Source organism: Dermochelys coriacea, chromosome 1, assembly GCF_009764565.3.
Source record: "Dermochelys coriacea isolate rDerCor1 chromosome 1, rDerCor1.pri.v4, whole genome shotgun sequence".
NCBI classification, from domain to species: Eukaryota; Metazoa; Chordata; order Testudines; family Dermochelyidae; genus Dermochelys; species Dermochelys coriacea.
In genome coordinates this window covers 117,705,252-118,224,710 of record NC_050068.2, presented here as the reverse complement: position 1 = coordinate 118,224,710, position 519,459 = coordinate 117,705,252, and the positions used below count along the sequence as shown (strand labels likewise).

The window sequence follows — 519,459 nt, the reverse complement described above, 5'->3', positions numbered from 1 at the left end:
GTTGGTCCAATATAAGGTATTACGTCTCTTACCTTAGCTCTTTAAAGGAAACAGTTATTCTAATATTCATATCTGACAAAGTTCAACCCAGCTGCAGGAGATACTACTTCCCACTTAGTAGAGATAGTGTATTTGATGATTCTTAAATCTTTGCACTCACAAAACAGAGGCCCAGTGCAGTTTTATGTTAGGAAAGAATCATTGATCTTTTACAATAAACCGCTCTCTTGGTCAATGGGACCAGACTGCTCAGTGGTGTAATCCTGCTACAAAATAGGCCTAGAGTGCGAAGGAAGTTTGGAGTCTAACCAAGTGTTAAAGGGTAGTGTGGACTTACCACAGGACTGGCAGCAAGAAATTGCTGTGCTCCAAGTCCGGGTCTGACAAGGACTCTGATCTCCTTTAACTTATGCACACATATATTCAATAAACAGGAGCGCCTATTCCTGGCTCAAGGTGGTCCTTTCCAGTTCTTAAATATACATCAGTAAACAGTGCCAAGCTCAGCAGGGGCTCACTGGGAAGGGAAGAGGCAAAGGATCCACTGTTACAGAATACCCTCAGTCTTTACTCCCTATGAAGGGAAGGTAGGAGGACCTGGAGCAGGCTCTCTTCCTCCTCTCTTAATGCCACAAAGTGCTAGTTTCTGCACTACTCCACATGTATTTTATGTCATCATTATTGATGATTTACTCTAACTCCCATCATTTCAACACTATCAGCCGGGGGTAACTACTCCATGCACTTCTGTGGAAATCTCTGCTTAACTGACCAGATACAAAGGCACTTCCAGCAGGTGAACAGATTTTAACTAGGACATTCAGCAGGATGAAAGGCAAAAGACAACCATAGGAGCAACTTTTAACTCTAAAGTCTGTTTGCTTATATAGGTATAATGTGTCATTAATACATACCTGCCAGATATATATATTTATTAAGTGAATTAATGATTTATAAAAAGTAGCTTTTATTTGCAGCACTGGTAACTGAAGTCACCTATCCCCAGTATAGGTATAGCCTATGCAGTGCATGCTTTTCCATACTGCTTCTGCCAGGGTGTCTTGCCCTATTCTGGATGGACCATATGTCTGATTCTCCATTACCCATGCCCCAGTGTAGAATGGGTGTAAAACTATCAAATCAGAATAGTACCATTTTACACTCATTTTGCACTGAAGTAAATGACTACACAAAATTCAGGGCAATGAGAATAAGACCCAACTCCACCAAGCCCTTACGCATGTGAGTAATCCAATGGCTGTCAATGAGACTACTCGCATGCATGAGTGTTTGCAGGACTAGGGCTTAGGAGCATTGCAGAAGTAGAAATACCTTAAATAGCTTGAGATGTGATGTAACTGTTACTACTAGTGAATTTAAGGGATTTTGGAATGTGCTAATTTTATCTCCCTGGTATTTCACTGGAAGTTGGGCTCGGGAGGAGGGGTAGTTGTTTGGGGTTTTTTCACCCACAAAACTTTTTTGTTTTTCAACGAATTAATAAATTTACCACTGGGCTATGGGATAGTCTGAGGTCGGTCTCTCCTGGTGAAGATGTTTCGCTTTGTATAACTGATTGAAGAGTCATTGAAGCAGGGGAACTGGATTCTGGGTCTGCCACTTGGGCGCTCAAGCCACCAGCTGACAGAGTCATTCTCGTGGTCCGTTTCTGGCACAATGACTATTTAAGCATTTATCCAAAACAGAACAGCTTCAACAGGAGAAATTGAGAGAACCCCACCTCAGAATAGTTTAGAAACCAGTGCTTAGAGCACCCTCCTGAGAGGATTTGAATAGGGATCTCCCACCTCTCTCCCCATCTTGCAGAGGAGGGGATTACTTCCAGGCTAAAAGTTGAGGGAGGTGGCTCCTCCCTTGACCCGATGTTGTAAGGGGCCTGATCTGCGACGTATACTGGATCAAGCTCCGACAAGTGAGATAGATATTGTCTGGCCTATCTTCCGCTGGTTGGAGGATCCAACTAGGGCGTAGGCATGAAATAACGGTCCAAATACTTGGTGCATGTGCCCAGAGGCAGAGACTTAGGTGCCATGGGGACTTTTAGGGTGGAAGGTTAGGCACTGAGGGATTTTAGATGCCTACAGGATTAGACTTCAGCCAAGCAATTGTTTTGAGAATCTCAATGGCGCCTACATTTTGTTGGTTTTAGGCACCTAATGTGGAGAGTTAAGTGCCTAGGTCCTTTTTGCCAATCTGGGTCTCGGTTCACTCAACCTAGTCCAGACTGAACCTTGCTGGAACTTCAGCTGGGGGAAGGGTAGAGGGGGAAAGAACTGCGGCAGGCAGGGAGTGGCGGATGTCAGCAGCAAGTAGTGGCCGATGAAAAGGGAAGATAATATAAGAAGGTATTAGTACTGTTGTTCCTTTTTGACCCGTGCAGCTAGGTAAAGTTCAGGGCCCGCATTCCGTTCCAGCTGGAAGGAGTTGTTGACAAGGCTGGCTGGTATTTTTTTTTTTTAAATAAATACAGGGAATTTACAAAATCCTGATCACCAAATGCAGGAGGAACCAAAAATGGGGGATATCCTCTTTGGTTATAGCCTAGGCCCCTAAGCTTCTTCAGCCAGAACCAGACCCAAAAGCTCTCTAAGATTTCTCCTACAATCTTACTGTGCTCACAGAATCCTGCTTGGATTTCTTCAGGCTGCCTTGTCTTTCTCAGGTTCTAAGTTCTGCCTTCACTCAGATAAACACCCTTCCCAAAAACAATAATCAGCAAAAGCCCCCCTGCCCACACACTCCAGAACTCCTGAGTGGGGTTACAAAACTTTTGTCTTAGGTGGGAGCTTGGTGATTAATTTATCCTTACAGGTATGTTAATTGAAGGGAGCATCCGTACCCTTCACTCTCAATGAGGTTTTAAGTCAGCCCCTAACAAGGTTTCACCCAGTTCATAACAAGTCTGAGAGAGACCGATAGGAGTTGCCATTGGAGCAAAGGGGTCTTGCAGCACTAAGATCTTGGGAGAGAGTCCACTCCAGTTTTTGCACTCTGCCCTCCTGTTTATCTTTACCCTCCCTGCCCTTGCCCAATTTTTCAACCACGCTGATACTTCCTCCCTTTTTAAAAAAATCCAGAAATCCCTCCTAGCTGAAGAAAACAGTCAGTGACGTATGTTGAAGCGAAGACAGCAGTCCGTGTGTACAAGCTGTACTTGTCTTGGCTGCAACAGCTGACACTGGCTATTTTCTTCAGCAAAGCATTTACTGCCAGGCTCTCCTCTTAGCCTGAATATTAAATTAGCTAAATTAGGTTGAAATAGGGAATGACCTAAAGCAAGCCTTAAGGGGAAGAGAGGGGACTTTACCTGATTTCATAATGTCTGTCAAACAACAATCGGGGACTAGGCCAATTTTAGCAATTTAGTGATAAAAACCCTAGTTATCCTATTGGAAAAGGAAAACAAACAAGCCCAGCTACACAAAGGCACTTAGGTGAGCAAGTCTCTGTTTGGGCTCCACTGTGATGCCCAGAAGTCCCAGTGGACCTTATGTAGGCACCTAACACTCAATGTCAGTTTTCAGGGTTAAAGTTCTCATGGTGCCCAAATTGCAGCCTCTGGGCAAGCAAGCTGCTACCCCACTGTCTGCATCTGGATGCCTGTCTCCCATGTAAGCCTCAGCATGATCCACCAACCAGAGGAAGATAGGCATTTGTCCACCTAACTTATCTTATGCATCCCTGTCATTAGCATCTCCCATTGGCCAGCTTAGGTGGCTCCCTGCCTGGTATGTTGGCTTTTGTGGATGGCATTCTAAGGAGCCCATTTCTCCCCATTCATTGTAAAGGGATCCTAGGCACCTAAGTCAGACTTTGTGGATCCTGTTGTTGTTCCAGTGACTTTTCCGGGCACTTAAAGATTAGGCATTGCAACGCTCATTGTCGCAATGCCTAAGTCCTTTTGTGGATCTGGGGCTTGAGCCCTTATCAGTGGGCTTAGCTTCAAGACCCAGAAGCTCAGCATTACTTTCTTCCTACCCCCGTGACAGCCTGTGCCCAGGTGGGGCGAGGGGGGGAGAATCCCTACTCCTTCACAGAGAGGTACAATAAGGTGCCAAGGGGCTACAGCTCTTGAAAGATGTCTGCTGGCTCTGCCTCCCCACTCATTAGATGCCATTCACCCTGCAGTCCTGTGGAGCGGGGAGCAGCACAGGGAAGTGAGGATTGTGAATAGGGAGGGATGGGGTGGGAGGAACAGCGAGTGTGTGGCCGGGGCAGGTCATAAAGAAGCAGGAGTGAGCTGAGGGTAGGTTAGAATAAAACAAGATCAAAACTGCAGGGCCAGAGAAGAGACTGGAGATGCTGAAGGAGAGAGAATAAATCCTTCTTATTTCGTTTTCTTCACCAATAATCTCTCCACGCCTTTCTTCCCATTTCACAGGTCACAGGGCAGGGCAACTGCACTTGTAGTTCCCCTCAGTGGTCCAGCCAGAGTACCCAGTCTCAGGCTTCCATCTCCCCAGCTGTTGCCTCTCTTGAGTGGAGCTCTGCACATCTCACTCTCTCTCTCTCTCTCTCTGTTCTGATCAAGGTATTTCCAGGCTGCACAGTTCTCTGCCTTCACAGTATATTTCCCATCACAAACACGTTGCCCAAGCACACCTGCTTCTTCCTTTTTAGAGACTAACAAATGTAATTGCTACCCAAACCGCACTTCTTATGCAAGCCTCCTTTATTCTAATGGTAAAGAGCAATACAGAGAATGCATTAAAAGCAATAAAAGAACCTACATGCAGGCTAATACATGTACTATGGTCACCCCAATCCTAACACCCGCCATAAGGGGATTCCCTGGTGGTCACAAGTTCATGACTTGCATAGTAGCAGCCGTGTTAGTCTGTATTCGCAAAAAGAAAAGGAGTACTTGTGGCACCTTAGAGACTAACAAATCTATTTGAGCATAAGCTTTCGTGAGCTACAGCTCACTTCATCGGATGCATTTGGTGGCCCCACTGTATTTTCCACCAAATGCATCCGATGAAGTGAGCTGTAGCTCACGAAAGCTTATGCTCAAATAAATTTGTTAGTCTCTAAGGTGCCTTAAGTTCATTACTGCTCCAGTTCAGAATAAGCACCCAGGCTTACGAGGCCTCAGTAGGCCCAGTTCTTCTATAGTTTGGGGCCCTCTGTTGATCAGAGGTACCATCCATTTGCTGGATCAGGAAAAATGTCCTGAATTAGTTTAAAACCAGGTTATTTCTTAAAAAAAAAACAACCAAAACACCTTTCTGTGTCTCTTCTCATTCCAAGTCTAACTGTATTTTTGTTTTATTATATCGATCTTTTCAAACTCAGCTACTGCCTCTGAAAATTTGACATTAGTTGAATGTATGTATTTTACAAAGAGACATCCATAAAAGGCAAAAAGCATGAAACCTGTTCAGTAACAATACAATTTCCTGGTTCTGTATTGCAAACTCACTTAGTCACTCCTGAAAACTAAATTGACAAATGCCCCTTTGGCTGCACAGCAGTTGAAATTCAGGGACTCACAGGATAGTTTCCGTTTAGATGAGAAATTGGTGACATGGAGTCACAGTAAACCTTGCTGTAATCTGTTAGTTCACAGAAATGTACTCAAACTCCCATTTCCCTGAACAGCAGTTGGTACAACCAGCAAACAGGCAGCCTCCTTGGCCAAAGACTCCAAATGAGCCACTCCAGCCCTGTACCCAGGGAGCAGCTGTCTGGCAGCCTCTGCTTCTGTATAGAGTTGCAGTGAAACTGCTTCTTCCCATTCCAACAGCATAGAACCAATACCTAGGCCTGGCTTTCAGACTCTCCTGGAAACTCTGTAGCTCCATATTCCTTAGGATGGCTGGCCAGGCCTCAATACCCTTCAGCATCTCAATACCCCATTGGCTACTCTCTGCATCCACCCTTCCAGTAAAGAGTCTCATATCCTTAATGGTGGCCCATCAAAGTGAGATTACGTATGCATAGGCTCTTGTTTTCCAAAAAATCATCGATATCTGAAATGCTCTTCCAAATTTGCCTTTAGAGGACTAAAAAACAAACCCAGACAAAAAATTACTTGGGCACTAAAGATATGCATTCAAATGTACTACTGCATTTCATGTTCACATATACAAATTGTCTGCCAGATTTGAAGTTAGGAAGTCATTTCCACCCCCACCCTCTCCCAATGCCCATTAACAGGTACGTCCAGATTTCCCCCCCCCCCTTCCTCTTGAGTATCATCCTGTAGGATCAGAAAAGTTCATATCCCATTATCAATTTCCTGTGATTGCAAGGCATGGGAATTGATCCTTCTCTCCTTCTTCCTATGTTTGTGTTTCATTGTCATTATCTACACTTATCAAAGCCCACCGTGATACAAATAAACACATCGGGCTTGACTGCTGCTCCCACATGAACTGATGTATATCAGGAGACTCTTCATTTAAGTTAATGCAATCACTGTAGTGTAAAAGCAGTGTGTGTTCAAAATCAAACCCCAAGATTAGGTCTTCTTCTGACCTCCTTTAGTAAATTGAGCACTAGCTTGATCTAGTTCCAATTCTTTCATACTAAAGCATTTTTTAAATATTTACCCAAGGTTTTGGATTATGGGATATTGTGATGTGGGTCTCTCCTACCTGATGAAGTCATTACACTTTAAATAGTAACTGGGCCAGAGACAGAGTGAGACTCACTCTAAAGTCCAGTGATTAGGGAGCTCATTTGAGAGGTAGGAAACCCTTGTTCAGATTCCTTCTCTTTTATCAGGCACAGCAGGGAACTGAACTGGGGTCTCCCCCATCCCAAGCGAGTACCCTACCACTGGGCTAAAGGTTATAAGGAATGCTGTGTCCTCTTCCTCTTGACCCTCCTGTTCTGTGTGGAGTAAAGTAGGCACCTATGCCATTCTCCTAAGGAGAGGGGTTCCCAGCTGTGGATTGCAAGCAGAGCCAGATACCTTCTGACACCTCATACTTAGGCATTGAACTCTATGAAAGAAGCTTAGGACACACCCATCTCACTACCTTCTCCCATGGGCTAGTTTAGGCAACACCCCATCATCTCATGTGCTGGATTTTGCGGATCACATTCTTAGGCACCTTTCTCTCCCCAGGTATCAAGCCTAGGTGCCAAACCCAGGCTTTCTGGATCCCATTGCCTTTGTAGTGATTTCCTCTGAACCCAAAAGTTAAGCATCACAATGCTGAGCATTGCAACACTTAAGTCCCTTGATGAATTCAGGCCTAACTGAATAACTAATAATTGTATTCATCTTGTTAAAGTATTTCTCTGCAATAGATTTTATTTATAGAACTTTGTTAGTCCCTATTTTCAACTCTTTTATTAATTTTACTGTAATAAAATCAGATTGGTCTTTTAAAGTGAGTATCATCATCATAATAAAACACTTTGCAAGAGAAAATGAAGCATTTTACTCTCAGTGAAGGGAGCTTAGATGTTCTCGTTGTTTAAGGACTAGGAACAAACTTCAGAGGCCTTTTCCATTCACAGATGTTTTAACTTTGATCTTTAAAGATTCAGACTCTGCTTGGAGCAGTTCAGACAACCGGTTTTCAGTACCTGGGAGCTAATGAGGTAAATAGAGGTAATTAAAATATTATGAAGGATCCTGTCTGTAGAGCAGAGGTAGGCAAACTATGGCCCGTGGGCCACATATGACCCATGGGACCATCCTGCCCGACCACTGAGCTCGCGGCCGGGGAGGCTAGCCCTCAGCCCCTCCCGCACAGCGATGCCCATGCTCTGGCCCACTGCTCCTCCTGGGCAGCGCAGGAGGCATGGCTGGCTCCTGCGGGGCTGCAAGCTCTTGCTGCTCTGAGCAGCATGGTAAGGGGGCGGGGAGTGGGGTCGTTGGATAAGGGGCAGGGTCTCCTGGGGGGCAGTCAGGGGACAGGAAGCAGAGCATGGTTGGATGGGGCAGAGGTTTTTTGGGGGGGCAGTCAGGGGATGGGGAGCAGGGGGGGTTATATAGGCGTGGGAGTCCTGGGGGGGCCTGTCAGGGGGTTGGGGTGTGGATAGGGGTCGGGGCAGTCAGGGGATAGGGAACAAGGGGTTTGGATAGGGTGTGGGAGTCCTGGGGGGGCATGTCAGGGGACAAGGTGCCGGGAGGGGTTCAATGGGTTGGGAATTCTGAGGGGGGCAGTCGGGGGATGGGAAGTGGGAAGGGGCGGATAGGGGGTTGGGGCCAGGCTGTCTGGGGAGGCACAGCCTTCCCTACCCAGCCCTCCATACAGTTTCGCAACCCTGATGTGGCCCTCCGGCCAAAAAGTTTGCCCACCCCTGCTGTAGAGTTTAGAATATGCCAGATATAGAATAAACTACAGCTGCCCACAAGATGGCACTGTTCTCCACGGAAAGGTACCATCACTACTTCTTTGAGCATAATACTGCAGTCATAGTGCTTATTCCAATGGAATATCAGTGGTATTACTGATACTGATAGATACTGTGTCAGGTAATATGTGTTTATAGATTGGGCCATTTGAGAGTACCTACACTCATGCTAGTAGGCAAGGATTGATGTAGGGAGTGCTAAAATATACCCCCCTGCACATAGATGAAAATATAGTGAAGGAGTACTTGTGGCACCTTAGAGACTAACAAATTTATTTGAGCATAAGCTTTCATGAGCTATAGCTCACTTCATCGGATGCATTCAGTGGAAAATACACTGTAACGAGAGTGATCACTTAAGGTGAGCTATTACCAGCAGGAGAGTGGGGGAGGGGAGGAACATGGGGAAATAGTTTTACTTTGTGTAATGACCCATCCAGTCTCTATTCAACCCTAAGTTAATTGTATCCAGTTTTCAAATTAATTCCAATTCAGCAGTCTCTCGTTGGATGGAGTCTGTTTTTGAAGTTGTTTTGTTGAAGAATTGCAACTTTTAGGTCTGTAATCGAGTGACCAAAGAGATTGAAGTGTTCTCCGACTGGTTTTTGAATGTTATTTTTGAATTGTTGACGTCTGATTTGTGTCCATTTATTCTTTTATGTATAGACTGTCCAGTTTGACCAATGTACATGGCAGAGGGGCATTGCTGGCACATGATGGTATATATGACATTGGTAGATGTGCAGGTGAAAGGGCCTCTGATAGTGTGGCTGATGTAATTAGGCCCTATGACGGTGTCCCCTAAATAGATATGTGGACACAGTTGACAACGGGCTTTGTTGCAAGGATAGGTTCCTGAGTTAGTGGTTCTGTTGTGTGCTGTGTGGTTGCTGGTGAGTATTTGCTTCAGGTTGGGGGGCTGTCTGTAAGCAAGGACTGGCCTGTCTCCCAAGATCTGTGAGAGTGATGGGTCGTCCTTCAGGATAGGTTGTAGATCCTTGATGATGCGTTGGAGAGCTTTTAGTTGGGGGCTGAAGGTGATGGCTAGTGGCATTTTGTTATTTTCTTTGTTGGGCCTATCCTGTAGTAGGTGACTTCTGGGTACTCTTCTGGCTCTGTCAGCCTGTTTCTTCACTTCAGCAGGTGGGTATTGTAGTTGTAAGAATGCATGATAGAGATCTTGTAGGTGTTTGTCTCTGTCTGAGGGGTTGGAGCAAATGCGTTTGTATCGTAGAACTTGGCTGTAGACAGTGGATCGTGTGGTGTGGTCTGGATGAAAGATGGAGGCATGTAGGTAGGAATAGCGGTCAGTAGGTTTCTGATATAGGGTGGTGTTTATGTGACCATCACTTATTAGCACCATAATGTCCAGGAAGTGGATCTCTTGTGTGGACTGGTCCAGGCTGAGGTTGATGGTGGGATGGAAATTGTTGAAATCATGGTGGAATTCCTCGAGGGCTTCTTTTCCATGTGTCCAGATGATGAAGATATCATCAATATAGCGCAAGTAGAGTAGTGGCATTAGGGGACGAGAGCTGAGGAAGCGTTGTTCTAAGTCAGCCATAAAAAAACCCTATTTCTCCATGTTTATTCCTTCCCCCACCCCCATTGTTCCTCAGACGTTCTTGTCAACTGCTGGAAATGGCCCACCTTGATTATCACTACAAAAGGTTCCCCCCACCTCCCCCGCACTCCTGCTGGTAATAGCTCACCTTAAGTGATCACTCTCGTTACAGTGTGTATGATAACACCCATTGTTTCATGTTCTCTGTGTGTGTATATAAATCTCCCCACTGTATTTTCCACTGAATGCAGCCGATGAAGTGAGCTGTAGCTTATGCTCAAATAAATTTGTTAGTCTCTAAGGTGCCACAAGTACTCCTGTTCTTTTTGCAAATACAGACTAACACGGCTGCTACTCTGAAACATATCCCATAGTGTTCATGTTTCAAGGTTTTTAACAGTTTTAGTTGTACCAAATATTAGCACATGATATTTTTATATTTAGCACTATCCTGGTCTTTCCTGCATTCTGATTTAACTGATAAAAGATAAGTATATGCCTGTCATGTATATCTGCTTTCTGTGCATCATAATTTCTTTTCAAGCTGCTCCAAATGATGGAAAAACATTGGGCATGTTGATGTTTATTGCAAAAAAAAAAAATTAAGCTGCCTAACCAAACGAAAGTCTGGACACTTTTACAGTACACCCATGGATATTGAAAACCATGTCTTTTGGCATTAATATTTTAATGAGGAACAGATAAATCACCAGTAAGTCAAGAATAACTGTCTATATGCATTTCTAATGCATGCATCACCATAGTATCTAGACACCAGTACATAAATAGATTTCACATCCAGTTCAGTCTTCAAAAGGGATCTAGGTTCATTTTCTGCAAAGCTTTAGCACAGGCTGAACTTTATGCACTAGTAGTCCCATTTGACTGTCAGTGGGTGAAGTAAGCATATGCCTAAGTCTTTTCAGGTTCTAGGCTATAAATCTGGCCATGTCGTTATAGCTACTGTCCACGGTCAGATCACTTTCAAGACTTAATTTCCAAGGAGAATTTCCCTGGGCCGTTTGCCGCATTCTGTTTTCTACTAAAGACAGGCCTACACAAAGGGCCCTGCAACATGACCTATAAGTGGCAAGACTCAGGCTCATCCTGATTTTAGGAGGTAGTTATCACCATTGGTTAGGAGCAATGGTATGATAAACCTAGTCCAAGAAAGACTATCCGAAGTAAGAAGCCTCTGGCCCCTTTCTGGGTTAGTGTGTGTCCATCCTGTTAATAAAAACAAGTAAATAAAAAGACAGGCATTGCTGTGCCTAAAAGTATAAAAAGCACTTCTCAAAATAAAATAAAATAAAATAAAAATGTACCAAAATAATCCCCACAAATGGTCAAACATAAGTATGACTTGATCAAATCAGAATTCCACAATATTTTGTAGTAGAAAATGCTTGGTTTCCTAATTTGCCCCTTCTCTCCCTCTCCTGCTTTCCACTTCCTCCTGGTTCCTCAAGATTCACAGAAGATACAGAGGGGTTGTTACTTCCCACACACATCCTGAATTTGCTGCTCTGGTATGTCTTTTGTTCAGTATTAAGGGACAAGTGGATTTTGCAACCTAAGCTGTGAAAACCATATTGGGCCTTCAACATGCTGCAGAAGACCATACATCTGATGAATGGAAGACCATATGAAACAAATTGGCAAAAATCTTAACTGTGTCCCTAACATTCTTTTAATAATACTAATAAATAAAATAATAATTCTTAGAACTGTTCACAGAGATTTCATCTTCAAAGTGCTATACAAACAAGTAATCAGTCTTCACAACTACGCAGGTGAAATAAGAAAGCAGCATCACCAGTAATGATGGAGCTGTGGAGTTTGGATATGAATTCATTTTACAGAGAGGCCTAAATCATACAATTTAAATGGATCTGAACTTCCCCCAAATGTAGGCAGGCTTGGATCAGGAGTTCCATTTCAGGCACAATTGTTACTATTGTCCTTATTTTATAGGGGGAAACTGAGGCAGCTAGGTTAAATTACGTGCCCCAAGGCTACAGGAGGAGTCAGTATTAGAATTAGATTGGATTAGGATTTAGGAATCTCTCGTTTCCCCCTCTTGTATTCAGAACACTTTTTAAAAAAGCTAACCTTTCTCCTGAGAAAAAGAAATCCCTAACAATGTTTTATATATAATATTTTCCAGGCTGATGACACATGCAGACAGTAATGAATATTGAACACAGAGACTAAGTTATATTGAGCACAAAAATATAAACTAAGACTAGAAGTTCACTGTATCCAGAACATGCTATTCTGAAAAAATGTTGTGTGGTGTCAATGCAGTGTTAGTGCTTCTCTTTGTATCATCTCTTTCAGCCTAATTTGTGATGGATTCGATTTTTCTTTTTTTTTACCATGGCAACCTCACTATGGTGATTTCAAGGCTAGAAAGCTTTGCATTTATCTTGACCAGCGTGAAGAAGTAGGAACTTTATTAACTGAGGTAGGTGGATAGGTAGCATATGGAATATACTACACTTGAGACAGCATTTCCCTTCCCAGGGCACGTGGGTCATTCATATTACCTTCACTAGCTGCAAGTTTTCCTTTGGAAATACTAAACGGCTAACTGCTCTCCCTGTCCTTGGGGAGGGAAAATCCAGACAGATGGCTTCAAAGAAACCTTGCCTCTCTAGGGCAAGATGTCCTCCTGGAACAATAATTAACGTTGGTGGAATTGTTGAAGTGAAGCTTGGAAAGAATTCAGTATCACCAGAGGGCATTAACGCAGAAGCTTGGCAGAGGACAGAGAAAGATAGAGAGGGGAAAAGAAGAAGAAAAAAACCCAGACATCATAAAACTGTGATCCTATTAAAATAACATTGAAGTATTCTATTACTGCTCTTTGCCCTCATCTCTCCCTACCTTACAGAGATTTGAGTTCAAATGCGAGAACTGTTAGTCAGACAAAACCCAACAACAATGTGCATCCAGGATGAAATTTACACATAGCACTCAGAGCCAGCACAAAGCCCTTGTTTTATGCAAAACTGCACTAGGGCTTTTTCGGATGTCTGTCAGCAGAGTGGCTGCATGCGGGCTGTGGCACCCCCCCTACTTGCTGCGGAAAGCGTCAATGCCCCGGAACAACATAATCTGGTGTGTAAGGCCTGTGACAAAGCTCTGTCCTTGCCTCCGTGGGTCCCGTGTTTCCTGGCGGATTTTGCTAGCCTCAGAGGCTCACTGTGACCCTCTATGTAACCCTTCTTTCTCTAGAGACAAGGATCACAGTCTACTGAGCCATTTTCATCATAAGCCAGTGAGGGAGGTGAGGAGAAGTTATCCTTCCTTGCACAGTCTCTGTTGTCTCCCACTCTCAGTGATTAAACAGGGGGCAAAGGTGGGGGGGGGAGCCCGGGCCCACCCTCTACTCCGGGCTCCAGCCAAGGGACCCTAATAGTATCAGCTATGGTAGCTGACCTTTTAGAAACATGACATGTACAATTCCCTGGGCTACTTCCCCCACAGCAGCTCTCACTTCCTCAAGCTTCATTTCACCCTTACCTCAGGGCCTCCTTCCTTGTGCCTGATATGGTGTGTACTACTCAGCCTCTCCAACCGCACAACTTCTTCCACAGCTCCTGACATGCACACCCATCTGACTAACTGGGAGGCTTTTAACTAGTTTCAGCCAGCCCCTGATTGGCTTCAGGTGTCACAATCAACATAGCCTTCTCCCTGCCTTCTGGAAAGTTCTTAATTGGCTCCAGGTGTCTTAATTGACCTGGAGCAGGTTCCATTTCACTTAACCTGGTACCAGGGATTTGTTTAGCCTGGAGCTAATATATCTATCTCCCACTACTTTTCTATAGCCATCTGGCCTTGCCCCGTCACAGGCCACAATGGAGGCAGGCTTGGGGATGGGCCACCAAACAATGTCAATTGGCCCTGGACCCTATGCACCAGACACAGAGGGGCTGCAGCCCTTATTCCAGCCCACAGTCTGGAACAGGTTTCAGAGGGGTAGCCGTGTTAGTCTGTATCAGCAAAAAAACAAACAAACAAGGAGTACTTGTGACACCTTAGAGACTAACACATTTATTTGGGTATAAGCTTTCGTGGGCTAAAATCCACAGCCCACGAAAGCTTATGCGCAAATACATTTGTTAGTCTCTAAGGTGCCACAAGTACTCCTTGTTTTTTTTAGTATGGAACAGTGACTGCAGTACAGCTGCAGAGTGGCCCCACGTGTTGGTCCAGCATTAGATGGATGGATTCCACCTTCCCAACCACCTGCGCAGAGTCTGAGTGCTCATGTTTTATGTGAGTGGAGTAGATTTCTTAGCTGCTTCCAAGCCCTGTCCAGGTAGATACACACTTTCCATCTCTGATGGTTACTAGTAAAAGCCAACACATACTTAGGTACCTTTGTCCGAGTCATCTGCACAGCTATATTCTACTTCAGAGGCTCATGCATACAATCATCAGTGACATGCATGAGAGTCACACCTATGCACTGACGGAGGGCTCTGTCAAAAACATCCTTTTTGAAAAATAACTACAACTATGGTATACCACATTGGCATGGATTAGCACTCATGTCACCCACTCCCCGTCAGTACCCGGCCGGGGAAGCTAATGATCCAACTAGTGGACCAAATTCAGTGATGAATCCTGGTCACGTGCCACCTGAGGCACATTCCACACGCACTAAGAAGAAGATTAAACATCTGTGTCCCAGAACTACACAGAACCTTCTTACATACTTGGAAACAGTAAGAATCAATGCTAAAGGTTGTTCTCTGTCCAAGGTCGCTAGGAAATTGAAATAATTTTACCCAATTATCAATTAAGTAATCTTACTTTTTAAGCAAAAGATAGGATATTCCACAGAACCTGTTCTGACCATACATTCCAGGAAATATCAATTGATGGAAGAGTATCTGATGTCCATGCACAACATTAGGCATGCATTCCTTTCTTAGGCACATTTCTTAAAAATGTAAACACTTTGTATTTTATAGGTTTTATACTCTCCATATTCTTTAATAAGAAAAACTTCCAGGTACAGGATCAAAGGAATATTACAATACTTTTCAAAGGAGAACAGATTCTCTCTCATCTTTGGAGAACACTAAAAGTAGTGGAAGAACAGTACAAACACCATCTTAGACTTTTGAACAAATATTCAAAGAAACGTTAAGGTGTCCATTATGAACTTTTAGAGAAAAAGAATTCACTGCGGGAAATAAAAAGTCATTGTCAATAATAGCTGCTGAAAAGTTTGAAATATACCTTTTATTAATGCCCATTCTCACCAGTTTCATTAATCACCCAATATCTTTGTCAAACATCGTAGGATGCACTAGGCATTTTTGCTTTCAAATATTTTGAGGTGGCATAAAAATGAAAAATAAAACGTATAGAATATATGCTCATAAGCTTTCAGTATTGGGGATCAATTGGGGCTCAGAGCCACTGGCCCATGAGGGGATATTTGGAGCAACTCCCCCCAACTCCCACCCTAGCACAGGGAGGGGCATGACCTATATTCTCTCTGTGCCTCAGAGGGTCATAGGAGGGAGTAAGATCTGGCACTGAGGGCAATGCAGAGACTGCAATGACTACTGGCCTCTGCACCAGGGGCACATAGTGGCAAGCATGTTACACTTACACATACATTCAGTGGCAAGCTACCAACTTGCCCTTTATATCAGTTGTATTACTCTGCCAAAGCATGCCAACCGAGATAAAGAATTTACAAATTGCACAGGAATCAGTGAAATAATAGACATTAATAAAACAACTAAGAGCCATTGATAGACCAATCCTCCATGAACTTATCTAATTCTTTTTTCAACCCAGTTATACTTGTGGCCTTCACAACATCCCCGGCAATGCTACATGTTCACTACACATTGTATGAAGTACTACTTCCTTATATTTGTTTTAAACCTGCTGCCTTGTAATTTCATTGGGTGACTCCTGGTTCTTGTATTATGTGAAGGGGTAAATAACACTTCCCTTTTCACATTCTCCACACCAGCCACAATTTTATAGACCTTTCTCATAACACTGCTTTATTATCTCTTTTCCAAGTTGAACAGTCCTAGTCTTTTTAATCTCTCCTCATGTGGAAGCTGTTCCATACCCCTCATCCTTTTTGTTGCCCTTCTTGTACCTTTTCCATTTCTTATATTTTTGAGATAAGGCAACTAGAACTACATGCAGTAATCAAGGGGTGGGAGTACCATGGATTTATATAGTGGAATTATAATATACTGGTTTATCCATCCCTTTTCTAATGATTCCTAATATTGTTAGCTTTTTTAACTGCTGCTCCACACTGAGCAGACATTTTCAGAGAACTATCCACGATGACTCCAAGATCTTTCTTAAGTGCTAACAGCCAATTTAGACCCCATCATTCTGTATGTATAGTTGGGATTATGTTTTCCAGTGTGCACTACTTTGCATTTATCAACACTGTCTTTTTGTTGCCCAGTCATCCTGTTTAGTAAGATCCCTTTGTAACTCTTCACAGTCAGCTTTGGACTTAACTATCTTTTGTATCATCTGCAAATTTTGCTACCTCACTGTTTACCCCTTATCCAGATCATGTATGAATATGTTTCCAGTACAAATCCTTGGGGGACCCTGCTATTTACCTCTTTCCACTGTGAAAACAGAGACCATTTATTCCTACCCTTTGTTTCCTATTTTTAACCAGTTACTGATTCATAAGAGGACCTTCCCTCTTATCACATGTCTGCTTAAGAGCCTTTAGTGAGGGACTTTGTCAAAGGCTTTCTGAAAGTCCAAGCACACTATATCCACTGGATCACCCTTGTCCACATTTGTTGACCCCCCCCCCCTTCAAAGAATTCTAATAGATTGGTGAGGCATGATTTCCCTTTACAAAAGCAGCGTTAACTCTCCCCTGACATATCGTGTTCATCTATGTGTCTGATAATTCTGTTCCTTCCTATAGTTTCAACCACTTTTCCTGGTATTGACATTAGGCTTACTGGCCTGTAATTGTCAGGATCACCTCTGGATCCTTTTTTAAAAATCAGCATTAGCTGTCCTCCAGTCATCTGAATAAGTGGTTCCATAGGGTGGAAGGGAAAGCTACACAAGTTACTGCAGTAGCTGATGCTGCTTTCCCTCATGCATTTGGGGAAGAAGGAAGAGGAAGAATCTTCTAGAAAATTGCTGCCTCACCCCTACCCCCAGTATGCCATAGGCAATAGTTCTTACTTATGCACTAAGAGAAACTTTGGGAGTTGTGGATTAGGGTTCCACTCACTTATCAGCCTTCCCAGAGAGGGGAATATGGAGAAGGGTGTTGGAATTGTCTTTAGTTAGCTCAGTGGACTGCCAGGTTCTTAACCAATTTTTCATCCACCACTTAGAGTAAAAATCACACTCATTCCACAGTTGATGCAAGTGCCATTAGGAAAACTAAATGTTTTCTAATAATCAATCAGTTTCATTCGTTTGGATCTATTAGGTCATATCTCCTCCTTTCCCACAAGAATATATAAAAGAATAAGCATTTTGCAGTTTCTGTTGCCCAGCCCCAGACTGGAGACCAAAATTAAGCGCTTGAACGTACAACCTATAATGAAAATTAATATTAGGGAGGCTGAGGTTGTACAGCATTCCCCTGAGGAAATGCCCTTTGAATTCTTCACAAAGCAAAGATGAACTTGTATTTTCTGATGTTTTCTCCTGCCAGAGCACCATGAACACTTCCATAGTATACCAATAATATTTGCACATTACTTGAGCTAAAGCTATTTCTCACTGCATCCAGTTAAGCCAACCTAAACCCTGTTATAGGCCCGGCTAGGTTGACAGAAAAACCCCTTCTGTTGCTGTAGCAAGTGCCTACACTAGTGGTGTAGCTGCAGCTGTGCCACTGTCGCTCTTGTGGTATAGACATACCATTAGAGATTATGTCTAAACTCAAACTGCAACAGAAGCACAGCTGCAGTGATGCAGCTATACTGCTATAGCACTTCAGTGTGGACACTTACTACAGTCAGAGCAGGAGTTCTTCCATTGCTATAGGTAACCTACTTCCCTGAGAAGTGGTAGCTCGGTCAACAGAAGCACTGTCTACACCAGAGGTTAGGTTGGCTTAACTATGTCTCTCTCACGGCTGTGGATTTCTCACACCCCTGAAAGATGTAGCTATGCCGATGTAACTTTTCAGTGTTGATCAGGTCTCTACTCAACAGCAAGAAGTCAATTTCACAGTTCAATTGTCACAAAGTTGCAAAGTGTGATTCATGAGAGTACGGTCCCTGTTTAACACTTGCAAAGCCTGGACCCCTCTTGTAACTTGCTCTTGCGGTTTAGTGTTTATTTTTATGCATAGTCTTGTGACTTTAAGTATTGTAACTACTACCCCTCAACACACACCAGGATTACTAATGAATAGGAAAAAATTCCACTCTTAGCTAAGCACAGTCACCTCCCATTGAGTTCAGAGGGAACTGTTCAGTGACATGAGGACAGGGACAGAATGTGGCCTACAGCCTAATTGCTCTGAAGCTTGTTGTTGCCTGAAGCATAGTACTTATACACCATATATAAGGCTATATGGTAGGCCAGGTTTATAGTACAGGCGATCCCACCCCCCCCCTTCCCACTTGCTAAAAGCTCTCCTTCCCCATTGCCACCACACAGCAGCCCCAGGACTGCTTGGGGTGGGGGAAGGAGCCCATGTCACAACAAAGACAAGGAAGTGTCCTTGTGGTATCCCCATGCCTTACTGGTAGCCCTGCCCAAGGAACTCCGTCCCCCAATCAGGAGAGAAGACTGCTTCTCCCGGTATCCTTCAGATACTCCCTTTACCAGCTGCAGCCAACCTTATAAAAAGGCTACCTGGTGATAGGCTGCCCAACCAGATGGCCACTCAGGGGACATTTGTTCCTGGCCAGTGGCCAGGCTAATCTCAAAATGTGGAAAGAGGGACTGCCTTGACCAACCACTGCCATGGGATGGGGTTAGCCGGATGAGCCCCTCTGGCTGCTTTCAAAACACAGCTGGAGCTTTATGCATAAACTGCCCAAGGAAATATGCACTCTGTATGCTGGCCTTGGTTTTATTACTAGCAGAGTATGCTTGGGAGAAAAAAAGGTGTGTGTTACAATGCTCTCCTTAAAGCTATGAGACATTCCACTGCCAGCAAGGAGCATGACAAATCCCTCACTTAATGTCATTAACGTGTGACAGATTGCAAAAAAAGCATTTCTTATAAATCATTACTCATACTATCGTCAAATCAGCAGATAGGTCTGTTTGCTAACTGTCTCCACCAGGGCATTGAGGCTACATCTTTACTATGGACACAACATAGTAAAACAATTATAAAACAATTCAGCCATTTACAAAACTGTCCACACAATTTCTAATCACAATCTGGATTAGGTTTTATCAAAAGATTGATTTTGAAAAACGAAGTTTTCCCCTCTAACATTTTAAAAGGACCATGTTACTCTCTCTCTCTATCTCTCTCTCTTTCAATCTGTTTATCTCTCTATATTATATTAATCTTGCCTCTGCCAAATTCCAATCCATAAATCTAAGCAGAACAGAATTCTGAATAGCTCTAATGTAACTGATTTGCGCCCTGATTCTGCAACTCTTCTATGTGAATATTGAGGTCCCATTGTCATTTTAGTATCACTGTTGTTTAACATCTATATTGCAGTAGCATCTAAAGGCTAGGTTGGGCACCATTACCCTAAATCTCTTTGAGGGGTTAGACTTAGGTCACACCCCTCTCTTTGGCATTTCTTATTGGCTATCTTAGGTGGCTCCCCATTCAGCTTGCTGGCTTTTATGGATCCCATTCTTAGGCACCTAACTCTCACTATACATTGTATAGAGAGACTGGGTGCCTCACCTGAGACTATGAACTACATTAGGTGGCAGGGCACACACAGGTACAACACAGAACCTAAGTCCCCTTTGTGGATCTAGCCTTAAGCTCTCAGGCTAAGTAAAGTATTTCAAGGAACAATTACCAAACTCAACAATCAATATGAAGCACAGTATACAGAATTAGGTTTATAGCATTAAATTTCTCGGTGAAATCAATAGCCAAAAAGAAAAAAAGTAGCTACTAAATAATAGAAAGTATTCATTAGGAATTAGTAACTACTGTCCAAAAGCAAAATTATGAAACTCTCTATATACAATTTGTTTTTTTCCACACTGCCTAATTTATGACCAGCTCTTTCTCAAGTTCTTAGTACACTTCATGCTAAGTATGTTCCTTATTTCTTAAAATAACTCAATTCCTCCCTTTTACAATGAACTTACTCATGCTCTTTGAACTTCAAGGTAGAAAAATCAAAGGCAGTCAATATGTCTCTCAAGAATTCTTGACCTACTTTGTAGTGATTAGTTCTCATCTCCACCAGAAATGCAGAGAATTATGTCAGAAAGATTTACACAATAAGCTGTCAAGAATCTCTCTTCTTTTAACTTTATGCCATTCCATATGCACAAACTTCAGATACAATTGTAGGATGAATCTCTTTGCCAATGGATAATGTGAAAGATACCTGTGTGGGCTAAAGAGTCTGCTTGAGTAGGTTATCAAATGTAATTTAGAAAAGTATCTCTAAAATTCTGTGATGTAGGCAGTGGAGTGAGAACTGTTGCAGAATGAATCCCATCAGCAAAGAAAGGGACAATTTTAAACCTTTGGGATCAAACCAGATGTTTCTTCCCACATGGGGAAAAAATTCCAATAATTGAAGTTATTTTATAAAATAAATGGTAACATTACCCCTTTTTGACCTGAGGAGCTAGTCAAAGTTTTGGGACCTGGGGATGTTCAGTTGGGCAGTAGAAGTCGATAAAGTCTGGTATTTCCTTTGATGCAGCTTTGTTTATTTACAAAGAATGTACAGAGTTCTGTGTCTCTTAACGCAGAAGGAATCAGTTAGCAGGAACAGCTTCTTTTGCTCACAGCATCAAGAGCACCCTTTTCAGCCTGCTCCCCAGACCCAAAAATCTTCCCTCAGGTTTCTTCCAGGGTCATCCACTGTGCTCTCCCTCCCACACCCCTTTTTCAGTTTTTCTGTTCTGCCTTCCCTTCCCCACACCCAACTTAAAACAATACTCAGCCAAAAGCTCCTGAGAGGGTTCACACCTGGGTTTTGTCTTAGCTGGAGTTGTGGGGGGGATGGGGGGGTTAACTCAACCCATAACAAGATTTCACCCTGCTCTTAACAATACTTAAACGTAATAATACAGTATAGCACTTTTCAGACGTAAAGTGCTGATAAACACTAATTAATTCAGGGTCTGATTCCTACAACCACTACTCTCACAAGTAATCTCATTGAGGCCAAATTCTGAAGTTCTTACCAAGGCCCTGCTCCTCCAATCAAATCCACCTGTGTAGACCTCAGCAGCCATGCAGAGCCCAATTGAAGTCACAGAGGTTCTACTCAAGAACAGGGGTCTGCCTATGTGGATCCAATTGCAATATCAGGGCCTAAGAGCTTAACCAGACAAAACACTCATGTAAGGAATTAGACCAAAGACATCTTTAGTCCAGGCTAGATTGTGTTGCGATGTACAAATACCACTGTAGAGCTCGGGAAAATGGAAAGATTTCCCTGTGGAGTTTCCTCTGAACTCTTCTGTGAGCAGAGAAGGAACGTTTAATCTCGCACCCTAAGAGTATGTCTACACTACGAAATTAGGTCAAATTTATAGAAGTCAGTTTTGTAGAAAGCATTTTTATACAGTCGAGTGTGTGTGTCCCCACACAAATGCTCTAAGTGCATATAGTCGGCGGACTTTGTCCACAGTACCGAGGCAACAGTCGACTTCCGGAGCTTTGCACTGTGGGTAGCTATCCCACAGTTCCCGCAGTCTCCACCGCCCATTTGAATTCTGGGTAGAAATCCCAGAGCCTGATGGGGCTAAAACATTGTCGCGGGTGGTTCTGGGTAGTTATCGTCAGGCCCCTGTTCCCGCCCTCCCTCTGTAAAAGCAAGGGCAGACAATCGTTTTGCACCTTTTTTCTTGAGTTACCTGTGCAGACGCCATACCACGGCAAGCATGGAGCCCGCTCAGCTAATCGTCACCGTATGTCTCCTGGGTGCTGGCAGACATGCTACTGCATTGCTACACAGCAGCAGTTTATTGCCTTTTGGCAGCAGACAGTGCAGTATGACTGGTAGCCATCGTCGATGTAGTCCTGGGTGCTCTTTTAACTGGGCGCCTGGGCAAACGTGGGAGTGACTCAGCCAGGTCATTTCCCTTGTTTTGTCTCATGGTGATTGAATCCTACCGGCAGTGCACTGTCTTTTAATCTGCAGCCAGCAGAAGACGATGGCCAGTAGTCGACGATGGCCAGTAGTCATATTGCACCGTCTTCTGCCGAGCACCCAGGAGGTGATGATGGCTAGTGGTTGTACTGCACAGTCTGCTGCCAGCATGATGTATAAAGATAGATGAGGTGGCTCAAAACAAGAAATAGACCATATTTGTTTTGTATTCATTTTCTCCTCCCTCCCTCCCTCCCTCTATGAGATCAACGGCCTGCTAAACCCAGTTTTGAGTTCTATCCTTGAGGTTTTGAGTTCTATCCTTGAAGCAGCCATTCAGTTTCTCGCAAAGCCACCCCCTTTGTTGATTTTAATTCCCTGTAAGCCAACCCTGTAAGCCCTGTCGTCAGGGCAACAGCAGACAATCGTTCCGCGCCTTTTTTCTGTGCAGATGCCATACCACGGCAAGCATGGAGCCCGCTCAGATCACTTTGGCAATTAGGAGCACATTAAACACTACACGCATTATCCAGCAGTATATGCAGCACCAGAACCTGGCAAAGCGAAACCGGGAGAGTAGGCGACATCAGCGCAGTGACAAGAGTGATGAGTACATGGACACAGACTTCTCTCAAAGCATGGGCCCTGCCAATGTGGGCATCATGGTGCTAATGGAGCAGGTTCATGCAGTGGAATGCCAATTCTGGGCTCAGGAAACAAGCACAGACTGGTGGGACCGCATACCGTTGCAGGTCTGGGATGATTCCCAGTGGCTGCGAAACTTTCGCATGCATAAGGGCACTTTCATGGAACTTTGTGACTTGCTTTCCCCTGCCCTGAGGCGCAAGAATAGCAAGATGAGGCAGCCCTCACAGTTGAGAAGCGAGTGGCAATAGCCTTGTGGAAGCTTGCAATGCCAGACAGCTACCGGTCAGTCGGGAATCAATTTGGAGTCGGCAAATCTACTGTGGGGGCTGCTGTGATGCAAGTAGCCAACGCAATCAAAGATCTGCTGATATCAAGGGTAGTGACCCTGGGAAATGAGCAGGTCATAGTGGATGGCTTTGCTGCAATGGGATTCCCTAACTGTGGTGGGGCCATAGACGGAACCCATATCCCTATCTTGGCACCGGAGCACCAAGCCAGCGAGTACATAAACCGCAAGGGGTAATTTCAACAGTGCTGCAAGCACGGGTGGATCACGAGGGACGTTCCACCAACATCAACGTGGGATGGCCGGGAAAGGTACATGATGCTCGCATCTTCAGGAACTCTGGTCTGTTTCAAAAGCAGCAGGAAGGGACTTTCTTCCCAGACCAGACAATAACAGTTGGGGATGTTGAAATGCCTATAGTTATCCTTGGGGTACCCAGCCTACCCCTTAATGCCATGGCTCATGAAGCCATACATAGGCAGCCTGGAGAGTAGTCAGGAGCTGTTCAGCTACAGGCTGAGCAAGTGCAGAATGGTGGTAGAATGTGCATTTGGATGTTTAAAAGCACGCTGGCACAGTTTACTGACTCGGTTAGACCTCAGCGAAACCAATATTCCCACTGTTATTACTGCTTGCTGTGCCCTCCACAATATTTGTGAGAGTAAGGGGGAGACGTTTATGGTGGGGTGGGAGGTTGAGGCAAATCGCCTGGCTGCTGGTTACGCACAGCCAGACACCAGGGCAGTTAGAAGAGCACAGGAGGGTGTGGTGCGCATCAGAGAAGCTTTGAAAACCAGTTTCACGACTGGCCAGGCTACAGTGTGAAAGTTCTGTTTGTTTCTCCTTGATGAAACCCCCCGCCCCTTGGTTCACTCTACTTCCCTGTAAGCTAACCACCCTCCCCACCTCCCTTTGATCACCGCTTGCAGAGGCAATAAAGTCATTGTTGCTTCACATTCATGCATTCTTTATTAATTCATCACACAAATAGGGGGATAATTGCCAAGGTAGACCTTGGAGGGGTGGTAGAGGAGGGAAGGACAAGGCCACACAGCACTTTAAAAGTTTAAAACTTATTGAATGCCAGCCTTCTGTTACTTGGACAATCCTTTGGGGTGGAGTGGCTGGGTGGCCGGAGGCCCCCCCCATCACGTTCTTGGGCATCTGGGTGAGGAGGCTATGGAACTTGGGGAGGAGGGCGGTTGGTTACATAGGGGCTGTAGCAGCAGTCTGTGCTCCTGCTGCCTTTTCTGCAGCTCAACCATACGCTGGAGCATATTAGTTTGATCCTCCAGCAGCCTCAGCATTGCATCCTGCCTCCTCTCATCACGCTGCTGCCACCTTTCAGCTTCAGCCCGCTCTTCAGCCCACCACCTCTCCTCCCGGTCATTTTGTGCTTTCCTGCACTCTGACATTGTCTGCCTCCATGCATTCGTCTGTGCTCTGTCAGTGTGAGAGGACAGCATGAGCTCAGAGAACATTTCATCGCGAGTGCATTTTTTTCGCGTTCTAATGTTCACTAGCCTCTGGGAAGGAGAAGATCCTGTGATCCTTGAAACACATTCAGCTGGTGGAGGAAAAAAAAATGGACAGTTGTATTATAAAGACACATTTTATAGAACAATGGGTACACTCTTTCACAGTAAACCTTGCTGTTAACATTACATACATAGCACATGTGCTTTCGTTACAAGGTCGCATTTTGCCCCTCCCCCCCCCCGTGTGGCTAACAGTAGGGAACATTTCTGTTCAGCCATAGACAAACAGCCCAGCAGGAACGGGCACCTCTGAATGTCCCCTTACAAAAAGCACCCTATTTCAACCAGGTGACCATGAATGATATCACTCTCCTGAGGATAACACAGAGAGATAAAGAACGGATGTTGTTTGAACACCAGCAAACATACACTGCAATGCTTTGTTCAACAATGATTTCCGAGTATGTGCGACTGGCCTGGAGTGGTAAAGTGTTATACTATGGTGGATGGAATAAGGCTGCCCTCCCCAGAAACCTTTTGAAAGGCTTTGGGAGTATATCCAGGAGAGCCACGAATGCCAGGGCAAATTAATCATTAAACATGCTGGCTTTTAAACCTTTTATAGTATTTTAAAAGGTACACTCACCAGAGGTCCCTTCTCTGCCTGGCGGGTCTGGGAGGCAGCCTTGGGTGGGTTCGGGGGGTACTGGCTCCACGTCCAGGGTGAGAAACAGTTCCTGGCTGTCAGGAAAACCGGTTTCTCTGCTTTTTGCTGTGAGCTATCTACAGCCTACTCCTCCTCGTCTTCCTCGTCCCCAAAACCTGCTTCTGTGTTGCCTCCATCTTCATTGAAGGAGTCAAACAACACAGCTGGGGTAGTGGTGGCTGAACCCCCTAAAATGGCATGCAGCTCATCATAGAAGCGGCATATTTGGGGGTCTGACCCGGAGCGGCTGTTCGCCTCTCTGGTTTTTTGGTAGACTTGCCTCAGCTCCTTAAGTTTCACGTGGCACTGCTTTGGGTCCCTGTTATGGCCTCTGTCCTTCATGCCCTGGGAGATTTTCACAAATGTTTTGGCATTTCGAAAACTGGAATGGAGTTCTGATAGCACGGATTCCTCTCCCCATACAGCGATCAGATCCCGTACCTCCTGTTCGGTCCATGCTGGAGCTCTTTTGCAATTCTGGGACTCCATCATGGTCACCTCTGCTGATGAGCTCTGCATGGTCACCAGCAGCTTGCCACACTGGCCAAACAGAAAATTGAAATTCAAAAGTTCGCGGGCCTTTTCCTGTCTACCTGGTCAGTGCATCTGAGTTGAGAGTGCTGTCCAGAGCGGTCACAATGGAGCACTCTGGGATAGCTCCTGGAGGCCAATACCATCTAATTGCGTCCACAGTACCCGAAATTCGACCCAGCAAAACCTATTTCAGCGCTAATCCCCTTGTCGGGGGTGGAGTAAGGAAATCGATTTTAAGAGCCCTTTAAGTCGAAAAAAAGGGCTTCATCATGTGGACGGGTGCAGGGTTACATCGATTTAACACTGCTAAATTCGACCTCAATGCCTAGTGTAGACCAGGGCTAAGAAAGATACTGAGGCTGCAGTTCACAAATCCCACTGATCACAGAGACACTCACAGGGGATCAGGACTATCCAGGTGAGAGGCTGTGTGTCTCTACAATACTCTGCAGCTGTGCCCCAGCTATCCAGCAGCATGTCTCCAAATGCACCTCTCGTGATTTGGCCAATATACAGATACCACTTTGTGAAAACGCAGCCATTTCTGGAGTGGAGGCAACTTGCAATAATGCGGCAAAATTCTGGCCAGTGATAGCCGGGTGACTCCTTAATCTTATTAAAACTACCATGGAATTCATAAAGCCCACCCAACAGCAAACAAGACCTGAGATCTTAAGGTCTCATTCAAAATAACGTACATATAGTAAAGCTCATAATGATCAACATACACCATCACCTAGGAATTCCTTGTTATCTGGAAATCGCAGAGAATGACTAAGGAAAAAAGGCTGTTTAATAAATTTCCCCAAGTAATAGATTCACTGCATCTGTTCTTGTTACCAGTGTGAAGTGGAAAGAACAATCAGAATTTTTCTGCTCTCAGTGGCCAGAAACAATAAAGCCCAGCTCTTCAAAGGTATTTAGGCATACATGTATTTAACTTCCATTAGAGAAAACTCGGTAAATCTTCTCATTTTCCTGACCTCTGTGGGGGTATTTATACACAGTCCAGGCTGGATTGTGCTGCTAACAATTTCTCCCCAGGATCTGGACCTAAGATACAAATCCTAGTCTTTGCTCAAATAAAATGTCCATGGCACTCAAGATTTAGGGTGGGTAGGAAGATCCAATATATTCTTACAAGGGTAGCAATGAAAATGTATTGATTTTTGCAATCAAACACTTCACAGATACAAAGTTTCATTTTGTCTGGTTCATTTAATTAATATCTCATTATGCCAGTTGTAATAAAATATGTCATTCTCCCCAAAAGTCTGCACAAACCCTGCATGTACAAACTGGACTCTTTTTGTTAAACTAAAGTTGGATTCTGGGCGAACTAGCTTTATGGGGACAAAACGAAGCCAAGCCTACATCATTAGTATAATTTTTTCAGTATTTTTACATTGAGCACTATCAGGAAAATGTCTCGAGTTCAAGGGCAGCAGAATATATAAAAGAAAGCTTGGCCGTAAGGGGAAAATCTGATTTAAAGGGTTTAGGATCCTTCAATGACAAGCAATTTAAAACTTCAGCAGTAGCTTCATTGTTAGATGAATAAGCAGTACAGAATGTTACATTGCTCTCAAGTTAATCCCTTAAAGGAGCAGTGACCTCCATTTGGCACTGACGTATTTAATTGTTCCGCATTTCCTGTACTGCATAACAATTTGCTAGTAGAGTCAGTCTCAGAGCAGTCCATTTTCTTGTTAACACTATCATATGTGCTTGCATCATGATACAACATACATCACACCAAATAAAAGACAGCACTCCGAGAAAGCAAAATAAGACATTTGTCCAGTGAAAAAGGGGATGCTTTGGGGAAAATGAAAAAGTGTTTATTCTTCAGCTTTCAAGGGGTTAACGCAGCAGCGTAGCAAGAAAAAGTGACCTAGGAATGAGTAGTTAAGAAAATAGTAATAAATTTCCAGGCACAAACTGTACTAATCTGCAGTTAAGGCTTCACATATTTATCAATAAACCAGAGGGGGAAATAAACTAAGTGGTGCTGCAGTTTAAAAAAAAATGGATGATGACATTTCTGGTCTGAAAGCCAGAAGAATCAGAGTTGAGATTACAATTCACTGAAAAGCCACACTGGAAAGTCTGGACGTACAAAGTTAAGTTAGGACGGTGGAGGGAAAAAAAGTGGAGAAAAATTGTGCAAAATATAATTGCTTCTTCAATTTCAGACATATTTGCACCCCAGAATTTCACATATCCACAAAATGTCATAAAAATGGTAATTTCACCATGGAAAAAATCTGAAAGTTAGAGTGAGTGCTATGTGGCAAGTTCAGCTGTTGCAACATGCAGCCTCTTACACAATTAAAACTAAAGATAACATTAACACTCCATATGATCTACTGGCTACCTATTTAATTCCAAATCCAATTTTAAGCCCTTGTCTTCATTTTCAAATCTCTTAGGGTCTGATTCTAAGTGCCAGTTAATTTCAGTTACGCAGGATCAAACCCTTAATGGGCTGGGACTTTGCTAGCTAAATGGCAAGAACTCATGAATATTGTTGCCCCTTTCCAACCTGAGGAGCTAGTCAAAGTTCAAAGCCCTGAGGATGTTCCATTTGGGAGTAGAAACTGATGATGGAGTCTGCTATTTTCTTTGATGCAATCTTGGTTATTTACAGAGAATGCACAAAGTCCTGCTCCTGCAAATGCAAGAGGAACTAAAAGTAAATGAAACAGTTTCTTAGCTTACAGTCCCAAGCCTCTTTTGTCAGCCCAGGCCCCAAAGCTCTCCTTCTAGCTTTTTCCAGGGTCACACTGTGGTGACAGGCCTCTGCTTGGATTTCTCCAGGCTGCATCTGTCACGCTCTGGATCTGTGTTTTGTCTACACACAGCCCCTTACCAACACCATAGACAGCAAGAGCCCCTCCATCCATAAAATCCAAAACTCCTGATCAGGTTCACATAACCCTTTTGTCTTAGGTGGATGTTTGTGATTAATTCATCCTTACGGTTATGCTAATAGTATGGTATGTTCATACCCATCATTCTCAATGAGGTTTTAACTCAACCCATATCAAGGTTTCACCCATCATAACATACATTTATCTGTAATCATGTAAGGAGTGCCATCCAAGTTAATGGGACTACTGATGTACTTAAAAATTAAGCACATATTATGTTTGCAGGAACATGGTGTTAGACACCCCCTCCCTCTCAGCAACCCAGCCAAATTAGCTACTCTGAACAGACAAAGCCCTGGATGAAACTGTTGCGGGGGAAAGGCATTTTAAGCATTTGGACCAGGGCTGGGTAACACCTAATAGCTATTCAAGTAAACCCTGTTAGTGCAGATGCAGGGTGTACAGAAATAAGCTATATACCCACAAAAGCCACTTTTATGCCACTATAAATGTGTATAGAAATGCCATTAAAAATTACACCCCTAACTGACATAACTGTATCCGCAAAAAGTCTATTGTAGACCTGGCCTTAATGTTTGATCCAAAGCTCATTGAAGTCAATGGAAAGACACCTGTTGACTCAACTTGCCTTTTGATCAGGCTCTATATCTCATTTTAAGGTATATATAAACTCAGATAATAATGCCTACCCCATGTGTTTGTAAAGTTCTCTAAGATCTTTAGGAGGTGCTAAACTACAGAGTTATAATTATTATTTCAACCCCCTGAAAACAGGAACACTGGGCAAAGTTCTGTTCTCATTTACACAGCAGTAAATCCCAAGTTAGTCCATTTAACTCAATGGAGCTACTCTAGATTTAACAATGGTAGTTTTGAAATCAGAATTTGGCCTACTGTCAAATCTTTAATTAAAGGAGTGCAAACATCTCCTCTGAAGAAATAATAGAGAAATGTGATAGAGAAATCCCATTTACAGTCTTCTTCAGGGAACATGTCTTGTCAACATGACATTCTAAGAGAATTAAATATGAATTCACAGACGCCCATAAACACACACAAGTACAACAAACTGTACACACTCCTCCTGTAACCATCCTGAGCACACCTGTTAAAATAAAATTGTGTTTTATACATTCATAACTGCATGCTAAGCCTACAATATCTTAAATCTGTCTTCCCTCTTACGCACATCTAACAACAGTAACCAGGTAACAGAAAACTAATTTACATTCCAGATGGATTATCTGCAGTGATGTACTCCATTAGATGAGCAAAAGGTGGCTTACTTTTCACAATCCATGTTGACACACTGGAAATGAAAGTGACAAAAATTATAGATAAGCTCTTAGGTTGAACAAAAACAGCTAAGAAGAGACATGGAAGAAAGACAGAGACCCAATGGTTCAATCCTGCAAGACCTCGAGCACTCCTGTGAGGTGGTAAGTGCCCTCATGTCCAATTGAAATCAGTGGGAAGAGGGCATTTGGTACTTGATAACCAAGACTCAAACTGGGCCAGTTCACAATGGCATAGCAATTCCATATCTTTCCTTGGGAACTGCTTCTTGTGTCACAGAATCTAAGTTTTCATTAAAAAAAAATTAAGGCCAACATTTTAAAAATATGCCCACTAATTTGCAGTGCCTTCATTTTTGTATACCTAACTTAGTGTCTTTAGGATTTCTAGAGGTACAAAGCAATCACAGTTCTAACTGAAGTCAATGGGACCTGAAAATCCAGGCATTCAAAATTAGAATACTTTTAAAAAGTGTTGGTTTAAAAATCGGTCATTTAAGCATGTGAAGATAGCCTTAAAAATGTGAACCAGAAGTAAACCACCAAAGCCACCTTAACAGACAGCCAAAGACTCAGTGGGTGTTGACTCTACAATTTAAACATCTACGGATCAAACCATGAAAAAAGAGTGACTATCATATTATCCACTACATGCATCCGACGAAGTGGGTATTCACCCATGAAAGCTCATGCTCCAATATGTCTGTTAGTCTATAAGGTGCCACAGGTCTCTTTGCCACTTTTACAGATCCAGACTAACACTCTACCCCTCTGATGCTATCATATTATAAAGTTCTATACCATCTACTTTAAGTGGCATCTCATTTTGGCTACATGAGTGAATGGAATTAGGATGGACGCAGAAGATGTCTTGAAGATAAAGCTTAGGAGAATACCACCACTTTCCCCCCACAGTCTGAACCCTGATGCTAAAAACTGCTTTTCATCATTTTGACTAATATATCAAATATCTCTGTCCTGCAGTGAAACCTGCTAATTTATAAGAATCTAGACCAACGGTCACAAACACCCTACAGTTTGAGAAACCTGTTACTTAGCTCAACTTCCAAATCATAAAGTTGTAGGATTGGAAGGGACCTCGAGAGGTCATCTAGTCCAGTCCCCTGCACTCATGGCAGGACTAAGTATTATCTAGACCATCCCTGACAGGTGTTTGTCTAACCTGCTCTTAAAAATCTCAAACGATGGAGATTCCATAACCTCCCTAAACAATTTATTCCAGTGCTTAAACCACCCTGATAGTTAGGAATAGTTTCCTAATGTCCAGCCTAAACTACCCTTGCTGCTTCTTGTCGTATCCTCAGAGGTTAAGGAGAATAATTTTTCTTCCTCCTCCTTGTAACAACCTTTTAAGTACTTGAAAACTGTTCTGGTAGCACACAAGAGTTGTCAGTCACTGTCCACTCACCTATTTATTTAGATTTATAATAAATATGTTTAAAGTACTTATTTCAGTCTCTAGGGCACATTTGCCATAAGTTAAATATACAATTACATGGGTGGGAGGTGAGGAGAAAACCATCAGCAGCTTCTTCTTCTTACTCCAAATACAGACTATGGTTTTCAGCCGGAATACCCGGTTGAAAAGGGACCCTCCCCAGCCCAGTAAAAATGAGCAAGTGAGTGAGGGTGGGGGACAAAGGGATGGAGGATGGAGTGAGTGGGGTGGGGCAACGGTGTTCGGTTTTGTGCAATTAGAAATTTGGCAACCCTAAGACTACCTAACCAGAGTATAAAACCTCTCTCACACAAATACCTGCCCTTTTTATGCCCCTCTATCTTCCAATGCTTGGGTAAGCAGATAGGTTTTCTAGCATGCCCTGAAAATTAACAGCTTGAGCTCACAATCTACAAAATGAACTCACTGATTTCATGTTTCAGAGTAGCAACCGTGTCAGTCTGTATTCGCAAAAAGGAAAGGAGTACTTGTGGCACCTTAGAGACTAACAAATTTATTTGAGCATAAGCTTTTATGAGCTACAACTGACTTCATCGGATGCATTCAGTGGGAAGATTTATATACACACACAGAGAACATGAAACAATGGGTTTTATCATACACACTGTAAGGAGAGTGATCACTTAAGATGAGCTATTACCAGCAGGAAGGGGGGGAGGAAGAAAACCTTTTGTGGTGATAATCAAGGTGGGCCATTTCCAGCAGTTGACAAGAACATCTGAGGAACAGTGGGGAGTGGGGGTGGGGGAAATAACATGGGGAAATAGTTTTACTTTGTGTAATGACCCATCCACTCCCAGTCTCTATTCAAGCCTAAGTTAATTGTATCCAGTTTGCAAATTAATTCCAATTCAGCAATCTCTCGTTGCAGTCTGTTTTTGAAGTTTTTTTGTTGAAGAATAGCCACTCTCAGTTCTGTAATCGAGTGGCCAGAGAGATTGAAGTATTTTTGACTGGTTTTTGAATGATATAATTCTTGACGTCTGATTTGTGTCCATTTATTCTTTTACGTAGAGACTGTCCAGTTTGACCAATGTACATGGCAGAGGGGCATTGCTGGCACATGATGGCATATATCACATTGGTAGATGCGCAGGTGAACAAGCCTCTGTTAGTGTGGCTGATGTGATTATGCCCTATGATGGTGTCCCCTGAATAGATATGTGGACAGAGTTGGCAACGGGCTTTGTTGCAAGGATAGATTCCTAGGTTAGTGGTTCTGTTGTGTAGTGTGTGGTTGCTGGTGAGTATTTGCTTCAGGTTCCACTGATTTCAGTGGAAGATGTATCCACGCCCTGCATGACTAAATTCAGCCCCTTATGCTGTATTATCACTAAGAAATCAAACATGGCATTTTTATAGCATGTGTGTAGAAGGGAGGAGGGATGACCTACTAGTTAGAGCACTAGATTGAGAGTCAGGAGATCAGCATTCAGTCCTTGGCTCTTCCTGTATAACCTTGGACAAATCACTTAATCCTGGTTCCCAATTTGCAAATAATACTTCCCTGCCTCACAGGTGTTGTGAGGATGAATTTACTAATGTTTGTGAGGTGCTCATGTACTATGTTGATGAGGGGCCTAAATAAGTGCAGAGATAGCACAGCAATATGTTGAAATTATTTTGGTTTAATACAATAAGCAAAGGGGCAGTAAGACACATTAGTCAGACAGACAATCACATGACAACCCATAACGTTCCTTGTCCTCTCTTGTCCTGTCATTGCACACCAGCTGAAATGAATAGGCAAAAACGACCTCATTTCAGCTTCGGACACAGGCTGTCAGTCACTTCTGACAACAGGCATTCGGTGTTCATTTTCTGCAGCGTTTTAACCAGTCAATCTTTATCTAGTAATTCAAACATGCAGATCCCTCTGCTGAAGACAAATCTGTATTTACACACACTGCACCGGATCTTTAAATGTATCATTGTTCTGAGTTACTGGCTTGCACTGCTTTTACGGAGGTGATGCGATTCAAAGTCAGTTAATGATATCGCCAGGGAAAGTTAATTCTCCAATCAGTTCCCATTTCTATTCAAATATAAATGTTATCTGAGACTATGACATTTACAATTCATCGAAAATTATTATTTCTTTTATGTGCAGTTGTTGAGCTGCCAAGGAGCTTTTTTATTTCTAGCAATTTCAGCTTCTCTGTCAAGCAGATGATTTAAGACAGGCAGAAGATGCCTTTCCTCACTGATCCATGATGTTCGCCTCTTCCCTCACTCTCAGTCTGCAACTGGAAGAGAAGCAGCACAGCTTAGAATATGGGGAAATGTACACAACTCATTTTTCATTTTAATCTGAAGGAGGGAAAAGGAAACCTAATAAAACACACACAGGGCCATAAAAAAAAAAGACAAATCTATCATGATGGATAACACTCACACAATTAAATAAAAATACACTTGCAGCACCAACCACCAGATCACATTTCATTTTTATTTGCAGTGTCATTACACTAATGTTTCTGTCACAGAATCTAAACATAACACATCTGTGGAGGAGATGAAGTCTCAAATTTCAGGGATACCAAGTTATGCCAGGCAGATACAGGAAAGTAGGTCAATGGGTCATTAATGCAAACATGAACTGAAAGAAACTCCTTTACCTGCTGCAGAAAAAAAGCTTCTACACATTCTAGCATTACATATAGTCTGTGCATATCATTTCCCTTAAATATGCATCAACATTCAGTAATGTGAGCTAATAAGTTAAAATCAAAGAGGATAAGAACATAAGAATGGCCATACTGGGTCAGACCAAAGGTCCATCCAGCCCAGTATCCTGTCTGCTGACAGTGGCCAATGCCAGGTGCCCCAGAGGGAGTGAACCTAACAGGTAATGATCAAGTGATCTCTCTCCTGCCATCCATCTCCACCCTCTGACAAAAAAAAGGCTAAGGATACCATTCCTTACCCATCTTGGCTAATAGCCATGATGTTAGAGACTGAAGTGTTCAGGATGTTAGAGACTGAAATATTTTTGCTCATAGAGTACAAGGAACTGACAGATCAGATCAGATTTCATATACGGTATTTTCTCACACTAAAAAGACAATATAAAGTAGAAGTGAAATTGTACTGTAACTACACACACTGTAGATCCATGGTGAGCTGTACAATTTATTTATATTATTGATGCAGCATCATAAGGCATTTCATCCTAACAATATATTTCACCTTTCAATTTAATCCTTAATATTTTACACAACTCATATGCTCAAGAATGAGACAGGATTCATTCAATATTAAAAATTCTCATCTCACATTCTTGTGAATGGAGAGCATAGGTACATCATGACTTTCATCTTACACATAAGAGAGGGATAGAACATGGAGGGATGCTAATCTATTAAGCTTGGTCTACATCTGAAAGTTATATTGTAGAGATAAAAATCCTAAAGCCATCTTGGATCATCTAAAGGACAAATAGGCATCCATTTTGTAAGCCCTTCTTGTCCCCTCCTCACTCTGAGTTTGACGCCTTTTTATGTTTAGGCGGGAAAAGTTAGTTACCGTCAATCAGCTAATCTGCCTAGCAACCCAATGTCTATATAAGGCAGTGCTCAGATTAGATCGGGGCTGCCCAGTTGAGTGACAGAGTCTTGTTGCTGTCTGTTTAAGACAAAGTAAGTGATTGAGGGTAGGCCATTCACCCCACCAGGGTCATCTTAGCAGGGGATATACTTACCTACATGCACCTATTTCATCTCCTGTAGTGATCACTTGCTCCATGCACGACGACGCAGGCGAAGGGAGGGATTCAATTACCTGAATACTCTCATCTTACCTGATAAGACGCTTATGTGTTCCTGCCCTGAGGTCCTATCCCCATCTGAGGGATCCGGCTGCCCTGCCATGCTGCATCCAACTTGAAGAAGAGAAGACATCATCAGATCAAGCTGTTAGAGATGGTAGAGTCATTGCCATTTTAATTCCTGTATACAAATCGCTATTGATACAGCCTGCCTTGTTTCATTATTTATTGCCTTGCCACCCCATTAATAAAACTTATACCTTTATCCTGTCTGAGTCATATCTGGGAACATAAACGCCTGGTGATAGATATGGGAAGGGAGGCGAACCTGAAACCGAGACTCCTGACCATTGTTAATTCTAGCTCCTGTTTTGGTCAACAATATCAGCACACCCCTTACCGACGTAGCTCTGCCAACATACCTCCCAGTGTAGTGTGCTTCCATTGATGTAGGGAGGTGATATTCCTGCACCAACAGGAAAAACCCCTTCTGTCGATGTATGCTGTGTGTACACCAGGCGCAAATTTACCATGAAACAAACCGTGCAGTGGCACGGGGCCCCCCAAGATGCAGGACAAATATCTGACAACCTGCCCCTGAGTCCTGGTCAGTGGCGCAGCAGGGCTCAGCCAGGCTGGCTGCCTGCATGCCTTGGCCGGTGGCCCCACGCCTCTCCCAGAAGCGGCCGGCTCTTGGCACATCTCTGCGTGCCCCTGGCAGGGGGGAGGCAGCTCCGCGCGCTGCCTGTGCCCCACGCAGCACATGGAGACCTGCTGCCTCCTCCCCACAAGGGACGCGCAGAGACGTGCCAGCAGCAGGGCTAAGGCGGCTCCCTGCCCGCTCTGCCTCCCTCCCTCTGCGCTGCTTCACTCCGAGAAGCACCAGCATGTCCCTGCGGCCCTGGATGTGTGCGTGTCCGTCTCCGCGCGTGGCCCCCACCCCAAGAGCCGACTCCGCGGCTCCCATTGGCTGGGAACTGCAGCCAATGGGAGCTGCAGGGGTGGTGCCTGCGGGCAGCAGCGTGTGGAGACCCCCTGCCCCTCCCCCACCGAGGAGCTACTGCCAGAGGGATGTGTGTGCGGGTCGCTTTGGGAGCCGCGCTGCCCGAGGTAAGCCCTGCCCCCTTGCTCCCTCCCACACGCCATCCCCCTGCCCCAGCGCAGAGCCTGCATCCAGCACCCAAACCTCCTCCCAGAGCCCACACCCCTCACCCCCTCCCACACCCCAACCCTCTGCCCCAGTCCAGAGCCAACACCCAATACCCAAACTTCCTCCCAACTTCCACCCCCCGCACTCCCCCTTTCCCCAGTCAAGGTTCCACACTTTATTTTCAATTACTTCCCATTACTTATAATATAGGAGGAGGATGAAGAAAAAAAGAATGAAAAACGGGAGAGAGATCAAAGAGAATGTTCTTTTTCTTGGCTGGGTCCCAGGGGGCGGGGTGGGGTGAAAATGAAGCTGTGCACAGGGCCCCACTAACTCTAAATCCACCACAGTCTATGCAGGCATAGCTAGGCCAGTATTATCTCTGTAGTGTAGATGTACCCTAAGGCCCGGCCTACACCTAAAAATTAGATCGATCTAGACCTTGTCTATACCAAAGTAAGTAAATTCTAGTGTGAATAATCCACATCCCTGAGCGATGTAAGTTATACTGGCCTAAGCGCTGTCTACACCAGCGTCTGTAGCTCCCGCCTCTCGTGGGAGGTGGCGTAATTAAGCTGACGGGAGAGCTCTCATCAATACAGCTGTGCCACTGTAGCACTTCTAGTATAGATGTAGCCCTAGGGTAGGGGTGGCCAACCTGTGGCTCCGGAGCCACATGCCACTCTTCAGAAGTTAATATGCGGCTCCTTGTATAGGCACCAACTCCAGGGCTGGAGCTATAGGCGCCAACTTTCCAATGGCCCGGAGTTGCTCACTGCTCAACCCCTGGCTTGCAGGCCCTGCCCCCACTCCACCCCTTCTCCCCGAGCCTGCCATGCCCTTGCTCTTCCCCCTCTCCCCTAGAGCCTCCACAACATGAACTAGCTGATCAGGAGATGTGGTGGGAGCTGATGGGGGGCTGCTGATGTACTACTGTGGCTCTTTGGCAATGTACATCGGTAAATTCTGGCTCTTTCTCAGGCTGAGGTTGGCCACCCCGCCCTAGCCTGTGAAAAAATTCACTCCCTGAGGTCTGTAGTTAGGTTGACTTAACCCCTTCCAGTGTAGACAGGGCTAGGTCAATGGAAGAATTGTTCCATCAACCTAGCTACCACCTCTTGGAGAAGTGGATTAACCACATTGATGGAAAAAACCTTCCATTGATGTAGGAAGCATCTACATAGCTGCAGGGTGGTAACTGTGCTGCTGTAGTGTAGACATGTCCTAAGGCAATATGCTCCAGAGCTCTCCAGTGTGCTGGGGGGAGTATAAACTGTTCCTGTAAGTGTTGCAGCATTCTCCCCTCTGCTGACTGGTGCATGGAGGGCAGAATCATGGCTCTTTCTTAGGGAGTAACTGGGGAAAAGACCCTGCACCCTAGTGAGTGGAGGACCGCAATTCTTGCCAACGCTTACCCAGGCCACACAAGAATCTCATTATACTCTGCAGCCCACTGACTACACATCCCTGTACGAGTTACGCAGAACCTAACCCTCAGCCAGGACTGAACAACACAGGCCTGCGGATAGTTCATAAAGTGCTGATACATGAAAACTAACAATGGCGAAATTCAGATTCTGTTGTTTGTTTTTCATTGGAAGATGCGTCTCCTTTGTTTCACGCTAACCTACTTTCCTTTTCTTGGTACGGACCCTTCTAATGCTTTCCTACTAGCTGCATCTTTACTTCTATTAGTTTGCTGTGCTTAGATTTTGTTACTGTGAGGCCATTTCAGGCAGAAGTGTTTTTTCACATTCCCTTTTCCCTTTGATTGCACTCCCAGCCTTTCCGTTGCTTAGCCCAGGCAGATTTTCTTGTTTCACACTTTTCTGGTTTGGTATGCAGTTATCCCCTCTCTGCTTGTCTCACAGCCTTGCATTTTCTAAGCACCTTTGTGACTAGAAGACATTTTCATTCAAAAGCTGCCTCCAGGAAATTCAATATTGGCACTACGAATTCTGTTTCATAGATTTGGAAATCTTCAGTGATATGTGAGGTCTATAAAACATGTTAACAAATCTAAAATCTGTTGGGGGAGTTTGGAGAAAATACATTTTGAAATGTCTAGCCATGTCTAAAAAATAATTCTGAGCTAAGATCTCATTTCTTTCTGATTCTATACAGAGCAATTTGTTTCTGAAGCTTTAACATTTTATTTTTGTTGACCATATCATTTTTTTTATTGACTACATGGAAGACCTGGATACTCTGATGCTGCCATAATGGGCTCAGTTATAAGACACTAAACAGACTGACACCATTCACTACTCTGATTTAGCTCAAACTTTTCTGAAATGAGGAACCAGATAACACAACTGAATTGTGTATACAGCAAATGCAGATATCAGCATGAAGAAGAGAGAGGAAATAAAGATATTATATTGTTGTGTGTACTATGGTAGCCCCTAGAGGCCCCATCCAAGATCAAGGCACTATTGTGCCAGTTTCTGCCCCAAAGAGCTTACAATCTAAACAGACAAGGGGTAGGAAGGGTAGCAGAGAGTTGAAGAGACCTACCATCATCAAACAACAGGGCTGTGACAAAGCCAGGGATAGATTGCAGCTCTCCTGGGTTTCAGTCCACTACCCTATCCACTGGACAACACTGTGTAATTTTTTTACTGTCTACCTTAAAAGAATTCGATCAGTAGTTAATGGACAGAGAGCTGAGTGAGTATAACAAGAAAAATGCATTTACACATAAAATAGCACTAAAGTTACTGTGTAAATTCATTTATTATATAAATCAAGCACCACAATTGTATGGCTTACACATACAGTAATAAAAAGTGCTTCCAACACATTATTTTTTATTAAGGAACAGATTATGGCCACACCCCAATTCCCACTGAAATCATGTTTAAATCCCACTGAAGTCAAGAGTATGCTTTAAAATTAAACATTAGTTTAAGCATTTTGCCAGGGCTTATAAACAAATCACCAGTTTAGAAAGATTCATTATTACCCCAGAAATGCTTAATCTAGACATTGTTTATATTATATCTAAAAATAACCTTGTTAACACAAATTAAAATCTGATTAATAATTAGTCAAAGAGAAATTAAAGCTTTGCTTTTACCAGAAAGTCATGAGTCAAAGCAAGAGACATGCCATAACAATTTGTATTGAGGCATTGCTTTTAGAGCTACCATCCATGCTTTAGAGGTCATTCTGACCTACTGATGCAAATTCACCCTTTTGATGTCATGCACAGATAGCCATGGGCTTTAGGTATTTCTGCAGTAGTCAAAATCTAGTTTTTCATTCTGAGAAATCCATTCCTAAGTACCCACCATGCAGTGCCTTATTTTTCCTTTCCAGTTAGGGATTCTTGGGGGTGATCATCAGCTGATGTAAACTGTCAATGACAATTTACACCATCTGAGGATCTGTCCCTTGATTTGGTGTATACTGTTGTCAGGATTTAGATGGTATACATTATACACACAGCATTATCTTTTGAAATAGCATTCTAAAACAATGTGTTTAACATATGAAAGACTGGAAATCTGAAATGAAAGTTTTTACATGCTTGGCATTCATTTGTAAGTCAGCAGTGACAGCTCTCATACTACCGAAAACATTTTTTTCCCCTTCATCTCATGAAAGTTGAAAATAGCTTTGTTCAATACTTGCGCCACTCGCTAAGATGAGGCTTTTCATCCTTGACCTACTTCTGCTTTCTGCACAATATACCTAATGAGTAATAATGACTTCAGAAAGGGCAGCTCTAGAGAAAAAGTTGAAGTAATGCCTTAAGAGGATGTCTATGAAAACATCAAACAGAATATTTTTCAGTGAGCTGAATAGAAGCATCTAGTTGAAACACACACAGGTTTAAGATTCAAACAGCACTAGACTGGTGGGTGAACATTCTTAATATAAAGCAGTAATTACGTTGAATTTGTGGTAGTATCAGGGTAGTATTATTACTAACTAGAGAGTTGCACACTTATGCCAAGCGGTACACCTAAAGAGCAAGAGCAGCATGACAAGCTACTGCGGTTATGTGTAGGCAGCACCAGGGGGAACCAAGAGATACCTCTGCCTGCTCTTATTTGGTGGGGGGGGGGGGGGGGAATGGGGACCAGTCCAGGAGGGGTCCAGGGATGGGACTATGGGAGAGGGCGTTCTGCCCCAACCCAACCCCAGGGTTGCCAATTTTGGTTGGACATATTCCTGGAGGTTTCATCTCATGACACAAACTTTAATTAAACATTTATCTTTAATTTCTGGAGACTCCAGGACAATCCTTGAGGGTTGGCAACCCTACCCAGCCCCTGAATCGGAGCAACTTTGTCCTTTACTCTCAAGTTACCTGCCCCAATCACCTTCCCACTTGACCCCAGAGGCTCACACCTCTCCCCAACCAGAAGTCTCCTTTCCTCCCCCAACCCTGGGCTGAGACTCATTCCCTGCACACATACATACTCCACCAAGCCCTTCTCCTTCCCAAGTCAATATTTGCAGAGGTTGAGCTGATAAACCCAGGGTTTGTTACAAACAGTCCCTGCTCCCCATTCCCCACTCTCCCCCATCCCCGATCCCACCTTTGGAGTAAAGTGGTCATCAAGGGGTTAACTGGGTCCCACAACCTATTATGGGATGCAGCCATGATGAACCCTTCCCTGTCTGTTTCATTAGTGGTAATTTTCCCCCTCCCTCTGTAGTGATACAGTTAGATAAGCAGCAAGTTCCCAGCCTGCAATCTTGTATATAGATTTATTTTGTTGCACTGAATGGTCCCTTTACAACCACTTCGCCCTTCCCACGCCCCCAGAGAGCATCTTCACCAGACACGCTGCAGTGGCGTAGCTGTAATGGTACAGCTGCAGCTCTGTACGGATACCCTGTACCTTAAGTTCCATTTGCACCTACTGCAAATCCCCTCAAAACTGAACTGCCAGAGAAGTGTCAAGGGGCCTGTGTGTACATGAGGATCATGTCTAATGTGTGTAAGATAATGAATTAGTTCTGAACATTTCCGATTTTAAACAAATTCAAGAGATAATCAAGAAAATTAACATTTGAGCCCAATACTAGGTTCTCTCTCGGACTTGTATTTTGTCCTGGGAAAATGTGGACATTGAATGCAAAGATGAATTACTTGTCCCCCAACCAATCACTTTCCCTTCTTCCCAGTTTTCTTTATGGAAAAAAAAGTCAGAAGCTCTTACAAACTGCTACTTCTAGTTTGTCTCTTGTTCAGCCCAATTTCTAGACTGGAGAATGGGAAATTTGATTTCCTATTACAACCTTGCTAAGAAAAAACAAGAACTAAAAGTTGGTTTTGTTTAACATAAATCATGCCAGACGTCCCACGTATTGTATATGACTGTGGTTTGGAAATGCAGTAGTATGCACTGCAGAATATAAATTATGGATGATAGAAGAAGACTTTCAAGTTAATAAACCAAAACTGCATTTTTATTTTAGAAAAGTTAAAATGGAATAAAGAGAATTTTTAATTAAATAAACAGAGTTTAACCTCCTGATGAAGCCATTCTAAAAATTAACAATGCCATACTATCATTCAAGCACCATTAAAATATACTTGCAGAAAAGTGCCCTATTAAAAGTACTTGTCAAACACACAAATTGAAAGAATATTGAAAGGGTCTTGAAGACTCAAGAGATTGGTAAAGAAGGACAGAACCTTTCATATCTTAGTCACCTTTTTAAGTTTAGCCTTTGAAGACAGTAACTGAAAGCCATAACTACCTAGATTCATAGATACTAAGGTCAGAAGGGACCATTCTGATCATCTAGTCTGACCTCCTGCACAACGTAGGCCACAGAATCTCACCCACCCATTCCTTCGAAAAACCTCATGTATGTTTGAGCTACTGAAGTCCTCAAATCGTGGTTTAAAGACTGCAAGGAGAAGAGAATCCTCCCTCAAGTGACCCGTGCCCCATGCTACAGAGAAAGGCGAAAAATCTCCGGGGCCTCTTCCAATCTGCCCTGGAGGAAAATTCCTTCCCGACACCAAATATGGCGATCAGCTAAACCCTGAGCATATGGGCAATTTTCACCAGCCAGATACTACAGAAAATTCTTTCCTGGGTAACTCAGATCCCATCCATCTAATATCCCATCTCAGAGGATTAGGCCTATTTACCCTGAATATTTAAAGATAAATTACTTACCAAAATCCCATTATCCCATCATACCATCTCCTCCATAAACTTATCGAGTAGAATCTTAAAGCCAGATAGATCTTTTGCCCCCACTGCTTCCCTTGGAAGGCTATTCCAAAACTTTACTCCTCTGATGGTTAGAAACCTTCGTCTAATTTCAAGTCTAAACTTCCTGGTGGCCAGTTTATATCCATTTGTTCTTGTGTCCACATTGGTGCTGAGCTTAAATAATTCCTCTCCTCTCTACCTGATATCTGCTTGACAACCTGCTTGAAATGAATTCTTGATCTCAGCGCAAATCCTAGTAGACTGATGCCCCCATCACAGTTGTGCCCTGGGGCCTGACCCTGCAGTTTCTCTGTGTGCATAACTCCAGCTAAAGTAAGTGAGAGTTCTGCATGTGGAGAGCTTGTGGGATCAGGCTTGTTATTATCAGACCAATAGTTGAATGGAGAGTGAGGCAGAGCAGCATAGCAATCAGGAAAGTTTGTACTCTTGTTGCCTGTCCCATATCTGTTCCACAGACCTTGGTGAATTCTTGCCTCTGTTGAAGCCAATGGCAAAACTCCCACTCATTTGAGGGGTGGCCCCAGGATTTCACCCTCTCTATCTGCAATCAGTCAACCCAGCACCTTTTACTGACATTAAATTCAAGTCAACCTACCAACCAACCAAAGTTGCAGAAATGTAGAATTTCACTGAGTCTGCAAACCAGTCCTGACGATTATGAACTTTATGGTCAAATAGTGCTTATTTATTGTTACCTACTTTTTTATTTCATGCTTAGAGACAGACTAGTTTAGTAGTCTGAAGCACAGGGAAAGGGAGGGGAACTCTTACATGTTCAATGGTAATTCCAGCACCGACACAGATTTCCTGTCTGATCTTGGATAAAACAATTAACCCACTGTAAATGCGGAGAGTGGAGGTAGGATGATCAATCAAGGTCTGTAAAAACATTTTGAAGATAGGTGCTAAGCATTGCTATATTATGCTAAATGTTTAGAATGCTAAAAAGAGATAAAAACCATGGAGAAAAAGACAGAATTTTTAAGCACACATTTTAATATTAATTTAAGGGCAAGTAGTGTTGTCAGTGCACAGCTGAATAGTGTGCGGATTTGTTCACAGGAGCATTACCACACCTGTAGACAAGCGCTTAGGAAAAAAATTAGTCAGTGCACAGCTCAGGTAGCTGCATTACAGTCTAGTTATACTTAATCCTTAATGATGCTATGTGCTGAGGAGTGCACCATGCCCTTTCTTACACATGTGCACACTCAGACACAAAAAGAGCCAAATTGTATTGGCTGATTTACACTAACTCCTTGGAAATAATATGTCTGATCTATACCCATTGCTAAGGGCAAATAATGCCACAAGACATTATTTAAGGAGTGCAAAATATGGTTTCATCATTTCACCTAAAATATTCATTTGAAAAAAAAAATGTGCCTGTCTAGCTAGATGCTTACATGAGAACAAATTCCACATTAGATTTAAACATGTCAGCTGGAGAATACTATTCAAGTGAGAATGACTAATATGCAATGTTGCTTGACAAAAGCAAATACAGGAAATAGAATGTATTCCCCAGTAGCCACTGTGCATAGTTACCCACACCCTAATGAGCACTAAGAAGAAAAGGGGCCGTAGAGATTCAGTATACGCACTTGCTCTGACTCACACACCCAATAAGAGAGACATTTGTACAGATGGCTGCCAATAGTTTATAAGCAATTATTATATGGTAACTATAACTTCACTCCATTGAGAAGGAGAAGTTAAAGAAATCCAGAGGTCCCATCCGACTATAGAGACTGTCTAAGTTGTGCAACTATTTCTATACAGAGAACATATCTGTTTTAGCCTTATGTGAACTATCATTACCGATGGAGCATCTACAAAATAGCACCAAACATGGTTCTTGTGTTTCAGAACTATGGAATATAACCCATGAATCACCTCCAGTCCTCTCCTCCCCAGCTCTTCGGAGCAGAATTCAAAACCTCAGTATTTATTGCTGGGGCTGCAAGCATTGCACAGGTCACACTGCTTCTCAAATGCAATGAAAGAAGTGGGGGTAGATAGGTGTCAAGTCAACCTTTGCACGTGTCTTCACTATGATGCAATCTAAAAGACCTTTGGGCAAGGTTATCCTGTGCATTTGTTATCTATTCAGGCTACAGAGATTTGTGTAAATGCTGAATTAGCAGTGTTCAGTTTGATTTGCAATATCATGATTTCTGGCAGCTTGAGCAGTGTGAAAGTTTCATTACAATTTTTTTTCCTGATTCTGAATGTCATTACTAAATAAATAAAGAACAGCCTGGGATTGCTAAAAGGCACCCTTGGGTTCGTGAAATTTACATGCCAAATTCATACTTTCACATAGTTTTGACTAACAAATACCCCAGATCACAGCCACCCTGAGCTTTGAGTGATTGAGGGGGGAATTCAGAATCTGAACCTTAATCTGGGTCCAATTTTTGTAGCTGGCCCTTATCTCTATGGTGGATTGAGCCAAAATTCTGGGTCTGAACACCCCAAAACTTTGGAGCATTCAAAATATGGATCTGCATTTTGTAGTTTGTGGACCCATCTGTAAACTTGAAATGCAACCAAGTAAAATTTGATTGTTGCTCTGAGATTTTTGGATTCAAAGCACAACTCAGATGTGGGGAGGGGAAAAATCTACATGGATCAAAAATCAAAGGAAATGTTCACAAGTGAACTGAAGTCACTGTTCGCACTCAACACAAGTTTTTGCACATTTCTACTTGCAGCCAGTTTGAGAAACAGTGTATCAGTGCAGAACTAACACTGTCAAAACTGACTACATGTACTACAGTGCACAATAAAGTCAGGCACTGCTGTGAGAAAGTTCGCCTCTAGGCTGTGTCTCCAATGAACATTAAGGGAATAAAATCCCTGAACCAAGCATGAAGAGACATACACTAGGGAAAATTGAGACCAGTAATGGTTCTTTGGAGCAGATTGGCTAAGCACTGACTACCCTCTTTGGAATAAAATACAGATACATTATAATTTTTAACTACTACTATGAATTGGATCTGAGACCTTTGCATGTTAATTTTGCCAGCCAAAATTTGCCAGTTTTTAAATGTCAGCAGCCTGCACTAATAAGGGCATAGGTGATAATTTCTTTGAAAGGGAGGACAACCTACCTCTCCCTTCTGTGAACCTAACAGTAGCCCACTTCCTGCATTCCTTTCTGGGTCTGTGCTCCAAAAAAGCTTTTATCTGAGATTAGCTCCTATTGGGTCATTTTCGATGTCATAATTGTTGTACTTCCAATGCAATTTATGATAGTGTTTATTATATTTATAGTGCTATAAGTGTGCATGGCTTTTTACAGAAAGATGGATGCTTAAATATCTTTAAGGATCTGAGCTGCAGTCCCTTCCCCAAGGAGCCCCCAGGCTAAGTAGACACAGGATGCATGGGGGATGTATACAAACACTGAGCAAGTGATGAAAAAGACAGGAGGATGAGTTCTCCGGCAATAAGATAGTATGATTAAGATGGTTTAACACTGATGGTTAAGATATTTATTTATTTTCACTTAAAGTCCAGTTCTACCTTCTTACACACACACAGAAGGTTTATTTGTTTTTAGCAAATAAACACAAGCTTAGTCTTCCTTGCAGGATCAAGTAGAAGAACAGGCTGGTTATGATGACGATATCTCTTATTCACAACAAATATATTCTTTAGTAACAGCAAAGAGATACAGAAAGCTGCTAGCAAAAAAAAAAATATTGCCTTCTGCACAAAAGTTCCCTTTTATTAAGTGTGCCCCACTGTAAGGATCCCTCTTTAGAAAGAAAACAGAAGGACTGAAATTGGAATTCATTCTGGTGAACTGTAAAGAACTGAAACTTTCCAGAATTCAAGTACTGAGGTGGATAGCAGAGAGAGAAGCATACTCTGTAACAAAAATGGAAAAAATTACAATCACTGAGACAAAAAAATAGGTCTTACTTACAAAAATTAAATATTAGACTAATTTTTTTATGTCTCACATTGACTATCACACAGAAAAATAACTTATACTGTACATTTGGAGTGACTACTTATACATGCAGCACTGGTATGAAATATGAGTACATTTCTCTAAATTCCCTCTCACTGGGAATTCCAGAAAAAAATCATTTTTCAGACATAACCTTACACTGCAGAAGTGAGATCAGATCCTATGTACATATTCTTGAGGCCATAATTAATCAGAATTAATTTCATTAGTCTTTTAAAGCCCTCATAATTTCCAAACTTCATTTTGCACATTAATGCTTCTTTATTATATGAATTCTTCTGATGCTGAGTAGAACCCCAATTAAAAAAAAAGTCATCCTATTACCACGTTATCTATCAGAATATCTAGATGATTGAGACAGTTTTACTGGGAAAAGGAAATTGGGGAAGAGATTAAAGAAATAAACTATGTGGGTATCTGTATGCCTTCTTGATTAGGTCCCTGTAATAAAAAAAAAGCAATTTTTTTTGTCTCAATAAGCTTATTTCTCCAATCTAATGCAGATATTGAAATGAACTGATTATGTGACTGTAGGAATTCAGACAACTTAATGCTTTCTTAGGAAACAGAGCTGAGTGTCAAGGGGGTAGTTTGAGGATGGTTTAGGAGACTATTACCCTGAGCTGTTCTACAGCATTCAGGTTTTATGTGGGTCAGAGAGCCAGGATAAAGCAGTAGACTGACATCAGATTTAAAGAATCCTCTAATCATGTGATTCTTCTGTCTACTCTTTCTCTTCACCCTACTTAAGACTGGAGAGGGTAGACCCCATGCAATGTAAAAAACAACTCATAAGACAGATCAGTAATTATTGCTCCCAAATTTCTGCCTAAGACAAAGATGTTTTTATATTATCTCATGAAATCCACTCTTTTTAAATTCCAGTCCTTTGTAGGCCAAAGATCTCTCAGGCCTAGTCCTAAGGGCCTTACTTTCCAATTGATGCTGCAGCCCTTCCTCACAAGGAGTGGCCTGTACCCACTGGGGTAGATGTACATTATGTCACAATTCAGAAAAAACAATTAAGCACACGCTTAAAGTTAAATATGTGCTTATGTGCTTTGATGAGGCAGGGTCTCATGCTGCAGGCCAGGCAGAGCCACACAGCCCCAGGAAGAGTGCCAGGAGGCATTCTACCTCCGAGAAGCAAAATGCGACTCATGTACTACATCCTTTCAGAGGGTATAGATTTTTTCCCCCGGGTGCAGTCAGCTTGTTCAGCTAACCCACATGTGTGGGGAGAAGGCAGAGCCACACTCCCCTTGCCCCCCTGCCCTCTACTTGCTAAGTGGCTCATGTGGGGAGAAATTTCAGGCCTTGTCTATAGCCAAGGCCAGCACCAATCACTGGATGCTAATTGCCATATTGGAGCCAGCAACAATTCAGTAGCAGTTTCCAGGCTCCCTGCAGCACAGCGGCTCTGTTTCTGGGCAGCACTTTTGTGGGCCACACTAATGGAGGGTAGGGTGGCCACCTGTTCAAAAGGCAAAAGTGGGATACATACAGGAGCCTTGCCCGCACTGTGGCCCTGCCTCTACCCCTCCTCTTTCCTGAGAGGCTCCACCCCCTGGCCAGGCCTGAGCTGGGCCATGGTGAGAGCTGCCCAGGGAGCCGGGGCTGCTGTGGGGAGCGCCGCACCCTCCACCTGTCCTGGCAGAGGGCCAGGGGGCTTGAGAGCAGCCCCTGGCCTGTGTCCCTGTCCCACAGGGTGCGCTGCCCCAAGCAGGAGGAGTGTCCAGGGCTACCCACAGCGGCCCAGGCTCCCTGGGTGGCTCTTACTTCTGCCTGTCTCCAGGTTCTGGCCTGGCCAGGGGCAGGACCTCGGGGGGAGAGGAGGAGCAGGGGCTACAGCCTCATGGTAAGGGGCAGCTAAGGCCCACCTCAGCCCCTTTCCCACCAACCTGGTCCAGGAAGAGGCTGGCACCACCTGCGGTGATGCCGCAGGGAATCTGAGACAAATGCTATCCCAGAATCATTCAGCCCAGGACCAGGACTTGACTTCTGCATTTCAGAACTGTCCTGTCCAATTCAGGATGGGTGGTCACCCTAATGGAAGGGAGTTCTTACTCACTTCCTTCCCGCCCTCCACTGTGATGTCTTGTAAAAACAAAGCACAGTCTAGCCCACTGGAATCCCAGGCTTGCAGAACCCAGCCCTCAGTTTTTATTCAGTGTTGTGAACACCTCGGGAATGGAGGTTAATCGTAACTCTGAACAAAATCTTATAGTTGTTCTTTGAAAAGTTTACAACTGAACATTGACGTAATACAGCTTTGAAACTTTACAATGCAGAAGAAATATGCTGCTTTCCTTTGAGTTTTTTTAGTAGTTTACATTTAACACCGTACTGTACTGTATTTGTTTTGTTTTGTTTTTTGTCTCTGCAGCTGCCTGATTGCATACTTCCAGTTCCAAATGAGAATCATAGAATATCAGGCTTGGAAGGGACCTCAGGAGGTCATGTAGTCCAACCCCCTGCTCAAAGCAGGACCAATCCCCAACTAAATCATCCCAGCCAGGGCTTTGTCAAGCCTGATCTTAAAAACCTCAAAGGAAGAAGATTCTACCACCTCCCTAGGTAATGCATTCCAGTGCTTCACCATCCTCCTAGTGAAAAAGTTTTTCCTAATATCCAACCTAAACCTCCCCCACTGCAACTTGAGACCATTACTCCTGGTCACCTCCTCCCCATGCTGTGCTGCCCAGTGCAGTAGTCTGGGAGCTGACCTTCTTTGTGAAGACAGAGGCAAAAAAAGCATTGAATACACTAGCTTTTTCCACATCTCCTGTCACTAGGTTGCCTCCCTCATTCAGTAAAGGGCCCAAACTTTCCTTGACTTTCTTCTTGTTGCTAACATACCTCAAGAAACCCTTCTTGTTATTTTTAGCATCTCTTGCTAGCTGCAACTCTAAGTGTCATTTGGCCTTCCTGATTTCACTCCTGCATTCCTGAGTAATATTTTTATACTCCTCCCTGGTCATTTGTCCAATCTTCCACTTCTTGTAAGCTTCTTTTTTGTGTTTAAGATCAGCAAGGATTTCACTGTTAAGCCAAGCTGGTCGCCTGCCATATTTACTATTCTTTCTATCAGGATGGTTTGCTCCTGTAACCTAATAAGGATTTTTTTAAAATACAGCCAGCTCTCCTGGATTCCTTTCCCCCTCGTGTTATTCTCCCAGGGGATCCTGCCCTGAGGTTTGTGGTTGACCAGTCAGTTCGTAATTCTGGTGTTCATGACTCTGAGATTCTACTGTACCCATTATTGAGGCAAACATCTATTAACTTCAGTGGGAATTTTGCCTGAGGCAGGACTGAGTAAAATCTGGGGAAGTCCTTAAGGATTTGGCCCCTCAGGAATAATAAGATTAAAAGCATCTTTCTAGCTCAGAAAATGTGAGCCATCAGCCAGTTTATATTTTTAACCTCTTAAAATTTTTAAATTCAATTCTTGAGGGTTTCCCCATAAGAGAGAATACCAAGGACAAGGTCAAACAGCATAGCATGAATTATTTCTCCCCCTACCCCCCAGCTTTGTATTATTAAAAGAGCATGAGATGCACTTTAGGGCAGTTTATTAAGTGCATATACCATTGAATATGACAAGTAGGTTAATTGGAATGAAGGAAAATGTGATCCTCTACTATAACTGTCCCTTAAGGGGCCTGAGTTTAATGTTGTTATTATTGTGTTCTGCAACATTCTGAGAATAGCGGTGGAGCATAGGAACTGTTTGCAACAAACAGCGCTGCATAGAGTGATTTGGATTAAGTTTGACTAGAGTTTGCCCCAAGAAATCTTTCCCTGGAAAATCCTGTAGCACTCACAAATACTTCAGAAGAAATAGTACTGTACTGGGTGTCCAGCTCACGGGTAAAGCAAAAGTATCATCAGAGAGCCTTGTGGTTTGCATGTCAAAGTCATGTGTCTCAAGCTTACCTGCCACTGATGCATCCGATGAAGTGAGCTGTAGCTTACAAAAGCTTATGCTCAAATAAATTTGTTAGTCTCTAAGATGCCACAAGAACTCCTTTTCTTTTTACCTGCCACTGTTATTGCAGAGCATGTGTACAGAGAAACTGGAGCTGCGAGCGAGTGTGTGCGTGTGTGTGTGTTTGTGTATATATATGTATTGAGTGAGGAATAGATTTTCCTTTGAAAGAAAGTGTCAGGAAAAATAGTACTTCATGAAAAAACTCATACAGACAGACATCTTCCTTTCCAAATGCAAACAGATGGACATCATACCAAAAGGACTAAAGGTAAAAAATCCATTACAATCTACATATCACACAGACTATGCTGACAGCTTGTGCCACACACTCTCAAGGAAACTGTGAAACCACCTGATCAACATCCTATACAGCAAACAGGGAAAGATTAAAAATGAGCTCTCAAAAATAATAGCTCATCTTAATTAGCCTCTTACAGTTTGTATGGCAACTTCCACCTTCTCTGTATATATATCTTCTTACTATATGTTCCATTCTATGCATCTGATGAAGTGGGCTGTAGCCCATGAAAGCTTATGCTCTAATAAATTTGTTAGTCTCTAAGGTGCCACAAGTACTCCTGTTCTTTTGCAGATACAGACTAACACAGCTGCTACTCTGAAACCTGTAAAAAGGCTGTAATTTTTTAGCTGTTTCTATTTGTGATGTGTCTTAATGTTCTGTTAAATTTAAATTCCAGACCCGAAGAAGAGCTGTGTGTAGCTTGAAAGCTTGCCTCTCTCACCGACAGAAGTTGGTCCAATAAAAAAATATTACCTCACCCACTCAGTCTCTCCAATATTCTGAGACCAACACAGCTACAGCAACACTGCAAACAAATTTAATTCTGCCAGTTCTCTAAGGACGTTTACTGCATGAGAGTTTTGGTTGTGCTGCACTCTAAATTTGAACTTAACTTTATATAGCCCAATCTGGAAAGCTCACCTCTTACTCATATATCTAGGCCTTATGTAAGCGGGGGAATAGTCCCGCTATTGTGGAGATCTTTCCTGGCTTCTGCACTACCCCGGTGAAGTGGGCTAGCGAAAGGATCTGAGTCCTCACTCCCAATTCCTTTACCCAGTGGCCTCCCTGCCCTTGAGGACTCCCCTTCCACTCTCCTGTCTGGCAGAGTCCTCATAACCCCAACAAGGCTGGGCCCAGGATTCCTGGGGGGCTCGACCCCCAACCCTGCTATGGTCACCTAGGACAGGGGCTAGGGTGTCCCCACTCCAGGGTACTCTCTCTGCACTGGGCACTTCTCTGACCCACTGACCATTACATACAAGTTAAAGCAAATGGAAGTTATTTAATCAACAATTAATTTTAAAAAGAATAAGGAAAAATGGGAAAGGTTAAAGGAAACACATCAACCCACTCTGTGGCAGGGAACATCACAAACTGTGTCTCTGGAACGTCAGGGCAGTTCACAGTCTGTTCCTTGTAAGTCCCAGGCCTTTGTCTGAGGCCCTGGTTGTGCTGCAGGGATGCTGTGGGTTGGACACTTGCTCTGGTGGTGGCCTCACGCTCTAAGTGGTAGGACCCTTGTGCCCAGTGTCGCCCCTGCCCTGTCGGGGTTACGATCCAAGCCTGGCCTGCACAGCCTCTTGGCTGAGGTGTCTCCCTGTGTTGGGCCCGCTACCCAGGGTCCCCCTCGCTCTCCCCAGCTGCTCATCACACCCAGCTCCAGACTGCTCCAGCCCCAGCTGCACCACTCTGTCTCTGCACTGCCTCCAGCTCCCTGGGCTGCTTCTTTGGCCCCTCTGGCTCTGGTTGCTACAGCTCTGCTCCCAGGACAGGTTTGCTCTGCAGGCTGCTTCTGTGACTCTACTCCCAGCACTGACCTGCTTCGTGGGCTGCTTTTCTGGCCCCTCTGACTCTGATTGCTGCAGCTCTGCTCCCAGGGCAAGTCTGCTCTCTCTGGGATGTGCCTCTGGCTTTGGGGCTGCAGCTCTGCTCCCAGGACAGGGTCTGCTCTCTCTGGGCTGCTTTTCTGGTACCTCTGGATCTGGCACAGCTCTGCTCCCCAGCTTAGCTTGGGCCCCTGCTTTCTCCTTAGCTCGGCCCCACTCTGTTTGACCCAGGCAAATCCAGCACTCACGGAGAACAGGACCTCCCTGGCCTCCTGACTCCCTGATTAGCCTGCTAACCCTGTCATTCAGGCTGACCTGGAGCATTGGCCTCTCCCCATTGTTCCTGGGGGCTGTCAGTCTCAGGGTCCTGATTCCCCATTGACCCTTCCCCCTTTTTAGTACTGGGAGCTAGCAACTAAAACACCCCACTGAATATTAGTAAGGGGGCAACAGTCCCCTTACACTTACTCACATAAGTTGAGAACCACTGATTTAGACAAGCCCATACTTAAGTCTTTGCCTCAATTATATCTTGTGCCATTACCACCTCTGAGACTCAGAAAAAACAACCACTGACCCCCTCCCACCAACAACAAAAAGGGTCCTGGTGCCAATTACAGCTAATTATTGCTAAACAGTTTTAGAGAACCATTGTACACAAAAAACAATATCACAATATGTATAATTTGATGTTATTTTATAATTCTTCTTATCTTATCCTAACATGGCACCGGAGTCCAGACACCAGGGCAGTGAACTACTTTAAAGTGCCTCACGTGAAAAAATGTCCAACACATTAAATCTTTTAACTGGCAAGGCAGTACCAATCAGGCCAGTTAAAAATTAGCCAGGTGGCAACCCTAGGCACCAGTTAATTATACATTGTGTTAAAAAGTATTTCCTTTATCCATTTAAAATTTGTTGCCAGATTTCCTGCTTCTCATAAGGATTTGAGCCTGCAAGTTGATGAGCACCCTGGTCCTGATCCAGCAATGCACTTTAGTCCAGAAACTCAAAGGAATTTCAGTCAGATCAATGGGAGTTAGGCACATAAATACCTTTGAGCATCTGGGCCTTAAGCAGCTGATTACCTTTAATGATGTAGTCCTATTGACTGCATAAGTAGGCCCACTGACTTTGCTGTGTTAATTTCCCCACTTAGGGGGAGATTTTTAAAGGCAAAAATAGACAGTTTGGCACCCCAGTTTCCTTTGATATCCTATGGGAGCTGCGTGTTTATCTCTCAGGTTAGCCTTTGAAAATCTGCCCCACAGTGTTTGGTTTTGGTACTGCCCCTAGTATACTGAACCTAATAATATTCTGGTTACTGTTATTTACTGGCTCACTATAGTGAGTTCTTGAACTAACTGCTGTGTGTTACTTAGTATTAAGTTGAGAATAACATCTCATTGTGTTTGCTCTAGAACAGTGGTGTGCAAACTGGAGGAGAGGGGTGCAAGAGGTTCTCTGGGGGTGGCACAAAGAAACTGGGATCCAGTGGGTCCCACAGGATCTGCTGCCATAATAGCAGGAGAGGGAGAAATATAGAGTGGCTATTGTTGGGCAGGACAGGAGCGGGATTTAAAAAATAACCCTCCCACACCGCAAACAACATGATCGCCCTGGCCACCAGCCACTGCTCTCTGACCACTCAGAGTTGAAGGCAGCGCCACCACCAGCAACAATGTGGAAGTAAGGGTGGCCTATTGCTGTCTGGGGTGGGGTTCATGTTGTTTGCGGCACAAGAGGACTATTTTTTTAATCCTGTTCTTGTCCCACCCTGCAATAGGCAATCCCACCTGTTTCCACATTGTTTGTTTAATTTTTATCCTGCTCCTTCTATTAAGGCAGCAGGATCCCAATCCTGCTGCAGAGTAGAGCCCTTGAAAAAAAAACAACCCAAAATAAAACAGTTTCATATTACAAGTAATGGGGGGGGTGCAACTGGAAAAGTTTATGCACCACAGCTCTAGAACTAGTTGTTCCAAGAAGCAATCATTTAATTTTCTATTTGAAGTATATTCCTGTCAATTATTCAGATTAGTCAGTAAATTAGAACAAAATTAATTCATTCCTTGATGGCTGAGAAAGTGAGCAGAGAGGAAAGAAATAGGACTATTGTTCTTAGGTGGATTTGAAGGTGGTAACATTGTCAAGATAAGGAAATATTTGGGAACACAAGAGCAGTGTGATATTCCAGCTGGATGGTGTAAGCAACTGTTTTATTAGTGCTCATTTTCAGACAACTGCAGTGAAATCATGTCTCCAGCATAGGAAGGTCAGACAACAATGTTTTGTTAAACCCATCAAATTATATTCACCACTGAATACATGTCGTCAGCATACACTGAATAAACAGAAGGGGCTGATGGTCTAGCAATACAAACAGAACAATGTTGCCACAATAGAAGCAGAAAAAAGTGCACTGATCTTTTTATTTGCTGTGTACTAAGAAGCAGGATTCCCTAGACGAAAGTGATCTTATGTCTTTTTTTCTCTCTTTTATTTGACAAACTGCATTTAGTGGCTTCAGAAGCAAGCCACTATGTCAGCTAGCATCACCTGGCAGCAGAAGAATGTATGAAAGTTCAGTTCAACATTTTTATTGTTTAATAAAATATAAGTCCAACCTTCAGTCTCACCCAAAAGGAAAAAAAACGATTACCCAGTGTGAAGATATGTAAGGACATCTGAATACATGTTGAAACTGGTATAGAGGTCCTACATTCATGGTCACAATATAAGAATTGAAATCAAATTTATAGTGGTTTTGTATATATTTTCTTAAATCAGATATTTATCTACCAGGTTCCAGTAGTTCACCTTATTCCAAGTATTGAAATTGTTAAATAGGCATAGGTTTACCCCATCTTTTGCACAAAGTGTAATGGGAACTTCCTGGAATACAGATGGTATCAGAGTCTCAGCTTCATAGGACATCTCTTCAGAAAGACAGCATCTCCTCCAGCAGTACCATAACTAGAGTTTCCACATCCCACAAAACTTTCTGAGATTTCAGAAAATTTCCCATTCAGAATAGATAATGGCCCAGGGGCTATCACACTCGTTTGGGATGTGGGAAACCCAGGTTTGAGTCCCTATTATGAATCAGGCATAGCAGAGACCAGACCTTGGTCTCCCACATCCCTGGTGAATGCACTTGGCTCTACAATCAGTCTGTTTCTCTTTCAGTTTCTCCAGCTGGAACTGTTCAACGTTGTATAAATAATGACATATGCCTTGGGAGAGACTGAGAGACTAACTCTACAGTCCAGTGGTTAGGTCACTAACCTGGGATTTGGGAGACCAAGATTCAAAACCCTCCTCCAAATTAGGCAGAGCAGGGTATTAAGCTGTCTGGAGAAACTCAAGAGCATGAGTTCAAACCTCAGGGCAGACTGTGAAGAAGGCAGAAACCCCAAATTGATTGTGAGATCTATACTTAGATGTCACCAACCAATTATCAAGTGTAAACTCCTCAAGCACTATAGCAGCCTTAACATGGAGTCACAGAGAGTCCCCTTGGGTGCTCCGATCTATTGCGCTACCCAGGCAAGCCTGCCTTTCTGATTGATGGTCCCCTTACAGCAAAAATCACAACAAAATTCAGATTACATCCAGTCCCAAAGGAGCAGTCACTTACCCCAGGCTAATTGCACTTTAGATCTCACACCAAAGACAATGCTTGTAGTCAATTCTATAATAAACTATCTGAAGATTTATTAGCTAAGGAAAAGAAATGAGAGTTATTTACAAGGTTAAAGCAAGGAAACATACATACACAAATGAGATACAATCTTAAATTCTAAAAGGTGATAGAAGTTTCTATAGTATGCAAGCTCTATATGTCCTTTAGGGCTAACTCAGGCTAAGGAGCTGCAGATCCCTTGCTTATGCCTAGAAATCTCACTTTCCCAAAATCCAAGCAGCATACAGATCCAGTGTCTTCTTGTTAGGGATTTTTATCCCCTTGCCCCCAAAGTTCAAGCTGATGGGATGAGTTCACCAGCATGTCTCCTCTTCTTGGAGTGGGGAAGGAATGTAATTAACGAAGTCTTTGTTCTTTGATATTTCACAATGGCTCATTTGGTTTCAATGGGCTTTCTTGGTAGGCAGGGCCTAACATCTTCCATAGGAATCCAGCATTTTACATTAATTAATTATTCTTTCCTGTTTGATGACACAGTTACAGAGGATTACAATGCAAACACTTAATGTCATTTTATAACATGGGGTACAGATGTTATAGGTGAGATTAATGCATGCAGCAATTTACAAGCATTCCATAATGTCTAAACACTAAACACATTTTTAGAACTCTAATACCTCTTTTAGCAACACTAACACACAGGTGAGCCAGACTGGTTTCTGCTATGTACTTGTCAGTGTTCAGCTAAGGCCTAGGGACCTTGGCATGAGCTGGCATCTGGTTTGCCAGCATCACATAGGGACTTGAACCTGCATCTTCCAGGGTGAGTGCCATAACAAGCAGGCTCTTCTGAAATAGAAGTCACTCTTTCTGTGACCAGAAATTCCATCCTGGTCCTGAGAAACCTTTCCTGACAAAAGCTCTGTCAAAACAGGTACACTGCCACAAAAAGTTTCTAGCATTTTTCATCCAAAAAACATTTCACCAGAAAACTCTCAACCAACTCTAACCATAACCCCCCGTATTATGCCAGGGCATTTGTACAGAACTGGATCCAGAGAAAGAGTATCCGCTATGAAATCTGTAACACAATCTGTAGCGCCCTGCATTTTCCTTTGCTATCTCTTCATCTCTGTCCAGCTTATGAGATAGGATGTGATCACAACCCAGAGTCATTTAGTTTCAGGCTGAGCAGGTGAGTCAGATCCGCAGCCTCTTTACACCACTGCAGCAAGGAGGCTTAAAGCTGCCTTAAGGTAGCTGTTGTGGAGTCCTCTGTCACAGAGAAATGGAATCCTAAGTAGGTTCAGGGCTGGCATAGTGAGCATTCTGGGGTGGGCCCGGGTGGAGATAGGGCATATCAGGGGCAAGTGGAGGTGTGATCCAAGCTGACAGAGAAGATCCTTGAAGTTGCTATCCACCTGTGGAAGCGAGAACACTGTTCTAACGTGCACTGGGAGCAGGTTTGTTCCAATCAGTAGGACTGGAAGGTGCTCCCCTTTGCTCCCAGGTATGCTGAGCATCCAACCACCTTTGCCTACATCACAGTTGTCTTCTGTGTATTGGTCTGGTCTAATATTCAGTATGGCATTACTACATTGGTCAAGGAGCATACGAAAGTCTGTGACCAAGAGAGAACATTCTTATAGATAAACATGCCGCAGAACGAAGTATGCGACAACACAGGCTGCTACTTCTGTGAAACAGAGGCTTTGAATCAGCACATGTGATAGTTGCTGAAGGAAGCACTATTGAGTGGAATGGTTATAAAGAAAGCACAGTTGATAGCTCACTTTCCAGTTGCTATTAGGCTATCTGATAAAGTGAAATGTGGGGCCAACTTATTAACATGAGAGTAGGGACCAGATTTTTAAAGATGACGAGGGCAGTAAGAACTAGAATAGAATAGAATCAGGGGTGCTGGAACAGAGGGGGCCAAGGTGTCATGGCCCTCCAACTTTTGGAAAGTGAATGGATCTAGCCCAACCACTTTTTGCAACGGGCCCAGCCCCCTGCCCCTTCTCTTTCCCCCTGAGGCCCTCCCCCCAGGCCAGACCATCAGTTCGAGTCCAACCAGGGAGCCGCAGACCCTTCACCTGCTGGGAGTGGAGGGCGGAGAGCAGCCCCCAGCTGTGGGGGAAAGAGGAGGGACAGGGCCACCGAGGTGGTGGGGCCTCATGGCCTCCCCACTATTAGAAAGACTCCATTTCCCCTGAATAGAATCCCTGATGAAACTCCAACACAGTGGATTTACACCAGGGACTAATGGTGAACCTAGTCATGCAAGGTGCTGAATGGCCTTATTCCCTTCAGTCCATAGTAGGTATCCAGCACCTTGCAGACAACTATACTTGCTCATGGTATGGTAAAACAGGGAACCCATCCAAAAAGCTTACTCTTGCATTCTTTGGTCTCTATTTTCAAAGTGACTATTGATTTTGGGTGTTCAGATTGAGACTCTTTAAAGAAGCCTGATTTTCAGCTCATGCTGAGTACCCGCCCTCTGTAAATCAAGTCCTGTTACAGTGTCTTAGGTTCAACTCCCCCCAAAGTGAGGCACTAATCACTTTTGAAAATTAGATCCTGAGGATGTGTTCTTTTTCAGCGGCCATATCTAACCTTCTTGGATGGAATGCTGTAGCTCTTGAGTTGCGTTGGTACTTTCTTGTCAAGGGTTGTGGCTTGAAGATGGAACTGACCTTCATGAAGGTGTTCAGTACTTGGTGGTGGCAGGCATTCACATCTTTATCCAGTTTGTTGTTTCTGGTTGATGCAGTGTGAGAATCACTGCTCTGAAGTCTCCGTAAGGTCTTGAGATCACCAAGGATGCCTTATGTGATGCTCATTATTTTATACCAACTGCTAATATGCTAGAACAATGGAAACATGACAGTTATTTATTAATCTCTAGAATGAAGGATTTTATGTCCTAGCATTCTTTTGGCAAAATGCAGTAACAGAGCCACATTTAGCCATATAGCAAACCGTGTTAAAGCACTGTGCTAACTTATTTCTTTCTGTCCAAGTAGAAAGTTGTATGATAACTGCCTTTCTAATGGGACAAACACAGTAATCATTACTTTTATGTAGTGGTTGTAACCCATTGTTTGAAATTCTGGTTGCTGCAGTTCTTTGATCTGTTTTTCCTATAGTTTGTATTGAAGCCATTGTTAGTCGTTCCTATATTTAGAACTTCTATTGATGTCTCAATAAGCAAAAAAAAAATTGATATGAATTTATAACGCTGTATTTATAGTGTGAAAAACTGATATGCCTAATTTTTACTGTGTGGGTGTATGAATTTAGATTAAATTTGGAATTAATATAAGCAGTCCATTTTTTATAATAATTGACAGTTCAAGAAAGAGCATTTATACTCTGATTTTTATACACTGATTTTTGCTTTAATTATAAGGAATGCTTTCTTTTTCTGATTGAAAAGAAGCTAAGTTAGTTTAAGGCAAATGTATACAGATATTTACTTTTCATAAATAACATTTCACTTAACAGGTATAAAGAGGTGGTCAATAGAGAAATTCAAGTCTACAACAAAGAAGGGACAAGGTGAGGGGCAGTCAGATATTACTGAATTATTTTTGTTCATTTTGTTTTAAAGTGTATAACAAGTGTGTATAAATGTTGCATATATCCCTCTCCACCACTCTTCATATGTTACTTTTCTTAGACTGAGAGTTCTTCAGGACAGCATCTTCCTATGTGTTTATGAACCATCAGGGCTCTCATTCTGACTGGAGCCTTTGTACACTAATGTACACATGCTTAATAATAACAATGCCACAATATTTAGTTTAATCATCATACAAATAGGGATTTCCATTATGGCAAAAGTGAAATTGCAGATATGTGAAATATAAACAGGTTGAGAAAAAAAATTCAAAGTTCCTTTCTACAACTGTCTTGTTCTGGTTACTTCTGTCTTTGCAATATTTCTGATGAATAAATAAAGATGAATAACCAATAAAGTACAAGATTCTTTATAGAAAGGAGGTGATGTTGAAGAAAAAAGAAAAAAAAGCAAATGAATGTAAGAAGTGGGAGGCATGAGAAGAAAGGAGTAGAATTGTAGCAGGGAGGAGTGAAATCAAGCCGGATTCTATCCTCATCTACATCACAACCCATTGGCTTCAGTAGGGTTGCACAAGAGTAACGGAGTTTAAATTTGACTCTGAAGGGAGAAGTTGTGTTTTGAAGGAGTTCCCCTATTTCTGAAATGTTGTGGAGACTATCTGCTGCCCCAGCCCAGATTATTAATGAACTAATACAGTATGAAGTGAGCTATAGCTCACGAAAGCTTATGCTCAAATAAATTTGTTAGTCTCTAAGGTGCTACAAGTCCTCCTGTTCTTTAGTACAGTATGATCATTCCTAAACATATTTCACAAAGGGCCAAATTCAGACCTTTTGCAAGCTCCAATAAAGGCAAAGGAATTATTCCTGCTTACACCAGGTCTGAATCTGGTCCATAATGTCCAGGTTACCTGTGCAGTAGAAAGTACTTTTAGTCCATTATTGATATGGAGGCTAGTTTATTCTTCCTTTGCAGGAGAAGGGATGGTGCATGATGCTTTAGTCAGGATTTATTTCAAGAAGGGGAGAGAGATTAGTGTGCCTAACTAGAATGGGGTTATCTTTGTTAAGGCCTGGTAGGCAAAATTTAACTCATAGAATTATGGCAAAAAGTAATGTCTCTGATATAATTTAATGTATTTTTATCCAGGAGGAAAATACCTTGCTGCAGGACCAAATAACGTAATCTTGAGAGGAAGGTGATTTCCAGAAGGCAGCCGAATCTGAATGTTTGGCCATATGAGGCACACGAGAAGCCTTTTTTTTTTTTTCCTGGTCAGAGAATGTACCAGAAGAGGGTATAACAAAACAACAGAGGACAGAGCCACTAAAAGATGCCTGTAAATTCTCCAGATTATCTAACTCACCTGCAGCAAATCCAGAATGGTCTGAGGAGATGCCCTGTTTTGGCATCTGGAAGACTATTCTATTATGAATGAGCTCACAATGCCTGCATTCTTATATGATACAGCTACACCCTCATTTACAAAAGTAGTGTTTTGGGGGCAGTATTTGCAAAACAGACAGAAAACAACATGCCAGGGTTTTGGATTAGGAATTTAGTGCAAATACCCAGTCACATTCAAAACATCTCTGATTGGAGGCACTCATTTTTTGTGGAACTACTGTGAGCCATTGCTAGTGTTGATAATACTTAGATTTTGATTTCAGGAAACAGTCGCATTGGCCAATAGAAGAGATGCCTGTATAAGTGTACAGCCTATGGATACAATAAACAGTTTTTAGAGTACTAATGCACAAACCTAATCCACACAACACTGATTTAAAGTGTGGTTCTACTGTGAAAAGTGACCTAAAATCGCTTCATAGGGTTTCTTCTGTTTCTGTGAGTTCCACATCAAATTTGCTCAATGTACAAGTAAAAATATAGTATTTCTAAGTGGCAGCTCTGCCAACTCAATCTGGGATCTGAAAGTTAAAACTGTATTTCTATGCACCATTGCCTGTACTAGATTGTGCAGGCCAGACTCTGCCCTCTGGTACACCTATCAGACCCATCAGTTGAGATCTCCAAAGCTTACAAAGGGATTTAGCCACAAAATTCCCATTAATTTTAATGGGAGTCATAGAACCATAGAGTTAGGAGGGACCGCAAGGGTCATCTAGTCTTACCCCTGCCAAGATACAGGATTTGTTGTATCTAAACCATGTGGTTAAATCCTCTAGTCACCTTTGAAAGTCTTATCTGTTGCTTTCAAAGGGGGTGTATTCGTGTAAATGGCCTTGTCTACATTCAGGCTTTTGTCAAGTTCTCCTATCATTGCTGTCACACCGGTGCAGCACCACCAGTGCTAGACGGAGGGGGAGAATAGGCAGAGCTCAGACATTTTCACTACCATTTTTTCTAGCCCTGCTCTGAGGTAAAGTGGTAAAAATGACAGTGACTGTTCCACACTTGTGCTCCCACCATGCCTATCGCCAGTGGCGCTACCCCAGCACTGCCTCCAGTGGTGGGAGAATTGCACAAAAACCTGAGTGTTAGACCCGGCCTTGGAAATGAGTAGCCAATCCTTTTAATGATGTGTGAGCCAGAAAAGAATGCAATGCGCTCTCCCTTAGCTATAGTTGCTCTGCGGGTCATTAACTTCAGTGGGACAGCTTATGTGAGCACAAAGCCCAATGCAGGGACCAAGGGGAGGCAGTTTGTGGCCCTTCTCTATCCTGGGGTTGCTGGGTTTGGCGCCTGGTGCAGATCGCAGATGTAAGAATAGTAAGAATGTATATTTGCTACTCATATAAAGGAGATTTAAATCCCCCTTTAGTTTTTATTGGTCATGAATTTTTGCCATTGTGTTACTGCCTGTGCTATGCAGCTTCTATGCAACATGGGGTTCAAAAATCAGCCCATAAAATCCAGAGAGGTGCTGCTATCGAATTGCCTGTCCCCTTTTAATAAGCCACTGAGTCAAAGTCAGACGATCAGATGGTGATGACCAGGTGCTGCTTATCGCCAGAAATGAAAATTGCACATGACAGATTTTTTTAGAAGAACAAATTGTCTGTTGTTTAGAAAAACAGAGGATTTAAAAAAAATGTTCTTCATTTTTTTCTCTAATTTCTGACTTGTGCGGTCTGGCATCACTGTACACCATGTGCCACAAAGTCGCCTCTCACAACACCTGCTAAAGATGGGTTGAAAAAAAATAAACCTGCCTTCATCTGCTTTCTCCAGTTAACAAGAGTGCCTGATTTTAATCTTGCCATAAAAAAACAAAACAAAAAAAAGAGGCTCTAAGCAGACAGTAAACAACAAGTCAGAAAAATACATACAGGTTACCCCTTTTTCTGCCAACTGGGTGTCACAACCATGTCCATAAAAACTTTAGCCCTAGTCACAAATAAATTCAGCACGTCATCTCAAAATATAGAGCATATTGTGAGATACGTACAGTAGATTTAAAAGCCAGAAAATATGGTTGATGCCTCAGAAGAAAAGTTGGCACAATAATAGTCTAAATATCAAGAGACAGAAAAACATCATCTCAAGGAATATTTAATGTTGCAGTAGATTTAAAGAGACATCATCAACCTTCATAGGCCCAGCTTTACCTAATGCCCTTAAAGACTGTTCAAATACAGTACGTTTTTTTGCAAGTGAATAAGATCCTCATCCTGCAAAGTCATATGTGTGTGCTTAATGTCATACATGAGTAGTCCCAATGACTTTAACGAGACTCCTCCTGTGAGTACAGAGCCCAGTGCAGGAACCTAGAGGAGATACACTAGATGGTGCCGCTCCTCTATGCTGTGTCTGCTGGGGGCCCCTTAGGCCCCTGACACATATCAGAGCAGCTGTCGTGGCAACTTGTATCCCAGCTGTCGTGGCTTCTAGAGCCTTTGAGCAGATGGAGAATAGCCTGAGCACATGAAAACCTCATCCATACATTTTCCCACTCCTAGCCTGCTGCCTACCTGGCTCCAGCAGGCCTGCGGAACTAGGAGCTTTGGGGGTGCCTAGACAAAGCCAGTGTTGCTGGGGAGCCTTACAGTGGCTCGGCAGCTACCTCATATTGGCATATCTGTTGTAAACTGGAAGTAGGCTATTGATGAATCCGTACTTCATTTGAGCCATCTCATTGGTTCAATTGCCATTTATTGCAATTAGAGATGATACATCTCCAGAATCTTTCAAGGTTTTGATGAGGCTGCCCACAAAGCCCCAGTGCTACATTCTGCAGCTGTTGGAATTTTGTGTGTGGGTATCAGGTCATGGATATGAGGTGTGATAACTTTATTACAATTCTTTAATTGTAAGCACAAGAAAGATCAGATTCCCAGCTCCCTAGCTAAACAGCAAAGGAAAAGATCTCCCCTGAAGTTGCTTGCATTTCTCTGTTCAATATAGCGATAACTACTTTCCTAAACTCCTCCAAGTGGTAGGCTGAAAGTCCCTCAATTTGTAATCTGTATTCAGCACCTTGTGCAGCTGAATCAGGCTGCAGTCATGGCTACCTATTGAGTCTCCACAGGTTGGTAGCCACAGATCCTAATTTCTAGTGCAGTCGTTACTAATTAAGATATTTCTCCCCTGCTTAGCTTAAGTAATAACAATATGCTCCATCACAAATACCTCTGATGATGAAGGGGTCTATAAAAATATTCTGATTTATTAGAATGAAACAAATCTGGTTAATTAAAACCTACAAATAAAGTATTTTTTCCAAGTTTTCACTTCTTACAGATTTTTAAACTTTTTTAATAACAAATTCTTAAAATAATAAATAGAATAAGATTATTTTTCCTTCCTCCAGATTTCTATCCTTTCTGCATGCATCACTGAATATCCAGCAGTAGGCTAATTAAGTTTGTTTTGTGTCTAATGACATTGCATCTTCTTTCACTGAATAGTTCAAACTGCAGCCTTGTACTTGATCTATTGTAAGATATTTTCATCTGCAGATTAAAAGAAAAACATGTGAACTCTTAAAGACTATAAGAGTTTGAGCTGTTGATGCAAGAACGGGTAGGATTTCTATTATATCTGTTCTTTAATTATGGAACAGCATGAGAGAAGACTCTTAATTCATAATTAGGTTCCTGACTCTGTTACATATTTTAGAGGATGGCATATATAACTGGAAGAAAAAATATATATGTCAGTAGAGTAAAAGCAAGGGAATTGTTCAGAATCCTGTACTCCAAAGTAAAAGATACCAACAATATTTTAGGACTGGTACTCCCCAGCAGCCTCTCTGAACTCTCTTCCAGGTTACATGCACAGAATAAGTCACTGCCTGATAGTTTAACTGGAAAAGAAAAATGTAGACACAGCAATGATTGCATTCAATCATAAAATTCAATCAATACAGTTGAGACTAAATGTTCTGTGCCCTAGCAGAGTGCTATAGTTTTTTCCCCTGTCTTTTTCTCTACAGAAACGATTTTTCATTTCTAAAGGATAACAGTTGTTCCAAGTGATCTAGCATATGTAGTTGAGTCTCTCAGAGTGAAATATGCAGGTCAGAGCAGTATTGTTTTCTTTGATGTACCTTAATGTCAGCTCTTCTTTGGATGGATAAGCCACTTCAGAGTACTTACTTACTGTTCCATGGAACTCTCCTAAAGGAATCTTACAGTTATCCCAAAAGAAGTTCAGATGGGGCTATAATGATATTTGTATTCAAACTGGGGGCTTGGCGAGGCAGCAAAATACAGCACTTGGCCTTTCACTTCGGGACACACAGGTGTAAATTTCAATTGGTTCACAAGTGAAAATGAGTTTGGTTGTCTCAACAAAATCCCCTTGTGCATATCACAAAACCACTACACGTCTTGGCAAATTAGCAGTTTCTGATAACCCAGAACTGGGACTGGAATTAGGTCTAAACCAGGCTAGGACACGGGAACCTTATCCAGCTAAAACAAACTAACTTGGCTTCTGGCCCACAGAGATACCATGTGCTAGTCATGATTCTTAGGGAGTAATATTAGTGCTAATAGAAGGTCTAGTTTGGTATTATCCATTTCTCATCCTCATCCACTATTTTGAAAAAAGGAACTAGTTCTTCTCCATGCCCCCATGTCTCAACAAAAATCAGCCAACACCCAAGCACAACACCCCCTCACACTTCTTCCTCCAAACACTCCAATTCCAACTTTTTCAATACACATTCTTCTCTAGGAAACATCAAAGGTTCTTCCTTAGCTGCGCAGAGCTTTAAAAGACTAATGATTAAAAAAAAAAACAACAAACCCTAAAATCCCAGGCTAAAGTGAAACCATGCCAACAAATCCTAAATAAAGGTTTGCAATTCCAAGCCATCTTCATTTACGTTTGGGAGGGGCAGTAAGTGACAGATGAATAAATCAGGATTTTGAGGCCCCGTCATTACGATCAGGTTAAGAAGTCCTATTATCTCATTTTTGACTAAAAGTTTTGATTCATACATTCTTCCAAAACCCATGGGATCTTGGCTTGTCTGCTGTGTTTATTAGATGTGGCAGAAGACTATACTGACTTTTTAGAAAACACTCATACACCCTTTTTTTTCTTTTTGGTCATGAATCTGTGTTTCTTGCTTCAGTCACACTGCTTGTCTCCCATTCTTACTAACCCCTACTTCCTCTTCCTCTTCATTAGCTGGTTCAGCACCTTCAGTGAGTCACACAGAGCAAGCCGACAAATGAAGTCGAGTTTCATTTCATATATATTACTTAGGAAACCTCCACAATGTCATTCGTTGAGCATAACGCATTCAGGAGACCAGGTTTTAATGGACTTCCATTTTTGTGGGTGTCATCTGGATGCAATTTTCCACTACCATCATTTGTGCCTACAAGTTAAGTCATTTCATATGTCTGTCTCTGACTTCACCCAAAAAAACAGAGATTATTTTAGATGGCTAAGTGACCTAAATTGCCAGCACAAATGATTGTGGATGCAAAATTGTGTCTGTGGTTTACACCCATGAAAAGGAAGCTAGCTCCAGGAAACCTTGACCTTAAATTGTACCATGTTCTAAGATTAATGAGGTAAAAATATATACCCAACACTTATTTTTAAAATAAACAAATGTATTATAGCTTTTCAGTTGGATCCTAGTATCTAGTGTATAGTTGTGTTCATGTATGGTATCAGTGCAAGTCATGGTATGTGGAGCTGTATAGCCCATCTTCTAAGAAAGCCTGGAAGCAAGGACTTTTTAGGCCTAAATGTTTGTGCAATATGGTCCCAGTTCAGCAAGATATTTAAGCATATGCCTAACATCAAGCATGGAGCAGTCCTCATGAAATCAAAGAGACTTATCATGGAGGTTAGGCATGTGCTTAAGAATCTTAGGGAATCAAGACTATATTAGTTGATTTGCTAATAGGTCTGACATTAGCTATCTTGTTAAGTAATTTTAAATAAGTGTGCTTTCCTAAATCAAGCCCTTAGTGCATAAGCCTCAGAGAAACAAAATGGCTGTTCTTGTTATCCTAGAAATAACAATGAATCCTAGTTTCCTGTTTAATAAGAATATGATTTTGGTACTCCTTTAAGGATCAGGTATTAACAAGGCATTATGAGAGTTCTTAAATGATATCCCAATTGCAGTCCTTTTTCCAAAGACTTTGCAAAGATTAGTTTAGCTAAGAAGAAAATTAATTTCAATCTGGGATCGATTACAGTTTCTTCTAGTATGTATGTTTCACTAGTAGGTCAGTTCTGAAAGATGCATAAATTACTGAGTACACTTTCAAAGTCTTGCAGTTCCATTAACAGTTCCCATGTTATTTTTGCCAGGAAAAGATTTCTAGTTGAAGAGTTTATTGCAACTGATATACACTGCATTCAGGGGCTACATTATGATAAAATAGGTCAAGCAGCACAGAACGCAATTATTTTGACTGAACTAGGGTTAACAAGATGCATGTAATAAATGCCTCAGGAGAACAATCACATGGGCTTGCCGCACATGATACCACAGCAGGATACCAATAGCTTCAGGTTCCCGCTAAATGGCATCATGGTGTGCTCTTTCGGGCAAGAAAATAGTTCTACAATTGTTTGAATGTGATCTCCTCAGCTTACATGATATAACCTGACAGTTTAAAGGGTCCCACAAGTACATTTTCACTGAAGCCTACACAATTTATACACACTCAGCTACACTGTTTTTAACATAAAGCAGAGGGAGAGCGAAAAAGTAATTAACGAAAGATGTGATGCCTTCTGAAACTCTTGGCATGACAGACTGCGCAGCTGCCTTCCCACTTATTTCTGGATAAAGACACAAAAAGTCAGGAGACAGAAGTTACCATGAGGGATTAGAGGTGGGCCCAAACCAAAACCCTGGATCCAAACAACCCTGAACTTTATGGGAGGCAAGATGAACTCCCAACTTTGATGTGAATCTCCTTTGTAGTGAAATAAACTACCATGTTTTCTGCCTCAATTTCTTGGATTTTTCAGCAGTTAATCTCATCCTTAGTAAAGTTGAGGGAGTATATACTGTACATCGGATATCAAAACAAGCTTTACATAGGTATGGAAAATAAGACCTTTCTTTCTTTCTTTCTTTCTTTCTTTCTTTCTTTCTTTCTTTCTTTCTTTCTTTCTTTCTTTCTCCAAGAAGCCTATATTTGAGGATGACTGCACTTACATTTTGGCTGCCTTCACCATCCTAGCCTAAGTTCCCTTATCCCTCTGTCCCCAGGCTCTGGCAGTAGGGAGCTGCTGAAGCCTTTCCCTGCTGCCCCCCCTCTACCAGAGCCTTTCACTAACACGTGTAGCTACACACCACAGTGTGGACGCAGCCTGCTTTTCCCTGTGGCATGTAGCTACATGTACACTACATATCAGGCCACTGCCAGTTATGTGTAGTGTAGATGTAGGCCAAGTGCTTTAGTATTAGCAGACATCTGTGCAGCGAGGTTTGCACGGTTTAAGTTTCTGGCATGGAGGAGAAGAAAACAAAATATTTTCATGCTACCAAAAATTAGTCTGCTTCCCGCAAGGAGAATTATATAACAAAATGGAATTTCCTTCTCTTTTTTTGTTGTTTTTTGTTTCCTTCATCATGTTTTGTTTATTTGCGTGGGAAAAAACATGCTGCAAAATACAAGAATTCCAACTCATGCCAAATAGATGCTAGAAGCTTCTTATGGTATAAAAATGTAGTTTGGGGAGGGATTTTTTTTCTAAATGGCAAAAGCTCTATTGTAGGCATAGTTATACTAGCAAAAAAAGTGCTTTTGCCAGTATAATTTATTCTGTTTGGGGAATTGGTGTAAGCTATACCAGAAAACTTTTTTTTAGTGCAGATCAGATCTGAGCCAGGCATAGGGTTAGCAAAATGGGTGTTTACAATGTTACTAACAATCAATACTGGTACCATAATAAGAAAATGAGAACAATTTATATTAGGAGAATATAAAAAGGAAACTGTCAAACTGAGCATCAGAGAAGGACAAGAGACACAGAATGAGAGCTGTAGTAAAGGCCAGGAAGAAGTGGACAAAAGATAGCTGGGAGGATCAAGCTTTTTTGACCTTTCTTTATATCTGACACCCATTATTAATTAATGTAATCTCAAAATACATACATTTAGGCTATAATTCTGTTATATTGAGATTCTGTTGATGCAAGCAAGCCAGTCAAAGGATTTGCTCTTGTGGCTTATGAGGGCAGCAAAATCCTTCTAAAGAAATTAAAGGAAAGGATGAATGAGAGAATTCAGGAAGAGGCAGGGTCTAGTTGTCTAAACCTGTGACTGGGTGCCAGAAGACTCCTAAATTCTATTCTAGCTTTGTGCTAACTTGCTGCAGGGCTTGGGGCAAGTTCCTTTTTTCTTTTGCCTCCTTGGAGTTCTGTTTACCTCTTGTTAAAATGGGGATAATTCTAAATATTTGCATAGTGAGGTTAAATTGGTTTATTGTTTATAAAGCACTTTGAAAATTGAAAGCTCTTTATATGTACTGAGCCATGTCTTATTGCCTACAGTTAGGAAACGTTACTCTATGATATTAAGTGGCATTTAAATAATCCTGGATTGTGATTTGCTAAACCAATCACATTGCAGCACTGTAATTAATTAGTACTATCCCACAGTTTGGACCTTCTTTTCAGGTACCTGACATTGTCATGATCAAACAAAAATGCATGCCAATGCACCACATGCATTAATTTACCTAGTAGCATGACTGAGTACACCCCTGTATTCACTCCCTACACACTATTGTAATAATTTTGTACAAAATATGCCTTGTGAGGTATCATTTGAAAGCCAATGACTCACTGGTCAAAAAAAAGGAAAGGAGTACTTGTGGCACCTTAGAAACTAACAAATTTATTTGAGCATAAGCTTTCGTGAGCTAAAGCTCACTTCATCGGATGCATGTAGTGGCTCCGATGAAGTGAGCTGTAGCTCACGAAAGCTTATGCTCAAATAAATTTGTTAGTCTCCTAAGGTGCCACAAGTACTCCTTTTCTTTCTGTGGATACAGACTAACAAGGCTGCTACTCTGAAACCTGTCACTTCTCAATAACATCATTGAGAAATGTGTGTAGCAAAATTATATTTAAAGATCTGAGTTCCCCCGTATGATGGTGTTTGGGGGAACAGGTCTATCCTAAACAAAGAAATGTATATTTACTTCAATTTACATATAAGTAGTAAACAGGTTTCTTGGAACATCAAGAAGGGGTAAACCAGTTTCTCAAAGACAAAAGACAAGCTGACGCCTCTAGCTAGGTGTCATCACAGTTGATTGGCAATCAATGGTCAAGTGGCCATTCTTTGGCAACAAAGGGGAGCAAGAACAGATCAATCTGCATTTTAGCAAGCAACAGCATAGAACTTCTTTCCCCATAAGACTCCATGTCTCCATCCTCACAGTGGGAAGGAACTTTATCTAGGGGTAATCCTCAGGATTTAATCCTCAGGATGCATTTCAAAGGGTGACTTGACTATAACATTGGGGGGCAAAAAGACCACAGGGATTCTCTTTTTGCTTTAAGAAAAGGAGTACTTGTGGCACCTTAGAGACTAACAAATTTATTAGAGCATAAGCTTTCGTGAGCTACAGCTCACTTGAAAGCTTATGCTCTAATAAATTTGTTAGTCTCTAAGGTGCCACAAGTACTCCTTTTCTTTTTGCGAATACAGACTAACACGGCTGCTACTCTGAAACCTGTCTTTTTGCTTTCTTTCCCTCTCTCTTTTTCACCTAAGAAGACAAAGGAACCAGCCTTTGGACTTTGGGTGGGGTTCTGACCTGAGAATTTGGTCAGCCCCATTGCTGAGAATATGTTGGAAGAATTTTACCGTGAATCAAGTCTAGTTTGCTAAGCATAAAGAAAAGGAGTACTTGAGGCACCTTAGAGACTAACAAATTTATTTGAGCATAAGCTTTCGTGAGCTACAGCTCACTTCATCGGATACATTCAGTGGAAAATACAGTGGGGAGATTTATATACATAGAGAACATGAAACAATGGATGTTATCATACACACTGTAAGGAGAGTGATCACTTAAGATAAGCCATCACCAGCAGCGTGGGGGGGAAAGGAGGAAAACCTTTCATGGTGACAAGCAAGGTAGGCCATTTCTAGCAGTTAACAAGAACATCGGAGGAACAGTGGGGGGTGGAGTGGGGGGGAGAAATAACATGGGGAAATAGGTTTACTTTGTGTAATGACTCATCCATTCCCAGTCTCTATTCAAGCCTAAGTTAATTGTATCCAGTTTGCAAATTAATTCCAATTCAGCAGTCTCTCGTTGGAGTCTGTTTTTGAAGTTTTTTGTTGAAGGATAGCCACCCTCAGGTCTGTAATCGAGTGATCGGAGAGATTGAAGTGTTCTCCGACTGGTTTTTGAATGTTATAATTCTTGACGTCTGATTTGTGTCCATTTATTCTTTTACGTAGAGACTGTCCAGTTTAACCAATGTACATGGCAGAGGGACATTGCTGGCACATGATGGCATATATCACATTGGTAGATGCGCAGGTGAACTAGCCTCTGACAGTGTGGCTGATGTGATTAGGCCCTATGATGGTGTCCCCTGAATAGATATGTGGACAGAGTTGGCAACGGGCTTTGTTGCAAGGATAGGTTCCTGGGTTAGTGGTTCTGTTGTGTGGTGTGTGATTGCTGGTGAGTATTTGTTTCAGGTTGGGGGGCTGTCTGTAAACAAGGACTGGCCTGTCTCCCAAGATCTGTGAGAGTGATGGGTCGTCCTTCAGGATAGGTTGTAGATCCTTGATGATGCGTTGGAGAGCTTTTAGTTGGGGGCTGAAGGTGATGGCTAGTGGCGTTCTGTTATTTTCTTTGTTGGGCCTGTCCTGTAGTAGGTGACTTCTGGGTACTCTTCTGGCTCTGTCAATCTGTTTCGTCACTTCAGCAGGTGGGTATTGTAGTTGTAAGAATGTTATTTCTTCCGCCCACCCCACCCACCACTGTTCCTCAGATGTTCTTGTTAACTGCTGGAAATGGCCTACCTTGCTTGTCACCATGAAAGGTCCCCCCCCCCGCTGCTGGTGATGGCTCATCTTAAGTGATCACTCTCCTTACAGTGTGTATGATAAAACCTATTGTTTCATGTTCTCTGTGTGTGTATATAAATCTCCCCACTGTATTTTCCACCAAATGCATCTGATGAAGTGAGCTGTAGCTCACGAAAGCTTATGCTCAAATAAATTTGTTAGTTTCTAAGGTGCCACAAGTACTGCTTTTCTTTTTGTGAATGCAGACTAACATGGCTGCTACTCTGAAACCTTTGCTAAGCATTTTATCGTTATTTCTCTTATAACCATTTCTGACTTTAATACCTTAAAGCTGTACTCACTTAAATCTCTCTTTTTGTAGTTAAATCAACTTGTTTTATTTTTTAATCAGAACTAATCCAGTGCTCTGTTTAAACTGAACTGTTTGGTAACTCCAATTAAAGTAGCAAACTGTTGTATATTGATCCCTTACAGTAGTGGCTCTCAACCTTTCCAGACTACTATACCCTTTTCAGGAGTCTGATTTGTCTTCCGTACCCCCAGGTTTCAACTCACTTAAAAACTACTTGCTTACAAAATCAGCCATAAAAATGCAAAAGTGGCACAGCACATTATTACTGATAAATTGCTTACTTTCTCATTTTTACCCTATAATTCTAAAATAAATCCATTGGAATATAAATACTGTACTTACATTTGAGTGTATAGTATATAGAGCAGTACAAACAAGCAATTATCTGTATGAAATCTGTTTGTACTGACTTCATTAGTGCTTTTTACGTAGTCTGTTGTAAAACTAGACAACCATCTAGATGAGTTGATGTACCCCCTGGAAGACCTCTGTGTACTCCCAGGGTTGATGTACCCTGGTTGAGAACCACTGCCTTACAGGACCTATAATATCTGAACCATCCAGAGGGGCTGGACAGTGCAGAACATGCATTTTTGGGAAAATTCGAGATTGGAAGTGTGTTGGGGTCACCCCGTAAGGAGTAACACAGGCTGCTGGAAGGCAGAGCATGGTTGGTGTGTGGCTGACAAGTTGCTGGAGTCAGATTTGATGGACTAGGGCCAGGGCTGTAGCTATACACAGACACTCAGGGTGAGACCTGCATGTTGTTTGGCTGTTTGTGAGTGGTTCAGAATGGGATCTACAGCAGCAAAGCAAAGTTGTGAGGCACCCAAGGTTGCAGGGCAGGTGGTGACATAACTCCTCACTGGTCTGGAATGTGACAATGGGAAACATCACAAATGAGGAATTTTGATGTCACTGTTGTTTGGTTCAGAACAGGCGATAGAGTTTGTGAAGCCTGTGGTCACAGTCTCTGCTCCTGATTTGAGGATGCTGGGAACATCAAGGCTAATTAATCTCAGCTTTCATTTAAAAAAATACGCCTCTAGCTCATTTCCTTGAGACAAGAGCCTTGAAAAGAAACTAGATGGGAAAAGATTGCTTGAGATACAAGTTTTTCCCTGCATGTTTTTTTGGATATCATGGGCCATTCATGGTCCTAACTCTCCAGCTAGCCAGGGCTGGTCTTTGGGACACCAAAAACCCAGTCCTCATTTTTTGGGAGAACCAGGGACCAGTTTATGTTGGTGAATAACAGTGCCATCCAGACTCTTGCTTTTTGGACTAGGCCACCACAAGTTCTCTCCCCACCAGCTGCCTGAAACTAAGCTGCCAATAGAGGCCCTGGATATAAAGAAGAGTAGGTCCATAGTGTAAAAGATAACACAGTCTAGCACTGGACAGAAATCAAGGGGGATTCCTGCATTCTAATCCCAGCTCTGACTCTGGATCCCCCTGTGATATTAATCAAATCATCTACTCTTTCGATTTCTGTTCCCCATCTCTAAAGTGTGTGTGTGTGGGGGGTAATTACAGCTGCTCAAATTTTTTCATTGGAAATTTTTCCAGCAAATGAAATTTCAAATCCTGTCAGATAATGAACAATCTCAGTCCCCTTTACCAGCAGGGGGGGTTGAGTCCGCTTGGCAGGAGTGCTCAGCACCTAGCAGGATCAAACCCTTACTCTGCCTCTCCTGCTCTTGGGTCTATCTGCTATTCTGGGAGAATCAGCAGGGCATTCTGCTCCTACTGGACTAGGGCTACAGGTTCTGGCAATTGTGTTTTTCCTCACTCCACTACTCCCCCTGGAGGAGGAAAGCCTAATAGCAGTAACCGCACATTTCTCAGCCTTCAGGATCCTTTTGTTGTGCACTCTCAGTGCTCTGCCTCCCACTCAGGAAGAGATGGGAAGCAGAGAACATATGTTACATATGTGGGAAATGGCCCAAACCAAGAAAAAAAAAGAGTTAAAATAATGGCTCAACATAAAGGCAAGTAACATGTTTTGAAAAGTCTTTATTAAAAATACCCAGCAATATAATGGATCAAAGTATTGAATCCTTTTAACCAAACTCTTTGCTTTTAAACTCCTATTACTGTCAGGAGAAAGATGATAGTTTATATGATGCATAGTGTACCTTTTAATAGATTCCAAAAATAGTGCAGTTACTCAGAACGCTAAAAAACATCCTAATAGGAGAAAATATTTGTGAAGATGAGAATTCTGCCATTCTCGATATACACATTTTTAGCATTATATTCTTCAAGAAGAACATCAAATAGTTTTCTGAGTGACCTAATTTTCCTTTGTCTGAACAAATGTGCCATATGCTTCCTTATTCAGAGTTGCCACCTTAGTCACAAAGTGCTTTCTGGCAGCCACTTGAAATCTCTTCAGTTTTCTGTCAGGGATTATTATACAACCCTCCTCCGGACAGACTGAAAGAGTATGATAAGTAGGCTGACATGATCTCTAAGAGTGGTGGGTATGGTTGTAGTCCTGCATGACCCCACACCTCTTATGCATTCAATCCCTACCAAAATCAGTGGTAGTTTGGAGTGTGCAGGGAATGAAGGATTGAACCCTAAATTCCTATCCTCCTCTCAAACCAACAGAGGCACATGCTTTGCCTTCTGTGAATGTTTCCTTCACTTGCTTAGGCCAAAATAACTTGGATGGAACACTGGTACTTATTAGCACATTTTAAAAAACCCTGGCAAGTTAAGACTTGAAAAAAAAAATCTTGTAGTATAACATAACACTAAGAAAAAGTGACTTACTTCTCTCCCCACCCTGCCACAAGACTCATACTCCTCCTGGTTTAATTTTACACTCCCCTCTCCACCTGCATGCTGTAAATTCTTTCTATCACCTGAACATCTGCTCTCCCCCTTGCTTCCTCATTAGATGAATCTCTGATTCCCATAGTCATCTATCTGCCCTTACCTGGTACTGATTCCTGACCCAACAGATGGGTCAGGAACTAGCAACTGGAGGGGGATCACATGTAAAGGAGGGAGGATTTCTAGCAGCGAAAAGGAGGAGCGGATTGAGATTTGACTAGAAAATTCACTTCTAACACCTTAAAACCATCCGTTTCTGGTTACAATCCACCCAGAAACTGGTCAGTGTTGTAAGGGTTAAATATTCTCCAAGATATAGTGGGAACATCTAGCTCATTCCTGGATTTTATGTAAACTTAATATAATTCCTGCTATTCTGACTTTTTATTTTTATTTTGTATTATATAGATTCAGATTGTTTCCACTTTTCCAGCTGTCCCTGCTGTTGGTGCCTGGAGACCAAGCAGTATTTCTATACCTAAATAAATAGTTGGGGATAAAGGGGTTTGTCCACAGCACATCCCAACTGGTGCTATATTTTTTTCAGTATAAAAAGTGGTTCTGATCAGAAGATAAAGACTGAACTGTGGCCGCTTAAACATTCTGGGTTGTGCCTGCCCAGACATTAGTGCTTGGATTCAAAAAGGTCCTCAAGGCAGCAGTAAATTTTTATTCAGTAAAAATAAATGGAATAAGATGAAAATAAGGACATGCAAAAGAACTGGAAAAGTGTGCTTGCTAGTAGAGTGTAGGCATATCAATACTGATATAAAGAGGGCAACTGGTCACATTAACGGGAGTTGCAGGTATTCAGCAACTACCATCTGTAGCTATGTAGGATAAGATCACGGTAGGTCTAATAAAATGTCATGCTGTAGCACGTAAACTGCTAGGCAGCAGGGATCTGATGGGACTTTTAATTTTATTGCTATGATTAAATATTTATATTCCATAGTGTCCAGATTCATCAGGATTGAGGCCCCAGCTAGTAAGGGTCTGTGCTTCAGATCAATGGGAGCTGGGCTCCTAATTACCTGTGAGGATCTAAGCCTTAGAGACTACGTTCCTGGACTCCCATCCAGGCAGCATTGAGGTAATATTTTCAAAAGTAGCTTAGGAACCAAGTCCCTTAAAAACCAATGGGACTTAGGAGCCTAGGTGCCTACAGGCTTGCCTACACAGAGGGCTGCAGTTTAACTAAGGCCTAGTCTGCACTTAAAATTTAGATTGACTGATCTACATTAGTCAGGAGTATGAAAAATCCATTGCTTCTCTTGACCTAGCTACCGTCATTCTGTCAGTGTAGGCTGCACGGGGTTATGCCAGCATAACGATGGCAACATAGCTATGCCAGTATAGTCACTGTAGAGTAGACATACCCTACAGGTGTAAATGTAAACCGATCTAGTTAAATCAGTGCAGAACGCTGCGTGGACATGTATTTTGTTTAAATATAGCTTCTTTCAGTATATCTATTAGGAACTGGTTTAAGCAAAACCAGAATAAGTCACTCAAACCACAGCCTCATGTCGTGGTTTAAGTAAACTGGTAAAAGTTTGTGTGATGACAAGTCACTTACGAAAATGGGACCTGGTATCCTAAGTCACTCCCGCATGTTTGCAAATGTTACCCTTGATGATAGTAGGTTTTATTTCATTAGCTGCTTCTGAAACATCAGGTGCTATTGACTGATGTCTGCAGAATACCAATTAGGTGGACCAGTAATCTGGTTTGATAAATTCTATTGCACAAACAAAATTCAAGATGCACAGTGTTTTTTCCTCCTTTTGACTTAAGTAAGCACTACCCACAGTCTAGGATCTTTACAGAATTTAAAACAGCCAATATAAAAAATATGTGATAAAGCCCACTATAATATTCATAGCTGAGATTGCTCATTTTCTTCTTCACAGTCTATAGTTTTATCATAATATTCCTTAGCATATTACTTGAGTCAAGTTGTCTTATTCACACTACCAAACAAACATACTCAATTGTGTTAAAACATGGACATGTCAAAGCAAATGTGCCAGCACAGTCAGAACTATAGCCTGGCCAAGTTCTATGTGATTTATCCAAATTACACAGGAAGTCTTTAAAAGAGCCAGTAACAGAACAGCCCATATCTCCTAACTCCCAGTTCTGAGACTTTAACACTGAGCCTTCCCCCAGACTGAAAAAGGGAAAAGCTCCTCTTAAATTTGCTTCCCTCCCACCCCGGATTTGTACAAAGCTGCTTCGGTTTGTTTATATGTTGTCATGTAAGTTTGAAAATAAGGGCCTCACCCTGCAAACGCTTATTACACGGGGTGGTCTTTACTTCCGAGGTAGTCCCAGTAGAGGCACTTGGACCCCTTATCATAGTAAACTCTCTATTCAGCAGTGTTTGCAAGATCTGGCCCAAATTGAATGCTGCTTGGGGCAGGGACCATCCTTTGATATGTTCTGTTAGCACAGATTGGGCGTTGTGTGATTAATAAATTATTGTTACAAGTCAGGTTTTTTACATTTTTTTAATCTTATAGACTGAAGTGTTCTCTCCTAGCAGCCATTATGGCCTTTTAATAGAACATCTGAATACAGAACATACCGGGACAATTTGTTAAAACACATATTGGTTACCAATAGGCAGTCATGAAAGTACATATTTAAGGCTTAGTGTTTTAAGACCCCTGGGCACACAGAGGGTACATGTACACTAATAACTGTACACATGTCCATGTGTGGGCTTGTGCCACAGCCCCCCTATTGCCCACATTTAAATCCCTGAAGCACATGTCTGAAGATGAGCAGTGGGTCAGTAAGTTAGCATGCCTGAGTAGTGGGGGTAAGCTTAGCTCTGGCATTGCCCCTTACCCATGCCAGTTTGAAGTGTGAACAGAGACTAAGGGAGTACCAGGTCGTGAGTTTCAATAGTCCTCCACCCCCATTCCCACAAAGCACTGAACCCTTTTCTTCCTGATCCTTACACAGTCTGGGTCCCTGTCCCGCCGTGTACTGCTAGTAGCGAGCTGCACTGACCACAGCACAACTCTTTACAGCTGACAATGGATCCAGCTCTGAGAGCAGCCACTTGGCCCAGTGAACATACCTGGATGCTGATCAATATGTGGGCAGAGTACACCGTCCTCCACAATTTGGGCTGGGGCAGCAGGAACATTCGCCTGTCCCAGGAAATTTCACAGAGGCTGGAACAGGTGGGCATTCAGCAGACTCCATCCCAGTGCCAGGAAGCATTTGAGGATCCTGTACAGGAAGGTCAGCGACTCCAACAGTCAGTCCAGGACCTGCATGCCCCTTCCATGAGGAGCTTGATTGGGTGCTATCGTGTACTCAGTCAAGCCTCAAGTGGCTCGTGATCCCTTCCTCAACCCCTGACCTTACTGTCCAAGAGGTCACTGATAAGGGCCAGGGCGAGGAGGCAGCAGGGACCATGGAGGACGCCCAGAAGACCTGGAGGACGAGTATGTGATTCTGCACCTGTGCCTGGAGGAACAAGTTGAAGAACACCCCATGAGAGACCTGGGGAGGACCCTGAGCCATGGCAGGAACCAGAACCCTAGGCTGGGACCCCCACAATCCCCACCAATATCCCCTCTTGTTCTGGTGCTAAATTCCCAATCTGAAGATCATGGGCATTTAAAGTACTGACTTTTCCTCCCTGGATAATATGTCTTGCACTGCTGTGTCTCTGTGTTTGAACCACAATGCTGAGATGCCACGGCATTATCACACCCCATCCTCTTATCAAACTTCTTCAACTTTCCCCGCTCCATCCAACATCTGCTCTGCCCACCCCGAAATGGTCCTCAAGCAAGTTCTAAATGCTAATTTTTCAAATACTTTATAAAGGAAAAATCAGTGTGCCCATGTGCCTATGCATTTCTCAGCCAGCAGGCAGACAGCAATGGTCCCAGGGGAGCGTGGCCTGGGATGAGGCATGGGGGCGGGGTCGGGAGGTGTTTTTGGAAAGGTCCTGGTTGGTGAAGGGAACACAGTTGAAGAAAATTTAGTTGGTTGTCTAAGGGAAAAAGTTAGTTACAGCAGTCTTTTTTTTCTCCCTTGGCAGGTTTCAGTGCTTTTCCCACCCCCAGATCTTCTAGTCCCCTTACAAACCAGAGCCATGTGGAACAGTGATGGGGGAAGGGTAGTGAGGGGAGAAAGGGGAAGAGAACAGTACACAGTTGTAGAAAACGTACAGATGGTTGTCTAAGGAGAAGTTAGTTACAGCGGTCTTTTCTCCCTTTGAAGATTAAAAAGTCTGTACAGTCTCTGTCTGTGGTATCTGCCCTTTCCCCACACACAGCCGTGCTGCGGGGGCGGGAAAAGGAGCTGGTCTTGTGGTCAGATAAAAATAGTGCAGTGTCCCTTTCCAGTTCTCTGAGGAGAAGGGTTGTGATGCTGAGCTGAATTTTCCAGAAACCTATTGAAGAAGTGTGTCTCTTCTTTCGTTGGTTACAGGGTTGGATTCATAACTTGCAAAATCAGCTGCAGTAATAAACTGTATGTACAAGTGCAGAAGTTAGCTTTGTGAGAAAATGCACAGCATAGAGTACCTGCCTTTCACAGAACAGGACTGAACTCTTAATAAATACATTCTAAACAGCAAATCCTGATCTCACTGAAGTAAAGACCAAGAAGGCTTCTGTGTGAGCAGAATAGGGTCATAAGAGTGGCAAAAAGGGGAGGAATAAGGCTAGAGAACCTGAACCCCTAAGTTTCAGGGTAGCAGCCATGTTAGTCTGTATCCACAAAAAGAAAAGGAGTACTTGTGGCACCTTAGAGACTAACAAATTTATTTGAGCATAAGCTTTCGTGAGGACATTTAAGTGTAAAACTCAGCTCATCATTAACTATGCAGCCATGACTAGTGCCTACACACTAAGAAATATCTTAGGATCAGAGTACAGTTGACTTTACTTGTATTTTTATTATCAATTCTTTAAAGCTCAGTGTGCAATTTGTAAAATGAATGCTTTTTTTTTCTTCCACAAAATAAAATCATTAAACCAATATTTTCTAAAATGGTCACAAATCTTTACTCTCCCTCCCTGTGTATGCTAGTTTCAGCCCTGACTGAGTTTTGACAACTAAATCTAAAATTACTTTAAAAAGTCATAAAACTTAACTGGTATAGGGGAATTAGCTGGGTGCTGCTCTATTATATCCTGGTGGTTTTCAACATTGCCCCCCACCTGGTATCTAAGCAGAATGGAGATTGACAGTGAGGTTTTAGAAGCTTTTCCCAGTAAGCCTTTTGAGGGCATTTATTTGTCAGAATTCAAATCCCTGGGAAGCAGCTCAGTGCGATTCTTTTTTTATTTATTTATTCTCTGTGTGTGTATAGGAGATATTTTTAGAGAGAAAGCTGTGATTTAGTTTCCTCCTCTTCCCCTACCCCACTCACTTAATCTCACCATTTGTATTTTTGTAGTTGCCCTATAAGCACTGAGTTTCCTTTCACATTTGTCATACCTGTAATTGTGAAATTTAATTGCTTTTGATCTTCTTTTGCTATTTGCCCTGTTCCCTATTTATTCGCACCATCTACTCTCCTTCAGCTACCCCCATGAGCTGCAAATTTTCTGTCATCAACACTCAGCCAATTTAACTGGCTTAAAGTTGCTCTCTCTTTCTCTCCGGGTCAATGAACAGATTAAAACCATTAGAAGTCCAATATTGATCCCTGTTGTATTTATTAATCTTCTTTCACATATGGTCTGTTTTGTATTTAACCCCTGCTTTATTTGCTGCCAGGTGATATCCAGAGCTCCAGCAGTTTTATTTTCCTTTCCAGTTTAACTAATCAAGCCTCCATTACTAACACACATTAAGCTATGACTTATGTAATAAATTTGATTGAAACCTCAAACTGAAACCTCAAAAAGCAAAGAAATCCAGAGATTAAAAGTAGGGTCACTACTCCGTTTCTTCCTTTTCTCGATTGGTATTGCAGGGGTCTGAACTGCATGCTTGATATTGTACATCATGAATCAAACCCTGCTCACTAATGCATCCGATGAAGTGAGCTGTAGCTCACGAAAGCTTATGCTCTAATAAATTTGTTAGTTTCTAAGGTGCCACAAGTACTCCTTTTCTTTTTGCGCTTTATTAAGGTAATTCTATTGAAAATCAGTGGAAGTACTTGCATAAGTAAGGCAATGAGATTCAGCCCTAGATCTGTGCTGCAATGCTATACTTAGATATGTTAAGAACCGAGAGGAAGCTTTAATTTTGCATTATCTTGCTTTTGTCGATTACATTTTACATCTGGGGCTGTGTGTCTAGTGGTGAGAGCACATGCCTGGAAGCAAGGAGTCCTCTGTTCTATGCCTGGCTCAGCCCCCAACTCACTGTGTGTGACTTTAGGCAAATCACTTAAGCTCCCTGTGGGATAATATTAGACATAGCAATATTGTGAAGCTTAATTTTTAGTGTCAAATCATGTGGTTCCTCAGCTCTTATTCAGGAAAAAGTCCCATTTACTTCAGTGGGGGCAGGAGCAGGCCCTCAGTACAGACTACAAGATTTGCAGCCAGCACCCCCCAACTCTGCCAAACTGTTTCATCTAAAAATGTTTGGCAATACAGCAGTGTTTCCTGCATTAGCTCCAAAAGCCTCTTACCATCTTCAAATGCTAAAGTACAGTGTACAGAATCCTGTGTGATGGTTTTCTTTTCACTACTTTTAGCACTGATTCTTCTTTCTTGTGATGCCAACAGATACTTAAATCTGCAACTGACGTTTTTGGCAGTGTTGTTGCAGATCATCTGACTTCATTTTGACCAAAAATTGGATTTTGCTATTTCCTATGCTTTGTTGTTATAATTTAATGTGCTTTAAGGACTAAATTTTCAAAAGTGATTAGTGATTTGGGGTTATCTCCATATTTGGATGCCAACTTGAGAAAGCTTGTAGCTGTCTGATTTTTAGAAAGTGCCAAGCACCTATCCTCTAAAAAAATCAGGCTCCTTTAGAGTGTCTCCAGTTGGGCACTCAAAAATAGAAGCACCCAAATCACTAGTCACTTTTTAATATTTAGGCCCTTGGCTCATGGGCTTGGGTTCTCAAACTTTTTCACTGTGTGGAACACATTTCAGTAGAGAGATGTCTCATGGAACATCTCCCCTCCCATTCACAAGGATGTGGGCTACCTCATCCCCCATTCACAATCACATCACATCTCTCTGACAAGTACAGTAGATGCTTAAATGGAAAAATAATATTAGGAAAGTACTCAATGTGCTTTTTACATTCTTTTAACGCCATTTAAGAGCTGGGAACAAGTAGGTGGAGCTAGAAGCACATTCCCAGCATGGTTCTCTGCAGACCACATTTACGGACCACATTTTGGAAGCCACTCCTTGTGAGCATCCAGGACCTGATCCAAACCCATTGAAATCAATGGAAAAACTGCCACTGACTTAAATGGGCTTTGGATCAGGACCCCATTTTGGAAATTAAAACTAATATTTACCTGATTTGCTGTCCTCATAGTACCTGTCACTGCCTGCTTTGGAGTCAAATCTATTTCCGCTGCATGTTATGTCATGATTCATAACTTCTTAAGTTATAGAATAATGCTTTGTTTCTTCTGGGTAGAGCTGATCAAAACTGTTCTACTTTTGAAATTACAATAAATTTTTTCCTCCCTCCTCTGTCTTTTGACCAACTCTACTTTGGGGACTTTTAAAAAAATCATTAAAAACTTGAATTGAATTGAAAATATTCATCGATTCATTTTTCTACAAGCTACAATACTCTGATTCAGGAAGGCATCCCTATTTAGGATAGCTCTTAAGCCTGCACTTAAGTTCACCCCTAGGTATAGGTGTAAATTGAATGCTGCCCAGAATCAGGACATATGTTAAGAAAGGGAAGTTAAACTCAGATCTCTAATAGGAATAAAGATACAGTGATGTCCTGATACACATACTTATTTACCAGAGACATTTCCTATAAGCAACACATTCCCATTCTACTAATGCAGGTTTACAGGCTACCGTCTGAAAAAATCTGAAATTCCCCGGTGTATGAATAATTGCAGTTTGAAAGATTACAATAAGAAAGCAAGAAAATGCTGCAAAGTTATCAGCACAATGACTAATTTAGGAATTTGTTCCCCTGTCGATGCGCAGGTCTCCTTTTTAGTGTCAATGAAAGCAACAGGGGCATAATGCAAGGGAGAGAACAGACCTATATAGGGTCAAATTCTGCCCTCAAATGCATGCACACAACTTCCATTGACATAAGTGGGACTTGTGAGCATGGATTATGGGCACAGTCCAGCCCTTTTTGTCCCCCCTCCCCTTCCAATTACTGTATTATAGTCTGAATGCATCCGATGAAGTGAGCTGTAGCTCACGAAAGCTTATGCTCAAATAAATGTGTTAGTCTCTAAGGTGCCACAAGTACTCCTTTTCTTTTTGTGAATACAGACTAACACGGGTGCTACTCTGAAATCTGTATTATAATCATAACACACTAATTTCTCATTCCTTAAGCAAAAATATAATACAGCACAGTTTAAATATTAATGCTGCAAAATGTTAAGAACACCTTTGGAAGACAGTATTGAGCAACTTCATGAAGACAGATTTCAGGAATGGTGACACACATCTATATTTTTGGAGTCTGACATCCTTAATCAGCCAAAACTCTAATTTCAGTGGGATTTTGCCAGGAAAGGGAGTGAATGAGGACTATAGGATCTGGCTCAAGATGAGCAGAGCTGGACTTTGGGACATAAAAAGCCCATGACCACAGCTCCCCCATTTTAGAGAATTAGATGCAAATATCATCTTGGGTTTCCTTCCTTTTTAAAGTAAGTCCCTAGCCCTTTTCCTTGGGGAAAATAGCCTTGAATATTTAAAGGGAAGTAACCCAATGTAAACCAATTGCTAAGGTTAAAAGTTTGTCAGTGATTTCTCCCTCGCAGCCATGAGTTATGATGCGCCTTACAGACACCCAGAACTGATGTTTGGGACTCATGAAATCTACAATACACAACTGCTTGTGTAACCCCCAGCTTGGAGTGGTTCTCTATCCCCCTCTAGTAGTGACTAGGCCCCTAGAGAATGATGAGCATGCTGCAGCCCTGGCTAACAGAGATGTGTCTTTTAGCTCATGCAGTAGAGGCTTATGCATTTAGCTCCAGAGGTCCCAGGTTTGATCCCTGCTGCCAACACCCCTGAGAGGGTCAGCATTATGCTTGATTCAAAAGGCCAGGGGTGGCCAACCTGTGGCTCCGGAGCCACATGCGGCTCTTCAGAAATTAATATGCGGCTCCTTGTATGGGCACCGACTCTAGGGCTGGAGCTACAGGCACCAATTTTCCAATGTGCCGGGGGGTACTCACTGCTCAACCCCTGGCTCTGCCAAAGGCCCTGCCCCCACTCCACCCCTTCCCGTCCCCTCCCCTGAGCCTGCTGTGCTCTCGCTCCTCCCCTTCCCCTCCCCCCAGAGCCTCCTGCATGCCACGAAACAGTTGATTGGGAGATGTGGGGAGGGGGAGAGAGAGGGAGGCGCTGATGGGTGGGGCTGCTAGGAGGTGGGAGGTGCTGGGAGCAGGTGGGAGGAAGCTGATGGAGGGCTGCTGACCTATTACTGTGGCTCTTTGGCAATGTACACTGGTAAATTCTGGCTCCTTCTCAGGCTCAGGTTGGCCACCTCTGCTATAAGCCCTCTTCCTTCCCCGTCCCACCGCCCCCACCACCACCAATTGACACCTCCACAGTGTGGGTAGTACTGACTGGGCTGCTGTTGGTAGGGCTGCCACTGGCTTCCATCAGGCTATCAGCTACCTGCAGCTTACTAGAGTCTTAGCTGAGTACTCATGACTAAGGCTAAGATTTAGTCAGCGGTATTTTTAGTAAAAGTCATGGACAGGTCACGGGCAATAAACAAAAAATTCACAGCCTCTGACCTGTCCATGACTTTTAGTATAAATACCCCTGATTAAAACTTATAAGTCCTGGGGCCCCAAGGGGCTGCTGCTCTTGGGTAGCCCCAGGAGCCCATGGCTCACCCCTGCTCTGGTAGTGAGAGCTCACTGCCCACCCCCACCATCCGCTGCACTGAGGCCCCTGGGGACCGCTTCTCCGACGGTCTCTGGGTCAGTCTCTGGGACTGCTGCCCCGACAGCACTGGCCGCTGCTTGGGCAGCCCCAGGGCCAGCTGCAGAAGTCACAGAGATCATGGAAAGTAACGGAATCCATGACTTTTATAACCTCCATGACAGACTTGCAGCCTTAGTCATGATGGCCTCTGACCGCAGAGGGAGAAGAGAGGCACAATGGAATGAGAAGTGGATGAAGCACAGGATTGCAATAGCTCCTATAACGATCATTCTTCTGGCTGTTAGTCCAGCTCTTAAGCTTGTGGGCTAAGCAGGAACATTATACCTGGCCTATTGTGACATTATTGATTTGAATGGGGACCGTATAGAATATTGTTGCAACCAAGGTCCTGTAGCGGCACCAAATCTTGTATAAAAGGGATCAAATAAGGTGTCTAAGATGAGGTTATGGTTTGCTGGTTAGAATTATGCTATCTGTTTGCATGTATCATTTTTGTATTTAAAGATATAAGTGTGGGCTCTATACTGTCTGTATTTCAAACTTATGCTATGCTTCTGCGTGACACCCCAGACAAGTTGGTGTCAGCTCTGCCTAGCCTGCTTGATGGCCCATTAAGGACCATCAGCTATACCACTCACCCACTGAGAGAAGAAAAGGAGTACTTGTGGCACCTTAGAGACTAACAAATTTATTAGAGCATAAGCTTTCGTGAGCTACAGCTCACTTCATCGGATGCACTGAGAAAAGGCAGACATGCCTTGTGACTCAGCAAGGTACGCAGGGACCTGCCTGTGGACACCACTCTGAGGTTTTTCCAGGCCATGTGATGGACAGCTTGTCTTTGGGACAAAGAAAGAGAGACCATATGGCAAGAGAATATAAAAAGCTGCTGCAGCTCCTCCATCTGGTCTTCAGTCCTGCTTCTTACCTCTGGAGGGACTTTGCTACCCTGAAGCTTTGAACCAGGACTGAAAGACCCATCCCAGCTGTGGATGTACTCCAGAGACTTGATTTGAACCTGCAGTTTATTCTATCACTGCTGCAAGCCTGAACCAAGAACTTTGCCATTACTGTATGTAATTGATTCCATTTAACCAAGGGGATACTGTAACGATGCTGGTTCTGGCGGGACCCGAGTGAGAGTGCCAGTTCAGGACAAATTGCTTAAAGCAGGGCAGTTACAGCCCAAGGCTGGGGTTTCTATGCACACCAAGGCAAACCAAACAGAGAAGACTTTGGTTTTATTCCACTGGCTAACCACAAGTCACACAAGCAATTCCCTTAGACACTCCAGTTTCCCAGTATCACCACCAGTGCCACTTGTTATGGGGACAAATGGTTATGAAAACCAATACCCCAGTAAAAGATAAAACGTTCTCTGGATCCCAAAGGACCAAGCCCCAGACCCAGGTCAATATACAAATCAGATATAGATGAGAGCAAGAATTGGTTAAATGGAATCAATTACATAGAGTAATGGCAAAGTTCTTGGTTCAGGCTTGCAGCAGTGACTATGATGTGTCTAGAATTGGGGTATTTGGGGGAGGAGTTAATTAAATAGGAGGTTCCTTGTTACACAGAGGGAGTGGAAAGTCTGTGATAGGCACCCAGCTAGGTCTACAATAAAGAGAAAACATCCTGATTCCCCAGGGGCCTGAGTTATTATCAGCATGAAGCAGCTTGTGCTTGCCACCATGCAGCACTGGAGCCTGTGCAGTAAGCAACTCATTAACATATTTTCAGCCTTTCCCTGTTGGGGTGAGGCCCCCCAGGGTCATGGAGCCCCCATTTTGCTGCAGGTTTGGCATCACTGACTGAACTAGTAGTGCCCCTCCATGCCTTAATTACTTCACACCCCTGCCTGGCCTTACCTCAGTCAGCTCTTGACCTGGGAGCACCTGGTAAGATAAAATAGAATGTAAATTAATAAATAAAATATGTATATTTGTTTGTGAGCTGTTGTAAATAACACAAAATTCTGTGTAAAACTGAATAAACTAAATAAATATGGCGGCACTATGGAAAAACAGAGCGTAAACAGCTGAGGGACAAAGAGGATGGAGAGTGGATAAAAAACTACAGTGTTCCCTGCTTTTACATTTTGTTCCAGGTTCCGTGAATCCTGACTGTGCACTTGGCTTTAGAGCAAGTCATTTAAATGCTCTCCCTGGTCTTGGGGAATTGCTACAGAATGCAAGCTCCATTGGAAGAGTCTGACTGACTGTCAGTAGCAGGATATCCATGCACAGGTTCTGGAACTAGAGGTGCGGGGGGTGCTGCAACACCCCCTGGCTTGAAGTGGATTCCATTATATACAAATTTCAGAGCAGCAGCCGTGTTAGTCTGTATTCGCAAAAAGAAAAGGAGCACTTGTGGCATGTTAGAGACTAACAAATTTATTTGAGCATAAGCTTTCGTGAGCTACAGTTCACTTCATCGGATACATTCAGTGGAAAATACAGTGGGGAGATTTATATACATAGAAAACATGAAACAATGGATGTTATCATACACACTGTAAGGAGAGTAATCATTTAAGATGAGCTATTACCAGCAGGAGAGTGGGGTGGGGGAACCTTTTGTAGTGATAATCAAGGTGGGCCATTTCCAGCAGTTGACAAGAACGTCTGAGGAACAGTGGGGGGAGGGGGAGAAATAAACATGGGGAAATAGTTTTACTTTGTGTTATGACCCATCCACTCCCAGTCTCTATTTAAGCCAAAGTTAATTGTATCCAGTTTGCAAATTAATTCCAATTCAGCAGTCTCTCGTTGCAGTCTGTTTTTGAAGTTTTTTTGTTGAAGAATAGCCACTCTCAGTTCTGTAATCGAGTGACCAAAGAGATTGAAGTGTTCTCCAATTGGTTTTTGAATGTTATAATTCTTGACGTCTGATTTGTGTCCATTTATTCTTTTACGTAGAGACTGTCCAGTTTGACCAATGTACATGGCAGAGGGGCATTGCTGGCACATGATGGCATATATCACATTGGTAGATGTGCAGGTGAACGAGCCTCTGATAGTGTAGCTGATGTGATTAGGCCCTATGATGGCATCCCCTGAATAGATATGGGGACACAGTTGGCAACGGGCTTTGTTGCAAGGATAGGTTCCTGGATTAGTGGTTCTGTGGTGTGGTGTGTGGTTGCTGGTGAGTATTTGCTTCAGGTTGGGGGGTGTCTGTAAGCAAGGACTGGCCTATCTCCCAAGATCTGTGAGAGTGATGGGTTGTCCTTCAAGATAGGCTGTAGATCCTTGATGATGCGTTGGAGAGGTTTTAGTTGGGGGTTGAAGGTGATGGCTAGTGGCTATTTCCCCATGTTTATTTCCCTCCCCTCCCCCCCCCACTGTTCCTCAGACGTTCTTGTCAACTGCTGGAAATGGCCCACCTTGATTATCACTACAAAAGGTTTCCCCTTCTCCCCACTTCCACTCTCCTGCTGGTAATAGCTTATCTTAAGTGATCGCTCTCCTTACAGCGTGTATGGTAACACCCATTGTTTCATGTTCTCTGTGTATATAAATCTCCCCACTGTATTTTCCACTGAATGCATCCGATGAAGTGAGCTGTAGCTCACGAAAGCTTATGCTCAAATACATTTGTTAGTCTCTAAGGTGCCACAAGTCCTCCTGTTCTTTTTATTATATATAAGGTTTGCGGTTTGGTTTGATGGCTCTCACCATCCCACTATACAAATTGTTCCAGCATCCCTGTATCCATGTCAACAAGCACCAGCGCAGGCCCAAGTCTGTCCTCATTTTGGTTCAAATGTTTCATTTCATAACAGCAATGAGATGCTCATGGCAGTGCATGTCTGGAGGGCTACTGCACTTCTGGGCTGGTTATGGAAGGGCCTCTGCCTTCAGCCTTGTGCCTTGGCACTCACCCAAGGCAAATAGTAAACCTCCAGAAATGCAGAGCCAGACATGTCTCATTGCTTGATGCTAAACTACTTGTTATAAAGAAACACATTCCTAATAATAGTTTACCTGACCTGACTCACTGGAGTTTTATCAGCATTAGAAATAATGACTTTCAAATTAAGGGGCTCTATTTGTACATATATGAAAATGGTAGCAAATGACAGGTCAGGGGAAATGTTATCACCCACAGTTAAAGTTACAATTCCACAGTGTTAAGAGACTTATTAAGTTTCTAACTCTGATGCTGAATCTTACTAGTAAGTTAACTTGGGTTTGATGGAACAATGTCAAGACACAGCACTTGAAGTGTCAGATAACTGTTAGTCACCCAGATTAAAAACAAATTACATTGACATTGTGTCATATCTTGGGAGCCCAAAACAGAGATTGATGTTTTCATCTTGGGTACAGGGGGAGGGGAGAGAGGGAGTAAAGTAAGAAATGAAAATTGCCCAGATATAGCAAGTCTTTAAGCTTTGTTTGAAAAGTGACACTACAGCACAGTGCACCAAGCTGAGGCTGAGAGATAACCCAATCCTGCCTATCTTCCTTATACTCGACAGAAGCGTAGACAGAGGGGACATCACAGGCGCTGATTTTTCTTTTGCCTGGTGGGTGCTGCACTCCACTGCTCCGCCCTACCCTCTCTCCACCTCTTCCCACGCCCTCCCCTGAGGGTTCCCCCACAAGTTGCTTGCTCCTCTCCGCCACCCCTCCCCCAGGTGCCTCCTGCCAGCAGCTCACTGATCAGTGGCCAATACTAGGTGCTTCAGAGGGAATGAACAGAACAGGTGATCATCAAGTGATCCATTCCCTGTCGCCCATTCCCAGCTTCTGGCAAACAGAGGCTAGGGACACTTCATAGCATGGTTTTGCATCCCTGCCCACCTGGCTAATAGCCATTGAGGAACCAATTCTCCATGAACTTATCAGCATCTGGGAAGGAAACTTTGAGGACCCAATTCTCAGCTGGTGTAAATTGGTGTAGCTCCATAGATTTCAATACAGCTACATCAATTTACACTATTGAGGATCTGGCCCTGAATTTTTAATTAACTGTCCCAGAATCAAAAATGAAATGGGGATCTATTTCTGCATGGGCTAGTAAGTGGTGTGAAGAGGTCCTGAATTAATGTATTTCTATTACACAGAGGTATAAATATCCTGTATACAAAAAATCTTGAAGTTGTATTATGTATATATAAAAATATATTAAAAATAAATTGATCTTCAATCTGTGCTCTGCATATGTAGTCTTATCTATGTCTGATGTAGATTGTAAACTCCTTGGGGCAAGGATTGCATCTGCTTTGTTTACACAGAACATGGCACATGAACATCTAATAAATAATTATCCAGGATTGAATATATTGTAGGCCCACTGCACATGCAAACTGCACATACAAGGCAGTAGCCCCAGAAACAGCAGTGAGGGATGACTGCCAATAATGTAATCTTCTGTCCATTTTCCCTAAACTTGACCCCTTCTGTCCCATCCCCTCAAACCTGTCCCTCCACCCATCCTGTCTTCTCATCCTAGTCCCATTCTCCACACATAGTCAGACACAGTCTTTACTCCTCAGGCTTCTTATCGTAGTCCCAATCTCATTGTGTGTGTGACACAGATACACCCCTGATTCATTGTCTCAGTCTCTTTGCCTAAACAATCAGAGTTCTCCCTCCATATCATCTTGGTTCCTTATCAAGTCCATCTCCATCCCCCACATACCTGCTTCCCACTCCCCAACTGGCTCCCAAACCATCTCCTTGAACAGTCATTTCCAGTCTCTCCCCCCAACTCTTCATCCAATCTCAGTCTCCTCCGCACTGACTCCCAGTTGTTGTCCCTGCCATCCAGCCCTTTCCCCTCCCTGGCTCCCAGCTCGAATCTGCTAGCTCAGCCAGTCCCTTTCCTAGCCCCTGGCGCCCAGTTCCCCATCTCCAGTCCCAGTCTTCCCACATGCTACTTGCCCTGATCTATTCCCCCCTACCAACTTCTGCATTTGATTCAGTCAGCTTCCTCATCCATGCTGCCTGAGCCCAGAGGGGTGCAGTGGCGGGGTTACTGACAGCAAAGGGGAGACAAGTTCCCTGCCCTAGGTCCATGCACAGCATGGAGCAGCTAAGAATGGCAATTGCAGGGAAAATAAAAATACCTGAGAACATAGTGAGACTGCAAGACTCTGCTCTCTCTCGCACACTAGTTTATCAGGCCTATCAGCTCTCCTGAAACAGAAGACAGGCTGTCACAGATCTGGTTGGGCTCACCCTGTCAGTGGTCCACCAGATTGCCCTGGGGGAATCTGGCCACTGCATCCATGGATGTTTTAACCCTTCTGGGTCTGAACAGAATCCAGGCACTGCTCCTGCATTGGAACACACTCTTGGAGTGCAAATCCTCTATCTAGCCGCCCACTCTACATGCATTTCTCTGCCTCAGATTCCTCCCCACTCCAGAGCAGTGTTCCCTCTAATTTTTCCCACCCATGTGCAGAATGAATTTTGTTATGTGCACCGAAATGGAGGTGATGGCTGACACATCACCTCCATATTGGTGCACATAACAAAATTCATGTGGCGGGGATGGGGCCGAGGAGTTTGGAGTGTGGGCTCAGGGCTGGGGCAGAGGGTTGGTGTGGGGGGGTGAAGGCTCCGGCTGGGGGTGCAGGCTCTGAGGTGGGGCTGGGGGTGAGAGGTTTGGGGTATAGGCTGCCCTGGGGCTACAGGAGGGAGAGGGACTCCCCACAGCTGCATCTGGGCTCTAAAATCCAATGGGGTATGTGCCTTCCCCAAGAATTTGGCAAGCCTGTAATTAACAACACAACTATTGTGTGATCAGACCAGGATCATTAAAGTTAAGTACTCCCCATTGTCCTCATTCTGGTATGCATATGCTGCAGGTCCCATCTGCAATGGTGAATTCCACATTTTCATAGGGTCTTCAGTGATGAAGCAGTTTTCATAGGAACACAGCTACATACTATTAACCAAAATTCGTAAGCTGTACAGACAGATTCCCCCAAATCAACGCACAGGCAAGGGTCACTAATAATAGGTGTTTGACTTTGCCACTCTCTATTACAAGGGGTTTTCAACAGCATGGACAATGACTCATTGAGCAGTTTTAGGAATGAAATTTTTGTATTTTTAAAAATTCCATTTTTATTTCACATGTCCTTTGCTGTGTGGTTTTGAACTACTGTTAACTCTCATAAGGCTCATAAATCTATTAACTGCATCATAGTTAAGGAAACCATCCTAGTCTTAGGGCATGGCTACACTTGCAGATGTAGAGTGCTGGGAGTTAAACCAGCCTTCGGAGACCACAGCAAGCAAAACGCTGCTTGTGTTTTACACTGTCAGATTCAAGTGCACTGGTGTGGCCACATTAGCAGCTCTTGCAACACCACAGAAAGCAGTGGATTGTGGTAGCTATCCCAACATTCAAGTGGCTGCAAGGTGTTTTTTAAATGGGGGGTGTGGAGTGTGACAGGAAGCGTATTGTGTGTATGTGGGGGGAGAGAGAGTGGGTTTTTGGGGGGCTGAGAGTGTGTCAGCATGCTGTCTTGTAAGTTCAGACAGCAGCAGACCCCGCCCCCCCCCGCCTGCCTCTCTCTCATGCACTCACAGCAAGCGGCATTCCACAGTAATGGTTGCTTTGTCCCGGAGCAGATAAGCATTCCGGCTGTCAGAAACGGAGCTTTGAAAGGGGATATCCACATTCCTACAGCTGAGTTCAAAAGAATGACAAGAGTGGCCACATGACTTTAGGGGATTATGGACTATTTCCGGAGACTGATCACAGTGCAGTAATGCAACACCTCGTTCACATTGACACCTGGGCGTTTCAGCCGGGGCACAGCAAGCTCTATGTTTCTTGTGGAGGTGGATTACCAGGAGCACTCCAGCTGCAGAGTCCAGGTGCTCTAAGTGCCTTGCCAGTGTGGATGGGTCGGGAGTTAGGGCATCTGCGGCTGCCTTAATGCACTCTAACATGCAAGTGTAGCCAAGCCCTTACTCTGACTTAATCAGAGTAAGAATAGGCATAAAGTACAGTCCTGCATCCTAACCCCTTGACTTTGGAAAAAGTTTGCAGCTTGATCCAAACTTGAATTTGTGGTTGCCATTAATAATTTGAATCAGAGCCTTAGTTTCACTCTGTCATTTCTGCACTGCAAAAAATCTAACTGTTGAAAGAAACAAAATAGTTAAAGGTTTCAGAGTAGCAGCGTGTTAGTCTGTATCCGCAAAAAGAAAAGGAGTACTTGCGGCACCTTAGAGACTAAACAAATTTATTTGAGCATAAGCTTTCATGAGCTACCGCTCACTTCATCGGATGCATGCAGTGGAAAATACAAAATCCGATGAAGTGAGTGGTAGCTCATGAAAGCTTACACTCACATAAATTTGTTAGTCTCTAAGGTGCCACAAGTACTCCTTTTCTTAAATCAGTTAAAAACGCTGCTTCTAGCTCTTATTCCTAGAGAGTGGTTCTTTGACCTCCATTAGAGAAGGGCCAGAACCAAACCCCAGAGTGAAACACCCACAAACTTTGGGAGGAATTTTGAATCTAAATTTGTCTAAAATTTGTGGTTAAGGTGCAGTTAGGAGGCAGAGGCCCTACCTGATGTCTGGTGATCAAGTAGGGTTAACCATGATATCAAGGTAGACCAATATAGCTGCTTTTACCCGTGTCATGTACTCCTTGTTTACGGTCAGTTGCAGGACGGCTGCTAGCAGGTCAGGCTTCCATACCACACATGGACTGACTACAGAACTTCCTCCCCAGAGAGATACACCTGATGTGATCACTATAAGACCCTTTAAGGCAGCATTTTTCAAAGTTCTGACCCAGTACTGGGTCGCGGCATGTCATGCATTAGGTTGCTCTGGTCAGCACCACCAACTGAGACATTAAAAGTTCTATTGTTGGTGCTGCCCAGCTAAAGCAGGCCAGTGCCTACCTGTTCCGACACCGTGCTACACCCCGGAAGCAGCCAACAGTGGGTGCTGCTTCTAGGTGGGGGGACCACAGGGTTACGTGCGCTTCCCCCACCCCGAGCACCAGCTCCACACTCCCATTGGCCAGTTCCCGGCCAATGGGAGTTGGGGGTGCGGTGCTGGTGGGCGAAAGCCACACAGAGCTGCTTGTGAGCCTCCACCTAGGAGCTGGACCTGCTGCTGACTGCTTCAGGTGCAGTGCAGTCCGCGATGCCAGGACAGGCGGGAAGCCTGCCTCTGCACCCTGGCTGCGCTGATGACCAGAAGCCGCCGGAGGTAAGTTCATGCACCAACCCGTGCCCAATCCCTGCCCCAACCCTGAGCCCCCCCAAACCCAGAACCCCTTCCTGCACCCCAAGCCCCTCATCCCCGGCCCCACCCCAGAACCTGCACCCCCAGCCCAGAGCCCTGACCCCCTCCCGCACGACAACCCCCTGCCCTAGCCCAGAGCCCCAGCCCACACCCTGAACCCTTCATTCCTGGCCTCACCCCACAGCCCTCACCCCTGCACCCCAACCCTCTGCTCCAGCCCTGAGCCCCTCCCACACTGGGTCGCAATCATCAACCATTTTCTTCAACTGGGTCCCCAGGAATAAAGTTTGAAAACTACTGCTTTAAGGCAGTGCCCGGAATGGCTGTTGTGTGCTCAAATAAGGTATGTTACACATAGCACCACCTAGTGGCTAGACACCACAGTTTAACATTGTGTGACAGCTTGGCCATAGTTTTGTGCTGCCTCTGTGCCCTGCCCTCAGTATGCAGCTTGTGCTGGCCCAGCCAGGTATGGCGCTAACAGGATGGATCACTGTTCACATTGCCACTGGACTGCTGACGCCACTTTCTCAAAGATCATGAGGAAAGCCTCCAGGGCATCCTCGGGGCTCATTTTCACAAGCCTCACTTGCATGGCCACAGTTGCTGGGCCTACAGCCCCTGAAGGGGAAACCCTGGAAAGCATCTAAGGTTGCATAAGGGCCATTACCTGTTGAACCAGCCACTACTGCTTTCTCTGCTGTTGTGCCCCTACATCCTGGGCTGACTGTTGTTGCTGAGCTGCCTGGAGCTGCTGCTGCTGAGGTGAGGGTGGTTCTTGGTCATCCACTTCAGAAGACATTCCAGATACACATTGTCACTGTCTTACCACCCCACGTCCTTAGGATTAGGGTGTTCGACTAGTTCTGGGCACGCAAGCCTCCCCCTTCTTCGAGGGTGAGAAGATCATGCTCATATTCGCCACCCAGGTTCATTCCCCAGGACACCACTTGGGCCAGGACCCTATACTCCCCCAGGCCACTGCTGAGCAACCTCCAAACCTTCTACCACCCCAGTCCAGATGTAAGCACTCAGCTCTCCAGCCGAGCCCAGACACCCCACTTCTTTCAGATGATCAGCAAAAAGCCCACCTGTGGCACAATTTCTTTGTGTTTAAGGCCCTCTTCCTTCAGAGAAGCTTCTGTTAAGTTGTGGTTACAACCAATCTCACAGGCTAATGCATCCAATGAAGCTTATGCTCAAATAAATTTGTTAGTCTCTAAGGTGCCACAAGTACTCCTTTTCTTTTTTACAGGCTAATAGGAGGCAAAAATCCCATCAAAGGTAGGTCAGCACTGAGTAGTCCTGAGTAGTCCTGAAGGGAGGGACCATCAGGCAACAGTCATACAAGGAGCACTTGCTTTCAGCCAACCCTCTCTCCAGGACCTGGAGACTGGAGGCCTACTCTCCTTTCTGGCCTACCACCAACTGTGTGTGTTTTCTCTTTCTAAATTCCTCCCTCCAAGTCTGACATCTCTCACAGGTGTGGTGGGCAGGCTGACTGAGCATTGTGGGCTCATTTACACAGTGTGGCCCCAGTGTAGGGTTTGTATATCCCATCACATGGGGGTGTGGTTTATCCCCTAGGTAGAGAAGATTTGGCCCAGTGTAAACATATTTTCTCATGTATCAAAAGAAAAACGAGTTTTCGGGGAGCAAATCCACTCATTGCTTGGCAAATCCACATCACAGAAGCAATTCAGACCATCTAGTAAATAAACATCATTGATCAATCGATGAGCAATCCAATAAGTTTTCCAACATAACAACTGTAGTAGGAAGAGGGCCTGAAGCATAAGCCCTTGTATCAGAGGCCTGGTATGAGGCCTGAGGCCTAGGCTAAGTAGTGGGCAACGCTTTGCTGAAATAAAGCAAAGTCAGGCTGTGAGCTAAAGGGCGCAGGCCCTGCTCACAGAATCTGGCAAGAACAGGGCTACTATTCCAAAACACCACATTCCTCAGAGGTGCGTAGGCACAGAGCACTTACGCCAACACATTCCAGAAGGGTTGGTACCAAAACACCTCGATACCAACACATTCGCAAAGTACCGAGAACACGCTGACCGTCTCCGAAAGATGAGGTCAGGATGACAATGTGATGAATAGAGAGTTTGATCAAACCAACATGTACAAGATAATGGGTAGTAACAACCCATGTCAGGAGGCAGTAACTAACTATGTCAAAGGAGCAATACGTAACTTGTACACCACATAACTAGTCCCGCCACTAATTGAGCTACATCCATTGTCACAGGCATACATGCATTGAGTGTACTTGTATCAGCTATAAGGCACCAATACTCTGCTTCATCAGCAATAAACCTGGCTGGGTGCCTTCGTACCTTAATGGAACTTGTGGTCATTTGGCGGTTTGCTCGAGGTCTGCTGTGCCAGCTGTCTGCACAGAGCTGGGACAACACACAGGGAGAACACACACATGCAGCCAAATATCTGATAACATCAATATAAATGTTAACTGGTATATCATAAATTATAAATATTGACTGTATTAAGTAGTAAATATTGCCTGTGAGATATATCAGAGACCTGAGATGAGATGAAATGCCAGAAAGTCACCGACTGATGGCAATATTTTACAAATTCTATATTATTTTTGTTTATCCTCAGCAATATTTTACCCAGCACAAGAAAACAGTCACAAGTTTTTATTAGACAGCATGATTTTTAAATGTGAGTGTTGTAAATCTTATTTAGAGAGATTTCCAGAATGAGATTTCTATGCTGCTCTGGGGCATTCCTGTTTTTAAAAACATGGGGTATCTAAGCCAGATGATAACTTGGATTTATAATTGGTCACATGGTTCTAGTTCAACCACTCAGAAGCCAGAAGAAATACAACTATGCATTAAATATGTATTTGCCATCTTTAGCCTGCTATTTGGATAAGATTTTAGCAAGTTACTGTAGGACAAATCCTGGAAATGGAGCAAAGCCCAAGTAATAATAGCTCTTATCCAACACTTTTCATTAGCTCTCAGAAAGATTTACAAATGAGGTCAGCAACATTAACCTCATTTTACAGCTGGGGAAACTGAGGCACAGAGCAGTGACATGAAAGGGATTTTCTCTGCCTGAAAACATTATGGGGATGAGGGAAGTATCCTCAGCGCCAACTGGTCAGGGCCACAATCATCACTTAAAATATAAGGGGGAAGCAGGAAACATAACCCAGTGTTCACCTCATGTGGGGTCTTGGTCCAGTGGATCTGCCACTGGCCAGCTAACCACATCCACAGTCAGCTGCAGAAACCCACCATGTAGCTCTCTTCTCTGGCACAAAGAAGATTTGAAGTCTTCCTGCATATTTGACACTTAGCATTTAAAAATGCTTTTGATACTCCCATGTACCCCGGGATATGTCCTTATGATAAGTATATCGGTTAGTACATGGTCCAGCATTACTAACATACCTGACACTTGTATTTGTATATCAGAAGTAACAATAAGAATCATAGAATATAGGGTTAGAAGGGACCACAAAAGAGTCATCTAGTCTAACCCCCTGCCAAGATGCAGGATTTGTTGTTTCTAAACCATCCAAGAGAGATGGCCAACCAGCCTCCTTTTGAAAACCTCCAGTGAAGGAGCTTCCATAACCTCCCTAGGCAGTTTCTTCCATTGTCCTACTCTTACAGTTAGGAAGTTTTTCCTAAAATTGAATCTAAATCTGCTATGCTGTAGTTCGAACCCATTGCCTCTTGTCCTGCCCTCTGTGGCAAGAGAGAATAACTCTTCTCCATCCTTGTTATGGCAATCTTTCAAGTATTTGAAGACAGTTATCATGTCCCCCCTCAATCTCGTCTTTTCTAAACTAAATCCAGTTCCTTCCGCTTTTGCTTGTATGGCTTGCGTTCCATCCCTTTGATCATCTTTATCACTCACCTCTGGATCCTTTCCAGTTTCTTCACATCCTTTCTATACATTACACACAGTACTCCAGCGGAGGTCCAACCAGCACTGAGTAGAGAAGTACTATTACCTCCATTACTTGTATGCTATGCCTCTGTTAATGCAAAACAAAGCAAATGCAATTTTAGGTTGTAACAGCATTGCATTGCTGACTCATGTTGAAATGGTGATGAACCACAAGTCCCAGATCCTTATCAGCAGTGCCACTGCCAAGCTAGTTATCCCTCCTTCAGTATTTGTACATTTGGTTTTTCTTCCCTAAGTGCAGCACCTTACATTTGTCTTTGTTGAATTTCATTTTGTTTTCTCTCCCAGTTCTTCAATTTATCAGGATCCCCTCAAATTTTAGCTCTATTATCCAAAGAGTTAGCACCCCGCACTCCCCACCCAGCTTTGTGTCATCTGCAAATTTGATCAGTATGCTCTCTATTCCTACCTCCAGGTCAGTAATAAAGATGTTGAATAACACCGGACCCAGAACTGATCCCTATGAAATCCCACTTGAAACCTCCCTCCAATCTGAGATCATTCTATTAATAGTTACTCTTTGTTTGCCATTGTTTAACCAATTATGTATCCACCTAATTGTAGTTCCACCAAGCCTGCATTTCTCCAGCTTACCTATCAGAATGTCATGTAGGACTGTGTCAAAAGCCTTGCTGAAGTCCAGGTACACTATGTACACTGAATTCCCATCCCCCTATCCACCAAACCAGTTATCCTGTCAAAGAAGGAAATCAAGCTGGTTGGCATGATTTGTTCTTGGTAAATCCATGCTGGCTGCTAGTGGTTACCCCTTCAGAAGGTCAGGAAGGAAGAACAGGACCCAAGATCACAGACATTTAGGAACCCCTAAATGTCTATATCTATATGGACCATCTAGTGTGTGATTGGACACAGCTATATTAAATAACATTATGAAGGGAGGGATTTCCCGTCCATTTGAGGGTACTAATCCCACCACAAGTAACTGATTCAGTATCTTCTATCTGAGCCCACTTAATTTGAATTGGCAGAGATGTAAGCCCTGCCATCACGCTGGGCATCAATTCCTGTTGTCAGACTTCAAAGGAGACTCCTGAAATCGCTCCTGCCAGATCTATGATCATCTCTGTGTATTTTTATTTCATGGCAGCCATTTGTATCTTCGTTAACATTATTTCTGCTGTCACTTCTGTGCATTCTTGCAAAATTACATGTTCATTGAACACAAAAAACCAAAACCCCTCTATATTTGTGATTCTCCTTTTCAGAAAGATTAAATCACACCATGGATACAAGTGAGTGATTTGCAGTTGCCCACCTTCCATTTTAATACATCAATCCAGAATATTAAAGGTGAGATTTCTCATCTGAAATCATAATGTACAATATGGATTAAATGTTTAAGACTTTTTCTTACAAAAAAACTATCAAGGTTTCAAGTTATGTAGATTCAGATTATTTCCTTAGATCTTTCAGGCCATGAGTGTCAAGAAGCAATTTATTTTAAATTCTATCAGCTTGTCCTTTTTAAGAAAAATAAAACAAGTGGCAAGTTCTGAATTTCTTGATATGAATGATGCAGGGCTCTTTCACATTAATTTACCTGCTCTACACTTTTTTCAATCTGCTCTGTAATTACTAATTACAGAGAGAATTAGGATCCAGAGTTGAATCAAGGTAAAAAGCACTTGGCAGAATTTCTGATAGAGCTACAAATGATGATGGTCTTGATTTCTCAAATATGACTTGCCCCTGTATTGCTAGTTTTTGCTCCTCAAGACTAAATAGATTGAATGCAATTATGAAAAGTAAATCAACATCACTTCATTGTACTCAAGCAGAGGTCAAAGGGGTAACCCGTTTGTGTGTGGGCATGTGCACGTAGAAAGGTACATTTACCGTGCATCTTTTTACTAGCTTGCTGATGGTTCTCTCAGCGCAACTGCAGGACAGGTGCATTTTTATTCCAGTGTTACCCATCACATCTTTATTTATTTTGTTCCACATCTAGCGCAGTTTGAAATGCTCAAGACTGGCTTTGAGCTCTGGGTGGCCTGAGAAGACATTGTGTGATCCATGACAGGCAGCTAGTTTCTAGAGCAGCAGTTAGCTAAGTCACAGATCTCAAGAACCAACCCCATCAATATTTATTAGTCAAAACGGACCACAGGCAATGTTCTTTTACTGCTTTTCCCAGCAGCAGTTCACTCCCCTTTTGGTCCACCTGCCCACTGAGTTGGAGAAGGGAGAGTGTTCAACAGTTGTTTTCACTTCCATTGCTGTAGTGTTGTGTTCTCACTAGAGAATTGATTTTGATGCCAACTGCAATGGCAACAAGAGCTCAATCCTTCAGAAAGTAGCCAACAGACGCCGGGAAAAATTTCCAGAGGCCAGAATGAACCAGAAGCCAATGACCTTTTTCTACCCAATGGGAGAAGGAAAAAGAACTTGAAGAGAAACAGCATGGGAGTTTGAGATGGTCAGCCAGAGCCACACATTCAGGTTCCTAAAGCCCAGATTTAGGCATGACTGTGATCCAATGCACTCCTACTTAGTTGTTCCCTATCCCTGCAGGCACCTAAACTCACCCAACATCTAATTTTTTGCTGTAAAAGTCCCCTAGGCACCTGTGTTTGTGCCTCTGAGCATGCACACTACTCTCTCCAGCAGTTAAAGCACTCACCCAAGATGTAGGAGACCTCCTCCCTTTTCCATTCTATCCCCTCCCACACACCTGGCCAGATGAGATGAGCACAGACAGGTGAGTTCCCTGGGCCATCAGACAATCTGAGGTAGATTTCTCTCACTCTCTGTTGGTGAAGCCATTCCACTTTAATTAAATACTTATTTGGCCACAGGAAGAATGAGAATGACTTTGTAGTCTAATGGTTAGGCATACACCAGAGTGTTGAGAGATCCCTGACCTACTCCCTTCTCCTTATGCAGAAGGGGGAATTGAACCATGGTCTCTCACATTGTAGCTGAGTGCTCCAACTTCTGTGCTAAACAATAACAAGGAAGACTTATACCAGCAGGCAAGCTGTTTCTTACAATAACCCACTTCACCCTCTAAACTGCCTGACTCCAGGAGATGTGTTCCCAGCTGTGGATCACAAGCAGGGACAGGCACCTGTTTCAAAAACATCTCCCTTTGGTTAGCTTGGGCAGCTCCATGCCTAGCATGCTGGCTTTTGTGGATCACATTTTCAGGTGCCTGTCCCTCCCCTTCATTGTATAGGTAGCCTAGGCACCTAACTCAAGCTTTGTGTATTGATTTTCAAGACACCTAAAAGTAAGGTGTTGGAAAGGTCAGTGTTGCAACACCTAACTCCTTTTGTAGATCCAGGCCAGAGAGTCTCCTGAGGAAAAGGCATCTCAGCTAGAGCTCGGTAACCATATACTTGGCCTTGAGGCACAAAGCACATGATCTAGGGCACCTATTATTGCCCTTGGGGCCACTTGAGAGCAGTCATTCTGGGAAATGTAGTTCCTCAGGAAGGACTGACTCCATAGGTCATGTGATCAGGGAATCAGGTGACTGACTGCCTTTTTGGAACTATATAAGGCTGGCTGGAGCTCAGTATCTGGGCTGAGGTTAGATACTGGCTTTGGGGTTTTTTTGGTGGGAGTGTTTTTTTAAATGGCAAAAGAGGCTGTGGTGATATACTGGGAAATCTCCACAGGTAGAAGGATGTGTCTTTTCCCTTCCTAACCTGCTGGAAGCTGTAAAGGTCTCTTAGCTAGGACCAAGTGATGTGAGTTGCTTGTCTCTCTTAGAATCATTGTGTGGTAAGAAAGCCAGCCCTAAACAAAGGGCCTTGGGCTGAACTGTAATCTGGACATTATTTTACTGTCTCTTGCTGATGTTTCTGGCCACTAGTTTACTAGTTCTGAAATAATCCTCTGCAAGTTCCCACAAAGGTTCAGTGGAACTATGGCTGGAGTTTATAGCCATAGGAATGCTGTCTAGAAGACAGTGCAGCCCTGTGCACTAATGAGTGGGTAGAGCTCCTGTGGAGGTGGGGGGGGGCATGCTACTTATACAATCCGTAATATGTGTTTGGAACTCACTGCCATGAGATACTATTGAAGCCAAGTGCCTAGGATGAGTCAGCACTTGTATGGATAATGAGACCATTCACAGTTATATATGATAGGATAAAACTGTATATGGAACATAAACCCTCATGGTTTAGGACAGTGGTTCTCAAACTTGTGTACTGGTGACCTCTTGCTCAGAGCAAGCCTCTGAGTGTGACACCGCCCCCCTTATAAATTAAAAACACTTTTTTATTTATTTAACACCATTATAAATGCTGGAGGCAAAGCAGGGTTTGGGGTGGAAGCTGACAGCTCATGAGCCCCCCATGTAATAACTTTGTGACCTCCTGAGGGGTTCTGACCTCCAGTTTGAGAACTCCTAGTTTAGGGTATGACAACCACTGATGGCCTGGAGTTAAGAAGAAATTTCCTATATGAGCAGATTATTCCATAATTGTTTGTTAGGGGGTTGATTGCACCCTCCTCTGAAGCATCTCGTTTTTACTAAAGATTTACTGCCAGTCTGTTCTAGTATTAAAGTTCCTATATAAGAACAAACAATAACATATAGTTCTCATCTCCTCCCTATTAGAGTAGTAATACTTGAACTTACAAAGTATACATGTACCCATTTTTTATTCCCTTTCTTTCCCATTGCCAGGTTTAGGTGCTCAGGGCACTGCATAAATAATTACCTATAATAACAAATAAAAAATAAAATCATTTATATATATATTTTATATATATAAAACTTACAAAGTATACATGCTAAGAGCCCGCTGAAATATCTGGTATCATTTAAAAGCTGAACCAGTGGGCCACCTGTGATTGAAACAAAACTGCTCTGAAAGTAAGTGTTTCTATGTTTTTTTATTTAGCATTAGTATAGATGAGTTGAGTTAGAAGAGGAAGAGAAAAGCCCAGGGCTCATCACAGCAAAGACCTAAATCATCTTAACCTAGGGTAACCAGATAGAAAGTCTGAAAAATCGGGACGGGGGTGGGAGGTAATAGGTGCCTATATAAGAAAAAGCCCCAAATATCAGAACTGTCCCTATAAAATCGGGACATCTGGTCACCCTATCTTAACCAAGAACATAAGACTGATATAATTAAAGAAGAATATTGCTGCTGTTTAACGTGTATAGAATCTGACTGACCTATTTCCCAATCTAAAGCCCTATCCATTGGACCATGTTGTGTCTTATGCTCTATGAATAAGATGTATTGTAGCAGCTTGTGATCAGATTTAAGATTTTGTTTTTTTACTGATTTCTAATGGAACAGTATTCATTGCATCACATGCTATAACTCTATCATGATTAAGGTATTTATTTGAGCAAGGTTATAATAAAAATATTTCTAAAATGATGAGCTATGAGATGTGACAAAAGCATTTACTTTCAGCAAACCTCTAAGGAAAAAACACAAAGAAACATTTAGGAATTTTTCTCTCTCAAAACTACATGTCCTCAGGTTAGCCCATCTTATAGTCTTTTAACTGTAGCCTTTTAATTGCCTGTTGAGACCATTTGAAACAAATCGGTTTGTTAGCTGAAGATTCAATAACAAGCTTCCTAGAGAGTGTAGTTGTAGCTGCTTCTTTCCTTGTAGAAGCATATATCATCAACTGGAAATGTGTATAGATAAAATTCTCTCTCTATTTTTAAATACAGGTAATTTGCTTATTTTTAGGGCTAGGCTGTGACATAACCCATAACAAGGGGTAGCATGTAGCTGTCCCATGCACGGAGCATCTCTGGGAAAGAATTATGGCTCAGGAAGCCACAATCCCTTCATGGTTCCTCCATTCTGCAATGGTCTAACTGGCCTGTATGAGCAATAAATTTCTAACCTCTCTGTGCTAGCTCAGTTCTGCTGGCAGATGCGCTTTGGGAGCCATTTCTCACCCACTTACTCTGGGGCACTGCTTACTCTTGATTGGACAAACTCTAGGAGGGAGGTAAGGAGGTTCTTAATTCCTCCTCATGCCGCAGTGCAATTGCTATGATCAGGTATGATCTTGACCTAAAGGACTATCGGAAACAATAAGAAAATTCTATACTCTAATACTGTGTTGTGGCAGACTAATTTTTAAGAGGACAGGGCTCAGTTCTGCATGGTGCTGAATGTGTGCTGAGAGCTGTCAGCCTTCTTTGTGCTTCAGTGGGAGTTGAGCCCTCTCAGCAAACAGCATTTCACAGTATCAAGCTCCTAGTAGTGTATTGCATGAAAGATGCTCAGTAAGCAGCAGCTGTCTTACTATGCTCTAATGTGAGGCTAAAGGATTATTACAATGTGATAAAGAAATCTATTTAATTTTTATCAAAAATATTCATATTGAAATCTGAACAACATCCATAGGGATCTATTCATGCAAGATTAACGGAGATTGTATAGACATGCTGAGAGTAAGGGTTCCAGACAGTTGCTTTTTGGCCTCCAGATCTATTCTTGAAATCATTTTAGAGGAAAGGGCTCACAGTTAATGTTGGGTAAAAGTTTAAAGCTAATTGCAGCAAAATGTGAATAAGAATGAATTGCTTTTTCTCTTGCTGCAGCGAATTTTAATGCATCACAGACCGTGAAATCTAGTCTTCTGTGAGCTTTTACCATATACTATACAGATTTCACAGGGGAGACCAATGTCTCTCAAATTGGGGGTCCGGACCCAAAAGGGAGTTGCAGGGGGGGTCACAAGTTTATATTTGGGGGGTCATGGTATTACCACCCTTACTTCTGCACTGCCTTCAGAGCTGGGCGGCAGGAGAGTGGCAGCTGCTGACTGAGGGCCCAGCTCTGCAGGCAGCAGTGCAGAAGTCAGGGTGGCAATACCATGCCTTCAGAGCTGGGCTCCCAGCCAGCAGCCACCACTCTCCAGCTATCTAGTTTTGAGGGCAGTGCTGCTGCCAGCAGCAGCGCAGAAGTAAGGGTAACAGTACCACAACCCTCCTTACAGTAATCTTGCAACCACTCCACAATTCCTTTTCGGGTCAGGGTTCCTACAATAACAACACCATGAAATTTCAGATTTAAATAGCTGAAATCATGAAATTTACAATTTTTAAAATCCTATGGCCATTAAATTGACCAAAATGGACCATGAATTTGGTAGGGCCTTAGTAAGAATATAGCACATATTAAAAGTATCTGCTTCTGGTGCTTCAATCTCTGGACCTGGACACTTAGGATAGGATTCTTGTTCCATGGTTTCAATTTCAGGATTGGATCCTCCTCTCATTGAAGTCAATCTCAAAATTCTCATTGATTTTAGCGGATGTAATACTGGGGCCTTCATGTAACGGCTGGTACATTAAAATGTAAGATCAGAGTCTGGGAAGGTGGCAACCTTCCTCTCAGCATAATTACACAAGCTGGTTTAAAAGACAGGGAAGCATTTTAACAAAATTTTAAAATTTTCCAACCAGCTTTACTAAGTACACAGTGAGCTACAAGTGTTTCCAAACCACTGAGTGAAACAACTGTGGGTCCTACCTGAAAGGAAAGGGGAGAGGATGCCATAGGAGTGTAGTTGGTTTGGGGAACAAAGTGGTACCTGCACAACCTGCCTCAGCCTAAATGGCAAAAGAACCATGAATCCACCTACCCAGAGTTCTAGGCAAACTTTTCACACAGTCCTAAGTTCTATGTGGATGTAAGGCTGAGGAAATGCATATTACAGCCCCAAGCATGGAAATGGACAGTTCCTATGCTCAATTTATAAATCAGTTTAATTGTCTTTAATTTCTAAAAATGCCAACCAATTTTGGGGAGTAGATTGGAGGTGTGTGACGCAAAAGGCCTCCCACCTTCAGTCAGCAGAAAGGGATGGAGTGGTGGGACAACCCCGGCCCCCTGTCACTGCAAGTGTTTGCTTTCTTTTCTGATCATTTCTTTGGGGAAGTTTAAGTTAGGGAGTTATCAATTTCATTCTCATGAGCCCATTTCCTGGGGACGGATCCACCAGGGACAAAAACAGAATGCCCAGAGTGGCACTCCATTGGGATGTGAGGAAAGTATTCTCCCTTCCCAGAGCAAGAAGCAGTTTCTGTTGCTGTATATTTCCTTGGAAGTTCACAAACCTTCCTTATGGCAGCAAACCAGAAAGGCTATTTTTCTGGGTAGAGTCTTAAGAGAAGTACACAACTCATTGACTACAGCAGCATTGATGCTGCTAACTTCATTACAGCAATGTTAAGTCAAAATTCTGTGATGCTAATTCTCTTCCAACTTTTTTTTTTTTGCTCTTTGCTAAAGGAAGTATCTTAATTGTGTAGCTGAACATACAAGTGTGACATACGACTTATCAGAACCTGTTCTTTTTTTATGTACCATAAAACTCCATCTGTCCTCTCATCTGCAATTGGCTACAGCCCCTATACCACACAAACACAGAACAAGAATAAGTTATTTTGAATACCCAGTATATTAGTCAAAACTTGGTGGGTTTTTTGTTTTGTTTTTAAATACTGGCAACCCAAAATTGTTTTTGCATTTGTGGGCATCAAAGAGGATTTTTATGTATGAGTTAGGATAGTGGGCATTAAATAATTTTATTCCAGAATTACTAAGATTATAAAGCCAAATCCTCAGGTGCACTTTATAAACTGGGGGGACACAGGTGGCTTTCCACCATCTTTTTTGGGGGGGGGGGCAGGCGGGGACTGGAATCCTGTTTGTCACCCAACAGATAATTCAGAGAAGCGCAAGGCTTCTCTAACTTATGCCAGAAATAACCTCTACCTGGGGGTCATTCTGCCAGACCAGTTTCTCTGAGGCACAGCACATTACAGCCCTACCTCCTTAGATCTGCGCTGACAGTACCATGAGTAAGTAGCATAGAACCAGCTACAACAGCTTTATACCACCTTGGGATTCCCCTATTCAAGTGTATCTCAAGCTGACAGTTTAAGGCAGTATTTTGTCCCCTTGTGCAACCAGATCATGGATCTGTCCAAAGTTCTGGAGAAACAAAAGATCATGTTGGTTGTATTATTAATTTTCTTGTGTTACATTTGTAGGGATGTAAACTCACTAGTTATCATATAACGTTTTTTACCATGCGTTAGAAGGTGCCCAACTTAGTTAAACAAAAGAGCTCAGTTAATAATGAATAATTTAGTCCTGGTTCAGCAAAGCACATACTCATGCATTTCACTTTAAAGATTGATTTAACTTTGAATAGGGATGGACTTATGCACATATTTCAAGTTAAGTGTGTGCCAAAACGCTTTGCTAAACAGGAAGGGACGTAAGCTTGTTCATAAAGGCTTGGGGCCTTTTTAAGTATGGAAAAGTGCAACTCACTTCTGAAAACCTGACCATTCTCTCATTCTCTTTTTTTTTTTAAGCAAACTTATGATTTATAGATCAGTTTTAGATTCACCTCACTAGAATCTTCGGGAGATAACGATGATGCTAAGAGAGTCCCTGGGATATATACAGTGCTTTCCACTTATTTCATATATTGATTAATTTGTTCCAAACTTCTGGACTAAATAATGTGTATTCAAAACAATTTCATCCTTTATTCTGATCAATTCTCATAGCATGGTCTCTGGATAACTTGATCAATGACTGTAGGGCCCAATTAATTAGACTTTTTTTCCATTGACTGCAAAGGGAACAGGCTCAGAACCATAGTGAGGAAGCACAACATAGACAAAGACCTTCAGAAAGAGTTATAGGATAAAAGAGGACTACAACTGAAGCTGGATTTTTCTTGGAATTATTCATTTCTGTAATGTGCTATGGAAACTGTGATATGTATTCCGTGATCAGATAGAAATCATAAAAATCAATCCCTTATTTAAATTAAAAATGTGATAAGAATGGATTTAACCAAAATGCTGGTCCATTAGGGAGATCTTGTTTAGCCTTATTATCATATGTTCTATGGCAGCGGTTCTCAGTTAGGGTACACGTACCCCTGGGGGTACACAGAGGTTTTCTAGGGGGTACATCTACTCATCTAGATATTTGCCTGGTTTTACAACATGCTACATAAAAAGCACTAGTAAAGTCAGTACAAACTAAAATGTAATGCAGATAAAATGTGAAAATAAGCAATTTTTCAGTAATAGTGTGTAGTGACTCCTGTATTTTTATGTCTCATTTTGTAATCAAGTAATTTTAATTGAGGGGAAACCTGGGGTACACAAGATAAATCACACTCCTGAAAGTGATACAGTAGTCTGGAAAGATTGAGAACCACTGCTCTACACTGTGCTATTCTGTTAGGTATTGTAAAAGCTTTACAAGATATGACAAGAGAATATTAGAATATAAAACTTGAGGGAAAAAAACAATTGAAGTAAATAATTTTTAACATTTTTCGTTTCCAAACCCAAAACATAACATATGAAATGAAAAATAAGAAAGGCTTCTAGTTATAGAGAAGAGGACAGAATTTTACCACAAGAAAAATATGATATATCAGGGAGGTATCCTGGCTCCATTAGTGGGTGCTTTGTCAATGATTTATATGGGATCAGGATTTCACCCCATAGCCTCTAAAATTCTTTTGTATTAATTGGTAAGAAACCCTATCAAAGTTAACTAGAACTGTCAGATCTACACACTGTCCTAAAATATTCAGCATTACAGATATTTTCCAGGTTTTGAGAATTAGTAATTTAATAACTCAAGTAGCTCTCGTTAAAAAAGTCTACTGTCCTGCTCTCCTAGAATGATGTATAGGATTATTGGATAATGAAATATAGGATCCCCCGAAAGAGCTATGTTTGATATTAATGTAAGACTTTTCACTCCCCCTCGCCCTGCCCCATGTACATCTCCCAATGTGTGTGTATTAAGTTTGGGGTTTTTAGCCTCCTAATTCCAACATTAATCACTATTTTTATTCAGGTCTTCTTCATTCTATAGTGTCCAATGGATTTATTTTAGTGATCTTCTTTATTATAGCCCAAAATAAAATAGCAACTTTTCTATCTACACCACATGTCTTGGAAGCAAAAACTATTACCTGGGAAATATTTCCTAATGCAGGAGAACACTAGATTTGAGTGCAATGCATTTTAGTCAGAAACAATTTTTAGCATTCTCACCCTTTTAATATACCATCAGACTCCACTGATTTTTAATGGAGAAGTAAATCCTTACAAGATGGAGCCCAGTAATCCTGTGTGTGAGTAAAGAATAGATGACAGTTGTTGTGTTAGTGGCAGGAATAGATTTGTATAACTAAACTATTAGGATCTCATCCCTCACAGAATGAACATTGAGTGAAATCCTGACTAAATGCCAACTGAATTGGTTAGAGACATGGGTCTGATCTTGCTCTCTCTGAAGGTGATGCCAAAACTCCACAGACTTCAATGGAGGTCATTTCTATATTTATATTTCAGCAACAGGCACTGGGGCGGCAGAGGAAGGAGGAGAAGGAGAAATAGTGCCTACTTCCTATTTGCTGCTGCTTTCACAATCAATAGTGATAGATTTTAAATGTTCTTTTGTTTACTTTCTGCTTTGAGCTTTTACTTTCTAAAAATAAAATAAAAGCTTGAAATCAGTCAAGTTCAAAATTCAGAGTAAGAAAAATGTAATAGGTGCCCTGACCTGTATCCTATTTGATTTATTGAAATGTGTCATTCTGCCACTTGAAGAAATCCAGATTATACATCTAAGTAGTAGTAATAATGTAAACCCCAATCCTGAAAAAAAGTATGGACATGTTCCACTTTATGAAACGACTCACATGTGTAAAATTAAGCATGAGCACAAATGTTTGTAGGATCAGGGCTTTATATAGAACCAGACGTTTAGATGTTGATTTACAAACAAAGGGGCTGAGTCTCCACTGCCTTATGCTTGTATAGTCATTTTCACTTGTGCAAAGTAGGGGTAAAATGCTACTCAAGCAGAACTGAACATTTTACATTCATTGTGAACTCTTTTTGCAGATGTGTAAATCACTGCACCAGGTGCCAGGCAGCAGAAAATCAAGCCCAGAATAAGATACATTTGTAGTATAGAAAAGCGAATAGAAAAAGTAGTAGGGAAAAAAGAGAAATAAGGTTACAGTAAAAAACTAGCAATAATCAAAAACTGGAGGATTTTATTTAAAATATAGTAATAAATATTTCCCATAAGAATGTATTTAAATGAAAAACTTGTTGAACAGAGGCTCTGGGCCAAATTCTCAGCTGGTGTAAATTGTAATTGACCAATTTATTCCAGCTGAGGGTTTGGACATCTATGTGTGTCAAAATCAACATTCATAATAACTTTAGCTTTTGCAAGAAGAAAAAAAGGGTTAGGATAGACATGCTTTTTCCCCCCTTTGGAGATCAAACTCTCTTGAAAGACAGTTCCGTGAGGTGCCCATCTGACCCTTGGGCAGAACCTTGCCAATGAAAAGATTCTTGCCCTTCTCCAAAATGAAAGGAAGGATGGAACATAGAAAAGGAACACTGAATCCCTGAGGAGCTCTCAAAAGGGAGGGAAAGCACCTATACATTTTTATGTAAGCAATCTGCAGCCTCTTTTTCCTGATCTCTCTACCTAGGCGTAGCAAAGCTGCACAGTTGTCCTTTCATTTATATGTGCCTTTATCTGAATTTTGCAATACCTGTTTTGTAAAATTAAACAGGGAAAAGGAAATTTAAGGAGTACTTGTTTCAAATTGCTCCAGCCATCTCTGCCATCTCCAGCCATCTCTGCCAATGCTGTTCAATGCTGCATACTGGATTCCCCAGCTATGGATCAGGCTGCTCTCCAGTGTCTTTGGACTACCACAACAGGGCAAGCTTGCAGCTCAGAACCGGGTTCTGTGTTCCCACTCCCTACTCACTTGTACTGTCCTATCTACTTTCTCCTGCTGCCACCATCAACTGCCACTGTGCTATGTGTGAGAAAAGAGAAATTGTTTATATTTGAGCTGATTCCTGCTATGCTTATGAGCCACCTGTTCTATGTTGAGTCTTTAGGAGCTGTGCATGGGAGTGATTTTACAGAATGTAAGCAAACGGGCTTTTCCTTACAGATGGAACACGAACCCTTCGTGAAACTACTGGTTACTGCTCAGATTGCAAATTTGCTTGGATTTAATGGAACAAGAGGATGTAGTTTACCGAATGTGCTTTGGAATAACTTTTGCAGCATTATTTTCCCTGGGTGCCTTTTTTCTCTCTCCAGTCATTGAACCCCAGAATTGTAGTTCATCCAAACTTCTTTCAGTGGTCAGGATTAGCTCCCCTACTAGACCTGTATTGTGGGAAGTGCTCCTGGTTTGACAAAACCAAAGATGTTTAGAGTTTTGATGGACCATGACACTGGCTCTCCAGCTCCTAGTTCTACACAGAAAAAATATTGCCCTGCTTGATATGAAAAAAGCACAAATGCCGCATCAATTTTGGGCATGTCAAGTGAATCCCAATTTTGCCCTCACAGCTGTGCTCAGTCTCTTCTTGTGTAAATCTTTCATGTAAAAGCAAAAACCAGTAGGAAAGACTGTCAAAACAAGGCAGAGTTTTTGCCTGCAGGAAGATGAGCTATGCTGCTGCAACCTACAGAATGAATACCAAGAGAAATACCAGTTAAATAGGAATACATTGTTTGCAGATAATGTAGCACAGAGTTTTACTAAAGCTTGAGGTTACTGAGAAAAAAGTCACATGTTTTCCTAAATATTATATATTTGAAATGAATAACTTATAACATGGGAGGAGAAAAACCAACAGATTATCACAAACTTTTTTTTACTGTGACTTTTTTGCTTAGTCTTTGGTTTAATGTATCAAACATTACCGCTGTTTTTCTGAATTTGATAGTTTGGAAGTTTAAGCAACTGCTATTTGAGAGAAAAGCAACATCAGAGGAAGAAATATTTGCATCAATAATGAAGAAAAGCGTAAATGCTACTTAGCACTTATATAGCACTTTTCATGTTCAGTGCTATTTACAAACATTGGCCAATTGATAGTAAATTAAACAGTATTATCTCTTCATTCTTTTGTGGCTAAGGCTCTGGCCTGGGAATCAGGAGATTTCCTGTTTGACTTTAAGTAAGTCATTTAGGTCTTGTCTAAACTAGCGAATTTTGGCATACTGGCTCTTTCACGTGGAAGCATACCACCTGTCCACACACACAATTGCTCTCTGTGGTGCACAGGCCCTTATGCCGGACCCAGGACCCTATTTAGCTATCTTCTAATATCTTGCTGCAATCACGTTTCAATCTGCCTTTCCATTTAACATATGAAACACAGACACAAATATTTCTTGATAGCAAACTGCTATGCAACTGTTACAGGAAAGGTGGATGGAATCATTTTTATGTCCATTTTCTCTGCTGCTATCCAGAAAATTCCTAGAAATCAATCTTACAGAGAGAATTTATCTTGGCCCTAATTTTCCCCCGGTCTTTTGGAGTAATGACAGCAGAACTTAGGTAAAGCCAGTGTTCTAGCCAGGCAAATCAAACTGCAAATTTCCTTGTGTTTGGTAACTGTGGAAAAAGTACCCAGAATGCAGTGCAAATGCACTGGCAGACTAGAGTCGTCGGCCTGGATCCTCAGCTTCTGTAAATCAATATAGCTCCACTGACATCAGTGAAGCTATGCAAATTTAGACCAACAGGGGATCTGGCCCATTGCGTGGATGTGGATCATAACTGTATCTTAAAGGGATGGCTACTGTGGATGCAGTGCATTATAGGTGCTTTTCCAGTGCAGACTGTTCAGTTGCCAATGGTCCAATTCACATAGCATACATGCAGCCTTAATCTCTCTGTTCCTAGTTCCTTATCTGTAGAACGGGTGCAACAGTACTTCTCTATCTCACAGGCATGTTGTGAGGTTAAGTTCACTGATCTGTGTGAGGAGCTCAAATGCATAAATATATAGGTAATAATTATTCGTCTAAACAGCTGCTATGTATAACTGTGTTCCCTTATTGACAGGTTTCAGAGGAGCAGCCGTGTTAGTCTGTATTCGCAAAAAGAAAAGGAGTACTTGTGGCACCTTAGAGACTAACAAATTTATTAGAGCATAAGCTTTCATGAGCTACAGAAATGCATCCGATGAAGTGAGCTGTAACTCACGAAAGCTTATGCTCTAATAAATTTGTTAGTCTCTAAGGTGCCACAAGTGTTCCCTTATTGTAAGCATAAATATAAGAATAGACTTAAACAAAACTGATTCTGATTAATCTGGTGAGAGGATGCCTGTCTTGCATGCCTGACATATGCATGCATTGAGGCATGACTCATCCTTTAAACAATGATTCAGATTAGCTTTCCTTGTGGGCTGTATGTCTTTTGTCTGCCTTTGTTTCCAAAGTCTCTGTAATCATCTCACAAGAGCAGTGATGGTTAAAACCACATTAAAATGAGAACTTGAATAGAGCCTGTACAGCAGAGTTCTTGGTAAAGGGCAGGCGAGCATGTCTCTATTGTTCTGCTGAATAATCAAGAAGTCTGGAATAGAGGATAATTTTAAATTGGGAAAATAAAAAAGCGGAGTGACATGGATGAATATAAAAGTGTTACTGCTGGAAGGGCAATATTGCCAAGTGATGTGACCTTATATTTGGTTACTGCATAAGAAGCTACTGAATGTGGAATAGCTAGAGCAGTAACATTGACTTCTCCACCCCACCACCACCCCATTTGCTTTTACTGAGTCAGAGCTGCATGATCTCAATAAGAGACTAAATTTTGGAGTGTGTTTTATTTACACAAATATGAATTTTAATAAAAAGAAAAGGAGTACTTGTGGCACCTTAGAGACTAACAAATTTATTAGAGCATAAGCTTTCGTGAGCTACAGCTCACTTCATCGGATGCATTTGGTGGAAAATACATCCGATGAAGTGAGCTGTAGCTCACGAAAGCTTATGCTCTAATAAATTTGTTAGTCTCTAAGGTGCCACAAGTACTCCTTTTCTTTTTGCGAATACAGACTAACACAGCTGCTACTCTGAAACCTATGAATTTTAATGGCTCAGCTGTGCAGTTTGCACACAACTGTGTTAGGGCATGGCACAGAACTGATTGCATTAGGATGACACAAATTGTTTCTCCGGTGCACTGGTCCCACTCTATGGTCGGTTTCATATGGTTGCTGGAACTTAGCTTTGCCAGCTTTCTAATTGCTGAAAACTGAACACCCTGCCCCTGCCCCTCCTCTTTCCCCAAGCCCCTCCCCCATTCAATCCTCCTCCCTCCCTCTATCACTTGCTCCCCACCCCCCTCGCTCACTCCCACCTCAACTGGGACTCACCGGCTGCCTGCAAAGCCAGGCTGGGAGAAGCTGATGCGGAACCTACCTGATTGGGGCACAGCGGGGGCCAGTCCCTGGAGCAAGGGGCCAGGGCAGAGAGGGATCGGGCCCCATAGCCAGGGCAATCAGGGCATGACAAAGCAGAAGGGGAATGGACAGGACCCCTCTGCCCCCCCAGGCAGCGGCACTTACCTCTTGGAGCCTGGTCCAGAAGCCAGTCACTGCTCTCTGTCAGGCATCAGCAACTGTTCTTCCTGCACCCCAGTGGTGGAGGCCAGTTAATGTGGCCAGACTTTTAGGTTCAGTCAGCGCCAGATTCCCTTTTCAACTGGATATTCTGGACAAAAACCTGACACCTGGTAACCCTACTGGGACTATTGCCTTGACTCCATCCCATCCCATTTTTGGGAGATGTGCTCCCTGGAGGAGCAAAAACTGAACAGTCCCTGCTCACAGAGATTGCTGTTGTGACCTGCCCTTGTGCAAGTGCAGGGAAGGCTTCTTGTATACCCTCCCTTCCCATGCATCTGTAAAAAGGCAGATCCTAACCTAACACTCAGTATTTTGATGTGCATGGCAATGGTCACTTATCACATGTAACCTTCCATATCTTACTGCGCTAGGTGTACAAACAACTGTAAAAAGCTTTCCAGGCTAGCAGGCTACAGGCTGTGTTGAGACTGAATGGGACGTTTAGTCCATCTTATGTAAAATAAAATACTCTCTGCCAAATGTTCAATAATCCTCTATCAGCTGCTAAATGACACTGAATGGAATGGAGCCAGAGGTGAAAGTAAACCTGTCCTGTCCAGTACGGCGTACCAGTAAGAAAGTGGCCGCCAGCACGCAGCTGACCATATGGCAGGGTTGCTGATGGGGGGGGGCAAAAGGGGCAGCTGCCCCAGGGCCCGGCCATTTAAAAGGGGTTCCTGGCCACCACTACCCCAGGGCTCTGGCAACGATTTAAAGGGCCCAGGGCTCCCGGCTGCCGCTGCCACCCAGCGGCCGGAGCCCCAAGTGGCGTGGGCTGGGCAGTGCTGAAGGGCTGGCTGGGGGAGTCTGGCCCCAGCTCTGCCCTTCCGCCGGAGGCCCCGCCCCTTCCAGGGGCCCAGAGCTATACGCCCCCCACCTTGCCCAGCACCCCAGCCACCCTGAGTACCGGTAAGTCCATTAAGTTACTTTCACCTCTGAATGGAATGCCACACTTCATATAATAGAACAATTAACTGACCTATTTTTTTCTGGCCAGATAATTTGGTCCACATTTCAGTCCCTTCTGTCCACCGCAGGGTACTGAAATTTAGTCAGAATAACTAGAGTCTTTGTAAGAAAAGAAAGTGAATAAAAGAACTCTGATTATTTGAGGGAGGTTGCTGTACCCCTTTAAATTGAATGTCAGAGTTTGCAATGGATTAGAGTACATAACTTGTAATGCCGTTTTCTCTTTCTCTACCATCTCTACTGTCTGTATTCAGAACTGGATTTGAAGAAAAGGATATTAACAGCAATGCCAGACTGTTCATATGTTTTATTTCACATGGTAGAGCTCTGAGGAGGAGGGGAGCTCACTAATTTTGGAGGACACTAAAGACAACCAGATTATTTAATCCAACTTTGACATCCAGTAACATTTTTTAAAATATTTAACTTAATGTGTTTTCCTTGTCCTTGTTCCTCCTCCTCATTTTCTTTCTATGTTTCACTCACTTTGCTTGCTTTTACTTTTTATTGTGGTTTATCTTTTCCTTCGTTTTATGTCTCTCATCTGTCTATTTTGTCTTATATTTAATATATTTGTTTGAATTTCAGTCCATTTTTTTCTCTCAGATCTTTCCACTTTCATTCCCCCTTTCTCTTTCTAACTGTGCCTTTCTTCAGCTTCTTGTCCCCCCCATTCATCCATTTTCTTTCCTATTTAATACTTTGCTGTGACCTTCTTTTCTCTCCCTTTTGTTAAATTTCTCCCTTCTCTTAAGCCTCTGTCCCCTCCTTCTGTCCCCTATGTACTGTCCCTTCTTCCTTTAGCTTATTTCAAATGAGGCTAGGAAAAGAAGAGCAAATAGAGCTCTCCCACTGCATTGTGGAACTGATTTCTTCTCAAACTCCCCCTGACTTTAACCGTTTGTGTTTACAGTAAGTTCTCATTTAAAATGGAACAAGGAACTTGAATGAAATCAAATTCCTTCCATTCTGACATGCATAACTTCCCTTCAGCAGCATCAGTTCCATGTCACTCTGCTTCTCCTGCCTCCCCACAGAGTGATACATTTATGGAAAAAAGCTACGTCAATGGCTTCGTCTCTGTCACTGCAGATGGCTTTCCAGACTCTCAGCCTTTTGTCTCTTTGGGCTACGTTAAGCTGGTGCTCCCAGTTCAGCTCAGCAGTCAATGTTTCTTTGTGTGCTTAAACCACAAGCATTTTTGCCATTCATGTCTGGGCTACTTCAGACTTTTTTCCAACTCTTGCTGACCAACCTTGTTACCTCAGGGTTAACCCCGGTGTCAGCACTCAGCACAAGTAACCAGGCTCTGCACTGACGAGTTCCTCGGTGACTTGAGATGGAAAGGAATACCTCCACCCATCTGGACAGAGTGAAGCAGCAGAGTCACTACTCAGCTGCAACTGTAGCCTCTTGGCTAAGAGAAGAATGGCAAGTGGGTCCATGTAGTCACAGATCCAGTGGCCCTCCCAGTCTCCTTGACTTCAGTAGGAGCTGTATATGCTTTTATGAAGGTCAGAAATGTGGCCCTCATTTTTACCTTTACCTTTTTCCTAAAGCCTCACACAATTTGAATATTTTCCATCCTCCCAATTTTGCTGTCTCTAGACAGTCTTTTCTGGGAGTTTAGGCAATCCAAACATGATATTTCAGGAACCACTTATGAGAGAAGGTAAGGATATGAAGGATTAGGCATTCAAATTGTATTATATGTTAACTGAGCATAAAAATACAACTGTAAGGTGACTGAATTGTAAGCTCTGTGGGGCGGGGACTGTCTTCAAATATGTGTACAGTGCCTAGCACAACAACAGTGCCCTGATCCTGAGTGGATTCTCTGGGTGTTCCCATAATACAAATAAACAATAATAATGTTAAGTACACAAGTAATGACTTCTTATCCTGTCACAATGTGAAGAAAATTATTCTTTAAAAGATTAGTTTGGAGGGTGGGGGGGAGGGGAAACTCCAGTATGAAAGAAAACGCAGAAACAGTGCAGAAGAAAAGAAGAAGAAGGCATTGTAAGAAGGCAACGCACAGGCACTGACTTTTGTTTTTGCCGGTGTGTGCTTTTGAAGAGGTGCATGTGTTTCGGGGGTGGCACTTGGCCAGTTTTGGGAGGAGGCTATGTTCAGCATATTTATACACTTCTTTCATATTCTAGTTATTGAATGTGTGTCTATCATTGGTATCTTAACAATTTAATCATTATTAAAATAGTAATGAACTACATAATTACATTATCACAAATTACAGTATCTTCAAATCATTGCACTCACCTACAAGCTGTCTTCACTAATGTCCCAATTTAAAGACATTACGTCTCTCTATAGCTTTCTGGATGAAACTGTCAGCAACACTGTTGCTCGTGGGTGCTCAGTACGGGGTTTACAATGGCACCAATAGTGCTATTGCACTGTGTCCACACATAGAAGGGCCCCAGCACCCACCCCTGCTCATCCCTTCTCCCACAAGGCCCCCCCACCACCACTTGGCCTTTTCACCCCGAGGCCCCATCTGCTGCTCATTCCTCTCTGCCCCGTCCCGGCCATGCGAGCAGTGGGCGGGACCTCGGGGGAAAGATGCTGAGCGGGGGCGGGGTCTCAAGGCAGAGCACAGGCAGGACCTCAGGGGGAAGAGGCCGAGCAGGGGCAGGGCACTGGGGCAGAGCAGGGGTTGAGTGGGGGGCAGCGCCACGGTCCAGGCTCCCAGGCCCACAAAAGATTCATCAGACCCTATGAGTGCTGAGCACCCCCTATTTTTTTTCAGTGGGTGCTTAAGCATAGTCGGCGCCTATGCTACCTTTTACATAGACAGAAAACCTGCAGCCACTGCTCACTCCTTGCTAATGAGAGTGGTCTTGCAATTGACTACTCATGTGAGTTAGGGCAGAAGGACTGATCTCATAGTTACAAGCGAAGGCCAGGTGACTCTCTGACTTGGCGATGCCTGAAGGGCCACTTTCTTTATTATGGCCCTAATGCAAAACTCATTGAAGTCAGTGGAAAGACCCCCATCATCTTCAGTGGACGTTGTTATCAGACCCATTGTGAGCATCACAAGGAAAACATCTTTCAAACAAAACAGGAACTTGCAACAACATTCCCAGGAAACTCATTGTTAACCTGTGGGTGCTGGAATTTCCTTCAACAAAATCCACTAGTATTAATAAATGTGCTGGTGACTTGTCTGCCTAAGGACTAAAGGCATTCCCTGCAGTACTTCAGGAATAACTTTCATACTATTGGAGTAGGCAACACTAGCACAAACACTACCCTGCTATGGAACTACCATTCCCCAACAAATATCAGTTAGGACCGGAATAAGATTATATTTTCCATGGTTATGTCAGCTATACAACTAATTGTCAAACACAGAAATATTCTATTGAAGATGCAATAGAGGGCATCCCATCCCATGTCCCCATCCCAACTTACAAGTGCAGAGAGCACTGGGAACTGGTGCAGTTCTGCTATGCAAATGGATTTGAGAGCTTCATGTCTGGAGTCTTCTCCTGCATGCTACAGAATATAGCTCTGTGTGGGCTCCTTCTGCTGGCAATGGATGGGGATTTTAGGGACAGGAGTGAAGTAGGGAGAAGTGTGCCCAGTGAATCCCCTGCAATTGCAACTGTCATTCTGACCTGCTCATTGAGACCATACTGCTGCAGAAGCCACTGTCGTATTGCCCACAGAGTGTCCCAAGGGGCAAGATTACTATCTATAGTTGCTGACTGCCCTCTGCTCTGGATCTCCCCATTGCAAAGGCTGGTTATTTGAGCAATCTTCTGGGGCAGAATTTGCTCCTTGATCAGCAAATGCTATTTCTTAGAAGAGCAAGTGAGAAGAAAAAACACAAAGTGGAAACAGAAAAAGGAGACACCAAACTCTTCAGGGTCTTTAGATTATAGGGTTAATATTTTTATAAGGGAAATATTCGTGTTATAGGATTAAATAGTTCTACACTGTTCTAGTGACTTTACTAGACTCCAGAGCCCAGGGCAGCAAGTAATGAATTTAGAAGCACATACTATACTGAATTATTAGTATCAACACGTATAGATGCAGCCTTGTACCTGATGAATGACACCTGCTGTGAAAAATGAGTGATTCTATTTTTGGATGGTATTTATCTGATATTTGGAAGGCAGCTTTAGATGTATGTTATTCAAATGTGATTCTTTAGGCAAGGTACTGATCCTCTATAGACGTGAAAGCATGTGACTGTATTATACATGTGCGGTACATTTACAATAGTGCATCTTAGATCCTTAATGGCAATGACAGAGCAGAGCTGGATATAAAATTAGCTAAGAGTGCAGTTTTGGGCATAGTCCCTACAAAAACTGGTGGAGTTTGGCAGGAAAGGAATGCAGGCTTGGATCAATATGAGTAAAGAAAAAAATATAATTTTGTTTCTGGAAATTAAATTTTTTTACAGATTTAAAACGGATGAGATTCTGCTTACCATTCAGAAAATTATGTTGCAAATTTGCCAAGCCACTGACAATTACAACATAACTGTCTTATGGAAAAGTTATTGACTTTTCTTTTGAAAACTACATGCACTTCCCTGCTTCCCCCACAAACTGTGCAATTGTTTCTTTGATCTTTTGATCCACATTCATAAACAAAAACATACACTGCAAGATATTTAGGGCCAAATTCTCAAACACAGCCTCTAAATCTGTACAGGCATATTTTGCACACACACTCATTTGCAGGTGCAAGTGGGAGTTTATGTGGGCAACACAAATAATTTGTGTATCAGACTACTTGATCTGCATGCACAAATACAGACACCTGCTTGCACAATAGTGAAGGCAGATTTGAGGCCAAAGTGAAAATGTGGCCTATTAACTGATGTCTACGCAGGAACTAGATACCCGTGGCTGGCCATTCCAACTGACTTGGGCTCGCGGGGCTCAGGCTGTGGGCTGTTTCATTGCAGTGTAAACTACTGGGCTTGTACTGGAGCCCAAGTTCTGGGACCCTCCCACCCCACAGAGAGAGTCCTGTACTTCTTTCTGTAGGAACACAGAACTGCTTCCCAATAATAGGAGCTACACAGTTTAAAGGGGGAATAAATCCCTATGGTTTTGACTTGCACCAGGATTTTAATTTATAAAGATGGCCCAAGTACTGCTCTCAGGCTGCAGCATAACTACCACTGTGGTCAAAGGGAGTTCTGTGCGTTATCATGGTTAGTTTATGCCCTAAGAAATCAAAACTCCAACACTCTGCTCAGTAGGCACAACAGAGTAATATCATGGCAGCGCCCTGTTATACCTAAGAATTAAAGCTATAGCAGATTAAGGATTTGTCTAGCTCCCTAAATTGTTGCCATTCTTCTTGTAGTACTTACCTGTCCATATCTACTATAGTGCCGCACCTTGCTATAGAACTGCATATAGGAACATTCTGAGAAAGGTTGTTTCAGATGCAAAGGTGCCAGAAAGCAGCTGAATTTCCCCAGTAGGAGGAGCGGCAAGGTCCCTGGTTCTGATGCCATTACCCGGCACCACTTGGATTAGATAGCATCCCAGGAATGGGACAAGTAGCTTTACTCCCGCAATCCTCAGTCAGCACTTTGGGGCACATAGCCTGTGACATAGATCAGAGAAGCCTGGTAGCTGCTGTTCTCTGCATCAGGACTGGCCTAGAACCTGCTCCAAAATTAGAGCCAAACCAGCTTTTTCTCACCCTCTTGCAGTCGGTGGAAACCAGGCACAGCAGAGAATCTAGCACTCTATTTGTTGAGAAGAGCTTCCACTTTGGAGGAATTATATAGCTCGCTGTGGACAAAATGTCTCAGATTCCTTCTTTTTTTCTCTATCTAGAGTTATCCTAGTGAAATCTAGATCCTTACTTCTTATCAGGTGGACCAATATCTCTATAAGTGCCTTCCTCCTGGTCAGTACTGCCATTTCCCATTATTAGAATATTTGGTCGCACTTCTAGCATTTTCCTTTGGTCTTTAGCTTATAGGGATTCACCAAAGTGTCTCTGAGGTGCCCTAGCACTCTGTCAAATTTTATTTAATTCTTTTTTCTCAAAAAGACAGTCAAACTCTCTTTCCCACTTTTTCAGCACCTTATTCTGTACAGAACAAAACATACCTGTATTCTGCTTAACTAGCAAATGATGCCTAAACAAAATAAAACTCTTACTCACTTTTTGTTTCATGTTTTCAGCTTTACTAGCTTTCCAAACTAACCAACTTGCTCTAGGCAAGTATTTTTTGCAATGTTCTGGTGGTACGTTATGATACCTCCTATGTCTCTAAATAGAAAGACGTGTTTGTTCTTCTCTCTTTCCAATGGAGACACATTGCTGGGCATGCACCCATCATTCATAAAGTTCATATTTCCCCAGACGAGCCACATAGACTAAGCGTTCTGCACATTTCACAGTTTTAAACGTATGTATTAAAGGTTGGAGAAACAGAAGTTTTTTCAAGTCAGGGCATGTTATGGAAAACTGTAAGGAGAGCAGGATTTTGGCACTTTAATTTGTTTAAACTGATCCATTTCCAGATCCACCCAAGCTCTGTTATTAAATACCGTACGGTACAGTACATCACAAAACAACAATTCCAATTAAAAAACATGATTTGTTGCTAGGCTGCACTTCTATATATATGCTAACTGCAGACCACTTTGCCCTCCTTAGCCATCATTTCTAACCTTGGGCCAGATTCTCTGGCTGATACAGTACAGGAAGTCTCTGGCATGCAGACACCTTCCTTATTTCATGGAAAGTGGATTAGCCCCTCTTTGGCACTGAACCCCCTACCCAGACCCAGCAAAGTCATCTCTGAAGTATCAAGGTTCAGGAGAATTGAGCTGGGGCCAGGAATGGGAAAGCCAGGGACTGAGCAGGAATTATTTCATTCACTTAGCCATTCAGTCCATTCATCTCCTGTATTGTACTGTGCAGCTATCAGATTGGGGTAGTGATAAACTATTTGCTCAGAAATCCAACAGTTTTGCTGGGTTCATCTTTGTGCAAATCTGATTACAAAAATTAACATGGCTGTAGAGATTTAATGATTGTGGTAGCAATTTTAGGTAGAGACAAACTCCATCTTGCTGTCTCATCAGCTCAGACACCACAGTGATTGGCATGGAATTGACACTTAGATGGTAGTCTCCAGATGCTTTCGGAGATGGCTTCCTGCAGATGCCAGGGCAGGAAATCCTCCCCCGGCCAACCCTGACCACTCTTTCCTTCTTTGCTCATCCTCCCTTCCACTGCTAGTCCAGCTCCACAGAACACTTCTTATCCTCACCCACCCATGGCATCTCCCTTCTGTTGCCACCCCTGAGCACATATAATTCTTGCCTTCTCCCTCACGCAGTGTCTAGGGAATACTGAGACCTGACACCTGGAATCCAGCAAATCTGAAAAAGTGGAATCAGTGCATCCTTGAGATCAGAGGCCACTTTTGAACATATTTGTGTGTCCTTAAATAACACACTAAATAAACCTTACAGAAACATATTTTTCTCTAAGCACAAAACAGTATAGGTAAATCAGATAAAAACCTTACAAAGAATTGCACTGCAGAATAAATATAAACATAAAAATATTTCATATTTTGCAAATGAAATTATATTAAATTTAAGCTTAAATATAGGTCAAATATCTCAGATATTTCTGGATTTCCTCTGAATTGATAAATATGTTCTAATGGGATACTTGCATTCATAGCATGTTCTTGCTACTGAGAACTGTACTCTAATAAATTTATTTTGATATCTATTTAATATAACTTCTAAATTATTTTAAATTCAGACAGCTAGATTAAATAAACTAAACACGATCAGCAAATCTTGCATATAGTTGATCACATGCAGTGGTGCTGGAACGATTTGTATAGTGGGGGTGCTGAGAGCCATTGAACCAAACTGTAAATCCTGTATATGATGGAAACCATTTCAAACCAGGGAATGTGGCTGCACCCCCAGCATCCTTATTCTAGCACCTATGATCACATCTGATCAAAACTTTGCATTTCCAAATCACACACACAAAATTCTCAGTCTCTATTTTATTGTTTTAACACAGTTCTTCATGTCACGGATATTTATTTTTGAATGATATATAATTATGTTCAAAATGAAAAAAAGTCATCTTTTTAGTTGACTAAGTTTTTTAGTGCTGTACTTATCAATAATAATTTAACACACTTGTATACCAACCTCCAATCTTCCTCTATATAATCTGATTTAATTTTAATTTTTCGTTCTGCCTTCCTCTTGACCTTTGAAAATATCCCTCATAACTGTCACTCAAAAATCTATATCAATTAAAAGTATTTAATGTAAAATTCATGAGGCTCTTTAGTTCATTTCTTAAAACTATATTTAAATAATGTCTGAGTAATAAAAAGAGAAAAACAGAATATCCCACTTTCATTTTATAATTGAAAAAGAAATGAATATTTCCTTACCAAAGATGACCATTAAACTAACTATGTCTTTCCCAACTTTTTTAAAAAAAGGATATTGAAATATGCCATCTAGAGTTTTTATTTAATGGCCGTAAGGGAGATACATTCTATTTTCTTATATATTATTAAACCATCATACCAAACATAAAGTCCTGGTATGACTGGATCATGTGTGAATTCCTTAATTTAAGGTAAACAATAGACAGGGAAAGCCTTTCCTCAATTATAATGTTTTACAATATCTGTTTACACACTTATCAAACGTCCCTGTCCCTAAGAAAAACCAAAAAAACCAAACCAAACAAACAAACAAAAAGGAGGATACCAATAGCAATGTATTAGGCTTGAGGCTTTCTGTAAGTGGGTAATAGTTTCATATTGTGGATTTTATATGAGTGTTAAAAAAATTGACAATTATTAGATAGATTTCTGGGACAGAGCGAGTCATGTGTCTCTTCTTCGCCTTACTATTTCAGTAAAACTTTCAATTAATTTATTAAGAATAGATAACTAATCAGAAAGGATTTCTTTAGGGGAAAGTAAATATTAGATATCAGATAATTCCAAGATCCTTTCATACCCTTTAAGAAGAGCTCTCCATAAACTTTCCGGACCTGATTCTTATTGACACCAAAGTCTCTTTACACACTTGCTCCCACTTAAAGCTACCTTTACATTGTCAGAGTGGTGTAAAGGGACCTTAGTAGAGAAATATGTTTTTAGAAGATTATAATTTAGAGATGCTTGCTCATAAACATGGGTGGCGGGTATGGTAGGTAGGGGTAGGCTGTGCCTTCCCAAACAGCCTAGTGGTATCCCACCCATGCTCCGCCCCCAGGCCAGGCCTCCCCTGCATTCCAGCACTATGCCCTGACTGGCCTAGGCTGGCTGGGGCTGGCCGCCCCACTTCCTGCAGGGAATCAGGGCGGCTGGTGCTGGGGCCACGATGCCAGGAGCACCGAAGCTGGTTGCCCCGCCCAGCTGCCCGGCAAACCAGAAGACTCTGTAATTTATCACCTGGGGACTTGACAATTGGTTTATAATCATGTGAGTGCCTGCAGTGCGCACATAACTTAGATAATAAAAATGGTCACTTTCTCAATGAAATAAGATATCTGTCTTTGTAATACAAAAATAAAAACATCCAGCAGTACAGGTGCCAGTTGCTCCCTGAACACTTCTAAAATTAATCAAAGATTCTGTCCTCTTTTGGTATCTTATCCCTGCCAAAAATCCAGTTAACTTCCTAACTTCTAATAGTTCTTTAACAGTTAGTCATCTTATCTGGTTATCTGTCCCAAAGATATGGAGAGAGATAAGTTTTATGTAACTCATTTGCCCTACATTTATCTCTGGTCGGCACTTGTAGTACTATCTAAACCATACGCATACTGTATCTCACTCTTAGCATTGGTTTCTTTTCTGTTCCTATTTATAATTTATAACCGAGGATATAAAGATATAATTTTGTTGAATCTCTTTCTGTATAACCCCTTTGAGAAGCCAGTATCCACTCTTCTCTGAAGCTGGATAGAATTCTCTTGCCTTCTGCATCAAATTTAGGCTCCATGTCCTCACTTTCTAAACATGCATAACTTATCCCCTACCTGCTGCTCCACTCTTGTCTCTTGTCAGGTCCTAAGTTGCCAGTTAGCTCAGCCTAAATCACATGACTAATCAGCCCAATCATGTACTTGTCCCACTTTCATGCAGGTGCTTTTGTCCATGCAGCATCCTATGCCTGGATTCTCCTACCTGGGCCAATCCACTACACTGCCATCCTCTTCTCTTTCAATTCCCTATTTAGAATGTTTTTTATATTACAGAAGTACCTAGAGCCCTAACCAATATTAGGGCCTATTGTGCTAGGCACAAACCCATAATGAAAGACCCTGTTACAAAGAGTTTATCATCTAAACAGACTAAGGGTGGGAGGGAGATGGCACAAAGCGAGAAAGTGACTTTCCAAAGATCATTCATCTAGTTAGTAGCTTGGACTAGAGCTCAGTCCTGTTTCTCAGCCCAATGCTCTCTCGACTAAGCCACACTGTATCCCTATCCAATCGAATACAAACCCTGTCCATGCTTCCCACAGTTGCCTGCACGTGCCCTCTCTCCCCTACTCTCATTCCACATCCCATTCTATACACTTCTTCTTTTATGCCCCCAGGGATTTTTGATCCCCACTTCCCCACATGCCTTGCCACTATACTGCCAGTTCCCTGCCTCCTCATTAGACCTCTCTTCTTGCCTTTTCCAGAGCCTCCTTCATTACATGACTAGAAAACATGGCTCCATGCCACCCTTCTGTGTCTCTCATATTCTTGTAATTTCACTGTGCACTCAGATTTCCATTTGAACTGAATAGCAAACTGCTACTTGGGTTCCATTCTGAACAGTAGCTACCTAGGGGAGACAAACCCACAGAAAGGATCTTTGCTTTCTTTGTCTTTCTAAAAATAAATAATCAAAGAGAGGAAATAGGCAGAGGCCCATCATGCCCCAAGAAAAGCCTGCACTGCCAAGCAAAACTTTCAAGTATTTAAAACAAAGCAGTAGGAGTAGGAAACTTGCAAACCCAAGATTTGAAAATATTAAGCTCAATGTATGTGATATAAAATCAGGGCTGTTTACTTGTTCTTGGAAGTAGTTAACAACCCAGTATAATTTGGCCAACTTTTAAGATCAGAATGTCACTCCTGATACATCGCTTCAGGAAGAGCTGGAATTGTGATTAGTTTAAATCACACTGAAGTTATTACAGTAACTATTTCACTCACACAGAGCAACTTACAATATTGAGGCTAATAAGGCGTAACTTTGGAGAACACTTTTGAAAACACAGGGCCAAAATTTGTCCTTGTCTACAGGAGCTGAATCAAATTTTTCACTGGTGTAACATCAACAGAGTTAAACCTAGTTATGTTAATAATGTCCCACTGATTCAATCAAATCAATAGAAATTGCAGGTACATATCATCTGAGAGTAGAATTTGGTTGACAGTTCAGCTCTGGACCCATACTCTGGTGGTTAGTTTGATACTGGCACATTAGAATGAGAGGTATTTATTGCTTACTGAGAAATTAGAAAATGTCACACTGAGACAACTTAGATCATCATCACCACTTTTCTGTAGATCCATAGAGTGGTTATTGTTTAGCTGTAGCAGAATGGATTAGGGGAAAGTTAGAAGAAGCTAAATAATAAACCGACTGGAGTAGTGGAGTCAAGGAGAATTTATATAACTAAGCAAAAACAGGGTGATTCTGTTATTTAATACATTTTTAAAGTATTAGGAGTATCTGACAAGCCTTCCCAGGCTTAGGAGGTTAATTTTCAATGACCATGTCCTTATTCCCCCAAAACTATTTGGTTGTGGGTTTCAGCTGCTGTTTTTTTTTGTTTTGTTTTGTTTTTTGTAGGGGATGTTTTTGCTCTCCTCTGGCAAAACAAATAAACAAACAAATAAAAAATAAGATATTATAGGAGGGCTCTTTGTGCAGCCCATTGTAGTTAAAGTTGTAAGACACTTTAATTAACCTTATTTTCATGTTAAGAAGATTTTGAAACATTTCCCGTTGCTGGCTGAAATTTTCCATGATTAGGCTTTGTCCTCCAAATGATGATTTTTTTCTGGACAGTTTGAGCATAGTCCACTGAACAATTTTTGAATTACAAGAAAATGAACATTTAATTTTTCTCATGGTCAGAAATTCTAATCAGACTGTTCTTTTGATGGAGCCATAACAACATTTATTGAAGTTTGAAACTTGTATGGGAACAGTCCTAATGCTTTTTCTTTGATTTGGAAGAGCTTTTGACAATTAAAAAAGCTATAAGCAACTGTAAAAATCACTTCTGAATTTATTTAATTGGAATCTGATATACACTTAAGAAGAGCTTCATGACTTAATTCTCTCTTTGTAACATAACTATGACTATTCACCCTACCTGGCCTGATATGGGGGCTCAGACAGAGATAGGGACTGTTACTGTCATGTTGCTATTAGGTCTGTTCATATTTGCAAATGTTTCACTGAAATGAACACAGTAAAATCCCCCCCTCCCACAGTACTCCAGTGACATCAGGGTCAGGATGCAAAAAACTGAAGCATTTGGTTACCTTTCTGCCATTTTAATTGCATTCTGCAACAGTGAAGCTTTTGTTTAAAAAACATGTTGATCTTTTTCTATTGTGAAGTTAGTGCCATCATAAATCATGTGTTGCTGTCCTGTTAACCGAACCTGGCAGATAGCTGTAACTAGGGTAACCAGATGTTCCGATTTTATAGAGACAGTTCAGATATTCAGGGATTTTAATTATATAGGTGCCTACTACCCCCACACCCATTCTGATTTTTCACACTTGCTATCTGGTCAACAACAGTAAGAAAGATCACAACTCACAATTCATGTACCTCACTGAAGCGTGAACCTTAGCTTCAGAAATCTTACTTCCTACACAGACCCTATAAAGATATTTTGGAAAATATTTTACTGTATTTAGCATTTTATTTTATTGAAGAGCATTGTGCAAAATGAATTTCACATTACTCTGTGTTCTTGCCTGCATGCAATATTACTGGCAATTGATTTTCTGATGGTGCAAGAGTTGCCAATGTAAAATCTCTCCAGAAGATTTTAGGGTGAAATTCATTTCTCCCATGGAAAGCTCATGTAATCTGATTTCATGCAGGAGAAATGTATGTGGACAGTGCAAGTAAAATCTACTCCACCCCAAATTTCAGTAAATGAGAGAAGCTCAAGTGGACTTCCCACCCCACAGCCACTACTCCAAACTATGAGCTAGATTAGGTTTGCCACCTTTCTAATTGCTGGTAACTGGCGCCCTGAGACCCCAAACCTGCCCTGCCTCTTCTGTCAAGGCCCCACCCCTTCTTTGCTTCTTCCCTCCACGGCCCCGCCCCTGCTCTGCTTCTTTCCCCAAGGCCTCGCCCCATCGCAAGCTCTTCTCCCTACTCTGCCCCTCGCTCGCTGGATCAGCTCAAGGAGCCTCTCTGCAGGTAGGAGGCAGCCCTGGCTGAGCAGGGGTGGCACGGGTTAATGACCCAGAACCTCCCTCGCCCTGAGGTAACTGGGATTTTGGTTTGGGTGCCATTTAGGGTTGCCAGGTTCCCTTTTCAACCAGACTTTTCATTTGTGGCACCTGGACACAGAAGCCAAAAACTGGACTGTCCGGGTAAAAACTGGATGGGTGGCAACACTAGTAGTGGCCACTACCTCTTCAAAGCATTGCCAACCCTCCAGGATTGTCCTGGAGTCTTCAGGAATTAAAGATTAATCTTTAATTAAAGATTATGTTGTGATGAAACCTCCAGGAATACATCCAACCAAAATTGGCAACCCTACCTCTTCATGGTATTTGCACAGGTTGTCGGGACTACTGCATGTGGGTAAATATTGATCTTGTGGCTTCTTCCCTCTCCCTCCTTTGAAGTGTGTACATTGTAACCTTCCACACTGGCCTATATAGGACTGGCGGGCAGACACTAGGCCAGATTCTCAGCTGAGGTTCTGCCCTCTCTCTGTGCAGCACATAAGGGTTCTACTGACACCAACACTGTGCACATTCTCCATCCCTGACTTCAACACATGCTACAATGCAGGGTTTAAGTGTGCAGAGGCTCTTATGATAGCAGAACTCAGCACTACCCACTAATGAGTGCAAGTCTACAGACTGTTATCTTTGTGAGTCAAAAAATATCTTGTAGTGGGCTGGCTGTAGCAAATATTTAAAGAGCTTATTGTACTTTATAGATGTTAAATTGATAACACTAGTTTTCATGACTGTTGTATTTTATGCATATTCTGCTGATTAGTTCAAGAGTAGCTGAAGACAATGTATGTTTGTGTCAGTGCACACAGCTGTCTTTCTGTCCCTGTGCTTAAAAAGTAACCTCCTTCCATTCATTGGAAACCTCTGGGCCTGAATCTGATTGCAAGTCCACTTGCATAAATAAGAGAGAGTCTGTTCAAGACAATGGAGTTATATCTGTGTAAAATCAGTGTACTGAAATCAAAGTCAGGCCTTGTGTGCTTTAACAGTCTGCCTTCTCCACAAATACATTTGAGGAGCAAATACGTTTCATTGCTGAAATGATATTGCCTACAATATCTGCTGTTGTTGGAACACTATGAGTACTTCTGAAGAATAGCCTAATTATAGTCATCTAAGAATTTTTTTCCATCTGTTTTGCTCATTTACAGATCCCCCCATATTCTCCTTATCTCCTCCCATCCTCCATCGATAGTTGCCTTTTAACACTTTCTCCCCCTCAGACTTCTCCCATCACATATTTCACTGTGAAGTCCATTCTCCTCTCATTGTCTGAGTACAGCTTCCATTAACCATTGAGTTAAAGGATACTCTCGGGTGATTTATATCCCAAACTTTGGTTTTGCAAAAACAACAGAAAAATTAGAAACTTTATATTACTAGAAATCTTTCCACTTGTTTGTGTTTAAACATCCTCCTGCAGCATTTACAGTGAAATCATTATAGCATTTTAAATGAGGATCAGAGTGTGGAGCTGACTAGCAACTGATTAGAAACAAAATTGAAGTTGTCTATTTTCATTGTCCAAACTACAAGTAAACAAACAATAAATGGCAAAAGTAAAATAGATTTTTAAATATCTTTTAATTTTAATAGTCTACGGCTATTAGTTTGATAAGCATGGCAATTTATTTTTAAATGTACAATTTAACTCAACAGTCTCTTTATTGTTAATGGGCTTATGGGAGTTATGTATATGGTTGCACAGAGGTGAATATATTTCAGTAGAACATTCATAATGCCTCATTGACATACCGCTGACTTTTGTAGTTAAAGCTACTTTGAACCAAAATATTAGAATGGGTTGCCAAGAGATGATCAAGACTTGGAGTCTTTAAATCAAGACTGATGTCTTTTTTAAAACATATGCTCTAGCTCAAGATGTTGGGCTAAATCCAAGAATCACTGGGGAAAATTATGTAACTTGTATTATGCAGGAGGTCAGAACAGATTATCATACCATTACTTTCACGTCTTACATTCCATATACTTAATAGATTTTATCAGAAAAAGTAATGTGACTTGAGCATGTATCTTGTAAGTTCCACATTTTAAAACCCCAGAACAAAATTTTCAAACTTGGTTTCCTAGCACCTAAATTCAGGCTTAGGTATCCTATTTTATGTTCATAAAAACTGCCGTAGCTTTGTACTTCAGAAAAGCATGCCATCTGTTTAGAGGCCTGAGTTATGGATTCAGGTGCCTACCTATAAGCACGCAAGTTTGAAAATGTTTATCATTACTTCTATTCTTTATTTAATCTTGAAGATTCACAGTTAACAGTCATGTTTTGTTATGTGGGTTAAATATTTGGAGTAAAAGGATAAGCAAAAGAGCAGGCATGGATGGTTAGCGATGGAGAAGGAGTCACAGGAGGTGAGCTTTAAGGGAGTATTTGAATAAGGAGAACAAAGTTTTTTGGTGCACTGGAGGTAGGTAGTTATTCCAGATATAGGGTGTGATGTGATAACAGGTGCAGGATCGTGAATGGGAAAAGTAGTCAAAGGAGGAGGGAGTAGTTAAGAGAGTGTATGAGAAGTAGGGGTGACATTGTGCCGAGCCTTGAAAGTGAGGATAAGGAGTTTGAATTATGGGCCTAATCCATCTCCCATTGGAGTCAATGGAACAACTAGGTATCAGGCCCCATATGTTGGGGGGACTGGTTCTCTAAAGTCCTCTGAAATATAGAGGTAGAGGATTCCAGGTGAAATCTACTGAGAATCAGGATCCAGGGACATATCTCCAGAGGTTTGTCTTGACTAGGAAAGGCAGTCAGGTTTAGTTCAGATTAGCTAACATGTGCTACCTAAACCTGACGAACTCAACCTTTTTTCTAGGGTAGATGCAGGGTAATACTGCTCAGTTTTACCTGGTTGAATTGTAGCCTGGGCTTCAACCTAAGGGTGTTACTCTGCATCTACCCAAGTTTAGCTAACCCATGCTAGCTACACCCATCCTAAACTCAATTACTGTTCCTAGTCAAGGTAAAACCCCTGGTGTTAATGCATGCCATTTTGTTCAAACTACTTGAGTGAGAAAACATTGCTTATATAGGCCAAGATACACATAGAGTTCCACTGGAAAAAGCCCATAGTTATTTCAGTGACAAACTATGGCCACGTCTACGCTACCACTTTTGTCAGTAAAACTTATGTGGCTCAGGGGTGTGAAAAAACACACCGCTGAGTGACATAAGTTACGCGACAGAAGCGCTGGTGTGCACAGCACTGTTGGCAGGAGAGCTTCTCCTGCTGACATAGCTGCCGCTGCTCGTGGAGGTGGTTTTATTATGTCGACGGGAGAGCTCTCTCCTGCCAGCATAGAGCAGCTACACGAGCGGTCTTACAGCAGAGCAGCTGCATCGGTACACCTGTATCACTGTAAACTCGCTCATGTAGACATGGCCTATAATCCTGTTCCCGACCCACAATTTTGCTCTACGGGAAGTCTGCAAATGCTCAGCCACAAGATGCCAGAGCAGGGGTAGACTTCAAGACTTTTTCACATTAAAACAATTGTTTCACACTTTCTTGAATCTATTCAGCAACTTTTTCAAATCATGCCCTCCTTTCTTCCCTCTTTCCCTGCATAAACCTGCTTAAAAGAAAACCTCCCTTAGCTCCCCTGTCTAGTGCTTGACCTACCTTGCATAAAAGAGAAAAAACAACCTGCCATGGTGAATAAGGTTTGAATGTAAGACTAATTTACTCCCTTCCTTTGAAAACCTGTGGAAGAGGTAAAGTTTTGTTTAAAAATGCACCAGGTTGATGATGCAGAAAACCCAACTCATTGTCCCTTTGCTTGTAGGGATTAGCAGCCAGGCAGAGAGGCAGGGAACTTGGCCTTCTATTTGGACTCAGCCTGAAGATTCATTAGGCATCCTAGCTCCAAGCATTCACGAATACCTCTGCAGTCCTTTCAGACATCCCTCTACTTCTCCCCTGGCAGTATGGGCTCTGCTGCAACTAGTCTTCCCTTTGATGATTGTGCATTACCTCCCCCACTGAGTCAGTGATAAAACACAGATGGGAAGTTAATGTTGATAACTCTGAGCAGCATTTACTTCTACAGAGATTTCTTCCAGAAACATCACAAGTCTGTTGGAGAAGCATACCACCTAGAGCTGCTCCTTGTAGGCCTGACTTGACATGGGTGAGGCCTCATTTCTTGGGAGACAGGATTAGGAAGGTACATGGATCAGCAGGCTGGACACAGAATGTCTGTACTAGCTAAGATAAGGGGGGACACTCAGGGAACCATGGACAAGATAACAATGGATAAGATAAATAAGGAACGTAAAGGTGAGGTAACAAATAAATTGTACATGGACAGAGTGGGGACAGAGCATGTTGTATAAGGATTGGTTCCTACAAGGTAACCAAGCCAGTCCCGAAACGTGTGATGCAATGTGTAGTAAATACAATCTAATGTGTAAATGTATGTCATAACCATTCATCTAAGGGTAGCCTAGCATTCCTCTTTACCTGTAAGGGATTAAGAAGCTCAAATAACCTGGTTGGCACCTGACCAAAAGGACCAATGGGGAAAGAAGATACTTTCAAATCTGGGGGGAGGTTTTGTTTGTGTGTTCTCTTGGGAAGCATAAACCATCCTAAAATGAGTCTCAATATTGCAAAAAGAGTAAGTAAATAAGGCAAGGCACGTTAGGTTATCTTTTGTTTTAGCTTGTGAATTTTCCCTTTGCTAGAGCGAGGTTTATTCCTGTATTTTGTAACTTTGAAACTAAGCCTAGAGGGAGTTCTGCTGTGTTTTTGAATCTTTTTTTACCCTGTAAAGTTATCTTCCATCCTGATTTTACAGAGGTGATTCGTTTATCTTTTTTAAAAATAAAATTCTTCTTTTAAGAACCTAATTGATTTTCAGTGTCCTAAGACCCAGCGGGGTTGATCTGTGTTCACTTTGTAACCAATTGGTTAGGATACTATTCTCAAGTCTCCCCAGGAAAGGGGGTGTAAGGGCTTGGGGGGATATTTTGGGGGAATAGGAACTCCAAGTGGTCCTTTCCCTGATTCTTTGTCTAAATCACTTGGTGGTGGCAGCATACCATCCAAGGACAAAGGATTTGTGCCTTGGGGAAGTTTTTAACCTAAGCTGGTAGAAATAAGCTTAGGGGGGCTTTCATGTGGGTCCCTACATCTGTACCCCAGAGTTCAGAGTCGAGAGGGAACCCTGACAGTATATAAAGGAAGAAGTTTGCTGTGTAAATTTAGATGTGTGGTATGCCCTGTAACCACCCCCAGTGCTTGAGCCTAATCAACTCATGCACAGTTTGATGGTATAGCAATAAAGAAACCTCAGTGATGAGTTCGGAGTTAAACTGAGTTGCTGGGAACTGAGTGGATAAGGTCTCAGAAGCCACCCCAACATACTCCTGAGTAGATAGGGTCTCAGAAGCTAACCCAACACTCCTCACATTCACCCGCCCACCACTCGCTCCAGTTAACAGAAATCACATGTGGTTCCAAACAAGGATTGTTCATGTGAGGGACTGCCTCCTACTTGTTAGGGGAGCATGTTGGGGAGCATGTTGAGTACCAGGCGATGGCTGCCAAGTATTTGTCCTTGTTTGCTGCCCCTTTTGACATGGAGTGTAGAGCAGCAAAGGGTCCAAGGTCTGTCCCATCATTTGCACCATCACAATCTGTAGTATTAATTAAATGAATCCTTACCCATCTTCCTTCACTTGCTCAAAAATTTTGAGGAGATCTTCAAATTCCATTTACTTGTTCTTTCATCTGCTGGTTTTCTATTCTCTTAGTTTGTTTCCCACTTCCAATGATCCTTACTTAACTTTTGCCGTTTTTGTTTTTCCTTTACGGTAACTGGAGATTGTTTTTCCCTCTCTAAAATGTACACACACAAAGACCATTCCAAATGTATGTTTTATATTTAAATTATTATATGAACCATAGAGAAAAATATATTACTAATGCCCTTTAAAGACTGAAATTCAAATGATCAGATTCCACATGCAGCATTATGAGCATTAATAAAGGCAAGGAAGACTGAACTTGGTAAGTTTTTTCGGGGGATGGTATGATAAGTTTGCCTACACTGGCATACGACCCATCTGCGACTGCTGTGAGCAAATGTCTCAGCAAATGTCTGAGTTACTACAGAGAATTCTTTCCCAGGTGTGTGTCTGATGGTTCTTGACCACATGCTCAGGGTCTAATTAATCACCATATTTGGGGTCAAGAAGAATTTTCCCTCAGGTCACACTGAAAGAGACCCTGGGTTTGGTTTTTTCCCCCCCCTTCCTTTGCAGAAATCACTTGCCGGTTTAAACTAGGTAGTAAATAGTGGATTCTCTGGAACTCAAAGTCTTTAAATCAAGATATGAGAACTTCAGTTACTCAGCCGGAGGTTATAGGACAATCACAGGAATGGGTGACTGAGGTTCTGTAGCCTGCACTGTGCAGGAGGTCAGACTGGATCATGATGGTCCCGTCTGGCCTTAAAGGCTATGAAGACTCTTATGGGCCAACTTCTAGTTGGAACAAATGGGATTGCTACTTTGGGTCATGCATCTCTCATGTCTGGAAAGCAATTTTCTGGAGTTCTTATATGTGGTATTAAGTCTAAGCAGGAAAGGTACTTTCCATAATTAAACCATTATAACAATTTATAATTATCTCAATACAAGTTCTAATTAGTTTTTTAATAGTTATTGTTTTCACAATGCAATTTAAAGTATCAGTCAATGAATACATGAAGAGAAATGTTTGCTCTACTTTTGGCAAATCTGCATTTTACTAGCCTCCCCAGTCTTACATATGTAATGTAATGTATGAATTAAATAACAAATGTAAAACACTTTTTTATTTGTGCACTAAAAGTTATCACTGTCTGCAGGATAATGTTAATTAATGTCTGCATTCTTATTTTGTGTATATCCACTTGTGTCTTGCAGATTGCCCTTCCCAACTCAATGGCGCATATTCCACAAGGCATTCTGTTCTACAGATTTTGAAAATATGTGGCCATGTTCTGGAGGGATTTGGGTATTTGTGCAAAAGGACTGGGATACCAAATCATGTGGTATGCAATCATAGGACGTCTCTTTTTTTCATGACCTTACAAGGCCTGCAGACTTTATGTGATACCTTATTGTGCAACACAGGGGAAAATACATCAGAAACAAAAAATGTCTTCTGCTCCACTCCTCATGTGATGCTTTATTCCCTCACACACTTTTAGTTTGTCACAGGATCATTTAACCATTGTTTGGCAATTTCCAAAGGGGGGGAAAATGCTGGGTTACATCCAAAGGAGGGGAGGAGCTTTTTCAAGTTTTGTATTTAATCTGATTATAAATACACCGCTTCACCCTTTTAACATTAGTCATGTCTGTGCTCGAAGGGAGAGTACAAAAGTGCCTGACTAAAGAGTGCAAAATTTTCCATAGTTTGGCAATTCAAACTAACATTTCAAATATATCATACTCAGCATCAGAGAGCGCAGCAAATCAGGAGCAAACCTAAAAATAAACAGCTTCTCCTAGGATCTAACACATTTCCTTATATCTCACTGGCTACTTTTCAGAAGGAGTATTAGACAAAAATAATACAAGTGGGAAATAAAGAGAATGACCTACTTTACAAAAAAGAGCTCTCTGTAAAGGTTTTGCTCTAATTGACAGTGTGGAGTTGCATAACCAAATAAGGAGTTACTGTTTATGCCTGTAATAGCTGAGAACTTTGCTTTAGGTAATGAAGTTCTATGGCCTGATACTGTTCCCACTGAAATCTATAGCAAAGCCCCTATTAACTTAAATGGGGGCAGGGCCCATAGTCCCCATTATGGATCATGCCCTGTTATCCTGAGGTCATGGACAGTCAATTAATCTCATATATTGGGAGATGGCCATCAAGATTTAGACAGGGAGGAGGCAAGGATACAATGTTTTATGCTGCTATGCCTTTCCATGGGATTGGAATATTTCTCCTAGTTGTGGATCAGAGGTTTGTGATGTTACTCTTCAGTTTAAGAATTGTGCCTTTGAAGAATGGGCTGTTAGTGAAAATATGGTATTTAACACTTATGCCATAAGTAGCTTGTTGGGTTTGAGTTGGCTAAACCTGAGGATCTTCACTTCCTATAAGGGGTGAGAAGGATGGTCTTGTAGTTGAGTCTTGGTGCTTCAGCTTCCTCAATTATAAAAGGGGAGGAGTGATATTTACATCTCTCCTTGGTGTTATGAGGTTTAAATCATTAATATTTATAAAGGGGATCATCAGATGAAAGGCTCAGATTATCATTGTTTGTAAAGTGTGCATAGAGCAGAGGGTTGTAGGGTACAGCGATCCTACCCTCTCTAACCTGGGCACTATAGCAGGAGAGAGGCATAGATAGAGAGTTTAAACCCACACTCTGCGTTTTCTGGCCAGGTTAAACTGCGATCGTTCCTTAGGATCAGGAACACCGCAGAATTAGGAAAGATCAACTGCCGCTTATGCTCTGTCGTTCACTGTGCTGTGCATATGTAGACATATAGCCAAGCTGATATTTGCCCTCGGCATTGCGAAGAAACCCTCCCTGTTTTTTCTTCTTCTGTGCTTTCTCTCGCTACAGCGTCTCCTTTTCTTGGATCCTCGCCTGTCTCCTCCCACAGAAAGGGGGTGGGAAGGAGAGAGAAAAAAGGTCACGTATGTTTGGAAAAATATGTAGGTCAGTGGAACATTCCCTGCACTTGTGCAAAGGGGAGGCAGGGGAGGGAGCGCTCCTCTCCTTCTCTCTGCAGCTTTCTCTTCCCCACCCGTTTCCTCCCAAAAGCAAAACCACCCGCTCTTCAAAAGGGGGGAGACGGGAAGCGATGGCCGGGTCCCTTTTCAGCCCAGACCAATTTTACAGCCCAGCTCCGTTTCCTTGCAAGAGAGTCCGATTAGCGAAGCAGCCGCCGCCGCCTCCCCGCTCCCGCTAATTCGGCAACCACGCGCTCGCACTCCCGCAGGAGCGGCACCCCGATGGTCGCCGGGCGCAGGCAGGGCTGCGCCCCGAGGCAGGATTTGCTGGGAGGATGCTCCCTCCTCGCCCCCGGGGCGCCAACTTTAAGGAGAAGTCCCGGGATTGCAGCCTCCCTGCCTCTCCCCTCGGTACGTTTAACTTAATGCCCCAGGACGGGCCCCAGCCAGCAGCCCCCCTGCCCCACTACTTCCTCCTCCTCGGCCCGCAGCAGCCCGGGGCGCCGGCTGGCTGGCGGTCCCGGTAGAGCCCGCGCTGCCGCGTGTCTCGGTGCGGCGCGGCGCGGCGGGGAAGCGGGAGCTCGGCATGCGGCGTCCCCTTGCACCATGAGATACAGCGGGGGCAGGGGCAGCAGCAGCAGCAGCAGCAGCAGCAGGAAGGCGGCGGCGGCCAGAGCCCGGGGCTTGTCGTGTGCGAGGACGAGTTGGCCGGCTCCCGAGCCTGGCCCCCTGCGCGAGTGGAGCAGCCGCCGCAGCGGCGCCGGGAGGCACCAGAAAAGCGGCGGCATCCAGGCCAGCAGCCGGTGTCAGAGCGGCCGCGGCTCCCGCGCTCAGGTCGCCACAGCGGACAGCAGCAGCAGCCGCCGCTGGGCTGAGCCGGCCCGCCTCCCCCAGCACCCCAGGTAAGGCGCAGCTCCACGCGGGGGGGGGGGGGCAGGGACAGCCAGTGAGCCAGGGGAGCTCGTGTGCGTGTGCGTGCGTGTGTGTGCTCTGACACACCCATGGCCGGGGCAGCCCCTCTCGCCCTCTTCGCATTTTCCGCGCCCTCAGGGGCAGGCGGACGCGCGGGCACAGGCGCGTGGGCGCCCGCACAGCTCCACTCCGCCGGGGCGGGGCAGGTTACCCCCGCCCCACCTAAAGGGAACGGGGACTGAGCCCTCCGGGCTCTGCCCCAAGCCAGGGTTTCGCACTGGGTGCGGCGGGGTTTGATAGCCTGTGGCCCCTCCGTCAGAGGCACAAGTGCAGCGCCTCAGGCACGGAGCTTCCCTCCCTGGCTAGCAGCGTGGAGGTGGGGCATTCTGGGTTACTCACCCCTGCCAGGACGCTGTATAGCAGCAAGTGGTTGGCATGGTAATGGGCATCACCTCTGGCAGGAGGAGGTGTCAGCGAGAACTGGGGTTGTCAGCTACTGTCCGTTCAGAAAACACACGCGCACACCCACGCGTTCGTTTTAATTTTTGAGTATTTGGCTTGACCAGGGGCAGTGAGTTGGGAAGGCACTGGTGGTCCCATCGCCTCGAAAATTATCATATGGCTGCAATTTGTCATCTTATTTTGTGGCTGCATTCATACAGGGTTGAACGGTGACCTGGGCATTGAGCCTGCAGTCCTTATTCAAGCAAAGCTCCCATTAAGGTCAGGGAGAGTTTTGCCTGAGGAAGGGTTCCTGGAGTGGGCCACCAGGTTGTCATTTGCCAAGAGCTTCTTGTAATTTAAACCGTATTGTCAGTTTTCTTCTAGTTTTCTTTAAGTTTGCAGATGAGAAAAAAAAATGTTGCTAAATAGACTTCTAACAACATGGAATTTGGTTCCTAAAGAGTTGTGTAATGTTCTTTCCCTGTCAGGGCACTGGAGTGATTCAGCAATTAGTGAGGATGCTAATCCAAAAACTTGATATTCCTTAACTGTGTACGGGATGATATCTTTCTTTCACCCCAGTGATTTAGAAATAATTAGCTGTTATAAATATTATAGCCAGCAGAGGAACTTTAATCTTTTTATGGTACTAATCTCCAGAAAGACTATAAAACCCCTTAGTGTGGGCATGCATAAAATGTGCTTTAAGTGTACAAATTCAACAAGTGTCCACTGTGGCTGAAGTGGAAAATTGTCTCCTTCACTCATGTATGAAATGCTAATTTGTATCCCATAGTGATGTTTGTTTAGTTAGATTAAATAATTAGTGATTGTAGTTTCATGATGTAATCAGCTCATCCATCCATCTGTGTCTGTTTCTGAAACCTATTGGCTGGCTAAGGAAGGGCCCAAACAACCAGAGTGCATTTAGGAGTAATAAGAACAAGGAGTACTTGTGGCACCTTAGAGACTAACAAATTTATTAGGGCATAAACTTTCATGGGCTAAAACCCACTTCATCGGATGCATGCAGTGGAAAATATAGTAGGGAGGTGTGTATATATATACAGAGAACATGAAAAAATGGGTGTTGCCATACCAACTCTAATGAGACTCATCAATTAAGGTGGGCTATTGTCAGCAGGAGAAAAAAAACTTGTAGTGATAATCAGGATGGCCCATTTCAAACCGTTGACAAGAAGGTGTGAGTAACAGTAGAGGAATAATTAACATTGGGAAATAGTTCTTAGTTTGTGTAATAACTCATCCACTCCCAGTCTTTATTCAGGCCTAATTTAATGGTGTCCAGTTTGTTACTCATGTGAGTACCCACGAGTAACCTGCATGTGTGAGGGTTTGGGGCCAATAATATATTTCATGAACTTAACACTAATACTGTTTGTCTGTTCTTGTATTTTAAGATGCAGAGCTATGATTTCGTCTTCTTTTCAGTAAAATTTTCAACAAGTTTTTCTGTAACTTAATTAAAAGCAGTGCAAGGAGTGACCTCTATAGTTAAGGTTGCCCAACACTTCCCATTATAAACCTCTGTTTTTAACTGCTTAACTTTATGAAAAGCAAAATGTTTTGGGCTGAAATTTTCCATGTTGTGCCTGCCTATGGCTGATTTTTTTTTTTAATTTTGAGCTAAAATAGTCCAGTTGCTTCTGAGAATGATATTAGGCAAAAATATATTATTTTGTCCATGTTAAAAAAAAACAAAAATCTTACAACCATTTCTTTGGGAAGCTCTAATGCCTCCATGACTTTCAGCAGGAAATTGAAATTTGGCAGGGATGCCACCCTGGTGGCAGGGATGTACCTTTTGTTGCTTCTGTGAAAATGTATGCAAATTTGGCCAAGTTATAAGCTTTTAAAAAACCTCAGTTTGCACATGCTCGGTGAAGACTTGTTAGAGTTCAGCTGCTAAATTTTCTGAAGACTCTGCGCTGAGCATGCTCCATCTTCTCACAGCTCCACCCTCTGCATGTGCCATCTCCACAGAACAACTGAGCATCCTCCAACCTAAGGCTGCAGGGGCTGACAAGGTGTCTTCCCTGTGGTTGCTCCTCCTCATTTCCAGAGGTTGCAATGGTGCTGAGTACCAGAACTGAGAGGAGGAAGGCTGTCTCTTATGTGCTGTTAGTGCTCCCCTGCTGGCGCCAGGCACTGTGGAAGAGATGGAGGAAACAGCTATGCTCAAATGCAGAGGAGTGATAAGTAGTGGGGAGAGGAGAAAGGGATGCAGGGAGGGAGGATTTGGGCATGCAGGGGTCAGGAGCAGAAGTGTGGGACAGGACAGGAGTTGAGGGGGTCAGAAGATGGGAGGGAGAATGGGAACAAGAGGTGGAGAAGGGCAAGAACTGGGAATGGGGAAAGGCAGAAATGAAAATGGGCTGGGAGTAGCAGAACAGAGGCAAGGTTGGGAGTCGGGGGAGGGGAAGGAACCTGCGTGGATAGAAGCTGGGGAGGACAGGTACAGAAGGATCTGTAATGATTAGAGCACATTTCCCTCCAGAACCTGGAATTGAACCCATTATTCTGGAGTCGTAATATTCATGGAGTCTTTGATAGCCATCTGTTGTGAAAGCTACTGGCAAAGTGTGTGTCTTCATACTCTTCTACTGGCAGGGCTGCATAGAAGATGATAACCTTCTATTGCTACCAGTTACTCTGTTAACTCAAGTGGTAGAGAACTTTGCTGTGGATCTAAAGGTCCCAACCCTGCTGATGACCCATGTGGGGCTCACTATGCTTCATGATGGAATTTTTCTTTTTTTCAATTCCTTAAGTTTTTAAAAATCTTAGGAAATTACATAAAAGTACATTAAAAGAACATTAAACTTGCAAAATCCTATGGCAAAATAGTATGTGGTGATGTAATTAAAGGATATATCACAAGGGGGCTAAATTAAGGTTACGTGGGCAGCCTTAATTGTGGTATTTCCTAACTTTTGAGCGCTTGACTTGGCAATCTTAATATTCTTTTCATGTAGGGTTTTTATATGATGAGTGTAAAGATTTGAAGAGGCTACTGTCAGTTAAATAAATATTTGTTTAAACATATAATTTTCAACCTACATACCAATTACCCATATTATTACTATAATTATTAAAAGTGAAAGAATTTTTAAAATCCAATATATTTGTCACTATGTATTTTCTATGTTTACTTTCTGTATTTCTCTCATCTCATCCTGGACAATGTAGAATTTTAATGAATTTGGCTTTACTTTTGTTTATAGTTAGTTTCACTTTCAGGTTCCTAGTGCTACAATGTTTGAGTTTCAGATTCTGCAGAGGAATATTTATTTGTATAAACATAGCAGTTTCTGTATTTCAATTTTGTTTTCCTATTGGCCCTAGGTTTTATAAAAAATTGTTTATTATAAAATTAGGGTTAGATCCTTCATATACTTATTTTTGTGAATAAGTTCTCTCACACAAGTAGTTCTGGGGAAGTCAATTCAAGCTGACAGTAATCTTTTAACAGATTTGTTATGAGACACCTTAATTAAGTTTTAAAAAATAAATGGTTTATTGTCTGATTTAAACAAAATACAGAGGTATTAGTCTTGCTGGTATCATGTTATTATCTCGTATGTCACAATATTTATTCATAGTATAAGGCTCTGGTCCTGCTCTGTGATTCACTGTGGACTGCTGGGCCTGCCTGGAGCCCAGTTGACTTCATTGGGGGAAAGGAAAGGAAGGAAGGGGACAGAGAGTGACTGCTTGGTTTCTATACACTAGGAATTAATCAAAGATGTCTTAAAAAGTCATACCAAATCTTTTCAAATTTGTGTGAGGTCCCTCTTTGAAATGTAACCTGCTTTTTAGCTGCCAGGTCAGCCAAATCGCTGTGCCAAGCTTCTATCCCCAGAAGCAGTCTGCTCTTCCATCTGAGCAATATGAATCATTGGGCTACAAGCACGGTTCTAGAGAACCAAGCTTTCCTTGAGTTGGAGAGTTTCTGAGATGAAGGGATATATCCCAAATGTAGTTCTGGGAAATAATTTTTGAGAAGTTGTTATTATATAAGTCCCAAAACATGTGAGCCAATGTGGTTCCAGTGATGCACATCTCCTGCAGCAATCTGTTTAGGCAAGGCCCATGCACTGTAGCCTATGTGGCGACCAAGTATATTTTTAAATACTAGACTATTTTTATCATAATGAACAAAATTTACTTTTTTTATCTAAAGACTTTATATTGTTGTCAGCTTCTTGATGGCGAAATAGTAATTTTTTTAAAATTAAAGTCATTCTGGTGGTATTTGTTAGTTTTTAGATGAATTCATTCTGATTTTTTAAATAAACAGTCTCTCACTATTTTTAATCAGTCGCTACCACTACTCTGTTTTCTGGCACAGACACCAAAGTTGGCAGTTTTTCAATCTAGCAAATGCACGCACGCACACACACACACTCACACGATATTATATTGGGTGGATTGATTGAAATCAAAAAGATTTAAATCACCAATTTTAATCATGATTTAAATCAACAAACCTTGATTTAAGTGATCAATTTTAATCATGTATTGTATTTGTGCTTTTTATTTTCCTAAAGAAAGGTTGATTCTCACTGGTTAATTAAAACATGTTGCATTGTAACTAACTATATCCTTTATTCTAAATTTGGTGCTTCTTTTTGCTAACCAGGAGGATATACTATATCTATAAACATTTAATGAAGCAATTATATAGCTTAACTAACATTTATTCAGATTCTTAACTTTTAGATTTTTAGTATGTTAGAAAATAGTGAAATATGCATTTCTTATTTACCAGAATATGAATAATTTTTTACTTGTGATTTGTGTCAAGTCTATGTGAATGGAAATTCAAATTCAATCAAAAATGCACAAAAACACAAAATTAATTTTTTTAAAATCAAACTTAAATGTACTGGATACATAAGAAAAAAAGTTTATTAAAACATATTCTACATTCAAAACTCATTTATTTCACAAAGGAAGTATCTGTAGTTAATGAATTGACCTGATTTGCTTCTGGTCACCATCTCCTTCAAGATTTTAAAAGCTGTAGATCTCATCCCATCACACCTAGTTTTTCTTCATACAGTGGAAGAGGAAAACAAGCTCTCCTGCTTTTTTCAACTCCCACTTGGTTTCTTAACTTTAAATGAACTAGTCATTAAACTGAACTAGCTGAATAAACTGAAATGAAAAAAATATTCTCCCTATTCCTGCAGAAAAGGCTACCACTGTCAAAAGCTAGTTTAGAATGCCAACCAGTTCTGGTTATAGGGGCTTAGTCAGTGACTTAAACCAGTTCAGTGGTTTGATTCTGCAGTATTTAAAACTTGACAGAGGTACTGCTCCATATTTGTTGTTTTTAATTTACATTATTTTAATAGTTTAGACCTTAACATAAATTGTCAATTTCAAATTTAAGTTTAAATAGATTTATTTAAAAAACCCTATATTTAATTTAAATAAAAATATCTGATTGAAAAAAACACAATATTTTAAAATAATTGATTTTTATCCATCCTGATATTATAAAATAAAACAGCAGACTCTCATACTTTTTCATGTTAGAGTGTTGTTGTATAAACAGTTGGGGGAAAACAAAATACAATCCACCCTCACTATAACGAACCTGTCAGGATCCAGGCCTTTTGTTCGTTATAGCCAGGAGTTCATTATAGCAAAAGGACAATCAGAATGAACCATAAACTGCGGGAGTAAGTTAATGAAGTCACGTTGGATAGAGGCGTTAGCTTAATTAACTAATTAATAATAATTAAGGCTACAAGTTGGTCATGCAGGGAGATCTTTGGTGACCTCTGCGACTTCAACCCCTGGCGGAAGAGCTTCCAGCTATCAGCCCCCTGCAGAAGCAGGGCTCTGGGCTCCCAGCTGTCAGCCCAAGAGCCCCTTGGGCTCAACCCTGGATAAAAATTGTCCATAAATATGCAATATGCCCCCCCACTTTTTTTTTACAGTACAGTAATGAAAGGCATTATACCGAGGTGTACTGTATCTAAAAGCACTCCTGAGTTTTGTATTTCTTGTTCATACTGTTTTGTGTTATTTAATAAGCAACATTAACCACAATCCCCAATGGTGATAGCGAAACAGTGTATTGGACACTGATTCTATTGAACAAATAGACATCTCTTTTTCAGAGAGCTGTCAAATTGTTCAGTCTATTGAGCAGACCAACAGTACAGGTTCTTAGCTGCTCTGTAATCAAGTTAAAAATAAAATATACAAAATAAAGTTGGAGTTAGAAAATACTTTTTAGACAAATTTAGCTTCTAATTTGGCAGTCGCTCTTACAGGTCTGTCACTGTTGTGACAGGGTCAGGCCAGATGGCTACAAGAGAGTGATCAAAGGTAGATACATTAGTTCCAGGTTAAGCAGGTCCCTTTTCCCTGGGTAAGATAATAGGGACTATTCCAGAACACTCAGGAATTTTCTAGAACTAATTAAGACAGGCAGGCTAATTAGGACACCTGTAGCCAATTGGGAAGCTGCTAGAATTAATTAAGGCTAATCAGAACACCTGATTTAAAAAGGCTGTCACTCCAGTTAGTGAGCTGTGTGCGTAAGGAGCTGAGAGTGAGAGGACATGCTGCTGGAGGACTGAGGAGTACAAGCGTTAACAGACATCAGGAGGAAGGTCCTGTGGTGAGGACAAAGAAGGTGTTGGGAGGAGGCCATGGGGAAGTAGCCCAGGGAATTGTAGCTGTCGTGCAGCTGTTCCAGAAGGCACTCTAGACAGCTGCAGTCCACAGAGCCCTGGGCTGGAACCAGGGGTAGAGGGCAAGCCCTGGTTCTGCCCAAACCTCCCACCTCCTGACCCAACACAGGAGCTTCCACCAGGGGTGAAGGTCTCTGAGCTGGTCCCCGACCCACATGGTGGATCAGCAGAAACTGCGGAGATTGTTCTTACTCTTTTTTCCCCCATGCTGGCCAGTGATGAGGTTATCTGAGTGAACGGCAGATTGAGCCATGAAAGTGGCCAAACTGAGGGCTGCTGTGAATCTCTGAGGTGAGCAAAATCCGCCAATAAGCACAGGACCCACCAAGGTAGAGGAGGAACTTTGTCACACTATGATTTATTCTATTTTAAGAAAGCATGTACTTCATTATTTAAACTTCATATTTTTATGTTCCTTTCTTTAAAAAAACTGGACCTCCCTGGATAAGTGGAATCACTGGGAGGAAAATTGAAATTTACAGGTCACGTGAAAATAAATTTTTGCAGAAAAAGTTTTTGACACAATCGTATTGGGTTTGATTTAATTTTGATATTTTGCAGTTGATGAACTGTCCACCGTATTTTCTCTTAATTCACACTTTGAGACTCCATGCAACTTTTTACATTGAGGTTACATTTACATTTTCAGAATGAAGCTCTCACTTTGGCTGTCTTAATCAACAAGTGTTGTAGAGCCTCTGAATCAAACTCGACGAAACTTAACATTGCTGGGTTATCTGACTTTAGTCAAATACAACAAATAGCTTGACCGTTCAAGGCTTGCTTGCACAGTCGTTTCATTGACTGAAGTGGGAATACTCTCATGAGTCTGACTTGTGATATTTAACATTATCTCTTGTATTGTACAGAAGAATTGGAATTCATTTTCCAGTTGCAGGAGTTGACAGATATTGCATCTCATTATTCATAAACTTTTGTTTTTGCAAAGCTATCAGTTGGGGGGCAGGATACTGTTTTTGTTCTAACTAGATTAATCTTCTTCACTGGACCTTGTGGAAAAAGTCTGCAGATTCTACTTCTGGCATTTTGTCTATTTCTGGTTTTCTCATCCAAAACAGAAAAAGGGTTTAAATTAGAGTCTTTACATTAGATAAATCCATATGGCATTTGTACTTCTAGTGAAAGTTTCTTCAATTTATGGAAACAGAAAAAGTTTTATTATTTCTGTATGGCGCAAGGGCATTATTTACCCTTTCAGTAACTCCATCCTGTTCATCAGACCAACATCTATATTGCTTCCTCTTCAGTTACAAAGAATTTTTTGTTCTATTTCTCATATTTTAGTGATCTTGTGCTACATTTTCAGGTACACTAATAAGCCTTTTTAAAAAAAAGCCATTTTCTTATTTACATATTGTATTTCCTCAGTGTTTCTGCAATGTAATATGTCCAACTAGATATCCCAATCAAACAACAGTTCTTTTCTAATTGAAACATGCTGGTTGTATTTCCAACAATTTCAGGAAGAGTAATGCAGAGCACAAAGATTAGTCATACAAGTTATTGTTTTAACAATTATGTTGTTTTTACAATAAAGACTAGAAAGTCTCCATTACACCGTATATTGCCACTGAATTTTTTGATTTCCATTGAAGTCAGTGGAAATTTTGCCTGAATACTCAGAACCTCAATCTGATTGGTCTGACTGATAATAATCAGTTTAATCTTACCTGTTTCTCTCAAGCACAAGGGTCAGGTTCTCAGCTGCTGTAAATTGGCATAGCTTAGTTGATTTTAACAACTACAATTACTGAAATGAAAAAACTGCTGAGAATGAGGCCCCTAATATCCACATTTTCCCTTAAAAATATACAGTACAACTTTTTCAACAACCAAGTACCTTGCAGGTATTCAAATTTTCCAGTATTCAACCCTTAGGAAGCAGAATTTCATTTGAGGCCTGATCCTGCAGTCCTTATCAAGGCAAAGCTTCCATTGATGTCAAAGGTTTCAGAGTAGCAGCCGTGTTAGTCTGTATTCGCAAAAAGAAAAGGAGTACTTGTGGCACCTTAGAGACTAACAAATTTATTAGAGCATAAGCTTTCGTGAGCTACAGCTCACTTCATCGGATGCATTTGGTGGAAAATACATCCGATGAAGTGAGCTGTAGCTCACGAAAGCTTATGCTCTAATAATTTGTTAGTCTCTAAGGTGCCACATTGATGTCAAAGGGAGTTCTGTGTGACAAAGGGGTACAGGTTTGGGCTTTTGAACATTTCTGGCCCCAGCTTCTTAGGTAGGAGTTATCTGAGTTAAAAACAATGAACAACAATATGGAGTGCTTACTATATATAGGTTTCAGAGTAGCAGCCGTGTTAGTCTGTATCCGCAAAAAGAACAAGAGTACTTGTGGCACCTTAGAGACTAACAAATTTATTTAAGCATAAGCTTTTGTGGGCTACAGCCCACTTCATCGGAAGCATAGAATGGAACATATAGTAAGAAGATAGATAGATATATATACAGAGAACATGAAAAGGTGGCAGTAGCCATACCAACTGTAAGAGGCTAATTAATTAAGATGAGCTATTATCAGCAGGAGAAAAAAAAAAACTTATAGTGATAATCAAGATGGCCCATTTAGACAGTTGACAAGCTGTGAGGATACTTAACATGGGGAAATAGATTCAATATGTGTAATGACCCAGCCACTCCCAGTGTCTATTCAAACCCAAGTTAATGGTATCTAGTTTGCATATTAATTCAAACTCAGCAGTTCCTCGTTGGAGTCTGTTTTTGAAGCTTTTCTGTTGCAAAATTGCCACCTTTAAGTCTCTTACTGAGTCACCAGAGAGGTTGAATTGTTCTCCTACCAGTTTTTGAATGTTATGATTCCTGATGTCAGATTTGTGTCCATTTATTCTTTTGCGTAGAGACTGTCTGGTTTGGCCAATGTACATGGCAGAGGGGCATTTCTGGCACATGATGGCATATATCACATTGAATTAATATGCAAACTCGATACCATTAACTTGGGTTTGAATAGACAGGAGTGGGAGTGGCTGGGTCATTACACATATTGAATCTATTTCCCCATGTTAAGTATCCTCACAGCTTGTCAACTGTCTAAATGGGCCATCTTGATTATCACTATAAGTTTTTTTTTTTTCTCCTGCTGATAATAGCTCATCTTAATTAATTAGCCTCTTACAGTTGGTATGGCTACTTTCACCTTTTCATGTTCTCTGTGTGTGTGTGTGTGTGTGTGTGTGTGTGTGTGTATATATATATATATATATATATAATCTTCTTACTATATGTTCCATTCTATGCATCCGATTAAGTGGGCTGAAGCCCACGAAAGCTTATGCTCAAATAAATTTGTTAGTCTCTAAGGTGCCACAAGTACTTCAGTTCTTTTTACTATATACAGTGATTTTCATATGAAGACCTCAGCGTAAAGTAAGAATTCAACCTGTTCAAAGCAAGATTATACAGGTTTTCTTTTGAATTTTAGAAAATTACTCAAATAATATCCACACCCATAGTAACAGCTGCATTTCTTTATTCAGTGAAATTGCACAAAAGATAAATTTGGCTGAAAGACTGATTCACTAATACTATACCACAACATTATAGTAGTTTGTGTATTGAAAAAAACAGTTAACACTGTACAACATTTTTTTCTTCACCCTATTAATTCCAGCTAAAATGACAGTCTCACAAAGGCAATGATGAGGGGCCTATCCAACAAAAATGTCTAGGGTTCTTGAGTCACAGAGACCATAGATCATTTTACCTGGCTCCTCAACGACCAATGTATGTAGAGAAAAGATCAGCCTGTTGTGGTGGATCTAAAAACACTCCTGCATGCTGTGGATTTGTGGAGCTGCTTGGAGGGAGGAAGCTCATGTTAATAAACTCCTTCCCTCCTGTATTCTGTTATCTCCTATCTCTCTCAGTCCATGGCCCCTCCAAGTAAGCAACAGGGACTGATCCCAGGTGCCCTACAGGTTGTCTTAAAGGAAAGATGGGTGAGGAACCTCTAATTTCTCAGTAACTGGAGAAGAAGAGAGAGTGTGCCTCCTCTCTTTTTCAGTTCTCTCCTACCTTTGTCTATTCCTATTTTATTTTCTATTATTTGTAAAAAAAAAAAAAAGAAAAAATTGTTTCGCATGGGGAAGGTAGGAATAATCTCTGATCCAGTGGATCCTTTTTTCTACTTTCCAGGCTGACCAATTCAAAGCTGTTATCCTGAGAGAAATCTTTGTCTTTGGGGTGCACACTTCCTTAGGTTAGTCCCCCTAGATGAGAACATTGTGGGAATGTCCTGAGCATGCTCTGTGCATGCCCATCATCATGGCCCTAATTCAGGAACGTAACCCTATTCAGGAAAAAACTTAAGTACATACTTAAAGTTAAGTACATGTGCTTGAAGTTGATTACGTGCTTTCCTGAACAGGGATGGGCTTAAGTACATGGTTATGTGCTATCCTGAATCAAGGCCAGGAAGTATATTTCAATGAGGATGGGCAAATGGAAAAGGAGTGGTCCTAGGCAGCGAAGGTAAGCACTACATGGCTGCTAATAAGTGGGAAGTACCCTTTGAAAGTCAGTATAGTACAGAGGAGCCCAAGTGCTTCTCTGAGCCAGCAAATTGGAAGTTACCCTTTATCTGGATATGGTCCTGAGGATATTAGCTGTCCTGAACTTTTGGCTATTCATTTGCTTTATTATCCATCTTCTCCTTTAATATCTCCATATATAACAAGGATGATATGAGCGTATTATAATTAGAAGTCGTTTATTTTGTTTCTTCAGCTTTATAACTTTCAATATTTTCTTTTCTGCAAGCTGTAAAAGAAAATTGTGTTCCCAATTCCTCATACGTTATATCTGATGTGATTTGTGTGTTAATTTATCAATTTGTTGTTAAACAGCCTGATAAATGTTGATTCTATGTGCTAAGTCTTTGGAGAATTACTTGTATATACATTTGTTTTGGAGGATTTTTGTAAAATATATTATATATATGCAGTGTTGTAGCTGTATCGATCCCATGATATTAGAGAGACAAAGTGGGTGAGGTAATATCTTTGATTGGACAAACTTTTGTTGGTGAGAAAGAGGGAGGGAGATTGGGACTGGGAGTCGGTTGCGATGGGAAGTGTGGGCAGGGGAAAAATAGTATATCATGTAATTAAAGCCTGTATACATATGCACGGGGGGGTGAATTAAGGGTCTGGCATTTCCTAACTTTTGAGTGCTTGACTTTACATTAAAAGAACATTAGGTTGCAGTTTTTTGTGGGAAATTTCCTAGGTTTTTAAGAAAGTAAACTGAAGTCAGAAATTTTATCATGTGGCATCTATTGACACCCACATGGTTCATTAGCATCACTGGAAACTTTAGATCCCACGACACAGATCTAATGAAGTAACTGAGAGCAGTAATAGGTTTTTTTCATCTTCTGCATGGACCAGTACTAGATGGAGATGGGACACTTTGCCAGTGGGTTTCACAGGTATTTCCTGACGGTGGAGAACTCCTCGGTTCCACAGCAGGCTCGGGAGAGGAGTGTGCTGTAGTGGGCACAGACTCTTCTGCTCATTCCCCCCCCCATGTGACCCCTTCTGCACTGTCCCCTCCAGTCTGCCCCCATTCCTGTCCGATCTCTTCCACACCCCTGGCTCCTCACTCCAGTTCCATTCTCCTTAACTACCAGTCCCAATCTCGACTCCTCAGGCATCCCAGTCCTAGTCTCCTTCTCCAGCAAGTCCTAGTCTCACCCCTTCAGACTCCCCATCCCAGTTTCTCTCTCTCCAGCTCCGAATCTGTTTGCCCAGCCATTCCCAGATCCATCCCCACTCCTCAAGGCTCCTTGTCCCAGTCTCCTTGCCCAGCCACTCCCAGTTCCCCCATTCCTAGCTCCTCATCTGATCTCTCTCACTCCCCCACAGCTTCCAGTTGTCCTCCTGCCATATTCCCCATCCCCACTGGCTCCTAGTCCCAATCTCCCTCCCCAGGCTCCTTTTTTAATGTCAATGCCCCCTCCCCCACCACCAGCTCCTTGTCTTAGTCTCTTTGTCCAATCACAGTTCTCCTGCCATACCCCAGCTCCTTGTAAGATCAGTCTTCTCTCATCTCCTTCCCCTCGGCCCCCTGGTGCTCCGCCTCAGTTTGCTTGTTCAGCCAGTGCCAACCCCTCCACCCCAACTCCAAATCCCAATCTTTCCTCCACCCCAACTCCCAGTCTCAGTTTCTCTCATCTCCCCCTACAAGTTTCCAGTCCCAGTTTTTGCGACTCCCAGCTATTGGACCTGCAGAGGTCTATTTGAATCATGAAACTTCATCCTCCATTCTGACTGGGCCCAGCAGGGAAATCATAAGAGCACAGATGAGACAGTCTCCCCGTTCTCAGTTCATGTGCTCGGACCTGGCATGGCCTGCATCAGCCCAGATTTGCAATTGCAGGGGAAGTCCTGCTGAGCCCTGGAATGGAGCATGCTCAGTGCAAAAGGAATCTTCAGGATGATAGCTGCCAAAATCTAAGAAGTCTCTACAGATCATTTCAAAGGCTGAATTTAGTCAGATTTTCATGGGGACAGCAAAAGGCACATTCCTGACACAAAAGTCACCGTTCTATCAAATTTCAAATCCCTGCTCCAAAGCATGGGAGCCCAACAGCTTTTTAAAAAAATGTATTCTACCCTAGCCGCATTTTCAGAAATGTCTGAACCATTTTCACTAGAATTAAAGACCAAAAATCAGCCTGAAGAACACATCTGGCATGTAAAATTTACGCCCAAATGGTTAAAAATTGGTAAAGTTATAAGTAACTGAAAACAGGGGCTTATAATAGGAAGTGTTGGCAACCTTAATAGTCGGCAGCACTATTAGTCCTGCACATAATTACTTTAGAATAATCCACAGTTCCCTAGTTATTGTTTTGTTTTGAGGTCTCTAAGACAACTGTGATACTGTCATCCAAGAAGTGGCAGATCAAAAAGGAAAAGATTGACAGAATAAAAAAGATTTTGCCATCACTGAGTAAACTTGCAGAGTGGCTGGGCAAGGAAACTGGGGAGAAAACTCCAGAATGTTTACTAACTGGATAAAAGTACAGAAAAAATGTATAGCTTAAAATAAGCTCTCTTCTATAAGGTGTACAATATAAGCTTTGGAGGAACATTTTGTTGTCTGTAAACCCTACTGTTGATCTAAGCATGAGAATGAAACCAACAATTAAGCCTATTCAACATTGGAACTTGCTTATTTATTTTCTACTTATTCAGTCAAAAACTGACCATCTCACAGAACTATTTTTTAAGCTAGCTCCTCAGAGGCCTTACAATACCCCTTCTCCCCCCCCCCCACCCCCCGCATGATGCAAAACATTCATCTTTATTCACTAGAGGCAAACACATTTCAGGTATAAGGAAGAGGTGAAAAGATCATTTTGGTACCTACTGAACTGTGAAGGCTGCCTTTTTTCCCTGAATAAAAGGACTACAGAAGCAGTCAAAAGAGGGAGCAATTTTTGCTTTCTTTGTCTGCTGTTGATAAAATGGAGAGACAAGATGGGTGAGGTAATTAATATCTTTTATTAGATCAATTTCTAATCTCAGTGCCATCCTGCCCCACCCATGTCCTTGTCCCATTGTCTGTCCAGCCAGTCCTAGTTCTCCCTGTGCACTCTGGCTCCTCATCAGATCTGTCTCTGATCCTCCTCAGCTCCTTTCCACTACTTCACTGGTTCTCTGTCCCAGCCTTCCTATCTCCTCATCCAATTTCAGTCTCTACTGAGCATTGGTGAACTATGATTTTTTTCCAAAGTCTTTATAACTTGGATGTGGATGGATTTTGACCGGGACAACAAGGGCATATCTCTTACATAAAGACCTCCCACTGCCAAATTTCAGATTCCTTCTCCAAAAAATGGGAGCTTTGGATCTTTTCAAAGAAAATGGCACCAGAATTTTTTTAAATAGACCATGTATTTTTCAGTAGCCTTGCTAGGGAACCAATTAGGTTCAGCTGACTCCAACTACTTGGGACCTTTTTAAACCCTCCCCTGGGTGGTAGGAGGGGGAGAGTGAGGGAGTGAGAGGAGCAGGGAAGTTGCCAGTAGGCTGTTTGCAGCAAGACACCAGACCATCCCAGTAGGGAGGCTGCACTCGCTCTCCAGAAGGGAAGGAAGACAACCACAAGAGACTGACTGAGGAGAGGAGTAGCAGGACCCAGTGCCACCTATAAGGATTCGCCTTGCCCCAAACCTGAGTCTCCAAGGCTAAAAAGGACTGAGCCTACTGAGGTGAACAAGGTATTTTGCCACAATATGCAAAGCTGCCTGTTGAAGTAAGACTATGTATTAATCTAGAAGATACACATAATAAACAAACAGGCACATGCGCAAGTTCTGACGTATATGCGCATCTGAACATACTGATAAATCTCACCCCCACCACATACACATTTCAAACTGTTAGTGGATAATGATGTAAAGATCTGACACACTAAAATGGGAAGAAAATGAAAGTCTGTATAAGAATAAGTTTCGGAACACAAGGAAATATTTGAAAGTTTTAATAAAACAAAAAACAGGAGAAAAGGATGAAGTTGAATGTATGTGCTGAAAATGGCGTGGCCCAATTATTAAATGTAAATATTTATAGGCTATTAGTTCTAAGTCTACAATAGTAAACTGTTTATTCAAATGAAAATTTTTTGGGGGGGATTAGAGATTTTTCTTAAACTCAGAGGTGGCATTGTGTTTTAAGTTCTGTTTTAGTTCTGTAGGAAACCACATTGAATTCCATTCATCATTCAAAGCATTAATCTACTGAATACTTTTTCCCCCTGCCCATCCGCCCACCAAAATAAACCCCAATATTTATCCAGAAAAATTATTAATAGTTTTTTCTACCAATTTTCACCTGTTTTTGTTGTAGTAATAAAGATATTTTCCAATGAAAAATAAAATTAAAAACTGAAAACGAAGGGCCGTAGTTATAAGCAACTGAAAGCAGGGTCTTATAATGGGAAATGTCATGCAACCATAACTTTATAACTTAATTATAGGTGGTGCTAGCTGTTCTGCCCATAATCAGGTGTAATGGTCTAAACAGAATAGAGGGAGAAATTAACATTTTACCCTGCAATAAAAATGACCTCCTTTTTCTTCTATAAAGTGCTCAAGGCTAAAGGTTTTTGCCCTGATCACTCTGTGATGTTATAGTAGAGTGTATTGAGGGGTGAGTCTTCCTGTCTTCTCAAATTTCTGTTCTTTTAACTATAAAATTTAGGATGAGGAAAAATGTAAAAGTCACATTTATTCTTAAAATAGGCTATCAGTGTGTATATACAAAAAAAACACAAAGAACAGAAGTGGAATTATAAGCACATTGTGGGCTAAATCCAGGGTTACACCTGCAGAAGGTCTGGCACAGTTTAGGGGTCCAAAGGTGACTTTAAGCTGAGCTGGTCAGCAGGCACAGTATACAGTAGTCCAAAACTAAGTTATGCTGGTGGCTAACAACCCCCCAGGAAACATTTTGGTAGCAGGGTGCAGGGATGCCTTGGCCACGTCCCTGTTCTCCAGCCACATCACCTATGCTGGTGGCCAAGATGGGGGATGACATAAGACTCACTACAGTGGCTTTATGGCACCTAAGCCAAGGGGAATCCTTCAAGGAACTATGTCCATTGGGTTTAAATCTGCTTTGTGCTGGGCAAGCATGCAAAGCAGATTTAGGGTGAAATCCTGGCTTCTTTGACTTCAGTGTGATCAAGATATCTCCCTCAATGTCCTGGAGTATTTAGGAGTACCACTGGAGTGCTCACAATGACTAACTATAAATTAAGGTTGTGTAACAGTTTCTGTTCTATCTCTGTTTCAACTGCTCATAACTTCCTAAAATTTTCACCTATCAGGCAGACATTTTTCAGGCTTGGTGTCTGTCCCAAGATGATTTAAAAATTAAAAAAATAATAATAAAAATGGTTTCAATGTTTGAAATAAATACTTTCTCCATTATAAAACAATTCTGAGAATGTTGTTTCTGAACATCTGTACAGCTTTAAAAAAAATAGAGTAGAAAGATTAAATTTGGCTTGGAAACTGTAATCTGAGTAAATTCGTGTTGTAGCAATCAGACAAGGTACTAACAAGCTTCAACAGGACTTTATTTTCAAAGTGGAAACCTCTTTACCAAGCTGCTGCTGCACCCTCTGTAGCTTTTTTCCAGCCTCTCAACTCCTCCCCCCTCCTTCCTGTTTCCTGTCCTTTCAGACTCCCAGCAGCCAGTGCTCCCAATTCTAATAACTACAAGCAACATCTAAACACCACAATTTGATGAGTAAATAATTGAGAAACAAAATAAATATTGAATCCCTCTGTCATTTTTACAGTCACTTTTCAGAAAAGAACCACAGTTTAGGAGGCATTTGTTAAATTTAAATTAAATCTGTTTCAGTGTAGGAGTAAAATCAGATTGTCGAGATTTTTTTCTTAGTGATAGCTGAAGTCATGTGTTACTGACTATCATAAATAATACACTGTTTACTTTTTAAAGCCATGCATATTGTAGCTGATTGAATATTAGTTGTACATATTTCAAGTTATTTAAAATGGCTATAAATATATATTTAATATGAATGATTTTCAAAGATCATCCATATGTAACAAAATTTAAGATTGAACAGGCTTTCTAATTAGTTTCTGATCTTCTAATTCCATCTCTTTCAAACAGATCAACAGACATGAAAGAAACTTTTTATGTACACATTTATAAATTATACACTGACAAAATCTAGTGCAGAAGACATTTTATTCTTATGAATTTGTTCTTTGTAACAGGTAAAAACAAACTTTAGGAATCTTGCTATTACAAAATGTTTTCTCTCCTCTTGCATGTGCTGTCTGGCAGTATGTCCCTGAGTTAGCAAATTCAGGCTTACCTTTGAACTCATGCTCATGGCCCTTTTGTTGAAGAAGAAGGGACTTAAATATATGCTTAAAGTTAAGCACATGCTTAATTACTCTGCTGGATTGGAGGCTATGTCATATAATAATCGAATGGTGCCATAGTTCTTATTAATGTATATTTTCCCCCTCCGATCCAATAAACCTGCAAAATATCACCCTTTATGCCCTTTTTACCATATTTTTTAGGAAATTATTTTTCTAGCTACAGAGACATAATTTATGGATCAGACTTTATAGTATACTGCTAACAATGAGATATAATAGAAAAATCAGTATGTAAACTATGTTGTGCTTTAAAGCTTGAAGGACAGAGGCATGAGCTGTAGCTCACGAAAGCTTATGCTCTAATAAATTTGTTAGTCTCTAAGGTGCCACAAGTACTCCCTTTCTAGAGGCATAAGTGTCAACTACAGTGAGTTTGCAGATATTTGCATATGCAAGCATCAGGTAATGTAACTATTCCTGAATAATAAACTTGTCCTTTTTTCCAGCTAAAGAGCATAAAAACCTTTCAGGAGATAGTAGTGTTGACCAACGTTATAGGTGATTCATATAAGCTAAAATCAGTTGCAATTAGTCAGACACTGTGGTGAGAGTTGTGTAGGAACAGAACCCTACATCTTTCTTTGTCATTATGCAAGGCTCCCAAGCTCTAAAAAAGAATAATGATGTAAACAAGAAGGTAAAAACCTTCATTGAGTACATACTTCAGATCCTGTCAGACTGATGCATTAACTCCATGGTTTATGGACTTTAGTCAGCAAAAAAGTGAGCAAGCTCATAATTAAAAGTTTGATTTGTTTTTTTCATTATTAAAAATATGTTTAAAACCACATTAGAGACGTTGGACGTTCAAAACACAGGTAATTTGAAAATGAATTTAAATGATCTATCCATACATTCAGTTAAGAGAAATGTTCTTTCATATAGAGTGTGGAAACCAAAAGCTCTTCCATGAACTTTCAAGGGACCCAGTTAACATTTTCTGAAGTCCAGCCATTATAGCTACAGTAAATACACTGTTGTCATGGTAATGCACTGATCAAAGTCGGAAGGAAAAAAACTGAGTCGTTATGCTTCATAGTGTTAGATGAAAGGATGGCCTGACTAGAAATAAAATAGAATTGATAAGCATTTAGTTCAAGATAATTTTCCATCCTTCCAGAAAGGCATATTTAATTTGAATTTAAAATTAAACTATTTCAAAATAACTATGTGATTTCATATAGTTATTCAAAGTATAGTTAGTACTCAACATTATGCATGTCAACATTATCATGAAAAGGCAACTTTTTCATGCGGAAAGTATTGTATAGCTGAAATCTACTTCTCTCAGTTATTTTGAACAAGATTGACACTTGCCCGTATGCGGCTATGCAGAGGAGTAAGAGGCAGTACATTAAAGCACACTATGGAACTTTTAGTGTGTGGTAGCAGGGTCCGCATGGCAACTTAATGCGTGGCAGGCTAGTGCGCTGTACGTTCACACTCTGGTTTTTCATGCACTAAGTCTCTGTCCAGAGAAGCAGTTAGATACTAGTTAGGTGCTAGGGTAATTAAATATTACCTTAGATATATTCCACATCTTGCTTTTTTTCCCTGAACTACAGTCTGGATGTGGAAAAAAACCCCAAAATAACTATAAGAAAACAAAAGGTAACAAGCAAATTAGAGTATTAAATGAACCAGTATACCCTACAGATACACTCCACTTACAGTCTAAGGGCAAGGAAGAAGTTTTCATTGGTCCTGAAGCAGCATTTAACTTTGTGAAATATCGTGTATCCAAAGGAAAAGGCCATAACTTCAAAGACAAAGGAGACAGTGTCCCTTCAATACTGCTTGTACAAACTTAAATTTGTCCCTGGTATGCATGCATTTAAACACGGCCTTTAATTACATTTATTTGGTACATACTAATTGTCAAATATCATCCAACTTTTTGACAACCTTAGGTATACATAATTTTCTCCTCTATAAACAACAAGGAGTCCGGTGGCACCTTAAAGACTAACAGATTTATTTGGGCATAAGCTTTCATAGGTAAAAACCATTTCTTCAGATGTAACTGAAGACCCACGACAGAAGGACTGAGGAAGTCTGCTTTTGTCACTAATGTTTACAGTCTAGGGGTGCTATTGGAAGCTGTCTGCTTTTGGAAGTCCAGATTGGGGAGCAGTAACCAAGAATGCATTTTTCTGTTTAGACCTCGCTAGGGGGTTATCACCTTTCCTTTCAGAAGAGGATTTAATATGAGTTTAGGTACCTAAATCATCAGTGAGTTGCCTAAAATAAGTATCCAAGTTTTCAGTTTCCTCCATGGTATATTACATGCTTGAAATAGCGTATAAATGCGGTTTATTGAATCCTTAGTCATGTTATAAGAGTAAGGATGAAATGGACCTGTTTACTGTTAGTTTATTACAAACCAAGGCCCTGTTGGTTTCACATGGACAGATTCTTGTGTCTAGGCAGAGCCCTACTGAAGTCAGTTGAAACTACAGTCTTCCATCCACAGTGAGCCCAAGGGCCTGATCCGAAGTCCAGTGAAGTTAATGGAAAGTATCTCACTGATTTCAATGGGCTTTGGATTGAGCCCATAGTAAATAAGATCACGATATTTTTATGTATGCAGTTATTAAAAGAAAAATATTAAAACAGCAGCCAAGGAAAAAACATATGAACTGTAAGGGGCTGGATGGTTAGGAGATTAGCAGTGGGTAAGGTTATTATTTTCATGGGTCTAAGTGAAAATGTTAAATTGATCATTTTCAGGGGAAAAAACAAAATCTCTGCAGAACCCATAATCAAACTTTCTGCTGGTTCATTGCTAATTGTGTTCAAGTATAGAAAAGCCTGAAATGTAGGTGTTGTTGAAGGCTAGTCTACACTAGAATCACTATATTGGCTTTCCCATCAGCATAATTACTCCACTTCTGTTTTTTCATACCCCTGAGCGACATAAGTTACATCTGCATAAATGGTAGTGTAGACCTGCCCTGAGAAATCAGTCTAACTGAGGTAGGGGCTAACGTGCAGGGGACAGGTAGAGATGTGACCTTAGCCTTGGCCAGCTGGCTTATTCTTGGGCTTTCTGAGGCTAAGCATGTAGACCAAATGACTGAGGGCAACAAGGGAAAAGGCAAATAACCTTGGAAGGTAAGGCGAAAGAGGATCTTCCCCTCCTGCCTGAAACTTCTACAATGCCACTGATAAATTATAATGTTCTTGATTCCCCCCCGACTCCCATTTCTGAATAGTTCATTCCCTTGCCTAGAAGCAGGCTCTGGCTACCCTGATTCCCCTAGATGAATCACTACTGTAGATAAGCCAGACTGACTTTAAACCTTGAGTTACTGTGCATGGAGTGTAAAACGTTGAGACAGACAAAAGTATATTCTAAACTAGGAAATGTTCCTGCCAAATTTCAGCAGCTGCTATATAGAATCATACCATTTCATGTGTTAGATGATGTGCTATTTTGCACTGTCCATACATTATTCCAGTTGATCCTCAAACAAAAACTATACTGTACTTGCTACATAGAAACCTAATCACATAATGACTAAGAAACATTGATTCTGCTGCAGCTATTGGCTGGGGAAAAAAGGTAAATGAGAAAGTGGTAAAAAAAAACAAAAACAAACGAGGAGTACTTGTGGCACCTCGTTGGGTTTTTTTGCTGGTACCAACTACCACTCAAACCTGAGAAAGTGATGTTTGGCACAAAAACAGTGCAATGAGCAACAAAAAGTTTTTTAATTTGTTGGAAACATTTGCATTTGCTAATATTCCACTTTGTGCTCTGAGTAACACAATTTTGCATTCCTACCTGGAAACAAACCTTAAATATACGTTCCTAGAGTAGAAGATCCAGAATATTTTTTGTTCAAAAACACAACAAATTTTAATAAAGTATGTTCTGCATAAATTACTCTTTGATTCTTGAGCCCAGATTCTTGGCTACTGCAGAAGAGCAGACAGCACAGGAGCAGGGGGATGGCCTTTTTACTCTCCCATTTCTGAGCCCTGATATATGCCAGGCTTGTCCTGTGAGCTGCCTGTGGCAACCAATACAAAAATTAATATGGCAAATGGGCCTCTGCAGGGACATATGGATGCCTAGCCACACCGTCTTTCCATGCCCACACTGTCTACGCTAGTTGCAGGAGGAATTGTGTGGAGGTGGAGCAATGTAAGACCCACAATTCTGGCTCTATACTATTGAAGGATCCCCTGCACTGGGATGGCTCCTCCTATGGCCAATAAAGCCAACTTTAGGGCCATGCTCTGCAGGCAGTGTAGCATCAGGCAGACACTCTGCACTGCAGGATGTGGACCTGTGACTTTTTCAAAGAAAACCTTCAACAAATTAAACAGTAAGGGCAGGTTCTGTGATTCTTCCTTCAGGTTTGTACTGAAGCATTTCCATCACTCTTTGGCTTGTTTCAGAGTAGCAGCCGTGTTAGTCTGTATTTGCAAAAAGAAAAGGAGTACTTGTGGCACCTTAGAGACTAACAAATTTATTAGAGCATAAGCTTTCGTGAGCTACAGCTCACTTCATATGCATCCGATGAAGTGAGCTGTAGCTCACGAAAGCTTATGCTCTAATAAATTTGTTAGTCTCTAAGGTGCCACAAGTACTCCTTTACTCTTTGGCTTGTGCTAGATATTAAAATATGTTTTTGTTCAATGTATGGCCAAATCCTCCACTGTAGTCAAACCTCAAAGACCACAAGTAGAAGTGGTGTGTGTGTGTGCATGCATGCATGAAAGTGACTTAAAGCTCACCTTTGCACTCCCCAGTCTTCCTGCTGTGTGTGCCAGTCCCCTTTTGCCCTATGTTAGAACAGCCTGAGTGATGCTCTAACTTGCACCAGGCTACAGTGGCCACAGGGAGCTGAAAACACAGTTAAGGACTGGCATAGTGCAGGGGTGACCTGGCCAAGCCCCTCTCCTCTGATCATGCCCCTTTCCCCTTCTATACTGTCAACAAGGAGAGGATATGGGGTAATAGCTTCTACTACACTGGCACTGCACCCCTGGAGGATCATAAGGGTTACTGCCAGAAAGTGCCAGTGGCTCAGTGCAAAGCATTCAAACATACCCTTGAATCATACCCTAAAGTATCTTGCCCCTAAAGTTGTTCTATGATATTTGCTATTTTGCTTCATGAAAAAATGCAGCCTTAACTGTATGTGTGTAGGTATGTGTTTAAGTATCCAAAAAGACTTATGGAGTCTTTTACTTCCATGTAACCAGTTCAAATTAAGCTCAGATTGGTGGTGATCAAAAGACTCCTTCCAATGGATGTTTGGTGGCTTATATAAACTTATCCGGATCGCAGTACTTCATCCACCAAGGGTCCTGGTGGACACATCACAAAAACACTATTACAATTCACACTACTATTGATGGTTCTTGTACTGATTTTGAGAACAGTAAAAATGCAGTTTGTTTAATTTAGATCATTAGTAGAATTCCATTAAGATGATGCTTACTTTCCTGAGCAAATAATTACAATGCTGTTTACTTCCACACTATGTTTTTACAATAGAGCTGAATCAATTGATCTGATTCCAGTGGATATTACAATTATTTGATGAGCTCTTTAAATTAATTCCATTTAGACATTAATGCCGTTTACCCTGATGGAGTTAAATTAGCTATGACTGACTAGCTATGGGGCCAAAAGAAAAAATAAAAACAATTTCAGATTAGATACCTGAAATAGGTTTATATATTAATATATAAAAGCAGCACAATATAGTTATAAAAAGAGCCGTTAGTTATCACCTAAATAGAACCAAACCAATCCCAAAGTTCCTCTGGCTTTTTTTTTTTTTTTTTTTTTTTTTTTTTTTTGGCATTTGGGGATAAGATCAGGAGCCAGTCCATTTCAACACAAGTACTGTCCAGATGGATCAGACATTATATACACTTCATTGCTATGGCCTAGCAGGTCTTGAGCCATCTATGGGAATTCCACTAGGTTTAAAGCAGCCTCACAGCATACCTTCAAAATGATTCTCTCATTGAAATACGTAAGACATAGAGCTCTAGGCACACCTTTACAAAGCACAATTACTACACAGGCTATGCCTCTAGATTTGATGCCAGTTCATGAGATTAGTCAAGTAAAAACAGTGACCCATCTTTAGAAGATCTCTATTGCTTGTTAATCTCTGAAAACTGGAAATCTGTATGGACAATTCTCAAAGGAGAAAAGTGATCACTTATCATAGCAGCTTTGTGCAGGTCAACTCTAGAAGCGCTACATTGGCGCAGCTGCACCGATGCAACTGCGCCACTGCAGCGCATCTGGTGAAGACGCTCTATGTCAACAGGAGAGTGCTCTCCCATTGGCATAATTACACCACCTCCGCAAGAGGAGGTAGCTATGGTTGGCCGGAGAGCCTCATAGCGCCATTGTGGACAATGCTTAGGTTGTTGTAACTTGTGTCACTCTTTTTCGCACCCCTGAGCAATGTAAGTTAAATCGACTTAAGTGGTAGTGTAGACCTGCCCAGTGTTTCTCCAAGATGATTACATGTATGGACTCTCACTCCTTGCCCACCTTCCCCACTTCCTTGAAGTGGCAAGTAAATGATTCCTGAATTAGTGGAAGGAACTAAAGTGTGATTTGGAGCATTTTATACCCTGGAAGACATGCACTAGAGAGAAGAGGCATACCATCCCAATAGTCTCATAGGTGAGGTTTTTCGTACATAAGTGAGGTTTTTCGCAGGAGTGGGTGGGTGAGATTCTGTGGCCTGCGTTGTGCAGGAGGTCAGACTAGATGATCAGAATGGTCCCTTCTGACCTTAGTATCTATGAGTCTCTGCTAGTGAAAAGCTTTTGAGCTTGTGTGCGAGGGGTGCCCTTTTCCTATGAACCTCAGGACCACTAAGATGTCTGACGAATAGCTATACTTTTACTGTAAAAATCTAAAAGCCTATGTGTTATTTCCATAAAGGTACCATGTGTTCCAGTTTTACAGGTGTCCCAGGGATTTCATTCAGGGCATCTGAAATGTCTCAGTTTTGTATTTCATCAACCACAAAATCTTTGTACAAGATGTATTGCCACCCTGGTATCAAATGTTTAGTATGCACCTCCTTCACTTATGTCACATTCCAGTGTGTGTTTCACATCTACCTTTGCTGAGAGTAACGCTTGCGGAATGTGCCAGGCCACAACATTACACTACGAATCTGATGAGTTGAAGACTACGTCTAGTCAGTGCAAAGACCTCTGCTCCGGACTCCTGTAAGTGAATGGGGGGTTGGGGATTGGGAAGAGAGGTGGAATATTTGGTGGTGCTTCTCTCCTCTCTTTGGCCTCCCTAGCCAAAGAGAAGAGAGCATCAAGGGTCAGAGGAGCACAGGGAGAAGAGGTGGAACTCAGACTTTCTTTGTTCTTCTCTAATGCCCTGGGGGAGCCTTTCCAACGCAGATGGAGCAGATCAAAGAAAGGAGCCAGAATGAGTAATTTGAAGCCCTAAAAAAGATTGTCACAACAGTATCCTCGGCATTTATCCTCGGCATTTATTTATTTATTTATTTTATATTTAGCCTTTTATAGTGCTATGCCCCCATCCTTCACCCTCTCCCCAAAAACGCTGAGATCAGAGTAGAGGTTTGTATGTTTTTATGTAACTTTGAGAAAGTGGATGTGTGTTGTGGGCTTTTGTAAGCTAAATGTGAAAGGGAATTTATTATGGATGTGAAGTATCTATGAGAGAGTTTGGGTTTATGATGTTTGGGTGATAAAATATGTGAATTGTGGTTGTTCTGAATGTTAAATGTTCTTGTAATTGGTAATGTCCTTGATTTGTAGTAATTGTTTTGATGGAAAATGTATTTGAGCAAGCTTAGTTCTAATTTAATGATTGTGTGTGTGTGTGAGTGTGTGTGAGAGGTGGGGAAATTTCCCTGTTTCTTTAAAAGGATCAGTAAAATTAAGTCTTTCTCACTCAACAGATGTGTGTATAGTTCTTTGCATTTACTATTATTTAATTTCATCTTATTGGTAGCAGACCAATTCTACAATTCGTCAAGATAATTTTGAATTCTAATCCTGTCCTCCAAAGTGCTTGCAATCCTTCCCAGTTTGGTGTCATCTGCAAATTTTATACGCATACTGTCCATGCAATTATCCAAGTCATTAATGAAAATATTGAATAGTACTGGACCCAGGACAGAACCCTGTAAGACCCCACTAGATACATCCCCCAGTATGACGGCAAACCGTTGATAATTACTCTTTAAGTAGTCTTTCAACAGGTTTTGCACCCGTTGTATATAGTAATTTTATCTAGACCACATTTGTGTAGTTTGCTTATGAGACTGTTGTGTGGGACTGTATATATCACGTCAACAGCTTCTCCCCATCCAGTAGGCCAGTAACCCTATAAAAGAAGGAAATTAGGTTGCTGTGTCATGGTTTGTTCTTGACAAATGCTTATAAATAGATTTAGTAATTTGCTCCAGTTTCTTTCCAGGTATTGAAGTTAGGCTGACTGGGCTATAGTTCTCTTGGTTCTCTTTGTTCCCCGTTTTAAAAGACAAGTACTATGCGTGCCCTCCCCCAGTTCTCTAGGACTTCACCCATCCTCCATGAGTTCTCAAAAATAATATCATTCACTAATAGTTCTGAGGTTGCTTGAGCTAGTTTCTTAAGTTCCCTAGGTGAATTTCATCGAGCCCTGCTGAGTTGAATAGATCTAACTTATCTAAATATTCTTTAACCTATTCTTCCCTATTTTGGGCTTGCATTCCTTCCCCGTTGTTGTTAATATTAACTGTGTTAAATATCTTGTCACATTAACCTTTTTAGTGAAGACTGAAGCAAAATAGGCATCAAACACCTCAGCCTTCTTGATGTCCCTTTATTAGTTCTCCTTCCCTTCTAAGAAAAAGACCTACCCTTTCCTTCATCTTTGAGGTGATGGATCAGTCCTTGGCATAAATTAGAGCAGTCTGGCGGGGGTGCTGGAACAATGTGTATAGTGGGGATGCTGAGAGCCATTGAACCAAACTGTAAATCTTGTGTATAATGGAAACCACTTCAAGTCAGGGGGGTGCTGTCGCACACCCAGCACCCCTACTTCCAGCACCTGTGCAGTCTGGAAGTTGTCTTAATTTACACCAGTGATCAGCTGGGTATAAAAGAGCCCCTAACATGCTGCCTTTTTCCTTGACTACATCCCTCCGCTGCCCTCAGGAGGCTGACATGGGAGACACTGGGCTTTATGAAAAAAGAAAAGGAGTACTTATGGCACCTTAGAGACTAACAAATTTATTAGAGCATAAGCTTTCGTGAGCTACAGCTCACTTCATCGGATGCATTTGGTGGAAAAAAACAGAGGGGAGATTTATATACACACACAGAGAACATGAAACAATGGGTTTATCATACACACTGTAAGGAGAGTGATCACTTAAGATAAGCCATCACCAGCAGCAGGGGGGGGAAAGGAGGAAAACCTTTCATGGTGACAAGCAAGGTAGGCTAATTCCAGCAGTTAACAAGAATATCTGAGGAACAGTGGGGGGTGGGGTGGGGGGAGAAATAACATGGGGAAATAGTTTTACTTTGTGTAATGACTCATCCACTCCCAGTCTCTATTCAAGCCTAAGTTAATTGTATCCAGTTTGCAAATTAATTCCAATTCAGCAGTCTCTCGTTGGAGTCTGTTTTTGAAGCTTTTTTGTTGAAGGATAGCCACTCTTAGGTCTGTAATCGAGTGACCAGAGAGATTGAAGTGTTCTCCAACTGGTTTTTGAATGTTATAATTCTTGACGTCTGATTTGTGTCCATTCATTCTTTTGCGTAGAGACTGTCCAGTTTGGCCAATGTACATGGCAGAGGGGCATTGCTGGCACATGATGGCATATATCACATTGGTAGATGCGCAGGTGAACGAGCCTCTGATAGTGTGGCTGATGTGATTAGGCCCTATGATGGTATCCCCGGAATAGATATGTGGACAGAGTTGGCAATGGGCTTTGTTGCAAGGATAGGTTCCTAGGTTAGTGGTTCTGTTGTGTGGTGTGTGGTTGCTGGTGAGTATTTGCTTCAGATTGGGGGGCTGTCTGTAAGTAAGGACAGGCCTGTCTCCCAAGATCTGTGAGAGTGATGGGTCGTCCTTCAGGATAGGTTGTAGATCCTTGATGATGCGTTGGAGAGGTTTTAGTTGTGGGCTGAAGGTGATGGCTAGTGGCGTTCTGTTATTTTCTTTGTTGGGCCTGTCCTGTAGTAGGTGACTTCTGGGTGCTCTTCTGGCTCTGTCAATCTGTTTCTTCACTTCAGCAGGTGGGTATTGTAGTTGTAGGAATGCATGATAGAGATCTTGTAGGTGTTTGTCTCTGTCTGAGGGGTTGGAGCAAATGCGGTTATATCGTAGAGCTTGGCTGTAGACAATGGATCGAGTGGTATGATCTGGATGAAAGCTAGAGGCATGTAGGTAGGAAAAGCGGTCAGTAGGTTTCCGATATAGGGTGGTGTTTATGTGACCATCGCTTATTAGCACCGTAGTGTCCAGGAAGTGGATCTCTTGTGTGGACTGGTCCAGGCTGAGGTTGATGGTGGGATGGAAATTGTTGAAATCATGGTGGAATTCCTCAAGAGCTTCTTTTCCATGGGTCCAGATGATGAAGATGTCATCAATGTAGCGCAAGTAGAGTAGGGGCATTAGGGGACGAGAGCTGAGGAAGCGTTGTTCTAAGTCAGCCATAAAAATGTTGGCATACTGTGGGGCCATGCGGGTACCCATCGCAGTGCCGCTGATTTGAAGGTATACATTGTCCCCAAATGTGAAATAGTTATGGGTGAGGACACAGTCACAAAGTTCAGCCACCAGGTTAGCCGTGACAGTATCGGGGATACTGTTCCTGACGGCTTGTAGTCCATCTTTGTGTGGAATGGTGGTGTAGAGGGCTTCTACATCCATAGTGGCTAGGATGGTGTTTTTAGGAAGATCACCAATGGACTGTAGTTTCCTCAGGAAGTCAGTGGTGTCTCGAAGATAGCTGGGAGTGCTGGTAACGAAGGGCCTGAGGAGGGAGTCTACATAGCCAGACAATCCTGCTGTCAGGGTGCCAATGCCTGAGATGATGGGGTGTCCAGGATTTCCAGGTTTATGGATCTTGGGTAGCAGATAGAATACCCCAGGTCGGGTTTCTAGGGGTGTGTCTGTACGGATTTGTTCATGTGCTTTTTCAGGGAGTTTCTTGAGCAAATGCTGTAGTTTCTTTTGGTAACTCTCAGTGGGATCAGAGGGTAATGGCTTGTAGAAAGTGGTGTTGGAGAGCTGCCTAGTAGCCTCTTGTTCATACTCCGAACTATTCATGATGACGACAGCACCTCCTTTGTCAGCCTTTTTGATTATGATGTCAGAGTTGTTTCTGAGGCTGTGGATGGCACTGTGTTCTGCATGGCTGAGGTTATGGGGTAAGCGATGCTGCTTTTCCACAATTTCAGCTCGTGCACGTCGGCGGAAGCACTCTATGTAGAAATCCAGGCTGCTGTTTTGACCTTCAGGAGGAGTCCACCCAGAATCCTTCTTTTTGTAGTGTTGGTAGGAAGGTCTCTGTGGGTTAATATGTTGGTCAGACGTGTGTTGGAAATATTCCTTGAGTCTGAGACGTCGAAAATAGGATTCTAGGTCGCCACAGAACTGTATCATGTTCGTGGGGGTGGAGGGGCAAAAGGAGAGGCCCCGAGATAGGACAGATTCTTCTGCTGGGCTAAGAGTATAGTTGGATAGATTAACAATATTGCTGGGTCGGTTATGGGAACCATTGTTGTGGCCCCTTGTGGCATGTAGTAGTTTAGATAGCTTAGTGTCCTTTTTCTTTTGTAGAGAAGCAAAGTGTGTGTTGTAAATGGCTTGTCTAGTTTTTGTAAAGTCCAGCCACGAGGAAGTTTGTGTGGAAGGTTGGTTCTTTATGAGAGTATCCAGTTTTGAGAGCTCATTCTTAATCTTTCCCTGTTTGCTGTAGAGGATGTTGATCAGGTGGTTCCGCAGTTTCTTTGAGAGTGTGTGGCACAAGCTGTCAGCATAGTCTGTGTAGTATGTAGATTGTAATGGATTTTTTACCTTCAGTCCTTTCGGTATGATGTCCATCTGTTTGCATTTGGAGAGGAAGATGATGTCTGTCTGTATCTGTACGAGTTTTTTCATGAAGTTGACAGATTTCCACTCTATACGGCTAAATTCAGTGCCTTGCATAATGACATGTTTCAGAGTAGCAGCCGTGTTAGTCTGTATTCGCAAAAAGAAAAGGAGTACTCGTGGCACCTTAGAGACTAACAAATTTATTAGAGCATAAGCTTTCGTGAGCTACAGCTCACTTCATCGGATGCATTTGGTGGAAAAAACAGAGGGGAGATTTATATACACACACAGAGAACATGAAACAATGCAAAGCCCGTTGCCAACTCTGTCCACATATCTATTCCGGGATCATAGGGCCTAATAACATCAGCCACACTATCAGAGGCTCGTTCACCTGCGCATCTACCAATGTGATATATGCCATCATGTGCCAGCAGTGCCCCTCTGCCATGTACATTGGCCAAACTGGACAGTCTCTACGTAAAAGAATGAATGGACACAAATCAGACGTCAAGAATTATAACGTTCAAAAACCAGTTGGAGAACACTTCAATCTCTCTGGTCACTCGATTACAGACCTAAGAGTGGCTATCCTTCAACAAAAAAGCTTCAAAAACAGACTCCAACGAGAGACTGCTGAATTGGAATTAATTTGCAAACTGGATACATTTATTTAGGCTTGAATAGAGACTGGGAATGGATGAGTCATTACACAAAGTAAACCTATTTCCCCATGTTATTTCTCCCCCCCCACCCCCCACTGTTCCTCAGATATTCTTGTTAACTGCTGGAATTAGCCTACCTTACTTGTCACCATGAAAGGTTTTCCTCCTTTTCCCCCCCCCCTCCTGCTGCTGGTGATGGCTTATCTTAAGTGATCACTCTCCTTACAGTGTGTATGATAAACCCATTGTTTCATGTTCTCTGTGTGTGTATATAAATCTCCCCTCTGTTTTTCCACCAAATGCATCCAATGAAGTGAGCTGTAGCTCACGAAAGCTTATGCTCTAATAAATTTGTTAGTCTCTAAGGTGCCACAAGTACTCCTTTTCTTTTTGCGAATACAGACTAACACGGCTGCTACTCTGAAAACTGGGCTTTATGAAATCCAAGGATTTCCGTGCTCAGGACGATCAGTCTGCTTTGGGACAGCTGTGTGCCAACCAGGTGTTCCAAAGCTACCATGGAGTATGGGAGAAATGGGCTTTTGATGTTCCACTCCCCGTTTCTGTGCTTCAAAGCTTCTTAAAAAACTAACTCTTATGTTTTGTTTTTTATAAATCTGTCGTGTCTTATTTAACATTTTAGCTTCCTTCTTATTCAGCACAAGACTCCTCGCAAGCTCCACTCTGCTGAGATTTTGTGTTTTGATTATCACATTTTCCATTCATTTGTTAGGGAGGTACATAAGGTTGGGTTTAGCAGTGCTTAGATTAGCTGTTGCATAGAGTGGAGTGTTAATGTTGCTTGTGTATATTAAAGTAATGACAATGCTGAGAAAGAGGAAAAGAATCCCACAGGAACAGAACATGAACATTAATTATAGGGAAAAAATATATTATTAACATCAGACGTCTCGCTACAGGAGGTCCCAGTGTGACTATTATGGGAACTTAATTACTACCTCCCTTTACCTTTTCAAGTCAACCCTTCTTCATAATGAGAATAATTTCACCACTGATATCACCAGGGTAGTCAGACATTGCAGAAGAATGATCTTTCCTGCTATTCCAGTCAGAGTGAGTGTGTATAAGTACTTGCAATAGGTGCACCTGGTTCCCTTTGGGGTTCCTTGTGTCTTACTTCATTGTTTACAAAACAGTTATCCTTGGATAGAAGTTGCTTTGCGATAGTAAATGTGAAGTATTGTTAAGGCCACGCAGTCTGGCAGGGGCAGGAATATAGTCCAAGCCCTCAGCCCAGTCAGTGAGCCCCTCATAGTCAATCCACTGCTTACATTATCTGTATTGGGGCATCTGTAGTGATATTAGATTTGCACATTCCGAGCTAAATAATTCTTAAAAATAGCAAATCAGACATTCCAAAAATAATTAAAGGCACCAGTCCTCTTTGGGGTAACTATAATAAATTTGGAGATTCTGACATTTTTAAAGATATTATGTTCCCTTCACCCCCAATTCCCTGCAAAAAATAATTATTATGAAATACAGCACTCCAATTTTATAAGCAGTTGTATCTCATAAAACTTTTTCCAATTGCCTGCAAACTTTAAAAATATCTTTACTGGCTGATAAGTGTACATGTAAAATTTCTGGTGGATTTTTTGATAAATTCTGAAGTGAGGTCAAAACTGAAGTAAGAAAGCTAGTTATTATTGAAACATACATAGTACCCTCTATGGCAGTGGTTCTCAACCTGTGGCCCACAGGCCGCTTGCGGCCCAATCAGCACACAGCTGTGGCCCATTGACATCCTCAGGGCCATACAGGTAGTATATATATGGTGTGGAGCAACCCACAACACACAGAGAGATTCATATGCGGCCCACAGTGGTAAATAGGTTGAGAACCAGTGCTCTATGGAGATATAGAAATGTAATGAATTGGCTGTGGATACATTATTTCTGTTGCTTTCTTGATCACCTTAGAAATCACAAGTGACAGAGTATGAGGGAAAGTAGTGAGTTATGAAAAGTCATCAATTCCAAGAGGAAATTATATATAGGAATCTCATTAATTATTTTACTTGTGCAACAGCATTGATCACAGAACTAAAAATTAGTGGTAGCTTAGGTTCAAATGATCATGACTTGATCATTTGTAATATATAAACAAAATAAAGTCCAAACCAGTTATAAAGTTGGTGCTTTCATAGAATATCAGGGTTGGAAGGGCCCTCAGGAGGTCATCTAGTCCAACTCCCTGCTCAAAGCAGGACCAATCCCCAACTAAATCATCCCAGCCAGGGCTTTCTCAAGCCTGACCTTAAAAACTTCTAAGGAAGGAGATTCCACCACCTCCCTAGGTACGCATTCCAGTGTTTCACCACCCTCCTAGTGAAAAAGTTTTTCCTAATATCCAACCTAAACCTCCCCCACTGCAACTTGAGACTATTACTCCTTGTTCTGACATCTACTACCACTGAGAACAGTCTAGATCCATCCTCTTTGGAACCCCCTTTCAGGTAGTTGAAAGCAGCTATCAAATCCCCCCACATTCTTCTCTTCCATAGACTAAACAATCCCAGTTCCCTCAGCCTCCCCTCATAAGTCATGTGTTCCAGTCCCCTAACCATTTTTTTTGCCCTCCGCTGGATGTTTTCCAATTTTTCCACATCCTTCTTGTAGTGTGGGGCCCAAAACTTGACACAGTACTCCAGATGAGGCCTCACCAATGCCGAATAGAGAGGACCAATCACTTCCTTCGATCTGCTGGCAATGCCCCTACTTATACATCCCAAAATGCCATTGGCCTTCTTGGCAACAACGGCGCACTATTGACTCATATCCAGCTTCTTGTCCACTGTAACCCCTAGGGCCTTTTCTGCAGAACTGCTGCTTAGCCATTCGGTCCCTAGTCTATAGTGGTGCATGGGATTCTTCCGTCCTAAGTGCAGGACTCTGCACTTGTCCTTGTTGAACCTCATCAGATTTCTTTTGGCCCAATCCTCTAATTTGTCTAGGGCCCTCTGTATCCTATCCCTACCCTCCAGCATATCTACCTCTCCTCCCAGTTTAGTGTCATCTGCAAACTTGCTGAGGGTGCAATCCACACCATCCTCCAAATCATTAATGAAGATATTGAACAAAACCAGCCCGAGGACCGACCCTTGGGGCACTCCGCTTGATACCGGCAGTCAACTAGACATGGAGCCATTGATCACTACCCGTTGAGCCTGACAATCTAGCCAACTTTCTGTCCACCTTATAGTCCATTCATCCAGCCCATACTTCTTGAACTTGCTGGCAAGAATACTGTGGGAGACAGTGTCAAAAGCTTTGCTAAAGTCAAGGAACAACACGTCCACTGCTTTCCCCATATCCAAAGAGCCAGTTATTGCAGTTATCATAGAAGGCAATCAGTTTGGTCAGGCATGACTTGCCTTGGTGAATCCAGGCTGACTGTTCCTGATCATTTTCCTCTCCTCTAAGTGCTTCAGAATTGATTCCTTGAGGACCTGCTCCATGATTTTTCCAGGGACTGAGGTTAGGCTGACTGGCCTGTAGTTCCCAGGATCCTCCTCCTTCCCTTTTCTAAAGATGGGCACTACGCCCATCGCCATGAGTTTTCAAAGATAATGGCCAATGGCTCTGCAATCACATCTGCCAACTCCTTTAGCACTCTCGGATACAGCGCATCCGGCCCCATGGACTCGTGCTCATCCAGCTTTTCTAAATAGTCCCGAACCACTTCTTTCTCCACAGAGGGCTGGTCACCTCCTCCCCATGCTGTGCTGCCCAGTGCAGTAGTCTGGGAGCTGACCTTGTTCATGAAGACAGAGGCAAAAAAAGCATTGAGAACATTAGCTTTTTCCACATCCTCTGTCACTAGGTTGCCTCCCTCATTCAGTAAGGGGCACACACTTTCCTTGACTTTCTTCTTGTTGCTAACATACCTGAAGAAACCCTTCTTTAATAGCCTGAGTTTCACAAAGCTGAAAATAATTATGAGCCAAATCAGCTGGGAGGGAGAATTTAATCAGAAAAATATGAATGATAATTGAGACTTTACTGGATGCCTAAAAAGCCACAATTAAGGAAGAAGGTTAAAATATTGGCTGCCTTAGAGGGGAAGTGAAGGCGGCTCTAAAAGGGGGTGACTTGATCAGTCTGTAAGTATCTACATGGAGAACAAATATTTGATAATTTTCTCTTCAGTTTAGCAGGAAAAGCTATAACACAATCCAATGGCTGCAAGTTGAAGCTAGACAAATTCAGACTGATGATAATGTGTACCTTTTTAACAGTGCAGGTTATTAACCATTGGAGCAACTTACTAAGCATTGTGATGAATTCTCTATCACTGACAATTTTTTAAATCAAGATTGGATTTTTTAAAGATATGCTGTAGTTCAAAAGGAATTATTCTGGGGAATTTTTATGGCCTGTAGTATACAGGTGGTCAGACAGATGTTCACAATAGTTCCTTCTATCCTTGGACTCTATGAATTTTTGAATTTTGCTCTCTCTGTCTCTCTTTGTGGTAATCTTCATTGTGAGTTTTGTTTCTGAAATCAGAAACAATTTATCTCACTGTAGCTTTTAATTTTCATTTATAATTTTTTAAAAAATACAACCCTAAATTGGCGAGGTGTTTAATGTCTTTGATTTCATGTTAAAAAAATCTTTGTTTTAAGCTTTGCCTTAATATAAAATATTCACAAAGTGACAAAAAAATTTATCCACATGCCTCTGCATATTGTGGAGAGAAACAACCATCACAGAGCTCCCAGGGGCCTTTCCTTTTCAGAATCTTTTGGAGGGCACACCAGTGCATTCCTGTGTCTCAAGATAGTCCTGGAATAGAGGCCAATGTTGATCATGCTCCCCCATACTTCCCATAAAGATTAGCCATATGCCATATGCCACCACTGTAAGATTGTCTTTTAGTTTTGTACTCACTGGCCTCTCTGTGGTGTCTTTTTCCAGGAGAATAAAATTCTGTGTCTCACTGCAGGGTCCTTATTTGGGGTGAGGGGTCGGAATCACTTTTTCTTTATTCTGAAGGGCAGCAGCCTACTAAGAGAATCTTCAGGTCCAAATGTCTTCTTCCAGAAACATATTGATTATGTCCTCAATTATAGTTAATAGCACGTCCCTAAATTCATGTAGCTAGAAGGGTTCAAACATCTAGCAATATATAATCCCAGTCTCCTGTGCCCTTACACCCTCAGTCCACATCCCCCTACACTTTTCTGGGTAGAGAGAACTAAATCTCCCAAAGCTCAAAGGATATTCATAAATTAATTGGTGAAATCACACCACTAACTCCTTTCATCTGCAGAAAATAGATATCTTTCAGGCATCCAGCCGGATTATGAACCAATATATGATTTAATTAAATAAAAGAGAAGAGAGTTAACAGTAATTGGCCTGCCAACAGGGAAAGTGGTACTGAAAAGCTAACTTACAGTGTAATGACTGCAAAGCATTTGGTTAAAATGATAACACAAAGTGTTTGGTAAATATATATATATATATTATCAGAAACGTTCCCTGTCATAACCATGTTAGTTTAACTCTTTCCTCATGGGAATACAACCAGTAAAAGGTTTTATCTGAGCACTTTGTTGCATCAGTATTTATTCATTGGGAATGGAGTACATTAAAATAAATTAATGTACTTTATTCACTAAGGATGAACTTCAGCCATGGACCTCTGTACCACATAAGCCCTACATTGGTGTTACACAGGGTGGTGAGGACAGTCAGAGGGGCTGCACATTTGTCTCTGCATCCCAATAGCACCCCATGCACTGGCCCTAAATAGGCTGGCATGAGAGGTGATTGGGAGTGGGGTGGGGCTGCAATATCCACTCTTATGTGGATCCAAGGGTCCTATAACCCCACACAGAACTGCAGAAGGGTTGCTTTGCAGTTCTGTGGCATGACCCACAGATTGAGGGTGAGTGGGAGCCATCTCCCCAAGTTCCTGTGTTGTTCCCTGCACAAAGCCAACATATTTGGGCTTTTCACAGAGTGTATGAATGAATTTTGCTCATGGGCAGATTTTCACACCATGAGATTGAGGCCTGGTATACATTACAAAGCTAGGTCAATCTACCTACGTTGCTCTGGGTGTGAAAAATCCACATCGCTGAGTGGTGTAATTAAGCCAACCTAACCCTCAGTGTCAATGGTTGAATTCTTCCATTGACCTGGCTATCACTTCTCGAGGAGGTGGATTACGTACATTGATGGGAGAGCCTCTACCTTTGGCGTAGGTAGTGTTCACACTGAAGTGCTACAGTGGCGCAGCTGTAACTGTGCTGCTGTAGTGTTTCAAGTGTAGACAAGCCATTATCTTTTTGCATCAGGAAAAATATACAGTATCTTGTTCTTATGCAGTTAGGACAACACCCCAAGAGAGGAGAGAATCGTACATTTGCCCAATGTGCCCTCTTAGAGTAATATTAGTGGGATGTATTGCAATTCTATCAGACATCAGTGAACTGCTTTCACCAGTTTATTCTGAGCTGCAATTTACAGAGGAAGAAATAGATAAGCTTACTGTACTGCACTGAGTCGCATTGACCCATGTGATCTTCCACACTATTGGTGGATGACGTGATTGCTCTGGAGCAGGTCAATGCACATTCTCACTTCCAGTTATTTTGGGCCAGTACAAACAGTACAGTACAAACTTACTGTACCATGAAAAATTGCATCACATAACATGGCATCCAGAAGATGATGTATGCTGCCACTGTGATATTTTTATTATGCCTCAGAGAAAACCCATTTTAAAGCACAGCTGCAAAAAGAATTGCCAGTCTTACAGTGAAAAGACACAAAGCAACCAATATATGTAATCTAATACATGGGGACCAACATTTTCCTTTACATAAGTTGGCAGATCTGCAAAAACCCATAAGACAGGGTATCAGCTACAGCTTTCTGAACATGTTACACTTCCAGTGGGAGACAGGTAAATGTGAATTGAATTAGAACCTAATATCAGGTTTTGTAATAATGCCTGTCTGGCAGGTTATGAATTGCTGATGGAGGAATAAGAGAAAATCCTGGCACAAATATGTAATCTTGTGATATCGAGGGACCAACACACATCATTAAAAATGTTATTAACTCACTAGGGAGTTCCTTTGAATTGACTCTAGAGCAAACATTGCACCCAATGTGATACACATAGTTGTAACTGTGTTCCTACAGGGATTTAAATCATTAGGCCAAATTCTGATGCACAGCATGGAACATGGCCAGAGAGTTGTGCAGACTGGCCAAACTCCACACCCAAAGCTTAGGTGGATCCTGAGTAACACACCTGCTTTTGGAAGGTTACATAGCTACTATGTGTCCACTTACCCAAACTCTCTTTGAGAGGTAGAGTGTGTAGGCCTGATTCTAATCAGATCCGTTTTACTGGTGTAACTCGGTTGATCTCAAACTAGTTACTATTGATTTACATTGGTGGGAATGAGAGCAGAGTCAGGCCTTGTGTATACAGTCCACCTGGGGTGCTGCAGGGTGTGTTGGGAGAGATAGTGATTCCATGACATCACAGTTGGAAGCAGTGGAGTGGGCTCCCCTGATAGAATGTCAGGTTGGGAGTGAAGATTGAATGGTTTGTTACCCCAGAGTAGGTCAAAGTTCAGACTGGGCCAAAGATCATCTGGCTTGATAGATTCGGAATATGGAAAAGCAGCTATCCCCTAGGACATGACAGGACCATCAGGTAAAAAGATTTACTCCACAGTGATTGCGGCTGAGAGAAAGAGATCAACCTTCTGTGACTTCACACAAAGCTACAGTTTTAAAAAAAATCTCATTTGGGGACACCAGATCTTGACCCTCCTTTTTCTTCATAGGCTTCAGATGGAAGTCGTTGCCATCTCAAGAATAGCATGGAGAGAGAAAATCTAAGAAGGGTTGCATACAGTAGTGGCCCTAGCCATTTTGCTAACCATGGTGGGAAATATCCCATTTCTCTCTCTCTCTCTCCCCCCACACACTCCCCAAATAGCAGAACAAAAAAAAAAAAACAGCTAAGCAGCAGCACAGCTCTCTGGCCTCCCCTGGAAGTTGGGGCTCACGGTGACCACCCTACTCACCCACTCTTAGAAGTGTCCCTGGTTGATCGGGCAGTGAGACTGTGTTTACATGGAATCTCTGACTTCCCTCTGGCTCAGTGCCCCATCAACATTCTGTGACATTGAGTCAAAGTTAGAGTGCCATCTGCTGAATCATCAGTGCCATTTCCAGCAGTTCTTGGTTTTTTCTTCAAGGTCTCTCAGCCAAGCCATCATCCAGCCTGCCCCTGTATATCTTGTGAGACTGGAAAGCATCCCAACAATTTCATAGCAAGCTAGCTATGAAATTAGGATCTGTATTAGTAATTTAAAGATTTGTTCTTCTTTGGAAAATGGGCCTGGTAGAATCTTTCAGTGTTACAGAAAGAGTACAGTAGAATATTCTACTTTGGACATTTTGCCAGATCTCTGATCCAGAATCTCTAGTTGGGAATCCATATTTGTTTCTAATTAAATAGTAATTCATTCAGATAAAAGCTAATTTCTTGAACTTTGAAAATTATAATCAATGTGTTAATTGAGCACACATACAAAAGCTGCTGTAGAAAGGCATGTGATGCAGTTTTACTCTTAAAACAATGGGGAAAATCCAGAAGGGAGGCTTTGACAAATGTTAGGACTTCGATAATAAAAATTTTGTTTTTAAAAAGTAAAACGTCAATACTAAACATTATGGATAATGGTATATTATGCATACTGCATAAAAGAACTGGCAATAATTTTCAAAACACAGGTTGCTTGCTCTCTGTAATGTTGTGTTTCACAAATTTATGGTCATTCCATTAGTTATCTATCAAATAGAACGGACATCACAAAGTATTCTGCATGATTATGAGAATATGAAGGTTGTGCTCTTGGCATTTCTAATAGTTTTGTGTCACTGAAAAGATCTGGAAAGAATTATACATTCAGTCAGTCCACATAATGTTATGCAATATTTTCTTACTCCTTCCTTAAATATCATCCATGTGAATTTGGCATGTACAAGCTAAAGCAATGATGGGATCGAAAGTTAGGGAGAGAGTTTTTGTTTATCTGGCTGTAAATTAAATGACATGTTGTCACTGATGTGCTGCCCCTTTCCTAGATGGTGAAAAGGCAGGCCTGATCCAAGACTTCTGTAAATTCTGTTGTACCATTAAGAGATGCTGCCCAGTGATGCTATCAGTAGAATCTCCATTTTTCACCTACCCCTACCAATACTGCTACCTTCTTTAGACTATGTGTAGCAGTTTCATGACATATCTTCACTCCTATCTTCTACATATACAGACAAAATACTAGCGTTACATATCTAGGCTGACATTTTCAAACTTGGGTGCCTAAAGTTAGGCATTTAATCCCACATTTAGTCACCTGGATAAGTGGACTGACTTTCAAAGGTGCCGAGCACCACATCTGCAACTGGTTTTAGTGACTCATCACCATTACGAATTCTCTTGGCGTTTTTAATAGCCTCAATGTAATTCAGAATACTTTGTGAGACGCATTTTATTTAATAGATAACTAATATAACTATTGTATATCTATGAAAAAATTAACATTACAGAAGGGAGGTTGCATCAAATCAGTGGAAACCTCTGAAAATTCACTTATGTAGGTGATTGAATATAGATTTCAGTGCTTAATTTTGAAAACCCAAGTTTAAAAATTTTGTCCCAAGCCCAGCCAAAAATATTTGTTTTGATAGACACCAATGAGGAATCCAAAGAAAATACAACCTAGTAAAAATACAGTAACTGTAACAGAAGCCAGACCCCCTTCCCCTAGTCAGGAGGGAAGGGAAGGAGTTTGCATTAAAGATTGACAGGTTTCAGAGTAGCAGCCGTGTTAGAGACTAACAAATTTATTAGAGCATACGCTTTCCTGAGCTACAGCTCACTTCATCAAATGCATAGAATGGAACATACAGTAAGATATATAGATATATATATACACACACATACAGATAAGTTGGAAGGTTTCAGAGTAGCAGCCGTGTTAGTCTGTATCCACAAAAAGAAAAGGAGTACTTGTGGCACCTTAGAGACTAACAAATTAATTTGAGCATAAGCTTTCGTGAGCTACAGCTCACTTAATCAATACATGGTTCAGAGTAGCAGCCGTGTTAGTCTGTATTCGCAAAAAGAAAAGCAGTACTTGTGGCACCTTAGAGACTAACAAATTTATTAGAGCATAAGCTTTCGTGAGCTACAGCTCACTTCATCGAATGAAGTGAGCTGTAGCTCACGAAAGCTTATGCTCTAATAAATTTGTTAGTCTCTTAAGTGCCACAAGTACTGCTTTTCTTTTTTCATCAATACATGAATCCGATGAAGTGAGCTGTAGCTCACGAAAGCTTATGCTCAAATTTGTTAGTCACTAAGGTGCCACAAGTACTCCTTTTCTTTTTGCAGATAAATTGGAAGTTACCATACAAACTGTGAGAGGCTAATTAGTTAAGATGAGCTATTATCAGCAGGAGAAAAAAACTTTTGTAGTGATAATCAAGATGGCCCATTTAGACAGTTGACAAGAAGGTGTGAGGAAACTTAACTTAAGGAAATAGATTCAATATGGGTAATGATCCAACCACTCCCAGTCTCTATTCAAACCCAAGTTAGTAGTATCTAGTTTGCATATTAATTTAACCTCAGCAATTTCTCATTGGAGTCTGTTTTTGAAGCTTTTCTGTTGCAAAATTGCCACCCTTAAATCTTTTACTGAGTGGCCACAGAGGCTGAAGTGTTCTCCTACCAGTTTTTGAATGTTATGATTCCTGATGTCAGATTTGTGTCCATTTATTCTTTTGCATAGAGACTATCCGGTTTGGCCAATGTACCTAGCAGAGGGGCATTGCTGGCACATGAGGGCATATATCACATTGGTAGATGTGTAGGTGAACAAGCCCCTGATGGCGTGGCTAATGTGATTAGGTCCTATGATAGTGTCACTTGAATAAATATGTGGACAGAGTTGGCATCGGGCTTTGTTGCAAGGATAGGTTCCTGGGTTAGTATTTTTGTTGTGTGGTGTGTGGTTGCTGGTGAGTATTTGCTTCAGGTTGGGGGGCTATCTGTAAGCGAGGACTGGTCTGTCTCCCAAGATCTGTGAGAGTGAGGGATCATTTTTCAGGATAGGTTGTAAATCTTTGATGATGCGCTGGAGAGATTTTAGTTGGGGGCTGAAGGTGACAGCTAGTGGTTTTCTGTTATTTTCTTTGTTGGGCCTGTCCTGTAGTAGGTAACTTCTGGGTGCTCTTCTGGTTCTGTCAATCTGTTTTTTCACTTCAGCAGGTGGGTATTGTAGATTTAAAAATGCTTGATAGAGATATTGTAGGTGTTTGCCTCTCACAATTTGTATGGTAACTTCCAACTTATCTGTGTGCGTGTGCGTGTGTATAAACTTACGATATGTTCCATTCTATGCATCTGATGAAGTGAGCTGTAGCTCACGAAAGCTTATGCTCTAATAAATTTGTTAGTCTCTAAGGTGCCACAAGTATTCCTATTCTTTTTATTAAAGATTGATTTACTCATATTTTTTATAGAGTCAGTAAAAATGTTTAACTATAGTTCATGGTAAAAATATTGGTTAAACTGCAATCCTCCATAAATTAGGAGTATATGATTTGTTAGTAATTTAGAGGATTATGCATAGTGCTAGAACAAGATCATTGTATTTACAAAGAAAGCAAGATTGAGGAAGCTGTCTGATATACTGATGTGAGTAATACATCTTTATGACCATATGAGTCTGAATTTAGTAGCTATATTACCATCCCTCATATCGATATTTCCAACTGAAAAGGCTGAAAGAAAAAGAAAAATTCTCTAGCATTGTACACTGCTACTTTTTCTCTATTTAACCGACTATAAATTTACTAAAAAGAAAAGGAGTACTTTTGGTACCTTAGAGACTAACACATTTATTTGACCATAAGCTTTCGTGAGCTACAGCTCACTTCATCGGATGAATGTAGCAGCTGTAGCTCACGAAAGCTTATGCTCAAATAATTTGTTAGTCTCTAAGGTGCCACAAGTACTCCTTTTCTTTTTGTGAATACAGACTAACATGGCTGCTACTCTGAAACCTATAAATTTACTGCAAGCCTTAAAGTTCAGTTTTAAGAACTGTGACTTCTTTCAAGATATTCTCTGTGTTAATGTGGGTTGGATTTAGACCATGGACCATTTGAGGTTGCTGTGATTAAAGAAATAGCTCATATTAGTCAAATATTTTCTGAGTTATAAAGACGTAAGAATAAATATAAAGAATACTGCCATTTTACTAAAACATTGGCTTTTCTGCTATGCCTGTCTTTCATCAAAGCCATGGTAACGGCCCACTGTAACAGTGTGCTTGCCCTTGGGCTGGAGAGCCTGGGGCCAAGACAATCCTGATTACAGAATGGACATCTTATCTTGAGAGGAATCAGGCAATTTTCTATAAAGTGCATAAGGTGGCTGCAGCAAGGGGAAAGCTCAGGAGGCTGTAGTGAGACTGCAGATTGTGAGAGAGACTCCCGCAAGGAAGGCTCTGAGACCTGGGGAATTGCTCTAGCTAGGAAGGGCTGGGAGTAGCCTGCTAAGGGAGGAAGGATTCCTACCATACTAAGGATATTTGGATTGTGCCTGGCTAGACTGTGTTTAGTTTTGAACTTTGCTCCCTAACAAGGGCTGTTGTGACTGGACTGGAAAAATCCAGTGTGATGTTTATTTGGGGATCCAAGACAGGAAATTGAGGTGAGGGGCTGTGTGCTGGGCTGCCACATCCACCCACTTAGATTCCAGTTTCCTAGAGGCCAATGCATCTGTTAGGCTTTCACAGAGTCCCAAAATTTATCAAAGGTTATTTACACCATTCCCAAGGCAACAGACTTCAGCACTTGAGAAATATGAATGGATTATATATGACAATACGAAGTGTTGATTGATTTATCCATTAGATTTGTGTCTAACTTTTAAGAGGTCTATTTTTTCTAGAAGATGTAAATCCTCAGCAGATGTAAATTGGGATAGCAACACTAAAGACAATGGAACTATGCAGATTTACACAACATGAAGATCTGGCCCAATTGCAAGAGTGTTTATTAAACTTCAGTGTAATCTGTCTAAAAGTTTGTTACAGCAAATAAAGGAACAAATAGTATGCTCTGATACAGCATCTGAAATAAGGCGCGGGGGGGACTATTTACACATTCATTTGGCAAATGTGCTGATCTTATTTTTTTGGTGTCCCATGATGCTGAGAGTGAGGTGATTTAGTGTTCTGCATTGGGATGGATGTTCAAAGGATTGAGATTTGGATGCCTAATGCTCTCGAGCCCCTTTGGAAAATCCAAACTCTAATTTCTGGGATTTTAGAGGCTCCCTTCTGCATATTTGTGAGGTAATGTGACACATTTAGTCGAGAGAGGATAAAGTATAGTTAATTCTCTGCACTTTAGGTAGTTTACATTGGCAACATCTGAGAGGTTTAGGAGTTCTGAGTTATACAAATTCACGAGGTCTTGGTGTTCAGATTAAACATTTTTTTTAATTTAAGTATGAAACAATAGGAACCAGCATAAAAGCTCTCTCAGGAATTTATCCTTTGAAGCGTCTAATGGAAGAAGGTTGAGGAAAAAACACCCACATTGAATCATATATTGTTTAAAAAAGAAAATCCAAACAAACCTGTAGTGATGGAGCAAAAGTATAAGTCATTTAAAGTGGAATGCTGTGATGTCAGTAGGCTTGTCACTAGTTTTTGTTACAGTATCTAAGATGCCTTACTTTATATTAACTAATTATATCCTGATTGATCAAGTTACCTTTCCATTTCACTGTGGGCATTGGAGGGTCAGATTCCAGAACTTTACTCACATTGAATCATGTTGTTTTCTATATGAGGTTCCATTAAAATCCATGTACTACTTTTGAAGTAAAGTGCTATTCTTTTTGAGTAAGGATTTCAAAGGATATCAAAATCTGGCACTGTTTTTGTCCATAACTATTTTTGTTCTTGGTAACTGTTAAAAATATGCAGCATTATGCAATAGCTAAATATTGTTCAGGGATATAGGCACATACTTAATATTTCTGTATGAATTTTGAAATTGCTGGCATATAAATGTCAAGTTGGTTTGAAGTACTAGTAACTTCTAGTTTTCATTATGGTGAATGAGGTAAACATAATTTGGAACTGGGGTCAGCTCCCACTGAAGTCAATGAAGCACTCCGATTGATCTGATTTGCAGTAAGTTTGGGACCCTAGTATGTATGGTCTACTTTATTTTGCACAGTACTTGAGACTGGGATGTTTTTCACCTTTGTGAGCTAGCAAGGCAGTATTTGACTAAAGTTTTTGCAGTACTGTTTTTTTTATTTTTATTTTTCCAATATTGTTTCATATCTGGCAGAGGAATAATTGATTAGTATTGTGAGTTGGGTTAAAGTTTTGTTATGGGTTCAGTTTATACCTATGTAGCACTTCCAGCTCTGGTTCAGACACAGAGTATATCCGTCTGTAGGGCACCTTGGCCCTGGCCTGTAGGTCCGTTGGGCAGTCAGTCTCTATGTGGGGGTAGTAAGTCTGCATTCTTCTTCCTGAACACATCCAAGTAGTCACAATATTTGTCAGAGAGGCTGAGGTTCTGGCCTGGAGCTACTCCCATCTAGCTAGCCCCTGCCATCAAGGTTTCATTCCACCCAGCATCAGCTACAAGCAGTCAGAAATGGATGGCGTAAGAGGTGGCCAGCCCTTGTTCCTGGTGAGGCTTCTGGAGGGCAGCCACTGCAGAACGGATGTGATGCTGGTCATCAAAGAGAGTCACAAAGGCTTGTAGAAGGCATCCCATTCAGAGCATGGGGCTGTTCAGCTCCAACAGGGGGAGGCCCAATTGAGCACCTTGCCAGAGAGCAGGCTGAGAGCCCCATCTTAGACTGGCCTGTGGAGTATGTTCGTGGGCAGAGCAGAAAGAGCAGACTGCACTGGTTCAGGAAATCAAAGAACCCACATAGTCCCAGTTTCTAATCCTACAAATTCTTACAATACTAGAGGCCTTCAATTTCAGCTTCCAACTGGAACATCCCCAGAGCCTTGAAATTTGACTAGCTACTCAGGTCAAATAGGAGCAACTGTATTTTTCTATTAGCTAAGAGCAAGGTTTGGACCTTTAGTAACTTCTCTTTATTAAAACACAGCAATTAAGAGAACATTCTAAAAATTAAGTTCAGCGTACACTCTGTGGACCACATCCTGCTCTCAATTGATGCGTGAGAAGAGGACAGGCTAAGGCTTCTTGAAATCTGTATTTCAGATTAGTTGATAGGAAGAGTTTAATATACACTATGAAGTAAGGATGTGCTTGAGTATGAATGATAAACACTGAAAAGAATGGCTATAATTCTGTTTCATTACCCAGTTATTATGGCCTTAAAACTGCTGTGTAGATATTTAATATGTTGCTAAAATGCACTAGTAATACCTAGAAATACAATTGATTTTACTATCACTTCAGATAAAATTTACAGTACAATGAGGAACAGAGAATTATATGGATTCTAGAGCTGATCCAGAACTACTTGATTCATGTGTTTTTTGCTTCAGACTTCAGAGTAGCAGCCGTGTTAGTCTGTATTCGCAAAAAGAAAAGGAGTACTTATGGCACCTTAGAGACTAACAAATTTATTTGAGCATAAGCTTTCGTGAGCTACAGCTCACTTCATCGGATGCATTTGGTGGAAAAAACAGAGGAGAGATTTATATACACACACACAGAGAACATGAAACAATGGGTTTATCATACACACTGTAAGGAGAGTGATCACTTAAGATAAGCCATCACCAACAGCAGGGGGGGGAAGGAGGAAAACCTTTCATGGTGACAAGCAGGTAGGCTAATTCCAGCAGTTAACAAGAATATCAGAGGAACAGTGGGGGGTGGGGTGGGAGGGAGAAATACCATGGGGAAATAGTTTTACTTTGTGTAATGACTCATCCATTCCCAGTCTCTATTCAAGCCTAAGTTAATTGTATCCAGTTTGCAAATTAATTCCAATTCAGCAGTCTCTCGTTGGAGTCTGTTTTTGAAGCTTTTTTGTTGAAGTATAGCCACTCTTAGGTCTGTGATCGAGTGACCAGAGAGATTGAAGTGTTCTCCAACTGGTTTTTGAATGTTATAATTCTTGACGTCTGATTTGTGTCCATTCATTCTTTTACGTAGAGACTGTCCAGTTTGGCCAATGTACATGGCAGAGGGGCATTGCTGGCACATGATGGCATATATCACATTGGTAGATGCGCAGGTGAACGAGCCTCTGATAGTGTGGCTGATGTGATTAGGCCCTATGATGGTATCCCCTGAATAGATATGTGGACAGAGTTGGCAACGGGCTTTGTTGCAAGGATAGGTTCCTGGGTTAGTGGTTCTGTTGTGTGGTGTGTGGTTGCTGGTGAGTATTTGCTTCAGATTGGGGGGCTGTCTGTAAGCAAGGACTGGTCTGTCTCCCAAGATCTGAGAGAGCGATGGCTCGTCCTTCAGGATAGGTTGTAGATCCTTGATGATGCGTTGGAGGGGTTTTAGTTGGGGGCTGAAGGTGATGGCTAGTGGCGTTCTGTTGTTTTCTTTGTTGGGCCTGTCCTGTAGTAGGTGACTTCTGGGTACTCTTCTGGCTCTGTCAATCTGTTTCTTCACTTCAGCAGGTGGGTACTGTAGTTGTAGGAATGCATGATAGACATCTTGTAGGTGTTTGTCTCTGTCTGAGGGGTTGGAGCAAATGCGGTTATATCGTAGCGCTTGGCTGTAGACAATGGATCGAGTGGTATGATCTGGATGAAAGCTAGAGGCATGTAGGTAGGAATAGCGGTCAGTAGGTTTCCGATATAGGGTGGTGTTTATGTGACCATCGCTTATTAGCACCGTAGTGACCAGTCCACACAAGAGATCCACTTCCTGGACACTACGGTGCTAATAAGCGATGGTCACATAAACACCACCCTATATCGGAAACCTACTGACCGCTATTCCTACCTACATGCCTCTAGCTTTCATCCAGATCATACCACTCGATCCATTGTCTACAGCCAAGCGCTACGATATAACCGCATTTGCTCCAACCCCTCAGACAGAGACAAACACCTACAAGATGTCTATCATGCATTCCTACAACTACAGTACCCACCTGCTGAAGTGAAGAAACAGATTGACAGAGCCAGAAGAGTACCCAGAAGTCACCTACTACAGGACAGGCCCAACAAAGAAAACAACAGAACGCCACTAGCCATCACCTTCAGCCCCCAACTAAAACCCCTCCAACGCATCATCAAGGATCTACAACCTATCCTGAAGGACGAGCCATCGCTCTCTCAGATCTTGGGAGACAGACCAGTCCTTGCTTACAGACAGCCCCCCAATCTGAAGCAAATCCTCACCAGCAACCACACACCACACAACAGAACCACTAACCCAGGAACCTATCCTTGCAACAAAGCCCGTTGCCAACTCTGTCCACATATCTATTCAGGGGATACCATCATAGGGCCTAATCACATCAGCCACACTATCAGAGGCTCGTTCACCTGCGCATCTACCAATGTCATATATGCCATCATGTGCCAGCAATGCCCCTCTGCCATGTACATTGGCCAAACTGGACAGTCTCTACGTAAAAGAATGAATGGACACAAATCAGACGTCAAGAATTATAACATTCAAAAACCAGTTGGAGAACACTTCAATCTCTCTGGTCACTCGATCACAGACCTAAGAGTGGCTATACTTCAACAAAAAAGCTTCAAAAACAGACTCCAACGAGAGACTGCTGAATTGGAATTAATTTGCAAACTGGATACAATTAACTTAGGCTTGAATAGAGACTGGGAATGGATGAGTCATTACACAAAGTAAAACTATTTCCCCATGGTATTTCTCCCTCCCACCCCACCCCCCACTGTTCCTCTGATATTCTTGTTAACTGCTGGAATTAGCCTACCTGCTTGTCACCATGAAAGGTTTTCCTCCTTCCCCCCCCTGCTGTTGGTGATGGCTTATCTTAAGTGATCACTCTCCTTACAGTGTGTATGATAAACCCATTGTTTCATGTTCTCTGTGTGTGTGTATATAAATCTCTCCTCTGTTTTTTCCACCAAATGCATCCGATGAAGTGAGCTGTAGCTCACGAAAGCTTATGCTCAAATAAATTTGTTAGTCTCTAAGGTGCCACAAGTACTCCTTTTCTTTTTGCTTCAGACTGTACATTTAAACTAAATGTATAACTAAATCTCTGAAACTTGTTCAGTTGCATGTTCTCCAAGGATCACTCTTTCCCAGAGTTTCAGAATGAACTGGATACAGAAGCAACTTATCTTAAAGGAATAGGAGTGGGGAGCAGAATATTCTGCATGCTTTAAAAGGGGTGTCTCAGATTGGTCTAGCCCTGTACAGCTGGGGAGCTAAAGGAGGTATGGTGGACAGCATTTTCCAAGTGCTTCTCCTGGAGTGGTGTAGCTCCCCTGCACACCTAGACAGAGTTGTGACTAAATGCCACAGTCAAACCCATGGTGGGAAAAAAAACCTGAATGCAAATAAAACAAAGATTGTAATTAATGAGGATTCTGAAAATTGCAGGTGTGTGTTTTTTCTAAGCGGATGCAAGACTGTCATTAACAAATTAACAATTCTCGTTTGCAGTTTCCCTTTCAACTGTTTAACCACCCACCATCTGCACGATGGAGCCTCATATGTACATCACCACCACCATCCCCTTCTCTGTCCTAAGTAATACAAATAAAAACCTTAAACAATGAAACTGTACAATAAAGAGTGTGAACCCTTGGATTTCTGTGGTACATACTGTGCTTTTTTGGAAGCACCTAATCGAGTGTATTCTGCTCTGATGGGCATAGGATGTTATGCTAATAAGTTTCATTTTAGCCCTTAGATTACTATTCCTGTAAATTCTAAATGAAAAGTAATCTGGTTTTCAAATACCGTGTGCAAATGTGCCATCCCAGCTGCATTCTAGAACAGACATTGCAGAGACTGAATTGGTGCAACAGAGGGCAATCTTTATAACTCAGGGTGTCTGTGCTATCAGTTATATAATTGTGAGGAAAAATTAGCCAGCACATCTGCCATCCACAGAGTAGAAAATAGGTGGCCTTATTCATCCTTGTTCTGCACCATATGTTAGTGGTTTATATCCACGCAAAACATATACAAAATAGATGTAAAACATTGCCATTTTGGTTTGGGAGTATTTTGTGTTTACTTTGCAAAGGCGGAAATGATTACACAATACACAGGCAACAAAGAACAGGCCCTAAGAAGAAAATGGGAGGTTAGAAAGAGGAATCTTGCTAACTGTAATACTGAAGACTGAAGGAAAAACACAAATTGAAACGGTTTGTGATGGTAAAATTTTAAATAAGAGGTACTAGCAAGTAAGGTTAAGGAGAGAGACATATATAAATTCAGGCAGGATCTCCTTATAAAAAGAATGATGAAATATGGAACAAACTTTCAGACTCAACATTAGAATAGAACAGTGGTTCCCAAACTTGTTCCACCGCTTGTGCAGGGAAAGCCCCTGTTAGGCCAGGCCGGTTTGTTTACCTGCCGCGTCCACAGGTTTGGCTGATCGCGGCTCCCAGTGGCTGCGGTTCACTGCTCCAGGATAATGGGAGCTGCTGGAAGCGGCAGCCAGTATGTCCCTCGGCCCGCGCCGCTTCCAGCAGCTTCCAGCAGCCTGGAGCAGCTAACTGCGGCCACTGGGAGTTGCAAACCGCGGCCACTGGGAGCCATGATCGGCCGAAGCTGCGGACGTGGCAGGTAAACAAACTGGCCCAGCCCGCCAGGGGCTTTCCCCGCACAAGTGGCGGAACAAGTCTGGGAACCACTGGAATAGAAAGTAGAAATGTAAGTGGTTAATGAGGCAGTTAAGAGGATTTTGGATGGAAAGCTTTGGGGTGTATTCACTAAACAGGTTTTTGGATTTAAACAAATGATATTGAGTAACAGACCATATATGTTTTCTTGCTTTAAAAAAAAAAGGATTCCTAGCCTGTATATTAAAACAGTTGAAAAGATATAGGATTTTAAAAGACTCAAAAGAAAATATTTTTTTTTCAAAAATATTTTTAAATTGTCACTCAGAAATACTCATGGTTACCCAACATAATAATTAGAATAATTGATGTAGCTTATTAATAATTGATGTTGTTAAACAGTAGGGTACAATGTAAACCAGATCTGCAAAATTCTACTCGCCTAGAAAAAATGATTTTTTTTTTAAATCAGTGAGCAATATTTTATAAACTTTCTCACTTTAACCATCATCATGGTAAAGAACAGGTGAGTAGATTTTGTTTTTAGGTTGGTAGGTGTTCACATCTCATTGTAAGGCTGATAATACTCAGTGGTGTATTGTTCCTTTGACGTGTTAAAAATTTCAACAATGGACTTGTCTAATGGAAATTATTTTCTAATTACCAAGGGCTGAATTATGCATTGTTCCAAAACAGGAGGTACAGTTAAAAACAAAACTAGAGAGCCTACCAACCAGGGAGAAGTTGCTATCCCTTGAGGTTACATTTACATTATGTAAGACCATGTAAAATGATTATGGAAGGATTTTCCTGGCTTTGTGCAGACTAGAGTTGTGAGGATTCTGCTTGTATATTCTGCTGAACTGAGTCTTAAGAGTTATTACTACCTTAAATAGAAAAAAATACAGGAATTGTGATATCCACCTTGGCACACTGAAAGTTTGGATTTTGTGTGTCATATTGTGTAAGAAATATATGGTATAAAGACAAATCTTAATTAAGCAACTGCTTAACTAATTACCTGTACCACCTTTCTTAGGGTTCTTTTAATTTTGCTTGCTTATCTAAAGTAAAGGACCGAAGTGTTGAATTTTAGGTTTTATTGAGTTATTAAATGGTCTTAATACCAGCATCTAATAGTATATAGGGTGTAAGAAGTTTAAAATAGTATTGGACCATGATTTGGCTAACACAAATTAGAAAATTGGTTGATATAACCATTCTGGTTTTCAGAATCAAATCACACAATCGCAATAGAAAATAACACTTGTACTTACTATCTTGGGAAGGTGACTTTGTATTGATTTTTTGACTGAGTCCCTCAGAATAGGGCCTCGTTTATGTCAAACTGGTTATTAATTCTGGTGTTGCCAACAAAATGGGGGGAAGAAAATCCAAAAGTAACGCATAAGATGGTTTGTTCAATTACTTACATGCCAGTTCAACAAGATCTTCCCAATGGATATCTAATAGTCAACCCTCTTAACCTACTTCCCCACAAATTATACTAGCCCCAGGATCTGACTTAAAATTCCTCACTATTTAATATAAACCCCCACATTTATAACAGACTATACAGAAATAATGCAATTCAAGAGGCTTGTATTCTTGTTCTGTTTTGTATTTGTTTGCACCTAGAACTTGAAATGCAGTATGAAACTGTTAACAATGGTAGACACAGATGCAGTGTTGTATAGTCTTAGCCCTGGTCTACACTAGGAGTTGAGGTCGAATTTAGCAGCGTTAAATCGATTTAACCCTGCACCCGTCCACACAATGAAGACCTTTTTTTCGACTGAAATCGGCCTTGCCGGGTCGAATTTGGGGTACTATGGATGCAATTAGACGGTATTGACCTCAGGGAGCTATCCCAGAGTGCTCCATTGTGACCGCTCTGGACAGCACTTTCAACTCGGATGCACTGTCCAGGTAGACAGGAAAAGGCCCGTGAACTTTTGAATTTCATTTCCTGTTTGGCCAGTGTGGCAAGCTGCAGGTGATTGCAGAGCTCATCAGCAGAGGTGACCATGCAGAGCTCATCAGCAGAGATGACCATGATGGAGTCCCAGAATCACAAAAGAGCTCCAGCATGGATCAAATGGGAGGTACGGGATCTGATCGCTTTATGGGGAGAGGAATGCGTGCTATCAGAACTCCGTTCCAGTTTTCGAAATGCCAAAATATTCGTGAAAATCTCCCAGGGCATGAAGGACAGAGGCCATAACAGGGACCTGAAGCAATGCTGCATGAAACTTAAGGAGCTGAGGCAAGCCTACCAGAAAACCAGAGAGGCAAACAGCCGCTCCGGGTCAGAGCCCAAAACATGCCGCTTCTATGATGAGCTGCATGCCATTTTAGGGGGTTCAGCCACCACTACCCCAACCGTGTTGTTTGACTCCTTCAATGGAGATGGAGGCAACACGGAAGCAGGTTTTGGGGACGAGGAAGATGATGAAGATGATGATGATGAGGTTGTAGATGGCTCACAGCAAGCTAGCGGAGAAACCAGTTTTCCCGACAGCCAGGAACTGTGTCTCACCTTGGACCTGGAGCCAGTACCTCCCAGACCCGCCAGGCAGAGAAGGGACCTCTGGTGAGTGTACTTTTTTAAATAGTATACATGGTTTAAAAGCAAGCGTGTTTAATGATTAATTTGCCCTGGCATTCACGGCCAGTATAGCTACTGGAAAAGTCTGTTAACATGTCTGGGGATGGAGTGGAAATCTCCATAAAGCTCTCCTGGATGTACTCCCAAAGCCTTTGCAAAAGGTTTCTGGGGAGGGCAGCCTTATTCCGTCCACCATGGTAGGATACTTTACCACGCCAGGCCAGTAGCACATAGTTGGGAATCATTGCAGAACAAAGCATTGCAGTGTATGTTTGCTGGCGTTCAAACAACATCCGTTCTTTATCTCTCTGTGTTATCCTCAGGAGAGTATCATTCATGGTCACCTGGTTGAAATAGGGTGCTTTTCTTAAGGGGACATTCAGAGGTGCCCGTTCCTGCTGGGCTGTTTGCCGGTGGCTGAACAGAAATGTTCCCTGCTGTTAGCCACAGGGAGGGGGGAGGGCCTAGCCATGTGGTGGGAGGAGGCAAAATACGACCTTGTCACGAAAGTACATGTGCTATGTATGTAATGTTAACAGCAAGGTTTACCGTGAAAGAGTGTACCCATTGTTCTATAAAATGTGTCTTTTTAAATACCACTGTCTCTTTTTTTTTTTTTTCTCCACCAGCTGCATGTGTTTCAAGGATCACAGGATCTTCTCCTTCCCAGAGGCTAGTGAAGGTTAGAAGGCGAAAAAAACGCACTTCGATGAAATGTTCTCTGAGCTCATGCTGTCCTCCCATACTGACAGAGCACAGACGAATGTGTGGAGGCAAACAATGTCAGAGTGCAGGAAAGCACAAAATCACTGAGAGGAGAAGTGGTGGGCTGAAGAGAGGGCTGAAGCTGAAAGGTAGCAGCAGCATGATGAGAGGAGGCAGGATTCAATGCTGAGGCTGCTGGAGGATCAAACTAATATGCTCCAGCATATGGTTGAGCTGCAGGAAAGGCAGCAGGAGCACAGACTGCTGCTACAGCCCCTATGTAACCAACCGCCCTCCTCCCCAAGTTCCATAGCCTCCTCACCCAGATGCCCAAGAATGCGGTGGGGAGTCCTCCGGCCACCCAGCCCCTCCACCCCAGAGGATTGCCCAAGCAACAGAAGGCTGGCATTCAATAAGTTTTAAACTTTTAAAGTGCTGTGTGGCCTTGTCCTTCCCTCCTACACCATCCCTCCCGGGCTACCTTGGCAGTTATCCCCCGATTTGTGTGATGAATTAATAAAGAATGCATGAATGTGAAGCAACAATGACTTTATTGCCTCTGCAAGCGGTGATCGAAGGGAGGAGAGGAGGGTGGTTAGATTACAGGGAAGTAGAGTGAACCAAGGGGAGGGGGGTTTCATCAAGGAGAAACAAACAGAACTTTCACACTGTAGCCTGGCCAGTCATGAAACTGGTTTTCAAAGCTTCTCTGATGCGCACCACACCCTCCTGTGCTCTTCTAACTGCCCTGGTGTCTGGCAGCGCATAACCAGCGGCCAGGCAATTTGCCTCAACCTCCCACCCCACCCTAAATGTCTCCCCCTTACTCTTACAGATATTGTGGAGCGCACAGCAAGCAGTAATAACAGTGGGAATATTCACAGGTTTCAGAGTAGCAGCCGTGTTAGTCTGTATTCGCAAAAAGAAAAGGAGTACTTGTGGCACCTTAGAGACTAACAAATTTATTAGAGCATAAGCTTTCGTGAGCTACAGCTCACTTCATCGGATGCATCCGATGAAGTGAGCTGTAGCTCACGAAAGCTTATGCTCTAATAAATTTGTTAGTCTCTAAGGTGCCACAAGTACTCCTTTTCTTTTAGTGGGAATATTGGTTTTGCTGAGATCTAATCGAGTCTGTAAACTGCGCCAGCGTGTTTTTAAATGGCCAAATGCACATTCTACCACCATTCTGAACTTGCTCAGCCTGTAGTTGAACAGCTCCTGACTGCTGTCCAGGCTGCCTGTGTATGGCTTCATGAGCCATGTCGTTAAGAGGTAGGTTGGGTCCCCAAGGATAACTGTAGGCATTTCAACATCCCCAACGGGTTATTTTCTGGTCTGGGAAGAAAGTTCCTTCCTGCAGCTTTTGAAACAGACCAGAGTTCCTGAAGATGTGAGCATCATGTACCTTTCCCGGCCATCCCACATTGATGTTGGTGAAATGTCCCTTGTGATCCACCAGTGCTTGCAGCACTATTGAAAAGTACCCTTTGCGGTTTATGTACTCACTGGCTTGGTGCTCCGGTGCCAAGATAGGGATATGGGTTCCGTCTATGGCCCCACCACAGTTAGGGAATCCCATTGCAGCAAAGCCATCCACTATGACCTGCACATTTCCCAGGGTCACTGCCCTTGATATCAGCAGATCTTTGATTGCGTTGGCTACTTGCATCACAGCAGCCCCCACAGCAGTTTTGCCCACTCCAAATTGATTCCCGACTGACCAGTAGCTGTCTGGCATTGCAAGCTTCCACAGGGCTATTGCCACTCGCTTCTCAACTGTGAGGGTTGCTCTCATCTTGGTATCTTGCGCCTCAGGGCAGGGAAAAACAAGTCACAAAGTTCCATGAAAGTGCTCTTACGCATACGGAAGTTTCACAGCCACTGGGAATCGTCCTAGACCCGCAACACTATGCGGTCCCACCAGTCTGTGCTTGTTTCCCGGGCCCAGAATCAGTGTTCCACTGCATGAACCTCCCCCATTAGTGCCATGATGCCGACATTGCCAGGGCCCATGCTTTGAGAGAAATCTGTGTCCATGTCGTTCTCTCTCTCGTCACCGTGCTGACGTTGCCTACTCACTCGGTTTCGCTTTGCCAGGTTCTGGTGCTGTATATACGGCTGGATAATGTGTGTGGTGTTTTATGTGCTCCTAATTGCCAAAGTGATCTGAGCGGGCTCCATGCTTGCTGTGGTATGGCGTCTGCACAGAAAAAAGGTGCGGAACAATTGAGGGTTTTTTTTGTTTTTTTTTTTTTGCCTTCCTCTGTAGCATGGGGCATGGTTGACTGGAGGGAGGCTTCTCTGCTCCTTGAAGTTTTGAACCATGATTTAAGGACTTCAATAGCTCAGACATGGGTGTGGTTTTTCATAGGAGTAGGTGGGTGACATTCTGTGGCCTGCGCTGTGCAGGAGGTCGGACTAGATGATCAGAATGGTCCCTTCTGACCTTAGTATCTATGAATTGTCTGCCGTTGCTCTGGAGGGAGGGGCGACTGATGACATGGCTTACAGGGCTGACTTACAGGGAATTAAAATCAACGAAGGGGGTGGCTTCACATCAAGGAGAAAGAAAAACAACTGTCACATAGAATGGCCCCCTCAAGGATTGAGCTCAAAACCCTGGGTTTAGCAGGCCAATGCTTAACCCAATGCTCAACCCACTGAGCTATCCTTCCCCTCGGTATTTCAGGCAGGACTGAATCTCCATTAAACTTTTCAAGGTGCCCCTGACAGATCTCACCAAAACGATTGTCGGTGGTTGATTTCATGGAGGGAGGGAGGGGGGAGCAAATGAATACAAAACAAATCTGGTGTATTTCTTGTTTTGATCCACTCCATCTATCTTTTACATCTTTGGCCATCAGCAGACGGTGCAGTAGGACTGCTAGCCATCCTCATCTCCTGCCTGCTCGCAGAAGATGGTGCAATAGGACTGCTGGCAGGACTAAAGAGAATTACCTGGTCGAGTCACTCCTATTTTAGTCCCTGTGCCGTGTCTGCCCAGGTGCTCCTGACCGACCTTACCAAGCGGCCAGGAGCACCTCGGACCTGACGACAATGGCTATGAGGCCTATTGCACTGTCTGCTGCCACAAGGCAATGGGTTGCTGCTGTGTAGCAATGCAGTACTGCATCTGCCAGCACCCAGGACACGTATGGTGAGAGTGAGCTGAGCGGGCTCCATGCTTGTCGTGGTTTGGCATCTGCAGGTAACTCAGGAAAAAAGATGCAAAACGATTGTCTGCCATTGCTTTCACGGAGGGAGGGAGGGCGGGCCTGACGACATGTACCCAGAACCACCCCCGACAATGTTTTTGCCCCATCAGGCATTGGGATCTCAACCCAGAATTCCAATGGGCGGAGGAGACTGCGGGAACTGTGGGATAGCTACCCACAGTGCAACGCTCCGGAAGTCGATGCTAGCTTCGGTACTGTGGAAGCACTCCATCGAGTTAATGCACTTAGAGCACTTAGAGCATTTTATGTGAGGACACACACAATCGACTATATAAAAACGATTTCTAAAAAACCAACTTCTATAAATTCAACCTAATTTCATAGTGTAGACATACCCTTAGTTAACAACAGTAACATGCTCAGTTTCAAAACTACTTTACAACAATCCTGATTGGAATCCATTACAAAATAAGGACACATAAGGAAATAGGCCAGTTTATCCAGTTTCTTATAGGTGGGTTCAATTTGGTTTCTCTTTTTGGGGTGCTAGCATGGCTCAATCAGACAGTGACCTATACTTCCGCCAAAGATTCAGAACATCCACCCAAAATGATAATTGTCCTCTCACCATCCAATCAGGGAATGAGATGTCACCTTTAGAGTTTTTGCTGCCCGCTAGGGCTTGACTTTTCCAGACTCTTTGTGCAACATATCTTGTCACACCGGCTTGTGTATGACAAGTCAGTCCATTGCTGTTGGTATAAGATGGTCAGCAACTTATCTCCTCTGCAAGTCACCTTCCGTGAGCCCCTCTGCATTGCATCCCTTAGCCAATTTTGCTGCTGTTCTTGCTCAAGTTGCAGTTTCTCCATCAACACTTTGCTAGCTGTTGAAATGTCCAGCTTATAGTTCATATAATTTATAAAAAGTTCCTTCATATTCTTTGATGCTCTTTAAACTTGCTTTAACAGTCCATTATACAATGCAAAGTCATGTCAAGAACTGTTGTCCTCCAGCAGGCCAGAACAGGTGTATAAATCGTCTATGTATGGCTTAGCTGAGTCTGTGCATTATTAATCAAGTAGCTATCTTTCTGATTATTCCACTCTTTGATCAAATGCCCTTATAAACACATTATTTGGTTTCAGTTCCTTTTATTTACTGCCTCTTTCAGCCCAAGTGTGTATCACTAACATGATAGCATGAGCATGCTTTATTGCAAATATTAGCCTTACTTCTTCACTCTGTCACTACTAAAAGAAATCAATATGAACGCAACCTGTTTCTTTCCCTAATAGGATTAATAAAGTAAGCCCTGTCATTAAAGTTTACAGTGTATTGCCCAAAGCTGAATCACTTAGTTGACTTTTATACATATAACTTAATTTAATCATCATATTAGATTCCATCTAGTTCCCTATTTTTCACTACTGTATCTGACACATCATATAATACCTTAATATTTAATATCAATTTTTAATTCATTCATTCACAGTCAGGGAGAAAAAGGGAGGTTTATTTGGCTGCACCAACCGAACATTCATGTGAAAGGTTGCAGAGTCTCCATTTCCATAAACAGTCTGAAGAAATCTTGCCATTAAACTTTGTTTTTTCTCTCAGTCCTCTGTGCTGTCTTTCCTAAACAGCATTGATATCTGGACAATTCTTAAATAATAATAACTCATATTTTTGGGCCTTAGTTAGTACAACTCTTTTTTGTTTTTCAAATCACTGCATTCTTGGTAGTATTACAAAATATTATGTCTTAATGCAATTACTAATAAGCATGATATCGGCACAGACCTATGAGTGTTTATATGTCGAGCTCATTAAATAAAGAAACTTATCACTTATCTGTGAGGAAGCTTTTAATTACTTTCCTGAATTTACTCCAGAGATTAATGGGTAGATAAAAGTTGCTTTATTGTTTTCATTTATTTTTATTGAGATGTCTGTATTTGTATTAAGCTCCAACTTTGATCTTTTACTCTTTGCATTAGTAATTGAAAAATATTTGAGTGCAAACAGACTGTAAGATGTAATTTCCATTAATCCATTGTAGTTGTTACTAAAAGCTTTTTTTTTATTTAGTCATTTAGCAGTGATAAATTCCACTGAACACAGTGTTCAGACTTGAACATTCAACAACATACGTCAATGAAGAAAATAACATAAGAATTGCTGTACAGAATCAGAGTTTCAATCCATCTAGTCCAAACTCTTGTCTTTGACACTGGCCAGCACCAGATACTTTAGAGGAAGGCATAAGAAATCCTGCAGCTGGCAGATGTAAAAAAACTCCGAACATGGAACTACACACAGTATGGGTCAGATTTGATGGGCCCCTCTGGGATGTAATGAGGACAGTGCAAGGAGCCTCTTCCACTTGCAGGCTCTGTGCAAGGGTATATCACAATTGTGATCTTTCACAGAGCAGGCTGTGTACGCAAAATCCTGGATTCACAATAGCTTGCAGGATCCCCCTAGGTTTGTGCAGTTCTAAACCACGTGCAAGGTGGACCATTGCCTGAATGCTACAATTCAGCCCTTTGTTTGCACTAGAAAAAGTGTAGCTCAGGTGATGAGCCAATAAGAGGCTTTCTATATTCCCTGCCTCTGTAGAGAGCAGATAAGCAGCTATCAACCTGTTGGAGGAAAAGGTTGAATCTGGGCAGGGGAACAGATGGTTGAATATGAGAGGGAACTTTCACCCTTCCCTTATTAAGCTCCCTGAATAAAACCAGCCTTTTGTGGAAAAACCACAGCATGGCCAGTATATGTACGGAGGACATGCCTTCAAGTTCCTATGTGATGGCATGATCCCTGTGCCCTCTCCATTCCAGCCCCAATACTCTTTCATCTCCTTCTATCACATGTCTATGTGACTTTTACTGTACTGCCCTGTATGACTGGAATGTTTTCCCCAAACCTGTTCACCAAGCCATGTGCCTGGACTAATTTAAATTCTTCCTAAATACTCCCTTCTTTCACCTTGACTACAAGCAATGTAGGTGAAATGAAAGGTAAAAATAACAAAAGATGTTTCAGTGGAACCAATGTGATAGATCCATGTCTTATTGTGCAATCACATCATCTTGTTTTGTTACCCAAGACTTTCCTCTCTCCCAAAACTAGGGCCCTATGAAATCCGTTTTAGTATTGTGGATTTTTGAATGAATAATTTTCTGATTTTTTTTTCCATTTTAAAAAAAATTAACTCTGGACCCAGGTCTGCCACCAGAGGGGAAAGTGGGAGGCACAAAGCTCCTCTGTCCCTGCGGCTGGTGGGAGGGAGGGGGACAGAGCTCCTTCGTCCCCAGGGACGCGGCCGGGGAGGGGGGTGCACAGAGCTCCTCCAGCATTGGGACTGCAGCAGAGAGAGAGAAGGGATCAATGTTATTGTTTTGATTCTGCAATTCTGTTCATTTCATAGGGCCCTACATAATCTTTTCAGCAAGACTTCTATTGCCCCCTACTTTAAACTATGGCTCTGACCCTGCAAAGATTTATACATGTGCTTAACATGCATGGTGAATTGGCTCATTGCAGTCAAATGGGACTACTCACGCCATAAAGTTAAGTACTTGTATAACTCTGTGCAGAATCAGAGTCCTTAAAGCTTTACTGCCTAGCTGAATTATAGGAGAGGGGAGCAAAAGTACCACAGACTGCCTTTCACTGGGTGAGTGTCAAGCTGCCTTCTTGGGTTTAGGGAGCTGCAAATTGCATTTCCTTGCACCCAAGCAGGTGAATCAAACCTAAGAGGTCCAATTCATCGTTAATGTTCTGTCTACTCCATTTGTCATGTTTTGGAAAGACCTGCACTTTCTGACGTACAATAAAGTACATGAAAATCATGAATAAACAATGCATACTTTTTGTTAGGAATGCACCCTTTGTTAAGTATAAAGTTCAGCATTATAATTTTGTTAGTCTCATAATAGAGTGATCAAAATGTTTATTAATGGGACTTGGAAGCAGAGAGTTTGGTTATGTTAGCTACAAAAATATAATAATTAAGATTGCAAAGTACAATGAAGTTCTGTAACAGTTACCCCTTTTCCTCAGGGATTTACTTTGCAAACCTGATTTGAATTTTATATTACATTGAGGAAATCTCTATCATTGTAAAATGGAGACCATGAATGAAGGCTCCATACTGTTACGGTGGTGCTGAGGACAGTGAACCCCAGTGCAGGGGTAGGATGGTTAGTGGTGCTACAGGGAGTTGCTTGGCAGGGGAGACAACTTATTTAGATTGTCAACAAAGAAAACAACAGAACGCCACTAGCCATCACCTTCAGCCCCCAACTAAAACCTCTCCAACGCATCATCAAGGATCTACAACCTATCCTGAAGGACGACCCATCACTCTCACAGATCTTGGGAGACAGACCAGTCCTTGCTTACAGACAGCCCCCCAATCTGAAGCAAATCCTCACCAGCAACCACACACCACACAACAGAACCACTAACCCAGGAACCTATCCTTGCAACAAAGCCCGTTGCCAACTCTGTCCACATATCTATTCAGGGGATACCATCATAGGGCCTAATCACATCAGCCACACTATCAGAGGCTCGTTCACCTGCGCATCTACCAATGTGATATATGCCATCATGTGCCAGCAATGCCCCTCTGCCATGTACATTGGCCAAACTGGACAGTCTCTACGTAAAGAATGAATGGACACAAATCAGACGTCAAGAATTATAACATTCAAAAACCAGTTGGAGAACACTTCAATCTCTCTGGTCACTCGATCACAGACCTAAGAGTGGCTATCCTTCAACAAAAAAGCTTCAAAAACAGACTCCAACGAGAGACTGCTGAATTGGAATTAATTTGCAAACTGGATACAATTAACTTAGGCTTGAATAGAGACTGGGAATGGATGAGTCATTACACAAAGTAAAACTATTTCCCCATGGTATTTCTCCCTCCCACCCCACCCCCCACTGTTCCTCTGATATTCTTGTTAACTGCTGGAATTAGCCTACCTTGTTTGTCACCATGAAAGGTTTCCTTCCCCCCCCCCACCCCCCCCCCCCCCCCCCCGCTGCTGGTGATGGCTTATCTTAAGTGATCACTCTCCTTACAGTGTGTATGATAAACCCATTGTTTCATGTTCTCTGTGTGTGTGTGTGTGTGTGTGTGTGTGTATATAAATCTCTCCTCTGCTTTTTCCACCAAATGCATCCGATGAAGTGAGCTGTAGCTCACGAAAGCTTATGCTCTAATAAATTTGTTAGTCTCTAAGGTGCCACGGGTACTCCTTTTCTTTTTGCGAACTTATTTAGATGTGGTTCCTGGTTTCTCTCTCTCTCTCTCCTTGTTCTAAGAGATTTCTGTGGACCTAGGGTTCCCTCTAATATCCCTCATGGCGGGACAGAGAGGGACCATGCAAGTCCCCAAAATTAAAACAACAATTTGATGTCTTAGCAGGGGAAGTTACTGGGAGTAGAGCGGTGTCCTTTTCCCCCTAATCACCTGAGTTTCCTTTGCCCTGTTAGGCCCCGTACTCGACAGCTGTATAAGAGAACTGTCAACTGGGAAATCACTACTGTGGGCCATGCAATCTACTCAGTCTCCTGGCTGGTAAAAAGTCAGCTCACTGTGGAAATGAAAATAATAATAAACAGAAGAGCACAGGGACTGCAGTTGCAGCTTATGCCTGTGTGAGTGTTCCTTGCTTCAGCGTGGCACAGCCCCCCCCCCACCCATTCCATGTGCACTCGGGCAAGGAAAGCTACAATCTGGCTCTTCATGTGATTGTGAAGTAAAGAAAGAAATCTTGTAGATGACAGATTGAGCCACCCTTCATTTCAATGCTACTGCTTGCTGAGTATGGCACTATTGAGGGTGAGTAAGAAGAACAGATTTGTCCACGGCCTGATTAAAAGAGTCTTCTACTGGACAGTGATGTGTTTCTCAGATACATTACAGCAATGTATTTAAGCAACAATTCTTATTAATTCTTATTTTCAGCAAGTAAGGATGTCTTACAGCTAATACTTTGAAGAAGACATACTGGTATGGAGCCAAACTTCTCCCCATTTTAAATTCACTGGAGTCAACTGAGTTATACTGGGGATGAATTACTGCATCTGTCATGTAAAAACATATACCCAGCATGCTTTACTGTACACTTTCAAACAAATGACTCCATCCTGCTTCACTGGAAGTCTATAGTAAAACTTGCATTGTCTTTATGGGGCTAAATTGTGAAATTGCTGTACCATTCCACAGGAAGCACCAAGAGGTGCCCTTCCTCCTAGAGCTTGCCTGGGTGCAGGAGGAGCTACATCCTTTCATCCAACTTCCATCCCACAGCCCCACCTAGCATGCTAGCCAGTGTGCAGTAGGGCAGTGCTATGGCTCAACCTCCTCCCCTTTTAAGGAAATAGTGAGAGAGAAGTGCCAGTCACATTTATAAATTAAATAATGCAAGGTTTTATTTCAGAGCTAGCTGAAAGTGACACCAGTTTAACTAAAGGTTAGATGTTGCATCAGGTTAGTTAAACCAGTGTAGCTTTGTGTATGGACACTCTTACATCAGTTTAAATTTGGTTTACATTAGTTTAACTTGGCCCAGTTCTATACCAATATAACACAGTTCACACACAGAGTTGCCCTGGTGTAACCAAATCAGAGGTGTCACAGTTATAGGTGCTAGCTGAATTTCTCTCCTCCCTCTCTCTCTCTCTGTGCATCGCCATAGGTGTCAGGGCTTGTGACTATACCTCTCCTGGGGTGGAATTCCACAATTCTCCCACACCTAGACCAGGCCCTGTGTATCAACTTTGCTTACGCCGCAGGATCTGACTGGCTTCTGCATTTATAGTTTGTCCCTCTGGGAGTCTGTGTTATACAGAGATCAGACAACCTTCTTAACACCAAAGTATTGTTTATTTTAGCAGTAGGAACAAAACATTTAGAGAAAAGGGATTTTAAAACAACAGTCTTCACACATGTCTTTCTTACCTAGAGGCTTACTATCCCTTTATAGTAGCATAGGGAGGCCTAACTTCTTCCTATGCCACCATGGGTCCCATGTTTCAGTCTGGTCCTCTGACCACCTGCCCTGAACCACCCCCTCTGGAGAGAGGCAATCCCTTTTTAAACATATACAGTTTGATCTCCTGGTTTCCAGACCTTAGCCCAGCTTGTCAAAATCAGTTTTGTCAGTTGGCTGGAGCCCCAAGGTAGAATCTTCCAAGCTAATAGTTTGGGAATTGTCTTTTAACAACATGTACTTGTTTACTAATGGGTGGTTTATCTTGTGCCATTGTTTCCCTTCCTACTTGTTCTCCTTTCTGTCCCTTATTAAACTACAGCAATATAGTTATACAGTACACATCGCAATAACCAGGTCAACATGCAATATTCGTAAATTATTGCAGAGCAGCTGCAACATCCCACTGTTAGTTAAACTGGTGCACCTTCTATGTGTAGACACACGGCTAATGGAGTCTCTTCTTTGCATTGTTTACTCAGATACATTTACAGAAATTTAAAGATTGTTTTCTATTTAAAAATATACTACCAAAATATCTCTACATGATTCATCTCCCCAGAATTATTAAATGTCACATCATGCTTGGTAAGAGCAGAAATGTCATCATGTTATTGATGCAAAGGCAGTGGATTATTGGTGTTAATATTTGTACTTATTTTCACACTTCAGATAGGACAATAATTTGTTTCTGTATTATACCTGACTTAGGGCTTGGTTTTGCCTCTTCTCTGCAGTTGCATGGTTACACATGGGGAGGGCGTAACATGATTTGTGTAACTCCAGCTGTAACTCCAACTGTAACTGTAATTTGTGTAACTCCTTCCACCTAGGGTCAAATATGTTATTGGAAATAGAGGACAGCAATGATGTAGCTCCCACTTGACGAGGCAGGATGCTGGGGTAACCTGAAAGGGCCATTCTTCATCCACAGCAGTCCTGGGATCTGTACATTTGGAGCCTGAGTTCCTGCAGAGGGTAGGGCTCTATGAATCTTCAAACATAGCTTTGAAGCTATGAGCTTTGAAAGGAGATGAACTTCATGGAGTTGCCTATGTACTTTCCCCCTTCCTGAGGGGTTCTCCTGGTATCAGGAACATGTGACTTCATGTTTGGAAATACATTTACTGGGGCAGATCCTCAGCTGGTATACATTGTCATAGGTCCACTGAAGTTAGATTCTTCCCTGTTGTAAATTTCTCTGAAGTCAGTAGAGTTACACCAAAGATGAATGTGGCCCATAAACTTAAAAACCCCAAAATGATTTGGTCCTTTGCAAGCTATATGTAAATGGTTTACTAGACAAAGGGAGGATGATGAGTTCAGTCTATTTCAGCCCATGGATGTCCTGTTTTGTACTTAGTGCTACTGTAACCTGTTGATTTGAAAGCATATTCTCTTTATGGTAATATTAGCAAACAAACTCTCCTGCTACGTGGTTGCATATGGGGAGGGAATTGTCTGGATAGGATTAAAAGGATCCTGTCAAGTTTATTGCTATACCAGAAAAATAGACCTACCTTGACAGTAATTCCATCTGGAAAGGTTTACTTTGTGGCCTCCTAGGGTGCTGCTGGTGTCAGTGTTTTTCAGCCCCTGCAGACCAAACCAATGAAAAAGCAGGCTATGAGGTTTTTGTCAGACTAACAATTACAGAACCAGTGCACATATATGCTGTTGGTGTGTATGCACTGGCTCAGTGTTTGACGATCACAATGAAATGGTTGCAAAAATAAAGAAACAAACTTTTGGGGGATTTCAGAATTCTGAATATTTTATAGTTGAGACTATTTTCAAGGCAAGCTTTTTTCAGCTATTAATTATTACACTGTTTCTTCACATTTCTATTAACTAATCTAATTGCAAGTCACAGGGATATCTATGCATGATGTCTCAACACCTAAGCCCTAGTCCTGCAAAGATTTACACACATGTTTATCTTAACCCTATGGGACTACTCAGAGTGCGTGAAGTTAAGCATATTTGTAAGGCTTTGTATGATCAGGGCCCTAGATACTGCAGTTTCTAGTACTTTATAAATATCTAAAACAGACAGCTAGATGGGTACATAAAGTTATCAAAAATTATACATCTTTACAATTGTGGTCCTTTCTCAGGAGAATTTGTTTTCTATTATCATAAAGAAATATCATATATATTTTATTCATTTTCTAAAAATGACATGACGAACACATAATGTTTAGACCCAGTCTATATTAAGATGTTTGTCTTGCATTCCTTTCTTAGATGACAAGTATAAAACAGGGGAGGCAGATCAGTGTGGGAGGGTGCTATATTCACTGCAAGATAGCAAAAACTTAGTAAAATAGGCCCTAGGAATTATCTAATGTTTGAACATATCCAGTGTAACTGACATGATTAGGGTGTTCCTGATAATAACGAGATTTGAATATCCAGAATTGAAGTACAAATCAGTATATCTTATTGTCAGACAGCAGGGTTCTAGTATGTTGTGTGAGTAAGCACTTAGTACAGTTGGTTTTTTTTAAACCTGTGGTCCCCAGACTCTGGGGTGCACCCCCCTAGGGAGGTGCAGAGGAATGTCCAGAGGCCATGGCAGAGTCCAGGCCAGCCCCACAGAGGGCAAGGAGGGTGTGCCACCCAGCACTGCTCTGTCCCCAATAATTATTTAATTTTTGTTATAGAAAAGAAAAAAAGTGTTTCCCAATGTGTCCTCAGTCTTTTTGGGACATTTTTGTATTATCCAGAAATCTTTAGTCTAGTTCACCAAGTGTGGGGCTGTGCCCCATAAAGCCCTGATTTCCAATCCCAATTATGTCACTGGTTCACTGCACCAGTGAAAGTGGTTCACTTGGCAAAGTCAGTTAGGGGTAATTTTTTAAAACACATGGAAGAACTCTTGGGGACATGTGGTGGTGTAGTCCCCAGAAAGATCAGCACCCCACCACGCATAGCTGCTCGAGATCCTGTCGACGGAAGAGCCAGCGCCGCCCCTCAGACCGCCCTGCGAACTCCAATCGCCGGAGGAGCCAGAGCCACACCTCATACCACCCTCCGAGCTCCAGCAGCCAGAGGAGCCAGTGCCAAGCCTCAGACCGCCCTGCGAGCTCCAGTCGCCGGAGGAGCCAGCACCATGCCCCAGATCGCCCTACAAACTCCAGACGTTAGTGGAGGAACCAGCCCTGCAGCCACAGCAAAGCACAGGGTCTTTGTCACCAGAGGGTCCAGCATGGCCCCCGAGTCCATTCTGCAGGACACTGCCTATGGGAGATCTCCCGCTCCAGCAGCAACCCCCCAGACAGCAGCCACTCCTAAAAGGACCAGCGGTGTCCCAGCAACCCCCGAGCCAGACCGCATCTCTCCGACCGCTAGCAACGCCAGCATCCCGCCAGAGATCCCGCCCCAGCACCCAACCGATGGGAATCCTAACCCACGAGATAGACAGCAGGCCGACCACGCAGGCTTTGAGCCTGCACCAGACGAGGTTGAGGACCATGAGGGCCAGCAGCCGGTGGTGAGGGCTGCCACTCCGTGGCAGACTGCCTGGACCAAGGAGCTACAAGCGGCAGCTTCCTTTGATGACTTCGACCTCCTCGTAGACAGGCTCACCCAAGAACTGTCTGTAGAAATCGCTCCTAGGAGAAGTTTGAACCAGGAGAACCTGCCCACAGAACACCTACTCCAAACCACAACGCCACTACCAGGGAAGCCAGAAGTAGAGACACCAGCCGCTGCTTCGATCCAGCAGTGGCTTCAAGGATCCAAAAGCTGTACCAGGCAAACCGCTCCAAAGACATGAGGGTGATCCTAGACGGGTCCTCGCCCTGCTGCACGATCCCAACTGAGCGTCTCTACAGCTACCTCAAGAATGTATTCAACCGCATAGCCCAGAATGATGCACAGTACCCAGAGTGCCTCCGCCCCCTACCCCGTGTCGACGAAGCAGGTGTCCTGGAAACTGAGTTTACACCTAAGGAAGTGATGGCCAGACTCCAAAAACAAAAAACACAGCTCCTGGGAAAAACGGCATCCCCTACAGCCTCCTGAAAAAGCGAGATCCTGGCTGCCTGGTCCTCGCCACGCTCTTCAACCAGTGCAAGCGATTCTGCTGGACTCCCAGTTCCTGGAAGAAGGCCACGACGGTAGTGATATACAAGAAGGGCGAGCAGGATGACCCCAGCAACTGGAGGCCCATCTCTGCTCCACGATGTACAAGTTCTATGCCAGCTGCCTGGCGTTGAGGATCACAGATGGTCAGTGAGTGGGGGAGCCATCAGCTCCATCCAGAAAGGCTTCATGTCCTGCGAGGGCTGATATGAACACAACTTTGTCCTCCAAACCACCATCGAAATGGTCAGAAAGCCGTGGAGGCAGTGCACGGTAGCGTGGCTGGACCTGGCTAATGCCTTTGAATCCATGCTCCACCATCACATCTTTGCCATGCTCCAGGAGTTTGGGATGCCAGGGAACTTCCTTCATGTGATCCGAGAGGTGTACGAGGGATGCAGCACCACCATTTGCTCAGTCGAAGGGGAGACCACCGAGATCCCGATCCGGAGCGGAGTTAAGCAGGGCTGTCCCCTCAGCCCCATCATCTTTAATCTCGCCATGGAGCCGTTGCTGCGCGCGATCTCCAATGGCACAGATGGCTTCAACCTCCACGGTGAGAGGATGAGCGACCTGGCTTATGCGGATGACCTGGTCCTGACCGCAGACGACCCAGAGAACCCCCAATGTATGCTAGATGCCACCAGTTGAGCTGCCGATTGGATGGGGCTCCGCTTCAATGCAAAGAAGTGCGCAACTCTCCACATCGACGGCAGCAAAAGGGACTCGGTGCAGGCAACAGGGTTCCAGATCCAGAGAGAGCCCTGCATCCCCCTGGCAGAGGGGCAGGCGTATCGGCACCTCGGCATGCCGACGGGTTTCCATGTCCGGCAGACACCCGAGGACACCATCCAGGAGATCTTGCAGGATGCCGCCAAGATCGACGCCTCCCTGCTAGCACCGTGACAGAAGATAAACGCCCTGAACACCTTCCTGATCCCCCGCATCTCTTTTGTCCTAAGGGGATCCACCGTGGCGAAGGTACCCTTCAACAAGGCAGACAAGATCGTCCGGCAGCTTGTGAAGAAGTGGTTGTTCCTTCCCCAGAGAGCCAGGAACGAGCTGGTTTACATCGCCCACGAGCATGGTGGTGCCAATATCTGCCGCATGGGGCGACCTGTGTGACATCGCGGTGATCACCCACTTCTTCCGCCTGCTGACGTGTCCCGACGCCATGGTAAGGAACATCGCAGCAAACGCCCTCCATGACGCAACAAAGAAGCGGATTGGCAGAGCCCCCTCCAACCAAGACACCGCCACCTTCCTGAGCGGGTCCCTGGATGGCGAATTCGGACGAGACGGGTGCGACATCGCTTCACTGTGGTCCCGCGCTCGCAATGCCACGCGTCGCCTGGGGAAGCGAATTGGCTGCTGCTGGGAGTGGTGCGAGGAGCGTCAGGAGCTGGGAGTACTGGTGCTGAAGGTCAGGTCCGACGACAACACCATCGTCACCCCGAGTGCCAGGGGCATGCTGGAGAGGACCCTGAAGGCAGCCATCCACTCACTGTACATGGAAACCCTGAAGCGTAAACCGGACCAGGGTAAAGCCTTCGAACTGACCAGCAAGTGGGATGCCAGCAACCACTTCCTCACCGGGGACGGCTTCACCCATTTTGCCAACTGTCGGTTCATCCACCGCGCCCGGCTCAACTGCGTCCCGCTCAATGGAGCCACGGGAACCGAGACAAGTGTTGCAGGAAGTGCTGCTACTCCAACGAGACCCTGCCCCACGTTCTGTGCAGCTGCAAGCTCCACACCAGAGCCTGGCAGCTGCGCCACAACGCCATCTAGAACTGCTTGGTGAAAGCTATCGCACTGTGCCTGGGGGAGGTTGCCATGAACTGCGCCATCCCCGATACAGCCAGATGCAACCTGACGTGGTAGTCACCGAAGAGGCCCAGAAAAAGATCATCCTCGTCGACGTCACAGTCTCCTTTGAGAACAGGACCCCGGCCTTCCGCGAAGCCCGAGCTCCTAAGCTGGAAAATACACCCCCCGGCCGACACCCTGAGAGTGAAGGGCTACGAGGTGCAGATGGATGCCCTGATCGTCGGAGCCCTGGGCGCTTGGGACCCCTGCAACGAGCGTGTGCTGTGGACCTGTGGGATTGGTCAACGCTATGCACAGCTCATGCGGTGCCTCATGGTCTCGGACACCATCCGATGGTCCAGGAACATCTACATCGAACACATCACCGGCCACCAACAGTACTAGGAGGTGTGAACCGGTACGACATCGTGCATCAACTATGGGAAAGGGACTGAGAGACTTTTTCCACTGGAACCATAAACTCACTGAACATTAAATCCCACCAAATGAGGGTAAATCCATCCTTATAATCGTATCTACTCATTATACTCCACACCTGAACATAGCCATTATATGAACAACATACCCCCATAGCTCAATGTCTGTACTTAGACCTGTTAAACTTTTACCCCCAATCGGGGAGATTGCAGATTATGTATTCCTTACGCCACCCGTTCCTAAACAGAATTTCGCACCCCTTGTTAATCTGTACCTTATTCCCTGATAACCAGAAACTTCTATGCTTAAACTCTGTACTGTTTTCTTTTTACTTCAACATCATCTTAATAAAAGTATTTGTAATCTGATACATTCTGTCTGAGCAGGGCAAATGCAGACACAATACCTTAATGGGGGATGTTGGCAGAGCCATCCTTTGCAGCTGCACTGACTTCTGCTTGAAGAGGTGCAGCATACACCCTCTTCTTTTGTTGATGGATGCTAACTGACATACCTGGTTGACTACTCATCCTTGGAACTGTGAAGTATTTCCAGACATGCTGGAGCCTCTGCCTCCCCTGCATTCAGGAATGCTAATGGTAACAGTCTACCTAGTTCTTGCATAGTCGTGCAGGTAGGGTGCAGTATCTGTCCAAAATGAGCCAGAATATAGTTTTTAACTGCTCTGTGCCTCAGTTTCCTTTTCTAAAACATGGATGATAATACTAATTTACTGCAGAGGATATCATGTGAGTGTGTTCCTTTGAAAATGTCTGGTTGTATAAATGCAAAGCATTATTTTTCCCAACTGGACATGTTTTCCCCCAAAAAGTGTGCAGTGAGCTGTTATTATTATGTGTTCTGTGACAAGCCCAGTTTCATCATCACTGTAGTCAGCTCAGAATGATAGGTGACTGTGAACAGACCATTACAATCACATCGTCAGTTCATCACAGGGAACAATGTTACTGAAGTGACCTACTTTTCCTGAATACCTACAGAATGTTAATCCTGTTTAGCATTGCAGGAAGGGGACAGGCACACCAAGGAGCATTCTGAGTTGTACAAATGGCAGCCTTCACTGATGAATGTTACTTTAATTTGTTAGATCTTCTGTTTTCTATAGTGTTAGGAGTGATCTGGGCAAAATTTAATTCACATGATATATTTGGTCCATTCACCAAAGGTTGAATAATAATAATAATTAATAAAAGTAAAAATTCATAAACATTTATCTAGTGACCTTCCATCAAAGACCCCAAAGGACTGGGTAAACTTTACAAACTATGGATATGATTCTTCTAATTTCTTCTTCTTCTTCTTCCCAGTGCGTGCGCCATGTGCCTCAGGTGGCATGTGACTAGGATTCATCACCAAATTTGGTCCGCTGGTTGGATCATTAGCTTCCCCAGCTTGGGCCGTGTATTGACGAGGAGTGTGACATGAACGCTTATCTGTTCCCTCCCTCTCACTTGTAACCAGTGTAGGTCTGTTGAGTTTAATGAGGTCTGGACTGGGCTCACGACTGTGAGTGCCAACTTCAGGGCAGGTAATCAACAAGCAGGATAGAGACCCCAAACTGGTGGTATGTTCTATAATTAGATTTCACCAATGCAGTAACAAGTGTGAACTCCTGAAGCAATATAGCCACCTTACCATGGAATCACACAACCCCCTTGGGCATTCTAGTCTATCTTGCCACCCACCCAAGCTGGACCATGTGATAGATGGTCCTTTACACCAAAAATCACAAAATATATTCAAGTAACTTCTAGTCCCAAAGGACGAGTCAGTTACCCCAAGTCATTTGTACTCAGATCTCAAACCAAAGACAAAGCTTGTAGCCAATCCTGTGATAAATTAACTAAAGATTTACCTAAGAAAGTAAATGAGTTATTTACGAGGTTAAAACACGAAACATTCACATGTAAATTAGTTACAGTGTTAGGTTTAAAAAGGTAATAAAAACTTCTATAATAACCAATTCTATGTGTCCTTTAGGGCTGTCAAGGTTACTTCCCCATTCTGAACTCTAGGGTACAGATGTGGGGACCTGCATGAAAGACCCCCTAAGCTTATTCTTACCAGCTTAGGTTAAACGCTGCCACCACCAAAGTGTCTCACAATAATAACAGGGGAAGTGCCTGCTTGGAAATGTCTCCCCCCAAAAATTCCCCCAAGCCCTACACCCCCTTTCCTGGGAAGGCTGATAAAAATCCTCACCAATTTGCATAGGTGAACACAGACCCAAACCCTTGGATCTTAAGAACAATGAAAAGCAATCAGGTTTTTAAAAGAAGAATTTTAATTAAAGAAAAAGTAAAAGAATCACCTCTGTAAAATCAGGATGGTAAATACCTTACAGGGTAATCAGATTCAAAACACAGAGAATCCCTCTAGGCAAAACCTTAAGTTACAAAAAGACACAAAAACAGGAATATACATTCCATTCAGCACAACTTATTTTATCAGCCATTTAAACAAAACAGAATCTAACGCATATCTAACTAGATTGCTTATTAACTCTTTATAGGAGTTCTGACCTGCATTCCTGCTCTGGTCCCAGCAAAAGCAACACACAGACAGAGATACCCTTTGTTCCCGCCTCCCTCCCCCCCCCCCAGCTTTGAAAGTATCTTGTCTCCTCATTGGTAATTTTGGTCAGGTGCCAGCGAGGTTATCCTAGCTTCTTAACCCTTTACAGGTGAAAGGGTTTTTCCTCTGGCCAGGAGGGATTTAAAGGTGTTTACCCTTCCCTTTATATTTATGACAAGGGCTGATGCCAAGCAGTATGGGGATCTCTTGCTTATGTTTAGGAATCTCTGTCCCTCAGAGTCTGGACAGCATAGAGACCACGTTTCTCCTTGTCAGGGATTTTTTATATCCTTCACCCCAGAGAGAGTTAGGAATGCAGTCAACAAGATTTCTGTTCTTTGATGGTATGCAATGCCTCATTTGCCTTCAGTGGGCCATCTTGTGTGCAGAATGAGCAGGTTGCAGAATGAGCAGTTCTACTTTAGTTAATGCTCCTTTTCCTATTTACTGAGTTACACAATTACAGAGGGTTACAGTGCACGCACTCAATAGAACTTCATACCATGGGATACAGATATTATAGGTAGGATTAAAACATGCAGTATCCTACAAGGATTCCATAAACACATTCTTATAACGCTGATATCTGTTTTAACTACACTAACCACAGGTGAGCCAGACTGGTTTCCACCTATGCATTTGTCAGCATTCAATGAGGCCCTGAGCCTTGGCATGAGCTGGTTCCTGATCTGCCAGCATTACAGGGGTTACTCCTGATTACCTGGTGAGAGGAGATTTATGCTGTCTATATATAAGTGCTCAGTTCACTCATCACTGAAATACAAACCATCTCCCGGATGGAATGGAGAAGCAGCTTAACAGTGCAGAGCTAAACCATGCAACAGCTTCTGCAAATAAAAATGATTCTTTTTTCCAACTAACTATTTTAAGTAGGCAGAATGTAAGGAATATAGTCAAAATACATTATGTGCCTTTTCTTCTTTTAGTATAATCCCATAATCTTCAGATGTATTACCTACAAACATCCCCTCATCCCAGGCCAATGGAACATTAATATATGTCATACTCCATACTTTTAATACCCGTATTTGTTTTCTTTAGACATTTTTGTGTTGCTTTAACCCTGAAAACATCTGAAAAGCCATTATAAACTGAAGCATGAAACTCGGTGAAATATCAAATTTAGAAATATTATCACTCCATTTAATTAACTAACCAGAAAGGTACATTTAAAGAAATATATGTCTTTTATGAAAATTTTGAGGAATATCTTCTGTTTTTTGTAATCTTGTTTTGTGTCTGGTTTTAAATATAATCCTTTTTATGTAAGGATCATTCATAAATATTGAAAATGTAAATATTTTTAAACTGCAGAACAAACTATTCTCTGCCAAGAATCATTAGCCTTCATCAAGTCTAGAAAGTACAGTTTTCTTTTTACTGTGTTTGTCCTGTTTGAAAACCCAAAATATTCTCTTTCCTAGTAAAAACAAAATTCATCAAGCTATTGAAAGGAGGATGATTAAGTTAGATATGCTTGGGTAAAATAGCTCTAAAGCAGCACACTTACCATTCCTGTGGATTTTACCTTTGCACTTAAATACAGTAATTCCCATAGCAATTGCTGCATTACATGATACCTGGTAACTTTGTTAATGCTGCTATTCTGCCACAAAAAATCACAGTGCCTTCTCAAAATAAAAAGCACATTAGAATGAAAAGGGATTTTCTTATATTTGTTACTTTTTGGCAGCTGTGCTATAGATAACTCTATGTTTTCAGTTCTTTAATTCAACTTGTAATTTTTCATTAACTTTTCTTTTCCCTTTTGTGTGTATTTTTAGCAATAAACTTTAGCATATTTGTAACAGTTCAGAAGGTTATATTTGGCCAAGATGTAGCAATAGGTTGAATTCCTGATTCAAATTTGATTTGCCCTCAAATCTGGTCATTTATTCTGATTTATTTGTATTCAGACAAATCCAGCCTAATAGTCTATCTGTTGCTTTGATTTACTATAGCATCCAGCATGGCAGGACTATCTAAGTGCCTCATCCAAAAAAAAAGAGTTAAAATCAGTTGCTTAACTTGGTCACTGCCATCTTGTGGCACTGTCATCTCTCCTCTTACTCCTTACTTGTTAACCTTGCTCTAGTAAAACAGCAGGACTTTGAAGTGAAGTTTAATAAATATTAGTAAGTTTTACTTTGCTTTGGCGCAAACTCAGAACTCAGAGGAAAAGAGGACAGCTGCTATCTCAGAGTCAGAATGAAGCTCACTAAGTCTTGGTAAGATTCACTTTGAAGTCCTACTGTGGAGCAGCCAGTGAGACAGGGAACATGCAGATTAGAGCAGGGTTCTCAACCTTTTTCTTTCTGAGAACCCCCAACCATGCTACAAAAAGTCCATGGTCCACCTGTGCCACAACAACTGTTTTTCTGCATATAAAAGCCAGGGCCAGCACTAGGGTGTAGCAATTAGGGCAATTGCCTGGGGTCCCCCACCATAGGGGGCCCCGCAAAGCTTAGTTGCTCAGGCTTCGGCATCAGCCCTGGATTGTGGGGCTTGGGGGCCCCAGGCTTCAGACCCATACAGTGGGGCTTCATCTTTCTGTCCAGGTCCCCAGCAAGTCTAATGCTGGTCCTGCTTGGTAGAGCTCTGAGACCAGCTTGCAGCCCTGCAGTGGGCCCCGTGCCCCTGTTTGAAAACCACTGGATTAGAGGAGCTATCCCTCTTCAAGCAGGAGGCTTGACCACTGTGCCACTGTAGGAATCTAGCAGCATTGTCCCTGATTCCCTCAAATTATTTATTAATTTAATGTTTGTATTGCCATTACCTGCTTCCATCCCTCCACCCAGATAGGCAATTCCCCATCCATTCCTTCCCATATTTCCTCCTTGATAGCCAGCAAAAGAGCAGCTGTTGTTAAAGGCCTGCCCACCGCTCAGATGTGAACATGATTCATCAGAGATACCTATTCCCTATTTCTGCATACATCTCTTATCCACACCTTGACCAGATACAGTATTTGTTTTCCAGGTACAGTACTGGTATCCAGGAGATCTAATTTAGGGCTCGGGTGTACACCTTAAACAATGGGTGACACAGTGATCCATTGTAACATGGACAAGCAGTTTTGGAGAAGAGGGGGACAGCTCCCATACAGCATTAGGTGGTCCTTATCCTGGCTGACCGGCATAATAGACCCTGCATGCAGGAGATGGCAGGGGCTGTGGTTACCTAGTTTCTTTGGGAATTAGATGCTGGAAAGAGGATGAGACAGAGAATAGATAAGCCACGGCTTTAATTTGCCAGCTAGCAGAGTTGGCCAGTCACATGGAGAGACTGTGTTCTACCGTTTCACAGTGTGTTCCAAGTAACTGTTCCCCAGCACAACCTGGGAGTTCCAGTGGACCATTGTGCCTCTCTACCCCTGTCATGATGGGCAAAAGAGTGAGTTTTTCAATCATGTTTGCTCAATCAAGTTAGCTTAATGGGATTGTAAAGCTCCATTATATCTCAGGCTAACACCTATGAAGCTTGGTTAGCTGGCTGTTTTATGGGCTAGTGTGAAAGCTATGACTGATCACTTTTATTTTATTGTCACAGTCACACCTCATAATGTATTATCTCATGGTTTGTCTTCACTACACGGCTAAATCAGCACCACTGTGATTGATGCAGTGGCATTGATTTAGTGGGTCTGGTGAAGATGTGATAAGTCAATGGGAGAGCACTCTCCCGTCAACTTAATTAATCCACCTCAAAGAGAGGCAGAAGAGCATCTCCCGTCGACATAGTGCAGTGTGGATATCGCTGTAAGTCGATATAAGTTATGTCGACTTAAGTTACATAACTAAATCGACTTGCAGCATTAGTGTAGACAAGGCCACAGGCACAAGAACTGTGGTGGGGAGATCTAGCTTAGCAGATGTAGCAAAGCAGTAGCATAACTTGCTAAAACCATGTTTCATATGCACTACAAGGTGATCATGGCCAGATGAGTTTTTTATTTTGAGCTCAGTTTCTACTGGGAACGGAGTATATCAAAATAAACACACGCAACCTTTATTCAGGAGAATCCCTGGAGTGAGCTGGCATTGTGCCTACGTGACGTCTCTCCCAAGCAGCTACCATTGTATGAATGAATGCGGGGTGATAGGGGGATGCTTATTCTGTCTTTCCCTGTCAGAGGACACAGGACTGGTGGTTTGAGCTACTCTTTTGTTTCCAGGATACCACTATTTCCCCAATAAATGCAGTACACACAGAACCATAAAGAACATGATTTAAATATTTCAACAAAAATGTAAATTATCAGTTTCAGCTGTTGTCAGTAAAAATTGATACAAAAATTTATTATTTTTCACCTTGCCTCTTGCTTTGAAAAAAACAAGTCAAAAACGCTGTTTACCAGACATAGAGACATCAGGTACCATGGATCTGTCTGTCAGCCAGCCATAACCCCTGCATGGGACAAGAATAGATGTTGGTAAACACGCCCGGCTAATGGGCAAAGAGGTCTGAAAAGGTGTAGTTAGCCACAAAAAGGGGCAGGGCTAATTCCTACACCAGGGGGCATATCCGCAGCCAGCAAGCAATTGGCACCAGCTGAAAAGAGCACAGTGAGTCAGGCCACTCTGAATCTTGCCCTGTACTGACAAGAATCATTTGGAACTGGGCATACCAGTGGCTATGTCCATTCACCCAGATGTATGTGGAGCAAAGATAGCTTTTATCCTTTAACTTGCTTTATCATGCTTCAGTATTTTACTATTTTGAACAAATCCCTCAGGAATGCGGGACTTTGACAAGGGCCTTGGCCAACATTTTTGGAAGTGGCCATTGACTTGAGACAACTTGGGCCTCATTTTGACAAGTGCTGACCTCTCCCAGCTGTGAGTTGGAGCTACTAAGCAGGAAAAATGATGACTTTCCCATCACAAATCTAATAAAACACCCCCTCTTGTGCACTGACCAGGCTGATGTGAGGAGATCTGATTACTGAATCTCCCATATGCTTTAAGCCTCCAGAATCTGAACAGACTCCATGCACTACCCCTAGTTAGGGATCCTTAGGCCCACTCTTGCAGTGTAGATCTTCAATCTGGCACCCATTCCTGAGGGCTTAAACCCATGGTCCAACCGCCTAGCTCTTGACCCCTCAACCTCCCCTGTGGCTTAAGCACAGCCTCTCCCAAACTACAGCAATGTGGGTGCTTTGGGGTCACATGCTAACCCTTCAAGGACATATGACAGGTGTGCACATAACACAGAGAGACAGACTTTGCACAGGATTCTAAAACGCCAGTGCTCTTTACTTAAGAGTTAAAACACAACATAGTACCCCTCTTGGGGGACTGTTTAGGTTCCCCCATCTCAGACTTGTGCAGCAGCTTCCCTCTTTTTGAGCTGGTGAAAGTGACCAAAGACACCAAATAGATCAACTCCTGCCTTTTATAACCTTTCAGTCCCTCTGTCTAATAATTCCCAGATCAGCCTAGCGAATCGGTTGCCAGGAGACCATCCCCAGACAAATCAGTAAAAAGACAATGGAGAAGACAAAGGGCTGCACATTCAAAATGAAGTTTGCAGCGTGATAATGAGAGAATTATAAATTGTAAGTTGACATATTACCCAAATTTTTATACCACTCCCTGAAAATCAGGTCCAGGTTGTCTCAAGTTAGACATCTAAAAAGTGAGGCACACAAGGGCCATTATGCTATCTGGGGGTTGCTGGAGCTCAAAAGCACTGCAACCACACAGCTTTCCTGGACATGCCCCTGACTTGCTTCCTCCAGTGGAGGCTATGACTGAGAGGTAAATTCACTGGCTCTGTGTTCCCTTGGATTTCCCCATGCTGGGGAATCCACAGCACCCTGTTCTGGCAGCTTTGTGGCGGAAGATCTGTCCCAATATGTACATGTGGTGAGCTGAGGGTTTCTTTTTTTCTCTTCAGGTATGTTCTCATTGTGGACTATCAATTTCAAGGCTGACTGATTTGGTGGCTCACTTCAGTGAGAGACTCCTGATAGTCTTCTCTGCTGATTCAAGCTGCTTACTGTCTTTTGCTTATTATCCACCTGCTGACTCCTGCCATAAGAGTAAAGGCACAAACATGACGGTCATTGCTAAGTACTCTTATGGCAGGAGTCAGCAGATGGGCCTGTTGTTCATAGGGTTGCAAATTCTTAATGTGTGAGCACTGTTCAGTCTTGGAAGAAATACTGCCTTGTTGTTAGTTTTGTCATGCAAGTTCTTTTGGGAGGAGCTGTGGCAAGGAGCAAGTGAATTTGTTCTCTGCCTTAATCACTCTAATGAGAGAGATCTTTGGGACTCAGTTCTGAAAGAGGGCATTCCCTGTGTGCTGTCTGTGACCTCCCTCCCCTCTGTTCAAAGACTGGTTGGAAAAGTATAAAATAAGAGTTGCACTAAGAATATACCCAGACTTCATGTCACTGATTTCTGCTCCAACAGGAAGCTGGCCTGCAGGCCCAGACATCTTCTACAGCCCCTCCGAGGGGTGACACAACTATTTAGCAAAAAATATAATTTTTTCTGCCATATCTATTTTATTGACCATAGTGCTAATTTCATATGCCAAATACACACTCACAAACATTGTTAGCAACACTTAAGATGCTCTGAGATTTGATTGTGTCAACAAATGGATGTGGAATCAAAGTGACAACTGGATAGTGTCTGATACTGGCAGCATCACAGCAGCTCCTGGATGTGACATCAGTCAGTGAGAAGGCCAAATCCTGGACAGAACAGAGGAGTTAGGTCTATTGCCAGTGAGTATGGGCATATGTTTCCCCCACAGTATAATTCCATGTATTCTGTAGATATCGAGTAAAACAGTCGTTTTTTTTCTCTTCATTAATAAAAAAGTACAAAATGGTAACAATTACTGCAGTACTCAGAATCAGAGTTTGTGATCAAGACAATGGAGATGCCTAACCTAGTGATTTGAGCAAAGGCCAAGGGATTTAAGGCAAGGAACTTCTGGGTTCTAGTCCTTGCTTCTGTGTTTTTGGACAAGTCATTTAACCACGTTGCTTCAGTTCCTACCAATGGGCAAATAATTTTAAAAAGTATTGAATTATTTGTTTGAAAATGTCACTCCATTTGTAAAATATATTATTTGAGAATATATTTTTCAGTTCAGTTTATCAGTCTGACTCTGGTGCTCAGGGTATAATTTTTAAAAGTGTTTGTTGATTAATTTTAAAAGGTAATGAATTTTGTCAAATAAATTATTTGCTAAATAATATTCAGCCGGCTGTATGAATTTCCCCATTATGAAATGTGGATAATGATACCAACCTCCCTCATGGGCGTGTTGTGAAGCCTGATTAGCTAATGTCTGAAAGCTTTATGAGCACTACTTACTATTATTTCATAGAATCACAGAATATCAGGGTTGGAAGGGACCTCAGGAGGTCATCTAGTCCAACCCCCTGCTCAAAGGAGGACCAATCCCCAACTAAATCATCCCAGTCAAGGCTTTGTCAAGCCTGAGATTAAAAACCTCTAAGGAAGGAGATTCCACCACCTCCCTAGGTAACCCATTCCAGTGCTTCACCACCCTCCTAGTGAAAAAGTTTTTCCTAATATCCAACCTAAACGTCCCCCACTGTAACTTGAGACCATTACTCCTTGCTCTATCATCTGGTACCATTGAGAACAGTCTAGATCCATCCTCTTTGGAACCCCCTTTCAGGTAGTTGAAAGCAGCTATCAAATCCCCCCTCGCTCTTCTCTTCTGTAGACTTAATAATCCTAGTTCCCTCAGCCTCTCCTCATAAATCATGTGTTCTTTGTCTATATTCTGGATTACAGAACACAGCAATTCCATTGTGCCGGTCATCAATAAAATCCAACACGTGCCCTCTGTATCTCCTCTTTATGCTCCTCTACTACCTAATTAAAATCCCATTAAGCTTCTCACCTATAGTGGCTTTATCGTCAGACCAATGAACAGCAGCTTTTAACCTCCTGCTCATTTGTATTGTTACAAAAAATTAACAGGATAATTTGCACGTATATCTCATATTTCTTAGCTAACAAGTGTCTCATGAGCTAATGGAGGACAACTATCTACTAGCTACTGACAAAATTATCCATAATTCTTCCCAATGATCAGTTTTCAATATTGTTTTTAAACAAATATTCTTGAGACAATAAAATTCCTGTGCAAAATCATATGTTGAAATTGTATTCAGCCTAAATAATGCATATTTGTAACTTGGCCCTCCTTTTTTAACTTTTTGTTGCATCATGCTTCCTAAATTTTGTGGAATTATTTAATGGAAAGAATAGTGATACAGAATGCCACTTTGCAAATCACAGTGTAGGAAGTCTAAAGTTTGAAACTTTGTGCTGTTGATCCTGAAAATCCTTATGGGGGTTGCAGCGGTGCTTAAGGTTTTTGTGCTCTGATACAAGTGGGAGTACATGCCTTAAATGGACACAGGTAATGATAAATGCGAGGCTTTGTTCTCCTCACTGTTTGGTATTATGTCTCAAGCCTCCCTTCAAAGAGCGCTTGACAAAAGAGGGGCAGGCAGTGGCCAGAGAACAAATGTATCCGGCTATGTACACATTACCGCTTACGTTGGTATAAGTTATGTCGCTCAGGGGTGTGAATAAGCCACTCCCTGAGCAACGTAAGTTACACTGACCTAAGCGGTGGTGTGGACAGCGCCATGACAGTGGGACAGTTTCTCCTGCCAACATAGCTACTGCCACTTGCGGGGGCTGGAGTAATTAAGTCAATTTAGAACATCTGCACTCACAGTGCTACAGCAGGGCAGCTGCATCGGAGCAGTTGCACCACTGTAAGCTCTGTAGTGTAGCCATAGCTTGAGGAGACACAGCTGAATCCTCGGCTGTGCTGAGTTTACACGGCTTTTTACCTGTCTTGCCTACATGATTTACCTATTTTACCTACTCTTCTTATGAGCTATGGCTGGCACTTGTATGTATCTGTTGCAGGCTCACAATGGCTCATTCTTGTAGAAGCAATGGACGTACGCCTTATGGCAGATCAAGAATTTAGTCAGTATCTGACCAGTCTGTTCCAAAACGGTTAATACTGACAGGTCTGGTACATGTTCAGTTTTGCACAGGGGTTGCATTTTTTCTGTGTGACAAGTCAAGTTGGTCTAACATAGGACTGACAGCTGCACCGCTTAAAAACCTATTGAACTCTAAAAAATTAAGCTCAAGTCAGATAGTGAGAAGGCAGTTGGGCCCATTCAAACCCTGACCTCTTGGCTGAGAGTTCAACAAGGGTCTCAGATGTTGTCAGTTGCAAGGCAGGTTTTTGCAACGTGTAAAAAAACCTGTACTCTAGGAACTAGACTGTGTCAATAGGACTTAAGCATATGCTTCAGAACTTTGTGGAATTGGGCCCATGATGTATCCTGATATTACCTTTGCCTTTGGGGTTCCTGACAACCTCTTGTAGGAACTTTAAGCTTCCCCCAACTGGAGGAACCGCCCAGGAAGGCAGTATTGGAAATAATACCTGCTTTTCCCCAGGGGTGAATCCTCTTTGGGACAGGCAGCATTGAGTGTGCAGAGAGGTTCCATATTTACCTCCCTGTATCTCCTGGGGTTCATCTAGCTCAATGGCTTTCAACTTGCACTCCACCCCCGCCAGGGGAGTCCACAGACTATGTCTAAGGGATTCGTGAAAGGTTATTGTTACTGTAGAGCAGTGGTTTTCAATTGTGGTCCGCAGACCCCAGAGCTCTGCAGACTATGTCTGAGATTTCCAAAGGGATCTGCACCTCCATTCAAAATATTTTTGGAATCCACAAATGAAAAAAGGTTGAAAACCACTGGTCTAGCCTAGTAACTTGGAGGTGTCCACAGTAGACAGATTAGACTGTAAACTTTTCAGAGGGACTGTCTTTTTAGTATGTATTTTTACTTTGCCTATCACAATGGGGCCTTAATCTCTGATTGGTGCCCTTGGATGCTATTGCAGTACAAAACATTAATAATGAATCATAACATCTACAAATAGATGGTTCTTAAAATTAAGGTCTGAGTTTAAAACCCTGCTGACACATTTATTTGGCTTGGGTACCATCAGTCTGTTATTATGGTAAAGCAGAAGTGTGACTCTGAGATTAACATGAAGGTAGAGCTAATGACATGACAACTGAAAATAACTCTGCATTCTTTCAACAGAAAAAGCTGTTTAGACAATCTCATGGATGAAAATGAGAAAGACAGGGCAAAGAGGTGAGCACTTTTTTTCTCTTATAACACTGTTCATTTTGTTGTGAACCTAAGGTTTTATGTTGCTGCAGAAGCTGTTTTTCCCTCCTAATTAATCAAAAGGGAGAGAAAAATAAAGGCAAATACAACTTGAAAAACTGTTGAATCACAAAGCACTACTATCAGCCATCCTTTAAGAATAAAATCATGTCAATAGTGCTTCCTCTGAAAAATATCAGCAAGCCAAATACAAGGGTTATTTTTTCACATTACTGCATAGGATCAACCGAGGAACCTGCAGAACGCTATTTCTGCCACAGTACAACTGTCTAGTCCACCATGTATATAAAATATCCATGTTATTATATAATCTTTATGACAAACACTTTGTAAAAGAAACACAGATTGCTAATTGAAAATAATGAGGTTTTCTTATTATGTTACTCAGTTTATACATGGTTAATCATCTGATAATGATTTTGGGGAAAAAACAAAACAAAAAACGACTAATACTCTAAATCATCTAATCAACAAAAATGAATAACATTACAAACATTATTTCAGACCTAAACATAATCTCCTTTCATATGTGCTTGTTATGGTTTGGGTTAAATTCCATTGAAGATAGGCTAAATGATGGTGCAGCTAAATGCCCCTTCGGTTAGTAATAATCAAAACAATAGAAGCCACCATCAAACACACAGATCCACTTGGCAAGACTGAGTCCGAAGCTATGCCGTGCAGCGTGAGGGGTTTACCGGGATTGATACAGCAAATGCAGGGGTTAAAGCATTGATTGATGGAGCTATTGTGTGTGTCTGTGTTTTGAGGAAAACCGGAGAAAACACTAGAGAGCAAGGACAGAAAACCAAGGGCACACTCAGAACAAGCACTGGGAATGTGGTCTTAAGAAAACATAAGCAAGAGTTTAGGGAAAGAAAAAACAAAAGCTAAGAGAGACAGCTTTGAGCTGAGGGCTGATTGGAAAAGGTCCTGCTACTGTGAGGAAAGACACTATCTTATGTTGTTTGATTCCTGCTGTGTTCAGGGAAACAGGGTCTTTGTACATTCTTTGTAAATAAACAGTATTGCTTCAAAGAAACATCTGGTTCCATCACCAATTACTGCTCCTAACTGGAACAAGAAGACGCTGAATTTTTAGCTAATTGATTGGGTCTAAAGTGGTAACGTGCTATTACCTACAGTGGTAAAGTCACAGTTCATACATACACAGGAAATTGCTACTAACACTTTGTAGGGGTTGCCTTTTCAGGTAGAAAATCATATGTTGCAGTAAAATTCCATAATAATTGTCTGGCACCAGGAATGTCACAGAATCTGTTGCTAGCATTTTTTTTGGAAGTGTGATCGGTACTGCAACCAGCAGTTTAACTGGTGTAGAGGGAGCCTTAGGTTGCATGTACTTTTTTTCTTTGTTCTTTCTAATGAAAGTATTTCCAGTCCAGGCACAACTAGTTGATCCAGGCTTGTCTCTTTTGATTCTTTTCCTGCTTCTTCCCTCCTGCAGCCTTTTTTCACTAATATAGGTCAGAACGCTCTTCAGCCCTGCTCAACTGTTCTCCTTTACTTCTTTTCTAATTCATGCATGCTCGAGATACAGAAGCCCACTGTTTGATACCAGGAGCAATGTGCTGACCTAACTGCTGCAAACACTTAGGACTGCAAGGGATGTCTTCTGAGGCAAAGAGCCTGTCAAAGTTTTCCCAAAGCCACTGTGCTGACACTCTTCACAAGGGACTTAATGTATGACAGTTGCTAAAACATAGTATTATTAATGCACACTACAAAGAAGCACAATATAAGGATGCGCCTAACCATCTGTAAATACTGTAGACCTCTGTGAATGGAGGAGGAAGATGAAGGGAATGGATGCCTCATTCCACATTACATCATGAAAAAGATGTCTTTGGAGATGATACATCGCAGCTGAAAGTGTCATGAAAAGTGTCAAGAATTATAACATTGCTGGAATGCAGGGTTGTTTTTCATGGAGGGGGAATGAAGCAAAGGGGGAGAATAGAGGGAGGAATTCCAGATTTAACTGTCACTACCAGTTCACACACTTCAGGGCAAATTACTTTTATGATGCATGCAAGGCAACCATTTAAAAAGGGGGGTTAGTGAGCAACATACACACAGAACGGACATAGGAAAACACATATCTTAATAGTGGTAGTTGTCATTACCATCTGCTGACATTTTAATGCCTCTTTTTTTTTTGTAAGGGGCAATTTTTGGTGATGCATAGGGACAAGCCTTTGTTAATATTTACTCAGAATCAAAATTCCATTCAGACAGTGTATCTTTTTCCCATTAGCATATGCCATATGCTTTGAAGGTAACCAGGAGGTACATAACCAGAACTAATGGTATGAATTGTGCAATCAGAATTTGCTTCCTTTAATAGTTTGATATAGTTTATGTTGCTGCCCTGCTCTTCAAAAGCTTTCAACACTGCATTGATCTCTGTGCTGTTGAACGTTTTATGCTGTTGAATGCTTGCACTACAGATATAACCCTTGTTGATACTCCCCTTCACATCCCAGTTAAGAAAGGTGTGCAACAAGGAGACACGGTTTCACCAAAACTCTTCACAGCCTGCCTCGAAGTGATAATGGGGCGAATGAATTGGAAGGGTGGAATCACATCAACAGAGAACAGGTAAACCGTCTCAGATTTGTGGATGAATTTGGGTTGATCGCCGAAATTATATCGAACTACCGAAAATGCTGCAAGAACTCACACAAAAAGCAGCCAAGTCAGACTGAAATTTACCCTTCCAAAACGAAATTTATGTGGTCTGATACCTTACCAAAAGTCCAAATAACAACGAAGGGAGAACAAATAGAAGAAGTTGAGCAATATGTATATTTGGGCCAAGAAATTAACATGCACCAAGATCAGGAAGGTGAACTCTCATGAAGAAAGAAAGCAGGTTGGTGTGCATTCAGTTCTATCAAGGATGTCCTCCAAGGAAAAATCAAAAGGCAACACGTGCCAGCCTCTTCAACTCAACAATCCTGCCAGCAATGTTGTTACGGCAGTGAAACATGGGCGCTGATGAAGACAGAGGAGCAGCAACTGTGTGTCACAAAGAGGGCAACAGAAAGAAGAATTCTGGGAATTCAATATCGAGACCGAGTCCCCAATGAAGTGATCAGACAGCAGGATGTAGTTGTTGAGAGCAGGCATAAAAATACGATGGGCCAGGCATATAACGAGGCTCATTGACAATTGATGGACTGCAGCTGTCGCTGAGTGGTACCAACAGGAACTGAAATGACCACTCAGCCAACCCCCAAAGAGATGGTTAGATTTTATCATGAAAAGACATCGCCGCATATGGAGAATGAAGGCCAGGATACGAGAAGAATGGAAAACGTGCTGTGATTGGCGCAATCTGTAGGAGGGCTGAAAGACCAATCGATCAAGGTGAAGGGTATGAAATTAAGATAAGGAAAACTTCAGCAGAGTATCAGGAATAGTGCCTAATAGTAAAAGAAAAGGAGTACTTGTGGCACCTAGAGACTAACAAATTTATTTGAGCATAAGCTTTCGTGAGCTACAGCTCACTTCATCGGATGCATTTGGTGGAAAATACAGAGGGGGAGATTGATATACACACACAGAGAACATGAAACAATGGGTTTATCATACACACTGTAAGGAGAGTGATCACTTATGATAAGTCATCACCAAGCAGCAGTGGGGGGAAAGGAGGAAAACCTTTCATGGTGACAAGCAAGGTAGGCTATTTCCAGCAGTTAACAAGAATATCTGAGGAACAGTGGGGTGGGTGGAGTGCGGGGGGGAAATAACATGGGGAAATAGTTTTACTTTGTGTAATGACTCATCCCATTCCCAGTCTCTATTCAAGCCTAAATTAATTGTATCCAGTTTGCAAATTAATTCCAGTTCAGCAGTCTCTCGTTGGAGTCTGTTTTTGAGGTTTTTTTGTTGAAGAATAGCCCACTCTCAGGTCTGTAATCGAGTGACCAGAGAGACTGAAGTGTTCTCCAACTGGTTTTTGAATGTTATAATTCTTGACGTCTGATTTGTGTCCATTTATTCTTTTACGTAGAGACTGTCCAGTTTGACCAATGTACATGGCAGAGGGGCATTGCTGGCACATGATGCATATATCACATTGGTAGATGTGCAGGTGAACGAGCCTCTGACAGTGTGGCTGATGTGATTAGGCCCTATGATGGTGTCCCCTGAATAGATATGTGGACAGAGTTGGCAACGGGCTTTGTTGCAAGGATAGGTTCCGGGTTACTGGTTCTGTTGCATGGTGTGTGGTTGCTGGTGAGTATTTGCTTCAGATTGGGGGGCTGTCTGTTAGCAAGGACTGGCTGTCTCCCAAAATCTGTGAGAGTGATGGGTCATCCTTCAGGATAGGTTGTAGATCCTTGATGATCGTTGGAGAGGTTTTAGTTGTGGGCTGAAGGTGATGGCTAGTGGCGTTCTGTTATTTCTGTGTTGGGCCTGTCCTGTAGTAGGTGACTTCTGGGTACTCTCTGGCTCTGGTCAATCTGTTTCTTCACTTCAGCAGGTGGGTATTGTAGTTGTAGGAATGCATGATAGAGATCTTGTAGGTGTTTGTCTCTGTCTGAGGGTTGGAGCAAATGCGGTTATCTCGTAGAGCTTGGCTGTATACCACCAGGTTAGCCGTGACATTATTGGGGGATACTGTTCCTGACGGCTTGTAGTCCATCTTTGTGTGGAATGTTGGTTGTAGAGGGCTTCTACATCATAGAGGCTAGGATGGTGTTTTTAGGAAGATCACCAATGGATTGTAGTTTCCTCAGGAAGTCAGTGGTTGTCCTCGAAGATAGCTGGGAGTGCTGGTAACGTAGGGCCTGAGGAGGGAGTCTACATAGCCAGACAATCCTGCTGTCAGGGTGCCAATGCCTGAATGATGGGGGCGTCCAGGATTTCCAGGTTTATAGATCTTGGGTAGCTGATAGAAAACCCCCAGGTCGGGATTCTAGGGGTTGTGTCTGTGCGGATTTGTCTTGTGCTTTTTCAGGGAGTTTTCTTGAGCAATGCTGTAGTTTCTTTGCTAACTCTCAGTGGGATCAGAGGGTAATGTGCTTGTAGGAAAGTGGTGTTGGAGAGCTGCCTAGTAGCTAGACTTTACAAAAACTAGACAAGCCATTTACAACACACACTTTGCTTCTCTACAAAGAAAAAGGACACTAAGCTATCTAAACTACTACATGCCACAAGGGGCCACAACAGTGGTTCCCATAAGCCACCCAGCAATATTGTTTAATCTATCCAACTATACTCCTTAGCCCAGCAGAAGAATCTGTTCTATCTCGGGGCCTCTCCTTTTGCCCCTCCACCCCCACGAACATGCTACAGTTCTGTGGCGGACCTAGAATCCTATTTTCGATGTCTCCGACTCAAGGAATATTTCCAACACACCTCTGACCACATATTAACCCACAGAGACCTTCCTACCAACACTAGAAAAAGAGGATTCTGGGTGGACTCCTCCTGAAGGTCGAAACAGCAGACTGGACTTCTACATAGAGTGCTTCCGCCGACGTGCACGAGCTGAAATTGTGGAAAAGCAGCATCACTTGCCCCATAACCTCAGCCATGCAGAACACAGTGCCATCCACAGCCTCAGAAACAACTCTGACATCATAATCAAAAAGGCTGACAAAGGAGGTGCTGTCGTCATCATGAATAGGTCGGAGTATGAACAAGAGGCTACTAGGCAGCTCTCCAACACCACTTTCTACAAGCCATTACCCTCTGATCCCACTGAGAGTTACCAAAAGAAACTATAGCATTTGCTCAAGAAACTCCCTGAAAAAGAACAAGAACAAATCCGCACAGACACACTCCTAGAACCCCGACCTGGGTTATTGTATCAGCTACCCAAGCTCAATAAACCTGGAAATCCTGGACGCCCCATCATCTCAGGCATTGGCACCCTGACAGCAGGATTGTCTGGCTATGTAGACTCCCTCCTCAGGCCCTACGTTACCAGCACTCCCAGCTATCTTCGAGACACCACTGACTTCCTGAGGGAAACTACAATCCATTGGTGATCTTTCTAAAAACCCATCCTAGCCACAATGGATGTAGAAGCCCTCTACACCAACATTCCACACAAAGATGGACTACAAGCCGTCAGGAACAGTATCCCCCGATAATGTCACGGCTAACCTGGTGGCTGAAACTTTGTGACTTTGTCCTCACCCATAACTATTTCACATTTGGGGTCAATGTATACCTTCAAATCAGCGGCACTGCGATGGGTACCCGCATGGCCCCACAGTATGCCAACATTTTATGGCTGACTTAGAACAAAGCTTCCTCAGCTCTCGTCCCCTAATGCCCCTACTCTACTTTCGCTACATTGATGACATCTTCATCATCTGGACCCATGGAAAAAGAGGCCCTTGAGGAATTCCAGCATGATTTCAACAATTTCCATCCCATCATCAACCTCAGCCTGGACCAGTCCACACAAGAGATTCACTTCCTGGACACGATGATGCTAATAAGTGATGGTCACATAAACACCACCCTATATCGGAAACCTACTGACCGCTTTTCCTACCTACATGCCTCTAGCTTTCATCAGATCATACCACACGATCCATTGTCCTATAGCCAAGCTCTACGATATAATCGCATTTGCTCCAACCCCTCAGACAGAGACAAACACCTACAAGATCTCTATCATGCATTCCTACAACTACAATACCCACCTGCTGAAGTGAAGAAACAGATTGACAGAGCCAGAAGAGTACCCAGAAGTCACCTACTACAGGACAGACCCAACAAAAAATAACAGAACGCCACTAGCCATCACTTTCAGCCCACTAAAACCTCTCCAACGCATCATCAAGGATCTACAACCTATCCTGAAGGATGACCCATCACTCTCACAGATCTTGGGAGACAGGCCAGTCCTTGCTTACAGACAGCCCCCCAATCTGAAGCAAATACTCATTAGCAACCACACACCACACAACAGAACCACTAACCCAGGAACCTATCCTTGCAACAAAGCCCGTTGCCAACTCTGTCCACATATCTATTCAGGGGACACCATCATAGGGCCTAATCACATCAGCCACACTGTCAGAGGCTCGTTCACCTGCACATCTACCAATGTGATATATGCCATCATGTGCCAGCAATGCCCCTCTGCCATGTACATTGGTCAAACTGGACAGTCTCTATGTAAAAGAATAAATGGACACAAATCAGACGTCAAGAATTATAACATTCAAAAACCAGTTGGAGAACACTTCAGTCTCTCTGGTCACTCGATTACAGACCTGAGAGTGGCTATTCTTCAACAAAAAAACCTCAAAAACAGACTCCAACGAGAGACTGCTGAATTGGAATTAATTTGCAAACTGGATACAATTAATTTAGGCTTGAAAAGAGACTGGGAATGGATGAGTCATTACACAAAGTAAAACTATTTCCCCATGTTATTTCTCCCCCCCACCCCCCCCCCTGTTCCTCAGATATTCTTGTTAACTGCTGGAAATAGCCTACCTTGCTTGTCACCATGAAAGGTTTTCCTCCTTTCCCCCCCCGTTGCTGGTGATGGCTTATCATAAGTGATCACTCTCCTTACAGTTTGTGTGATAAACCCATTGTTTCATGTTCTCTGTGTGTGTATATCAATCTCCCCTCTGTATTTTCCACCAAATGCATCCGATAAAGTGAGCTGTAGCTCACGAAAGCTTATGCTCAAATAAATTTGTTAGTCTCTAAGGTGCCACAAGTACTCCTTTTCTTTTTGCGAATACAGACTAACACGGCTGCTACTCTAAAACCTGCCCTAATAGTGATATTTACTAGACTGTGGAATAAGCTTCCAAGGGAAGTGTTGGAACCTGGATTGTTCAAGACATTTAAAACTGGACTGAACAAAGCACTAGCAAATATAGAATCCTGCACTGGCAAAGGAATAGATTAGATGACCTAATAAGGTTTTCTGTTTTCTTCTTTTAAGGATCCTACTCTGTTCATTGATTTGGATCTTGGTCGAGTTGTTTCCACTGCAAAAGTTTGAGATTTCCTTTGTGAATAAAATGTCAGTTGTTAAAAATAGGTACTTTCTGGTTGCTGTCAAAACATATTTTTCTTTCTAAGCAAGCAACACATACTCTATATGTTTGGGGAGTTTCAGTTTTTGGAGGAATGGGAGTCTTCAAGCTAACATGGGCTGAGAATTGAATTACATGAAAATAAAATGTTGCTGTTCTTTAAATCTTCTTGAATTGTTTGCAAAAAGAAAAGGAGTACTTGTGGCACCTTAGAGACTAACAAATTTATTAGAGCATAAGCTTTCGTGAGCTACAGCTCACTTCATCGGATGCATTTGTTAGTCTCTAAGGTGCCACAAGTACTCCTTTTCTTTTTGCGAATACAGACTAACACGGCTGCTACTCTGAAACCTTGAATTGTTTGGAAATACGATGAAGATGGATTCAAATCTTGTCCCAACAGTCTTCTGCACGTGTAACAGGAGTAGGCTTAAATCAGTTAGACAGCTTCCACCCAATCTTTTGTGTTCAAAGCTGTAAAATAACCAAAGATTGGCTTCTTTCCAGTAAAAAGAAAAGTAGTACTTGTGGCACCTTAGAGACTAACAAATTTATTTGAGCATAAGCTTTCGTGAGCTACAGCTCACTTCATTGGATTCATTCAGTGAAAAATACAGTGGGGAGATTTATATACACAGAGAACATGAAACAATGGGTATTACCATACACATTGTAGGTGATCAGGTAATGTGAGCTATTACCAGCAGGAGAGTGGGGTGGGGGGGAGCCTTTTGTAGTGATGATCAAGGTGGGCCATTTCCAGCAGTTGACAGGAATGTCTGAGACACAAATCAGACATCAAGAATTATAACATTCAAAAACCAGTCAGAGAACACTTCAATCTCTTTGGTCACTTGATTACAGACCTAAAAATGGCAATTCTTCAACAAAAAAAACTTCAAAAACAGACTCCAACGAGAGACTGCTGAATTGGAATTAATTTGCAAACTGGATACAATTAACTTAGGCTTGAATAAAGACTGGGAGTGGATGGGTCATTACACAAAGTAAAACTATTTCCTCTTGTTTATTCCCCCCACTGTTCCTCAGACGTTCTTGTCAACTGCCGGAAATGGCCCACCTTGATTATCACTACAAAAGGTATCCCCTCCCCCGCTCTCCTGGTAATAGCTCACCTTACCTGATCATTCTCGTTACAGTAAAGAGAAAAGGAGGACTTGTGGCACCTTAGAGACTAACAAATGGTGCCGCAAGTCTTCCTTTTCTTTTTTGTGGATACAGACTAACACGGCTGCTACTCTGAAACGTCTCGTTACAGTGTGTATGGTAACACCCATTGTTTCATGTTCTGTGTATATAGATCTACTCATTGTATTTTCCACTGAATGCATCCGATGAAGTGAGCTGTAGCTCACGAAAGCTTATGTCAAATAAATTGTTAGACTCTAAGGTGCCACAAGTCCTGGTTTTCTTTTTGTGGATACAGACTAACACGGCTGCTACTCTGAAACCTTCTTTCCAGTGCATCTCAAAGAGTATTCAGGCCAGAGAGCAAGACAAACAAAAATTACTGCCTCCAGCCCTCCACCCCGTCACTGGTAACATATGGAAGCCTCCATTGTCATATCTCTGCTGAAAATGTTTATTGCCATATTGGTCCTTGGAGGCAGGGCCATCCTTACCTACGCAAAGTAAGCAGCTGCATAGGGCATCAGGAAATTCGGGGCACCAAATTAAACAATTCTACAGGATGCTTATAAACTGCCATAGTTTTTTTACTTTTTTATCTGACCATGAAATAATTTAGGATACCTAAGTGTTTTGATTAGCCCAAAAGTTTGAGCATTATAAATTGTTTTCTGGACCAACAAAATGTGTTGCCATATTATTTACCTTGTCTACTTACAATCTTCCTTTACTGAAAGTACCTCAGCATAGAATGCATAAATTTTGAGTACACCTACACACATATGAAAACCTGTGCTCACAAGACAAGCTTTATAATTTGTCAGAAAACAAGGACATGAAATTCCTCCACATCTTGTCCTGCTGCTGGAGTGATAGGGAGAGGACAGAAGAGCCAACATGTGCCCCCTGAGCGAGCCCAGGAATAAGATAATAAAGTCCCAGAGCAGAGATTGGAATAAAATCCAGCTCTGTTGTTTCCCATCCTAGCACTCTATCCTTTGGAGCATGCTGCTTTTCAAGATGTCCCAGCAAAGAGGTCACAAAGATGACAATGAGAAAGGTCAGTTCTTGGTTGCTTATGTAGCTTTGCCCGGTGCCAGCCATCAGTGTTCACACACTGATACATAGAGAGTTCATTTTCTAAATAACATGTCGCAAGAAGAATATGTAATGATTACTCTTTCTAGGTCCATTCATTATTTTTTTCATACTTACAGGGCTTCACGTAACAAGTCTGAAAAGAAGAGACGTGACCAATTCAATGTTCTCATCAAAGAGCTCAGCTCCATGCTTCCAGGCAACACCCGTAAAATGGACAAAACTACAGTGCTTGAAAAAGTCATTGGCTTCCTGCAGAAACACAATGGTAAAAATTGCTAAACCTGTCCATGCATAGTCAAACTGTACCAAATCCTTGTTACCCCAGTGATGGTCAGAGTGGCTCAGATGATTAAAAATTTCATAGTAAGATTTTTCCAAGTCATAGTTTATGACGAGAAAACTTAAGGGTACCCTGCAACCCAAATCAGCCTCCTCGGCTGCTCCTTGATACAGGATAGTACTTATCCTACTTGCTCTGTAGTATAATGCCTGTTCAGACCTGATGGGCTTGCTCAAGACTGCCTTTCTTGATCACAGTGCTCCTTTTGGCTGTTGGGCTCAAGTGAATGAAGCTGGTCAGTCCTCCGATGTTCTAAGGCAGAGGATGTATGCCTCCCTAGCTGACTGAATATCAGGCAGCCAGTGAAGAAATGCAAAGGGCACAGAGCTCTGAAATGGACCTGTGAGCTAAGCAGGGGAGGGACTTGTGCTCTGAACAAAACAGTGATCAGGAGGAAAAGAGGAAGCTCCCTTCTCCTGACACCAACAGACTTCTGACTGGAGGGGGGAAATATTCTTCTTAGCTTCTCTAAAAGTAGATGTAGGGAGCCAGTCTGTTCTCTCCTGGGGTATTGTGAAAGGGGGCTGTGACTCCTGCACACTGTGAGCCCTGAGTATGAAAAAGAATCAGCTTCTAAGGATAGGGGATAGAGGAGTTATCATATGAGAAGCTTGCCTGTGTGCCTCGGTACAGCCTGGTGTAGAGCTGGTGGGTTTGGAGTGGGGTTGTTTTCCCTGGATAATCCAACCTGCTACTAAGCCAGCATCCATAGTCGTTTCTCTCCCAGGTCTCAGTTTCTACTTCATCATGCCCACCACACCTTTTAACAGATGAAAATCCATCAGGGATTCTTTAAAAAAAAAAATGGAGAAAGTGAAGGTTCAAGGTTGCAAATTTAAATAATTTCTGTACAGAAAATATCTTAAAGAAAGATCACATGGCATACTTTCTGGCTTTAAAATATTGATCATTGTTTCTCTGGCACTTGGATCCATGTGCCATCACACCAAGTAGCCTGAAGGGTGGCGAAAGGAGCTCAGAACTAATGTGTGTGTATAGTGTAACACAGTGGGAAATTCTGACATTAAGGGCCAAATTTTTAAAATTGGTTTAATAAATTGTATTCAAAATATTTGCTTGCATAAATCTGGGGGACTTCTACCCAATGTGCACAAGCAAATACCAGTTTTTCATTTGCATAGGTGCAATTTTAGTTTGGTTTTAAGGCCATTTGCAAATTCGGTATAGAAGAGCATAATAAAGACAGCTGCTCAGTAGTGATGATGGCCAGAAATTGATTTTAAAATATATCTGAAGGGTGAATGTTTATTCTCATAAAAACGTGTCAGCTCTACCATTATATCTCAGTACTGATCTCTAACCCTTGCTGTTCCAATCTTTGGGGCCACTCTGAGCAAAAACTATACATGTGCTGAATTGTACCACTCTTCTGTGATGTGAGTAAACTTTAGAGACAGATCACCTCTTGCTGAAGAAATCCTGAGGTTAGGGTGGAATGCTGCAAATTTTGCCTTGCAGAGTTTTCACCATATTGTTCTACCAGAGGTGTGGGGTTTTCCCCCTGCCTCATACCCCATGAAATGGGCAGATGCTTCAGCCCCCACAAATCATAGATCCTTTGAGATCTTGGAAAATGATCTGGAAGTGTTGACCATTCAGTTGAAGGCTTTGTGCAGGCTCCAAGTTCCTGGTAGGATGGCAGTGGCTCTACAACCATACCCCTTTCAGCAGTTTGATTTGTCTTGCATATCCCAAGTTACACCTCCCTTAAAAACTACTTGCTTACAAAATCCGACATAGAAATACAAAAGTGTCACAGCACACTTTTACTGAAAAATTGCTTATGTTCTCACTTTTATCATATAATTATAAAATAAATCAATTGGAATATATATTGCACTTACATTTGTGTATAGTAAATAGAGCCGTATAAACAAGTCCTTATCTGTCTGAAATTTTAGTTTGTACTGACTTTGCTAGTGCTTTTTATGTAGCCTGTTGTAAAACTAGGCAAATATCTAGATGAGTTGATGTACCCCCTGGAAGACCTCTGCGTACCCCCAGGGGTACATGTATCTCTGGTTTAGAACCACTGCAATGGGGGAGATCTGCACACAGAGGGTTCCCTTATGCATGCACATCAGCATCAAATCAGGAACAAGACTAAGAGCACCAGAATACCTTGTCACTTGTAATCTAAGCTAATTTTGACAGTAGGGCACAGTTGCCAACTTTCACGTGGTAAATAAGCACCCCGACTTTCACAATAAACCATCAAGCTAATCTCATTTCAAAACAAGGCCAAAACAACCCAATCCCTAAGAACCGTAACACTCTATCTGACTAGATCCCCCGGTGTGCAGTCTGGCACTGTGGTGGGCCCTCTGTGCACTCCTGACTCTTTCCCCCACTTGCCCCTGCTTGCCCATTGTCCCTGCCTGCCCCCCTTTGTTCCTGCTTGCCTGGAGCCATTAAAAAAAAAAGAAGTAACAAGCTACAATAAGAGACAAGCCAAGCAAGAAACAAGCTACAAGCCAAAAACTAGCCACGAAGCAACTCAAAACAAGCCCAATTTCTGCATTTTTTTTTTTTTGCCAGTTTGGCATGTTTGCAGCAGGGACTGATTCTCATTTGATAAAGCCTCTTTACACTGCTCAGGCAGTGTATACACAGTTCTGGAACAGTGTAAATGGGCCACATCTCCAGAAGTGACAGTCCTCAGATAAAAACTCTTACATCATGACACCAACATAATTAAGTCACAAATGTCAAAATAATTGAGGAAAGAATTATAGTTAATCTGTTATTGCAGTGATGGTTCTCTTTTAATTAAATATGCCATAGACAAAATGATTTCATGCAAGATCGCACGATTGGGACATCTGAAAGTTTCATTATATCTGTTATTCTTTTACAGCTTCTTTGATCAGTGTATATACCTATTTAAAATGTGACAGTAATGATATATCTTTCTTTTTAGCTGCCCAAGGCAGAGTAAAGGAAGATGTTAATATGTACACTTTAAAAAATCAACTAAAGAACAACCACAGAGGAACTGAATAAGTGTAAATGGAGTAGCTGATAGCACCAATAATTTACTCAAAAAAGGCATTTTACTTTCTTTTACCTGATTGTTCTCTGTTTAGTAAACACCCTGTGATTGTATATAGAAGTTGGACTAAATTGCTATTGGTTTTGTACTCTTTAAGAAAGAAAGATTCTTTTCAGACAAAAATCCTTTAAAAGTTTAAATCAACAGTAGATATGCAACATACTACAAAACAGACAATTCAGTTTAAAAACATTGCTTTATCTCCACTGTATATGACGGTTTTATTTGTTGTATTCAATAGTATTTTCTCTTACATTTGGCTTTCTAAACCAATCATTTAGTTATAACAGAAAAACAGATCAATTTTCAGATTTCCTGCTCAGTAAATAGTCTCTTTCTATTAATCCAAGGAAGCTTGGCAAAATTCAAATAATTCTTCCAGAAATTGATTTTTAAAATATGCCATTTTTTCCATGCTAGTATCTACTGTAAAATATTCTGCATTTTGCAGGGTACATAATAAAGAGCTGATTGGAGCTGATCCTTTTTTTCTCAGCCATCTGCTGAACATTCTGGGCCGGTAAAGCCACTGCATTGTGATATCAAGACAACCCCAGCAATACTGAAAAAGTTAATTTAGTGGAAACAGACTGCTGCAGCTCCACTGATAAAAGCACTAACCTGTGCTTGTGTGGGTGCTTTGATTTACTTCCATGAGACACTTCACGCGGATGCTATTATATGTTTACTGCCTTTTAAATCATTCAGCCATTTTTTTTTGTGGTCAGTCTCTTGAAACAGAGAGAACGTGGCGTTAAGTGCTCTATAAATGTTGATAGATTAGGTTAATCAGAGTAGTGTAGAGAGGCCACATTTACCCTCTACCCAACCAGTGTTAGCGCTCAAGTGTACTTTTATTAGAGCTGGGTGAATACTGGACAGATTATTAGGCAAATATGTATAAAATTTTGAGAAATGAATCAAATAATTTATCTGACAAATACATCCTTACATTACTTAGCCACCGAGGTCCATAATGTACCAATACTAATTGGAAATGTTATTTGAAATAAATTATTCAACAAATGTGATTCAATCAGCTCTCATTTGGGTTCAGTCTTAACTACAGAGCCATGATTTATAATTATCATACACTTGCACTTCTCCAAGTGAAAACTTACAAAGGACAAATGCCCTAGGAGTATTTATTGGACGGTGCTTCCATGTGACAGAACAGAATGCCACCATCAAACCACCAGACAGGTTCACAGTCAGATTTTATTTTAAAGGATAGGAGATTGCATTTCCAACTGGTTTTTTTTTGAGTGGAGCTCTGGTTTGCTCCCCGCATCCTCTGGCCTGCATTGCACTGTGGAGCTGGCTGGAGATGCTGTGAGGAGAGAAGCTCCATCACAAGAGATGCTGTTATAAATTGTACATTCAACCTGTGCACCAAGCAACTGGGGGAGTGATTGTGGTTTCTAAGGCACAGTCCTCCAGCTTCCTCGAGGATGCTTTTTCACTGTCCTTACTCAGCGTTGTGGCTGTAGGCCAAAATCTAGCCCTTGGTCATTCCCATCCTAAGTCTGAAACTCAGTAAACCGCAACTACATATTTGATATATGCTAATCCTCATGCTGATTTTACTTTTATTTTATTCAATATTCACCTAGGTAACACACTGATTGAAAACAATGGTCATTTGACTGCAAACTCCTATTGAAGACAATAGGGTTTGGCTGAATAAAAATTGAGTAAGGACCTCCGGACATGGCCCAATGAGGATATTATCTATATTCTTGTATTGCATGCATGTCCAGTGCTTGAAAATCTCTATTCATTTCAAGTTATACAAAATATTTACATCCCTTAGCAGCATTTGTATATAGTTTTGCAAAATATACTTTTCTTTGGATTTTTAAAAAAAATTGTAATGTTGTTATTTGTTTAGAAGTCTCAGCACAGACAGAGATTTGAAGTTCAACAAGACTGGAAGCCTTCGTTTCTCAGCAATGAAGAATTCACCCAGCTGATGTTGGAGGTAAAAATGCATATAATTTTGCTATGGATGTGCACATTGTTCTAGAGCAACAATACGTCTGTGATCCCAAAAAGAGAAGAACTTTAGATTTTATTGTACTTGACCATAAAGCAGAGCCACCATGAAACAAAAAGACTGGAAACCAATATGGGTTCCATTTCATGCTTGGACACTGCAATAACTGAAGTACTGCAGTCAATAAAAATCCATTTTTAAAAATGCAACAGACACACATTAAATGTAATACATAAAATAAATTCAAATTATGATATACATTTTATTGCTACAAATATAAGATAGGGAAAGGGAAAGCTTGCCATATCTCTCCTTTTTTGTATTATATTATTATTTTTTATTTAACATTTATACTGCATTGGCACCTACAGGTCATCCATGCCAAAACCCTATTGTGCTAGGTATTATACAAACATAGAAAATGACAGCCCCTGTTGACTTGACACCATTAATACTGCCAGTGCAATCATTTCCAAAGTTCCTATCAAAGACATCTTATTATAATAGGGACAAGCACTTTGCACTTATATTCTATAAATCACATTTAAATATACCATAGGATTCTAAAACTAGCAGAGATTTTTAGGGAAATGACTCTGATGTTTGTGTAGGTTTGATATGAAATCCAAATGAGCTGCCAAAATGTAATGTTCTATCTTGTAAATAACTACAACTTGTTAATTGTCTTTTCCTACTAAAAATGTAAAGGTTATTTGTTTTGGAGTGTCATTTAATAACATGTTTTCACTGCTTATTTGTTTTCTCTGCTGTGATTTATGAATATTAGTATGAAGAAAAAAGTGTGAATGGACATGATTCACTGTATGGTGCAGGGAGATGCAAATAGTCAGCAGGAGCAACTTTCCTATGCTGCGAGTGGATAGCTGTAAATTCTCTCGGAGGCTCCACTTTTTGGTCACCATTACCTTTTAGTTTTTCATGATACATTTCTTCTTGTTAAATATTTAACTTCCTTTCTGTTAATGCACATGCTTTGAAGCAAATGGAAATAATTAACTAATAGTTTTGTTTGATACAGCTGTTAGTTTGCATCTATTGTATCTGTCTTTCATTTTTCTATGGCACTCGTGAATGTTGCAAGCGAGTTTTTAAGAGACACTTCATTTGCACTTGCCTGACATAATGTAGATTCTCATTGCACAGGAATTTACACACATAACTGCCTTCACATTGAATTAAAAATATTCCGTTGAGGTGGAAACAAATGAATGGGCAAATGACTTGGGTACTTCTTCAAGTGCTCGTCCCTGTGGGTATTCTCTGTGGGTTGGAATGCATTCCATGTGCCTGAGACCGGAAGATTTTTCAGTAGCAGTGTCCACCAGTCTGTGCCTGCACCCTTCCTCACCTCTTGCTCTAAACTGAGGGTACAAGGGGTGCTGCGGAACGACCACCTCTCCAGTTCCTTTCTACCACTTGTGGTCTGAGAGAGAACCCCTCAGTGTTTGCAGCTTTTTGCTAGTGTTCCCACTCAAACTTTCTTGTATTGTAATTTGGTTTTCTTTTTTCTTAGATACAGTGGGGATGCCACTTGATACCAACCCTGATATCAACACTTCCAGTTAATACCAACATTTTGCCAGGAACTAATCCCATCCCATCCCATCGACTTCAGTGTTAACAGGATTTGGATATTGGCAGTAACATGTCACTTATTGAGAACTTCTTTTAGAAGAAAGGCCCTGACTCAGGCAGGTTTGTGAGGCTGGAGCCAGAGAAGGAAGGGCTGGGACATGCCTTCCTTGGCTGCAGCCCCACAAACCTGCCTGCACTCAGGGCCCACACAGGAGGTAAGGGGATGGGGGCCCCATCTCCGCCCAGTGGGGGAGCCCCTGCTGGAGTAGTGATGCTGCTGGCTGGATTGGGAGCTGTGGGAAAAGGAAGCAGCTGCAGTCCAGATGCCAGGGTTTTCAGCTGAGAGCTCACAGAACTGCATGGTACCTCTCTCTGCTGCTGCCCTGCCCTCAGCTTCCCCTCCTCCTGGAAAGCCCTGGGATCCAGGCTGCAGCCCCCTCTCCCCACAGCTGTTGTGCCTGCAGGCAGATTGGTGGGGCTGCAGCAAGGGAAGGCACGTCATTGCCAATATCTGACACCCCCAGCTAGTGCACTCTAACTCTGAAAATGGTGGAGAAAAAGTACTTTGCCCCAGCCAGCGGAGTGGGACTCTTGTGTTCCCACCCCATCCTGAACTCTGTAGTGGTCCAGGTCAGGGAGGCATTAGCCAGGGTCCATGGGTGCAATTGCACCCTCAGAAATCATACCCAAATTCACTTGCATTTGGCACAGGACCTCTATCTCAGGTTTGGTCTAGCCACCACTTTGTCCAGATGGGCCAAATTTGCATGAGTGGCATTGCAGCCCGGTATCTGGGGGAAAAGCAACAGGTTGCAATGCCTGGAGTGGGAAGCTCGGCCCAGCCCCATGGAACAGAAACTCCCACTATGGGGTGAGTGTAGGGTGGGTTCACTGTCCAGCCAACCTCTCCCTGGGACCCCCCACCCCTCCTAACCGGGACTTCAGGTAAATCTAGAAAGGTCCACTTCAGGCTCCACACAAGTTTTAGAATTTAACAGGGTGAATCTGATCTCGATTTTGGGCAAGGCATACTTAAGTCAGGATATATTCCTCACAATGGGGAATCTCACCAGCTAACTTCGACTCATCCCCTTGACAGCAGTCTGATCCTGCCTGGTCCTTCTAGACCATATGAATTCATCTACGTCAGGGATTCTCAACCAGGAGTCTGGGGCCCCATGGAGGACAGTGAGTAGGTTCAGGGAGTCCGCCAAGCAGAGCCGGTATTAGATTTGCTGGGGCCCAGGGCAGAAATCATAGAATCATAGAATATCAGGGTTGGGAAGGACCTCAGGAGGTCATCTAGTCCAACCCCCTGCTCAAAGCAGGACCAATCCCCAACTAAATCATCCCAGCCAGGGCTTTGTCAAGCCTGACCTTAAAAACCTCTAAGGAAGGATTCCACCACCTCCTTAGGTAACCCATTCCAGTGCTTCACCACCCTCCTAGTGAAAAAGTTTTTCCTAATATCCAACCTAAACGTCCCCCACTGTAACTTGAGACCATTACTCCTTGCTCTATCATCTGGTACCATTGAGAACAGTCTAGATCCATCCTCTTTGGAACCCCCTTTCAGGTAGTTGAAAGCAGCTATCAAATCCCCCCCATTCTTCCCTTCTGCAGACTACAATCCCAGTTCCCTCAGCCTCTCTTCATAAGTCGTGCTCCAGCCCCTAATCCTTTTTGTTGCCCTCCGCTGGACGTTTTCCAATTTTTCCACATCCTTCTTGTAGTGTGGGGCCCAAAACTGGACACAGAACTTCAGATGAGGTCTCACCAATGCTGAATAGAGGGGACTGATCACGTCCCTCGCTCTGCTGGCAATGCTCCTACTTATACAGCCCAAAATGCTGTTAGCCTTCTCGGAAACAAGGGCACACTCTTGACTCATATCCAGTTTCTCATCCACTGTAACCCCTAGGTCCTTTTCTGCAGAACTGCTGCCTAGTCACTCGGTCCCTAGTCTGTAGCGGTGCATGGGATCTTCCTTCCTAAGTGCAGGACTCTGCACTTGTCCTTGTTGAACCTCATCAGATTTCTTTGGCCCAATCCTCTAATTTGTCTAGGGCCCTCTGTATCCTATCCCTACCCTCCAGCATATCTACCTCTCCTCCCAGTTTAGTGTCATCTGCAAACTTGCTGAGGGTGCAATCCACATCATCCTCCAGATCATTAATGAAGATATTGAACAAAACCGACCCCAGGACCAACCCTTGGGGCACTCTGCTTGATACCGGCTGCCAACTAGACATGGAGCCATTGATGGCTACCCTTTGAGTTTGATGATCTAGCCAGCTTTCTATCCACCTTATAGTCCATTCATCCAGCCCATAGTTCTTTAACTTGCTGGCAAGGAGACCGTATCAAAAGCTTTGCTAAAGTCAAGGCATAACTTTCTCCTCATCCACAGAGCCAGTTATCTCATCATTGAAGGCTATTAGGTTAGTCAGGCTTCACTTGCCCTTGGTGAATCAATGCTGACTGTTCCTGATCACTTTCCTCTCCTTGAAGTGCTTCAAAATTGATTCCTTGAGGACCTGGTCCATGAAAGCCAAACCCCCACCACTTGGGGCTGATGTCTGGGGCCCTGAGGCCTATCACCCAGGGCTGAAGCCTAAGCCTGAGCAATTTAGCTTCACGCAGCCTCCTGTGGCATGGGACCCCAGGCTGTTATCCTGCTTGCTACCCCCTAACACTGGCCTGGCTTTTATATGCAGAAAAACAGTTGTTGTGGCACAGTTGGGCCATGGAGTTTGCATAGCATGTTGAAGGGGGCCTGAGAAAGAAAAAGGCTGAGAACCCCTGATCTACATGATACCCTTCTCAAGTCTGTACCTCTGGTGCCTTCAGGCATGTTTTGGATGGTTTACACTCCAAGTAGGAACACCCTTGACAAATGAGTCTTGCTTCCTCAGAATATCCTAATGTCATTCACCTGGTGGGAAATCAAAGACACTGTCTGCATAGGGGTTCTTTATTCCCCTACCACCCAAAAAGACATTATTATGGGTGCCTCCATGCTAGACTGAGAAACTAACCTGGATGACCATCTAGCCCAGGGCTCCTTCATTTTACAATAAACCAAACGGCATAACAATCTTTTCAAGCTTTGGACAGCGCACAAAGCTTGCGAGAGGTTTCTTCCCTTCATCTGTATTACACATGTTGAACTCATGTCAGACAATGTGACTACAATATTTTATAAACAAACAAGGAAGAGTGAAGTCTGCCCCACTCTGCATGGAAGCAATCAAACTCTGGAACTGGTCCATCCAGCATCAGATCCCCATCTCAGCAGTACACCTACTGACAATAATGAACGCCTTGGAAGACAGCCTCTGCAGGCTTTTTCCACAAAGATCACAAGTGGAGGTCCACCCTTTAGACATGCAGTACTTCTTCTGGTAGTGGAGCTCTCTCCATCCTGGGATGTCTTTGTGACCCACACCAAGAAAGTGTCTAGCATAATGCTCCTAAGCTGCCCACAGGCACAACTCCAGAGGGATTCCTTCTTATAGTGATTGGACCCACTAAAGTACATCTTCCCTCCCATTCCCTTATTCCCTGGTGTCCTCAGGAAGATCAAGCAGGATGAGACAACAGTAATCCTGTTAGCACCTTGCTGTCCAAGAAAACTTAGGTTCACCACCATACCACCGGTGGCCTCTCGCCCAGGCATACACTTGCAACCAGAGCACGGGAAGATGCCTTGCACAAGCACAGGCCAACAGACACTGCTACTGAAATATCTTCTAGTCTTAGGCACAAGGAGCGCATGCGCACTCACAATGAATACCCATTGGGACCACACATCTTGAAGAATTCCAGTTAGTACAAGATAAGTAACCTTCCTTTTTTGCAGACTTTTCTTGTATGGTAGTTACCAATAGAAGATAGCACTATGATTCTTCATGAGCCGGTGCTCTGTAGATCTTTGGAGGTCCTGTTGAACTGTTCTCTCTCTCTCGCGCTCCTCTCTCTCTCTCTCTCTCTCCTCACCCAAACAAGTTCTAACTTATTGATGTTTGGACAAGACTCTGTTTAAAAATATTCTTGCCCCCCCTATAAAGCTTGCTTATTGCAAGCAATGGCTCAAAACCCCAAAGTGTCTTTGACTGCAGTGAAATGGCTGCTATCTGATAATGACTGATCTGCACCACTCTTGAGAGCATGAAACAGAAGCTGCTAAAGTGGGACTTGAAACAGTACACAGCAAGATCAAGACCATGGAGATAGGAGGAGAGCGCTATCAACACTGGCAGATGTGAAATTGAAGGCAAAGAGTACGAAAGAGATGATGACTTAGTCTATCTTGGAAGTACAATATCTGCCAAGGGCCATCTCACTAAAGAAAGAAGGCAAGAAACAGTAAAGCGAGAAGTTCATTTTACCTGTTTGTCAATCAGCTGGAAGGAGTAAGAAGATGTATCTTACTCACTCAAAGAGATTGTATAATGCTATTGTCCTTCCAACACGACTTGTCTACACCTCAGAAATGTGGCAGATGTCGTAGCACACAACAGAAAGCTGAATGGATTCCACCACGTGTTTAAGAAGAATCGTGGAATTCATTGGAAAGGACTGTGAAAACAATGTGGAAGTGTGGTGTCCCCTGGTGCAGCAGACTGTGGACTCAATAATTAGGCAGGCACTGCACAGTGGTTTCGCCATGTTGTTATGCGACCCTGTGGCAGAAGCACAAGGTACCTCTTAGATTGGATTCCACCTGGAGGGAAGAGAAAGGCTGGAGGACAAAGAATGACCTATCACAGGAAGATTGAAAAGGATGCTGCCATCATGGAGACATCCTGTGAAGGAATCAAACACCTTACTCTGGACAGACAGTGACGGGGAAAAATGGTTTACCTCATGTGCCAGTAGGGCACAGGAGATTATAAGTCTAAGTTTAAACGCCATGGGAATTAGGTTGTTGACTTAGGAGGGAACAGTATTAATTTCTATCTGTACAATTGTAATTTTTACAGCTGAATAATCTTTGATGAGAGAGACACCGTATTAATGTTAGATGGACTATTTTCAAGTAAATAAAATAAAATTATATATGCATACGTTAATTTGATTTCCCTCACAGAATTATAATGTGAGTTAATTTGTATGATTTGCAATCAGATGTTAAATAAAGACTTAATTCAAAACACCTCACCATAGTAACAGGCATAACCCAGCAACCCCATTGCTTGCAAAAAGCAAGCTATGGCTCAAAAACCCCAAAGTGTCTTTGACTGCAGTGAAATGGCTGCTATCTTGATAATGACCTGATCCTGCACCACTCTTGAGAGCATGAAAACAGAAGCTGCTAAAGTGGGACTTTGAAACAGTACACAGAAGATCAAGACCATGGAGATAGAGAGAGCGCTATCAACACTGGCAGATGTGAAATTGAAGGCAAAGAGTACGAAAGAGATGATGACTTAGTCTATCTTGGAAGTACATATCTGCCAAGGGCCATCTCACTAAAGAAATGAAGGCAAGAAACAGTAAAGCGAGAAGTTCATTTTCCTGTTTGTCACATCAGCTGGAGAGTAAGAGATGTATCTTACTCACTACAAAGAGATTGTATAATGCTATTGTCCTTCCAACACGACTGTCTACACCTCAGAAATGTGGCAGATGTCGTAGCACACAACAGAAAGCTGAATGGATTCCACCACGTTGTTTAAGAAGAATCCTGGGAATTCATTGGAAAGACTGTGAAACAATGTGGAAGTGTGGTGCCCCTGGTGCAGCAGACTGTGGACTCAATAATTAGGCAGGCACTGCCACAGTGGTTTCGCCATGTTGTTATGCGACCCTGTGGCAGAAGCACAAGGTACCTCTTAGATTGGATTCCACCTGGAGGGAAGAGAAAGGCTGGAGGACAAAGAATGACCTATCACAGGAAGATTGAAAAGGATGCTGCCATCATGGAGACATCCTGTGAAGGAATCAAACACCTTACTCTGGACAGACAGTGACGGGGAAAAATGGTTTACCTCATGTGCCAGTAGGGCACAGGAGATTATAAGTCTAAGTTTAAACGCCATGGGAATTAGGTTGTTGACTTAGGAGGGAACAGTATTAATTTCTATCTGTACAATTGTAATTTTTACAGCTGAATAATCTTTGATGAGAGAGACACCGTATTAATGTTAGATGGACTATTTTCAAGTAAATAAAATAAAATTATATATGCATACGTTAATTTGATTTCCCTCACAGAATTATAATGTGAGTTAATTTGTATGATTTGCATCAGATGTTAAATAAAGACTTAATTCAAAACACCTCACCATAGTAACAGGCATAACCCAGCTGCCCTGCCATGCCACTGTTCTCCTTCATGGGTTAATTGCTATAATGCTTTAGAAAATATTTAAATGTATGACAGAAAAATATTATCTGCACCTAAATTTAACAGAACCAAACTAGCTATACGAGCTAGTGAACATAGGTCTTCCACTGAGGTATAAATTATTGACCTGATTGTCAAAGGCTTAGAGCACCTGAAGATCTCTTTGATGTAAGCAGGCATGGGTGCTGAGCACTTCTGGCAACCAAGACACATGTTTATTTATTGAAAAATATTGATTATTTTTTAAAATGTCTTGAATAATATGTGAATTCCTGAGAGGTGCCAGGTTACCCTGAGTTCTCATTGGAGTCAGTGGGACGTAAAGGTACTCAGCATCTCACAGGATCTACTCCTAGACTGTCATGATTTGGAGGTCATGCAATATAACATCATTAAAAGGTAATCCCTAGATTTACAATAAAATCTTGCATTTAACCTCTGACCCTCAATGTCACAGTAATCTGGCTTTTCACAATATACCTGCACAGTGAACAGATCTCTTCAATAGCATATGTATGAGCCCTATTCTAATTAGTTAATGTTTGTAACATTTGTGTTGCTCCAATAATAATCATAGAATCATAGAAGATGAGGGTTGGAAGAGACCTCAGGAGGTCATCTAGTCCAACCCCCTGCTCAAAGCAGGACCAACACCCACTAAAATCATCCCAGCAAGGGCTTTGTCAAACCGGGCCTTAAAAACCTCTAAGGCTGGAGATTCCACCAACCTCCCTAGGTGATCGGCACCAATATCAGAACTTAGATCGATTAATGTATGGATCCAGACCTGCTCCCACTGAAGTCAATGGGAGTTTTGCTATTGGCTCATCGGCTTCAGTGGGAGCAGGACTGGAGCTAAGAATTTAATATTGTACTTGACCAAATACTGTAAGTGCTTCTTATTGTTTGCTTCTCATTGTAGTAGTAGTAGTAGATGAAGCCTTGCTTTAGATACACTTAGAAGGTTTTAACTCAAGATGGAGTAGGCTATTGATTTCAGATATGGCTATGAGCAAAATATTTTTACATGATAAAATATTTTAGGGTGATATTTTCTCCTATGTAGAGCGCTTGTACAAGGCTGGTGCCCCCACTTAAATCACAGGGCTGGAGAATCTGCTGCTGTGTGGGATTTAAGTAATGCGCAAGTGCCATATCGGCTGTCTGCGCAAAGGTGAATTGTGCCACTAATGAATAATCTAATACCATGATCTTTAAAATAAGTCACCTCAGTTAAACCTGAAGCTAAAGATTACTTGATCATTTCTGTTGCTTCTATTTACATGAAAGCATAGTAATATACAATGTTACATTAATACAAACAGATTAATTTTGTGGGTAATTATTATTTGAGATAGCACTGCATCCTTTCATGATGCTTTGATATTTACACAGAGCTAACTTTTTTTTAATAACTTTCAAGGATCCAGTCTTAGCCATCTTGCATTATTATTAATTTAAAACTGATATCTGAAATATTCCTGTAAGCCTTTGTTGTCTCAGCTAGTATATTTTGCTGAACTACAAAGAACACTGTATAAGTGAGATAAGACAGTGAAATCAGAGAATACTGTTGTTCAACTTGAGATAATGTTCCTACAACCTACTAATAATGTGGTGGTGAGGTAAAAGGTTTTGATCAATATACAATGAGAATTACTGATAAAAGCCCATACTACCTGTTAAAGAACTGTCCACTTGTGCATTTCTCTTAGGCATTAGATGGCTTCATTATAGCAGTCACCACAGATGGAACCATCGTATATGTTTCTGACAGTATTACACCTCTACTTGGACATTACCCGTGAGTAATTCTTGCACACTCTTTTGCGATACAAATAATGAGTCAATCCTGTAAACACCAAAACCTGCATGTAGTGTTTATTCTTGTGAGTTGTCCCATTGATTTCTAAGAATATTCACTCTGGGGGCAGGATTGGACTCCCAGTTTATTTCTAGCATTGGTTAAAAGGGGAGGGGGAGATGAAAATGTTGTGACTTTTTCCCATCAAAATTAAAATGTATAATTTTTAAAAATATCCAACCAGTGATCTTGGGGGTTTTTTTTTGAGTATGATTCATACACTTCAGTTCCCTGTTGCTGTGAAGCATTTAAAACTAGTTTCAGAGTAGCAGCCGTGTTAGTCTGTATCGCAAAAAGAAAAGGAGTACTTGTGGCACCTTAGAGACTAACAAATTTATTAGAGCATAAGCTAGCTTGTAGCTCACGAAAGCTTATGCTCTAATAAATTTGTTAGTCTCTAAGGTGCCACAAGTACTCCTTTTCTATTTAAAACTAGGTAAGACAAAGCTCTGAAGGATATTCTGGTGTGGGGAGGGACAATATGACCTAACTTCTTTTCCATCTTTGCTTTCTAGGAAAAATATCAAATGGTTTCTAGTTAAGGCTAAGATTTAGTCACGGGTATTTTTAGTAAAAGTCATGGACAGGTCATGGGCAATAAACAAAAATTCATGAGAAATACCCATGACTAAATCTGCTCCTGGGGCCTGCTGCTCTGGAGGGCCCTGAGGTGCGGCTGCTCTGGGAGGCACCTGTTCCAGTGGTATGGGCTGACTGCCCTTGACGGCCCGCTGCTCTGAGGCCCCTAGCGACTGCTTTCCTAATAGCCTCCAGGGCCGCTGCTCCAGCCGTCCTCGGGACTGTTGCTGCTTGGACAGTCCCCAGGGCTACCCCCAGGATTGATTCTGCTCAGGCCTGTCGCACCGGCTGCTGCAGGTGCGGAAGACAAGAAGGTCATGGAAAGTCATGGAATCTGTGACTGCTGCAACCTGTGTGACAGAATTGCAGCCTTAGTTATAGTTGATGGGGAATACTATGTCCTGCTGGTGATGATGTCCTTCTGAGATGTGCCCTGAGGGTCTGGTTCTACTCCATTGAAATAAAGGGCAAGATTCCTATTGACTTCAGTGGAATAGGATCAGATCCTGAACTGGTTGACTGATGTCACCAGGCTGTTGGGCTGTGAAGGTCTGCTGCTGGTCTGCTGCCTTCCCAAGAAAAGCAGCCTTTTAAGGATTGTTCCCAGGAAGGTGGTAGTGGTGGAGTTGCTCCTCTATGTGGCTGTGTGTTGGGGGGGATTGGTTACTGGGTCTCATGTCCCAGAGACACTCCTATGTTACGCTGTGTCTAACTTGTGGAGCAGGGGAGAAAAGTTGTTTTTTCTGCTCCTGCCGGTGATATGGGACTGGGACAGATGGTATGATAATTAAGGCATTAATCCTCACTTATTTTTAGTAGTTCAGTCTCCATATAAATACATAGCCAGAAGCAACAGGAAGTACTTCTATTCCACATTCTTTTTTTTGCTTAGGAAAATTGTAATTATGTTTTTCGCTCATTTCACCATTCAGCCAAATATGTTAAATATATTCCATCCAACAAAATATATCTAACATATTCCACTAAGCTATAATATGATGTGTAATTATTTTCTTCTTAGGTGAAACAATATAATGAAATAAAGACGGCTGGTGGTGAACATAGGAATATTGCTATGCAACAGTAACAAAGTAGCTCAAGCTAAAACCACCTACTTCATTTTTCTTTCGTCCTCCGCAGTGCAGGACTTCAATAATCTTTCTGTCATTTGTGGGCAGAAAGATTGCCTGTTGCTGTCCTACGGTTTGTTGGGCCCAATGATTTCCACAGAATTTCTTCAGTTTTCAAGGTTTTTCAGATGTTTGTCTCAGTGTTAAGGAATCTTTTTTCATTGCTTTCCCCTCTATTCTTGAATCCTACTGGAAACTAGGGATCCAATTCAGGAAAACATTCTTATTCAGGAAGGGCAATTAAGCATGTGCTTGAGTCCTTCTGAAGTCAATGAGAATTAAACCCTATTTCAATAAGGACGTATTTAGGCAGGTACTTAAATACTTTCCTGAACTGGGATCTAAAACTGTAAACTGGTTATTCTTTCTGCGTCCTACTAGTCTTTAGCATGATAACCTTGTCTGAAATCCAATCCCAAATATGGAAATGGATCATTATTATTTATATTGTGGTAGCTCCTAGGAGCTCTAGGCATGGATTTTGATTTTGATTTAGTTGGGGTTGGACCTGCTTTGAGCTCCCACCCTGCAGGGACCTAAAGCCCAGGCTCCAGCCCGAGCCTGGAAATCTAAACAGCAGTGAAACAGCCCTGCAGCCAGAGCCCTGCAAGCCTGAGTCAGCGGGCATGGGCCTGCTGTGGGTTTTTCTTTGCTGTGTAGATATATGGAGTATGGGCCACACTGTGCAGTTAAGCCAGTGGTCAATTGGTGGCAGTACAGAGCCCCACCAATCCAGACGGGATTGTGCCTGAAGATGCACAATCCCTACCAAAGCTCGCCTATGGACAGAAGGGGAGTTCACGTGCTGCACTGTCCCTTTGGATGGTGTAGCACTCCTCTACTGTTTGCTTGACCAGCTCTAGGTGGGACATAGGCAGGGGCAAAGCCATGGACACACCTCTTCCCTGCCTCCCTTTGCTGGTTTGTGCTCCTGGAGGCAGTAAGAAGCGGCAGTCACTGCACATCCCAAAGCTCAGAAACTGCCATTGTGGCTGTGCTTTGCAGGTGGGAAGGCTCACTGCACCCTCTCTGTCCACAGTCTATCCCTATATGAGCAGCAGCAACTTCCTTTGGAATGGGTTACCTTTAAAGGGTTAATTCTAATGAAGAAAACTCAAGCTTAGTGGAACTTCACAGGTGTCAATGGAGTTACACCAGAGATGGATTTGGCCCAGCGTGTACTACTTTTGTTCAGTATAATATCTGATGATGATTATACAGAGCACAATTTTAAGAAGTGTCTGCCTAACTTGTTTACCCACTTACCTATTTTAGACAAGAACAACTGCCCATGGAAGTCCACAGAAAGTTTCCCACTGACTTCCATGGGCTTTGGATCTGGCACTTTGTGTATTTAAGTGCCTATGGGAGTGAAAAGTTTAGACAACTGCTTATGAAATTTGGGCCTTCTGTTTGGTTTCGCAAATAAAGTTTAGTCCCAATTGCAGAAAATGGCAGTTTGCTGGAGAATGAGACTGTCACTCTTTTTTGTTTTGATCATTTGTACTTTCTTTTCTTTTCTTTGCAGTGTGATGTCATGGATCAGAATTTGTTAAATTTCCTCCCAGAACAGGAACATTCAGAAGTTTATAAAGTATTATCTACTCATATGCTTATGGCAGATTCTGCCTTACCAAATTCCCTAAAGAGTAAGTTTTGTTTTATCATTCCCACTAAACAAAAAGCATGGGAGAGAAAAGATTTCTCTCTTGCAAGGGTAGAGTGTCTATGTGATATATGTCAGTATGGATATTTTGCATCTTTATATATATTTTCATTCATTTTGAAACAAATGTTGTCACCAGGAATGATCCTTCTGTTCAATTTCAAACTAGACTCATTGCATTTATTTACTAAAGCAAGACTGCTTGCAGTTATGTTAATTATAAAATATTGTGTCTTAGGAGAGAGCTAAGGAAAACAGGTTTGGCCATGGAAATTTAGAAAAGTTCAGTGGAAACAAATCACATCTTAACTGATGTTGCAATCTAGTACTGTTATACTCTGTCCATAGATACTCTAGTGATGCACACCCGTGTTTTACATTGCATTTGAAATATGTGTAAATTATTCAGAATTTATTTTATCATTTAATTTATTTTTCATAAATAATCCTTTCACATACTTCATCTAAATTAGTTCTAAGAGTGGGGGAGGCAAAAAATATGGAACACATGACAATAGAATCTATGCAGTTTTTTAAAAATCAACTATATAAAAAACCCTCTGATATTCTAAGGTTAATTTAAAAAGAAATTGACTGTTTTTCCCCCAAACAGAAGACATGAAAAATCTGTGAATTATGGAAAGAAAAACCTAAATAAATAAGGGTTTTAAATTTAGGGCCTGATTCTGCACTCCATTATATCAGGTTTATGGAAGTGTAATTCCTTTAATAAAATTGGCGTAATGGAGCGGAGAGTCAGGCCCTAATTCTGAAAATCAGCCATGAGAAAAAATCTGTTAGGAGTGTTGAACATTCTGGATTTATTTAGGGTTCTTTTCACAGACGCTTCGATCCTGCAATTAGCATGCTGGGGGACTGCGCTCAGTGGGGCTCTGAGTGAGTGTAGGCATACACTACTAGTTGCAGGATTGAAACCAAATTTTCCACTCGTGTTTAGTTTAAATAGCCTATTGATTTGTTTCTCCTTTTTCTAACAATCCAGCTGACAATGATTTAGAGTTTTATTGTCATCTTCTGAGAGGAAGTTTGAACCCGAAGGAATTTCCAACATATGAATACATAAAATTTGTAGGAAATTTTCGGTCTTACAGCAATGGTAAGCCTTAACTTCTGTGTAAACGTTACTAAACATTTTATTTGTGAAAAAATATATGTGGTTACATAGAACAGACAGACTTTAACTGAAAGGGTTATTTCTAACATTATGGGGTGAATTTTAGTTCACATGGAATTTAGCAACTGATTAGTAATAGCCAGATGTATATCGGTAAAGTCAGTAGCAGTGTAAACTCTCCTTGTCAATGCCCTTCACTTCTAGATTTCAGAGTAGCAGCCGTGTTAGTCTGTATTCGCAAAAAGAAAAGGAGTACTTGTGGCACCTTAGAGACTAACAAATTTATTAGAGCATAAGCTTTCGTGAGCTACAGCTCACTTCATCGGATGCATTTGGTGGAAAAAGCAGAGGAGAGATTTATATACACACACACACACAGAGAACATGAAACAATGGGTTTATCATACACACTGTAAGGAGAGTGATCACTTAAGATAAGCCATCACCAGCAGCAGGGGGGGGGAAAGGAGGAAAACCTTTCATGGTGACAGGCAAGGTAGGCTAATTCCAGCAGTTAACAAGAATATCAGAAAAAAGAAAAGGAGTACCCGTGGCACCTTAGAGACTAACAAATTTATTAGAGCATAAGCTTTTGTGAGCTACAGCTCACGTGAGCTGTAGCTCACGAAAGCTTATGCTCTAATAAATTTGTTAGTCTCTAAGGTGCCACGGGTACTCCTTTTCTTTTTGCGAATACAGACTAACACGGCTGCTACTCTGAAACCTGAAGAATATCAGAGGAACAGTGGCGGGTGGGGTGGGAGGGAGAAATACCATGGGGAAATAGTTTACTTTGTGTAATGACTCATCCATTCCCAGTCTCTATTCAAGCCTAAGTTAATTGTATCCAGTTTGCAAATTAATTCCAATTCAGCAGTCTCTCGTTGGAGTCTGTTTTTGAAGCTTTTTTGTTGAAGTATAGCCACTCTTAGGTCTGTGATCGAGTGACCAGAGAGATTGAAGTGTTGCCAACTCTGTCCACATATCTATTCAGGGGATACCATCATAGGGCCTAATCACATCAGCCACACTATCAGAGGCTCGTTCACCTGCGCATCTACCAATGTGATATATGCCATCATGTGCCAGCAATGCCCCTCTGCCATGTACATTGGCCAAACTGGACACTCTCTACGTAAAAGAATGAATGGACACAAATCAGACGTCAAGAATTATAACATTCAAAAACCAGTTGGAGAACACTTCAATCTCTCTGGTCACTCGATCACAGACCTAAGAGTGGCTATACTTCAACAAAAAAGCTTCAAAAACAGACTCCAACGAGAGACTGCTGAATTGGAATTAATTTGCAAACTGGATACAATTAACTTAGGCTTGAATAGAGACTGGGAATGGATGAGTCATTACACAAAGTAAAACTATTTCCCCATGGTATTTCTCCCTCCCACCCCACCCCCCACTGTTCCTCTGAAACCTCTGATATTCTTGTTAACTGCTGGAATTAGCCTACCTTGCCTGTCACCATGAACGGTTTTCCTCCTTTTCCCCCCCCCCTGCTGCTGGTGATGGCTTATCTTAAGTGATCACTCTCCTTACAGTAAAAAGAAAAGGAGTACTTGTGGCACCTTAGAGACTAACAAATTTATTAGAGCATAAGCTTTCGTGAGCTACAGCTCACTTCATCGGATGCATTTGGTGGAAAATACAGAGGGGAGATTGATATACACACACAGAGAACATGAAACAATGGGTTTATCATACAAACTGTAAGGAGAGTGATCACTTATGATAAGCCATCACCAGCAGCAGGGGGGGGAAAGGAGGAAAACCTTTCATGGTGACAAGCAAGGTAGGCTATTTCCAGCAGTTAACAAGAATATCTGAGGAACAGTGGGGGGTGGGGTGGGGGGAAGAAATAACATGGGGAAATAGTTTTACTTTGTGTAATGACTCATCCATTCCCAGTCTCTATTCAAGCCTAAATTAATTGTATCCAGTTTGCAAATTAATTCCAATTCAGCAGTTTCTCATTTGGTGGAAAAAACAGAGGAGTGCATCCGATGAAGTGAGCTGTAGCTCACGAAAGCTTATGCTCTAATAAATTTGTTAGTCTCTAAGGTGCCACAAGTACTCCTTTTCTTTTTGTGAATACAGACTAACACGGCTGCTACTCTGAAATCTCCTTACAGTGTGTATGATAAACCCATTGTTTCATGTTCTGTGTGTGTGTGTGTGTATATAAATCTCTCCTCTGCTTTTTCCACCAAATGCATCCGATGAAGTGAGCTGTAGCTCATGAAAGCTTATGCTCTAATAAATTTGTTAGTCTCTAAGGTGCCACAAGTACTCCTTTTCTTTTCACTTCTAGATTGTGACCCCAGTTATCCTGTTCTGGGCATCTGCTACCTTTGTCCAACGGTGACAGGCTTGGGAACAGTTTGATTACATTGACTAACACTAACAATGGATAAAATTAAGATCCCTAAGCTCACTTTCACTTCTGAAAATTTGATTCCTGGCAGGCTCCGTTGCTGAAAAAAACTACTGAACCTTCCCCTTCACCACCTCTCCAGGGAATTGTTGTTAAGTGTTGTAGCACTTCATGATAAAGCGTATGATATTGTAGGCTCCCAAGAAATCCCAGCCGTATTGTTAGATTTTCTCCTTTTGGGAAATGTGCCACTGCGGCCACTAAAGCATTTAGACCGGATCCACTGAGGTGCCAAGCAAGCTCAACTCCCATTGACTTAGTGGTGGTTGAGGTCACTGAGTACCTCAAAGGAGCAGATCTATGAATCCCAAACTGTTCAGTTTTGCATTCCATCCCCAGTACCCTGTACTTATAGAATAAGACGGGAAGAATTAAATTCAGCAAAAACCTTACAGTTTTAATACAGTATATTAATTAACCTTAATACAGTATATTCAGACTGAGGAGATAAGTTTTCAAGGGATGATGAATAATTTGTATATAATGTGTTTTAACAAATAGGTTGCTATACAGCTATCCAGAAACAGAAAATAAACACTTCTTTATTACTTCTTCTTCCCTTGCCCCGCAGAGTTTGCCTTAGATATTTTGTCTGACTTCCAAAGAGTAGTATTTCAGAAGTTGCTGTTATTGTTCCAAATGGGTTATCCTATGCAAAAAATCCTCCCTATGCTTTCCAAAAGCCACACACCACATTATGAAAAGCTTTCCTGCCCCATTTAACTTTCTGGTCTTGATCCATATGATAAAACAGAAATGCACATACAGCATGGTAAAATGTATTTCTTTCTTATTTTCATGTGATTTGTGGGTTTATTCATATAAAAACATAAAACTGCCTTTCTATTTTTTATGTTTATTCTCTTTATGGTGCTGAATTAAGTGAAATTTAGCAGAATGACATACACACAAACTGAGCTGTGTAGCTGTCTAGAACAGAAGCTTGATTTCAAGTGATGACCCATAAGGATATATTTCTTACTTGGAGATTTTTTGATCAGTTGATCTACAGAGATTTTCAACTTTTCTCCATTCATGATCCTAAAACTGCTCTCTATTTTCCTACCATGACACCATATACCTGCGCACAGACATAACTCTTTAATAAGGGGAAGTTGCTATTGTTCAGAAAAATAACTTCTAAAAATTCTGTCCCTGGAAAATTCTCCCCTAGTTTAGTGTGTTAAAAGGTTCTCTCTAAGGGCTTGGTCTGTTGTCCATTAAAGTCAATGGGGATATCTCCATAGATGTCAATGGGCATTGACTCAGACCCCAAATGCACCAATTTATAGCTTTCATATGTTGGCAGGTATTGTTTTGTGCTTTAATTCATTTTTGTTCTTCCTCTTTCTTTTCCTTCTGACCTAGCTAAAATTTAAATCCAGGCAAGTTCCAGCATTAAAAAATGCCAGAACTTTTCCCTTCACCTTTCATGGCCCCTTTTTCTAAATCTCTCCCTCTGTTCTTCTCCCTTTCATCCTCTCATCTGTCTCAGACCCTTCTGGTTGATAGGTGGGGTTTTGCCTCTTTGTGTCTCCACGTGGTGAGGTTTCATCTCTCGGAATCTTTTTTTTTCTTCCATATGGTAGAGATGTGGGATCGGGAAAATGCCAACCACCTACTTCAAACTATGGGACCAGTGGTGGTTGGGAAGCAGGAGGGCACAGGTTGGAGAAAATAGGAGTGACCCACTGAATGCATCCGATGAAGTGAACTGTAGCTCACGAAAGCTTATGTTCAAATAAATTTGTTAGTCTCTAAGGTGCCACAAGTACTCCTTTCCTACCTCCTCCAGAGTCTCTGGTGACCCATTGATCAGCTGGAGGAGGAGGGGAGGTGATTGGTCTCTTACTTTCCCCTTTAACTGATTTAAAGCTTAGCCTGGGTCCTTAGGAGTCTGTTTTCTTCTGTTTCAGTAGCCCTGCCTTGCCTCCCCTTAACTGTGGGTTTGGAGGTGTGTTTAGAAGATGCTGTGGTTCTGACTGATTGCCTGTTTTAGGGAGTTAGCAAGGAATTTCTTAGTCCCATTGGGACCAAATTGGCAGAGGCCTGATGGGCTTTTTTACCTTCCTCACAACTTCCTGGAGGCACAGTTAGGTTAAATAGGCACAGAATTTAGTAATTAGTTGTAATACTTGGTAGGGTTGTTAGTTCGTCACAGGTTTCTAGGGTGGTTAAAAAGCTAAATGGGCCAGTTCCCAGAAGTAAAAGATTGGGAATTTGCTGACGGGCATTCTGCTCATGGGATAGGGGGTGCTGTGGTATTTGTGGACCAAGGTCCCCCATTTAATACCTTCTATCTCCATTACAGAGGTGTGGGCTTGTGTGTATGCGAAAGGATTCAGATGAGGAAGCTGAGTCATAGGGGTAGGCTGAGGAGAGTCTACCCCAAGTTATGGGTTGTATGATAGGAGCCCTGTAACCTCCACACTGGAATCACTTAAAATGCCTGGTATGTGAGAGTATGGGTGACAGGTGGGTAGCCCCCTACCCCATGCCAAGTTTAATAAAGTTGTGGCTACTTAAAATTCATCCAGTGTCTGTTCTCATTCACTGCCATCTGTGTCAAGGGGAGAACTGCAGCATTTTCTTCTTTATTTTGGTTGGCCTCTGAGTTGTTGGAGGGCCCAGCAACTTCAGTGTTATTGAGTTTTTGATGTGAACGGAAGTGTGCTGGGTTTCCTGCTGTGTTCCAGCAGGAAAAGAGAGAGGGAGAGGGCTCAGTCAGGCAGGAGTGGTGCTCCCAAGGTTCAGGCTCTAGTGCCTGGCAAAACTCTTTTCTGTTCCTTGGCAGGCTACCAAGCTGTTGCTTCCGTGGTACAGAGGCAGCTGTATGTGATTACCAGATGGAAATGGTAGAATTATTAATAATAATACAGAAAAGGCAGAAGCGTTCAATACATATTTCTGTTCTGTGTTTGGGAAGAAAATATGTGATGTAGTATCATATGATGGTGATAACACTCTTTCCGTTCCACTAGTATCTCAGAAGGATGTTAAACAACAGCTGCAACAATGAGACATTTTTAAATAAGCAGGTCCAGATAACTCGCATCCAAGAGTTTTAAAAGAGCTGGCTGATTAGCTCGCTAGACAATTAATGTTGATTTTCAATAAGGCTTGGAGGACTGGGGAAGTTCCAGAAGACTTGAATAAAACTAATGTTATGCCCATATTTAAAAGGGGCAAACAGGATGACCAAGGCCTGTCAGTATGACATTGATCTCAGGCAAAATAATGGAGTGGTTGATACAGGACTCTATTAATAAAAAATTAAAGGAGAATAGAATAATTAATACCAGTCAACATGAGTCAATGACCTGGAAGAAAACATAAAATCATTACTGATAAAGTTTGCAAAGGGTACAAAAATTGGGAGAGTGGTAAATAATGAAGAGGACAGGACACTGATTCAAAGTGATCGGGATTGCTTGGTAAACTGGGTGCAAGCAAATATGTTTAATGGGGCTAAATGTAAATGAGTACATCTAGAAACAAACAATGTAGGCAATACAGGATGGGGGATTCTAGCCTGGGAAGCAGTGACTCCGAAAGGAATTTGGGGATTATGCTAGATAATCAGCTGAACATGAGTTCCCAGTGCAAACGTGATCCTTTGATGCCTGCATAGGAGAATCTCGAGTAGGAGTAGAGAGTTTATTTTACCTCTGTATTTGGCACTGGTGCGACTTCTGCTGGAATACTGTGTCCAGTTCTGGTGACATAATTCAAGAAGGATGTTGATAAATCGTAGAGGGTTCGGAGAAAAGCCACAAGAATGATTAAAGAATTAGAAAACATGCCTTATAGTGATAGACTCAAGGAGCTCAATCTGTTTAGTTTAACAAAGAGAAGATTAGGGGGTGTTTTGAACACAGTTTATAAGTACCTACACAGGGGAACAAATATTTGATAAATTGTCTTGTCAATGTGTCACGCAAAGGTGTAACACGATCCAATGGCTGGAAGGTGAAGCTAGACAAATTCAGACTGGAAATAAGGTGTAAATTTTTAACAATGAGAAATTAACCATTGGAACAATTTCAAGGGTCATTGTGGATTCTTCATCACTGGCAATTTTAAAATCAAGATAGGATGTTTGTCTAAAAGCTCTGCTCTAGGAATTATTTGGGGGGAAGTTCTGTGGCCTGAGTTACACAGGAGGTCGGACTAGATGATCATAATGGTCCCTTCTGTCTTGGAATCTGTGAATCTGTGAAACAGTAGGCAGTGCTGTTTGGTTGGTGTTGTTCTCTCAGACCTGCATGAGCAGGAGTGTAAGGGAAACACAACAGCTTCAGTGACCCACTCAGACTTCTCTATAGCTCACCATGGGGTTGAGACCTGCTGGTCTAATGATTAATTATTCTTTTTTCCATTAAATAAAAACCAGTTTTCCAGCCAATTTCCCTTTTTCTGCGAACCACACGTTGGCACCTCAGCAGGGTGCAACATCAGCACTCCTGGACAAAATGTCCAGGATAGAGGGGTATAAGGAGTGGGAGGGGAGAGACATTCCAAAGACTTGCATTGTGGTACTCTTCCACTAGCCCAAGAATCTGCCTTTGAAAGTTGTTCTTGAAGGAAAAAATAATGAAGCTAGGAATAGAAAAACAATTAGCCAAGTACACTGTGAAGGAAGAAGAAAAAATGAAACTTAATTAGCAAAGATGATTCCTCGTGAATGCATGCAAGAATGTTTTTCCTTATAGCATTTCACAGCAGTGAACAAGTTTTTACGCATGGCGACTTGGTACAGGATGTTCTTCCTTTAGTAAATGTCTCTCATTTTTTTAAGTTGTTTGATGCCATTTCTGACCTAAGTTTTTAGCAACTTGTTTTGGCTCTTTTTGGGAAATATTCACTGAATGTACTCTGACCTCGTGTTTCTACTACATTAATATGAGTTCCCATTCAGCTTATTTCATGCAGGCTGTATCTGATCAGAATATGTAATTGTAAAGTTCTGATTCATGTAATGTCAGACACATTCATGATAGGAACAGTCAGTCTAACAAATCTTTCCCATGTTTCCTTTTCATTTAACCATCACTAAAGTTTGGAAGTTTCACTAGGTCCATATTGCCTCACATACTCTTATGCAAAATTTTTTTTAATAAGTCATTAATTTTCTTTCATGTCACCTTCCCTGTAGAATCTGCTCATTAACCTCAAAGGTACATTTATTATTTTCAGTTATTTATATTACAATAGTGTGTAACACCCCAACTGAGATGAAAGCCCCATTGTGCTAAGCACTGTACAATCACACATCTCCTGATTTCCAGTCCAGTGCCATAGACACTAGCCATGCTGCCTCCCTAGGAGATATGTTTTGTCTTAGAACAGCAAGTAAAGATGGACTTTAGTGATCTAATTCTGAAGGTTGAGAGTTTCGAAGCCAACTAGAGGTTTTACTCACACAACCCTCACAAATTTCAGTGGCATGTCTGGCTAAATCCCCTAGTCAGCTCTGAAAGTCTCAGCCATGAGCTTTTTTTTTTTTCGGTACCTTGGAGATGCTACAGAGACCCTTCCATATAATACAGTACAGACACCTTGTATGCAACAGGCTGATGTTTGACAATTATTTTCACTTTTCAATGAGCCAGATCGTACACCCATGGCTCCACCCATGTAAGGGTCCTCCACTCGTTGAACATCCCTCCTACACGCAGAAGGAAGGCTCAAGACACCTTCCTAGCACCTTGTCCTCACCCCTATGCCCAGACTGAGTGGAGGGGGCTTTGCGAAGTCTGGAGTCCATGCAGCAGGGAAGGGAGGGAGGCAGGACAGGGAGACAATTATGACTCAGTGGAAATTACCCAGAAAAGTTAATATAGCCAAAGGAATATATTCACTGTTCTACAGATTCGCTTACCCCAGGGCCTCAGGGGCTAGCCATAGCCAGGGGGGATCCCTGGCAGCAAAACTGTAATGGAGCTGGGCTGACAGAGAGGAAACGGGGTGCTGGGAGTCAGAACTGTAACACAGAAACACTAGGTTTGGAGGTGGATTCCATGGCTTTGACCACAGAGAGCCAAGCCCTGATCCCTGATGATGTGCTGTGAGGAAATCTCTGTGACAGTGTTTTCACTGCAGAGTTAATTTAGTTACAATGGAGTCACCTCCTCTCAAATTAGCCTGAGCAGCACAGAGTGATTGTGTTGGCAGCTGACAAATTGCGCTAACAAGCTGTTGCCTGTCTCCTCTGACGGGCCAACCACTTAAAGTTAAAAACACTAACATGCTTGAGTTAAGCGTTTGTGTGTGTGGATGAGACTCGAGTTAGGGGCAACACTCGAGTGATAACTCGAGTTACTCTGCAGTGAAGACAAGCATTGTAAGGAAGTGCTTGTGAGTCCATGGTCTCTCCAGATTAGCTCTTTAAATGTTAACAGGCTTCAATGACAAAGGATTTTTATATTTTAGGATTTCCGGGAGCCAGCAGGGGAAGATAGCTGCCTAGGCTTGGAGCTCCTGCTTGTCACCCCTCCCCACTTAAAGTCTGCCCCTAACACTACAGTTTTTTATCTCTGGGTGGTTCATCCTGCTCTTTAACATTATAATAGCAGATGGATGCATTTTTGGACTCCCCCCCTCGCCCCAAACCCTTCCCTTCCCCCCACCCCACCCCATTGCAAAGAAACAGAGGCTCTTTGACAGCCCTGTAAAGAACAGCATAGCATCACCTGAGGATGAGGCCCTGATAGGTCTGGAGCAAGTCTATAAAATACTAAAGCAGATATCTGAAGAGCAGATCCTGCTTAAGAAAATATCAGAAGCTCTCTCTGAAATTAAAGCCATCATTGCACCACACCAGATCAGTTTGCAGGGGCTATCGTCCAGGGTTGGGGAGGCAGAAACTGGAATCTCCACCTCAGAGGACAATATGGGCTCTGTTAGGATCACCACAGAGCAGCAACAAAGTCTGATCCACAAGATACAATGCAGAATGAGTGATCTATGAAAATGCGGTCTAAATGAAATACCATAAGGTGGGTGCACAACTGTTTGAAATATGGTACTCAAAGAGTAGTTATCAATGGTTCACTGTCAAACTGGGAGGGTGTAGGTAGTGGGGTCCACACTAGTCAGTCCTACATCCAATACAGTTCAGTATTTTCATTCATGACTTGGACAATGGAGTGGAGAATGTGCGTATAACATTTGCAGATGAGACCAAGCTGGGAGGACGGGATTAGAATTCAAAATGAGCTTAATAAATTGGAGAATTGGTCTGAATTCAACAGGAAGAACTTCAATAAAGACAAGTGCAAAGTACTTCACTTAGGAAGGAAAAATCAAATGCACAAATACAAAATGGGGAATAAGTGGCTAAGTGGTAGTACTGCGGAAAAGGATCTGGGGGTTCTAGTGGATCACAAATTGCATTCAAGTCAACAATGTGATGAAGTTGCAAAAAACTAACAGTCTGTAATGTATTAGCAGGAATGTTTTATGTAAGACAGAGGAGGTGATTGTCCTGCTCCATGTGGCACTGATAGTACTCCAAGTGAGGCCCTGTGTCCACGTCTGGGTGCCACACTTTAGGAAGGATGTGGGCAAATTGGAGAGAGTCCAGAAGAGAGCAACAAAAATGATAAAGGGTTCCGAAAACCTGACCGCTGAGGGAAGGTTAATAAAACTTGGCCTGTTCAGTTTTAAGGAAAGAATCCTAGGGGTGGACCTGACACCTTCCTTGGATACATTAAGGACTGTTACAAAGAGGACTGTGATCAGCTGTTCTCCGTGTGCACTGAAGGTAGGATGAAAAGTAATTGGCTTACTCTGCAGCAAGGGCGATTTAGGTTAGATTTTAGGAAAAACTTTTTAACTAGAAGGGTAATTAAACTCTGGAACAGGCTTCCAAGCAAGGTTGTGGAATCACCATCATTGGAGGCTTTGTTGTCTTGCTGCCTTATTTACAGTGACCTTAAGAAGAACATAATGGTAATTTGTGCAGTTTAAAATGTGGCTGGTAAATATTGGTTTACATGCCCGGGGCTGAGGGCAATATTTCAATTCTGATGAGCCTTTAAATAGCCAGCCAGTGAAGGGCCATTCACTGGATCTGTTTGGCTATAGGAGGTGTTGAGGGTGTTTCTTCTTGTTTCCCACCCTTCATGTTTTTCCATATATTTCCTCATAGATATCTGTCCTGCAGGTCTTTGACTTCTGAGCACAGTTGCATATATCTTTCAGCCCACAAACCTTACTTAAAAATATACTCAGGGATGTTCACCATTTTCACCTGCTTATCTCAGCCTTTTGCAGAGGTTAGGGGAGGTGCAGGAAATATTCATATATTTATGCATTCAACTTGGGGCAGAGGGGAAGTGTACATTCGGGCTGTTCCTCTCTAATCTCCTGATCTTTCTTTCCACTCTGACTCAGTGTGGTTTTCTCACACCCTTGTCCTCCTACCTTCTCTCAACTTTCTCTTACCCACTTACCACTCTATCCTCTCTTCTCTAGCTAAACTCCTTACGAGTTCCCCTGGCTATGCCTTACCCTGGATTCCTCTCCCTCTCCCTACCCCTGGTTCTCTAGGAGCATAACATGAGATGCTTTTTGAGATGCTTTCCCCCTGTGAGTACCTGTGGCTAACTTACATATGTTTCTTGGAACATAAAAGGAAATGGTAACCCTATAAAAAAGGGAAAAATTGTATCTCACTTTAGAAAGTTGAAAGCTGATCTAACATTCCTCTGGGTAACCCACCTCACTGAGTCAGAGGCTGAAAAGCTTAAAAAAGGCTGGGTTGTTTAGTAATTAATTGGCCAGGTCCAGGAGTGTGTCATTCCTGTTCATTAAAAACTGAATACACAAATCTTGTCCACTTATAAAGACATGGAGGGTAGACTCCTAATTGTTAATGCTCATATCTCCAATGTTACATACACTCAATATGCTGCCAGTAAAGAGGATTCCTCCTTTTACACTCAGTTATTTTCAAGATTAAATTACACCTCCCTAGAACATTTGATTCTAGTGAGTGACTTCAAGGAAGCGTTAGACCTGCTTTTGGATAAATTGAGCTGCTCCCAGCAATCCTAATCCTCTGCTAAGCAGACTATGTTGCCCAGATGCAGGAATTGAGTTTAAAGGCCATATGGAGGCTGTAGCATCCTACAGGTAGACACTACACCTTTTACTCATTTCCCCCCGAGCTACATACTAACCAATCAATTATTTTTTAGTAATAGGTGGTTTGGTGAACTCTGTAATTAACAATGAAATAAAATTGATTACGATCTATGATCATGCACCGGTGGTATTGCAAGCTGTCTCCTCCTGAAAAACAAGGAACTACCAGAAGATGGGGGTAAAACTCCTCTTTACTACTTTACACACAATTTTTAAAAAGTGCGTGGGGAAAGAAAAAACATTTCTTTGAGATGAACAACCACCCTTTGGTCTACTGAGCAACACTTTCAAGGCATACTTAAGGGGTAGGATAATATCCTACTTCTCCCACATAAAGAGCCAAACAAGCTGAGCTGGTGAATTTAATGGAAATGCTCAAGGAGGCAGACCTCAACTATGCTGATTCACTCACTTTGGTTAAACTCCAAGAGGTGACCAATGTCAGATATGAAATGAATAAAATAACCTCAGCACAGGCTGAATTTGCTTTGGTTAGATTGAATCAGATGTACTGGGAATCTGGCAATAAAGCTGGGTAATTATTAGCACCTGGACTTACAGTAAAATCACTAAAAGCTAAAATCAATTAAATTCACTCTAGTGATGGGCCAGAGTGTCACTGGTCATTAAAGTATTAATGAACAATTCTCCAAATTTTACCAGTGCTTGTATTTAGAGGAAGACCACCCCTGTCAACAAGTTCTTTGAGGAAGACACCCCAAATCTGCAACTCCCCCAACTAACAGAACTCTAAATTTGGCATGATTTCTTATTACATTCCTCTGAAATTATGGCTGCTGTAAGCAACATGAAATCAGGTATGGCCCTGGGCCTAGATGGCTTTCCAGCTGAATTTTATGGCCAATTCAGACACCCTGACTCCCAGACTGACCGAATTATATACAGAAGCTTTTGGTAGAGGAACCCTGTCCCTCGCAGTGAATGAAGCCCTATCACAGTCACCCTTAAGTCTGGAAAAGATGCTCAGGAATGTGCTAGCTATCAGCCAATATCCTTAATCAACTCTGACATTAAAATATTGTCTAAAATCGTAGCTGGACAATCAGAAAAAAGCAAAAAGGAACATAATACAGGTGAGTTTCATACAAAAGAGACATGAGTTAGACAACACTGGTCAGCTTATCACTGTGCTGTCCTACTATCAAAACCCCTTGAAACGAATGGCAGTTGTGTCACTGGGTGTGGAAAAAACCTTCAGTAGGAGTAATTTGGAGATACTTGGTCCTCATTCTACACAAATTTGGATTTGGTCCCTCTTTCATTTCCTGGATTAGACTTTTTTAGCCCCAATTTTAGCTCCCATGTCATAACCAATAGCTATATCTCCTTTTCGTTCAATCTCCACCATAATAATAGACATGGCTGTCCCCTGCCCCCCTCCACCTGCCTTTGATTTGGCTTTAGGGATGCTGACAATACAAATGAGGGCACATCAGGGAATACATGATATAAAAACAGGATCCCAGGAGACAAAAATAATCTTATATGCAGATGATATGGTTTTATTCATCACCAACCCCTCAGATCATCCCTAATATATTACAAATTATGGAATTGTTTGGGAAGATTGCAGGGTACAAAATTAATTAGCATAAGTTGGAAGCTCTCCCTGTCTCCCAAAGGGTGCATAATTATGCCCTTTTAGATAATCATTTTTTCCTGGCAGAAGGTGAAAATCAGGTACTTATGAGTCCTCTTTCCTAGGAACATAAAAGAAATAGTGAAAATTAATCTCAAGCCTTTTATCACACAGAAAGCTTTGGATTTACATAGGTGACTAGCCATCCCTCTATCCCTTTTGGGCAGAGGTAATATATTAAAGATGAATGTCCTCCCGAGATGTCTATTTGTTCTCAGCTCCTTGCCAGTTTATATTCCCCCAAATATTTTTTTTCAGAATTAACAACCTTTTTAAGACCATATTGCAAGGTGTAGGCAACACGCCCAGAGTATCTTTTGGAAAAAAAAAATACAGCTACTTATTCAATTTCAAATTCAAGAGCCTTTGGTCTGCCCAACTTTAGGTTTTATTATATATCCTCAGTTTTGAGCTAAATACCACAATTGCTGACCCCTCAGCATGAGTCTGAGAAAAGGGACCTGATGTTGGGGGGGACCCGATAACAGTCTTCAAATATGTTAAGGGCTGTTATAGAACAGATGGTCATCAATTGTTCTCCATGTCCACTGAAGGAAATAATGGGCTTAATAGGCAGCAAGGTTAGATATTAGGTTAGATATTAGGAAAAACTTGCTAACTATATGGATAGTTAAGTGCTAGAATAGGCTTCCCAGGGAGGTTTTGGAATCCCCATCACTGGAGGTTTTTAAGAATAGTTTAGACAAACATCTATCAGGGATGATCTAGGCATACATGGTCCTGCCACAGTGCAGGGAACTGGACTCAGAGCTGTCCCTTGGGTAGTGTAAATCGGGGCGACCGCTCTGGGCCCCACGCTTTTGGGGGCCCTGCAGGCCAGTGCAATTGGCTGGCACAGTTGGTCCTGGAAGAGATCAATCCATCACTTCCGCCCCAGACCCCGCACCCTCCCAGGGATGGCCCTGACTGGACTTGATGACATCCAGTTCTTGAGGTCCCTTTCAGCCCTACATTTCTATGATTCTATGATCCTCCCAGACTCCGCAGCCTGGCTGTGCAGAGGGAACGAACTGTAACCCCACTACCACTACAATGGGTTTTATTGAGTCCTGAACTCAGACATCTACCATTTCCATAAAGAGAAATCAGTTACAATTTTCTCTGCTAGGAAAGCCTGGTATCTGGTTGCTTTTAAATTTAAGTATCATCCCTTAGTACACTCAAAGACTTCGATTTGGAGTAACTCAAAAATTTTAATTGCCCATAGTCCTGTTCTGTGGCTTAACTGGGTTTAAAAAAGGATCGTGAGCATAAACCACATAACTGAAAATTATTCCTTTATGCCCTTTCCTCGCCTTAGGGAGAAATTCCAACTGGGCCCAAAGAAGAAATTGCAATACCTGGAACTTAGACATGCTCTGCAACTCCAATTTGGGTCAGATGCCCTTGCAACACTGGACCCCTTAGTCTTGGGGCTTTCTGAAACTGTTATACTGCCGACCTACGTCAGTGGCCAGAGCGTATTCCTATCCGTCAGGCACAGTGACAATCAGTAGTGACAATGTTAGAAGGAAATAGGAACAAGGACTTTCAATCTCCCTTACCAATATTCAGTGGACTCAGATTTGTTCCAATATACATCACTGCTCCCTTGGAGTTAAGATTAATCCATCAGAAAATTATTTGGAGGATGTACTGCACTCTATATACACTTTTCAGATCCAGAGCAGTCACCTGTGACAAATTCTGGCACTGCAATGCAGCAGCACTAGTTTATACCGCACGTTGCCCTGCAATCCATCTTTTGTGGACAGAGGTAAATTATTTATTTGGGCCAATTTCTTTCTCTCTATCAAGATGGAACTGCAGGCTGACCATGCCATCCTAGGTCTAACCAATCTGTCTTGGAAATGGAAATCCTTAAAAAAAACTTTGGTTGGAGAGCTCTGATTGTAGTTACGTGCCTAATTATACAACAATGAAAGTTCCAAGTACGCCAAACTTGGAACCATTGAAGAATGGTACCTTCATTTGGTGAGCTTGGCAGCAATGGAACAAATAACATTTTTTAGTAGAAATGGATATGATCATTTTTTTGGAAGTATTGGAATAATCATTTAATTAAATTGCCAAATGGATGACCCTATTTTTGTGCACAGTGCTTCCTGGTCCCCTCCCATCTTTCCTGTCATCGCCTCTTCAGTTCCCTTCCCCCCTTTCTATCATTCCTCTCCTGCCCTCTTTTATTAACCTTTCAGGCATTTGCTTGATCATTTTCTCGCTCTCTACGCTCTCTCTTTCTCTTCCATTTCTTATTTTTTTCTGAAAGGGGATAACTCTGTGGATTAGTTTATGATTTTACTTTACATGGAACCCCAAACTGGGGCTGAACAACAACATGACCATTGTTACAAATGTCTTTAACCAGTTAAAGATTGTCTTTGTTATATTACTTTTTGCCCTTAATAATGAAGATGTTTGGCTTTATCTTGTTGTAAAATCCCAATAATTGACTCTCTACTCCAGGTTAGATTTCTCTCTTCTCTTTGCTGTTTCTGTTATGTTTATCATCTGTGTTAAGATAAACAATAAAGAATAAATCACACACACTCAAAATATAAACAGCATAAAGTAGAGGGTTGCAGTTGTATAAGAAACAAATGGTCTGAAACATTCTAAATTAAAATAAAAAGTGTGGGTAGACCAGTTGGATGATGTGTCATTCTCAACTAGACAATGGAGCCTTTTTGTTTCATAAATATATTCCATTCATTTCACATGCAGTGATCTCTGTCCCCAAAGGTATAAATATTTTTATCCATGGATTTTAGGGCTTGTATTTAAAAAAAAAAAGTAACTTCTATTCCTGCTCCTGATTTTTAAACTCCGTCAACAGTAGCTCTGCTCTTTCAATAGCAAAATCCCAAATTTGACAGATAAGTTTACTGTAGCAATTCTTATCCTTTCTGGATTACATTTTCCTCTTGGGAATATAATGCAGTATTATATTTTGTAAATGTAAAATTTAGGACTGTGTTTTGCCTTTTTGTACAAGCATAGAAGTCTCTCTGATTTAAGTTTGTTCATACCAAATAACCTAAAATGCTCCAGTGAAAATACCAGTAGTATTCCTCAGCCCAACCAGGTTTGCTGTCATGTGTTCCCCAATGAGCAGGTGCTTCCCACAAGTTAATAAGCTCGCTTATTTAATTTAATCACACCTGTGTTTAGGAGACTTTGCTTAGGCCCTTTTGGCCTCTTAGGATCCATCCTGCATACATTTAACTATTAGAATTAAGGTTACTGCTAGGAATGGTCCTGTTGACTTCACATGTGACTGCTCATGGTATTGAGAAGTATGCCTGGAAGTAACTTTTTACAGTACCCTTAATATGGGTGTGTATCATGCCATTGATTTTTAAACAGAACTCCCTTCTGAGATTCACAGAGTGCTGCAAAATTCTCAGTGGCATGATAAAGCCCATGTAGAGCAATGCAAATTGCTGCTTATGCAGGTTCCTCCTATTTTCCTGCAGTTCATACTCCTTTTCCATTTCCCTCCACCTCTTTTATTTAAGTCCCACAGAAGCCCTCATATATGCATACAAATGCAGCAGCAGAATTGGAATACAAATTCTTAGGAAGTCCTAAGAGGAACAGCAAATACATACATGCCTTACTTATGGAAGGAGAATATTTCCCTTAATTTTTATGTTAATAAATCCAGACAATTATGCCCTTAAGGCTCAGGTAGAGGATGTTTCATGTCTAGAGATTTTTTTTTAATTATAAGATGTTGACATCTGCACCACTTTTTTAAATGTGGAATTTTTCTTCTCCTTTGTACTTTTTGGCTCAGTACATAAATGGATCCACAATGGTGTGAACTGAAGTTGCAATGGGGGAGGTTTAGATTGGATATTAGGAAAAACTTTTTCACTAAGAGGGTGGTGAAACACTGGAATGCGTTACCTAGGGAGGTGGTAGAATCTCCTTCCTTAGAGGTTTTTAAGGTCAGGCTTGACAAAGCCCTGGCTAGGATGATTTAACTGGGACTTGGTCCTGCTTTGAGCAGGGGGTTGGACTAGATGACCTTCTGGGGTCCCTTCCAACCCTGATATTCTATGATTCTATGATTCTATGATTAATCACACATGAATTCTCTACAGACTACTTATTTTTCTGTTTCTCACTGTTATTCTTATCAGCTATATATTGGTATATTGTGACTTAACAATAGCTTGCATTGAGTTCAAAAAGCAGGTGTAATAAATTGACTTAATACATAAGCCAGTGAAGAGAAGTCCATTATAAAAAGCCAGTACAGCAGAAACCCAACATAAAAACTGCTAGCGAACTACTCATATATACTAATATAACAAATTGGCTGAAAGGCAGCCTTTCTTCATCCAAGGGCATGTTTGCCTCTGTTGTGTGGTACAGAAAGGAGCCAGTGTAGGAATGCATGGCCAATTTCCCTGTCAATTTCCGAGGAAGGCCACATCTCCTCACCATCACACATTTAGAATGGTAATCTGTAAAAGGGGAGAAATTAGATGTCTCTAGAGCTCAGGCCCTCTGGCCTGGGCCTAGCAGTTATTGGTCATCAGGGCTCAAGCTCTCAAGCAGAGCAACACACCCAAACAGTATAAGGGGCTCTCAGGCAGGACAGAGTGGTATATAGTCCAGGAGCCCAGGCCCTTCAGCAGGGCCAGGATCAGAAGTCTAAGGCTTCAGCCCTCAGGCAGGGCAGGGCAGGGCAATACAGGGTCTAGTGTCCTAGCTCTGGCAGACCATAGACTAACATTGGCCTAAGGTGGGGAGGCTGCCATCCCAGGGGTGAGGTGGCAGGGGCATAGGGGGACCCAGGCCCACCCAATTCCACCAAGAACTAGCCCAGGGTCCTAAGAGTGGCAGATTGTTCCACCACTGGGTCAACATGGAATCCACCCACAACACAGTGACCTGGATTCAGGCTGCAACACAGCTGGACTAGAGTAAGTTGTCCCTAGGTTTCTTTCTACCATCCCCTCAGGGTGTACCTGGATCCTGGGATAACCCTCTGTCTCCCCAGGATACACCACCAGTGGCAGTTCAAGCAGCTCCTCAGCATCAGGCATGTCTGGCAGCTCTGGGGAATCCTCAGGACAGCAGAGGTCTTCTGCAAGCTCCTGCTCTAGCAGCAGGTTGGAAGCATCTATCTCCCTCCAGCCCAGCGGAGCTGCAGGGCCTGCCTTTTGTACTTCCTGTTTCTGTTCCACCCCACTTCTTCTAGCAGGGCGAGCATGGCCTTTCTGTTTCTGCCCATCAGGTGTGTGTGTGTGGCCTTCCTTCCCTGTCAATCTCCAAGGGAGGCTATGCCTCCTTGCTACAGCCAGATTGTGAGAGACTTGAGAAAATAGGGTCCAGGATCACAGATAGAGGAGAGAAAGCTCTGTGGTAGCATCCCCCCACCTGCAGTTGCTACGCAGGTTGAACTCTATGTGTCTTCAGAGATAGCAGGATTGTGATCTCCAAGAAGAATAACTTGGGGTGTAATTTTCTTTACTACAAGTGCTCTGAAGAGGAGGAGTTCATCCTTTGTGACACTAACGTACATTGGGATCATAGGCTAGCTAGAGGCAACATGACAACTTTGCAAACCATTGCTGAAAATGAAGGCCTGAGGGGCATGCAGGTACCAATGGACCCTGAACATGACACGAGACCTGTGGAATCATGAAAGACACAGTTATCAGTCCAGCATAAAAAATTGTGGTTATAACCCTTCCTTTTCAGCCCCTCTCCCAGTCTACTGTGCCAAGAGAGAATGGGGCAGGAATTCTCAAAAGATCCCCAACTTTGAAGACTAGCACTATATACTAAAACCTGCTAGATTCTGCTTTTCTTTTGCTTAAAATAATTATAATTTTCAAACCTCAGTGCTATTGGGAGGAAGGGACTGGGGAGGATTGGAGGATAAAGGAGAGGATTAGGGTGGACAGGGAGGCTGGAGAGGGCCCAGCGATGGGGGGCAGGTTGGGATGGATTGAAGGGAATGCTCGGGGCCTTGGGCTCAGGGAGAGGGTGTGGGTAGTCTTGGGAGAGACTGAAGATGAAGTGGGGGCTGAGGGTCCCAACGGATCCAGGGAGGGAGTGGGGGGTTTGGTAAAGACAAGGGGGTTAGGGTAGATGGTGCAGCTGGGGAGGGCCCAGGGCTGGGGAGGCTGGCTGGAATGGATTGAAGGTGATGTTGGGAGGCCTATGGCTAAGGGGGAGGGTTAGGGTAAACTGGGGGTGGGGGGTGGGCTGGAGAGGGCCCAGGGATGGAAACAGTTTGGGATGGACTGAACGGGATGCTGGGGGACCTATGGCTGAGGGAGAGAGTGTGGGTGGACTGGGGAGGAGTTGGGGAGTGAGTGGGCTGAAGAATCCCCACAGATGCAGGGAGGGATTGGGGAGGATGGGCAGGGATGAGAGAGAGGGTTAGAATGGATGAGATGTCTGCAATTGGGGTTATACATTTTAGTATCTGAAGAAATATGCTTGCTAACTCCATGAAAACCTCAGTGATATTGGTTTAAATGTTTTGCCACCAGTGACTTGAATAACACCCTTCAACCTCTAAGACACTTCTTTCATCTGCTGCCTATAAGTAATGCAATAAGATCACTGAAATATATATTGTTTTTGTGAACAGTGAAAAGGAGCAACTGGATGTGTAGGGTTTCTTTCCAGAAAGCTGTTGTATATACCACTAGAAGGTTTGTCTTTACCTTTTATAAACATACTTCTTACTTTGAGTTAAGCTCTCATGTCTTCTTACCTAACATGACTGATTTCGATTCAAATATATGCATATAAGCTTTAAAAGGTTTTGAGACACTCTTCTGAGTAAGATTTGTTATTAGTGCTTTTCAAATCTGTAAAATATTCAGTCAGGGCAAATCTGCTAATCTTGCTTTTTCCCTTCCCAGTGCCTAATTCCACTTGTAACTGCTTTGATGGTGCTGTTCCACAGGCTTATAAAACATCACTAGGAAAACAAGTCTGTTTTGTTGCTACTGTTCGACTGGCAACACCTCAGTTTATAAAGGTAAGTGCATGTAATGGAGTACATTAGTTTTAGAGGTACTGTATATTCTTTCAATTGCTATACATGCAAAATTCCAAATTTTACTAACAGAGTTGGTCAGAATACAGAGACTTCACAATCATGAATCAAAATCCAATATGTATACAGTGAGTAGGCTTACTGGTCTGTTGCAGGGTTGATGGAAATGGTGTTGGAAATGGGGATATATCTGTTTCTTTATACTGGGAAATGCAATCAGGGGATGTCACTTGGGTGTTAGGATGCCTAGTGTGGCATTCCTTAGCTGTATTTTCCCAACACTGGGATGGAATGAGTAGAGATGCTGAAACCATGCCCTCAGTTGGCTAGATAGGCGCATTAAAATGACCCTTCCCACTCTTCTCCCATCATGACACTAGGGAATTCAGTTTTTGGGAACAGTGCATTCAGCCCAGCACCTGCCCCTGCTGTAATTTAGTTGGCAAATGTAAGCCACTGCATTGGCTATCCTATCCTCTGAGGTTAAGAAATCTAACTGAGACAAATCCCCTTTGACAGCATTGGTCACTCAGCCTCACTCCAATACTGCACAGGGATTTTTAAAGGTATTCTTGACAGATTCACAGCCCTGAGTGTACAGTCTCCTCTGGAAAAGCAAGAATACTTCTCATAAACCTCAATAGTAGTATTCCTACTAATAGTACTCTGAATTTCCTTTCCTTTGTTTAGTTAAAACTCAACATTAATGTTGCATTAACATAAACTGCCTATGACAATAAGCGGCTGTGTGTTGTAAGTGACCTGGACACGGCTCTGGGAGCCAGGAACTGCTGAATACAAATCTTTGCTCCTTAATTTACTTGCTATGACCAGGGACAAGTCATTTAACCTCTGTGTCTCAATTTCCCACTCTAAAATACTTACCTTTCTGATTTTCTGAGCAAAGCGATGCCTCGCACTCTCTCTCTCTGTTTGTCTGTAACATGATAATGTTTAAATGCCTCATCTGATCAATGGGAGTGGGCACAAAGGAGGAGAATGAGAGCACACAGACATAGGAGACATCTCCCACCCTGGCATGGGGTGTGTGGATTGCAAGGAAGGAGATGGGAGGCTAGACACAGGGAACTTGTGCGGTTGAATGGAAGAATGCAAGGAGGCCCTAGTGCATGCAGTGAGATCTGCCTGGAGATGCAACAAAGTGTGCAACCCTCTAGTATTATTGTTATTATTATTATTATTATTATTATTGCCATCATCCCTCTGGGTCATGGATTTTATTTTTTCACAAAGAGGCCCCAATCCTACCTAGTATAATATGTTTACTAATTATTATTATCACTTGCTCCTATGGGGATTGAGAGGCTTAATGAATTAGGGCCAGGTTGTTCCTGGCTCTGGCCTGAATGCATGTAGGAGTGGGACATGAGAACAAGGTGAAAGGAACCTACCTCTTTATGCCCCTATACAAAGGCTGGGGAGAGTTTCAGTCCTTGCACTCAGGACGCCCAAGGTAGCATGGTTTAGTGGTTAGCATGTGGGTGTGGGACTTAGGATACCCAGATTCAGTTCCCTGTTCTGCCACAGACTTCCTGTGTCACCTTGCACAAGTCATATACTCTCTCTTTTCCTTCAGTTCCTTAGCTGAAAAATGGGCATAATAGTACTTCCCTATCCCACAGGGATGCTGTGGGGATGAATATATTAAAGGATTGCACAGTGCTCAGATAGTGGTAATATAGGAGGCCACCTACGTACCTCAGATTGAGCCACAGAGGTGTGCTGTCCCTTCATAGGTGGGCCATAATCACGTGCCATCACACAGGCCAGTGGTGTTGAACGTCTGCAGGAGGAGAGAGCACATATTCAAGGGTGCCACAGCAGCTAAGGGCTCCTGGAGCCAAAGTACCTGCTAAAAGCACAATGCTTCTTAGGGTGTGTCTGCACTGCAGTTAGGCACCTGTGGCTGGCCCATGCCAACTGACTCGGGCTCATGGGGATTGGGCTACGGGGCTGTTTAATTGCAGTGTAGATGTTCGGATGCAAGGTGGGAGGGTCCCAGAGCTTGGGCTGCAGCCCGAGCCTGAATGTCTACACTACAATTAAACAGAACTTTAGGCTGAGCCCCTTAGCTCAAGTCAGCTGGCATGAGCCAGCTGCGGGTCTCTAATTGCAGTGCAGAGTTACTTCTGAGTTCCTGCCTGGGTTGTGCACTGTCCTCTACTGTGGGCTCTTACAGTGCAGCAGTTGTGCTCTTGATATCTGTAGAGTGTTTTAAAAACATAACATCCTGTATACTGTAAGAAATAATAATGATTATTAACTTGGCATGTATTGTAGAGTATTCTTTTCTTACTCTATGCAATAATGTTAGTCTCAGTTTGTATTAACATTAGATTTCTAGTTAACATTTCCAGTTGACATCTGTACTTTCTATTTGATTATATTCCTCATACCTGCTGGGTGTTCCTATTTAACAAGAAGCAGATGAAGCCGAGAGATAAAGTTAACAAAGATCTTCTTCCCAATGCAGGAAATGTGCATAGTTGAAGAACCTTTAGAGGAATTCACTTCAAGACATAGTCTGGAATGGAAATTTTTATTTCTGGATCACAGGTTTGTGAGCAGAAAAACATACTTGGTTTTGTTTGTACCTGTTTACTGCTATTTTCATTAGCCAGATAATATGTCAAATAATATTATGCTTCACATCAAAATAGTTTGAAGAGCCTGGTTATCAGCACTATTACGACTAAAATTGCTACAAAAGCTGATGTTTGATTTCACTGATTCTGGAGCTGGACAATTTTGTCTGCATTTATTTTTTCATCAATCTTTTTTACACAAATACTGTGTATTAAAAATTTTGTTTTTCCTGAGAATATTTTGATTAGCCAATCCTTATTGTATTAAAATGTCCGTAGGCTATGAGCTCTAATAACAACAATTTCTAACTATTATACGGCTAATTAGCTAATCCAGAAATCAGAGGTAATAAATCCAGAAAAGTCAGGAGGAGGATAGAGGTTTTTTTGTATATAACCTGTGCATTTTAGAAAAATGTGTCATGAAAATATTTCTTTCCAAATTCAGCCATGTGTGCAATTCCATTTGGGCCAGTTGCTGAGGATCATGGAGGGCAGCTCTGTGCTGGTTTGACCAGTCTTGGGGCAGTCGGGCTGGCAAGATTAGAGGTGTGAATTGGCTGCTCAGACACTCCATGTTCAGGCCCTGCAGAGGCCCACAATGAAAAGAAGCTTATGCAAGTTATCTCCCTGTCTATTCCTCCGGTCTCAGTGGGTACTCTTTGCCATGCAGGAACCATAGAGGCTGCTGTTGCCTTGAACAGTTGTGGTTCTAATGAAGTTACTTGCCCCAGGGGAGAAACAGGGAAAGGCCTGAGAATGGGCCGGGGGGGAGGGGGGGCAGGAGGGGGAGGTGCTCCTCAAAGCAAGTTCTTGAGAGGATATTGGGCATTCCTGGGGCGCTCAGTTCCCAGTTACCTTTTTCCTGCAAGGGAGATCTCTGTCTTACAGGTCTCTGACCTCTCTGGCTGGGTGGCAACTTTGTTCAAGAGCTGCTAGCTAGCTCTGCTGCTGGATGGGGAGAGATGTTGCTCAGAGCCTATGCTATCTCTGGGTGTAACTCAACCAAGGAGACTCTGCCTCCCCACAACTGGGGCATCAGGGTGAGACCATATTATTCCTGTCACCATTCCTTGGTGACACCACTGCCATATAAGGCAGTTGGATGGGGACTGAAGTCACCAGGCAGTGCTTTGAGGGGAAAGGAATTGCTATAGAGCAGTGCCATGGTTGCTGCCCAGTGGGACCTCCCATCTCAGGATGCCCGTGCCACTCTGCAGGTGTGGAACCCAGTCGGGAAGCTGAGCTACAGCTGAGCTCCCTGCCCAAAAAGCAGAGAAGTCAGGATTTGGTCCATTTATTTCAGTGGGAATTAAGTATGTGTAAGTGAGAGCAGAATTTGGCCCAACTGACACTCTGAATTTCCTATTTAACATAGAAAAAGTTGCTGTGTGTTTCATTGTTTTGATGAAATAATTTGTACTGTGCCCATTTGCAGAGCACCGCCTATTATAGGATACTTGCCTTTTGAAGTGCTGGGAACTTCTGGCTATGATTATTACCACATTGATGACCTAGAACTATTAGCAAGGTGCCATGAACACTGTAAGTATTGCATAGTGTAAGCTCATATGAATTAATTGGCATGCTTGTTCTCAGTAAAATGCAGCTTCCGTTACGATAGGTGTAAACTTGGTGGCCCAGGTTCTTACCTTTGGCACACTGTTATAAACCTGTGAACTGACTTTAGTGGACACATTTCAGACTGAGTGTTCTTTAGTACTTAGAAGGCCAAATCCTGCTTTTGTTATTCACACAAGTAGTGCCAATGACAAGCAGTCAGGCAGACTCATTGCATGAGTGATGGAATCAGGATTTGAGCTACATTCTGTTATTCCAGTAAACTCAGTCTTGGAGAAGGTCACACTTTGTAAACCTTCTGCAGATAGTTATCCCTGGTGTTGTTCAATGTATATTTAAAATCAGGGATTATTTAAATGTACTCTATTAGGATTTAAAAAAAACACCATTTGCAAAGTGAAGAAATATAAAAATCAAGCAATCTTATTCAAATATTGCTTATAACATTGATGGTAATTCTCAGTCTTATTACCCCGGTATAGTGTGAACACCTTCAGTCAAAATTAGTTTTGGGATTTTGACATTAAAATATAAGGCTAAATGCATTGAAGTGGGAGACCCTTGATGTTAATAAAACTAAAGCAGGGGTGAATTTGGCCCAGTTATGTCGACGTACAATCACCACAGTAATTAAATTGCTTTTGCGTATCCATACTAGGCTCCTTGTGTCGGCCGTGTGTGCCCTCACCAGGAGCACCTACACTGATTTAACTGCCAGTGTGGGACATTGTGAGACAGCTTCTGAAAGCCAGCAACAATCAATGTAATGAACGCAGTGTCTACACTGAGAATTCATCAACCTAGCTACATCGACCTAAGCACTATGCTTCTCACAGAGGTGGAGTTATTAAGTTGGTGTAGTGGGCAAGTTGCATCTGTGGGAGCTACATTTTAGGGTAGACACTTACAGAGCTGCCTTGCATCAACCGAACTCTGTAGTGTAGGCCAGGCCTTAGTCAGGTCATCTCTGAAATCTTTACTGGCTGGGGAATTCCATTCAGTTTCAAATGATTTTCACCTGTGTCTCATATTATCTCAGTGTATAGACTTAAGACCAAATTTTGCACTTATTTTAACTATGTCATAGAAGCCAGTGGATGTGCATAGGGTAAGTCTGCACAGGATTTAGTCCACCTTCTACGGCATTCACATGCTCTATTACTCTGCTATGGAACTCAGACCTTTCATACAGTATTATAGTCTTAGAAATCAATGCCAGGTGCTTATTTGGCTAATTTGTGACCAGCACTTAGAACACAGAAAGAGTTATATATAAATTGTAGTTTAATACATGGCCATAGTTAGCATTCATCATATTTGTGCTATTTATAAGCATACTGTCGTATTTAAAATTTCAGAAAGGGATACCTGGTGACATACATGATATGTGCTCTTACCATAAATCTCAGAGAGATTTCTTACAAAACTTTTTAAAAGTTATTTTTCACATTTTAAAATTTGTTATATGCAGTGTCCGTTTTCTACTAACAGTGATGCAGTTTGGCAAGGGAAAGTCTTGTTGTTACCGGTTTCTGACCAAAGGACAGCAGTGGATCTGGCTGCAGACCCATTACTATATCACCTACCATCAGTGGAACTCCAAGCCAGAGTTCATTGTATGCACACACACCGTAGTAAGGTAGGGAAAAGACTTAGTTATATTTGTCACCATGGTAATCAAGTCAGACTCTAGGGACCTAAAAACACAAGAACATATGGACATTTTAATGATTTGATAAAGTCCCCTTAAGAGTCTTTCACATAACAAAAATGAAGTCTGAATTCTATAGAGAAAATAAACTTCATTAAACAAATATGATCAGGTTAATTCTGTCTTCATGCTGCATGTACCATATGAGAACAAAATTCATTTGTCAGCCATCAGACTCTTAAAATCAGGGGCCAGCTTATTGGTTGCATTTGGCCCCTTTCTTGCCAATCCTATGATAGAAAGGGGCCGTGAAGTATCACATTACACATTACATCTAACCACTGGAGAATTCCCTCTTGTAGATGTAACCCATACACCTCCTGGGTGTGGTGTTCTGTCCCATCTAGTGGCACCGAGACCACTTAGGCCTTGTCTACAGTACGCGGTTATTTCAGAATTAGCCGAGTTAATTCAAAATAAAACTGATTCCGTCCACATGACCAAACTGGTTTTTTCGATTTAAAGGGATCTTTAATCCGATTTCTGTACTGCACCTCAGCAAGTGGAGTAGCGCTAAAATCGAGATCGCAGTTCCAGGTTACAGGTACTGTAGACGCAACTGGACGTTTATTGGCCTCCGGGAGCTATCCCAGAATGCTCCCTTGTGACAGCTCTGGACAACACTCTCAACTCTGATGCACTAGCCAGGTAGGCAGTAAAAGCCCCGGAAACTTTTGAATTTCATTTCCTGTTTGGTCACCATCAGCACAGTCCACCATCACAGGCGACCATGCAGAGTCCACCATCACAAGAGATCATGCAATCCCGGATTCGCAGACGAGCTCCAGCGTAGTCCGAACAGGAGATACTGGATCTTATCGCATGTTGGGAAGATGAATCTGTTATGGCAGAACTACGTTCCAAAAAAAGAAACGCAAATACATATACTAACGTCTCTAGAGCCATGACATAAAGAGGCTACTCCAGGGACACAGAGCAGTGTCTTTCAAAAATCAAGGAGCTCAGGCAAATGTACCAAAAAGCCAGGGAGGCGAACGGGCACTCTGGGTCACAGCCCCACACATGCCATTTTTACCTTGAGCTGCATGCAGTTATGTGGTGTGACACCACCACTACCCCACCACTGTCCGTGGACACCTGTAAGGGGGGAGTTGCACGGAGCGAGGAGGATGAGTTATTGGAGGACGAAGAGGAGGAGGACAGTGAACAGGCGACAAGTGGGGAATCTGTTTTTCCCCCTAGCCAGGAACTATTCTTAACGCTGGAACCCAATAGCCTCCCCCACACTCCCAATGCGGACTCCCGGACCATGACCCTGGGGAAGGCACTTCTGGTGAGTGAGAGCCTGATCAGAGCCATGCGGTGGGGGTGGGGGGAAACCCAGCCGCCCTGGGCTGTTTACATTTAGTTTAAAGGGCTCATCCCTGCTCAGAGCCTCATCGTAGCCACACGATGTGGGAGGGTGGGGGTGGGAGGGGGGCGTGTTGTTTAAAGCGATCATCTCAGAGAGCCTGGAAGCCCTCCTTTTATATGGCAAACCCACCAGGCATTGCTTGCTATGGGAAAGGGGGCCTGGCACTTTGAAAGCATTGAAATGAATGCGGAAGAAGCAGAACCCTGCGTTCCCCTAGGGTTTACCATGGCTGCCTGAAAGCTGAATTCTGTTGCCTGGCCATGTGTGATGGCTTACTCACACCAAAGTGGCAGGCACTTCAGTATAAGAGGCAAAATGTGACCTTGTACAGAAAGAACATATGCTGTGTACTATGAATTGCCTGTTTCACTGAGAAAGTGTCCCCTTTGTTCTCTAAAATATATCTTTTAAAATACTACCCTTCCTTTTTCTCCTACCACAGGTGCAAATGTTTCAACGTGGCCCCTATCTACTCCGTCCCAGAGGCTGGTCCAGATTAGAAGGCAGAAAAAATGAACTCGGGACGACATTTGCCAAGCTCTTGCAGTCCTCTTGCACTGATAGGGACCAGCTGAATGCATGGTGGCAAACAATTGCAGAGTCCCGTAAAGTGTTAAATGAACACGAAGAGAGGAGGGACGCACACAATGAGAGGAGGCAGGATGCTGTGGTCAAGCTCATGGGGGAGCAAACTGACATGCTTCGCTGTATGGTGGATCTAATGCGGGAAAGGCAGCAAGACCACAGACTGCCGCTACAGCCCCTGTATAACCACCCTCCCTCCTCTCCAAGTTCCATAGCCTCCTCACCCAGACGCCCAAGAACCCGGGGGGGGCGGCTACGGGGACCCACAAACTCAACCCCAGAGGATTGCACAAGCAGCAGAAAGCTGGAATATCTGAAATTTTGATTTGATTTCTGGACTTGTCCTTCCCTCCTCCTCCATCCCCCTCCCCCGTCTACCTTCTGATTTCTCTCAATGTGTTGTGCAACAAATAATAAAGAACGTTTTTTAAACAATTGTGACTTTATTTTCTTTCATATATATAGGGGGCAGGTAACTTCAAGAGAAACAAACACAACTGTCACACCGTACCCTGGGCAGTCATGAAACTGGCTTTCAAAGCTTCTCTGATGCCCAGCGCGCCCTGCTGCACTCTTCTAATTGCCCTGTTGACTGGCTGTGCAAAATTGGACGCCAGGCAAGTTGCCTCAACCTCCCACCCCGCCATAAACGTCTCCCTCTTACTCTCACAGATATTGTGGAGCACACAACAAGCAGCAATTACAAGTGGAATATTGGTGCTGAGATCTAACTGAGTCAGTAAACTGTGCCAGCGTGCTTTCAAACGTCCAAAAATACATTCTACCACCATTCCGCACTTGCTCAGCCTATAGTTGAACTGCTCCATACTACTGTCCAGGCTGCCTATGTATGGCTTCATGAGCCATGGCATTAAGGGGTAGGCTGAGTCCCCGAGGATAACTATAGGCATTTCAACATCCCCAACAGTAATTTTCTGGTCTGGGAAATAAGTCCCTTCCTGCAGCTGTTCAAAGAGACCAGAGGTCCTGAAGATGTGAGCGTCATGCACCTTTCCCGGCCATCCCACATTGATGTCGGTGAAACGTCCCTTGTGATCCACCAGTGCTTGCAGCACCATGGAAAAGTACCCCTTGTGGTTTATGCACTGGCCTCCCTGGTGTTCCGGATATGCGTTCCGTCTATCACCCCACCGCAGTTAGAGAACCCCAGCGCATTAAAGCCATCCACAATGGTCTGCACATATCCCAAAGTCACTACCCTTGATAGCAGCTGGTCAATGATTGCATTGGCTACTTGCATCACAGCAGCCCCCACAGTAGATTTGCCCACTCCAAATTGATTCCCAACTGACCGGTAGCTGTCGGGCGTTGCAAGCTTCCACAGGGCTATGGCCACTCGCTTCTCAACTATGAGGGCTGCTCTCATTTTAGTGTCTTTGCACTTCAGAACAGGGGAAAGCAAGTCACAAAGTTCCATGAAAGTGGCCCTACGCATATGAAAGTTTCACAGCCACTGGAAATCATCCCATACCTGCAACACTAGGCAGTCTCCTCAGTCTGTGCTTGTTTCCTGGGCCCAGAATCGGCATTCCATGGCATGAACCTGGCCCAACGTCGCCATGATCTCCCAATTGCCACATGCCGTGCTTCTAGGAATGTCTGTGTCCATGTCCTCATCACTATCATAATCGCGCTGTCATCACTTCCTCGCCCGGTTTTGCAGGTACTGCACATACTGCTGGATAATGCACGAGGTATTTACAATGGTCAAAACTGCAGCGGAGATCTGAGCAGGCTCCATGGCTATGGCGCCTGCATGGGTAATCGTGGGAAAAGGGCGCGAAACGTAGGAGAGCAGAGTGGCAGTGGAATAGGTGCTGTTCAGTACACGATAGCCGAAAAAAGGCAGGAAATGGTTGTCTTCTTAGCTTTCATGGAGGCGAGAGCCCAGGACAGACAACATGGAGAAGCTCGATAGCGCAGCAAGAGTGGGAGAGCAGAATTGGCAGCGGAAGCTGTGCTGCTCAGTTCACGATGGCCGAGCATAGTTGGCAGCGGAAGCAGTCGATGAGGAAGAGAAAGAGTAGATACTTATAGAGATTACATAAAAAGACGAGAGGAAATGTGAGTTGGATTCATAGTACCAGGAGAGAAGTGGTGCACTGTACTGCACCGTCTGCTGAAAGCAGTATGGTATCTGCACACCAAAAAGGCGCGAAACGATTGTCTGCTGTAGCTTTCACGGCAGGAGGAGTGACTGACGACACACATCCAGAAACACTCGCGAGAATGTTTTTGCCCCATCATGCACTGGGAGCTTTACCCAGAATTCCAATGGGCGGTGGGGACTGCGGGAACTGTGGGATAGCTACCCACAGTGCACCGCTCCGACATTTGATGCTAGCCTCGGTACTGTGGACGCACTCCGCCAAATTCACGCGCTTTAGTGGGGACACACAAGATCGAATGTATAAAATCGCTTCCGAAAATTCGAATAGAATTATTTTGAAATAATTTCGTACTGTAGAGTGACGCACCCTTAGAGAGAGAGAGAAAGAAAGAGAGAGATTAATGAGTTTGCTCTACAGCTTTAGCTAACAGTGATATGGCTTTTAGCTCATGCAGTAGAGGCTCATGCACTAACATTCAGAGGCCCCAGGTTCGATCCTGCCCGCTGACAACTGGGGTCTGTCAGTGTTACATAGGGATCAGCCATGCGTGGTGTATGGCAAATGTAATGGTAGTAGGCCACCTCTCTAACAGCCTCTGATGCAAGGGGCAAGGCTGAAGAAAAGAGAGTGAGGCCAGAGTATTGATATATTCCAGCTGTTCTTGGCTGGTGGAGTGGCCCCTTGGAGCCAGAGATGACTAAGAGTAGGTTAAAGCAGTTGACCAGCTCGCAGATAGGGGAATTGCAAATTTGGCTTAAAGCAACCTTTTATCCCCATCCCCTCTGCTCAGCTGGAATCAGAGAATCAGGACATTCAACTGTATAAGACAGTACAATAGTACAATACAGCTTATGGATGTATGCAGCATAGGTGACGGTATTTCAAGTGTTGCTTTGAAAATAAGGAGGAAGCATAACTCCCAGCTTCCTACACAGTGTTAACATAAAGAACAAGAAAATTAAAAAGCTTTGAGCATATTTCAGAGTAAATAAAATTCTGATGTTTTGGGGACTTAGACAATCGCAAGCCACTGAGGTCCTGATTCTGTCCCCTGTTCCAGCCCCGCTCCCCCACTCCAGGGGCATAAAGAGGTCACAGTAGGCCAGATAGGAGAAGCATAGGGCTGCTGTAAGTGGCCCGATAGGATCTAGCATAAGGAGTGTGCTGGGAGCGGTTGTAGCACTCAGTGCAAGGGGGATGTAGGGCTGCAGAGCAGCCCATAGGCAGCCTGCTTAAGAGGGGTGGGATGGAAGTGAGTGATGAAGGTTTATATGGCAGTGGGGGAACAGGCTGATCACTTAACTTTCATTTCCTGACATTCTAATATTTGGGTTTTTTTAAATTGTGGAACTTTTGTAAAGAAATTGTAACATTGTTTTGGATTGGGCTCCAATAAAACACACTTTCAGCCTTAATGCTTTTTTAACAAATGTTTTGTTTGTGAATGGATATATAGAAGTTGAGCAGAAATTGAAAATAAAAACACAGTCCTTCAAATCATATGTATTAAATATGACTTGATTTCATTTATCATGTAATGGTTTACAATATCATGTAATGTTGCTCCGTTTGTTTAAAATGCATTTTATAAAATAAAATAATGAAATGTTACTCATGTAGAATTACATTTTTCAATTAGTTATGCCGATGTTCGAGTGGAAAGGAGACAAGAACTGGCCTTGGAAGCTTCACCCTCAGAAGTTGTTTCTTCAGCACTAAAGGTATAACCAGATATGTTTTTCATAAACATGCAGTAATTGTGACCCATCCTTGTGTTAACATTTCCAAAGATCTAGAAGCAATGCTGATCTAGACATATTCCCTGAATTTTATACTCCAGGGTTCGATGAGCTCTTGAATAATTATTTAAGTGAACTGGAGATGCGCATAAAAGGACAAATTTAAAGATCAGAGAGAGTGGTGAAACACAAAGCCTGGGCAGTAGCTTTGTAAGCTTTACCATGCTTCCTTGCCAACGTGCTACGATTTGACCTAGAGGGACCATTTCTAAGAGTGAGATTCCTTTTGGAACAATCATCTTGAGATTGTTTTTCATGCACAAGAATACTGCATCCTGCATATTAATACAGAGTGTACAAAAGTTATTTATAAGCAGTATCCTGTCACGATAATACCTGAGTCTTTCATGTAATGTATCACATGGTGATACCAATATAAGCAAGTTTTAGGAGGAAAAATTCACTCCTGTGTTGACTTGTCTGACAAATTCCTACCAAGAGTGGATCAAAAGGTCACATTTATTACAACCTGAAAAACAGGGTTTAAATAAAATTGCCAACTCATCCTTAACTACACACTGACATGCATAACCTGTCCAAAATGTGCTATCTGAAGAAGAAAGGGTCCAATTTTGTGCATTGCTGAATGGTTCTGGGTATTGTCACTCACCACTGAAGGAAGAAAGAGATTCTGCAACTCAAAGGACTGGACCGAAAATGAATAGGGCAATAGCCTGCAAGGTCTTTTCGCAACAGTAAAAGCTCATTCATATGCAATTGGAAGGTATAGCAGAAGTAGGTGTCATAGAAATTCTTGCCCAGGTTCTCTGCTGCTGTAGATTGTAATAGCTCCATGGAAGTCAGTTTATACCAGCTGAAGATCTGACCCTACAAGTACTATTAGATACATGACAGAACACCATACCTTGTCAGATGTAATATGATGTTTTTTTTAATTTTAGGACAGTGGCTTAGGCTTGAATCCCGAACAGCACTTTAATGCACTTGAAATAGGTGTCTCAGTTCTCAACACTAGTCGGACACTCTCTGTATCATCTAGAAGCTCACACAAATCTTCCAACACATCCATGTCTGACCCTGCATGTAAGTGATGTTATTATGGAGCTACTATATCAATACTTTATTTTAAAATTAGCTAAATTACCCCCCCAAAAATGAGTGTATCATTCCTGATGGTATAATAATTACTGATGAGATGCTGAAGGTGCTGATGACATGTCCATTAATTCCATCGCCCATGGACAGATAAGTATTTAATTGAAGGTGGAAAATGGGCTGATGTAATCATCCATGTCTTTGGAATAAAGGGGGCTAGTTATGAAGCCTGTTGCTGTTGAGTTCTGTGAAGATGAAATTTACAGTTGCTAGGCACAGTTCCAAGCTATAATATTATACTGTGTTGTCCTGGAAGTTAGTAAGGTCAGCAGCTGGAAAGTTCTGAAACTCAAGGCTAAATTCAGAAGTCATGCATAAGGTTTTAGTAAAGCCCAGTGGTTCTCAACCTGTTTACCATTGTGGGCACATGCGGCCTACAATGTGTTATGTGGGTCACATCCAGTACGACCTATATAGCCCTGATGATGTCATATGGGCCACAGCTGTGTGCTGATTGGGCCACAAGCGGCCCACGGGCCACAGATTCAGAATCACTGGTACAGCCAAATGCATGGTGATACCCGTAGGAACAAAGAATGCAGGTCACACTGACAGGGCTAGGACTGCCTTCTCGATGCCGTGACTCTGAAAGGATTTAAGGGTCATGATGGCTTTCCAACTGAATACAAACTCCCAGTGCAATGGTGTGGCTGAGAGCGTTAATACAATTTTTGGAAGTACAAATGGAATTCTGACTAGGAGTAGGGAGGTAGTATTACCTCTGCATAAGGCATGGGTGAGACCATTACACCATTACTGTGTCCAGATGTGGTGTCTGCACTTCAAAAAAGAATGCTGAAAAGTTGGAAGAGGTTCAGAAAAGAGCTACAAGAACGATCGAAGGTCTGGAAAACATCCCTTACAGTGAGAGACTTTAAAAGCTCAATCTGTTTAGCTTGTCAAAGAGAAACTAAGAAGTGAATTGATCATGGGGTATGAGTACCTATAGGACAAAGGTATGAGCTCTAACGACAGGAAGTTGAAGCTCAATAAATATAGACTAGAAATAAAGTACAGATTTTTGTTAAGGTAACCAACCATTGAAACAACTGACTGAGGCATGTGGTGCATTCACCATCACTTGACGTCTTTAAATCTAGATTGGCTATCTTTCTAAAAGAGATGCTGTAGCTCCAACAGAAGTTACGGGCTTGATGCAGGAATTATTAGATGAAATTCAATCACTGTGTTATGCAGGAGGTCAAACTAGAGGATCATAATGTTCCCTCCTGACTTTAAAATCTATGAAGTGGTGTAAGTTAGACTCCTATACATGCACTCAGACCCCATACCTGTACACACTTATGTATCCCATAAACTCCTGAGGCAGAACCCAAGGGCTGGCACAAAGGTGCCTTTAAATGCTAGGTTTGTGCTCTTCAGATTTGAGGGTATCATTTAGAGCGGGGGTTTCCAAACTGTGGGCCATGACACAATCCCGGGTGCCCCCCAAACTGTATACGTTGGTGGACTGGAGGCCAATGATGGCCCACACCCAGGGCTGGAGGAACCCAGCACCTTCGGCGGGTGACAGAAAACAAAACAGAGCCACCGGGTGATGGGCACAGGGTGAGGGGGGCTGGCCCTGAGAGGCAGCAGCTCCCAGGGCAGCTGGAGGAGGATGAATGGTTCGTGGCCATTCCTGCTCTGAGCCACTGCACCCCAGGATCTGTGGCTGTCAGGCCCCCTGGAGTATCGGTCCTGTGCCTCCTTCCCATGATGCTTCTCTCCCTGACAGATGCATGTTAACAGTGGGCTGCAGTGCCTATTGCGGCTGCACAGGTGGGCCTCGGGAAAAAGTTTGGTAACTCCTGAGTTAGACCAGCATCAGGCCACTCTGACTTAGGTCAGCAATAACAGCCCATTGGTGATGTTCTGCTGGCCCAGGATCACTGGAGCTGAAGGCCCTTTAGCCATGCCCCTGACACACCTGATAAACAACCTCCTGCCATGTGGGCTGGAACAGAGTGCTGTAGAACCAGTGATGCGAATTCTACTCCAGCCAGGGATTCACCTATGAAAGAGGAACCCCCATCTGCCCTTTTGGGATACCTTATTGGACCCTTTGCTGCCCTGGATGGAGCACAGGCTGAGTCTGGTCCAGTATATACGTTAAGATTTGTGTGGATCCTCATTCTCAGCTGTCAACTGTCATTGGAGTTATTGGTTCCCCTTGACACCAGTTGGAGTTTGATCAGACCCTGTATTCATGGGCGGCGGGTATAATAGGTCAGGGGAGGCTCTGCTGCTGGACCCCTGGTTGTGGGGTTTTGGGGGCAAGTTGCAGGTTCTGGGGCAGCTGAGGAGGCACTATGTGATATCCAGCTTCATCAGTAATCTCCCTGGACTCCGGCTGAAGTGCTTGGGCCCCCAGCTGGCCTGGAGCTCCTCTGGGCGTGGGTGGTGCTCAGGGCTCCGGGAGCCTTGGGCAGAAGGGGTAGAGCTGGGGCTAGCCTCCCTGAAGGGGGCTCCACCCACCGCCCATGCCTATATTATTACTAACCATATCTCATAATTCTAATTTTATATGGTGATTATTCTTAAATATGAAAAAAAATCTCTTACAGCCACACCAACAAAGCTGATCACAGAATCTAATGTTCCCTCCTTGCAAAGAACTCCCAGCATACAGCAGGATTCATCCATGCAAAGACTCAGTCAACCTGTCACTATTCAGGTAGGTTTACAAATGGGCATAAAAATAAATGGAATTTACAAGGAGGAGTTAGCTAAAAAGTCACATGTAAAATATGCCAGAGGTTCAATTCAACAAATAAAGAGCTATGCAAAGGCAATTACATTAGGAGAAGACCTGAGATTTAAAGTAACCATGCATATGAATAAAGTTTGTTTTATTTTTTTTAAACCTAGGCATCTTTGCCTTCTCAGCCATCATGTGAGCTTCTCCCACAGCAGCTGCTGGCCCAAGCAGCTTTGCAAAATCAGCCTACATCTATGGCACAGGTTAGTTGGGGGCTTGAAACTGGAATAAGCTACTTAACCATCTCACTATGTTTTCCCACTTCACCAACCAAAGCAAGGAATATAGGGACCCTCTCAAGTAATTTTGACCTAAAACTACACAGGCTATAAAACTTATAGTGGGAATGTCTTCTGGATTCTAAACACACACACACACACACACATGTAAATCTACCAATCTATTGCTGAGAATTTTTTTAAAAAACAACAAAACATTAATCTCTCTTTTACAAAGACCCTTAATATTTGTTTTGCTCTGAAGATGCAGAGAGAGTCAGCGTCAAAGAAAACACAAATTCAACAAGTCCCATTCCCTGAGTTATGCCCTATGAATGGTGATGCAGATGAGGGACTAACTCCTCCATTGGGATCCATCAGCATGGATCCCAGAAGTGGGTTTGGTTTTTACTCTGAATACCCAACTGATCTAATAGCAATACAGGTTTCCTTGATACTTGATTAGAAGGAATAAAGAATTTCAATACTGTGTTTTCTCATAACATTGTTTCTGTCCTTCCACAGTTTCCCAGAGATGGAGCCTCTCCTGGCTCTGTTGCACACATCTACTCCTTCTAAGAAGCATATGTTGTTCCCTTATGGCTTATGCCCAGGAGGCTCTGGATGACCACTGATATAAAATAACAAAATCTCATTTCTCCTTTAAGTTTAATTTGCCTCCATGACTCCACACCAGCGTATAGTAAATAACAACCCAATTTATCAGCTCTTAGCATTAATTTTCTTTCGCAGATGTTCTTCTCTGCTAGTCTCAAATACATTTTGCAATTTATTTATTTTATTTTATTTTTATATAAATTTGAGTGTATTTCCTTCTTGGCTTTCTGTATTCACATTTCTTATCTGCCTTCAGAAGTGAATCTAGAGAGATGCCTCCTTATTTGTTTCCCACCAGCCCCAGGTGTCCCACCTCTACTCATTTGAACAATTATTGGGATCCCAAGTCCATTCCTTTCCACTCCAATTCAGAGTATAATCTATTCTGTTCTGCTCAGGTTTTTATACCATGCCCATCACCGTAATATCTGAGCACTCTCCAGTCATGTATTAAGCAACTTGACAGACAAATATGTGTTCTCTCATCCTCTCCTCACAGGAGAAGCATGTGCAGTGGAGTGTTACATTTTGCACTTACTGTTCAAATCCTCCCCTACTCCTACCTCCCCTTTCTCCACATAGGATCTCATCAAGAGAAAACTGACAAAAACTAATGTGATCATTTACCTCCCCTCAGCTTGCCTTGCCTTCCCTTCCTACAACTCTCACCTATTTTTCCCCTGCCACAGATTGATAGGTCAGCTATTGGTTCAGTACCAGAATGCCTATGGACTGGCTAAAGTTTGATTAAGTGGAAGCAAACATGTCTCAACGCTGTTATCTGGCAATCATCTTGTGGACAGCTAGGCTCCGCCAATCATTACAGTACCTCTGCAGAAGCCCAAGGGGCAGGACTTTTTCACTCATTAATGCTTTCAGTGAGGGCTGCAAATAGACCACTGCTAAGTTCAGGCTGTTGTCGCTTTCACCCTACATAAGAGAGATCTCTAGAAAAGGGTAGCAAGGAGGATTAAGTTACAGAGAACTAACGCCACTTGATCTTGAATGAGGTCATCCACATGGGGGTTTAAGACACTTTAACTTAAGCACATTGATTCGCCTTAACTTTCCTTAGTGTCCCCACATTACTGAAGACAATCCCCAAGAGTTAGTTATTTCTTGTCTTCCTACCTTCCTTGAACATTTTACTCTATATCTGTTTCGGGAAGTCACACCTCTGCTAGAGGCAACAAAAACTTATGGTCTGGTTCTTCTTTACACTAATTACCAAATGAAATTTCCATCCACTTTTAGATCTCTTTACGTGGCCAGAACCATGGGCGGCGGGCAACCTCCCAGCACGAGGAGGCTAGCCCCCTCCCCTGCCAGAGCCCAGAGGGCCCCTCCACCTCCGCGGTAACCAGTTCGCCTCCCCCCTGTGTGCTGGGCGGGCAGCACGCGGTCCCCCCTCCAGCCCCCGAGTGCCGTTCCACGGAGACCCCTTTAAAGAGAGGGCGGGGGGCGGAGCTGGGAATTCTGCTCCTTCTCCCCGGGAGGGGCAGCAGCAGGGAAAGGAGCAGAATGCCGGCAGCTTCTCCAGCAACTGGACCACCCCCAGCCTCGCACCCCCAGCCCTGTGCTCCGGTGGGGCTGCTGTTGTGCAGAGGGAGGGTGTCAGAGTAGCAGCCGTGTTAGTCTGTATTCGCAAAAAGAAAAGGAGTACTTGTGGCACCTTAGAGACTAACAGATTTATTTGAGCGTAAGCTTTCGTGAGCTACAGCTATGCAGCTCCGTGGAAAGGCAGGGGGTTCTGCTCCTTTCCCCGCTGTGGTTCCCGGGACAGCCCTGCCCGGAAGTCTGCGGCGCAGCAGGAGGAGGACAGAGCCCCCCCCACCCCCAGGTAAATGGGAGGGATGGATGGGTGGGGGGCCCCGGGCTGGGGGTGGGGTGGTGAGGAGTCACATGGAGGGGCACGTGGGGAGGTCACTTGCCCCCCTTAGCTGGTGCCCCTGCCCATAATGGTAAGAAATGGATTTTACTTGCACCACTGTCGCTTATGTGCAAAGGTATGTGTCTACGCACCAAAAAAACCCGGTGGCAGCAAGTCTCAGAGCCCAGGTCAAATGACTCATCCTCTCGCTGTAAGGCTAAAAATAGCTGTGTAGATGATTGAGCTGGAGCCTGGACTCTCAGACGCAGCAAAGGGAAAGGAGCTCAGAGCCCGGGCTGCAACCCGAGCGTCTGTGGTGCTATTTTTAGCCTGCCAGCACAAGCCCCAGCAGCCAGAGTCGGTTGACCTGGGCTTGGAGACTCACTGTCACAGGGGATTTTTTTGCAGTGTAGACATACTCGAAATGCTTGGCTTATGAGGACTTTATTTTAAACAAATATTTTTGTCCTGGCCTAAATACAGTTTTATGTCTGACCTGCTTGTTAGCCTATGGTTTTTAAAATGAAATCTAAACCACAATTATGACTGAATGTAGTTTGAAAGTAAACGATCATCTTAAAATACAAAATCCTATTTATTAACATATTAGTTGATTTGTCTTTTTCACAGTAATGCGCTAAAAAAATTCCACCAAAACACAGTGTATGCTAATGAATGAATAATAGTCATTATTGTGTCTGAGAATGCACAGATGTTACTAAAAAGGCAGAAAGAGTAGAAAGTGTTGCTGTCTTTCATATTAACACAACAAATCGTGAACAAAATGATGATAAGCTGCATCCAAATATCTCACAGATTTTGTCTTTCACATTTAGCCATATTTGTTATTTATTATTGTCTGGAAAGCTGGTATTTTGTGTTTTTCACTTTTCTGAGTATACCACAGAAACTTAGAATTGTTACAGTGAAGATGATCAGTAATTTAATCAGGCACTGATCATAGAGTTAGAATAAAAACAACAAGGAGTCCGGTGGTACCTTAAAATCTAACAGATTTATTTGGGCATAAGCTTTCATGGGTAAAAAACCCATTTCTTCAGATGCATGGAGTGAAATAGTTAGAATGGTTAGAATAGTATGTGGAATGCCTTGAGTTAAGCTCTGTCATTTGTTGTAAGTTTACAGCTTGTTTCCTAATTAGTTGAACAGATCTTGAGGTAAATATTGTAAAGTACAGATTCAAGGCTGCTCACCTATCCTCGTAGGAAAACAATAGAATCTTTTCCTGGTAGGTGCCATTGCTAGGCTATAGTATAACTCTGTTTCTACACTGAATCACAGGATTGCAGAAAGATTAATTGAACAAAAAAAAAAGTGTTTCTAAACGTCTGCCCTTAGTGACATATGTTTAACAAACCAGCTAATTGTTTTTGTTTAAATGTGCTTGTAAAAGAAGAAACACAAAGAGGAAAATATGGAATGAAATACTAAAAGTGAATCTAGCTAAATATGAGAACATGCCGAATAAAAATAATGCTGATCATTTATTTCCATCAGAAGCAACGTCTTTTGGCGTTTACTTTGTACAACAAATTTAAAACTAATATCGAGGCATACAAATTATTTCTTATTAGAAAATTATTTGAGGAAAATCACATTCCTTTTCCAACGCATCTAAAAAAATTCCATATAAATTGGATTGAGTATTTTATAGCCTGGTTAGACAGTCGGAATGAACCATTTGCCTAAAATTGTTTTTTCTTTCAAAACTGTCTGATAGAACTGAGAGGAGTTTCAAGCCTCAGTAATAGAATTCCTACAGGGAAACTAGTTTCCACAAGTGAGTTTTAAAAAACAAACCCACCTCTATAGATCCATGGTGGAGCAGGGATTATTTTTGTCTAATCCAATCATGTACTGCTGGATAGCATAGTTCCCTAATGGCATAGTACCAAGAGGATCCAGAGAAACATGGGGTCAGCCTTGAGCAAGTGGAGTTTGATGCTCTTTTGGAGCCACTTACCTTGTTCTCCAAACAGAGGGTTTTCACTCACCATGAGTCAGGTTAATATTTTCTATTTGGGATAGAATAAGAGTTAGAGCTAGCCCTGTGCGGCCTGGTCTGCACGATGGGGATCGATCTAAGTTATGCAACTTCAGCTATGTGAATAATGTAGCTGAAGTTGACGTACTTAGATCTACTCACCGCGGTGTCTTCACTGCGGTGAGTCAACTGCTGACGCTCCCCCGTCGACTCCACCTGTGCCTCTCACTCCGGTGGAGTACAAGAGTCGACCGGAGAGCACTCGGCGGTCGATTTATCGCATCTAGTCTAGACACAATAAATCAACCCCTGCTGGATTGAACGCTGCCCGCCGATCTGGCGGGTAGTATAGACATACCCTAAAAGGAATATTGAGTCTGTTTTCGAGTTGAGCGGAGGTGCTGGATTTAATGTGATGGGGTTATTATTGAAAGGCAAAAATGTTCTGGATACCAATGCCATAGGGAAAACTCAACTTAACACATGGTTCAATATTTGCCTACCTTCAATTAACCAATCCTGCAAGGCACTGAGCACTCCCCACTCCTGCTGAAGTCAGTGTGGAGACTAGAGATCTCTCACAGCAACTGAATGTGGGATGTCCCAATATCCCAATTTCTGAGCTCTGCCAACTAATCTCAGCATAGAACATACTAAATAAAGATGAGAAGATGGGAGGACTACTGGGGTAAGGAAATCTCTCAGACCTTTGATTTGGTGGAAAGTTACCTACTCTTTTATATGTGTAAATGCAAAGGAAAATCATTTTAAAGTTTTCTTCACTTCTCTCCTTCAGAAAGTTTACATGGATAATTCAGATATTTGCTGGGGGCAATATGAGGGAGGAGGTATTTTCCTTCATATATGGAACTGCTTTAAAGCGAAGCAGTTCTGTGAATGAAATCTCAATATGATAGGCTAGATCCTCAGCTGGTATATCAGCATAGCTCCACTGAAATCCAATATGCTGTACAGACTCACCAATACCAGACTGCCCTTTGATTCTCCTCCTCCCCCACCCCTTGGAACTGTAAAGAATGGGTTCTATCAAATGGTCAGGCTCAGTTTGATTTACTAATCAAAGATGAGGCATCTAAGATCACAGAGCACAAACAGAAAAAGGTGATGCTCATCGATACTGGGGTCCAGTCTGCCACTCACCCTGTCCCAATCTGTGTTACAATCTATGGATCTTTTATAGACCCCTTTTTTAATCACATACAAATTATGGTTAGAAATGTCACCATTGATGTCAGTAAAAAGAAAAGGAGTACTTGTGGCACCTTAGAGACTAACAAATTTATTAGAGCATAAGCTTTCGTGAGCTACAGCTCACTTCATCGGATGCATTTGGTGGAAAAAACAGAGGAGAGATTTATATACACACACACAGAGAACATGAAACAATGGGTTTATCATACACACTGTAAGGAGAGTGATCACTTAAGATAAGCCATCACCAACAGCAGGGGGGGGAAGGAGGAAAACCTTTCATGGTGACAAGCAGGTAGGCTAATTCCAGCAGTTAACAAGAATATCAGAGGAACAGTGGGGGGTGGGGTGGGAGGGAGAAATACCATGGGGAAATAGTTTTACTTTGTGTAATGACTCATCCATTCCCAGTCTCTATTCAAGCCTAAGTTAATTGTATCCAGTTTGCAAATTAATTCCAATTCAGCAGTCTCTCGTTGGAGTCTGTTTTTGAAGCTTTTTTGTTGAAGTATAGCCATTCTTAGGTCTGTGATCGAGTGACCAGAGAGATTGAAGTGTTCTCCAACTGGTTTTTGAATGTTATAATTCTTGACGTCTGATTTGTGTCCATTCATTCTTTTACGTAGAGACTGTCCAGTTTGGCCAATGTACATGGCAGAGGGGCATTGCTGGCACATGATGGCATATATCACATTGGTAGATGCGCAGGTGAACGAGCCTCTGATAGTGTGGCTGATGTGATTAGGCCCTATGATGGTATCCCCTGAATAGATATGTGGACAGAGTTGGCAACGGGCTTTGTTGCAAGGATAGGTTCCTGGGTTAGTGGTTCTGTTGTGTGGTGTGTGGTTGCTGGTGAGTATTTGCTTCAGATTGGGGGGCTGTCTGTAAGCAAGGACTGGTCTGTCTCCCAAGATCTGAGAGAGCGATGGCTCGTCCTTCAGGATAGGTTGCCACAAGTACTCCTTTTCTTTTTGCGAATACAGACTAACACGGCTGCTACTCTGAAACCATTGATGTCAGTGAATCTGTCTAGACTTAAGTACTAAAGTACCATCTGATGATTAATAAGATAACAAAGAACCACCTTCAGGATGAGATCAATGTAATCTGGGGTAATATCGATGAAGCTCTATCATTTGAACAGATATGCCTGAGATGGAAAATAGAAAAGAAGATTCCATGGTGTCCAGATGTTAGCATATATAAAAAATATAATTTGACTACTTTTTGCAAACAAGAAACCAAGCACTACATACAGAATACAATAGCATAGAGCACAATTCTTACCATAATGACAAGAAAGAGACATGGTTATTTGTTTTCTCTTTTTAAGTTCTCGGCACAATTTAACATGTTCCAGACCATCAAGGAACAGCTGGAGCAGCGAACTCGGATCCTGCAGGCCAACATTCGGTGGCAGCAGGAAGAGCTCCATAAAATACAGGAACAGCTCTGCTTGGTCCAAGATTCCAGTATACAAGTGAGTAATATCAGTGTCATCACAAGAGGCAAACAGACCGTTTTCAGACTCTGTATTTCTTAGTGTGGGCTATTTTCATTTTATTTGCAGAGTCAAAGAAATCTGAACTTGAGAAAACTAATACATCAGGAGCCTGTCAGTCACAAAAATCAAGACATGCTAAGGGCTGTCTGTATAGGAGGGCTTGTCCCAGCAGTCACAAGAAGAAATGGAAGGGCTGATGGTCTTTCAGATTAGTATTCCATATATTGGAGTATTTTATCTATTGAGACTTCAGAATGAGCAGTTCTCATCAAATGGTGTTCAGGCTGTGACAATGAAATCATCACTGCTTTGATGGGGTCTTTGTTTCACCAGCTTCTATTCACTTTTTGCTTCAAGTTAAAGCTACTAGTCCTCAGTATCAAGTTGAACAGCTCTGCGTCTGCCTACATCCCTTCCGTACTCTTCTCCACTCCAAACCCTGCATATGCTCCACCCAAGCTTGTTTCTTTCACTCACTCCCAAATTTGTGACTACTTGCATTCCACCTTCCCCTCTGGGAAGTGCATCACAAATAACATTTGCCAAACACCTTTCCTGGCCTTCAAAAAACTGCTGAAGAAACCACCTGTCCCACAAAATCTTCCATCTGTAAAGTGCACACCCCAGTTTGTGTTTACCTTCAGACTGAAACTTCATTGGACCTAGGAGTCTTATCTTTACCTGTATCTACTATACTATATAAACAATACAGTACAACTCACGTATCATTAACTACTAGTGGAGACATTGCCCAGAATCTCAGATTGTTTCTGGAGGAGGAATTACTGCTATCTTCCTGATAATTTAACTAAGAATATTGGGTCAAATCATCCTTGATATTGGTGTTGCACTGGGGATGAATTTGTCCCATTCTGATTATCATATTGATAGGATTATGGGCACACAAACCCCAAACTCACATCACAAAATTAATTAATAGCCAAGTAGCATTGTAAACATTCAGGGTGAAATCCTGGCCCTCTTGAAGTCAATGGGAGTTTTGGATTTCACCCATAGTCAGCAACTATAAAAAATCACTTCATACAATGTCACACATTAAATAAATTTGGGTTTGTAGGTTTCTGTGATTAAGAGGTTAATAGTCCCATATCAGAAATCCTGTTACTTAAGTCATTCATTTAGAATCTATGGTGGTGATGTTTTTGTTATTGTAAATATAGTAACATAGCAACCACAAACCCCATCCAGGACTGAAGGCCCTTGTCGTTGGAACTGCACAAACATATAGGAAGACATATATCAGTGTACATCTTCAGTGCCTTGATTTTGATAAATAGGAAATGAAAGCCTCTCTGCAATTAACTGGTCTCTCAGTTCAGAATCCTGGCACACTTCTGAAAGCTGTTGTTATTATACGTAGCAAAAGGATGATCTCCCTTTCTCCCTGTAATTGGGCACATTGCATTACTCTCTCATGCTCAAGTCTTAAATATTCATATGCACTGATCCAATGTTTGCATAATTTAGAAAAAAAGTGGCAGATCACAACACGGTTTCCTCAAATATGGGAAATTGATACTATTTTCACTAGAATTTTTCAATGCACAAGATGATACCTTCACAGAGAGGAGGAAGATTGTGGTAACCAAAAGACCATGGGCCAGATTCTCAACAGTGCCCACAGAGACCAAACGCAGAGAACATGGAGGCCATCTGGGTGCCTGTTTTGAGGGGATTAAAGGGCAGTGGAACCCTGAACTAAAAAATTACCCCAATCCTATGCTGCCCAGCCCCAGCATAAGTTTAAAGATGCTGAATTGCTCTCTAATTTATACCACTGACATATGGTCCCTCAGTGGAGGATATACTAGACTAGACCAAGCGGCATGTATTTTCAATATCCTGAGACTGGCCACAAAGGTTTTATTTCCAAAGATCTTACCCAGAATGCTTTGGCCTACCAGTCCAGCTCTGAATAATTTCTTGCCTGTGTGGTTTGTTTCTCATTTGGTTCTGCTGTACGATGGTAGAGCAGAATCTTTACTGTGCTCTCAGCCATGCTTTGCCTACCTCTTTCCCCTCATCAGCCATGTGGGGCACAGACCCTCCATAGCCTCCCACAGGTCCAGCCCTAAAGGAAGAGATTCACATTGGAGCCAGGCAGCAGAACAGCAGATGGTGAGCGTGGGGCCTAAAATTTCACCTCCGGAGCACAGGACTGAGCTCTTCTGGGCACATACCTCCAGTGGCTACGCCACCAATGACCATGGCACAGATGCCTTTGTACTTCCCCCAGGACAGAGCAGCAACTGGAGGAGCAATACTCAGAGCAGGGGTGGGCAAACTTTTTGGTCTGAGGGCACATCGGGTTTTGGAAATTGTATGGAGGGCCAGTTAGGGGAGACAGTGCCTCCCCAAACAGCCAGGCGTGGCTCAGCCTCTGCCTCCTATTCCCCTTTCCCCCCCCCGCTTCTCACCCCCTGACGCCCCCCGACCATGACCCCTGCCTCATCCACCACCACCCCCACTCCATGTCCCCTGACCACCCCCAGAACCCCCACCCTGACTGCCCTCTGCCGCCCCATCCAACCCCTCCTCTCATTCCTGACTGCCCCCCCGGGACCCCTGCCCCATCCAACCACCCCTTCTCCCTGACTGCCCCCGGAACCCCTGCCCCGACTGCCCCCCGCCACTCTATCCAACCTCCCTTCCTTCCTGACTGCCCCCCATGACCCCTGCCCCCATTCACCCCCCCCCCATTCCCCACCCTCTGACTGCCCCGGCCCCTAACCACATCCCCACCTCCTGACCACCCCCCCCCCGAACTTCCCTGCCCTCTATCCAACCCTCCGCTCCCTGCACCCTTACCGCACTGCCTGGAGCTTCGGTGGCTGGCAGCGCTACAGCCGCGCTGCCCAGCTGGAGACAGCCACGCCACCACGCAGCACAGAGCACTGGGTCAGGCCGGGCTCTGCAGCTGCGCTGCCCCAGGAGCTCGTAGCCCCGCTGCCCAAAGCATTGTGCCGGCGATGCAGTGAGCTGAGGCTGCGGAGGGAGGGGGAACAGCGTGGGAGGGGCCGGGGGCTAGCCTTCCAGGCCAGGAGCTTAGGGGCCGGGCAGGAGGGTCCTGCGGGTTGGATGTGGCCCGCGGGCCATAGTTTGCCCATCTCTGACTCAGAGCATTTGAGGGCTGGGAGCACTCTGACATTGGCACTGACCATTTTCCAGTTGAGTAAGGGTGCACCTAGACTTCATCAAGCTAGTGTGCTACAAATAGCAAAGTAGCAGCAGTGGCATGGGTGGCAACATGAGCTTTCTGCTGAAGTACAATCCTGTCCAAGATCCTAGGTACGTACTCAGGCTGTTATCACATCCTGCTGCCGGCGCCACTGCGGCTATACTACTATTTTTAGCACACTAGCTGGATGAAACCTAGCACATGTATGTCTGCTCAAGCTGGAAATCACACCTCCAGCTGCAGTGCAGACATACCCTGTGGAGGGAGACTTGTGTGGTGGGAAGATTGGAGAGTAAACTGGCGATTCACTGGGAGTTGTGGAGAACTGTACCTTTAAGAGCTCTGGCAAGAGCCAGTTGGAACTAGCTGCTGTGTCATGGAGAGATTCATATTAGGCAATGCTGATCAGTTAGACTTTGAACACTGATTGAAACAGGCCTTTGTTAGATGCCTTGGCTCAGAGTGCTCACTGAAGGACAAAGCCCCAGACTGGAGGGGTGGGCGGAGATTGGGGTAATGGAGAAGGGGTGATTTGGCCATTATCTTTGAAAACTCATGACGATTGTGGGAGGTCCCAGACAACTGGAAAAAGGCTAATGCAGTGCCCATCTTTAAAAAAGGGAAGGAGGAGGATCCTGGGAACTACAGGCCAGTCAGCCTCACCTCAGTCCCTGGAAAAATCATGGAGCAGGTCCTCAAGGAATCAATTCTGAAGCACTTAGAGGAGAGGAAAATGATCAGGAACAGTCAGCATGGATTCACCAACGGCAAGTCATACCTGACTAATCTAATTGCCTTCTATGACGAGATAACTGGCTCTGTGGATGAGGGGAAAGCAGTGGACATGTTGTTCCTTGACTTTAGCAAAGCTTTTGACACTGTCTCCCACAGTATTCTTGCCAGCAAGTGAAAGAAGCATGGGCTGGATGAATGGACGATAAGGTGGATAGAAAGCTGGCTAGATTGTCGGGCTCAATGGGTAGTGATCAATGGCTCCATGTCTAGTTGGCAGCCGGTATCAAGCGGAGTGCCCCCAGGGTCGGTCCTGGGGCCGGTTTTGTTCAATATCTTCATTAATGATCTGGAGGATGGTGTGGATTGCACCCTCAGCAAGTTTGCAGATGACACTAAACTGGGAGGAGAGGTAGATTCGCTGGAGGGTAGGGATAGGATACAGAGGGCCCTAGACAAATTAGAGGATTGGGCCAAAAGAAATCTGATGAGGTTCAACAAGGACAAGTGCAGAGTCCTGCACTTAGGACGGAAGAATCCCATGCACCGCTACAGACTAGGGACCAAATGTCTAGGCAGCAGTTCTACAGAAAAGGACTGAGGGGTCACAGTGGACGAGAAGCTGGATATGAGTCAACAGTGTGCCGTTGTTGCCAAGAAGGCCAGTGGCATTTGGGGCTGTATAAGTAGGGGCATTGCCAGCAGATTGAGGGACGTGATCGTTCCCCCCTATTCGACATTGGTGAGGCCTCATCTGGAGTTCTGTGTCCAGTTTTGGGCCCCACACTACAAGAAGGATGTGGAAAAATTGGAAAACATCCAGTGGAGGGCAACAAAAATGATTAGGGAACTGAAACACGGCTTATGAGGAGAGGCTGAGAGAACTGGGATTGTTTAGTCTGCGGAAGAGAAGAATGAGGGGGGATTTGATAGCTGCTTTCAACTACCTGAAAGGGGGTTCCAAAGAGGATGGATCTAGACTGTTCTCAGTGGTAGCACATGACAGAACGAGGAGTAATGGTCTCAAGTTGCAGTGGGGGAGGTTTAGGTTGGATATTAGGCAAAACTTTTTCATTAGGAGGGTGGAATGCGTTACCTAGGGAGGTGGTGGCATCTCCTTCCTTAGAAGATTTTAAGGTCAGGCTTGAGAAAGCCTTGGCTGGGATGATTTACTTGGGGATTGGTCCTGCTTTGAGCAGGGGGTTGGACTAGATGATCTCCTGAGGTCCCTTCCAACCCTGATATTCTATGATTCTATGATTTCTTAGTCCAGGATTCCACTGCCCTTCAACCCTCTCAAAACGAACACACACACATGCGCACTTGAGATGTGTGCAGTACCACTAACCTATGACTGGGGCCTTTGCCTTTGAGGGATGCTGCAATGATAATAGTAATAATGGTGCCTGTAATGCTCCTGAGGCTGACTTTGTGCCTGGGCATTCTTCCATGTTTTCTAAAGGTTAATAGGGGATGCTGTCCTTAACTAAAGGAATAAAATAGTAATACCAGGAATTATCATAATGTTATTCAGATTCTATGGACTAAATTTCAAAAATTGCTTCTAATTTTTGAACCTGCAGTTTTGTTCCACTTGTAAACAGTTAATTTAGAAAGTGAATGGCTTGCTTTGCAGTGTCAGTTTCATTTGTTCTTCTTCGAGTGCTTGCTTAGGTCAGTTCTATGCTAGGTGTGTGCGCGCCCACATGCACAGTTGCTGGAGATTTTTCCTCTAGTGGTATCCTAGCGCCCCCTGGAGCCTCAAGCTCATGCGCCGGTATAAGGGGCACTGCCAGCCCCACGCCCTCTCAGTTCCTTCTTACCACCTGTGATGGTTGCTGGGATGTCTCCTGTGATTGCAAGCTTCCTAGTATTATTTTCTATGGACTTTCTTGGACTCATTCTTGTTGTAAATTAGTTCAGTTAGCTGTACTTGCTTAGTTAGCTAGGGTCCCACCTGGGACGTCGTCCCAGGGACAAGGCATACCCTGGTCCCCTGGTTTGAAACCATATGCTTCCTGTCACAAGCTGATGCCAGTGAGTGACCCACATATGAGCTTCTTAAAGTGCCTCGGGGAAGCTTACATCAAGTAAAAGTGCAGGATCTGCAAGGGCTTCAGGCCACACATACTTAAGGACAAGGTGGGATATTCATTTGAAGGTCCTGTTAATGGAAGCAGCACTTCGTAGGTCAGGTAGGGAGATGTTTGAATTCGATTATCCCTGTCCATCATTGATTGTACCCATAAAATTGGATGCAAATGGAGGGGAGTTACTATCACACAGGTTTCTGTATCTGTTTGAGTGGAATATGCCATATAGAGAACACAGCATGCTACATGTTGTAAGCATGGAGGGACTTCCTTCTGCTCCCTGGAATACAGCCTCCACTTTCTCCCTTCAGCTCTCTCACTGGCATTCCCCATTTTCATCCTTCCATGATGAATAACAGATAGCTCTGTGGAGAAACTAGCCCTATTTTCATTTCATACACTGGATCTTCAGAACTATAGTGCAGAAGTCAGCCAAGCAATATTCTCTCAATTGGAGAGATGTTGAGCCCAGTACTGTGTATTAGTAACTGTTTCCAAGAGCCCTGTGTGATGAAAAATGAACTAGCAGGAGGGCTCTGGTCCTTGGACAAAAGTATTAAAAAACTCTTTATGTCTCTTTTACTGCTTTTACTGACAAATGAAAATACAGGAGCAGTAAGTATAATCTCAGATGTCTGAAAGGATGCAGTGCCTGTTCCAGGTTTAAAAATAGTCTAGTTAATGACTAGCACATCCAGAGAAAGGCAGAAGGGCTGAATGTGACCAGCATGCTAGAATTACAGATGAGAACATCAATACCCACAAAGAATTTGCAAGTCGGTCTCTTGAAGGTAAATGAATCTTTGGCTCTTAGTGCTATGCCTTTCATTAGCGTCCATTTTACCAAAACTATAGTATTGATAAAAGATGCTGGCTTGATAGACCTGGAGAGTAAAAACTTCTGATTTTCTACAGAACAGCGAGAGTCGAACAGTGGCAGTTCAAGCTTTCTCATATTGCCTTGCCAATGTGATTCAGGTATGAGGTGGAGGAAATCCCTCTAGGAATGAGAGGGCAGCTGTGCTTCCATGTCCATTCGCTCCTTGGCTGATTGGCTGAGAATGCTAACAAGGTGGCCAATTAAGAAAGATTTGCAAGATGCTTCTCCTGACCTCGCACTCTGCAAAACAGTCCTGAGACATGTCATTATATGCAGTTCAGAGATGGCATTGCTAGTTTATCTATTTGGATGTGCTCAGTCTGAGAAGTGTTTCTTTCTACTTTGTGAGATTTTAGTAGTTATTTTATGCTGTGCTATCACTGTATTTAAAAGGAACCCAGATAGGGCTACCATAAATTAAATATTTTGTGAAAAAATTACTGGTAAATGTTGTACCAAGTATATAATGTTTTCTTGTTTTTAAGTTTAACTAGCAAATTGAAATATCCACTGCACCTGCATGACCAGTGTTCTGATCCTCTTTAGTGAAGCCCTTTGAACTGATGATTAAGAACCCCAGATTAATTTAGCATCTTTTAATGAGCTATGTTTCAAAAAATAAAACACTCTGAGCTAATTTCAGACCTCCTGTGAGCAGGCCACAATTCCATTACGTGACCTATTTGTATTTAATACAAACTTTTTTGAAGGTGTCATCGGCCTATAGAAAAACTGCCACAAGGACAGTTACTTTACTTCTAGCTTTTAATTTAGAGGTTTGTAATTCAAATGTAACTTTTTCTCTGAGCTAAAACTTGGCATAAAAGAGGTCAGGTTGGGAGTGGATCTTTTTTTCAATAAAAATAATATAGACATTTTAAACTAACATAATTTAATGGACAAATAATATGTATTTTAAAAATTAGGTAAATATGTACTTATACGATGCATCAAAACATACTTACACAAAGGAAACACAATTTACCATGTCAGCTCTGTGTGTTGTCTTTCCAAAAAAGGAAGTGTAAGAGATGTGACAGATTAGGGAATTGGTAATACAAGGTGTACGTTACTGGACATACCTCAGATGCGTTGTGAGGAATGAGGCTGATAAGGAGTTGAGATTCTGATTTCACTTAAACCAAGGTAAATCACGAGTAACTACACTGAAGTTAAATAGTTTTACGTAAGTATAAAACTGGTGTGAAATCAGAATCTGACCCAAGAATGCCTTCTGCTATATACTGGTAAGTGCAGCTATGTCATGCAGCCTCTGATGTGGCATGTCAATCTCTGACTAGGTTTTAAACACTATAAAGACAACTTGCAACATTAATAAGATACTGTTTAAAATGATGGCTTTGTTTTCTGTATTACTGTAGCAGAAGAAATAGCCCCTAGAAAAACAAAAGAAACTGCAACTTTTAAGACTGCATCACTTTGCAGTAAAATAAGTAGTGTCAAATTGTTTACAGAAACACTGAGTAGATAACAGGTGCTCTGTTAGCTTTTTGTCATAATACTTTAAGTGCCCCCTCATGACCTGGCCGGGCGTAACACCTGGAGGTAGGTTTCAGAGTAGCAGCCGTGTTAGTCTGTATTCGCAAAAAGAAAAGGAGTACTTGTGGCACCTTAGAGACTATCAAATTTATTAGAGCATAAGCTTTTGTGAGCTACAGCTCACTTCATCGGATGCATTTGGTGGGAAAAAAAAACAAACCTGGAGATAGTTATCTGACTGGAAGTTAGACCAAAGTATAGTGCTCACCAGTTTATTAAGGCTTGATCTACATTTAAAAGTTATGTTGGCATAGCTCTGCTGGTCAGGGGCATGAACAAACCACACCCCTGATCCACATAGTTATGCTGACCTACCCCCCAGTGTAAATGCAGCTATGTTGAGGGAAGAGTGCTGCTGCCGATATAGCTGATATCATTGCAGGAGTAGGGGGTGTTTCTTTCTATTTGAGAACCCACAGCAGTTCTCAAACTGTGGGTTGGGACCCCAAAGTGGGTCACGACCCCATTTTAATGGGGTCGTCAGGGCTGGCATTAGACTTGCTGGGGCCTGGGGCTGAAGGCGAAGCCTGAGCCTCACCGCCAGGGGCCAAAGCCCAAAGGCTTCAGCCTTGGGCAGCAGGGCTCAGGTTACAGGTCCCTCACCTGGGCCTGAAGCCCTGGGGTTTGGCTTTGCCTGCTCCTACCAGCCTGGGGCAGGCTCAGGCTTCAGTCCCCCCTCCCTGGAGTCATGTAGTAATTTTTGTTGTCAGAAAAGGGTTGCAGTGCAATGAAGTTTGAGACTCTGTGTCCATGCTAGGGGGCTATGCCAGCATAACTGCTGACATTGGCTCCGTAGAGTAGACATAGCCGTACATATCTTTTCAGTGACAAGGCCCAGCCAGGTAACATTGGGAACTTGTGCCTGGCTGTGACATCATTAAAAAGACTCAGCCAGATGGTCCTTTATGGTGTTGAACTATAGGAGACAAATTTGAAAGCAGCATCAGCTTTCTTTGCTAAAAAGAGAGGCCAAGGATTGAATGGGCACAGAATTACTCTCCTGTCCCCACAGGTGGTCCCTCCAGAACAGTTAATGCCCATTGAACTGCTGCTACAATCCTGTGCCTTGCTGTGTGTAGAGAGGACTTCAGCCTTCGGGCAGCATTCATGAGCAGTGAATATACTTAAAAAAAAATAAAAAATAGACTGCACAATGTATAGTCTAAAAAGGACATATGATTCACAATTAAATATAGCACAATGGTAATTAATTAAGAAATATTATGATCTCCCTTTTAGGATACGATATCTTATTTCAAAGAAAGAAAAAAAAGTTCTCTTCTTTTTTCCAGATGTTTTTACAGCAGCCAACAGTGTCCCTGAGCTTTAGCAACATACAGCAGCCAGATCCTCAGCAGCTACAGCAGAGGTCAAGGGTCATTTCTCAGCAGCAGCTTATCCCCAGTCCTCAACTTCAAAGGCAAATTGCATCTTCCCAAACAGCAAACCAACAAATATTAAGAGAGGCAAATGTGGTATCAAGCCAGGTAAATGTATTATTTCATTACAAAGAAATGAATGTGGATACAAGCCACTGAAGTCATTACTGAATGATCACAGTAATGACATCAGTATTGTAAATAGAAATGTGTGGCCTTTTTTATCTTTCCTTCTAAACAAAAGCTTCTTCCCACAGCTTTCTACTTTTACTTTACGATCTGATTTTTTTAAAGATCTAAACCAGGAACATTATGCAGCCAGCTTGTTTCTGTTTTAAAACTGAACAGGGGAGTATGTGGAGACCTGTTTTTCTTTTATTGTTCATGAAAGGTGCCAGGTTGACAACCACAGAGGCTGGCAGTATCTGCAACAGCAGGACAACCTTTCCAGCACCAAAAAAGTGCTTTAACCTTGTCCTGGTAGCTAGTTCGCTGAAATGCCCAGTCAGTCATGGCCTGAGACCATCAACACAGCCTATTTATGGCCAGTTATGATTGTGTATTGTTGATGTGTTCGGCTTGCCCATAAGGAACTAAACTGAAACCCCATCATCTTACAAGAGAAACAGAGTCCAGCCCAAAGAAATAAAATTAAACTGTATTAAAATTAAGATTTAATTAAATTTAAAAAATAATTTTAAATTAAATTAAATTAAAATTAAACTCTAACTATTAGTAACTGAGAGCTGTGATTCTACGAGTATACTCACTGTAGTTATCTTTCTGTCTTATTGCAGGGCTTTCTCTGCATTTCCATTGTTCCTTCTTCAGCATAATCCCAGCACAAACCCCTGTTTCTGTTAACCCGCTACTGCTATTCGGTGAACACATTTACAACTTTACCTTCAAATCACGTAGTTGTATCTCTTAACCTCCTGTGCCCCTGTATTATAACAAGTCTATTAAAATAAAATGCTACCATGGTTTATAATCATAAAAAAAATCAGGGTTGATAAAAATCAATGATTTTTTTAATAAAAAAATTGGATTTTTTTAATTTAAATCAGATTGTTTTGAAAAAATGCTTTTTGAGGAAAAAACCTATCTAAAGATAGTTTTAATTAAGATACATTATAGCTCAAAACTGGCAAAGAGTCCTGTGGCACCTTATCGACTAACAGACGTATTGGAGCATAAGCTTTCATGGGTCAGACATCTGACGAAGTGGGTATTCACCCATGAAAGCTTACGCTCCAATATGTGTTAGTCTACAAGGTGCCACTGGACTCTTTGCCGCTTTTACAGATCCAGACTAACACGACTACCCCTCTAATATTATAGCTCAAAGATATCTCATCATGGAATAGGGATTATAAATTTGAATTCTATAGTATGAGACAATATATTCGTGTAATGTTTAAGAAAAGTTTTGTAATGAGTTCCAATAGTTCATGGATTAGGGACCCAATCTTATGGGGTTCCAAGGGCTTTTGTATAGATTATTTAGGTTAATCTTTCAATATACCCAATGGGGCTCAGTGTTCAGTCTAGAAGATACCATCAGAGATGCTTAGTGTTGCAGTTCTCAAACTGTGGATGTGTGTCCCCAGAGATAACATGCTTGTTAACAGGAAAAATGTTTTTAAATGAATAAATAAATAATATATAGAGGTGAGAAATTACGGACCTCAACCCTATTGTCCCTCTGCATATTTGTATACCCAGAGTCAATCCCTTACCTCTCTCTAAAAGTACAAAGTTTCCAAAAGTTCAATGAATAGAAGATTGTTGGGGGAAGAATAGATCTGGACAAGGAGAAGAAGTTTGGAGATAAATGTGGGAAGGGAGGGACAGGCAGTAGAAACAAAAGTGAAACTGATTGAGCAGCATTTTCCAGAAGTCTTGAGATCTTTCTGAATATAGCCTTCATTGATTTGAAATCTACAATACCATTCTCTCATTAGAAGGGAAAACCTATAATGGCAGCAGGCCGTAAAAGAGACCCAGTTTGGAAATATTTTAATGAAGTTCCTCTACCTGTGGGTAAGACAGCCATGCTTGCAAAATGCAAACAGTATAACAAAGAAATACAAGGCCTGGTTGCCCAAATGAAACAACATGATGAGAAGTGTTCCTTCTCAAGAGGAAGCTGCGTTGAAGATGATGAAAGGAACATGTCTGAACATGCAGGATCTTCAGGTTGGTAATTTTTTTTATTTCATACTTCTTTCTTAAGGACTGTCTGTCTTCCTTCTGGACTATTCTTGAATTCTCATGTTTGAGCAAAAAATTTAGTTGTTACTCTATGGTACTATTTTAGATGCAGTTGTGATAAAAAAATAAAATAGCTGAAATAGGCAGATCTTCCTTTCACGATTTAACCTTTAAAGTAATACTGAGTATTAGTAAATGTAATGAGTAATACTGAATGAGCAGTATTAAATAACTGCATTGACTTATTTTTTTTAGGAGAATCCATCCTCAACATGCAGGATTCTGAAGAGTATCCACCTTCAAGATCAGCATCATTTTCTGTAGTTTCAGAGTTATCTGCCAGTGATAGTGTGTCAGTTACATCATGTATATCACATAGCCACGGTATATCACCTGTAGCAAAAAGAAAAAAAAATCTCCATCATCCAGAAACAACCATAGAGATGTTTGTGATAAGAACCAGCAGATTACAAAAAGAGGTAATTGATGAAAAAATTGCCCGATTTGTTTATGCAACAAACTCTCCTTTCCGTATGATTGAGAACTCATGCTTCATTAACTTGGTTCAGTCATTAAGACCAAGATACAGTCCACCCAACATAGAAGATGTCACAGGCAAATTGCTGGATAAAGTGTATGAAAGAGAAATTGAGAAGTGTGCAAAAGGTCTTAGAGGGTGAAATTGTTAACCTGAGTCTTGATGGGTGGAGCAATGTCCACAATGATCCTGTTGCATGTGTTTGTGTGACAACAGAAGAAGAGAATGTCTTCCTTACAGAAACAATTGATACATCAGGAAACGCACAGAAAGCAGAATACTTACAAGAAGTAGCAGTAAAAGTTATAACAAACTGAAAAAAAATTAAAATGTCTAGTACTCATCTTGGTCACAGACAATGCTGCCAATGTATCCAAGATGAGAAGAAATTATTTAGAAGAGAGTGAAGAGAGTCCCAAGCTAATAACGTAGGGTTGCAGTGCTCAATTGATGCACCGCCTAGCCAAAGACTTCAGTGTTCCAGAAATAAAGGGTAATGTTGTTGAAACTGCAAAATACTTCCATAACAACCACTTTGCAGCAGCTGCTCTGAAAAAAGTGGGAGGAACCAAGCTAACTCTCCTACAAGATGTGCAATGGAACTCAGCAGTGGACTGTTTTGAGTACTGTATCAAGAACTGGCCTAATCTGATGACAGTTTGTGAACAAAATCGTGAAAAAAGAGATGACACTGCCACAGCCACAGTTCTCAACACTGGGCTTAAGAGAAATGTTGAACACATGCTGAGCACCCTGAAGCCTATATCTGTAGCCTTGAACAAAATGCAGGGAAATAACTGTTTTATTGCTGATGTTGTTGAAATTTGGAAGGAACTGAGTGAGAGCTTAAAAAGCGAAATATGCAATGACTGAGTTAAATTACAAGCATTAAAAAAAAAAATGAAACAAGCACTATCTCCAGCTCATTTTCTTGCCAATAGTCTCAATATTTGGGACCAGGGTCAAAACTTAACTGCTGAAGAAGAGGAGTTGCTATGACATGGACATCCAGCAATCATCCCTCCATAATGCCAACTATAATAAACTTCAGAGCTAAGGGTGAACCATTCAAGAAATATATGTTTGCTGATGATATTTTTAAGAAAGTCACACCAGTGAACTGGTGGAAGTCACTTAAGCACTTGGATTCAGAGACTGTTGAAGTGATAACCTCACTTTTAACAGCAGTAGCTTCTTCTGCCGGTGTAGAAAGAGTATTTTCTTCCTTTGGACTAATTCATTCCAAATTGAGAAATCGTTTGGGACCTGAAAAAGTAGGAAAGCTTGTTTTTCTTTTCCAGATTATGAACAAACAGGAAAATAAAAGTGAAGACGACTGAGTTAGCTGCATGCAGAAGTCAATATTTTAAGTTTCTCATGTTGACCTGGCTGACACAGTTGATTTAATTTTTTTTAATATTTTATTTAACTATTTTAGTTAAAAACAATTTTAAGAAAAACAAACCTGATTTTAAAAAACTTGAATGTTTAACTAAATTCAAAAATGCATATTCTTGTTTTATTAAAATATTATGTTTGCTGTTGAAGAAAAAAATCCAGAATGCATAACGTTTTTTTAGTTAAATAAAACAGTTTAAATGTCTGTCTGGTGATGTTCTCCTCTTAGAAAATCCTCCAAATATTAATGATTAACCTGCTGAACTGGAGATAGTTCACCTCTCAATGACTTCATAAATATCTGCTTCAATTACCTTTGGTAAATGAAATAACCAAACAATCATTCATTTTCTGATATAGCTGTAAAACTAATCTGAAAAGTTTTCAAAATAAATCACTTTTAAAAAGTATAGTGTGTACCTTCTAAAAATGAAACCTACATCTATCTCTGAGTTGTGAAGAATATGTATTAAGGTTATAACAACCAATAAGAATGCACTTTTATGTAGAAATCCATGATTAAATCGAGTCTTCCTGACTAATGATTTAAATCAATTTGATTTAAATCAATTCCACCCTGAAAAAATCCTTCTGTACATAGCAAGGTTCATTCCCATCACAGGGCTTTAATGACAATGGTGATCCCTTCTAATTTTGCTTTGGTGTTGTCTTGGGGGTTTCTGTGTTTCCAGAACCGGTTCTTAGAATTACAGGGCCTGCTTTGTTTTCACAGTACTCTGATTTCAGAGTCAAATACTCTGAAAAGTCTGTAAAATAAAACATGGTGAAATAGTTGTGGTGCAAATGTGAGGGTAATCGTGACGTTTCCCTCTGGTGTTGTCTGGACCAGTGATCTGCTAGGCCTCTCCAATCCTTGACTCTGAGAGCCAGCCTTACCCTGCACTGCTGTGAGAATCCCCACTCCTGGGTTGTTCACACACAGCGTCTGGCATGTAAGCTGCTCCCAGCTACTTGCAAGTGAATGACATGAGCCAATATCTCCAGTCCCAGAAACAACCCTAGGAACCCCAGTCTTGCAGTGTCCAGTTATACTCATTGGACGCTACAAGCTCATATAAGTTTGTCAATTTAATAAAGAAATTGATATGTACCAGGCTTGTTTTCCCACAGGGAGTCTCTGAAACTGCAAATCAAATGCACTCTTCAGGTAGAATAAACAAACAGGTTTATTAACTATAAAGGTAGATTTAAGTGATTATAAGTCAAAGCATAACAAGTCAGATTTGGTCAAATGAAATAAAAGCAAAACGCATTCTAAGATGATCTTAACACTTTCAGTGTCCTTACAAACTTAGATGCTTCCCACCACAGGGTTTTGTGGTGCCTCAGGGTCTGGCAAGATAGGTGTTCAGGGGGATCCTGCACATTGGCTGGCCCTTTGTGGAGTGGTCTCCCAACCCCAGAACTGTACATATGTAGAAAGAAAAGGAGTACTTGTGGCACCTTAGAGACTAACAAATTTATTAGAGCATAAGCTTTCGTGAGCTACAGCTCACTTCATCGGATGCATTTGGTGGCCCCACTGTATTTTCCAACAAATGCATCCGATGAAGTGAGCTGTAGCTCACGAAAGCTTATGCTCTAATAAATTTGTTAGTCTCTAAGGTGCCACAAATACTCCTTTTCTTTTTGCGAATACAGACTAACACGGCTGCTACTCTGAAACCTGTACATATGTAGGAAATCCAGCATCCCTTTTGGGATTACCCTGTGTTTCCTACTCCCAGCACTGAGTCCTTCCTTACCCGCAGAGGGCTGTGATCTGTGCTCTCTGGGCTAGGTGTGTTTACCCTTTGATCAGATTCACTTTTTCCCAGCAGCTTTCCCATAACTGCTCTCTGTGTTTCACCAGCCTGGGGGAGAACATCCCCTTCTCTGTCAGTTGGGTCATTTGCATTCTCACAAACTACCACCTGGCAATTTCCTGGTCTCAACTCCTCTGCTGTTACAGGCGTTGGAGCGGCATCTTGATGTAAAGAGACACAGTTACTTTCCAAAAACTTATCAGGAATAGCATCCTGGATTGGGGTACCCTCTGCCACCCTTTTCTCTGTCCCTGAGAAGTCAGCTGTGTGACTGCTCCCTTCCAGGAGGTCAGTTACACAGTTCCTTCTCAAAACCTGGGTCACAGGCTGAGTGCCTGGGTGCACAGAAGCTGACCCAGCCATCCTCCTATGCTTGTGTCACGTGATCACAGTAAGTGATTTTTAAGTCTTTCTCCAAAAACTGGCCAGGGATTACTTACCTTTCCTTGCCTACTTTCACTGTCTTTCCTGTCCTCACGCTGTACACTTGTTCTCAGACCCCAGTTTGCCCCCAGACTTCCAGGAAAACTACTGTAACGTACCAGATCAGGACATGTCAGTCATTCACTTCTCCTGCCCAAATAGCCCTTTCTATTCTGAAGTTCAATCAGAGTATATCACAAGGGTACCTCCTATAACACACTGTAGGTTTTGCTCATATATCCCCTGCCATAATAAAAATCGTGAGTGAGTGTGTGTGTTTTAAAAATTGTGGTCTAGGATCAGAAATCAATCAGAACTGCACAAGTAGGGTAGAACACCAGTCACTCATCCAGCAGCTTAGCTTCACAATTTACCAATTCCGCTGTGCTCCCACAGGCTGTGAACATGGCTCCATCTGCTGCTATAGCACAGGATAGCAACCAGTGTCATGCTAGTCCAGATTTCAGCCAGGATCGACAACTGAGGTAAATGATTTTTAATAAATTAATCAATTCTGCCCTGACAAAAAAGCTGTCTGTTTATCATTTTACTACATGATAAGTGAGGATTCTGAACACTAAGGAGGGTGAGGTATGTTAACAAGTTGTGGAGTGAAAGGTACTAGAACCGTATGTTCGCTGACCCCCGGGGGTCCGCAGACTATGTCTAAAGGGTCCGTGAAAGGTTGTCGTTACCATAGAACAGTGGTTTTCAACCTGTGGTCTGTGGACCATAGGGGGTCTGTGGACTATGTCCAAGATTTCCAAAGGGGTCCACACCTCCATTCAAAACTTTTTAGGGGTTCAATGAAAAAACATTGAAAATCACTGCACTAGAATGAAAATACAAATGCCTTGAAAGAAAAATGGGTTAAAAATCAATAGATCACCTAGAACTAGATTGTGACTTGGAATACATGTTCATGCAGTAATGTTAGTTCTCTTTTCCATGTGGAAGACTGTTGCTCAGCCAGCCTATTCAGCCAATGATGCCTGGTTCCTGTAATTCAAGACTCACTTCAGATATCAGCATGGCTGGACTCCAGGCTAAGTATGTTACTTATGAAAAATAAAGCACTGAAGTGACTTTTGAGAGCACATGGCCTTTTAGAATGAGATCTGCCAGTACTAGTAAACATCAATAGTGCATTTTTGTTCTGACTCTCTTTGAGTAAGAGGCTTCTAGGCAACTCTTTCTGGTCGGTTCAGTGTCTAAAATTACTATTGTGAGAAACAGAATGTGCTAGTGGGATTTTAGCAAGCCAAGAATATTTATTTGTTTCTCTCTCTCACATTTAGTACTTGTTCCAATGCTGAGTTTCTGATCTACCAAAATGAGTATGAGGAAATATACTAAATATCTGAGCTTAGCTTCAGTACTGACCCACCTTGAATTGCTAGGGCCTGATTCTTCTCTCACTCTAGTCTGACATCAGTGTAATCATAGAATCATAGAATCATAGAATATCAGGGTTGGAAGGGACCCCAGAAGGTCATCTAGTCCAACCCCCTGCTCAAAGCAGGACCAAGTCCCAGTTAAATCATCCTAGCCATGGCTTTGTCAAGCCTGACCTTAAAAACCTCTAAGGAAGGAGATTCTACCACCTCCCTAGGTAACGCATTCCAGTGTTTCACCACCCTCTTAGTGAAAAAGTTTTTCCTAATATCCAATCTAAACCTCCCCCATTGCAACTTGAGACCATTACTCCTCGTTCTGTCATCTGCTACCATTGAGAACAGTCTAGAGCCATCCTCTTTGAAACCCCCTTTCAGGTAGTTGAAAGCAGCTATCAAATCCCCCCTCATTCTTCTCTTCTGCAGACTAAACAATCCCAGCTCCCTCAGCCTCACATTGACATCAGTGGAGTTACTCCTGATTTACACAAGTGCAAGTAAGAGAAGAACCAGGTGCCCACATCTCGGTGCCACATCAGAATCTGCTAAATAAACCAAATTAATTTTCGTTCCTTCCAAATCAAAGAGGGAAACATAGTTGTGCTCAATTTCTCATTCACAGTCTTGTCCCTGGTTTTCATCTCTTCCTCCTCCCATTCCTTCCCCTGACCTTGTTCTGGAGGGTTTATAATCTGTACCAGGTTCAGAGATGGTTCACAACTGAACCTTATGTTAATCGGAGATCTCAGGAAACCTAAAAAGATGCAAGATTTTAGGCTGATAATTCATTAGCTGGCTTTCTTCCCTCTGAGTCAGTAATGAACCAGTTCCTCAACATATTGTTCAGGGAAACATGCAGCTGGAGGTGGCGTCTTTCAGATGGGGTTTGAAATTGAGGTCCCTATCATTAAAGGTCCTTTTTTAAGGATAAGGATTTTAGCCCTAGTACCCTAACATAACATCTGAGTTTTCAACAGTTTATTCTTGATTTTTTTAAATAGATATTCTCAAAACCAACAATTGTTTCAAAGTCTGGACCTGCAAACTTCCAGCAGCAGTTCACCTATAGTGCTGATGGGACAAGCAGTGTTACATCCAGGGTTTTCTGCATCACAGCCTTCTCAGACATCGTCTCTGCAACCTATGCAACTCCAGCAACAGCAGCAGCATTGCTACCTTCAGGTGGGCTAGAACAGAAAGGATAATACACAGTTTGTATCTGTGCCATAATATGCAAAGCAGTAAAGGAACTTACGATCTTTAGATGGCAGAACAAATGGGGTCTGACCATGCTCTCACCAAAGTCAGTGGAAGTTTTGCCATCAACGTCATTGGGCACATAACTGGGCATGTGCTACATAGATTTCTCTACTAAAGATGTTATAGTTTGCAAATGTCATAGACATTGAATAAGAACCCTGCAATGTTATGTGAACCTTTCAAACACACCAATTAAGCATTAAGGTAAGTCAAAATATTTAAAAAAACCAAACCAATACTGTAAATTGGAAAATTAATATGACAAACCCAAATGTACTTAAATCACAGTCAGAAAATTGTCATCATGGGCTTACACTTTAGTGTTTCTTTGATGCTGTATTAAATTTCCTCAGTTTATAAGTCAAAAGATGATTTTTCTAACTGCCTGTACCACAAATTTGAAATGAGATCTGAAAATCCAGCTTTTTTTTTTTTTACTGTCTTTTACATCATCACATTCTGCATTAAAATCTCTGAAGGTGGAACTTAGGTGATAGTGCTGTTGCTGATGTGCTAAGGCAAAACAGAATCCAGCTACCATAGTTGTTACTTTTAACATAGTCACATTTTTATCATAACAGCACATTAAGTAAAAAGAAAAGATTTAGCTTGGAAAAGGTTGGATTTAAGTGCTGGTATAATCAATGTATTTGTCCCATATAATTTTAACAATTTTAGAAGACTTCAAATAAGTAGGGCCAAATTTTACTCTCAGGTCCACCTCTTACTGAAGTCTTCAGAAAAATAAGAATGTTGTCTGAAACGGTAAACTGAAAGGGGGAGGGGGGGAAGAGGCAGAATGGAGCCTATAGGCCAAATTCTGCACTCTGCTCACGTCTACAACTTCCACTGAGTTGAGTGCAACGCTGGAAATGACTGTATATGAAACATCAGATCACTTTATTTAACAGTTTTCGATGCATGTCAGGGAAAGGACTTTAACAGTGGTGAGGAACAGAACATTATACAATGATTAGATGGGGGACTAGGTATCAGGATTCCGGGGTTCTATTCCTAACTCTGCCGTTGTCTCTCTGTGTGACTTGGGCAAACTCTCCATCTGCAAAATGGGCCTAAGGATACTTACTGTACAGGAGTGTTGTATGTAGTAATTAATGTTTGTAAAATGCTTACAAATCCTGAAAGATGATATGGAAGAGCAAAGCATTATAGTTATTATTAAATAAGTCATCACAGAACAAAGAACTAGCCATATCAGGAATATATATACTAGTATTCCAGCTGGGTTGGACTGGAAATGGGTTGATCGGAGATTGAGGCCAAAAGCCAATTTCTAAATCTAATATGCCCTCCAAAGGATTTGAGCTTGTTTCATGGACTCTAACAGCTCCTGTGCTGTGCTCTCTATGCTTTTTTTCCGGCCCTGGACAAAGACTCCCTGAATAGCTCTTCTTCTCTCACAGTAATCCCTATTTAAATAAATAAACCACATTTTTTTTACCCATATTTCCCCCTCAAGGGGCAAGGAGTGTGAATTGGGGCAGATTGCCTGAAAGAACCAGGTGATATGAACCAACTAATTGGTTTATTCTTTGGAACTAATCCAACCCATATTGAAGTCAACAGGAGTCTTTCTATTATCTTCAGATGGATTGGGCCTGTAAAGCCTGATCCCAAACCCAATGAAGTCGATGGCAAAATTCCACTGATTTAAAAAATCTTGTGATTAAACCTATATCATAGACTGAAACTGATGGAAAAGCCACTTCTGTGCTATCAGACAGATCCTATTCCCGTTAAAGTCAATTTTAGAACTCCCATTGACTTCAGTGGTGCAGGATTAGGCCCTATTACCTATGCTAACCAATACCAGGTACACAGCCTCTGAAATATTTAGCCTAAGAATAAGACTGCAAACTCATAATTTTCTAAAATACCCTTCACATTAAGAAACAAGAACTTTTGTATCAAATCACGCAAATGAATTTTCTTTTATCTGTAGGTGCAGACACCAAGTTCTTTACACAGTGAGCAACCAGATTCTTTGCTCTTGCCGTCCTACTCACAACAGCAAGGAAATATAGGTTACCATCATACACAGCAGCAGCCACTTGCTTCAAGAAGAACCAATAGCTTGTCAGAATCATCAAATATACCACAGCCACTATAATAGAGTCCCACACCAGCACAATCAATGCACGATTAGCTATAACCAATAGACGCGTGGGGCAGGAGAGAAGAAATGACTTTGAACCTACAATTTGGACTTTTGCACATGCATTCATTTCAAAGCTCCATGGCAGTAGCAGACCACAGAGTGTGGACTGCAGCAGACACTGCAACAGAAAAGGAGTTGGATTCAGTTTGCACTGTTTCATGACAATATTATGTATTATCAGGCTGAGTAAAATAAACACAAGTGCTATCTTGTGCAAACTCCATCACTGATTGGTGTGCGGCAGGAGAACATTCTTGTTGGTACATCATTCTGAGAGCACTCTGATTCCTAAAGATTGTGGACAGATACATGAGGTACTTGGCCTACACTGTTTCAGTTCATCTTTTGTGTAAGAAAAGCAATGGAACAAAAATCTATAGAGCAGAGAACAAGAGATTATTTTTATTATTGTTGTTTTGCACAACTGCACAGAAGATATAACCTAGGCACTTTCTATAAAGAGAGGTTTGTTTCATTATTCTGGTGGCCAAAGTGGTACATCCAATTAAACAGAAAGCCCAGTCACAGTTAAAAATGCTACACAATCCATACCCCTTGATTAAAGCAGTTTACCCTACCTGCTCTTTTTGATTAAAAACAAAAATGGACTGTTTCCCATTTACTCTGTGAATTGTGACTGCAAAGGAGAACTAAAAATATAAGCACAAACATGCAGCTGTATTGTTCCAGAATTCTAGAAGACTCTTTGATAATATAAAGTGGGTCCTTCTACAAAATGAACAGCCCACTTACAGCTGGTCATAGCAACAAGTATCTGAAAAATATGCACTGTGTTTTGGCCCAATGACTAGGGATGCTGCAAATATCACATATCTTTTTCATGATAACATTTGAATTTTCCTTTAAAAAATGCACTTTTTGCTTTTTTTGTATGTTTTATGTTTCTAAGAAAAATTTTATGTAATTATAAAATAAAAAGTAGTGTATTGTACAGCTGTTGTAATAATGACCTATTTCTATATAAAATAAAATTATATGGAATTACGTGGAAATTATTTTGTATATGAAATATCAACTCATTTCACAAGTATAAAGGTTTTTTGTGCTTTTTATTAATTTATTTTTGTGAGTGAATATTTAGTAATAAATTAATGAATTAGTAACATTTTTGTGAAGGGAGCTGCTGTCTCATGCTATATACATCCTCAAATTATTTTTTTCTTTCCATTTAATAATGCGCATTTGTATTTGCTCTGGAGCATAATAAAGTAGCTGGAAAGCTTTACTACAGAATTTACACACATTCTCCTTCCTATGGCTGTTTAACTATGTAACTCAATTTAGACTTGAAAGTCTCGCTGTAACCTTACAAACTGTTTGATGTTTGTTTCCAAAAAAAAACTATTCTGACAGTTGTTCCTCTCCTTGTTTCATCACAGGTAACCAGAATAATACTGCTTTAGGAAGCCCCAAAAGATAACATTAAACTTGTACCTGTAGGTAACTAGTTCCTCATTGGGAAATATCATTTCACTTAAAATTCTCAAGACACTATGGGGCAGAGCCTTGGGGTAGGAGATAAAAAGGTGGCTTAAAGCTTTGTTAGTGCTTTCCTGATCCTGGAGACAGCTAGAGACTGTTTTGCCTCTGTCATAAATTAGAGCAGCTCGAGGTCTACCCTAACCCAGAGGTTCTCAAATTGGGGGGTAGGAGGCAGAATGTATTTGGAGGGGCAGTGGGCATGAGAAGCTTTAGGGGAAAAAACTTACCTTACTGTGCACATTCAGAGCTGGGCGGAGGGAGAGCAGTGGCTGCTGGCCAGGCACCTGGAGGTGGCGGGGTGGGATAAAATGCTGCAGATACAAAGGGCGGGAGAGGAGGGGATAGCGGCTATCAAATATGTTTGAGAACCCCTGCTCTAAGTTATGTTAGCTACAACTGAAGCCAGGGGGCTGCTGCACTGGCAGGGATTACCAGAATGCAAGGTGCTCTGGCCATGCTCCCTTCCTTTTTTGACTCCAGATCAACTAGGCTGATGGGCTGATGAAGTCTTTCCACCACTTTCTATCTTGAACCAGCTTCATGGCTTAATTCATCATTAATCATTTTTTGTTCTCAAAAAGAAAAGGAGTACTTGTGGCACCTTAGAGACTAACAAATTTATTTGAGCATAAGCTTTCGTGAGCTACAGCTCACTTCATTGGCTGCATTTGGTGGAAAATACAGAGAGGAGATTGATATACACACACACAGAGAACATGAAACAATGGGTTTTATCATACACACTGTAAGGAGAGTGATCACTTAAGATGAGCCATCACCAGCAGCAGGGTGGGAGGGAGGAAAATCTTTCATGGTGACAAGCAAGGTAGGCTATTTCCAGCAGTTAACAAGAACATCTGAGGAACAATGGGGGGTGGGGTGGGGGGGAGAAATAACATGGGGAAATAGTTTTACTTTGTGTAATGACTCATCCATTCCCAGTCTCTATTCAAGCCTAAGTTAATTGTATCCAGTTGGCAAATTAATTCCAATTCTGCAGTCTCTCGTTGGAGTCTGTTTTTGAAATTTTTTTGTTGAAGAATAGCCACCCTCAGGTCTGCAATCGAGTGACCGGAGAGATTGAAGTGTTCTCCGACTGGTTTTTGAATGTTATAATTCTTGACATCTGATTTATGTCCATTTATTCTTTTATGTAGAGACTGTCCAGTTTGACCAATGTACATGGCAGAGGGGCATTGCTGGCACATGATGGCATATATCACATTGGTAGATGCGCAAGTGAACGAGCCTCTGATAGTGTGGCTGATGTGATTAGGCCCTATAATGGTGTCCCCTGAATAGATATGTGGACAGAGTTGGCAACGGGCTTTGTTGCAAGGATAGGTTCCTGGGTTAGTGGTTCTGTTGTGTGGTTGCTGGTGAGTATTTGCTTCAGATTGGGGGTCTGTCTGTAAGCAAGGACTGGTCTGTCTCCCAAGATCTGTGAGAGTGATGGGTCGTCCTTCAGGATGGGTTGTAGATCCTTGATGATGCGTTGGAGAGGTTTTAGTTGGGGGCTGAAAGAGATGGCTAGTGGCATTCTGTTATTTTCTTTGTTGGGCCTGTCCTGTAGTAGGTGACTTCTGGGTATTCTTCTGGCTCTGTCAATCTGTTTCTTCACTTCAGCAGGTGGGTATTGTAGTTGTAGGAATGCATGATAGAGATCTTGTAGGGGTTTGTCTCTGAGGGGTTGGAGCAAATGCGGTTATATCGTAGAGCTTGGCTGTAGACAATGGATCGTGTGGTATGATCTGGATGAAAGCTTGAGGCATTTAGGTAGGAATAGCGGTCAGTAGGTTTCCGATATAGGGTGGTATTTATGTGACCATCGCTTATTAGCACCGTAGTGTCCAGGAATTGGATCTCTTGTGTGGACTGGTCCAGGCTGAGGTTGATGGTGCGATGGAAATTGTTGAAATCATGGTGGAATTCCTCAAGGGCTTCTTTTCCATGGGTCCAGATGATGAAGATGTCATCAATGTAGCGCAAGTAGAGTAGGGGCATTAGGGGACGAGAGCTGAGGAAGCGTTGTTCTAAGTCAGCCATAAAAATGTTGGCATACTGTGGGGCCATGCGGGTACCCATCGCAGTGCCGTTGATTTGAAGGTATACATTGTCCCCAAATGTGAAATAGTTATGGGTGAGGACAAAGTCACAAAGTTCAGCCACCAGGTTAGCCGTGACATTATCGGGGATACTGTTCCTGACGGCTTGTAGTCCATCTTTGTGTGGAATGGTGGTGTAGAGGGCTTCTACATCCATAGTGGCTAGGATGGTGTTTTTAGGAAGATCACCAATGGATTGTAGTTTCCTCAGGAAGTCAGTGGTGTCTCGAAGATAGCTGGGAGTGCTGGTAACGTAGGGCCTGAGGAGGGAGTCTACATAGCCAGACAATCCTGCTGTCAGAGTGCCAATGCCTGAGATGATGGGGCGTCCAGGATTTCCAGGATTATGGATCTTGGGTAGCAGATAGAATACCCCAGGTCGAGGTTCTAGGGGTGTATCTGTGCGGATTTGTTCTTGTGCTTTTTCAGGGAGTTTCCTGAGCAAATGCTGTAGTTTCTTTTGGTAACTCTCAGTGGGATCAGAGGGTTAACTTAGGCTTGAATAGAGACTGGGAATGGATGAGTCATTACACAAAGTAAAGCTATTTCCCCATGTTATTTCTACCCGTACCCCACCCCCCCCACTGTTCCTCAGATGTTCTTGTTAACGGATGGAAATAGCCTACCTTGCTTGTCACCATGAAAGGTTTTCCTCCTTTCCCCCTTGCTGCTGGTGATGGCTTATCTTAAGTGATCACTCTCCTTACAGTGTGTATGATAAACCCATTGTTTTATGTTCTCTGTGTGTGTATATCAATCTCCCCTCTGTATTTTCCACCAAATGCATCCGATGAAGTGAGCTGTAGCTCACGAAAGCTTATGCTCAAATAAATTTGTTAGTCTCTAAGGTGCCACAAGTACTGCTTTTCTTTTTGCAAATACAGACTAACACAGCTGCTACTCTGAAACCTGTCATTTTTTGTTCCGTCATACTCACAGTGTCTATCCAACGCATCCTTAGTCTTCCATCAGAATTGTCTTCTTTAAATCTTCTGTAACAGCGTTATTTCTTGCCCTAGCCATTTTCTTATCACATCTTATTTTTTTAATTTGCTGTAGTCTTAACCATAGATGCTGGAACGAGGGGTGCTGCCACTACCCTCTGCCTAGAAGTGGTTTCTGTTACATACAGGGTTTACAGTTTGGTTCAATGGCTCTCAGCACCCTCAGTATACAAATTATTCCAGCACCCCAGTCTTGAAATTCCCAATATTTCCCTCAACCACTTCATTTCTGCAGTCAATAATCTTATTTTTGACTGAAGCCTATAGCCAGGGGCAAAAACCAATAGTTTACAGGAGGAAACAACAAACTTGCCATGCTTGATTTCCACTTAACCGTTATACGGGAATATGATACTCATAAGAATAGATTGAGGGCCACTGTCCATCCTTTCTCAAACATTATCGGTCTCACTTCTGCATACCCCAGCCCCATTTTGAATTGTAACATGCTATGCCAATTTACTCCTTTAGGGCTCTGTCGCACTGTATTGGGTTATTATTGTAGGCCTAAACTGGGTTAGTACTGTAAGAATGCTACACTACACTGGGCTATTATTATTATTGGGTCATCATGCTGGGCCGTTTTCTTGTTTTAGGGTTGTAGAGCTGATATCATACAGCACTCACGCTGTGCTATGTTCACTATAGGACAGTTATGCTGTGTTGGGCTTATTACTGCGGGTTGATTTATTGCACACAGCTAGGCTGAGGTAAACTATAGTCTATAACAGACAGCTGTACTATTCTCAGAGCGCTGCAGTGCAGTGTTGCTACTGTAGGGTTGCTGAGCTAGTGAACTGGGTTATTGCAGAGTTACGGGGTACAGCACTGGGTTATTGTAGGGTTGCTGGATTAGGACACTGGATTGCTAGGAAAGGATTCTGCGTTGCACCGGCTCCCACTTGCACCACCTGGGCTAGGAGTTGCACCAACTCCCCACATTTTTTTTTGAAAGTCTCATGGTGATTTTCTTGAAGCGCCTAATGCCGCACTCAGCAGGCGCAGGAGAAGCTCCGCTCCCCTTGCTACAAAAGGCCGCTTCCGGCTCTCGTTGGAAACGCCCCCGGCGCAGCCCCCGGGACACAGACCGCGCGCCCATTAACCCCCCAGCCCGGGTTGCACGGGGCGCTCGCGGGCGCGATTGCTATTGCCGGGTTGCCCAGCAACTCCCGCGCTTCGGCCTTCCGGGCAAGCCGGGGCCCGATCCTGCGTCCCGCCGCGGGGCAGCCTCGGAGCCGCCGGGCCCCACCCGCTGCCTCTTCAGGCCGCGCAGGCGCAGCCCCGCCTTTCCCCAACCCGGAAGTGCTCCTCGCCGCCCCCCGCCCCCTCCGGTTTGGTTCGTCCCACAGGCCCCCGCGCCTTCCTTTCCGACCTGTGCCCGGGCAGGGTGAGTGGCTCCTTGCGGGGTCCGCCCGCCCATCCGCCGCCATCCGCCTCGCCGGCTCCCGCCGAGCCCCGGGCCCCGCCCGGCCCGAGGGGCGAGGGGCCCCCGCGTCCGGGGCAGCGGGTATTGCCGGCCCGGGGGGAGGGATGCGCGCGCGGGGGCCCGGGCTGGGGGCGAGCGGGGCTGTGGGCCCGGGGGCCCGGGCTGGGGGCGAGCGGGGCTGGGGGCCCGGGGGCCCGGGCTGGGGGCGAGCGGGGCTGTGGGCCCGGGGGCCCGCACGGGGCTCGGACCCAGGCCTTGTCAAGGGCGGCTGGGAGAGGTGCGGGTGCCTGTTTAGCAGCAGGCGGCGCCTCTAGCGCTAGGGTTTGCCCCAGGTCTTGAGGGCCGGGCCAAGCGGTTTTCCCGAGTGCCCCGAAAGCTGGAGCCAAGGCCGGTTCTGTGCTTTCGGGGTGTCATACGGGGGAGAGGGGTCAGCAGACGGGGGCGTGGGGCAGCACCGGGCTGTAGGGCCGGGGGACTAATGGGGTTGTAACACTGAAGCTGCATGTTTTGAAACCGGCCAGGCTAGTGCTGTGTCAGCGGCGGATTCCGCTGAAATGTCAGGTTTCAGGGGAGCAGCCGTGTTAGTCTGTATCCGCAAAAGGAACAGGAGGACTTGGGGCACCTTGGAGACTAACGCATTTCTCTGAGCTTATGCTCTAATAAATTGGTTAGTCTCTAAGGTGCCCCAAGTCCTCCTGTTCGTTAAGCTGAAATAGACTTCTGCTTGTGGAAACCCTAATGTGTGAGGGGGAAAGGGATAGCGATGACTTGATGGAAAGGCCCACATGGAGTTAGACGTGTCCTTGATTTTCAATGTTGCATAGATGGCTCCAGCAAAGAAAGGTGGAGAAAAGAAGAAGGGGAGATCTGCCATCAATGAGGTGGTGACTAGGGAATATACCATCAACATTCACAAACGGATCCATGGAGTGTGAGTGGCTTTTTTTCATGCCTTGTTTGTCCCAATAAAGTTGACCTTACTTTACCTGCTTAACAGCCACTGGTGTTTGGAAATGGTTCCAGTAAGTTTTCTAACTGTTGGCAGTGGATGATTGTCATCAAAGATGCTGACTTCAGCCTGATGGGGTATATTAGGCCTTAGTTCTGCACCTGCATGTGGACCTCAGTTGCAACATCAAGGCCTGAGTGATTATGGTTTCTGGCAAATGCAGTTCTCAGGATATTTTTCTCACTACATTGTTTTTTCTAGGTTTAGCACATTGCTGTTGAGTTTATAGAGAGTGAAGACTTGTACAGGAACTCTGTCATTTCACTTGGGAGCTGGCTGTGGATGTATAGTTATATCAAGTGGGAGAGATTTTTTAACTTGGGTTTAGTTTTATAAATTTTAAGGAGCCAATAATAGGAAATGGCTAGGAGAGAAGTTTTTCTGCTAAGTGGAAGATAATTGATAAACATCATTACTTTTATACAGAAGTGGGGCGGGGGACATGCACTGTTTTTTTTCCTCAGGTGATTCAATCACTTCCTTTTGTTGTTTTCACTTTCTGATTCTATAAATCTATTTCATTTTATTTAGTTTTTTGAGGCTGCTTTTTTTTTTTCTCTCACTACCAGGAGGTACTTGATCTGAAATACTGTTTGTGTCTCCCTCTTGTTTAATCTTCCTGCCATCTTGCTTCTAACCTTTCTTTCCCAACTAGCATTAGATGTTAATCTGTCAGCAATATACAAATAGTGCTCTGATATGTGCTGTGCTCCTTTAGTTTAAAAATCTCATCCCCCGGACAACTTGAAATAAGCCCTTGGAGCCAGTTAGTACAACAGGCTTGTTGTATTGAAATTGTATGTACACTGCACATCTGTATCTATTTAGAAATAACTCTGATTTTTGAGAAAAGATGCAGTTATTGCAACAATAATAAGGTTAGGATAGCCCAACAAAACCTTTTGGTTTTATATGCCTATGGAATGATAGTCTGGCTAGATCCATGGCAAGTTTCCAGTGTTGGGGATATTTATTAAAGATTAGCCAAATAACTGTTTTTTCTGTTCTCAGGGGATTCAAGAAACGCGCCCCCCGTGCTCTCAAGGAAATCCGTAAATTTGCAATGAAGGAGATGGGTACTCCTGATGTACGTATTGACACCAGATTGAACAAAGCAGTCTGGGCCAAAGGGATAAGGTACGTCCCAGGGGCTTTAATCGTGAGTGCGGGGGGGGGGGGGAGAATTTCACAAACACACACGTGAGACAATCGCTTAGTATCTCTTCCGCTCACCAGTATTTACTTTTTGCCTGCAGATGTTTCCTTTCTGGTATAATAAGTGATTGGATGAGAACTTGGGCTTAGGGCCCACATCCACAAAGGGATTTAGCTTCTAAGTAAATTACTGGAAGTCACAAACCCTGAGTTAGGCACCTGGACAATTAATGGGACCTACACAAACCAGTACACTAGGTGGGGAGTTGCCTAAACTAGGCAAGGGGAGATGCCTTCCAGAGGACTGTGTTGAAAGACCTGCCCTTCTCATGGCTAGATCTGGTCTGCAGAGATGGTTCCTCTCTGTGTTTGTGAAATGCAGCTGGGAACCCCCTCTTCACACAAGGGGCTGGGGGGTAGAAATCAGGCCTTTATAATCTTCAGCCAGATGGCTAGATAGCCAGATTTGGGAGACACCAGTTCAGTTCACCCTCTTTCTGCTGAGAGAGGATTTGAAAAGAGGTTCCCCACTTCTCAGGTGAGTGCCCTAACCAGTGGGCTATGTGATATTCTAATGTAAGGCTGCCTCAATAACTCTTGAAGTCATTCTACTTTGTAATTAAGTAGGGCCAAATGACTCTATCAGGGTGGATTGATGTAAATAATTGATAGTGGTTTGTATTTATACTCTTTAGTTATTTTCCTAAAGAAAAGGTGATTCTCACTGGTTGGTAACCATTAAATTTTGTTGACTTGCTTTGAATCTTTACTATGCAGAAGAAAAATGCTGCTTTTAACCATCTTAATTGAAATGAAACTAGCATAGAAACAGTTTCCTTACTTGTTAAATCTTTTTTTGAACTTTCCTTTTATTTTTATTAGTTTACATATAACACTGTACTTTTATTTATTTATTTGTCTTTACTTCTGCCTGATTGCATACTTCTGATTCCAAATGAGGTATGTGGTCAACAGATCAGTTTGTAACTCTGATGTTCTACTGTATAGCTTAAATTACATTTATTCAGATTCTTAATTTTACTTTGTTAGAAAATGATTGATGCATTTATTTACTAGATTTTTTTTACCTGTGATTTGTCAAGTTCTTTGGGTTGAAATTAAAATGCAAATAAATGCGAAAACAGCATTTTAATTTTTTATATAAAATTACATTAAATGTGGTGCATATGTAAGTAAAGTTTAGCAAAACAGAGACTGACCTATTTATTAAATGAAGGAATTATCTGTAGTTAATTAATTGAATTGATTATTTCTGGTCACTCTCATACCCAGTTTTTATTAATAGATTGGAAGAGGAAAAGAAACTTTCCTGCTTTTTCAATTCCCAATCAGTTACTTAATTTTTAATGAACTAGTCATTGAACTGAACTAGTTCAGTAAACAGATGAAGAAAATATTCTCTCTGAAGTGCCAGACTTGCTTTTTGACAGCAGTAGATGCAAAATCTGGTTCCAGGTGCTTAGTTTGGTGGTTTCATTTGATATTTTTTTTTTTTTAACTTGGTAGCAAATATGTACCATTTAATATTTTTAGTATTTACACAATTTTAATTGAGTATAATATGTTTAGGCCTTAACATAGATTATAAATTTAATTTTAGACAGGTTTTTAAAAAAACTTGTTTTAGTTTTTTTTATCATCCTTATGCTCAAAGGTAGGGCACTTGCCTGAGAAGTGGGAATCCTCTGCTTATCAGGTCTTGGAGGGAATTGAACTGTGGTCTCCCACACCCTGGCTCAGTACCCATGTCACTGGGCTCAAGGTTATAAGGAAGGCTTCCTCCCCACCTAGTCATTTTGTGTGGAATTAGGTGTGTTCTGAGCACACTTACTAAATAAAGACCGTGCCAGCAAGATCTGCCTATCTTCACCTGGTTTGAGAACTGTGCTGGGGTGTAGGTGTCAGACAGGCACCCAGATGCCTGCCTGAGCATTGTGCGCATACCCAGAGGCAGAAACTTCTCACATCAAAAACAATAAGGTTGGGCAGCAGCTGAGTCAGGGTTTGGTATACCACCGATGCATAAATTCCTTTGTAAATGTGGGTCTCACTGTTTACACTGCTGCCTATGTCAGCAAAACTTGTGTCACAGAGTTGTGAAAATTCCACTCCCTATGCTAGTGTGCACAGCACTATGGTGGCAGGAGAGCTTCTCCTGCCACCATAACTTACGCTGCTTCCGGGGGGGGGTGGAGGAGGATTATGCCAATGGGAGAGCTCTCCCCTGGTGGCATAGAGCGTCTTCACCATACGTGTCGCTGCAGCAGTCAGTGTAGACGTGGCCTAAGAGTCTTCTCTGCAGCCTTGGGGGGGAAACTGGTAGGAAAGAGGGGCAGAGAGCACTAAACACATCAGTCTGTTTGTGGACTCTTATCTTCCTCACCGCTCTACCCTTATTCCTCTGCAGAATCAGATTCTTCTGGCAGGGGGGTTTCAAAATCTTGAATTTTATACACTGGGCAGTAGCTATGTAGGCTCTCCTCAAAAAGAGTTTGGACAGATCATTTTGTCTCCCTTTCTCAATTGTTACATACTAAAAATGACAAACAAGATATATAAGGATCCTAGCTTTGAAGGACTAGTGTAGGTTTTAATACAGTTAATGTCTCACAGGCCACTTAGGCTTCAAATGTTTTATCCCTTTGTGACATGTTCAGATACCCCCTTTTTAAAAAACCATGGTCTGCTACTATCAGATGATGACCATAAATCTTGCAAACACACGAGTTCAGCTGTTGATTCTCAGGCAGTTAGAAAACAGTGCTTTATGCTCTGTCTAGGATGAGACTTCAAGCTTCTACTTAGAATATGCGCAACATGCCACGTGACTAGGAAGAATTTATTAACATCTAATTGTCTGCCCTGTATTACTGTTAGTCATGTGGGGAAACATTTGCAAAGATATTTAGCTAGCGCAACAGTAATGGTGCTTGTTCCTCACAGCAGGGTGTTCTGTTCTTGTCTCCCATTTTTGTAGTCCCCGTTTGCTTCTTGGGAGAGCCCTGGCTTATGAAATGTGCTCTTAGCGCAGGGGTGGGAAAACTTTTTGGCCCGAGGGCCACATTGGGGTTGCAAAACTGTATGGAGGGCTGGGTGTCCCCTGACAAACCCCTTACCGTGCTAGGCTACCCCACAGGAGTGCTGGCAGCACGGCTGCAGGGGAAGGAGCCAGGGCGCTCAAGCGCTGGGTAGGATGGGCCTGGGGGCCATAGTTTTCCCACCTTTGTCTAAGGTGCACTCAAGTACAGAATTGGCAGTGACAGTGTAAATACCCCAGTTCCGTAAGAGCTCTTGGCCACTTTATTTTCTTGGTTGAAACATCCAGGAACTCATTTTACATACCAGGTGTGATAAGACTCACTTTGTTTAAGGGTGATCACTGAAACTCAGACTGTTGGTCTTAAATTCTACAGTGAGACTAAAATTGCATTCATGTAAATTGTATTGAAAATGAAACTACATAAACTTGTGTAATATTTTCATTATAGGAATGTTCCCTACCGCATCCGTGTACGTTTATCCAGAAAACGCAATGAGGATGAAGATTCACCCAACAAACTATACACGTTGGTTACCTATGTACCAGTCACCACTTTCAAAAGTGAGTTTACATGCTCTTCTCCATCACATGTTTTCTGAGCGAGGCCGTTGGTAAAGACAAGCCTGCTGAGACTCTGCTGGGTATCTGTGGACATTGTTAGCTAGCTAAGTTCTTGTCCAAGAGCTTCACTGGGGGGGGGCTTCTCTTGCCCAGCTGCTCTCAGACCCATGTAAACAGAAGTCTAAAATTGAAACTGAATTCTGTGATTTTAATCTTAAATGTATGTCACTAATAGCATAAAAAAATTCATAAGTGAGAGTTAATTGGTACCTTGATGATGGCAGTCTATTTGCTGCTTTAAAGATGCTCATATCTTGTGGTTAACTGCTAATTATGGCTTTGAGTGAGTCTCCTTAAGTGCATCTAAGATTTATTTAAAGTAAACTCATCTTGGTCACTGATAAATTGTATTAATGTTGTTTTTGTTTTTTTGCAGGTCTACAGACAGTTAATGTAGATGAAAACTAAACTGATTTTCAGTATAATAAAGTTATAAAAATGACACTTATTCTGACTAAGATACCTTATTGAGCTTTTAAAGAACTACAGCATATCCAAATCAGCAGTTGGTGGCTAAGTATCTGAAATTTCTGCTTGCTTTATTAGGATATTATTTTTATCATCCTTCTGCTATAAAGGTGTTTTTAAAAGGTAAAGCAGCAACTTATACCCATCTCAAAACAAGACCCTGGGGACAACCAAGGAAATTCACACCAAAAAGATTTTCCCCCCAACCTGATCTAGGAAGTTGTTGAGACTTGTATCCTCTTAAAACATCTTGTTCTCGCCCATCAGAGGCAAGATACTAAATTACATTCAATGCCGTGTGGTAATTCGTATGTTTGTAAAAATAGTGTACATACAGTTATTGGTTGTGGTGGCTAAGGGTATTTTTTTAAATTAGGTCTCTTCATGTTTTTCTAAACTCATCAATGAAGAGTAACTTGTTCAGTATGGGCTACAAACCACCACTTTGAAAAGTGTTCTGTACCTGATGTAGGGGTACTGTATCAACTCCAACTCAGGAGGTATGTAAAGTCCAGTACAAAAAGGTTTAATTGAAAAGTGCATGTTTTCACAGATCAGAAGCAGTCCATGTACACTTAACATATTAGCAAGACATACAAATCTGAATACAATCAAAAATATTAAAATAGTTTCAATTACCAGCATTGAAACAAGTCTTCAGGATTAGTGCAACCCAAACCACCACAAACTGCAGACAGTAGCTGAGGAGGGTTTTCCCCAATGAAAAAAACCAAGCTCTGTAACAAAACTACTGGAGCCACCTTCTGCTCTCCCTCTATGTAATGGGTCTGCAGTGTCTTCACAGTGCACACAGATGTTTCCTTTTACATTCAAAACATCATCATCATAAATCAGTGGCACAAACTACACACCCCTTTAGCTTTTAAAGCTCTCATACCGAAGAGCAAACAAAACACCTTTCTTTGCAACATGTTGCTTTGGTATAACTTCAGTGCGGTCAGTTTCAGGAAAATTTGCTACTGTGTATTTAGTTTCATGTGTTCGGCTAGTGACTGGTCGCTTATTCCATTTGGTTTGAGACAGTATTGATTTAGCTTTGCATTCTCCAGTTTTGGTTTCAGTTCTAAAGGCTTTTCAAAGAAATTTACTAGTGACTGTTCAGTCAAGAGTGATGCTAAAATTTGTTCAAAGGAGATAGTCCAGTTCCCTTCAGTCCCAGGTAAAGATTGAGTCTCTGGATGAGTAGTCTTCACAGTGTCAGTAAAAACAGTATCCTGGTCTGAGGCAGGGTCCTCAGTCAATTCATCTGATCCACTCTCCAAGCTGCCGCTTCTTTGACCCACTTCTCCAATCTTAAGTAATAAAGTGGTCACAGTGGCAATGGCTTGATATAAAGAGTTTTCCTCTGGATCTTCATGAAACATGCTGTACAAGGTTTTGCAGAACTGGATGAATTCCCTCTAATAGGCAAGGGGAAATTATTGTAACAGGTCAAATTATTGATCGCACCATGTCACAGATACAGTACAATAGCTGTAAAAGTTTGGGCAGTAAGCATAAGGTGAACACAGAATTTTAAAGTGCCATGCAGAGGCATCCTCATTTGTAAGCTCTTGCTACAAATTTAAGACATTTAGCAGTTTGATAAAATGCCAAAAAAAAAAAAGAGATGTACTCTGGCAGTTAGTAATACTTTCCTAATTTAAAGTGCCAAAGACTGGATTTCATACAAGCTACGTGTGTGTGTGAGCGCCTCCAGAGAGAGAGTGGGAATCTGGGGAGGGAGATTAGGATTTCATGGGAATGGGGTGACATCTTCAGTCAACCCAGAAACTGACAGTGCAATAAGCACAACACAAGTGATCTAGGATCTGCATTAGCTGCTTGTTGGTTTTGGCCTGTAGAAAACGTAGATATGGCTTGGACCTAGCTATTTGAGAAATTACCTCTTTCCCAGTACTAAAATTAGTGTATTTGCAGCCAGTGGAGGTACATGGGCTCTCAATTTACAAGAGAGAGACAGCTGCTGGTGGGGTGGTCAAGGGCCCCTACCGTTTTGGATTAGCTTCACCTGGTCCAAAGTAGTTCAGATTTTGGATCTAGTACACAGAGTAATTTTAGGTTTGTTTGTGGTACCTGCTGTTAGGAGCTGCACAGTTGTGCTCAGACATTTTAAAAAGGTATTTCCCACCCTTATTTAAAATTACATCCTCAATATACAATACCTGGCTCATTTTTGGCATTGGTTTTTCAGTTTTAGTATCCTTCTCTTTGGCTAAATCTTTAAGCATCTGCTTCAGTTGCTTCTGGTAATCTACTGTATCACCTTGGGTGGGGAAAAACAGAAGCGTTAGTTTTAATTCCATTGTAACAAATTCAAAAGCCAGAAACTGGAGATGAAAAAAACTTGACCCATAAAGAACTTAGACCTGGACAGCTCTATTATGTACATAATTATACTAACATAATTTTGTAAGTTTGACAGCACATACCATTTGTTTTTCCAAATACTAGTGGCCTCGAAGTAGACAATAAAGGATTCTTTAGTGGTGACTGACTGTCTCTCTCATTTTCTGTGAGAGCTACCCAAAAAAATGAAGCACATTGAGATAGTTAGTGATCCTTGACATGGTGCATTAATAACTAAGAGCTTTATCGCATTTTAATCCCCTGAGCTCAGGAAGAAAACTAACATTTATGCTAAAGCTGATATTTGCAGGTGATGGTTATTTAAACATTGCCTAGTTACGTCAGACTTTATGCTTGTGTTAAAACAAGCAGCTTATTGTAGTGGAGTAGCAGGAAATGGTGCCAAGAGTAACACATTAACAAAAAGCTTCACACACGCTGTATAAAATATCACTTAAACTCTAGTCACTGAATCATGTTAGACTGAGACACTATCTCTGCAAGGTCAAACCAGTAGTGTATGCAGCAAACCTTTTCAAAAAAATAGAGTAACAACCCCTTAGAACAACTACCTCCTGTATGGAAAAAGACCCAGAATCAATTGCAAGACATCTTAGAGTATAGCAGCTGTAAGCCACCTTGTTTATAGGAAGACATCCACAAGTTTCAAAATTAAGCTAAGAAGAGCTTAGACTGGAATTTTAAAAAATTGTAACTAACTAGCACCATTAGATATGTAAAGTGCACATCCTCTCAGCTGAGGGAAGCCAAGTCTATTCATTCAGCAACTTCTACTTCCCAAAATGTCTACTTATGGGGACTGGGAGAGGAAGGAAGGATGATCTTTTCCTTTCAAATTTCTTACCAGGAGGGATGTGCAGCCTGTATAACAGGTTTATCTTTTCATTCATTTCTCCATTGTACATAACATCTACAAGAGGAAAATAAACAGTGCACCAGAACATTTACTTCCTCAGTTTAAAATAATCAGTTCTTTAAGCACAAACAGAATGTTCATATGTACATGCAGCCAGTGTATTAAAATGAAATATTTAAGCTGTGCCTGACCAGCAAGTAACCAGCTAGGTTGGTCTTGTGTATAGCCCTACTGTTACTAACCATGAAACATCTAATTTAGAAATACTGGCAAGAATGCAAAGTGGCCTAGGAGACTATATATTGCCACAACGGAATAAAACCATGCCCTCATTTGGGGGCCACCATTTTCTTCTTAATACTTCCCATACACCTCCACTACCATCTTGTAGGATAAGCAGAGCAGTGAAGGCTCCCCTATTTTATTTAAATAACCAATGCAGACAAGGTACTAATGTTTAATTCACTCAAAACATACTGTGAAGGGTTTTTAAAACCAGTCACATCCGCTGATATTAAGAGTGATACAGTGACGCAGCTCCATATCAGAAATCAGTTCTAGACATTAAGTGAGGAGATCTATGTTTGAATACTGGATTTGGCATCTTGCTACAGGTAAGGCAGTTTCAACTTTGGCAAGATATGGAGGGCACAGCCTCATGCCATTCAGACACTAACTGTATCTCAGGAATACCCTAGCAAAGGAATCTAGTTCACTCCAGTTGGGTTATAATTTTGGCATTCCAAGCGCAGCCTGTGTACCCGGAAAGGGGGGGTAGGCAGCAGGTTGCTGTGTAAGAGAAAAATAAAGCCCCCAAAGCTAGACCTAGGTGGGCTGAGATTCTCTACTGTTCTGCCCTCTAGTTACATAAAGGCTAAATGGATTATGAATCACAAAAGATACAAGAGAGCTGTAGCTCACAAAAGCTTATGCTCAAATAAATTTGTTAGTCTCTAGGGTGCCACAAGTACTCCTTTTCTTTTTGCAAATACAGACTAACACGGTTGCTACTCTGAAGAAAGATACAAGGCAGCTCTCTCAACTGGGGAAAAAAACTAACATGAGAAAAGGGGATTTCTTAATCTCCAAATAGAAAAGAAGGTTTAGACAATTTTACACCTGGTATGACTTCAAACAGCTTTTCCTAGCAAAAATTAAACTTCCTGTGATTGAGAAATGTGAAGCATTTTAATATGATTTTTCAATCAGGTCCTTAGGTTGCCTTAGAATTCTGATTACTTCAAAGTGAAATCAGCACAGAAGAGAGATTAGCTAAACTGTACTCAAGAAAAAGATGTCCTTCTCTTACTTTGGCACACTAACTGAAGCCAGACCACCCTGCATCCCATCCCGCCACCAGCCCAGCCCAGCCCAAGTGCCAGTTGGATTGTCGCAAAGGTAGCTACCTAAACAGCTAGCAAATCCTTTGAATTCGATGAGATGGTCCATATTTTCATCCAGAAGTCGGAATGTTCTTTCAGCTAAAACTTGAGTGTGTTCCCCACACGTCCATGGTGAGACAAGTTTATAAAGGTTAGTGAATTGCTGAGAGTCTATTCTGTACTGCTCAGCATAAGGCCGATTTGGGTCATGTCGCAGAATTACAGGTTTCATCCCTTGCCAGTAGCAGCTCATTAGATGTTCTCTCTAAAAGGAATCAGAAGCCGAAGAAAAGAAAGCATTATTACATAAACTATTAAGAATAGTAGTTGATACAGACTTAAATATTTTTTTAAAGGTATGCTGGAACTGTTAACCTCTTTTTCTAGGTGTGATGATACCAAGACAATTCCAAAGAAAAAAACACTGTTCAAGTCTCAAATCAGACAAGTTGTCTCATGATTTTCAACGTGTAATTAGTAGGTAATATTTTCAAAACTAGTAAGAGTTTTACAATATTTTCTCCCAATTACCTCCTAGTTATTGCTGTAAGGTAAATAATACACAGACAAAGAGTCAGGTAAATATCACATCATTACTAAAAAAAAAAAAAAACGGTTTCAAAGAGAATAACCCAAAACCAGGATTAAATTAGGAACAAGACAATTAAATAAATTATTTATAAAATAAAATTGTCAAAGCTCAGGAAAAATTGTAAGTGAATGGAAAGAACTCCAAGTTAATTTTTTACTGAGATGTGAGGACCGGCCTCTAAAGAACATTAAGACTAAGAAAGCAAAGGGGTTTTTGGTGCTTAAGTTTTTTGCTGCTCAGCACAGAGAACACAGCTTGCAGAGCTGTGCATTATTAAACCTGTGTGCAGACAGAAGTTGCTAGAATACAACAGAACCTGATTTCATGCAGTCCTTTTTTGTACTACAGGTTAGAAGGGGCATGCTAGGTTATCTTTTGCTCTTTTAAGTGTCATGAGATTATTCTTTGCTCTTTTAAGAAGTGTCATGAGGTCCTTGAGACCCAATCCGAGCCCCACTGTCTTAAATGGTCATTAAATTTGCTCTTTATCATATAGCTGAACAGCCACGTGAAGGCAGAAAAACAGCCAGGTACGCATCTTATCCAAATGACAGCACCACTAGTACAGTAACTCCCTCTTCCTGCAGTTCTTCACTGAAGCTCCAGTATAAGCCCAAATAATGACCTGCAAACTAAACCCATAACACTGGAGTTTTCTGTCTTCATCCCTCTACTTTCCAAACATACCCACCTTAAACAAGTCATATAGTTCCTCTAAATCTTCAGGAAGAATTGAAACATCTGGGATGACAACTCTGAGCTTAAAGGAAAAAGCACAGTGGTGAATACTAGCACTGGTATAAACGGCATTGTCAAGAAATGTGCCCTCCCACATTGTGCTCAACACAATGAAAAAGGACAGCCAAGAACTGGAACATTATGGTTCCATATTTCTTCCAGTCCCCCCCTTTAAATCTATCTTAGGGACATTACGAATACAAGTGCAAAAAAAGCATGGAGGCTAAAAAACATCAGATAACAGATCACCCTTAACTCACGCTATGGTGCCTTTTTAAAATTTAAAGCAGCTTAGAGTAATAGTAGTTAAAAAAAAAAAACCCTAAGTGCTAGCAAATTATACTCACCACATTTTGTTTGGTTGTATCCTCATGGCTTTGTAGAACACGAATCCGGTGTTTATAGCGCATATGCTCTATCTGTTCCACAGAGTGGTCTCCGAATTTCTAGAATATAGGAATAGATTTTTTAACTTTTCTGAAAATATAAAAAGTGTGTAGTAGTATTAGTCCTAGAAAAATGAAAGTGTTCCAATATATTTAGTCTCTAGTTTATCAACCTAACTAGGTATTTATACCATGCCCATCATTGTGGTATCTGAGCCCCTTATCAAGGGGCTGAATTACCAGAGGGTTATGCTATGGAAACTCACACTTTTATTTAAGCATCACAGAAAATCCAGGAGATATCAAGTTTTATTTTACCTCATAGGAATCACGGATTAGGTCAGCTATTTCAGTCACTGGATAGGGCTCCTGATCATCACTGAAAAAGGCATGGTGATTGCCGATTGGAGGTAGAGGGCTTTCCTCATTTTTAACGTGATCTAAAAACCTAAAGGGAAGAAAGCAATATAAACACAGACTACTTCACTGTGTTTGCTGTGAGCAGAATAATAAGCAAGCATGGTCTTCTGGCTCAAACTTAATGGAAATACACAGGTTTTTATGCTACTAAGCTTTTCAAAATGCCTTGATTATTACTCACACTATAATTGTGATCTAGCCAATAACTAAAGACAGACACCTCCCCCCCGCAAGGAAAAACGTTTCTGTCTCCACAAAGTCTGGGACAAGAAGCTCCTCACTTGAGGGAAGAAGCTAAGAGCAGCAGTAAACAGTACACATTGACGCAGTCCCCTGCTTCTCTCAGTATTGCCAGGAAATTTCATAGGACCTCTATTAGCCAAATTTCCTAAACCTTTTGTTGAGATCAGGCACTGATGGGACAGCAGCAACAAGAGGAACTTGAGTTAGACGCTGCTGCATAAGCCTATACTATATTCTTTTCTTACTATTGATAACGTAGCCACGTTCCTTTGTATTAGTTTTAAAGCAGAGCAATTTTAAAGTACTGTATAATTTGAAGTTCAGACAGAGGAGGATACCTGCTAAGAATCATCAAGGCATGCCCATCATCCTTGCTGTTACATAGTTCTGCTGCATTGGCTTCAAGAATAGCCAAGCCCAACTGGAAAATGGCTTTGATTCCATCGTAGAAGAAGCAGTCTACGACATTCACAGCACTTTCTAGGGGCATGATGCTGAGGAACAGGGTAAGGAACCATGAAAGGGAAATGGATGCCAAGGTGGACAGATCTTTCATGTGTTCAGTCAGTTCTGGAAGTCTCTCCTTTATAAGCTCTTCGAATACTGATTGGTCTACCTGAGCACCTGTAAGTCACAATGAAACTATATGGTTAGCTGAGGCGAAAGGATTTGTTTAGATCTACAGTTAACTGCAACTCAACAGCTGCCAAATCAACAAAATGAAATCTGAACCACCAAGATGTGTACGCACCTGAAATGAGTAACCATATTATCCTACAGCGATAAGCCTCGTCCCCCAGCCATTGTGTCATGTCTATACTACTTATTGCAAATTCTTTTGCACAAGGCCTGTGTCATTTTCTGTTAAGTGCATGGCACCCTTTCAGGTGCTATAAAATAATAGCAGCAGCAGCAGCAGCTATTTCATACAATTTCATACCTAAGTGCTAGCAAGAACAGTATGAAAAGTTGATTACTGTTCAACTTGGGATTTATGCAATAAAAGTGAAGCAAAAAAACCCTTCCTTCTAGTGTATATAGTTCAGCACTCAACACACAAACCAACTGCAAATAAATGAGCAAGGGAGCAGCTGCACTAGAGTGGAAAATAAAAAACTGCTCTTGAAGGGAGTATTTATTTGGTAAAAAGTAGGATGTTTAAAAAAATATATAGTAATTTCCTATCATTCCCAGACGCAAGTTTTCCTTGGTGCCTTAAAGACAATCTTTCTAAGTGCAGCACATTCAGGCCCTGATCCTGCAATCTTATCTACTAGCCCACACCCCTGTGCCCATGAATAGCTTCACTGGAGTCAATGCGACTTCAGATGCGTAAAGAATCCATGGTAGCAAATCAGATATGCGAGATCAGGGCCTTGGATTAAAGATGTTTACTGTATACAAAAAGGAGTTCTCTTTGCCAGTCATTTTCTGTATTCCCTCTACAGTTATTTCACGCAACCCATGTTTCTCCTCCCAGCCCAGATGCTCCTCTCTTTATCAGAAAGTTCTGCTTGCTATGAAATTCCTGGCTTAAAAATCAAGTTATACAAATCTCCATGATACATCACTCAAAAACTTCTACTGCCCAAATGCAGAGCACATCCTGTATCACCTGTGACAGGAAGCCCAAAGCTTCAGCTTTCATACCCAAATCCCAAAGCACTGGATACAGCAATTTTGGTTTTTAGCACTTTCTACATCAAGTCACAAGAAGGCACCCTAGTAGAGATGGGGAGTATGCAAATTATGCTACCACAGGAGATGGTCAGATCCAACCCTGATCCCAAGATGATTATAATAATTTGAATGCTAAGACCTCTTGAGAAACAAGGAAGACACAATCCCCACCTCGCAGCACGTGCCATCTAATTCAGACATTATTCATCACGTGAGGACCATAAACAGACAAAAAGGGTAGGGAAAAGAGAGGAAGGGAACAGGTGACAATAAGATCACATGATTACTCAGCAAAACATGGGCTCCACTTGACAGTTCCATTAAGTTGGTGTGTGTTTAACCTAACTCTCAGGCAATGAGGCAGAGTGGATTTCTAGGAAGGATCTCAATGAGGAGGCAGAGGTAGCTTGGCAAACAGGTGTAGAGAAGGCATTTTGTGCCCGAGACACAGCATGGAGGATAGATATCAGATTTGTGAAGTCAGAAGTTTAATATTATACATATATGAAGTGCTGTACATTTTAGAAAAGGCCATGTTATTAGTAATGTTTAAATTGTGGCAGTGGCCCACCAGGTCTATCTAAGGTACTTTTATGGCCCCCATAACAGTAGTATCTGAGCACCTTTAATGTATTTACCCATACAACACCCCATGAGGGAGGGAAGTGCTATTATCCCCATTTTACATATGGGAAACTGAGGCACAGAGGGGCAAAGTGACTTGTCCAAGATCATACAGGAAGGCTTTGCCAGAGCCAGGAACTGAACCCAGGTCCTCACTGTGCTAAAGCACGGTACAAACAGAAGATGAAAGCCAAAGACAAGACATAAGTAGAGAAGACCAACAAGTCATGGTGGGAGATGGGGGAGAAAAGGTAACCAAAAAATAATAGGATACACCCAATTCTTAATCAACCAGGAGCAGTGTTCACAGCTTGCCACCTGCCTAGCCATTATTGGGGTTACACTTGCCTGTAAGCAACACAGAAGAGGTGAGTTTGGAGGAAGTACTTGGAGGAGGAGGTGGTTGTAGTTCAGAGGCTTTTCCCACTTGAAAAGGGTGGCATGAAGAAAAGTGCTTGTAGCAGACTCAGGTGATCAAGGCTGCCATCAGTGGAGGAGAGAAAGAGGGAGAGGCCCTCGCAATAAAGGTAAAAGATCAGGTACACAAGGCAGGGCTAATTTCTGAAAGTAAGAGCAAGAAGTCTCTCTGGTGCTGTCAGGGAGGGAGAGCTAGAGGAGGGAGTTAAGGGCTGTGTGTGGCACAGTCAGTGCAATGATTTTAGCAGCTGGATTTTGACTGGACATGTTACTGTCACATGCCAAAGAGGGGGTGTGAGGTTTTGGGTGTCAAGGTCGGAGGGAAAGAGATTACAGAATTTATGTGGCAAAATGATCAAAGCTTGGACAAGAATTTTGGCAGCGTGGGCTGAGTGGAAAGTCTATATCTTGGAAGCGTTGTACAGGAAGAAGCAATAACATTTAGACAAGGCCTGGATATGACAGTCAGAAGAGAGGGCCAAGTGAAAGATGAAGCCAAGATTACAAAATTGAGCAACAGGAAGAATAACACTGTTGTCTGACCTATGGTGGGGGTGGGGGGGAGGAGGGCGGAGGAAGATCAGGAATTCCCCTTAGGTCATGTAAAGGGTTAAGGCACATCTTCAGTGCAGAGTGAGCTTGGGCTATTGGCACCCAAGTCTGAGCAGCCAGATTTTTCATAGATTCCAAGGCCAGAAAGGATCATTGTGATCATCTAGTCTGACCTCCTGCATAATACAGGCCACAATAATTCCTAGAGCAGAGCTTTTAGGAAAAAACATTCAATCTTGATTTTAAAATTTCAGTGATGGAGAATCCTTCATGAACCTTGGTAAATTGTTCTAATGGTTAATTACTTTCACTGTTAAAAATGTACACCTTATTTCCAGTATGAATTTGTCTAGCCTCAACTTGCAGCCATTGGATCATATCATATTATATCTTTCTCTGCTAGCCTGACAAACCCGATTTATTCCCCATGCAGATACTTATAGAATGTAATCAAGTCACCCCTTAACCTTCTCTTTGTTAAGCTAAATAGATGGAGCTCTGAGTCTATTGTTACAAGATATGTTTTCTAATCCTTTAATCATTCTTGTGGCTCTTCACTGAACCATCTCCAATTTATCAACATCCTTCTTGAATTTTGGGCACCAGAACTGGATACAATATTGTGGCGGTCACATCAGTGCCAAACACCGAAGTAAAATAACTTGCCTACTCCTGCTTGAGATTCCCCTCTTTATGCATCCCAAATTGTGTTAGCTCTTTTGGCCACAGTGTCACATTAGGAGTTAATTACCCACCACAAACCCCAAATCTTTTTCAGAGTCACTACTTCCCAGGATAGAGTCTCCCATCCTGTAAGTATAGCCTACATTCTTTGTTCCAAGATGTATATATTTAGCTATATTAAAGTGCAATTATATTGTTATATATTATACAATTATTATTATATTACAATAAATTATATTGTTTGCTTGTGTCCAGTTTACCAAGTGATCCAGATTGCTCTGTATCAGCGAGCTGTATCTTCACTACTTGCCACTACCCAATTTTTGTGTAATCTACAAACTTTATCAGTGATGATTTTATGTTTCCTTCCAGGTCATTGATAAAGATGTTAAATAGAGTAGGGCCAAGAGCCAGTCCCTGTTGAACCTGACTGGAAACACATCCACTTAATAATGATTTCCTATTTACAAATGCATTTAGAGACCTATCAGTTAGCCAGTTTTTAATTCATTTTATGTGTGCTATGTTAATTTTATATCATTCTAGTTTTTAATCAAAATGTGCATTACCAAATCAAATGCCTTAGAGAAGGCAAAGTATATTACATCAACATTATTACTTTTATCAACCAATCTTATAATCTTATCAAAAAAGATATAAAGTTAATTTGACGGGATCTATTTTCCATAATCCCATGTTGATTTGCATTAATTACTTTACCCTCCTTTAGTTCTTTATTAATCAAGTCCTGTTTCAGCCACTCTATTATCTTACCTAGGATTGATGTCAGGCTGACAGGCCTATAATTACCGGGTTCATCCTGTTTGCCATTTTTAAAAATTGGCATAACATTAGCTTTCTTCCAGCCTTCTGCAACTTCCCCAACACTCCAAGACTTTTTGAAAATCAACATTAATGGTCCAGTGAGCTTCTCACCCTGCTCTTTTAAAAAACTCTTGGATGCAAGTTATCTGGACTTGCTGATTTAAAAATGTCTAACTTTAGTAAATTCTGTTTAACATCCTTCAGAGATTCTAGTGAAATGGAAAGGGTATAATCACCATATGATGAGACCATATTTTCCCCCAATTACAGAACAAAAATATTTATTGAACTTTTCTGTGTTTTCTGCATTATTACTGATAATTCTACCATTTCCATCTAATAATGGACTAATAGCATTTACAGAATTCTTTTTATATATATTATTTTAGAAAACTCCTAACTCAGGTGTGACCAGCCACACTGCAAACCCCAAGAGTGTCCACTCAGCTGCACCCACACTGGTGCTGCTCTCACTAGGGTGAGACACTACAACTTCTAAGAACACGTCACAGGGTTCTTAGTGTTGCAGTAAATGAGCTACAATTCTTTCCCAGTGAATTGTGGGAGAACTTGTCTCTCCTTCTGGGCACAGGAAGAACTGTGGGAAGGCACTGGAGGACTATCATCACTCAAGTGGTTTAGCCTATGTCCACAGTGCAAAGTGGGCAGAAAATCAGCCTGAGTGTAAGCAGCACTTGAGTTTTAGCCTAGAGCCCAGGATAGCCCAGCTAGCTTGGGTGTAAAGCATCACTACGCTTAGGTAACAGAGTTTTGCATGGACAGGAATCAAATTAGGGAAATCATCTGAGGAAAAGCCCAAGTTAACTCTGCAGTGAAGACAAGCCCTTAGTTCAGGGGTGGGCAAACTTTTTGGCCAGAGGGCCACATCGGAATGTGAAACCGAATGGCAGGCCGGGTATGGAAGGCTGTGCCCCTCAAACAGCCTATCCGACCCCTCCCACTTCCCGCCCCGACCCATCAACCCCCCCTGCTCCTTGTCCCCTGACAGCCCCCTTCTGGGACCCCTGCCCCCAACCACCCCCCGGGACCCGACCCCCTATATAACCTCCCCTGCTCCCTGTCCCCTGACTGCCCCGACCCATATCTACACCCCTCCCCCCTTGACAGGCCCTCTGGGACCCCACCTCCTATCCAATCCCTCTTGTTCCCCCTCCCCCCCGGGACCCGACCCCCTATATAACCTCCCCTGCTCCCTGTCCCCTGACTGCCCCGACCCATATCTACACCCCTCCCCCCTTGACAGGCCCTCTGGGACCCCACCTCCTATCCAATCCCTCTTGTTCCCCCTCCCCCCCCGAATCTCTGCCTTATCCAACCGCTCCCTGCTCCCTGGGACCCTCTGTCTCATATCCAAGCCCCCTGGCCCCAGCCTCCTTACCATCCCACTCAGAGCAGCATGTCTGGAGCCACGCCGCCCAGCCGGAGCCAGATGCTCTGCCCTGCAGGAGCATGGAGCCCCACCGCCCACAGTGCTGCCCACGCGGCGGCATCACTGCGGGGGAGAGGGAACAGCATGGGAGGGGCTGGGGACTAGCCTCCCTGGCCAGGAGCTCAGGGGCCAGGCAGAACGGTCCCATGGGCCAGATGTGGCCCGCGGGCCGTAGTTGCCCACCTCTGCCTTAGTTGATGGCTGGAGGGCCACAAGGAGCTATCAGAAAGACAGGCTGAGATTTTAGTTTGGATGGAAGGAGGCAAATCTAGAGTTGAGAGGCAGACCTGCAAGTCATCAGTATCAAAATGGTAGTGAAAGCCATGTTCACAGTTGAGGAGCAGGTTCTGACTGATGGGACACAACGGTGCCTAATCACCAGCTGAGAATGAAACACATTGCCATTGTGTAGGTGGTATCAACTACCACACCATTAACCTTTTTACTAGCTGACCCTAGAGCAATACTCCTCTAACTTAAACTAAATGCCTGCACTTATCCCTATTAAGTGACCAGGGGATACAATGGCAGATGGTATAGCTAAGCACTAAGGCTAGCAGTAAAGACAGAAAAATGAATAAAACTCAACATAAAGCAAATAGCTTCAATTTAAAAAACAGTTTGGGAAGGACAAGCAAGAGCAAACAGTGGATTCATTTTTTTTTTAAACAGTACATGCCTAAGATTAGTGTATAAAATGGGTCATTGCATCTGCAGCCAAGCACTGTGCATTTAGTTACACCTTTTCACACAAGCAACTTAAATGCACATTTCTGAAAGTTTGACCTACTGTGTCTTAAAGGTACCTACACTGCAGAACAAGCAGACTCATCCGGCATGGTACACTGTAGAGCACAAGATGCAGAAAGGGTGGAAGTTACCATTTCCCAACTTTGCTTCTCCCACAGCTGTATACTCTGAAGCCCGAGAAACACGGGGCTGAGATCAGCTCTTTCTCCAGGGTAATTTTAGACACAATCCTATATTCCTCCAGCATCCTGATATCACAGGCAGGTCAGATAAGAAATAATTACCACAACATATCGTTACATATGCCATCCATACAGCTGGGGGAAACATCCCAACAACACTCAATACTTTACAGTAACACAGATTAGCAAGTAGCTAGCCTGTTTTTAATTAAACGTGTGCAAGGTTAACACTTGCATTATAAATGGACCATCTCCCTGATCAGCAAAAGAAAATGACTGCAAAACTGAGATGTACTTCGGTAATTTTTTTTTTTAAATTTTGAAATATTTCAGACAGACTCAGTGAAACCTGTAATGAGCAAACAGCAATTACACAAATATGAATGGTGCTCTCACATACCAATTCACACATGGTATTCTGCACAGCTGTAAACAAAATCCGAATTGCAAGTTCTTTTTCATCCTGGTGCCTTGCAGTATTTCACTCCCTCATTCTCAGCATAATATTTCAATGAAAGAGTGGGAGAGAGACAAGCTTACCTATCACTCGGTGATTAAAGTAATCTGGCAGCATCCTCTCACACACAGCAACCAGCAGCCAAAAAGCTTCCTCCTCTTTGGCATACAACAACAACACAGATGTCAAAATATTCATAGACTGTTATGAAGTCAAAGAAGAAAATGGGATGTATTAGCTGCAGAACCACCCCTTTCTCCAACAACAGGACTGCTTTAAAAAACAACAATAAAACTTTTCAGATAAAATATTAATTGGCAGGAGAAATGCCTTTCACCCCCAGGGCTCACGCAGTCTGACAGTTTACCACAAAACACTACTCTCTTTACTGTGGAGATATTAATTTTGAGGGGGAGAAGGGGAGAGAGACTAATTATATTATTGCAATCCAGCTAAGACTTTAAGCCATAGGGGGATTTGAAAGTTCATACATGCCACAACATGAACCAACTATGCAAAATACAGCATTATATTTGTCAAGACGCAAAACGGGCATCCAACTGTGTCATAACATGGGGTTTTTTGTCTCTGTAGAGGAGTCTGCATGGAAGATAAGGGAGCTGGCTCATGGGTCTAGAACTACACTACTACCCTGGTCAGAACTCAGGAGGCTGGAGGGGAGGCGGAGACATTATTAGAGCCAATAGATTGCAATTACACTGCACTGGTGCTATGTACTTGCCACCAGTCTGGGAAGAGGAGGATTTCAGCTCACCAAATCCCTGCACAGGATCCCCTATGTGAAGCTCATCTTCGTAGGATGGTTTACTTTGCTCACTGGCTGAGCACTGCATGAGATTACTCTTGTTAGTGCTGAGTGCAAGTTGTGGGAACTTATTTTTGACTCTCAATGAAAATTCCAAACATACACAGGGAACAAATCTGAGTCAGAAAGGGCCATTTTTACATACTCGTTTTTCAGAGTAAAACTACACAACATTTAAATTATTTCGTTATGTATGCAATAAATCAAAGCACGTTTTTTATAACAAAGCCATTGCAACACACACAGAGGAGATAACAAAACTGAGTAAGCAGAGAATTCCTCGAGAGAGAGAGAGAGAGCGCATTAACATACTTTTCCACATGCTAATAAATCTTCACCTGGCAGTATCCTATTTTGGGGTTCCTATGTGCATAAGCTGTCAGAACTCTCCTCAAGGCTGCTATCCCAGTTTCATTCTGGAAGGCTGGGTGCTCAGGCAATGAGCGATGCAGGTCACGTTCAATCTCCTCTGTTGCAATGCAACACCTGCCCATTGACACCTCCACTAAATTTCCGTAGTAACCAGGATGGGAGGCAAGATCAGTCACAGCATCTGAAGGTAGCAGTAAGAAGAAAACATGAGGAGGTTAAGAGGATTTCAGGTACAGTATAATGTCATTAAGTGAATTGTTTATCAAAAGAACAAACGTGAAGAGGTTTTTTCCCCAAAGGTCTATGAAATTAGTCATTACTTGCATTTAGTGAACCCCTTAACCTAAAAAGGAGATAAAATACTAGCAGTGATTTTCCAAGGTGCAATGTTTGCATAGAAAATGAAACAGCTATTACTAAAGCCTAAATCACACAGTAGAAGAAAAAACCGCTTGGTACTGACTTTGTATTGTGAAACATCCCCTGCTAAAAGCATTGCTGGGATAAATTTATTCAGTATTGTATGTAATGTCCAAAAAGAAAAAACTCCAAAAATAAAAGGATGTAATCCTTACAAATGTGTCTGAAACTGGACCTGACAAATTGGAGATCACATTGTAGGGAACAATCCTGCTCAGACAGGGCAATGAACAACATTACTCGGTAAGTCTTTTCCAGCTATAGATTCCTGCCAGTGCTTTAAGGGAAGCAGCAGCACTGCAGACCTAAAGATGTCATAACTTCAAAATAGTTAGATTTAGCTCAGATTAAATCAATACTTATATTATAGTCTAATTGTTGCCTTAAAAAGAACATTATTTCATAAAGACATGATGGCATTTTTAAGCTAATTATGTTGACAAAATTACCATTATTTCTGTGCACCACTGACCAGTTATGAAACACAAAATAAAAATATCTTACTGTTCTACCTAGGTATTTATATGGGTACTATCCCCACAGTAGCTGAGCACCAATCCTTCCTTCCTTTCCACTAGAGAATGTGATGGTATTACGTGCCAAAATATCCAGCTTGGACACAGTTTTCCTTTGCTGAAGAACGATCTTATGGAGCTTTCTTGCTTAACTGCATCTGTAGCTACGTTCAGCCCTGGATCCTGGCTATATCCAAGAAGTATTACAGAATTCTCACCTGAAAAGAGGAGCCAGAGTTTGCCTCGTAAAGATTCTGGGATTCCCATTGCAACAAGTTTTCTAATCTTCTCTGTGCGAAACATACACACAGTTCTGCCATATTCTGCAAAATGGTCATTCCACAGTCTTTCTTTTATTTGTTCCCTGGACTGGAAATCAGAGGATAAGTTTTCAAACAAGTAGTGTGCTTTTAAGGTCTAATATACAAAAAATGTTAAATACCCCCGATTTTCCTCTTTCATAAGGATTTCTTTTGGACCAGAAAAAGTGGTAATAGACACGGGAGATCTACTTTAAGGGGCAAATTCTGCCCCATTCTGCCCTTGGGGAGAAACCTGTGCAGTCCCACAGCCCAAGGGAAGAGCAAAACGAGGCAAGACAATGAGAGCCCCACTGTGTGCCAGCGCCCAGCTCCATAGGGATGCACTGGTCCTTTTTTCCCCCTCTCATAGCCTTTAGACTGAAGCAGCTCCACTCTGCAGCTGGGGGAGAGGAGGTGCTAGTGTTGTGCTTTGGCCACTACTTCATGCTTTCTCTCACTACTAAGCTGCCAGAGGTCACAATTACTTCTCAGAAGGACCTTGCAGCAGCTCAACATTCATCGGGGGAGCCTGGGCAGCAGGGCCCCCGTCCCACACTTATGAAGTGGACAGAAGATTTCCCAAAAAGCCTTCAAGAAATCTCCAGCCATGGTTCTCACAGACCCAAAAGATTAGTTCTTGTGACTGTGAATAACCATGATTATCCTAAAGATCACAAGTAGAAGGGCAAACAACTTATTTTAAATGATAGTAGAACTGACAATAACTGTACCAGATTCCCCAAATCAATTGGGAGTCTGAGGGAGGAGAGACATCCGTGGGCTCCAAAGGCCCATAAAGCTAGTTTTGTTTTGCTTTTTAAAGGGAGAGCTACACTGCTACCAGGAATACTGAGTCCTTTGCTTGATCCACTAGCTTATTACAACTCTGGTAAGATAGCACTGCTGAGAAGCAGTAGTAATAAGAAAGTCTGATAAAGTACAAGTGCTGCAACTATGCAGACAGGATCCAACACCTCCTCTCCATCAAAACACCATTTTCAAAAATTCACACATTTGTGGTTGTGACATCATGTGAAAAGGAGAGCTGTAAAGAGACACCAGTTTTTAAGTATTAGGGAAGGGGTGGTAAATAAATATTTTGGGGGTGGGATGAGAAAAGGGCCAGGCAGGTAAAGTTGTACAAACAAACAAACAAAGAAGCTTACTATAGTTTAAACTCAAAACACACACAACCACACTTACACTTTTCTGCCTATGTATAGTTCACTTTATTAAAAGAGAGGGTTTGGCCAAACGAGTTACCATAGTTATTTTTAAGAGACTTATTTTTAAAAGCTACTCTACAACTGTACCCCAGCTGTACATACCATCCTAAAGTCATTCCCTTCAGCTCCGGACTGGTGAAACACTGATCTTAGTGCCTCTGCATTTAACAAGTGACTGCTCTCCTTTTCACTTTCGCTCTTGTCTTCGCTTTGGGAAGCCACCATTCCCAAATCCCGGGACTCGCAGTCACTGAACACACATGTTGAATGAAACACGAGAGAGTTCTTGCAACATAGAATTGAAGAAAAATGATTTTTGGAAAGAGTGTAAAAAACTGAACTGTATGTATAATGTTTGAGACAACAAGAGCCAACACAAATTAGCAAAGCAGGTAACTTTGTTATAGTCTTAACTTTTGCCCAAATTTGAAAATTTTTACCTAAAAGTAAGTACCAAAATCCACAGTTAGGCACCTAATTAATAATGGACTAATTAGTAGTTTTTCTGAGCACTTGCAGTCACTACGTAAAGTCAATGGGAGCTGTAGGTGATCAGCACCACTAGATCAGGACTCCATTGCTACCTTCCCTCATATTTTTTTAGGAAGGAACAGGAAGTGTTTTTTCTATTCATTTTTAGAGACAAGTTAGCTAGTAGCCTTTACAACTGTGCTACTCCATAGTCTGGATTTAGTGGGGACACTCCCAGGTTTTTATAAGCTGTCCCAACACCTAGCGTGGTAGCCAGAGCTCCAGGACAGACACATACAGATGATCCCGCGTCTCCTGGGGCTGAGTTCCAAGTGGGATTATCGTGCAGGTAGTGGAAAGTTAGCTATGGTGAGGCCTTAGGAGTTAACCAGGCAGCAGCCCAGGAGTCAACCTGTGGCAGATCAGTTTTCACATCAAATAATTAGTGAATTTTTGGAGTACCAGAAACAGTTACTTAATTGATTGAGGGGAGTGGGGCAGGACGGCTGATTTTTGAAACAGAGTGAACATTAGTTTAAGGAAAAGACTGATTTTTCATACTGGGGAGGAATAACACAGGAAAGTGAACAAGGAGAAGCCTGAAAGCCCCCTGATGTGAGGGGAGGGAAGTTCTCCACAGCCTTATTCCTCAGTGGGGAGACACCCTGAGGGAGAGGTCTCCTAGAGACATGAAGGGAAGGGTGGAAATGCTACTTCCTGAAAAATGCTGAGTTCCTGGCAGCTTAGTTGAATCCCAAGTCTTTGAGGCCATGAGAACTGACACTCGGACTGAAACTGCCTGTAATCCTCTAGGATATCAAAGGATATCTGCCCTGCACTCCCCCTTAGGATTCCTAGAGTCCCAACTTTTTTCCCCAAGACTGTCCCAGGAAAACCTTTTGAAATACAAGCAGTAATGCTCTCACTTCAGCAAGTACTTGTTATCTGCCACTCAGTGTTTCTTAGCTTCCTGGTTAAATATTGAGCATTTTTGGTCCTGCACAAAGAATAAAATACCCTGATGGTTTATACAATACAGTAGAAAAGAATTTACTATAGATTAATTCAAAAGATACTGTACCAAACACACAGTTAATTAGCCTACAGTTTATAAACACCGTAGGAAAAAACCTCATTACATTAATCCGTAAGAAGTTACTAGTAAATTGCAAATCACAGAATCATAGAAACATAGGACTGGCATGGATCTCGACAGATCATCTAGTCCAGTCCCCTGCCCCAAGGCAGAACTACATTTCTAGACCATCCCTGACAGATGTTTGTCTAACCTGTTCTTAAAAACCTCCAATGATGGAGATTCCACAACCTCCCTTGGTAATTTGTTCAAGTGCTTAACTACCCTGACAGTTAGGAAGTTTTTCCAAACTAACCTAAATCTAACCTAAATCTCTGTTGCTGCACTTTAAGCCCATTACTTCTTGTCCTGTCCTCAGGGAAAACAATTTTTCACCCTCCTTTTCTTAACAATCTTTTACGTAGTAGGAGACTATTATCATGTCCCCCCTCATTCTCTTAAACAAACCCACTTTTTTAAATCTTTCTTCATAGATCATGTTTTCTAGACCTTTAATCATTTTTGTTGCTCTCATCTGGACTTTTTCCAATTTGTCCACACCTTGCCCAAAGTGTGGTGCCCAGAACTGGACATAATAGTCCAGTTGAGGCCTTATCAGCACTGTGTAGAGTGGAAGAATTTCTTCTTGTGTCTTGCTTTCAATACTCCTGCTAACACCTCCCAGAATTATGTTAGCTTTTTTTTTGCAACAGTATTACACTGTTGACTCATATTTAGTTGGTGATCCCAGATCCTTTTCTGCAGTACTCCTTCCATTTCACATTTTGTATTTGTGCAATTGATTATTCCTTCCTAAGTGCAGTACTTTGCATTTGTCCTTATTAAATTTCATCCTATTTATTTCAAACCATTTCTATAGTTTGTCACCATCATTTTGAATTCTAATCCTGTCCTTAATCACAGGCTTCCGACCAATTTTCTGCCCCAGTTATGATTTTAGGAGATGCAGGACAAAAGGCTAAATATCATCATCATTATGCAATTTGAAACAGATCGAACATTTAGTACCGTTTCTTTTCTTTCCAAGCAGTTATAGTGCACTGGGTTGCTGGTGTTGACTTGTTTTAGTCTCAGAAGCAGGTTCTCCACCAAGCTATCCCTGTCCTTCAACTCAATGAACTGAAAGGCCATCTTGCTCCTTATACTAATAATGATGGGATTGGGAAGGAGACTAGTGTCCTCCATCTTCTCTATACTAACCACCTATTCCAAAAACATGACAGAAAATGTATTAGTCACCATTCAAATACACTCCCTGATATACTGTACATGCACTGAAATGTACATAAAGGGATATATTTCTTTGCACACTGATATTAATTATGACTATTCAAATTGTCTAAATGGTCAGATACATCCTAAAGATCAAGACTGATTAAATTTTCTTTATTTTAGACAGATGACCTTACCCCCTTCAGTCTAAAGATTTTCAAGAGTAACTTGTGATTTTGAATGTTCAACTTAAGACACCTTAAAGAAGCCTGATTTTCAAAAATCTGAGCACCCACCTTCTTACGTTCAGGCCAGATTAAGGTATCCCAAACTGGGCACTCAGAATCGTTATACTACTTTTAAAAATCTTGGCAAACAGCTATGGTTTTGCTGACATTTAAAACAATTGGAATGGGATCAACATAACCAAATTCTTGAGGAAATACAGAGTTTCTGCCCAATAGCATTGAACTAAGTTTTTAACCCGGTGAGCATAACAGTTTTTGATAGATATGAAATTAAAAAGCCGTTGTCTCCAATTATGTACATTACACCACTTGTTTTCCACAAACTTTCAGATGCTGTGTCACTACAAGTCACTGCTAGGGTCAGGATATCATTTAGAAGTTGCTGCTATTGGTTCAGGATGAAAGTAGAGCTTCATCGTTAAGAGATCACAACTGCAGGCACAGGGATTGAAAAAAATATATTTTTGAAAATCAACCAGCATTCCTCTCCAGTGCATTTAAAATAGCTGACTGGCAGTTATCACTTGCCATCCATGAGCCAGACAAAGGCTAAATGAAATATACTGAAATGCTCATAATACTTGAAGGCCAGACTTCTTGCAGTGAGGGGAAAATGCCACTTAATTCTGCTGAAAGCAGAATTCAAATTCTATTGATTCTACACCAGAGTGCCAAGAAGTAAATTTTGTCTCCAAAAATCTCCAGTAGATAAAAATGTACAAGTCTTTTTTAAAAGACTGGACTATTGTGTCTGTGTTGGAGACCTGTGTGTCGGCACTGCCTCCAGAGCCCCCTGCTTCCCTCAGCTCCACAGGACAATCCACTGCCGATCAGTAGTCCCTTGTGTGTGGAATCCCCACAGGCTTGGTTGGGGGAAGACTGCATGGAATGGAGGGAAAGATACCATTGTATCTTATCTGCATGTGTGTTCAGCACCCAATGGGGCCCCAATCCTTGAAACGTTTGGGTGCTACCACAGTTAATAAAATAAATAAAACTGGCACTCCCCACTTTCCATACCTCTACCTTGGGACTTTCCCAGTTCACATCCCCCCTGCCTACTGAGTGGGGATTGGGAGAATTTGGGCCACTGTTACTGTCAATAGCAATTATTCCTTGGATAGATCAATATCTTGTTTTGCAAAGTACCTTTCTATTACATCACATTGTATTTATTGGCAATACTACTTTGAGAAATGTGTTGCCTCACCCAACTGCCATATAGAAATTAATCTGCTAACGAAGATAAGAACTAAATATATTGCAACTCTCTTCCACACATCTCCTTCCCATGGAAAACAACTGTTCTTCAGCTAAGTTAATTGACAGCAGTGGTTTGGATCAAAAAAAAACAGGCACAGTGTAAAATTAAAATCAAACAGCAGACCCTACCTCTCTAAGGGGGATGAGAACATTGCAACACCCACTTTCTTTGCTGGCAAAACAGATATAGCAGTCTGAAGTATACATCCTTCCTGCAGTGTGACAGCGATTAAATGGAGTCCACAGAGAACAGTCTGCAACTTCATGTAGCTTCTCCTTCCCCGGCAGTCTAAAAAAGGCCCGAAAGAACTCACTCTGTGCTCTGGCTTCGAGATCCCTTGTTTAAAAAAAAAAAAAAAAAAAAAAAAAAAAAAAGAGGGGGACAGAGGGAGAAATAAAAAAAATCTTGAAACCTAATATCTGAGTTTCCTTTCCAAAAGTTACATTACAAAAGAAGTAACAATCATTAAGAATAAGTAATTTAGAGTAAAACTGTTACATACAGTAATCATGCCAACCAGGTCTTTATGTGAATGTGGAAGGCTATAAAGGTGGCAACTTCTAAGTACAAAGACCTTAGCAATTGATCACTTTTGACAAGTAACCTAAAAACAATATTACTACCTGTTAAAAAAGGAACACACAAATTAATTTTAGTTGTCCCTTAGTTTTCAGTGTGCCATAGGCTTTTGTACGGGAAATGTGCACTGGAGGTACAGGGGAGGGGACAAGGCGTAAAGGATATGGACAGCTGAAACGTGCCATTCAGGGAAGCAGTTTTGTTTGGGGCACCCAGAAGGTAACCAAAGGCTATAAGTACATTCTCCCCCTTCACTCCTTTTTTTAGTCAAGGACAAAGGGGATTAATTTATCATCATCGTTATTATTACTGAGTGGGTGGAGGTCTTTAATTCCTCATTCAATATTTATCAGAATTATCTGCTCCACTGCCACCATTCCTGATTCTTGTCTCTACACACCCCAAAAGTGATGGAAAAGCACATTAACTTGATACTCCTGCTAAAACATTCAGCAGTGAAATTGTTAACTATGCTGACATTTAAATCGTCATCATTAAACTTCCGAGCTGACAGCTACTGAGATGAATTAGAACAGTTCAAAATTCAGAGCAATTTTTGGGGCCATTTTGCAAACTCAGATAGGTATAATGGCATCAGATACATTCAGACTGAATTTGGAAAGTTTCCTTTCTTCCCCACCCCAAAACCATGAAGGCAAGAGACAATCTATATAAACAAACATTTAGCTTTTGCATGGCGATGAAAAAATTTTAAATGAGGAATTACACAGCCATTTATATTTTATAAATTACATTATAAACAAGAAAAGGAGTACTTGTGGCACCTTAGAGACTAACAAATTTATTAGAGCATAAGCTTTCGTGAGCTACAGCTCACTTCATCGGATGCATCCGATGAAGTGAGCTGTAGCTCACGAAAGCTTATGCTCTAATAAATTTGTTAGTCTCTAAGGTGCCACAAGTACTCCTTTTCTTTTTGCGAATACAGACTAACACGGCTGCTACTCTGAAACCTGTCATTATAAACAAGGCACAGCTCATTACACCATGATGTGGTAGTATCAGTGAACCACAGCTCTGATATTCTGAGGATTTCCAAGCAAACAGTGATAATCCATACTTATTTGTTAACATTACATTTTTGACAATGAAGTCCTATTATTCTCTTTACTGTGAATGAGTTCCTCCAACAAAACTCACCTAGGGAGAAACAAGGCTTGTCTTTGTTCCACTGAAAGAATGCAAAGCATGAGTTGACCTATGGAGCATGGAGCTCCCTAGTGCCATGCTATGGTGAGCCAAGGAAAAGCAGGCTAAAAACCCCTCTCTTCGCATTACTTAGGAATAAAGGCTAAAGTATAGAAACCTCTTTCTCTTTTAATAAATAACAATCTCCCTTTTTATTGAATGTTTAACTGTAGAAAAAACAAAGCCCGGTGAAGTGAGGCGACAGAGCAGAGAGCAAACTGGAAAAGGGGAAAGGAAACTCTAAAGCTAATAAACAATAAAAACAACAGAATGAGCTTGACCAGAGTTTCTGACCCACTATCTTCAGTTATCCAAGGAAAACAGACAAAAAGGCTCCATTCTGTTAAAAACAACAAAGAGAAGTATTCTTTACAAAGCAAGACAAAAGCTTTCTTGAGACTTTCCATAGCAAAAGAAACTCAGACAAGCACATACAAGTGCATGCAAGGATCTGCTATTTTGGCTACGCTGAATCAGGATATGCCTCTCTGTTAGATCAGCACAAAAATATTTTCCACTTCTGCACAACACAGATGAGCGTTAATGATAATATCCACCATCCTTCTATATAAGGTTGTTTTCTCCAGTTACTATGCTGAGAAGGTAAGTTCCCTCCTGATGCTATCACTTCTCATGCTTTGCGAATTGTTGTATTAAAGTGTATTATAGCAAAGCCACAGCTCTGCTGTGCTTACAGCTGAGAGCTGCTTATGTTTAAAAGACAACCATTCTAAGTACTCTACAATCCATATAATGATTCAGACTCTCTTGATATTTGCTGTGCCTCCTGGAGGTGAGAGAGAGGGTTAGTGGTCCAAACCTGGGGTCATTTGAGCAAAGGGTTCCAGAGATTACAACCACCCTAAAAATCCAACATTTTACAAAATGACCTGGTTCTAACTTATTTTCCACACACCTGGGGCTCAAACTATTATTCTAATACTCAGAACACTGATCTCACCCACCCAGGATTTATCCCACCTAATGCCTGGCATCCATTGCCTCTTTGGGCAGTTATACTGAAGGGTACAGTTTATAAATGCAGATTGGCATGTGCCAAACTGATGTGCCTAAAAGGGTGAAATGTGCATGTGCAGCAAGATTAGGGCTCTGTTGAAGCCAGAGAGTTTTCAGGGAGTCTTTTCACAATAACTGGGTGTTTCAGGGTGACCTGCTTGGGGTCACTGAACCTGAGCCGCACCTATGTGGTGTGAGTTCAAGCCCCATCACCTAGTAGTTTTCAGAGAATGTGTTTTCTGCCCATTCCTTACTCTCTACCTGCACTCAGCAGTGTTTTTCCCCTAAAGTTTTGCCCAAAAAACAATATTTGCGGAAGAGACCACCAAATGCCAAAAACAAAGAACGCAATTATTCTCTTAGCTCTGTTCACATGCCTCAGACCTATGATTTCAGGTCATGTTAATCTCCATGAAGTGTTCTCATTCAGCTGCGATCATCATATTGAAATAATGGTCCGCTTCATGACTCTCTTAGCCTCCTGATGCAGGCGGATGGATAGAGCCCTTTCCTCATAAACTTGGCCCAGATCTGGGGGAGGGACTTAGCATATCCCTGCCTCCATCTGGTACATACCCTCTTCACAGCCCCACCACATTCCAACCTCCACATGGCCACTCCAAGCTTACCAGAAACATGGAAGGTGCAGCTGGCATGTGGAGGTGCTCAATGCAGTAGGAGAGTATGGGAGGCGGGGGAGGGGGGCTTGGAGCAGTTGGGGGTGGGGGTGGTCAGAGCCATGGGCATGATAGAAGGAATATTGGAGCAGAGCGGGGGAGAGTCTAAGCAGCTGGAAGCAATTCAGAGGGAGGAAGGGGTGTCAAAGCAGAGAAGGGGAATGTGGGCAGATGTTGGAGCAGCAGAGGGAAGAATGGAATGAAAATAAGGGGGTCAGAGCTGTGTAGTGGGGCATGCTGGGTATGTTCATCTGTCCTCCAAAATCACCCACATCCATGCATCTCCAATGTCTGTCCCCTCTCTCCAAAACATGTCCCCAGTGTCCCAGCTCCTCAACTTGTGGGTCCCATACCAACACCTTCTTCTCTGTGTGAAGGAGGGAGAACCAGCCCTGCTGTACAGGCAGGGAGATGGGAGATGAGTCAAGGCAGTGAAGGGACGAACATGGAGCCATTGCATTCTGTGCCAGGATAATCATAACCAAGGAGCCAGAGGCACTGAAGGGGCACAGCTGGGCTATGGTACATGATGGTGCTGAAAATTATTTGTTTTAAATTATGGAAATTAAATGCCCCAAAACTTCATTAATGGATAGTTACGGTCGCCTGGTGGTGGTTTCCTGTGTCCTTCCACAATGTAGAGAGTGGCTGAACTTCTAGAAATACTAAGTGAAGTAATACAGACCACTCCGCAACACAATTTTAACTCTGCTGCTCCACTCCCAGCCCTAGAGCTGGCAGAAGCCACTGTAAGGGTGGTGCAAAGGTTAAGAAAAGTGGTAGATTCTTCATCTCTTCAAATCAAGACCGGGGGCTTTAGTCCATCACATATATTAGGCTCAATACAGGAGTAACTGGAATTCTCTGGCCTGTGTTATACATGAGGTCAAGCTAGACCACCAAATGGTCTTTTCTCGCCTTAAAAATCTAGAAGTCTACAGTAAGTAGATTGAGGAGGGACAAAGAGAATGCTCCATCATTTGTGTTGTGTTCTACAGCTTTGAGTTCCAGCATTTATCTGCACGCACTCAAGCTGCATTCCCTGAGCTAGGTGTAACTATACTGAATGGTGGAAGGATTAGTTGGAGCAGATTGGCAAGAACTGTCACTACGATATGAACAGAGCCGCATGTATACAGAGAGAGAGCAATTATGCTTTGTGTCAATGATTAATTCTATAAGTTGTATCAGCAGAGGTGCACAGGGGTGTCTTTTTCCCCATGGGGATTGTCAGTCGTCTGACATACACAACAGTGGTCTCTGGGGCTTAGAGAGGGGTAAGTGAAGGCAAGGCCTCAGAAGGAATCTTCAGGGCAAGGGGAGAAGAAGGTGTAACGTAGCAATCTGGAGTGGTTTGAGTGGAGCAGGCTCAGTGTATGGGTGTAGCCCAGATGTAGGTAGTTCCTGTTTGTGACACATGACCTAAACCCCAATCCTATAGATCCTCCCCTTAGGCTGGGGGGGGGGTCCTTAAGCAGTGGGCGGGCTCTCACCCGCCTGCTTCCCAGAACCCGATAGGTACAGCACTACAGCTGCGCTGTGGTAGCGTAGCCACTTCCTACAGCAACGGAAGAGGTTTTTCCCGTTGCTCTAGGTAATCCACCTTTCTGAGTGGTGGTAGCTAGGTCGACAAAAGAATTCCTCCATCAACCTTCCAGCATCTACACTGGGGTTAGCTTGGCTTAACTATAAAGCTCAGGGTTATGTGAATCTAACTTTTAAGACGACACCAGGCTTTAGTAAAGAAAATGCATTAGGCTGTCCTACAGTGCTCACATGCTCTGTTTCCCAAATGTTCTGTAGCAACTCTGAGGGCAGATTGCAAGTGTATGGAGCAGCCCTGGAAGGGGGCAGAGTTAAATTTTCATTGCAGGGGTGGAAGATATCTTAACTTTGGATTTCTGTTATGTATAAATGAAGTTTTGGGGTATTGAAATTGCATGAGAGTTTGAGAAAATATTACATGGTGCGTGAAGTCTATTTGTAAATGAAGACTATATAGCTACCATATGAACTCCCCCACTATACAATTGTGTGTTTATACGTACACAATATATAAATATTCATTCATATGTGTAATATGAACAACTATTCATTGGAATTTAACAAAGACCACTTTGATACCTGGAACATTAGGGTCCTATACACAAAAAAATAAGCAGCACTAGCTGAACCAATTTTAAAATCAGGCTTTGGCTAACATGGTGACATGTCCCCGTTTTAGCATAAATCAGAAAAGTGCCTTAGAACCAGTTTTCTAGATGTGATCTTTACTGTTCCCCCTCTTCGAAACACGTCCCCCACATTCTGCAACACGGACTTCCACCCTGCACTGTGGGTAGCATAGGGACAGGTATCGAACATCTATGCTAGTAAAATGTTAGTACAGGAGTATGCTAATACTTGCCTCTGGGCAACACCGAGAAGCCTGCGCTTCTCATGGTGAGATGAGTGTTCATGCAATTTAAAAGGGCTGTGCCCTGTCTCCTACAAACCTGACACCTGAGCATTTATAAAATGTTACAGACTGCATCCAAGACAGCTGAAAACCTTAAACTGGCTACGTTTAACACTAGCTGTCAAACACTACTTTGCTCAATTTCATCCCTCCCTCCTAAACAGTGGCTAAACGCTGATTGGCCACTGGGAATATGGCATAACTGTTCAATACCTGACATACAGTGTGCACCCAGCATCCGTTAGCACAAAATGGCGAGCATACTGTCAGCAGCTGTTGAATATAGTAACCTCTCTATACCAAAAGAACAAGCATTTCTGAATACTCCTTGTTGTGTCTTTTTTTTGGGGGGGGGGAAGGGGGAGGGAGAAGAGAAGAGCACGTCTATGCTTTATCATTCCCATTTAACAGATGGAGAACTGGAGTAGAGAGAGATTATGAGATTTGCTCACAGTCCCACAGGAAATCTGTGGCAGAGCTGCAAACTGAATCCAAATCTCTCCCAAATCCCAGTTTAATACTTCACAAGATCAGCCTTCCTTCCCACCAAAAATCAAACACAGAAGTTCTGTAGTATAGACAGAAACATATCTTAGAATACACATGAATTAAAAGGGACGGGGGCAGCCACGTACAGACAATACTCAGTTAAGAAGGAAAAATAATCTGATATATTTAAGAATTTCAGAGAGGTTACACAGGAACAAGAAAAAATACTGCTGTAACTCTGGCAACTTGCAACGGCTGATGGTGCTCACCAATACTTGTTATATTAAAATGGGAATATTTATGCTTTTTTCCTTTTAAAGTTTTCTTTTCATCTGGCTGGATTTCTGTTACTGTGGCGGAAGGACAGCAACTCATAGCTAGTAAAGTAACACCACTATATAGATACACTGAGTATTTCAACCAAAACAAGTCTTAAAGTATCTTAAAATTTTATTTTGCCACAATATCCTGACTCATTAGCCTCACCTCTCTCTAAGCTAACAAAATTTATGTTAAAGCCTATATAAATTCACAAAGTGCGTGCTTGCCTTTTGGCATGACAATATGCACTGCAATAACACATGAAGGTTTTTTAGGGGAAAAAGGGTGAATTGGGTCAGGCCTACACTAAAACATTAAGTCAACCCAGCTACGTCACACCCGAGGATATGAAAAATCCACACCCCTGCACAACATACTTAAGCTGACCTAAACCCCAGTGCAGACCGCATTAGGACAACGAAAGCATTGTAGCTACCGCCTCTCAGGGAACCGGATTAACTACGGCAACAGGAGAACTCCTCTCAGTGCAGTGAGTGTCTACACCAGTGTTACTCAGACTGGATCTTGAGCCACAAGTGGCTCTTTAATGCTTCTCCTGCAGCTCTTTGTAGCACATGATATTAAAACACTGTGTGATTTAGTTATTAACCAATCTAAGTTATTAACCCATCAGGATTTTTTTACTATGTTATTAACCAATTGTAGTTGATAAAATAATAATACTTGGTCAGTCATTTTGCTGCGAGAATAAATAAAATAAAAACTAAATAGTTCCCGTCATATAGTTTAAATATGAATACATAGTACCACAGTATATGAAACAATGGATTCACACAGCTGTGGCTCTTCTGGGTAATGTTGATCGCTAATTTGGCTCCTGAACCCCTGAGGTTTGAGTATAACTGGTCTACACTGAAACCCTACAGTGGTACAACTGCGGCGCTGCAACTGTGCCTCTGTAGCAGTTTACATATAGACATAACCGTAGCTTCCTGACATTAGGGAAGGATTCCAATCCTAACATCACTGAAATTGCCTATTCTGAATGACTCACGAAGCAAGATCAGACAGCTGCACCAGGAGACCACACCTTATCCACGACTGCCCTAAAAAAAGATGCTGAGATGGAGGTCAGCTTTGTGGGATCTGGGAAAGAGAATAAGTGTCAGCACAAGAATGAAATGCAGTCAGTACTCACGTCACTGTGGGCGGAGATGAAAATTTATATGAAAAAAATAACAAGTGGAACAGAAGAGCAGAATTCGGTTACCCAAAGAGAAATGTTATGCATTTCCGCCTCTCAGCAACTGCATGCCCTCATAAATATCTCCCAGCAAAAGTACAGCATGCTTAGAGGCTAACGAATTTATTAGAGCATAAGCTTTCGTGAGCTACAGCTCACTTCATCGGAGGCATTTGGTGGGAAATGCATTTGCCACCAAATGCATCCGATGAAGTGAGCTGTAGCTCACGAAAGCTTATGCTCTAATAAATTCGTTAGTCTCTAAGGTGCCACAAGTACTCCTTTTCGTTTTGTTAAAAAACGGTGAATGATGTTTCTCATTTACAAGATCATTAATTTTTTTATTTTTTTTTGCTCATGATTTGTGTAAAGCTGCATTTGGATGGAAATTGGAATTCAGTTGGAATGTACAAAAACAACATTTTAAAATTGTTTTATTTAATTAGTAAAAATTATCTTAGATGTACTAGAAATGTAAGAAAAAGAGTTTATCAAAACATGTTTTGCATTTAAAACTAATAGATTTACTAAATAAAGGAAGTAACTGCAGTTAGTGAAAAACTTTTTTTTCTGGTCACTTTGTCCTTCAAGATTTTAGAACTAGTAAGTCTCATTCTCTCATCTCATTTTTGTTCATAGACTAGAAAAAGGAAAAACAAGCTCCCCTGCTTTTTCAACTCTCAACTGGTTTCTCAACTATGAATGGACTAGTGACGTCCTTAAACTGAACTAGTTGAATAAATCTTAAAAGAAAATATTCTCTCTAAACCTACAGAAGAGGCTACTGGTGTTAAAAGGTGGTTTAGAACTACAACAAACCCTGGTTCCAGGTATTTAGCCAGTGACTTCAACAAGTTCAGTGGTTTGATTTTATTTAAAACTTTGGCAGCAAACACCTACCACTTAACTATTATTTAAATTTAAATTAAATGATTTTTTATAGGTTATAGTAAATTTTGGCTTGAACGTAGATTTTTAAATTTTAAATTATTGTTTCCCCAAAAAATAAACTTATATTTGGGGGGTGGGGGAAAAATAAGATTTTTTATTTTAAAATGATTTGTATACACCCTGACATGGCCTATTACATTGATTCTGACATTGCGTTATAATACATTATAATATTTGCTTCCAAGAGAAAAAAGGGAATTATAAAGAGAGAACACAAGGGAAACTTAAGTGAGAGCTAGTATTTCCTGAACTATTACAACAGCGAAAAAACAAGTCACTTCAACCCAAATGCGTCAGAATTAGCAACTCGTTTTGCCACTATTCAAAAAACGAACTTGCTGAATCGTACTACATCAAAGTATGAACCTACCTAGCCACTACCTGTCTAACCTGTGTACAGGAAATGGGATTTCAACATCTTTGTATTCTCAAGTTACCACTCACCAGAACGTTTACAGACCATCAGGCTCAGGAATTCTCTTGCAAACTATTTCTTCTCTCTTTTCTTTAAGAAAATAAAAATAAAAAAAAAAAGGAAGGCAGGGGAGGAAAAAAACCTGTGTGATTATAGGTGTGGGATGATTTGTGCTCCTGTTGCTGGTTCATTAATATATGTACTGCTTTTCAAACTCGATTCAGGACACAATTTGTAGTTTTGGCACCTTAGAGACTAACAAATTTATTAGAGCATAAGCTTTCGTGAGCTACAGCTCACTTCATCGGATGCATTTGGTGGAAAAAACAGAGGGGAGATTTATACACACACACAGAGAACATGAAACAATGGGTTTATCATACACACTGTAAGGAGAGTGATCACTTAAGATAAGCCATCACCAGCAGCAGGGGGGGGAAAAGGAGGAAAACCTTTCATGGTGACAAGCAAGGTAGGCTAATTCCAGCAGTTAACAAGAATATCTGAGGAACGGTGGGGGGTGGGGTGGGGGGGAGAAATAACATGGGGAAATAGTTTTACTTTGTGTAATGACTCATCCATTCCCGTCTCTATTCAAGCCTAAGTTAATTGTATCCAGTTTGCAAATTAATTCCAATTCTGCAGTCTCTCGTTGGAGTCTGTTTTTGAAGCTTTTTTGTTGAAGGATAGCCACTCTTAGGTCTGTAATTGAGTGACCAGAGAGATTGAAGTGTTCTCCAACTGGTTTTTGAATGTTATAATTCTTGACGTCTGATTTGTGTCCATTCATTCTTTTACGTAGAGACTGTCCAGTTTGGCCAACATACATGGCAGAGGGGCATTGCTGGCACATGATGGCATATATCACATTGGTAGATGTGCAGGTGAACGAGCCTCTGATAGTGTGGCTGATGTGATTAGGCCCTATGATGGTGTCCCCTGAATAGATATGTGGACAGAGTTGGCAACAGGCTTTGTTGCAAGGTAGGTTCCTGGGTTAGTGGTTCTGTTGTGTGGTGTGTGGTTGCTGGTGAGTATTTGCTTCAGATTGGGGGGCTGTCTGTAAGCAAGGACTGGCCTGTCTCCCAAGATCTGTGAGAGTGATGGGTCATCCTTCAGGATATGTTGAAGATCCTTGATGATGCGTTGGAGAGGTTTTAGTTGGGGGCTGAAGGTGATGGCTAGTGGCATTCTGTTATTTTCTTTGTTGGGCCTGTCCTGTAGTAGGTGACTTCTGGGTACTCTTCTGGCTCTGTCAATCTGTTTCTTCACTTCAGCAGGTGGGTATTGTAGTTATAAGAATGCATGATAGAGATCTTGTAGGGGTTTGTCTTTGTCTGAGGGGTTGGAGCAAATGCGGTTATATCGTAGAGCTTGGCTGTAGACAATGGATCGAGTTGTATGATCTGGATAAAAGCTAGAGGCATGTAGGTAGGAATAGCGGTCAGTAGGTTTCTGATATAGGGTGGTGTTTATGTGACCATCGCTTATTAGCACCATAGTGTCCAGGAAGTGGATCTCTTGTGTGGACTGGTCCAGGCTGAGGTTGATGGTGGGATGGAAATTGTTGAAATCATGGTGGAATTCCTCAAGAGCTTCTTTTCCATGGGTCCAGATGATGAAGATGTCATCAATGTAGCGCAAGTAGAGTAGGGGCATTAGGGAACGAGAGCTGAGGAAGCGTTGTTCTAAGTCAGCCATAAAAATGTTGGCATACTGTGGGGCCATGCGGGTACCCATCGCAGTGCCGCTGATTTGAAGGTATACATTGTCCCCAAATGTGAAATAGTTATGGGTGAGGACAAAGTCACAAAGTTCAGCCACCAGGTTAGCCGTGACATTATCGGGGATACTGTTCCTGACGGCTTGTAGTCCATCTTTGTGTGGAATGGTGGTGTAGAGGGCTTCTACATCCATAGTGGCTAGGATGGTGTTTTTAGGAAGATCACCAATGGATTGTAGTTTCCTCAGGAAGTCAGTGGTGTCTTGAAGATAGCTGGGAGTGCTGGTAACGAAGGGCCTGAGGAGGGAGTCTACATAGCCAGACAATCCTGCTGTCAGGGTGCCAATGCCTGAGATGATGGGGCGTCCAGGATTTCCAGGTTTATGGATCTTGGGTAGCAGATAGAATACCCCAGGTCGGGGTTCTAGGGGTGTCTCTGTACGGATTTGTTCTTGTGCTTTTTCAGGGAGTTTCTTGAGCAAATGCTGTAGTTTCTTTTGGTAACTCTCAGTGGGATCAGAGGGTAATGGCTTATAGAAAGTGGTGTTGGAGAGCTGCTTAGTAGCCTCTTGTTCATACTTCGACCTATTCATGATGACGACAGCACCTCCTTTGTCAGCCTTTTTGATTATGATGTCAGAGTTGTTTCTGAGGCTGTGGATGGCACTGTGTTCTGCATGGCTGAGGTTATGGGGTAAGCGATGCTGCTTTTCCACAATTTCAGTTCGCGCAAGTCGGCGGAAGCACTCTATGTAGAAATCCAGGCTGCTGTTTTGACCTTCAGGAGGAGTCCACCCAGAATCCTTGTTTTTGTAGTGTTGGTAGGAAGGTCTCTGTGGGTTAATATGTTGGTCAGAGGTGTGTTGGAAATATTCCTTGAGTCTGACACGTCGAAAATAGGATTCTAGGTCACCACAGAACTGTATCATGTTCTGATGGAGGTGGAGGGGCAAAAAGGAGAGGCCCCGAGATAGGACAGATTCTTCTGCTGGGCTAAGAGTATAGTTGGATAGATTAACAATATTGCTGGGTGGGTTACGGGAACCATTGTTGTGGCCCCTTGTGGCAGTGCCATCCACAGCCTCAGAAACAACTCTGACATCATAAAGGCTGACAAAGGAGGTGCTGTCGTCATCATGAATAGGTCGGAGTCTGAACAAGAGGCTACTAGGCAACTCTCCAACACCACTTTCTACAAGCCATTACTATTCTGAAGGACGACCCATCACTCTCACAGATCTTGGGAGACAGGCCAGTCCTTACTTACAGACAGCCCCCCAGTCTGAAGCAAATACTCACCAGCAACCACACACCACACAACAGAACCACTAACCCAGGAACCTATCCTTGCAACAAAGCCCATTGCCAACTCTGTCCACATATCTATTCAGGGGATACCATCATAGGGCCTAATCACATCAGCCACACTATCAGAGGCTCCTTCACCTGCGCATCTACCAATGTGATATATGCTATCATGTACCAGCAATGCCCCTCTGCCATGTACATTGGTCAAACTGGACAGTCTTTACATAAAAGAATGAATGGACACAAATCAGACGTCAAGAATTATAACATTCAAAAACCAGTTGGGGAACACTTCAATCTCTCTGGTCACTCGATTACAGACCTAAGAGTGGCTATCCTTCAACAAAAAAGCTTCAAAAACAGACTCCAACGAGAGACTGCTGAATTGGAATTAATTTGCAAACTGGATACAATTAACTTAGGCTTGAATAGAGACTGGGAATGGATGAGTCATTACACAAAGTAAAACTATTTCCCCATGTTATTTCTCCCCCCCACCCCACCGTTCCTCAGATATTCTTGTTAACTGCTGGAATTAGCCTACCTTGCTTGTCACCATGAAAGGTTTTCCTCCTTTCCCCCCCTGCTGCTGGTGATAGCTTATCTTAAGTGATCACTCTCCTTACAGTGTGTATGATAAACCCATTGTTTCATGTTCTCTGTGTGTGTATATAAATCTCCCCTCTGTTTTTCCACCAAATGAATCCGATGAAGTGAGCTGTAGCTCACGAAAGCTTATGCTCTAATAAATGTGTTAGTCTCTAAGGTGCCACAAGTACTCCTTTTCTTTTTGCAAATACAGACTAACACGGCTGCTACTCTGAAATTTGTAGTTTGATTCAGTTGAAGATCTTAACACTACAGTATATCAGAGGTCTATTAAGTTCAATATTTACATTTGTGGGGGTGGAGGGTGTTAACTTTTGTTTCAATTAAGATTTTTAATTCAAGGAGTCTTTCAGTGGGAAAAGGAGAGCTTAAAAATTATAAATTAGGAATCCCCCCCCCAAAAAATGGTGTGCAATTGGTGTCATGGCTCCTGTGCATTAGTTTCTTTACTTCAAGACATAATATATTTTAGTCCAAAAGGTGAGGGACTGAGGAACTCGTTAGTTTAAAGAAACCTCTGGCATCAATGAATAGGCGTACATAAGTAAGTGTTACTGCTTACTGCCTTCATTAAACTTACAGACTGCTCAAAATATTTTCTTCAATGACATAATAGGCAAAATCCTAGCCCAGTGACTGCAATGGAGCCAGGACTTCACCTATTAAGCGTAAATTTAAAATGCTTGGGAAAAATAATAGTGTATAGGAATCTTCAACTGCTATTAAAGATTCTATAGCACTATTCACGCGAGTTTGGAAAAGGGGTTGTAATTTTAGCATCATTGCAGAAATGGCCACCAAAACCAAAGCATATTAATAACAGAAAGCAGTTATTGTACACCTGTATTATCATCAGAACCCCTTCTCCTCACTTAGAAACCGTTCACAGATCTTTCCTTCATGTAGGATGAGTGATCTATATTTATGAGGGTGTACAGTTCTCACTGCAGGGTCAAGGGACTTGGATGTATAATTGGGAAAACCACAATCTACACACCTGGAATGACCCCCTTATTAGAAGTATTTGACACCAAGATGTCAACAAAGGTGTCCTAGGCAAATTCCAATTTTGGTCATTATATTCTGCCTACCTAAAATTCCCTTTGCAGTTGCACTTTCCTTAAAAGTAGAGAGAGAGTGTGCATGAGCAAGCATGCGTGTGTGTGTGTTTTGTGTACTGTTACCGGCACAGAATGGCTACCATTTTCCTCCCGCCGAGTCAACTTCATTTCAGCGGTGAGTGAGGGACAGAAAGAAACTATGCATGTTGGGATTCTTTGGAATGAAAGGCCAAGTGTAGTACAGACAATCGCATATAAATCTCTCACTACAGTTTTGATTCCCAGAACTCCCTGTTAAATCAACGATGAGAATAATAGAAGTAGGGACTTTCCATCTGTCAGAAGTTCATGAAGATGTGACCCCAAGCAATAATTACCATGTTATCAGCACTTGGAAAGCTTACACAGAACAAAGAGCATAACAAAGAGTGCTTTTGTCCAAGGCAATTGGAATTCTCACTTATCGGAATTTATTTTTGGGCAATGAAATGGTGCTTTTAAAAGAAAAAAAAAAGGAGTGATGTTACTTCAGAAAACACAGAAAATGTAGTGGTGTGACTTGAATACCTACTCCAGACGAGTTGCATACATACTGAAAAACTCTATTCCAGAAGATTGAATATATTATAAAGTCTGGCTTTCCTGAAGACACAGCTGTTCAATATTTAATTACTACCAAGTGAATAAAATACTGAAAAATGGGAAATGTACTTCTATAATTCTTCTTTTATAAGCAAGAACTTTGCTTTTTACCTTTTTGTAATCTGAGTAGGATCTTGGAGACCTGGATCCAGTTCGAAGATCTCATTATCTAGTAGCCTTCGGAGCGTTACGTCTGCCAGCTGCTCCATCATCCTGAATGCCTCATCAATATTAAGGAACATGGAGAAGTCTCGTTCTTTACTTGAAGTGGTAATACGGATGATATCAGTCATAAAGACATTAGAGGTTCTTTCCAGTTTCTGGACATCAACCCAGGGAACTAGGAGTTTTACTGCAATTTGAGAAAAAGCAAAAACCTCTTAGGAACTGAGTTTAAATTTTTCACAGACTTCAGAAATATGCAAACATACTAAAATTCAGAATGGACTTTAAATAGGTATAAAGGGGAATAAAAAATCCTGTAAATTAAAAAAAAAAATGCCTAATATGTACCCACTATTCATTCTCCAATGTTCTAGGCAGAAAGCATCTCTTTTGAGGGATTGCCCTCTTAAGTCTCTTTTAGTTTTCAGGAAAGACACTAAATCATCAAGTAACATTGACAGGGAGTCCTCTTTCCATAAAACAGGTTACGTTTCATTCGCTAGAGGGTGGCAAGGACATGAGGAAAGGTTCCAGGGCCATCTAGCCTACTGGAAGTAGGCTTTGAGAAGGGTGAGAACTTGGCCTCCTATTCACTTGGCCCTGGTCTACACTGGGGGGGGGGGGGGAAATCGATCTAAGTTACACAACTTCAGCTACATGAATAACATAGCTGAAGTGGATGTAATTAGATTGACTTACTGTGGTATCTTCACCGTGGTGAGTCGACTGCTGCCGCTCCCCCATTGACTCCGCTTGCACCTCTCGCGGTGGTGGAGTATAGGAGTCGACGGGAGAGCACCCAGGGATCGATTTATCGTGTCTAGACTAGACGCGATAAATCGATCCCCGCTGAATCGATTGCCGCCTGCCAATCCAGCAGGTAGTATAGACATACATAGACAGTGTCAGGGAAGCGGCAGGCTAGCTTACTTCCATAATGGATGTTTTTTGGGTGGAAACTAGGCCCAGAGTCTGGAAACAGAAGTAAACTGGATGACTACGCAGCACAACGAGGAAATGGTTGTACTAGGAAATTTACCAGTGCATTCTGTAGTATGGTCCTCTCATATTATCATGTGGCATAAGTACTGAACTAACAGTTTCATATATATAAATGTATAGATCTATATATCAGAAGTTTCCTTTGATGAGGAAGAGACTGACACCACCCTTTAACAAGGCTACAAAGATCACCAGAAAATAGTAATAAAACTCAAGGCTCACAAAATTACTCTAATTTAGCTACTGTGGGGACAATGTCATCAGAAAATAGATGTGCACATTTCTGTCTGTGTTCAGTTTGAGACACTCATTTTTATTACCTATATAGTATATGAGGTAAAAAAGAGTGAGAAATACCACATGTGAAATATAAAGTCTACACACACACAAAATATAACCATTACCAATGAAAATCTGAAAAAGGCTGCAATGTCACCCATAAACAGAATTCTGAAGAAAATTACTATGCATATTAATTTAATCTTCCCATTTTAATTTTTTTAAATAACTGACAGCTGTAAATTTTGTCCAGAAGCATTTAACTGCATGTTACAAAGGCCAACTACAATTAAGAAAAAGTACAAGATAGCATTTTTGATATTGACGTTCTGTTAAATCATCTGTCACTACCCAAAGAAGAGAAAAAGGATCACCACATATTGGATGATTATTGAAGGAGATCATTTGCCTTTTATACGAGCTCTAAGACCAACAATCTGGCTACTATTTACTGAAAAACACTTGAAAATAAATTAGATTTTCCACCTGGGTTAACAATTGCTGCAAGCTCACCCAGGACTCTCGTCACCAATGAACATCTCTACCAGTATCCCAGGTCAATCTCTTGTTGCTAACCAGGTCATAAAAAGGCAATAATGTAAAGCCTTGTCTTGATTTGGATTGTTTTGTTATATAAAACATGTCCATGATAATTAATTATATTCATAAAAGACCCTGAGTGAGTTTACTGTATTATTCCATAACCATAATCCTGTCAAGACTGTTCCCTGATTCTAACTTTTCCTATTTAAATGCAGCATACTAATATCAGACAAATTGTCTATGAATGGCCATAAAATATTTTAGTTCAGCAGAGCGAGACAGCCAAGGGACTAAAGACTAGTTATCTAGAGTTGTACTAACTTTATTACTAATGTTGTTGTCAAACACGTCAGCCAAGTAAGACATAACAGCTTTTATCAGTGGTGGGCAACCTGCGGGCCACATGCGGCTCATCACGGTAATCTGATTGTGGGCTGCGAGACATTTTGCTGATGTTGACCATCACGACCCACCCCAGCTCCCAGTAGCCACGGTTCTCTTTTCCCGGCCAATGGGAGCTGTGGGAAGCGGTGGCCAGCATGGTCCCTGTGGTGAACCACAGCCACTGGGAGCTGCGGGTGGCTATGCCTGTGGATGGTCAACATCAGCAAAATGTCTCGCAGCCCACAATCAGATTACCCTGATGGGCTGCATGCGGACCACAGGTTGCCCACCACTGGCTCATATTCTATATGAAACAGCAGGAGCATGCCAAATTACAAAAAAGGTCAAAACTGGTGGCAAAAGGCAACATATTTTCAAAGTCTAGGAACAATGAAAACTTACCGTAATTAAAAACTATGATAACTTGACAGTAACCCTTTAAGAAATTGAACATTCCAACCTTTCAAAATTCTAAATCTTTTGATAGATCTCTCTCCTTTGAGTATCTTTGAACATGTTTCAACGTAAGTGCCCTTCTAGTGTCGAAGTACTGTGACTTCGCATAAAACTCACTGACACCACCACCAGAAATAAAATAAGGATTTTTTGGTCCAGTAGCAGAACCAGAAGATTTAGTACTTTGCCCATATTTCTATTCATCCAATAGCACTGAAGCATTTCAATATAATCAGAATTAAAATAACTGCCAAGACTTTTTTATTTCAGTTTTGTAATTTGTGTTTTGTTTGAGAATGCAAGAACATGTTTTGTTTGAGAATGCAAGAACATGTTCTATTGGCATTATTTTCCAAAGTCGTTAAGACTTAAAATGCCTAAGTAGCATTTCTTAAATACCTTTGTGGATCTAGCCTGCCATTTTAGCTACCTAAATCAAAAATTCAGATGCTAAAAACCCCCACTCAGCTGCCGCCTAGTCCTATAGGTGGCTACGTTTCCACCAGTAAAGTCCCTTAGATACCTAATAATCTGCTGTTGGGCATGAGCACAGGTGCTTTAGTCCTGACGCCCAGGTGCCAACCTCATGCCTAAGCCCAAGTAGGAACTAGGCCAGAGAAAGATGGAGAATAACTCTATAGCTCAGTGGCTCATCTGGGATGTGGGAGGCACAAGTTCAATTCCCTGTTCCAACGCTAAAATATGTACACATTCGAATGCGTCTCTTGTTGAAGCCATTCCACTGTGTACAAATAATTAGTCACTGAAGACTGAGAGACACCTACCCCAGAATATCCAATAGCCTGCTGGCTAGGGCACTCTACTGAGAAGTGGGAGATATGGATTCAAATCCCTGCTTCAAATCAGGCAGAGGGGTCCCCTGCATACTAGCTGGGTGCTCTGAGCTAAAGGCAGCTGTCACCTCCTGTTTTTTGTGAGGAAGGGCTTAGGTGCCAAACTCCAGGAGAAGGTTCCTGATTGTGGAGTCCAAGCAGAGGTAAGTGCCTCCCTCTGACCCAGACTTAGGTACTTAGATAGAAAATGCCAAGGAGAGGAGTGTGACCTATTGGCTAGCTTAAGCAGCTCTCCACTCACTCTGCTGGGTTTTGCAGATCCTATTTCTCAGCACCTAACTCTCCCTATATACTGTATAGGGAGTATGGGTGCCTAAGTCCAGGCTGTGGATGCCATTAGGCAGCAGGGTTAACTTAGGCATTGTAATGCTGAGGCTAAGTCCTCAGTGACTTTGCAAGATCTAGTCCTCAGTGACTATGGCATGAAAACCAGGATAACAAATTCCTTGCTTCACAATAAGTGTCAAGTTCTCCAATATTAACAGTCATTCATAACTATAATTATTTATGAACCATTCAGTAGGTCAGTTGACAAACATGACAAAGAGAGTGTTCAGATCGTATCTGTCACCCATATCAGAGATTAGAAAAAAAAAATAAATTTCAACACTAGATACCATCAAGTAAGTTTAGGACTAGGGCTATCAAGTGATTAAAAAAATTAATCACACTGTTAAACAATAATAGAATACCATTTATTTAAATATTTTTGAATGTTTTCTACATTTTCAAATATATTGATTTCAATTACAGCGCAGAATATAAAGTGTACAATGCTCACTTTATATTTATTTTTAATTACAAGTATTTACACTAAACAAAAAAAAAAATTTCAATTCACCTCATACAAGAACTGTAGTGCAATTTCTTTATTATGAAAGTTGAACTTACAAATGTAGACTTATTTAAAGGAAATAAGTGCATTCAAAAATAAAACAATGTAAAACTTTAGAGCCTGCAAGTCCACTCAGTCTTATTTCTTGTTCAGCCAATCACTCAGATAAACACGTTTGTTTACATTTGCAGGAGAAAATGCTGCCCGCTTCTTGTTTACAATGTCACCTGAAAGTAAGAACAGGCATTGCATGGCACTGTTGTAGCCAGTGTTGCAAGATTTTTACATTCCAGATGCGCTAAAGAGTCATATGTCCCTTCGTGCTTCAACCACCATTCCAGCAGACATACGTCCACGCTAATGACGGGTTCTGATTGATAACAATCCAAAGCAGTGCGGACTGATGCATGTTCATTTTCATTAGCAGAGTCAGATGCCACCAGCAGAAGGTTGATTTTCTTTTTTGGTGGTTTGGATTCTGTAGTTTCCTCATCGGAGTGTTGGGTGCGCATGCTTTCAAAAGTCTTAAAAGAGCCTTGTCCCTCTCAGATTTTGGAAGGCACTTCAGATTCTTAAATCTTGGATCAAATGCTGTAGCTATCTTTAGAAATCTCACATTGGTACCTTCTTTGCGTTTTGTCAAATCTGCAGAGAAAGTGTTCTTAAAATGAACAACATGTGCTGGATCATCATCCGATACTGCTATAACATGAAATATATGGCAGAATGCAGGTAAAACAGAGCAGGGCACATAAAATTCTCTCCCCAAGGAGTTCAGTCACAAATTTAATTAATGATTATTTTAACGAGCGTCCTCAACATTGAACATGTCCTCTGGAATGGTGGCTGAAGCACGAACGGGCATATGAATGTTTAGTGTATCTAGCACGTAAATACCTTGCGATGCTGGCTACAAAAGTGCAATGCAAATGCCTGTTCTCACTTTCTGTTGACATTGTAAATAAACAGAGGGTAGCATTAGCTCCTATAAATGTAAACAAACTTGTTTGTCTTAGTGATTGGCTGAACAAGAAGCAGGACTGAATAGACTTGTAGGCTCTGAAGTTTTACACTGTTTTGTTTTTCAGTGCAGCTATGTAACAAAAAGTCTACATTTGTAAGTTGCACTTCCCCGATACAAAGATTGCATTACAGTACTTGTATGAGGTGAATTGAAAAATACTATTTCTTTTGTTAATCTTTCATGGTGCAAATATTTGTAATCAAGAATAATATACACTTTGATTTCAATTACAACATAGAATACAATATATATAAAAATGTAGAAAAACATCCAAAATATTTAATACATTTCAATTGGTATTCTATTGTTTAACAGTGCGATTAATCAAGATTCATTTTTTTGAGTTAATCGCGCGAGTTAACTGCGATTAATCGACAGCCCTGTTTAGGACCAAAATTTAGGAAGGGTTGGTGCACAGGTGCTGGAACTAGAGGTGTGGGGGGGTGCTATAGCGCCCCCTGGTTTGAAGAGGGTTCCATTATATACAGGATTTACAGTTTGGTTCAATGGCTCTCAACATCTCCACTATAAAAATTGTTCCAGCAACCCTGGGGTGGTGTGTTGGGGTTTTTGTTGTTGTTTTGTTTTGGGGAGGAATACAGTACATTCTTCAAGAGAAAAAAATGTTAATGAAAACTGTTTTGCTTTTTTTAAATTTACTTTCCCAAGCATTAGCCTAATTAATGCATGAGAAGCAGAAAGTGAAACAGACTATAAAAAAAGTGAATGAGTAGTTTATTTTCACTGTCCAAGATGAAAAATGAACATAAATGTAAAGTAAATTATATTTATTTCAATTTTGCATTTTAATTGTTACTAGCAAAGACAAGGGGCTATTTCTCGTTATGTAGTATATCTGATAGTGTTCCTTCATTATCCTTCAACAATCTTCAGTAGTACATAAATAAGCTTTGTGAATAATATTAAAGCATTTTTCCCTTTCTGCTTTGATTTGTAATAATCCATTTTATTGTGTGCAGAGGATTTCACATGTTCATCATATATTAGTGGACAATCAACAAGATATTTAAACAGAGACTGAGCTAACTATGCATCAAAACAACAATGACATTTTTCCAAGCCACATACAACTTCTGTATTATAATCAGCAGAAGTTGCAAGTGCAACAAGATAACTGGGTTCTAATAAAGCAGAAAGGAAAAAGAGACATCTAATTGGGGGAGGGGATTCTATTAAATCCTAGAAATTAAGAGTTAACATTTTGCATATTTCACTGTATACTCTAATTCAGCTTTAAATCTATAAATATAATATTTGAATAACCACATGATCACAATTTGACTTGACAAAATAACTCTGCTATTCATAAATAGTAAAGCCTCCCTGATCATTAGAGTATAATTAACAAAGTTTCATTCTGCTGTTCCTGCTGGAGTTACGGTAAGATTCACAGGAATCCCTACAGTGTTACTCAAGAGCATAATCCTGTTAAGGAGGAGAAGACACACACACCCTGAAAAGAAAAAAAACAGTTAAAAGGTTGTCTTCATGTATAATTTCCATCATCCAAGACTGGGTATGGAGGGCATCTCATAAGAATGCTCCCTGGGGCTCCAGTGGAAACATGGGACCATATCTTTTGGACTGGCTTATTAGTAGTGATTATCTGGTAGATTTTTCAAACCATTCTGAAAACTAACTTGTCACTTCTGTGAAAGATTTAAAAGGTTGAAAAGGGAAGACAAAAGTTTTAAGATATTTGGAAGTTGTTTGTTTTAACTCCCCCTTATCTGTAAAACTTGTTCAGAAGCTTGAAAAAACAAAAATTTCATTCCTTTTTGAAAATACTGGTTTTCCCCTTCCACCTCGTCACATGGAGCACAAGACACAGCTGTGTTATGTTTACTACTCACATTACTTTAAAGTGCATAATTGATGTCACGTAGTTCTAAGAACGGGTTTTTTTAGCCAACTTACACTTCCTTTGCTGTCTCTGTACTAACTACAGCTATTAACAGTGGCTATTTTTGTGTGTGTACATGTGCACACCAATGGGGGAGAGACTGTTTCTGAATGACTGTTCTGTATTAAAAATAGGTATTTAAGAATCTGTCACGTCAGATACATTTTAAGGCAGATCTACTTTGGGGCCTAAACTATTTAGCACGCTTTTAGGGCAGACTGTTTTCCTGACTTTCACCATACAATTACCACCACGGTTCACTTCACATTTAAAAAAACAACAGTTTAAAGCAATTATCATCTGTGTACACTAATAAGAAAAGTTTGTTGTAAGTAAAATATACTAATAGATGACAAATGACAATGTGGAATTTTTAAAAGCAAATACACTCAAATTTAACAGGGTAGTTGATCCAAACAGAACAAGTTTCAGAACTCTTCACTGTTGCATTAGCCAAATACCATAAAATAAGATTAGATTTAAATACATCAGCTTAAAAATTACCCCAAAAGTGATATATATGCTTACAAGTCTGCATAGGGATAACAGTTTTTATATGTTCAGACTTACATTCTTTGCCTAGGAAGAAGGAATAAAAACAGAGGTGATTGATGCTCAGATAAAGCCAGCCTTGACGAGGAACTTTACCCTTCCAGCAGCAGCATGAATAATAGGTAATTAACTTCTCTGCTTCAGGGAAGTTAAATCTGGCTTCAAATTTCACTAGCGCCTCTCGAAACTTCTCAGGATCCTCCTCCTGCTCCGCTAGTTTACTCCTGGTCTCTTCTGCTATCAATGCCTGATTCAATGACAAGATAATTGTGTCCAGTAGTTTGCCTAGTTATTACAACCTATCAGTACATTTTTAAAATCCTGATTCTCTCTTAGAAAGGTATCCAAGTTGACGTGCAAGTTATACAGACATTTACTCAGTATTTGCAGTCTGTTTACCCACACTTCCAAACCCATTCTTCTTTTTGGTCCCAAGCGATAACTGAAAAATATTGTTCAAACTACAATATATAATTAAAATCTTGATACCAATAATGGTTTGCTTTGATCACCACAATTATTTCACATAACCCAGAGAAGGCAATAAACATGATTGGAATTTCACTCAGTATATGATGGCTGTAGAAGCTTTAATTTGACTTGCATAGCACAATGCTACAGTACCAAATTTTTATATTGATCAGCACTATTACCAAGAAACAGTACAGTGAAGTATATGATAACCTGTAATAAGCTTAACTATTTTTAAAGTCTTGAAATAAGTAAATGCTGTGTCTTTTTATTACAGCTCTACAATAAATAAGGAGGAGAGAAAGACAGTTAAGTGCAAATTGCTTGGCTCAACGCAAATTTACTTCAGATGCTACAGAATAGAAATCAGTCCTACTGTAATCCCATATGTCAGATGTCTATAGCAAATGCCAGAGATCTGATGTAACAATAAAAATATGGACCCATTATTCAGTTTGAAACCTGCAGAATTCTAGATGGCTTGCTCTCACTTTCATGGTCACAAAATTATTAAAAGATGAGAGTTTTTTTCAAGCCTTTAGAGCACTTGGATGTACAAGGTGTAGTAAGGAAAGATAAATCACTGAACTACTGCCAGAAATAGGACTTTAAAAAAAGCAAAACTTCTCAACAAGGTGCACACTTTACAGATGTTGTATCTAAATTTTGTCCTTAAATGGGGAAAAATGACACCATCACCTACTTGATCCTTGATGCAACAACAGACTATTTGGAACTAGTCTTTTAAACACAGATGTTTTAAATGGTCTTCAGTCCCTGGATAGAATTTTATCTGAATGCCTTTTAATGCTATCTTTATTTCTGTAACATCACAGATAATCAAGAGTTTAACTGCAGTTCATGAGACCAATGATATCACTGATGTTAGAAATTCACGTACTGTAATCTATATGGCCCTACCAAATTCACGGTCCATTTTAGTCAATTTCATGGTCATAGATTTTAAAAACAGTACATTTCATTATTTCAGCTATTTAAATCTGAAATTTCACAGTGTTGTAATTGCAGGGGTCCTGACCCAAAAAGGAGGTGTGGGAAGGGGTCACAAGGTTATTGTAGCAGGGGACTGCAGTACTGACTTCTTCATTGCTGCTGCTGGCAGTGGCACTGGGCAGGTAGAGAGCGGTGGCTGCTGGCCAGGAGCCCAGCTCTGAAGGAAGAGCCGCAGCCAGCAGCAGCGCAAAAGTAAGGATGGCCTGGTATGGCATTGCCACCATTACGTCTGCTCTGCTGCTGGCAGGGCACTGCCTTAAGAGCTGTGTGCCCGGCCAACAGCCTCTGCTCTCCAGCCACCCAGCTCTGAAGGCAATGCAGAAGTAAAGGTGACAATATTGCAAACCCCCCTCCTCAAAAATAACTTTGCAATCCCCCTGTAACTCCCTTTCGGGGCAGGACCCTCAATTTGAGAAATGCTGGTCACCCCCGTGAAATCACAGATTTCACGGTCCGTGACGTGTTTTTCATGGCCGTGATTTAGTAGGGCCTTAGTAATCTAGGATGTCAGAGCATTTCTGTGCTGACTATCCTCTACAAATTAAAAGATTGAGCCCCTTGAGCATGGGTGCAGGGGAAGTACCCTCTTAGAAATCCAAGCAACCTCCCCCTTCCAAGTGTGTGTGTGTGAGAGAGAGAGAGAGCGAGCGAGCGAATGAGAGATATCAAGGCTGGCTTCTCACATAAGTACTGCCCCTGGACAGTGGGATTCATCACATCTTACACCTGGGTCTTGTGCTAGTAGGTTCAGCCATCTGTCAATTAAGCATCTGGTGAAATTTCCAATCTTGAGTAAGCAGATGGGTGTGAAAGAGTGAGTGCGTGGATAGATGTAGACAGGAGAAACTGATGGGATGTATTAGGAAAGTATGGAGAGAGACAGAGAGATCAGGGAAGAGGAAGCAGAAAAAGAAAAGGGAGAAGCTATACAATTATAGGAATACAATGTGTACTTAGTGTAGGATCAAGAAAAGAGAAATGACAGATATTGAAGAAAACTCAAGAAACAATACATCGATCTATTACAGGAAAGAAAATTGGAGTGAAGCCAGAATGGGAAAGAACGTTTAATGGAAGTGAGAAAGATGAAGCTATACACCTCATTTGCAGAGGTATTAAGAACCTGCAGCTCCCACTGACTTCAGTTGCAGGTGCAAGCGCTCAGCACCTCTGAAAATCAGGCCCTGCAAGTATTAAATAGAAACGTAAATGTAATGTACTGCCAATCAACTACAGCCCATGACAGACTACACAGCTGTTGTTCCTGTAGCTTCCTGAGGCATGGTGACACAGGTATTTTTCACAATAGCTAGTAAGCCCCTAGTACGTGGATATTAGATGAAAATACTGTGTAGACATACTTTCCAACTCTTTCTGATGCCGGATGACAACAAGCTAATGAAACCACTGATATGGAATGTGGGAATCAAGACTTGAAAAAGAAATCTATGTACATTTCATGACAAATATAATTGTGTACAGAATAAATACAGCTGCAAAGTCACCTCATTTTATCAAAAATACTATCTAGATGGGCAAAAGCTAATATGGACACAACCAGTTGGTAGACTGGTATAGTTCCACAATATCAAGAGTTCTTTCAATTCCTTTACTAGTGGGCAGAGGAAAGATGAAAGCAAGACAACTTTTTTTACCTTTATTTTCCCTTTGACAAAACTAACAATATCTTCTTTATTATCAAAAACAGACAATGTATGGAGTAAGTTTTGCTCCAGCCACTCCCAGTGCTGGTTTATCTCCTCTAAAGTGGCACCTAGAAAAGTAAAAAGAGCTAATTAAAAACCACATAGAAGAAATTGTGAAAGAAACTAACTAGAAAAAAAGAAATTAAATGCAGTTGTGTCATAATGCATGAAAAGAAATTACGTTTCTGAAGTCACAAATGAAAACTATTAATAGCAAATAGGTCAATAAGATGTTACATTTCAAGGCATAACTAGAGAAAACAAAAGTAATACTATTTTAAGTAGTAGTTTTTAGTACTTTTAGTTTTCAAGATCTGAATACAAGTTCTCTGCAGACAAATGCTGTTCTGATTTTCGAAGCAGAAAAAATACAACGAAGTTTCTTACTGCCCTGTCTGGAGGTGGCTCATTTTTGATTTAAGGTTTAACTCTCCCGCCTCTCCCCACAAACACATGATGTCTCTCACACACACACACACACACACACACACACACGAGTGCGCGCCTTTGGGAGGAGGTTATGTAACCTTTAATTTGGTACCCTACTCGTGAAGGCTTTTGTAATAAATCAAGATGTCTGACAACAAAGGAGTTTGTTTTTGGTTGTTTTAACACTGCTTGACAAGCCTAAAATGAGAATGTCTGCAGTTTTGGAGAGAGGTGCGTGAATAGAATAAGCTTTGAAACATGATGGATTTCTTTAAAATACAATTTATTCTTATTAAGTACCACGTGCACATACAAACTCCAAAAACATGATTTTAATCTCTGGCAGTTTGCTTCAGGCAAAATGCTAGTTGAGCTCCACTGCTCCAAAAAAGCTGCAGTTGTGTGTCATAATGACATGAGACCAGAAAAGTGCAAGGAATAGACGCAAGTTGTAAAACAGCACTATTAGGAAAAAAAGCTAGCTACCCCCACTACAAGATAGCGCCTACCAGTCCATCATTAAACAGCCTACAGGTAAAGAAGGCATGATGTGCTCTTTTCAGTGCCCTGCTGGGAAGAGAGGCGACAGTGAACAAAAAGAGCAGAGCATGGAGGAAGAAAATTCAAGTACAAATCTCATTATCACAAAACCTGAGATCTGTAAACATCAAAGACACTGCATGTCGCCTCACACAGAAGAGATGATAAATTTAGCTAAACATTTTCCACCTTCCTCTGCTAGGTTTCCCACAAGGAATGCCAACTGGCAAGGAAACTTTCCAAGATTTAACTTCCTCAACAGGAAGATCTTGCGATGGAAATTCATAAATATCATCAATCAAGGCAAAAAAACAGAAGAAATCATGAAGACAGACAGCCATTTAGATGGCCTTTGTTTATGATTAGGAGGACCACACGCTGTAGGACATTAAGAATACTAGATCTACTTTTCATAGGAGCTGTTTTAATATAAAAATGACAATTTATTAAATTGAACTTTTAAGCCTGGACAATGAAGATAGAGGGTAAACACGATGGGGATGAATCAATGGTCTGCCTTTGTGTGTGCAGTCTGGAATGAGACTACAGTAAGGAGGAGTATTCCATAGCAGTTACCATATTTTCCTTTTTGCTAGACATCTTGTCCAAGCACTGGTCATCTCTCACCCGGACTGCTGTAAATCTTCTCTCTGCCTTACCGTCTACCCACTCATTCTGTTCAAAATGCTGCCCAAATTATCTTCCTCCTCTTGAACCATGTCACCTCACCACTTTGTGACTCCCTCTACTCCATGAACTCCCCATCTCTTACTCCCTACATTCAAGCTCCTTGTCTTCAAATACAAGCATGATTAAGACTCCGTCTACACGACAGACCTTACAGCAGCATAGCTGTACTGAAGCAGCTGCGCCGCTATAAGATCTCTTGTGTAGCCGCTCTATGCCAATGGGAGAGCGCTCTCCCATCGACATAATTAAACCACCCCAAACGAGCAGTGGTAGCTCTGTCAGCAGGAGAAGCTCTTCTGTTGACATGGTGCTGTACATACTACCACTTATGCCAGGGAAACTTTGGTAGCTCATGGGTGTGTTCTTTATTTATAACATTGAGCAACATAAGTTTTGCCGATATAAGTGGTAGTGTAGACATGGCCTTACTCACCCATTCCCTGGCTACTGTCATTCCTTCTAATGCCCCCTATGCTCTTCCCAATCCTTTTGCCTTACTCCTCCCGTCATCTACTGTTCTCACTCTGCTTCATGGTTTGTTTGTTTGTTTGTTTTTTTAATTAATACTGCCCTATGCCTAGAGTCTCTTGTTCCCATCTGCCAAGCGCCCTCTGACTCGTCTTCTTCTCTCCTCCGAACCCACTTCTTCAATTATCCCCACACCCACCCTGTCCTGAACTGTCTTCATGCGTCTTGCCTGGTATTTTCTGCAGCACTGCTGTAGCCGAGTTGGTGCCAGGATATCAGAGAGACAAGGTGGGTAAGGTAATTTATTTTATTGGAGCAACTTTTGTTGGTTAGAGAGACAAGCTTTTAAGCTACACAGAGCTCTTCTTCAGGTCTGAAAAAGTAAGCAGAGTGCCACAGCTAAATATAAGGTGAGACAGACTGTTAAGCATAAAGGGTTAACACATGTTGCAGGAGACCCGTTAAAATGAAGGGGCAACTGACACCGCTGCGCTCACAGGACAATCTGTCCCACCTTGTAATTAGCAGTGACGCTCTGATTACTTTTTCCAGACCCAAAGAAGAGCTCTGTGTAGCTTGCAAGCTTGTCTCTCTCACCAACAGAAGTTCCTCCAATAAAAGATAATACCCTCATCCACCTTGACTTGAGTTTGTCCATCTTATTTTGTTTGTAAATGCTCTGAAAAGACAGAGAGCATGTCTTTGTGTGAAAGCTAGCATTTAAGCCCACAGACCATTTCTAAGCAGACTGTTAATAATTAATATTCCATTTTTCAACAGTATGTTAACTATACGGCAATGTGGGGGCAACACAAAATTATGTATTCTCATGGGGATTGCTAGGAGGCATAGGAGCTGCTCCTTGGCTGCATTTCCAACTTTTACTGCAGTAGAAACTGCCTGTAACCCCCTTCAGTCCAGAACAATCTTTGGATTGTTGAGGGGAACCTTGAAAGCCCCTCCAGCACCTCACTATACAGGGAGAAATTAATAAGCAGATTCCCCCCATTGCTACAGTAGAACCCTAACCTTGATTTCCTGCTCCAAGGCTTCGGCTTTGTGGGAACTTACGGGGGAAGAGTCTCAGCAGCTTTTCCCCAGGCCCTTCCCTAAATAAATTCAGGTATCAGTTTTGGGGAACGAGGATAAGCAAAGAACCACAATGGAAGAGGCAGCTTAGAGAACTTCAAACACTGTGCTAAAGAGAGTCTGGTTCTGCTGTGTTACTGACCGGTATTGCCAGCCCTAGCAGGAAGCCTGCTTCTTTCCCAGCTGCTGAAGGCGACATTGCATAACAAGAGGATTATTAGTCAGAAGCAGGTTAAATTTTTATTGTTCTTAACGTCTTTATGAATTTTTTGTGCATAAAACTGCAAACATGCTTTGACTACAAAAAAGACATAAGAAATATAAGAACGGCCATACTATGTCACACCAATAATCCATCGAGTCCAGTATCCTGTCTTCTGATAGTGGCCAACACCAGATGCTTCAGAGGGAATGAACAGAACAGGCCAATCATCAAGTGATCCATCGTCCAGTCCCAGTATCAAGCATTCTGAGGCTTAGCCATCTTGGCTAAATCGCATTGATCAACCTATCCTCCATGAACTTACCTAATTATTTTTTCAAATTTTTTCCAGTTATATTTTTGGCCTTCACGACATTCCCTAGCAATGAGTGCCATAGGATGACTGTGCGTTGTGCGAACACACACACTTCTTTTTGTTTTAAACTTGCTGCCTATTAATTTCATTGGGTGTTGTGTTATGTGAAAGGGTAAGTAACACGTCCTTATTCATGTTCTCCACACCAATCCTGATTTTACAGGACCTCTCTCATCTCCCCCCTTAGTCATCTCTTTTCCAAGCTGAACAGTCGCAGGCTTTTTAATCTCTCCTCCTATGGACACTGTTCCATGCCCCGAACCATTTTTGTTGCCCTTCTCTGTAGCGTTTCCAATTCTAATGTAGCTTTTTTCAGATGGGGCAACCAGCACTTCACACAGCATTCAAGGTGTGTGCATACTATAGATTTCTAAAGTGACATTATGATATTTCCTGACTTATTATCTACCCCTTTCCTAATAAAAGAAAAGGAGTACTTGTGGCACCTTAGAGACTAACAAATTTATTTGAGCATAAGCTTTTGTGAGCTACAGCTCACTTCATTGGATGCATCACGAAAGCTTATGCTCAAATAAATTTGTTAGTCTCTAGGGTGCCACAAGTACTCCTTTTCTTTTTTGCAAATAGACTAACACAGCTACTACTCTGAAACCATTTCCTAATGGTTCCTAACATTCTGTTCGCTTTTTTGACTGCCACTGCACACTGAGCAGATGTTTTCAGAGAACTATCCACGATTCCCAGATCTCTTTCTTGAGTGGTAACAGCTAATCTAAACCCCCTCATTTAATAAGTATAGTTAGGATTATGTTTTCCAATGTGCATGACTTAGCATTTATCAACGCCAAAATTCCCCATCTGTCATTTTCTTGACCAATCATCCAGTTTTGTGAGATCCTTTTGCAACTCTTCCCAGTCAGCTTTGGATGCAACTATTATGAGTAATTTTGTATCATCTGCGAACTTTGCCACCTCACCATTAACCCCTTTTTCTAGATCACTTATTAATATGTTGAAAAGCACTGGTCCCAGTTCATATCCTCAGCGGACCCTGCTATTTCTGAAATAATTCTGAAAACTGACCATTTATTCCTACCCTTGTTTCCTGTCTTTTAACCAGTTACTGATTCATGAGAGGACCTTCCCTCATATCCCAAAATTCCTTACTTTGCTTAAGAGCCTTTGGTAAGAACCTTGTCAAAACCTTTCTGAAAGTCCAAATACACTATATCAACTGAATTCCCCTTTTGCTGACCCCCTCAAAGAATTCTAATAGATTGGTGAGGCATGATTTCCCTTTACAAAAGCCGTGTTGACTCTTCCCCAACAAATCGTGTTCAACTGTGTGTCTGATAATAATAGTAAAAATCAATGCAAAGAATTAATTTAGCTTCTCTGCAACAGCCTTGTCTTCCTTAATTGTTCCTTTAGCATCCAGTGGCCCCACTAACTGATTGGCAGTGTTCCTGCTTCTGATGTCGTTAAAAAAAATTTGATGTTAGTTTTGCCTCTTTTGCTAGTTTGCTCTTCAAATACTTTTTTGGCCTGCCTAATTCTACTTTTTGCACTAGACTTACCAGAATTTATGCTCCTTTCTATTTTCCTCACTAGGATCGGAATTCCAATTTTTAAAGGATGTCTTTTTGCCTCTAACCACCTCTTTTATTCTGTTGAGCTATGGTGGCATTTTTTGGTCCTCTAATTATTTTTTTATTTGGGGTATACATTTAATCTGAACCACTATCACGTCACTAGTCTTTTTAATTTCCATTTAACTAGCTTCCTCATTTTTGTATAGATTCCCTTTTTCAAGTTAAATGCTACTGTGGTATTTTCCCTCACACAAAGAAGTTAAATTTAATTACATTATGGTCACTATTACCAAGCAGTTCAGCTATATTCACCTCTTAGACCAGATCCTGTACGCCACTTAGGAATAAATCAAGAATTGCCTCTCCCCTTGTGGGTTCCAGGACTAGCTTCTCCATGAATCAGTCATTAATGGTGTCTAGAAATTTTATCTCTGGATTCCGTCCTGAGGTGACATACCCAGTCAATATGAGATTAGTTGAAATCTCCCATTATTATTGGGTTTTCTTTGTTTGTAGTCTCTCTAATCTCCCTGAGCCTTTCACAATCACCATCACCACCCTGGTCAGGTGGTCGGTACCATATTCCTACTGCTATATTCTTCTTGTTCAAGCATGGAATTTCCATCCATAGAGATTCTTTGGTACAGTTTCACTCATTTCAGATTTTCATCTTATATGACTCTGCTTTCTTTTACATATAGTACCACTCTCCCACAAGCATGACCTACTCTATCATTCCTATGTATTTTGTGTCCTAGTACTACTGTGTCCCATTGATTATCATAATTCCACCAAGTTTCTGTGATGCCTATTATATTATTATCCTCATTTAATATCAGGCACTTAAGTTCACCCATCTTAGTATTTAGACTTCTATCATTTGTATGTACGTACTTATAAAATTTGTCAATATTTAGCTGTCTGCCTTTGTGTGATGTAATTGAATGGGACTCTTTTTCGTTTGATTGTTTTTCTTCAGCTCCTGCTTGTACTTTATCAACTTCTATCCACTCCTCTTTACTAGGACAGAGAGAATCCCTGTTAATAGATCCTCCCCTAAGGGATGTATTTATCTGAACCATGTGCTCCTCTGTATCTGTTGACTGTCCCCCCTGCTCTTAAAGTAAAAAAGTTGTAGAGGAGTTTTTAAACTTGCATGCCAGCAATCCTGTTCCGTTTTAGTTTAGATGGAGCCCATTCTTTTTGTATAGGCTCCTCCCCTTCCAAAAGGATCTCCAGTTCCTAATAAACCTAAAACCTCCTCCCTAATACCATTGTCTCATCCATGCACTGAGATCCTGCAGTTCTGCTTGTCTAATTGTCCTGAACATGGAACTGGAAGCATTTCAGAGAATGCTACCATGGAGGTTCTGGACTTAAATCCTTTACGTAGCAGCCTAAATTTGGCCTCCAGGACCTCTCTCCTATCCATCCCTATGTCACTGGTACCTACATGTACCATGACTACCGGCTCCTCCCCAGCACTACGCATAAGTCTATCTAGATGTCTTGAGAGATCCACAACCTTCACACCCAGCAGGCAATTCACCATGGGGTTCTCCCAAGCATCACAAATCCAACTACCTATATTTCTAATAATCAAATCCCCCATTACTACTATCTGTCTGTTCCTAAAAAATCACCTCCCTCAGAGGGGGATCCTCAGTGCAAGAGGATACCATGGCACATTTGCGAGGAGGTCCCAACTGTGTGATTGTTTCTCTCCACTCCAGCTTGATGTTCTCCTTTCCGGAGACTTTCATCCTCCTCAACACCATATAGGCTGTCAGATTGGGAGTGGGACCACTCTACTGTGTCCCAGAAAGTCTTGTCTATGTACATCTCTGTCTCCCTTAGCTCCTCCAGCTCAGCAACTCTGGTGTCAAGAGATTGTACTCCATCTCCGATAGCCATGGGCTGCTTGCACTGAATGCACACAAGGCAGGCAATCATTTATGCTGTATTCAATACAATAAACTGGTTAGCTCCCCCTCTGCTGCTGAATCCACATAGTATAGATTAATGCAATATTGATCTATGCAACCAGAATTATCTTCTACTGACTTGAAAAAATTAACGGTTACTTACAACAATACATCTTGTAAATCCATTTGGAGAAGGGTGGCAATTCAAGATCTTAAAGAGTTATTTATTAAAGGCTCTCTAAAACTTCTATAACCTATACAAAAAATCTTAACCATTCCAGTCAAACAAGTGGTTCCCCTTGAAGTGGGGAAAAAAAACAAAACAAAACAGCTGCCCTAGCAGACTGAAGAAATCTGCATCGAGTAGAGTAATGATCAACCCGAGAGAGAGATATTACCTATGTTACTGAGAAAGGGACCTAAGCATTCTTTGAGATGAACACTGATTTGCATTCTAAAATGCCAAACTCATTTTCTTCATTACAAGAGCAATATTTAATAGCATGAAGTATTCTCTTCACAAAACATTCTCTTTTTAGTGGTGTGTTCTTACCTTTCAAATTAAAAAAAGAAAGTATCATATCAACAGCAATTATGAAAATGAGGAAACAGTAGCAGCTAACCATAGCCAAAGACAACATGGAGAACAGACTCTCTGCAAGCTTCCCCACACAAATGTAACAATGCACATTAATCCTGACCTACAACCCTTTGCTCCAGTTTCGTATCTTCAAAATACACTAAAAATCATACAGTGGTTTTGAGGTACAGACAGGCATCTATAGCGTAGTGTTCTCCAGTGCATGGAGCACCTCCTCAAGGGGGTACAAGGGAGAGCACACACGCCTGCACCTTCAAAATGTGAAATGAGTGCAGCTGATGAAGCAACATCTGCCAGAGTTTTCAGTAAGCCACAAACAACAAGTCTAATGCGTGAACTGCCTCCCTAATTTCAATGAATACTAAATCTAACACCATCAGTGATATTTTAAATGTCAACATTGTTAACTATTTCACTGCTCAATCCGTGAAAAAAAGGAGAGGAAATATATTATGAAGATCTACACCAGCATTTTCCAAAACAGGAGGAAGAATGAAGGACTAGCCAGGAGAGCACAGAAAGTGTATAAAAATGCATACATTAAAATTGGTAGGCTTTAAACACCACATAGCGGGATTGCTATGATTTACAAGCAGTTTATTTTTCTAAAGGGGTGTTCAGCTTTGAAAAGCATGGGAAACACCGCATTAAGAATTCATTTAAAGACTAGCAAATTCAAGTCTTCAGAGTGCTCTATTCTTATACTTCAGAGTGCACTTATTCTCATACCAGCACTATGATACTTTAAAAAGTATTATTTAAAAACATTTAGTATTTTTTAAAATCATCTCTTTCATGAGATTTTATTGTGATCAGAGGAGCTGGGAGACTTTTTTTTTTTTTTTTAAATAAACTGCAGGTAAAAATTAACTGCAGATACACATGTTGAAGACAGACCAGAACAAAAAGCCTCCTGCTGCAAGTGGCCTGCACAGGCTACTATCTGAAATGATAAATATGTGAATGGAATGACAACATTTTGCAACAGACAGAAAAATAGGAAGGCAGCAACAGCCAGATTTTTTGTTCTTGCTTAACAGAAGAAAACATTCCCTTATGTTATTAATACCTTGAAATATAACCAATAAGTATTTTAGTTGTTAAACAAGTCACAGCCAGTAGCCTTTACACACGAGGTTACTAATTTTGATTACCTTCAGCTTCTTGGACATGCAGATACTGAGCATGCTCAGAATTTAGCTTTGGGGATTTTTTTTTAATTGGTATGTAACTCACCAGCGGCTATGGCCCAGTAAACTTCTGATCCATTCAATAACTCACCACATGCTATGGCAGAGTAAACTGGTGATCCCGGAACTTGAAGTAAAATTCGAAATGGAGCAATACGCGCATTAGAATCTAGCACTGCATCCAGGGCACCCACCAAACGACCTGGACACACACAGAAAAGGAGAACGACATGTTTTAATAACAGCAGCACCATCTCTCACTGAACCAGTTTATCACTATTAGACCTATTCATGTTTAAGACCCTTAAATTAAGCACAGATCAAAATTATAACAAAGCTCTCTAATACTGGCTTGTAAAATCGAGAAGTGTTCAAATGCACCAAGGACTAGAGGACCAGGAAGACCAAGTTTTTCTGCTTCTAGTTGGTTTATTATGCCATATATACCTAAGACTAACAGAAGCTGGATATGAGTCAGCAGTGTGCCCTTGTTGCCAAGAAGGCCAATGGCATTTTGGGTTGTATAAGTAGGGGCATAGCGAGCAGATCGAGGGACGTGATCGTTCCCCTCTATTCGACACTGGTGAGGCCTCATCTGGAGTACTGTGTCCAGTTTTGGGCCCCACACTACAGGAAGGATGTGGATAAATTGGAAAGAGTACAACGAAGGGCAACGAAAATGATTAGGGGTCTAGAGCACATGACTTATGAGGAGAGGCTGAGGGAGCTGGGATTGTTTAGTCTGCAGAAGAGAAGAATGAGGGGGGATTTGATAGCTGCTTTCAACTACCTGAAAGGGGGTTTCAAAGAGGATGGCTCTAGACTGTTCTCAATGGTAGCAGATGACAGAACGAGGAGTAATGGTCTCAAGTTGCAATGGGGGAGGTTTAGATTGGATATTAGGAAAAACTTTTTCACTAAGAGGGTGGTGAAACACTGGAATGCGTTACCTAGGGAGGTGGTAGAATCTCCTTCCTTAGAGGTTTTTAAGGTCAGGCTTGACAAAGCCCTAGCTGGGATGATTTAACTGGGACTTGGTCCTGCTTTGAGCAGGGGGTTGGACTAGATGACCTTCTGGGGTCCCTTCCAACCCTGATATTCTATGATTCTATGATTCTAAGCTTTGAAACCTAAACTATGGTTAGAATACATAAACATGTATTATTTAGAACAGTCTCAAATGCATTGCGTCTCAGAGTCTATTCCATAATAATTGGCTCCTGAGTAAAACAAGTCTTAGCATATTATAGCTAGCTGTTTGAACTGGAGTCATGAATTGGCAGGTGAAAATATAACACAAAGAAAGTACCAAACCGTGTCCAACTATGACAGGAAAAACAATCAGAAAAAAAATCAAAAATTCCTCCAACTACAAAAGATAAGCACTTAAAATGTGCATTCCCCCATTGCCTCATAAAAAGTTCCAATTCTGTAAGATGGTCTTAAAATTCTGTTTTTGCCAACAACAATAATACAATTAGGAGCACCCTATGAGTCCGCATCCAGTCATCAGAGGAAGCTGTAGGGCAACGGCATAGCACAGTCTAACCTGCAAGTTTCAAAATATTGAAGACCATGTGATTAACAAAGAAAGAAACAGCCCAGACTAATTTTTTCATCCTGATAATAAACCTATGAGTTGGGATTTTTAAAAGCACTTAGTTTAGGCCTCACCTTGGTCCCATTTAAGTCACTGGCAAAAGTTAGACCAAGCACTTCTGAAAATCCTGATAAAAGGTCAGACTTGTAAAATATGGTTATTTTTAGAGAATACAAGAAATGCACCCATATAATGAAGCCATGTAAATACATGAAAAATGAAGGGCATTTATCTTGTTTCTCAGTTTGTGAAAATTAAATTCCCTTTTCTGTCCCTGAATGATTGATCACAGCAGCTATTCCTCTTTTCACTCTGTACTTCTGCTTACCAGTTCCATAATGTTCACTAAGTTTCCAATAAATGAAAACAATAAATACCACTCACTCCCCACATCAGCTAGGTTAGCCACAGTTTAAATATTATAAAAACAAAATACTGAGAAGCCAAAACTAAGAAGAATCGTTTTTAATATATTATATTTTTAAAAAAGATCTTAGCCAGGTTCATTCACAAACTCCAATGATGAGTCACTGGAATATATATCTGAAGTCTCCCTCTTCAGTTAGTTTTGTATTTTCATAATTAATATCATACATTAGGAGCCTGACAGTCTTTCCATAGACACTAATGGAAGTTCACTCATACACTTATGTGGGATTTAGATTAGGCCCCACTCTATTTTTAATTTGGGTAGGATGGAGGGTGCTTTCTAGTTTTACAAGTAAGAACGTTGTCTAGATTTCTGGTCTCCCATATCTGCTGCCGATTCCAAAGCAGTAAAACAAAGGTGCACCAGTGATGCAGAACAAACAATTTATGCACGTTTCACTCCTGTATTTTGATTATTTTCTTCAAGAGAGAAAAGTATTTAGTGCAGGCTAAAACAATTTCCTAGTTTGACACAAGTATAACAATCTTTCTGAGGTACTCATTACTATAACTTTAGCACGTCTATTTTTGAGGTGCTACAGCAATGGCATAGGTTGAAATTTAACTAAACTAAACAATTTAACTAAACTAAACTAAACAAGATCCAAATATAGATCTTTCAATAATTAAATCTGTGAGTGCTATAAAAACTATGCAACGTTAGCCAAAACGTGTACATGAACCTTGTAAGATTGAGTACAAAGTTTAATATTAAAGAAAGGACGAAAGCTACTTAAATTATTCAAATGGTGCTGCCTTCCAAGTGTTTTTTCTATCATATAAACTCTGAACTCCGCTTAATACTTGTAACATACAACAACACAGTGCTTCCTGCTGAATGAACCAATAAAAGCATGCAAACAAAAGAACTTTCTAAAGGAACACAATTTGAATTTTAAAATCAACTTTTTCTTTAGATTTTTTTTTTATGTTTCTGATAGATCACCCTTTAAAACAGTCCTTACATTTTTTAAAAATTATTTCTCATATATGTTACACACACACACACACACACACACACACACACACACACACACACACACACACACACACCACTCCCCTGTTGATGTTAAAGGGTCTTCTTAACCATGAAGAAACTGATTGACTTTTACAGGGAAAAGCAAATCTTACTATCCATACAAGCCTATCAAATAAAACAAACTAGAAGAAAAATATGTTTTACTAACTTCATTCTAGTAATCATAGGTCTGTCTTGATACCAGAAGTAAATATGATTTTCAAGTTCATTGCATTCTTTTAAACAATAATACTACCAAGCTCTCTATTTCAATTTTTTAGCTTCAAACAATGTAAAACCATTTCAGGAGGGAAAAATAAAGCCACCGAGAACAACATGCATTTGATTTTTTATTGCACTACAGAAAGCTGCAGCCACAGGTTTTCTAGTAAGACTTCAGAGTCTAGAAATAGATCATCTCATGAACACATAAGCCTTTTCATGATTTTATCACAATTACAAAGAATGTTGAAATGCAATGTGGACATCAACCAAGGCTGGGGGAAGAGGAGGGAAGAAAATTGCTTTTCAGCTCTAAAATCAGTTTGTGCTCAATAAACACTTTCCCTGGTCATGGGATTTCAAAGCAAGTGTTTAACTTGTATTCTTATGGAAACAAACAGCTCTCTAAAACAAAATTTGCACTCTTACTGTAGATCATGGATCTTAACTACAATTTTTGTTTAGTTACATTTCAAATGTTTATCTTTATGCACATTTTACACAACCTAAATAGTGCAAATCAAACACTGTAAAGTTACACCTTATATGGAAAGTACAACCAAATTAGAATTACAATAAAAATTTCTAATCTGAAATCCATTTTATAAAGTTCACATTATTTTATGCATACCAGTTCAATAAATAAATAAATCCAAGTACAAGCTAGCAGGAGACTGAAGCACTATTTTCAGATCCTGTTACAGATAGGCAGTGTCTTTGCTTTACCAAGATCATAGCGTAATCTAATCAGCCTGGAAGCAGCATGCTACATAACTGTATGATTAGGTCTTCTTATTCACATTAATTCCAATTGTGTGTGTAACACAGCTGTGCACCCTTTTTTTGTTTTTTTTGTTTTGTTTTGTTTGGGGGAGAAAAATAAAGTGATACCTTTCTGGTTATCAAATAAACTTGCAGAAGTATGATCCACCATTTGAGCTTAATCTGTATTTACCTGAAACCTCAAAGAGAAGATATCACAAATTGCAATGTATGACCCTATATTTTGAGTACCACAACTCACAGCTACGGTCTAGAAAAGGACCAATTACAGTAAAGTCACCTGAAAAACAATGATTTTTATTTAAACGTATTTATTCAAGCTCTCAGGAATGCAGATTTCTCTAAATTGGTGTGAATTTTCCATATGATATTTGAAGAATTCCACTAAACTTTAAGAAACTGGATGTTCGAAAATTAAAGCTGGACTCAAAATCAGACACTTTAAAATCTGGGTTTGTGAAAAATATTGATTCTTTCCATCTGTCAATTCAAGATTTTGGGGAAGTAATCTAAGATGTAATTAATTAAGACAGGTCAGGTAGCACCTGATCTAAAGATCTCCCTTCAAAGAATAAAAGGCTCTCTCTGCCCATCAGCACTGCACCTAACAAGTCTTTAGGTAAAACTAAGGTAAAGTTTTCAGAAGTGCTTATGTCCCCATTTACAAAAGTGGCCTGGGCAGTTAGGATCCTAACAGTTTTTTGAAAGTCAACAGGACTAGGAGCCTAAAAGCTCAAGCCACTTTTGAAAAAGTCACTTAGGGTGTTTCTACACTATGACTAGAAGGTGGGATTGCAGCAAGTGTAGGCATACCCAAGCTAGTTTTGGTTGAGTTAGATCACTAAGGCCTTGTCTACAGTACCACGGTAAGTAAGTAGTGACCTAAGTTACACTTCTCCAGCTATGTGAATAACGTAACTGGAGTCGACGTAGCCCAGGTTGACTTACTGCAGTGTCTACACCGCTCTGCGTCGATGGAAGATGCTCTCCGATCAACTCAACTTACTGGAGAGCGCTTTGCAGTCGATTTAGCAGGTCTTCACTAGACCTGCTAAATCGACCCCTGCTGCATTGATCACCGCAGCATTGATCCTGGTAAGCGTAGAATGGCCTAAAAAATAGCAATGTAACCACATCAGCATGGTCTAGCCCATAGGTGCTGGATCTAGAGGTGCTGCTGCACCCCTTGGCTTAAAGTTTCCATCATATACAGGGTTTACAGTTTGGTTTAATAACTCTCAGCACCCCCATCATACACATTGCTCCAGCGCCCCTGAACTAGCCACTCAGTACAATCCTCTCTAGGACGCTGGATATATACCTGAGCAGCTAACACAGGCTGCTGCAGCTGCACTGCTCTTTCTATTGAGATAGTTCGATTACAGTTAGCTCAGATATGCCTACACATGCTGTGATTACTCCTCCTGATTGCTGTGTTGTCATACCCCTCGGGCGCTTTTGAACATTTTAACGAGTCTAGCTGCAGATTCTAGATTCAAGGGTTTACAAGAAGAGAGGCCCAAGCTTGCTGTAAAATTCTAGCTCTCCTAGCACATTACTTTGCCCCGATATATCAATACTCAGTAGGTCATTAAGCATTTTAGTGCCATGTGCCATCCCTGCCTCTCATGTCCTCTCTCATCCAGAAGCTTAGAAGCATAATCAAAACTGGAATATGGGAGCAAAACAAGTGGTCAGGTAAAAACAAAATGCTTTTACACAAAAGAGTTATAAATACACTGAATTAAAACAGAATGCTTCCATCTGTTGCAATGAGTGAGGTTCAAATTCAGGATGACAGCTAATGATTGTGAGAAATACTTTCTGCTCTACATCCCAGACGACAGACATGAGACTTTGGGCAAGAAGTAATCCATGGGAAAAAAGAAAAAAAAAAATCACACCAAGAAAACACAGAAGTTCTGTCTTATCTAAAACTTTTAGAAATAAAAATCGACAATGAAATAACTTCTGAATGGAATTAAGTATTATTCAACCCAAGTTCCCTCAAACAATATATCTGAGTATTTTTGTTGCAAAGTAACAACTGAACAGCTCAATGCACTTTGCAAACAGCAAATTAGAAAGTTACAATACCCTGTGAGGTTGGCAGTTACCTGTATGCTACAGATGGGCAAAGTGGTTAAGCAACTTGCCTGTTATCACAGAGGAACTCAGCAGAACCAGGAAGAAAACCCAAACCTTCCAACTCAGAAACCCCAATTTTTCCCTTATGCTCTGTTTTACAGGTAGCTTAACTGGCCTCTCCCTGAGGATTCAACCTGCAAAAGGGGAATCCCTGGATGAGGTAGAGCTATAACAACTGCCCTGTTCTGTTGATTTCCTCTGAAGCATCTGGTACCAGCCAGTGTCAGAAGACAGCATATTGGACCAGATGGACCATTGGTCTGACCCAGTATGGCCATTCTTATTTTCTTACCAGCTCCACACCACCCTTCTGAACCTCTTAGCACAAGTGAGGCACATGGATGGAAACTGCAGAGTTCAACTGCTGTGTTCCAGCTATCAGAACATTCCACTGGGTTCACAGGCAGCTGGACATAACTAATTGGAGCAGTCTAAGGCTGGTCCAACTCCAGGACAGGTAGCAGCATAAAGGCAGCTTAAAGCACCTTTGCATCCCCCTACTTCTGATCTGCACTGAGCTAATTTCTGACGTGCCTCAGGATCTGGCCCTCATCCTTGTGGGTTAAATATAGGCAAAGAACTCTGTTCTGGTGAACAGGTGTTTGGTATAGCAGGCGAGGGAACATCAAAACAAGGAAAACTTAGTACCAAAATTGGCATCGAGTTCTTCCTAGAACCAGTATAACATGACACTCCGATTTTGCTTGCAGCAGTTCTAAATGTTTTAGTTATGCAGCAGCGATGTTTAACAGATTCCTGCTTTCACCCATATTTCACTGAGAAACTTCTGCTTTATAGCTCTATAATATCAGGAACATTTTTGGTTACACAGACAGCTAAAGACTAGCAGATGTAAACTAGGATAGAATTTATCTCATACAAACATAGGTTGATTTCACCAAGATTGCATAGGGTACAGATAGGGCAAGTTTCAAGCCAACAGGACACACATACAGTGGTGTATTTCTTACTAGCTTTCTCAATTCAACTCAACAGAATTTATACCGATAGCAAGGAAAGGTATTTAAAGGGGGGAAAAGATAAATTAATACTACACTAACCCTGCTGTAACAAAAAAAACAAAACAAAAAATTCCTTGGTGATGATGCTGGTTTTACCACATTTGAAAAAAAGCTCACGAAGCTAGATTTCAATACTAAGGGCGCGATGTGGCAAACGTTTATGCATGTGTAATACATTACACAGGAGTAATCCCATTGAAGTCAGTGGTACTACTTTCATGTGTGTTTGCAGGATCAGGCCCTTCAACGCCTAGGCAACAAGTCAGTGCCTTAAATTACTTTTTCACCATGTAAAAGTGAACTGAAATTATAATTGTTTGTGTTACTTCTTAAACTGAGTGTCCAGCATTATGTTCTTTGTGAAGCTGGAAGTTATCATATCCCAGCCAGCTAAGTTTTTACTTTTAATGGTATTATTTCACAAGTTTTCTTCAATGTTTTCTGTGGGTTTATATTACTCTGAGGTTTAGCTACCCATTTGTTTCATATGCTAATATCCTTGGAAATTCAAGATACGATCATGGGGTCTGCTGTCACAGAGTGCTGTAGGAGAGTGAAAGGGACGCGATATAGGAAGGGGGAGGAGGAAGGAGCAGAAGTATGCACATGCTTCCCCACTTCCTTAAAACCCACAGTGTACTTCTCCTAGTGTGTTATGAAAGAACAAATTTATCATGACCCCCTCTTCTCCTCAGGCCATTTTTCCAAGTATGCTTTTATCCACACAATTCTTGCAGAGGGTTGTCACATTTATTTAACAGGAGTCAACATGACTGCAGCCTAAGATATACTAAGATAAGGTTGCCATCCATGTTGGTTCTAAAGTCCACAGAGCTAAAGGCTGACACACTACAAGTCTAGAAAAACTGTTTCCAGCTTAAAATTAGTGTACCTAATAAATATGTGGGACATATATGCTGCCTTTTGATAGTGCCCTAAATCACCATAATATAAATTCTGTTGAATACTGTCAAAAAAGAATCTCTCACACATTTTGTTGGTGCCATATAATGCCCCCACAAAGTTATTAGGAGCACTGTAGTATTACATAATTCTAGTAAGCACAAAAAATCCTTTAGAAATTACCCATCTTGTTGTTCTGCAGAGCCTGTCCACTACGACACAACAGCAACAAAACACATTCCCTCTATATTTATTCCAATCTCATTTTAGCTAGTCAGTGATTTTCAGTGTTAAAGGGGCTGATATTCACAATTTAAACAGATACAATCCATGCTGGTAGGATGAACATTCGACCTGAAACCTCTGTTTTGATTTGCAGATGCATTCATGGCTTTCAAGGCATTTAAAAACCACACATCACTGTAGTATGTGTGTGTATCCATAACGCACTGCTCCTTCACTCTGTTTGCTGGTTCCATTTTGCTTTGTAACCTGCGAGCTCATAAGATTAGAGCAGGCAGAGCAAATAGATAATGCCACATGCACACATCAAAAATACAAAATGTTTGTTGGTTTAGCCCAGCTGAGAAACTGGGCCTTCATATTACAGCCTTTGATGAGGATTGAGAGTTATTTATGCATGTGATTCCATGCTTTAAGTTATTTGCAGCTCAAATTCACTTGTGGAGACATCACCTTCTTTGGGGAAAATTTAAGAAAAACATGTTTTTAAGAGAGACCTTTTAAGATGTTACAGTTAAAGAATAATATAAGAGGGAGGGAGAGAAATATGATATCTAAATTCCAGTTGTGGACAAGGCTACAAAAACATTTTGATTAAAGCCTAAAGGCAGGTCTCCACTTAAAAAGCTGTAGCTGCGCTGCTGTAGCACTTCAGTTAAGATGCTACTATGCCAACAGGAGAGCTTCTCCCAACGGCATAGTTAATCCACCTCCACAAGAAGCAGTACCTATGGCGATGGGAGAAGCCCTCCCATTGACACAGCTCTGTCTACATCGGGGATAGGTTGATGTAACTGCATTGCTCTCAGGTGTGAAAAATCCACACCCCTGGGCAACACAGTTATACTAATGTAAGTTTGTAGTGTACACCTGACCCAAGTTATTGAATAGCCTATTGGTTAGAAAGAATCGTTTTCTCCTATGAGGGGGAGTAGCGATGATAACTATAACACCTGTTCTCTGGAAGCTATTCCATACCCCTAATAATTTTTGTGGTCCTTCTTTGTACTTTTTCCACTTCTAATATATCTTGTTTGAGATGGGGAGACCAGAACTGCACACAGTATTCAAGGTGTGGCTGTACCATGGATTTCTATAGTAGCATTATAATATTGTCTGTCTTTATTATCTATCCCTTTACTAATGGTTGCTAACATTCTGGTAGCCTTTTTGACTACTGCTGCATATTTAGCAGATGTTTTCAGACAAATTTGCATGACTCCAAGATCACTTTCTTGAGTGGTAACAGTTAATTTAAACATTTTGCCTGTATAGTTGGGATGATGTTTTCCAATGTGCATTATCTTGTATTTATCAATACTGAATTTCATCTGTCTTTTTCTTGAACAGTCATCCAGTTTTGAGAGATCTCTAACTTTTTGCAGAAAATTTTGGTTTTAACTATTTTGAATAATTGTGCATCATCAGCAAACTTTGCAACCTCACCGTTTATCCCTTTTTTCCAGATCATATTGACTATGTTGAACAACAATGGTCCCAGGTTTCTGTGATACCAATTGTATCAATATCATCTTCATCTAATACCAGGCACTAAATTTCACTCTTCTTATATTTAGATATCTTGCATTTGTGTACAAGCACTTATAAAATTTGTCAATTTTATTTAGTTGTCTGCCTTCATGTGATGTAACTGAATGGGACTCTTCTTCATTTGACTGTTTCTCTTCGGCTCCTACCTGTACTTTATCAACTTCTATCCTCTTTACTAGGATATAGAGAATCCCTGTTAATAGAGCCTCCCATTAGACACATGTCTGTCTGAACCACATGCTCTTTCACACCTGTCAGCTTCCCCCCCCCCCCGCCCTTAGTTTACAAACTTTAAACTTTTTAATTAAATACACCAGCAATCAGGTTCTGTTTTGGTATAAGTGGAGCCCATCCTTTCTGTAGAAGCTTCTCCTTTCCCAATAGGTTTCCCAGTGCCTAATAAACATAAATCCTTCCTATTAACACTGTAGTCTCATCCACACATCGGTTCCCAATTTGAGTCCAAGACTTTGGTTGTGACCTGTGAAGCCCCAACTGGCTTAGAACCTCCCTTCTTGAGACCTCTCCCTAAGCCATACTGCAACAGCTGCTATCAATGGGGATATTTAATGTGAAGTCCCTCAGCATAAGAAGCTGTTAACAGAATGATGTTTTCCAGGAAGGGACCTCAACTTTGCGGCCTACTCACTCCCTTCATCTGAATTTTGGAGTATGCTAAACGCCTCATTATTTGCCCAGGTGTTGGGGGAGGAACAGGCATGGTAAGAGCTAATGTTTGTGAGGGATGGGGATATTGTTTGAACTGGACTTTACCAAAGTTGATTATTTTTGGCTTGAAGATGCACAGCAGCTTCTTGCTTTAGTTTTGCTTATATTATATTTTTTGTTTCTTGAAAAGGAATCTAGACTCCAGCATGGACACTTTTTTATTCTAAACCAAAATGCAGTAAATAATTTGGCAACTGGAAATAAAGAAGGGAGCCAGCACCCTGTGACCAGCCAGCTTTCTCTGCAATACCAGTAGGTGCTCTGTGGGCCACAATTTGAGAACAGTTGCTTTGCAGGATGGCATTTTTTTTAAATGCGCCCTAATATCTTATTCACTTTAACAAATGCTATGAATTGATCAAAACCTATTTTCTACAGCCTCTGAGGCCAGGTCTGCACTACAGGCCTATATCAGTGTAACTACGTTGCTCAAGAGTGTGAAAAATCCACAACCCTAAGCGACATAGTTATATTTACCTAACCCACCTTGTAGACAGGGGTCTCAAAGTCCTGGCCCGTGGGCATATGCGGCCTGAGAACCTCCCCACTGCTGCCCGCAGAGGAGAGACGCATACAACCATGCTGCCAGCAATGTCTGTGGCAGGCACCACCCCCCGCAGCTCCCTGAGAGAGAGAGACAGAGATATCCGGCGAGTCAGCCATGGAGGCAGCATCATTAGTTCCCAGGCAGAGTCAGCCATAGAGGTAGTATCACTTTTTTTCCCCCCCACAATGAATATAAACAAGTCAAAATACCGAACACAATTATTGGATACACACCTTGCTGCAATCCTGAAGGTTTCAACTGCTCAGTTACCGAGGCCAAACATCAACAAACTGACAGAACTGAAGCGTTGCCAGGTGTCTGGCAAACACAAAAACACTCTGGCAGGCGAAGAATTGTATAAAGTTGTATGACAGTTTGATTATTTCTAAGAAATTCGAAATAAAAAATACAATACAAACATTTTCTTTTCTGAACACCCTCTTCAGTGACATTATTGGCCCGCTGGGAGAATTTGAGGACTGGCACTGGCCTGAAGGTAAATTGAGTTTGAGACCCCTGTTGTAGACAGCACTGCATCAACAGGAGAGCTTTTCCCGTCGACATAGCAACTGCCTCTTGGGGAGGTGGATTAACTACACTGAAAGGAGAAACTTCCCTATCAGCATAGGAGCATCCTCACTTAAGTGCTACAGCTGCGCAGCTGTGCTACGCTGATGCAGGGTTTAAGTGTAGACCTGCCCTAAATTTACTTTCCTAAAGGAGCACACAGATTCAGAGACTATCAGTATATAAGAAATACTGATTATTTTTACCAGTGTTGCTTTACACTTAGAATTAAATGTCACCTTCAATGATACTGCCAAATTCCCTAATGCATTTCCACTCTTCTGCAGCTTCTCACAATCCTCCATGATTTTTTACTCAGTAAAACCATTTATAACCGAAAAATTTCATCAGTGTATAGTCTGCTTCCTCCTACACTGGGATTCAACTCTCGATGAGCTTCTCTCCTACCTGAAAAAAAAAAAAATGAGGAGTCCTTGTGACACCTTAGAGACTAACAAATTTATTTGGGCATAAGCTTTCATGGGCTAGAACCCACTTCATCAGATGTATGAAGTAGAAGATACAGGAACAGATATAAATACATGAAAGGATGTGGGTTGCTTTACCAAGTGTTAGGTCAGTCTAACAAGATAAATCAATTAACAGCAGGATACCAAGGGAGGAGAAATAACTTTTGAAGTAGTAAGAGAGTGGCAGTGGGGGCGGGGCAGCGTGTGGAGCCCCCTGGCTTCCCCATGCATAGGAGCCAGAGGGGGGACTTGCTGCTTCTTCAGGGAGCCACGGCATGTGCGGAGTGGGGAAAGCCCCCAGTCCCACTCTCCAGCGGCAGCTCCAGGGCCAGATTAAAAGGTCTCATGGGCAGAATGCAACCCCCAGGCCATAGTTTGCCCACCCCTGACCTAAGGAGACCATAGATTCTTTACAGAGACTACGGAAAGATTCCAGCATGCATCTTAGTTATTAAGTTCAAGTTCAACCAGCTCCCACCTTTTCCAGAACAACAATGTAAGTGATCTACTACAAAAGGATTTCTTCAGTTATATGTATATAGAATCCCAGAATTAGCCAGAGCTACTGAATTACATCTTGATAAAAGTTAATTTGTGATAATTTCATCCTGAAACACAAGCTTTCTAGAACGCATTTCAGATTTCCTGCCTATGTCCCTGATCCAGCAAAGCACTTAAGCATGTGAGTAGTCCCACTGAAGTCAAGGGAACTACTCACATGTTCAGGGTTAAGCATTTGGTTAAGCGCTTTGCTGTATCAGGTCCCTTGTGAGTCTAGGAAACAAATTACACAAAGTGGGTGATCAACAAATTAAGAGATCTCCCCTCACCTTGTCTTGTATGAAAGTAGGTCAGTTTTCCACATCACCTGCAAACCCAACTTGTATCAGTGAACTTTGCTAATATGCAGATTAAGTGACTGTAGAGGTTATGTTTCTCATATGTACACACCTGTTCAAAGTTCAATACAAATACACTACCCTGATGACAGAAACAGACATGAAAGACTAGTACTTTCATACGACTACCCTATTGTTCAATTCTTGGGAATGAAATAAGAATATAGCTAAACAAAATATTTTCTTCTGCTGTGCTGTCCGTGTATTAAATGACATCTGATGCCACCTTTAAAAAACAAACCAAAAGAAAAAGAAAAACAACCTTCATGATTTATCAAAGTTAGGGTTGTGAACTGCTGTATAATTTTAAAGTCAAAGATGGCTCTGCTAATAATAGTACTTTGCATTTTTATTCAATCTTTCATCTGGAAGAATACTGCCCATCAAGCCTTGTGAGGTAAACACTCATTTTTCACTAAGTTAATGATGGAGCCAGAAACAAAACCCAGAACTCCTGACTCAGATACCTGCTCTAAAAAATACGTAGTGTAATATTGTCCCATGTGGGTGACATTTCTTTAATCTATTTTTAGAGTCTATTTAAAAGTCCTAGAAATTTCAAGCCATTTCTCCCATCACTGAACGAACTTTTTTTAAACATTTACACTGATAGTTTCACACTGGTTTTAACTATTTTGTTTCACTTTGTTTCCCACCATCGTTCTCATTTTTGACTGTTCCAAATAAAAGAGAATTATAACATTTCGCTTATGTTCATCATAAAGTGCACTTAATTTTTTTCTTTTAATTGTTTTCCATTTGTAAGATGTACCTAACCTCTAGGCCAGGGATGGCCAACCTGAGCCTGAGAAGGAGCCAGAATTTACCAATGTACATTGCCAAAGAACCACAGTAATAAGTCAGCAACCCCACATCAGCTCCCCCACCCCGCTCCCAGAGCCTCCCAACCACCGGCAGCTCTGCAATCAGCGCCTCCTGCTCAGCTGTTTCCTGGCATGCAGGAGGCTCCAGGGGGGAAGGGGGAGGAGCGAGGGTATGGCAGGCTCAGGGGAGGGGCCAAGGAGGAGTGGAGTGGGGGCAGGGCCCGTGGCAGAGCCAGGGGTTGAGCAGTGAGCACCCCCCAGGCACATTGGAAAGTTGGCGCCTGTAGCTCCAGCCCTGGAGTCGGTGCCTATACAAGGAGCCGCATATTAACTTCTGAAGAGCCGCATGTGGCTCCGAAGCCACAGGTTGGCCACCCCTGCTCTACCCCCTTCTACAATACAAACAAAAGCTGATTAAAGAAATGTGGTCTAATTTTCTTAAGATGGGGGAAATTAAAAGGATAGAAAGAGAAAGGGTGTTTTCAGTTAATCAGCCAGAATAGTTTTATGCTACCCTTACATAAAAAGACTATATGCACTGCAGATTTAGCTTCTGCATTCAGCCAACAGGATACACCAGGAACTTAGCTAGACAACAAACATCAATTTTTTATTTTAAACTTGCGGATGTCTGCCCTGGAAAGCTCAGGAGTAGAGACTTCACATTTGTGATTTCAGCCACATGATCCACCTGGACCTAAAACTAACAGCTGCAGAAGCTATTTTTAGATCTGTAAATTGATCTCTCTCATCCCAGCAATCAAGGAATGAAGAGTGGGATGGATATGTGTTCCACACAAAGAGGAAGGGGAAATAATAATATAAACCCTAGGGGTTAAATCTTGATCCCATCCCCTTGACTTCAACTGGGCCAGGGTTTCATGAAAGGTACACAATTGTAACATGACAACCTCTTGGTCTACTGAATCAGAATTAAGCATGCTTGGTGACAAACAGTGAATGCCTACACAATCAGGACAGACACCGACTCCAAATAAAATGGAGATAACAGAAGACAATGCCACATACTGACAAGAATCATAGAACAATTCTACCTTTGGTATATCAAATAAACATAGGAGCCTTTAAAAGTGTCTATTAAGGACCAATAAAAGATTATGAGATTTAAAGAGCTCAACTTTCTTTAAATTACAATCTATCGTAAGAAATTTGAATTAAAAAAAAATTAAGATATAGAATACAATCTTCTCTCTACAGAAGTCAGACTCATTGAAGAGCAGTACTCCTTCATCTTTTTGCTTGCCGCTGTCTTTCTCCATCCCCGACATGATGTATTATCATATTCTTTATGTTTTGGTCCAATCTGGATTGTAAACGTCTCAGAGCAAGGACTTTGGACCAAATTCTGTTCAATTACTCTAGAGTTAGTTGGTTTAACTCACTGATCCCAGTGAAATTACTCCAGATTTACACGATTGTAACTTAGCGCAGAATATGATCCATTGTCTTCATATTTTCTTCTAAAAGTACCATGCACAACTAAGGTGCAAAATAAACATTTTGTACGGTTAAATGAAGTAAAAATGCAAATGTAGGTTGGAAGCTATTTAATGGAAATATGAAGTTGCAAATGCACTACTAAATCTAATTTTTCACCATGTATATTTGATAGGATGACAGAAATCCTATGAGCATTAAGAAAGTACATGCAGATAACTGCCACCAAATCATTTTCTTGGCCCCACTCAATCAATTTTAGTCCTGAATATGTGATGCTCCACTTCTTTCATTAGTTAATCATGTCCTAGCCACAGATGTAGAAAGAGATCACTCACAGTGATTTTCCTCAGATCTATCTTTGATATTACTGACTGCAAGGTTTTTGTTTGTGCAGTTCCCAGCAGGGAGGCTAGAATCAATCTTGAGCAGCTCTGTCCCTTTCATTTTTAGAAATCCCAAAGGATAGCTCTGGGCAATTGCTCTTCTGCAGCCATCTGTATTATCACTGCTGCTTTTCGTGTGTAAATGAAGCAGCAGATTGGCCACCAGCACATCAGCCACCATAAAGGCTGGACCTGCTTAAAGTAGAATTGGACAACATAGTCATTAAAATGCTTCCGGACAGTGTATACTAAAACTGCTTTTGTGGTAGCTCAAAGAAGTGAAATTTTAAGATAAATGCTAATATACCCCTTTTGTTTCAATCACTAACATGGGTAGTTACACTAGTACAGCTCCCCCTGAATTGATGTTGAACTTACCAAGTTCCAGGACAGCTGGTCAGAGTCAAAGAACTCTGAAGAATCAATCCTTTATTTAAAAAAAGGAAATACGGATAATCGGCACGTAATATATTGCAACACATGCATAAAGGAAATTTCAACCACCATAACTATGTGTTTTTCACTCAACACTTGTATAAGAACAGTATGGAACTTTTTTTAGCTCACACTTCTCACTCCTTTCATTCCAGGTTAATCCACCTATTCTGAAAACTTCTGTTTTTCTACACCGTCCATTAGGCTGGAGTCCATGCACTAACTTAGTATTTCTGGTTACCTTTAAGAAGATCACTGAGAAAGAGTCAAAGACCAATTCCTTCCCCTCTCCTTGTCATCTGGATTATTTAAACCTGCCAACATTCATGGGAGACAAAGGCAACACTCCCTACAAGGCAATAACTCAAATTCTTACAGCAGGGTGCCCAGAACCGCACGCATTATTTCTGAGGGAGTTTAACAAGTACTTTATGAAGCGGGACACGCTTTTGTTTTGTACCGAAGCAGGGGGACAAGAGGATTCTGTTTGCCTTCCGACTGCAGCTGAACCTTGCCCAAAACAATCCTCAACATCTTTTTCTCACCTTAAAGAGAAGGATTTTCCAGGAGCCCGGAAGGAGCATCCTGCCAAGTAACTTATCCAGCCGTCAGAATAAACCACCCCAGCACCGGTGACTCTGGGAGGGGCCACCCCATGGCGGCAGGCAGACCGCGCCGCAGCTGGACCCCCCGGCAGTGACCCGCTCCGCAGCCACAGACACCCCCCGGCCCGCTGGAGGGGGCGGCCCTGCCTCCGCGCTAAACCCAGCACCAGCCTCCCTCAGAGCCCGCCGGGGCACGGAACAAAGAACCCGCCCCGGACTCCCCCGGACAGCAGCTGCCGCTCCGCTGCCCCCCTGGCGGGCGAGTCCCTGCGGCCCCGACCGGAACCAGCTGATTCCTGAGCCCGGGGCCGCCGCCGCCCGCTGCGGTGCCAGGCACGGGGAGAAGAGGGCTGTGGGGGGCGCTCCCGCTCCCCGGCCTGGCGGGGCCCGCGGGGCAATGGCCCGGCGGGCCCCACCTGGGCGGCTCCCACCCCAGCCCCGGCCGGGCGGTACCGGTGAAGCGGCCCCCGCCGTCCCCGTGTCCGCGCCGCCGCTGCAGGACGAAGTAGCCGCTGCTCTTCTGGGTGACCCAGAGCTTGAGCGCGTTCTTCAGCAGCACCTCCTCGGGCCGCAGCCACATCGTGCCGCCGCCGCCGCCCCCCTCCGGCCCGCTCGCATAGCGGCCCGGCCGCGGGGGAGGAGCCTGGACGTGGAGTCGCCGCCGCTCCCTCCCGGGGCCACCGCAGCCGGGATTCGCGCTGCGGAGGACAGGAGACTCCTCCCCGCCTAGCCCGGCCCCGCAGCGCCTCCCCCACCCGGGACCCCGCCTTTCAGGCTCTCCGTGCCGGGCTGGGAGAGAGGAAAGCCCGGACACCCCCTTGCGGGGAGGAGAAAGACCCTGCCGGGAAGGGGCAGCGCTGTCCTGAGAGGCACTGATTCCCCGCAGACTCCCCCCAGAGCCGCACTAGGCATAAGCAGACTAAGCAATTGTTTCGGGGCTTGAGAAACTCAGGGGCCCCTTATTAATTATGGGGGGGGGGAGATATTCTTGCTTAAGGCCCCCAGTGGGCTAGCACCGGCCCTGATTCTCCCTTTCCCTTAAATCTTAGTGAGAGTGAAATCACACTCAGCCAGGCATCCACCCCGTGCCTGCTGAAGGCAGGGGCTGCTGGTTGCTCCTCCACCCATCCCAACTCCCAGAAATCGGGGTTCTCCTGTTCTCCCTCAGAAAGATGGGTGTGTGCACACTTAAGTGTTGGAACTGGGGGTGCTGCTGCACCCTCTGGCTTGAAATGGTTTCCATCATATACAGGGTTTACAGTTTGGTTCAAGGGCTCTCAGTACCCCCCCCCCCTACAAATTGTTCCAGTGCCCCGGCCTGCACATTCCGGGACAGGTCTCTCTTTTTTGCCCCTCCAGGAAGGCACGGTTTTATTATATGTTAAATACTGTACTACTGCTCCCTAGGGAGATATGATCAGAAGCTCACACAGCTATCTCTGGGCATCACCATTCCTCAACCTGCCAGAGTACTAGCCTACCATATCTGCCACCATCCTCTGCCACTCACACACAGTGCATTGTACATTTTTGGCATATATTTGCATCAGTTCAGATATGAGCTATCTGCAAGTTCCTTCCCATTTTAAAGTCACTCTGTAACAACAAGATTGCTTGCTAGGTTATATACTGTAAATACATCCACTAGATAAATAATGTTCATGCTATATATCCATTTGAGCCTAGTGATTTTCATATTCACAAGTCATAAGAAGGTGGGGGAGGGGAGAACAAAGGGATTCCAAATGTTTTCTGGATCACAACTGTGCAGACCTACTTGTTTAGGGTCTGAGCCTGCAAACTCTTAAGGACCTGCTTAACTTTTAAATCGGTGGAACTATTCACATGTGTAAATGTTTGCAGAATCAACATCTTACTTATTACTTAATCCTCTAAAACTATGAGAAATGTCAGGGACTGACTGAACATGACCTAAATGGCTTAGTGCTAGGATTGTTTCTCAACACTCTCACACATTATTTATTATTTGTATTCCTGTAATGCCTAGGAGACCCAAGTCAAGGATTAGGGCCCCAGTGTGCGAGGTGCTATACAAGCAGATCAAAAAGTTGCCCCAAATACCTTACAATCTAACTCTCTTCTGCTTTTGTGAAATCTATCTGGCATCAGAAGTTCAAACAAACAAACAAAAAAACCCAAAACTGGAGTGTCCTCTGCTGAAGGGCCCAAACCTTGGAGTCTATAGGCAGAAACAAAAGATGAGGCAGATCTTCACTAGTTTTTGTTCAGAAAATGGAGTGGGATAGGCATGTATACCCCATTATCATTTTAAATAGTTTTGAAGAAGGGATTTTGAAAACCAAGGACTACTACTGTAAATCCTGCCAGGTATTATTTTACACTGGTAATACTGATGACCACTGAAATATGAATGTCTAATTCAGGGGTTCTCAAACTTCATTGTACCGCAATCCCCTTCAGACAACAAAAATTACTATAGAACCCCAGGAGGGGAGACTGAAGCCTGAGCCTGCCCAAGCAAGCCCCACTGCCCTGGGGGAGGACGCAAAGGCAAAGCCCTACCTCCCCAGGCCAGGGGGCCAAAGCCAAAGCCCAAGGGCTTCAGGCCCAGGCAGGGGGCCTGTAACCTGAGCCCTGCCATCCAGGGCTGAAGCCTTCAGGCTTGGGCTTTGGCCCCTGGCCACAGCAAGTCTAAGTCAGCCCTGGTGACCCCATTAAAACAGAGTCACCACCCACTTTGGGGTCCCAACCCACAGTTTGAAAACCGCTGGTCTAATTCAATGTCCAAAGTTCTCTCTCTTGATCAGATTCTGATCACAAATAATAGTAAATATGAACAGGTTTCAGAGTAGCAGCCGTGTTAGTCTGTATTCACGAAAAGAAAAGGAGTACATGTGGCACCTTAGAGACTAACAAATTTATTTGAGCATAAACTTTCGTGAGCTACAGCTCCCTTCATCAGATGCATTTGATGAAGTGAGCTGTAGCTCACGAAAGCTTATGCTCAAATAAATTTGTTAGTCTTTAAGGTGCCACAAGTACTCCTTTTCTTTTTTAGTAAGTATGAAGTAATTCCATTATAACCACTGGAGTAACTGAGGTCAGAATCTCACTCCCTCTCTAGACTCTGACACTCAGTCACTATGGACCAAATCACATACTGCTAAATTGTGCAATGTGCCTATTAGTAGAGAATTTTGATTAATAAACAAAGGATTTGGCCCTCTGCTTGCAATGCACAAGATGTTTTATGTATTCTGAATATTCTAACATGTGCAGCCAGGTCTGTGGCACAGTCAATGGTAACTGGCATTTGGAATACCTGAAGGTGACTGTTTTGATTGCTTTTTAGGTACCAATTAAATAGTTGGTTAGGCCAAACACTGTAAGCTGACTATAGTTTGTTCAACTTTGTTTTCCTCACAGTGTGTGCGTGGTCTACACAAGTACCAGAATTTTGTTTTCATACTACAGAATGGCAAGCAGAAGGAAAAGTGAATGTACTACTAAGCTGAAATATTAAAGAGAACAGATGAGGGATGGAGGAACAATAATGTCTTTTAAAATATTAATTATCGAATGAGAAGAGGTTATTTAAAATGCTCAGTCAGAACATGTGTATTCTAGAGTATGATTTGACGTAGTAGTGAGCAGGATGGTGTTTTTTCCCTTCATAAAACAGTTTGGAAGAGAAGTCAGTCTTCTTCTTAAATTAAGTAACTGCTGAGTGGCTAGATTTGTGCATGTTTATTCCTTCTTTTGTTCTGATTTGACACATTGCTTTTTTTTTTTTTTACACTCAACTTTGACTTCACTGAAAATTGGTTTGAAAAGTACTTAAAAAGAAGAGTGACTGAATTGTTAGTCTTTAAAATGAAATTTCTGTCCTGAGGAAAACTTTTCCTAGGACTAGAAAGAGAGCAAGGCTAGAGTACAATAAACTTCCTTCTATTTTAGTATCACATGTCATGCACACATGCCATTATTGATTATTCCTTAAGACTTGCCTCTGGTTGAGCCTAATCAACATACTCCGTCAAAGGCTCAGGCTTTTTAATCACATTAAAGTTGGTTAAAAATCGTATCACCAAAAGACATGCAATTTGCTGTTTTTCAGGCATATAGAATCAGTGGAAGGAAATTAACACAAAACACCATTTATAAATGGCTGTGGAGGATCAGACAACTGAAAACGAATCAAAGACCTGAAGAAGAGTTCATTCTAAGCCTGAAAGCTTTCCCTTTCACTAACAAAAGTAGGTCCAGTAAGAGATTACCTCACCTACCTTGTCTCAAGGATAATATAGTAAAACAAAAGGGCTATGGTGATACATAGTGTAATAAATATTCCAGATAAATTTAAAATAGTCTGGTTCTTTTTCAAGGTGGAAGAACAAAATTTTCTAGGAGAAGAATTGCATGTTGAGTGCACTGACATCTGAGTAAGGCTAAATAATGGTTGCAAGAAGAAAAATACCATTTTACAACAACTTTCAATCCAAAGCACTCAAGAAACAAAATACAGCCACTTCTGACAATCAGCGGACTATAGTCAATAACTAATGCGAGAAAGAAAAGGAGTATTTGTGGCACCTTAGAGACTAACACATTTATTTGAGCATATTTCAGATGAAGTGAGCTATAGCTCACGAAAGCTTATGCTCAAATAAATTTGTTAGTCTCTAAGGTGCCACAAGTACTCCTTTTCTTTTTGCGAATACAGACTAATACGGCTGCTACTCTGAAACTAATGCAAAGTGATACTAGAGGGATTCCACCACCACCCCAGTTATTTACTGGTTATTTCCAATCAAGATTTTAATAGTCTACGAATCTTTCTTAGGAATCTTACCTACAGTCTTGCATTGGTGATATGTACAGGTAAACAAAAAGGGGAAAATGGTGATCCATCCATAGTACCTGCCCGAGGTCTCTGAAGATATAAACTTTGCAGGTGTTCTCTCATAAATTCTCTAGAAGAACACGACAAGTCAAGCCAGGAAGCACTTTATCTGGAAGGAACAGACTGTAAGAAAATAAATTTTCTGGGTTTCTTCCATGCATAATATGCCTTCTGAAAATAGCTGTAGGTTATTTATGATCACTGATATCACTTCTAGATTTAAATATCAACAAATAGCACAAGATATTGAATTTGCAGTTTAGACTACATGAGAGCATCTAGGGTTAGCAAAGAGCTTCATGGAAAATTTCAAAAAGGAGTGGCCCTGAATATGCTTGGGATGTGGCATTTTGAGGGAGTATGTCATGTAGTTAGAGTAAGTGTGATCTTCTATTCCTGACTTGCTTTGGTACATCTATTCAGCAAAAAACCACCTTGCGGCAGCAAGTCTCAGAGCCTGGGTCAACTGATCCGGAATCGCAGGGTTCATTCCGCAGGGCTACAAATAGCAATGTAGATGTTTAGGCCCAGGCTGGAGTCCAGGCTAAGAGATCCTCCCCTTTTGCTGGGTTTCAGAGCCCAGGCTGCAGCCCAACCTACTCTTTTTAACCCCACAGCAATATGGGTCCTAATCACTGACCCAGGCTCTGCTTCCATTGAGACTATGCTGCAAGGGACCCTCCACTCTGGCCATACCAGCTCCTGGGAATCTGCAAAAGAAGTGAATAAACCTTGGTCTGTATTAAGTTATTACTGCAACATACATGGGTTGGGAGGGGCCAGAATGGAGGTGAAGCAAATAATGCAAGAAAGGGATATGAGACCCACTTCCAGGCTGAAGAGGATTGGACCACATGTGGATGATCCTTCCAAGAGTGGATCTCAGTGGAAATGCCCAGGAGTCTGAAGTATGTGTCCATTGTCTACTCCTGGGTAAATTCTGTGCCATTGCGCATGCGCAGAATTTATGTCCTCTGCAGATTTCTTTGCTTCCTGGAGAAAAATGACTTTCTGACAGGGAAGCAAAGGGAAGCCACAAAAGCAGTCATACAACCCTCCACAGCAGTGTGTTTCAGGTGCCCAGGGCAGCCGGCAGAGAGGTAAATTACTGTGGGGAAGGGGTCAGGACTGGGGAAGACCTGGCTGGTGGCTCCTACCTGTGCCTGAATCAGCTGCTAGTCTGGGCTCGGCTGGGGAGGATGGGGACTTCCTCTTCCCCTGCACGGCATCCAGGCCCTGGTGAGACCCATCCCCAGATTTCTCCCCCAGCTGCAGGAAGCTCTACAAACTCTCCTCCCCAACCCTGCTTCCTGCGCCCACCATTCCTCAGCTGCAAGGGGAGGGATCCCTGTACAAGGAGCTGCCCCCCATCCACCCAACCCCCATGCAGTGACCCCCTCATACCTCACTAAGCCTCACCCTCTGCACTCAGAAGCCACCCCGATGAGCCCCACTCCCCCTGCATCACCCCAATGAGCCACCCACACTCGGATCCCCACCGAACCCACCACCTGCACCTTGTTCCTCACCCCACTGATCTCCACAACCCAAGCATCTGGACCTCCCCTGACCCCCACACACATACCCAGACCCCCCTGACAAGCTGTATCCCCTCCTTCACTCAGACATCTCCCCCACTGAGCCCCAACCACTTCTCCTAGACCCCCCTGCAGAGTCCCATTATTGTTGCACCCAGAACCACCTAACAAGCCCCTGTGCATCCAGATCCCCCCCCGCACTTGGTTCCCCCACTGAGCCACCAGCACCCAGATTGCCCCACCCATCTTAACCCACACGTGGATCCCCTCCCCCACACTGAACCCCTCTACACTTGGATCCTGTCTTGCTGAGCCTGCCTGCCCACACATGGTGCATCTGGCAGGGAGAGGCAGGTCCCTGCAGTGTGTCAAGTTTGTGTGCAGCCTTACCACTGAGTCCGTGTCCCGGGGGGGAGCTGCACAGTGATCTCCCACCTCTGTGAGCCAGTGACCTGTGCTCCCCAATGTTGGAACCTCTGCATTTATTTATTGGCATATAAAACTTGCACAATTTTGCAGAATTTTAAACTACTGTGTGCAGAATTTTTAAATTTTTGGCACCTAATTTTTTATTTTTTGGTGCAGAATGCTCTCAGGAATAAAATTGTCACGTCTGACTAGATTGCAAATGGCAGTTAATAGGAAAGTACGTATTTATAACATTCCCTCCTACCCCATTGAACTAACAAATTCATAAATATCTGTAATAAATCTTAGTGGTTTTGTTTATTGATTCTGATTAAGTTAACAATTACTTTGTAAAGGACAACATAAAAGTATATTTTGTTACCCCTTTTGACTCAAACAGGTAGCCAGGATTCGGGACCTTGCAAGTTGTTTCCGTTAGGGAGAGACATTGATGATGGAGTCAGGTATTTCTTTTGTGCAATCCTGTTTGTTTACCAAGAATGTACATAAAGTCCTGTTTCCCTGTACATAGAAGGTGTCAAATAGTTGGACACAGTTTCTTTGCTCATCATAGTTCCAAGTCATTTTCAGCCAGCACTCTGCCCAAAAATCTCTCTTTAGGCCAGTGGCAACCAAATTTCACTGGTTCACATACAACCTTCTTAAAAAATTCTTGGGAAGTGAACTGATGGGACATCAAGCTCAAATACTGCAAGTGGTACATGTACCACATCTTGGGAACCCAGCTCTCATCTTTTTCTCACACCCCCAGTGCTTGGTCAGTCTGTCTGATTGGCTTTCTGCTGCTTCTCTCTCCGTTTCTCTGTTGTTTCTTTCACAACTCCAACAATCAATGCCCAAGCCCCAGCATTTGCTATATCAGTCTGCAAAAACCCTTTGAGCTACATGGTTCAGCTTCTACTCAAGCCTTGCCACGTGCCTGTGTTTTGGGTGGTGCTCCTGTTGCTTCAACTATGTGGTTCCATAAAGGAGCACAATTGCTTTTTACACTTATCCTGAAGTGAAAGGTGTCTTTCACAACAACTCACAACAATGTTACAGTACAATCAGCAAGTACAATGAAGCCCCAGGCAGCTATGCGGAAAAAAAAAACAAAAAACCACTCATCGCACAATTAAGTGTTTCGATTTGTTTGGCTCACAGCTCACTGGCTCTAGCAGGAAAAACACAATATTCTACTACTACATACACTCCCTTTGGATGCCTGATTCAGATCTTGCTTACATAGGAATAATGCACTGAAGTTGTATTGGTGTAATACAAGATTAGAGTCCATCCCCAAATTAGAAATATAATTTAAATAATCTGTTGGGGTTTCTGGGGTGGAAGGAGGGAGGAGAAGGGAGTCTTTTGTTATTCGTGTGTGTGTTAATTTAAGTTTGGTTTCTTATCAGGAATTAAAGAGTCCATCTGCAAAGTCTCATCTACACCCTTTATGGAATTTGTAACAAGTTATAGGCATCTTCTATTCTTTCTGAAATTTCCTTTGTTAATCTCAATGACATAGAAGCTTGGAGAAGTAGATTTTTTATTTAATTAATTATTTTTACACTACTGCTGGCTTACTCCACTGGTTTTTACCCTCTTTATTAACTCTAAAAAAATCTTTTCATCTAGTTACAGACTGCAAAATGCTTATTCCCTTCGGGCCTGATTCTACCATCCTTACTCATGGTGCGCTAGCCTTACATCAATGGACTTTCCTACTAAATATGAGGAATGGTGGCAGAAGCAGACTTAAATCTACAAATATTTTGGCATCTGTGACTAGGTGAAAAAAGTCCAGAAATAAGAAAACTTTCATAAATTGAGGCACAGGCCTGACATTTTTCTATTTGTAAGTGCCTGTTCAGTAGTAATGTTTTCAAAGAGGAAGGTAATGGCTTTAATATGAAACCTTATTGTTGCAGTAACACATTCCCTGTACTGTAACTGCTGGCATCCATGCACACAATTATTTACTATGCAATATCAAAGAAAGCTCATATTGGAGCCCTCAATGCTAGTTTCTACTTCCTTCAAGGCTAATTCCTTATTCAAATTCCATGTTCATTCAACTTTCAAGCTCAAAAGAGTCCCTCAGTGGCTCAGCAATAATTAGGTGATTCTGTAAAAAAAAAAAAAAAAAAGTCCAAGATGGTTTATTATGCCCCTTATTTGTTGCTTTGCATAGATTATTGAGACTGTGTTTCTAAGATGTCTGTCTTTCTCTAGATCTGGATGCAGTCCATCTTGACTAATCTCATGGCCTAAAGAGTGGAAGTAGTTTGGCACAGTTTGCTTTTTTTTTTCCCCCCTTTGTGTTTCAGACCAGAAGTTCTTATTGTTTTAAAGATTTCCTCTAGGTGCTTATCATGTTCTTCCTCTGAACATCCACACACCGGAATATCGTCCATGTAGACAGTAACTCCCTCTTAGAGTCTTGTAATAGCGGAGCCTTTTTCTCAGTGAAAAATGTCAGGCATGTTACAAATGCAAAATGGAGCAAACATGAAATGTTGTTGGCCAACTCAAGCTATTATGTTCCCAATCCTGAAAGCCGCTCAGGCCAGGGTTCTGAATATGCCTGTGCAGAGGAACTTGCAGGATCACGGCCTAATTTAGCGGTATTCTTCTACTGGGAATTTTCACAACCCTTTAGAGGCATGTAGGCTTGAACACACCTCCTATCCAGTTTTGGAAGGATGTTAACAAGTGCATGCTAAATATACTTTTTCCTCAGAATTGTTGGATTTAAATATAGACCATCAACATACATCTACATCTTCCCTTCTTTCATGACAGAAATAGTAGGAGTGCACACCCCTCCGGTATTCACAAATTCTCACAACACCACCATTGCTTTCTATTCTTTCTAGTCCTGCCTGCCTTTTGGCAGCTGTGGAGCAGATATTCTGTGAGTAATAATCAGTACACAATAGAACTCTACATTGGGTTTCAGTGCAATCTTTATACTCTGAACAGCGTTAGAATTCAGCTGATTCACATCCATGTTGTCACTGCAGACCACAACAATACGGAAAATGTATGGCTTGCCCTTTCATTCCACTTGTTCAATAAACTACCCTTTGCATTGTGGCACACCGCCTGGGGATTTCAAACTACTGTAGTACCGGTGGCCAGAATGGCAAAACTGTATCATAAATCAATGCTGATATCACAGAAGTGTTAACACCTGAATAAGTGTTAAAACTAATATTTTTGTAGCTCTCCTTCAAAATAATTTTCCAAGCAGGTTTTGAGTAATTCTTCCACTCCAGGGATCTCCACAAGATTACTTGTTATTACTTCTTTCATTGATTTGATATGACAAACTCTAGCTCAATGACCTTTCTTTTTACACTTTCAGCATATGCTAGCCAGTAATCACTCTGCTTATGCCTGCGATAGAAGCCGAAATATAGTACTCATCAAAGAGAGCTGCAATCTGACAATTACTTTACCCGCATGTTTTTCTGTATGCTAGCACTGTTTGATTTCTTCCTGTCTGGCAGCAGTCTAATTTAAGTCTCTGATAGTCTCCATTTGTACAGAATTTTCAGGCTTTTTCCAGTTTGTGGTGATGAGCAATGAGGTCTTTTCTCTTTTACTGTGGTCACAAAAAAGTGAAATTGAGATTATATGATTCCAAGAGAAAATATCAAGGTAACAAAAAAGTAAAAAAGGAAAGAAATGGTCAAATTGCTCTGTTTCTCATGCATCCTGTCTAAAAATTTGTTCCTGATTTTTATCTTTGCTCTCTTCAAACTTACAGAATTCAGATAATTCATGCAGGTTTCTAATAAAGGCCTGTGTTGTCTCCCCTTCATTTTGGCAATGTTGGTATCATGCGGTGTTTAGATGTTGCTTGTAGTTATTAGAATTGGAAGCACTGGCTGTTGGGAGTCTGAAAGGACAGGAAACAGGAAGGAGGGGGGAGGAGTTGAAGAGGCTGAGGGAGAGCTACTGAGGGTGCAGCAGCAGCTTGGAAAAGAGGTTTCCACTTAAAAAAATAAAGTCCTGTTGAAGTTTGTTAGTCCTTGCCTGGCTACTACAACATATCAACATGCCCTTTCATGTATTATATTCCTTTTAGGGATAAAATATTCATCACACTTTGCAGAAATGCCTCATAACCATCTGTATGCTCTCTACTAGAGATGTCAAAAGATTTGGAAACATTCTCTGCTTTCCAATTGCACAGATAAGTGTATTTACTTGGACATCTTTTTTCCCTTTGTTTCACTTTGTACTTTACTGTAGCTGTCTTAAATCTAGAAAATCTTGTTTCCATTCTTGCCATTCTGCAATGGTGACAAAACTGAAAGGCTTTGGAAGTTTATAAGTATCCATTTCTTTCAGGAACAGGGCACTTCTAACATATCAGACACAACAAGTCAACACAGCCCACATTTTCAGATGTGCTTGCTAATTTAGACAATTTGGACCTAGTTTTCCAGAAGTGCTCAGAACTCAGTTCCAATTCAAGTCAATGGCAGTTGTGGGTACATGGCACCTTTGAAAGTCTGGTGCAAGGTATCAAATTCCACATGTGTGTGCACACACACACACAAAATGCACACTTTTGAAAACTGTGGACTTAAACCAGTGCCTCAGTTTCCTCATCTGTAAAATGGGGCTACTACTTGAAACTGATCTACAAGTCGGCTATGAAGGTTAATTTAATGTTTAAAAAGCACTTCAGAACTGGAAAGTATTATTTTTACTTTTTAAATATCAGACTGTTTTTGCACCTCTAACTTTTCACATGTAAAAAAGTAGCTTTCTCCCTTTGTTGATAAAGCTGTAATATTAGAAAATGTAAATATTCAGAAGTAATGCTCTGACCACAACCAATTTGAATGAACAAACTATACTATGAACATAGTATTTTCTGATACAATATCAACATTTCACGATGAGCTTTTTTGTTTGTTTGTTTTTTACAAGGTTGATATTTACTGTGGAGTGTATGTGAGTTTATGCCTTCATGTTACAGTTTCAGTTACACAACATTTATAATGGTTTGGCAAAGAAGTGTTAAATTAGATGTTCTTCTTTACTGGCAATCAACATGACAATAGCAACAAAGTCATACTGAGATCCTGTGTGTTTCCAGAAACATCCCCATAATATCAAACTATCCTAAAATAGTTCCCAGTTGACGTATCGTATGTAGATGACTATCACCAAACTTGACCCTTAATTTTGGCATTTACTGTGAAAGTGGAAATAACTTCAAGACTTCTGTGGCCAGTGGAAATTTGGGATGTAGTCAATCTAACACACTTTGTTTTCAGACAGGGAAAATTGTCAGCTACTCTGCTCCTGGATTATTTTGCCAACTGATCTGTACAGTGGAATTGATGACAACTGTAGCTGTGTGATTTACATCAATGTACATAAATTGGGAAAGTAAATTGAGGAGCTTATTGGGATATGCTGTCCTTTTGCACAAAGAATGGTCCTGTGGTTAAGACATTGGACTGACTCAGAAGACCAACCTGTGGCAAGGTAGACTATGTCTGGAGGCCCCCTACTGGAGGCCTTGTGGCCCTGCATCACCCTGTCCCAGAATAGAGCAGTGAAAAGTCCTCCAGGCAGCCTAGAGCGGCTTCAGAAAAGTGGTCAATCAGAGGGGCTGCTGGAAGGCCAATCAGGAGTTAGAAGGACCAGATAAAAGGCAAGCAGCAGAGCAGGCAGAGCCTTCAGTTGTTGTGTAGAGCTTGATGAGGGAGGACTGGGTACCTGGCTGGCTAGATGAGCAGCAGGCTACAGACAGCTCACTGAAGAGAATTCAGCAGGCAGAACTGAGCCCAGGGAAGGCCACCAAAGACCAGGTGCCTGGCTGGCTGGATAGAGTAGCAGCAGGACCATGAAAAGGTCAGTGTGGGCAGACTGAGCCCAGAAGCTGGCCAAACCAGTGAGGTTAGTGGAATGGGCCCCAGCTGTGTGGTTGAAGAAGGCAGTGCCTCTGGGAGAAGCCTTAGAGTTATGGCCCCATACCAGAGCTGAGAAATAAATTGTACTGTAAACCCCAGAAGAGGGGACAGTCTATGTGGCTTGGGCTGAATTGCTGAGACCCTTCAAAAAGCCATCAGCTTGGGGGGGTTTGTGAGAGGCAAGTGCCACCCTGAAAGAAGAACTAAAACCAAAAGCAGGCTTACAACCAAAGGGCATTTCCCGTGAGAGGTGGGTGCTGCCCTGAAAAAGACTGATTGTAGGTATCAGCCAGAGAAGAGGGGGTGCCCATGAGAGGTGAATGCTGATATTGTTACACAACCTTACATTGTGTCTGACTCAGATTTCCAGTGTAACACCTCTCTCAGTTGCCAATCTTGGAGTCATCAAGAATAGTTCTCTGAAAATATCTGCTCAATATGCAGCAGCAGTCAAAAAAGCTAACAATGTTAGGAGGCACCGTTTAAGAAAGGAATAGCTAAGATGACCAAAAATATCGTAATGCTACTACATAAATCCATGGTACTCGCAGACCTTGAATTCTGCTTGCAGTTCTGGTCACCCATCTCAAAAATATTAGAATCTGAAAAGCTACAGAGAAAAACAACAAAAATGAGGAGAGATTAAAAACACTGGGATTGTTCATTTAGAAAAGACTAAAGGGGGATATGGACTAAGGGGGTCTACAAAATCATGAATGGGGAGGAGAAAGTGAACAGGGAAGTGTTATTTATCCCTTCACATTACACTAGAACCAGGGGTTACCCAATAAAAAGGAATCAGCAGCAACAGAAGCAAGTACTTCACACAACACACAGTCAATCTGTGGAATTTGTTGGCAGGGAACGTTGTGAAGGCTAAAATAACTGGGTTGAAAAAAGAATTGGATAAGTTAATGAAGGATAGGTCCGTCAATGGCTATTAGCTAAGAGGATCAGGATGCTCTGGATGTCTCTAAACCTCTGACCGCCAGGAGCTGGGACTGAATGACAGGAGAAGGATCACTTGCTAATTGCCCTGTTCCGTTCATTCCCTCTGAAGCATCTGTCACTGGCCATTGTCAGAAGACAGGAGACTGGGCTTGATGGACCATTGGTCTGACCCAGTATGGCCATTTGTATGTTCTTACATCTCTCTCTCTTTCTTTCTTGCCTGTTTAGAACTTAAGCTCTTCAGGGCCAGGACTGTCTCCACAGATTTGCTGATACCGAGCACAATTTTTGGAGCCACCCCAATTATTGGGGGCAGTAAGCTGTATTAGAAATAAGTGTCCAAGAAATAAGTCTACAGTAGGTTGCCTGGGGAAGCAAAAGGACAATGCAAAAGGGAAGTAAGTGGAGAACATAATGCTTTCAGTTGAACATAAGCACAGTGACAAGTTCCCCTTTGCTTATTCCCACAGTATGAACTGTTGTCTATTCCTTGACCTTAAGCCTACATTCCCAGCTTACCACAATCAGAAGTTTATATAGGAATTGAAACTTCTAACTTCACTTCCTGTTTCTGTGAGTAGTCTGTTAGGCCTGGTCTACACTACAGAGTTAGGCAGCTTACATGAACCTAACTTTGTAAGCATCTATACTACAACATTGCTCCCGCTGATGTAAGTCACCCACTACACCGACCTAATAACTCCACCTCCGCAAGAGGCATAATGCTTAGGCCAAGGTAGTTAGGGTCGACCCAGAGTGTCTATACAGACACTGTAGAAAGAACGAGGAGTATTTGTGGCACCTTAGAGACTAACAAATTTGAGCATAAGCTTTTGTGGGCTAAAGCCCACTTCATCGGATGCATACAGTGGAAAATACAGTAGGAAGAGATATAGACACACACACAGAATATGAAAAAAATGGGGGTTGCCACACCAACTCTTAACAAGACCAATCGATTAAGGTGGGCTATTATCAGCAAGAGAAAAAAAAACTTTTGTAGTGATAATCAGGATGGACCATTTCAAACAGTTGACAAGAAGGTGTGAGTAAACATGGGGAAATAGTTTTACTTTGTGTAATGACACATCCACTCCCAGTCTTTATTCAAGCCTAATTTAATGGTGTCGAGTTTGAAGATTAATTCCAGTTCTGCTGTTTCTCATTGGAGTCTGTTTTTGAAGTTTTTTTGTTGAATAATTGCCACTTTTGGGTCGGTAATTGAGTGTCTGGGGAGATTCAAGTGTTCTCCGACTGGTTTTTGAATGTTATAATTCTTGTCTGATTTGTGTCCATTTATTCTTTTGCATAGAGACTGTCCAGTTTGGCCAATGTACATGGCAGAGGGGCATTGCTGGCATATATCACATTGGTAGATGTGCAGGTGAACGAGCCTCTGATAGTGTGGCTGATGTGATTAGGTCCTATGATTATGTCCCTTGAATAGATGTGGACAGAGTTGGCAATAGGCTTTGTTGCAAGGACAGGTTTTTGGGTTAGTGTTTCTGTTGTGTGACTGCTCATGAGTATTTGCTTCAGGTTGGGGGGGTGTCTGTAAGCGGGGACTGATCTGTCTCCCAAGATCTGTGAGAGTGAGGGATCGTCCTTCAGGATAGGTTGTAGATCCTTGATGATGCGCTGGAGAGGTTTTAGTTGGGGGCTGAAGGTGATGACTAGTGGCGTTCTGTTACTTTTTGTTGGGTCTGTCCTGTAGTAGGTGACTTCTGGGTACTCTTTTGGCTCTGTCAATCTGTTTCTTCACTTCAACAGGTGGGTACTGTAGTTGCAAGAATGCTTGATAGAGATCTTGTAGGTGTTTGTCTCTGTCTGAGGGGTTGGAGCAAATGCGGTTATATCATAGAGCTTGGCTGTAGACAATGGATCGTGTGGTGTGGTCTGGTCTGGATGAAAGCTGGAAGCATGTAGGTAAGTACAGCGGTCAGTAGGTTTCCAGTGTAGGGTGGTGTTTATGTGATCATCGCTTATTAGCACTGTAGTGTCCAGGAAGTGGATCTCTTGTGGGGACTGGTCCAGGCTGAGCTTGATGGTGAGATGGAAATTGAAATCATGGTGGAATTTCTCAAGGGCTTCTTCTCCAGATGATGAAGATGTCATCAATATAGGGGCATTAGAGGATGAGAGTAGGAGCGTTAGAGCATGAGAGCTGAGGAAGCGTTGTGCTAAGTCAATGATAAAAACGTTGGCATACTGTGGGGCCATGCGGGTATCCATAGCAGTGCCGCTGATTTGAAGGTATACATTGTCCCCAAATGTGAAATAGTTGTGGGTGAGGACAAAGTCCAGCCATCAGGTCTGCCATGACATTATCGGGGATACTGTTCCTGACGGCTTGTAGTCCGTCTTTGCGTGGAACGTTAGTGTAGAGGGCTTCTACATCCATAGTGGCCAGGATGGTGTTTTCTGGAAGATCACCAATGGACTGTAGTTTCCTCAGGAAGTCAGTGGTGTCTCGAAGACAGTTAGGAGTGCTGGTAGCGTAGGGCTTGAGGAGAGAGTCTACATAGCCAGACAAACCTGCTGTCAGGGTGCCAATGCCTGAGATGATGGGGCGTCCAGGAGTTCCAGGTTTATGGATCTTGGGTAGCAGACAGAATACCCCTGGTCGGGGTTCTAGGGGTGTGTCTGTGCGGATTTGTTCTTGTGCTTTTTCAGGGAGTTTCTTGAGCAGATAGTGTAGTTTCTTTTGGTAACTCAATGGGATCAGAGGGTAATGGCCTGTAGAATGTGGTGTTAGAGAGCTGCCTAGCAGCCTCTCGTTCATATTCCAACCTATTCACGATGATGACAGCACCTCCTTTGTCAACCTTTTTGATTATGATATCAGAGTTGTTCCTGAAGCTGTGGATGGCATTGTGTTCTGCACGGCTCAGGTTAGGGGGCAAGTGATACTGCTTTTCCACAATTTCAGCCTATGCACCATGTTGACTGTTCCAGGTATCAGCCATTGGGGCTGCAGAGCTCCAGCTGTTAGCGGTGGGCATCAGGGTTCTGGCTGTCAACCCCAGGTGGTGGGTTTCCAGGTATCAGCCTGGTGGGGCTCCGGCTCTGAGTCCCGGGTGGCAGGGTTCTAGGTATCAGTGCCTCACTATGCTCCATACTGACAGTTAAATTGGTGCAAGCACTCCTGGTGAGGATAGACACTGCCAACAGAAGGAGCTAGTGTGGATATGCCAACTCGATTTAATTACTGCAGTGGCTGTACGTCAACATAACTTAAATTGACCTAATTTTGTAGTGTAGGCTTGCCCTTAATTTGTGAGATTAACTTGGAATAAAAAAGAAAAGGTGCAAATTCTTCCCATTCAATGAAATTGAAAGGAGTAAATTCAAAACTGATAAAAGGACGTTTTCACATAACATGTAATTAAACTGTGTGGAGCCTGTTGTCACAGGATACAATTGAGGCCAAAAGTATAAAAAGATTCAGAGAGGGAGTGGACATTTTTATGGATAAAAAGATCCAGGTATGACAGGATTTTTATGGATAACAAGATCCAGTACGTCTCACCACTGTGGCACCTCCTGCTGTCTGTCTGGGGAATTAGTACTGCACTTTCTGGTGGCATCTCACCCGCTGTCACATCTGTTCCTGGACCCACATCACTCTCAGGACCACGGCATCCTCTTCAGTGACTTTGCCCTCTGGCTGTGCCACACTCTGCCCCCCCTTCCGCGGGGGGGGAATCTGCAGTCTGTCTGGCTACTCCCTTCAGTGGCTGTCAAGGTTCCCTCCCCACTCTGAACTCTAGAGTGCAGACATGAAGACCCGCATGAGACCCCCCCAAACTTATTTCTACCAGCTTAGGTTAAAAATTCCCCAAAGCACAAATTCTCCCTTGTACCTTGGATTAGGTAACGCTGCCACCACCAAGTGATTTAGACAAACTCAGGGAAAGGACCACTTGGAGTTCCTACTCCCCACTAACATCTCCCCAAACCCCCTTTCCTGGGGAGGCTGGAGAATAAACAAGATGAGGACAGACCAACCTTCATTTTTTTTAGGACACTAAAAACAAACCCAATCAGATTCTAAAAGAAACAGAACTTTATTATAAAGAAAAAAGGTAAAAGCAGCACCTCTGTAAAATTAGAATGGAAGATAATCTTACAGGGCAATCAGATTCAAAAAGAAAAGAGGATTTCCCTCTGGGCCAAACTTTAAAGTTACAAAAAGAAAACCAGGAATACACCTTCCTCTCAAAACAAAGAAAATCACAAGCCAAAACAAAAATAAGCTAATGCATTCCCTTGCTAGTACTTACTAATTCTAATGGAGTTGAATTGCTTGCTTCCTTGATCTGTATACGGCAAGCACACAGGACAGACAGACCAAAACCTTTCCCCCCACCCAGATTTGAAAGTATCTTGTCCCCTTATTGGTCCTTTTGGTCAGGTGCCAGCCAGGTTACCTGAGTTTCTTAACCCTTTACAAGTAAAAGTATTTTGTGCCTCTGGCCAGGAGGGATTTTATAGTACTGTATACAGGAAGATTGTTACCCTTCCCTTTATGACAGTGGCAAACTGCAGTCCACAGTCTAGTCACTTCCTCCAGTGGCTCTAGCACCCCCCTTGCCCTTGTGCCAGGGCCTCTGTCTGCAGATCCCTGCAGCCTGCCAGAAGCTGCCTTTAGCTCCCTGCGTCTCTGCCTGCAGCACTGCTCTACCCAAGGTGCTTGCTGCCCTCTACCTGCAAGGCAGCCAGTCCTCCTCCCTTCTCAAGCTCCAGAGAGTGACTACACCTGCTTTGTTCTGCAGCCCTTCTTATATGGGCTAGCCTGGCCCCAGTTGGCTGCTCTTATAAGCCCTTCTGTGATTGGCTGCCTCCTGCACAGCCTCCCTAGGGCTGCTTTTAACCTGTTTTCTGCCAGTGTACGGCACACACCCCATCACACCAGGGTGATAATAGTTACCACTAAAAACAGAGTTGTTGAAAGGATATAAAACCTCATACATCTCCAGGGTTAAGACATTCTCAATCAAGACCTTCCTGAGGAGCAGATTATCCCACATCTGCCTACTGTGGGGTTTCTTGCACCCTCCTCTGAAGCATCTAGTGATCGTCACTGTCAAAGACCGGACATTGAAATCAGTCTGATCAATCTCCCCTCTGTATTTTCCACCAAATGCATCCGATGAAGTGAGCTGTAGCTCACGAAAGCTTATGCTCAAATAAATTTGTTAGGTGCCACAAGTACTCCTTTTCTTTTTGCGAATACAGACTAACACGGCTGCTACTCTGAAGTCTGATTCAGTATGGCAATTCCTATGTTGCCCAGTTGAATCTCTGCAAATCCACTGACACCAATGTGTGTGCAGAATTTGGCCCAAAATATAGAATCCACTCTCTCTACAGAAAGAGTGGCATGATTCTCTGGTGGTGTAAAAGAGCATCCAGTAGCCCGATCAGGTTAACGGTAGATAGAAAATTGGTTTAAAGGCCATTTGTACCAACAATCCATTCACTGACAATTTTCCAGTGGTGTAGAAGCCTCTGTGCTGCCTCTAAGGCAGTCATTTATGCCCAGACTATTCTAGGAGTTCCACCTTCCTCTCTTCCTTCAAGTCCCTGCTCAAAACCCATTCTCTCTTCAAAGCTCACCTCCTCTCCCATCCCGTCCCATTTATAAATACATGTATAAACAAATATTCTGAAAGGTTTTGTGAGACAAAGTGGTGGATCCTTAGAAACAAATATAACTTCCAGTTTTTATTTTGTAGGCCTCTAAGTTGCATGTTTGAGCAAAGTGTGAAACTACTTGTTATCTTTCCCTCTTTTTAGTGGGAGATATCAAGTCACAGATAGTCACTTCTGTTTTATGCTGGTGGTAATTTCTAGTGTGAATGTGATATGGATAAATATGAATATTTACCTATAATTTTTTTCTCCCACTTCTTCAATGCATAACAGCATTCTGTTTTCTACACTTTACCTCAAAGCAGAAATGACACTATAGTTTTCATTATGTTTTGTGGTGTGTGTCCCCACACCCACCATTCCTCCTATCAGAAGGGCTGAGAATAGAGAGCATAGGCTTGTTGACTCATACCTTGACAGTTTCTGCAGAAAAGATTTCCTAATGTCTCTTCGTTCAGACTCAAAGGAAGAATGCTTGTTTGGAGTTTCCTCTATTCCCAGAACTACTTAGTCTGAAGAAGAGATAGCAGTAGTTCCTTCCTTTTCCACTAATACAGGGTCTGAATAGCCACTCACACTGGTTTTATACCAGTGTAACTCCATTGACTTCAACAGCATTACTCATTATTTATACCCATATGAAGGCAGGGCAGCTGCCTAGCTCCACACAAGGTAGCTAGAGGATGCTTCCGTTTTAGCCCAGTGGTTAGGATATTCACCTAGGATACAAGAGATGCTGCTCCAATTCCCCCTTTGCCTGGTAAGGAATTTCAACAGGGATTGCCCAGCTCCCAGCTGAGTGCCCTCACAGCTGGACAACAGCGTAATTCACACACTCTTTTCTGACCCAATTAATGTGTAATTATTTAATTCAAGTGAAATGACATCAACAATAAAGATTCAGGGAGACCCATAACACAATTACCCAAAGCCTGTGGCAAGAAAACTCACCTAAGGGGTGTGTGAGCTCCTGTTCAAATTCTTCCTCTTCATTAGGCAGAGGGGGGGAATTGAAGTAGAGCCCAGATGATAACCCCTAATCACTAGGCTAAAGGGATGCCTCTTCCCACCTGGACATTTTGTGTGGTGCTAACTCATTCTAACAAAAAATGGCTCAGATGCATAAAGCACCTAATTCAGGGGAGAAGTTTTCAGTCATGGATTGTAATCAGAGATAGGCACCTCCCTGCAGTCTGGATTTAGGAGCTGAACTCTGTGACAAGGGTGGGTTTCATAATCCTCTTGTCAGCATCTCCCATTGGCTAGCATAGGCAGGGAGCTGCCCAGCATGCTGGCTTTTGTGGATCCCATTTTTAGGTGCTTATCTCTCCCCATTCATTGTATAGGAAGCTTTGTGAATCCCATTGCTGTTCTAATGATTTTCCAGGCACCTAAAAGTTAAGTGTTGCCACATTCAACATTGCAATGCCTCCAGACCTTTGTGGATCATCCAGGCCTTATGCGGCTTTAAAATTTTTATCCTAAAGCTCACTTCTGTTAGGATCCCAAAAAGAGAGGCCAGCCATCAGAAAGGATTTAGGGGTGGTATTAAAAGCTGCAATCAAACTTAAGTATTCGCTGGTATTTTGGACTCTGTAACAAATGTCAGGGATCTTGGGGGTTTTCACCTTCCTCTGCAGCATGTGGCACCATTCACTTGCCAGGATCATCTGGGTGTATCTCACTTTATCATTTCCCTGCCATTGCAGGAGCCTCAGGCATTGGTGCACATCAGTCCCTCCTATTTTCTGTCTGTGGCACAAAACAGTTTAGTCTCTTGAAAGCATGGGCAGTGGATAGCATAGGCTATGCCTCCCCACACAGCCTGACAAAGCCCCAGCCCACACTCTGCCCACAGGCCCCCTCCTGCCTGCTTCCCTCACTTCTGGGGCCAGTGCACACCAGGCTGGGGGCACTGGGGCTGAGGCTATGCCACATGCCTGTCCATCTGCCTGGTGCTGGACTGCACCGCCCACCCAGCACTCTGGGGTTGAGGGTGCTCTGGCTGTGCCATCTGCCTGGTGCTCCAGGGATGGGGGCATGCGAGGGGGAGCCAGCAGCTACTGGGGCAGAGGGGATGGAAGGGGAGGGATGAAGCCTCAGGCAGAGGGGTAGGGAATGGGGCCTAGCCTCCCCCAATGGTGTGTTCACCCACTGCCCGTGCCTGACAGTTATAATGCTTTGATTTAATTTCAGTTGTTGTGTTTACTATGTGGGTTGTGGCGGTGTCCTGTAATAGACAAGATGTCAGACTAGATCTGATCTGGTGGTCCCTTCTGGCCCTAAACCCTATGATTCTATTAAGTTAATTGTTGATCTGGTTTTTATTTTTGTTGGTGTCTTGTCTTGTTGTTCTTTATTGCTATGCAGTCTGAGTCATTACTTGTCAGCTGACCCTGGCTAGTTAATGTCATTACAAACCAATATGGATAGTGTAAAAATTAGTAAATTCAAGACCTTATGTTGTATAAGTCTTCCTCCTATCCTCACACGCCGGTTACCTCTCCCTTTATTGTATTATGTCCTATCTAATCAGACTATAAACTTCTTGAGGCAGGAATGTGCCTCCTATTTGTCTGTATAGTGCGATACACATTTAAATTGCGGTACAGATGATAGCTACTACACACGCTCAAGAGGCAGTGTGCAAACCAAAAGAAGAATGGTGAAGTTCGATGGGGTTGTTTGTGTTTGCAAAATGGGCTTGCATCTACATGTGGTTGACTAGTCCAGGAAAAAGGATGTAACAGCCCTAGAATAAAGTGATATATCTCTATATATGCTAATGTTACTTTGTGGCATCTACACAAATGGTATAACTTAGTGAAAATTACAAATTTACAAATCAGTTTTCTTATGGAATTGACTGAAAACCTCTCCTGAACATGGCACATTTCATAGGGCAAAGCTACCTAGTTGTTTGGCAATCAGGGATTGCTGTGGATATGCCACTTTATTTTTTTTTTTAATACCTTATGTTGGCATGTGTGCCTGTTTTACACTTACTTGTTTTCCTTTCTAGTCTGCCCACTGAGTCTGAATTATGGACAAATGACCTCCTGCTTTATTTTCTATTCTGTGTTTGGCTGTGGCATGCCCAGAAGGTATTCATCTAGCAACTGGGATGTCACACTGTGATTTGCAGTTTATATCAGCAGTTCTCAAACTTAATGCACAGCAACCCCCTTCTGACAACAAAAATTATTACATGACCCGGGTCTGGGGACGACAAAGCCCCAGTCCCACTGCCCGAGGTGGGAGGGAGGACAAAGCCCCGCCGCTCAGGACTGAAGCCGAAGTCTGACCCCTGCTGCCCCGGGTGATGGGGTTCAGGCTTCGGCTTCAGCCCCAGACCCCAGCAGGTCTAAAGCCAGTCCTCGTAACGCCATTAAAATGGGGACATGACCCACTTTGGGGTCCCGACCCACAGTTTGAGAACCGCTTCGCTGTATCTAACGCCTGTGGCTGAATTCTTAAGACCATGACTGGCAGATGTGGGGAAGGATAGCTCAGTGGTTTGAGCATTGGCCTGCTAAACCCAGGATTGTGAGTTCAATCTTTGAGGGGGCCATTTGGGATCTGAGGCAAAAATTTGGGATTGGTCCTGCTTTGAGCAGGAGGTTGGACTAGATTTCCTGAGGTCCCTTCCAACCCTGAAATTCTATAAGTGGAAGCTGTGAGTGGACACATTAGTCCTGTGAGTTTTTATTCTACTCCCTACACCAGTGGTTATTATTAACACTGCTGTTTTGAAGACACTGAAAAAGACAGACTTTTAAGATAGCTTACTGCAACCAATTAATTTGTATCTAATTTTAGTAGAAAAAGACTGTTGTATTTGCCTTGTCTTCAAACCACATTAAATATACACAATGCTAAATGGCTACTGAAATTTTCAAATGACTCAAAAAGAAAAGGAGTACCGGTGGCACCTTAGAGACTAACAAATTTATTAGAGCATAAGCTTTCGTGAGCTACAGCTCACTTCATCGGATGCATTTACCTTTCAAATAAATGACTGTTTCAGATGAAAATCAATAGCATGCTATTAGGCTCATCATACTGCTCAGCTTCTTATGCATCATTAAAATGTATTTTTAAAGCTTTTAACATAAATGGAAGTTGGGGAAAATAATGAAACATTCTGTGGATGTGCAGCATACTTAAAAGGCAATAAAGAATCAAATGGGAAACTTTAGAAGGATTTGGAAAGAATGCCCAGCAAAGCATTCACTGGGTATGTAGAAAACATTATCAAATGAACAAAAAAGGACTGTGTGAGGGAAGCAGCGTATCAGTAGAGTTGAGCCAACTGCTGAGGAAAACAAAGTAATAAAACATTTTAAAAGATACTTTTACAAATGGGCTCGTGGCACTTGTCATCTTCCCTTTGTCTGATCTCTAATATCACCGCTGCACAATGCTAAGTAGTGTATCTAAAAATACCATTCACATTTTATTTTCCTTGCAGAGAAGAATCACATTAAGTCCTAAAAGCAAGTTTAAAAATTAATATTTCTGAGCCACTTCCTGGTGACCACCATCTTGCTGAAAAGTGACATCATTTGTGATAATGTAGGGTCCAAATTCAGACAGTATAAATTGCTTCTTCTGTCTGAAATAGCACGTAAATAATCAGAAGTTTGATTTAACTTTTAAATAAAATATAAAAAATTGAAAAAATTCCCCTTCTGCTACAGAGAATGGGATGGGAACAATTGTTTTTAAAAAAGCAAAATTTCCTTGTGAGCTAAAAACTATTGTGCATATGACCAGGATCTAGGTGTTCTCCTTATTTATTCTGATCTCTTGTCTAGACATACCACCCTTTATGGGGTTGAGATGACTTTTTCAAATTCATCATATTTTAAACAAAACTTTATAAACCAACATCAGTTGTGGTATAAGCAAGGTGTAACTCCATTTACTTCAGCAGAGTTACTATACCAAAGTTAACATTTTTTTCTTAACTATATAGGAAGATTCCATTCAGGGTAAAAATTTTGAAGAATTATCTTCCTTAGAATGGGACTTTAACATGAAAAACAGTCTCAAAAGAATCATCTGCATCTAACCTTGAGTTTTTAGCTGCGGTACCAAACAAGAACTTCCTAGGATACCAAAATCTGTATGTTAAAATATGGGGTGGGGTAGTCATGTTCAGGAAGGCACTAACTATATATAAATGGAATTTTCAACTGCAAATACTGTTTTTACAGAGTCCTTGTGCAGACAAAACTTCGTTAGTTTAAGGAATAAATAAGGAGTTCAAGATTTGATGCAGAAATTGGCATCTCATGATAGTAACTGATAGCTAAATCAATGTGAAAAAAGTTACTGACTGATTGATACTTATCAAAACAGTCCTTGAAATTTTGCACTTTGTCATAGCTCGGGGGAAAAAAACCTTCCTGAAGGCTATCCAGTTTTGTGAGTAAGAAATAGGAAAAACTGTTTTCCTTACTGTAGAATAGTTAAGCAGATAAAGAGAAAAATGCTTCACAAACAATTTGGCTACTTCAACCATATTCACAGCCCTTTTTATTCACTTTTTCCTGAACATTCATGCAAACAGTTTTCAAGATTCTTGAAAAGTAAATTTCAGGTTCATAGTCCAGATTATTTTAGCCTTTAAGCCTCTGATCCCGCAACTGGATCTGCACGGACCAGGGCCTAAATTAAACTTCTTTTGGGTGGAAGCAGTAGAAGTTCAGAAACGATAGGTCATCCAGTTGGGGAACAAAAATAATGCCATTTCACTTTGAGCTATACAATTGCTGAGCTGATATCAAATTGCAAATACTGAGTACTCAAAGTATCACATATAATCCTGAATTTTTTTTCACAAAACATTTAGAATAGCAGACAAATTTGTAAAAATCAGTCTGATTAAGTAATAAGAAAAAAGGAAACATTAATTGAATGAATTGTTTGTTGCAAATCGTTAACAATCCAGCCCTATTCTAGAGGAAATTTTACCCAAGATGTGAAAGAAGGGATTGGTAACCAGACAGGTACATACAAGATCATTTACTGTCTTATGCCCAGCTTGTACATTGTTTTTTTTTTTTACCCATATAGGATGAAATCCTGACTCCACTGAAATCAGTGAAAGTTTTGCCATTCAGTGGGACCAGGATTTCAGCCCTAATGAAGGCATCTGCTATGCTGTGGAAGGTGAGTATGTAGAGCTACATGAATTTTAGCATGCCTATCTCTGTGGACTTCTCACATTTGAAAATTGGTTGAAAAGGGGAACTTTCATTACATTGGCTCAACAATACCTCTCAGTGTAGACATGTTCATGTTTTTAAGTCAACTAGTTTTCAGCACACTTATGCAGCTGTTGTACCATAATGGTTGGGCCTGGAGCTATGGCCAAATGTCCAAACTGGCATCTTGATAAACTAACTCAAGTTTTATTCTTATATGGTTACCTAGTAAGGCTTGTGGAGTCTCCTGTAGTATTTGATCCTATGCCTATATGTCTATATTTCTCATTACAGGGAATTAATGATGCATCTTTTTAAAATATCTGTTTCTGCTATAGTTGGCTCATTCATGGTTTTCTGACATGTCTAGTTGTAGTGAAGAAAGTCATTTTTAGAGAAAGACTTCCTTTTTTTAAGAGGGGAAAAAATTATTACAAAGGCATGATTGCTAGAAAGATGTGTGAACAGACCCAAATCAACTACATCTTTTCCTTTCATGAGTGTTACTATATAAAAATATCCAAAATGGGATGGAACACTTAAGCCAGGGGTCTCAAAGTCCCAGCCCGCAGGCCATCTGCGGCCTGAGAACCTCCCCACTCCGGCCCATGGAGGAGAGACCCATGCAGCCTGACGTCTGCTGCTGCAGGTGCTGCCCCCCACAGCTCCCATTGGTTGGAGGAGAGGGACAGATACACTATCACTAGTTGCCAGGCAAAGTCAGCCATGGAGGCAGCATCATTAGTTGCAGCATCACTTTTTTCCACAATGAATATAAACAAGTCAAAATAATGAACACAACTATCAGTTGCCCACCTTGCTGCAATCCTGAAAGTTTCAACTGCCCAATCACCGAGGCCAAACATCAACAAATTGATAGAACTGAAGCATTGCCAGGTGTCTGGCAAACGCTAAAAACTATCTGGCAGACAAAGAATTGTATAAAGCTGTATGACAGTTTAATTATTTCTAAGAAATTCGAAATAAAAAATACAATATAAACGTTTTCTCTTCTGAACACCCTCTTCAGTGACATTATTGGCCTGCTGGGAGGATTTGAGGACTAGCACTGGCCCTAAGGTAAATTGAGTTTAAGCCCCCTGACAAACTATCAAGGACGGAAATTTGTTTCTAGGAGGAAAAACTCCTGAGAATAATAAAGTTTGGCAGTGCTTTAATTCAATTTTTGTCTGTAGGGTGGAACTCGCCCCTCCCCAGCATGTTCTTGAAAATAAGGCAGGGGATCTAAAAAAATAATTGGGTAGGGAGTTTCTTCTATTTTTAACTATTTAGTTTGGTCGGGGAAAGAAACTAAAATACAATCTCTATAGCAAATCAAACGCTTTACTTTTACTAGCTCTTTCTTTTTTCTGTCTCTTTCCCTGTCCTGTTCTCTCTGCTGCCTCCTCCCTTGCAAAAATTGGGGTTCGCTGGTCCTGGGATATTTTTGTTCCCTTGTTCTTCTCTATTTGAAAGTGTGGTTGCGAACAGCAACAGAGCATTTTAGCAAGGAAAGAAAAAGCAACTTCTACAATCAAATCAGAGGGCTTTTTTCCTTTAGCTTTACCTACTGTTAACAAATCAATCTAAGGTTTCAGAGTAGCAGCCGTGTTAGTCTGTATTCGCAAAAAGAAAAGGAGTACCGGTGGCACCTTAGAGACTAACAAATTTATTAGAGCATAAGCTTTCGTGAGCTACAGCATCCGATGCATCCGATGAAGTGAGCTGTAGCTCACGAAAGCTTATGCTCTAATAAATTTGTTAGTCTCTAAGGTGCCACCGGTACTCCTTTTCTTTTTGCGAAATCAATCTAATACGCTCCTATCGTGATCTGATTAGGGCAATAACAAGTAGAATTCCTTTTAAAATTACTAACATCACCCAGCCAGTCAAATATATTGCGAAAGGGTTATCTCGCCAAGCCAGATTGCCAATGGCACTTTTTAGTCTGCAACGGGCATCTGCCCGAGGCGAGCTGCTGAAGCGCAAGGAAAGCGGGTGGTAAATAAACAAGCGCAGGGGAGGGGGGAAGCAGGACTCCGGGTTCCTCTCCCCAAGTTAGTCGGAGAGCGAGCGCAGCTCGGCCGGGCCCGCGAGCAAGACGAGCTTGGAGCCGCGGAGGCCACCAGCCCCTCCATACAAGGCCGGCTAAAGCATCCCCGGAGTGGCGGCCGCTCAGCGGCGGGCGCCGGTCCCAGGGGGCCTCTGAGACGGGAGAAGGCCGCCCATCGCCCCGCCTCCCGTCCTGGGGCGGCCCCGCCTCCCTGGGCGGAGCCCCCAGCCGCCTCCCCGTTGGCCGCAGCCAATTCCTGGCCTGCTCCGGCCGACCCCCTGCCGCCTCCCGCTACACAACCGCCTGGTTTGTTGAACGACAGTGTCGCAAAGTTAAACGCGCCGTGCCGGAGCCGGAGCGCGACTTTACGGTGGCGGCAGCCGACCTTTTGCCTCGCTCCGGCTCCCATTGGGGCAGCCGCCGGCCAATCCCCGGCCGCGATATCGCCCTCCGACGGCAACGCTCCTATGGTCTGTTGGCCGCCAGTGTCGTAAAACCGCCGTACCGGAGCCGGCGCGCAGCTTTACGGCAGCAGCGGCCGGACGAGCTCGGCGGGGTGGGGGGAGGCGGTGCGGAGCCGGCCCGCCGGGGTGTGCGCGCGCGCGCTCGCTCGCGCGGGGAGCTGGATGCCCGGGGGCGGGGGTAGCCCGGCGCCCTGCACTCTGGTGGGAGCCGAGGCGGGGGGCCCCGGCGCCGGCGGGGAGGCGGGCGGCGCGGCGGCGGCCCCGGCGGGCAGGATGAGCCTGTCGCCCAAGGAGCTCTCTAGCCTGCTGAGCATCGTCTCGGAGGAGGCGGGCGGCAGCACCTTCGAGGGCCTGTCCAGCGCTTTCCACCACTACTTCGGCAAGGCCGAGCACTTCCGCCTGGGCTCGGTGCTGGTGCTGCTGCTGCAGCAGCCCGACCTGCTGCCCAGCCCGCCGCAGCGCCTCACCGCGCTCTACCTGCTCTGGGAGATGTACCGCACCGAGCCGCTGGCCGCCAACCCCTTCGCCGCCATCTTCGCCCACCTGCTCAACCCCGCGCCCGAGCGCGGCGACGAGGCCGAGCGGCCGCCGCTCTCAGGTACTGCCCGGGGCGCGGGGGTTTCCGCTGAGCAACCGGCTCCGCTTCTCGGTCCCTGCCGGGTGGGGTGGGGGGGCCGCGCCGCTGAGGCGGCTCCCGGGCCGTGGCCGCTCCGCAGAGATCGGGCCCAAGTCTTTCGGGGGAGACAGGCAGGGGCTGGAAGGAGGCCCCGCTCGGAGTGATCTTTCGGTTTGTGTCCACTGGACCCGAGCCTGCCCCAGCCCTCTCCGTAGGCCGTGTGTGTGTATTTTTCACAAAAGTTTTCAGGAGGTTAAGTTACATCGTTCTTAATCAAAGAACATTCCCTTTCCTCTGGTTTCAGTATCTGTCCCCGTGGTTTTTCACTCATCTAAACTGTCATCTAGCAAGCAGCAAAAGAAACCCGGATTATTTTCAGGTCCAACACTTTAAAATAACCCTTTCAGGCTTTCTTTCCACATAAAACACCACGCACCCTTTTCCTTTGCAGTGCAGTTAAAACATGTTTAAAGGCACATCTCTACAACGGTCATGCACCACTCCATTCAAATGGCAGTGCACATCACTCTGGCTCTCAGTTTTTGGGGGCATTAGATTAAAGCCATGAAAACCGAGAAGCTGTGCATGAAGATAAATTACCCCTCCAAAATCGGAAGGATTCTGGCGAAAGTAACTAATGTACATAGCGGATAAATTGAAGAGAAAAGGAGTACTTGTGGCACCTTAGAGACTAACACATTTATTTGAGCATAAACTTTCATGAGCTACAGCTCACTTCATCGGATGCATTCAGTGGAAAATACAGAATGTTTATAATTCTGTATAAACAGAAAACATGAAACAACGGGTGTTACTATACACTGTAATGGTAGTGAACAGGTAAGATGAGCTATTACCAGCAAGAGAGGAAAAAAAACGTTTGTAGTGATACTCAAGGTGGGCCATTTCCAGCAGATGACAAGAACATCTGAGGAACGGGGGGGGGGGGGGGGGAATAAACATGGGGAGATAGGTTTACTTTTTGTAATGACTCATCCACTCTCAGTCTTTATTCAAGTCTAATGTAATGGTGTCCAGTTTGCAAATTAATTCCAATTCAGCAGTCTCTCGTTGGAGTCTGTTTTTGAAGCTTTTTTGTTGAAGAATTGCAACTTTTAGGTCTGTAATCGAGTGACCTGAGACGTTGAAGTGTTCTCTGACTGGTTTTCGAATGTTATAATTCTTGATTTCTGATTTGTGTCCATTTTGTTCTTTTATGTAGAGACTGTCCAGTTTGACCAACGTACATGGCAGAGGGGCATTGCTGGCACATGATGGCATATATCACATTGGTAGATGCGCAGGTGAAGGAGCCTCTGATAGTGTGGCTGATGTGATTAGGTCCTATGATGGTGTCCCCTGAATAGATATGTGGACAGAGTTGGCAATGGGCTTTGTTGCAAGGATAGGTTCCTGGGTTAGTGGTTCTGTTGTGTGGAGTGTGGTTGCTGGTGAGTATTGGCTTCAGGTTGGGGGGATGTCTGTAAGCAAAGACTGGCCTGTCTCCCAAGATCTGTGAGAGTGATGGGTCGTCCTTCAGGATAGGCTGTAGATCCTTGATGATGTGCTGGAGAGGTTTTAGTTGGGGGCTGAAGGTGATGGCTAGTGGCGTTCTGTTATTTTCTTTGTTGGGCCTGTCCTGTAGTAGGTGACTTCTGGGTACTCTTCTGGCTCTGTCAATCTGTTTCTTCACTTCAGCAGGTGGGTACTGTAGTTGTAAGAATGCTTGATAGAGCTCTTGTAGGTATTTGTCTGAGGGGTTGGAGCAAATGCGGTTGTATTATAGAGCTTGGCTGTAGACAATGGATCGTGTGGTGTGGTCTGGATGAAATAGCTCATCTTACCTGATCGCTCCCATTACAGTGTATATGGTAACACCAATTGTTTCATGTTCTCTGTGTATATAAAATCTCCCCACTGTATTTTCCACTGCATGCATCTGATGAAGTTAGCTGTAGCTCATGAAAGGTTATGCTCAAATAAAATTGTTAATCTCTAAAATGCCACAAATACTCCTTTTCTTTTTGTGAATACAGACTAACAGGGCTGCTACTTTGAAACTGAAGAGAGACAGGCATGCTTAACTCCCTTCCCCAACACTGGAGAGCTATTGGTTGTTTGAAGCCATGTAAGAGATGTCTCACTGTTTGTGTGTGGGGGAATTTGCAAGAAGTGAAGTTTTCCTGTCCCCTCTGTTCCCAGTACAAATAAATCCCTGGAATAGCGCCCTCTCTGTGTGATTCAGGCCCAAAAGGGGACCCTCTGCACCAGATATTTATTTTTGAGGGGCACGATAACAGGTAAACCTAACTTCTTTAATCTAGTGCCCCCCAAACTGGGAATCAGAGTGATGTGTGCTGAGTGATGCATGACTTCTGTTGAGAGGTGCTTTTAAAAATTTTATCTTTGAAATTGCCTTACAAAGGAAAGGGCAGGGAGCTGTTTGCTGTTTTATGATCATTAAAGAAGGCCTGAATCACTTAAAAATAAGCATTTGACATGAGAATTATCAGGGTTTGCTTTTCTGCTTTGAAGAACTGGAGGGATTAATATCACAAGGTGGTGAAACCAGAGGAACTGAAGGAAAGGGAATTTGGAGGGGCAGTGTTATTTGATTAAATCCTAATTTAATCACACCATAAAAAACACCTTAAGTTCCAGACAAACACTGGAAAGAACAAAAAAGTTCTTTTGTGAAAGATCATAGAATATCAGGGTTGGAAGGGGACCTCAGGAGGTCATCTAGTGAGTCCAACCCCCTGCTCAAAGCAGGAGCAGTCCCCAACTAAATCATCCCAGGCAGGGCTTTGTCAAGCCTGACCTCAAAAATCTCTATGATTCAGTGCTCCACCCCACTTTCCTGCATTTGGGAGCTGAGGGAGCACCCAGTCGAGCTTTTTAGAAAATAAAAATACAAGCAACTTCTGTTTTGATGTAAAAAAACAAGCAGGATTTTTTTATTTTTTATTTTTTATTTTTTTTTGGCCAAGTAACTTCTTTAGATTGTTGGATTATAGCTTGTTTGCAAACAGCTCATTGTAAGTGTTCAAAACCTGAGCCATTTGTACCCATTGGTCACATGTAAAATGTTTCATCTCTGATTGGATGAGTTATTTTTAGCCTCTGATTTCTGGAACAAATACAAATAAATTCTGGATTCTTTCTGAGTTTTAATAGTTTAAAACTTGCTTTTTTAGCAAAAAGTTCACTTCATTAATATTTTCGAGAATATTTATTGAAAGCAGCACAGTCAAATTGTTTGAACATTTAAATATTAAAGCAAACTTTTTTTTTCAGTATTCTCCAAGCTCTGTTGGTCATGGTTTAAAATGTGGGGTAAAGGGTGTTGAACTTTACAAGCACTGCTCTAGAGAGTATATAAACTAGCTGTATGCCACTAATTTAAATCCAAATGATTTTCAAATCCAAGCTTTCCCTCAGCTGAAAGTAAAATTCTGTGGATTCACTGATGGCTATTAGAATGATTATCTTTGATGTGATTACTTGAAATATTGTCCTTTGGTATATATTTCAGTGAGGGGTATTTATAACGTGCTGCAAAATGAATCTCAAGTATTTATAACTTCATTTGAAATTTTAAAGTCTATTAAAGTTGCTATAGTGCTTACTAAGGTGTATGGATGTGCCAAGTTTAAATTTTATTTACATTGAAAACTAAAATGGCTAAAGTACAAAATTCAACACTTACAGAGTATTATAAATTCTGCTTTAACAACAAATGGAAATCTTGTTTAACACTTTTGATAGCTATAAAGTTCTGAAAACAGGCAAGTTCTGCTCAGTCTTAAAGGGATACTGTCAGTTTTATTTGGCCCAAAAATAAAGTTCCATAAAACTTTGTTTATAAACATTCAAGACTAATATAAATGTTTCCATAATTTTAACAAAGTTGTTTTGAAACAAACATTCCCTGCAGTGTGTGAAGCCCAAACTCAGCAGCATTAAGAACCTGAAAGAGAAACTGATGTGATTTGTATTTCTTGGCTTTGAAATGAAAATCAAACTATAAATAGTGACAGGTAAACTGGATTCTAAAAGTTTTTCACTTTGAATAATTTGTAGTGTTAATAGCAACTTGTTCACCACAAACTACAATGAATATTATGGCTGTGACTAGCAATGTGCCTATTATTTGTTAAGGATTGATCATTGGTCTAAATTAGAAAACAAAATGATGCATCAAGATTGCTTGACATTCAAAACCAAATTTAAAAAGTTGTGTGGGGAACGGTTGGGAGCTCTTTACTACTTCTGGTACATTTTTCTCTTCTGTTCCTTCCCTGATGGCCTGTTTGTATTCAATGCCCTCTGCAGAAGGGTTCAGCTTTCCTTGTATTTGCCTAGTTTTAATCAAATTGCCTTTCATTTCTGGAGCACCCAAATTCAAACTATTCCCCAAAGTGTAACAGAGCTTGATATGACTGCCTGGATCTCATAGATGCAATTGCAATATAAGGGCTTACGTTTTACTAACATGGATGACGAAACATTGGTAACAGCTGAAGAACTAGGTTTTTTTAATTGTAATAATTAAACTAATTTTAATGGCTTCATTGGGCCCTTGTGGTATGCTGTGACCTAGCTTTCAACCCAGAAATGGAGACATAAGGCTGTTGAAATAAGTCTAAAATGATTTAATAGTTAAAACCAAAGAAACCTTGACCGGGTTTAGTTCATTAGACCAGTGTTTCCCAAACTTGGGACGCTGCTTGTTCAGGGAAAGCCCCTGGCAGGCCGGGCCGGTTTGTTTACCTGCCGCGTCCACAGGTTCGGCTGATCGTGGCTCCCACTGATTGCGGTTCACCGCTGCAGGCCAATGGGGGCTGCGGGAAACAGCAGCCGGTACGTCCCTCGGCCGGCGCCACTCCCCGCAGTCCCCATTGGCCTGGAGCAGCGAACCACAGCCAGTGGGAGCCGTGATCAGCCGAACCTGCAGATGCAGCAGGTAAACAAACCGGCCCAGCCCGCCAGAGACTTTCCCTGAACAAGCAGCGTCCCAAGTTTGGGAATCACTGCATTAGACAGTTTAAGCAAAATTATTCTGTGTAGCTCATATTTAAGTGCTACATAGGCAGAGGCATGGATTTAATTTAAAATATTAACACAACTGAATATTCTTAGTGTCAGCCTAATTCATACATTTTAATATTTGTGCCATAGTTTGTTTAGCAAACATTGCTCCTTCATAGTAGAAAGTGAAAAGTATTGATTGCCACTGTGTAACAAGTGAGGAAAATTGTTTTTCTCAGGTTTCTTACCTCCCATAACTCCACCAGAAAAATTCTTCCTTTCCCAACTGATGTTGGCTCCTCCTAGAGAACTCTTCAAGAAGACTCCTCGACAGATTGCCTTAATGGATATAGGAAACGTGGCCCAGTCAGTGGATATAAGTGGACTTCAGCTAGCACTAGCAGGTAAGAAATAACAAACCATTTTAGGTATATCCTGACAGCTTTTCCTTGAGATAATACTGAAAGCGAGATATTTCTTTTTAAGTGTAAAATGAGTTGAGTTATAATCCTACGCTGTAGAAACTTCAAGCACAGGGCATTTTTAACTACCTTATATTTGGCTTAAAAAGCAAGTTTTATACATGGAATTTTCTTTTTGATGCTGTGAAGACACTTTTTTACAATATAGGAATAGGCTTGACATCTGAAACATGTCTTTTGTTCTGGTGGCAGTTTTTATGCTTAAATTTTATTCCCTTAAACTGCAGTGCAGTGTTTTCAATTTCAGAAACACAGGATAACTTATTATCAGGCAGCCATTACACCTCTTTCTTCAGTTATCTCTTTTGGCAAGACCAGGTGTTATAACTGAATTTTTGGTATTTTTTATAAATCTGAGATGATTCAGGTTTTTGTTACTTCCTGTATTGCCTCCAGATTTGGAAGGTGGCTAATTTGGCTGGCTGTATCTAGTAAAAGTGATTCTTTAGGACCACTTGGGAGGAGAAAGAGAAAAAAGGGTGGTGGTTGTGAGTCATCTCTTTTAGTAGGTCACTTTTGGAGCTACTGATTGAAACAGTAGGAAAGATGGATATAGTAAATGAGGCCAGTTTGGAGCACCAAAAATCCAGGTATGGTCTTATAAGGATATGATAACCATTGGTTATGATTTAAAGACAGTTTTTTTTCTCATTGTTTGAGAACTAAGTTTTTAATATCTAATCTTGGGATAATTAGACAAATACTAGTGTTATATTCAACGTATTGCCTCAGTTTTTCTGCCTTAGTCCTGTGTCTCCCTCTTAGAATTTTTCTGAGCATTTTTGTGAATTCTATATTCTTTGACTTAAACTTTCAAAAATGACTTGACACTTTGGGTGCGCAAATTACAATGCATTGAAGGGGTCTGATTTTTCACAAGAGCTGTGTACCTGCCCTCTGAAAATCAGGTCCCTTTTGAATGGTGTAAAATTAAGAACCCCAAATTACTAAATGTGACTGTTTTTGCTGGAGGTTTCATGCATTTGGTTTGTCCTGTTTTCAAAATACAAAGCCAGTAGTATTTTTGAAAATGGAACAAATTCATTGATATTGGTTACTTTTAAAAATAGCTGAATGTGCAATGCTTATTCTGTATGTAGTGGATACAACAAAATTATACAGTAAATCACATACATAACTAACTTGACTACATAGAGACCTTAGGCTACCTCTGATCTGACATGTTCATAACAGATAGTGTGGCTGAGGTAATATCTTTTATTGAACCAATTTCTGTTGGAGAGAGAGACAAGATTTGTTTCTTCGAATAAATGCCTGTCATTGTCTATGTGCCTCATATGAAGGCAATTGCTCTTGCTGTTTTGACACCTCGGAATCACCTTTTTGACTGACTTCTCCATTTATAAAATATCTTGTTTCAAGTCCATATATTTCCCAGTAATCAAAGATGTAGAAAAGAAATTAACTGAGTAGTCCTTGAAATATAAAAAGAGTGAAACAAAAATGCTTAAACTTAAAAGCTATTGAGAACTTTGTTTATATTTGTCCCTCTTTCCTACCTGATCTTGTCATGTAAGAGTTGTAAATCTTGATGGCTTTTGTAAAGGTGTTCTCCTATTCAGAATATCCCTGGATTCATTTTAAGGACAAGTTTGGACCTTGTTCTAGAATGTACCTCACAAAGATTTACTGCTATTCAAAAAATTTTAAAGCATTCTGTCAGGATAACTGTCCTGAATGTTAAATTACATATGGGAAAGACAACTGATGTATCCTATCCTTTAATATCTGATCTTCTCTGAGTAATATCCTAAGTAACAATCAGAATTTAAATGTGAACAATTTGACTTGCAGCTCTAATTGCTTTTTTTAAAGGGCAGAAATACAGTTTCCTAAGGGCTTTGTTTAGATTTTTTTTGTTTGATCAGTATTAACTTCTCTTCAACCTGCTGATTTGCAGAATGTTTTTGCAAAATTTGCTTCTGTTTCTTTATTTGTACTTCTGCCTGTTTGGATCATTATTCTGCCAAAAACGTCATTTTCTGATGCTGTTGGGAAAAGGAGGTTTTCTGGCAAAATACTGCCTTGATTCGATACGGTTAGCCTGACAGAAGACTATGTTAAGGGTAATTGGCTTGTAGTCAAAGCTGCTTTTTCCAATACATTTCAGCACCTTCCGTTAGGAATCAAAGGAAGCTTCCTGCAATTTACAGACGAGGAAAAATGTAGCACCACAATAGAGAGATCCAACAACTGCTTGCCTTTGAATAGCTTTTTTACTTTAGGTGGCTTGGGTTAAGGAGCTTATGCTCTTCCCATAAACAAATTAATCTTTAGCTCTTTTATTAAGGATTCTGCTTTAAATACAGCTTTTGCTTTCTGTAATCCCAAAGAATTGATCTGGCCTGATCCTGTAACCTTATGCATGTGGGCAGACTGCAGTGACCACATGGAGCTTCACTGAGTTCATTGGAGACTCCTTGCAACCCCAAGAGTCTTCATGTGTGCACTGAATTGCAGGACTGGGGCCTAAACCTGTTGTAGATCTCATAATAATATCCAATGGTACTTTATTGTCTGGGAATACTGGGGTCCAAATCAAACCTACAATTTATTATCAACTGTTGACCAGCTATGACCTTAAGTTGAACACCACAGTGCCACCAAACTGAAATGATATCTACTCATCTTTTAGATGTGACATTTAGCCTGTTGGATTACTTGTAATGTGCAGGAATTAGTCAAGAATATTCCAAAAAAATTTTTTCTTAGGATTGTATACTGAAGTTCTAAATAGTTTATAAACCAGTCAAAGCATTCTGAAAATTGGTGAAATTGGATTTTTATTTTTTGCAATCAAATATCTTTTCTTGGGAAACTGCTAAAGAAGTATTCAAGTATATCATACATATCCTTGAAGGAAAAATATCCTACCAAATTAGTTCAGTGAGTGAATATTAAGATAAAATAAAACAGAAAATCACCAGGTACTTTGCAAACTTAATAACTTCTGCTTATTCCTTTGCTTTGATGGCAAAGGTTCATGCTTGCTCCCTTGCCAGCCATAGGAAATACACCTAGAAAAAAAGCCTTTGGACTCCGCAGGCTACCGTTATCTGTGGAAGAGAGTTCTGTTATCTGACATTGAGTCTGTTTTTGGGAAAGGGTTCAGTTAAAATTTTGAACACTAGATAATTAGGGGACCATATCTAGCATGAAGAACATTTCTGCAAAGGAAAAGCTATGAGTAGTAGCTAGGTTCTAAATAAAGCCAGGTTCTAAATAAAGGAGAAAGTATAAATAGGTAGAGGCAGTATACAAGCTCAGTTACACAGAAAATGAAGTAGTAGTTTCATTTCAGTATGGTGTCTCTCTTCAGTGACTGCTGGGCACAAAACAAGAGCTGTATTAGTTATGGGACCAAGATTTCAAGCCTCAAATTATTAGAGGATGAATCTATTAAGGAGCATGCTATGTAAAAAATGCCTACAAAAGGATGAAAACTCCCTGAATGACTAGATATAAGCACATACTTAGATTTCCCCTTGCAGATGGAGTCTGTTAGCAATGCTACGGGGCTGGCATCTGTTAGTCAGCTACTGACTTTCATGAAGTAAGGTTGACCTATTTTAAAATGAACGGATCAGGGTGATGGAAGGTAAAGACATCCTTTTTCACAGTACTACAGAGATCATAAAAGTTGGAGCCTGGAATTTAGGATTAGGAATAAAGGGTCAGCTACTCCCAAGTCCTCAACTTGTTTGAGTGCTTCTATGACAGAAGCCATGTTATGGTTTCTCAGAATGTATCGATAAGTTTAAAACCTATTTTCCTTTCTCTGTAACCAGCTTTGCAGTAACAAAGAATATCTACTGGATTTAGTAGTATTACTGTGTAATTTGTTTTCTATGCTGTATAATTTGGCCTTTTTAGGGGCATTGTCCACCTCTGAACAATTCTTGCTTACAACTGTAGTCCAGATAGTGCTGGATGTCCCATGCTGCTGGCTCACTTCCAGATGCATAAAATTTTAATTTGTATTAGACTCCTAATATTTTTTTTTTTTTCAGTGTAAGCAATTGCTATAGTTGCTACTAGGATGTTGTGACAACAGATGGGGGAGGGTAGTTAGTCTACGCAACATCGGTAAAAACAGTCCACACTGAAAAATCTTTTACTCTGATTTAGATTTTCTTATGGCCCCCATTATTGTAGAGTCTGAATGTCTATGTTTGTGTGGGTTTTCACACAACAGTGGGGAAAGCGGGGGGAGGGAGAGAGAAATGTGACTGTAAAAGCACAATTGGCAGGGGGACAAGTCTGGCAAGAATAGTGCATGAAAAACTACTCCAAACTCATTTTTTGAAACTGACGAGATCTGGGGTTCTAACTCTTTCCATAGGCTAGGTCACGTCCTAGAGCAGGGGTTCTCAACCTTCTTTCTGAACCCTCCCCTTTCCCCCAACATACTATAAAAACTTCAGGGCCCTGTGGGGCACCGGGGCTTGGGGCTTTGGCCCCATTTAGGGTTACCATGTTTCAGGTTCCCCAAAAGAAGGCACTGCCAGAAGGCGGAGGCAGAGGGGGAGCTGGAAGAAGGAGTCCTCTAACCCTCCTTTGCCCCTTCTACCCTGACCTCTGCACTCCCCTTCCATGCTTCCTGGGCACTTGGTGCAGCCTGTCTCTCACCTCCAGCAGCTGCACATAGCTCCTCCCCTGGAAACAGCCACAGCTCGTCCTCTTTCTGTCCTTCCCACCAGCCTTGCATCATGGGATTAGCTCACCTGCTGCGAAATGCATCCCCAACTGGAGCTGCTCCCTAGAGAAGGGGTTCAGGATCTGGCAGCGTGTGGCTGACAAGCTGCATTGTGAAGCTGTTTGGTCCCTCACAGCTGCCAGATCCTGCCCAATCAGCTGCAAGGGAAGGAACCAGTGAGGCACAGAGACAGCTCTTTCTGAGCTCTCTCTGCTCTGCAAAAGCCCGGATATAGCCTCTGATTTGAAAAATCTGCTCAGACAGACTGGAGAATCAAAAGAGGCTATGTCTGGGGAAAACCGGACATATGGTAATCCGAGGGTGCCGGGGCTCCTGCCTTGGAGGGCGTGGCCTCCTGAAACAGCTCTTCGTCCTCCACTTGAGAACCACTGTCCCAGAGGATTCTCACAGATAGCTTATGTTCTCTCCCATTCCCAGTGAATCACTGCATTGCTCCCATTTGCAATTATGTAAACCCTTGTGACAAATACAACAATTGCTGTTTACATGGAAAAGTAATACTGGGAAAGTGTTAGTATTTTTAGCTATCTAATGCAGTTTTAGGAAGTGGAAGGGAGGAGAGCCAACACCATGTGACCAACCAATCAACTCTTTGACACCACCAGCAAATGCTCCGTGGCCCACCGTTTACAAACCTGAACTAGATTTCATGTTGACACTGTCTCTTTAAACCAATGCTGTTATAAAGCTCAGATTGTCTCCTGCTACTTTTAGTATTCCTGACAGCTGTATTTTGGTTGTATGCCTTAATATCATGGACTGAATTTTTTTTCAGAGCGTCAGTCTGAGTTGCCAACACAGAGCAAAGCTAGCTTCCCCAGCATTCTCAGCGATCCTGACCCAGATTCCTCAAATTCTGGTTTTGACAGCTCTGTTGCCTCACAGATCACTGAAGCTTTAGTGAGTGGACCAAAACCACCTATAGAAAGTATGTGCATCTTTGTTTACTCTTAAGTTTCTGTAGTCTTTGGCACAATTACTTAAGGAGTGATATAAATGATGTGTTGAGCTACTTTTCTCTAGATTGGATTGTATGTGACCAAGCTCATACGTCATAGTACAAAACTCCAGTAAAAACAAATTAATCTGATTGTACATTGAAAAGTGTTACAGTTGTGGGAGGGAGAGAGGACCACTCATCAGACTGCTATTGTCAACCTTATATTAAATATACAGTATAATAGCCTTCTAAATGTAAAATGATTTTTCATTGAGTAATACAAAAAGGACTTCACCTCTTTACTTTTCCTTTGAAAGAAATCTTCACAACATTGTCTTTCAGGTCACTTTCGACCAGAGTTTATCCGGCCACCACCTCCACTCCATATTTGTGAGGATGAGCTGGCTTGGCTAAACCCAATAGAGCCGGATCATGCAATTCAGTGGGATAAGTCAATGTGTGTTAAAAACAGCACTGGTGTGGAGATCAAACGCATCATGGCTAAGGCTTTCAAAAGTCCTTTGTCTTCTCCCCAGCAAACACAGGTGGGTACTATGTGCTAGCTGCCCTTCCTTCTAATCTTTCCTATGCATGTTCTTGTATTTCATACATTTTAGAAAACTCGGGTCAAATTAAATGACTTAAATAGTACTCATCTCGTTATATTTAGGGTTGGCAGAATTCAATTTTTTTAAATAATTTCAGTGGATAATATCAATATTTGTTTATTTAAGCATTTTTAAAATTTTTATCAATTTATAATTTCCTATATTTGTGAACATTTGGGGACAGACAGTAATTATTTAATGACAGTAGATGTTGAGATTCAAAAAGTTAAAGCTTCATAACCATTAAAACACAAATTGTCAACATCACATGTCAAAATATACAAAGTAAATATCCTTAAATCAATCTCTTAAGTTCTCAAGCAGCATTGTTCTTAGTTGGTCTATCTGTACATTTCAGTTATCATTGATGGAAATATTTTGAATTGTTGTATATATGGTGAAATCAACATATACAGATAAAAAAAAATCTAATCCTTCCATGCCTAATTATATTGCATAAAATTAAAATAGTCATATAGCAGACCCAGTGAAGCAGGATGATGGGACTCAAAACAAACAATAGCCTGACGTGCTAAGATGGAAGTGTCACTACAAGATTTAAACTCTCTAAACTCCTGTGTAGAGCACTAATCTGTCTGTGGGCACTCCAGAAGTTTGAAAATTTGTCCTGCCAAGGAGTGGACTTGCTTAAAACTGTCTCCAAATTTAGGAAATCTCAATATTGTTTGAGTTGTCTTATCTCAATACCAAAATTCCGGCATCTTGGTTTGTGTATGGTCAGATGAGGAAAGTATTTTTTTTAAAACTTGGCAGTGTGTGTAGAAATAGCAGATAGATATTAGCTGAACAAATGGAAAATGTGACTGGTAACTAGCAACAGTATTTCCCTGCTAGGATAATCTTGTTTCAGGTTTGGCAGAGGCTTTCAGTAAGATGTTTGTTTAGAAATGCTAAGGGCCTAATCTTGTCTGGCTGAAGTTAGTCGGAGTGTTACTACTGACTTCAATGAGTCTTAGTCTTATCATTGTACTGTATAAGGAGAGAGATGTTCTAGAACAACTATCTCTTTCTGTCTAAGATAATTTATCAAAGTTGTTGGTAAGGTCAGTTCAACGGTGTATTTTCCGGTTCAATGAAAGAGCTAGAGCAAGAGACAAAAATGAAACTTGGATTATGTGGGTTTAATTTTTTCCACAACATACAAGGCTATTAACTGCCATGAGCTTCAAACCCTAGCTTCTTTTAAAGGCTTTTCTGTGCACACTTGCCCTGGAGCAGAAACTGAAATATTAGAAGAAAACAAAATATGTATAAGAAGAAATACTTAAATCCAAGTGGCTAGAATTATTCTCCTTTTGTATAATATAGATGGATTATTGCTTTTGTTTTGCAGGCTACAACATTTTTGTAAAAAATGCATAACCTGTTGACGATTATAGGAAACTGAGTCTTTCTTCATATCACTGGAATTTCTGCACAAGGCAGAATATTTTATTAAACTAAGTCATAATAAAATCCAGGCTAGGTTTCTAGTTCACCTTGTGTGATCAACCATGTACAGTTTAATTCAAATTTAAGATGATGTTGTTGTTTTTTATAGCTTCTTGGAGAATTAGAAAAGGACCCCAAGCTTGTTTACCACATTGGCCTCACTCCTGCCAAACTGCCTGACCTGGTGGAAAATAATCCTTTAGTTGCTATAGAAATGTTGCTTAAGCTAATGCAGTCCAGTCAGATAACAGAGTATTTTTCTGTCCTGGTCAACATGGACATGTCTTTACATTCAATGGAAGTTGTAAATCGGTAAGTGTTCCTTGACATCTTAAATCTAAACTTATCTTTTATGAGTTCTCGCACTGGAGTGCTCTGATCAGTATTGTTTTTTAAAAAAAAAAAAAAAAAAAAAGCATAATGTTTCACAGGGAGTACCCTGATGAGTTTTACTAATTGTGGCTTTATGCATAGTGGCATAGTCAGATTTGAAAAGTAGCTTGTTCTACTATGCCCCTAAAGGGTACCAAGGTTTTGGCCTGAAAAAGATGGTCCTTGTGCACAAATCAGACATATTAAAGCAAGAAGGGGGCAGAGAAGACTCCTCTATGCTCTTTTACCATAGGACATGATCATTGGCTGGAAAAGTGCTGAACTCATCTGACTAAATATACCAATTTATACTATATAAGCAGACTCACTAAAATGCAGTGAAGCAGCTTTGAATTACCTGGCCTCTTGCCAAAAGAATTCTGAACACTATCACTCAAAACTGCCAGTATGTCAAGTTAGTTTCATCCCTTTTAAGAGTTTATTCAATAAAAGGTATAATATTACTAATTAATTCAAACAAAGTAATAAACACTTCTGCATGAAATGCTACTACATGAGAGGCACGGTTCATTTCAGTAGGAGTATTCACAGAAATAATTTTGCAATATATCTTAAAATAAGGCTGTGTGTAGTAGTGGTTTTGCCTCTGTGATATGAGTCTTGTGTCCGCCTTTTTGTTCTGCAAATGAAATAGGGCACATCTTGAAATCTTGCTTCTTATTTGAAATTCACATTGATATCCCACCTCTTAATAGAAAAGTGTAGTTATATTGGGTTAATGGCAATCTCGGATTCAGTAGAATGTTGTGCTTAACTAGAAGATTCTTACTTTTCTACATTTATATTTCTAAAGAAAATCAACTCTTCTGTGCTGTTGTAAATCAAATCATGTGACAGTTAATGTATTTAGTTTGAATGGTTGTGGCTTCTCTCATTTTCATGTTGAACTTGACAATTATTTATATGTAAAATTTCTTTGTATATCGTCTGTGTACATCAAGAGAATGCTTTTAATAGAAATAAGCTTTTTTCAGTCTTCACAGCTTTATGAAAATTTATCTGATCACCACAAATCTTTAAACTGAGTTTTTGCATGATTTTTCCTATTAACCACCATCTAATATACAACAGCATCCTTATTAGAGAGCAGCTAGTTCTATGAATAACAGCACTCATATGAGAAAGTGACAATGTATCCTTTTAAAAAAAAAAATCTATAACATTTCAAGATTTGCTAATCAATAAGCCTTAAACTTTTTAATTTTGCCGTACTTATCTGCTACAGGGATGCATAAAATGACAGAATAGTGCACTTCTGGGGTCTTGCAATGATTAGATTCAGAAATAGTATTAGTTACTATTGTTTTCCAAAATAGACTGTAGAAATGGCACTAGCTTATTTAACAAATCTGTTCCACTGGTGTACTCTGTACCTGACACGAGTGGTAAATGTTCATGTTTTTACTGTTAGTCCTGCAAGACTGAGCCAGATTCTATTTCATATTGTGCCTCGGAATTATTCCAGTCAGTTACATCAGGTACCATTGCTTTCATTGGGGTTAATTTAGCTCACTGACCATTTTTAACTGGGGGGGGGGGGTGTGTAATTAAGAACGCAACTTCTCCTAGGGTATGTCTGTCTACTCGGCAAATGGGCTGTGAGGCTGTTCCATTGCTGTGTAGACTTCCAAGGTTGGGCTCCATCCCAATCCCAGAAGTCTACACAACAATGAAACAGCCCCGCAGCTCATTGCTATGTAAAGTTTGTAGAGGAGTAGTGAAAAAACTTCACTTGTAAATTGATCACCTTTGATATCGAAATTGGAGACAGATTTCAATGCCATTTTTAGTCCTCTTAGAATAGTATTGTACTGATACTCCTGAGGCCTATGGGGAAGCACTAATAGAGAGATTTTACAGCAGCTCATCTTAACTGGAATGACTTTTTTGGGGAGGAAGAGAAGAATCAGAAGATGTCAACAAGAGCATGTGAAGGGTGAGATTGTCGTCTTTGCCTAGAGTTTATGGAAATACAATCTGGGAGCATTTTAATACCAAAACTACTACTAGTGTGACTCTGAGGAAGTACTGCTTCTACCAGGGTAAAGTTATGATCTCGTTTCCTTGTTTCTCACTTTCTCTCTTTTCAAATGCCTCCCCCGTTATCTCTACTGTTTTGCAGCAGGCAGAATGAACAGGAGCAACAAGAAACACATAGTTCTTGTTCATTCCGTCAGCTGGAGAACTGTGCCACCTGCTACAGAGGGAAAAGTCCTACATCTGGAGTCAGTGCAGTGATTCTTTAACAGAAGGTTCTGCTAGATCATGTGTTACTTTTAAAAGAGTCTACTTAGAGATGCTGACAGCAATGGATTTTGATGCCTCTGTATAATGCTACGCTTATGGATGCTGTAAACTTCTAGAGCAAAAGCTCCATTGCATATGATGGGTACAACAGAACTGTTATGCAGGGGCATTTCTTTGCTTTTATTTACATAACACACAAACTAGATTAAAAAACATTTAATTGCAAAGTCACACTCGAGAGTTGGAAAATGCCAGAATAAAAGTTGTCTGTGCAGCTTTAATTGGGCCCCCTTGTGCCTGTACATTGATAGTCTTTATTTACATGATCACGTACAATTTTTCCATAGGACCCCCACCTCCTTCAGTGCACAGGATGTACTTGCTCTGGATTTGAATCAGGGTTATGTAGTGAAACAGACTAGAACCCTGCCTCATTTGTTGCAGAACTTGGAAGGTGTGTATTGAAGAGAAAGAATGACCTCATGGTTAAGGCAGTTGGAGAATTGTATTCTGCCTCAGCCAGAGTTTGTGTGATGCTACATAAGTCACTTGAACCAAACCCTTCGCATGTGGTCACTAATTGTGTGTTCCTCATTTTCTGGGTGCCTGACTTGATTTGCAGAAGTGCTGAGCATTCAGAGCAGGATTTGAATAGCATGCGGTACAGAAGACTTAAGGCCCAAGGGCCACATAGTGAACAATGAGTATAAAACAAAATATTGAACAGCTGCTCTGCTCACTTAGTGAGCATCATCCTTCCTGTGTGTTAAATGAACCAGGGATCTTGTGGAAAAAATACTGTATCATAATGTATACACACAAGGGAGCCAAATTAAGCCTGCACAGGCAACCTTAAATCAGGTATTTTCTAACTCTTGAGTGTTTGACATGAAGGCCACCCCCTGCCAAAATTTCAAGTCCCTGTTCCAAAGCATGGGGGCAGAGGAGTGCATCAGAGAAAAGGTCACCAGAATATTTTAACATGGGCAAAACTTATTTTTCCCTTGTCTCATTCTTGGAAATGGCTGAATTATTTTGGTTAACATTTAAAAAAAAAAAAATCAAACTGAGGTGTAGACATCCACCATGTAAAATTTCAGCCCAAATATTAAAGTTTGGCAAAGTTATAAGCAACTGAAAACAGGGTATTAATGGGAAGGGTAGTGCTACCTTAGTGGGAAGTGCTACCAACCCCACCTATAATACAGCTGGTTTTTTTTTCTTCTGGAATCAGAGATGCACTCAAATTTGCTTAGTTGGGACAAACTACTGCCAGATAAGTATGTTCTGAGAAGTTTTATTATAATAGGCTTGGACGTTGACTTCCAGATCTATTCTAATTGACCAGTTGGGTTTCGTACCCATGATTAAATGTTATTGTAGTGATAGGTAGCTTGCTTGTATGTTCATGCATTAAGCAACTATTTTTGAATGAGAAGCCTAATTCTTCTTCCCCCATGCTAAACCCTGTAGTTTTCTTCCTTCCTGTCCCCACTTCAGCACTGCAGACTACTTTTCTGGATGTTTTAAAAAAAAAAAAAAAAACCCAAAAACTAACATTGATCTGTATTAGTCTCCTGAGTAAAATGTTTTAAATATTTAACCTGAAAGATTCCCAGAGGCAACAAGCTAAGTGAGAAATAGTTGGAACTTCTTCCCCATCTCTTGATCTTTCAACTATTCACAAGAGGCTGAAGAAACTACCTACACGCAAATTCGTGAAGCATTCCATACTATTCAAGGAGTTGTTAAACACCTGGTTCCATTTCTGCAGTGTTGATGAATCCTTCCTCAGGTGCACAGTATAAGTACCAAGCCTTCCCTAAAGCTGCCGAGTTGACAGTTCTACCCGCTTTGAGGTAGTAGCCATCAAGCTGATGGGGTCTGCTCTGCTTTAGGAAGGAATGGCAGTAGGTAAATGGTTCCCACTCCTGTCTAGTATAACCACAGAAGATCACAGGCGTTCTGGTCCCCCCCTGCACAGTGAAAATCACATCAGTTCTGATGCAGGCAGGGTCCTCCCCACAAAAGATACAGGGCAGGAGTTTTCCGTAAAATTTTAAATGGTTGGCAGTGCCAAAAGGGAAGCTTACTTTACCTGATCTCCCTCACCTCAAATGTCCTGTGGGATGTAAAAAACACTTGCAAAGTCTTATGATAAGACACCTATTGACCTACATGCTCCAGTCTTCCTAACCACTTCATTAAAAAGCCAAAACCTTTGTGATCCAGCAAAGTTCCGTGCTGGTTGCATAGCAGTCTAGTGCAAGCTGGAGCATCTTGCAGAACTGCATCTAACTGGCATACTTCAAATTTGATGCAAGATCATTCCTTAGTTGTCTTACCTCTCTTACTCTGTGGATATTGAAACAACTTAAAAGTCCCCTTCAAACAAGTCAGATGGCAGTTGTACACCTTAATGATCCATTAGTATAGTACATGTATTGGGTGATTGAAGATATTCTGTCTATAGCACTATTCTGAAAGCACAAGCTCTCTTGCTTTCTGGTATTTTTAAAAAAAAAAAATGTTCTCTAGCTCGCTCTTTGGTGAGACACTTCTGGTTCTTTATACCAATAGTGTGATTAACATGTTTAGTCATTTGAAGTCTTTTGAACTTATTTTGAAATCCAGATATTAATAATGTTCTAATTCCCATGACTTCTAAATTTAGAGCCCTGAAAAAAAACCAAGGCAAACTAACGTTTTTGAAGCATAAAATAATGCTATTCCAGTTGTGTACTTTAGAAGAAATGTTCCAGCTTCTAGACTTGATCTCTGATGCTGATATACACAGTTGCATTTGATGCTTGCTACTGTATGAAATTTTAGAGTAGCAGCCGTGTTAGTCTGTATTTGCAAAAAGAAAAGGAGTACTTGTGGCACCTTAGAGACTAACAAATTTATTTGAGCATAAGCTTTCATGAGCTACAGCTCACTTCGTTGGATGAAGTGAGCTGTAGCTCACGAAAGCTTACGCTTAAATAAATTTGTTAGTCTCTAAGGTGCCACAAGTACTCCTTTTCTTTTTGTATGAAATTGTCACTCAAATAAGCTCGAATCTACTCAGATAAGTAACCTGAGAGTTTCTGTTGCTCTGCAAGCAGTGCCCGTCACACACTTCTTATACCCTACAGAAGCTAATCTGCTTATTAGACAGTAAAGATCCCATGGATGCCTCTGACGTAGGACTCCTGCATGGAGACATCTAGAGAGTAACATTAAATAAAACCAATTTCTGTATTGCACTTGATGTAAAAATAGATTTGCCTTTTGATGTTGGTGTCTAGCTAGTGCAACACACTTATTGGACATAACTAAAATGTTTGGAGTCATGGTCTTTTGACAACTGCCTTAGACATTACAGTGGATTGTCGATGAATCATATACAAATTTGAATTATGATGGTAACTGTATTTGTCCATTGTTTAATGGTACTATGGATGATTAACTTGCTAGTTTATATGTACATTAATCAGCTGGGTTTATGTTTAACAGGCTTACTACAGCAGTCGATCTCCCTCCTGAATTTATTCACCTTTATATCTCCAATTGCATCTCTACCTGTGAACAGATTAAGGATAAATACATGCAGGTGAGTATTTGAGAATGACTTGGTTAAAAGTCAAGATGAGGCATCTTCAGTACTGAGGTTTAATAAGGTGACTACACTGGGAATTCACATATTCCCTCTTTACAAATTGTGACTTCAAGAAGTAAAATACCGCTTTAATGAAATTCTGATGTTTAATAAGCATATGATTGAGTAGGGGTTGTTCCTTCAGTATTTTTATAGGCGCACAGGTAGTGGTCTTAATTTTCTGCAAAGTACTTCATGCATTCAGTAGAAAAGTAATTGTACAGTGCTTCCCTTACATTATTCAGGTCTATATATGGTATCGGAGAGATTCAGATTTCTCACTTGGTACCCTTCTCTCCATCCACATATTAGATTTTTACCTCTTCTCACTGTCCTCAAGCTTCCAGATCCTTCCACTTCTAACTTTATTTCTGCATAGCACTGTGCTTTGTCATCTAGAGAAACACTCCAGAATCTCCTGCACTTTTCAGTACTGTAAAGGGAAGTGCCCACAGTAACCAAAATAAACAGAAGGCATTCTGTGTCTAAGGACATGCTATGCAAAAAAGAATTACACTTGAAGTGGAAACAACATGGCTCTCAGGGCTAATGTGTGGCATTTCAAAACCTTAGCAAAGTGAGGCAGCACCCTGTATTTCCAACCTTCTTGCCCTGAGTTTGGCATGGCTCCCAGCTTTTTAAAATTCCTCCCAGTCTGAAAAAGTCCACAAATTCTACATCCTCTAGCATGAGGATAAACTATTTTGCAATAATTTCTTTTAGGAAACATTACTCTTAAAATGGGTTCTTTTTCCTAAAAGTAATGACTAAGTTTCCTTTAATGCTCAGTACATATATTTAATATCCTCTTGAGTCACTCTATTGTGGAAATCTTGTATTCGGATCCAAGTTTTTGCCCAAGAGGTAGCCATGCCACGTACGTATAAATTAAGTGTACAGTAGTAGGAGCTAGTTCCTACAATCACTAAAAAAAGAATTTCATGCAGCACTGAAGAGCACGTCCAGCTCCCTATCCTTAACATTTATCATTATAGGGCAGCAGATGGGAAAAATAAAGGGCTAAATGCAGATTGTATAAATCTTGAAGTGAAAAGGTAGGTTAAGTGATATAACTAATTCCAGTTGAATTGTCACAAAATATCAGTACAAAGGGTCAGACTCTTTAACAGAATTGCTTGGGCATATTTTCAGATATTAAAGCCAGACCTTTTCTGTTTCAGAACCGACTGGTACGTCTCGTTTGTGTCTTTCTCCAATCTTTGATCCGGAACAAAATTATTAATGTACAGGACTTGTTTATAGAAGTGCAGGCATTTTGTATTGAGTTCAGTCGGATACGAGAAGCAGCTGGCCTTTTCAGATTGCTGAAGACACTGGATACTGGGGAAAACCCTTCGGAGGCAAAAGCTTCAAAATAAGACCCTTTCAAAATTTGGTAAAACAGCGGTCAGCTGAATGTTCTGTATCATTACTTTTTTGTGTATAAATTTTAAACTTAAATCAGTGGATTGCTTGGTTTAATACTGTATAAATAGCATTTTATGCATAAAGCAAGGCAATAAATATTGCTTTTCTGATACTAGACAATCTTGAATTTGTTTTGACTTTTGACACTGGACACCATATTTTCTGTCCTTGGCTATTAAGCCTGAGGAACATTAATCCTTAATGGAAAAATCTTCTAAAGTGCAAGCATTGCTTAGTTCCAAGGGACTTAAATTTTTACTGGACAATTATGTGATGCCCCTGTCCAGGAAAAATAAGCTTGGAGTGGGAAGGACAGAACATGAGACTATCCAACATGTTCAGTGACTGACTTGTTTCAAATCGTGCTAAGCAAGCTTAGAATTGCTACTGCCAGTTGAAACTGAGGGAGTGATGTCACTCCAAATTCCATCATGCCAATTTTTTTAAATAAATTCATGGTACCTGTAGAGCTTTATATTTAAAAAAAAAAAATTTACATTTCTAGGGAAAATATAGATGCAACATGCTAATCACTCCCCTTTTAATCTTTAAAGTGATCGTGCAGGTTACTCCAAGAATTTTTGTCTCAATATTCAGAGACTACGGCTACAACTATACTGCATGCATCCCAGAATAGGTTTCAGAGTGGTAGCTGTTAGTTTGTATCAGCAAAAAAAAAAAAAAAAAAAAGTACTTGTGGCACCTTAGAGACTAACCAGTTTATTTGGGTTATCATAAGCTTTCGTGGGCTAAAACCCACTTCATTGGATGCATGCAGTGGAAAATACAGTAAGATGTATATACAGAACATGAAAAAATGGTTGTTGCCATACCAACCGTAAAGAGACTAATCAATTAAGGTGGGCTATTATCAGGAGGAGGAAAAAAAAACCTTTTGTAGTCATAATCAGGATAGCCCATTTCAAACAGTTGATAAAGTGTGAGTAACAGTAGGGAAAAAATTAGCATGGGGAAATAGTTTTTACTTTATGTAATGACCCCATCCACTCCCAGTCTTTATTCAAGCCTAACTTAAGTGTCCAGTTTGCAAATTAATTCCAATTCAGCAGTTTCTCAGAGTCTGTTTTTGAAGGTTTTTTGTTGTTGGAGAATTGTGACTTTTAGGTCTGAAATTGAGTGAGCAGGGAGGTTGAAGTGTTCTCGGAGTGGTTTTTAAATGTTATAATTCTTGATGCCTGACTTGTGTCCATTTATTCTTTTGCATACAGATTATCTGGTTTGGCCAATGTACCTGGCAGAGGGGCATTGCTGGCACATCAGTGGTAGATGTGCAAGTGAATGAGCCTCTTATGGTGTGGCTGATTAGGTCCTATGATGGTGTCTCTTGCATAGATATGTGGACAGAGTTGGCAATGGGCTTTGTTGCAAGGAGAGGTTCCTGGGTTAGTGTGTTTGATTGGTTGCTCGTAAGTATTTGCTTCAGGTTGGGGGATGTCTGTAAGGGATTGTCCTTCAGGATAGGTTGTAAATCCTTGATGTGCTGGAGAGGTTTTAGTTGGGGGCTGAAGGTGATGGCTAGTTATGTTCCGTTACTTTCTTTGTTGGGCCTGTCCTGGAGTAAGCGACTTCTGGCTCAGTGTGTTTTTTTTTTCTACTCCTGCTGATAATAGTCCACCTTAATTGATTAGTCTTGTAACAGTTGGTATGGCAACACACTCATGTTGAGTGGGTGGATTTTTCATGACGTGCATCTGATGAAGTTGGTTTTAGCTCATGAAAGCTTATGCCCAAATGTTAGTCTTGGCTGTGCCACAAGTACTCATCCTAGAATAATTATTTAATGTGACCCTTAACCTGAGATGGAGTGGCCAAGGGTTTGGTGACTGATCACTGTTAGGTACCTATAAAGATGAAGGCTGAGCTGGCATTTGTGAAAGACTAACAAATTTTTCATGAATATGGGAGCCCAGCAGAACTTTTATGACTGGCTCCCTGGGATGTCTTGACCCAAGTAATCTAAGGAAAGACACTAGTTCAGATGTTATCCATGCATCAGCTGCTTCCCTGAAGGAGAGTGCTGCACAGGGTTCAGTGTACTTGTAGCATAACTGCTGTCTTGTCCTTACAGGAGGTGGTGCTCTTTGTACTGCAGTCTGACCTGACACACTTTGAGGCAGGACTAAAAGTTCCAGTGTTGAAGGGTATGGCAGTGCCACAGACTAGTTCTGAGGAAACCCTAAAAGCTGGTGCTGAGGGAGTTTAACAATCCCTCAAAACTAGGGCTGTTAGAGGCACAGCCCTGTCTTGTTGCTTTCAGCAGCAGCCCCTCTCAGAGTGGATTCTCTTTTATGGTACTGGAGAAGGTGACTGCTTCCAGGCAACTGATCTATCACATCATTGCTTAGTTCAGGTGGGTAGCAGGACTAACTGATTGTGTGAGGATATTTAACTTCAGGAAATAGATTGTGTGTAATGACCCAGCCACTCCTGTTACTATGCATCTGATGATGTGAGCTGTAGCTCACAAAAGCTTATGCTTTAATAAATTTGTTAGTCTTTAAAGGTTCCACAAGTACTCCTGCTCCCACCTAGCTTCAGAAGGATTTCATGCCCCAGGGCAGACAACTGAGGAGGAGGAAGTGGGAGAGGCTATATAGGACTTGAAGCTGGCTTGTTCTTTCAGGGAGTAGGGATGTCTTGCAACTCTCAGCTAGGATCTGAACCCAGATTTAACAATAAAAGACTACCACTTCTGCATTCCTATCAACACGTAAAGAAAGCAAGTTTTTCCTAGTATTGAAGTCAGTGTTGAAACTCTAGCATCTTTAGGAAAGAAGGTGAAGAGCCAGTTGTACGTAAAGCAAATGAAAAGCTAGCTGGAATAATAAGGTAAAGCAGTTAAGGTGTGTTTATTTTTTTAATACCATTATATTTAATGAGCCCATACAACTTATGGGATTTTAAGGGTTTTTTTAGCAATAACTTCAAATACACACTTGAATTCAACATTTTCTTAAATAGTTTAAAGTATACAATGAAAAAAGTTTGATGTGCTGAAGCCAATCAATGCAACCAAGTTTATTAAAAAGTTAGCAGTAGGGTTGCCATTATCAAAGTCAAACAGTTTGACTGAGTAGTAGTTTACTCATTCTGGTTTTGCTCAACATCAAGTCTGAGCAAGTTATTTCTGGGGATTAAATGTTTGCCTAAGCATTAGACCAAAAGCAGCCCTCTGTCGCCAATCAAAGGCAGTCCCACCAGTGGACTCAACACGAACACATTAAAAACTTAACAGGAAAATGATAATTTTAATATCAGATGATTCCACTTGGTGACTGAAAGAACAAGAAACCTTCAACTGGTAACTCAGTGAGCAAGTTCAACTAGCAATTACTTGCAGATAGTCTATCAAACATCAAACTTAATTCAGTTAAGTTTGACTTAGGGCTTTAAGAAAAAAACTAAAGCTCTCACAACTACTTACTGAATTAATGAAATACAGTAGGAGTTCTGCTTTCTCATCCTGTTTTTCAGCCTGAAATATATTTTAATTAAAAATGCAGCAATACCATGTTGTAGATGGAATACAGTATAAGTGATATACCTACTAAATTAGATCCCTGTCCAATTAGAGTATAGGTGGACTTGTTAAGTTCCCTGGTGATGAGTTCCCTTATACAGATACATGCAAGCAATCAAAGGTATCCTACTTTAAACAATCTTGGGTCAAAATTTTGCCATATGGCAAGTTATCCAAGAATAGAGTTCAGTACCCAGTTTGAATACATGAGAACATTGAACTTGATTTATGTGCATCATTTATATTTCCAGTTCTGGAATCTTCACACCATGTCACCTGTACAAGAGAAGAGAATATTAAGTAAATAGCACAAAGGGTTTGATTATGTAATTTAGAATGTTATTTTGGTACAGTGTTGGAAGTTGTAGAACTGATGAAAGGGAAGAGACTGCTAGTTGTGGCTGAAGTCAGACAATGGAAAAATAGCACTTGTTCATTTAGCTGCTGGCTGTCACATTTCTGATCTGTAGGGCAGCACCTGCCAAATTCCACCATACTGCTAGGTTGAATCTACTAAGAGCACTGTCATTTTCTCCCAATTTAAACTCCAGTTGCTCATTCTGTTCCCAAGGGCAGAAGAGTTGATCTGATGATACTCCCCTATTGGATAACCTCATGTCTTCCACCAAGAAGTAGTTCTGCATTAAATAGCACATGTTGAAAGTCACTGATGGAAGCTATATACAACCTCCCATCTCTGGTAACTTAGATTTTCTTAAATCTCCACAATGAGTCCTGCCCTTATGATCTGCAGCGCTCTTATTGTTTGGAGCTTTCTGGAGCACAATTTCCCAATTTTGCCAAATGCTGTGGAGTGGTTCTAAAGTGCTGACATTAGGGCACATTTATTCTTTGTAGCCTGTACCATATTTGGGATTAGGTTCCACACACTGAATATGCCAGCCTTAATTTATTGTACATCTAGTCTCAAAATTGCTGGCATTATTAATAGTAAATTTATCAAAAACTCTCCTCTAAAGAAAAGAAGCCTGCTTTGGGGTTATACAACCATCCTAACCAGAGCTGGCAAAGCAACCAACTGCAGCCATCACCAACATTGCTCTCTAGACAGTCAACACTCCAGAAGGCACAATTGTTCCATTTTACAGAGGGAAAAAGTGAGGCAGAAGTCACAGTAAACTAGTGGGAGGTCAGATGAAAGACCTTTCACACCACAAAATTAGCTTATGTAACTCTGACAATATAATAGAGGCCAAGAAGTTGCAAGGATTCAAATTGGGATTTGAGGTTATAAAAGGTGCTAGAATTATAGTACTAAATTTAAAAAAAAAAATAAAATAAAAGGGCTGTGAAAGGGATATAAATCTTCATGGTTTTCAAGGTTTTACACAACCTCTAGCCATTGATAGGTTAACAGGAAACTTTCCCAGGTGGCAGGTTATCCCATACCTATTGCAGGGGTTTTGGTACCCTGTCTCAAGCATCTAATACTGGGATAATGAATTCAAAAAATAAGGCCAGAATAGACTAGAATCATTCTAGTCTGACTATCTGCTTCACACAGGATAAAGAACTTCATCCAATAATTGCTGCATCAAATCCATAGCTTAATGGAACTATAGCATACCTTTTAGAAACAACTAGTCTTGACTCCCCCATGTAGGTACTGCAGACCATGATCAATTTATGTCAACCTTCTCATGGATAAATTATACTGAGACTAAAAAAAAAAACCTCAATTTAAAAAGGCATATTTTCCAAACCTTAGATCTTTTTATAGCTCTCTTCTGAAGGCTTTCCAATTTGTCAACATCCTTTTTGCAGTGTTGACACCAGAACGGGACACAGTATCCCAATAATTCTCACTAATGCCAGATACAGAGGCAATACCACTGCCTCACTCCTACTTGTTTTTCTAAAAGATAGGAATTACCTTAAGTTCTGTAGCATGTGTTACAAAAGCTCAGACTAGATAACAGTGATCCATTCTGGCCTTGGAATCTATCACTTTATATGCCCAAGGATCGTGTTTACCCTCTTAGGTAAAACATCACAGTGGGAGCTCATGTTCAGGTGACTACCTTGTTTTCCAAAGATATAGTCAAATCTTTTGTGTAACATACATTACTTGTTCCTAGATGTATGATCTTGCATATGGTTGTATTAAAAAAAACATTCAAATAAGCACATCTTACCATGTGATCAAGGGCCAGTTATCACTCCACCAATTTGTCACCTACAGGTTTTACCAGTAATGATTTTATATTTTCTTCCTGATCACTGAAAGATACTGAATGACACAGGGCAATGAACAGACTCCTGTGGGGTCTCATTAAAACAGTCCCATTGGGTGACTATTCTCCATTTACATTCCCCCCCCCCCCATTTTCAGTTAACTATATTTTTAATTCATATAATATGAGTGGTTGAATTTGAATAGTACTTTTTAAAAAAATCAGTATGTCATACAGGACTAAGTCAAATGCCTTACAGAAGATGAAGTATATTTTATCAGTTATTTAATCAAGCAAATCTGAAATCTTATTTAAAAAAAAGTTCTTAGCCTGTTTTCCATTAAAAAAAAAAAATACTGATTGGCATTAGTTACACTGCCTTCTTTACTGATTGTGTCCCGTACCAGTATTTTCCTGATACTGTCTGGGACTGATGTCAGCCTAACCTGCCTGTAATTTCCCAGGTTCTCATTTACCTTTAAATACTGGCACAAACATTTTCTCCCTTGTCCTCTCTCTCTGTCTGATCCAATATGGCAATTCCTGTGTTCTGGACAGGCAAGATCTCTCAGTTATCTCTCTCAGTTAATTCTAATACTGTTTAGCCCATTTATGTAGAGAAGTGGTTCTCATTTTTCATTTGCGGACCCTTAATTTCAAATGGAGGGGTGGACCCCTTTGGAAATCTGAGTCTACAGACCCCAGGGTCTTCAAACCACAGGTTGAAAGCCACTGATCTAGAGGTCACTTTACATAGTAACACTAGACTGGTTATCGACTTATGACAAGGGAAATAATGTATTTCAGGAGGTTTCTGACAGTCTTTTGCTACCGTTTGAAGTCCAGAGAGGGTTTTCTTCCACCACCTGTGTTTCTCCACCTACCTCTAGAAAAGTGGTTACTGAGGTCAGACTAATAATTCGCTTCAGGGAGACTTTGTCATTGTGCTTCCAAAAGAGAGCAAACTGCTTATGGAGACACTGCAATTCGGCCTTTTATTGTCATCATTCCTCAGCAACACAGAAGTCCTTACAAAGCTTGGCATAGCAAAAGAGGAGGATACCTTATGATCACATCATATGATATTGTTACTGATAATTAGAATTACTATAAATCCTGAATGAGTTATATATAATCAGCTACGAGGGACACCGTAACTATTCTCACAGAAGCTGTGGATTCTCAACACCTTTGAACAACAACAAGGTGTCAAGCTGAGCACTCAAATATTGGGTTGCACAAAATTAATGGACATTTCTGAATTTGTCTGCAAGTGACTTGGCTATGGTTTCAAAAAGTCAGTGGCGGAGCTAAAAACATTGCCAGGAATCCTTGATACCACATCTAAGCTCTACAAGACAACACCTCTAAATCAGTCAAACTTAATATTTTGAAACAGCTTGTCAATGGTTGGTTGGCCCTTTAAGGGAAGTAAGGGCCATCTTATCTGCAACAGGCTCCTGTAAGAGAAGTCAACCCACACCCACCAGGACATAATTAAATCTAAGATGGCTGATTGGTAGCTAATTAGCCTGATAAAGAGTTACCAGGGCTCAGCTGGGGGATGAGAGTGTTCTAGAAACAGGAAGCTCCTGAGGAAATATGCTCCCAGGAGAGTCACCAGAGCAAGGAGTCCAGAAGGTGCACTTCTAGGGACAAGGAACTCCCAAAAAGTGGCAGAAAGCCCAGCCTGTCAGGAACTACACACTGCTCCAGAGAAGAGCTGCAGTTGATATAGCTCTGCTGACCCTTGGCTCTGGGAAAGGATTCTCCTCAGATAGTGGCAAGAGGCCTGATTCCAGGGAAGAGAGCTGTGCTGAGAGAACTCTGCTAGTACAGGGCCCGGATGGAAGGAAGCACTGGATCCAGGTTGAAATGGATAAACTAAGACTGACCATCTCCCAGCTAAGACTCTGTGGTGACGTTTTACTTGTATTTTCATTTGGCCTCACTGAATGTACTGATGACACATTAGGGGAAACTGAGCCAAGGAAAGTCGGGAGCACCATGCTTGGCCAGCAGAGGGTGCTACAGTGCAGGTATGCTGTGAGCCAGCTTCATAATCTTCCTCTGAAAATTTTATAAGCAAATTTGCAGATGCTTTAACTTTCTTTGCCACATTTCTCTCCAATCTTACATGCTATTCTTCAAGTGAGCAGACAATCTATTCATTCCTTTTCACTTTTTATGGCTTATATATAAGGCCCTACTCAATTCAGGATATTTCAGAAATTGCGGATCCCACAATATTACATTTCCACCTAAATTTTCTCAGCTGTGCCGCTGACAGACAGCAGGGGATCCCAGCCGCCTAAGGGGCTCCTGCTTTCAGCCTTGCACTTTGATTGTAATATAGTTGCAATAAAATGTTTGGTTATCAAAAAAATGATTAGGCATAACAATTCTTGTTTATATTGTTCCAGCAATTTTTTTCTTAAATAGGTCGGTCTTAAATAGGATTTTCCAGACTACCACAATTAAAGAAGGCCCATTATTACTTTTCTGTGATTCCCTACTTCTTGTCCACCACTCAGCCGCAATTACTGGACAATCATCCCACAATTCAAGTAAGGCCTTACTCTTATATAGAAGTTGTACTACTCACCACAATGCTCCCTTCAATGTGGATTCCATGTCTTGCAGATATCTGCATCATCATCATCTGGAGACTCCCAATGTGTCTGATAACTTCCTACAGGCTCCTGGCTGATGAGCTGGAGTTGTGACCCTCTTGACATTTATCCACTAAGAATGTTCAACTTTGTGTTAAGGAAGAGGGAGACGACTCAGTTGCTATATTAGAGAGTAAATTAAAGAGGCAGTGCTGGAAGTAAAGATGAGCTTGCTTTGGAGGCATACTGGTTCCTATGCTTCAAAATTGTTTGGAGATGAGGATGTTAGTTATTAAATATTCCACTTCCCCATGTGCTTCTCAGATAGAGGCATCACAAAAGTTGCATCTGCTGGTGAAATGAGAGAACTATGCCCTGACAATTATTCCATGAAATCTAACCAGGGGGCACTCCTACTGGGTGGAGGAGGAGGGGAAAAGGAGGAGGCAAATCTTAAGTTATCACTACTGAAAACATTTTGGAAAAACAAATATTTGATTATGAACTGTTTGGTAAAGTAAATGCTCATTTTTCCCCCCCCAGTTGAAAACCCCTTCATTTCTGGAACATTCATTCTAAAATAAAATTACTGCTCCAACTGAAGCACAATACAAATTAGAAAAAGGATTGCATATTTTCATTTTCTTAAAAACATTCCAAATACACATTGTTTTAGAAACAAAGTGCACTTCAACAAATGTCTGACAAAAGACACTGTTAAGCAACCTTACAAAGTCTGAGGAATGTACCATATACATTCATTTGTAACATGACAGTACTAAAAGCCTAAGAATTCAACACTTAAAATGTACACAGTATTGTAAACATACATCATTCTTTACAAAACAATTTAGCATTTCCTTATACTATCTATTGTATGCAACTATCTGAACAGGATGTCAAAAGAAGGGTTGATATTTCATCTTTGATGTTTTGGGTTTAGTAATAAGTGCTTAAAAAAACCACACCCACAACTATAAGGCACAATACTGCTAATCTAGCAAAGGAAAAAACTAATGACAACCCCAAAGTCATAATGGAAAATAGCCAAAAGGATTTTCCTAGTTTCTGGGACAAAAGCAAAGATCCCTAGCTTCATAAAAAGATCTTAAGGAGGGATCCCAACTTGTGTACATGGAAATGGGGGCAAGAGTGTAAGAGGGAAATCAGGGAAGTCTAAAACAGAAAAATTCCCTAGCCATAGCCCTTTTCTACTCTGTTTTACTAAGTTAAAGATTGAGAGGGAGGTAACTGACATGAATGCTAGGTAAGTCAAGACGCTCAACACGTTAAAACTATCCATCAAAAGACACTGAAGTCAACTGTTACTGCTAGAAGTTAACGAGATGGAAAAATTTAAGTACTCAGCTCTGAGTTGGAAAACACTAAGAACCAACGATATTAAGAAAGTTGCGATAAATTATTTTTTATCCAGTGGTGGGAGGAGTGGAAGATGTCATGTAATATCAAAGAAATTTGATATTTTCACAATCTATTTTGCATGCTTCTTAAACATCCAGCTCGTTACAGCAAAATGTAATGTTTTTCAAGTACAATTTAATAAAATGTAGTGTTGTAAATGCTTTCAGCTTTATGTACATGCTAAACGTAAACACAGTGTAACCAACATTTATCCATTAAACTTTTTATATTCTGTTCTCTCATCCTAGTCTACATCTTTGTTACAGCCCTCTGGAACACACTGACATTGTAATAATTCTTATATCAGAGGTATTGCATCTTTAATAGGATCAGACAGACTAGTTTTAAAAAATCCTTTTTATACAAAAAATTCTTAGTTATTAGCCCTTTTGGAATATGAACTAGAAAAGTTCTCAAGATAAAATAAATTACATTGTTATTTTTCCCATCAACTAGGCAAAAGTTCATACTAATTAAATAAGAAGTTCTTTAAGCAGTCTAATCAGAGTCTTCCATGAAGTTTTCAGTGGGCATTTCCATTAGACAGATGTTCTCCATGCCGACTATCACTGCCATCCAGGTCTAAAAATTGGGAGTTATAAAATGTAAATCATAATTTGTTAAAATTGGTTATTTAAATATTAATGTGGTAAGCTATTATATTTACTGACGCTATCCCATAAAGAAACAATTTGGAGACAAGTTCTACAGTCAGTCATGCAAAATTCCCTTTGATTTCAATGGCAAAGCAAAACAGTGCACAGGAAATGAAGGTTACTTATAACCAGAATTCGAGATGACTGCATAGTCGCACTTATAGATGTTGTGCCACCTGCTGGCACCTAATGGTAGAACCTTCAAGCAGTGCCAATTCAGAGTGCACATGCACCCCTCCTTTGTGTTTTTGAACATTCTGATTGTGGGGCAAAATACAGGGGAGGGGGCACTGCACCTACCACCACCTCAGTTCCTTCCACCAGTAACTCAGAAAGACCATAACAGGGCTGAGACAGGGGAAGGGTGCAGGGGAAAAAAAAACCCAAAAGCAGTTACTAACCTTATGCCTAAATAAATTTGTTAGTGTCTATGGTGCCACAAATACTCCTCTTCCCCCCCCCCCCTTCTGTAACGGTTATTCTTCTAGATGTGTTGCACATGTCCATTCCACTCTAGGATGCATGTGCCCCAAGCACAGTTGCTAGAAATTTTTCCCTCAGTGGTACCCGTCAGGGCAGTGTGCCTGTAGCACCAGTATAGAGTGCCCAGCCCCCTCAGTTGCTTGTTTCCAAAGAACTCCAACGTAGAAGGGCAGGTTATGGAATGGACACGTGTAACACCTCGAAGAATACTTACGGAAGGCCACCCTGGGACCGCTGCTGGGAACCGCCAACCTGTGACTGCTCAGGTGGTCCCCAGGGCCAGCTGCATCAGCCATTGCTTAGGCAGTCCCTGGGGCCAGCTGCAGCAGCACCGGTGTGGCTGGCTGTGGGCAAGTCCGAGTGGCTGTTTGCAGAGCTGCTCCAGCAGCAGCTGCTATGGCTGTCCTCAGGGCCAGCTGCTTGGGCAGCCCTGGGATCAGCTACACTGGCCACCGCAGAAGTCAACGGAGACTGAAGGAAGTCACGGAAGCACAGAGCCCTAAATGATTGTAAACCGCTCTGCCAAATACAGCGTCCACTCTAGAAGCTAGATCTAGAGCACAATGTTTAGTGAGTGTGCGCACTTACTTTTTAGGTTAGCAGCCTTGCAAATTTCCCTAATAAGAACCTGCTGAAGACAAGCCAAAGATGCTGCTACAGCTCTAGACGAATAAGAGCATACCACACAAGGCACAGGAACTTCTGTTGGTTTCCAGTACTGAAGGATGTACTGTATAACCCAGCTGGAAATAGTCTGAGCAGATATACTATGATCCATATGATTATTAAACAAAACTTCCTAAAACTCTTCATTCTATCCAAATAATATGCAAGACCTCTTCTGGCATTTAAAACATATAATGGAGATTCCCCCTTTATTAGCATAAGGTGGAGAAAGGAAGACAAAAGTAAATCTATTGTCTGACATGAAACTCAGACACTATTTTTAGTAAAAACCTGGGGATCAGATCCAAGAACCACCTTCTCTAACAAAATCTTAAGCGGCAGGGCAGCCAGCAGGGCACTCAATGCACTGACCCTTCTGGCTGTGTTACAGCAGTAATGAAGACCACTTTGATAAATAAAAGCACTCCCTCAAGAGGTTCAAGGATGATCTCATAAAGCACAGATAAAACCAGATTAAGATCTCAAGATGGAATGACACATTAGGTAACCCCTTCATGAATCTTTTAGCAGATTTATGCACAATTGGTGATCTACTACTGACCAGAACGAAAGCTGAAATAGCCATCAGGTGAACTTTTAAAGAATTAGCTAGCTACTCAGATTTAAGTACACTACATATTCCAGAATATAGGGTATGGAAGCTGCCACTGGAGAATCAGATTTTCCTCACATTCAAGCAAGAAATCTAGCCCATTTTAAGTAACACTTTCTAATACACAGTTTTCTAAAATTAAGCAGTATGCTCTGCATCAATGAGGAACGAAACTGCTCCAGACTAGTCAAAGTCTGATAGCCCAGGCTGTCAAACGAAGAAACTGAAGCTCTGGATGAAGGATACTGCCTTGTTGCTGTGACAAGAGATCTGAAGACACAGGAAGACACCTACAATCTGAGAGCTGAAGCAGGTCTCTGTTCCCTTGCTGTCTCAGTTGAGCTAGGGCAATCAATCAATATCATTTTAGCCCTGTCCTGACAAGCCTTTTTCCACCACTTTCTGGATGTGTAGACCTGAGATTTCCAATGCTGCATCAGTCTCATTCAGAGACGATTAAAGGGAGTTACATAAGTGGTAGTCTGCCCACGAGACTCGGGACGACAACCACCTTCCGGGATTGGCAAATTCAAATTTGCAAAGCCACTTCCACTATTTTTAGAAACCTGTTCTCTGGATGAAAACCCTTCCCTTCTATTGAGTCTGGTATGGAACCTATTAAAAGGAGTTCTGAGCTGGACAGAGATTCCATTTAATGCTCTGCTGCAAAACACTGGACTTCAAAGTAAAATCTGGAACCAATTTAGGTTTCAAAGTCAGAATCTGATGGATCTGTTAAGTCTGATGCATGGGATCTGGCACTGCTAACAGCGGCTGTCTTCAGACCCGATACAACAAAACCAAAACAACTTTGTTTCCTAGCAGGCAGTTAGCCCCTCTTTTAATCAACAGTGCCAGGGGGACGTGGGGGGAGAAGGGAAGGGGCATGTGGGCAGCAGGTTGGGTTTGGTGTCTTCAGCAAACTCCCTACCTGGCTCCACGCCTCCTTCCCCAAGCAGCAACAGAGTTTGGGTGTGAGAGTGGGCAGGGGCACAGGATGGGGTGAGAGAGGCTCTGGGTGGCACTTACATGGGCAGGCTCCCCAGAAGTGGCGACATCCCCCCCGCCCCACCACCAACTGCTAGGAAGAGGCAGGGCCAGGCAGTGCTGTGCGCTGCTGCCGCAGCTCCTGGCCAATGGGAGCTGCGAAGCCAGCGCTCTGGGCGGAGGCAGCATGCAGAGCTGCCTGGCCACGCCTCTGCCTGGCAGCTGAGCAAGGGGGATGTCTATCATTCTTTAAATTCAATTTTCCAAGTCTGGCATGATTTCAGCCTGAAATAATTTGATTCCCAATCTTCCAGGTGGCAGAAAATGGTTCTACTCACTAAAGCCATCACCTCAACACCACAGTATTGAGTGTTCTGAAGTAAACTCAAGAATGAAGAGTTTTCACTCTAAAGTTCCAAGTAATAAAATTAAAGGATTATCCAAATGATTAGTGAAGACTTGGTTTTATGGGAAGTATGAGTGAAGGTGAGTGAATAAGGGTGTTATGCTGGGAAGTTGTTTTGATCTGTGTATGGGTTAACCTTTAACCATTGGGCCAAATAATCCCCTATCTATGCAGCCTCCCTCATACAACCAATAAATTGTTGCGTACAAATTAGCTGTAGAGAAAGGGTGGTGAATGGTTGAGGGATAATGATATCACAATGGTCTAGGACACTTGGCATGGCAGATACATGTTTGACTAACTGAAAACCCATGCTATCACATGGGTGTAATTTGTAAAGGAAAAATGGCTGAGAACTTAAATATTGGATGTTAAACCACAAAATCCACTGATACTGAATCTGATAATATTCTAAACAAAAAGAGCTTCAACCATGCTTGTAAATTGTTTCCATCGCTTCACACTCAGACAATCTAGGTTTTAGAGTGACAATCCTGGAATTATATAGATTACACATTGATTTTAAACATATTACATTGTACTTACCAAGTAATGCTGTCGTTTCACCTGCATCCTCTTTTAAACTGTTACACTGTAACACAGATTCATTAGTTGAGGAGGCTGACAAATCGCTTACTTCATTTCTATCGTCTTCTTGTAAAGCAATACTCAAACTTCCTACTGATACGCTGCCACTTATTGATTCAGATATTGGAACTTCAAGTGCCTCTTCAGGGTCACCCTTCAAAAGTAGACAAAATATTCAGTAAACAATTATTTAGACATCAGAAAAACAAGTTTCTAAGGACTCTACAAAAGCAAAAAAAACAAACTTTGATTAACCTTTACATATTGAATTCATTGAAGGAAACCTATTTGCCCTTCCTAATACAGTAACTCCTCACTTGAAGTTGTCCCAATCAACATTGTTTTGTTGCTGATCTATTAGAGAACATTCTCCTTTAAAGTTACACAATGCTCAGGGTATCCCCCTCCCTTGGCCCCCCACTTACCCATCTCTATAGAGCAAGGGGGACACACAACAGGGCTCAGGACGGAGGGAGCTTGCTGGTAGAAGCTGCTGTCTCAACTTGCTGATCTACTTAAAAAGGCAACGTACTTAGAGTAGGGTCAGCATATTTAAAGGGGCAATACTCATCTCTCTCTCTCTCTCTGTACCACTCCTCTAGAGATCTCAATACATAGGGGCACTTACCTCAGAATAAAGTGGCGTGTTTAGAATGGTGTCTGGGATCTTTCCACCCTCTGACTTCACCACCTCAACCAAGCTTCACAATCATCATTGCTGTGTACAGTATTAAATTGTTTGTTAAAAAATTATACTGTGTATGTATATACACAAATATAGTTTTGCCTGGTGGAAAAAAGTTTCCCTGAGAAAAAGTTTCCCTAACCCCCCATTTACATTAATTCTTATGGGTAAATTGTTTAACATTGTTTTGCTAAAGTCACATTTTTCACAAACATAATACACACAAGGGGGAGGTGAAATAAGGTTGCACGATTCCCCTTAATTCTGGCATTTCCTAAACTTTCCAAGTATCAAATTAAAAACTAAAGCTACATTTTTCAATGCAAGTGAACAAAACACATTGTGAGTTGTTTGGGTCCCCCCCAATATTTGTGCACTTTGTTTCCAAAATCAATAATTCACGATGGGTGACTCAGTCAATAGTGTAAGTTAGCAAGACTATTACATCAGAAAGTTTTTAACTTGACAAATGGGGTTCCTTTTTATCAAGTGAATTTAGGGCTGGAACAGCCACGTTGGGGACCAAGGTCCTTCATTTACAAAACAAGCACACAAAAACAGGAAATGGAAGTTAAAGTTCCTCCAAGCTATTCTAGAAGTTTTTAGATTTATGAAAAGTTCAGTTCTCTCAAGTTACTTTCTTACTCTCTCAATCTCTGCAGAAGATACGACACATTGAAATGGTGATCTCTGTAATGAGAATGCTCATCTACTTTAAATGGACTGATCACCAGATAGGCAGCCACTTAGAGTCAGATTGTAACTTTCCATATTATCAACTTGAGTGGGGTTTGAACTTGTGATGTGTAACTAGCTATCCATTGTGAATACCTTAATGAACTAGAGTTTGCAACTGACGCATTTCCTACATTCACCTTTGTCAAGCAAAGAAGAGACACATCTGATCAATAGGAGAGAAATAATATGTTGGGATGGTCATGCGTAGAGTATCAACGTCAATCCCAAAAATCTGAACTCAGATACACTAATAATCACAAAGACCCATTATTTTTTGTTAATTTCTATCATTAAGTAGAATTAGGGGCTTCAACTATATGGATGATATAAAAACAAGAGACTCTAATAACTTAGTTTAATTCTTAACGTAGCTTCCAGACCAGTCTCCACAACAATGGAATCTTTAGGCCATATGGTACAACCATTGCCTCATTTTGCATAATGAAATCATGTAGACAAGCAGATCTAGAGTTCTACTGCTTTTCTTAGAACTCTGACAAGACATAAGTAGAGCATTAGATGAAGTCACAGGCCTTATAAGTATATTGTAAGGTCTCCAACAATTCCAAACAGTATTCTTTTGTTTATAAGAAAAGCTAGTAAAAAAAATGCAGGCACTTTATGAAAAGAAGATCCCAGACACCATTCTAAACACACCACTTTATTCTGATGGTAAGTGCCCCTACGTACTGAGATCTCTAGAGGATACCACATGTATCTTCATCTCGCTTTGCTGGCACTCTGGGAAAGCAATGAAAGCACATCATTTCTACGAGTTAAGCCAACTACTGCTAAAGTTTTTCAGGAAGGTTTTGGTGAACCCTGATTCAGTTAGAGAGACCAAATGTTTACTCAGCATATCTGGGAGCATACAGACCCAGTTAACTAAATTTGTCCGGCTACTTGAAAAATTTCAAGGACTCAAAAAGCAAAAGGGCCCTTGAGGTCCCTGTAAGCTGAAGCATGGAACTGACTTGCCTACAGCTGCACAGTTGTAGAAACCACTTCACTTCTCTTCGTCAGTTTCCTCCCCCCTCTGTAAAATGGGGATAAAAGCAGTTACTTACCTTTCAGTAACTGTTGTTCAAGGTGTATGGCATACGTCTGTTACACTGCTGGTGTCTGGCGTACCATGCACCCATGTCCGAGTTTTCTCTAGAAGTACCTATGGGGTGGCACTGCCCACACCAAAACTCCTTATGATCTGAAGTGAGGCTACAGGAGTGAAGCCACCCTGCCAACTCAGTTCCTTCACAATGGAAGCCGATAGCAGACTTCAATGTACTGGAGAAGGAGATGGTGGGGCGTGTAATGGACAAATGCAACATCTCAAAATGAAGAAAAAATTACTTTTTTTGAACTGTAAGTGCTTGGATATGTCCATTACACTGTAGGTAACTCAGAACCTGTTATCCCAACCAGTAGGGATCAGTCTCATCAGAAGGGGGAACTATATGACCACTTTTCCCACATATGCATCCTCCCTTGAAGCAGCTGATAGTGCACAATGCTTGGGGAACGTATGAAAAGAAGGCCATGTTGCCGCCCTATAAATGTTGGTAATCGGCATGCGCTACAAAGGCTGCGGAGATCAAATGTGCTCCGGTCATGTGTCCTGTCAACTTTTCAGGAGGCACTACCACTTTGACAGCATAACACTGCAATGCAGCTAAGAACTAAAATTTAAAATAAAATAAAAGAAATAAAATGGAAAATTAAACATCATGGGATTTAAAGAGTACCATTAGATCAAAACAAAGCACTGAAGTATTTTTGTTCACAGGGCACACAAAAACACTCAGACCACTGACAGAAAGAAGGAACTGAAGGGTAGGGATGGCTCCATCCTTTATACCCTCACAGTGCTCAGGTGTAGGTAGGGCTATCCTTGTGGGTACCTCCAGGGAAAACTCTCCGGCACTGGTGCACCCTACCCCCCAGCGTAAAGGACATATACAAACACTCAAAGAATGAAACTTTTCCTACTTCAGAAAGGTATTACAAGATAGTTAATTAGCCCTTTGTCAAGTGTAATATTAAGGATGAGTATTATAAATCGTTACAGATTACTCGTTTGGGTTCTTGTACCACAGCCATCACTGTGGTATCTACATATCTATCCACACACACACACACACGAGATAATCTGGAGAAACAACTGCTCTGAATTTTTAGACAGGTTGGTGTGCAGTCTTGCTTCCTATTTTGAACGTCTGCAGTGTAGTTTTAACTAGATAAATATGTAACTCACCCAATATCCCAGAGCTCCGATGACATCTAGTTTGCACATTGGACAAGTTCCGTGGTCCAACAGCCAGGGGTCAATGCAGGTCCTATGAAAGATATGCCTGACAAAAAACAAAGTACACTTGGTTTTAATTTTTTTTAAACTAAACTATGATTTATTCTTTCAGAAAGCCTATTAATTTTCTAGTATGTCCATCTTGAGGTTATTAGATACATTCATGGGTGAACCTTTTTAATCTTAGTAGTCATTCAATATATTAACCTATCTGTCAAAGTTGGAAGGCAATGGACAAGTATAGGATATAAACACTGAGGAAGATATTCTGGTTGATGTGAAACTGGGAGACAACCTTAGGGAGAAAAGCCCGGTGAGACCTGAGCTGAACCTTGTCCTTGTGGAACACTGTGTAAAGGGGCTCCGATGCAAGGACCCTGAGCTCCGACACTCTCCTAGCTGAGGTTATCGCCACCAGAAATGGCATCTTGTATGAGAGGCAAAGCAAGGAACACGTCACCAGTGGCTCAACCGGTGGACCCGTAAGTCTGTAAAAGGACCAGATTAAGGTCCCAAGATGGGATAGGCTGTTTTTGCAGGTAGAGTCCGACGAGACCTTTAAGGAAACTGCTGACCATAGGATTTGTGAAGACTGGCCGTCTGCGCCCACATGGAAGGCAGAGATGGTAGCCAAGTGGACCCTTATTGAGGACAGACAGAGCCTGCTGCTTAAGATGGAGAAGGTAGTCCAGTATAAATGGCACAGAGGCGAGTGTCAGCGACTGATGGTTCTCCTCTGACCAGACAGAGAACCTCTTCCACTTAGCAAGGTACACTGCCCTTGTGGAGGGCTTTCTACTTGTCTGACTTGATCAGAACAGGACAGCTCCATGGCCTTTAGCCATGGAACATCCATGCTGTGAGGTGGAGTGACTTGAAGTTCGGGTGCCAGAGGCAGCTGTGACCCTGCGTGATTAGGTCCAGGACAAGTGGTAGGGCGACCAGAGTCGCCAGGGACATTTCCAGAAGGAATATGAACCAGTGCTGGCATGCCCAGGCCGGAGCTATCAATATCACTAGGGCTCGGTCCCTGTGGATCTTGAGGAGCACCTTGTGGACCAATGGAACTGGTGGGAATGCATAAAGGAGACGGCTTCCCCCTGGAAGGAAGGCAGGCATCCGCGACAGAACCTGGGCTGTGATTCAGGAGCAAAACAGCCGATACCTCCTGTTGCTCTATGGGGCAAAGAGGTCTATTAGGGGAAAGCTCTAGTGATGGAAAATTGAGCTCACTACGTCTGGCCGGAGGGACCACTCATGGCTGTGAAAAAAAACTGGCTGAGACTGTTCGCCAGCTCGTTCTGGATCCCAGGGAGGCATGATGCCTGCAGGTGTATAGAGTGCTCTACACAGAAGTCCCACAGCATGAGGGGCACAGGGGAGAGGAGAGTGCACCCTGTTTGCTGGATATAAGACATCACCGTGGTGTTGTCCATAAGGACTGATACACATCTGCCAGATATGTGGGCTCTGAAAACCTGGCACACTAGGCACACTGCTCTCAGACATTGATATGTTGAGCTAGGTCCACCTGAGACTAGAGACCTTGCGTCCTGAGGTCTCCCAAATGTGTCCACCATCCCAGATCCGAGGCATCTGTCACTAATGAGAGGGATGGCTGGGGGCTGCCAAAGGGAACACCTGCACAAACTACCTGTTTTCAAGCCAACACAGAGGGAGTCTAATATTGGGCGAGGTAGGGTTACAATACTGTCCAAAGCGTCTCGAGCCGGTCAATAAACTGACACTAGCCATGACTGGAGCAGGCTAAGTCTGTGTCTGGCATGCTGTACTAAGTAAAGTACAAGCGGCTCTATGCCCCAGCAGTTTCAGGCAGCTCCCTTCTGTGGCCATGGGAAACTGTATGAAGCCCTTTATGTCGTCGCCCAGAGACCAAAATCTGGCTTCTGGAACTTATGCCCTGGCTTTGGTCAAGTCTAGCACTGTGCCTATAAACTCTATACTCTGCACCGGGGACAGTGTGGATTTGGCCTCATTGAGAAGGAGACCTAGTTCGATTAAGGTCCTTCCTTATGAAGCTGACCTGCTCCTCCACTTGAGATCTGGAGTGGCCCTTGATGAGCTGGTCATCTAGGTATGGGAAAACCTGCATCTGCCGCTTGCGTAGGAATGCTGTGATGACTACCATGCACTTGGTGAAAACTCAAAGGTGCTGCTGACAGGCATAAAAGGAAGGACAGTAAACTGATAATGGCTGTTGTTCACCACAAACCTGAGGTATTGTCTGTGAGGTGGAATTACTGCTATGTGAAAATATGCATCCTTCAAGTCAAGGGCAGCGTACCAGTCTCCTAGAGCCAATGAGGGGATAATGGAAGTCAAGGAAACCATGCGGAACCTGAGTTTCTTGACAAACTTGTTGAGCTCCCGCAGGTCCAGGATGGGTCTGTAGCCACCCTTGGCTTTCGGTATTAGGAAATACTGGGAGTAGAAGCCATTGTCTCTTTGTTCCTGAGGAACCTCTTCCACTGTCCCTACTGAGAGGAGGGAGTGCACTTCCTGTATTAGAAGTTGCTTGTGAGATGGGTCCCTGAAGAGGGACGGGGACAGGGGGTGGAAGGGCACAGAATTGGATATGAATATCCCCTCTCTGTGAGGTGCACACAGCAGTCCAAGGTAATACTGGACCAAGCACAGTAGAAAGGGGACAGACGGAATGAAAAGGTAAGAGGGGATGGATCCAGTTGTGGGACTGGTGTGCCATCCTTGACTGCACCTTCAAAAGGGGAGTCTGGGGCCGGCCTAATTCTGCCCCAAAGAGGGGTGTTGCCTCCTTCTACCACTCTTATTCCTCCTACAAGGAGTATCCTGGCGGTTGTGGAGTTGGTAGAACCTGGAGGGAGGCTGTGGCTGGAAATGCCTATGCTGGGTAAAGGAGCCCCAAAGATCTTAGTGTGGCTCTTCAGACTATGGAGTCTTACCTCTTTTGCTGAAAAAGAGGGCCGAACCCTCAAAAGGGGTGGTCCTGGAATGTTTGCTGGACTTCATGAGGCAGACCAGAGACCTGCAACCAGGAGCCCCTTCTTATTACAACCCCCATAGACACTGGCGCAGCAGATGCAGCCTCACGTACAATGCCACCTGTAGGGATGCTCCGGAGACCAGCCTTCCCCCCTCACTAATGCAGCGCGAGAGTCCTGTGGCAAGAGCTCCACTAACTTGGCCATCACAGCGCAGGTTTGTGTGTATCCACTCACGATGGCCTGTTGGTTTGCAATGCGGAACTGTAGTCCCCCTGTAGACTAGGCCTTCCTGCCGATTTTTCCCTGGAAGCTCTGGCACTCCTGCTGATTGGCCGCATGAACCACCAGTGAGTTTGGGAAGTGGGTAAGTAGGTATATAAAATGTTCATATCCCTTAGAAGGGACAAAGTACCGCCTTTCATTCCTCTTGGCCGTAGGGGCCAGAGAAGCAGAGGTCTGTCACGGGATTTTGGTAGTCTTTAATAAAGGTAAGGCGACCTGCGAGGGACTAGAGGGTGAGAGGATGTCAACAACTGGGTCCGATTCCTCCACCACCCCCTCTGCCTGTATGCCCAGGTTCTGGGCAGCACAGCACAAGAACTGCTGCAGTGCTCCGTTATCCTCCAGAGCTGGGGCAGTCAACATCCCCGCAACCGCTTCATCTGGTGAGGATGAGGAGAGACCTGGCAGTGGACCTTGCTCACTGCCTTCAGTGCGCCATGGGTCTTGCGGCATGCAGTATTCAAGTCTGCGGTGCCCGGCCCGCCAGAGATGGAAATATCGGTGCCGAGGTAGGTGCTGAAGCTACTGGTTTCGGCAGTGCCAATCTCGTCAATGCTAATGGAGTCAAAGTCGAAGCCATCGGTGGTGCCGCTGATGGAAGGGTTGGTGCCAGAGCTGTAGCAGTGCTGGTGCTTCTGTCAGCGGTGGAGTGGACGAGGGCGCAAAGAATGCGGAAGACACCAACGTCAACCTGGACCATGGGCCCTGGACCTGGTGATATGCCCAGGGTGTCCAAAAGGGCCACTGTGACTTAGGCTGCCCCTGTGGAGGCCACAGTGCTGGGTAGGGCTGGTGGTCACAGCAGGATCTGGACCTCCTGGTCCTATTGGAGTCTGCCTCTGACTCAGAGATCTCTGACTAGGAGGACCAAGGAAGAGTGGTGCCCTGGGCTGCTGGAGAGTGGTGCCGAGAGGCCGGGGATCGGTGCAGCTCCCCTGCATGTGTGGGCTGTGCCTGGGAAAGGTGCGCCGTAGATGGGGATTGGTGCGCCATCAGCGCTGGTTTGCTCCTTGACTGAAAGCGGAGCCACGCAGTCACTGGCGACTTGTCTCCCCTCTGCGGGGGGGGGGGGGGGGGGGGGCAGGGGCAGGAACGGCACTGTGAGGTGCATAAGGTCCTTAGCCACCTCAAATGCTTCCAGCATAGAGAGAAGCTGGAGGTGGTCACCTTGGTATTCTGGAGACCGTGGGAGGTTTGGACTCAAGTAAACCCCAGGCGCAGTAGGAGTCAGTGAAACCTTAAAGGGCTGGAGGGACAAGGTAGCCTGGCTCAAAGTGCTCGTCGATGCCACAGATCCCTTGGACTTTAAAGGGGGAGACCAACCCCTCTCTGGCCTTTTCTTCTTTTGTGGCACCGGAGACAGAGAGCGGTGCTGCACCAAAGATGGCTGTTTATGGGTGGAGTCATGGCAGTTCTGTGAGGCTTTAGGGTCATTGTTTGGTGCTGGCTCACGCACAGTTGATGCCAGAGCATTGCAGACTGACTAAGTACTTGGCGCGGGTTCTGCAGACCCGGGGTTGGAATGTGGCCAGAGTGCTGCTTCCATCAGCAGTATCTTAAGTCTCTGCTCCTGGTCTTTAAGGGTCCTAGGTTGAAAACTCTTGCAGATCCTGCACTTGTCCTTTTGGTGGCTCTTCCCAAGGCACCGTAGACAAGAGTGTGGGTCACTCTTGGGCATAAGCTTGCCACAGTACTCAGAGTTTGAGCCGTGGGCATACCCCAGAGTTGGGGAAGACTTTGTTGGGGGGAACCCACCCCCCCAAAAGGTCAACTACTATTACAAGAACTAACTAACTATTTCTAACTCACTATTTACACTATTGTACAATTAACTAAAGAGGACACTGCCAAAGCACTTGCAAGCAAGAGCAAGCAATATTCCAGCTAGCTGTCGCCGCTGGTAAGAAGGAACTGAAGGGGTGGGAGGTTAACAGGGTGCTATACGGGGAACCATGAAGGCGCAACTCCAAGGGAAGCCCAGGCCGACTCTATGGACACTGCTAAGGGAAAATTCTTCTGGCTGGACTGCACACACACACACACACACACACACCTGATTGGAATGGACATGAACAACTACTCAAATATTTGGTAATAGACAGCAACAACTACGCACAAAGTTTAGTTCTTATTAAAGTACAATGCTTTACCAATCAAGGGCTAATTGCTCTTCATGGTCACATAACCAAGACATCTGGTTACAGACATTTTTAGAAAAGTGACCATTTCAGGACTGATCAAAACATTAATACAAATAAGGAAACATTTTTATATTTCAAAACATACTAAAACCCAAAAAGAAGTGAAAAGTTAGTTTACAAATTCTCTTTTTTACTGAGAATTTTTCAAGATCATGTCTGTCATATTTCTAATTATACATCTAATTTTCTTTAACTGAAGAGGTATGTTTCTCACTACAAAAAATGTTCCCACAAAACTAGTAATTGTCACATATATACTTCATATATAAGGTAATATTTTAATTAACAAGTTTATAACATTTGAGAGGCTGATCTCCTCATGCCCTGCATATGTTACTGGACAAACAGATGGCACAACTTCAGTGCACTGTATAGCTTCATGATCCCAAAACTCCAGAAATGGCTTAGGTTTCTGGAACCTCATTAAATATTTCTTATGGAAAGTATGGTAAAAAGAGATTTTAAAAGGTAATCAAACTTACTTGCATGGCAGAATTCGGACAATATCTTTTGGTTTGTAGTTTTCAATGCACACAGCACAATTTTCTGCATCAACATCTAAACCCTAAAGAAAACACATTTAAATGTACAGGTAGACCAGGACATTAAAAAGATCATGAATATAACAAGCATTATGAATCATGCAGTATAATCATTTGAACAGAATGCTTTAAAATGTCATAAACAGGAAGCAGTTTTCTCTTATTTAATTCAATTAGAAATACTCTACCAAAAGGTGGTTTGATATAATCAAAGTAACTGATCGTGGATAAACCTAGACATATCACATGTCAATCCAAGCACTTTTTGGGCAACTTACTTCTCTGAACACTGGTGTTTTTAATGGGGTGCAATCAAGCATTTTAGTAAGCTAAAAATTATAATAAAGCTAACCATCTCCAGATGTATGTTATTTCACATTGTAAGTATGGAAGATATGGCAACAGAAACTCATTTAACTCCCAATCTACAGTCTCAAGAGCTAATGAGCATTCAACACACTCTTATAAGGTTGAATAGTACCTCATCCTGCTTCTTCAGCCTTCTCCCACAGTGCCCTAGTAAACAGGCTTGCACAGGAAATCTAAGAAGGACTGGAGAGGAAGGAATCCTCCCTCATACTCCAAATGAAGCAGCTTAACAAGATTCTTAAAACCTCTCTCTCTAACCTCTTGCTCATTCAATCCTAAGGGGAGGAGGGGGGAGTATACTGAATGCTCATGGGCCTGAAGACATCACATGGACACAGTTGTGTGCTGACTGGACCGCGGTTGAGAACCACTGCACTGTAGTCAGTACAATGTGCAATTGCTCATGCCATTAACACTTGTTGGGAGAGTCCTCCATGTTTTGCCCCTTTTGGAGTTACAGTTGCAATATAAATGTGAAGGAAAAAACTTAAGTATGAAGATATTTTGTATACCATGTAAATCAATTTTAACTGAGTTGTATACTAAAGCAAATATACGAACGATATCCAAATTGGGTCCTAGCATAAAAATAGAATGCTAGTCTTTCATATCTGCAAGTTACTAAAAAGTATGGGTGTCCATTACTGCAAATGCTTACACGAGTTGGTAATGTGAGTAAGATTGGAGGATCAGGCCCATAATTTCTATTTTATACACTGTATGCAACAGTCATTTTAAATAAAATGTTACTTGTAACATTTCTGTATTAGTTGCTAGTCTGTATGTTTAAAAGTTAAATTGATAAAAATACATTTACTACTGCAGATATTTTCCTCTGAACGCAGGGGCAGATGCCAACCTTGGCATATTTGATTATGTACTACGTAAGTGTCCATTTCACAATAATCCCCCGAACAACTCAGAGAAGACCCACACAACTATAAACATGCTTCTTAAGGCTGACGTGTTTTTAAAGTGCTTCAATGTTGCTGTTCAATGTTTGAATGTTGCTATACTACTTTAAACACAAAAAGCCCTACATTATTTGTTACAATTGTGACGAATGGGGGGAGGGGGGGAGAAAGAACTCCCTTTTGTGGATGCCCAGCCAACTAGTTGGCTGTGGAGTCCCTCTTGGTGGCTGTTCTCTGCTTGCTTTATCTGTAAAGGGTTAATAAAGTCCCCAAGTAAAGGAAAGCAAGCGGGCACCTGACCAAAAGAGCCCATGGGAAGGCTAGAACTTCTTAAAATGGGGGAAAAAAAAGCTTCTCCTGTGTCTGTTGTGATTTTCCAGGAAAGAGGGGAACAGGGAGCAGTTACCCTATGAGAAGCTTTAACCCAGGTATGATCATCAGATCATATCTAGAGCTACTTATTTGAACCCCCAAATGTGTAAGTAGATCAGAAATGTTTAGAAAGACATGATTAGCTTTATTTCCGTTTGCTTCTTATGGCTAGTGAACTCCTCTGTGCTAACCCCAGATGCTTTTGTTTGCTTGCAACCTTTAATCTGAACCCCAAGAAAGCTAGTTTGGGTGCTTAATTTTTGGAATTCCTCTTTTAAAAATCTAGCAAAAGCCCAAGTTCCCGATGTATTTTCATTATAAAAAAAAGAACAGGATTGGATTTTTGGTGTCCTAAGAGGTTTGTGCATATGTTGTTTAATTAGCTGATAGCAACAGCTAATTTTCTTTGTTTTCTCTCTCAGCTCTTCCCCGGAGGAGTGGGTGAAAGGGCTTGAGGGTACCTCACAGGAAGGAATTCCTAAGTGCGCCTTCCTAGGTTCCAAAAAGGGGTTTTGCATTTGGGTGGTGGCAGCGTTTACCAAGCTAAGATCAGAAAAAAGCTGCAAGCTTGGGAGTTTAATACAAGCCTGGAGTGGCAAGTATTAATTTTTAAAAATCCTTGCGGGCCCCCACCTTCTGCACTCGAAGTGCCAGAGTGGGGAATCAGCCTTAACAATAAAGAAACTGTTGTGATTGTGATGACTGGACCAAAGGAAAACAAAATATACATCTGTCCAGACAATGTAAAATACTACTTCTAGATCTGTCATTCTGTGAAATGAGTTGTTTCAGAGTAGCAGCTGTGTTAGTCTGTATTCACAAAAAGAAAAGGAGTACTTGTGGCACCTTAGAGACTAACATTTATTTGAGCATAAGGTTTCGTGAGCTACAGTTCACTTCATCGGATGCATCCAGTGGAAAAACAGTGGGGAGATTTATATACATAGAGAACATGAAACAATAGGTGCCACCATACACACCACAACCAGAGCGATCACCCAAGGTGAGCTACCTCCAGCATGGGGGGAGGGGGGGAAGGGGTGTAACCTTTTATAGTGACAATCAAGGTGGGCCACCTCCAGCAGCCAACAAAAACATCTGAGGAACAGCGGGGAAGATGACAAACCTGGGGAAACAGTTCCACCCTGTGCAATGACCCATCCACTCCCAGTCTCCACACAAGCCCAAGTCAATTGTATCTAGTTTGCAAACCAATTCCAATTCAGCAGTCTCTCGTTGGAGTCTGTTTTTGAAGGGTTTTTTTTGTTGAAGTATTGCCACTTTTAGGTTTTAGTTGGAGGCAACAGTTGTAGACAATGGACCTACAACCAAGCTCTACGATGCGGCCGCGTTTGCTGCAGCCCCTCGGACGGAGACTGACACCTGCAGGATCTCTGTCGAGCATTCTTACAGCTACAGTGCCCACCGGCTGAAGTGGAGAGACAAATTGACGGAGCCAGAGGAGTGCCCAGAGGTCACCTGCTGCAGGACGGGCCCAACAGGAAAAATGGCAGAACACCACTAGCCATCACCTTCAGCCCACAACTAAAACCTCTCCAACACATCAAGGATCTACAACCTATCCTGAAGAACGACCCATCACTCTCACAGATCTTGGGAGACAGGCCAGTCCTTGCTTGCAGACGCCCCCCAGCCTGAAGCAAATACTCGCCAACAACCACACAACAGAACCACTAACCCAGGAACCTATCCTTGCAACAAAGCCCGTTGCAAACTCTGTCCACATATCTATTCAGGGGACACCATCAGCCACACTATCAGAGGCTCGTTCACCTGCGCATCTACCAATGTGATATGCCGTCATGTGCCAGCAATGCCCCTCTGCCATGTACATTGGCCAAACTGGACAGTCTCTACGTAAAAGAATGAATGGACACAAATCAGACGTCAAGAATTATAACATTCAAAAACCAGTCGGAGAACACTTCAATCTCTCTGGTCACTCGATCACAGACCTAAGAGTGGCTATCCTTCAACAAAAAAACTTCAAAAACAGACTCCAACGAGAGACTGCAGAATTGGAATTGGTTTGCAAACTGGATACAATTGACTTGGGCTTGAGTGGAGACTGGGAGTGGGTGGGTCATTGCACAGGGTGGAACCGTTTCCCCATGTTTGTGCTCCCCCCCCCCCCCCGCTGTTCCTCAGACGTTTTTGTCAGCTGCTGGAGGTGGCCCACCTTGATTGTCACTACAAAAGTCCCACCCCCCCCCCTTGCTGGTGGTAGCTCACCTTGGGCGATCACTCTGGTTGCGGTGTGTATGGTGGCACCCATTGTTTCACGTTCTCTATGTATAAGGTGCCACAAGTACTCCTTTTCATTTCACAGAAGTGCACCTGCTCCAGTAAGTTATATTAAATTTAACCGGTCTTTGCAAATCTGCCTATAGTCTCAAAAAATAAGCCCACATAGGATGTAGAGCAAGTCCAGAAGTGAAGACCTGTCAAGCTTTGTTAATATATACATTTTAAATAAGCTATTTCTTTGTCTCATTCCCAAAGATTTTTACATATTTCTAATCATTACTTCATGGACATTCTTTAAAGGATTAATCACAATTTGTATGCATTTCTTCCTATTCTAGAATCATAAAAAGAAAACAGTATCAAGACTAACAGATTTGTAATACATGGAATTGTGTAATGAACAGATCATGGGAAATATTGCACAATTCAACTGTAATGTTGATATTTGGCACTAGCCAAGATCCTATGCTGGTAAATATATTTGTTAGATGTTAAATACCGGCCTTCATGCTTCTAGACAGAGAAATACAGGTTAACGACAAACAAGAGGAGACAGTCATGCACTCTAATTTATAGACAGCCCAATAGGAGTTAAAGTCTTTAAAAAAAAAAAAACAAAAAAAAAACAAAAACAAAAAACCATAAATACAAAGACAGCTTGCAAAGACAATTCTGACCAAACAAAATAGTTTAAGTTGCTAAATTACCTTGTCTCCACGCTTCACAGTATGCAACTGAAGCTGGTTGATCACTTTCTTGGTTTCTTTTCTGTGGCCCTTAAGTGGTAAGAGAATGTTTAAAATAATGTTACACAAGTTCAGTTTGGTACTCTCACTTTTAACTGAATTATGAAAAACTTTCAATACTAGAGTTTTCTGTATAGTTTACAAAGTCTTCAAATACATTCAGGAAATTTCCACCTTTTGTCACTGTAGTAGGTTTATAAAGCCTTCCACCCACCAATGCACATTAAGGAGGAATGAGTTCCACACTGTATGGGGCACTACAGCAAATACACAATCAACTATTGGTATAAACAGTGATGAGATGCATAGAAATTGGGTACTGTCAGAGTGCAGATACACGTGGGGACAAGGACAAAATCAATTCGCCACTATAGAGGCAACCAGTGCAGAGAGGAAGAAGGGGAGACATAACAGGACCACAGTTAATCCAATGAGCAAATATACTGGTAGTGCATAATAGATAGTTAAAAAGTAACGTCAAGACACAACGGGGTATCTGCAGCATACTGATCTTCCCCGTTATCTTGCCAAGAGGTCTGACACAGACAATGATCATCAGAGAATGTATTTTATTTAACCTGAGATGTTTAAGAAAATCATATGAATTGCATAATTCTACAAATAAATTTAACCTGCTACATATTCCCTGCAAAGTTACAACTACATGTAAGAGAGGAGGGCATGGGGAGGAAGGAGCAATCACACCTTAAATAGCCCCTCCTGATATAGAGCTAGGATTAAAATAAAGATACTTTTTCCAGATGACAGGTTTCAGAGTAGCAGCTGTGTTAGTCTGTATTCGCAAAAAGAAAAGGAGTACTTGTGGCACCTTAGAGACTAACAAATGTATTTGCGCATAAGCTTTTGTGAGCTACAGCTCACTTCATTGGATGCATTCAGTGGAAAATACAGTGGGGAGATTTTATATACACAGAGAACATGAAACAATGGATGTTACCATATGGATTACAGAAAAAGTTTATTCTGCTCAGTCTGGGTCTCGAATTTTCTTTTCCACTGCAAATGCAAACATATGCCCCTTATTGTAACATGAATGGCATGCGGAGAGGTCTTCAATTTAAGAGGACACTGTATAGTTAAATGTTCATTAAAGTAAAAAATTCTTAAGGGTGACCTAAATCCTGTATTTGGATACATACAGGTGAAGCTTCATGCCTATTCAGAAATCCAGGGGAGTTCCACATGGACCCAAATCCACCATCAGGGCATAAGATACCAACACCACTTCACATGTGTCCTCCACCCCCCCCCCCCCAAAAAAAAACATTGAACTTAATATTCACCATTTACACAATCTACTTTTTGCACAATACTAATTTTAAACAATGAAGTCAATATAACTTTTTATAAAATTGATTAGAAAAGGTATATCAGATTTTGCCACTGAATAGTAACAGTGCTTCCAACTGCAAAGGTTCTCTTTTTTAAAAAACAAAAAAAAAAAACTCTACCAATTAAATTAGGGTTTCCAAAAGACAGCCTGTAATAGTCTCTTCTCAGTTTTAGAGCTGATCCTATAACCCTTAAACAAGATCTATCCTCTCAAGTAGGACTACAACTTGTATGACTGAAGTTTGTAGGATCACATTCTTAGGCATATTTTCATCATCTTGGGGCACCTCATTACACATGTTTAAAAATATCTTTTCATAATCTATCCAATTATGTTCTAGCTTTATGAAACAGATTAAGTATAGGATTTTTCAACTATTAGCAATTTGCACATACTGTTATGAAAGTATTTTCCACACCACCAGATTTAATTTGGACTGGAAATATGAAGTTCCAGGAAAAAAATTTATTGGTAACACCTAATCCTTGCACAGGGCTTAATTTTCAATGCATTGTACAAAAATCTCTGCTTCTTATAATACCTCTATGGAGGTATTATATTCATTTTACTGACTGGGAAAGCAGGTTAATGATTGATTGCCTCCCCTCCAGGCCATGCAAGTCAGTAGCAAAGGCAGATTTTGAACTGGATAGCTCCTGAATCTCATCCCCATATGCAGTCCACTAGACTAATGATTAACCTTTTTTTTCCCCTGCAGCCCACAAAATGGCTGAAGTTGTCCCACATCCCAAAGACTGGATTTTTTTCCCCCCCCTCACAAGTTGATTTCCCATCTATTTCATGGGTCTCACAATAAAAAACAAAACCCCACACACAACCACACCACAAGTGAGCTACACCAATGGGGCTGCTGATTGCCTATTCTTTCCCCAGCAATCAGCTCCAGAAGTTTGGAACAGCACTTCCTGAAGAGATATAAAGTTGACTGCACAGCCCTTTGTGCTCACCCTGGGGCCAAATCTCCATTAGTTTGGAGAAGTAAGCACAGATGAACTGCTCTTGAAAAGCAGAGGGACTGTAAAGAGGCAAAGGAAGTAGCTGCAGCAGCAACTGAGGGGGAATGAACTGATCCTCTCCTGCCTCGCCCCCAGCTCTTACTGGGTCCTAGCGGCCCAATTAATTTGCTGCAACTCACTGGGCATTCCCCCTGCAATCAATTTCCAGGTTGTGGCCCACCAGAGGATTGGGGCTGAACTACAATTACAATGCCAGCTTCAGGGTCAGCTTTTGTAAAGCTTTACAACACAACACTTTAGGTTTATAGGATACTACCGGTTAATTTAAGAGCATTAGTGGCTGGCCCATTGACTCTCCATTAAACTTTACTCAGAGCTCTCTAGCTGAAGATAGGGAATTGCTTCCTCCTCCTTTTCTGAAGTTACAGTTTTAATTGGGAGGAAAAAAAAAAGAGAATACTTCTCACCCAGCGAGCACTAGTCATCAAACATTGCTCTGTATCAAGTTTCACTAAAATTGTTGCCCAATTCTAAGTTAAACATTGATCCGGTAGGAGGCAGATATTTCAGATAAAAATCTAGTTAAAGCTAAATAGGCTTGAGATGCCAATTAACATGCTGCTTATAAGTGTATTCATTTAAAAATGAATTAATTCTAAGCAGTATCCATGGACTGTCAGACGAGAAAATATGGCACTAAACAACATTTCAATAAAATTAGTATCGGATCCAGACAAAGAATTTTACAGGAGATGTGTAGAGGAGAGAAAACAAACTTTAAAAACTTTTAATAAGGTTACTTTTAAAAATCATCACCACCATCTGCAATTACCTGGCTTCCAAATTGCGACCCAGTATATAGAAAACGTTGTATATAGTAAAATATGAGCCAGGCTAGTGATATAATCATCATGGTGATAAAGGCGATGGCTACAAACACAACTGACTGTCCACTGATATATTCTTGCACATGTCTTGTGCCAACACCAATAGTCATTTTTACTGGAATCCCTCTGCGTACTGGTTCCAAAATTTCTATCCCTTTTGGATATCCAACCATAATTACCACTGTATTGCCCGTTCCTGTTAGAGAAAAGGGGGGGAAAAAAAGAGTCAACAGAATGCACACTTACTCCAGTTTATTATCCGAATGCAATTCAATCCTTTAAAAAGTTAAAATATAAGAGGTGGACAAGATTAATGGAAAATGCTTAAAATTCTGAAAACAAAGCAAAATTACTTTGACAAAGCAAGTTTAATTACTAAAAACAGCTTACATTGTGAAATTCTCAAATGGAATAATGTAAGAATTTATACACAAACCAGACATAGTTGAAATAAAACATCTATTGAGGCCCCACATGCCTCATTCCACAGAATACAATGGGATGCTGAGCTGAAGATTCATTTAGCAAATAAAAAGATCTGTACAATTTATCAGGCTTTGAAGTCTCTATTTAAAGTATTAGAATGCATTCACAAGCATCCATTTGTTAGTTCATAACTCTAAAGTAGTAGCTGAAAATGTGACAAAATGATCAAGCTCTTTTGTTCTATGAAATACAGTTTAAAGTCAGATCCCAAAGTACTCAAGCCAGATCCCAAGTATTACTCTATGATGGAACCAACAGGAATTTCAAGTCTTTTTAAATGGTATCTGTCAGAGTTTGTGCTGTGGAAACACTTAGGAACTCTACTTGAAAAGTCTTTATCTTCATGTGAGAGTTACTTGAAGTTAAGTGCTTTAAAAAAAAAAAAAAAAAAAAAAAAAGAAGAGCACTGTGACAGGCCAGACAATAAATAGAAGACACGCATGGGACTTAGAGTAAACAAAACCACAATTTCCCCTTCCCTGGGGCTTTATTTCAGTTTATTGAAAACAGCGTATTCTCAGACCTTCGTCAGAGGTGTCTGTCTCAACATCTTTCTAAAGTAAATAAATTGCACCTAACAAAGAAAGGGGGTTTACTTGCTAACAATATTCTGGAGACCCACAGGTGCAACTTTCGGATGACCTGGGAGGAGACAAGAGTGCCGTTTGTATTGTCCACTATTTCCCTGTATGCTAAAACTATTATGGTTCCTCAAAGGATTACATTTTCCAGCCTGCTTTTCTCCTCCCAGTTCTGAGACAAGAAGGAATGGAACTACAAGAAGCCAGCTTGATATCCTGGGGTGGTGTAGGGAATGATTTCAACCCAGCCTACTTAGGAAACTATTGACCTCAGGTTTTAAAGTTGGGATCAACATAATGGGCTTCCTTATACATTCCAGACTGCTTATTCAAGATCATTCCCTCCCCGTGAAGATATGTTTTGATGGGCAAAAATGTTTTTTCCAATTGCGTTAATGTCACAATTGCAAAACCTCATTAAAACGTAGGCTATTTGTGTTTGAAACGATGTTAGCTGGTCACATCACCCAGGCTCCCTCCTAAACTACAACATTCTGCAGCTTCAAGTGTGTTAGCCTGCACAGAGTATTTCAATTGTGTTAAGCTAACAATTCAACAAACCCCTTCATTACCCATCAAGAGAAGGCCACATTTTCTGACTCCAGTATTTATTAAATCCTTTAGAGGCAATCCTTGGACAGGATAATGTCTGAAGCAGGAGGGTTCTCACACAAGCTTAAGAGGACTGCACACTCATCCGTATTAAGAAATTATTACACTGCCATTTCTGTACATGGAGCTTTACAAACCAGCAAGACATGTCTCTGCCCCAAGGAACCTACAATCTAAAGTGGACATAAAGCAATACTGAAACCTGAAAATTCATTTCAAAGATACAAATATCCTCATCCAAAAAAAACAAAAAACAAAACAAAAAAACAGACCACTATAGTTTTTAAAGCTTGAGCCACTTCCAATGGAATAATACTCTCCTTCCAGAAGATGTCACAGCTGGCCTTTTTTTAGGTCACAGAACACCCACCACTCTAGGCATTACAAGGATAAAAAACAAGTAATTAGTTAATGGGGGGAGGGGGAGGGAAATCAGAAACAATTTCTACATTTAAACCAAGCCAAAGACCATTACCAGCTAGAGAGAGAAATTTCATCAATGTTACATAAGGAAATTTAGATCACTTTTTAATCTCCACATACATGCTACAGAAGAAAAGATTCTGGCAAGAAAAGAGGTTTTTTTTTCCAGAAGACAAACATCTAGTCTATCAACTAACTGTGCATGTATTTATTCAACTCTAGAAGCTGGAAACAAGTTTGAAAAAAAATCTCATTGCATCTGCACAGCCACTCATCCAAAGTTAAATACTTTTACTTATTTGTAATCCAACAGATGAAATTCTCTTTTTTATAATATCTTGTTGTTTATCAGCACGGTTTATCAAACTTTGCTAAGCACTTTTAACGTATTCTATGTAGTTTAATACTAAATAGAGAGCCAAAGAAGTACCACAAGTAGCTCAGATCCCACTCCAGATGTGCATTTAACCTAGATGTGTATAGCTCAGAACCACACGTATGCAAATCTTAAACAGAAAAGTATATTCGATATGTCCGCTTGTTTGTTGTCTCCCCCTTCTTCTGATTAAATAAGCTATACCAGCAAAAACGCAGTTTTGCCAGTATACGCTGTCTACACAAAGGGCTTTTGCCAGCACAGCTATGTTGGTCATGAATCATGTCTCTTCATACCCCAATCAACAATTCCAGGAAAAGTTTGTAGTGTAGAACTCACCTGAGATACATGAATCCTTCTGATGAGGGCACAGGGAAGTAAAACAAGGAACAGGAGAGGAAAAAAAAAATAGAAAACTAAAAAGGAGAAGGGGAAAAAAAAAAAACAGATGAAAGGAAAAGAAATAATGTAGGCAGAAAGTTAAAGAGAAGATGATTTCACAGAAAAGCAAAGACAGCAGCTATGACAAGGCATAGTATAAAGTCATCTGGTGCAAGCAGGGAGGGGAAGATGGATGTACTTTTATATTTTTTTCTTCTACATACAGAGTATTATTGGAGGGAGAAAAAGGCCTAATATAAGGGATATAAGAGAGTTATTAACCAAATCCAGGAAGCCCAAGCTGACACTTAAGTTATGTCTACACTAAAAAAGTGTTACCAACAAAAGCGTGTCAGACACAGGTGTGAAAAAACACCCCCCCTTGAATGACAAAAGTTTTAATGATGAAAAGCACCGGTGTGAATGGCGCTTCGTTGGCATGAAGTTTGCTCCCAGCAACTAAGCTTTTGCCCCTCATTGTAGGTGGTTTTATTTTGTCACCAGGAGAACTCTCTCCTGGCGACAGAGAGCAGTTACACTGTGCAACTTACAATGGCGAGGCGGCAGCGGCACAGGCACACTGCTGTAAAGTGCGCAGTCTTTAGGGTATGTTTACACTGTACTGCTGCAGCTGTGCTGTTGTAAGGTCTCCCACATAGCCGCTTTTATGCCAGTGAGAGAGAGCTCTCCCTACTGGCACAATGAACCACCCCTAACAAAGAGCAGTAGCTATGTCTTCATGAGAGCGTCTCCCGTCAACACAGTGCTGTCTACATTGGTACTTTTGTCAGTGAAACATTTTTTCGGTTGGGGGTGTTTTTTCACACCTCTGACTGAAAAGTTTTACTGACAAAAGTGCTAGTGTAGACACAGCCTTACAAAGCAGCTTAACAGTACTAGTTAATCATGACTCCAACTTGCAGGATGGTGCCACTCACTTACTACTTCAAGAGGGACTTACTTCCCTTCAGGGTTTCAAATATACTTTGAAGCAACAGCACTCGAAAGTTGACTTTTTCTGCTAATTTTACCAGAGAAAAAGAAAACTGCATCTTGTTTTTAAAAAGAAAAAAAAAAAAACACCTACTAAAAATTTATTTAAAATCCTCTTGAAAAATTGCCTGGATACCAGTAAGATTATTACACAGCGGCAGGTTCACTGATATCTGCAACAGAGTTTTTCCCACTATGCTTTGATTTCTTACTCCTTGTATCCTGCCCTGAAGGTCTCCTCCTATACCTTTAAACATACTTGATGGTAGTTAAAAAAAAAAAGTTTTTTTTTATTATTATTATAATAAAGTTCTCAAGCAGGTAATGCTTTCATACACAAAAAATTCAGCAGACTGCGTGGAGCCAGAACACTTGAGCTCTTACCCTGGCAGGGTCACAGACACTGTCTGTAAGCTGCAGATAGACCGGCATGCTTAGACAAGTCAATTTGATCCCTCTATACCTCACTTTTCTCACCTTACTTCAGAAAGGTGTGAGGATTATAATGTGTACTTTGACGATGAAGTGGCAAGTACTACAATAAAGCCTGCACTAAAGACTCATCCAAAAGGTAATCCCCTGTCTTAAGTGACCATTTTTACATCTCTCTGCGGTCTCCAGTACAATTTTGTTCAGCCCGTAGTAAAAGAGCAACATATTAACTTATGATGCATGGCGGAGGCTCAGATTCTGTGGTGCTTCTCACAGTAGTAAGACCGGAGGCAGTTGCTTAATGGTTTCACGGCAACACTGCTTGATAATTTCCACCTCCCTTCCTAAAGGCTTGGTGTAAAACTTTGTGCCTCTACCAAACAAACCCCCTCGCTTTAGTATTACCTGTAGTGACAGGACACAAGCCCTACACGTCCCTTTTAAGGGCGCTTCATGGTGTTCCCCTTTTCCCTTGCCCCCGAAAAAGCATCTAGTGTCACCGGGGAATGTTGAACCCAGACACACACTCGCCTCCTCTCTCCACACCCTCCCCCCCCCCCCCAAAAAAAAAAAACCTCACTCCCCACTGGGTCCCTTTTCCTCCGAGCCCCCCCGGCCCCGCCCTCTGCCGAGACCCCAGGACTCAACGCCCCCCACTCACCGAGGTGAGACATGGAGACGGTGGCGTTGCCGAAGCGGGGCTCGTTGTAGATCACCACGGCCACCGCCCGCTTCCGGGCCGCGTTGGTGACTTTGTCCTTGAAGGTGCAGCCCCCGCGGGCCACCAGCGCGATCCAGGGCGGCGGCGGCTCCCCGCCGCCGGGCGGGCCGCGGCTCCCCGGCGGCAGGGGCACATCGTAGTCGACGTCCGAGGCGCAGCCCTCCATGTGGCGGGCGGAGGCGCCGCGGGGGATGCCCACCAGGCCCTGCGCGCTCTCCTTGGGGGAGCTGTCCCCGTAGCGGCCGCTCTCGGCGCTGCCCCGCACCGTGCGGTTGCTGAGCGGCTCGGTGTAGGCGGTGCTCACCCACGCCGTGTACCACTCCAGGAGCCGGGCGCCGCCGCCGCCGCGCGGGGTCCCCAGCGCCAGCAGCGCCGCCGCCACCAGCGTCAGGCGGGCACGGCCCAGCATGGCACGGCACGGCCCCGGCGAGCGGGGAGACCTGGGCCGCCTGCGTCTCACGTCTCCTGCCGGGCCGCGGGAAGAATAAGAGGCGGAGGGGCGCCGCCCCCTTCCCCAGCCAGGCCGCCGCCGCCGCCCCCGCCCCCGCGGCGCAGGTAACGGGCGCCCTCCCCGCCCTAGTGGGAGTGGCCGCCTGAGCGCAGCTAATGGGAGGCGGAGGCCGGGCCGAGCCGGCTCCTCCCCCCTTAGCGTGGTCGGTGGGCGGGGCCGGCCGGCGAGCTAGCGGGGGGGGGAAGGGCGGGCTCTGCGCGCGGCTCCTTCGCAAACCGCGGCCGCCAACAGACCCACCCTGTGCGCGCGCAGAGGCCGGTGGGGGGAGGAAGGAATCCTCGAGTTAACGACCCCTGACCCCGGAATCTGGCCCGCTCCCTCCTCCCCCCGACCATTGGCCCTGAGAACACGGGGCTGGGGGGGGGGGGGGGAGGAGGAGCCTTAACGGCTCGCGACCCTAAGCGTGCCCGAGGAGCCGCCGGGTCTCCCGGCCTGGGGGAGAGCGTCCCTGTTGGGAGCGCGTGCGGCCCCGGGCACGTGGGGCGTTGGGCGGCCCCGATCCGGACGCCCACGCGGAAGCACGTGCTCAGCTGAAGGAGTCCCCCTGAAAATGGTCCAAGTGAAGCCGGGCACCTGCCCTGAAGCGTTTGCAGGGTCTGGAGAAAAGACATTCCCCGCCTCTCGGTGCTCACAGCCCTGCCAACCGTGCCCAGGGTGTAGGTCGTGGGCTGGAAAGGCCAAGGCAGCAGAGACCCAACGAGACCCAGGGGATGATGATCACTTGGATGTCTGTGTTTGTTTTTCAGTGCCAGCAAGAGGATGTGACTAACTGAAGGCCTGGCTGCGGGCTCGCCCACGTTTGGCCGGTGACACGCAAGCTAATCACTCACTCCACCCTCCAAAATACTCCTCATCTGCATTGTAGGGCTCATCCCCAGAGGAGGATGGGAAGGAGAGAAATGGATGAGAGGAAGGGAGGGTCAAAAGCCAGGTAGAAATAGAGAGGCTGGGCAAAAATAGAGCATGACAAGGAGAAGAGCAAAATCATAGAAGGTAAAGAGAGCTCAAATAAACCTTTAAAAGGGATGAGGAGTCCGGTGGCACCTTAAAGATTAACAAATTTATTTGGGCATTTTTTTAATGGGTAAAAAAACCCATTTCTTCAGATGCATGGAGCGAAAGTTACAGATGCAGGCATAAATATACTGACACATGAAGAGAAGGGACTTAACTTACAAGTGGAGAACCAGTGTTGAAGGCCAATTCAGTCAGGGTGGATGTAGTCCACTCCCAAAAATTAATGAACAGGTGTCAATACCAAGAGAGGGAAAATTGGTTTTGTAATGAACCAGCCACTCCCAGTCCCTATTCAAGCCCAAATTAATGGTGTTAAATTTACAAATGAATTGTAGCGCAGCAGTTTCTCTTTGAAGTATGTTTTTGAGGTTTTTTTTTGATGAAGGATGGCTACTTTTAAATCTGTTATTGAATGTCCAGGGAGATTGAAGTGTTCACCTCTGGCTTTTGTATGTTACCGTTCCTGATGTCTGATTTGTGTCCATTTATTCTTTTGCATAGAGACTGTCCAGTTTGGCCAATGTACATGGCAGAGGGGCATTGCTGGCACATGATGGCATATATCACATTGGTAAATGTGCAGGTGAATGAGCCCCCGATGGTGTGGCTGATGTGATTGGGTCCTCTGAGGGTGTCACTAGAATAGATATGGGGACAGAGTAGGCAACGAGGTTTGTTACAGGGATTGGTTCTTGGGTTAGTGTTTCTGTGGTGTGGTGTGTAGTTGCTTGTGAGTATTTGCTTCAGGTTGGGGATGTCTGTAAGGGAGGACTGGCCTGCCCTCCAAGGTCTGTGAGAGGGAGGGATTGTTTTCCAGGAAAGGTTGTAGATCCTTGATGATGTGCTGGAGAAGTTTTAGCTGGAGGCTGTATGTGATGGCCAGTTGTGTTCTGTTATTTTCCTTGTTGGGCCTATCCTGTAGTAGGTGACTTCTGGGTACCCATCTTGCTCTGTCAATCTGTTTCCTCTCTTCCCCAGGTGTGTCTTGTAGTTTTAAGAATTGTTGATAAAGATCTTGTAGGTGTTTGTCTCTGTCTGAGAGATTGGAGCAAATGTGGTTGTATCTTAGGGCTTGACTATAGACAATGGATCGTGTGATGTGTCCTAAATGTTAGTTGGAGGCATGTAGGTAAGTATAGCGGTCAGTAGGTTTCCGTTATAGGGTGGTGTTTATGTGACCATCACTTATTTGCACTGTAGTATTCAGGAAGTGTCCCCTTTAAAAGGGATGAACAAAACGTAGACCAGGATTTCTCAGTCCCTGGGTCAGGACCCAAAATTGGGTCACCAGAATGTTTCAAAGGGTTGGGCAGTGGCTCCTATGGCTTCTGTCACACACAACTGGCTGTGCTCGCTTACCTGCTCCAGGCGCTGCAACTTCTGGGATTCCTAGCACCATTCAGGTTTGGCCCAGTCACCATGATGATGGGACCCTGCGTAGGCCAAATTTGACTGAGTGGCACTGCAATCCCATGAGCCAGGTCACAACTCCACTCACACAAATTTGATCCAGTCAGGGGGACAGGGCCGAACCCCAGGGATGATGAAACCTTAGAGGTTGCAATGCCTGGAACGGAGAACCAAACCCAGCCCAGCCAGTCCCACAGCATAGGAGATGCCACTGTCAGGTGAGTGCCAGGTAGGACCTGATCGAAACCACCGCAGGGCCTCCACCCTCCAACTATTATTTACTGGGTCATGAGAGGCCATGAACATTTACAAATGGGTCCTGAGCCCAGAAAGGTTGAGAACCACTGTTATAGATATTAGTCTGAGACAAAACCTGTAGACTGGAGAACACTGACTTATAAAAAGAAAAGTGAACAAAATGAGAAAAGCCTAAGGCAAAAATAAAGATAACAGTTTTATATATTGTTTTAGTTGTATGGAAAGTTTGAGCTATACAAAATAAAATTTATATCAAGGATTTAATGATGTTTTTAGTGCCCAAGTAATTTGCATGTTTTCCCAGCTACTCTCTCTCCCTAGTCCCCAACCACTTTTAATGCTCTCAGTCACCAACATTTTCTTTTAGAAAAAATGCATTATGTGGTATGATCATATTATGTCTGATATGTTATCACATGAGGCTTCTCCTTTTCCCACTAAGCTGATTGAACAGTAGTGATCATAACACCTTGTAGCAGTTCCAAGCCTTGAGCACTGTTGACCCTGTTTATACCAGCAGAACAGCTATTTTCCCTGTCAGCATGAAGGTTGATATGTTTAAAATTTCCATTCCAGGGGTTAAAGTAAAAATTCCCCAATCCAACTACTCTTTAAAAGTGGAGTATAGCAGTAGCTCTCAACCTATCCAGACTACTATCAGGAGTCTGATTTGTCTTGCATAGCCCTAAGTTACACTTCACTACTTGCTTACAAAATCAGACATACGCTTACAAAAGTGTCACAGCACACTGTTATTGAAAAATTGTTTACTTTTTCACTTTTACCATATAATTATGAAATAAATCAATTGGAATATAAATATTGCACTTACATTTCAGTGTACTGTATATAAAGCAGTATAAACAAGTCATTGTCTGTATGAAATTTTAGTTTGTACTGACTGCGCTAGTGCTTTTAATATAGTTTGTTGTAAAACTAGGCAAATATCTAGATGAGTTGGTGTACCCCTGGAAGACCTCTCTGTACCCCCAGTGGTAAACATACCCCTGGTTGAGAACCACTAGAGTAGAGGAAGCCAGTACAGTTAGAGCACTCTCTAAAACTTCTTGGCAATGTAGTTTTAGGACTCTCTCCAAAGGCACTCAGCATTTCAAGAAAAAGATCAAAGTAGCAAAATCAGGAGGACAACCAAGACTGAGAATTAAAGGAACATATAAAGTACTGCCAGGGGTGGGGTGGGAGATAAAAGGAGTCAAGAGCTTCAGAGACCAAAGAGTTAAATGTAGAGATCATGGAGTTGAAAGAAGAGGGGTAAGAGAAGCAGAGAAGTCAGAGGGTGGTAAACTGGAGATGATGAATGGAGTTAGTGACAGACTAGAGGCAGACAAAAGGTGAGCAGTGTTGAAGGACAGCAAGTGACAAGACAGGGAATTCAGAGTGAACAAAAGCAGTGTTTGATAAAAACTTGATCAAGAGAGGTGACCAAGATGGTGCATTGAGTCAGTCCAAAAGTGAAGATCAAATGAGGAGGTTATGGAAAGGCAATTAAAAGCAGCCAGTGGACATCAACGTGGAAATTAAAACTACCACAGATGCGAGCAGGAGATTAAGATGAAAGGAGGAAAGAATTGGCATTAAAGTCAGTAAGATAAAGGGAACTGTACACAACAGCTGCAGGGCATGCAGTTTTAAGAACGTAGGGGGGTGGAATGGGGGGAGAAAGTGCTGACTAATTAGATGGGTAGGAAAGGAGCCCAACATTGAAGGGAGGAGGCCAGCTATGGACACAAGGAAAGAGACTGGGTTGGAGATAGAGAGATGGATTGGATTTCAATGATGGTGAGGAGTAAATAGGAGCTAAAGGCTGGGAGTCAAATTAATTTCTTGGCTATGGCACAGGAACTCTGGAGGGGGAAGGCTGGCTAGCTTAGAGGTTGGTGAAAGTAGGTAATAATGTGGGGGAGGAAGAGAAGAAGAATGGTGGGCCTTTGGCTTGGGAGAGATTACCAGAGAGTAGTCAGTAAGAACAAGATGGAGATGAGAATTAGGGAGAGCAAGGGGAGGGGGAAGAAACAGCACTGAAATGAAGTTCCATAGTACTATTAATTCACATAAGATTGAAACTTGCCTGACACCTGCATGTATAGGAATGAGTGGTGAGCTGCATTAAGAATGATTTATGGCTATAGGATGCTGTATTACATTGAGATTAAACCAAATACAGAGAGGACTGGAGGGAGAAAAAAAGAAAAGTGCATGTTTTCCCAGTGTATCCCTCTCCTTCTTCCCTAAACATCTGAAGAGCTGACTGTCAATTCCCAGAGTCCCTTTAAAGGAACAAAGATGTCCTTCTTTCCACCAGGAAGATTGTGCAAGACTGAGAAAAACAGTAGTTAGATAAGACAGAAATTTTAAAGGCTGTCAAACAAACTTCCTCTTGTTCATTCCTGTTAGAATCATATTACAGACATCAAAATATTCAAACTGCAACTTCCCTTTTGCTATTTATTTGCATTTAATGCTTAATGGGCAATTTGTTAACAACATTCATTATCCTTACAAATCAAAATACATTGCAAAGTACAATACACATCCATAAACAGTACATACAAGTAAATGATGAAAATTACTCTAGAAATGAAGCATTCTTTGGTTAAATAAGAACAGCAGTTAAAACTAGCTGTGCTTAACACTGTACATGCATTACCTTGGTACAAATTAGTAAAGGATTGTAACATTGTTCATCAGAAGTCAAAATTAATAACTTCATTTTCTTTTTTCCAGCTAACATACAGTCATAAATAAATACATCTCTGGACTATTCCAGAGTCACAAGTGAAGATTTAATTAAACAAAGATTGCACAACAAGGCTTTTCTGAAATGAGAATATTTGATTGATATTAAGCTGTAAAATAATTAAACTAAAATGTGATTCTTACTGAAGTACAGAATACATGAAAATAAATTGGATGTCGGTAAGTTGCAATGCTTTATAGATACAGTACTAAGGATCAAATCCTTAAGATCAGAATGAAATAAAAGGGAGTTTTACTATTGATTTCCATAGGCGCAAGATTAGACCCTATGGGTTATAACCAATAGCCTGAGGGAAATTTGAATCTATTATAGAATCTTTACAATAATCTTTGGGTTAAAAGTTTAATAAACTCTATTCACTTAACTCATATCACATGATAATTGATATAAGTTGAAAAATTTGGGAATTTAAATTTTTTTTTAGATAGTTTGTAGCTAATTATTTAAGGCCCAATTAAACAAACAACCTCCACCTCCACCCCACCATTCCCAAACCCCTTAATTCAGAGAAGTCACTTCAAGGCTACTTGGGCAGGTTTGTGATGGGCTTCTGTAGCCTTTCAGGGGCTTTTGTGGTGTGGAAGCAAGACTTTTGGTTAAAATGACATATCTGTTTAAGAAGCCTCCTTTGCCATCTTGACAAGAACCTAAAATTTGTGGGTAAAATTCCTTAGTCCTTCAAAGACTGGAGTATTAATTGACAGGAGAGAGAAGAAGTGTGGACTTAGTAAGATATTCTAGGTCAGGTGGGGTAGAACAACATTAGTGGTATATTGTAAAGTAAGCAGAGGCTAAGAACTGATAAAGCAGCCCCACTTGGCCCTGAAGGAAAAAATTGCCAGTCCAACATGTGCTTTGCAGTGAAGTTTTGACTTTCCTCATAAGGAGAATGGAAATTTTTTGCTTGGTATTTGAACTGAAAATGCTACTAATTATTCCAGGCTTCCCTTACAAAGACAATGTCAGGGAGAGACTCCCTTTTAAATCTACCTAGGGAACAGGATTAAAAGGCTGGCTCCACCACTGGGGGTAACCAGGGACTGGCTATGAAAGGCTGTCTCAGGAATGAATTAATGAAACTGAGGGGAGAGACAGGATGTGAAAAACATAGGACTTTCGGCCAGCAAGTAAGTCAATATTTCTCCTATCTCATAATCTAAAATAGGTTTAGTAGAGACTACATATTTACAAAAGAATGTTGATAAATGTATTGGGATTATCCTGTGGTGGGTCTGATTTCTTGTTTGACCCTTTAACATGTTTAATCATCCTTGTGCTGGTAAAAGATACTGTGTACTGAATTTATTTTGTTTGAGCTGCTTGTACTTTGCCACTGCAATAGCCAGCAAGGTCCACCACTCCTTCTCCTCAATTTCCAAACAAAATATTTAACTGGATAATTTGGAAAAGGGTGTGACTGATTAAAACATAAATTCCAAAATGAGGATCTCTACATTAAAAGTATTAAACACAAACTTAAAACATCTTTTTATATATGCAGCTAGGGATATTTGCTTAGAACATTAACAAAACAAGATAGCAAGTAGCAATAATACTTCTTCAGCAGTCATTTATTTTTTGTGGGGCTAATTAGATTTTCTGTAAATCAGAATGCCACATTTAGCATATATTGTACGTGTCGCATGAGTGAGTGGATGACACTAAAAATCAAAACAGGCAGATCCAAAAATTTTTTAAGTAGCATTCAGGAAGGTATCGATCCTATCTGAAATGCCAAGATTGTGTGTTCCAGTGTAGGATTTACCATCCACATATCATTTTTAATATAAAGATCCATATTGGTTTATTAGCATTTGATCCATATAAAAAAGATGGGGCCATCTTGAATGCTTTCGAAAAAAAAGTCACTGTAAAATAGCCATCCAACAACATGGTGTTAGAAAAAGTTTTTGGAAAGCAAATATGAAAACTGTGAAGATTTATATTTCAAACCCAATCACTCTTTACTTGGAATTGCTTTGAAATACTCTTCCACTACAATGGTGGAAACTCCTCCATACCAGTTCTGAAGCCAGATGTGCTCAATGTTCATTTTCATAAAGAACCATTCATAGTTACGAGACCACTTCCTCATAACTGGGTGCCTGAAAAGACAAAGAATTCCAAAAAGGTTTGCCAAAATGCATATCTAGGGGATTTCTTTCTTCAATGCAGTAGTTGCTAACCTTTGGCAACTAGAAGAGTTTATCTGAGTAAAACCTGGGCTGTACTAGGCAGCATCATTGACCTATGCTCACTTTCACTTACAATGAACCTTTCTCCAAACCTACATGTGGCAGCAAATAAAAGTGCAGCAAGGGTACCAGAGAGGCCCATCATTAAAAGGCAGATTTTGCCCAGCCCTTAAACAGGTGAAAAGTGCTGACAGAGGTCACAAGGACCTGCATCCACAAAGGGACTTGGGTTTGCAATATGGAGCATTGCAGTGACTCGCTTTTATGCGCCTAGAGAATCATTGGAACAACAATGGGATCCACAAAGCTTGGGTTAGGTGCCTAGGCTAATTATACAACAAATGGGGAGAAAAAGGTGCCTAAGAATGCAATCCACAAAAGCAGCAGTCTAGACAGGGAGTTGCCTAAATTAGCCAACGGGAGATGCTGATGAAAGGGATGTGTCCCAAGTGCTGCCCCCTCTCACAGTTCATCACCTGGCTATTTCTGCTTCTAGGCCACAGCTTGGAACCCTTTCCTAGAGTCAGGCAGTTAAACCACTTTGTGTGAGAATGAGTTAGGCAGGCACCTGATTCCACATACCATGGGAGAAGATGGAGAGTGCAGTGTTGCCTACCTTATAACTTCTAGCTCAGGGGTGGACATCCTGAGGGCCACATCGGGGAATAGAAATTGTATGGCGGGCCATGAATGCTCACAAAATTATGGTTGGGGAGCGGGAGGGGGTGAGGGCTCTGGTTGGGGGGTGTTGGCTCGGGGGTGGGGCTGGGGATGAGGAATTTGGGGTGTATGAGGGGGCTCTGGGCTGGGACTGAGGTGTTCAGAGGGTGGGATGGGGATCAGGGCTGGGGTAGGGGTGCGGAAAGGGGTGTTGGTTCTGGCTGGGGTGCGGGCTCTGGGGCGGGGTTGGGAATGAGAGGCTTGGGTTGCAGGAGGTGCTCTGGGCTGGGATCAAGGAGTTTGGAGAGTGGGAGGGGGATCAGGGTTGGGGCAGGGGGTTGGTGTGTGGGGAGAGGCTCGGGGTGCAGGCTCTGAGCCGTGCTTACCTCAAGCGGCTCCTGGAAGCAGTGGCATAGCCATTCTCTGGCTCCTACGCAGAGGTGTGGCTAGGCGGCTCTGCATGCTGCCCCATCCACAGGAACCGCCCCTGCAGCTCCCATTGGAACGCTTTGGAGCCAGAGTGGGGCCATGCCGCAGCTTCCAGGAGCAGTGTGGATCGGTCCCCTACCCAGTGCCCCAGCTGGAGTGCCAGAACGGAGCCGAGCCTTGTGGTGCGGCCCCTGACCCAGCGTTCTGGCCAGAGGGCTCTGGCTGGAGCGCTGGAGTAGGGTAAGCCCCAGACCCTGCTCCCCAGCGGGAGCTCACGGGCCAGCTTAAAATGGTCTGCGGGCCGTAGTTTGCCCACCCCTGTTCTAGCTCACTGGTTAAAACACTCACCTGGGATATGGAAGGCTTGGGTTCAGTTCACTTCTCTGTCTGATAGAGAGGAAAAGATTTGAACAGAGATCTCCCACCTCTCAGGTGGGAGAATGCCCTAACCACTGGGCTAAAAGTTGCAAGGTGGTGGCAGCAGCATCACATCCCTGCAAGATTTTGAAGGGGACTGATCCAGTAGGTGACCTCTGAGTATGCCTACCAGATTGGGCCCTGCAGGCAAGATTGATGTTCACTGCCTATTTTCCCCTGGTTTGTGGATTGCACTGGGGCTTAGGTGAAATGTAGGTGTACTGATGCCTAGAGTAAGGCAGCAGTGTGCATGCTCACAGGCAGAAAGTTAGGCACCTAAATAACTTTCACAGTAGAAACTTTATGCCACCAGTGAATTTAGGTGCCTACAGTGTTAGGCGGAAGCCAAGTGGGGGTCTTGTGGATCACAGTGGAGCCTAAAACTGGGACTTGGGCACCTAAATCTGGGGTTCAGGCACCTAAGCGGATCTGGGCCAAGGTGCCTTCATCCCCTTACTTGACTCACTTAAAGGCCTGGAAGAATTGCAGTCCTTTGCTTTGGGGAACATCAGGATTACTGCTTTCCTAGTCCTGTGAGAGTGCCTGGCACCTCAAAGGGGGTGGGGGAAGAGATGGGCCATAATTCTGTCCCCCTAACCACTAACCATCACACCTGGCTAGTTGCATGGAAGATGCTACTTACACATAGGTGTGTAGATAGCAAGTGTGGCGACATCTGGAAGCACCCTGAAATATTTAGGCTGCCTCCTGGATCTCCCTATGGGGCAGTAGAGTTCATCACTTCCCCTTTCTATGGACTGTGCCTAAATGACACAATCTTGTTTTGTGGAAGAGAGGAAGAGCCAAAAGTGCTAGTCAAAGAAACCTCAGATATGACTACACATGTTGGTGGTAAGGGAATCACCCTTAATACTTTTGTAAATACTAGCATTATATACAGCAAGTTCTATCAAAATACATGTTGATCGCTATTTATCTGGATGGCATATCTGTCTGTCCCAAGAGTACTAAGATAGTCCTAAAGGCCTGGATAATTTACTAAGCAGCACTGGATAAAATTTCACCTTACATGCTCTACAGCCTAGTAAGTAAAGAGCAGGCCTGTTACTCCTGGGATCCTCAATCCCAACTGCCCACCTTACTCACAATTTATTCATCTCAAAATTGTAGGTACTACTATATTACATAAATATCACATACAGACCTAGAAAACATAGCTTGTTTGGCAAATTCCATTTCCTCTGGTGGTACCATGACCATCTGTCCTGTGAGAGTCAGTCTGGCACACCTTGGATCCTCAGGAACAATTATATTTTTTCTGCACACAGAGAAAAGTAATCATGTATAATAGATTGTTTTTTACAGCAGAGGTCTTTAAAAAGCTATTCATATTGGCTAAATATATAGCATGCTCTTGGGGAATATGAACTTGTGCTCACATATTTAGCAGCTGTAATATTCTAAGCCCAGGGCTTGCTTCTCCAAACCTTTACTCACCTGAGTAGTGATATTCCATGGGACTGTTCAGGTGGGTGAGGAGTACTCACATGAACAAGAATTACAGGATCAGGCCCAAAGTTTGAAGCAAAACAGAGATTCATCTATTTTCTAACCATGCTTTTTAAAATAATTAATTAGTAGATGATGTCTTCTATCTATTCAAATTGTAATTGTTCTAATCTTTTATGTTATAAACTGATTTTCTGTTTAACTTTTATGAATGTCATTCGGTAGCAAAAATTAGGATTAGCCATCCATGCACAGAACCAGACTTAGAATTTTTGTGTAGATCTGCAAAACAATTTTAAGGTGGCCCACCCAAGCACCTCAAAAACATCACTGATTCTTGTCCACCCTTATCACACCACTATGCACAGGGTTTTAACGAGGGTTAGTGAAATGGTTAGCATACACCCGAAACCTAAATGATTACAAAAATGAATGTGTATGTCCACTTTAGTCCCCTTCCTCATAGCCTTCTGCTGTAGACCCACCTGCTCGCTCATTTCTACACTAGTGATTGGTCTACATCACTTTATGTTTTCAAGGCTAAAGAAGGACAAGGAAAAGAGCTAGAGTCTCACTATTTTTAAAAGGAGAACTCTGATTTTCTGTTACATTTCTAGTTAATTCAAATTAGGGGGCTCTTGACTGCTCTCCAGCTCTGCCTGCACAGTAATGGCATTTAAAATAAATCACAAGTGTAGCTATGGGACTGATTCTAAGAATATAAGAACAGCCATACTAGATCAGACCAATGATCCACCTAACCCAGTATCTTGTCTCTGACAGTGGCCAGTGCCAGATGCTTCAGATGGAATGAACAGAACAGGGCAATTTCAAGTGGTCCATTCCCTGTCATCCAGTCGCAGATTCTACCAGTTTGAAGTTTAGGGACACCCAGAGTACGGGGCTGCATCCCTGATCATCTTGGATCTCTGTTACATTGGTATAAATGAGGAGTAACTCCACTGCTAGCAAAATCATAATGAAACCATTGTAAGGGCTTAACCGCGTGAGAAGCTGAGTGGCCTCAACTTCCATTAGTTTCAACAGCAGTTGAAACTGCTCAGCACCTCACAGTGTTGGATCCTACACGACAGTTTAATCAGGTCCAGAGACTCACATTAAGAAACAAGCATTGCAGTTGTTGTTCTCAAGTGTTTTAACATAAAGAAGGAAACTACAGTAAATTAAGCCTGATCTGCATGCAGTTTTACTCATAGATCTTGACTTGAACTTGTTAGCCCAGCCCCTCACTGTATATACAATTTGCCATTACTTTTTTCCTTATAATTCTCAGTATGTTTCTGTTGCATGGACACATATGGGAGTGTTCCTGCAGCTAATTTAACACCTGCAAATTCCCCACAAATGGTAATAAAAACTCTGTCGCCTACTGGATAAAGTGTCTGCTTTTATACCAAGGACCAAGAACATAAATATGCCAGAAAATAGAATGGGTTGATACTCAGCTGTGCCCAATAAGCACTGGGCACAGCTGACAGCATGAGCTGCAAAGATGCAATATGTGGTTCTCTTACCCGCAAGATGGTTTTCTACCATCCTCAGAAGCTTAGAGCAGCCTCAGGGCTTCCAAGGAGCTGTTATGCTGACTGAGATCAATGTGTACTTTGGTCATGCCTCCTCCCACCTTCTACATTCAGTGGGGGAAAGAGGAAGAGACCAGAGTTGGGGCTAGGATCCAGCTCAAATTTTGTATTTAACATTGGTTTATTTCAAAAAATGATGATCTAGAAATTTTCCAGTAACATTTTTTAGTACAGACTAAGGAATTAGTGTTACTCTGAGCAGCTGAAAATCTGCATTTCCCTGACTAGATTCTGAATTCAGTTATACCAGCGCAAGTCCATTGATTCAGTGGAGTTACTCCCAATTTGCACTGCATAACTGGGATTAGTCTAGCCTCTGACTTTTTGTGTTTAACTTTAAGATTGCATTAGCATCATCTTGTTTATCTATTTAATTAGATTAGTTTTTAAATTAAGTGAAAGGAATTTTTAACAAGCAAAATATGTACCTGTAGAAATTCAATTCAATTAATAAGCCTGTTTCCACCTGCATGCAACTGACTATTTCTTCATTACATGCCCATCAGGTATTTGAAAAGGGAGTAAAACAATTGAACAGTGGATAAAAGCAAATTAGTTTGCAAGTGCATTTGTTTGGTATATCTTAGTTATTTGTTGCAAGTTACTTACAGGTAGAAGGAAATATAAAATGACATTCTTTCTGGTTGGAAGGTTAAGTTTCATGGGACGTATGGCGGTGGGAGATTTGATTTGACTACGTGAGTTATAATCAGGAGCTATCAGAGAGCATGTTAGATCCCACCTCCTAACTCTTTTAGAATAAAAGAGAAATGTGTACACAAAAAGATCAAATAATTATATCTGTTAATTTTCAGTACTGGTCTACACCAAGAGATACGTACCTCAATATCTAGAATGTTTGAGCATGTACTTTCTCCTTGGCCTTTTCTTTTGTTTGCAGATTTCACTATGTTTTTGTCTCACTGGTTGGGGTGTTTCGCTTATTTGCACATGTGATTAAAAGACTATTAGTCTTTGGAACAGTTTGTTCAAACTGTAGTTTGTATATTTAAATATTCAGTTTGGGGTCGCAGTTTGTTTTGCTGGCAAATCAGCAAGCAAATTTTGTGTGAAGATCAAATCGGACAAAATACTAGAAAAGCTGAACAAGGACAGTGACACATCTGAACTTGGTACACTATGTTGTTATATTGTTGGCATGGCTTTTATCACTGGTTTTTATCATACTTTTCTGTTCCATAACAGTTAACTTTGTATCCTAGTCTTACATTGACATTGGTATTTTATCTAACAAAAGGCTTAATGTTCTGAAAGAAATCTACTTTTGCATTTTCTTTGGTATAGTATTCCCCTTAGAATGTGCTTTTTTTTCCTTTCTAAACCCATGCACTAAAGTTGTAGTAGCAGAGTTCTGTCTCTAATGTGGACAGGTCCTGTGTTTTCAAGTGTGTTATTGATACAGCTGATGTAAATTTGGGACTTGCTGCCCAGAAATAGAGGGATATACGAAGTGAACCAGTGGCCTCTCTTCATTAATAAACTGCTTGTGCATGTCAATGGATATCATAGAATACCAGAGCTGGAAGGGACCTCAGGAGGTCATCTAGTCCAAGCCCCTGCTCAAAGCAGGACCAAACCCCAATTTTTGCTCCAGATCCCAAATGGCCCCTTAAGGATTGAACTCACAACCCTGGGTTTAGCAGGCCAATGCTCAAACCACTGAACTATCCCTCCCCCCTATACATAGTTATACATTTAGTAATGATTTCTTGCCTTCTATATAAAAACATTCACATTCAGTCTTCACTCCTCGGGTCCATCTTAGCTTTGTGTGGCACAAAACTGAGTGGGAAGATGAAAGTAGGTCTATTTTTGTGACACGGAGGGCCATTGGTGATTCGCTGCTTTATTTCAGTAACTCATCAGGCCTGATATACTCACTACACCTAACACACCGTTTTCATGATATATACTCAAAAGGTGGCATATAATATCTAACTGAAAACTAATAACTCACTGATCATTAAAATTCTAACATGAGGTATTTATGGGATCTGTACAAAGAGTTATAAATATGCACCAGAATTATGGTCTTAAAATGTGTTTGGCAAGCAATGCATAAGCCCAGATTGCCCTAGAGAAAGGAATGTGTATTTGCTTGTCTGACCAGCCTGGTCATTAGGCAGAGACAACGAAGGTACATTTACATAAAAAGTAAACAAAGCCATCAAACTAGCGAGTGAGGGAGATAGCTTCTTAACTATAAACGCTGGCGGTCTGAACCTCAACTGATAAGCGATTGAATCAACTGATTGTATACAATATTACTGTATAAAAGCATATCAAGTAAGGTCTTTAATGAAAGCCTGTGAAACATTGGTGATTAATATAACTGTGAAATGTAGGCATTAATACAATATGAGGAATTATGGATACACATTGACATGCTTTACAGCAGCAGTTCTCAACCAGGGATCCGGAGCCCCCTGAGGAGTGGGAGGGGGGCCATCAAGCATGGCTGGCATTAGACTCACTGGGGCCCAGGGCAGAAAGCTGAAGCCCTGTTGCCCAGGGCTGAACCCTGGGACCCCGCCACCAAGGGTTGAAGCCAAACCCTGAGTAACTTAGCTTTGTGGGACCCCCTGTAGCATGGGGCCCCAGGCAGTTGCCCTGCTCACTACCCCCTAATGCTTACTCTGGCTTTTATATGCATTAAAAAAGTTGTTGTGGCACAGCTGGGCCTTGGAGTTTTTATAACATGTTGGGGGAGCCTCAGAAGGAAAAAAGTTAAGAACCCCTGCTTTACAGTCTGTGACCAGATACAGTGAGAAACAGATTTTCTCCCAGAGAGAAGGGAAGGCAGCTATCTACCTGTCTCCAATGTAAATGAAGTAGTGTCAGATCAAAACAGTGGAAGCCCTACTTACATATGAATAAACAGGGGGATGGAGACTGCACCCCCAGGAAGCCTTCCTGCCCTTGAAGTAAGTTCAATGAACTTTGGGAAGACAGCATGGCATCTACACTCCAGCAAGGGAGAGAAGCTTTCTCCAAGCTCACTTTTCAAAGAATAGAATTCAAACATTTACTGGACTATAAAAAGAAAGGGAGAGAACCTCATAGTTATCTATCACTGGGGGGTGGGGAGGGATTAAAAGGGTCAGAGCTCTTCAAATCACAGAACATTGGATCCTTCAACCAAGGGAGTTGAAGTCTCTCAGAACTGAATATGGGTGAGAAACCTGCTTAGGCAAAGATTGTAACTTGCTGAAATTAAGTTTTAGTCTTAGAGGTGTATTTTCACTTTTGTTGGTTTGTAACCATTTCTGGTTTTATTCCTTATACTTGGTATCTCGTAAACCTATGACTTTTTGTTTGATAAACTTGTTTTCCTTTTGCTATAAACCAAATTAGTGCTGTGACTGAAATAAGAGTGTTTTTCAAACCCCCATTAAATTAATGAATTGCAGTGTATTTTCTCTTTAAAGGAGCAACAAACTTAGTAACTTCTGTGAGTGTTCAGTAAGAAGTTTCTCGGGAACTCAGGAGTTAGGGCTCAGAGTTTGTTATCTGGGAGGCAAGGCTGAGATAGTTAGAGTCCTGAAGAGTTTGCTGGGCAGGCAGACAAAATGGTGTATCAGGGAGTTGTCACCCATCTTAACAGCAAAATTCTCACTTGCTGAGGCTGAGAGGGGTTACACAGTATCTCACAAGTCTGGGAACTTCAGCAGATTGTCACATTGGCAGGCAATTTTGGGGAAGTTTGGGACTGAGGGGGTTTTTCAGTCATCCTCCAAAATAACTGGGCAGTTGAAGCCAAACTGCGACCTAGAGGTTTGAATGAGGGCTCTTGGTGTCAGAGCTGTGAGCCACAAGAACACAGCATTGAAGGCATCCAGAGTTGCAGGGCAGGCAGTAACACAATCCCTTAATGGTCTGGGTTGAATCCCAAAGCATTATTAGATCATATTTGGGAAAGGAGACAAAGGAATCAAGATGGATACCATTTACATAAAAAGATACACACCTTGCTAAAGAGATTAAACAAAACCAGACTTATTGGGAATCAGACAAAGCTTATGCATTTTATTAGAGCTACATTAGTGCTCATATGCACATTTCAGAGTAGCAACCGTGTTAGTCTGTATTCGCAAAAAGAAAAGGAGTACTTGTGGCACCTTAGAGACTAACAAATTTATTAGAGCATAAGCTTTCGTGAGCTACAGCTCACTTCATCGAATGCATTGTTTTAGAGAGGTTATCTCACTTATTCATCAGGTCTGAGGAGAGGAAAGAATTGATTTACCCACTTTTTCTGCTCCTGGGGGCACAAACCATGCATTGAACACTTGATTCTGGTCAGCCAGTTGTTTATGTTAAGTATGTGTGATCAGTCCTGGAGAGAGCTGCATACAAAAGCATTCACTTCATTCCAGTCCTACAGAAAGGAACCATACTGTCTGCTTTAAGCACTAAAAGACGCTGTCACTTTTGATCATCTTATGGCAAAAACCATATATTGATGAAATACCTTTAGGAATTACACAATGCTCTGAGGTGTACGCCAACAAATATTTTCATTTTCCACCCATTTCACTTCATTCTATTTCCACCTATGTTGGGTCATGGTTCAAAAATGACTCAGAGTAAAGAGTAGCACCTACTTATTAAAATATTTACTTGCACAAGAGTACACCCAACACTAGTCCCTGCAGTCATTTCCTTTAGTTTTCATTGGAGAATTCCCATCCAAAAATTAGCCAGGTCCAGATCTGACAAAACTATAACTCAGAGTGGTAGGGCTACATTAACACCCAACAAAACAGAGCTTTTTTAGGGGTAAATTCCAAAGTTGAGTGCCCTGCCTCCACTGATAATGTTCTGTTTCTTGTTCCCACACATGCAGATCTAGGGACTGTTTGAGATTCCTTTTAGCATCATTAGTCACTTCCACTTGGCTCCAACAGCCTAACATTGAGGTGAGGATCACAGGGTTAATTACTACATTGGAAATATATTCTACACCATAGGATTTTATTTTCTAAAGTCTACAGAAGGAAATGTTATGCCATCAGATAATTATCATGGTTGTGTATTAAAACACATAGCACTTTGATTTTATATTTAGAAAAGCACAAGTTATGTTCCTAATATATGCCATCATAATTCAACACTGAAGGATCTGAAATTGAAAGTATGTATTAGCATTACTAATCTGTGTGGTATGAACATCGGACAAAATCTCTATTGAAAGCAAAATTCATAATCTGAAAAGCCGCTGCTGGCTGTCAGCTTGATACTGCAGGGCACTATTGCCCTGCCTTCCCCCTGATTTGGACAAAAAAGAATGTTCTTTCTCATTGTTCCTTCAAAGCCTTCAAAAAGAATTAAAAAGGCATCTTTATTTGTGGATGTAGAGTCTTCCATTTTAAATCAAAAGAAAGTCCTGAGGTTAAAGAAAAGAATGAAAAAATGGCTTTTTTGTATAGAATTGATTTCTGTGTTTGGTCACATGCCCATTCTAGTTTGGTTTAGATCACCCGACAGTTCCTAGAAGAACTTCCTTCCTAGACTGTTTTTCTTTCAGTTTAAGTGCTCTTGGTGTGCTTGACTGTCTTTGTTCATATAAATAGCAAATTTCTGTGGCTGAACTACTAATTGTGGTATGTAACCCATCACTTAAATCAGCATCTGTACCAGATGACGGGAGGATAGCTTATGTAATGCCAATTTTTTAGAAAACTCCAGAGGCGATCCTAGCAGTTATAGTTCAGGAAGCCTAACTTCAGTACCAGGCAAATTGGCTGAAACTATAGTAAAGAACAGAATTATCAGACACATAGATGAACACAATATACTGAAGAAGAGTCAACATGGCTTTTGTAAAGGGAAATTATACCTTACCAATAATTCTTTGAGGGTGTCAACAAATATGTGGACGGGGTGATAGTGTAGTTGAATTTTCAAAAAAGCTTTGACAAGGTCCCTCACCAAAGACTCTTAAACAAAGGAAGCAGTCATGGTATAAGATAAAAGGTCCTTTCATTGATCAGTTACTGGTTAAAAGATAGATAGATTGATAGATTAGATAGGAATAAATGGTCAGTTTTCACAGTGGAAAGTGGTAAATAGTGGAGTCTCTGAGGATCTGTATTGTGACCAGTGTTGTTCAACATATTCATAAATTATCTGGAAAACAAGGTAAACAGTGAGGTGGCAAAGTTTTCAGACGATACAAAATTACTCAAGATAGTTAAGTCCAAAGCTGACTGCGAAGAGTTACACAGAGATCTCACAAAACAGAGTGACTGGTCAAGAAAATGGCAGATGAAATTCAATGTTGATAAATGCAAAGTAATGCACATTGGAAAACAATCTCAACTATACATACAAAATGATGGGGCCTAAATTAGCCATTCCCACTCAAGAAAGAAATCTTGGAGTCATTGTGGATATTTCTCTGAAAACATCCACTCAATGTGCAGCGGCAGTCAAAAAAGCTAACAGAATGTTAGGAACCATTAGGAAAGGGATCGATAACAAGACAGAAAATATCATGTCACTATATAAATCTACGGAACTCTTACACCTTGAATACAGTGTGCAGTTCTGATTTCCCCATCTCAAAAAAGATATACTAGAATTAGAAAAAGTACAGAGAAGGGCAACACAAATAATTAGGGTGTAGAACAGCTTCCATATGAGGAAAGATTAGAAAGACTGGAAGTGTTTATTTTAGAAAAGAGATGACTAAAGGGGAATATGATAGAGGTCTGTAAGATCATGAATGGTGGTGAGAAAGTGAATAGGGAACTATTATTTCCCCCTTCACATAGCACAAGAATTAGGGGTCATCCAATGAAATTAATAGGCACCAGATTTAAAACAAACATAAGGAAGTACTTTTTCACGCACTGCACAGTCAACTTGTGGAACTCATTGCCAGGGGATGTTGTGAAGGCCAAAAGTATAACTGGGTTCAAAAAGAATTTGATAAGTTAATGGAGGATAGGTCCATCAATGGCTATTAAGAAAGGTGGTCAAGAACACAATCCCATGCTCTGGATGTCCCTAAACCTCTGACTGCCAGAAGCTGACAGGGGATGGATCACTTGATAATTGCCAGGTTCTGCTCATTCCCTCTGAAGTATCTGGCACCAGCCACTGCCAGAAGATACGATACTAAGCTAGATGGACCATTGGTTTGACTCAGTATGATCATTGTTATGGTCTTATGAATTACATGATTAAGCAGTGAATGTTGTGTGGCACAGCTATAGCCAATTTTATGATAACAGTCAGCCCCCTGAAAGGAGGATCACAACATTAGGTAGTTTCAGTAAACACAGAGAAAGAAACAGACCTTGGTGTACGAGGCTGGAATTTTCTACAATTAGTTATTTAAGTGTAAAGAAAAAAAGAAAACAATAATTTAGAGCTATATTGTGTGTGCTGTGTGGTGATGATAGTAGGTTTCATATTTAACTTTCTAATTTAGTAGTTATGTGTTTGCTGGAAGGATCTTTAAATATGGATTTTGGAGTAACAGTTACTGAAGTGTTTATCCTGAATGTGACTAAAGAGGGACAATATAAATACTAGAGAGGCAAAGATGTTCCTGTGTCACAAAATTGGGATCTGAATCTAAACTTCTGCAAAGTTCAGGGGTGTTTGGATTCAGGGTTTCTGTGCAGGCCCATCTCTAGCAAACACATTTGCCTTTCTCTTAGCTTTTATAGTTTGTCTTACTGTATTTATTAACTGTCAGATATTTAGACTGAAATCAGGGTTTGCCTGAAGATGTAATGCTGAATTTGTAGCATTCCATTCCTTTTCATGTTAACAGACTGTGACCTCACAAATACAGGATTATGTGGATCAAACAGAAGGCTTGTTCAAAACACCAGCATCTCACCTAATCGTAAAAGGAAAACAAAAAACATGACTAACCTAGAAAACTGCTTTTTATCAGAATGTTCTTTTCATTTTTTTTTCCAGTGTGGAAGTCAGTCTATGATAGGAAGTTCTGTAACTACTATTACTTTAGGAGGTCAGTATTTGGCCCTGCTCCTGGACACACCTTTCATGTGCTTAACTTGACTTCTGTGGGACTAGTCACATGCTTAGGTGTTTGCAGAATCAGGGCAATAGTGAGGCCAGGTACTTTGCTAAGTAAGAGAAATGCTCTAAGCAGCTCATGTGTCAGTCTTAATTTAAAACAATGGTATTTTGGGTTTGTTTTTTGCTTCTTAATCTAAGGCCCAATCCTGCTCTCACTGTATGCTGTGGGAACAGGATTGGGCCCTTTCTCCTTTTCTGGAGAGTGAGCTATTATATACCAATTTATTCCAGGAATGGCTTTTTGCCATTTCATTTTTCTTCCCTCTTTTTCCCACTTACAGCCCCCCGTCAGAATAACACCTTCCCTTCAACTGGTATCCTCTGAAGATACTTGTTAATGCTATTCCATAGACATGCCACCAGCGAGTGCTCTAAAAGCAATGCCCCCTGTATCCTTCTGGGAAGTGGAAATCTTTTGATCAGTGATGAGGAATCTAGATTATAATCACAATATCATAATGTACTGCTATTAACCCCTACTAGGATGGTGCCATTTCCCTCATTCTTGCATGACTAGAAGTTTTGTTTCTGTTATTAGTTTAAGTCTGGGTTTTTCAAATTCTCTTTCCAACTGAATAGATGTAAGACTGTGAAATCAATAAATTGGATACCAGTTTGACATGTGAATACACATCACCTGATACTTGTTAGTTATAAAAAGTCTATTAAAATGCCAGCTGTGTATTGTTTCTAAACCAGAGATTTATTTTGTGTAGATTTCAGAGTAGCAGCCGTGTTGGTCTGTATTCGCAAAAAGAAAAGGAGTACTTGTGGCACCTTAGAGACTAACAAATTTATTAGAGCATAAGCTTTCGTGAGCTACAGCTCACTTCATCGGATGCATTTGGTGGAAAAAACAGAGGAGAGATTTATATACACACACACAGAGCTGTGTAGAATAACTCAGAAGTATTCCTTAACAGGGTGCCAACTGTTCCTAAAAAACAACAAGGAGTCACCGGACTCCTTGTTGTTTTTGTGGATACAGACTAACACGGCTACCCCCATACTTAACTGTTCCTAAGAATTTTGATTGCTTTCAAGTTTTCTTTAGTTTTTATAACTTGGGGAATGTATATACTCTAATAGAATTCTGCATGCAGACAAGATACAGGACCAAATTCATTGCTTGCATATAACCTTTCTCATGGAATCCACTATTTGTTTAGCTATTTTGTATAATTGTTCTTCAGTTATAAAGTGAATGATACCCTTGATAGAGACAACTTCTGTGCAAAATACCATATATTAAAACCTCATACAATGGAACTTTCCTATGCAAGAAATAGCTATTCGTCTCACTATTTCGCTAGCAGTGGACAGAAACACTGAGCTGACAGACATTGTAGGCTATGTTGGGCTAGTAGATCTTGCCTCTGAGATGAAGAATGGGTAGCAGGAAAGAAAACTCCCTGCATATAAAACAATCCACCCATTTAAAACCTTGCACTGGGAAATGTAGGCCCTAACCTTCTGATGATACTAACTTTGGGGATAGTGCTGGGAGCTTTGAGGTCATTGATACACTTCTGCTGCAATGATACTGTTCTGCTGTTTACAAGGCACTGTCCTTGTATCTCCTACATACACACAGCAGAAGTGCTTGGAAAGCCAGTTCAAGAGGGCCTATAGTATGAGAGTGTCACCAACAGCATTGTCAATACTAGAGTTAGTACTGGAAGACACAGAAGAGCACATTCCACAGACAGCAAGGAAGGCCCCAGGTATCTTGTGATTCTTGGTTGTGGAATTGGCCCCTGAAGCTACCCCCAGAGGCAGGTCTGTGCAGCAGTATCCAAACTATTACTTATTTTAATGTCTAGCTCTTAGGGATGTGGAGAAAACTTTAGAAATGTGAACTGAATGTAAACTAATGCAGCGATATCTTCGTGCACTTGAAGAAAGTCCTAAGCAACAGCTGGCATAGACGTGTACGGTCTTGGTCATCTCAATTGGGGAATGACTTTGAAACGTAACAAAAACAATTTAAATACCAGCAATTGATAACTTTTTCACTGCCAGTCAGGTTACACAAACATCTATGTACTTATCAGTCAGGGGATGCAGTTGCAGATATGGAGGTGGAGGTGACAGTTGGCTGCTGTCAAGGGTTGCTTTTCTAGCCCAAAAGTTAAAATCACCTTTGACCCTGTTCACAGAGGGAAGGGAAAGGAAAGAGTTATCATCTCCCACTGCCCAAATTCCCAACTGCTTCCTAGGTGCAAAAGCCCGTAGAAATCTTTTCACGCATTCCTAGGACCAAAAACCCCAGTGGTGACTCATCAGCTTCCAAACTTTCCCATTTCATCTCACAATTTGCCAGTGCAGTTTTGCATTGTTAATACTAAATCTGTGCAAATGGGTAACTTCAGAAATAATGTAAAATAAACTGAACATAATATCCATATAAATAATGCAAGGAATGTCATCATGATTTGAATATTTATGTTCATATTGAATGCAATAGGAACATCTACATTTTAATTTACTTGCAGCTGACACCAAACTTTAAGTTTCCCACAGAATTTAGCACCAAAGTGCTACAGACACCAGCTTCAGAATTTCAGTTCTGCTGGCTGCAGAATATACAGTGCCTTGGTAAGGGTTGTTCCTAGGGCAGTGCGGGACCTGGGTCGGAAATGACAGATTCGTCTTCCAGGACTGATCTCGCCGGCCAATTGCACTGGCTCACAAGGGCCCCCAAAGCGCAAGGCCAGGAGTGGTTGCGCTGATTCGCCCTACTCAAAGGATGGCTCTGGCCTTGGACGTAAGTGACAGCAGCTTCTGGAGAATCAGCATTAAAAGGAAAATGGCAGAGGTGAGCTTTAGTATCTCAAATAACTAATAGTTATTAAATAAGTATATAATAAATGTGAAGTTTCAAAGGTTTTTCAATATTTCTATAAGCTGTCAATAGTCTTTCTGACTGCTGCCTATGGACTGATAAGTCCCAAGCAGGTGGTTAAGTCTAATGAAGTCAGCTAAACATAAAACCAAGATTTTCAAAAATGGTCACTCAAGGTTAGGGTCCTATGTCCATATTAGGCACCTAAATTGGTGGCCTGATTTTCTGAACTGCTGATCACCAGCAGCTCTCGTTGTCATCTGAAAATGAGGTCACTTATTTAAGTGTTATGACAAAGAAGGCTAACTTTAGTCATCAAGTTTTGAAACTCTTGGTGAAGATATTCAGCTTATCATTTAAATGCATGAGAAGGTTGGGAGAGTGAAAATTATACAATTTGTTATTCCTTTGAAAAAGGTTTGATTCTGATACGTATAATTTTAAATTGTTTTAAATTGTTTTAAAGAAAGGATAGAACTATCCTTACAGTGACTTTACAATTCTCCTGACTTCCTTATGCTTTCAAAGGGTGAACTACATTTTCTTTACCTTAACCTCCATCGACCATCAAGATAGAATCCTCCTCTTTGACTATGAAGATGTTGTATTTAAGACAATGAAACGTTTTTAATGATGCTAGACCAATTCATACCCTCTGAAAGTAGCTGTAATGCATTGAAATCAGTGGTGTTGTGTCGCTCTGGTTCTATGTCTCTTCCTCTCTGTAGTTAGATGTAGATATTAGAATATACCTCATATTCCGGCTTTCCTGTAAGAGATTGTGCTGAGGCATTTCTCCTATAATATAAAACAAACCTGTGGAGATTCTAGCTTGTGCTGGGGGCCAAAATAACCTCCATCCAGCCCCAGAGTGGGACGCTGAAAGGGTGGCCTAAAACCACCATTGTTCCCCCTTCAAGTCAGATGTAAGAATCAGGATGTAAGGATCCACTGACTTCATTAGGCATTGGATCAGACCTAAGTATCTAACATTAGAACACAAAAACAGAGGTACCCAAAACTGGAGGTCACTTTTTAAAATTTGTGGCCTAAAATATTGTCCAAAGCCAGAATGGGTGTTTATCAAAGCAATGTTTGGAATCCAGGATTTCTTGGCTCCTGTTCCTATGTTTAGACCATGCCTCTGTCTGTATTGCTTCAGTTTAACCAAAAGTATTTCAAACAATATTGTACTTACAACACAAATGTAAATGCTATCAGAAATCTATTTGTTTTCATTGTCTGCTGTCAGAAAGACAGACTGCTGGTACCTGCAGAAATCTCCTTCTGCTTCTGGCAATGTCAGAGAAGCCACAGAGTTCTTCATCAGATCTGTCACAGTGTTGTCCTTTGAAGTCACATAAAAGAAAGGTATTCCAGTGCTGTTATTGATGGGCCCATCACTGATTAGTAAACAATTCCCAAATGGTACACCTTGGATCTGAGAAAATCCAGACAATCAATGCTTTAAAACTTTGCACTTATACATTGTACACAAAGATGGGGACTTACCCAAGGTCAGTAGCAGAAATGGGAATAGAACCTGTTGTTCTGGCTCCCAGTTTCCATTCTCACCACTAGACCTCATTGTTTTCTAAATTAGATTTACTTATTATACTGGTATGGTAACAAATCTCTCCCCCTCTTCCCCCCCACATGGTGATATGCAGAACTCCTTTTCTTTAAATTGCCAACCTTTTAAAAGAAACTAGCAAGTACAAAAGCATGTCTACATTAAAAAAACAATCATGAAAGCATCTGCCCCAGATGGCACTGATATCTTTTCTCAGGAATCTAAAATGATTCGTATTCCAATTCAGATTTTGATTCATTCTGATTTTGGCCCCCTCTGCACTGAGGTTTTAGCCTTGCTTTGATATGTGGCCACATTGGCTAGCTAAACTATAGTAGAAACCATTTTAACTAGAACTATGATTAAAATTAAACTGAATTTAAACACAGTTACAGACAACTCGGCATGGATGGGGCCTATAGGCCATTTAATCCCCAGTCAGTAGCAAAACTTCCATTGACATGCATGGGCACAGGAGCAGACTTTACTGTGCCAGTTTTTCGAAAGTTGGCTCTCCTTTCCCGACTTGCACTTGCACAGTGGATATTCCATGTGCAAAAATCTGCACCCACTTTTGGAAAGGAGACCTTGTGTTTGTAGCTCTATTGCCTAGGAATGACAAAGGATAATTTTCTCTATAACGTGATAATTGTATCATGTCTCTCATCCCATCAGAAATCACAGTAGCAGATCTAGACCTTGTGTTGGTTTTTGTTTTTTGTTTTTTTTAATATATCTTCAGGTATGTAATTCCAAATGGCCAATTAGATGTTAGATATTAAAAATAATAATCAATATATTGAGCTAATTCAGTATAACCAATGGGTTTTTGTAACAAAACTAAGTTAAACATGAATAGTTATGGTGAAAACCATGGGTGATACTAACCTGGATCACGTGCTTTCCATTTTTTGATGCTTATACATTTTTAATGTTTATATACAATCTATAGTGCAGATGATAAGGGGTATTTTTTATGCAGACACATATCTAGGAAACCAACCAATCTTATTAAGATTTATAAAATAAAAAATAGAAGCTGTCAATAACATTAGAAATTTCAATCACTTAAATTTGAATCTTTCATACATGATTAATTTTACAGTTCACATTCAAAAAGGAACTGTGAGTCTAGGCCACATAACTCAAAATTCACAGCAAAGATGACAGACCCATGAATTACATGTTTTATTATTAATCCATTTTTCGGTATTACTTATGTATTATAATTATGGACAGCAAACTGCACATATTTTATTAAGATTGTAATTCCATCAAAGGGTTCTGATGAGAGTATAAACCAAAGCAGCTAAAATCATATGATTTAATAGATATTTGGAATCCTGAGATGGAATCAGAGACTTCAAATGTACAACTGGGAATATGTTATTAATATTTTTTCTAGCTTCTGACGCTTTGCATTTCACAAACTGCCAGGCTGCTGCTTCTTTAATAAATCTTTCCAGAAGTTTTACTGGCTGCTAACTTTTACTTTCTTTTTTTTTTAATGTGACTAAAAAAATTAATCCCTAATTTGTGGACATTTTAACAAGAGAATAAATGTTAAACTCACTTTTCATGTGTGTCAGTATTATTGAAAGCTATGTATAGTTCAAAACCATCTTTTTTTAAAAGTATTTTACAGCTGGAAAAATAGTGGCCCAAATTCTGCACTGTAGGCCAGCTGCTCAGCATCACACCACTGACAAAATGGTCCAGAAGTGGATACAGATGGTCAAGGTCAGATAACCCCCATCAGTGGTGTAGCTAGGAAAATAAGTTTGGGTGGGCCGTAAATTATTACGGACGGGCAATATTCCACCCACACATTCCCTTACAGACACGGCTTTGCTTTTAACTGGCTAAAGTCTTTTCAAAAATTGTCTATTTGCCGAATAGGATGCACTATTTAATAAAATACCAGTATAAATTTACTTGAACTTTTAATAGAACTGCCCCAATATGGGCAGAGGCTCCCTGAGCTCCATGGAGCCAGACTAACATGGGCAGAGGAAGCTGAGCTCTGTTCCTGGAGCTGGCCCGACCGGGCAGAAGTTGGGCTCTGGTCCCGGAGCCCCATGGAGCCGGCCTGACATGGGAGGGAGGGAGAGGAGCAATGGGACATGGGAAGGAGCCATATTTGGATGGGCCCATATGCAGCTGTGGCCCACCCAGGCCCACCTGTGGCTACGACATTGTCCCCCATGCAGGCATATCTTTGAGGCTTAGAGCCAGTGCTTCAGTTTCCACCTCCACCCCTAGTGTAGAGAATATAGCGGAAGCAAAAGGGGCACAGCTGGCATACCCTTTATATCCTGCAGATCTCTGGCTACTGTATCAGCCCTTTGGGGTTGTTGACAGCCAGCATTAGTTATAGCAGTCTTTAGGCTGCTCTGTCTTATGCCAGGGAACCAGCAGGACACACAGCCAGTTCAGGATTGAGGGAACACAAAGGCATCCTTCCATGACCTGTGTAGTGTGGGCTCCTTGGCCTCAACAGGATCTAGCCCAATGTTTTTCTCTTCTTTTTCTGCATCTTGCCAGAAGGTGCTGTTCTTTAGCATCTCTCTTCTATTGTACTGTAAGCATGATTTCTATTCCTAGAAATCTTTTGCAGAGAAGCAAAGCTGTGAATGTTGCTTAAATATGTGGCACCAGCGCTGTATTACAGGCTGATTAAATAATATTACTGACAGCTTTTATTATCTAGCTGACATCAGTACATGGTTGAGTATAAGACAGTAAATATTGTTCTTCATAACAGTGCTGGGATGCTGTTATGTAGTTTTGCATTATAATAAATTGCTAATGCTAGAAAAGAATTTGTGTAATTTATATACTAAATGCTTTCTCAAAACAGATTATTTACTGCCTTTACAGAACAGTAAAATACAAGCAAGCAATGTGCAAGCCCCCTCCTGCTGTTAGTGGGTAAATAAGTCCAGTAGTCAAAGAGAATTCTCAATGTCTAGCAGAGGATGTGATTTACGGTACCTTTTCCTGGGTGGACTCGGTAGCCAAGAAGCCCCAGCTGTTATAATGGGTCAGGAAACGGGCAGTTCTGATTGCCTGTTCCTGAGGAGTAATGCTGTCTGTCCCTTTGACACTCTCTCTCCTGTAGGAAAACATCCTAGAAGGAGAAGAGATTTGCTTGGATCTCCCAGCCACTGGCCTTGACCTCATTTCCCCATCTTCTTTGTAAACAGAGGCTGGGTAGCTCTGCTTCCAGATGCTAGTCGTGTCTTCCAGAAGCGCAGGGAGAGCCTCCTCGTTTGAGGAGCTGTCCAGTTCTTCCTCCACCTCATTGGTAACTGACCACGAAACCCAGTTGACTATCACATACCCCCAAGCAGGAGACAGCATCACACTGCACCACAGAACCCAGGAAAGCCAGGATATTGGTGTAGTCCTTTTCCTCAGCTGTATTGGACAGCAGCACACAGACATTTTGTAATAAACACTCCACGCTAAGATCCACACTGAACCTTGCAAAGCCTGAACCTTTGGAATGATAGCAGCACCCTCCTGTGGTGAAAGCTGGCTCAGAGATGGATTAGATTGAGTTTACACTCTCGCTAAAGCATCAACAGCCTGTATAATCTCCCTGCATAGAAACTCAACCCTGCCACCTGAAACAAAAGCTTAGGCAATATTGCTAAACAAAAGAATTTGACAAGAAAAGAATTCAGCTTGAAAGTATGTATCAACAGAGCCTACTGAACTATACAAGAAATGTATTATAATTTCCACAAAATAATTGTTCTCCGTCAAAAGTCTGGCAATGACAAGCTAAAGGATGCAGTCACTTCAGTCCTGCCAAATATAC

General features: G+C 42.0%; 6 protein-coding genes, 1 long non-coding RNA gene and 1 other non-coding gene across 13 annotated transcripts; 4 read left to right on the top strand and 4 right to left on the bottom strand.

Annotated features, from left to right (window-relative positions):
* The first annotated feature begins 138,304 nt into the window (after positions 1–138,304).
* Positions 138,305–318,326, top strand: NPAS2 (neuronal PAS domain protein 2). Its single transcript, XM_038387626.2, is given in 22 exon segments — positions 138,305–139,204; positions 222,587–222,640; positions 233,097–233,245; positions 238,285–238,306; positions 238,308–238,374; positions 248,053–248,145; positions 251,439–251,559; positions 252,580–252,693; positions 272,891–273,009; positions 275,522–275,604; positions 277,072–277,178; positions 278,706–278,853; positions 284,657–284,738; positions 285,719–285,860; positions 288,500–288,609; positions 288,804–288,896; positions 295,953–296,099; positions 305,880–306,074; positions 312,762–312,850; positions 313,323–313,415; positions 314,761–314,941; positions 316,983–318,326. Coding segments are annotated over 22 exon segments (2,673 nt in total). The 5' UTR covers positions 138,305–138,908; the 3' UTR covers positions 317,151–318,326.
* A 4,554-nt stretch (positions 318,327–322,880) lies between these two features.
* Positions 322,881–329,530, top strand: RPL31 (ribosomal protein L31). 2 transcript variants are annotated; one of them, XM_038404848.1, is made up of 5 exons: positions 322,881–323,197; positions 324,061–324,167; positions 325,257–325,382; positions 328,910–329,022; positions 329,459–329,530. In XM_038404848.1, the coding sequence occupies exons 2-5, from the start codon at positions 324,061–324,063 to the stop codon at positions 329,488–329,490; spliced, it is 378 nt and encodes a 125-aa protein (XP_038260776.1). In that variant the 5' UTR covers positions 322,881–323,197; the 3' UTR covers positions 329,491–329,530. The 2 variants fall into 2 exon arrangements, with proteins under 2 accessions (XP_038260776.1, XP_038260783.1); XM_038404855.2 differs by lacking the exon at positions 322,881–323,197 and adding an exon at positions 323,216–323,317.
* A 530-nt stretch (positions 329,531–330,060) lies between these two features.
* Positions 330,061–404,626, bottom strand: TBC1D8 (TBC1 domain family member 8). Of its 4 annotated transcripts, none has more exons than XM_038404805.2 (20): positions 404,359–404,626; positions 387,113–387,268; positions 377,953–378,071; positions 374,831–375,059; positions 366,906–367,146; positions 352,260–352,467; positions 350,416–350,610; positions 347,943–348,125; positions 346,531–346,681; positions 345,344–345,558; positions 344,263–344,380; positions 336,897–337,182; positions 336,214–336,343; positions 335,857–335,955; positions 335,463–335,531; positions 334,204–334,444; positions 332,786–332,851; positions 332,004–332,093; positions 331,737–331,837; positions 330,061–330,971 (listed from the first exon to the last, which is right to left on the bottom strand). In XM_038404805.2, the coding sequence occupies exons 1-20, from the start codon at positions 404,483–404,485 to the stop codon at positions 330,528–330,530; spliced, it is 3,468 nt and encodes a 1,155-aa protein (XP_038260733.1). In that variant the 5' UTR covers positions 404,486–404,626; the 3' UTR covers positions 330,061–330,527. The 4 variants fall into 4 exon arrangements, with proteins under 4 accessions (XP_038260733.1, XP_038260742.1, XP_043371265.1 ...); XM_038404814.2 differs by having other exon boundaries at positions 387,158–387,268; positions 404,359–404,624; XM_043515330.1 differs by lacking the exon at positions 404,359–404,626 and adding an exon at positions 403,846–404,208 and having other exon boundaries at positions 387,158–387,268.
* A 27,534-nt stretch (positions 404,627–432,160) lies between these two features.
* CNOT11 (CCR4-NOT transcription complex subunit 11) lies at positions 432,161–453,703 on the top strand. The gene is made up of 7 exons (XM_038373858.1): positions 432,161–432,611; positions 437,900–438,064; positions 443,656–443,808; positions 444,163–444,365; positions 445,990–446,192; positions 452,019–452,115; positions 453,342–453,703. Exons 1-7 carry the CDS (start codon positions 432,176–432,178, stop codon positions 453,537–453,539), a joined length of 1,455 nt encoding a protein of 484 aa, XP_038229786.1. The 5' UTR covers positions 432,161–432,175; the 3' UTR covers positions 453,540–453,703.
* Positions 453,704–456,443: 2,740 nt separating this feature from the next.
* RNF149 (ring finger protein 149) lies at positions 456,444–491,050 on the bottom strand. 2 transcript variants are annotated; one of them, XM_038406834.2, is made up of 7 exons: positions 490,324–490,993; positions 485,324–485,574; positions 482,122–482,190; positions 477,432–477,514; positions 471,432–471,528; positions 467,716–467,911; positions 456,444–457,405 (listed from the first exon to the last, which is right to left on the bottom strand). In XM_038406834.2, the coding sequence occupies exons 1-7, from the start codon at positions 490,790–490,792 to the stop codon at positions 457,392–457,394; spliced, it is 1,179 nt and encodes a 392-aa protein (XP_038262762.1). In that variant the 5' UTR covers positions 490,793–490,993; the 3' UTR covers positions 456,444–457,391. The 2 variants fall into 2 exon arrangements, with proteins under 2 accessions (XP_038262762.1, XP_038262746.1); XM_038406818.2 differs by lacking the exon at positions 456,444–457,405 and adding an exon at positions 463,474–463,940 and having other exon boundaries at positions 490,324–491,050.
* Positions 457,399–462,655, top strand: LOC119857644. Its single transcript, XR_005293653.2, has 2 exons — positions 457,399–461,363; positions 461,767–462,655. It is a non-coding gene; the product is annotated as an uncharacterized LOC119857644 (long non-coding RNA).
* On the bottom strand, positions 460,225–460,340 carry LOC119850241. The gene has a single exon (XR_005290779.1). It is a non-coding gene; the product is annotated as a small nucleolar RNA SNORD89 (small nucleolar RNA).
* Positions 491,051–496,041: 4,991 nt separating the features above from the next.
* CREG2 (cellular repressor of E1A stimulated genes 2) lies at positions 496,042–519,177 on the bottom strand. The gene is made up of 4 exons (XM_038389240.2): positions 518,628–519,177; positions 515,332–515,501; positions 501,225–501,338; positions 496,042–498,463 (listed from the first exon to the last, which is right to left on the bottom strand). Exons 1-4 carry the CDS (start codon positions 519,078–519,080, stop codon positions 498,316–498,318), a joined length of 885 nt encoding a protein of 294 aa, XP_038245168.1. The 5' UTR covers positions 519,081–519,177; the 3' UTR covers positions 496,042–498,315.
* Positions 519,178–519,459: the final 282 nt, after the last annotated feature.

Excerpts from the sequence above, each read along its gene's own strand:
- RPL31 (XM_038404848.1), top strand. The coding sequence starts at position 324,061 with ATGGCTCCAGCAAAGAAAGGTGGAGAAAAGAAGAAGGGGAGATCTGCC. Across the intron at positions 324,168-325,256 it reads CACAAACGGATCCATGGAGT|GGGATTCAAGAAACGCGCCC; the intron begins GTGAGTGGCTTT and ends TTCTGTTCTCAG. Across the intron at positions 325,383-328,909 it reads GTCTGGGCCAAAGGGATAAG|GAATGTTCCCTACCGCATCC; the intron begins GTACGTCCCAGG and ends TTTTCATTATAG.
- TBC1D8 (XM_038404805.2), bottom strand. The coding sequence starts at position 404,485 with ATGTGGCTGCGGCCCGAGGAGGTGCTGCTGAAGAACGCGCTCAAGCTC. Across the intron at positions 387,269-404,358 it reads CGGCGGGGGCCGCTTCACCG|GTCGTTTGGTGGGTGCCCTG; the intron begins GTACCGCCCGGC and ends GTGTGTGTCCAG. Across the intron at positions 345,559-346,530 it reads ACTCTGGCTCCTCTTTTCAG|ATGCTGTGACTGATCTTGCC; the intron begins GTGAGAATTCTG and ends TGCTACCTTCAG.
- CNOT11 (XM_038373858.1), top strand. The coding sequence starts at position 432,176 with ATGCCCGGGGGCGGGGGTAGCCCGGCGCCCTGCACTCTGGTGGGAGCC. Across the intron at positions 432,612-437,899 it reads CGAGCGGCCGCCGCTCTCAG|GTTTCTTACCTCCCATAACT; the intron begins GTACTGCCCGGG and ends TGTTTTTCTCAG. Across the intron at positions 444,366-445,989 it reads CTTCTCCCCAGCAAACACAG|CTTCTTGGAGAATTAGAAAA; the intron begins GTGGGTACTATG and ends TGTTTTTTATAG.
- RNF149 (XM_038406818.2), bottom strand. The coding sequence starts at position 490,792 with ATGCTGGGCCGTGCCCGCCTGACGCTGGTGGCGGCGGCGCTGCTGGCG. Across the intron at positions 477,515-482,121 it reads CTGTGAAGCGTGGAGACAAG|GGTTTAGATGTTGATGCAGA; the intron begins GTAATTTAGCAA and ends TGTTTTCTTTAG. Across the intron at positions 467,912-471,431 it reads TCGGAGCTCTGGGATATTGG|GGTGACCCTGAAGAGGCACT; the intron begins GTGAGTTACATA and ends CTACTTTTGAAG.
- CREG2 (XM_038389240.2), bottom strand. The coding sequence starts at position 519,080 with ATGTCTGTGTGCTGCTGTCCAATACAGCTGAGGAAAAGGACTACACCA. Across the intron at positions 515,502-518,627 it reads CCGAGTCCACCCAGGAAAAG|ATCCAAGGTGTACCATTTGG; the intron begins GTACCGTAAATC and ends GGATTTTCTCAG. Across the intron at positions 498,464-501,224 it reads AAACAAGCTATGTTTTCTAG|GCACCCAGTTATGAGGAAGT; the intron begins GTCTGTATGTGA and ends TTGTCTTTTCAG.